Source organism: Myxocyprinus asiaticus, chromosome 20 (assembly GCF_019703515.2).
Source record: "Myxocyprinus asiaticus isolate MX2 ecotype Aquarium Trade chromosome 20, UBuf_Myxa_2, whole genome shotgun sequence".
Classification (NCBI taxonomy): Eukaryota; Metazoa; Chordata; class Actinopteri; order Cypriniformes; family Catostomidae; genus Myxocyprinus; species Myxocyprinus asiaticus.
The window spans coordinates 19,854,163-20,278,245 of NC_059363.1; the positions used below are offsets into that span (position 1 = coordinate 19,854,163).

The window sequence follows — 424,083 nt, forward strand, 5'->3', positions numbered from 1 at the left end:
TGGCATGATTGTTGGCGCCTGATGGGCTGGTTTGAGTATTTATGTAACTGCTGATCTCCTGGGATTTTCACATACAACTGTCTCTAGAATTTACTCCGAATGGTGCCAACAACAAAAAACATCCAGTGAGTTGCAGTTCTGCAGACGGAAAAGCCTTGTTGATGAGAGAGGTTAACAGAGAATGGCCAGACTGGCAAAACTTTATGGTAACTCAGATAACCGCTCAGTACAATTGTGGTGAGAAGAATGTCATCTCAGAATACTATTCCAATACTATTGGAACCTCGACCGAGGTGGTACTAAAAAAAGTACCAGGTACCATATACTATCCACAGTGGAAAACCCCCAAAAAGCGAGCAGAGTCGAGTCGAGCCGTACCGTGCAGCGGAAAAGCCCCATTAGTAGGTCCTCGTGGTGGCGTGGTTACTCACCTCAATCCGGGTGGCGGAGGACAAGTCTCAGTTGCCTCCGCTTCTGAGACCATCAATCCGCGAATCTTATCACGTGGTTCGTCGTGCATGACACCGCGGATACTCCGCATGTGGAGGCTCATGCTAACCTCCGCAATCCACACACAACTTACCACGCGTCCCATTGAGAGCGAGAACCACTAATCGCGACCACAAGGAGGTTACCCCATGTGACTCTACCCTCCCTAGCAACCGGGCCAATTTGGTTGCTTAGGAGACCTGGCTGGAGTCACTCAGCACACACTGGATTTGAACTCGCGACTCCAGGGGTGGTAGTCAGCGTCAATACTCGCTGAGCTACCCAGGCCCTTCAAGCTTGATTATTAAAATTGCTCAATGATTCAGAATAAACAGCGGAGCCACATGTGTTAATTAGATATCATTTATAAACAGCACATATCACACACAGATGCACAATGTAACATCCACAAACAGAAAATTCAATCCAACACACAAGTCCTTTCTGCTCCCTCTCAAAACTCAGAGATCTGCTCAATCAGTCTTTAGTGTTCTGGTTAGCTGGACCAGGTCTTGGTGATTTTCAGGTGGTTCAATTGGTCTGCGATGTATTTGTGTTCAGGAAACTTGGCTTGTCGCGCAGCTTTGATTTGAAGTGACATCCACTCCCGTCTCTGTGCTGCGTGGCCTCTCTCCTGCTCTAATGTCATGAACGGCCGGCTGATCCAGTATTCATTCTCTGCTTCCTGCTCCAGGCGTTCCACCATATTCCGCTTCATCTGCCAGGTGACTGCACGAGGCCGACGGTGCTTCCCGATCCACTGCTTTCCTGGGATCCCCTTCCGAAAAAGTGCCAGAGTCAAGAACATCTTGCAGCCAGTAAAGGGTTATGAATGTGATTCTATGAAAAACCAGACCAAGCCATTACTTTCAGGTACAACATCAGCTCAACCCATAGTTTATTAAACATTACAAATGTACATAATAAATATACAGACATAACAGAAAAATGTATGTAGCTATAACGAATCAAGTATAATACACATGAATACATTTTACATCTATTCCCAAAGGTCACCTTACTTAAAAACAAGCCCACAAAGCTTAAAGGGATAGTTCACTCAAAAAATAAAATTCTGTCATCATTTACTCACCCTCATGTTGTTTCAAACCAGTAAAACTTCCTGTCTTCTATGCAACACAGAAGGATTTTTTTTGTTTGTTTATTTGCTAAATGTTAGTATCAGTAACCATTTAGTTTCATTATATGTAAAAAGGATCCTATGAAAGTGAGTAGTTACTGACATGCTAACATTCTGCTTAACATCTTTTGTGTTTCACTGTAGAGAGAAAGTCATACTAGCGTCAAACAACATGATGACGAGTAAATTATGGCAGAATTTTCCATTTGGGGTAAACTATTCTTTAATGGAGTAGTTAACCCAGAAATGAAAATTATCTCATTTACTCACCCTCATACCATCCCAGATATTTATGGCTTCCTTTCTTCTGCTGAACACAAATTAAGATGTTTAGAAGAATGTCTCAGCTCTGTAGGTCCATACAATGCAAGTGAATGGTGGCCAAAACTTTGAAGCTCCAAAAAGGACATAAAGGCAGCATAAAAGCAATCCAAAAAACTCCAATGGTAAAATCCATGAGTTGAGACATGCTATGACAGGTGTGGGAGAGAAAAAGATCAATATTTAAATCCTTGTTCACTGTACATCTTGACAGCAGTCTCCTTGGCGATTATGATTTGAAGCTCAATTATACTTTCTATAGCGCCATCTAGCGTTCTGCGCATGCATCAAGCACTAGGAAGTGTAATCAAGCTTGAAATCATTATTGTGCCTAGAGACTGCAATGGCAAGATGTGTAGTGAAAAGACTTAAATATTGATCTGTTTCTCACCCACACCTATCATATCACTTCTGAAGACATGGATTTAACCACTGGAGTTTTATGGATTACTTTTATGCTGCATTTATGTGCTTTTTGGAGCTTCAAATTTCTGGTCACCATTCACTTGCATTGTATGGACCTACAGAGCTGAAATATTCTTCTAAAAATCTTCATTTGTGTTCTGTAGAAGAAAGAAAGTCATACACATCTGGGATGGCATGAAGGTGAAAAAATGATGAGAGAATTTTCATTTTTGGGTGAAATATCCTTTTAAACCAGCATGAAATCAAAACTGAACCCATTTATTTTCTAAATACACGTGACTGGTCTTGATGTAAACAAGTCGGATGTGGAGGAAATGGCTGGAGTTTAATAATTTTTTCATGCAGACATTTTAAGAGGTATCTCTATAGTTTTTATGTTTTGTGGATTGTGATTCAAAATATTTAAATATTATGAAATTTTACTCTCTTGTTTCTCATTCATGTGCACTGGACGTGCACAACGGCTCCAGACCGCAATGTGTGATGTGTGTTTGTGGGCTGGTTATGAGCAGGTTATGGTTAAAGTGGTCCTGTATTGAGATGACAATATTTAAGTCTTTTTATTTACAATAAATCTCCACTTTCAAGAGTTCTTCTACTTTTGTTTTTGGTGATTCACAATCTTGGTGCATACTGCCACCTACTGGGCAGGGAGGATAATTTATAGTAAAAAAAAGACTTAAATATTGATCTGTTTCTCACCCACACATATCATATTGCTTCTGAATGTACATGGATTTAACCACTGGAGTCGTATGGTTTACTTTTAAGCTGCCTTTATGTGCTTTTTGGAGCTTCAAAATTCTGGACAACGTTCGCTTGCATCGTATAGACCTACAGAGCTGATATATTCTTCTGAAAATTTTCATTTACGTTCTGCAGAAGAAAAAGTCATTCACAACTGGGATGGCATGAGGGTGAGTAAATAATGAGGGAATTTTCATTTTTGGGTGAACTATCCATTTAAGCTTGAGTTCTACGACGCATAAACTGGTTCTGCTCTGTACTGACTAAACAACCTGTGACATGTCAATGAAGTAGATAGAAAACTCATAGATAGAAGACTAAATCTTTAATCACCTGAAAATCTGACTAAATGAATGTATCTGAAGCAGCTGTACAACAGAACACTGAGCTCTAACTAGTAGTCTTACTGACCTTGACTTCTGTTGCCATTCAAATAAAACCAACAGCTTTCCTTAAGAGGTAAAGGCCTAAGACAAATAATTATGGTTTTACTAGTCATTCATCACTGTCTTAAAAGCCAGATATCCAAACACTCTCTATCATCCTTAAACACATTGATTCTCTCTTTAAAAAAAAAACGACAGCCACTAGAAACAAGCTGTAAGCCAATAATAAACACACTGCCGTTTGCAAACCAACCATTAAAAAAAGCACTTATGCCAGCAGACTTAAATATTGTATGATAAAAATCAATCCAACACGTAAATATATTCCTATATAAATTTCTTAATTAAAATCTATGATTACTTACACAATCCTCTCTCCACATTCACCACCAAAATGCCGCAGACCGGAACGCAGTTGTAAAATTGTCAAGGGTGCGTTTAATGCAGCGCCACCAACAGCACAGGATGCTGCAGTGCAACGCGCTCTCCTGACAGATGAACTACAAACAACCTGGAAGGGCGACTTCGTTCAATGTGGAGTGCTAGAAACGGCGCTCTAAAGTCCAAAAAGACTATTTCTCTAAGGTTTTTAGACGTTTAGTTACTATACAACTACTCTGTTGGTATATTAAATAGAAACATAGTTGTAAATATACACCACAATTTAAGTAAACGAAAAAAATGCAACGCTTGTGGACATGTCGCCTGACAGAGGTTTATCCAATCAGCGTTCAGATTCATGGCTCGGAAGTGTTCAACATGTTGTCGCCCTGTCGTCCTCTCTAGGTATTTGATGCTTCTGTTCTGCGGCTCCGGGTCGTGTTTTGGTCCGGAGGTGGCAGAAAGATGACAGCCAGAAAGTCCGGGTCGCGATTAGAGACTGAAATAGAGCGCTGTCGATCGGAGGGACAGTGGGACAAGATACCCGAACTTGTGCGGCAGCTGTCCGTGAAGCTCATCTCAAACGGTGTGTGTGTGTGTGTGTGTGTGTGTGTGTGTGTGTGTATGTGTATACATGTTTATGTTTATACTACAGACCAAATGTCCCCACAAGGATAGTAAAACCTGAGATCACCTACATTGTGGGGCCCAGCCAGCGGTCTCCACTAGGGAAATTGCTTAACATAATAAACGATGTTTTTTTTTTTTTTTTTTTTTTTGAAAATGTAAAAAATGCAAAAAAGGTTTCTATGAGGGTTAGGGGATAGAAATGATCGTTAGATCTGTATAAAATCCATAAAATGCATGGAAGTCTATGGAGAGTCCCCACAATGAATGACAAGTGTGTGTTTGTGTGTGTGTGTGTGTGTGTGTGTGTGTGTGTGTGTGTGTGTGTGTGTGTGTGTGTTTGTTTGTTTCTGTAAATAGTCTATTGGCTAACGCGTTAGCTTGGACAGACCTGGTGGTCAGAATCCCTGTCTGATTGTTTCCTTCCTATTCAGCCACACTTTAAACGCTACACTGAATGAATAGTGTGATTTCAGGGTGTCTAAAATGTGATGTTAATGTCCTGTTGGAGCTAAACTCATCTGTCCCGAACACTTCATGACTCCCAACACATTTGTGCCCATTCATCTTCATTATGTCTATAATTCATCTATTTATCAAGCACGGGTGTTTATTAAGCATAATTGTTTGTCTTTGTTTCTTGTGATATTGTACTGTGTACTGTATTGAATCTAGCAAACATTCAGTCAGACAGTCGTGGATAAATGGCCTCTGCCCACCTTTCAGTTGTGCTCTTTTCATTAAAAGCTGTATATTAATATAAGAATCACTGATTATTCTCATCCAGAATGGTTCGAGACGCGCTCGTGAGGAATCAGATTAAAGTGCACGTGATTGTACTCAAAGCTGCGCGTGTAGTAAGAGTTGTAAGAATGTGCTTAGCCTCAGGTCCAAATGTGCAACACTGGATTATGTTTTGGCTTTATGTAATGCTGTATTCACAACTCAGCGCTTCTCTGCTGCACTGTGACAGTCTACTTTTTGCGGTTTGAAATTCAGACGTCGACTGGCTATAAATCTGCTATGCGCTGTCATAGACTTGTAAATAAAATTGCATGTGATTCTTCATGATTTGTGAATTCGGATGACATCATCATTTACGACTCTTCATTTTATAATCCAAAAAGCTCCAAAAGTTGTACACCTAGAAGACTGGAACCACTCTCATCTTGACCAGTCTGATTTGTGAATGTTTTCACAGCAGTTTGTTTTCCTGTCAACTCTTTTTTAAGTCCATGAGTTGGGAAGGTGAAAAACAAGCGCTGTGTTCATGCAAATTCATTTGTATTAGATAGAGCCTGATTTGTGAACACTTGCACAATCACATTTGGTCGCATTTGATTGCGTCTTACTGCTCTACCCCCATTGCCTTGTGTAATAATTACAATATAGGCTGTGTCAATGGATAAAGCCATCAGAGAAATCAGCTTATAATTCTAAAAACTGCGCACCTAGACGGGTCATAGTAGGCTCAAAAAGACCTTCATGATTTGTGGATTTTTCCACAGAGCAGTTTTTATCTCTTTACCCTTTTTTGTGTTCTGTAGTCAACAGTTTACCTGAAAAATCAGTGTTATAGGCTTTGAGAGGGCACATTCTGCAAACACATAATTATAATATTATAATGGAAAAACTATAGTTTCACACAAAACTGGATTTGTGAAAACCTTTAGATTGATTTGACTCATTTTCATGGCTTCATGCATATTGGCATTGTGAAAAATCAAGGATGTAAGCCAAAAAAGTAATAAAAGGCCTAAAACTCTAAAAACTGAGCACACAGACGGGTCACACTAGGCTCAAATTGACCTTCATGATTTGTGATTTTTTTTTTTTCTTCACAGAACAGTTTTTGTCATTTAACCAATTTTATTGAGTTATTGAGTTTCCTTAAAAATCAGTGTAGGCTTTGAGAAGTCACATTCTTGAAACACATGATAATTATGATGGAAAAACTATAGTTTTACACAAAACTAGATTTGTGAAAAATGTCAGAGATTGATTTGACTCAGTTTGATGGCTTTGGTTTGTTGTTGACAAATATAATTTTTATATGGATGATATGTCAATAAGCTAGTCATTTTATTTAACCCTTGTGCAGTGTTCGGGTTATTTTTGACCCATTTTGTTTTGGTTTCTTTAATAAAAATGGTTTCATTCTTCTCGGTGGGCCAAGGCTTGGTTACTTTCATTTGCCATCTGAACTCACAAAAAACATTGGACTGGATTTGATGAGTTTAGCCAACATGACAAAAAAGTAACACTCGTGGTGTTCCGGGTCATTTTTAACCCACCATAGGAAATGAATGGAAAATACTAAAACACAGAGCAATTATAACACTAAGCCTAATACACTGATATCTCAAAAAAGGTTTAAATGACAAAAACTGATCTGTGAAAAAAAATCACAAATCAGAGTGGTCTATTTAAGCCTAGTGTGACTCATCTAGGTGCTCATTTTGTGTAATTATAAGACATTTATTGGTTTTATGGCTTAGAAAATTTGTATTACACTATGCCAATATGCAAGAAGCCATCAAACTGAGTAAATTCAATCTGTGAATGTTTTCACAAATCCAGTTTTGTATGAAACTAGTGTTTTTCTTTCATAATTATCATGTGTTTGCAAAATATGCCCTCTCAAAGCCTATAACACTGATTTTTCAGGTAAACTGTTGACTACAGAACACAAAATAAGGTTAAGAGAAAAAAACTGATCTGTGAAAAAAATCCACAAATCATGAAGGTCTTTTTGAGCCTACTATGACCCGGCTAGGTGCTCAGTTTTTAGAATTATAAGCTGATTTCTCTGATGGCTTTATCCACTGACACAGCCTATATTGTAATTATTACACAAGGCAATGGGGGTAGAGCAGTAAGACGCAATTAAACGCGACCAAATGTGATTGTGAAAGTGTTCACAAATCAGGCTCTATCTAATACAAGTGAATTTGCACGAACACAGCGCTTATTTTTCAACTTCCCAGCACTTGGACTTAAAAAAGTGTTGACACTGCTGTGAAAAAATTCACAAATCAGACTGGTCAAGATGAGAGTGGTTCCAGTCTTTTAAGTGTACAACTTTTGGAGCTTTTTGGATTAGAAAATGAAGAGTCGTAAATGATGATGACATCCGAATTCACAAATCATGAAGAATCACATGCAACATTATTTACATGTCTATGACAGCGCATAGCAGATTTATAGCCAGTTGAAGTCTGAATTTCAAACCGCAAACTGTATTTACTGCGGTCTGTAGCATCTTGACAGAGCAGATAGGTGCAGGTGACACTGTTACTGATACATTTAAAAGAGTCCTAGAAAGATAAACTGCAGCAGTACATAGAGTTATTAGCTTATACCACTTTGAAACATTCTAGTGTAAGAGAGAGTGAAAGAGCTTTCTTCTTGAGAGCAGTGTGCCGTTATGCCCTTAGTTAGAAAGTGGCATGGCTACTACCTTCATCTCATCATGAGCACCACCTTCTACCGAGTGCCACTATGATCAAATACTCAGCCAACAACAGCTCATTCTGATCATAATATAAACCTTGTAGAGTACACATTCATATTCCACATTTCAGTAGTGAACATGTGCCATGTGGTGTGACCTGTTGCCTTCTCATCTCTGTTTGTTTGCTTTGTAGTTGTGAGTGTGAAAGGATTTGTCGATTTACTAAATTAATTTGTGCAAGACTGAACTTCTACTTGTTTTATAGATGATACCGGGGAACTCCTGCTGGGGGAGGCCAAACTCCAGCAGTATCTAAAGGAAAACCCCATCAAGCAGGGAGCAAGTCCCCGCGGGCCCCGGCCACACCTCCAGGAGGTCCGGAAACACCTGACGGTTGCACTTGATCGGGGAAACTTAAAGGTAATGCTGGACAGGGCCCATTAGATATGTGTTGCTCAATTGTGCTGCATAAGTGTAACTGACCCATAGTCACACTGGTCAAAATAGACTACTATTATTACTGAAAACCCCATTCATTTATTATTTACTTGACTATGTTATTCATCTGGTATAACATCATACATTTGTCTTATTTGAGTTTTGGTGTGCCATACTGTATGTTGGTGATGTTCTGTGTTGGAACATCTGCCTCATTCATGAAACAAGAGCGAACGAATTTGTGTGTAAATCATTCGTAAAGCTCTTCTTATGTAAATTTTCAGATTCATGAAAGTTTTTATGTTTCCAAAATGTTTGTTGTTACAAACAAAATTTACACCTACTCCCGACTACTTGTAAATCATGTGTAAGATATCAGAACGTTTTGTGTTCTTTTAAAGGGGTCAAGAAATGCTCTTTTTTTTTTAATAGTTTTATTATCTTCCCTGAGGTCCACTGATAATGTTAGTAAAGTTTTTTTTTGCATTAAACCAATCATAATTTAATAATACAGTGGATATAAAAAGTCTACACACCCCTGAAACAAAGATAAATCATATCAGACTTTTTGCACCTTTAATGTAAAAATTACAACCTATGAAACTGAAAACCAAAGTGACATTTCAGAGAGGGAGAGAGAAAAAAACTTGGAATAACTGCATAAGTGTGCACACTCTTTTATAACTGGGTATGTGGCTGTGTTCAGAATCAACCAATCATCAAGCTCATGTGAAATAGTACACATCTGTCTTCACCTGAAGTGACTCTGATTAACTCCAAATAAATCTCAGCTGTTCTTGTAGGATTTTTCTGACATCTTGGTTGCATGCTACTACAAGAGCCATGGGCTACAAAGAGCTTACAAAGCATCAACGGGATCTCATTGTTAAAAGGTATCGCTCAGGTTAGGGCTACAAAACAATTTCCAAGGCATTAGACATACCATGGAACACAGTGAAGACAGTCATCAACAAGTGGAGAAAGTATGGCACAACAGTGACATTATCACGAACAGGACGTCCCTCCAAAATTGATGAGAAGACAAAGATAAAACTGGTCAGGGAGGCTGTCAAGAGGCCTACAGCAACATTAAAGGAGCTGCAGCTCTTTCTGGCAAGTACTGGTTGCTCCTTACATGTGACAACTATCTCCCGTATTCTTCATCTGTCTGGGCTATGGGGCAGGGTGGCAAGATGCAAGCCTTTTCTGACAGAAAAAAAACATTGCAAAAACCTATATCCAGTCTCCCAAAACCATGTGGAAAAATATGTTATGGTCTGATGAGACCAAGATTGAACTTTTTGCCCTAAATTGTAAAAGGTATGTTTGGTGCAAAAACAACACAGCACATCATCAAAAGAACACCATACCCACAGTGAAGCATGGTGGTGGCAGCATCATTCTTTGGGGCTGCTTTTCTTCAGCTGGAACTGGGGCTTTAGTGAAGATGGAGGGAGTACCAGTCAATTTTGGCACAGAACCTTCTGGCGTCTGCTAGAAAGCTGAAAATGAAGAGATCTTTCACCTTTCAGCATGACAATGATCCAAAGCACACATCCAAATCAACAAAAGAATGGCTTCAGCAAAAAAAAGATTAATGTTTTGGAATGGCCAAGGTAGAGCCCAGACCTGAATCCTATAGAAAATCTGTGGGGGGACCTGAAAAGGGCCGTAAACAGGAGATGCCCTCACAATTTGACAGATCTGGAATGTTTTTGCAAAGAAGAGTGGAAAAATATTCCCAAGTCAAGATGTGCCAAGCTAATAGACTCTTATCCAAACAGAGTGTTGTAATAAAATCAAAGGGTGCTTCAACTAAGTATTAGTTCAGGGAAGTGCACACTTATGCAGTTAGGTTATTCTAAGTTTTTTATATTTTTTCTTTCTTCTCTGAAATGTGTCACTTTGGTTTTCAGTGGCATTGCATAGGTTGTAATTTTTACATTAAAGGTGCAAAAATTCTGATATGATTTATCTTTGTTTCATTTTTTACATCACAAAAACCATCTGTTTTAACAGGGGTGTGTAGACTTTTTATATCCACTGTATATGATCATTTTCCACCCTGTCTCTGGCCCTCTGTCTGAAACACTCGGTTTCGGCCTCAGCTCCTCCTTTAAATGTCATCGTAAACACCCACTGTTCTGATTGGATAACATTGTGCAGCCCCTCAAATTTAGCCATATTTGAAACTCAATTGGAAGAGAATGAACAAACTCCACAAGACCACAACATTTATAAAACAAAATGTCAGGGTTTACAGATAACGCGCATCCAACAAATTGCATCCGAATATATAAAACTTTTAATCTCAAGCACAACTGTTAACACTCACACCCTGCCTACACTGGACGCGACAGTTGCGTCAAAAGCAATAGAACCCATTATAATCAATTAAGCTGCCTACCATGGAATCGCCTGTTGACAGCAAACAGGTGTCCCGTTCCATTTTGCACTGGCGCTACTACTGCCAACAACACAAATAAACTGTTTTGAATGTTTGTGTTGATGCGCCCGGTGTAGACAGCCTCAAGCAATTGTGTTGCGTCAATGGACGTGCCTGGTGTAAACAGTGTGTCAGCACCGTAAACTATCAAACAATCATGACATTTGAAATATTCATGAAAGGAACTTACGTTTTTGATACGGTCCAAGTGTTTTAACTTCCCCATCATTCAATAACAATTCCTTGAATTGTATTATGACTGGTTCACAAGCAATCCATGCTGAAATACGCTGAAGACACATCCACATGACGCACACATAGTCCAGAGCACAATGAAGATGCACACATCCAGTTTCCAGTATCATCCTGCACTGAAGTGCACATCGATGGAAACGCATCAAAACTGTCAAAGAAGTCCATCTAGTGCGAGCTTACATACACCAACCATTAAAAATAGGGCAGATGGGTGGTGTTCAGGAATAGTTAGGCACACTAGGCCTGTTTGTCCTGCTCTCTCTCTTAGTACGAGTGTAAAGTAGGTGTTGATGTTGTTGCTGTAGAGGCGGTCATGAATTAATGAGTACCCTTTGTGACGTCACAATATTACGGAAGTAGAGAACGAGGCATTTTGGCAGCTTGGTTTTAATAAATGCTTTTATTGTATTAGGGATTAAGTTTTGTGTTTTGAAATTCATGTTTTTATAGTAGAAACATCTCTTATTTGTCAAAATATCAAGGAAAATTTGATTCCTCATGACACATGACCCCTTTAAGGCTAATTTATACTTACTGGGCAAACAGGTTTTGCTTAGTTCTACAAATGATGATGAAATGCAGTGACATTATGTTCTGCTAATGTGTCCGTTTGGTGATATTTCTCCTGTTCATGCACATCTCTGAAATTCTTGACCTAGGAGAACTTGTAACCTAGGTTACTGTAGTTAAAATGGATAACTTTGAAGCCCATCTCTCAGAGATTGTGCAGAAGTATACTTTTTTACATGATTTCAAACTCTACAAAGACAGCTCGGCCACGACAAATGAGTAGACAGAGATTGGAGTTTTTAAAAGTGGAAGGGGCCGTGACAAGTTTAGTAAAGCAAAGAAGCAACACAGTGCATTATTATAACCGGCATTATTGGCTTTACTTGTGGCTGGAACAGGACGTTAAACACTTTGACATCACCCCAAACAAAAAATTTTAAAACAATGTTGCGCATAGTATAAACGCAGGCTTCGTTAATCTAGGGTGCTTTACTTCGTCCAGGAGAAAAAAGTTAGGCTTCTTATACTATAGATCAGGCTTTAGGCAAACTGCCATGACTTCAATTTGACAGACATTTTTTACACCACAGCTTCATGTCAAACCATTTTGATTGACCTCTTGGACTGTTTGATTCACAAAAGAGCCTCCGATGACAGCAAAAACATGCGATGACAGTAAGTTCCTCACTTTCTCTGAGACGCTAATGTGTTTGCTAAATAAAAATTGTATGATGTGAATGCTCTTCATTTATAAAAACGATTTCATTACTGTTCCGCATACTTGTTTGTGGCAGCGGGGGCGTGGTCAAGCATCTCTCCAGAGAGAGAGAAAGCGGTAAGGGCGCTTACACCTGAGCGAAATTATGTCTAACACCTGTCTCTAATTTCAGTAAGCACGGGGAGAGCGGCATAAATAGACACACCGCAAACAGAAGAGGGAGAGAGACTGGACACGACAGACCCGAACCAGAGCAAAGATTTTTATCACGAGTAATGAGAGTTTATTTTGTGAAGCGGTGTGTGATAGTGGTTAACTTAGTGCTTAATGTGTGACTGTAAATTGTGCTGCAAGAGGAAAGAATAAATCCTTACCTAAATAAGGAAAGCTGCTTCTCGCCTCCTCCTTTACACTGGTGCCGAAACCCGGGATTGAAGTTTGGGTCGAAGATGGATGGAAGTCGTCCCGTAGAGTCCTCCCAGTTGGCGGAGATCCTGCAAGCCCTCGCCAGCCTACATCAGAGCCACCAACAGACACTGCTTGAGCTCCGACAAGATCAAGACCGCCGGTTTGTCGAGCTCCTGCACGCTCAAGCCGAGGACCGGCAGGCGATCCAGAGCCTCCTCAGCCAGGAGGCGTCCTCAGCCGCGACCCCGGGCACTCCCACGCCGTTACCCCCGCCAGCTTTACAGAAAATGGGGGCGGCGGACGACCCTGAGGCCTTCCTGGATTTGTTTGAGCGGACCGCCAAGATCTGGGGCTGGCCGCTTGGCCAATGGGCGGCCCGACTGATCCCACTATTGTCCGGGGAAGCCCAGCTCGCGGCTCAACAACTGCCAGCGACGAGCCTCCTGGCCTACGGAGATTTAAAAAGAGCCATCTTGCAACGGGTTGGTCGCACTCCAGAGGAAAGTCATCAACTCTTCCGGAGCTTGAAGTTGGAGAGCTCCGACCGCCCGTTTGCCTTCGCCCAGCGGCTCCGTGACGCCTGCCGAAGATGTGTGATGTGCGATGCTCTGGCAGGGGAGGCGGAGCCGGGGCCGTCCTCGACAGCTCCACGTCATAATGACGAGAGAGGGGGAGAGGCTGCAGCCCCTCCCCTCCTCAGGGAATTCCCTGACGGGGATTTCCCTTTGGAGCAGTTGCGAGATGAAACCCTCAAACACGCCTTTGACCAAGTGAGAGTTATCGATGGTCAACGACTCCAGCCGGACATCGCCCTTTCATACCCCTATTTTGCAATTATAAATGAGCGGTTGTATAGAGTGACACAGGACACTCGGACCAAAGAGGATACAACCCAACTCTTGATTCCAAGGAGCCGTCGGGAAATGGTATTCCAGGCGGCTCATTATAATCCCATGGCGGGCCACTTAGGAGAAAGGAAGACACTGAACCGTCTAATAGCCCGTTTCTATTGGCCGGGCATTGGCGGCGATGTCCGCAGGTGGTGTGCGGCATGCCGCGAATGCCAGCTGGTTAACCCACCGGCCACCCCAAAAGCGCCATTGCGCCCTCTCCCTCTGATCGAGATACCCTTTGAGAGAATTGGAATGGACCTCGTCGGGCCATTAGAACGGTCAGCACGCGGACATCACTTTGTATTGGTCCTAGTGGACTATGCAACGCGATATCCGGAAGCAGTGCCTCTTCGCAACATCTCAGCACGCAGTGTTGCGGAGGCACTCTTCAAAATAATCTCCCGGGTGGGGATTCCAAAAGAAATCCTCACCAATCAGGGCACAACGTTTATGTCACGGACACTACGCGAACTGTACGAGTTGTTAATATTAAATCGATTCGCACCAGCGTGTACCATCCTCAAACGGATGGCCTGGTGGAACGATTTAATAAAACCCTCAAAAACATGATTCGTAAGTTCGTGCACGATGATGCTAGAAATTGGGATAAATGGCTCGACCCCCTGTTATTTGCAGTACGAGAGGTCCCGCAAGCCTCCACTGGCTTCTCCCAATTCGAGCTGCTGTATGGGCGATGCCCACGCGGTGTGCTCGATGTATCGCGAGAAGCCTGGGAGGAGGGACCTTCAAACAGTAAAAATGAAATTCAGTACATTCTTGATCTTAGAGCAAAACTCCACACTTTGGGGCAGCTAACACAGGAGAATTTGCTCCAAGCTCAAGAACGACAGCGCCGACTGTATGACAGGGGAACTCAGCTAAGGGAATTTGCACCGGGAGATAAAGTGCTTGTATTGCTTTCCACATCAAGCTCTAAATTACTTGCCAAGTGGCAAGGACCCTTTGAGGTCACACGACGAATGGGAGATCTCAATTGTGAGGTTAAACAAACCGATAGAGGGGGTGCACGTCAAATATACCACCTCAATCTCCTGAAATTGTGGAGGGAGGCGGTTCCCGTGACGTTGGCTATGGTAGTTCCCGAGAAGGCGGAGCTCGGACCGGAGGTGAGTTCAAAACATAAACAGTTCACCCCAGTCATTTGCGGAGACCACCTCTCACCGAGCCAACTCGCGGAGGTTGCTAGGTTGCAACAAGAGTTTGCAGATGTGTTCTCCCTCTACCGGGGCGTACAAACCTCATCCATCACCACATCGAGACCGAGCCGGGGGTCGTCGTACGTAGCCGCCCCTATCGACTACCCGAACACAAGAAGAAAATCATTCGGGAAGAATTGGATGCAATGCTTGATATGGGGGTAATAGAAGAATCCCACAGTGATTGGTCCAGTCCAGTTGTTCTAGTGCCTAAGAGCGACGGGTCTGTGCGATTCTGTGTGGATTATAGAAAAGTCAACGCGGTGTCTAAATTTGATGTGTATCCAATGCCTTGCATTGATGAGTTGCTCAATCGGTTGGGCACTGCTCGTTTTTATTCGACATTGGATTTAACGAAGGGTTATTGGCAGATCCCCTTGACACCAATTTCCCGTGAGAAAACCGCCTTCTCCACACCGTTTGGATTACACCAATTTGTGACACTTCCATTCGGTTTGTTTGGGGCCCCGGCTACATTTCAGCATCTCATGGACCGAATCCTCAGACCGCATTCAGCTTACGCCGCTGCCTATTTAGATGACATCATCATTTATAGCAATGATTGGCAGCGGCATATGCAACATCTGAGGGCTGTTCTGAGATCGCTGCGCCGAGCGGGACTCACAGCGAACCCGAAGAAGTGCGCGATTGGATGGGTGGAGGTAGGGTATCTGGGGTTCCACTTGGGCCATGGGCAGGTGCGTCCCCAAATTGACAAGATAGCGGCGATTGCGACCTGCCCGAGACCCAAGACCAAAAAGGGGCTGGCTGGCTATTATAGAAGGTTCGTACCTAATTATTCGGACGAAACCAGCCCGCTGACTGATCTCACTAAAAAGGGAGCTCCAGATCCGGTCCAGTGGTCGGAGCAGTGTCAGCGGGCGTTCACGCAAGTTAAAGCTGCACTTTGCGGGGGGCCGCTTTTACATTCACTTGACTTCTCTCTCCCTTTTGTTTTACAGACAGATGCTTCAGACAGGGGGCTGGGGGCCGTACTCTCGCAGGTGGTGGAGGGGGAGGAGCGTCCGGTGCTGTACATTAGCCGTAAGCTCTCGTTAAGGGAAACTAAGTACAGCACCGTGGAAAAGGAGTGTCTCGCCATCAAGTGGGCGGTCCTCACACTCCGATACTACCTGCTGGGGCAGGTCTTCACCCTCTGCTCGGATCACGCCCCACTCCAGTGGCTCCACTGCATGAAAGATACTAATGCCCGGATCACCCGTTGGTATCTGGCTCTTCAGCCGTTTAAATTCAAGGTGGTCCACAGACCGGGGATGCAGATGGCTGTCACCGACTTCCTTTCCAGGAATGGGGGGGGAGTGGTAGGCAGGCCGGATGCCGCCCCGGCCTGAGTCTAGCGGTGGGGATATGTGGCAGCGGGGGCGTGGTCAAGCATCTCTCCGGAGAGAGAGAAAGCGGTAAGGGCGCTTACACCTGAGCGAAATTATGTTTAACATCTGTCTCTAATTTCAGTAAGCATGGGGAGAGCGGCATAAATAGACACACCGCAAACAGAAGAGGGAGAGAGACTGGACACGACAGACCCGAACCAGAGCAAAGATTTTTATCACGAGTAATGAGAGTTTATTTTGTGAAGCGGTGCGTGATAGTGGTTAACTTAGTGCTTAACGTGTGACTGTAAATTGTGCTGCAAGAGGAAAGAATAAATCCTTACCTAAACAAGGAAAGCTGCTTCTCGCCTCCTCTTTTACACTGTTTTAAAAGCATTTACTAGCGAGTCAGGTGCCTTCCTTTTATTGTGTTTTCATGGGTGTGGATTATGATAATTGTGAATGACCATGCGCACGTCCCCTATTTACGAATGTTTGGAATTCACTAACATACATTTAACAAACAAACCTGGGATGTACGCAGCATTTGTGAATCTGGAGGAACGTCCATTTCCATTTTACATGTAAATCACACCCAGTTTACTCATACATTTACGAAAGTTTCAGGAATGAGGCCCAATTAGTACAATTTTGTACTGTGCAGTCGATGGCAGGTGTTTGTGTGTATATGTTTGCTGAGTATCAGCTGTGTCAGTGGTCACTTCTGGATTTTCTTTTGGAAGTGTACATGTGTGGTTATGTATCTGATAATATAAGATTCATGCAGAAGATTCATGTATTTGTGTATAATGCCATCTTTCCTCTTTTTCTCAGCCTGAATACATGCAGGAGGCCAGTCTGATCATGGCTAAGCTGTGTTATGTGGAGGGTGATTACAGGGAAGCACTGAATCAGTATGGCAGAGTGAATCTGGACGAGCTGCAGCTGGTGGGGGCTCCGGTATACAGACTCTCCATGATTGCAGAGGCTTATGCCACCAAAGGTGAGTCCTGTGTCTGAATATGCCTACCTCCCTACTAGGGTTGCAACGGTATGATATTTTCACAGTAGGATAACCGTCTCAGAAAATATCATCGTATCACAGCATACGGTATTACACAATTATTATTATCAATTACAATGACCCTTATAGGAGTGAAAGTTTTTTTTTTTTTTTTTTTGGTTGAACAAATGCTAATTATAATTGAAACTTGAAACTTTTTTTTTTAATGGAAGTATGTGTAAAAAAAAGTCTCCAAACTGAGGATCGGCAGGCCTTGCGTTGCTGGTTAGCTCCAGGTGGTTCCTCCACCGCGGTCCCGGAAGCAGTGATGAAGCCACAGTTGTTGCTCCCAAAGATGGGCCCCCAGGACGAGCCGGAGGCATACCTGTGTTTCTTCGAGCAGTCGGCCACTGCCTCCGGCTGGCCGCGAACCCAATGTGCCCTCCACCTGCTGCCGCTGCTTTCCGGGGAGGCCAGCTCACGGTGCAGCAACTTTCAGCTGAGGACTGCCTGTACTACATCAAGCTGAAGACCGCTGTCCAGCAACGGGTTGGCCGGAGCCCCAAACAACACCATCAGCGATTCCGCTCCCTCACCTTGAGCGACGCCGGCCGCCCGTTTACGTTTGCCCAACAGCTCCGCAATGCCTGCCGCAGTTGGGTGCTGGCCAAGGAAGGGCGCGGCATGGAGGATCTTATCAACCTGATGGTGCTGGAGCAGTTAACCGTTCGCCTGCCCTGAGGAACAGCGGAATGGGTCCAGTGCCATTGCCCCACGTCAGTGGGTGACACTGTCCAGCTGGCCAAATCCCACATGGCGGCCTACCCGGAAGCTGGCGAGCCGCAGTCCAGTTCTCTCTCTCTCTCTCTCTCTCTCTCTTGCTCACTCCCTCTTGCCCCTCCCTCTCCTCCCTCTCACCCTATACCCACTCCCCGGAAACGGCCTGGGTCTGTCGAGTTGCGGAGAGCCGGGTCGCTTCCAAAACCGGCATCCAGTGATGGAGGTGGAGACGTGGATATGGGTTCCTGACATGCCACAGTCTGCCCCCAGTCGAGCAGGGATGTACAGGATACCGGTAAAAATTAAGGGGTGTACATACCAAGCCCTGGTGGATTTGGGTTGTAATCAAACCTCGATCCACCACGGCCTGGTTCAGGACAGGACTTTGGGTACAAAACACAAGGTGATGGTGAGGTGTGTGCATGGGGATGTTCACAAATACCCGGTAGTGACTACCGTTATTCAATTTCGGGGAGTAAAGCATAGAGTGGAGGCCACGGTTAATTCCCACCTCACCCATCCACTGATTCTGGGAACCAATTGGCTGGGGTTTAAAAAATTATTAAAAGCATTGTGTGTGGATGGGTCCTGCAAACCAAAATATAGTGTGTGATGTGTGATGGCTGGGGAGGCGGAGCCGGGCCGTCCGGGTCTGCTCAGCGTCAGAATGACGCAGGGGGGGAATCTTCTGACATTCCTGCCCTTAGGGAATTCCCGGAGGGGGACTTCCCTCTAGAGCAGTCGCATGACGAAACCTTTAGGCACGCCTTTGACCAAGTGAGAGTAATCGATGGCCAGCAGCTCCAGCCTGACGTCGCCCTCACATATCCGTATTTTTCAATTATTAGGGATCGGTTGTATCGAGTGACGCTGGACACTCTAACCCATGAAAATACAACCCAATTATTAGTCCCGAGGAGCCGATTACTCACCACGATCCTATGGCTGGTCACTTAGGGCAAGAAAGAACACTACACCGTTTAATGGCACGGGCATTGGCATTGGCTTTTAATTGGCTGGGCATTCACGGGGATGTACGCAGGTGGTGTGCAGCATGCCATGAATGTCAGCTGGTGAATCCATCGGGCACACCAAGAGCGCCATTGCGCCCATTACCGTTAATCGAGGTCCCCTTCGAGAGAATTGGCATGGACCTTGTCGGGCCATTAGAACTGTCAGCACACGGGTATCGGTTTGTATTAGTCCTCGTGGATTATGCAACGTGATATCCGGAAGCAGTGCCTTTACGCAATATCTCAGCACGCAGTGTTGCGGAGGCACTCTTCAAAATTGTCTCCCGGGTGGGGATTCCGAAAGAAATCCTCACCGAGCAAGGCACAATGTTTATGTCACGAACACTATGCAAACTTTATGAATTGCTGGGGATTAAATCGATTCGCACCAGCGTTTATCACCCGCAAACTGACGGGCTGGTGGAACAATTTAATCGCACCCTAAAAAACATGATTCGTAAGTTTGTACACGAGGATGCTAGGAATTGGGACAAATGGCTGGATACAAAGTACTTGTATTATTCCCCACATCGATCTCGAAATTACTCGCCAAGTGGCAAGGACCCTTTGAGATTACACAGCGAGTCGGGGATCTCGATTATGAAGTTAAACGAACGGATAGAGGCGGGACACGTCAAATTTACCACCTCAACCTCCTTAAATTATGGTGAGAGGCGGTCCTCGTGTCCATGGCGATGGTAGTTCCGGAGAGGGCGGAGCTCGGGCCAGAGGTGAAGTTCAAAGCCGATCCATTCACCCCAGTCCCTTGTGGAGACCACCTCTCACCATCCCAGCTCACGGAGGTGGCCAGGTTGCAAATAGAATTTACGGACGTGTTCTCTCCTCTCCCCGGTCGGACTAACTTCATACAACACCATATCGAGACCCCACCGGGAATGGTAGTGCGTAGTCGGCCATACCGCGTACCCGAACACAAGAAAAAGTTGATTCGGGATGATTTAGAGGCAGTGCTCTAGATGGGGGTAATAGAGGAATCGCACAGCGATTGGGCAAGCCCGGTTGTTCTTGTACCTAAGAGTGATGTGTCAGTCCGGTTCTGTGTTGATTACCGGAAAGTCAACGCGTGTTTAAATTTGACATGTTCCCAATGCCCCGAATTGATGAACTGCTCAATCAGTTGGGTGCGGATCAATTTTATTCAACACTGGATTTAACTATGGGATATTGGCAGATCCCCTTAACTCCATTATCCCGAGAAAAAACTGCCTTTTCCACACCGTTCGGATTACACCAATTCGTCACTCTTCCATTCGGTTTGTTTGGGGCTCCTGCCACGTTCCAGCGCCTCATGGATAAGATCCTCCAGCCACACGCTGCATATGCCACTGCCTACTTAGACGATATCATTATATACAGTAATGATTGGCAGAGGTATATGCAGCATCTGAGAGCCGTCCTGAGGTCGCTGAGGTGGGCGGGGCTCACGGCAAACCCGAAAAAGTGCGCAATTGGGCGGGTGGAAGTACGGTATCTGGGCTTCCACTTGGGTCATGGCCAGGTACGTCCCCAAATTGATAAGACCGCAGCGATAGCGGCCTGCCCACGTCCTAAATCCAAAAAGGAGGTGAGACAGTTCATGGGGCTGGCTGGCTATTACAGAAGGTTTGTTCCTAATTTTCCTGATGTCACCAGCCCCTTGACTGATCTCACTAAAAAGGGAGCACCAGATCCGGTCCAGTGGACGGAGGTGTGCCAACAGGCTTTCACGAGAGTGAAATTGCACTCTGTGGTGGGCCGCTTTTACATGCTCCTAACTTTTCTCTCCCCTTTATTTTACAGACAGATGCATCAGAGAGGGGGTTGGGTGCCGTGCTCTCGCAGGAGGTGGAGGGTGTGGAGCGCCTCGTGCTGTACATTAGTCATAAGCTCTCTTTGAGAGAGACTAAGTACAGCACCATCGAGAGAGAGTGTCTTGCCATCAAGTGGGAGGTCCTAACCCTCCGCTACTACCTGCTGGGGCAGGCCTTCATCCTCCACTCGGATCATGCCCCGCTTCAGAGGCTCCACCGCATGAGGGATACCAATGCGTGGATCACTCGTTGGTACTTGGCACTTCAGCCCTTCAAATTTAAGCTGGTCCACATGCCAGGGCCACAGATGGTTGTGGCTGATTTCCTCTCCAGGAATGGGGGGGGGAGTTGGCAAGCCGGACGTTGCCTGGGCCTGAGTCGGGCGGTGGGGGTATGTTGAGTGGGACGTGGTCGTGTGTCTGTCACTGGGGAGAGAGGAAGCGGTAAGGGACATTTTTCCAAAGCAGCCTGTATTTCTCCTGAGGTTACCTGTGGGTTTTTCTTTGTATCCCGAACAATTCTTCTGGCAGTTGTGGCTGAAATCTTTCTTGGTCTACCTGACCTTGGCTTGGTATCAAGAGATCCCCGAATTTTCCACTTCTTAATAAGTGATTGAACAGTACTGACTGGCATTTTCAAGGCTTTGGATATCTTTTTATATCCTTTTCCATCTTTATAAAGTTCCTTTACCTTGTTACGCAGGTCTTTTGACAGTTCTTTTCTGCTCCCCATGGCTCAGTATCTAGCCTGCTCAGTGCATCCACGTGAGAGCCAACAAACTCATTGACTATTTATACACAGACACTAATTGCAATTTAAAAAGCCACAGGTGTGGGAAATTAACCTTTAATTGCCATTTAAACCTGTGTGTGTCACCTTGTGTGTCTGTAACAAGGCCAAACATTCAAGGGTATGTAAACTTTTGATCAGGGCCATTTGGGTGATTTCTTTTATCACTATGATTTAAAAAGGAGCCAGACAACTTTGTGATAATAAATGGCTTCATATGATCACTATCCTTAAATAAAAGACAGTTTTTTTTGCATGATCAGTCATATTTTCAAAATCAATGCCAAAATTTCACAATTTCTGCCAGGGTATGCAAACATTTGAGCACAACTGTATACTGTAGGTGCACGACAGCACAGCCAGACTGCTCCTGTCTGTACCTTTAACGCAGTGGTTCTCAACTGGTATTTCTTCAGGACAGATTTTACATTGGAAATCAAGTGGCGACCCACCATAGTAAAAACGTAACCTGTATTTAATGTATCCTGGGTCGCATTTCCTTTTATGTTGCGTAGTTTTGTTCATGGTTTTCAAGAACAAGGACATGCATCAAGTGACATTATTTTTGTTGTTGACATCAACAACAAAAGTGACCGGAAGCTTTTCACCTTTTTAAAAACTGAAGAGCATATTTACTTATATGAGCCCATTATTGTCCCATTTGTTTCCTAATTTCGAACATAATTCAAACAGAACATACATATTACACGAGAGGAAAGGCTCCTCATTACCATGGTTAGGTCAGTGTAGCTAGTCTTAAATAATAGTAATAATAATAACAAATTATATTATTTATGAAAAAATAAATACTAGCTGAAACACATTTTGAAACTTTAACTACAACTGCCACTGTTGATATAAAAATGAGGTCTAATAGATTCTACCTTTAGATTATTTCATATGAAACTATACAATTTTGTCAAAATATAACAGTTACTTTTACTCGTGTAAAATCGTGAAACAATTTTGTAAAGGTGATGATGTATAATAAAAAATAAAAAAATAGTGCATCGCACAGTGTTGCTCTTTTCCTCCTCAGTGCTGTTTGGCATGTCGGGGCTGCCTACTGTTTGAGAGGTTTGACTTGACTTCCTCCGTAATGCTTTAAACTAGAAAAGTCTCACTTGAATTGAAATTGGTCACATCAGTTTTGAGGTCTGTGCTCCACAATATCAAGGGAAGCTGGTTTTTGCATGCGCGCGCCAGAGAGAAGAGCAGATCAGATCATGATCTTGAGCTGGTTCCGTAACACTTGTGCGAAAGTGAAGATGAGAAGCCTTTAGCTGATTGCGAGATTATCATTAAATCTGACTCGGCAGTCCTAAAAAGGCTATCGCTTGGGCGGCTGCCGAAATATCTTCAATGGGAGAACCATGGCATTGTTTTTTCCCTGCTGTCCGCGACCCAGTCCGAATAGACCTGCGACCCGCCAGTTGAGAAACACTGCTTTAACTCACACACACACTCACTTATGTCAGACCCCCCACCTTGCTTCTCTCTGACATTTTCTCCGCTGCATGTGTTTTGTGTGGCGCAAGTTGACGAGTCTGACAGGCATTCGAGGAGGAAAGGAGATGCGCACGCACAGGTGAGATTCTCCGTCCTGTTGCGTTTTTTTTTCTCAATACCGTAGATAAGCAAATGAACATGGTTTGAAAACCGTCAATTTTCATACTGTGGTATACCGCTGCAACCCTACTCCCTACTACATGTATGTCGAAAGACATTCTGAAGTGTACAACCAATGGACACTTTGCAATCCCACAAAGCCACAGGAGCTGGAGAGCCGTCAGATTTAAAACACTGAATTAATAAAATGCAGTACATAGTAGGAGTTGCACGGACTAGCTGACTACATATATTGTATTTGACACCGTCAGCCTAGTAGCTCACTAGGGGGCTATAAAACTTGGGGCATATTACAGAACACTTCTTATCTTAAGCCTTAACTAAAGATCTGATCAGTTAGGATTTTTCACAAATTCATATTACAGAAGCAAATCCTAACTGTAGATAAGATAGGATAATGTACTTTGGAAATGTTATTCTGTAATAGCTTTTGTCCTAATGAGATCCTAACTGAAATTGCCATGGTAACCAAGCAGATAAGATAGGATTCTAAAGTTAAGATATTTCTGTAATGCGCCCCCTGGTCTGTAAGTAATACAGTGGGTGTGAAGCCCGGTGGCTCTGCACTGAAAAGGCGCAATGGCTCAAATAAAGGATGTGATGTTCTGTCAAACTCGCATTAAAAGATGCACACACAGAATGCACTTCAGAGCTGGTGTTTGGTTACCTGTCGATCTGCTTAACAACACAATGCATCAACATATCAATAACAATCTTAGGCATTCTCCATATCTGTACGCACATGCGCAGAACTTTGTATCAACTCTGATAATGTTCAGAACATTCCATAGGTTGCATGGATAAAGATGATACAAATGCTACAGTAACCTGCTTTATATGCAAATTGGACTTTAAATATAACCGAAATAATAGGGTTATGCTGACCTGGATGCTGTGCGCTCCATCAAGAACACAATTCAGCGACAGTTAGAAGAGCGCTTCAAGTTGGAGTCCAATGTCCAACTTTGTGTGTTGGAACATTTGACTTGGATGACTTGAGGAACCACCTGCAGCTACAGGTAGTCCAGGCTATCTTCAAACACTTATGTTAACTTTTAGCAACGTTACAGCTTGACGTATGCCTACCTATTGTGGCACACTTCCAATAAAAAGGTGCTTAAGAGGAGATAACGATATGGTTGATGTTTGTGCGGTGGTTTCAAGGTGGATGAGCAGTCATGACCGGTCGAATTGGACGCGACAAATAGGCTCGACTAGTTGACTGTTGTGCAACCCCTAGTGCATAGTGTGAAAACATGCAAATTCAGATATAGCTGAGCTAAGTTGCAACATTTAATATCAACACTTCTAGTTTTCCCTTCTGGAGTGGAGTTGTTTTTTGTTCATACAGTGACCACTTGTAAGTTGCTTTAGTAAGGGAATGTCTTCTAAGAGCCTAACTATGTACAACATCACGTTTCTATCATCAAATATATTGTTCTTTCCCCATCCCCACTTCAAAGCAGAATGCTGCACAAAGTAACAAAATCAGAATTGCATTCAATGTTAAATATACAGCTATTTTGGAATGTGATTTTGACCATTGAGATTTCACTGTGGGTGGGACTACCCAGCAAGTATGCATCAAAAAGTCTTGATTATTTGTTGACGCAGTTGACGGTCACGGCGGGGTTGGGTTGGGCTGCTGACTAGGCTGCTTATTGTGAGGTTGGGCAGCATTTTAGTAAAAACACCTGGAATTCGGGGCTTGAGCAGGCCGTACAGTGGGAGCCTGGTGGGGCATGGACTTTATAGGAAGGCACAATTTAAAAGCTTCGTCCTCCTTTTTTTCATCGCAATGCTGCTGCATTAGGGCGACAGCCGGACCAAATAGAACTTGTCTAGTTTCCACTGGGGCTCCCGCAATGCGTCTCTTCTCACTATCGGGCAAACTGGAAATATTTATCCACCGTGCGCATTCACCTACGACAGATAGAGCCATAGCATGGCCGGAGGCTTGGACAGCCTGAAGGGCATTACGAAGAACAAGGTCATTGACCGTGACTATTTCCTTTCACAACGTGGGCGAAGGAGAGCCCTTCTCTAAATGTTTACACATATCTTCCATGAGTTCAGCCTGATAGGCTGAAAGAAGGGAGTAAACATTCAGAGCTCGAATGACGAGAGCCAAGGCTCTGTACGAGCCTTGAAAAATGGATGCGGAGAAGCGGTCCATCTTGTTAGGGAGGTTGGGCTTGGGGGGCATGCAGACCTCCTTGCGAGGGGTAAAGGTGTCTGGCTATTGAAGGTTCAATGATGGAGGGGTCACCCATACCAAGCGCGGCAATATCCTTCACCTCCAAACCCAGGGACCATGCTTAAGGTCAAGCGGGTCTCTCCAGTAGTGCTTCATGTGCTTAGCGCACGCAGGAAGGACGGGCAGGAGCTGTTTTCTCAGGCTGGGCGGCGGCCTCAACAGTTTTCCTTCATAAACATCTCTCTCGTGATCGGTGGCATTTTGAAGAGCCGGCCATTCGATGTTGAGCCGAGCGGCCGCTCGCTCACACACTTCAAGGAGGATGGCATGCGGTAACACCACCGAACCGCTGACTGGCTGAGCCTGAGCCGACAGGATGGCCTCCTCGTCCTCCGAGCACTCCAGCACAGCGTCTTCATCATCCCCAGAGCCAGTAGGCTCGTGCCCAAATGAAGAAACGCCAGGGTGGAAAGATTTTTCGAGTAAAGAAGCCTCAGCTTGGTCAACCCAACTGAGAGAAGGCAAAGTCTGGGGAGCCCCCAGAGTTTCAACGTCGTAGCCATTTCCCCCGTCCTAGTCATCATGCTCGAGTTCGCTGCCTTGGGTAGCAACTACATTGAGCCTACGGTGCGGGAATTTTCTGGGCAAGGATGTAAAATGAATACAATTTTCAGGGAAGGAGCGAGCCTCCTCCATGTGTTTGAATCTCATGCACACAACGCAGAAAGGATGGGAATCTCTTGCTGCGATAAGCGCTCCGCAGGCGGCAGGGCATGTTCACGACTGCTGGTTACCGGCGCAAGCAGGTGATGAGGGTTTGGGATGAGCCATGTTACAGACATACTCTTGAGTAATAATCCATTGAAAAACAGGTGGTTAGCCCGAGATGCAGGGAAAATGGCAACGAGGAAAAAGGCGGGCAGCCGTAAAGAAACACGAAGGCCAGCGAGCGTGGGTGGCTTGCAGGCTGAATAAAACAGCAAACTGACCAGAACTCCTTTGGCAGTCACACCTGGCGAAAGCTGATCCGAGGATGTGTCCTTCTACAGACTGTTGAGTGAGAGCCAAATGTGAAAAACCAGTCGAGCTGTGAGTATTCCGCATAGAGGTCACGAGAAGTGAATGTCAAATGAGGAAAGTAGCACATACAGGACCTTTTATGCCCTCAGATAAGGGCGGGGCCTTACAGCGGCATTTGACATGCGCTCCTGTCTGTCAAGCCAAACTTGGTGCAACTGAATGCTTCTGCAGAGGTCAGGTGCATATGCCCTTCCCATAGGTGGATCTCGAACACGAGATGATGAAAGAGAACGACTGTAGAAATGACAATCTAAACAACTTTACAGCTTAAATAATTCATGAGTTTTAACAGAAGAATTAATGTAAGTGCTTTTATAAAATTATAAGCTAAAATTATAAGCCGTTTTAAACCCTCCAAAAATTGGCCACATTCACTTTCATTGTCTCCATTCACTTCCATTGTAAGATCCTCACTGTAACCTCGATTTTTGTTTTTTTTAACGAAAAGGAGGGGAGGAGTCTGAATAAATTTTTGTGGTAATCAACAAATGCTGTCGATTGAGCTTAACTTGTATTGAACTCGACTGAACTTGATCTCACAGTCAAAGCTTGTTATTATAAGACACATGTGGTTGGATTCAGAGGCTTGTGTTAATCTTGTAGGAAGCTATACTGTCATGAACAAAGAAATGCATCGTGCTCCTGCAGTTCACTTGCTGACCTTTGGGTGGCAGCATTGACTAAACATACATGGTGTTGTTACACATATGTCTTTGTTTCTTCCTTGGAATACAAAAGGAGAGGTTAGCCTCAATCACCATTCACTTTCATTGCATCTCTTTTCCATGCAATGAAAACGAATGGTGACTGAGAATAAACATTTGGCCTAACATCTAATTTTGTGTTCCATGAAAGAAACAAAGTTATACAAGTTTGGAACGGTTGACTATCTCTTTAAACTCTCGTTGTGAATGATAAAAATCTCCCTCTTGCTGCTGTGAGCTGCTCGTCACAGACTGTCCTGAGGCATCAGATTTACTGCGGCTGTTATACAGGTAATTAAAGAGCCCGGTGGCAGTAATGGAACTTGTTTTTGGTCTGGCTAGTATAAAGGGCCTTGAACCTATAAAGGTGAATGCGGGATATGTGTGTGTTTAGAACAACACTGCAGTCATTGGGCTGAGAGAGACAGATGTCTGACGAATGTTATGTGTGTCAGAACGGAAGAGAATGTGTCTTTTCTAGACCTTATAGACTAAGTTCAGGTCTCCCGTGTAGCTCGTCTATAAAAGGTAAAGAGATGTACAGTTGAAGTCAGAAGTTTACATACACCTTAACCAAATACATTTAAACTCAGTTTTTTTACAATTCCTGACATTTAATTGTAAAAAACATTCCCTGTCTTGGGTCATTTAGGATCACTACTTTATTTTAAGAATGTGAAATGTCAGAATAATAGTAGAGAGAATGATTTATTTCAGCTTTTATTTCTTTTATCACATTTGCAGTGGGTCAGAAGTTTACATACACTTTGTTAGTATTTGGTAGCATTGCCTTTAAATTGTTTAACTTGGGTCAAACATTTTGGGTAGACTTCCACAAGCTTCTCACAATAAGTTGCTGGAATTTTGGCCCATTCCTTCAGACAGAACTGGTGTAACTGAGTCAGGTTTGTAAGCCTACTTGCTCGCACAGGCTTTTTCAGTTCTGCCCACAAATTTTCTGTCGGATTGAGGTCAGGGCTTTGTGATGGCCACTCCAATACCTTGACTTTGTTGTCCTTAAGCCATTTTGCCACAACTTTGGAGGAATGCTTGGGGTCATTGTCCATTTGGAAGACCCATTTGTGACCATGCTTTAACTTCCTGGCTGATGTCTTGAGATGTTGCTTCAATATGTCCACATAATTTTCCTTCCTCATGATGCCATCTGTTTTGTGAAGTGCACCAGTCCCTCCTGCAGCAAAGCTGATGATGCTGCCACCCCCATGCTTCACGGTTGGGATGGTGTTCTTCGGCTTGCAAACCTCACCCTTTTTCCTCCAAACATAACGATGGTCATTATTGCCAAACAGTTTAATTTTTGTTTCATCAGACCAGAGGACATTTCTCCAAAAAGTAGGATCTTGCAAACTGTAGTCTGGCTTTTTTATGGCGGTTTTGGAGCAGTGGCTTCTTCCTTGCTGAGCAGCCTTTCAGGTTATATATCGACATAGGACACATTTTACTGTGGATATAGATACTTGTCTACGTGTTTCCTCCACCATCTTCACAAGGTCCTTTGCTGTTGTTCTGGGATTGATTTGCGCTTTTTGCACCAAACTACATTCATCTCTAGGAGACAGAATGCGTCTCCTTCCTGAGTGGTATGATGGCTGTGTGGTCCCATGGTGTTTATATTTGCATACTATTGTTTGTACAGATGAACGTGGTACCTTGAGGCATTTGGAAATTGCTCCCAAGGATAAACCAGACTTGTGGAGGTCCACAATTCTTGGCTGATTTCTTTTGATTTTCCCATGATGTCAAGCAAAGAGGCGCTGAGTTTGAAGGTACACCTTAAAATACATCCACAAGTACACCTCCAATTCAGTACACCTCCTATCAGAAGCTAATTGGCTAATTGTCTAAAGACTTGACATAATTTTCTGGAATTTTCCAAGCTGCTTAAAGGCACAGGTAAATTAGTGTATGTAAACTTCTGACCCACTGGAATTGTGATATAGTCAATTAAAAGTGAAACAATCCATCTGTAAACAATTGTTGGAACAATTACTCTTGTCATGCACAAAGTAGATGTCCTAAATGACTTGCCAAAACTATAGTTTGCTAATATTAAATCTGTGGAGTGATTAAAAAATGTAGTTTTAATGACTTCAACCTAAGTGTATATAAACTTCTGACTTCAACTGTGTACAGCTTGTATGCTCATACACACACACATTTTTTTCTTCTTCTTCCTTGTGGGTATTGGTGTGGAATAGAGGTCTAAGGTAACTAAGGAGGTGGGAAAGGCCGATAACCAATTAATCGGCCGATAGCTTTTAAAATATCATATTATTTTACTTACATTCTTACTCTTTAGACAAAGAGTCCTAAATGAATAAAATCTCAGATGCAGTATATTGTTCAACCAAAATCCCCAAAATAACATAATGTGGGACTTTTAAGTATAAACAAGCCAGAAGTACACCTGGGACTCTTATTTAGAAATGAAGAAATTATGAAAAATCTTTCGGCACAGATTTTTGCCGATAACAACAGTTCTAAAAAGCAACTATCGGCACCGATTAATCGGTAAAACTGATATATCTGTCTACCTCTAGTGTGGAACAACAAGAATGTTGAAAATCTCTTTGTCCTCCTAAACTTTGACATTTAGATGCAGTTTGTCATGTCTGTGCCACCAGCAGCACCATACGAAAAATAAACATTGCTTTGTTTGAGCATCCCAACCAGCCTGACATAGCGACACTGCCTCAACAAATGGTGTGAGTTTGGGGCGGGATGATCTGCTTGTCTAACAAATGACATACCGGGGGCATATTTGGGAAACGATCAGTAGGTTGGCTTGACAAATCTAATGTACTGTTACTCTACACCATTCAGTTAGGGTTTTTTCAAAATCCATAAACCAAGACAAAAATATCTGACCCAGAGCTCCAGAGCTTTTGAGCTACATCCACCAAACTCTGCACAGACCTTCAGACTGTTCTGACCAATCATACTAATGGTTTTCCTATAGCCAATGAGCCAAAATCCTATAGAGTCGCTTTGACGGAATGTTGAAACGAGCCTTTGTTTGAATAATAAATGGAGTTTGAATAAGAAATGTCAAAAAATTCAACAGTAAAGTTTATCCCGACAGACTTTTACCCATCTAGTTATTTTCCTGTTTGGTGATGCTAGGTAGGTGGTGCAAAAATTACACACTTAACATGGAAAAAATAGCACCCTTTACCTTTAATAATTATGTCAATCAGTGTCTCTACCCCTCTATCTGCATCATCTTCTTCCTCTCTTCTGCTGTGACTTCACAGTGCACTTTTAATCACTTCTTCAACATTACCTCTTTGCTCATGATTAATTATGCGGCTTTCATTTCGGAATCATTTCGAGATTCGATACCAGAAAATTCCGGACTGTTAATAGCTTTCTTCGCCCTGTGATATCTGTTTATAAGCAGTTATGTATTATTAATGTGGTTTGAAAAGTAGTTAGGAGGGCTACAGTTTCTGTTTCCTGTCACACAGCAGTAGTGTCATGAAAACTTTATCTGTGCTGAGAACCCATTACTAACATCAGCCAAACAAACAACTCTCATCATGTTCACTGGCCACCTGAGCACCGGGTCTGGCCTGTTTTTCTCGTACTGTGAGGGATTTAAGATGTGGCTTTAGAAGCTGAAGCCAGAAGGCAAAGATTGGCCACAGATTGTATGACATCTCTAAGGAGCCGCACTTGTGTCTTTACCGCACTGCTTGGCTCTCAGCTGACCCAGACAAGGCAACGGGATCCGTCAGTGGAACAGACATCAGCTCATGCTAAAACATTAAAAGCTTTTCTGGTTTTTCTGAGGTCTTTGATTTTTTTCACACATGTATATTTCAGTGTCTCGTTTCTACTGTCCACCAGCAATGAAGAAAACAAACTGGAGTTAAAAGAATGAAGCATGTGATATTCAGTTTAAAGCGGAATTGTGTAATTCCTGTGCCACTAGTTTCACCAAACAAAATACTGATTATTTTCAAACAGGTTTCTTGTATACTCCCCTCATGAGCCACTGGTTGGATAAAGAGAAAGTATGCTGGGTTGGTCGGCATGCTCAAATTAACAGAGCAATGTTATGATAGCACCACAGAGCCAGAGTGTGACTTTTATATTTATATAAGACCTAAGTACAAATGAACTATCATAAGATATGAACATCCCTGAGAATCTGGCAGTTAGGACAGCCTTGTGTGCTTTCTTGCTGTTGGCTTGTTTAAGTCATTTTTGTGTTGTTGTTGTTTGTCCGTAGGTCTTTGCCTGGAGAAGGCGCCTTCAGCATCCCCATTGCTTTCCAATCGTATCGCAGACAGAGACCAGGAGATCATCACTTGTTATGAGAAGTCTGGAGACATTGCTTTGCTCTATCTTCAGGAAGTTGAAAAGGTAATTTGACTTTACTGCTTCATGGGAACATGATGCTGATTAAGACCAGTGCCTGGTTGTATAAAGCACCTCAAGTGTAATTTTCCCTTAAGATCACTTTAAAGTTTCTCTTAAACTTAAGGGTGTTGCAGAAAATAACCCTTAAGTGTTACTTAAGAATCCTTTATTAATTTGTCCTCATGCAAAATTCAGGACGTTTTTTTTACTTGCCCAGGAAAGATTTTTCTTGACCCGCGCACACTGTCCTCGGCTGTGCGCATCGCTGGTGCATGCGCCTGCTATCGACTGTACTAAAAGAGTATCACAAAGAAGTTGTAGTGGGCATGCGTCAAACACGTTTGTTTTCGCTCACTGTCAGAAGAGTATACTCAAAAAAGCAACGTGGTCGATCAGGCGCGAGCTGATCCGGAGCGCACAAAAACAAAGTATACCTGGGCCTTAACAGGTGCCATGTGACAATCCTGTTTATGCACTGCTTCAGAAGAGGTCGGACAATAATGAACACATAAATAATGACACAGAGAAACTTTAATAGTCATTAAAATTATTTAAAAATATTATTTTCTATGTGGTAAAATTGCCCAAATTTTCTTCAGGACATTTCCGAACTTCTGAAAGTTGGTAGGGACATGTTGTGTCCATGGTAACTGTAGAGTTTTATTACGGTAAACCTGGCCTAAGATAATTATTTAAGGGATTATAAGCAACACCCACAAGTCATTCCCTTAGGTAAGTGGAAATCATGCTTTAAGTGTTATACTTAAGGGAAAAACTTTTTTATGCAAAAAGGCACAGGCTTCTTCACTGTGTTAATGTCAGATAGATCCAGCATTCCAATCGCTGAGATCTTAGTATGGACCCAAGATGGATTGGACTCAAGATGGCGCCGAGTATGGCTGCTGCGTTGCGAGCTCCGACACATCATTGTAGTGTTTTGTTTGTTTTGTTTACAATTCTTATGTTTTTTGTCTTGGATGTTGTCTGCCTTATTGTCTACGACAGACAAACACTTTTGGACATTGGTTCTACAATTACACACCGTAAACCGGACTTCAAATTCCTCAATGCCGACCCTCTGTTTACAAACACGCCAGCGGAGCCCTTTGTCTGGGCAGCCCGGCCGTGAAAATGCAAAAGGAAAAGGGGAAACAGAGCCAGCATTCTCATCAGAGTAAGACGTCGTGCAAATCGACCCCCGCTACCCAGTATTCTACTGGCAAATGTTCAGTCTCTGGACAACAAGCTCTGCGAGCTGAGAGCGCAGATCTCTTTCCAACGAGAGTCGAGGGACTGCTGCATTATCTGCCTTACGGAAACTTGGATGTCTGCTGAGATTCCAGATTGAACCCGCGGGGTTCTCCGTGCACTGAGCGGACAGAGCGAAAGACCTCTCAGGTAAAAGCAGAGGTGGTGGTGTATGTTTTATGATCAACAAATCCTGGTGTGATCAGAGGAACGTACATTCTATCAAGTCTTTCTGCTCTCCTGATCTGGAATTTCTCATGCTTCTGTGTTGACCATTCTGGCTACTGAGGGAATTCACAGCGGTCATTATCACTGCTGTGTACATCCCGCCACAAGCCGACACAGGCCGGGCACTCAAGGAACTGTATGGGATTATAAGCGAGCAGGAAACCGCGCACCCTGAGGCCGCGTTCATTGTGACCGGGGACTTTAATAAAGCCAGTTTCAAATCAGTCGCACTAAAATACCACCAACACATTAGTTTTAACACACAAGGGGACCGGGTTTTGGACCATTGCTACTCTCCAGGACAGCTACAAATCCCTCCCCCTCCCACCATTTGGCAAATCGAACCACTCTTCCATTCTGCTTCTGCCCGCTTACAGGCAGAAACTGAAACAGGAAGCACCCACCCTCAGAATGATCCAGTGCTGGTCGGACCAATCAGACTCTACGCTACAAGACTGTATTGAAAACGCGGACTGGGAGATGTTCCGGTCTGCCTCTGATGACGACATCGAGCTTTACGCTGATAGCATAACGTGTTTCATCAGAAAGTGCGTAGAGGGCGTCGTTCCAACCAGAACAGTACGGATCTATCCAAACCAGAAACCTTGGATTAATAGCGATGTTCGCGCGGCACTTCATGCGCGGACCTCCGCTTTTAATTCCGGGAACGCGGAGGAGCATAAACAAGCCAGTTATGCCCTCCGAAAAACAGAAATCAGAACAGCAAAACGTCTGTACAGGAACAAGATTGAAGGACAATTCAACACCACCAACTCTAGAAGCATGTGGCAGGGAATTAATATCATCACAGACTTTAAAGGGAATAAAAACTTTGCTGCCTCTCTCCAGGATGAGCTAAATACTTTTTATGCTCGTTTCGAGGGAAATAACACCGCCCTCGCGGAGAGAGCTCTCGCGGCCGAAGCTACAGAGGTTAGTTCACTCTCCGTCTCTGTAGCGGATGTAACCCGATCCTTCCGACGGGTGAATATCCGCAAAGCCACGGCTCCAGACGGCATTCCAGGCCGTGTCATCAGAGCGTGCGCGAACCAAATGGCTGGTGTTTTTACGGACATTTTCAACCTTTCCCTCTCTTTGTCTGTAGTCCCCACATGCTTTAAAACATCCACCATTGTGCCTGTTCCAAAGCAATCCAAAATCACTTGCTTAAATGACTGGCGTCCTGTTGCTCTGACCCCCATCATCAGCAAATGCTTTGAGAGACTAATCAGAGATTACATCTGCTCTGTGTTGCCTCCATCACTAGACCCATTGCAGTTTGCTTACCGCAACAACCGCTCCACTGATGATGCCATTGCATCTACAATACACACTGCTCTCTCCCACCTGGAAAAAAATAACACTTATGTGAGAATGTTGTTTGTAGACTACGGCTCAGCATTCAACACCATAGTGCCCTCCAAGCTTGATGAGAAACTCCGGGCTCTGGGCTTAAACAGCTCGCTGTGTAGCTGGATCCTGGACTTCCTCTCAAGCAGACGCCAGGTGGTTAGAATGGGCAAGAAACATCTCCTCATCACTGACCCTCAACACTGGAGCCCTGCAGGGCTGTGTTCTCAGCCCACTCCTGTATTCCCTGTACACACATGACTGTGTGGCAACACACAGCTCCAATGCCATCATTAAGTTTGCTGATGATACGACGGTGGTAGGTCTGATCACTGACAATGATGAAACAGCCTGCAGACAGGAGGTGCACACACTGGTGTCAGGAGCACAACCTCTCCCTCAACGTCAGTAAGACAAAGGAGCTTGTGGTGGACTTCAGGAGAAGAGATAGAGAACACAGTCCAATCACCATCAATGGAGCACCAGTGGAGAGAGTCAGCAGCTTCAAGTTCCTGGGTGTCCACATCACTGAGGAACTCACATGGTCCATCCACACTGAAGCCGTTGTGAAGAAGGCTCATCAGCGCCTCTTCTTCCTGAGACGGCTGAGGAAATTTGGAATGAACTACCACATCCTCACACAGTTCTACACCTGCACTGTAGAGAGCATCCTGACTGGCTGCATCTCTGCCTGGTACGGCAATAGCACCGCCCACAACCACAAAGCACTGCAAAGGGTGGTGCGAACTGCCAGACACATCATCGGAGGTGAGCTTCCCTCCCTCTAGGACATATATACCAGGTGGTGTGTGAAAAAAGCTCGGAGGATCATCAGAAACTCCAGCAACCCGGGCCATGGGCTGTTCTCACTGCTACCATCAGGCAGGCGGTATCGCAGCATCAGGACCCGCACCAGCCGACTTCATGATAGCTTCTTCCCTCAAGCAATCAGACTTTTGAACTCTTGATCTCCCACGATCAAAATACATCAGCACTGCACTTTATTACTCTTACTCTTATATCTCACACCGGACTGTCATAAATTATATTATTATTATATTATATTCTCTTTTAACAACACACTGGCAACTTACTATCAACCGACAGCCTGAATGTCAATACAGTACAATACAACCTACTGCACATTTTTTTATATACTATATATACTTTTTTATTGTATAATGTGTATTCTATATTGTGTGTATTGTATACTGTACATTGTATGTTATTATTTGTATATTGTGTTATGTGTAATTATGTGTATATTAGATTATAAATTGTGTTGTGTTAATCTGATGTTTATTGTAAATTGGTATATGTCCCATCACTTTCACGACTACTATGTTGCTCGGAACTGCACCCAAGAATTTCACCCACTATTGCACTTGTGTATATGGTTGTGTGACAATAAAAGTGATTTGATTTGATTTGACCCTTTTTACAGACTGTGAAGACCTTATTTAGCAGCGTAAATCTAAGGAACTTCTTTATTTTTGCAAATTTAAAATGATTTAGTGTAAATGTATAACTTTATACTTCATAGTATATTACTCTGGAATTAGTCTGAAAAACAAGTGACCACAGATGCAGTGAGGTTTCTAAAACAGCTGCTGAGCGAGTAACAGTAAATTTACCATCTTCTGTATACTGACAGTCATAATCCAGCGCTATCTTTTTTCTTTTTTTTTTTTCCTCATTTGGTTTGGAAATGTTAGAGTGCCATTTTTGGAGCAAATGTGGAATTATATTTGCCATGGTCTCCCATTCACTCCATTTTACCGCTATCATAGTTTACCCTGCAATCGTTCAGTGGTTACAGGGTTTGTCTTATGTTACTTTACTGAAGATTCTTAATAGGGCTGCACAATTAATCAAATAAATAATCAAGATTACAATAACAGCTGCAACAATTAACTAATCATGAAAAAGTGTCAATTATAGCAGTCCACATCTACTCATGTTGCATCCAAATGTTCTATTTCATTTTCTATTTAACGTGATTATTTTGCAGCAGTTGAGCATTGTAACGAATCACAGACAAGGCAATTAGTCTTGATTTACTGATGTTTGAAATAGCAATAATTATAATTCGCAATAAAACAGCATTAAAGTAATTCAGGAACACAGTTCTTGTTTTGGATGTGTAGCCAACAGAATAGGGCATGCAGCTGAAATACCCAAATTAAGAATTGTCATGTAAATTCAATTAACAGAAATCAGCTCTAATTCTTAATGTAAGATTTGATTGGTTCAGCTACAGTGTTGCAACTGTATAGGTAGGTTGCTTCTGAATTCCTTTCAGCAAGCTGCATGACTCCAGTGCTTTTGTTGGATTGGGATTTATAGTCTCTAACCATATACCTTTCTTTATACAGTCTTTATGTGTTGCCTTAAATCTGTTAAGTCTTGAAATTGCAAACATCAGGATACATCTATTGTACTAGGTCCCCTTCATACTGACTTATAGTTCAATTTAAATTGATAGTATTTTTTGCTGTCTTACAACAATCAGTATGGACCCAGAGGTTATTTTATGTGTTAATGTAGCTGTCTGTTGATTATTTCTCCCTGTCAGTTTCTGATGGACAGTGGAAATGTACATTTGCTTTTTAGCAGGGCACAGATTTGCACTGTAATGCTGCAGGGGTCAGAGTGAGAAGCAGCCAACCGCGAGACTAATCTCTTCCTGTCCTACCTGTGAATTTTAACTCACAATCAAAGCCTTTGACAGGTCAAAGTTCACCTAGAATATTGTCTTTCAGGACAAGAGCCGTCTCTCTGCTATCGAATGATTTCACACTATTGTCTGTCACCCTCATTCAGCCTGTTCGGAATAGTCCCACACAGAGTGAATGTCTTCCCGCAGCATGGTGTTCAGTATTTACTGCAAGTGATTTAACGCTGGTGGAGAGGGGAGGGAGAGTAGAGAGATGGAAAAAGAGAGAGAGTGAGTGATGGAGAGGAGAAAGGCAATGCTTGTGTCCTGCTGCAGTGTTGACGCTGCATCTTTTGGGTGCAGTCGAAGTTTTACGTTTGACCTTTACGCAGCGGATACTCGCACCCTCCAAACCAACATCCTTTTCAAAGTGCTAATTTAATATTTTGGTAAATATAGCAAACAAGTGTGACTTTGCTTCTTTTGATGGTGTGGTTTGTATTTGCTGAATGATTAACAGGAAGTGGAAGCTATGCAAGCTTGAGATATTTATAGTAATCTTTGACTTTATTAATTGATGATGTATCCTGTCTTTAGGCCCTCAGTGCTGGCATTCAGAACCGCAGTCCAAAGCCTGGCCCAGTCACACAGGAACAGGAACTGGGCTACTTCCTGGAAACTGGACTTCAGAGGGCCCATGTTATCCTTTTCAAAAAAGGGTGAGTGCATTTCTGGGTGTGTTTATATTCGGACTGAACGATTAATCGTAACAAAATTGAAATCGCGATATGAGGTAGTATGATTATTAAACCGCAAAGACTGCAATTTAATAAAATAAATAGTCTGCACGCGCTGCACACTGCGCTTTCTGTATGTACGCAGTGCTGATCTCTGTACACATACTCAAAGCACACGCTAGGCTGATAAGCTGAGCATGTTAAATATACTGAGCTCCAGTTTCAATAATTGCACATTTCTCATGTTTACAAGAATGCTTGGCTGCTAAAAGTTACTAACCAAACCTAAAGTAACCCCATAACACTGGGTTTTTGTGGACAGAAGAGTGGATGAGAATATTTCTCTGCATTAAACGGCCATCGTGAACTCAACTATAAACAAATGTCTTCCTTGTATGGAAGCCATGGAGTGCCAATTTTAAAAGAATGAAGAAATAAATGATCAATCTATTAATTTGAAAATTAAATCTTGAATAGATAAACCAATATATTAGTGGACAAATAAATAGACACATTTAAATTTATTTAATTCATGTTTAAAATTTTTTGTAATCTTTAACAATTAAATTGTGCATTAAATGTGCTGTAAGCGATTTTGGTTGTTCTAGAATTTCCACAAGCTGAGCTGATTAGCCACGCCCCCTATTTCAAAAACACCGCCCTCCAAAGAAACCAACGAGTTTATTGAGACAGACACAAGCAGAAACTGTTGTCAAAAACAACAGCAGCAAAATAGTGCCCTCAACTGAGCCCTATCACAAAGCAGATACAATGTGAATGTGATGTGTATCTGCCACCCCCCCATGAGTCAAGAAATGAATGAGCCGGCATTCATTCATAGGCAAGTTGCAGCGGTGCGTTCAAGGACCAGAGGCAGTTGCGGCGAAGTAAACTGCTATCACGACAGACTTTGTGGAAAACAAAGACTGGATGATAATGCTAACAGCTCAAAAGAAAATGTAGACTCAGCGTAGACTTTGTGTTCAGCGTAGATTTGATGCTCAGCGAAGACTCGTATTAGGCGTGGACTCTGTGTTCAGCATTGACTCAATGGTTCATACAGTGTCATTAGGTTTTAACCTTTCATACTGGGCACAACCCAAAAGACTTCTGACCAGTCAGACATTAGCTTGAACATGGGGCTTAAACAGCTCATTCTCTTGTTACATGCTTTTCCTTAGTTTCCTGCTCTGACTAAAGGTATTTCAATCCTAAACTTTGATTGCTTCATTTCGTGTGTGTGTGTGTGAGTTTTAAAACACACCCCCTCTCCCACGTGCCACTCGAAGGAGATGTTAGACAGCCTGTCATTGGACGGTTATTTATAAGAGTTATGAGCAGTTTATGTGCTCTATGAAAAGAAAGGGACGCGAAGCGGATCAGAAGTTAATGGTCACTTGTCACTGCTGCAGTTAAATAGCGAGCGCGGTCCTCCTCATGTGTGCATGATGGAAGGGAGCCATTAACCACGATGCAGTAAACAGAACAAGCCCCCCGACCCGACTGAAGATAAACAAGCGCCGGTGGATAGGGAAGCAAATGGCGGTACATAGTGGGACAATGTGAATGTGATATGAATCACATTCACCCAAATTATGTTAATATTCAAATCGCAGTTCAAATCACAATCGCATTTGTCCAAATCGTTCAGCCTTAGTTTATATTTTTAGTAACAGCGCACAATTATAGTTCACAGATCATACAAGTTTCCTTTTGAGAGATTTTAACCTGGGACACCTGGATCTGAGTTGTTTTCGTTCATCCCTTCTTTACTAATGAGTAGTTGTTTAGGAATCTGCTGGGCTTTCTGTCTGTACACTAACTCTTTGCCTGTCTTTGTGCCTAATGTTTTATTTTACACTGATTCATTAACGTTTCATTAGTTTTCAGCTGGTGTATGTTTGTGTGTCTCATCCTATGTGTGTTCTTATGTCACACTCTCTTCCCTGCACCTTGGCCTTTTCACCATGGAGCTGTGTGTATAATGACTACTCGTACGTATCCCTCCACTCTCTTCACATAGAATAGTGCCTTCGCTTTACAGTAGCAGCTCCACACAGAGTCAAAGAGAAAATGAGTTAGAGAAAGAGAGACGGGGGTTCAGGGCTCAACAGTAAATATGTTTTCTGCTGGCCATATCTTCATGATTTTTACTTGCCCTGTCAACCTTTTCACTAGACCTGTCACGAAAAAAAAAATGTTTCTTTAAAAAAAAATAAAATAAAAAAAAAAACATTTCAAATTTGCAATAATAACTGAAAATAGATTGGAAAAGTTTGTCAAGACCAACTTTGATGTTGGCTAAACTAGTTTTAAAAGTTTTAAGTTTGATAGTTATACAGACATTACAGAACACAGCCAGCTAGATAGAGAGAGTGAGAGAGCAACTTAAGCAGATTAAAAGCCTTGTGAGGGTTTGTTTAAATTGGCTGTTGGGGTTTGAATTAACAACCATTCTGTTGGCCCATTTGAACATTCCATCAATGTAAGTGATTTTTTTAGATTTTGTATCAACTACTGTGTGAAAACTGTATGGCCGATCAGTTTGAAAAGACATATCACACTATTCCAGAACAGTCTGAAGGTCTGTGCCGAGATTGATGGGTGTAGCTTAAAAACTCGAGGTGTTAGAAATTTTGGTCTCAGTTTAGGGATTAAAAAAAAACAAAAAAAAACCTAAACAAAGTTTGTAGAATAAGAGTATGTTGGCTTTGTCAAGCCAACACAATTATGCAGCTGTAATATCTAACTCCATGACATTCATTTACACTACTGTTCAAAAGTTTAGGGTCACTTACTCATTCTTTATTTTTTATTTTTTTCACATTTTAGAATAATAGTAAAGTCATCACAACTATGGAATAATATAAATGGAAATATGGGAATTATGTTGTGACTAAAAAATATCCAAAATAAATCTAAATTATTTTATATTTTAGCATCTTCAGAGTAGTCACCCTTTGCCTAGATTTTGCAGACATGTACTCTTGGCATTTTCTCAACCAACTTCTTGAGGTATCACCCTGGGATGCTTTTTAAACAGTATTGAAGGAGTTCCCATCTATATGCTGGGCACTTAGTGGCTGCTTTTCTTAATTATTCGGTCCAAGTCTGAATAAATAAAATTTTCGTTTTATAATTAAATATATTAATATGTTGGCACAATTATATTTTTGTTTACAAAACTAATTTCAAACATTTATGCGTACGCCTTCAGATCAAAAGGTTTTTAAGATCATGAGAAACTTTTCAGGCAAGTGACCCCAAACTTTTGAATTGTAGTGTATATATTTATAAACACAGTGGAAACAATGGCATACTATGGAAAATGCATTAAGAAGAAGATTACTTTGAGTACCCGAATAATGTACTTCTTTAGCCAAAATAACGGAGTATGAAATGTTGGACACTTCAGAGTCAGTGGTCCCAGCTTGCCCTATGTACACTGGTGGCCAAAAGTTTGGAATAATGTACAGATTTTGCTCTTATGGAAAGAAATTGGTACTTTTGTTCACCAAAGTGGCATTCAGCTGATCACAATGTGTCAGTCATGTACAATATAGTCAGGACATTAATAACGTGAAAAATTACTATTACAATTTGAAATAAAATGTTCAGAACTTCTTAAACTACTTCAAAGATTTCTCATCCAAAAGTCCTCCATGTGCAGCAATGACAGCTTTGCAGATCCTTGGCATTCTAGCTGTCAGTTTGTCCAGATATTCAGGTGACATTTCACCCCACGCTTCCTGTATCACTTGCCATAGATGTGGCTGGTTTGTTGGGCATTTCTCACGCGCCTTACAGTCTAGCTGATCCCACAAAAGCTCAATGGGGTTAAGATCCATAACACTCTTTTCCAGTTATCTGTTGTCCAATGTCTGTGTTTCTTTGCCCACTCTAACCTTTTCTTTTTGTTTTTCTGTTTCAAAAGTGGCTTTTTCTTATAATTAAATGAAGCTGTCAGCTGAGGACATGTGAGTCATCTATTTCTCAAACTAGAGACTCTGATGTACTTATCCTCTTGTTTATTTGTACATCTGGGCCTTCCACATCTCTTTCTGTCCTTGTTAGAGCCAGTTGTCCTTTGTCTTTGAAGACTGTAGTGTACACCTTTGTATGAAATCTTCAGTTTTTTGGCAATTTCAATCATTGTATAGCCTTCATTCCTCAAAACAATGATTGACTGACGAGTTTCTAGAGAAAGCTGTTTCTTTTTTGCCATTTTTGACCTAATATTGACCTTTAGACATGCCAGTCTATTGCATACTGTGGCAACTCAAAAACATACACAAAGACAATGTTAAGCTTCATTTAACAAACCTTATAGCTTTCAACGGTGTTTGATATAATGGCAAGTGATTTTCTAGTACCAAATTAGCAATTTTGTATGATTATTCAAGAATAAGGTGTTGGAGTGATGGCTGCTGGAAATGGGGCCTGTCCAGATTTGATAAAAAATGACTTTTTCAAATAGTGATGGTGCTGTTTTTTTAAATCAGTAATGTCCAGACTATACTTTGTGATCAGTTGAATGCCACTTTGGTGAATTAAAGTACCAATTTCCTTCCGAAACAGCAAAATCTGTGCATTATTCCAAACTTTTGGCCACCAGTGTAGCAGAAGGGGCAGGGTTACCTGGCCGTAATGCTGGCCTGACAAACCAATTGTAATTATTATGTGGATATGGCAACTTCCAAAACTTCAGTGAAGACAGCATCTTGCAAATGTGAATTGAGTGCTTTACCATCACCCCTCACTGTATGAATATGTACATTATTTAAGATTTTAGTGTTGGACTGAGTTTAGCCAAAGTGCTACAGCAAATGGCAACACATTGTGTGCGTTTAAAACGTCACTTCTGACAAATGAATAACAGCAAATGCTTCCATGTAGTAAAAAACTTTATTGTTCCATTTGAGAAGATACTACAGTACACAATGAAAATTCATACACTAGATCGCGGTGTATAGTTTGAGAGCACAGTGTAAAGTGTGTCATTGAGACATTTTTCTGTCAGCTGAAGTTTGATTTAATTTACTTTGTTAGGCCTGCTAAATTTAAAAATATACTGTACAGTAGATTAACAAAAATACAGGCAGTCTAGTCAGTGATCTACCTTTCATTGAAATAAATTCAGAGGAGAGAATGAAAGAGTTGAAGAGAACCTGGACTGTGTACTGCAAAGTTTCCCCTAACTTGAGGTGCAATTATCTGTTTTACAGCCTTTTTTAAACAGTTGGCGCCACTACTGTGAAATGTATGGCCTTACAAACGTGACTGTTAGCTTGTGTTTATGAAAAACCCTCCAATCCATCATTATTTATTTGTCTGGTACAGACCTTCCATATGTAAGCAGGCGGAGCATCTGTCAGTACTTGTAATGCATCAGTGTGAAATATGATCACTGCAGTGGTGCATTGTGGGTCATGAATCTGATGGGCCCGTAAATGATTCAAAGCCACATCTTTAAAGCTTATGCCACACTATAACTTTAGAAGATCATATATAATATACACAGTTGAAGTCAGAAGTTTACATACACTTAGGTTGAAGTCACTAAAACTCATTTTTTTAGCCACTCCACAGATTTTATATTAGCAAACTATAGTTTTGGCAAGTCGTTTAGGACCTAGGATCTACTTTGTGCATGACACGAGTAATTTTTCCAACCATTTTTTACAGACAGATTGTTTCACTTTTAATTGACTAAATCACGATTCTAGTAGGTCAGAAGTTTACATACACTAAGTTTACTGTGCCTTTAAGCAGCTTGGAAAATTCCAGAAAATGATGTCCTTTAGACAGTTAGCCAATTAGCTTCTGATAGGAGGTGTACTGAAATGGAGGTGTACCTGTGTATGTATTTTAAGGCGTACATTCAAACTCTGTGCCTCTTTGCTTGACATCTTGGGAAAATCAAAAGAAATCAGCCAAGACCTCAGAAAAAATTGTGGACATCCACAAGTCTGGTTCATCCTTGGGAGCAATTTCCAAATGCCTGAAGGTACCAGGTTCATCTGTACAAACAATAGTACATAAGTACAGTGCATCTGGAAAGTATTCACAGCGCTTCACTTTTTCCACATTTTGTTATGTTACAGCCTTATTCCAAAATGGATTAAATTCATTATTTTCCTCAAAATTCTACAAACAATACCCCATAATGACAACGTGAAAGAAGTTTGTTTGAAATCTTTACAAATTTATTACAAATAAAAAACGGGGGGAAAAAAAATCACATGTGCATAAGTATTCACAGCCTTTGCCATGACACTCAAAATTGAGCTCAGTTGCATCCTGTTTCCACTGATCATCCTTGAGATGTTTCAGCAACTTGATTGGAGTGCACCTGTGGTAAATTCAGTTGACTGGACATGATTTGGAAAGGCACACACCTGTCTATATAAGGTCCCACAGTTAACAGTACAAACCAAGCCATGAAGTCCAAGGAATTGTCTGTAGACCTCCGAGACAGGATTGTATCGAGGCACAGATCTGGGGAAGGGTAAAGAAAAAATTTCTGCAGCATTGAAGGTCCCAATGAGCACAGTGGCCTCCATCATCCATAAATGGAAGAAGTTTGGAACCACCAGGACTCTTCCTAGAGCTGGCCGCCCGGCCAAACTGAGCGATCGGGGGAGAAGGGCCTTAGTCAGGGAGGTGACCAAGAACCCGATGGTCACTCTGACAGAGCTCCAGCATTTCTCTGTGGAGAGAGGAAAACCTTCCAGAAGAACAACCATCTCTGCAGCACTCCACCAATCAGGCCTGTATGGTACAGTGGCCAGACGGAAGCCACTCCTCAGTTAAAGGCACATGACAGCCCGCCTGGAGTTTGCCAAAAGGCACCTGAAGGACTCTCATACCATGAGAAACAAAATTCTGTGGTCTGATGAAACAAAGATTGAACACTTTGGCCTGAATGGCAAGCATCATGTCTGGAGGAAACCAGGCACCGCTCATCACCTGGCCAATACCATCCCTGCAGTGAAGCATGGTGGTGGCAGCATCATGCTGTGGGGATGTTTTTCAGCGGCAGGAACTGGGAGACTAGTCAGGATCGAGGGAAAGATGAATGCAGCAATGTACAGAGACATCCTTGATGAAAACCTGCTCCAGAGCGCTCTGGACCTCAGACTGGGGCGAAGGTTCATCTTCCAACAGGACAATGACCCTAAGCACACAGCCAGGATAACAAAGGAGTGGATCCGGGACAACTCTGTGAATGTCCTTGAGAGGCCCAGCCAGAGCCCAGACTTGAACCCGATTGAACATCTCTGGAGAGATCTGAAAATGGCTGTGCACTGACGCTCCCCATCCAACCTGATGGAGCTTGAGAGGTCCTTCAAAGAAGAATGGGAGAAACTGCCCAAAAATAAGTGTGCCAAGCTTGTAGCATCATATTTAAAAAGACTTGAGGCTGTAATTGGTGCCAAAGGTGCTTCAACAAAGTATTGAGCAAAGGCTGTGAATACTTACGTACATGTGATTTTTTATTTTTTTTATTTTTTATTTTTTTTTCGTTTTTTATTTGTAATAAATTTGCAAAGATTTCAAACAAACTTCTTTCACATTGTCATTATGGGGTATTGTTTGTAGAATTTTGAGGAAAATAATGAATTTAATCCATTTTGGAATAAGGCTGTAACATAACAAAATGTGGAAAAAGTGAAGCGATGTGAATACTTTCCAGATGCACTGTATAAACACCATGGGACCACGCAGCAATCATACCACTCAGGAAGGAGATGCATTCTGTCTCCTAGAGATGAACGTAGTTTGGTGCGAAAAGTGCTAATCAATCCTAGAACAACAGCAAAGGACCTTGTAAAGATGCTGGAGGAAACGGGTAGACAAGAATCTATATCCACAGTAAAACGAGTCCTATATCGGCATAACCTGAAAGGCTGCTTAGTAAGGAAGAAGCCACTGCCCCAAAACTGCCATAAAAAAGCCAGACTACAGTTGGCAAGTCACTTGGGGACAAATATCTTACTTTTTGGAGAAATGTCCTCTGGTCTAATGAAACAAAAATTTTACTGTTTTGCCATAATGACCATCATTATGTTTGGAGGAAAAAGGGTGAGGTTTGCAAGCCGAAGAACACCATCCCAACCATGAATCATGGGGGTGGCAGCATCATGTTGTGGGGGTGCTTTGCTGCAGGAGGGACTGGTGCAATTCACAAAATAGATGGCATCATGAGGAAGGAAATGTATGTGGATATATTGAAGCAACATCTCAAGACATCAGCCAGGAAGTTAAAGCTCGGTCGCAAATAGGTCTTCCAAATGGACAATGACCCCAAGCATACCTCCAAAGTTGTGGCAAAATGGCTTAAGCACAACAAAGTCAAGGTTTTGGAGTTGCCACCACAAAGCCCTGATTTCAATATGATAGAAAATTTGTGAGCAGAACTGAAAAAGCGTGTGTGAGCAAGGAGGCCTACAAACCTGACTCAGTTACACCAGTTCTGTCTGGAGGAATGGGCCAAAATTCCAGCAACTTATTGTGAGAAGCTTGTGGAAGCTACCCAAAACATTTGACCCAAGTTAAACAATTTAAAGGCAATGCTACCAAATACTAACAAAGTGTATGTTAACTTCTGACCCACTGGGAATGTGATGAAAGAAATAAAAGCTGAAATAAATTATTCTCTCTACTATTATTCTGACATTTCACATTATTTTGTATTTGTTTTTTGTTTTTATCCCCTTTTTCTCCCAATATAGAATGCCCAATTCCCACTAATTAGTAGGTCCTCGTGGTGGCGCGGTTACTAACCTCAATCCGGGTGGCGGAGGACAGGTCTCCGTTGCCTCCGCTTCTGAGACCGTCAGTCCGCGCATCTTATCACGTGGCTCGATGTGCATGACACCGCAGAGACTCCCAGCATTTGGAGGCTCATGCTACAATCCACGATCCACGCACAACTTAACACATGCCCCATTGAGAGCGAGAACCACTAATCGCGACCAGGAGGAGGTTACCCCATGTGACTCTACCCTCCCTAGCAACCGGGCCAATTTGGTTGCTTAGGAGACCAGGCTGGAGTCACTCAGCACACCCTGGATTTGAACTCGCGACTCCAGGGGTGGTAGTCAGCATCAGTACTCGCTGAGCTACCCTGGCCCCTCGACATTTCACAGTCTTGAAATAAAGTAGGGATCCTAACTGACCTAAGACAGGGAATGTTTTCTACAATTAAATGTCAGGAATTGTGAAAAACTGAGTTTAAATGTATTTGGCTAAGGTGTATGTAAACTTCTGACTTCAACTGTTTGTACACTCCTCTGCTCTCTTTGTGCTATGAGAACACTGTAAATTGGTTTTAAATGTGAAGTATGTATTTTTGTTTTATTTTTGTTTAAGTATCCCAGCTTAAAGCTATAGTTCACCCAAAAATAAAAATTCTCCCATCATTTTCTCACCCTCATGCCATCCCAGATGTGTATGACTGACTTTCTTCTGCTGAATACAAACATAGATTTTTAGAAGAATTTCTCAGCTCTTTAGGTCCATTCAATGCAAGTGAATGATTGCCAGACCTTTTGTAGCTCCCAAAAGCAGCATCAAATTAATCATCTGAAAGTCACATGTGGTGCCTGTTTAGTTTCACAAAATGGAGATTTAGAGTAAAAAAGGACTTAAATATTGTTCTGTTTCTCACCCACACCTATTATATCACTTCTGAAGATATGGATTTAACCACTGAAGTCATATGGATTATTTTTGTTTTATTAATGTGATTTTTGCAGCTACAAAGGTCTGATCACCATTCACTTGCATTGTATGGACTGACAGAGCTGAGATATTCTTCTAAAAATCTTTGTTTGTGTTCTGCAGAAGACAGAAAGTCATACACATCTAGGATAGCATGAGAGTGAGTAAATGATGAAAGAATTTTCTTTTCTGGATGAACTATCCCTTTAATATGCAACTATAAATAAGCCGTTTGTAAGTTGATTTCAACTCTAACTTTGTGGGGCTATTAGTCATTGCTCTGTTTGTTTGAGCTGCCCAAACGTTGTGAGTTTGAGGCTTGACCATCCGTTTGTATAACTAAAAAGTGAAGAGTTTTCTGAGATCTATTTGAAAACAGTGATTATTTTTGCAACTCCATTTAATGCCTCTGAAATTACATACTTCACCTAAGGAAACATAGATGTACTGAAACTCTGTTTTTAGGCAGTGCACCATTTGCAATCAGAGAGACTCTATCGGTTTAAAATCGGTTAAATGCACGTGACAGTCTTTGAACTGACCCTGACTCTGAGACTGTGTTTATAAGGACCATTTAATGTGCTAGTTCTATCTCTTGCTGTATTTTTCTGTCTCTCTTTCTCTCTGTCTTGATCTCTTTGTCTCTTTCAACACTATTTCTGTTTCCGAGTCACCCTGCATTCATTAGCATCACCGTAATGCCTCACACTTCCACAGCCTTGAGCTATGTTCTCTTTTCTCTTCAATCTCACACACATACACACGTTTCCATTAATTAAGTGTGTGTTCATGTGCTGTCAGTTTGTGAGTAGGTGTGGGAACTCTGCTGTCTGATAGAGGTATTGACCCCAGTCATTGGGGGCACTATCTCACACAAATGATCAAACACACACACACACACACACACACACACACAGTCTGTGCACCATTCAGATAGGTGTTAATTGTGAATTATAAAAAGGATAGTTCAGACTTTAAATTCTATTTGAATGTGCTAAGTTGCTACTTTGCTTGGCAACTTCAAACAGCCTACAATTAGGCTAATGAACTATATTACTTAATGAAAGATTGTTTATTCTTATTATTAATACATGTAACTATTTATAGAACATTGGTGTATTTTATCATATTAGTCTTGCTGCTATTATAGAACAGCGCTCATGTTTGTGCATTACAGTGATTTTACCATAAGGGTACTGGTACTCCAATTCATGTCATGCTGAAGAACACCCCTTAAAGGCCTTTGCACACCAAACGCGAATGTTCGCCACGGTTTCTCGCCACAAGTAACATTTTGAATGGAAACAATGGATTACTAATGAGCCATTCTCACCTGGAGTGAACATTCTCCAAATTGCGCAGCGACAAAGTGAAGCTTTTTTTTTATGGTGATTTTTTTTCTTTTTTTTTTTCTTCGCCGGGCGATTAAATGCCCTGACTTATAAAATAAGAGCTTTGGATCATGTGTCAGGAGCTGCTGCAGTTACCAAATCCAGCGCAACCGGTGACACTAAAGCACAGAAAGCTTTTTTTTTTACCACTGAATTAAACGCTGAACGAACTCAATGAAGAAATCCTGAACCAGTAGTGTGGACATGTATTTCATTTGCATCAAATGCCTTAAAAACTGAAAATGTTTTCCATTATTCCATATTGCTGCAATTTTTGCCTTTTGCATTTAATCTTACATGAGTTCTCTTATATCTCTAATATAACATATTTCACAGCATATTTGCCTTTGTATCACCTTTTTTAATAAACAACTTTAATGATCTTAAGTGTTTTTCTTCGCCAAATTTTAATCATATTAATAGTATTGCTGTTACTTGCAGTGCACTGTATATATATATATATCTTTGTATCAAAATGCCTTTGTATACCAAACATTTGGTGGTGTCTCCTCAAATTTGTTATTTCTGTGCAATTGTTAATAGTCATTAACAGCTGTGCAGTTGTTTGCAAGTATTAAAGTATCTAATAATAGGTCAGACTGAAGATGGGTATTGCTGAATGAGAAATGTGTTTTATTGCTTGCGTTTTATTGTCTTGGAGTGAATAAATGTGTCACGTTTAATTATTAACATGCAGGGTTTTGAGCGAATGTATAACACAAGTAGAAATACATGCAATAAGATACATTTAGTATTGTTCAAATTGACAACATCTGTTACAACAGTCATTATACAGTATGTGTGTGCATCACGCAGTGTGGTTTTAAACAAATGTACTTAACACAAGTACTTTATATAGAGAATGCCTGGCAGTGGCATGTAATCAGCATTGTTCAAAATGCTAACATGTTTTAACCATAAATATTTTTATTTTATACTCAAATCTTTCTAATCACCCCTATTACATGATAATACCAGTCAACTCATCCAGCAGCTGAACTGAAAGAGACTTGCCTCGCATAATTGCATCGCCTTTGGTGCGCAAAGTCCTTAACAGTGTTGTTACGTGGCCTCTTGTGGCTTATTGCTTTATTGCACTGTATTGAGAACCCCTGTAGTTGAAATGCCCTACAGGCCCCAATAATTTCCTGTCCACTGATAAGTGACTATTTAGTTTGAGTGCTTTATCTAGAGCTCATTAAATCAAGGAGGAATTCTGACCTGGCCTGAGGCTGTGTGTGTGTGTGTGTGTGTGTGTGTGTGTGTTTGTTTTTGTGTATGTAAAGAAGATAAAAAGAGTGGAGTTGATGTGACATTTGTTGATGTCAGCCATCAGATTTCTTCAAATCTCTTTAGGTGATTAATGGATCTCTTTTCTCTTCATTTCCCTATTGCCGCAGTAACCTGACCCGCGGTGTTGGCCGCTTCCGAGAGATTCTCAGAGCTGTTGAGACCAGGACCACTCAGAACCTTCGTATGGTGAGCTGTGTGTGTTTGTATCTTTGTGTTCATAGAACATGTCTAGCCATGTGCACACTGCTGCTCAAAATGGTTGTCAGTGCTTAAATGCATAGTTCACCCAAAAATGAAAATTCAATGGTATTTTTGCATTCTTTTTGAAGCTTGAAAGCAGAATCACTATCCAATGCCTTTGTATTGATAAGAGGGACCAGGATACCCTTCAAAATTTCTAGTTTTGTGTTCCGTAGAATAACGAATGTCACTCATTCATTATAATTTTGGAAACGACTCCTATTGTGTGAACACATCACTCCCACTTGTATATGTAGTTGTCACTCCCAAAACTTTGCAGTATGGAATCTCAAGGTAGAATTACATAAGTTACAGCCATATATGAATACATTTGTTTAGACTATTGCCAGGCAGCTTGCAGAAATCCTGCTGAGAGGCATGTGTGAACAGAGTTACTGGAACCCCCTGGAAGACCCCCCTCACCACTCCCCCCTGGACGACCCGCTTAGACACACCGCACACACCAAGGACTACGCCCTCAGCCGCCGCCCACGTATCTACTCAGGAGAGAAGTAAGACACACCCCTTTGTCCTCTGTCAGTCTCCTTCTGTCTCTCTGTTGTCTCTGTCTCTCTTTGTCTTCACATCTGTGCATTGGTATCTCTAAGGCCCAGTTCACACCTGGTGTTAACATCTGTTGTCAATGGACAGTCCTACAGACAGGTGTAAATGAGTCCAAACATTTTGTGATCGGATCATTCAAACCACATTCGGAAATGCATGTGACCACTACTTTGTTGTGCAAACACTAATATGCCCCGATGCCTCCCTGAAAACAGCAAAGCACTGCCTTTTCACTGGTCATCAGTCATTGTGGCAAAACAAGGGTTTTGAACTGCGAACTATGTACGGTTTTGAAAGGCAATCGTACAACTGGAAAATTTGGAAAGGGGTATATACTGTATATAGTACATGCTGAACTTTTGGGGGGAAGATTTTTTGATTTGGGAGATTATAGTAAATTTTTCAGGACACGTGCATTGCATATGCATTGCATATTCATTGTCTTTTAACGCATATATACTCGTGCCTAATGCATACCTTTGTCTTATGGTAACAACAGGTGCTCCATAGCAAACACATTTGAGACTCATGTTCATACCAGGTTTAAACAGCGATCTCGGTCAGCTGACCACTTTTGATCGGCTCACCCGAAACTTTATTAATACTAGGTGTAAACAGAGTTAAACACTTCAAGGTTCTACTTTCCTCACATGGGAAAAATCATGGAAATTTGTCATTTGTGATGTGATACAGTTAATTGAAAAATTAATGATGTCCTCTCTCTCTCCATCTGTAGTTTGTTTTGTCCACAGGAGAACACAGAGGAGGCCTTACTCCTGTTATTAATCAGTGAATCTATGGTGAGTAACAGTAAAACTGTAACTCTCTGAACTTCTATGTTTATATCACTGGCACAGTATTTGTGTAAATGACACAAGTTTGGTCTGAGGCAGCATAGTTGAAAGCAGGTGAATATGAGATGTCTTTAGCTGTAAGTCAATAGTTCCATTTGGTCTTTTCTTTAGTTTTCTTTAAACTGAGGTCCTTTTCTCACTGTTAAACTATGCCACAGTTCAGAGCAGTGCCAGAAATAAAAAAAATAAAAAAATGATGGGAAGAAATGCGTACTTTTATTCACCAAAGTGGCATTCAACTGATCACAATGTATAGTCAGGACATTAATAACGTGAAAAATTACTATTACAATTTGAAAAAAATGTTCAGAACTTCTTAAACTACTTCAAAGAGTTCTCATCAAAAAATCCTCCATGTGCAGCAATGACAGCTTTGCAGATCCTTGGCATTCCAGCTGTCAGATTGTCCAGATATTCAGGTGACATTTCACCCCACGCGTCCTTTAGCACTTGCCATAGATGTGGCTGTCTTGTCAGGCACTTCTCACGCACCTTACAGTCTAGCTGATCCCACCAAAACTCAATGGGGTTAAGATCCATAACACTCTTTTCCAGTTATCTGTTGTCCAATGTCTGTGTTTCTTCACCCACTCTAACCTTGTCTTTTTGTTTTTCGGTTTCACAAGTGGCTTTTTCGTTGCAATTCTTCCCATAAGGCCTGCACCCCTGAGTCTTCTCTTTACTGTTATACATGAAACTGGTGTTGAGCGGGTAGAATTCAATGAAGCTGTCAGTTGAGGACATGTGAGGCGTCTATTTCTCAAACTAGACACTCTGATGTACTTATCCTCTTGTTTAGTTGTACATCTGGCCTTCCACATCTCTTTCTGTCCTTGTTAGAGCCAGTTGTCCTTTGTCTTTGAAGACAGTAGTGCACACCTTTGTATGAAATCTGCAGTTTTTTGGCAATTTCAAGCATTGTATAGCTTTCATTCCTCAAACAATTTTTTTGCCATTTATGACCTAATATTGACCTTAATACATGCCAGTCTATTGCATACTGTGGCAACTCAAAAACAAACACAAAGACAATGTTAAGCTTCATTTAATGAACCAAATAGCTTTCAGCTGTGTTTGATATAATGGCAAGTGATTTTCTAGTACCAAATTAGCAATTTAGCATGATTACTCAAGGATAAGGTGTTGGAGTGATGGCTGCTGGAAATGGGGCCTGTCTAGATTTGATCAAAAATGACTTTTTTAAAATAGTGATGGTGCTGTTTTTTACATCAGTAATATCCTGACTATACTTTGTGATCAGTAGAATGCCACTTTGGTGAATTAAAGTACCAATTTCCTTCCGAAACAGCAAAACCTGTACATTATTCCAAACTTTTGGCCGCCAGTGTATACAAAACTATATTTGCAAAAACTATACAAAACTGTTCATCTGGTGAATATAAAGGCTATAAAAAGCCTCTTACATATACTTTAGATCATTGTAATACAACCAAATCTCTTTAATTTCAAAATAAGAATCCCAGGCATATTGCGGGATTGTTTATTGTTGAAAGTTCTGCATTATGTACCAAATCTGAATTTTTCTGGTTATTATTGAAATTTTGGTTGCGCAATAATTTGCTTTTGGGATTTTATTCATTTTGGAGCCTCAGTGTCTGTACCCTTCATTGTACGGAAAGACTAAGAATTTTTTTATAGTTCTATAGGCTAAGTCTTTAAAAAACTATTGGTCGATTAAACGGCATCTGCCTTTTCCCCCATCTTAGTTATCGTATCGGCAAAATCCACAATCGGTCGACCTCTAGTATAAATATAGAAATGTGAATTGAATTAAAATATGAAATTATACTTTTAAATATGGAATTAAATTACTAAATATATGCTCTATCGTGACAACAACTAATTTTAATGCTGCTCCATTTCATTTACACAAAACCAAAGCAGCATCAGAACTGCCTTTGATGGTAGGGGCTGAGCAGGCACAGAGCAGGTTAACATGGCTATCAAAAGATGCCTCAAGTCACTGAAAACAAATATCTAATCTGCATGCACTCTGTTATTTGTTTATATTCTATCTGAGAGTGATGTAATTTTTTCTGTCATGATTTGTGTGTAGTAATTTGTGTGCATCTATCAAAGGCCAACAGAGATGCAGTATTAAGCAGAATCCCTGAGCACAATAACGACCGAATCATCAGTCTGCAGAGCGCCTCGCTGGTGTACGACCTGTTGACCATTGCGCTCGGCCGACGTGGACAGTACGAGATGCTCTCAGAGGTGAGATCCCGCCCACGCTCGTCGCCATGGGAACATACAGGAATACTCCCTCAGCAGCACCACTCATACCTCCTGGTGTGGTTGCTGTGGCAGCAAGACTAGAACTGCATTGTAGACTCTAACCGAAGAACTAACCCAGATTCCGTATTACAGCAGAAGATTACATGTCAAAAATTTGACGTGTGGTTTTTAGTGTGATGTTTTAATTAGTGTACCTGGGCAGATTTTTCTCTCTACTGAGCATCTGTTGATCATGCTGTAATGTTGGCCTTTCTGCTGTGTCTTAAATTCAGATTTTGTGGATGTGCAAGCACAGGGCCCCAAGAGCCTGTCATATTTAATGTGCATGCCCTCTGCAGGGTTGTGTTTGTGTGTGTGGGTTTGTGTGGTTGTTTGCTAGATAGATTTAATTGTTCAATGAAATACTTTCTGCTAAGCTGCTGGTGTGAATAACTCTAATGCCTCAGAGATGTGCTGGAAACCCTGTGAAACTATGGCTAATCTTCAACAGGAGACAGAGTGTGGCGCTGTGTTTGACCGTTGTATGTGTGTTTATGGTGGCTCTTCACAGTGATTGTTTCAGTTCTTATCTGAGTTCATTTTAATGTCCCCTCTCAGTGTCTCGAGAGGGCCATGAAGTTCGCCTTTGAAGAGTTCCATCTCTGGTTCCAGCTCGCTCTCTCTCTGATGGCTGCTGGGAAGGTCAGTTTTCAATGTTCGCCCCCCTGTGTGTCCACTAGAGATGTGCAAAATGACACTTTTCAAAATCAATGAGTCATTGGGTTTTCTAAATGATTAGAAAACCCAATGCGCACTATGCCTTCTATGAGATGCTGGACTATTTCTCTCCTGAGTTTAGACCTATAAAGATGTCTTTATAGTCCTTCAGACTCGAGTTATACAAATGAAGGTATCTCCTGACCTCCTCACACATGCGCTCTTGACATGCACATCCACTTCTTTGTGAAATCAATGACTCAATTGTGAGTGTTACCACCTTGTGGACCCACTAAGAAGTGCAAATTATTCCAGGTGCATGTAATGCTCATAGTTCAGAAAAAATCAGACCGCACGTTCAGTGCTTGAGCACTCTGAGCAAATGATGGAATTGTGTCACGCATCTAACCAAAGTATACTTTGGGCTTCAGTCAACTAGTCAGTTTAAAGGAAGACCTAAATAATTAGGATCCACACAATCCCAATCAAACATGATTCATATTTGGGACATTCACCCAGGACACGTTCTGGTGTTTCAAAACAATTGGACGGAGTACAAGAGTATAGAACAGAATGCATTCTTGAAATGTTTTTTTAAAATTTAACCCACAATTTTTAACTTGACATGTTGTTTTAAAAATGCAATACTCATGGTGTGAGATGTTGAATCTGCATGTGTATGTGGACCAACAGTTAGAAAATAGTACTGACAAAATCTGAGAATCCAGACCATTCAAGAGGATAACTGACAGATATTCAACAAATAAATACACTAAATAGCTATAATCTTTATTTGTTTTGCATATTTATTATAGTGGGAATGTTGCTCACAACAGATAATTTAAAATCTGACAATAATTGACTTATAATTCCATTTAAATTCTGTTAAACATAGTTTAAAGCACCTCTGCTTGTCTGTTGTTGGGCTGTTAGTCAACTAATCGAACATCCTGCCCATCAGGATGTATTTCCTGTAAAGATTCACTTGTGTGTGTGTGTGTGTGTGTGCGTGTGTGTGTGTGTATATATATAGTCGGCTCGAGCAGTGAAGGTGCTGAAGGAATGTATGAGACTGAAGCCGGACGATCCCACTATTCCTCTGCTGGCTGTCAAGCTGTGTATTGGAAACCTGCATTGGGTAATGAAGCAGGAATCATGGGAAATATGTGCAGGCTTAATCAGAGAATTGACACTGACCTGTTTACGACTCTGTAAATCCACTACTGTCAGACCATTTATGATCAGTGAGGTGGTGATGAACAGGACATGAAATGTGTATTTTTGTGTTTCAGCTGGAAGAGGGTGAGCACTTTGCTAAAATAGTGATTGATATGGGTGAGAAGGCAGCTGAATTCAGGGCTAAAGGGTATCTGGCTATCGGTCTGGTCTACAGTCTGAAAGCCACAGACGGTGAGTATATCTGCTGCAGGACACTGCTAATAACCTTATAATACTCAATATCCTTTCCTGATCCTCTTTAATACACTCCATAACCTCTCTATAATCCCTTTGTAATCCTCTATACCATTGATCAACACTCTATAACACACTCGAACCCCTTTACCTTCCCTCGATAACACATCCTGAATCATTTATTTACCTTCTGTAACACATTCTAAACCCACTCTATAATCCCTTTGTAATGTTTTATACCCTTTCTCTCCCATCTATAACACAGTCTAAGCCCTTTCTTTACCTTCTATAACACACTTTAAACCCACTCTATAATCCTTCTGTGCTCTTCTTCTGAGAGAGAGAGACACGTTTCATTAACACTCTAACATTGCCAAATATCTTATTTACCTGTGGTTGGTATAAAGTTTTGTTTGTACCTTTCTTTAATGAAGCATTAACAGATAGCACTAAGGCAGGGGTTTTCCAAGTTTTTGAAGCGAAGGACCCCCAAATTTGATGACCCCCTTGCGAGGGACCCCCTCTGTACTGTAAGAAAAGTAGTAAACATTACATTTATATTACATTTACTTCTTGTTTGCAAAATTAAATAATTGCCTTGTATATTGCCACTGTCCTTAAGCCAAAAGAAATGTAAATATTATCTGGAATATATTTAGGCTACTTATTATGTAGTTGTAGTGATGTGGGAGGGGCCGAGCGACGTCTGTGGAGAGCGAGGCCGGGAGAAGGAGAACGGTACAGATTGACACCTGTGGGAATTTATCTCTAACAGCTGTTCTGTGTTTCAGTGAGAGCTGGAGGGGGATAAAAAGGGTGTCCAGACTGCCTGAGGGAAGAGAGAAGCACAACACTGACTGTGTGCTCATTCATTTTATGTTGTGCTGAAAAGCAGTTTGTTTGGTTGACGCTGAAAAGTGTAAAAATAAAAGTCGCATTGGATTGTTCACCCGGCTCCCGCTTCCTCCTTCAGAGAGAACTCAAGAAAGTCAGAGACTTTGTCACAGTGTTGCTGAAACCCAGGATTGTTTGGAGGAAGGATACGTCATCATGGAGTCCTCGCCACTGGCCAAAATCTTCAAGACCCTCGCCGGCATCCACCAGGCTCAACATCAAGCCCTGCTTGAGCTACGCAGGGAACAGGAGCAGTGATTCCAGGCCACGACTACGGCCACGCTCGTTAAGATGGGACCGCAAGATGACCCGGAGGCTTGCATCGAGCTGTTTGAGCGGACGTCCGAGGCGTGGAAGTGGACGAACTCCCAATGGGCGGTCCGCCTACTGCCACTGCTGACTGGGTCAGCAACCTCCTGGTGTACGAGGACCTTCTCCCAACAGCTCCATGACGCCTGCTGAAGGTGGATGCTGGCTGAATATAGTGACGCCAAGGAGCTACTCGATCTGGTGGTACTGGAGCAGTTCATCGCCTGGCTACCGAAAGGGACAACGGAGTGTGTCCAGTATCGGTGTTGCTGGATGGGGCGATCCAGCTGGCTGAGGACCATATGGTGGCATATTTGTGGGCCAGCGAACCCTCTTCTTCTCTCTCATTCTCTTCCTCACTCTCTTCTCCCTCCCCCTCTCCTTCCCCTCATCCTGTTCCTGTTCCCCAGAAACGGGGAATTCTTACCCCAAAACCAGTTCCCCGGTCCCGTGGGCTGTTCATCACGCCAGTTTCCCCTAACCCCCTCTGCTCACCCCATCAGGCTGGTGAATCTGCTACTGTGGGTGTGGCCATGAAGTCTGGGCTGGTCTGCTGGAGCTGCGGGGAACCTAGGCATTTCCAGGACCGATGCCACACGATGGAGGTGGAGACATCGATCGAGCAGGAGCGCACCGGATACCTGTGAGTATTAAGGGGGGTACATATCAAGCCTTGGTGAATTCAGGTTGTAATCAAACCTCCATTCACCAAAGCTTGGTTTAATCCAAGGCTTTGGACACAAGCCAGCGGGTGAAGGTAAGGTGTGTGCATGGGAATATTCACGATTGCCCCTTATTGCCCATCACTATTCAGTTCAAAGGGCAAAAGTATAGAATAGAGGCGGCAGTTACTCCCTGCCTCACCCATCCACTAATTTTGGCTACAAATTGGCTGGAATTTACAACTTTATTGAGGGGAATTTGTGTGGATGGGTCCTGTAACAAAGTGTATCGGTGTGCGGGGTGTGATTCTCTGGCTGGGGAGGCAGTGCCGGGGCCGTCTACGTCAGCTCCACATCAGCTTCCCCTGCCCTTAGAGGATTCCCTGCAGGAGATTTCCTTCTGGAGCAGACACGAGACGAGACCCTTAGGCACGCCTTTGACCAATTAAAGTGATTGATGGTCAATGCTTCCAGCCAGACATTGCACTCTCATTTTTCTGTTATTAAGGATCAGTTGTATCGAGTGACACAGGATGCTCAGACAAAGAGGATAGAACCCAACTGTTAATACTGAAGAGCCATCGGGAAATGCTATTCCAGACGGCTCATCATAATCTAGTGGCATGTCACTTAGGGCAAGAAAAAACAATAAACTGTCTAGTGGCCCGTTTCTATTGGCCTGGCATTCACGGGGATGTTCGCAGGTGGTGTGCGGCATGCCGTGAATGTCAGCTGGTGAATCTTCCGGCAACCCCAAGAGCGCCATTGCGCCCTCTTCCATTGATCGAGGTCCCGTTCGAAAGAATTGGCATGTACCTCATCGGGCCATTAGAGCAGACGGCACGTGGGCATCGCTTTATTTTGGTTCTGGTGGTCTACGCAACGCGATATCCAGAAGCAGTGCCTCTGCGTGATCTCAGCACGTAATGTTGCGGAGGCACCCTTTAGAGTAACCTTCCAAATGGGGATTCCGAAAGAAATCCTCACTGATCAGGGCACGATGTTTATGTCACGTACACTACGCGAACTGTACGAGCTATTGGGGATTAAGTCGATTTGGATCAGCGTTTACCACCCCCAAATGGATGGTTTAGTCAAATGGTTTAATCAGACACTAAAGAATATGTGTGGCAGTGGAGGTGTGGTCGTGGTCAAGCATCAGTCCGGAGAGAGAAAGCGGTAAGGGCACCTGAGCTAGATTATGTTTAACGCCTGTCTCTAATTTCAGTGAGCATGGGGACAGCAGCATATAAGTAGCCACGTGACCAGCAGAGAGAGAGAGAGAGTCTGGCACAAGGAAGGCCACATTGCTCCTGAAGCTGTTGCGTTTAATCTGTTGTGTTTGTGAAGCTGATGTGTCTAAGTAACTACGTGCCTGTGAAGCTGATGAGATTGTGAAGTTGTAAAGCATTGAAGTGGCCAATTAAAAGTCTTACCTGAGCCTGGAAAACCTGCTTCCCTGTGTTCTCCTTCCCTTTTGCTGTGAAGTTGTGTTACACTGGTGCCGCAACCCAGGATCAAGATCAAAGACGGTACACCTCATGGAGTCCTCACCATTGGCCGAGGTCCTCAAGCCCCTCGCCAGCCTTCACCACTCCCACCAACAGGCCCTGCTTGAGCTCCGACAGGACCATGATCATCGGTTCCACGAAATCCTCAGAGCTCAGGCAGAGGACCAGCAGGCAATCCGGAGCCTCCTAAGTCAGGTGAAAGCCCCAGCTGTGACCCCGGACAACAGTAGCCCCATGCCCCCGGCCATGCTCATGAAGATGGGGGCGAAGGATGACCCAGAAGCCTTCCTGGACCTCTTTGACCGGACTGCTGAGATATGGGGCTGGCCGCAAGCTCAATTCATTCCTTTGTTGTCCGGGGAGCCCCAACTTGCAGCCCAACAACTGCCGGTGGCTCCTGGACTACAGTGACCTAAAGAAGGCCATACTGCAATGGGTTGGCAAAAGTCCAGAACAGTACCGGCAGCTCTTCCAGTCCATGGAATTTGAAAAGTCCGGCCGCCTGTTTGCCTTCTCCCAATGACTTAGAGACGCCTGCCGAAAATGGCTGCTGGCAGGGGACCATGGCGTCGAGGGAATTATCGACCAGGTGGCACTTGAGCAGCTGATCCGTCAACTATCGGAGAGGATGGCAGAATGGGTCCAGTGTCACCGCCCGGCGTCGCTGGAGGAAGCAGTCCAATTGGCAGAGGAACAGATGACGCTGTACCCTAGGGCGGAAGAGCCCTCCCACTCTCTCTCCCCTCCCTCTATGTTTTCCCTGTTCTCTTCCCCCTCCCCTCTTCTCTCTCCCCAGAGCCCGTTCCTGCGAGGAGGGACCTTCAGACAGTAAGAATGAAATTCAATACGTTCTTGACCTTAGAGCAAAACTCCACACCTTGGGGCAACTAACACAAGAGAATTTGCTCCAAGCTCAAGAACGACAGAGCCGAATGTATGACAGGGGAACTCGGCTACGAGAATTTGCACTGGGAGATAAGGTACTCGTATTACTCCCCACATCAAGCTCCAAATTATTCGCCAAGTGGCAAGGACCCTTTGAGGTCACAAGACGAGTGGGGGATCTTGATTATGAGGTAAAGTGAACCGATAGAGGGGGCGCACGTCAATATATCACCTTAACCTCCTGAAATTGTGGAGGGAGGTGGTCCCTGTGATGTTGGCTATGGTAGTTCCGGAGAGGGCGGAGCTCGGGCCGGATGTGAATACAAAACACAATCATTTCACCCCGGTCACTTGCGGAGACCACCTCTCACCGTATCAGCTTGCAGAGGTTGCCAGATTGCAACAGGAGTTTGCAGAAGTGTTTTCCCCTCTACTGGGTCATACAAACCTCATCCAGCACCACATCGAGGCCGAGCCAGGGGTGGTGGTAGGTAGCCGTCCCTACTGATTGCCCGAGCACAAAAAGAAAATTGTCTGGGAAGAATTGGATGCAATGCTTGATATGGGGGTAATAGAGGAATCCCACAGCGATTGGTCCAGCCCAGTTGTTCTAGTTCCTAAGAGCAACGGGTCTGTCCGGTTCTGTGTGGATTATAGAAAAGTCAATGTGGTGTCTAAATTTGACGCGTACCCAATGCCTCACGTTGATGAGTTGCTCGATCGGTTAGGCACTGCTCGATTTTATTCGACACTGGATTTGACAAAGGGTTATTGGTAGATCCCCTTGACACCAATTTCCTGTGAAAAAACAGCCTTCTCCACACGGTTTGGATCACACCAATATATGATGCTTCCATTCGGTTTGTTTGGAGCCCCGGCTAAGTTTCAGCATCTCATGGACCGAATCCTCAGACCGCATTCAGCTTACGCTGCTGCCTATTTAGATGACATCATCATTTACAGCAATGATTGGCAGCGGCACATGCAGCATCTGAGGGCGGTTCTGAGATCGCTGCGACAAGAGGGACTCGCAGCAAACCCCAAGAAGTGCACGATTGGGCGGGTGGAGGTACGGAATCTGGGGTTCCACTTGGGCCATGGGCAGGTGCGTCCCCAAATTGACAAGACAGTGGCAATTGTGACCTGCCCGAGGCCCAAGACCAAAAAGGGGATGAGACAGTTCCTGGGGCTGGCTGGCTATTATAGGAGATTCTTGCCTAATTATTCAGATGTCACCAGCCCGCTGACTGATCTCACTAAAAAGGGAGCTCCAGACCCGGTCCATTGGACGGAGCAGTGTCAACAGTTGTTCACGCAGGTTAAAGCTGCACTTTGCGGGGGGCCGCTTTTACATTCACCCGATTTCTCTCTCCCTTTTGTCTTGCAGACGAATGCTTCAGACAGAGGGCTGGGGGCCGAACTCTCACAGGTGGTGGGGGGGAGGAGGTCCCGGTGCTGTACATTAGCCGCAAGCTCTCACTGAGGGAGACTAAGTACAGCACCGTCGAAAAGGAGTGTCTTGCCATCAAGTGGGCGGTCCTCACTCTCCGGTACTACCTGTTGGGGTGGGCCTTCACCCTCTGCTCAGAACACACCCCACTCCAATGGTTCCACTGCATGAAAGATACCAACGCGCGGATCACCCGTTGGTATCTGGCTCTTCAGCCGTTTAAGTTCAAGGTGGTCCACAGACCGGGAGCGCAGATGGCTGTCGCTGACTTCCTTTCCAGAATGGGGGGGAGTGGTAGACAGGCCGGATGTGTCCCCGGCCTGAGTCAGGCGGTGGGGATATGTGGTAGCAGGGGTGTGGTCAAGCGTCCATTTGGAGAGAGAGAAAGCATTAAGGGCGCTTGCACCTGAGCTAGATTATGTTTAACATCTGTCTCTAATTCCAGTGAGCATGAGGAGAGCGGCATATACGCAGCCACGCGACCAGCAGAGAGAGAGAGAGAGAGAGAGAGAGAGAGAGAGTCTGACACAAGGAAGGCCACGGTGCTCCTGAAGCTGTTGGGTTTAATCTGTTGTGTTTGTGAAGCTGATGTGTCTAAGTAACTACGTGCCTGTGAAGCTGATGAGTTTGTGAAGTTGTAAAGCATTGAAGTGGCCGGTTAAAAGTTTTACTGAGCCTGGAAAACCCGCTTCCCTGTGTTCTCCTTCCCTTCTGCTGTGAAGTGTTACACTATGATTCCTAAGTTTTTGCACGAAGATGCTCAAAATTGGGACAAGTGGCTCAGTCCCCTGTTATTTGCAGTACGAGAGGTCCCGCAAGCCTCCACTGGGTTTTCCTCATTTTAATTGTATGGGCGTCGACCGCGTGGTGTGCTCGAAGTCCTATGGAAAAATTGGGAGGAAGGACCTTCAAACATCAAAATTAAATTCAATATGTTCTTGACCTGAGAGCAAAACTCCATACACTGGGGCAATTAACACAGGAGAATTTGCTCCAGGCTCAAGAATGTCAAAGCCGGCTGTATAATAGGGGTACTCGGCTACAGGAATTTGCACCTGGAGATAAAGTCCTTGTATTACTCCCCACATCGAGCTCTAAATTACTCGCCAAGCGGTTAAGGGCCCTTTTAGGTCACACGGCGAGTCAGGGAAATCGATTATGAGGTTCAACGAACGGATAGAGGTGGAGCATGTCAGATTTACTACCTCAATCTCCTAAAACCATGGAGAGAGGCGGTCCCCGTGACTTTGGCAATGGTGGTTCTGGAGAGGGAGGAGCTCGGACTGGAGGTGAACTTAAAAGCCACCAATTGAGTCACCCCGGTCACTTATGGAGACCACCTCTCACCGTCACAAGTCACGGAGGTTGCCAGGTTGCAAAGAGAATTCTCCATTCTCGCCTCTTCCCGGTCGTACGAATCTCATAGAGCACCATATCGAAACGATCCCAGGGGTAGTGGTACGCAGTCGTCCCTACCGATAACCTGAGCACAAAAAGAAGTGGTTTGTGAAGAATTAAAGGCCATGCTATATATGGGGGTAATAGAAGAATCCCACAGTGACTGGGCCATCGCGGTGGTGCTGGTGGTCTGGTTCTGTGTGAATTATAGAAAAGTCAATGCAGTGTCTAAATTTGATGCGTACCCAATGAACTGCTCAATCGGTTAGGCGTGGCTCGCTTTTATTCAACACTGGATATAACAAAGGGATATTGGCAGATCCCCTTAACTCGTCCCATGAAAAGACAGCATTTTCTACACCATTCGGATTACACCAATTCATGATGCTTCCGTTCGGTTTGTTCGGGGCCCCGGCTACATTTCAGTGGCTCATGAACCAAATCCTCAGACCGTACGCTGCATATGTAGCATCTGAGGGCTGTCCTGAGGTCATTGAGAAGTGCACAATTGGGAGGATGGAAGTACGGTATCTGGGCTTTCACTTGGGTCATGGGCAGGTGCTGCCCCAAATTGAGAAAACTGCAGCGATTGCAGCCTGCAGCCAAGAACTAAGATCAAAAAGGAGGTGAGACAGTTCCTGGGGCTGGCTGGTTATTATTGTAGGTTTGTGCCTATTATTTGGCCATCACCAGCCCTCTGACTGATCACACTAAAAAGGGGGCACCAGATCTGGTCCAGTGGACAGAGCCGTGTCAGCAGGCGTTCACGCTGGTGAAAGCTGCACTTTGCGGTGGGCTGTTATTGCATTCCCCTGACTTCCCTCTCCTTTTTTTTATTGCAGACGGATGTGTCGGACAGGGGGTGGGGGGCAGTATTATCCCAGGTAGTGGAAGGGGAAGAGCGCCTCGTGCTGTACATCAGTCGGAAGCTTTTGGTGCTAGAGATGAAGTACAGCACGATTGAGAAGGAGTGCCTAGCCATCAAATGGGTGGTCTTCACCCTCCTATACTACCTGCTTGGAAGGGCCCTCACCCTCCTCTTTGGACCACGCCCTGCTCCAATGGCTCCATCGCATGAAGGATGCCAACGCATGGATCACCTGTTGGTATCTAGCTCTCCAGCCTTTTAAGTTCGAGGTGGTCCACAGGCCGGGGGCACAGATGGCTGTGGCGGATTTCCTCTCAAGAAATTGGGGGGGGGGGGAGTAAGTCACAGGCCGGGTGGCTCCCCGGCCTGAGTCGGGCGATGGGGGTATGTGGTGATGTGGGTGGGGCCGAGCGACGTCTGTGGAGAGCGAGGCCAGGAGAAGGAGAACGGTAAGGATTGACACCTGTGGGAAATTATCTCTGAACAGCTGTTCTGTGTTTCAGTGGGAGTTGGAGGGGTATAAAAAGGTTGGCCAGGCTGCCGGAGGGAAGAGAGAGAGACGCATGACGCTCATTCATTTTATGTTGTGCTGAAAATCAGTTTGTTTGGTTGATGCTGAAAAGTGTAAAAATAAAACTAGCGCTGGATTGTTCACCCGGCTCCCGCTTCCTGCTTCAGAGAGAACTCATGAAAGTCAGAGACTTTGTCACAATAGTTGACTATGTATCTTTCTTATGCTGGTGTAATATTAAATGTATAAACCCAAAGAGAAACATTTCAATTCAATGCAATTTAAATTATATAATAAATAAATATATTTATATTTATTATGAAAAGCACAATATGAATACATTTGTAAAAGTATACAATTAAACAATAAATACACTCAGCAATCAAAAGTTGTGCCGTGCCACACTCTGTTGCGTTGGGTCCTGCAGATCCCACGGGAGTACAGGCCTCTACTCTAAACCTTTTCTATAACACTATATTCCCTCTCTTTAATCCCTTTAATAATACTCTGTACCTTTCTTCTATAGGTTTAAGCTATCTGAAACTTTACAGGTTACACTTTCTCTTTTCCTTACATCTTCTCACTTTGTCTCTTTGTCTGAACAGCATCTCTTCGAGGAATGCAGGAAGAGTATCAGAAAAAAGCCCTGAGTGCTTTCCAGAGGTGAGTTTCAGACTCTGTCTAAAGTCTCTCTCTCTCTCTCCCTATCTCTATCTATTCTTGGTACCTTTATATCATAGCTAAATTAAGGCCTGTTGTCCACTGACCTTCTGAGAATTTACTCAGGTTGTTTTTATGTTCTGTTAAATGAAAGGCAGATTATACGTGGCGATGGGAATGGTTGTGCTGTATGTAAGAGAGTTTAGTGTTCAGTGGACTACAGACTGAAAACACACTAATGAAACGCACTCTATGTCTCAGGTCACAGAGTCTGTCCCCCACTGACCATCTGGCTGTTTTCTACCTGGCATTGCAGCTGGCTGTATCTCGACAGGTAGGAGAATTTACATCTATTCTGATCTTGGTGGCACCTTATAGCAATCAGTGGAAAGATGCTTATGACTAAATTCATTTGATTAAGGCCAAATCTCACTTTGTGGACAGAGTTGGCTTTGTCTTTAGCATTTAACTGTGCCTTATGCTTTACCAAACTTTGGGCTTCTGCTTGGTTTCTCCCTATCTGTCTCTTTTCCTGTTTGTCGATCTATTATTCTCTCCCCTCCTTCTTTTTCTCTCTCTTTGAGTGATTGTTAAACCCCGTTTTTAACACTCATCTGATAAAAACCTCTCTACTATGTTTGTGTAGATTCCAGAGGCTCTGGGTTACGTACGACAAGCGTTACAACTGCAGGGGGATGATGTTCATTCTCTGCACCTGCTGGCCTTGCTGCTGTCTGCTCAGAAACACTTCCACGATGCTCTCAACATCATGGAGATGGCCCTTAGCGAATACCCAGAGAACTTCATGTGAGTCCAGCACACAAACCCCTTGTCTCATGCTCAATCTAACCCCTTGAGCTTTCATTTGGCTGTTGTTTGGTTCTGCACCTGGACTGAGTTAATAGAGGTGCACAAATACGGTCAGAGTCAAGAGGGTTGTCAGCAACCAATCAGATAAATTGGAGGAGACTATTCATGAATCAGAGAACCAATCAGAAATGGTAGATTTTACACACACATAGAAGGTGTGGTATTCTCGTAAACAACATTTTTAAACACTCTCTCACATACACACAATGGCAGGCAGTGTTTAGACATTTAGAGGCATGCCACAGTGCTCAGTCTAATGAGAATGTTTGTGTTTGCTGTAGCAGCTGAGATAGATTGGTAGATTATCGGCTGCTGACATCTTCAATTAGCACAGCGAGAAGAAGTGTGTGTGTGTGTGTGTGTGTGTGTGTGGGTGTGTGTGTGTGTTGGATGTTTGGGCACTCCCCACACAAATTCCCTTCTCATTTGATTTGTGTCCCCTCCATCTCTGTGTTTGTGTGTGTATGTTTTTTCGCTCTCGGGCTGTGTGCATTAGCCACTTACATAATAGAAAAAAAGAAAACAGCTTTTCCTTCTTCCCCCTATACTCTGCCCCTCTTTTTTCACCCTGTTTTGTGCTGGGGGATTTTGGTTTTGTGTACGTCTGTGTTTGTCCAGTTCTGTACATTTCTGTGTGTGTGTGTGTGTGTGTGTGTGTGTGTGTGTGTGTGTGTGTGTGCGTGTGTCTGTGTGTGCATGTGTCTTTGTGCATTTTGCTTCATTGCCTTGAAAGGAAATGCACCAGAACATCCAGCCCTCCTTATTCAACACTCACACACAGAGTACTGGATTAATTCAGTGGTTGTGTGGGCGTCCTAGCAGTGTAGCGTACAAATAGAGCTGAGATGAAAGCGCAACTGATGATAATGTTGCCGTCAGTGTTCTGAATCAACTGAAATCAGATCAGTGTGGCCTTCAGAGCCTGTAGTGTGTGCTAAAAGCTCAGACTGATCTCAGTCCTGGCGTTAGAAGCTGCAGTAGTGAGCTGTGGAAGAGCAACCTCTGTATATGTTGGCTTGACATGCACACACACACACACTGGTTGGATCTCCTCACACGCTGCCCTATCTGATTATAGAAATGCCCATCTGCTTTTTCCACAGTGGCGCTGGTGGTGGTCCATTCACTCTGCACGCACTCAAGCCTGCGAGCAGGTCATCTGCCTGCAGAAATGAGAGTGTGAAACACAGGGTATTTTTGTCATTGTTGTTGTTTTACAAGAACTGCACCAGACACTAGGACATTATGTGTGCAGTCTCTTTTGAGGAGAGTTAAAACACCACACAAAAATACAAAACATGCACCACAATACACAACACAATAAACACAACCCGCAGTGTAATACAAATAAGCAACACATACACAGAAAATCAAAAATATAAAATGTGTGTACAAAATATAACACATACACTGATCAGCCACAACATATAACACTGATTATTATACATTACAATTGCACCTGTCAAAGGGTGGGATATATTTGGCAGCAAGTGAATAGTCACTTCTTGAATTTCATGTGTTGGAAGCAGGAAAAAGCTATGCAGGGCTGCGTAGCTGCAGACCGGTCAGAGTGCCCATGCTGACCCCGGTCCACTGCAGAAAGGGCCTACAATGGGCACGTGAGCATCAGAACTAGACCATGGAGCAATGGAAGAAGGTGGCCTGGTCTGATAAATCACGTTTTCTTTTAGATCATATGGATGGCTGGGTGCGTGTTCATCGTTTACCTGGGGAAGAGATGGCAGCAGGATGCACTATGGGAAGAAGGCAGGCTGGCGGAGGCAGTGTGATGCTCTCGGCAATGTTCTGCTGGGTCCTGGCTTTCATGTGGATGTTACTTTGACACGTACCACCTACCTAAATATTGTTGCAGACCACGAACACCCCTTCATGGCAACGGTATTCCCTGATGGCAGTGGCCTCTTTCAGCAGGATAATGCATCCTGCCACTCTGCAAAAATTGTTCAGGAATGGTTTGAGGAATATGACAAAGAGTTCAAGGTGTTGTCTTGGCCTCCAAATTCCCCAGATCTCAATCTGATTGAGCAACTATGGGATGTGCTGGACCAACAAGTCCGATCAATGGAGGCCCCACCTCACAACTTACAGGACTTAAAGGATCTGCTGCTAACGTCTTGGTGCCAGATACCACAGGACACCTTCAGAGGTCTTGTGGAGTCCATGCCTCGACGGATCAGAGCTGTCTGGTGACAAGAGGGGGACCTACACGATATTAGGCAGGTGGTTTAATGTTGTGGCTGATCGGTGTATACAACACATACACAATATTAAACAACACACCACAATTATACAACGCAATATATTACAAATATGCAACACATACACACAATATACAACACATCAGACAATTTAACACAAAAACACAACATTTACACAATATAGAATACAATACACCTCAAATAAATAATACAACACAAGATACTACAAATTTGCAATACATACAATATACAACACAACAGAAAATAAAACAAATACTTAGCAGATACACAATATATAAAACAATACACCACCAATACACAAATGCAGCACCGCAGACAATATAACACAAAAATACAACACATCATAGAACACAATAGCAATACACAAACACTGTATACAACACATTACATATAGAAACAGTATACAAGACAACACAACACACATTATACTTAAGAAATACAATATACAGCACATAAATATACACTATAATACATAAAAAAGAGCAGTTTAAAAGCTGTAAAACTGTTATTGTTTATAAAAGGAGTAATGCTGTCTGTACATATCCTCAAATCTGAACTCAGTGTTCATATTCTCACTTTGTATCTCTAATTGTTAATTTTATTATATCATATATTAAAGGCATAGTTCATTTACTCACCCTCATGCCATCCCAGATGTGTATGACTTTCTTTCTTCTGCAGAACACAAATTAAGATTTTTAGAAGAATATCTCCGCTCCGTTAGTCCTCACAATGCAAGTGAATGGTGACCAGAACTCAAAAGGTCCAAAAAGGACATAAAGGCAGCATAAAAGTAATCCAGATGACTCCAGTGGTTAAATCCATGTCTTCAGATGCGATATCAATATTTAAGTCCTTTTTAACTATAAATCTCCACCTTTGACTCGCCCTGACTAGTAGATGGCTGAATGTGAATGTAAATGTAGATTAACTGGAAAAGGGATTGTTAAATATTGTTCTGTTTCTCACACACATCTATCATATTGCTTCTGAAGATATGGATTTAACCACTGGAGTCTTATGGATTACTTCAATGTTTCTTTTATGTGATATTTGGCGCTACAAAGGTATGATCACCAATCACTTGCATTGTATGAACCTACAGGGCTGAGATACAGTGCATCCGGAAAGTATTCACAGCGCTTCACATTTTCCACATTTTGTTATGTTACAGCCTTATTCCAAAATGGATTAAATTCATTATTTTCCTCAAAATTCTTCAAACAATACCCCATAATGACACTGTGAAAGAAGTTTGTTTGAAATCTTTGCAAATTTATTAAAAATAAAAAACAAAAAAAAAATCACATGTACATAAGTATTCACAGCCTTTGCCATGACACTCAAAATTGAGCTCAGGTGCATCCTGTTTCCACTGATCATCCTTGAGATGTTTCTAGCAACTTGATTGGAGTCCACCTTTGGTAAATTCAGTTGATTGGACAAGATTTGGAAAGGCACACACCTGTCTATATAAGGTCCCACAGTTAACAGTGCATGTCAGAGCACAAACCAAGCCATGAAGTCCAAGGAATTGACTGTAGACCTCCGAGACAGGATTGTGTTGGCCAGACGGAAGCCACTCCTCAGTAAAAGGCACATGACAGCCCGCCTGGAGTTTGCCAAAAGGCACCTGAAGGACACTCAGACCATGAGAAACAAAATTCTCTGGTCTGATGAAACAAAGATTGAACACTTTGGCCTGAATGGCAAGCGTCATGTCTGGAGGAAACCAGGCACCGCTCATCACCTGGCCAATACCATCCCTACAGTGAAGCATGGTGGTGGCAGCATCATGCTGTGGGGATGTTTTTCAGCGGCAGGAACTGGGAGACTAGTCAGGATCAAGGGAAAGATGAATGCAGCAATGTACAGAGACATCCTTGATGAAAACCTGCTCCAGAGTGCTCTGGACCTCAGACTGGTGCGAAGGTTCATCTTCCAACAGGACAACGACCCTTAGCACACAGCCAAGATAACAAAGGATTGGCTACGGGACGACTCTGTGAATGTCCTTGAGTTGCCCAGCCAGAGCCCAGATTTGAACCCGATTGAACATCTCTGGAGAGATCTGAAAATGGCTGTGCACCGACGCTCCCCATCCAACCTGATGGAGCTTGAGAGGTCCTGCAAAGAAGAATGGGAGAAACTGCCCAAAAATAGGTGTGCCAAGCTTGTAGCATTGACTTGAGGCTGTAATTGGTGCCAAAGGCGCTTCACCAAAGTATTGTACAAAGGCTGTGAATACTTATGTACATGTGATTTTTTATATATATATATATATATATATATATATATATATATATATATATATATATATATATATATATATATATAAATTTGCAAAGATTTCAAACAAACTTCTTTCACATTGTCATTATGGGGTATTGTTTGTAGAATTTTGAGGAAAATAGTGAATTTAATCCATTTTGGAATAAGGCTGTAACATAACAAAATGTGGAAAAAGTGAAGCGCTGTGAATACTTTCTGGATGCACTGTATTCTTCTAGAAAACTGTGTTCTGCAGAAGAAAGTAAGTCATACACATATGGGATGGCATAAGGGTGAGGAAATGATGAGAGAATTTTCATTTTTGGGTGAACTATCCCTTTAAAAGAAAAATCTAGTGATCAGCATTGTTTGTTTATTTGAAACTATTCTATTTATTTGCAGAATAATCTTGACACTGGTTACAGTTTTCCATAAAAATTCCAGAGAGTGATTCACCTTAATCTGTGTTCAGTAAACTCAACTCTTCTCTCTTCACTTCTCTCTGTTCCTTAAACACTTTTTTTAATATTCAGACAGGAAGGAGAGACGATGATGTGAAAGACAGCAATGAAGTTTGTAGTCTGAGTCAAGCTTTTTTCAATTTATTTTTTTATCTTGTCTCTGCAGTCTTTTGTTCACAAAAGTGAAGTTGGAGACGTTGTGTCGAGGCCCCGAAGAGGCGTTACTCACCTGCAAACGCATGCTGCAGATCTGGAAGTCCTGTTACAATCTCACCAATCCCAGGTACACACACTCTCCAGCTGTTGTCACATGAATGCTAGAAGCTCAAGAGTTGGCACTCACTATCAAACATAAGACACCACAGCATGTCTCTCAGCCTATGAGGAGCTCACCATACCTTCTTTAAAAATAAATCAAAGCACAGCTCGTACCAGTGCAGCATACCATGATTCAGTCCTTCTCTCTCTCTCTCTCTCTCTCTCTCTCTCATTCTTTCATTTTCATTTTTAAAGTACTTTATTAGCATGATTGTGTTTACATACAATATTGCCAAAGCATGAATACACAAAACAGATAATGACAAGACAAAAATAATAATAAAACAGTAACAAATAACAATAAAAATAGAATTTAGCCTGTATTTGGTGAGGATCCATCTCTGTTTTGGATCTCTTACAGTGTAGAGATATTCTGCAAGATTGTACTTTCTGTTTAGGGCCCGATAACATTTCAATTTGCTTTGGTTTTTACTTAAATTGTTCCAATGGTACAAATATGAATTTTTGCTTTCTTTTATGATTTGGTTTTGTTCAGCCATGCTGGTCTGAAACTGGTGTTTGTTAGTTGTTGGTGGGTTTGTGAGTTTCAAAGCCAGCTGACAAAGTGGACTGGTTTTAGGCTTCAACTCTTGGGTTTTAAGGGCTTCATGTTGCAGTGTGTTAGGGTGTCCAGAATTTGAGGGATCATTTTTAAATATGTACAATTAGGGGGTATCTGCCTAGTTTGGCCCGACATGCATTAGTAGGTGTTCTTCTCTGAACTCTTAGAATGTTTCTACAGAATTCTGCATGCAGGGATTCTATGGGGTGTTTGTCCCATCTAGAGTAATCAGCCAGACAGAGTGGACCCCAAACCTCACATCCATACAGAGCAATAGGCATAATAATACTGTCAAAGATTTTACACCAAATTGTTTGGGTGAATTTACCCTTAATAGCATAGAATGCTCTTCTAGCTTTCTCTTTTAGTGTATTCGCTGCCAGACTAAAACCCCCTGAAGCCCTGATTTTTAGACCGAGGCAGTCGTAGTGTAGGTAGGGTGTGTTCTATTGCAGTGTTCTATTGAGTGAATGTGTATCTGGTTTCCTGTAATCTGGCTTTTTTCATGAAGATCATAATTCTAGTTGTTTTTTTTATTATTTATTTATTTTATTTATTTTTTATTGACTGTAAGGGTCCAGTTCTGACAGTTGTTCTCCAGCAGGTCCAGGTGCTGCTGTAGCCCTTGTGCAGTAGCTGACAGCAGCACCAGATCATCTGCATAGAGCAGAAATTTAACTTCAGGATTATTTAGAGTAAGACTGTTCCATTAGCACTGCTAACTCATTAATGTAAAGGTTGAACAGAGTTGGACTCAAACTGCTGCCCTGTCTCACTCCACCACACTCTTGAGTGAAGAATTCTGTTCTTTTATCGCCAACTTTAGCTCCGCACCTGTTGTCTGAATTCATAGATTTGATTGTGTCGTACATTTTACCCCCAATGCCAAATTGTAGAATTTTATAATATAGACCATTGTACCAAATGAAATCAAATGCTTTTTTTAAATCAACAAAACAAGCATAAATTTTGCCTTTGCTTTTTTGATGAACGTGCTGGTTGACTATTGTGTGTAGCGTGCATGTGAATGTGATTTGGTGGTGCGGTGGTTTGGTAGGAATCCAGTCTGACTCTTACTCAAGACAGTGACTCTCTCTCTCTCTCTCTCTCTCTCTCATGCTAATGGCTGAAATAGCAGCCCCCTGCTGTCAGAACACTCCAGCTCTTCCTGTCAAACTTTCCTAAACTCAGTACCTGATGACAGCCTACCAGAGACCAATTAGCGCCCGGACACTGTTACCAAACCTCAATACTTCCTCATTTTCAGAGTCCCCCTCCGAAGTCCAAACACTGGGTAGTGCCGATATGCCAGGACCCCTTAAGTTTTTCTTTCCTAAACCCTTCCACTGCCTCATATTCAGAGTCACCCTCAGACCCTGAGCAGTTTTCACTCTGTCTGAGGTTGCTGAGGCCCCTTCTACATCTACTTTTCAGTCGCCATAGAAGTACAGTTATCAGCAGACTGCTTGGTAGCTGTTGTGGGAAGTGGACTGACATTGTGCTTTTAAGAGACTATTAAGTTCAGCCTTTCTGTTATTTGGGTTTTATGGAAACATAGAGTGGCAGAGAAATTCACTTTCATTGCATATTTTTTCCATACAATGAAAATGAATGATGATTGAGAAAGTCATTCTGTCTAACATCAGAATGACATTTCGTAACATGCTAAAAATAACTCGGAACTCCTTAGCAGCTGCATAGCTACACTTCAGCCAACACCCTAACATTTTGGCATTATTGGTATTTTTAGAATAGTAATTTATATTACAGAAGCATTGTCAGTGTGCGTGTGCTGCAGTAGTGTGTCATAAGATTTTGAGATCTGTCTAGCTGTGTGAGATGTGAAATTTCTGAGGATTTCATTAGTGTGTGCATGTGTGTATTGATGTACAATTATCACGTCGCCTGTCTGAGTGCTTGACACATATTAATGTCTTAATTGTCTCTTCTTTTCCTGTGTGTGTGTGTGTGTGTGTGTGTGTGTGTGTGTGTAGTGATTCTGGGAGGGGGAGCAGTCTGTTAGACAGAGCTGTCGCCGACCGTCGCCAGCTGAACGCAATGACACTACCTGACTTCAGTGATCCAGAAACAGGTGAACACAGACACATGCATACTACCATCACATACTCTATATGTCTGCAGTTATTGTGGAAACATATTTTTTGCCCCACTTCAGTATGACATCAGACATCAGCTTTATTGTGATTTTATCAGTATTTCTTCCATATGTATCTCTCTCTCACTCACATATTATCTCTCACACACACTTAACTAGAATTACAATGAATGACCTTTACAGTTAATGTGTTTTGTCATGCAGTCTGTGTTTATGAATTTCTATAGCTGTAATATTTATAGGGGTCATATCATGAAAAATCAAGTTTTCCTTGATCTCCTGAAAAAAAGGAGTTTGATGAGTACTACGAAATCATACTGTAACTTTCAGAACTTAAAACTTCCTCCGCAGTCCAAAAAGACCATCAGTGCTAAGCTGCATCCAGTCACGTTAAGGTAGTTAAGGGGAAATAGAATAAAAACAATTATTCCTAAACACAAACAAATAAAAGAAAAAAGTATGATACGATCCCTTGAAATCCTAAACAAGCAGTGGATCTTCATCATACACAATGCGAAAAGCTGCTTGAGTCATTTCCGTTTACTACTAAATTTATGAGTGGATTTTTCCAAGTATCTGGAGCATTGAGTAAGGTAATTAGATAAGAGGGGCTGAAATGCATCCAGGTGATGATTTGCTGTGTTTGCACAGCAGTGATGGTGGAGAATTTCTGTGCTGTGTATGCAGACAGTAAACATGTCGTTCTGCCTCTGTAATTCATCAGTTTTCTTTACAGCCATCCTGTCCTGTTCCAGCTATTCAGTTCTGGTTATTTACTCCTTTTATTGTTCCATTCATTTCTGTCATTTCTTCTGTGTTCACTGGACCAGATTATTTCTCTGTTTTCTGTTTCCCCCAAAAGTCACTCCGTTTTCGCCTTCTCCTTTTCGTTCCTAGCCTCTCACACCTCTTCCTCCCTCTCGGGGTCAGAACCTGTCTCCCCTCTCTTTCCTGTTCCATCCTTCTATTCACCACCTCCACCCAAGACTGAATCCATCCAGAGGCGCAGCAGCCATGCTTTCTGTGACCACGTTTCCCGTCGGCGCTTCTCCTCTGCCAGTAATGCACTGTGCACCTTGTGTGTTTTTTCAGCCAATAGAATGGCATGACTCACCAGCCAATCCTCTGCCACTAACTGCACTGCTTTACCCGAATCCTGCGCCCACCAGACCAATTTGTGTGGGATTTGATTGTGTGTTTTGTGACTTGTTTGCTGCTGCAGTTTGAATTTGTGTTGAGGCATTGCATGAACTTTGCGGGCCTCTTTTTGAAGACTTTTCAAGCACTGACAACTACTGTATGTAATGTGCAATGTTGGGTAAGTTATTCAAAGATAGTAATTCACTACAAGTTACTAATTAATTTTCTAAAATTGTAAACAAATTACTTTACTGATTACTTCAACGAAAGTAATCAAATTACTAATTACTTTTTAAATGTACTTTCTAAAACACTTTTCATTGTGTGGTTTGTTTTTCAGAGTTTCAGAGTTTTCATCTCTATATTCTATATTTATAGAGTCTATATTTCCTGCTTGTCCATTGTCACGCCCCTCAGCTGTCACAGAAATGCCAATAGATGTACATATGAACATAATTATTTTTAAACATAATTTTAAATGTATTACACTTAACATTATTTTAGAAATGTTTGTAACCCAAGTAATGTTCTTAAAAGTGATTACCATAATTGAAAGTCAGAAACTGTAAACTGGTTACAAGAACTTTAAATATAATGCGTACTGAAATTTCATTTAATCTACTTTGACAAAAATAAATTAGATTACTGTACAACATATCACCCAACACTGGTAATGTGGTCATGTTAGTCACCCCAGTAAACGATTTCTACACTAATTTTCAGATGTTTTCAGGACTGAACAAACTAAGGCACCCTAGGCGAATGAGCCTGCTTTTATACCACGATGTTCAAACTAAAGCAGCCTGAGTGAACGAGCCTGCGGTTATACCACGACGTCTTAAAATTAGTTTGTTGAGGAAAATAAATAAATAATGTCATGTCCAAACCAACCATTATTAACGCTCTTTGACTTGCCAAGTTCTCCAAGGTCAAAAATTTAAGGGATGTGTGTGCAAACAGGAGAAATGTCACCAAAAGAACTCTTTAACAGAACAAAAACCTCAGTGCATTTCAGCAAGCTTCATGTTGATTGGCTGCCAAAATAAGCTGATGCAATACGTGACAAGAAAGCATTAAGAAATCCCAGGGGCAGTCGTTTAATTGTTCACCCCTCTTTCATTTCAAAGAGGAGTGGCACATGTTTAAGCGCAAAGTACACTTCGGTTAGATATGCATCCTACACCTTTGTGTACAGGATGTGTGATGCAAATTTTATCATCAGCAGAGTGCTCGAGCACAGAATGTGTGCGGCCCAATTTTTGTAACCACGTATGTGCTCTGTACACGAAGAATGCGCATGCACCTGGAATTATTTGCACTAATTAGTTGGTCCACAAGGTGACAACACTTGCAATTGAGCCAATGCTTTCACAAAGAAGTGCAAGTAGAAGATGTTTTCGGTGATAAACAACAGGAGACAAAGGTGGAAACAATAATAGAGGATGTGCATATCAAGAATGCGTGTGTGAGGAAGCAATGGCCAATAAACATGTAGAGACAGTGCTCAGTGTCACTCACACAAACACTAAACACCTATATGTGAAATTAAAATAATAAACATTAATTAAACTACATCAAATAAAACATGTACATAACTGATATTAAAAATAAGAAGAAACATAACTATTCCCATAAAATATAATGAAAGGAATTCTGGGAATGCCCGGTTATTGTTTTTTACCATAATTTTAACAATAATTTACCGTAAAAAGTACATGTACTCTCTTGTTAAACATAACATTAATTTTTGCTGTTAATTATACAGAAAATCATAATTTTTACATTAAAAAATATATATTTTTACAAAATTTTACCGTAAAACTACATGTATTGTCTTTTTACTAATAAATATTTACTACCCGTTAACCAATTAATGTTTTTTTTACTGTAGCATTTTTACAGTCTTTTACAGTTAAAATTATGAACATTTTTTACAGTGTAGCTGCAAACTTGCCACAAATTTGCAGCAAATTTGCCACTAATTATTTTAAGCTCTTCACCGCTAGTGGTGAACCTGCAGCAAACCTTTGGCAACAATGCGCAAATCTAATTTGCATATGAAAATTATTAGTGCCGAATCTGCAGCAAATTTGCCATGAACTCTCAATTTTTGTAAGGGCAGAGTATCAAGATCTGAAGAGGGTGCAGATGTAGCCCTGCAGTCTACATGTTAAGATCAGCTGTAAGAGGGCATTCAGTGAGTACAGGGCTGTTAGACTCTAAATGCCTCTGGCTAGATAATGTAATGGTGGTGTTGAGATGGTGTGGGTTCAGGGATCCAGTGGCCCATGAGAGTGACACTAAGCTCTTAATCTCCACTGAGAGGCTCCCGGGGAAACGAAAGACAGAGAAGGAGTGACACTTGCTTTCAGCTAGCCGTTTAAGACCCCAGATCATATGAGCCACGACACTGTTATCAAAAGAGAGAGAGAGAGAGAGAGAGAGAGAGAGAACATCAGGAGATTTCTTGTGGTTTTTCTGAAACTCACTCATACTGCAATTTTTTGTCACCTTTCACCTCATCTCAGGCTCTTTCGCCCTCTGTCTTTCTATTTTTCTCTCTCTACATTTTACACTTAGTCACTTCATGCATCCTGATCGATCGTATTGCAATCCAATTGGGTATACACATTCCATTTACACTTGGCCACATAATATGTAATAAACTATTCCACATTATATGCAAATATAACCAATTTCACTTCTGTGATGATTCAAATTGGTGTAAAAAAAAAAAAATGTTTTTCCTAACTTGATGTGCTACATAAAAGCTAAGAACAGGACGTGGCTAAAATTGTTAAAATGGCTGATTGTAATTTAAAAGGCAACAGCTGTAACAGCATGTGCTACATTTTCTTTGTTGTCCCTCTAAATGCTTCCAAAGGGCATTTACACATGGTTTATTCATGAGCAAATAGCTGTCCAAACAGTAAAAATATGTAAAGTGACAAAGTGTAAAAACTTGCCAACTCTATCTTCCTATACGCTCTTCATCTGATTCAACATTCTCTACTGTAGCTCTACTCACTGTGCTGTGTGTGCATTCAAACTATTGTATTTACACACACACAATGTCACACACCTGTGCACCTAACAGTCTATGTCTGCAGAGCGTGGGAATCACAGATACTGGGTTTACAAGGCCATTTCCTGCTCAATACTCAGGACCGAAATCCTATATCTTTGATTTGTGGTATAAAGAAAGACTAAATCAATGTAATTTTTCAAACTGGAAAATCCATCTTCTACTTGCTCGATTTTGGAACATTAGTTGGTTTTTAACTCCTAAGCTGGTCTAAACTGGCCCAATCTGGTCATTGGCTGGTCCAAACTGGTCACTGGCTGGTTCAAGCTGGTCATTGGCTGATTCTAGCTGGTCATTGGCTGGACCTTAGCTGATCCAAGGTGGTCATTAGCTTGGACCAGTTAATGAACAGTGTGTGCACCAGCTAATGACCATTTTAGACCAGCTGCCATGTTCCAAAGCACAGCTACCAGTTTAAGCTGGATGTTCCATCAGGGTTTCCATTTTATCTCTCTGTTTTAGTAAATTTTCAGTTGTTGTTATTTTTGTTCTAAAGTTTGGTGAGTAATTGCCCCCTTTTTGTTTTAATGTTGTTCTTTTGGTTTCCAAGGCAACATTCCAGATGATTTCTTTCATGGTTTTGACTCCTTTATTGGGGTTTGTAAGTAGCTTTTGCTGTTACTGCTCTAACTCTATACACACATACACACACCTGCTTCATTGCCGTGCTGGCTTTCTCCCCTTGGCAGAGTGCACCCACCACCTGTCTGTTACACACTTTCACATTGTGTGTTTAGTGGACGCGTTGCCTCTCATCTTTGTTTTGCCCTCTTATTGTTTGTCCTCTCCTAGCGTTTTGTGTCCCCAGGCCTCTTTGTGCTGGAGAGGACGTAAATGCACTCATTTGGCCTCAGTAATTAAAGAGACAGTATTGTTCCTCCAGGCCTTTCAAATAGGGTTTAACACACACAGCTGCATAAAGCCATACACTTAAATAGACACACAAATATTTACACAAGCCACTTTCAGCTCTGTTTGAATTCCAACTTTTAATGATTAATGTACTTATTACTATTAATCATTAGTGGTGCTGGCTAATGCATGCATCACTCTTACTATAACTCATAGTTAAGGAAATTATCGAGTATTTATTTATTTATTTTTTGCATGGTTGCACATCAAATCACTTTTCTTTTTATATGAAGCAATGACTCTATGGTTAAAAATTAATACTAATCTAAGTAGATTTGTTGCCTCAAGAGAGCAGTAACCTTTGTCTAAAATGCACTCAAATTTTTTAACCATTAATCCAAAATTAGATATAAGCCCTTTTAATTCCATCAGACAGTCTGCCGTTTAATCTGTTTAATATCATTGTTTAATTTTGTATCCAAAGAGTTTGAGACGTGAGTGAAATCAACCAAAAGGGTTCTGAGGAGGGATTTTTACTGATCCTGTAATTACTTGAAAAGTTATTGTTTAAATATTAATTATTTGTCATTAGGGACACTTGATATAAAGTAGGTGCGAGATATCTGATGGAATAGCACCCAGGTCTCTGGAATGTAGACCACAAGCTCTTTCCCTTAGTGTCTCATGTTTAGCAGCTGTTTCTAAACTCCTCTGAGTCTGGGCTTTGTTAACAGAGTGATGAAACATTTCAAAGCACGGGAACGCTGTAAAAGTGTCATGATGTCACTGAGAGTTGCTCATTAAGAGCTAAGTGGGATGGACAGAAGATCCAAAATGAATCTTAGCCTATGAAAATCTAGGCTCGAAAGCAGCCTCAGCTAAAGCAAACATCACTATTACAATTGTTCATATTTCGTATTAGGGATTGGTAAAAACCTTTAACTAGTGTTGCAACGATTATGGTACAGACTTTTAATGATACCTTAAATTGTGCGACTTGTTGAGGAGAGGTGTGCTATGACTTTTCTAAGCGATCAGACTAAGCGTTACGGACATGTCAGACAATAAAGTGAAAAAGTCTCATAAATCAGAGAATCTTGGAGTCAGTATATCATTGCTTTGATCCATTAAGCAACCGCCAAGCAACAACCCAGAACACCTTAACAACCACCCACAACATCCTAACTTTGTGGCAGTGATTTTGCATGGACACCACTAAAATGTAAATATCAAATACACTCAGTGACCACTTTATTACGTACACCTGTACACCTACTTATTCATGCAATTATCTAATCAGCCAATCGTGTGGCAGCAGTACAGTGCATAAAATCATGCAGATAATGGTCTGGAGCTTTAGTTAATGTTCACATCAACAATCAGAATGGGGAAAATGTGATACCAGTGAATTCGACTGTGGCATGATTTTTGGTGCTAGATGGGCTGGTTTGAGTATTTATGTAACTGCTGATCTCCTGGGATTTTCACATACAACATTCTCTAGAGTTTACTCAGAATGGTGCCAAAAACAAAAAAACATACTGTGAGCAGCAGTTCTGTGGACAGAAATGCCTTGTTGGTGAGAGAGTTCAACAGAGAATGGCCAGACTGGTTTGAGCTGACAGAAAGACTACGGTAACTCAAATAACCACTCTGTGTACAATTGTAGTGAGCAGAATAGAATAGAATAATCTCAGAATGCACAACATTTCAAACCTTGAGGCGAATGGGCTACAACAGCAGAAGACGACGTTGGGTTCCACTTCTGTCAGCCAAGAACAGAAAGCGGAGGCTGCAGAAGGCACAGGCTCACCACAACTGGACAGTTAAACACTTGAAAAACATAGCCTGGTTTTATGAATTTTGATTTCTGCTGAGGTACACAGATAGTAGGCCCACTTTAGCCTTGGCTTTTCTTGCTGTTGTTGACTGACAGAAGTGGAATAAGACATGGTCTTCTGCTGTTTTAGCCCATCCGCCTCAAGGTTCGTTGTGTTGTGCATTCTAAGATGCTATTCTGCTCACTACAGTTGTACAGAGAGGTTATCTGAGTTACCGTAGCCTTTCTGTCAGCTCGAACCAATCTGGCCATTTTCTGTTGACCTCTCTCATCAACAAGGTGTTTCCGTCTGCAGAAGTGCCGCTCATTGGATATTTTTTGTTTTTGGCACCATTCTGAGTAAATTCTAGAGAATGTTGTATGTGAAAATCTCAGGAGATCAGCAATTACAGAAATACTCAAACCAGCCCATCTGGCACCAAAAATTATGCCACGGTCCAAATCACTGAGATCACATTTTTTCCTCATTTTAATGGTTGATGTGACCATTAACTGAAGCTCCTGACCCATATCTGCTTAATTTTATGTATTGCACTGCTGCCACACGATTGTATGATTAGATAATCACATGAATAAATAAGTGCACAGGTGTTTCTAATAAAGTGGCCAAATCTGAGTGTAAATCTGAACTTGTAATTGCTTGTTTGTATAAAAATGTATTTTTTTATTTTTTTAAAGTACAGTTGAAGTCAGAAGTTTATATACACTTAAACTAATTTTTTAACCACTCCACAGATTTAATATTAGCAAACTATAGTTTTGGCAAGTCATTTAGAACATCTACTTTGTGCATGACACAAGTAATTTTTCCAACAATTGTTTACAGACAGATTGTTTCACTTTTAATAGACTATATCACAATTCCAGTGTGTCAGAAGTTTACATACACTAAGTTAACTGTGCCTTTAAGCAGCTTGGAAAATTCAAGAAAATGATGTCCAAGCTTTAGACAATTAGCTAATTAGCTTCTGATAGGAGGTGTACTAAATTGGAGGTGTACCTGTGGATGTATTTTAAGGCCTACCTTCAAACTCAGTGCCTCTTTGCTTGACATCATGGGAGAATCAAAAGAAATCAGCCAAGACCTCAGAAACAAAACTTGTGGACCTCCACAAGTCTGGTTCATCCTTGGGAGCAATTTCCAAATGCCTGAAGGTACCACATTCATCTGTACAAACAATAGTACACAAGTATAAACACCATAGGACCACGCAGCCATCATACCGCTTAGGAAGGAGACATATTCTCTCTCCTAGAGATGAACGTAGTTTGGTGTGAAAAGTGCAAATCAATCCCAGAACAACAGCAAAGGACCTTGTGAAGATGCTGGAGGATATCTGGCAATAATGTGAATTAGAAAAGCAAAGTGATACTAGAGCAGCATTTTCGGTCAGAGAGGCCTGATAAACATGACCCCTAATCTGTGGAGTGTTGTGGATATATGGAGTCTAACCTTAAATAGAGTGAAGCTCCTTTGGATGTGTCATTGCTCACAGTATGTGTTTGAACTGTAGGTTCTGTCCATGCCACCTCCATTGCAGCCTCACGGGTGGAGCAGGCGCTGTCCGAGGTGGCCTCCTCCCTGCAGAGCAGCGCTCCAAAACAGGGACCCCTCCATCCTTGGATGACCCTCGCCCAGATTTGGCTCCATGCAGGTATATGACATACCTTCCACCCTAATTTGATTCACATGCACAAAAGCCACATCCACATTGCTACAACTCACTAAAAAAGTAGGTGTAACAGGGGGTTAAAATGGGCAAGGAGGAGGTGGGAACCGGCTGAACAGTCAAAGTAATATTTAATTTAAACCTAAACAAAAAGACACGCACACACGGCAGCTGCATGTGGCTCTCTCTCCCTTGAACTGCCGCAACTGGCTGCTTTTATCCCTCTCCTCGTCTGATTAGCCCGATTGGGGGCCCGGCCCCACCCTCCTCCTCGTCACAGTAGGGTTTATTTTTCTGGGGATTTCTTTTTTTTATTATTATTATTATGGATGGCACAGTGTTGCTGTATGAGTAAACCATGTTTAAATATACACAGCATATTCCTTACTATATGCTTAGATAACCAGTGTTGTTATTAATAGCTGTAATTGTCTGGGAAAATACTTTAGCAAAACAACATCCAGCAGAGTCAAATTACACTGGATGCTTTTTCCGCTTTGTCTGCAATCAGCATCTCCGTATAGACAACCCAAACTTGACTTTGTTTTGGAAGTGCAATGAAATAAGTATAGGATCTGCATGTACAGTATATGTTTGGAAAAATTAAATTTCCAGTTTGGGCTGTAAATCTGTCAACAGGTAGAGATTCTGCTGTACCATTTATTCCACAGTATATCTGCAACGTGATTTAAAAATGAATTTATTTTTAACCCCTACCCAAAAAAAACAAACATCAAATAAGATTAAGTTGTTTTTATTTTTTTAAACATTTAAGTCACTCTACTAAAAAAAGACATGATATATAAAACATTTAGGGGTTGAATTTCCAGCAAAAACAACTGTATCGTAATATATATCATTGCCGTGATTTAACATTACACAAACTGTGAATTAAGCTTTTGGTCATAACGCCCACTGCTGATTACCATATTTCGCTGTGTGGATACTTTAATTTGTTGTCTCAGGATAATGCAGTCAATTCGGTTAAGACTAATTATTCTTTAATAAGCTTTCCTTTCACCAAGCTCTGTGAAACTCTGGCAGAACTTGGCAGGGTTAAATAGGTGCCAAGAGTGAAGCTCATTTAGTAGTCATTTTCCCTTGTTGTTTTATAGAGTTTTTTGGCTGAAACCTGAAGAGGGAAGATACACCTCCATTATTTGTCTTCTGTCATTCCCCCTCTATTATCACCTGCTCATTGCTGTTTATGAGCTGAATTTGAGAGAAACAGTTAGAGCTTAAAGGTGTGATGTTGTAATGTATTTGAAAGCCTGTTTGAGAATCTCATTTCCTGTTTGACTACAGATCATATAAATGACTCAATGATCAGTCACCCCCAACAATGAGGCTTTCTCTTATTTCCTCTTTATCAGTCCTCCTCGTTTTTATCTCTTATCTTCTCTCGACAGCGGAGGTGTATATTGGAATGGGGAAGGCGGCAGAGGCGACAGCGTGTACGCAGGAAGCAGCCAACCTGTTCCCCATGTCCCATAATGTGTTGTTTATGAAGGGTCAGGTGGCAGAGCTGCGGGGAAACGTGGACGAGGCCAAGCGCTGGTACGAGGAGGCGCTGTCCATCAGTCCCACCCACGTCAAGACCATGCAGAGACTGGTGAGCATGTAAACACACACAGTTTCAAAATTTTGTCTCCAATTTGGCAAAGGTTATTATCCAAACTTACTGACAGTGCCTACAAGGTATACATTTTATCAGTACTCGTTCTCCTGGGTGTTCCCAAGTGATTTCATGGGGCCTTTCAGGTAAATAGTCCAAGAATAGAATAAATAAATTCCTTGTTCCGTACACACACACATCTGCCCACATCAAGACCACCATCATCCCTCTGGTCACAACACATTCACTCCTTGCAACCAGTGTGTGTGTGTGTGTGTGTGTGTGTGTGTGTGTGTGCGTGTGTGTGTGTGTGACATCGAGATGGCGGAAAGATAGGAGACCTCCATCCATTATTAGTAGATTGCAGACAATGAGTCCAGGATGTATAAGCATGTTATAGAGTCTCTGTGTGTGTTTGAGCGTGATCAAGTTCTGCTGTCTCAAGCTTTGTGTGTGTCTCTCTTAATAGTAAGCAAAAATGTCATGACTTATAAAGGAACTCCCATTTAGTTAGACAGCAGCAGGAAGTATTACCCCTGTCTCTGTCAAACCTCTCTTTCTCTAAAAGCAGGAGAGTGGACTTTGTCTGAACCCTTTGAGCAAGACCAAATGCTGCTCACAGATCACGATATCAAAAATAATCACAATCATAATTATATTTACTAACATTTACAAGCTTCTGCAAAAACATTTTTTGTTATTTTTACCAGTAAGCCATGTTTTTGTTTTCGAGAGTCAACAAAGCTTTATTGGCATAATTATGAACAGTGTAAAAGTGTATAAATCACTTCTTGAACTGAAATTGACAAAACAGAAAATGAAGAAATATTTTGTATTTCTTTGATGTAAATAAAGAAATAGGAAATAAAAGGGAAAATAAAAGAAAGTGACAAGGTAAGCAGACAAAATAAAGTAGGATACAAAAGAATAGAATGTGATAGAATACAACTGAGTAGAATGTGGATGAATTTACATCCACATACAAAATATGATATGATATATACTAAACATATACTAACTATAATCAGTGTTTTTGTTATATATTATGTTACATATATACAGTACTGTGCAAAAGTTTTAGGCATTGGTGAAAAATGTTGCATAGTAAGGATGTCTTCAAAAATAATGACATAAATAGGTTTCATTTATCACTTAATGTCATGCAAAGTCCAGTAAACATAAAAAATCTCAATCAATATTTAATGTGACCACCTTTGCCTTCAAAACAGCACCAATTGTCCTAGGTACACCTGGACACAGTTTTTCTTGGTTGTTGGCAGATAGGATGTTCCAAGTTTCTTGGAGAATTCGCCACAGTTCTTCTTTCTATTTAGGCTGTCTCAATTGCTTCTGTCTCTTTGTGTAATCTCAGACTGACACGATGTTAAGTGGGGGGTTTTGTGGGGGCCATGCCATCTGTTGCAGGGCTCTCGGTTCTTCTAATCTTTTCTATTTGCAAAAGTAATGTTTGGGAGTCTAACATTTATATTTCCTATTGACACACTAAAGCTGAAGATATACATAACTGTCTTAAGATAAAAGTTTTGGTGAAACATCATATGAGCCTAAGACTTTTGCACAGTACTGTGTGTATATATGTATGTATAATATATATATATATATATATATATCTAAAGTAACAGTCGCATCTGGTGTGGCCTCCATCTGCATTAAGTACTGCAGTGCATCTCCTCCTCATGGACTGCACCAGATTTGCCAGTTCTTGCTGTGAGATGTTACCCCACTCTTCCACCAAGGCACTTGCAAGTTCCCGGACATTTCTGGGGGGAATGGTCCTAGCCCTCACCCTCCAATCCAACAGGTCCCAGATGTGCTCAATGGGATTGAGATCCAGGCTCTTCGCTGTCCATGGCAGAACACTGACATTCCTGTCTTGCTGGAAATCATGCACAGAACGAGCAGTATGGCTGGTGGCATTGTCATACGGGAGGGTCACGTCAGGATGAGCCTGCAGGAAGGGTACCACATGTGGGAGGAAGATGTCTTCCCTGTAACAAACAGCGTTGAGATTGCCTACAATGACAACAAGCTCAGTCCAGTGATGCTGTGACACACCGCCCCAGACCATGACGGATCCTCCACCTCCAAATCGATCCCGCTTCAGAGTACAGGCCTCGGTGTAACGCTCAATCCGACATTCACCCCTGGTGAGACAAAACCACAGCTCGTCAGTGAAGAGCACTTTTTTGTCTGGTCCAGCGAAGGTGGGTTTGTGCCCACAGGCGACGTTATTGCCGTTGATGTCTGGTAAGGACCTACCTTACAACAGGCCTACAAGCCCTCAGTCCAACCTCTCTCAGCCTATTGCGGACAGTCTGAGCACTGATGGAGGGATTGTGCATTCCTGGTGTAACTCGGGCAGTTGTTGTTGCCATCCTGTACCTGTCCTGCAGGTGTGATATTCGGATGTACCAATCCTGTGCAGGTTTCGTTACACGTGGTCTGCCACTACGAGGACGATCAGCTGTCCTTCCTGTCTCCCTGTAGCGCTGTCTTAGGCGTCTCACAGTACGGACATTGCAATTTATTGCCCTGGCCACATCTGCAGCCCTCATGCCTCCATGCAGCATGCCTAAGGCATGTTCATGCAGATGAGCAGGGACCCTTAGCATCTTTCTTTTGGTGTTTTTCAGAGTCAGTAGAAAGGTCTCTTTAGTGTCCTAAGTTATTAAAACTGTGACCTTAATTGCCTACTGTCTGTAAGCTGTTAATGTCTTAACGATCATTCCACAGGTGCATGTTCATTGATTGTTTATGGTTCATTGAACAAGCATGGAAAACATTGTTTAAACCCTTTACAATAAAGATCTGTAAAGTTATTTGGATTTTAACAAAATTATCTTTAAAATACAATGTCCTGAAAAAGGGATGTTTCTTTTTTTGCTGAGTTTATATTAGGGATGTCAGTCAATTAATAGCTTTAATTAATCGCAATTAATCATATATATATATAATTGCTGAGAAAGCCCCTCAAATGACAACAAATCAATATATAATGATTAAATAATTATAAATAGCTACATTTAAATAATTGTAAATTTATATATATATATATATATATACATTGTAAAAAAAAATCCTGTTGTTCATACACAAAAAAAAAAAAAAAAAAAACACAGCTGTGGTTGCCAGAATTATTATGTAAAAAATACAGTAAAAATGTAAACAAATTTACAGAAAAACCTGTACATTTTACAGTTTAAACCATTGTAATTTACATGACGATGCTGGCACTGTAAAATAAAAAAATGTTACATTTACAGTTTAAAAATAAAATGTCATAAACTTGATATTAATCTTCTGAAACTGTACAGATCTGCTTTTTACTTTATAAGGTATTGTTAATAACCATAAAAATTACAGAAGAGCACATGATGACATGAACTTAACCAATAGTGGCTCTTCCAGGAGCAATGACCAATAAACACGTAGAGACAGTGCTCAATGTCACTCACACAAACACTAAACACCATCAGGGTAACACATGTGATATTTAAATAATGCAGTAAACATTAACTAAACTACATTAAATATAAAACAGAACACCTCAAACTGATATTAAAAATAAGAAGAAACATAACTATTCCCATAAAATATGATGAAATATGATGGATCATGCAGGGAATTGTGGGAATTTTAACAATAATTTACTGTAAAAAGTAAAAAGTTTTACCATTAATTATACAGGAAAGTTCGAATCCAGGGCATGCTGAGTGACTCCAGTCAGGCTTCCTAAGCAACCAGTTGGCCCGGTTGCTAGGGTGGGTAGAGTCACATTGGGTTAACCTCCTCGTGGTCGCTATAATGTGGTTCTCGCTCTCGGTGGGGCGCGTGGTGAGTGGAGAATAGTGTGAAGCCTCCACATGCGCTAGGTCTCTGTGGTAACGTGGTTCAACAAGCCACGGATTGACACTCAAACGCGGAGGCAACTGAGGTTCATCCTCCGCCACCTGGATTGAGGCGAGTCACTACGCCTCCACGAGGACTTAGAGTGCATTGGGTATTGGGCATTCCAAATTGGGGAGAAAAAAAAAAAAAAAGAATAAGAATAATATTAATACAGGAAAATCATACTTAAAATTTGTAAAAACTACTGTATTGTCTTTTAAAATATATAAAAAAATGTTACTGTATATTTTACAGTTAATACTCATCAATTAACTTTTTTTTTTTTCTGTAGCATTTTAACAGTCTTTTAACATTAAAATTACAGACATTTTTTACAGTGTATACTGGCGGCCAAAAGTTTGGAATAATGTTCAGATTTTGCTGTTTCTGAAGGAAATTGGTACTTTTATTCACCAAAGTGGCATTAAACTGATCACAAAGTATAGTCAGGACATTACTGATATAAAAAACAGCACCATCACTATTTTAAAAAAGTCCTTTGGTTGCGTCGCGTCATAAACATACAGTTTTTAGATCGCTGTGTCAAGTTAAACATATTTTGAAACTTAAAATTTTTGAGATTCCTGCATTTGGATTTGTACTCCATCAACCATCAAACACATGTGCTGTGTTTGAACGCAAGAACGAGACTCATCTTGTGCTGTCTGCTCTGGATAAGTTTGGTTTGTACTCTAAGATGAGTGTTGCTTATACAGCTGAAGTTTTGCTTACTGCCCCCTGGAGAAAACAGGTGGTACTTCAAGCTTGAATTGCTCAGATGTAGGAATATTCCTTATTACGGTCCAGTAATAAGGACTGTCGATTATATGGAATAATAATTTCAAATAATTAAATGAAAAAAATAATGCATGAAAAAAATAACGCTGCAATAAATCATGCCCCTGACCCATATATAAATTCCGTAATTAGGAATGTTCCTACCATCAGAGCAATTCAAGCTTGATGTACCACCTTAATGTTTTGCAAATTTGTGCAGTAGGGGGCAGTCAGCGCTCCAGCTTTACAAGCAACACGCCTGGTCAAACCAACCAGCAGGCAGCATACAATACAGCCTTCCACAGATGCGCTTTTGAACTCGAAAACAGAGAACAATAGAATGCAGGCATCTCGAGATGCATTTTTCAAAGTTTCAAACTACTTTTAACTTGACACGGCATCCTAAAACACAGCACTTATGACGAGAGGCTGAAAACTAGCAAGATGCATGAATAAGTAGGTGCAGGGCTACAGTTAGAAATTCTTGGGCCTGGTACAAAACGTATTCAGGGGGACCCCCTCCAGTCAGTTGTTCGACGGGATATATATTTATTTATTTAGAAGTACTGTTATTATTGACATAATTCTTTAGCATGCTGTATTGCTAAAGCATCAGCGCACACACACGAACACACACACACACACACACACACACACAAAGCAGAAACTTGTGAAAATAAGGTACCTGTAATGAAGATCAATATAATATACAATAAAATAGAGCAGAATAAATAGAGAGAACATTCAGTTCTATCTGTCTCTCTCCCTCTCTCTCTTTATTTCTACAGGGTCTGATATTGCATCAGTTGCAGAGGTACAGTCTTGCCGAGAAGATCTTGCGTGATGCGGTGCAGGTGAACAGCACGGCCCATGATGTGTGGAACAGTCTGGGTGAAGTTCTGCAAGCGCAGGGCAACGATGCAGCTGCAACCGAATGCTTCCTCACTGCCCTGGAGCTGGAGGCCAGCTGCCCCATCTTACCCTTCACCATCATCCCCCGCTCCCTCTGAGGCACTCTGAGCCCTCACTATCCATATAACCTCTGTCTCATAGTCATGCATCAGCTACAGCCCATACACACATACACACACCCTGAAAGACCTTGAAATTACTCTGCTGTCCTGGAATGCCTTGCTCACCCCTTGTGACATCCCAAGACAGAGAGAATGAGAGAACTCAGACCAATGGATTTCATAACCGTTATCTTTTCTGTGTTGTTTCTTCTCTTTCTCTTTTTATCCCCTCTTCCTTCCTTTTTTTCTGCTAATATTTTCTCTGTTTCCTTTTGCTTTTTTACACTCTACTGGTGACACCCTCCCTCACCAACTCCGCCCCCTCCGACACTCTCATTGGCCTGTGGGGCCTTGTCGTTTTACCTAACTTTAAGATTGGACCAATGAGACACCTGTAAAAGCTGTTGTCATGGTCAAGCAGGTGATTGACACAGAACTGTCATCAAATCACAGTGCTTCTTTTCCAAGTCAAATCTACATCCTTGAGATTGTTGTGCATGTGTGTTACATTAAAACACTGACACAGAGGTGGTCTTAAAGGGATAGTTCACCCAAAAATGAAAATTCTCTCATCATTTACTCACCCTCATGCCATTCCAGATGTGTATGACTTTCTTTCATCTGCTGAACACAAATTCTTAGAAGAATATCTCAGCTCTGTAGGTCCATACAATGCAAGTGAATGTGTGCCAAAATTTTGAAGCTCCAAAATCCACGTAAGGGTAACAAAAGTACTCCAGCTGACTCTGGTTGTTCAATCCATGTCTTCTGAAGCGATATTTTAGGTGTGGGTGAGAAACAGATCAATATTTAAGTCCTTTTTCCTTCATTTTCTCCTTCTGTTGCATTTTGCACCCTAATGGGCAGGGAGGAGAATTTATGATAAAAAAATGACATAAATATTGATCTGTTTCTTACCTAGACCTATCATCTTGTGTCTGAGCACATGGATTAAAATATTGGAGTCATATGGATTACTTATATGCTCCCTTTATGTGGATTTTGGAGCTTTAAAATGTTGGCACCCATTCACTACAGAGCTGAAATATTCTTCTAAAAATCTTCATTTGTGTTCTGCAGAAGAAAGTTATACACATCTGGAATGCCAGGTGGGTGAGTAAATCATGAGATCATTTTCATTTATGGGTGAAATATCCTTTTAACTTTCTACCAAAGGTCTCTCATACATGTTTGGAACAACATGAGGGTGAGTAAATGATCACAGAATGGTACTTTTTGGGTGAATCTTTAAGTGTGTTTAAGTGTGTTTGTCTGGATTTAACTGGACAGAGTATTTTTTTCTTTATATGTGGTGATGGCCTGGTGTGTGCTAGGTGTGTGTGTGTGTGTGTGTGTGTGTACACTTTGAATGGAATGCTCTACTCAATCTGTTACAGTAGATCCCTGTTAAACAAGTAATAAAGGTTGTTTCTATGCTGTTATATATGGGCAGGTATGTCACCCATGCTATGACTCTCATTACGTCCCCTTCTAAATTAAACGCTTTACTGTTTATATACTGTATGTACAAATGAATCACCTAATCTAAAAACAAATATTTAACCTTGGTTCTCTTGTTAAAAGAGAAGATAAATATAGTTTTGGACTTTTCGTTTGTTTGTTTATTTTTCCACTTGTGTCATGATTCAGAGGTCAGATTTATGAAACGTGTTATATTAGATGTTTATTTATCTGTGTCCCAGTGGCTGTGTGTTAGACAGGTGAAGACATATATACAGTTGAAGTCAGAAGTGTACATACACCTTAGCCAAATACATTTAAACTCAGTTTTTCACAATTCCTGACATTTCATCATAGAAAACATTCCCTGTCTGAGGTCAGTTAGGATCACTACTTTATTTTAAGAATGTGAAATGTCAGAATAATAGTAGAGAGAATGATTTATTTCAGCTTTTATTTCTTTCATCACATTCTCAGTCGGTAAGAAGTTTACATACACTTTGTTAGTATTTGGTAGCATTGCCTTTAAATTGTTTAACTTGGGTCAAATATTTTGGGTAGACTTCCACAAGCTTCTCATAATAAGTTGCTGGAATTTTGGCCCATTCCTTCAGACAGAACTGGTGTAACTGAGTCAGGTTTGTAAGCCTCCTTGCTCACACACACGCGTTCTCAGATCTGCCCACAAATCTCCTATCGGATTGAGGTCAGGGCTTTGTGATGGCCACTCCAATACCTTGACTTTGTTGTGCTTAAGGCATTTGCCACAACGTTGGAGGTATGCTTGGGGTCATTATCCATTTGGAAGACCCATTTGCGATCGAGCTTTAACTTTCTGCTGATGTCTTGAGATGATGACTTCAATATATCCACATCATTTTCCTTCCTCATGATGCCATCTATTTTGTGAAGTGCACCAGTCCCTCCTTCAGCAAAGCACCCCCACAACATAATGCTGCCATCCTCATGCTTCAGGGTTGGGATGGTGTTCTTCGGCTTGCAAGCCTCACCCTTTTTCCGACAAACATAACGATGGTCATAATGGCCAAACAGTTACATTTTTGTTTCATCAGACTAGAGGATATTTCTCCAAAATGTAAGATCTTTGTCCCCATATGCACTTGCAAACTGTAGTCTGGCTTTTTTTATGGTGGTTTTGGAGCATTGGCTTCTTCCATGCTGAGCAGCCTTTCCCAAAAGGACTTGTTTTACTGTGGATATAGATACTTGTCTACCTGTTTCCTCCAGCATCTTCACAAGGACCTTTGCTGTTGTTCTGGGATTGATTTGCACTTTTCGCACCAAACTACGCTCATCTCTAGGAGACAGAATGCGTCTCCTTCCTGAGCAGTATGATGGCTGCATGGTCCCATGGTGTTTATACTTGCATACTATTGTTTGTACAGATGAATGTGGTACCTTCAGACATTTGGAAATTGCTCCCAAGGATGAACCAGATTTGTGGAGGTCTACAATTTTTTTTTTCTGAGGTCTTGGCTGATTTCTTTTGATTTTCCCATGATGTCAAGCAAAGAGGCACTGAGTTTGATGCTAGGCCTTAAAAAACATCCACATGTACACCTCCAATTCAGTAAAGACTTGACATCATTTTCCAAGCTGCTTAAAGGCACAGTTAACTTAGTGTATGTAAACTTCTGACCCACTGGAATTGTGATATAGTCAATTAAAAGTGAAACAATCTGTCTGTAAACAATTGTTGGAAAAATTACTCATATCATGCACAAAGTAGATGTCCTAAACAACTTGCCAAAACTATAGTTTGCTAATATGAAATCTGTGGAGTGGTTAAAAAATGAGTTTTAATGACTTCAACCTAAGTGTATGTAAACTTCTGACTTCAACTGTATGTATTCCATGTATGTATGGTGTGTGTACCTGAGGGAAGAACATGGAGGGTGTTTGACTGTTACAGGCCAAATTCTCATATCAAACTCATACACTATCAGACACTATCTTTATAATTGTCAGAGGGACTTCAGACATGTGAAAGAGAGAAAGAGAAATGTTGTATATGTGTACATGTCTTACCATGTCATTCACAGTGACAAACAACTGGAAAAGCTGTTTTATGACGTAAATAAATAATAAAAAAACAACATATGGTTGTGTTATTGGTAACACTTTACAATAAGGTTCCATTTGTTAACATTATTTAACAACATTAACATGAACTATTAATGAACAATGCTTTTACAGCATTTATATCAACATATAGCTAGTAATATTTTTTTTAAATCAAAAGTTGTATATGTTAAAATGAGTTAATGCACTGAGGTAAGTCAAGTCAAGGTTTATTTATATAGCACATTTAAAAGCAACAGAAGTTGACCCAAAGTGCTGCACATTACAAACACAATACAATCAAAGAGACAAATAAGTAGAAAAACTTAAGGAATTAAAAAGGTCTTAAAGCATGATATAAATAAGAATAATAAAAAAGTTATTTCTTAATTGGGCTTAAAAACAACCAGTACAACCTCAGTTTCAAAAGACAATAAAAATGGGCCTTTATGCTGTATTTGAACATCTGAATAAAGGGAGGTAACATGAACTGACAATGAACAATTTAATTTTTATTAACTAACATTAACAAAGATTAATAAAGGCTGTAAAATGTTTATAGTTTATTGTTAGTTCATGATACCTAATGTATTATCTAATGTTAACGAATGGAAACTTATTGTAAAGTTTTACCATGCTCTTTATTTTTTAAGAGATAATACTTGATCCAAGTAATTCTCTTTTTTGTTTCTGTCATCACCCTTTTCATACCAGTTTTCATTGTTTCCTTCAGGATTGCTATTATTGATTTGACTGAGAGAGAGAAATCTATTATCTAATATCTATTGTGTGCAACGGTATTAGTTTGCCTCTTCACATGCAGTAATTTAAAGTAAAATTGTGGAAAGTAGCCTGTTTACATTATATACACAAGAACACTGACGCATATGCTTGGCCAACACTTGCAAGCACGCAGTTCCATTGTATAGTACATATTTAACATTCTTGCATAACTAGTGGTGGTAACAAACCTTAGTTCTCAGGACACAATAGTTACCTTCAAATATCTGTGCCACTGAACGAGATATCTAGTTGACCTGAAAAAAAAAAAAAGAAAAAAAAACCTGTAGAAGAAGACAGTTTCCAATGTGTATTTTTGATGAGTTAAGAATTTTATTCTGACACATTTCAGAATGCAGCAATGCATGAAATCGAGTTTGAGTGGCAAGAAGCATTTGCGTTCACTTACAGTACTTGCATAGAGTAAGCTTCAGGCCTTAAAAGGAGGGAGGAGTCAAAATTATTTTTGTGGTAATCAACATTATGCCCCAAATACTGTTGATTGATCTTAACTTGTATTCTTTTTTCTCTCTCTCATGCACATACTTCCTTTTTTGCCCTGCTCACCTTGGCTCATGTATGTTAGATGAGCTGACTGTTTCCCTGACTTGTGTAGCAGTTGAATACCTTTAAAAAGCTCTCAAAGATTGATGAAGGTCCAAAAGTTCACAAGCACAAAGAACAACACTGGAAAGAAAGGATCAGGCCGGCTGCCACTGAAGAGTAAATTAATGATGTGGCCTAATAAGAAAAGAAGTTGGGGCGAGAGAAGTATGTGAGGTGGGAAATGTAGAGGGTGTATTATTTAATGCACTTACAGGCTTGCTTTAAACAAATGGCTGCTTGCTTCTTTACGGGATGGGCCACACTACCACACTTCTGGGAGATTCTTGAGAATAATAGAATAAGAGCTGCAGAAAGAGTTTGGTTGGAATTAAAGAGGTGTGTTTTAGTGTGCCAGAGTGTACATGCCCCCAGAGATGTCTTTTGCTCATTCGTGCTGTAGAGAGCTGCACGTTGTAAACAGCAGTCACTCTTTGGGTCTTTGATCAGGGTCAGGAGCACATTGAACCATAATGAGTCCTTAGTGACAGCATTATTCCTCTGGTTTCTGCAGACACTAAAGCAGAGCTTTTGACTAGTCTTCACCAGTATATCTCTGAGGGCTTTTCTTTGATTTCCTGCAGTTGTAAAGCATCACTGTGCTTTGAGGGCTGGCTGAGGGGTTTAAGCTGTAAGATGTGTATTTATCTGACCATTTCATTTACATTATATGGAATAATCTTGCATTTTAAAACTTTCACAATGTACTTCTACAGTTTTGAGATTGATAGCTTTAAAAGCATCCATGATAGAACCTATGTCCTATCTCTTTAAGATGACAGGTTTATCTGTATTGTTGATTTACTGTATAATTTAACAACAGAAACATACAGTAAAATGGCACTTTATATAAACGTCTGCAAATACCGTAAAGCAAAGGCACATTGCAGCCACGCAATTTCCTCAAGTGATCAAAAACGTGCGATCTTCCCATTTCAAATTATAACGGTTATGGAACGTCGGTTGAACCGAAAGCCTGAGAGAATGACTCTGGTAAGTGAACGAAATCAATGAAGCAATTTTATGTTATTTATTATTTTGACCTAACTTCCTGTCATTTATGACTTAGGGAAAGTGACCCAATTAAGCCCACGTACCATATATAAGCCCACTTACAGCTTAATTTTGAAAATATAAAAAAGATAGAAAGCAAGATAAAATTTGTTGTTGCAGAGGAAATGCACATTATTTGTTGGTATCATTTTACTTTTTATTTAGAGCCAATCAAATGTTTTGTTCTTGAGTTATTTGGGACCATATGCTAACACTGTTTGGTGGCCATTTTGGAAGTTGCTCCAAAACGTTACTGTTTTTGAAGAAAAAAAAAATTTTGGAGTCAGATAAACAAACTTGGCAAGGAATGATACAAAATTTAATTAAATTAAATTAAGAGATGAGTCAATGATGGAGCAACTTGATTTTATTTTCTTTATATTTAACAGTAATAATCTATATTTGAAAAGATGGATTTCATGAGTATCTGGAGCTAGTGCAGGACACTGCCTGAGTGATGGTCACAAAGACTGATGCAGTAAAAGAAAAAGAAAAAAAAGAATAATAATTGTTGATAACCACATTAAATGAAAATATTTAAGAAGCTTCTTGAGCTCAAACAAGACTGTAATCATAATCCAGAAATACACCAATCAGCCACAACATTAAAACCACCTGCCAAATATTGTGTAGGTCCACCTCATGCCGCCAAAACAGCACCAACCTGCATCTCAGAATAGCATTCTGAGATGCTGTTCTTCTCACCACAATTGTACAGAGTGGTTATCTCAGTTACCATAGACTTTGTCATTTCAAACCATTCTGGCCATTCTCTGTTGACCTCTCTCATCAACAAGGCATTTCCATCCGCAGAACTACCACCCACTGGATGTTTTTTGTTTTTGGCACCATTTGGAGAAAATTCTGTTGTTGAGACAGTTGTATGTGAAAATCCCAGGAGATCAGCAGTTTCAGAAATACTCAAACAAGCCCATCTGGCACCAACAATCACGACACGGTCCAAATCATTGAGATCACATTTTTTCCAATTCTGATGGTTGATGTGAACATTAACTGAAGCCCCTGACCCATATCTGCATGATTTTATGAACGGCACTGCTGCCACATGATTGGCTGATTAGATAGTCACATAGATGATTGTTGGTGCCAGATGGGCTGGTTTGAGTATTTCTGTAACTGCTGATCTCCTGGGATTTTTATGCACAACAGTCTCTAGAATTTACTCAGAATGGTGCCAAAAACAAAAAACATCCAGTGAGGGGCAGTTCTGTGGACGGAAATGCCTTGTTGGTGAGAGAGGTCAACAGAGAATGGCTAGACTGATTTGAACTGATAAAGTCTACGGTAACTCAGATAACTGCTCTGTATAATTGTGGTGAGAAGAATAACATCTCAGAATGCTGTTCTGAGATGCGGGTTGGCACTGTTTTTGTGGCACAAGGGGTACCTACACAATATTAGGCAGGTGGTTTTAATGTTGTGGCTGATCTGTGTTTAGCAGTACAGTGTTTGGAGAACAGTAGTTCAAATCAGGAAATTGGTCCGGCCGTGACCCTTGCTGTCTCACAGTGCACACATAGACTCAGAGTGTTGATAGTAATGTGCCGTCTCTCATCAGCAGATTAGAGTTAGTGTTAGTGTGAGTGAGAGAGAGCCATAGAAATGTTGCTCATTGTTGTAGTGTGTGACAGTTCTTGGTGTCAGTATCACACACTGGGCATTCTCTGGGGTCGTGACCCTTCGCTAAGTTCAAGGGATCTGCAGTCTCTGCGATCTTGGGTTACTGTTTGGATTAGTATCAGTTCCAGCCAGGCCTTACCAAATATCTCTCCAAAGACATTTTGGATACCCTAAGAGTGAAGTGTTTAATGTCTGCACCACTAATGGCACCAAGTGCAGGGACATGGAAACCATAGACCTTATTCACGCTAGCGCCATCTGGGAAGGACAAGACTGTGAGGGATAGACTTACCGTCTCTTCAATGGCACGAACGGTATAAATATGTATAAAATTCCTAGATCACATCTGATTTTCCACAACTCATGTTGGCTGGAGTTCTTTGTATACTGAATGTTCTTGGACAGATATTTTATCAATGTTTTGTCTGCGGAACTATCCAAAAATACCGCCTTCAAAGCACTTCTGACCAGTCCTGTCTTAGCAGCTGTTGCCCTGCCACCATTACTCTGACACACATTTGCTACTTTCCAATGACAGCCTATGAAAGCAATTTTGTTTGAATATTTTTGAGCGGGATTTTATATAAAAAAAAATGTAAAACACTTGTTGCTGGGTCATTTGTAATAGTGACACGAGTTACCCAAAGAGGATACACGCAGTGTTTTTCTTTCTTTTTTTTAAATAATCTTTAAATAAATCTGGAGAAGAGCATGTTATGGATTAAACTGTGTCAGCCCTCATTCCCAAATGAACATATTCAGTAACATCTGTAACGACACCTACATTTGCTCCAAGGTAAATTAAAGCTAATAACTGAATGTTAATTCATTTATGTATTGATTCAAGTCATAGTAAAAGCGATAGTAAATAAACAGTTCGCAGCATCAAAATGAGTGTGTTATGAGACGTTATAAACAGCTCTGTTCACTTATGCTAATGTTATTAGATGTGTAATCACTATTAAATGAAGTTTTTCTCTTTTCAAGTGACTTTAATAATGGATTGCCTTGATTCTGATTCACAGTCTCCACCATTTTCAATCAAATTAAGCGGGGGAGGTGGGAGGAAAAGAACTCTGGTTCGGCCTAAGCAATCGAAGTGTGAAAGCACCCCATATTTTATAAAACTATATTTTATATCTTTTTTTTATTTATTTTTATTTGATTACGTCATTCACAGTGCTTCATGGGGTTGTAGTTCATTCCCTCGTGAAAGATGTTACATTGTCTTTTTGTTTTCTCCAATTTTCAAATAGTTTTTTGCTTAAAGCTTGTAATCTTGTGATTCACCTTGGAGCTGGTTGGATCAATTCATGGCTTAGAACTCTTTTATGAAGTACTTTTATGAAATCCCCATGGAAAAATTATTGGGAAAAAGACTTCCGGAACCAATAAAAAAAACTGTGTGTCTTTTCTTTCATTTATGTCTTCCAAAAGTACCTCTGATATCTAAAATCTACATAACTTCTCTCATTAATACAGATCAACTTCAAATACATGCACACAAGTTTCAGAGCAGTCTGTATGAATAATTTGAGTTGTTGTGTCAGCCATTTTGGTGAGCTGATCTGATCTGAACTGGTGTGTCACTCTGAAAAGGACACATCTAACTCATAAGCTTTTCAACACACATACACACACACACACACACACGGCTTTTCCACTGTAACTACTTAGGACTGCTGACACAGGGTGGTACAAATTATGTATTTCCCACAGGGTTCTCCAGTCTGTAGCAAACTGTTACAGCAGATGACTGTCCTATCAGCACATCATACATACACACACACACACACACAGAGAGAGAGAGAGAGAGAGCGGCGAGCACTACCATATACACAGTAATAAAAATGCAAACACTGTAGAATACATTCCTTCTTAAATATATTCCTTGAATGCATTGGTGCCAAAAAGTATTAAGACACTTAAGTCCCACTTCAAAGTGAATTGGAATGAATTAGAAACAATATACTGAATAAAAACAGTTCGCACCTGCAAACAAAATAATGATGCTAGAGAAACAACCTCACTTTTTTAAATTACTTTTAACCAGCTGCTCCCAAGGTTATTTTTAGTGGATGTGTGAAGTCAGTTCCTCTCAAGTGTCCAAGCAGAGTAACCACAGGTGTATTTCATCATATATGGACATGCTCCACAAAGTTCAACAAGAAAATATTTCTACTGGGCAGGGAGAAGAATTTCAAGCAAAAAAATATTTAAATATTGATCTGTTTCTCACCCACACCTATCATATCACTTCTGAAGACATGGATTAAAACACTGGAGTCGTATGGATTACTTTTATGCTGCCTTTATGTGCTTTTTGGAGTGTCACAATTTTGGCACCCATTCACTTGCATTGTATGGATTTACAGAGCTGAATTATTCTTCTAAAAAAAAAATCATAATTTGTGTTCAGCAGAAGAAAGAAAGTCATACACATCTGGGATGGCACAAGTGTGAGTAAATGATGAGAATTGTCATTTTTGGGTGAACTATCCCTTTAAGTGTCCAACTGCTTTTAGAGGCCACTGTTTATGATATGATTCATGATTTAAGCTACTACTTTCATTTGTTCATACATCTATCGAAACCTTCTGTACATCCATCCATCCCTTGCCTGAAACTGTGGGAGGAGAAGGAACAGATGGTGAGTGGGGATAAAAACGGACATTGCAGGAACACCCGGAGATAGAGAGAAAGAGACTGAGAGATGGATTATGCGAAGGACTCACTGTACTGAGTTGTAAAAAAAAAAAAAAAAACTGAAAAGTTGAATAAACTTTATTTATTGTGCTTACAACAGTGGAGATTGTCTCTGATATGCTTTTCAAAGTGTCAGGACTAAAACCCCAAGTGAGCAACCAAACAAACAAATGCGCTTCCACTAACACAAGAATATGTCCTGGCAAGAGCCGTTTGAGCTGTTAATGAAGAGAATAGATCAAGACATAATACTGTAGCCCTGAGAGACAGTAAGACTCCTGGGAAAGATGGTAAACAGATTACGAGTAGATCAAAGTTGACATTCATTTATATTACAGCATGTTTAAGAGTTTTCAAAAACTGAACCTTTTGAGCAGCAGATAGGCAGCTGATCATTCAGATGTTCTGTCTAGCAAAATATTTCACAATCATTTGGTTTTATAACTCAGTCTACAAAGGACTTTTCTACAGTGTCCAAATTATTATTATTTTTACGTTTAATCTTGGAACAATTTATAAAAAGGGATAGTTCACCCAAAAATGAAAATACTGTCATCAGTTACTCACGCTCATGTTGTTCCAAATTTTTCTGTATAATACAAAATGAGAAGTTAGGCAAAATGCCTTGGTCATTCTTTTCTATATGATAGTGAATAAAGACATGGGTGTGTCTCAATCAGCTCCCTAGTTCAGTAGTCAGGGCACTGATCAGGGAGTCAGACATTTTTAGGGCTGTCTCAGTCGCAAATTACTCAAAGGTAAATGAGATTTGAAAGTGATGATTTTCAAAAAATAACTATTTTATTTTTGGTCTGTTTATCACACAAAGCTATTATATGACTTCTGAAGACTTGGAATATACTAAATATACTACTGCTGTGATCCTTTAATGGTGTTATTTAGTTAATTTATTCTTTTTTAATTTATTCTTTTAAAAGAGCAGCCAGGACATTCACAAAGGATATGATTACAGAATATATATATATATATAAATAGATATGGTGAACTAATCCATTATTTTTATGTCATAGATATTGCAATCAGTATATCTTACTCTGACCTTGTTATTTTGAGGTCATGCAACAATGCTTCACCGATGCGATTTGTTCTTAATATGGATGAATTTTACATGTCATTTAACAATTATTACTCTCCAAATGTGTATGTAGCATTAACTTTGAACCCCCTTTGAGATGCCTGATAGCGTGTGTTTGTGTGGATGTGTTTGGTTTCTCGTGTTACTGTAATGCAAGCCTGTAATCTTTCAGTGTCCAGTGTGTGTGTGTGAAATATTAATGCAGCATTTCACTTCAGCATCACTTAACCCCTTAGAGTACCTGCCAATCAATAAGCTCCATCCCTTCCTCTACCCTTTCTTAGAATGAATGACCTCACTATCTTAAGTGGTGCACAGGGATTCTCTCTCTCTCTCTCTCTCTCTCTCTCTCACACACACACACACTCACACAAACTTGTTTTTATATCATTGTGGGGACTCTCCATAGACTTCCATGCATTTTTTGGGGGGATTTTATACAGATCTAATAATAATTTCTATCCCCTAACCGTAACCTTACCCCTAATCCTAACCTTCACAGAAATGTTTTTGTATTTTTACATTTTCAAAAAAACATCATTTAGTATGTTTAATAAGCCATTTCCCTCGTGGGGACTGCTGGCTGGTCCCCACAATGTAGTATAAACATAGTACACACACACACACACACATACAGTGAAGCGTGAGTTGGAACAGTTCAAATGCTGATGGCTGCATTATAAAACAGCCCACTCATTACACATTCCTATCTCATTCACTCCTGCTGTGCATTTTTCTTCTGCCATATATGCTTCCCCACCTCCACACACATGCTTCTGCTGGCTTTGAGTCTTCCCCAGACCACTCTGGCATTCTGTCAAATGCTCATACACACTGTGCACTAACTGATCATTCAACCCCTATGTGGAACCAATGAGTGTGTGAGCTTGACAGAGAGAATACATGAACAAACCAAAAATAGCCATTACAAATTATTTACTCTTAAGGAAATACTGATGTGTTGACATTACATTTTTATAAGGATAAATATGAGCAACAAGGATACATTTATACTGAAAATTTAATATCTTTGCTTGGTGTTTTATTTTATTTTATTTAAAGAATTTTCAAGAGATTTATGGTCAGGTTCAGTGTCTTTTGTTTGTTTAATTTCTCTTGATGACAAAAATAGAACATAAATCATGTGGTTTCATTCAGATTTATGTATTTTTTGTCTGAATTCTGCATAATAGATATAAACATGGTAAAATGTATTAAACTGAGCTGAGAGCACTATACTGTTAATTGTAGCTGAAAGCATATTCAAATTAGCCAAAATATTTAATACACATACAAAATGGAATATAAATGAACACAAAAGGAATACATAATACAATGAATAGGGTATTAAGAGAATGAATGATGTTGTTCAATACATTATTTTGCCCTAACAAGGCCTACAGTCTGCCACTATATATATATACATCATAATTGCTTAATTTATGTCAAAATTAATGTTATATACATTATTCCCACATTAATATTCTAAAAGTTTTCCATTAGCCTATGTTTTTTACTTCATTACTAACTGACATCATTTTCCTGTATTAGAAAGTAAATGTGAATAACCTATATACAAAAAATAAACAAAAACAAAACAAAAACAAACAAAAAAACAGAGATAAAAGTGTATAAATAATCCAAATAATCCATGACCAAATATTGTAAATACAACTCATGGATGGGTGTTCAAATTCTGCAGAAATGTGCTGAGCTTTTTGCAGGCACAGATTCCATTGGGCCTGCCATCAATTACTGATAATCATTTAACCATCTGTGCAAGTCAGAGTGTTAACAGATGACAAAAGCTCCTGATACATATCATGCCTTGTTGTAACACTCGCTGTTTCAGAAGTACACAGATGCTGTAGATTGAGCTTAACTTGTACAAAACCTGGAATATTCCTTTAATGCATTTATTGTTTCGGACAATATGTGCATCAGCTTTTAATGTGCCTTGCACTCCATGGAGTTCTGGGGAGCTGCTGAACCCTTGGTCAGACCTAAATTAAAAATCCTCTGCCAGATAATAGGCTGGCTCAGGGGTCAAGAGGGAGTCATCAGGATAAAATGACCTGATTGGCACTCTGTCAATGCAGAGTAAATGAGTGAATGAAGGACTGTGGCCTTGTTTTGACTTTAGAGTGCAGTCTGTGTGTGTAGAAAGAGTTTAAAGTAATAGTTCAACCAAGAATATTTGTTGACATTATTACCCTCATGTTGTTCCAAACATGTAGAACTTTCTTTGTTTCACGAAACACAGAAGGAGATGTTAGGCAGAATGCTAGACACTGACTGAAAGCCTTAGTCCCCTTTCACTTTCATTGTATTGAAAAAGAGCAGTGTCAACATCCTTCAAAACTTCTCCCATGTTCCACAGAAGAAATAGTCATATGGGTTTGCGACAACAAGCTCACTTGTAATTTCAGGAGCAACTGACTGTGCAGTCAGAGGCTAGGGATTGGGATATGTGTGTGTGTGTGTGTGTGTGTGTGTGCAGGGTTGGGAGGGTTACTTTTGAAATGTATTCCACTACAGATTACAGAATACATGCTGTAAAATGTCATTTGTAACGTATTTCATTAGATTACTCAAGGTCAGTAACGTATTCTAAATACTTTGGATTACTTCTTCAGCACTGGTAGATTTTTTCACTTGTTTTGACTATAAAAACTCTGCCAGTACAGTAAGACAAAATACACATGTTAAAAAGACATTCTCTGAAAAACCTAAATATCTTATGCAGTGTTGTTTCTAAAACAAGATAAAGCCTAGATATTTTTTACCTGAAAACAATTTAAAAAAATGATCAAGAATAAGATTTTTGCCCTAATATCAAAGGTCTTACTAGAAAAAAGAAATTATGATCCAACGTGAATTTTCTTGATAAAAAAATATGATTGTGCCTGGTAATGTGCATGTAAAATGGCTTTAAATAGCATTTTAGCTTAGCATAAAGCTGACAATTTACACAAGGTTTATTTCTGTTTCTTCTGCTCCAAACTTACATCAAACTTACTTCTCTGTCTGCTCGTATGAATGTAACACATCATAAGAAAGTGTTTCACTGCTGTTCAAATGCACTTTGGATCGCATCATTTATATGTATAAATGTTTTTCAACTGAAAGTACTAAATATTAAATGAAACAAATAAAAATAAAATGCAAAGTAATCTCTTCAGTAATCAAAATACTTTTTGAATGTACCTGTATTCTAATTACCAATGATTTAAATTGTAACTGTAGTGGAAGATTTTGTATTTTAAATACGTAATCCCGTTACATGTATTTCATTACTCCCCAACCCTGTGTGTGTGTGTGTATGTATGCTGGAGAAAAGCAGGTGGCTGAAGCTCCTTCATCTTTGGTGACAATAACTCAGTTTGACCTTTCACCCATTTACACCACTAACAAGCTCTTTTTTAAGTGTGTGTGTGTGTGTGTGTGTGTGTGTGTGTGTGTGTGTGTGTGTGTGTGTGTGTGTGTGTGTGCTTTGTTCGGGAAAAAATACTTCCATGCTAATAATATTATTTCCGCAGCATACAGCATTTCTATTCATGGAGTAGAGCACAGCACTCTGTGTGGGATACTGTATGCCACATCGCAATGCACTCAACCTTCCATTTCCAGTGGACAAATGGACCAGAAGTCATATCAGCTGCATTTTTTAATGTGTACTCATTCACATACTACTGTTTACTGTTCACTATGCCAGTATACTATGACCCTCCCATCTACATTAAAACAGTCTCCACCTTTGGTTTCCTTTCGCCGTAACCTCCGTTCTCTTTCACCCTCACACCTTTCCACTGATGTCTCTACCTCTTTTCCCACACTAAAGGTATTTACCACGCTTGATGTAAACACTGCCACAGACACACTAAGCTCTACTTTAACAACCTGTCTAGACAACATCTGTCCTATCTCCTCTAGGCCAGCACGTGAACATCGGACTGACCTCAGGGCAGCTGAGAGGAGATGGCGGAAATCTAAAGATCCGGCAGATCTAGGTAAATATCAGTCTCTGCTTGCAACCTAATACCAGAACAAGTTCAACAGCACCACAGACACTCGCAGCTTGTTTAGAACATTCAACACACTTCTCTGCCCTCCCCCTCCACCACCTGACACATCACTGACAGCAGATGTCTTCGCCACATTTTTTACTAATAAGGTTACAACCATCAGCAATACATTCTCAGCACCACACCCTGTCAAACACCTGTCTCCTGTATGCAACTCTTCTATCTCTATGTTCTCTCCTCTGACTGACACTGAGGTCTCTAAACTCCTCCTCTCCAACCACCCCACTACCTGTTCCCTTGACCCCATTACTTCTCACTTTCTCCAGGCCATTTCTCCATCCATCCTACCTGCACTCACACACATAATTAACACATCTCTACTTACAGGCACTTTTCCCACTACATTTAAGCACGCTCGAGTAACCCCGCTGCTGAAGAAACCCGCACTTAACCCCACACAAATAGAACACTACAGACCAGTCTCTCTCATCCCATTCATGGCAAAAAACACTTGAAAGGGCAGTTTTCAATCAAATCTCTGCCTATCTCTCAGAGAACAAGCTGCTGGATGACAATGTCAGGCTTCAAAAGTGGACACTCCACCGAGACTGCCCTGCTGTCTGTCACTGAGTCGCTGAGACAAGCGAAAGCTGAATCCAGATCATCCGTCCTGATTCTGCTGGACCTTTCTGCAGCCTTTGACACAGTCAACCATCAGATTTTACTCTCTACCCTCTCCTCGCTGGGCATCACAGGAACTGTGCTTGACTGGTTTAACTCCTATCTCTCAGGTAGGTCCTTCAAGGTAGCCTGGAGAGGTGAGATATCCAAGCCACATCAGCTACATACTGGGGTACCTCAGGGATCAGTGCTTGGGCCACTTCTCTTCTCTATATACACAGCATCACTGGGACCCATCATTCAGGCACATGGTTTCTCTTACCACTGCTACGCTGATGACATGCAACTCTACTTGTCTTTCCAGCCCAACGACACCACAGTGACTGCTCGAATTTCTGCCTACCTGGCAGACATCTTGGCCTGGATGAAGGAACACCAACTGCAACTCAACCCAGCCAAGACTGAACTCCTTGTCTTTCCAGCCAACCCTGCTGTTGAACACATCATCACCGTGCAGCTGGGTGCAACTACAGTAACGCCTTCCAAATCGGTCAGAAATCTAGGGGTAACCATCGACAACAGACTAAATTTCACAGACCACATCTCAAGACCGCAAGATCATGTAGATTTACACTCAAGAGACCCTTCATGAGACTCTTCCTCTCTGAACATGCAACACAACTGCTTGTCCAGTCACTTGTTATAACTAAACTGGACTACTGTAATGCTCTCATTGCAGGCCTCCCTGCATGTGCAATTAGACCCCTGCAAATGATCCCGAATGCAGCAGCATGTCTGGTCTTTAATGATCCAAAGAGAGCACGTTACACCACTCTTTGTCTCTCTTCACTGGCTGCCGGTTGATGCACATATCAAATTCAAGGCTCTGATGCTGGCATACAGAACAGTCACTGGGTCTACTCCAGCATACCTAAAATCATTTATGCAAAGCTACGTGCCCACTAGAAGCCTGTGGTTGGCTAAGGAACGTCGCCTTGTTGTACCAACACAGAGGCACCAAAACACTTTCCCGGACTTTCAGCTTCATCATACTACGTTGGTGGAATGACCTTCCCAACTCCATCCGTGAAGCTGACTCACTCTCTGTCTTCAAAAAACGACTAAAAACACATCTTTTCCATGAGCACTTAACCAGTCATTTAAAAAAAAATTCCTGTTGCACTTTATTCTGTTTTGAATACTATTCTGATGCTAGTGAAACTTTGTAATATGGCACTGTCTCCTTAAGATGATTCGCTTATGTTTTCCTCTTTTGTAAGTCGCTTTGGATAAAAGCATCTGCCAAATGAATAAATGTAAATGTATACATAGTTGCAGTTTACAGTGTATTTAATGCAGTATGCTAGTATTCCATTTAACATGTGTGTCAAATTATGTGATTTCTCTCACACTCACAAATCACACCCACACAGCATGTCAAATTAGGCTATTGAATAACAGAGACTGATACAATGAAATCATCCCAGAAAATTATAAAACAGAGAGAGAAAAAAAAAAAAAAAAAAAAACAGGGCCAAAAGGGAGAGCAAAAGACATCTCAACATTTTTGTTTGGGCTTGAAAAATGAATCCGACATTTCTCTCTTGACCGCAAATCGGGTCTCATCCCTGTCGAGTGCTGTCTGAAGTCTATGTGCAAAGGATAGGGATATGTACACATACAGTATATATATATATATATATATATATATATATATATATATATATATATATATATATATATATATATATATGCCGTATACATATACTGTGTATATGACGTGTGTTATATCTTTGTGTGGTGCCATTCAGCTCTGTTATGTAAGTGCTCACTGTATGTGGGATGTTTTGGCTGTTCTTGCCTTTCTCATTCCCTCATAAAGCCTGAAAGAGCAGTGAGAGTATGTGACCAACCAGCACCTGCAACTGAGCAGAAAAGATGTTTGGTGAACTGCCATATATAAGAGCCACAGAGGGCCTTGTCCAAATGACCACACAGTATTTTTGGCTCGTTTTCCAGTACAAATATCTAAACACTTGTAAAACAAGATAAATTCACTTGATAAGCAAAAATATTTTTTGTCTTGTTTTCAAAGAAATCTAACCTATTTTAGTGAGGTTTACAGCATGCTTAAAACAAGAAAAAAAATATTTGCCAATGGGGTAAGGAAATATATTTCTTGTTTTAAGCATAAAGTTTACTCAATTTTGTCAGATTTCTCTGAAAACAAGACTTAATATACATGTCATTTTACTTGTCAAGTAAACATGTCTTGTTTTAAAAATATTTAGATATTTCTTACTGGAAAACAAGACAGAATTAAGACAGAAACAAGACACCTTTTACTTTTATTGTAAAAAGAGCAGCATCATAATTCCAAAAAAAGATGTCCTCTTGTTCCGCAGAGAGAAAAAGTGCAAAGACATATTTGATCAGAGGCATATTCTCTATGGTGAAAGCGAAGGGCCAGTTAAGTGTGTCTTGATGCAGGGCTCAACAATAAGAATGGTTTGAAGGCCAGTTTCAGGCCAGATGACTGTCAAAGCTGCATTGTCATGTCTTACATTCGTTAATAGTAGTGAGTGCATTGACAGTACATGCACACCTATACACTGATAACTACCAAAAAATCAGGTTGTTCAAATTGTTCTGACAATGCAAGAAAAACTTGTTTACATAAAAGACTTGAAATCATTGGGTTAGTCTCTGCTTTTGAGATAAAAACGGAATGCACACATTGGATAAGCTGGTAAGCATGCCAGTAAAGGTGTTTAAAAGCAGAGCAAAATCGGGCCAAACAGTTTTTAATTTAACCATTTACAGGTGCATCTCAATAAATTAGAATGTCGTGGAAAAGTTCATTTATTTCAGTAATTCAACTCAAATTGTGAAACTCGTGTATTAAATAAATTCAATGCACACAGACTGAAGTAGTTTAAGTCTTTGGTTCTTTTAATTGTGATGATTTTAGCTCACATTTAACAAAAACCCACCAATTCACTATCTCAAAAAATTAGAATATGGTGACATGCCAATCAGCTAATCAACTCAAAACACCTGCAAAGGTTTCCTGAGCCTTCAAAATGGTCTCTCAGTTTGGTTCACTAGGCTACACAATCATGGGGAAGACTGCTGATCTGACAGTTGTCCAGAAGACAATCATTGACACCCTTCACAAGGAGGGTAAGCCACAAACATTCATTGCCAAAGAAGCTGGCTGTTCACAGAGTGCTGTATCCAAGCATGTTAACAGAAAGTTGAGTGGAAGGAAAAAGTGTGGAAGAAAAAGATGCACAACCAACCGAGAGAACCGCAGCCTTATGATTGTCAAGCAAAATCGATTCAAGAATTTGGGTGAACTTCACAAGGAATGGACTGAGGCTGGGGTCAAGGCATCAAGAGCCACCACACACAGACATGTCAAGGAATTTGGCTACAGTTGTCGTATTCCTCTTGTTAAGCCACTCCTGAACCACAGACAACGTCAGAGGCGTCTTACCTGGGCTAAGGAGAAGAAGAACTGGACTGTTGCCCAGTGGTCCAAAGTCCTCTTTTCAGATGAGAGCAAGTTTTGTATTTCATTTGGAAACCAAGGTCCTAGAGTCTGGAGGAAGGGTGGAGAAGCTCATAGCCCAAGTTGCTTGAAGTCCAGTGTTAAGTTTCCACAGTCTGTGATGATTTGGGGTGCAATGTCATCTGCTGGTGTAGGTCCATTGTGTTTTTTGAAAACCAAAGTCACTGCACCCATTTACCAAGAAATTTTGGAGCACTTCATGCTTCCTTCTGCTGACCAGCTTTTTAAAGATGCTGATTTCATTTTCCAGCAGGATTTGGCACCTGCCCACACTGCCAAAAGCACCAAAAGTTGGTTAAATGACCATGGTGTTGGTGTGCTTGACTGGCCAGCAAACTCACCAGACCTGAACCCCATAGAGAATCTATGGGGTATTGTCAAGAGGAAAATGAGAAACAAGAGACCAAAAAATGCAGATGAGCTGAAGGCCACTGTCAAAGAAACCTGGGCTTCCATACCACCTCAGCAGTGCCACAAACTGATCATCTCCATGCCACGCCGAATTGAGGCAGTAATTAAAGCAAAAGGAGCCCCTACCAAGTATTAAGTACATATACAGTACATGAACATACTTTCCAGAAGGCCAACAATTCACTAAAAATGTTTTTTTTATTGGTCTTATGATGTATTCTAATTTTTTGAGATAGTGAATTGGTGGGTTTTTGTTAAATGTGAGCCAAAATCATCACAATTAAAAGAACCAAAGACTTAAACTACTTCAGTCTGTGTGCACTGAATTTATTTAATACACGAGTTTCACAATTTGAGTTGAATTACTGAAATAAATGAACTTTTCCATGATATTCTAATTTATTGAGATGCACCTGTATGTTTTTAACCCGATAAAAGAAAACCGTTTGAGCCGTTTAAGTGACCTTACACGTTGTCAGCTTATTAAGTATAAATAATGTGTAAAATCATGCATGTACTGTGTTGTTGTGCCTTACAAAATTAAACAGATTTTCTGTGATGGATGGAACATGGTTATTGTAAATTCTGCTGATTTAAAGATCACCAAGATAAGGTTATCTTGCTGACTAACATTGATAAAGTTTTTCAGAAGTTGCAGGAATGACTTGACACAGTCTTGATAGCATTCTGTAACGAGGAGGAGGGCGTGGTTGGGCCGTGAGGATGCACGGCCAGCGCTGAATCAGATGATCAGCGGGAGAGCGAGAGGCCAGAGACGCCATTTCGGGAGAGAGAGACGCACATGGCCACGTTGTGTGTGTCTGTGTTCATGTTTATTTTATGTTGTTCTGAGTTTCTCATTAAACTTTACGTTGACTGTTCAGCCGGTTCCCGCCTCCTTCTTGCCCATCCTTTAACTGTTACAGTGGTGCCGAAACCCGGGAGGTAGGAGGGATGTGCTGTTGCGGAGTCCTCACCACGGCTGCTCCTCTGGCGGACAGCTGTCTGCCTGGGGACGGAGAGGTTGCTGCCATCCGCCAGGGGTCAGAGGTCTCGCTGCCGTCCGCCAGGGGAGGAGCGAGCTGTCATCCGCCACAGGGCGGAGGAGCGGTTGAGGACCGGGCACAGCGTGTCCAGGGACCGGTGAGCAAGTTTTTCTTTCTCTCTCCTCTCTCTCTCTGTGTCTTCCGCTCGCCCTTTCCCTCTCCCCACGCCTCCCCTCGTCTCTCCCCCAGGTTCCCAGGAGGCGGGGGGACCACCGGCTGACAGAGCGGCAGGAAGGGCGGCATCTCCCCTCCAGAGATGGGGGAAGGGTAAGTCAGTCCGGTGGCACCTGAATCAGGCGGGGGAGGAGTGTGATGTGGAGGAGGGCCTAGCTGAATCAGATGATCAGCGGGACAGCGAGATAGAGGTCCGGAGACGCCAGTTTGGGAGAGAAAGAGACACAAGCAGCCGCGTTGTGTGTATCTGTGTTCATGTTTGTTTTAACTTTGAGTTTCTCATTAAACTTTATGTTCAGCCAGTTCCCACCTCCTCCTTGCCCCTCCTTTAACTGTTACACATTCGTTAGGTTGAAGTATTAGGTTGAAGTACTGTAGGTTGAATATGATAAATAAATCAATGTGTGATTTATTTTCCAACAAAAGTGTGCTTATGAATTTATGGCTATTTATAAAATTAATATTTCCAGTCCTGGATGCTGTATGTGTAACCGGTCTTGCTCAACCCGCTCTGAGCGGGATTCGAACCGGTGTCAGCTGGCATGGGAAGCAGGCGCACTAACAAGGAGGCTAAAGGCTACAGCCTCTAGCGTCAGTCGCTAGTGTGCGTCTTGAGGCCAGGGGAGTGAGGTTTACACATACTGCACAGCGATCACATACCAGCAGGCTCCCGTTACGATCATCCCCCTAAACCTCACTCTCATCCGGGTCATGGCACCACTGTAACTGGTCCTGCTTGACCCGCTCCGAGCAGGATTCGAACCGCCATCAGCCGGCATTGGAGGAGGGCACACTAACAAGGAGGCTAAAGGCTATAGCCTCTAGCATCAGTTGCTAGTGTGCCTCTTGAGGCCAGGGGAGTGAGGTTTAAGGCCCAGGTATACTTCATTTTTGCGTGTTCCGGATCAGCTCACGCCTGCTCGACCACATTGCCTTTGTGAGTATACTCTTCTGACCGTGAGTGAATACAAACGCGTTTGACACATGCCCACTACAACTTCTTTGTGATACTCTTTTAGTAGAGTCAATGGCTGGCACATGCGGCGACGATGTGCACATACAATGACCGTGTCTGCGAGTTGATAAAATCTGGTCGGCGCGCGGACTGGATTATGACTAAATTTACGTTGTGCTACTGTGTGTGGAGCGATCCACAACGCGGCACACAGAGTATACTTTGGCTTTTACACAATGCACAGCTATCACATACGAGCTGGCTCCTGTTACATATGTTTGTATCATACGTAGCACCAATAGCCTATCGCTATTTTTGTCGCAAAATAACACTTTGTTACTGTTTAGTGCCGGTGACTATATCTCTAAACAGAAGTATGGCATTTAATGATTTTACCTAAAAGATAACATTTTAATTAACATTTGTGTCCTCTTATTTTTTTTATGCAGTAACTGTTTTATATAAGCAATAAGGCATATTGTGAATATAGTCACAGCTGAAGGGGTTGCAGGCACTTCACTTTACATTATACCTAACAACACCCTTCAGCTGTGACTATATTCACAATATATCACAGCTTCTTTTTACCAGATTTTATTGCAAATTAAAAACCTAATAAATTATTTGTTGTACATTTTTCTTTTGCAGTTAAAATATAAATGTAAAAATATATTTCACATTTCTTCCACATTAAAAAAAAACAACAAAAAAAAAACACATTGCTAAAAATAAAATGTGCTTTTTTTTTGTGGTGCAGACAGAGACAATATTGACAAGATAAGTAAAAATTTGAGCTCCCGGTCCAACCGTGCCAGCTGAAGAAATCCTTTTTGTTGAACCCTGTGAGACCTATAGATATTCCCTGATTCTTCTTCTTGGTTGAAGTAATGTATTTAAGACACACACACACACACAAACACACGCTCGGCCACGTGCAGCTCAACAGGCAGAGAGACGTGGGCTGCTTGCACTCTCTTTCCTCCCACACACTGTCATTGGATCCTGTGCTTCAGTGCTCAGGAGCACATACAGTAGGACACGCACAATAATTTACACACCCCCCATGCATACTTTCACAGGGGCTGCTAGGAGCGCAGTCTTCAAATAGCTCTTTAAATCAAGAGTGAGCCTGAAAATTGAGTACAAAACTCTCGTGAGAGATGTGATATTAATGATACTGTGAAAAATCTTCTGACAGAGGGAACATGTAAAAGTGAAATAATTCTACCCTCATTACATATCCTTTCTTCTGCAGAACAAGAGGACATCTTTTTTTGGAATTATGATGCTGCTCTTTTTACAATAAAAGTAAAAGGTGTCTGAAGATCCTTAAGTGTTTGAAGAGTCCCTTACACTCTGCCTAACATCTTCTTTTGTATTTCATGGAAGACAAAGTAATACATGTTTGGAAAAACTATCCCTTTAAATTACTTTCTTCAATCCCATATGCAGAGCCATTTGTAGGTTTATTCTCCCAAATACTGTGGAGCTATCCAAACAGAGCATCCAATACAGGGGTGAGGTGGGTGTTTGGGTTGTGTGGCGGCGGCCTCCTCTTAGGCGACTGCCTAGTTCGTTTTCAAACTTCTAAAACTAGTTTAAACTTTCAGACAAGGCTTTGTCAAGCCACCAATAAAGTTTGTCTTAACAAACTTTAACCACCTAGTTATTTTTTTCAATTCCATTTCGTGCCGCTAGTGGCACAGAAATTAACCACTTCATATTTAAAGAACCTTAGGGTATACTGTGGCTCTGAGGTGCTGTAGGGATAACAAACTCTGCCTGCCTACAGAAGGTGGATCACGTTACTCTGGTTTAATCAGCTGTAGACTTCACACTCAAACAGCCTCTCCAGAGTCTCTTCTCCAGCTCCCACATGGCTTTTGATATCCCTCTCATCCACCAGAGCCACAGATCCAGGTTGCCAGGCAACCCCTAAAATCCCCAAAGACAGATGCACACAAGCCTCTGCTTGGATAGATCAGCACTCATACAGCATTACACATATATAGTAAGACATAAGAACAGAAAAAGAGAGAGGTTGCCATGGTGATTTCTGTAGGTTGGCTGCAAAACCTTCCCTAAATGTTGGTTCAAGGATGGGGTGATTTCTACTAAGGCAAACTGGTGGCAAAAAGGATAAACAAGGGCAAAAGTGTTGAGTTAATATTCTTTTATTGAAAAAAAAAAAAAAAAATCAAAAGAAGAGCATATACAACTTGGAATGAACATAAACAGAACTGAAGGTGGGCAGACGAAACAAAACCATGGTGGCGAAAGCCCTCTGCACTCTCCAAAGAAAGATCGACATGCTCACGGTTAGAGCCCAGAAAAGAAAACTAAAGATAAAAACATTTACGGTACAGTCACCATCCCTTACCCGAAAAACACTTCCATGTAAGGTGAAAGGTCATGCCCTGAAACTCCCCAGCCACTCCCTCCCACTAAACGCCCCTACTATCGGGCACAATGCACAAAGAAAAAAAAATATGAATATCCTGACATGGCAAACATAGTTTAAAATCTCATTAAATGCTCATTTTCTTAAAAATATCTCTTTATTTAGTTATCGAAGCAAACTGCAAAGGCCCCATTCATTCATCCTCTGTAGATTCCACGCCACCCCCCACCCCCCAAACTATATTCAACCCTCTTTTCAATTCAGATTGTTCCAAACCCCCCCCCCCCAAAACACTCCGACAGACATCGCTGAGGTTTCTGCCCAAAATGGCTTCAGACTCAAGCTGCATGCATGTAGAACAGAAACAGGAAATAGAAGACGATTGGCCAGCCCAAACATCGCAACTAGCAAATGGAACCAGTTAAGCAGTTCACCAGATGCTTTTACTTTAGTTTCTGAAGGTTTGATATCAGGATTCAATTTTTTTTGAAGATGTCTAAGCAGCTCTTTGGGAATAGGACCACTAACCAGTACATGCAGGTCATGTTTGTTTATGTGTCTGTGTATATATATATATATATATATATATGGACATTTTTCCTTTTTATAACATTCAGTATTTTCTATACAGAAACAATATGAATGAATTAATATTTTTGTGTAAGAGGTAAGTAAAACATTTGACTTTTTTTTTTTTTTTTTTTTTTTTTTTTGTCTTCTAAAGAGGTCAGGAGAGAACAGAAGAGCTTCACTTTGCCGTCATCATCTGTACAAACTCTGTGGACAGAAATAGAGGTGGACACATCAAATATGATGCTGATAAGATCACTAAACTTTAAATTTAAAAGCATTCAAATCAAGGAATAATACAGGGTAGTTGACCTGAAATACTTTTGATATGAGGACAAAGTTGATATGCATGTTACTTCAATGGCCATATTAATTAAGAGGCTACTATGGAAGGCAAAAAGGTGAGAAAAAAAACAAAAAAAAAAAAACACTGAAAAACTTGGTGACCTGTTACAACACTTAAAATACATACTTACCATTATACATTCATATAGATTCTAACCTAAAATCTTGATGATGATTTTAAAAAGTTAATGGACATGTTATGCATCAACTACACAAGCTTTTATTTCTATGTTTGAGAGTTCTGCTTTAAATTCATTTCATTTCCGGTATACATGCACAAAACCTTTTGCGATCCAAATCCGGACTACATTACTTTAATTAAAGTGGCAAAGTAATTTCTAATCTACACAGATGTGTGACCTCTTTTACTGCAGGTAATCCCAGCACACAGCTGTATCGTACCTTCATAATTGACCTGACCGTCGCCGTCTATGTCGGCTTCTCTGATCATCTCGTCGACCTCTTCATCTGTCAGCTTTTCACCCAGGTTCGTCATGACGTGGCGAAGCTCTGCTGCACTGATGTAGCCATTCCCATCCTAAGAGTCAAATCAAAAATCAGTCATGTCATGCCATTAAAATATTAAAGCACTGAATCCAACATGGGCGATTCAGAAAACAATAAATGTATAACTGAGGCATTACAAGAGACAGCATATAGGAATTTGATCTCCCGGTAACACTGAGAAATCAAAAAAGATAAAATCATAGCTATTCAACAAATCGAAAAAAAAAATAATAATAATAGGTCAATGACACAAAAAGAGATAAAAGGCAGTATGTTAGCCTCAGTCACCATTTACTTTCATTGCATCTTTCTTTCATACAATGAAAGTAAATGGACAACATTCAAACTAACATTACCTTTTGTGTTCCTGATGGTCATATGGGTTTGAAACAACGTGTGAGTAATAGGGCTGGGACAGTTCATCGACGTAATCGAAAATACATCGATTTGCCTAACATGCGTCAGTGCGTCGCAATGGAGTAATTAAAATGACAGCGTCCGGTTTAAGTATGGATTCCCCCGAAGAACAAGCTGCAGCTAAAAAAAAACTCGCCTACGGTCATCTAAAGCGTGGGAGTATTTTAGCCAGAGACCCAACAATGTGGTGCTGTGTGAGCTATGCAAATTGGAAATGGCTTATCACAGCAGTACAACCGCCATGAACGAACACTTGAAGCGAAAGCATCCCAGAGTACTTTGTCAAGACGGCAGCAAGGCAGCAATGTAAGTCCTGTTTACTTTTTGTCCCCACCCAAGCATGACATATTAGTATTACAGCACGTGTTTCTGTTAGTAGTAGTCACTTAAAATTGATTTTCTAAATGTTTCCTCATCGCCCCCATGTTAAAAGTAATTTCTGTACCGCTGCTAACGTAGGGTGACCATACGTCCTCTTTTTCCCGGACATGTACTCTTTTTCGGACCTTAAAAAAGCATCCGGGATTGTCCGGGATTTGGCTTTAGTTGCATTATGATGTGCATCTGGTCTAATACTTCATTGTGTGTGCACGCATATTTGCATTGCTTTAACCCCTCTTTGTAAGTCCCGCCTTCTCACACACCAATTGGTCGATTATAAGAGGCTTGCAGCAACTATTGGCCAAATTCCTGCCTGTCAATCTCTCTGCGAATGCGCGAAGCGCTGTTGTGTTCGGCATCAAACAGTTGCTTGACAGTAGCAGCAAATGACAGCTGAGTGGAAACAATGCCCAAACAAAAGTGCAAATTTACAGAAGATTTGCACAAAAAATTCCCATGCTTTCGTCCAGGTCGAGATCCGTGGGAAGCAGAATGTATGACATGTAAAGCTGGCACTTATGTGTCAGTTGCTAATAAAGGTGCAAGTGATTTAGAAGCACACATTAGCTCTGCAAAGCATAAAGGGTCAGCATAATGTGAAAGTTCATCAGGTAAATTAACGGACTACTTTTTGCGACCAGGTAAAATTGTTATCACATTGCTTCATTTTCCATGGCCATTCAAAATAATAGTAATAGTAAATGAAGGTACACTCATGGCATCAAATATTTTATTTTAGTACATGGACATTCAAAAGAATGTTGGAAATTGTTATTTATATATATATATATATATATATATGTATGTTATGCTAATAGAGTGTCTTTTTCACTGTATTAAATTTGCATTCATAGTAACACTGTTTTTTGATGCAGAATAATGCCCTGCAATGCACACTTTGTTTCTTGTACATTTGTTTGTGTTTAAGAGAAGATGATTTAATAAAATATTGAAATGAGACAAGTTTTTTATATTTATTTTGGGTTAATTAATTGTTATATTAATCAAGTAATAATTATAAAAAATATCTTTAGAATAATCGTCAAATTAGTCGTTAGATTAATCGACTAATCGGAAAAATAATCATTAGATTAATCAATAAAAAAAAATAATCGTTAGGTGCAGCCCTAGTGAGTAAATGATGACATTTTTATTTTTGGGTGAACTATACCCTTAAACTTTTCACAATGCAATTTGAGTGTAAAACAATTGTAGGTAGAGCTGTATTTATTCCAGACCTTCTTCATCAACAGATGTCTTACTATGAAAATAATTTTGCCATGAATTGCCCTGTTGTTGCGATTCTTTTTTAAAACCAGCTGCAGCTTTATGTGGAACACTGGGTTGTTATTTATTTTTCCAAGGATTACTTTGTTTTTTCTCCTTTACTGTTTTCATGGAAGCAAAAACATCATCTTCCCACAATACCAGCACTGACCTTGTCAAACACTCGGAACGCCTCACGGATCTCCTCCTCACTGTCCGTGTCTTTCATTTTCCGGGCCATCATTGTCAAAAACTCGGGAAAGTCAATGGTTCCGTTACCTGAAAAAAAGAAAGAGAGGGAGAAGATTTAAAGACCTAGTAATATATGTTTGAAAAATAAAAATATATACAGATCTTCTATAAACTGAAGAGATATTAAGAGTGGTAAGGTAGCATTCAATTCCGAACATAGCAAAAGAAGTCCCTTCAAGCAAGTCTGTTTACTGGACGGCCATCTTATTAGCTATTTTCTACAAAAATAATTGCCATGAGTACAACTCCAGGGCTCGACATTAAGCATTGTCATGTGCTTATTCTTCGGACAAGTAAATTGGTCATTCCCTTGTATGAGTAAAACAGTTACTTGTCTGGAGAGAAAAAAGGACCCTTAAGTATAAGTTACATGCTAAAGTTACAATATACATCGTCACAATACCAAAATTTCAGTAGTCGGTTGTAAAATTTGACAATTCTCGATACCAGCTTGAATACCACAACAAATAATAATAATAATAATAATAACAACAACAACAACAACAACAACAACAACAACAACAACAACAACAACAACAACAACATGATGCAGGTCTCAACGCTAAGGATACATTTTAAAAGTGTAGTATCGTCTGGGGCCTGGGTAGCTCAGCGAGTATTGACACTGACTACCAACCCAGGAGTCACGAGTTCGAATCCAGGGCGTGCTGAGTGACTCCAGCCAGGTCTTCTAAGCAACCAAATTGGCCCAGTTGCTAGGGAGGGTACAGTCACATGGGGTAACCTCCTCGTGGTAACGATTAGTGGTTCTCGCTCTCAATGGGGCACATGGTAAGTTGTGTGTGGATTGCGGGGAGTAGCATGAGCCTCCACATGCGGAGTCTCCGCGGTGTCATGCACAACGAGCCACATGATAAGATGCGCGGATTGACTGTCTCAGAAGCGGAGGCAACTGAGACTTGTCCTCCACCACCCAGATTGAGGTGAGTGACTGTGCCACCACGAGGACCTACTAAGTAGTGGGAATTGGGCATTCCAAATTGGGAGAAAAGGGGATACAATTAATTATTTTTATTTTTTTTAAAGTGTAGTATCGTCCCAAATGGAACACTTCAAACTCAAACAATGTACATATTCAAAGCGTGAGATGATGGTAAAGCATTCAACTCACATCTGTAAGGTGCTGTCTTCACTGAAGTTTGCATATCTAGTTGCTACATTCTGCATTATTTACAATTATTTTGTCAGACCTGCAATGCAGCCAGGTAACTCCAGGTAACTTCTGCTATGTATGGCAAGCCGCGAGCTCTGAGTGCACTGTGTCCAACATTCCATACTCTGTTTTGATGCTTGAAGAAGTGCATCATCCAGGTACTATAGTTAACTTCTTTTTGTTGCATTTTCAGTGTAAATATACTACTCACTACTTTCACTACAAAACTGATTAGAATGTGTGCGGTTTGGGATGCACTTTAAGTGACTGTTAGGTCTAACCTAGCTATATCACTAATATTGCCATTTATTTTTTTTGTTATTGACATTTTAATCAAGCTAATTGCCCGGTCGACCAAGTAAAATTCTCTTTCACTTGCCCCTTCAAAAATTCACTTGTCCCAGACAAGCAGACCAGCGGACAAACATTACTGTCAAGCCCTACTCCCATCTTCTTGAATGGGAAAATATTGAAATATCTAAAACTGTTTGTCACAATCACATTTATATAACATATTTCATATTAAAAATATATATATATTTAAAAGTCTTGCTTTTGAAATATTTGCCATGAGCAAACATTTTCCAGGATGTGTAAAAAAAAAAAAATGTTGAATCGGAACTTGAATCTCCATACAAACACATTCCCAATGAAGGCAAAAAGACAGTTCTGGGTTTGTCAGGTTGAAATGTGGTTTTAGTTCCCTTGAGTTTTTAGTAAGCTGAGGTGGAATATTTCCATTAGATGGGACAAATATGACATCCCCCCAGTGTGCATGCATGTGTGAAAATTATCACTAAAGCCATTCCCAGGGGGCGCACACTGTGTGCGTAATCTGACAACGTGGGTGCATACACGTGCTTGTATGCGTGTGTTTTGTGTCACGTTCTTGCTCGAGTTCTTTACAAACAAGCACACAAACACTCTCTCGATTCCACCGCCGGCACTGCCAAAGTGGATTATGTAAAGGATTCCATAAGGTCTTTATTACCTGCTGTTATTCAACTGGCTGTACTGCTGTCTGACCTACAAGAACAAGTCCATACCACAGAATTCCATGTTTTTGATAGTCACTACATCACACCAGAAACCCAGAGCATTCTGCATGATCTAACGACATGTTTCAATGATACTATGGTACATCATGACAATCCCACTGTGTTTAAAGACACTCTCTAAAAGATACTATAGCATACTGGAACATGTTCTAATGACATCACCTCTGTGACAAAAGAGACATCCCAGTCTTCTTGTTTTTACATTTGCTGATACCTGAAAGCCAGCTTGAACACAAGTTAATTACGCAACAAGATAACGGTTTAATTACAGAGTGCAACAGTTTAATCTCGATAGGGTTTGGAAAGCTTCCAGAAACAACTGTGCCAGTGCGACAAAGGGCATCCTTACAAGCCAAGAATGTTAGGCAAAATGTGTGTACAGCAGGAGTTGGGTGTTTCATTCATGCTGGGCTCACAAGTAAATAACACTTGTGAGCAGAATATTTTTATTGGACGTCATTTCCAATCAGGCTGTAATTTTTTCGAATTACACAAAATGTGTGTACATTTAGAAAACATAAAATGTTAGCTAAGAAATTGGCCTTAGCAATACAAAGGAGTCAGCTATTTTATTTAAAAATGTTATCTTGTTTTAGTTTTTAAAAAGGTTATTTCCACCACAGAATTTTATTTAACACAATACAGAATTTGAGGTGTGGTGGAAATGACACTGTGGTGGGAATTTTCATGACTTTCAGAAAATTATAATAATAAAAAAAGAAAACTCCTGTTATGATTGTATATACATTGTTGAACATTGTTAAAGGACAAATTAAATAAACTTGTGTGTGAAAAATGGTTTAACAAGACTTTACTTTCTAGAAGTGTGCCCAAATACCCAAAGAAAAAAAAAACATCCAGTTAGGAATGTGCTCCTAGAATAAACTTGTGTTCAAATCTACAGCATTTTAGACATAACCCACATTTTGTGAGACATAACTTTTTGTTGTTGGACAGCAAAACGCCCACCCTCATAACCTATATTCCTGTAGCTCAACTGGTAGAGCACTGTGCTAACAACACCAAGGTTGTGGGTTTGATTTCCAGGGAATCGACTGATAAAAATGTATCCCTTGACTACACTTTCGCTATGAAGGACAGAAGCATCTGCCAAATTCATAAAATGTTACTGCCAAAATAACCTCTCTAGGTGTGACAGTGACACACCCACCCCATAACTTTCTTAGATGTGAAGTACATGCCCCCTAAACTCACCGTCAGCATCCACTTCATTGATCATGTCCTGTAATTCAGCCTCTGTTGGGTTCTGCCCAAGAGAGCGCATCACTGTGCCCAGCTCTTTAGTCGTAATAGTTCCATCACCATCCTTATCAAACAAGGAGAACGCCTCCTTAAACTCTGTAAGGAACAGATGAGGAAAGCATTAAAATATGCTAAATTTCTTGTTCCTGACAAACACTTTCTGATTAAAAGGAAGTCCAATATAATTATTAGAACTGCATTTGTAAATGGATGACAAGGTAAATGTTCCTGGTGAAAAATGCTGATTCATAACTTCATTCACTAATGTAAATTCAAGGCATGTTTATACCACACACCCACACCCACCCACACACCCACACACAAGGATTGAAACGATTAGTCGACATTATAAAAAATTGTCGACAAACATTTTCATTGTCAAATAGTCATTTGATCTCATTTAACGTAACATGAGAGCACATTAAACTCTAAAGATGGCGCGTAAGAGCAGCACTGCAGTTGGCGCCTGACTGAGGAGAGGAAGAAAACACAGCTCACAGTCCAGACGCACTCTAAACTTTCCAAACAGCTTCAGGTGATGTAGATCGCAAAGTATGAGGGAATTATAATGCAAAAATACAAAATAAGTCAATACAGATGCACTCTCGTTGAAAATACAGCAGAGCCGGAGTTGCCGTTCCACTGAATCAAGACTTGCGTGTCAGAGCATCTTTAAAGGAAACTCCTCACCACTATATCTTTAACGCATCCTTTATTTAAGTTCAAATAATAAGGAAGCAGGTCATGTAAATAACTACAATCTCCGAAACTGGCATTTCTCTGTGCGGTCAGCATCTCTTCTATGAGTTGCAAAGTGTCCCGATCTAAGGGGGAGAGACTGAAACTGCACCCGGCTGAGGTACACTCTGTTGTGGGGACGCTCATTCCTTGAGCGTGCAGGCTTAATTTCAGCTAGATTATAACGTGATGGCTCGCGGCACATTGAATCATAATATATGCAACACTGTGCATTTCTTATCGTGAAGAAAACTGGCAATACCCAGCTTTATTAATAAGAGAGAGTTTATTTTTTTTTGTGAGTTAAAGATGGATTGAAGAGAACAGAAAGGTGAGAGAGGGTAGACTTCGCCCCATTATACAGTGCAAAAAAATATGTTTTTGATTTATTTGTTATTTTGGCTTGTTTCCAAAAATAATATCTAAAACTACTTTAAAACAACATACATCAACTATAGCAGCTATACTGCAGAATAATAATTATTTTTTTAATCTGAGAATGTTGAATTTAATATTAAAAATACAAATATTGTAAAATATCTAAAAATCCTTTAAAATAAGAAGCATTTCACCCGAGAAGTATCATATAAGATATTTAGACTTGCTTTTAGACAAAAAATCTTGCATATAAGTATATTAAAGTGAAAAAATACACTTATATTTAAGATACATTTCTCTTAAAGCAAGTCTAAATATCTTATGTTGCTTCTCAAGTAAATATATCTTGTTTTAAGGATTTTTAGACCATTTTAAATGGAAAACAAGACCAAAACACTTGATAACTGATGATTTGCAGTAAATTTTTTACTGAATTAAACTTAATAAAAGCTATTTTTTCCTTTAATTCAGTGACTGTCATTTAGAGGTATTTTTAAAAGCTGATTTTGTCCTCTTTATTGTTAGCAAGCACGTTTAATACAACCTTTTAAGTCGGGGCACAAGCTGAATAGTCGGTTTAGAGCTAATGATTAATCGTTGCAATAATCGCCGAATAATCATTCTAATAATCATTAGTCGATTATCAAAATAATTATTAGTTGCAGCCCTAACACACATACAAGTTCCGCTTACCAGCAATCTGCTCCTCTGTGAGTTGGTCAGCCTGTAGATGGAGGAGAAAATGGAAGGGGTGGGGAAGGAGAGAGGGAGGGGGAAGGAAAGAGAGAAAATCTGAGTAATGAGTGTCATAAACATGTAACAGTCATCATTTTATTGTGCAAAGTAATCCCTAATGGCATGGATGTTCTATTATGGAGAGGAAAAAAAAACAGGCAGGATCAAACCACAGCACACCAGATTCTAAAATATCAAAAATACTATATGCCAAAGGTGAACAGAAGACCTGTAGAGTTTGTCCATGACAACTATTCCCATAACATACAGAAACCAGATTAACTGATCAACCGTCAGCAATTAAAAGACATATACACTACCCTGACAAGCAACAAGCAAATGGTGTAAACTTGAATAGTGTCATATGCACTTAACAGAACGAGAACTTTCTATCTTGCTAACACAACCTTGATGCCATCTAGCTGAATGTCAGTCAAGTCAGCAACCAGCCTCTTCGCCTTGGGTTCGTTGTCCCAGCCATCAGTTTTCTTTATATCTTGCCTGTTGTCCATTTTCACTGGTGCTTTACTGGGTTTGACCTCTGCGGTGGGGCTTTTCAAAGAGGTCAGGCCATCTACTGCTCCCCGGACTATCACCAGACCATCCGCCAGGCACTCGACCCTTTTGGTGTTTTGCGAACCCTGCTGCCTGACCTCGCCGAGCTCTGTCCGGCACTTCAGCAAGCTGTTCTTCAAGTCCTGTACATCTCGCACCACACCGTCAATGCGGATGTTGGTGGAGTCCACCAGCATCTGCAGGAAGGACTTGTAATTTCTTTCCTGTAGCTCTATCAGTTCTTTATAAAAGAATTGCTGCTGGTCAAGGAGATCATAGACCATGGAGAGCGAGACAGAGTCCTCCTCAGGGTAAATGATGGGTCTCTTTAGAGGCATATTGGTCTCTGTGAGCAGACAGTACCTTTAGCAATTTACAGCGAGTCTGGCTGATCAGGTTGATGAACAACGGGACTCCGAGAGAGCAGACCTCACCTAACGCCTGAAGCCAGTGTTACAGTATCAACCTCCTGGGCTGCAGGACTGGGGCTGTATTAGGTGTCCTACTGCAAGAAATCGGACTCATTTTTTAGCCTGACCTGGTTGATTGAGCTTTGGTTTTCACCACAGCACCACAATCCGGGCTGTCAGCGGCGCACTATGTTTACAAAGACAAGCAGACGGACTGTTTCCATTATTTTAGATTAGTTAGATGGGAGTTCCATCAGGCCACTCAAGCAAAGCATCCTGGGATGTATATTGAGACAACTGACAGCTAAATCAAAAGGAAGATATTCCCATCCATCTGACTAAATCAACTGCCCAGTCACTTTACCTACTCCTGTGGTCATCTCAGCTTACATCTGGCCGTGGGTTTGGGTTTATAGCTCTTTGATTACTTGAGTGGCATTCTGTCTGCTAATTGTGCCAACACCTCTCTCAATCTCTGAGCACAATGGCAGGTTTATTCTGTCACTGTCTGCGCAGTTGCATTTTCTCACCTGCCCAATATAAACCGTCTCATTGTGTTTGTGACCAGGTTTAGGGCTGCAACTAATGATTATTTTGATAATCGACTAATCTAACGATTATTCGAATGATTATTCGTCTATTCTGTGATTATTGCAACGATTAATCATTAGCTCTTAACTGACTATTCAGCTTGTGCCCCGACTTAAAAGGTTGTATTAAACATGCTTGCTAACAATAAAGAGGCCAAAATCATCTTTTAAAAATACCTCTAAATGACATTCACTGAAGTAAAGGGGAAAAAAATACTTTTTATTAAGCTTAATTCAGTAAAGAAATTCATTGCAAAAAATCCTATCGTTATCAAGTGTTTTTGTCTTTTTTCCATTTAAAATTGTCTAAAAATCCTTAAAACAAGATACATTTACTTGAGAAGTAACATATAAGATATTTAGGCTTGCTTTAAGAGAATGTATCTTAAAAATAAGTGTATTTTGTATATAAGTGTATTTTTTTCACTTTGTTACACTTCTGCAAGTACAGTAAAGACAAAATATACTTATATTCAAGATATATTCTCTAAAAACAAGTCTAAATATCTTATATGCTACTTCTCGGGTGAATGCATCTTTTTTAAAGGATTTTTATATATTTTAAAATATTTGTATTTTTAATATTAAATTCAACATTCTCAGATAACAATTTCGATTCTGCAGTATAGCTGCTAAAGTAAATGTACGTTGTTTTAAATGAGTTTTAGATAATATTTTTGGAAAACAAGCCAAAGCAAAAATAAATCAAAAACATATTGTTGCAGTGTATAATGGGGCTACTCTCTCTCACCTTTCTGTTCACCAATTTTCTTCACGATAAGAAATGCACAGTGATGCATATATTACGATTCATTAAGTCACGAGCATCATGATCACGTTATAATCTGGCTGCAGCAAACACGCGCGCTCGAGGGATGAGCGTCTCCGTGACAGGGTGTGCATCAGTCGGGTGCAGTTTCAATCTCTCCTCCTTAGATCGGTACACTTCATGCAACTCAGAGAAGAGGAGCTGACTGCACAGATAAATGCCAGTTTCGGAGTTATTTACATGAACTGCTTCCTTATTAACTGTGAACTATAACGCTATAACGCATTAAATATAACTGCATTACAGATGTAACGCCGGGTGTTTCCTTTAAAGATGCTCGACACGCAAGTTTTGCTTAAGGGTTCCACTTTTTTCACAATGAGAGTACTTCTGTATTTACTTATTTTGTATTTTTGTATTATTTCCTCATACTTTGCGATCTACATCACCTGAAGCTTTTGGGAAAGTTTAGAGTGTGTCTGGACTGTGAGATGTGTTTTCGTCCTCTCCTCAGTCTGTCTCCTGAGCTGCCTTGCTGCTCTCGTGCATCATCATTAGAGTTTAATGTGTTCTCATGTTATGTTAAATGAGATCAAACAACTATTCGACAATTTTTTTATTGTCGACGTTGTCGATAACATCGACTAATCATTTCAGCCCTTACCAGATTTGGCCTACTTTTCTCCCTTTATCTTTCTTCCTCCCTAGGAGAGTTGTTAGCCTGAGGGTTAAGCAAAGGTTGCGAGTTCAAATCAAGGTAGGGACAAACCATGACCTGGAGAGTTACACAGGTCCCCTCCTACCCTATTGTAACTGGTGTTGTGTAAGGCATCCAAGAACAGGTTGCTCCAAGGGGACTGTAATTAATGTACTGTATGTTTTCTCCATAACTGTCCTCCCTTGAAATTTAACCGAAATATGAGCATATATGGCCTTCTTTCTCACTTTATCTCAGCTTCTCACCTTTAATTTATTGCTTGGTTATTAGCATTAACAACAAACCTTCATTCTCATGTTTTTATTTAGGCTAATATCTGCAAAAGTGATACCACTACTCTATAGATCGCAACAGTGCCTGCCAATTTTTAAGTAATCTTGGTTACAAAAGTATTTTTTCCATTCTTTTGTACTTCATAAACGAGTTTTTGCATCTAAGCCATGATGAACCGAACCAAACCAACCAAACTGGGGAGAACCACCCCAGACAAAGTTGACTACCACAAAAAGTAATTTCGTCTCTGCCCTTCTTTAAAGTTACAGTAAGGCACTTACAATGGAAGTGAATTTTTCTTTTTTTTTTCTTTTATTTTGAGGGTTTAAAAGGAAGAAATGCAAAGCTTTTAATTGTATAAAAGCACTTACACTTAACCTTCTGATAAAACTTGTGTATTATTTGAGCTGTAAAGATGTTTATATCGTCGTTTTTTTTTAAACGTTTTTTTTAGGATTTCCCATTACGTCATAATGGTACAGAAAACTACACAGAAAATGTTAATAAGCGATTTAATCACACTAAAATTATATTAACATGCATTGTTTTCATCTTGTGGCTATACTAGTGCTGTGCAATAACGACAAAAAAAAATTAAAAATACAAAAAAAATAATAATAATAATAATCTAATTGCAATTTTTCAATAGATATTGCAATTGCGATTTTAATTGCGCTTCTGGCCAAAGTTTTAACTTTCATACATTTTACATTAAAAAAAAAAAACCGTTTTCAGGAAGGAAAAAAGTTGTCTTTGCATAAGTGATAGTGTCAATTATATCTTAATGCCTTTTTGTTTTTCTTTATTCACCTTCCTGATTTCTGTTCTGTTCTTTTCTTATTGCGTACTGCATTCTGATTAACAAAAACTTGTCAGTATGCAAGATGTGCATCAATCAGAATGCCAAATTAAACATCACAGAATACTAAATAAAAAAATGTTAATAAAACCACAGCTTGCTATAGTTTAGAAACTGCACATGCACATTGCTCATTTTATTAACAGCCCTACAATTTTACCACACTGAAATCCTCAGAATTTTGCAGATTTCCCCCAAAAAAGAAGTATTCGTTGTCCGCAGATTTCGAGTCCTGCTAAAGAGGGTGATTTTTTTTTTTTTCTCTCCAGCTGATGGGGTGAGAGTTGAAGCCTGCACCATTACTGGAAGCCTTCCAGGTTATTTGCCATCCAGCAAAGCTTCAAATACATCACACACCACTTCCAGGAATTTGGCCGGGATCGGAGCATGCTGTGCAGCATTGCCTGGAATCTGGCCTTGATTTAGGTCACGCCAAGCAGCAGCAGCTGAAAGACTGGCCTGGCGCTCTGCAAGCCCAGTGTACGATAATGAGTGTGGTATTGCCACTTTCACACCATGTTAACAGGGAGTCCCCATGGCCCTTGACCATCACACTGCCAGACAGATGAAGGGTGTGCACATGTGATATATATAGTGTGAGTAACCCTGGAGCAAGTATTCTACCGAGTCTTGTTCTGTATAAGATTCTGTACAACATAAAAGATACCCACAACTTAACACCTAAGACAGGAAGAAGACCAAATATAAACTCCCGACCACAACTGTGAAGACGGCTTCATAGTGAACAACACCATCTGTGTGCTGTTAAGACAGCAAGCCTAAGTTAAAATAGCTATAAGTTTCTGGCTAGCTCCCAGGTTTCCCAATTAATTCTTCAGGATAAATGTAAAATCTTTAATCAAGTGCAGTAATGCACAGGCCACTTGACAGCTGATCACTTTTATAGGGTTAAAGACTGTGTGGCCAGTCTTCCTAGTAGTTCAGCATGACTGTCATTTCTGAGTTACACCCCAGAGACACCCATATGAAGAAGCTCATAATGTTTCTGGTCCATTTTGCAAGGTGGAAAAAAAAAAAGAGCACAGATTATTTTCCTCACCAGGGCCTGCTGAATCCCATGGCATGGCTACCCGAGTGGGATGATGAAACCAGAGCTGCAACATGGCCAGAGGAAGAAGATCTGGATTACAAGACGCAACCTCGGGGAGGAATCAGACCAATGGGGCAGACATCTCACACACCAACTAACCTCACCAATAGAGGCCATTCATCGTTTATCATGTGAACTGAGACAATTCTCACCAAACCCAGCACAGGCTTAAATAACACTCATTATTTAATACTGTGCCTTCTGGCAGTGTGTGGTGGAAAAGCTGAAGAGGCTGAAGCAGCAAAAACATTTGTATGGACTCATTCAGTCGGTATCGACTCATGCTTTGTTGAACTCACTCTGTACTGGCATTCTTTCCATGCTTCACGAACAATGTTTGCTTTCTGGAGCTAAAATACATTATTTAAACAAAAGCATGCCTATTTTTTCTCTCTTTTTTCATGTGCTGCATCCAGCTCTACAATGTACCCCATTTCAAGCTCTAATGAAGAAAGACAAGTCTGGACCCCGGATAATACACAAACCTGTTACATGAACAACAAACCAACACACCTAAAACACAGATATTAACCAGTCAAAATAAAGCAAGAACTGAAATGGGTGTGTATAAAGAGATTAATAAAGATTAATCCAGTTTATTACTATATTAGCTCAAATCTCAAACAGTTATGCAAGCCATACGTTTATGAAGCTCAACAGAAGAACAGCAAATACTCATTTAATGACGCATTTTCTTTAAAAAAATAAAGTAAAAAATGAAGCATTGACTGTCTACAGCCAACACAAACCCACATGACAGCTGCTTCGCACATCTCATTCATTTCATTACACTAAAATCACTCCAAGTTTTTTCATGCTCTTAATTCAGGATGGCCTGATATAGGCCAGAGACTGCCAGTGTAGCATTTAATAAAGAGCATTTATTAAAGCAAGAACATTTCTATCACAGGGCACAATGTGTCCATGTCCTCATTTAACAGGAGATGAGCACCGATCATCTGCCTGCTGCTGTCCAGCACATCACACCATAATAAAACGCCTATATGCCACATATTCCGGAGCACTATGACATCAATAACACTGCAACATGTTTAGAATAATGAACAGACACAACGATCACTTGCACTGTGCTATGCAATACAGAATCAATACTAATCAAATCAAATTGGCTGTTTCGAGGAGCACAAACGCAACAGAGACACGCATCTGGCATGTACTTGTTTGTATATTAACCATAACGTCTTGAATTAATTAAAAAGAAGCAGTGCGTCTTTGAAGTATGGGTGTTTGATAAAAGTCTATACGTACCATTTCTGAGGGTGGACAGTGGAGTGGGTATGTTAAGCTACACTAGACTGCAGCGCTGCTCCGCTCTCAGTTCAAACTCAACTGCGCGACTGTCGCTCTCAGGGTGCCGAAGGTGATCCGGCTGTATATACATCTGTGTATTCCTCCACCGTACAGACCCCTATCACTCACTTCCGCATATTCCCGCCGTAGGCTCCGCCCACCTGTTTATCATACCTGCTGGAGTGTGGCAAGTCTAATATTCGTTTGTTTCAGTTGATGGTAAATTGGACATGGGTTTTAACATTATATACTCTAAAATGAATGCAATAGTAAATTACTTTTGGACTATATTTTAGTCTGAAACTTCTTGTCAAACTTTAAGCTTGTATAGTTGAGCTTGTCTGTGTCAAGCCTGTGTGATGATGGGAAGGTCACAAAGAAAAAAAAAAACTCCTACTTACAACATTCTGGAACAGTTAAACAAACTATGTGAGCATTTAAAAGTTAAATCCAAATAATTCTAATATATTGTAAATGTGTACTTAAAAATAATTTGTAATATTTACATATGTCTCATTTTTGCAATAACTGACAAATAATAATTTAGTAAATGCTCTATGTAATTCTGCAATTATTCTGAGACTCAACTAGTAAAAAAAAATGTAAAAAAATTATAAGGAAACAAAATCAATTGGTTTATTTGAAGATAAATTAAACTCAGTAAACCATGTTTACATTTATATTGAAATATAAAAGATTATTGATCAGTAATGCCCATTTTGCCATAAAATAAATAAACAAAAATGACAAAAAAAAACACAACTGAACAGAAAAGTTACATTTACCAAATTTACCAAATTGAATATGTTTTTGGAAACTTTTAAATTATAGGGTAGGTCTGTAAATAAAAAATAAAAAAACAGCATCTGTTTATTAAAAGGGGGAACAACAAATTAAATTAATTTATTAGGACCAAATTTCTAAAAATGACTGAGAACACTACATTTTAGGGGACTAGCTCTCCAAAACGCACTATTTCGTCTTGGCGGAGGATTACTTATTTCATGTCCACAGCCTTTGTTGACGGTAGATAGATTTCTGCTCAGCATGTTACACCATCTCTCATTGGCCAGCTGAGACCTGCAATCCGCTCGTGACTGTAAGAGCGTCTCTGATTGGTTACGTTGGATCTGCAATGCGTCAAGCCATTGCGCTCAGTGTCCCGGATCATGCAGTACAGGAGCCGACGGGCCAACAAGCCCTTCGGATACACAAGACAGGGCTGATTAAATTTCTCTCCCGGGATGAGAACACATATAGACTCACCGTGAGATTTTACATAATAAAGATTAAGATTAAATTTAGTTTTTCTTAAGGAGGGGCGGCGAAGCACAGAGTGCTGTGCTGTTTGTTTACACATCAACTGGTTTGCAACATGAATCCAGCTTCTTATTCAGCTTGCCGTTCTCCTTTAAATAAAGCGACTCTTCCATAGTCTCTTTTAAAGGGGCCGTAGCCCTATTTTTATTTCTCTCGAGAACGATTAAGCTACCTCATGAGTGCAATTCGACTCTGTGATGTATTATTGCACAATGTAATCTCGTGTATAATATGCAATTCACCTGTACCTACTCTCACTATCTGCACACACTGTAGGTTCATTCCTCTGTACATTACATTCCCCAATGAACATCTATATATAGTATACATATATATATATATATATATATATATATATATATATATATATATATATATATATATATGCATATTTCGTATACCTTATTTTATATGTAAAATATACAATAAAATATATCTTATATTTCTAAAATATTTTATATTAAAAATAGTGTATATAAGCACATGATATATTCAGTACATAAATGTTATGACTGTCTGCATTTCTTTTAAATACATTTCTTTTATTATTGTTATTATTATTTTAGTTTAGTTGTTATATTCCCGCTGTACTGAAAAGCTTCTGCTCCCAAAGACTGTGTCTGTGTGTATTTGGCACTTTCTGATTCTGTATTATTGCCTTGTGAATGCAATGTGTGGCAGTAATCACAATGCCCATTTTAACATTTTTAGCTCTGTCTTTTCAAAGGGTGAGATGAAAATGACCCTCTGGGGTTATATACAGTGCACTGGACTATCCATATGCAAAGTTTAAATAAATATGCTGGAGATCCTTTTTTAATAGGTTCTTCAACTTCACATGGGCCAATAGAGAATAATGAGTTTTTGCTCAATCTCAATTGTAGCAGCTCTGGTTGAGTTAAAATTGGTTATATTTAGGGCTGTCAAGCAATTACATTTTTTTTCTAATTAATTACATGTTGTGTCGATTAATCAATTGATATTTGCATATCAATATTTACTGCAAAAATAGCCCATGCTGTCAGTCTGTAATGTGCTGTCAGGTCGCGGGTAGATGACGTCATCGGCGCGCGTTTGTTTTGGTCTGAGTGCAGCAGCATGGCTCTGTTCCCTTCTTGCGCTGGGATATCAGACACTAACAGCTCGGCTGGAGCTACAGGTAAGACCATTGTCTGGTCCTGATCTAATAGCCTTCAAAATATATCGTCTTCTACTGAAAAAAGTAACATTAGAAGAGAATTCAGCTACTAAGAGCTCCGCATAGAGTCAGGTCAGAGGCGCTTGATGTTGCATCAAGAGAAGAGAACGTCTGAACGAAGTCTCAGATTGATAGGGAAATGGGCATTTGTGATGATTATTCTTACAACTGGTGCTTAATTTTTTGTAAAAGTTGTATAACATTTTGTGCTGTTGACTTACTGTAACAATGCGCAACTGTACTGCAGTTGGTCAGCTGGAACAACAGTATGTGTAAAACAGAGTTCTGCATGGAAGTGCAACTAAAAGTAATGTATTAGAGTAGAACATTTAGTAATTCCTGAATCCCTTACATACTGGCTGTGCACCACATCTGTCCTGCTCCCCACTTTATAATAGAAACACAGCATCACAAAGACATTATTAAATCTGATTCATTATTTTGAAGTCTATAAGCCAATATTGTGTATTATGTTGACAATAAAAAAATTCAAGTCTTTTTTTTTTTTTTTTAATAACGTTTGTGTAAACTAGCACAGTTTTATTTTCTGCTGAGATCATATACACCAACTAATGATTTGTTAAATGAAATGTGTTGTTTAAACCTCTTCAGTGGATTTGAGTGTAGTTCAACACACTGGACAACAACACTCTGTCAGCCATTCTGTTTGAGGGATTCCAATCTTTAAACAGTTTATAAGCTAGATGAAGACACGCATCCTGACTAATCCGTATCAAATTATTGGGAAAGTACTGTTTGCACGTTGAGCAGAAAGCAACAAACTCTTGTGTGCAGATCACCTCTGCTGCTCTGGGGAATTTGTGCAGAATATCGGCCAGATCAGCAATGCATCTGGCTCCTTCCCAGACAGAGTAACAGACAGCATAATGCTTCTGTCCTTTTCACTGCTTAAAGGAATCAGCCCTCTTGAACAGACAGTTTTTTGCAAGCGTTTCACATCAGATGCGCTCCTCTGAAGTTTCAGTTCATTTGTACTGGCTTGCTGTCATGACTGACTGATTTATTCAGTTCTTAAAGAGGCCAGCAGAGCTAATTTGGTTTGAGCCTTTCCTCTCTCATCTCCTCTAGATCTGGAATGGCTGAGTAATCAGAGCTTCAAGACAGAAGATGCATTGACGACTCAACAGCATGCCACAGAGAGAGCAAGAGCAGAGGCTGAGGAATCAGCAGACACAAGGTCATCTGATCTCTAAAGCGCAGTGTAGTTACTGACTCACAGAATTCACTTTATCACATGTCTGGATCTTTATGAGTGACAGTGATTTTACTAGATTACTGAACACACCCATTAAAGTAAAACACACATCAGCTCTCCTAGTTCTTCAGTTTAAAATGTTTTAAGTAACATCTTAATTGTAAAATGTTTACTAAGTAATTAAACTTTCTGCAGAGGACTTACTGGTCTTTACTTTGTTCTGTGTCTATACAGTCAAACACGTAAAGAAAGGGAGGATAGCCATGGCAGATCGAAGAAGAGAAAGAAAGAAAAGAAGAAGAAACAAAAGAAGGAGAAGAAGAAGAGCAGAGATAACTCTGAGAGCAGTGGCTTAGAATCAGACACTGTTTACCCCAGCGACCTGCTGAAAGAGGAGAACACTGACAGGTGTGTTTGTATGCAATTCCAGCAGTTAGTATGTGATGTTTATATCATAATGGCCACATACAAACTGCTATTAGATATGACTGTCACTCTTTTGAGTGCTTACAAAGACTTCTGTTATATACAGGAGTGACAACCAACTTCATTCCTGTAAAATTCATGTGGTGACAATACAATTTTTCATTAAATCTGATGTGTGTACCATAATGAACAACTAGTTGTTAATGGAGTCATGTAATAATTATAAGCATGAGACAGAGAGAGCACTGTTTAAAAGCAGCATCTTAACAGTGTCTCTTGGCAGCAGTTTAATGGTTATAAAACTTCAGGGAATTTTAAAATGATGCTTTCCAGACCTGGAAAGTCATGGAAATGAATATACTGTAATCTTAAAGGAATGTTCCAGGTGCAATACAAGTTAAGCTCAATCCATAGCATTTGTGTCATAATGTTGATTGCCACAAAAATTAATTTATGTCTGTCCTTTTCTTTAAAAAAAAAAAAAAAGCAAATATCGAGGTTTCAGTAAGGCACTTACTGTACAATGGAAGTGAATGGGGCCAAATTTTGGAAGGTTTAAAGGCAGAAATGTTCACATTAACACAATAATACTTCTGTTAAAACATGTGTATTATTTGAGCTGTAAAGTTGTTTAAATTGTCATTTTTTCAGTCGTTTTAGGGTTATAGGGTTTGTTGATATGACATCGTCATGGCAATAAAGTTGTAAAATTGGCTATAACTTTACACAGAAAAGGTTAGTAAGTGATTTTATCACACTAAAATCAAGTTCACATGCATATCCTTTATGTTTTGTGGCTATACTTTTGAAACTGAGTATTTTAATGTTTACGGATAGGCCCCATTAACTTCCATTGTAAGTGCCTCATTGGAACACTGATTTTGGCAATTATTATTATTATTATTATTTTTATATATATATATATATATATATATATATATATTATCCCCTTTTCTCCCAATTTGGAATGCCCAATTCTCACTACTTAGGTCCTCGTGGTGGTGGTTACTCACCTCAGTCTGGGTTGCAGAGGACAAGTGCCATTTGCCTCCACTTCAGAGACAGTCAATCCGTGCATCTTATCACGTGGCTCGTTGTGCATGACGCCTCGGAGACTCTCAGCATGTGGAGGCTCATTCTACTCTCCGCGATCCACGCACAACTTACCATGCGCCCCATTGAGAGTGAGAACCACTAATCGTGACCACAAGGAGGTTACCCCATGTGACTCTACCCTGCCTAGCAACCGGGCCAATTTGGTTGCTTAGGAGACCTGGCTGGAGTCACTCAGCACGCCCTGGATTTGAACTCGGGACTCCAGTGGTGGTAGTCAGCGTCAATACTCGCTGAGCTACCCAGGCCCCCTGATTTAGCTTTTTTTTAAAGAAAAGGAGTGGCAAGCCAAAATGTATTTTTGTGGTAATCAGTTATGCCACAAATCCTGTTGATTTTGAGCTTAAATGGTATTGAACCTGGAATATTCCTTCAAGAAGTCATGGTCATATTTATAGTGACTTAAAACTTTGCAAAGGATACTTGGCCAAGATGATGGACTATGATAATATAAATATAAATGGCTGGTGCCATTTATTCCCCCCCCCCCCCCAAGTTTTCAACATTCAGTTTCTCTTTGTGAATGTACAGTATGTATCAATGACATATTAAAAATGAATAAAATCTAGAAAATTACAGAACGTTACTCCAAACGATTCAGGGCTTTGCACCTAATAAATTGTTTTTTTTTTTTTGTTTTTTTTTGCCGGGTTGGTGCCAGTCACTGTCAGTAATTAATTTTAATTAAATTAATTTTGCATGTTCAACAGTAACCGATGATGTACAGCAGCAGCCCAAATATTTTGCAGATGGATGTAACACATAATCCAGCTGTAATTTTACTCCCTGCGATTTTAAAAATGTGTTCTGTTTGTGTCATTATAAAACTTTGAAATGTACAGACCTTCTACCACTTTTTTAGACAGTCCGTACAAGACACTTTTTACCCTGGGCTTTAGGCTAATGGTGTGTGCGTGTTTGCGTTTTAATGTCCTTGTCTTTTGTCACCTTTATTGCAGACAGGAAGCTCAGGTTCAGGTGAGTGGGGCCTTTATGTGGCTGGATGACCTCCAGACCCCCACTGACTCCCCATTCTGTATCGACAGGAGAGCTGACCGTGCCAACTGGGAATACAAATCCCTTTATAGGGGAGACATTGCCAGGTAACTTTGCTTGACTTACTTTCTCTGTGTGTGTATGTGCCTCTTATACACAGATGCTCTCCTCTTTCATTCTTTCTTTGGTTCTCTGAAGGTCAGCCAGTCTCAGCAGCAGCAGGTGCCAGAGGCTTTATAATGCAGGGGAATACTGCGACTGTGTGAGTGAGAGAGAGAGAGAGAGAGAGAGAGAGCACTGCAGTGTGTGCAATGGTCATCTGTCTCTTTGAACTGCTTTTACAACCCCCGGCCTTTGTTTGCAGAGACCATTTAAAATTCACATTAAATCATTGCCATTTTACCTTCAAAACCATTTTTTTACCAGCCTTTGGCCCATACACCAGTTTTATTTGTGCAAGGCATGCAGTGTATTGATTATTCCCTATTTTCTCCAGTTTTCTGCAAATAATTCAACTCAGTCTGCTTAATGAGACTCCATTCAAACTTTATTTTGTAATTTCAGCCTTAAGGCACGGTCACATTTACCTTTGCACGGCAAAATTGCCCAGGTGAAGAAGACGTCGGCGGACGTTGTGCGTGTGTGAAACCAGCAAAAATCTCATCGTAAAGCAGTGTCTTTTGAATGCTGTATTTAAAAAAATATTGTGAATAACAATATTCGGTGTAGCTGTGTACGAAGCACCGCCCACAAAGAGGTTACTGCCAAACCAATCAGCTTCTTATTGGTCGCGGTGGTTTCGCCTGTCCAAGTTCACCAAACTTGAACTCCACGCAAAATCCGCAAGGGGAAATTCTTCACCACACAAAGGCCATTTGGTGAAATTCACGAGCACGGAGATGCCCATTGAGATGACTGTTTTTTGCCCATGGAATTTTGCAGTGCGTAGTTAAATGTGACCGTGCATTTAAAGGGATAGTTCACCCAAAAATTTAAATTCTGTCATCATGTACAACACGCATGTTGTTCCAAATCTATATGACCTTTTTTCTTATGTGGAACACAAAAAGAGATTTTAGGCAGAGTGACTACTTCAATTACCCTTCACTTTCATTGTATTAGTTTTGAAGTTTCAAAATCTCTTTTACTTACATGTTAAGTCAGTGTCACACATGCAGACTGTTTTGCTGAGATCTCCTCAGTCGGAGGAATGACACAGTTGCCGATACAAAATCACTGAGAATAAATTGTGGCTGGTAAAATCGGTGGTTATTTGCACAAGCTACCTGTGCTTTTTTTAGTGCTCGATTCACTAAAGTAATAGTGCAGATCAGGCCAAACGTGCCAAAAAAAAACTGCTGAATGCAATTTGCTTCACAATGCCAATCTTGCAGGCTGATTCTGAGAGCTATGTAGCAGAGGATGCTGCAGACCACCTTTAGCTGGCACACTCTGGCAGGACTGGACAGCATTATGCACTACTGTGATCCAGATGCCTGAATCATCTCTTTAACATGCTGAAAGTGCGCTTCACTACACTGTACATCTGGATATTTGCCAGGTTGTGACGGTCTTCATCATTTTGATGAATTACTGCTGAAATGATCAATGGAATATGTACACAAACCTCTCTTTTAAATAAAATTAATTTTACTGTCTGCTTCTGCTGGTAATAGTGTGATGCAAATTGTGGTGGGCAATCTTTATGAATGAAGTGCAATTTAAAATAAGCCTAATTTACATACAGTTGAAGTCAGAAGTGTACATACACCTTAGCCAAATACATTTAAACTCAGTTTTTCACAATTCCTGACATTTAATCGTAGAAAACATTCCCTGTCTTAGGTCAGTTAGGATCTACATTTTAAGAATGTGAAATGTCAGAATAATAGTAGAGAGAATTATTTATTTCAGCTTTTATTTCTTTCATCACATTCCCAGTGGGTCAGAAGTTTACATACACTTTGTTAGTATTTGGTAGCATTGCCTTTAAATTGTTTAACTTGGGTCAAACATTTTGGGTAGACTTCCACAAGCTTCTCACAATAAGTTGCTGGAATTTTGGCCCATTCCTCCAGATAGAACTGGTGTAACTGAGTCAGGTTTGTAGGACTCCTTGGTCGCACATGCTCTTTCAGTTCTGCCCACAAATTTTCTAACGGATTGAGGTCAGGGCTTTGTGATGGCCACTCCAATACCTTTGTTGTCCTTAAGCCATTTTGCCACAACTTTGGAGGTATGCTTGGGGTCATTGTCCATTTGGAAGTCCCATTTGCGACCAAGCTTCAACTTTCTGACTGATGTCTTGAGATGATGCTTCAATATATCCACATAATTTTCTTTCCTCATGATGCCATCTATTTTGTGAAGTGCACCAGTACCTCCTGCAGCAAAGCACCCCTACAACATGATGCTGCCACCCCCATGCTTCACGTTTGGGATGGTGTTCTTCGGCTTGCAAGCCTCACCCTTTATTCTCCAAACATAACGATGGTCATTATGGCCAAACAGTTCAATTTGTTTCATTAGACCAGAGGGTATTTCTCCAAAAAAGTAAGATCTTAGTCCTAATGTGCACTTGCAAACTGTAGTCTGGCTTTTTTATGGTGGTTTTGGAGCAGTGGTTTCTTCCTTGCTGAGCAGCCTTTCAGGTATTGTTGATATAGGACTCATTTTACTGTGGATATAGATACTTGTGTACCTGTTTCCTCCAGTATCTTCACAAGGTCCTTTACTGTTGTTCTGGGATTGATTTGCTTCTTTTGCACCAAACTACATTAATCTCTAGGAGACAGAATGTGTCTCCTTCCTGAGTGATATAATGGCTGCGTGGTCCCATGGTGTTTATACTTGCATACTATTGTTTGTACAGATGAATGTGGTACCTTCAGGCATTTAGAAATTGCTCCCAAGGATGAACCAGACTTGTGGAGGTCCACAAATTTTTTTCAGGTGTTTTGACAGAGTTAGGAAGATCATTCCACCATTAAAGGAATATTCCGGGTTCATTACAAGTTGAGCTCAATCGACAGCATTTGTGGCATAATGCTGATTGCCACAAACATTTATTTTGACTCATCCTTCCTTTTCTCAAAATCGAGGTTACAGTGAGGCACTTACAATGGAAGAGAATGTGGCCAATTTTTGGAGGGTTTAAAGGCAGAAATGTGAAGCTTATCATTTTATAAAAACACTTACATGAATTCTTCTGTTAAAACCCATGTATTATTTGAGCTATAAAGTTGTTTAAATTGAATTTAAATTTAAATTTTCTCTGAGGTCTTGCCTGATTTCTGTTGATTTTCCCATGATGTCAAGCAAAGAGGCACTGAGTTTGAAGGTAGGCCTTAAAATACATTCACAGGTACACATTCAATTCAGTACACCTCCTATCAGAAGCTAATTGTATAAAGGCTTGACATCATTTTTTTTTTTTTTTGAATTTTCCAAAAAAGCTGCTTAAAGGCACAGTTAACTTGGTGTATGAAAACTTCTGACCCACTGGAATTGTGATATAGCCAATTAAAAGTGAAACAATCTGTCTGTAAACAACTGTTGTAAAAATGACTCGTGTCATGCACAAAGCAGATGTCTTAACTTGCCAAAACTATAGTTAGCTAATATTAAATCTGTGGAGTGGTTAAAAAATGAGTTTAATGACTTCAGCCTAAGTGTATGTAAACTTCTGACTTCAACTGTAAAAAGACGGAGTATTTGCGCGGAAAGGAATGGCAACGACTTCGTTTAAAAACTCGAGATGCAGCACAATTTCAGTGCTGATTGCAAATGCTTAAACTAGATTGCAGGTGGTTCGTGAATAAGACACTTGTTTTTGTGCTGAAATACCATGTGCAATTAGTGAATTTACCCCAAAGTTCTCTAACGAAAATGGATTAGTGTGAATGTGTGCCATAAGTGCCTCTGATGGGAAATTTAATTTATGCTGAACCAAAGCCTAAAAAACCTATACTGTTGCTGCATTACAAGCATTGGTATTTCTGTCTGGAAATGCAAATCTTGTTTACCTTGATGTCAGCATGAAGCTCTGTAGTTAAAGTTCTGCACCCCTGCTCTCTTTGGTGTTATTTTGGGTCTTATTTACTCCAAGTGTTCTGGGACTGCAGGCGGTAGAGAAGGGTTTATTAGCTGCTTGGAGGCAACAAATCTCATGCCTGGCAGTTCTCCAACTTCTATCAGCTTTAATCTGGTGTCAGAGCTGCCATCTGTAACTTAAGAGACCACAATCAATACTCTCTGATTCTCTCACTGTCTCTCTCCCGATGCCCCTCTCTCACACAGATCTCCCCATACACACTCTTCTAAAGCTGATCAGTATCATGCATTGAAATTGTGTGTTCTGCAGAGGTGCACTGCTGCATTCTTTTCTTGAGAAGGTGAAGTGCTGCTTCAATAAAAATACAAATCCCTCACCTTCGATCTCTTTCTCACTACAATTTTCATCCCCTCTCGGTCACCTGCCAGCTCCTGTTTTTTATTTTGTCCATCACCTGCCACCAGGCCCAGATGAAATGAGCAGACTTATTTGGCTTTTTCAGTGCTCATTTGGGGGGAAATCTGCAGAATTCTGTGTAATGGATTTCAAAATAAAACTTGTTAAAGCTGAGAGTATTACTTTTCTCTGGTAGCACGATAGCGTAATCAAATTAGTCAGATTATTTAATAATAAATACACAAAGGGCTATGTGCACTGTCCCAAACCTTTCATTAGTGACTACTGTATCCTGCGGTTGCCTCTGCTTTGATGTCAAAGGCAGCAGACAGGGGAAAATAAGTCAATTTCACACTTTTAAGAGCCCTAAAAAATCAGATCTGGAAAAACGTTTTTTTCGCCAAAACTTTTAAGATTTATATATTGCTTGCAAAATGTCTTTTGTTTTGAATGGCAGCAATGGACCACTTGGTATGGACCTTCTTGTGACCCAAGACCAGTAGCAGTATCAGATAGTTCTCCACCAGCTGAAACCCTTCACTTTTTCAGTGTCAGTTTTTCTTATGTTCCCTACTTCTCTTCTGCAGATACAAGAGGAAGGGCAGCTCGTGCCTCGGGTTGGATTTAAAGTCGCAGGCCCTGAGCTGGGTCGACGGGGGCCCAGATAAGAAGCGAGCAGACAAAAAAACTGTGCGCTATTTCTCCTCTTCCACCCGTCAGCTGCTCCGTTCGGATGGCCTCCCGGCTTTGCCTGCAATCACTGAGGGCACTGCCACCAACTCTGATTCCTACATCAAGCTCCCAGCCTGCAATGAGGAGCAGGACACCTCCACCAAGGCACCTGTATCATGGGTTAATCCGCTGGGCATCTATGACCCTGGAACATCTCTGTACCTGGAGGGTAAGGGTCAGCCAGAGGTAAAGGGAGATCGGGATTATGTCACGGCCCAGGGAAGCAGCAGCACTCTTCTGATTGCACGTGTGGAGGAATTTAACAGGAAGCTGCGGGAGAATCCTACAGATACGCAAATGTGGTTGGAGTTTGTACACTTTCAGGTACATTTATTCATTTAGCAGACACTTTTATTAGGGTTCCCACAGTCATGGAAAACCTGGAAATGTGAGGGACCCAGAATTGCTTAGAAACATACAAAAGTATGATCTTATAGTGAGATCTAGGTGAGACACTGTGAGACACCAAAACATGAATGAAGAACAGTTTTCATTCATGAGAGAGGAAGAAAGAGAGTGCATTAATAAGATGAGATCTTTAGGTATTTTTTAAAAGAGGTATTCAGGTGTTTTGACAGAGTTAGGAAGATCATTCCACCATTAAAGGAATATTCCGGGTTCATTACAAGTTGAGCTCAATCGACAGCATTTGTGGCATAATGCTGATTGCCACAAACATTTATTTTGACTTGTCCTTCCTTTTCTCAAAATCGAGGTTACAGTGAGGCACTTACAATGGAAGAGAATGTGGCCAATTTTTGGAGGGTTTAAAGGCAGAAATGTGAAGCTTATCATTTTATAAAAGCACTTACATGAATTCTTCTGTTAAAACCCATGTATTATTTGAGCTATAAAGTTGTTTAAATTGAAATTTTTACAGTCAATTTGCTGTAACTTCACACAGAAAAGGTTAGTAAGTGATTTTATCACACTAAAATCATGTTCACATGCATATTGTTTATGTCTTGTGGCAATACTTTTGAAACAGTATTTTAACGTTCACTTCCATTGTAAGTGTCTCACTGTAACCCAGATTTTTGCTTTTCTTTTTTTTTCTTCTTTTTTTTTTTAGAAAAGTCGAGTCAAGTTAAAAGTACATTTTGTGGTTCTCAGTGTTATTCCACAAAGGCTGTCAATTGAGCTCAACTTGCATTGAACCCGGAATATTCCTTTAAGGTAAAGTGAAAGTTGTGGAAAGTGATTTTGTACCTCTTTGTGTTGGTGCCATGAGGTGCAACTCAATTGCTTATGGTTGTATATAAATGACAAATGTCTTTGGTAAAAAAAAAGAAAGAAAGAAAGAAAGCACACTGAATGTAGTGTTAATCTCGTCAAAGGGGGGGGCTCTGTAGTCTACCTAGAAGATAGGCATGTTTGGGGGGATCTGTAGCACATCCCTACACATAGAGATCTCATCAAGCCAGACAACTTTCATGCTGTCAGTCATAAGCTCTGCCCAACAGGAAGTCGGCCATTTTGGATTGTTTGAAAAATGCATGCTCTGGAATTCTAAATACTCCTTCTAGGGGGTTCATGTTATATGTACCAAATGTGGGCAACATCATGCAAAGACATTGATGATGCTAAATTGCAAACAAAGTTTTGATGTATCCAATGGTGTTGCCATGGCTATGCGATAAATTTATGTCAAAAAATGGGACACAGGAAGTGTCTCATATCTTCTGCATGCATCGTGTGATTTTTACATCAAACTTGAGCCATATGTTTGGCTTTGCGGGCTGATCACATTGAACCAAGCCAAGGTAGAAAACGCAGCAGGTTCCGAAACAAATGCTCCAAACGAGCCAGGTGTGAAAACGCCCTCACATGCGCGTGTGCTCCGAGAATGCTCGTGCCTAAATGGTCAGATACATTTAAAAAATCCGTCAAAATGCCTGTCTTGGTGAGGTGTTCATATAAACACAGAGAGTGATGTCTAAACATAAACATTAGGAGAAAAGCTGATTTTTATCTAAATGTACGACTTGTAAGTTTAAATGTAACCTAACAGACCTGCCGCTGTCTAGTGTATCCTTAATATTAATCAAACAACAACAACAAGAAAATGACAAAACCACTCATTGCACTCTAGTATAAAAGTATTAAAGTATTATTCATACAGGGAAGATCAGTAGTGATTTTATGTCAAGACCATTCTGAATGTTTAATTGAATAAATAATAATTGATAAACATTTTTTTTAAAGCTGTTAAAAAGCACTGTTTTCTTAATTTGTATTTTTGTTTGGTCTATAGTGTTTTTTTTGTTGTTTTTTTTTTCTATTCATTGCTTTTCTTTTGTTATTTTGTTTACTATTAAATAATAACTTGAACTTAATAATTTTACAATTACGTTAATTATTGTTAGGCTATTATTTGTTGTGGTATTGAAGCTGGTATCAAAAATCATCACATTTCACTAAAGACTACTGAAATTTTGATATTTTGATAAATGTATATATTGTGTATGGTATCTTGCTGCAATAACATGATGGAATAGTAGATCTTATTACTTAGAAGTGTGAGCACTCCTGCTGTAAATGATGGTGATGGAGGCTTTCCTTTATTTGACTACCGTGCGTACATGTAACATAAAATAACCTCCTCTGCCCTGAGCAGTGTACATTTCTGTCACAGATGATCTAGTTGATTGCATAGGTATAATACTATTAGGTTGGCCATGTCGTAATTTTATAAAACATACAACAGAAACTCTGGCATGTTACTTAAGCATAAAACCAATACATGTCCTTTTTTTTTTCTCTGGACAAGTAACTTTTTACACGGACAAGTGAATGACCAGTATACTTGTCCGAAGAACAAGCACATCACAATGCTTAATGTCGAGCCCTGCATGTCATCTGTAGAGAATGCCATAAACAGGTTGCATCCAAAAGTGGAAGCACTTCAGATCTCTTCCACCATTTACAACAGCACCATAAACTGCAGTACGAAGAGTGTGTGAAACTTTGTGCTGCTGCAACCCTAAAAGTCTTCTGCCCCGAAACAAAGTGCGATGCAAGCTTCACTTACCATCACACATGTGGCTTTGACTTACAACTGAACATTTAGCTCACTTTGTAGAAAATACCGAGATAAATATCGTGCATCACCATTCAGCCTAAAAATACAGAGATATGAATTTTGGTCCATATCGCCCAGCCCTATTACAATGTACGTGCAGTTAGCAATTGGAGCCAGGAACTATTTTCATTTTCAACAAACATATTTTTTCTGCCATAAATTATACAAGATAATTCCTCTGGATCGCTCAAAAGAAACTGAGAAAGGCCAGCCCATGTAACTATGGAAACCTCACACTATTGCCTACATGATCTGCCAGTCAAACCATTACTAGAGATCTATTAGCCGGAGTGATATAGATAAATAGCCAGTGCGCATTAGGTAATACCACAGTGTGTCTGATCTGTGTTGAATGAGAGCTCTGGCTGTGAATCACAGATCAAGGTGTGGGTGGGCTCAAAATACTCTGAAGACGCCACAGATTACGGGAGACACCAATTTGGATAGCATAAAAATTAATTAGTATCAATATTTTATTGAAATTAGACATTTTTGATTACATGATAATATGAAAATAGAGGATCAGTCAGGTGTTTTCCCCTATTTTTTTTTTTCCCCATGCAGGAGATCACTGGGATTGAGATTACGTTGGAAGTTAAGAATGTTTTGTATTTTTTAATGATAATCCTTTTGAAAAGAAAATCTGTTATGTCCTCAACCTATTTATTATGTTAAGTAAATACTAAATGTAGATGGTCAAATAAGATACCACATTTTGGAAATTTTATTTTGAGCTCTATCAGTATACGTTGAAGGGTGTAAGGAACACCAAGGCAACAAAGACTCTGGACTGCTGGAGAGCCTTGAACATTTACCCATCTTAGACACCCCTGCATCTACGGCTCTTAAAAATTCTAATACCCCTTTGTACATAGTTATTTATGTTTTCATTTTTCTCTTTCTTTGCTTGTTTCTTTTTTCCCCTTTATTTCTGTTATGTGAACTGTTATAATGAAGCATTAAAAAAAGAGAGAGCAGGCGCAGTCATGGGAGGAGTGAAATAAGAGCTGTCAATTCAGACAGTTCTCACTTCTCATTGTGGATTAGCCACTACGAGATCAAAGGCAGATATCGCGTGATTCATGTTCACGTGCTTTGTTGTTAATAAAGTGGATGCAATTTAAATTCTGTTGCTTTTAAATTAAAATAAATATGATGAACAAAACACTCAGTGCACCTGTTATTTAATTCCCCCATAAGACATGTCTTTCCATAAATTTTTAGTTGAATAAAGACACATATTTTAGATATGAAAAAAATATAATACCAATCACATATCCCATACAGAAATTGCACTGTCCGAATGTTAGGAATATTCACATATATTTTTTACACATAAAAACATGATATTAGAGATAAATCAAACATTTTAAAAGAGAGCAAAACATCACAGTTGTTTAAGCCAATGAGCATTAAGCCATGTCATCAGCAAGTCATTTCCCATCGTGCTTGCAGTTCGCACAGCTCGGAAAAAGCAACTGCGTCACCTGCCTGCTACAACTCCGGCCACCTCGCTCTCGCAGGAGTATTTTTGACATACATGGTCATAATATCACAGCAAGTCAGACAGATTTCTAACCGGCATGCACCTGTCCGTGATCACCGGTGATCGGTTATGCGCAGAACTTGTTCATCTCAAACGAGCCTAATGAAGTGCATGCTGTTTTTTCAATCATTGGATCGAATCATAAGCAGAGAACATGAAACATAAGTACTGTCGCTCACATGCCGCATGTTTTAAAAAATGCACTCTATAAACATTTTAAAATGTTTTTCACTCTAATGTTCTAATTGCAAAATAGACTGCAGAAGATGAAAGTTGAGTTTTTAAGTTTTAATTTGATAGTATTTGAACATTTATGAAGTTTGTGATATAAAACAAAGCATTTGTTTTATAGCCACACTCATACGGCCTACCTGTTGGCCAGTGACAGTTAACAGGTTTAAAATGGGTGTGTAAGGGTGTTTTCACACTTGAGGCCTCTTTAAAAGAACCAAACTCAGACCCCTTTTAGCAGACCTAAAAGTGGACAGAGTGAAAAAGGACACAGTTTTCTTTGCATTCACACGGTCTGAGAGCTTGTAAGTGGGCTCAGATCTCTTTTTGGTCCACTTGACCAATTACAGGGTTTCAGTCCTTTTTGCATTCACACTCCGTGTCATTTGTGGGACCGAGCCCACTTTAAAAAATATTGTATGTATTATAATTATTAGGGCTATATTTAATGTTAAGAGTACAAATAGCTCTACGTAGGCTATTAAATAATAAGATAATATAAACATGTTTAATGCTCGCAAAATGAATAAGCAGCATAAGAACATGTGTCTATAGTCAATAAAACTTAATTTATTGATCTTTGGCATCAATATTATGTAATTCTATATTATTACAAAGAAAAGTATTGTAACAGAATTGAATGTATTTTGTTTTTACAGTGCATCTGGAAAATATTCACAGTGCTTCACTTTTTCCACATTTTGTTATGTTACAGCCTTATTCCAAAATGGATTAAATTCATTATTTTCCTCATAATTCTACAAACAATACCCCATAATGACAACATGAAAGAAGTTTGTTTGAAATCTTTGCAAATTTATTAAAAATAAAAAAACGGAAAAAAAAAATCACATGTACATAAGTATTCACAGCCTTTGCCATGATGCTCAAAATTGAGCTTTCCACTGATCATCCTTGATGTTTCTACAACTTTGATTGGAGTCAACCTTTGGTAAATTCAGTTGATTGGACATGATTTGGAAAGGCACACACCTGTCTATATAAGGTCCCACAGTTAACAGTGCATGTCAGAGCACAAACCAAGCCATGAAGTCCAAGGAATTGTCTGTAGACCTCCGAGACAGGATTGTATCGAGTCACAAATCTGGGGAAGGGTACAGAAAAATTTCTGCAGCATTGAAGGTCCCAATGAGCACAGTGGCCTCCATCATCCGTAAATGGAAGAAGTTTGGAACCACCAGGACTCTTCCTAGAGCTGGCCGCCTGGCCAAACTGAGCAATCGGGGAGAAGGGTCTTAGTCAGGGAGGTGACCAAGAACCCGACGGTCACTCTGACAGCACTCCAGCGTTTCTCTGTGGAGAGAGGAGAACCTTCCAGAAGAACAACCATCTCTGCAGCACTCCACCAATCAGGCCTGTATGGTAGAGTGGCCAGACGGAAGCCACTCCTCAGTAAAAGGCACATGACAGCCCGCCTGGAGGACTCTCAGACCATGAGAAACAAAATTCTCTGGTCTGATGAAACAAAGATTGAACTCTTTGGCCTGAATGGCAAGCGTGATGTCTGGAGGAAACCAGGCACTGCTCATCACCTGGCCAATACCATCCCTACAGTGAAGCATGGTGATGGCAGCATCATGCTGTGGGGATGTTTTTCAGTGGCAGGAACCGGGAGACTAGTCAGGATCGAGGGAAAGATGAATGCAGCAATGTACAGAGACATCTTTGATGAAAACCTGCTCCTGAGCGCTCTGGACCTCAGACTGGGGCGACAGTTCATCTTCCAACAGGACAACGACCCTAAGCACACAGCCAAAATAACAAAGGAGTGGCTCCGGGACAACTCTGTGAATGTCCTTGAGAGGCCCAGCCAGAGCCCAGACTTGAACCCGATTGAACATCTCTGGAGAGATCTGAAAATGGCTGTGCACCGACGCTCCCCATCCAACCTGATGGAGCTTGAGAGGTCCTGCAAAGAAGAATGGGAGAAACCGCCCAAAAATAGGTGTGCCAAGCTTGTAGCATTGACTTGAGACTGTAATTGGTGCCAAAGGTGCTTCAACAAAGTATTGAGCAAAGGCTGTGAATACTTATGTACATGTGATTTTTTTTTTTTTTTTTTTTTTGGTAGAGTCACATGGGGTAAACTCCTCGTGGTCGCTATAATGTGGTTCATTCTCGGTGGGGTGTGTGGTGAGTTGAGCGCAGATGCCGCGGTGGATGGCGTGAAGCCTCCACATGTCTCCATGGCAACGCGCTCAACAAGCCACATGATAAGATGCGCGGGTTGACGATCTCAGACACGGAGGCAACTGGGACTCCTCCTCTGCCGGACTGAGGCAAACTACGCGACCACGAGGACTTAAAAGCACATTGGGAATTGGGCATTCCAAATTGGGGAGAAAAAGGGAAAAAGAAACCAGTTTTATTTTTGCCCTTTTTTTTTTTCTTTTTTTTTTTTTATGTTTGAACTTGCATCTGAATTTTAAAGGATTCAGATCTCTTTTTTTGTTCAATTCAGTTGTAAGACATCAGTCCACTTTTCATTCACACAGTTATTTTTTGGAACCCATTCAACTTAAATATTGTTATAAATTGTAAACAAATACTAATGATGACAATAATAATAATGATAATAATAATGATCTCTGAACTTTTAAATACTCCTCCTAGGGGATTCATGAGACTGTTACCACATTTAGACAACATTATGCCAAGACATTAAAGATGCTAAATTGTGAACAGATTTTTGAACAGTGTTGCCATGGCGAGGCATTAAATTAATGGCGAAAAATGGGAAACAGGAAGTGTCTCATATCTTCTGTGTGCAATGTGTGATTTAGATCAAAATTTATATGTATGTTTAGTCTTGGGGGCTAATCACATGGATGTGACTATTATGGGTCACGGTCATAGCGCCACCACCTGGCAGCAGGAAGTGTGGCTCCTATGTTTAAGAACATGTTTATGGGGGGGTCACATGACGCCATGCGAGGAGCAGACGTGTGAGCGATGAGCTCTGCGCGCTTGGCTAGTTTTTAAAATTATTTTCATTTTATAATCCGGTGAGATACGATACACCCAGTTACATATTTGGTCTTTGAGGTACACATGGCAAAGAAGTCAAAATCCTCGGGCTCTGGAGATATAAAAAGACACTTACGTGCTCAAGCTGAAACCTCTGACAGTCCTGTAAACCAGGGACTCGATTTGGATGGCGCGGCCGGGGAAATTCAGTGTCAGCTGTCCAACATGTCGGTGATGCTGACGAAGGTTGTTGCTGACTTGGAGGATCTCACTGTAATACATTGATCAATTGCGGCGATTAAAACAAAATGTTCTGAGTTGGTTACAAGAGTAGATTTGCTGCTGAATTTACTGATACACTGAGTAATATACAGTGTATTACTCCCTGCTAATTCAGAGTCTGGGGGATGGAACTTCAACTTCTCTTAAGAGATTATGGGAGTGGCATTGGAGGAGGGAGTGTGGGCCAGGATTCTGAGGGTTAAATATTGATTCTGTATGTATATGTTTTGCTGTACTTTATTTAATAGATGAATCAATAAAAATGTTAATCACAAAAGAACATGTTTAGAATGTTTTTAATAAATGTTTTAATATTTGATGAAAGTGTGGTCGGTTACAGATTGAACCACATTTGTCATTTTGCACATTATCATCAACTAAAAAAATATTATTTTCGTTGACAAATTATATGCCATCGTAAAAAATATTGACTAATTTTAGAGGACATTTTCGTCAAAAGACTGAAACTATGACAAAAAAGAAATTGTAAATGAAATTGCACTAAATGAAAAATAAACGCATTGCATTAACAGTGCTTGCATTGTTTGGGGATATGGGATATGGTTGTATATTTAAGCTGTGAATATTACAATTGAAAACATTTGCACAAAATGTCATCATTAAAAATTAAATAACCTTCCAAAGTTCAGATCCAAAATATTACGTTTTTTTTTTTTTTTTTTTTTAATTATTTAATTTGTTAATTTAAATTTTTGTTATTCAATTGCACCACCTATTGGTGAAGCCTAGTATCAGCAAGCGAAGGTTGTGCATTGGCACTCTACTGCTTTTCCTGCAATGCCAGGATGTACAAGTTTGAATTTTAACCACTGAAATTTTAGAGGCGTATTTACAAAGCGAAATATAATGGACCGAATATTACCTGTTGAACACTGAAGAAAACCCCCCCGAATATTTTGGAACTTTGGAAGTCAGTATTTATCACTGAATTTTTAATTATGAAATTTTGTGTGAAATGTTTTCAATTAAAATATTCACAGCTTAAATATATATGCATACAAAATTGCATCCCCCAAAAATGCAAGCACTGTTAATGCAATGTGGTTATTTTTCAATTAGTGCAATTCAGCTCTCTTGGTTGTTGAAAGCCCTCGTTAGTTGAAGGTTGGTCTACAAAGATTGTACATGATTTATTGTTTCCTTTCTGTAACATCCTGCTTCTTACTCTTTCTTTCTGATCAGGATGAGCTGGCTTTTGGTTCCGGGTCTTTCTCTGCAGCCAAAGACAGCGACGGTGACCTGAGAAAGATGTCTCTTCGTGCTGTGCTGGAGAAGAAGTTGTCCATTGTGGACAAGGCAGTGGAGAGCAACCCTGGCAACGTGGACCTGAAACTAGAGAAACTCCGCCTGTGCAAAGAACTTTGGGAGCCTGCAGTCCTGCTGAAAGAGTGGAAGAAACTAGTGTTCGTACACCCAAACAGCGCCCCCTTATGGAAGAAATATCTCCTCTTCACACAGAGTAATTTCAGCACTTTCTCAGTGTCAAAGGTCAACAGTGTGTTCGGAAAGTGTCTGAGCACGCTCAGTGCAGTTCAGGATGGCAGTATGGTGTCTCACCCGCCACTGCCAGGCACAAAGGAAGACATTTTGGGTAAAATTATGTTTTATACTTGTTGAATGTACGCACCAAATATTTACCATGTGTTTAGCATATTTAGACTTTGTGGATGTTCATATTGACTGTGGTAGGTGCTATTAAGATATTTAAAGATCCCATGAAATCACTTGATGAATGCAGTTTTCTTTCTTGTGTTGACGTATTTCCTATTGAAACAGGAAGTTTGTGTGGGACATATCGAAGGACTCATCCCTTTTTCTTTTCTTTTTTTTAACTTTATAGCTAACAGGCTTTAGTTACATTACAGCCATGAACAATGATTTGATTTGCAGAGGCAGATAGTATTAGGGAGGGGGACATTCTCAGTCTAGAGAGCATTTGATTGGACAAAAATCTGTGTAGTGCAAGATGAGTCATTAATATTTTTGGTCCATTTACCTGGAAGAGTTTGACTGTAAATTCTAAATGCATATAGGTGCCTTTTGGCCTCTCGCAATCATTATATAATCTTCTGATGGCGGTTATTTGAAATTACCATGATTATTGTGCATTTCAAATTCTAATCACATTTTAATGCTCAAATAAGGTCATTTTAAATGAATATAAAGGCTAAATGATGGCACGTTTGTGTGTCATTCAGTTGAACTCCAGGTGTCACTGACCCACACCGCTGATGTCAACCAGATCAGCTCCTGACCTGAAGAGAGCATGAACCACTTCTCAAGTGCTCTGATGCACGCACGGTCAGCAGAGGCTTGCGGCAAATTTCCGCGAAAAATATAAACATGCTAATATAAACTGATAGTGAACGTGAAGCACTGCAGCTTGACTTTAAACGATCATGTAATGGCAAATGTTTCTGGTCATTGTGAGTTCATACATGCAGCATTAATGACACGCGGTGACACAGAGGAGGAGACGCGCACTTTCACTTTCTGTGGAATGATAAAATTATGAAATGAAATCTCAAATGTTTTGCTTCATGAGATATAAGGGCTTGTGGGTTTAATCAAAGAGTATTAAAATAATGTGTGAAAGTGAAGAAATTAGGACAGGTATTTTTTACTATTGCATAATATAATAAAAAATTTAATGTTTTTAATATATACAACAGTTAGTTCCAGTCCTCAAATCTGATTGGACGAGAAACGTTCCATGAGCACTGATGTCTCAGAACATCAGCACTCGAACACAGTGCAGATGTATAAAAGCTAGATGTGACTCTTTACATATAAAGTTTGTGATTTCGCAGATTTTAGCCAGCAGGTGGCGACAAAAAGCCATATTTGTGTGTAAATGAGCCGGCTGAGGTAATGTGCATTTAGTCAGCGGCAGTCTGTCAGTCTGTCTGTCAGTATTTTCATTCATCGGCACTCCGTGATTTCTTGGATAACTACTACAATACTAAAGCTGGGAAATAGCTTTAAACAGCTTTAAACTAACAACTTCAGCATTAAGGCTCATCACAGCTGAGAGACACGACAAACTGATTAATTACACAAACAAGGTACTTACCTCTTACCGAAGTTCCCACATTGGTGAGGATATATATGGCAGACTCTGATCCATCGCGTAAGAAAGTAATTCCATGCACAAATGCGTTTTTTTTTATTTATTTTTTTTTTATCGTACTCCGTTTTTCCTAATTTTTTTTTTTTTTATTTACTTGTTCATTGAACTGTTTTATATAAGCAATATCACACTCGCGATTGTGCTATATGGCCCTAAATCAACACTGCTGTGATTACCTACAACACTCTGCCTGCGGCCGAATCACAGCAGTGCTGATGTAGGGCCATATCGCACTCTTGCTCGTGTGATATTGCTTAAATATAAAATACAGGAGTTCCAAAAACAGCAGTGAAAATGTAAAATTGACCAAAAGTAAAGTTGGCCAAAAACAGAGACATATTTTAAGTACTAAGAAATATTTTTATATTTAAAACATAAATTTTCAAAATATTCATACGTTTTTAAAGCCTTAAAAGGAAATCATATATTCCTATTTTATTATATGATGGATATATTTGAAGTTAAATATGACAATTTATTTATGGATGACAATAATCGCCATAGGCCTAAAACAGACAATGAATCGTCATAATCACAATTATTTGTTTGACAATTAATTGTCAGCCAAATTTCATAATCGTGACAGCCCTAGGTGGCTTCAATGTTAATCGATGTTAAGGCCACAAAGCTCCAATTTTTATTTCATGTCGTACTTTGTGCTTAATTGTTTTCCCTCCCCCTCATGTTGCTGTAACAGCAGTTGTGCTAAAACTGTAAAGGCATTTTGATTACATGGATAAATATTTGTAGAGTTAAGCAGCTCATGTAGAATTGGTGTGTGTATTTTGGAGTGGCTCTCTGTCGTGTGTGTGTGTGCGCGTTTGCGTGCGTGCGAGTATGTGTGCGTGCCAGGGATCGACTGGCAGGCAGCAGTAAAAGCTGGTGATGTAGTGTTTTTGTGAATTGGCATGTTGTTTGTCAGCTAGTTTAGAGTGTGTATTGTGTGAGTCTGTATTTAGGGAGAGTCAGTGACTCTGACAAACAGGGTAGAACACAAACATTACTGTTCTGGACTTCCCCGCACAAGGATTCGCTGAAATAGAATCCTTAGCAGGCAATAAAATCTCTGTGACTCCAGAACGTGTGTTAACGGTCAGATTTTGAGCCAGGCCTCATTCTGTTCTGTACTCTTTAGTGACTTCTCAATTAGCCTAATTAAACAATAACCTCTGTAGATTGGTTCTGTGTTCAGCATGTCTGTGTTTAGATCAGCACTCCCTGGGCCCACATTTGCTAAACGGAGCTAAAATTTACACTCAAAACATGCAGTGATTTTTACACCGATTGGACCAGATTGTGAAATTGAGATCTATAGTTCTGAAAGGCTTGTGTTGAAAGGGTATGGAGCCTCTTAGAGGACAGGGAAGGAATTTATTTTCTGAAATAGTTTTGCATTCCCTCGCAATAGTTTGTTCCCTCACAAAAAGATTTGTGTACCCTCCCAATGGCTCTATCTATCCCTTATGAAATGTAATAGTTTTACTATGGTAACCATAGTTATGCTACTGTATTCATCATAGTAACACAAACATTTACCATGGTTTTACTACAGTAACCATATTTTAACCATGATATTCATTGTATAAACATAGTAGTCTATTAATGCAGGAAAACCAGAACTATGGTAATAAAAATTATAATGACTACAAAAAACATACTATACAGTAACACCATGGTTAATTTTTGGTAAAACCATGGTTACTAGTCATGCTTACTGCAGTTTTACTATAGTGAAACCATGGTTAAAACTTTTGTAGGGGCATTAATTTGGAGGAAACCATAAGTTTAAAAAACATTATACTTGTAGCTTAAATTAACCATGGTGTTACAGTAGTAAAACTGTAGTAACCATGATTTTTTGTTTGTTTTTTGCAGAATAATTATGTTTTTATCACCACAGTTTTTGTTTTTCTGTATTATTACTATGGTTTTATATCATCTTAAATATCATCTTAGAAATATGGTTACTATAGTAAAACCAAGGTTAATTTTCATTTACGCTTTTGCTAGAGGACCCAAAATAATTGCAAGGGAATGCAAAACAATTTCAGAAAATAAATTTCCTCCCTGTCCTTCAAGGGGCTCCACAAAAAGAGTTAGTACAACTGAAAATTAGCATTTTGTCATAATTTACTCACTGTCATGTCATTCCGAACCTGTATGACTTTATTTCTCTATTTCTTCTTTATTTCTTAAGTTTAGCAGAATATTGACGCAGCTCTTTGCCATACAATGAAAACATATAGTACCCAAGGGCTGTTTAACTAAAAAAAAAAGCAAAAGTTGATACGACTCATTCACTATGTTCCAGTTTTCTGAAACCAGGTTTGACGTCAGTGATTCTGAACGTATAGTATCATGCCACAGCAAATTTGAATATGCAGAAGTGAATCAAATTCGAGAGCTTTGGTAGAGGGGAAATCTTTTACAGAAAATAGAAAGTCAAACAGGTTTGGAAAGACATTAGGCTAAGTAAATATTGACAGGATTTTCACTTTGAACGAACAATACACCTTATTTACACTAGTGCCGTCTTTGATTTTTAATGATAAAGACAACGAGGCTGTGAAGGATAGACTTAACATCTCTTCGGTGGCATGAATGGTGTACAGCTATATAAAGTTCTTAGATCACATCTGATTTTCCACAACTCAAGTTGTCTGGAGTTCTTTGTATACTGAATGTTCTTGGATAGATATTTTATCAATGTTTTGTCCACAGAACAATCCAAAAACACTTTAAACTGCAGTGCAGCCCATTGAACCCCTCACAGCCTCGTTTTCATTCCCATTAAAAATCAAAGATGTCACTAGCTTGAATAAAGTCTATTCCTTGAAGATAGTGGCTCTCTGACTCTGTGCTGCCCTCTTGTGCTCAGAGGTGGCAGTGCAGTATCAAAGTCATTGTATGTTAGCATCGTGTTTAAGTTGTATACACTGATCAGCCACAACATCAAAACCATCTGCCTAATATTGTGTAGGTCCCTCTCGTGCCGCCAAAACAGCACCAACCCACATCACAGAATAGCATTCTAAGATGCTACTCTTCTCACCACAATTGTACAGAGCGGTTATCTGAGTTACCGTAGACTTAGTCAGTTCGAACCAGTCTGGCCATTCTCTGTTGACCTCTCTCATTAACAAGGCGTTTCCATCTGCAGAACTGCCCCTTACTGGATGTTTTTTGGCACCATTCGGAGTAAATTTTAGAGACTGTTGTGTGTGAAAATCACAGGAGATCAGCAGTTACAGAAATACTCAAACCAGCCAATCTGGCACCAACAATCATCCACGCGATTATCTAATCATCCAGTTGTGTGGCAGCAATGCAGTGCATAAAATCATTCAGATATGGGTCAGGAGCTTCAGTTAATGTTCATATCAACCATCAGAATGGGGGAAAAAATCAGTGATTTGGACCGTGGCATGATTGTTGATGCCAGACGGGCTGGTTTCCTGCTGATCTCCTGGGATTTTCACACACAACAGTCTCTAGAATTTCTCAGAATAGTGCCAAAAAAACAACAACAAAAAATCTAGTAAGGGGCAGTTCTATGGATGGAAACTCCTTGTTGATGAGAGAGGTCAGCAGAGAGTGGCCAGACTGGTTGGAACTAACAAAGTCTACGGTAACTCAGATAACTACTCTGTACAATTGTGGTGAGAAGAATAGCATCTCAGAATGCTATTCTGAGATGCAGGTTGGTGCTGTTTTGGCAGCATGATGGGGACCTACACAATAATTAAGCAGGTGGTTTTAATGTTGTGGCTGATCGATGTATACAAGTTGGCATTTTATACTGATGGAGGAAATGCATGAACTCCATATTGTGTAAGAAATCGATCGGATCTGTCAATCAGAATTACAGTGAAACACTAACAGGAAGTGTGTGCTCTCTCTTCTGGCAGAGATCTTTCTTCAGCAGTGCCATTTTCTGCGGCAGGCTGGTCACACTGAGAAAGCAGTGTGTCTCTTCAAAGCCCTACTGGACTTTACTTTTTTCAAGCCAGACAGTGTGAAAGACCTGCCTACCAGACAACAGGTACCCCCATACACTCTTGAGAGCACGTGCTGACACTTCTTTAATATGTAGATGCTGTAAAGCATAAAAATAATTATATAATGTCATTGTTTCATGTACTGTATACAGAAAAATAGCTTACACTGTACAATGAAATTCTAACTCTGTGTTTCCACATGATGCCATTAAAGCATAAACATGGAATATACTGTAAAAATATAATACCTTTTAAAATGTATATAGAACAATATATACATTGTACTGTTTGTACAATTGGAGTTCGATTCATTTAACTCAAGTTTCATGAGATGTGTGTGAATATTTGTACATGTGAAACTTTGTTTGCTCTACCCTCTGTCTGTTTTCTTTTTGATCAGAGGAGCTGCTGAAGAGGCATAATCACATGCACTATTGCTTTTTAAAACAAACTTTTTTTCAACAGCAAAAATATCTGTCCCGTCGACAGCTACATACATATTCTACTGAGTAAGGCCTAGAGAGTCCGAATGCTCTCTGTCCAAGACAAGTTCAACATGAACTTTGATACATTTGGAAGCTTGTTTTGTTGGCCACTTTAGTCTTTGAATTTCATTGAATTTGTTTTCTAAAGTTGCCTGTGCTATTACTAATACATCTCAGTCCTCGACCCCTACAGAGTGCCTCATCACTGCTGCATTAGTCATCCAGTCAGCATTTGATTGGCTGGTTGTTCCCACTCTCTTGGTGTGATTGGTGCTCAGTGCTGGTTGGGTTCAGTGCTCGAGTGTGAAGTAGTTTTGGCACTCAGTTAATTGTTGAGTGTTCACTTCAAATTAAATGAGACTTGACCATTCAGCTAAGTACTCACTTTACAGAACCAACGGCTGCAACTGCCTCTATAAATGGATTGTGCCTTTGCTTTATCTCTGCCTTGACTGTATAGCATGCTGTTGTGTTACAACCTGTTCAGTGTTCTAGGGGATTCAAGGACATAGAAGTACCTTTATATTTGTTTGTGTGTTTAGGTGGAATTCTTTGAGCCGTTTTGGGACAGTGGAGAACCCAGGATCGGGGAAAGGGGGGCACGGGGTTGGAGGGCTTGGATGCTACAGCAAGAGAGAGGAGGATGGGTGGTTCCTCCTGAGCCAGGTGCTCAAACCATACACACACACACACACACACACACACGCACACGCATCATCTGTAGATGCTGGAATGCACTAGTGTCTACTCTAGCTTGTTTGTGCAATGGGTACAAAAGTATGTTGTTGATTGGCTTTTTTCATACCTTTTCCTACTCCTACAAATTTACATGTGCATGGGTTACAAGGAATGCTTGTCATGTCATGGATTAAAGAAAAAAAATGGTAGCACTTTACAGTCAGACCAGTCTGGCCATTCTCTGTTGACCTCTCTCATCAACAAGGCATTTCCATCTACAGAACTGCCCCTCACTGGATGTTTTTTGTTTTTGGCACCATTCGGAGTAAATTCTAGACACTGTTGTGTGTAAAAATCCCAGGAGATCAGCAGCCAGTTACAGAAATACTCAAACCAGCCATCTGGCACCAATAATCATCCATGCAGTTGTCTAATCAGCCAGTCTTGTGGCTGCAGTGCATAAAATCATGCATATATTGGTCAGAAACTTCAGTTAATGTTCACATCACCCATCAGAATGGGGAAATTTCTATCTCATTGGTTTGGACCATGGCATGATTGTTGGTGCCAGACTGGCTGGTTTGAATATTTCTGTAACTGCTGATCTCCTGGGATTTTCATGCACAACAGTTTCTAGAATTTACTTCGAATAGTGCCAAAAACAAAAAACATCCAGTGAGCGGCAGTTCTGCGGATGGAAACGCCTTGTTGATGAGAGAGTCAATGGAAAATGGCCAGACTGGTTCGAACTGACAAAGTCTACGGTAACTCAGATAACTGCTCTGTGCAATTGTGGTGAGAACAATAGCATCTCAGAATGCTATTCTGAGATGCAGGTTGGTGCTGTTTTGGCAGCACGAAGGGACCTACACAATATTAGGCAAGTGGTTTTAATGTTGTGGCTGATCGGTGTTAACTAATACATTTTTTTAAATAAACAGTTATATTTATTAACATTAGTTAATGCACTATGAACTAACGTGATCTAACAATTAATTGTATTTTTGTTAGCTAACATTAACAAAGATTAATAAATGCTGTAAAAGTATATTGTTCATTATTAGTTCATGATATTTAATGCAAAAACTAATGTTAACTAATTGAACCTTATTGTAAAGCGCTACCAAAAAACCTTCAAAACAGATTCAGACAGTCATCCAATAACAGCAAACACAATTTTTTCAGGACTTACACCTAGTACCATACATCAAAAACTTCCATCACTCTCCCTACATGAAGGTTTTTACTGAATCTGAGAGCTAACATTACTGTGAACTCTGTAAAACCTGCCACAGATGATGACGATGATGAAGAACAGGAGGACTCTGAGATCAAAGACAAGACCTGGCCCAAGTGGAAGATCTGGCTAGATGTGGAGGCGTCACGTGAGGCAAACCACTGGTTGCCATGGAGACCAGATAAAACCAAGGGCCAATCAGAAGAGGACTGCGAGGACCCAGACAGGCAGGTAAGGTGTTTGTTGTTGTTGAGCTGTAGCTACGGTAGACCAAGGTCATGGGTTCGATTCCCAGGGAACACGCATATAAAATGCATATACAGTTGAAGTCAGAAATTTACATACACTTAGGTTGAAGTCATTAAAACTCATTTTTTAACCACTCCACAGATTTAATATTAGCTAACTATAGTTTTGGCAAGTCGTTTAGGACATCTACTTTGTGCATGACACGAGTAATTGTTCCAACAATTGTTTAGACAGATTGTTTTACTTTTAATTGACTATATCACAATTCCAGTGGGTCAGAAACTTACATACACTAAGTTAACTGTGCCTTTAAGCAACTTGGATAATTCCAGAAAATGATTTCAAGCCTTTAGAAAATTAGCCAATTAGCTTCTGATAGGAGGTGTACTGAATTGGAGGTGTACCTGTGGATGTATTTAAAGGCCTACCTTCAAACTCAGTGCCTCTTTGCTTGACATCATGGGAGAATCAAAAGAAATCAGTCAAGACCTCAAAAAATAATTTTTGGACCTTCACACGTCTGGTTCATCCTTGGGAGCAATTTCCAAACACCTGAAGGTACCACGTTTATCTGTACAAACAATAGTACGCAAGTATAAACACCATGGGACCATGCAGCCATCAAACCGCTCAGGAAGGAGACGCATTCTGTCTCCTAGTGATTAACATTGTTTGGTGCGAAAAGTGCAAATCAATCCCAGAACAACAGCATAGGACCTTGTGAAGATGCTGGAGGAAACAGGTAGACAAGTATCTATATCCACAATAAAACGAGTCCTACATCAACATAACCTGAAAGGCTGCTAAGCAAGGAAGAAGCCACTGCTCTAAAACCACCATAAAAGCTAGACTACAGTTTGTAAGTTCACATGGCGACAAAGATCTTACTTTTTGGAGAAATGTCCTCTGGTCTGATGAAACAAAATGGCCATAATGACCATCGTTATGTTTGGAGGAAAAAGGGTGAGGCTTGCAAGCCGAAGAGCACCATTCCAACCGTGAAGCATGAGGATGGCAGCATTATGTTGTGGGGGTGCTTTGCTTCAGGAAGGACTGGTGCACTTCACAAAATAGATGGCATCATGAGGAAGGAAAATTATGTGAATATATTGATGCAACATCTCAAGACATCAGCCAGGGAGTTAAAGCTCAGTCACAAATGGGTCTTCCAAATGGATAATGACCCCAAGCATACCTCCAAAGTTGTGGCAAAATGGCTTAAGGACAACAAAGTGAAGGTATTGGAAAGCCCTGACCTTAATCCAACTGAAAAAGTGTGTGCGAGCAAGGAGGCCTACAAACCTCAGTTACACCAGTTCTGTCTGGAGGAATGGGCCAAAATTCCAGTAACTTATTATGAGAAGCTTGTGGAAGGCTACCCAAAACATTTGACCCAAGTTAAACAATTTAAAGGCAATGCTACCAAATACTAACAAAGTGTATGTAAACTTCTGACCCACTGTGAATGTGATGAAAGAAATAAAAGCTGAAATAAATCATTCTCTCTACTATTATTCTGACATTTCACATTCTTAAAATAAAGTAGTGATCCTAACTGACCTAAGACAGGGAATGTTTTCTACGATTAAATGTCAAGAATTGTGAAAAATTGAGTTTAAATGTATTTGGCTAAGGTGTATGTAAATATCTGACTGTACATACAGTCCATAAAATGTATAACTTGAATGCACTGTAAGCTGCTTTGGATAAATCTGTCTGCTAAATGTAGATAAAATCTGTTGACAACATAAAATTTTCATGAATGACAGGCATTTTAATTGTGCAGAAATCTGTGGGTACAAATTCTGTGTGGGCCAGCTGATGAGTGCAAGATGAGCACTTTTAAACTGAACTAAGGTCTGTCTCTGTCTGTGCAGGTTTTATTTGATGACATCAGCCCATCTATGATCCGTGTTGACGGGCCAGATCTTCAGCTGCAGTTGATCCTGTCATTCCTGCAGTTCCTGGGTCTGCCTGGACCTTCTTGCAGGTTCTCTACACCTTCCACCTCAAACTTGCTACTGGACAATCTCTCCTTCCTTGAAGAAGGCCCTGACCCAGAGCGACCTCTGACCTCTTATGACCTCCCGACGGCTGGGATCTGTGCAGTGGGTCATATGACGTTTCTGAGTGACCGCAGGAAGCAGGCAGGGTTGTGTAAGGCAGGTGAGGAGTTTCTGCGGAATGTTCTGGAGCAAATTCTCCCACTCGTCTCAGTGCAGGATCGAGCTGTCATTGCACTCTGCTGGCTGCAGTATGAGAAACTCAAGGTCTGTTTGACAAAGGGAACTTTTTTCTGTGTTCATTTATATTTCTTGATTTCCTGTACAATTAGGGTTAATTTCACAAAAAAATGTCCAGGACAAATTTCACCACTAAATATATATATTGAATGAAGTGAAGAAAAGATTTTTTACATTGTGTCATTTTTTAGCACAGTTATGAAGCTAGTGGTCGACAGATATGGATTTTTTTTAATGGCCAATGCTGTTGCCGATATCCAGAGAGCACGGTGGCCGATAGGCTGATACAATGCTGATATGTCACACAATTTAATATAGTAAATAACATTAAACATAAAATGGCTAAAAAATAAAATATTAGTTAGAAATTATGTTGTATTTTAAATGGTAGATAGCAGTTTCTTTTGATTTCTGTTTAGTCATCAAATTTTTGTAATTTGCACATGAAGAAATTGTTCATATACAGGTACATCTCAATAAATTAGAATGTCGTGGAAAAGTTCATTTATTTCAGTAATTCAACTCAAATTGTGAAACTCGTGTATTAAATAAATTCAATGCACACAGACTGAAGTAGTTTAAGTCTTTGGTTCTTTTAATTGTGATGATTTTGGCTCACATTTAACAAAAACCCACCAATTCACTATCTCAAAAAATTAGAATATGTTGACATGCCAATCAGCTAATCAACCCAAAACACCTGCAAAGGTTTCCTGAGCCTTCAAAATGGTCTCTCAGTTTGGTTCACTAGGCTACACAATCATGGGGAAGACTGCTGATCTGACAGTTGTCCAGAAGACAATCATTGACACCCTTCACAAGGAGGGTAAGCCACAAACATTCATTGCCAAAGAAGCTGGCTGTTCACAGAGTGCTGTATCCAAGCATGTTAACAGAAAGTTGAGTGGAAGGAAAAAGTGTGGAAGAAAAAGATGCACAACCAACCAAGAGAACCGCAGCCTTTCGATTGTCAAGCAAAATCGATTCAAGAATTTGGGTGAACTTCACAAGGAATGGACTGAGGCTGGGGTCAAGGCATCAAGAGCCACCACACACAGACATGTCAAGGAATTTGGCTACAGTTGTCGTATTCCTCTTGTTAAGCCACTCCTGAACCACAGACAACATCAGAGGCGTCTTACCTGGGCTAAGGAGAAGAAGAACTGGACTGTTGCCCAGTGGTCCTAAGTCCTCTTTTCAGATGAGAGCAAGTTTTGTATTTCATTTGGAAACCAAGGTCCTAGAGTCTGGAGGAAGGGTGGAGAAGCTCATAGCCCAAGTTGCTTGAAGTCCAGTGTTAAGTTTCCACAGTCTGTGATGATTTGGGGTGCAATGTCATCTGCTGGTGTTGGTCCATTGTGTTTTTTGAAAACCAAAGTCACTGCACCCGTTTACCAAGAAATTTTGGAGCACTTCATGCTTCCTTCTGCTGACCAGCTTTTTAAAGATGCTGATTTCATTTTCCAGCAGGATTTGGCACCTGCCCACACTGCCAAAAACACCAAAAGTTGGTTAAATGACCATGGTGTTGGTGTGCTTGACTGGCCAGCAAACTCACCAGACCTGAACCCCATAGAGAATCTATGGGGTATTGTCAAGAGGAAAATGAGAACCAATGACCAAAAAATGCAGATGAGCTGAAGGCCACTGTCAAAGAAACCTGGGCTTCCATACCACCTCAGCAGTGCCACAAACTGATCACCTGCATGCCACGCCGAATTGAGGCAGTAATTAAAGCAAAAGGAGCCCCTACCAAGTATTGAGTACATATACAGTAAATGAACATACTTTCCAGAAGGCCAACAATTCACTAAAAATGTTTTTTTTTATTTGTCTTATGATGTATTCTAATTTTTTGAGATAGTGAATTGGTGGGTTTTAGTTAAATGTGAGCCAAAATCATCACAATTAAAAGAACCAAAGACTTAAACTACTTCAGTCTGTGTGCATTTAATTTATTTAATACACGAGTTTTACAATTTGAGTTGAATTACTGAAATAAATGAACTTTTCCACGACATTATAATTTATTGAGATGCACCTGTATTAGGAAAAAGGAAACAACAGTACACACAGTAGTCCAGCAACCATGGATGGCATGGCTACATTAGCAATTGCATTTATTAAAAAAATACAGAATTAAACTATACATACAGTGCATAGTGAATAAGACATTTACTTATAGCACACGTGAAGTGCTTTTACCTTGAAGTTGCATTCAAGCGCTCGTGCGGATCCAGCACAAGCAGCAATCTACTGACAGTTTAAACGGCCTGGATTGCCTGCTTGGATTGTCACAAAGTGACCGTCATGATTTGTGAATCAGAGGCACTTTCAATCCTGATTCAGAAGTTTTGTTTCTGGCTGATACAATACACGCTTCAGAGGAAGATATTAGATGAGCGCTCAACGGGAAGAAAACGCTGGATTTTCGTGAGGTTGGTGAATTACATCCGTTTAAACAAGATACGCGCATATTTGCAGACGGAATATGATATTAGTTTTATTGATATTTGCCTTTTTATCATTAGAAAAGAAAGTTAAAAGTTAAGGGAACTGTTGAGGAGAGAGAAGGAGAATGAAACAGTGGAGCACTTAAACATTATGAGCTCAAACAAGTCTGCCGCGGCTCTGATACACTATATTGCCAAAAGTATTCGCTCATCTGCCTTTAGACACATATGAACTTAAGTGACATCCCATTCTTAATCCATAGGGTTTAATATGACGTCGGCCCACCCTTTGCAGCTATAACAGCTTCAACTCTTCTGGGAAGATTTTCCACAAGGTTTAGGAGTGTGTTTATGGGAATTTTTGACCATTCTTCCAGAAGCGCATTTGTTAGGTCAGACACTGATGTTGGACGAGAAGGCCTGGCTCGCAGTCTTCGCTCTAATTCATCCCAAAGGTGCTCTATCGGGTTGAGGTCAGGACTCTGTGCAGGCCAGTCAAGTTCTTCCACACCAAACTCGCTCATCCATGTCTTTATGGACCTTGCTTTGTGCACTGGTGTGCAGTCATGTTGGAACAGGAAGGGGCCATCCCCAAACTGTTCCCACAAAGTTGGGAGCATGGAATTGTCCAAAATCTCTTGGTATGCTGAAGCATTCAGATTTCCTTTCACTGGAACTAAAGGGCCAAGCCTAGCTCCTGAAAAACAACCCCACACCATAATCCCCCCTCCACCAAACTTCACAGTTGGCACAATGCAGTCAGACAAGTACCGTTCTCCTGGCAACCGCCAAACCCAGACTCGTCCATCAGATTGCCAGATGGAGAAGGGTGATTCGTCACTCCAGAGAACGTGTCTCCACTGCTCTAGAGTCCAGTGGCGGCGTGCTTTACACCACTGCATCCGACGCTTTGCATTGCACTTGGTGATGTATGGCTTGGATGCAGCTGCTCGGCCATGGAAACTCATTCCATGAAGCTCTCTACGCACTGTTCTTGAGCTAATCTGAAGGCCACATGAACTTTGGAGGTCTGTAGCGATTGACTCTGCAGAAAGTTGGCGACCTCTGTGCACTATGCGCCTCGGCATCTGCTGACCCCTCTCTGTCATTTTACGTGGCCTACCACTTCGTGGTTGAGTTGCTGTCATTCCCAATCTCTTCCACTTTGTTATAATACCATTGACAGTTGACTGTGGAATATTTAGTAGCGTGGAAATTTCACGACTGGACTTGTTACACAGGTGGCATCCTATCACAGTACCACGCTGGAATTCACTGAGCTCCTGAGAGCGGCCCATTCTTTCACAAATGTTTGTAGAAGCAGTCTGCATGCCTAGGTGCTTCATTTTATACACCTGTGGCCATGGAAGTGATTGGAACACCTGAATTCAATTATTTGGATGGGTGAGCGAATACTTTTGGCAATATAGTGTATGTGGACCATTTAAATGACACTGTGTTGCACACCGGTTTATTATTGTAGTAACACGATGGCACGTAACAACAAAACAAACCTTGACTGATCGTTTACATGTCTCAGTCGCTTCTCATTAGGGCTGAGCGATATGTAAAAATAATTTTATCGATAATCGGCTTAAAAAATATTGCGATATGCAATTACATATTCAACACCGAGGCTCATGATTTTTTTTTTTTTTTGCTTTATTGATTTGGCTTTAAAAATGTAATCAATTTATTGAAAAACATAAACAAAAGACATTTCTAAATTCAAAATGCACTTTTAAATGAAAAAAGCAATAAAATAACGAAGTGATCAAAAAATCTTATTTAACCACCTTATTTAAACATTTACCGTCTCCAACAGCACCATTTGCCATCACGCAAGTATCCGTCTAGGACACCAGGTGGAAAATTACTAATAGCCTACAAATTAAGAACTAAAGACAGTTATAAATGTAAAGACAATAATAATCAGAATAAATAAGCCTATAAATTCCCTTGTGTTCCCAAATAATGCTGTCAAATCAAATATGTGTTCTTATCAAATTTGTGTTTGTATTGCGTTTTGGTAATACAGTTAATGCTGCCTAAAGAAAATAAAATAGAACTCAATTTTAGGTTCAAGGTGAACGTGTCTTGTATTATTTTATTTAATTACTTTCGTCTTTGTTTCTTTAATACAAAGATATATATTACTGAACCTACAGAGTTGCGTTAACAATGCATGCTAACCGTGTGGAAATAAACTCACAGCACCTCCTGAGGTGATCAGAGATAATTTGCAGCATTCTCATAGATGACATTATACTTGCAAACAGTTTTCAGACAAATGAAACGTGTGAAAACTCTTTACATGCACTTGTTCCACAAGACAGGCTTGCGCTGCATGCCTCTGAACAAACAGCGAATCAGACACGGGCATTTCTTTTGTCTGTTCTTAAAAATATAATAACGTGTGTTTCTTCAAGCACGTGTTTCACAGCATGTCTTGTAATGTGTCACTCCGAGACGTCTTACAGGTCGCCCGCCTGTTGCGGTTAGATGAGCAAAATTACCTGTGCATGAAATACTTTTGGACGAGGACCTTGCGAATTGGATGCAGCCTCGTCGCATTTTGCGGGTGCTAGTATCACAACCTGGGCTACTGTTTAATATATTTGGCAACTTCCCAGATCCATGGTTTTGCCATTTCCCGATATTGTCCATCATCGTCTGTCAGTGAGTGTCGCAATCGTTATCGGGATCTTTGCAAGACATCATCGGTATCCAATAACATAGTCCTATCGCCCAGCCCTACTTCATATGCAAGCAGGCAATTTTCGTCGCCCTCAAGAAACAAATCGGCCAAACGGGAAAATTTATCGGTTGATGCAGATAATTAAAAAAGTCAAAATATCGGCCAGTTTATATCGTTGATATATCAGTCGACCACTATATGAAGCCCATGTTCAATACAAGTTAAGCTCAATCGACAGCATTTGTGGCAAAATGTTGATTACCACAAAAATTCATTTTGACTCGTTCCGCCTTTTAAAAAAAATCGAGGTTACAATGAGGCACTAACAATGGAAGTGAATGTGGCCAATTTTATTATTATTTGTAGCTGTAAAGTTGTTTAAATCGTCATTTTTACGGTCGTATTAAGGTTTTAGGGATTGCTGACATTACATCGTCGTGGCAATGGAGTTGTAAAATTGGTTATAACTTTACACAGAAATGGTTAGTAAGTGATTTTATCACTAAAATCATGTTTGCATGCATACTGTTTGTTTTGTGGCTATACATATGAAATAGTGAGTATTTTAGCGTCCAGAAATTGGCCCATATTCACTTCCATTGTAAGTGCCTCATTGGAACCTCAATTGTTTTTTTTTTAAAGAAAAGGAGGGGCAAGTAATCAGTATTATGCCACAAATGCTGTCGATTGAGCTTAACTTGTAGTGAACCTGGAATATTCCTTTAACAATATATTTTTTACAGGATTTATTCATCTTTGTTAATGTTAGTTAATAAAAATACAATTGTTCATTGTTAATGTTCGTTCATAGTGCATTAACTAATGTTAACAAATACAGCTAACAATGTTTTTATTTTAAAAATGTGTTAATATATGTTGAAATTAACATAAACTAAGAAGATTAATAAATGTTGTAAAAAGTATTGTTTATTGTTAGTTCATGTTAACTAATGTTGTTAACTAATGTTAACAAATGGAACCTTTTTGTAAAGTGTTACCATTTAAATAATATGGAATTGCTGTACAGTAATGAAAATGATTTTATTTTTTATTTTTTGGTTAATTATATTTTTGGCATTACAGCTGGCCACTGACAATTAGGGAAAGGGTGGTTTGTCATGAAAATAATGTCCATGCAAAAATGTGTAATTGTTATAAAAATATGCTTTATTTTCTTTATGCAAAAAATAACTTCTTATATGACCTGGACATTTCTTGACAGTCATTATAAGATTCACCTTTAAATACTACTACTTCCATACTAATGTCAGTCTGCAGTCTTTTTTACTGCTTCTGTGTTTGTATTCTTTTTTGTGTTGTAGGTGCTGAGATGTTTATGCTGTGATAATAAAAAGCGTCTGAAGTCTCAAGGGAAGCGTAGTAAACGGCTGGCCAAACGGCTGCTAAAGGAGCCAGAGAACAGGGGCAGCCTGGCACTATGGAGAGAGTACGCCCATCTGGAGTGGCTTCTGGGTAATTTGGAAGAGGCACGCAAAGTATTTGATACCGCCCTGGGGATGGGCGTGTCCAGAGGTCTCAATGACCCTGCCCTCTGCAACCTCTGCCTTCTCTATGCCCAGTTAGAGGTAGAGCAGACCTTGAGGGTTGGGACTGTCCCCACTTCCTCCCCAGCTGTTTATATTCTTACTAAATTAGCAGAGGGTGCAGCCTACACCCCTTTCTCGGGCCAGATCAACCCAGTGGCCATACTGAAGGCCAGAAAGGCATATGAGCAGGCCCTGTTGAGCTCTTTACCTGAGCAGAGTGCAGGTTCGAAGAAACTCCATAGAACGTCCAGCCTGGTTGGATGTTTTGGGCTTTTTCAATATCTGACAATGGGGATAGATGCCGCTGATGCTGTGTACAGTCAAACCAGGCAAAGATTGACAGATGTGACTGAAGGCTCACTAAGGAGATCCAATGCCTTTGCAGATTGGGAGTCTGTTGCCATCCAGCACATAGCACTGCTACGCCACCACACCAGCACCAATGTGTTCCCTCTCTTCCGGCTGAGACTGGCGCTTAATGCTGCCCTCACATTACTGCCCTCCAGCGCCCCCTTGTGGCATCTCTACGTGCAAACTGAGAACCGATATCACAGCGCAGGCCGTGCCCGCAGGTTTTTCCACAGTGTGGCTAAGAAAACTGACAGTGTTGTGCCATATCTGTTTGCTGTCACTGCAGAGCAAAGACTCAAACAGCTACTGGACTCTGTGCAGAGGTGAGAGAGAAATGACCTCATTCGCTTTCCTGTACCCTGCCCTTTGTTTGTTTGCCTTCTTTTTTTTTTCCTTTTTTTGCTTTGCTTTTCTGTTCTTTCCTTTTCATTTTCTGTTTCCTTAAGTTATATTTGTCCTTAGTCTCTTAGTTTTGCTTTTACTTAAAGGGATAGTTCACCCAAAAATGAAAATTCTCTTATCATTTACTCACCTTAATGCCATCCCAGATGTGTATGACTTTCTTTCTTCTGCAGAACACAAATGAAGATTTTTAGAAGAATATTTCAGCTCTGTAGGTCCATATAATGCAAGTGAATGGGTGCCAAAATCATGACACTCCAAATGCACATAAAGGCATCATAGAAGTAATCCAGATTGACTCCAGTGTTTTAATCCATATTTTCAGAAGTGATATGATAGGTGTGGGTGAGAAACAGATCAATATTTAAGTAATTCTTTGCTTGAAAATCTTCTCCCTGCCCAGTAGGGGGTGATATGCATGAAGAATGTGAATCACCAAAAACACCAGAAAAAGAATGTAAAAAGGTGCATTCCAGTCGACCGTTAGGGTCCTCCGAAATGGACTTCCCACGATATTCAGCCATCTTAAGGGAGATTCCAATCCAAAGGGAGCATTTATGTTCAGTTGGAAGGGCACTCCAAATGGCATAGGGAATAATTGAACATTGATACATCACTTCACAGGAAGTGTAGAGGGAAATTGACCCATCAGTCATTGCAAACCAGTAGAATACTGATGTAGTGTGGCTAAAATCATATAAACAAAAGGAGTTTGAGTCGCTGTCATTTTTATTAAGCTTAATTTACCTTGTGTGCTTTCTATGCGGTTGTGTGCGAGTGCAAAGCGCACGAGATGCGATCGTGACATCCATTATCATGACAATGGGTCATATAGCAGTTAAGAAGAAACACATATTATAAAATAACCACATAATATTTAATTTTTATATTAAACAGAAACAGCCATTTAACTTAAGGGTTACAAGTCTGGAGAAATATATTAATTTAAATAAATAACTACATTTTATAAGTATACATGTGGATGTATTATATTAATTGATATACACTACCGGTCAAAAGTTTTGAAACACTTACTCATTCTTTATTATATATATATATATTTTTTTTTCATATTTTAGTATAATAGTAAAATCATTAAAACTATGGAATAACATAAATGGAACTATGGGAATTATGTTGTGACTAAACAAAATCCAAAATAAATCTAAATTATTTTATATTTTAGCATCTTCAAAGTAGTCACCCTTTGCCTAGATTTTGCAGACATGTACTCTTGGCATTTTCTCAACCAACTTCTTGAAGTATCACCCTGGGATGCTTTTTAAACAGTATTGAAGGAGTTCCCATCTATGCTGGGCACTTATTGGCTGCTTTTCTTTATTATTTGGTCCAAGTCATCAATTTCATCAAATTTTTTTTATTTTTTTTTATTAAATTTTAGTTTTATAATGAAATAAATGTATATGGTGGCACAATTATATTTTTGTCTACAAAACTAATTTCAAACATTTAAGCATACGCCTTCAGATCAAAAGATTTTTAAGATCATGGGAAACATTTCGGTCAAGTGTTTCAAAACATTTGACCGGTAGTGTATACAGATGTAAGGTTATTTATTGTACATTTATATGTACTTATATGAGTATATTGTGTCATCTTGACACCCATGATCAGCACGACTCAAGCGTCGTCTGTGTTTGATGTTGGAGGGTATTCCAAATGAACAAATTTTGTCAAATGAAGTGAACTTCAACAGATATCCCGTGCTCAGTGAGTAGGGAGCAGTGATCACTACGTAGTGACCCTGCAGATTGGAATGCACCTCTCGTGATCTGTTTCTCACCCACATCTATCATATCGCTTCTGAAGATATTGATTTAACCACTGGAGTCTTATGGATTACTTTTATGCAGATGATGAGAGAATTTTCATTTTTGGGTGAACTATTCCTTTAATTCTTTAAATCCACATTGTTTACTGTAGTATTACTTTACATCTTTTTTTTTTTTTTTTTTTTACTTCATTACTTAACATCACATCTGATTTCTTTGTCTAAAGGTCTGGTCTTCCTGGAGAAGCCCTCCCAACCCTGCCGGAAAATGGCCTTAGCAACCGTATCCGCTGTCTTTTTGAAGCTGCTACGTCAACAGATCATGGGGCCCACTGTCCTTTACTGTGGAGAATGTATCTGAACTTCATGGTAAAGTTGAAACCTCAATGCATAATTTAGAAATGGTCAGAAATTCCCAGCAATAAACATACACTGGATTGTGTACTGATGCCCTGTGTATTTCTCACAGGTACATGAAGGGAATGCTGAGAGGGGCAGTGGAATCTTCTACAAGGCTCTCCAGGAAGTGCCCTGGGTGAAGGTAAGGTCTACCTTGTCTTCTACAAACGTTGCAGGTGCAGTCTTGTAATTATTGTTCTATAAATTCCTTTTAAATGAAAAAATACCTGTTATACGAGAAGTAACTAGTAACTAACACTACACTGAGCAAAACTGTTTTAATGTGTAAAACTCGCTATATAACTATAATTGTCAGACTGTTGTTAACAATAACAAGCAACACTGAGCAGAATAATATGAAGTGTCTGTGTGTGTTTGTGTGTATCCGCAGGGTTTGTACATGGATGCAGTGCGGCTGTTTCCAGAGCGTGTGCAGGAGTTTTTAGACCTAATGACTGAGAAGGAGTTGCGTCTGAGAGTGCCCATGGAAGAGGTGGACATACTGCTGGAAGACTAGCCATCAAATCCCTTCCCACAATGCACTAGAAACTAGAGCATTCCAATCACTGCTCCCCACCAGAAAGCCAACAGAATTCTCTGAAACAGAATTGAAGAAAATAAAAACTACAGATTTTATTTATTTTTAATGTTTTGTGGAATGTATTTTTCCAAAATGTTTGGGAATAAATAAGAGCACATTGAAATACTAAGTTGTCTGTCATCTTTTGAATGCAATTCGAATGAGATAAGAGAATGTGCTTTACCTTGGCTTGTTTACAGTGTCCAATAGTTACCCGAGTAACCTGGGGGATTATGAAATTATTAATGACTTTAAAGCCTGGCTGGTGAAATTGGCTCTAGTAACACCTTATCATTTTTGTTCAAAGTCATTAATAAACATTATATAATGCTTAACACATCAATAGTTCATGTACGTATGAACATAGATGAATAAAAGTCTCATGATATTTCTAATTTGTTAATGTACAGTACATTAATGCAGTATTAAGCATTATATATTGTTAATAATATAATAATGTTTATTAATTTTGGTTATTGTAAGGTGTTGCCTGGCCTTTAATCAATATGCAGTGCAATCAGACTCTGTTAAGTTGTTTGACTGTAAAATGCTAATAAAGTTTAATCATTTTCTGATTATCTTGCTTAACTCTGACAGAGGAACGCAAATTTCTTCTAGGTCATACATTATCATTAATTTGGGGTGCATGTATTGCATAAACAGCAAAAATTGAAGGGGGCAGGAGAGATTAAAAGAAGGACTTTGAAAGAGCAAAGATTGAAGGGTTTTGACATATAAAATGGATGCAGAGCTTGCATTAAGATAACACAACGCCTTCCAAACCACCAGCTTTAAGACTATTCATCACCATAGCAGAAGCTAAATTAACATTTACATTTAATGCTTTGCTTTTTGGGTTGTTTCCCCACCACCCCATGCTTAAACCATGAAGTTCCTCAGTTTTACAATGACTATGTTTCTTCTCTGCTACAGTGTTAAAGGTAAGTGCTGATGAATAGTGTTTTATGCATAAACTTCTCTTGACATTTCCTTTTTCCATCATATATAATTTATGAGTCTGGCTGTCTGTTGATGCATCCATTTATTGATCTGATGGGGGTTTTTTCTGTCTATGTTTGCGTTTGTATTAAATCAGTTATTTGTGTTCTTAAGGAAACTGGTGGGATGAATATAATGAAGCCTTGAAGAATTATAGCCAAGAAGAGCTTCATAAGGTTTGACACTTCACTTTTTATACAATTTTGTGATGCTGTTACTGTCTTAATAAACTGAATTAAAGTAACAGCAAACAATCTGTTAATAATAATACATTTGGTTTGTGTAGCAGCTCCCATACAAAATAAGAACAATTAAAAACAATATGAAAGTGTACATTTATAAAAAAGAGTTGTGGGGATTGGGGATAAAAGTAAAAAAAATGCAATAAAAATAAACAAAATTTCTTTGCAATGCCATTTGCAAATTGAACTATTTAAGAAATTATAAGGATCTTTAATGTGAAACTACAAAATTATATAATTCAGTACAGCATAAATACAGGATGATGGATGTATTAAAAAATGAATCTGGAATCACTTTTTCAGTTTCATTGTCTTATGCACTGCCAAAAATGTTTCACTGCTATTGTATATCATCATATGAATAAAATATTCTGGTGTAATTATTCTCTTTTAGGAACATCCAGAAAAGATACGACCGCAGGGTTTCCAGCATGCTCCTTTCCGTTGCCCCGACATGACTCCATCCCCCACAGTCCCCACCTCAGGTAAGACCTCGACTCTGTTACTTATATTGAACTACATTAGGTGCTTTGATGCAAGCTGTTATCTGATCAGAAAGCAGAAAGTTACGAAATTCAAAGTTTAGACCTCAAACTGCATGCAGCCTGCATTAACAGATACTGGTATAGGGGTAACAGGAAAAACTGAATTGCATCAATTATTAACAGATGGTTGTTTGGCCCAATATATATATTTTTTCTTTGGGGTTTTAAAGGTGTAATGTGTCATGTACTTCGCAGTTGAGAGGGTGAAACCAGCAGACATTAAAGTTGTCGCCGCTTTTGGAGACTCACTGACTGTAAGTATACATAATATACTGTATGATATCGCTCATGTCTTACCATTTTCCATATTTTTTTGGTGTTACTTCGATAAATAAATGCACATTATTTCTGAAAATGTTCATTTTAAGTTTTTGTTTTGTTATGACTCACTGTGTTATCAAGGACACTTTTTTTATTCTGTTCTATTTGTTTCTCAAATACTGTCAGAGTGCCATAGGTGCCAATGGTTCTACTGTTTTGGAAATTCCAATTGAGTACCGTCATGTTTCATGGAGGTACCACACCCACTCTGCCACCATCCCCAACCCCCAACACACATACAAAATACAAAGATAATGACCTTATCAATAATAGTTGAATATCTGTGAAAGCTTATCAGTTGAATAGTTACTCATCAACTTTAATGTTTATTTGACTGATTATGGTTTCACTAACCAGACAGAGGAACAAAAACAAAACATTTTCATTGTAGTAATTTTGTTTTATAGTTTGTCTGACTTCTCTCTGACTTTACAAAGTTTTTCATCTAATTAAATAGCACTGTAATTGAAATGGTACTTTGTTCTTATTCTTTGAGGTTCCGTCTTAGGACTAAACTTAGTTTCCTTATCTATTTTCTAAAGTGGTTGTAACAAACACAATGTTGGCACTTTCGTGTAAATCTGCCATAAACATGAAAGTAATAAAATAGTATAATGGTGTGTGTGTGTGTGTGTGTGATCTGCAGTATTGGAGGATATGGAGGCTATCAGGATGTTATCACTCTTGCAAGTAAGATTTGAACTTGAAATTGTAAATATGTTTAATTAACATCACTCTGGAAATGTTGCAATATTTTTGACCACTCTTTCCTTCACTCTCATAATCTTTCATCACTTTTGTCTGTTTCTCTCATTCTTTCTTATTGTCACTTTCTCTTATTCAATGTCTAACTTTCCCTCTCTCGCTCAGACATTGTGAAACTTTTTAACCCCAATGTTCTTGGGCCATCACTTGTGCCGACCCTGCATGGATACCCTACAACAATTAATGACACCAACTTCAATTTTGCAGTTACGGGACACAATACATTGTGAGCATCATTCCTCAGTACATACTGTGATTTTGACAAGTATGACATGCTCCTGGATAACACTAAACAACACTTTGTACTTCATAGTCCATTTAACATGACAATGTCCTTCCAGGATATGTTCAAACCAACAGAACCGTGTTTGTTTGTTTGTGTGTGTGTGTGTGTGTGTGTGTGTGTGTTATTTTATATTCTACACTGAAAACCCTAAGTTGACTGTACTCAATTGATTGAGTAAACTTGTTCCCTCAGTTAAATTTGAGAAATGGCATCTCCAAAACTTTTGTTAAATTCACTTAACTTGGTGTTCATATAGAATTAACTTAACTATTTAAGGTAACTAGTTGCATGTAGACTTAACTCAGATTTTCTATTTAAAAATTGTTGTTTCTGCTTAATAATTTTGGTTGAATTCACTCAAACATAGCTCAATTAAAGAAGATTATAACTTATTCTAATTCAGTCATTAAATAAACATGCACAAGGTGAACTGAGATAGTGTTACCAGGCTCCAATTTGACCAAAGGGGACACAGATTACCCTAATGGTGACAACAACTATTTGCAATAAATAAACATAAATAATACAACAGAAGATCTAAAACCTCTATGAATTCTTAATAACTACTTTTTAAATGCCCCCATAAATTCCCTTTGACCAAGGTAACATAATTAATGTGCAGGGGATTATGGGTACTGTATCCTTAGTTTTGTACTCAATCATTTGAGTTTTTAACATTTAAAATCTTAAGTCTATATATATATATATATATATATATATATATATATATATATATATATATATATATATATATATATATATATATTAAATAAATAAGTTCAATCAACATAGATATTTGAATTATGGCATTTGAATTAATGTTTAATTAAGACAACTTGATTTTTCCTGTGATGACAACATAAGGGTTTACAGTGTATAATAACTATTTCCTTTCCAGAAACTTCTCTGAGCAGACCAGGCACATGATCGACACCTTTAAGACGTACCCGGTAAGAGTTAAAACCTTGTTCACCTATATATTGTCTTTATGTGAAATAATTTATAACTTGGGTCATCTCTATGCAGCTGATCCTTTTTTGGGCTGCTTAATGTGGATTAACTGTGTTTCTGCACATTTACCGTGGCTTGACTTTGTCTCTACAGGGCTTAAATTTCAAAGAAGACTGGAAACTCCTTACTATCTTGATTGGGATGAATGACATTTGTGATTATTGTAAAAACAAAGTCAGTTTGTCCTGTGTTCTTATCATGATTTTTACATTTTTAGCTATGGCTGGTGCAAAACTAAAGCAATGTGTTTTAAATAGTGTGCACCTGAGAATCAGACTCAATCAAATTATTTTTGTAATTTTTTTAAATTTATTTTTTATTTATTTTTTATAGTCACTGTATTCTGTAGACAACTTCATCCACTATATGACGAAAAATCTGGAAATATTGATGCTAGAGGTAGAGACTCAACATCTGCTTGTTGTAACATTCATATTCAGATCAGCTTACAATGTTCTCTTGGCATACAGAAATTAAAGCATGCTGGACTGCTCTGCCCTTCTGTCATACTCATTGCTATCCATCTCTCTCCCAGGTCCCTAGATTAATAGTGAATGTTGTTCAGATTCTTCCCATGAAGCCACTCCGAGAGGTTGCAATGCCCACCATTGGCTGTATACTGCAGAAGTATGAGTATTGATGTGCACACATACACTCAATACACTCAGAAAATAACCTTTGATATCTGTCTCTTGCTTTTTTCTTTTGCCTGCCATTTCTTCCTCATTTTTAAAATTACTGAGGTAACACTTTCTGTGAAGCCAAATTTATAATGCATAGTAAATTCATTATGTATGTATATATGGCAGTATAATGTCATAGTACACCTTATAACGTTGTTATAACTTCTTATAAATAATTGTAACTACAGTTATAACACATTATAATACTTAACCTATTTATGGTTACCTTAAAGAGTATAATGCATAATAACACAATCAGCATCCAATTGTATCAGCAAAAGTTAATAAAGGTAATCGTATAAATGCTGTCATGCAAAAGTAGCATAGTGTAAACAGTCATAAGGCTTTATGACGTGATAATATACCATCATAAATGGTATTTGCCTGATTTAAGTAAAGTTACAAAAGCAATGTCTTCTTATAACAACCATAACATAAACTTGTTACATACAATACATTACAATTCTCCAAATAAGATTTAAGTTGATTGAATAGTCCAGTGTAGAATCTGTTTTGTATAAGTGACAAAGATTTACATGTTTGATCAACATGCATATTTTATAACCTTGTAGCTTTACAAATGTTTTTCTTAAGGTCTCAAAATTTACATTGAATCTGTGTTCCTTTGTATTTTGTGCATTTGTATATGACTTCAATTTTACAAGTGTGACTTGTAATGTCTTATAACCTCTTAAAAAATTCTTATGGATGTTTATAAGACATTACATTTGTCACTTTAGTAGTTAAAGCATACCTACAGTAAAATACAGTATATATATATATATATAATGTACACAAGGTTGGGAGATTTACTTTTGAAATGTATTCCACTACAGATTACAGAATACGTGCTGTAAAATGTAATTTGTAACGTATTCCGTTAGATTACTCAAGGTCAGTAACGTATTCTAAATACTTTGGATTACTTCTTCAGCACTGGTAGATTTTTTTCACTTGTTTTGACTATAAAAACTCTGCCAGTACAGTAAGACAAAATACATGTTAAAAATACATTCTCTGAAAAACCTAAATATCTTATGCAGTGTTGTTTCTAAAGCAAGATAAATCAAACTGATCTTGTTTTAAGGATTTTTAGATATTTTTACAGGAAAACAACACACAAATTTTTATCAAGAATATGATTTTTGCTCTAATATCAAAGGTCTTACTAGAAAAAAAGACATTTTGATCCAACGTGAATTGTCTTGATAAAAAAGTATGATCGTGCCTGGTAACGTGCATGTAAAATGGCTAGAAATAGCATTTTAGCTTAGCGTAAAGCTAACAATTTACACAAGGTTTATTTCTATTTCTTCTGCTCCAAACTTACTTCAAACTTACTTCTCTGTCTGCTCGTATGAATGTAACACATCATAAGAAAGTGTTTCACCGCTGTTCAAATGCACTTTGGATCGCATCATTTATATGTATAAATGTTTTTCATCTGAAAGGACTAAATATTAAATTAAACAAATGACAATAAAATGCAAAGTAATCTCTTCAGTAATCAAAATACTTTCTGAATGTAACTGTATTCTAATTACCAATGATTTAAATTGTAACTGTAGTGGAATACAGTTACTTATATTTTGTATTTTAAATACGTAATCCCGTTACATGTATTCCCTTACTCCCCAACCCTGGAGATATATATACACATACAGTTGTGCTCAAAAGTTTGCATACCCTGGCTGAAATTGTGAAATTTTGGCATTGATTTAGTGCTGTATGATCACTATCCTTAAATAAAAGACCAGTCATGATCAGTCATATTTTCAAAATCAATGCCAAAATTTCACAATTTCTGCCAGGGTATGCAAACTTTTGAGCACAACTGTATGTGTGTGTGTGTGTGTGTATATATATATATATATATATATATATATATATATATATATATATATATATATATATATATATGATATGTTATAACTGGATGTTGATTGTGTTCTAATGCATTATACTCTTAGGTATAACAATGAATAAGTATTCTAATGTATAAGTTATAACATTATAATATGAACTATGAGACATTACAGATGCATTATAAATATGGCCTTCATAGAAAGTGTTACCATTTCTTTCTCTCTGACATATACATGTACTGCTTTGAAAATCTTGAATATAAAAGTTAAAGCTGATGTGCGTAATTTTTTCAATGTTAAGTCATTTGTCCAGGCCGACACAGCAAATTGTCTCAACCAATGGCAGACGAAGGATGTATTCAAAAAGCTGTTTGAAAACAATGTTATTTTTTAGTAATTTTGTTTGGTGATGCTAGTATTGCAGAAATGACACACTTCAGATTTAAATTTAAAATCAGAAATGTTCATAAATTATTTTTGTCCAGCAGAGGGCATCTTTATCACTGCTCTTGCTCCTGATATTGTTCCAGGCTTCAGCTACAGATTTACAAACTTTAGAGTATGACTATTTTCAAATACCAGGTGGTTGTTGCTATGTTTTGTGCGGTGCTTTAGATTGTGGCTCAGTCTTTTAATTTCCCCTTATGCAGAACTTTCTGCTCCTGTCTGACACAGCCGGAGGAGAACTCGCCAGAGCTGCAGGAGGTGTTGGAGTTGAACCTGGAATATCAGGTGTGCAGTATATCAAATATAGTTTAGCGGGACAAAAAGTGTTCAAATACTCATTATGGGCATGATGAGTCGAGTAAACATATATAAAAGGGATAGTTCAAATGAAAATTCTGTTATGATTTACTCACCCTGATGTTGTTACAAAGCTGTATGACTTTCTGTCTTCTTTAGAACACAAAATGAGATGTTATGCAGAATGTTAGCCTCAGTCACCATTTGCTTTCATTGCATGCATCATTTTTCCATTGATGAATTTGGAATTTTTATTTTTGGAAGAACTATCCATTTAATGTTTGGATTTGTGTGTGATGTGCCTCACAGAGGCGGCTAGAGGAGCTGTTGTACTCGGATCGTTTCTTTAAAGAAGACTTTGCTGTGGTTCTTCAGCCCTACCTCACACATGCCAAGCCACCCAGACTGCCTGTGAGTTGATCCTCCAGCATAGAGTTTAAAATTCATTCAAATTGCTTTCAAATTCACTCAGAATTCTTCAAGAGGATTTCAGTTCATGCTAAACTAGTATTTGGATGTCATTGTGCAGTGCACAAATTGTAAGACATCTACACAAAATCTTTTTAATTTACAGTATGTCATATTGTCTTAATTTTTAGGATGGAAAAATCAACCCAAGTTTCTTTACAGCTGATTGTTTTCACTTCAGTGTGAAAGGTCATGAGGAGTTGGCCAAAGGGCTCTGGAACAACATGGTAAGAATCAACAGCTGTTACTGCTTAGATCCTGACCACTCTCATATAGAACACAAATTACTTAAAGGAATAGTTCACCCCAAAATTGTTTACTCACCCCTGTGTTGTTATAACCCTATGTTGCATTCTTTTTCTTAACACAAAGGGAGAAATTGTGAAAACATTTTGTGCTCAGTGTTGTCATACACTGGCAGTTTATGGTGACCACCTCTTCAAGCTTCAAAGGGTGCAAAAGTATAATTCAGAAGTCTAATAAATTATTCCATGAGACTCACGATTTTTGTGATAGCATACGATGAGCTTTGGTGAGAAACAAACCGAAATCTAATGTATTATTTAGTGAAATTGTTGGCCGACCGTTACTCTCTGCATGTTCATGAGACTGCATAAGACCAAGTTCAAGCAGCCTCCTCTCGTGAAATAGGGCATTCAAGCGACAACTAGTTTGTTTAAAAAAAACAGGTCCACCACAGCGATAGAAACAACAGAACACAACACAGCTGCACACAAACCAGAGAACAGAACTTACTAAATGTCTGATGAGATGAGTTTGTAGTCAGAGAATAGATGCATTTCTATGCCCAGCCTTATTTATTTGATATCTCAGTCAAACTGAGAGAGATAGACAGAGGAGACTGAAGGCAGCTACAATCACACCGTGTCCTATCCTGATAGCAAACAACATGTGATATAAGGTATATATTTTTTTGTTAATCAGAGTTTTTGTCCTAACCAGCTGCGACGAACGATGGGACATTCTGTCATTCACTTGGTTTCTATTTTTGGCATCAAGCTGGGAAACCTCACCCGCTATGAACTGGCAGCGGTCCAAAAACTTTATTATAACAGTATATTGAAGCCAGCATCTCACTAGCCGGTTAAAAACGACTTGATTTTGGCCAAGAATGTTTTTGCTGAGGTATCGCTCTCTTCAGTCGGAGGTCTGTCACAAGTGCTCACCTCTTCAGAATGGAGGAGATTTGATGGACATTCCCACCTCCTCTGTCTCTCTGTTTGGTTGAGTACTCTGTTTCAAACAAATAAGGCTGGACATAGAAATGCATCTATTCTCCAACTACCAACTCATCAGACGTATTTAGTAAGTTCTGTTTCTGGTTTGTGTGCAGCTGTGTTGTGTTCTGTTGTTTCTATCACCATGGTGGACCTGTTTTTAGAAAGTTGTCGCTTGAACGCCCCATTTCACGAGCAGGGGCTGCTTGAACTTGCTCTCGTGCAGTGTCATGAACGTGCAGAGGAGAGCAACGGTCAGTAAACAGTTTCACTAAATAATACATTCGATTTCAATTTGTTTCTCACCAAACCTCAACGTATGCTTTCACAAAAATCGTGAGTCTCATGGAATAATTTATTAGACTTCTGAATTATACTTTTGCGGGGGGTTTTTAAGCTTAAAGAGGTGGTCACCATAAACTGCCAGTGTATGACATCACTGAGCACAAAATGTTTTCACAATTTCTCCCTTTGTGTTACGAAAAAAAAAATCATATGGGGTTATAACAACACAGTGGTGAATAAACAATGAGGTCTATACAACGCAAGTGCATGGTGGCCAGAACTTTGAAGCTCCAAAAAGCATGTAAAAGCAGCATAAAAGTAATCCATATGACTCCAGTTGTTAAATCCATGTCTTCAGAAGCGATGTAATATGTGTGGGTGAGAAAATGATCAATATTTGAATCCTTTTTTACTATAAATTTCCACCTTTGACCAGCCCCAACCACTAGGTGGCGATATGCACAAAGAATGCAAATTGCCAAAAAAACAAATGAAGAAAAATGTGGAAGTCAAAGTGGAGATTTGAAAAAGGACTCAAATATTGATCTCTTTCTCACCCACACATATTACTTCGCTTCTGAAGACATGGATTTAACCACTGGAGTCATAAGGATTAATTTTATGCTGCCTTTATGTGCTTTTTGGAGCTTCACATTTCTGGCCACCATGCACTTGCATGACCTAGAGAGCTGAGATATTCTTCTAAAAATCTTAATTTGGGTTCTGCAGAAGAAAGTAAGTCATGCACATCTGGCACCGAATGAGGGTGATTAAATGAAGAGAGAATTTTCATTTTTGGATGAACTGTTCCCGAAAATATCATATTTTGAAATGTATGCCTTTTAAAAGTTGACACACTTTCCTCTCATTTTCCCTCTTTCCCAACAGTTTGAACCTGAGGGAGAGAAGACAATGATTGACAGTTTCTCAGAACCAGTTAAACTCATCTGCCCGCCTCCTGTAAGATAAATTAACTAACACCTTAATTTGGTCAAATTAATTTTGATGCTTAGTGCAGTTATTTTTATTTTTTTTATTTAAACATCTTGTTTTCTTCTAGGATCACCCATACATACACACAAGACCTAAAGAAAAGTAATCTGCAAGCTCTCTTCAACACTCTGGACCTTTTTGTCAATAACCAGCTTCCTTATAATGTTTTACAATGTACAGTAAACCTTGAATAATTACTTTATCTGAATAATTAACTCATGAACTTTACTGACTAACACACTTTGAACATCTTTGGAAGATTGTATTATACAATAGCCTTTATAAAAAATAAGTTGTGCTCATTAACATACTGCTTATTTGAACACATTATATACTCTAATGTAATGCTGCATTTAGTTCTGTAATAAACATTTAGATAATTTGTCCGTTTTATTTGCCTTTTGCCTGAAAAAAATAGTGCATTAAAAATGTTAAATGAAACACTTCAGACTCTGTACTTGCAGAGTATTGCCACAGGGTGGCACACTGTGTCTTGAATAAAATAAAAATAATTCATGTTTCTACATGTTATGCCACACCAGTTACATGCTGTGAAGTACAACCATAATGAAGGAACATATAAGAAAAAAATAGTACATTTTTTAAAATTATTTTGATTATTAGGTTTTTCTCAGAGACAATAAAGAAATGCCATCTTTAAGCTGGCATTTTAGTTTTGGCTCCAATAAATACCTAACACTCACATTTCTTTTTTATTGTTATTTTATAATAATGCCAGAAATAAAAAACATTATAATAATATAAATAATATTTTATTATTTTTTATAAACTAAAAAGATTGTATTTTTTTAATATTTTATTGAGTATATTAGGTGATGTATTTTAACATTTTGGAGCAAATAAATAATAATAAAAATCTTTCTCTTGCCCTTCGTAGGGGCACATTTTCCTCAAGTGAAAGAACTCCATCTGGTGGTGAAACATTGTTTACCAAACATGAATGAATAATAATTTCCTTCTTAACCACCTTGGATTAAATTCTCTGTAATTGTTACTTTCATCTATCTTACTCCAGTCCCTAAAAATAATTCTAAAATAAATAATATTATAATAATATAAATAATATTGTATTATTTTTATAAACTAAAAAAGTTCTATTTTTATTTTTGATTGAGGACTGTATTAAGTTGTGTATTTTAACACTGGAGCAAAAAATTACATTAAATCTTTCTCTTGCCCTTGGAAGGGGCAAATTTTCCACAAGTGAAGAACTCCATCTGGTGTGAAACATATTTTACAAAACATTAATTAATTACCATTTCCCCCTAAAACACCTTGGATGAATTTCTCTGCAATTGTTAATTTCAACTGTCTTATTTCATTAACAGCACAATTCCTGAGAAAGTCACTTTAGTAACTTTATTATCAAGCAAGCTGTTCATGTTCTTATGATGCTCAACCAGGGGTACCAGGGCTGCCACCCTAAATAGAAGCTTTGCTACACCAATTTCAACCATTAAATTATCACCATTTGTATACTGATGTAATACTTCATTTCACATTGTTTAGAGTTCATTAATATCTCCTTTTTTTGCTATTACTAAAATGAAACACTGCCAGAGTCTGAATCAATCACACATACCTAACCATGGCACAACTTCAGTTTTAGTATCGGAGGACTACAAAGTTACATGATGGCACAAACAAGAAAATGTAAATATGGCAAATTCTGATAGTACAATCAACTATAAACACTCAATATTGCAGAATGGCTGAGTTATTCAGTCCAAACTTAGTCAGCCGCCGCAATGCATGCTGGGTACCCGACGGCACTATATTGTATTGATGTGTAAGCTTACTTCGATGTGCTCACTTTAAAAGCACATTTCTTATATGGATTATATTTCGCAATAGTTGTAGTACATGCTATTTTAATCTAACCATGTTAGTTGTAGTATTTATTATTTCACTCAGGTAAAGGCGCATTTCTGCCTCCTGCAGTAAGTGTAAATGCAGATCGGTAGATGAGCAGCGTGTATGGAGGAACAGCCCAGAACGCGCTTGTCCAGAGAGGAGATGAGAATGAGAAATCTCCCCCCACCCCCCAAAAAATCTTTCTTTTTTGTCTAATCGTATCTTGAAGTTAAATTGTTGACAATTACGTTTCAACAACTCCGAGATTAGCTGAACAACAGACTTGATCTCCGGATTAATTACTAATTAATTTTAAAAGGTAATGTTAAAATATTTAAGCAAACATTAAGATGGCATATCAATAAAATGTGAGTGTGAGCTAAATAATAATAATATTTTTTTTTGTTTTTTTTTTTGGGCTATATAATATTCATTGGGCAGCAGTGTTCGTTGTGTATGCTAATCTTCACCCCCTCTCCTACTCTAAAACTTGTTTCGGTGTCACTTAGTTCAACATGCAAAAATGGCAGACTAGCCATCACAGTAACGGCTTGATATTATTCCTCATCTTGCTGCACAGAATCTGGTAACAGTCAATAAGGTGTATAGCTAACTAAGGTTAATCTAAATTAATTACCTGTGTGGTAGGCCCTTGACCCTATCTGCTCCAGGGGCACCATATCATGGCTGATCCTGCACTCTGACCCCAGCTTATCTGGGATATGCAAAAAATAAATAAATAAATAAATAAATAAATAAATGTCACTGTATATGTGCAAATGTATAATGTGTGATGAAAAAAAATAAAGGCTTCTATTTTACAGGAAATTCTCATTTACACTGTAAATGCCATTTCAATACACTTCAATATTTATGCTAACTTGTACTTGAGGCAATTAAAACACTGTGCATCAGTTAGGATAGATTAATTATTACATATCTTATTTTTTTAAGAGGGTACCTTTAATTGTCATTAATGTGCTTTTTTATGTTGCTCTTATCTATGCTGTGTGACAGAATAAGGCCCAAAAGAAGAAGGGAGACATAGAAAGCTATTTTGTTGAAAAATCAAAGCAGGATGGAGAAGATGCAGGAGAGCAGAAGCAACTTTACAAAAGGTTGAATTCAACAAAGAGAGGAAGGCAGTGGAGGGATAGAAAGAGGATGGAGAGGGGATATTGGAAGGAGAGAGTGAGACAGAAGAAGAGGAAGAGCAAAGCAGAGATGCAGAAGGATCATCAGGGATACACCTTTTGCATGTCCAGTAGGACCTCATGGTATGCCCATTGTTAACAATAGTGTTGTCATAATTCTTCATTTAGGTTAGATCAGTGAGTACATTTAAAGGGATACTTCACCTTAACATGAAAATTCTGTCATCATTTACTCACTCTCATGTTGTTTAAACCCATTTGTCCTCTGGCATTACAATTATTGTAAATATTATCTGTTTATATAGTATGTGTAATATAAGTCATGTGCTCATTGAATAATATTAATGTATTCAAAATATTACCTAAATTGACAGTGGTAGCAGGTAGTAGTCAGTGAAGTGTCCTCATATAGGCTGTAGTTTGCAGTTCTGTGTTGGTAGTCTATTGACTGAAATGTTGAAGGCAGTAGTCACTGTCTGGTTGGCATAGGCTGCATGAAGTCGTCACTTAACAACACAGACTTTATGCCTATAAGTTAGTGACTGAATAGTGTTTGAAGCTTTCCCATTGTTAATTCTGTTTGACTCAAGCAAATTTTAAATCACATCTGAAAGCTATAACCCTTCAATGTGATTTCTTATAGGCTCAATGAATCTCTAGTATGGAGGTAGTATGACGATCATACTGTAATATCATAATGATATTGCCTTTAGACCACTTCACAAATCAGATATTCTACATATGGAAAATTGTAATTTGACTATTTATTTAGTGCCTTTGAATTGAACTGAGAGAAGTTTATGCTCATTGGCTCAAATTTACAACTACAGCAGAGTCCCATCCGCAACAGGTTCCTGCTCAAGGGCTCTTCAACACACAGGAGGAGTTGAATTTTAACAGCTCTGTCTCCTGAGATCCTACTGCCCCAACTCATTAATGCTGTTAATCCTGACAATGCAACTGCAATAAAGCAATACATATATATATATATATATATATATATATACACACATACACATATATACAGTACTGTGCAAGGATGTGAGGATGTCTTCAAAAATAATGACATAAATAGTTTTCATTTATCACTTTACAGTAAAGTTAACATAAAAAATCTCAATCAATATTCTGTGTGACCATCTTTGCCTTTAAAACAGCACCAATTTTCCTAGGTACACCTGGACACAGTTTTTCTTGGTTGTTGGCAGATAGGATGTTCCAAGCTTCTTGGAGAATTCATCACAGTTCTTCTTTCTATTTACTGTCTCAATTGCTTCTGTCTCTTTATGTAATCTCAGACTGATACAATGTTCAGTGGGAGGCTTTGTGGGGGCCATGACATCTGTTGCAGGGCTTCCTGTTCTTCTATTCTAATCTTTTCTATTTGCAAAAGTAATGTATGGGAGTCTAACATTTACATTTCCTATTGACACACTAAAGCTGAAGATATAAATAACCACCTTAAGACAAATGCTTTTGTGAAACATCTTATGTGCCTAAGACTTTTGCACAGTACTGTATATAATATACATTATGTGTGTATATATATATATATATATACACACACACACACACACACACACACACAAGTGGTGTGGTTGCCACCAGGGCCGTAGCTAGTGGGGTGAAAGGTGGAAATGATTCCAGCAGACCACAGGTTCAGAAGGGCCCCACAAAAAATTCTAAGCTGTATTTTTAATAAGGGGCCCAAAGCAATATACAGTCAGGGGGCCCAGAATACCTGGGCCCTGGTTGCCACCCCTTATTCTGCTCTTGCCACCCCCCTGTATAAAATCCTGGACACACCCCTGTGCTCAACCAAATCCATGCTGCTTCGGAGTTCTCTCATTTTAACTTTAAACTTGTTACAATTTAAAATTCGACCGACGGTTTAAATCCGTTGATGTGCGTTGTATGTTTTTCGGTTTTTGTAACAGTCTTTTACAGCTTGCGTGTGTGTTGACTGGGGGAGAGGCCACGTCAGTCTGCCTCTAATCGTTCTACTGCCCCTCCTGCAGTACCGCAGTCTGACCGACAGGGGCATCAGAGAGGCGCTTCACACTCTTCCAATGACTCGTGGCCGTTCGTAGTATTTCCTTTTATTTAGGTGAGCTGCGCATCAGCCGTATCGCGAAGTGGCTTGAAAACATTGTCAACATTTCTATTACTGTTGTTTACGTTATTATTGTCAACACCATCGGTTAGTGTGATCGCACGACATGGCTTCTTTAAGGGACCGCGTATTTTGATATTTAAGAAGAAGGTAAAAGTCCGATGCAGCTCTGCGCAGTGTTTCAAGCTGCTGCCTGTCAACTTGTGCTCGAACGGCAACAGCGTTGACCGAGTCTTTCTCTTTATTTGCGCTGGGGAAAAAAAAAAAAAACTTTTACGGGATAAGCGAAGAAAAAAACATAGCAACGTGTGGGCGTTTGCTCTTTTGAACCATGTCCACCGAGGTTGCGAGCGAGTTGGACCTGACATTCAGTTGTTTGGACGAAGGGAATCAAAACAAGTCGGACGCGGACGGATCCAAGAAACCTGATCGAGCAAGCCACGAGGAGGGGCAGCAGGATCCTCCTCAAGTCGACTCGAAACATCAAAAACACGGGGTCATGGAAAGCAAAGCGGGTGGCCTGGGCACGGACTGCACAATTGACAAGGAGAACGATCAGAATGCATCAAGCCACAAAGCCACAGAAATTGCCAAGAAGAAAGTGATCGAGGCTCCTCCGCCGAAAGTGAACCCGTGGACGAAGAAGAATGCATGCCCTCCCAATAATGCCACCAACAGTTCCAAACAAACAGGTGAAACCCCACGCATATATGCACGTAACTGTGTCAATGCTTGTAAGACACATTTATGTCGCGCATTGTTAGCATTAATCAGCATTTATTCCCGTGCGCGCATGTGCTCTGTTAGCTCGCACGTGCTAGTGCAACCAGAAGCAGTCCATAAACTCACTCAACACCGCCCAGCTCACGTTCACGAGCTATTTCGCTTGTTCATGCATCTATGCTTTGAGACGGACGATGACGGCGGGAATTTGCTCATTTAATAATAATTGAGAAACTTTGTGCCCATATCCGTAAAGTGTGTTTTTCATACATGGTCAGAGAAACGGGCCAATCAGAGGCGGGTGTCTATAAGCATTAGCACAGCGCTAACCCTGCAGCCCGATAACCCGTTTAATCCTTTAAAATAGTTTTTAGCAGCATTGGACATCTAATTGCTCGGATTTATCCTCATGTATGAATATAAGTAGTGGTGTATCAGTTGTTTTGACTGGCATTGTTTAATTTAGATTTTTAGGTTGATTTAGCAAGCATATGGTTGTGTTGTGTTAAGTCGCGTGATTAAAAAACACTGCTGTTTGGCAGTTAGTTAGGTCATACATAAAACACACAAAGACACTGGTTATATTCGCTGGACATTCGTGTGTGATTATAAAGGTCATTTCAACAGTTTTAGGCTAATTATGTAGTTTTAGTTGGTTGAAAACACGACCTGTTGCTGTCAGGAAGCTCTAAGCTCCTATTTGCCATTTATGATGACCAAATATGGTGGTAGTGTGTAAAACAAAAACGCCCGTTCCAATATCATTCTGCCTGGCCTGCAGACCCATTTGTGCCCCGATCATTTGTGTGCATTTGGACAGACTTGCTGATGTGGGCAGATTCAACCCTCCTCCCCACCCCATCTGATCGAGTTGCACGGGAGCACGTGGAGTGCTGAGCACTGCAACTCCAACAGGAGCCGATGAGAGGCCTTAACGCCCTGTACAGTGGAGCTGTGAACCGGAGTTTCAACCCCACTCAAACTGCTGCTAAACACTTCAGCAGTGGTTATAGTTATTTTTATTTTTTTCTTCTCAAGCCCCTGTAGTGGCTACTGTAGAAAGGCAGGGCCTGCTCACATGTACACAGTTGTTTACTTGAGTAATATATAAACATTATATAAACTATGAAGCACTTAAACCACTTCTACAACTGTATATTGCTGTGTTTACTCGTAAAAGACCTGTCTGATGAATTTTGATCACACAATGACAGCTTTTGGAACATGCCTGAGAAAGGACAGTATGATCATTATAATTGTTTTTATGTAAAACTTAGCCTTGTTTTGAGCAGGGTTCGAAGTTAAGGGGGGCTTGGATGCCACAGAGAATGCCCCCAAAAATCAAAACGTTGGGGCAAAAATTCCCTCATAATAATTTCTTCTGTTTTTTGTTTTGTTTGTAACATCTATTATAGTTTTTAATATGGTAGTATAGTCCTACTTGTATTATTGAATAAATATGAGTTGATTATGATTTAGTTTAAAAGGGCAGGAGGTATTACATTATATATATATATATATATTATATTAATACATTAATTTATATACTCTGTCATATTAATAATAGAATTATGAGAATTTGTATTCAGAAGGCAGATTTTGTTCATAAACTGGGCGTTGAAGATATAATTTCAGTGCCTGATCAGAATTCTGTTGGCCTTGAGTAGGTAGTTGTGTTGATTTTCTTTGCAAATTTGTTCTAACCTAAAGTATCCTAAAAAGGGGAATACACATATTTAACTTAAATAGGTAGCCATTAGCCAAGGATGTACTATTTTAGTTCGATGGGTCGGTTTTTGCAGAAACATTCTCAATTATATATTTGTTTTGTTTTTTGTATCCATTATAGGGTTAAATGGAGCATATATTTTTAAGCCACTTTGGGGCAATCAATGTTGTGTATGGTGATTAAACTTCCATGTGTCAGTCTTTGGAAACTGATGTTTTTAGATGGATCGGGTATCGGTCTGACAAGCCCAATCCAAATCCGTTACCATGTATGTGGCAGGGAGGAGGGCGGGGCCGGGTCGTGATGCTGCACACCCAACCCCTAATCAGGCTAATCAAGCCCTAGAGGGATTACGGTGGCAGTTCCAGAGAGAGAGAGTTACGGGTAGCTGCCCGGCATGTGTTTGTGTTTGTCTTTTTGTTTAAGTTAATCATTAAATTATTATTTGTGTTGTTTAGCCAGTTCTCACCTCCTCCTTTTACTTCTTTACACTGATGCCGAAAACCCGGGAAGGAGGCGGCGAGAACCGGCTTAACAACATAAATAATCATGTGTCATCGGGAAGATGGGGTGATTTTTATTTGTTTGTCCGGAAATGGGGCAAGTTTTTGGAGGGCTCTCGGGTGGGGCGTGGAGAGAGTAGTGTAGTATAGTTTTTGAGTAAGATTATATATATATATATAAAATAATATGTATTTTGTGTGTGTGTGTGTGTGTTTTTTTTTTTTTCTATATATTTATTTTTGTGTGACCACGGGGTTGTTTTTTTTAATGGGAGGAGGTATATATTGTGTATATATATACAATCAACATATTAAATATATATATATGTATATGTTTTGCTTTATTATCGTAAGGTTTAATAATAAAAAGTTTAATTACAAAAATAATGTATTATTATTATTATTATTATTTGTTTACAAATTATAACAATATTTAAGTTTAATGGGTTCCAAAAAATAACTGCGAATTAAAAGTGAACTGATATCTTACAACTATATTGAACAAAAAAGGAGATCTGAACCCTTTAAAGTCCAGATACAAGTTGAATGTTTTTTTGCAAAAAAATAAATAAAACTGCCTTCTTTTCTACTGAACACTTATACTGGAATTACTGTTAATTTTGCTGCAGCATTATCCAGTATACTAGTTAACAATAAGGTTTTTCTTAATAGTTTGTACATTTATATTGAAATAATGTGTAGTTAAAGGTTTGTGTTTCTTTACATATAATTAGCAGCACTCAGTGAGGTATAGATATTCTAAACTGATTATGAAAAAAAAAACAACACTGGTATTGTATCGGTATCAGCCAATACTGAGTGGTATCGGTGCATCCCTACTTTGGATTAGGACACATTTAAGTTAAATACATGGCATCTGAAATTATTTGGATCTTGATCCATTTCCTGATTCTCCCTCCTTATGAAAGTTAGGTGTTAGGTTTGAATGGAGACTTTTTATATTTGACAGTTTCCCCATTGTGGTTTGACCAAGCCAACACAGGCTGTTAATAAATGAGTAATAATGTATGTCAAACCATATGCATTGCACGTGTTGTTGTTCTAGCTGTACTCATTGCTAAAGGCAATCAGTGTTAAAAAAGTTTGTGAGTAGCTTCTTTGGAGATGAATGAACAGAGCTGTAGACCTCACTGAACTTGCAGTCTTTGTGCTTTCTGCATATATCCATTTGTCCTGTTTCTAAGTATTTGCAAATGGGACAGTGAAATGACAAGCTCTCAGGTTGATCCTCGGGGATATGCGTTAAAGAATAGAAATATGTGCTCCATTTTTAATGATCAGAATAAGGCCAGACTGATGACTGATAGCTGTTTTTAATAAACCCCTACACCATGACACTGGTTCCAGAATCAGTACACATGACTTGTAAGCTGACATTTGAGAATAGACAGCCACCCTGTCAAACAACCATGGGGGTTGTGTTGTGACAGCATCTTTGTTGTAGGCACCATTGTGTTTTGACTTCAGTGATACCTGTCTGTGGTACTTTTAAAGGTTTAAAGAGCTGTCTGGGTTAGTCAAACTGTCACATTTTCTAACTTTTTCCAATTCTAGATGCATTTTAACTATGTAGGCTATTATAGGCAATCAATGGTTTTATTTAATAAAATGTTGGATAAGCTAAGCTGCCTCTAGCAAGAAGACAAAGGGACAATGTACATCAAAGTTGGACAGTGATGCCAATACTAGTGTTTACTTTTTAAAGGAATGTTCAAGGTTCAATACTAGTTAAGCTCAATCGACAGCATTTGTGGCATAATGTCAGTAACAACAAAATAACTTTGACTTATCCCTTATTTATTTACAAAAAAGCAAAAATCAAGGTTACAGTAAAGGCAAAGGTATAGTTCGGTTTTCCGTGTGCTGATATGTCTTGCGCACAGTGCGCATGAAGCAAATATCGTCATCAGCACAGTCCGCGTCATCGGTTCATGGCCTGACATTGACCATACTAAGAAAGTATTACAAAGCAGTCGTAGTGCGCATGTGTCGACACATCCATATGGGCTCGCAATCAAACACTCAGTCATGCTTGAGAGTGAATGGTATGAGTAAAAACAAAGTATACCCTAGCCTTAAGGCACTTACAATGGAAGTGAATGGGACTTGTCCATAAATGTGAAAATATACATGGTTTCAAAGTATAGCCACAAGATGTAAACTTTCTATGTGTTAACATGGTTTTAGTGTCATAAAATAAGGGATTTAATGGCGTTACGTAGTCATAACAACAAAGTTGTAATATTGGATATAGCTTTAACAGAAAAGGTTAGCAGGTTTTTCCTGTATTGAAATTTGTTCAAAGCAGTTAATGATATTCATCTTATGTTGGGCACTCTATGTGCGCTAAATGTGCTCATCTGAAATGTGCATTAGTGCAGTGCGACTGAAGCCTGGGATCCTTTGTCCATAAGTTGTCAATGCATCTTGGAGGTCCAGTCTTAAAACATCTTTATGTACTTGCCCTTATATTTACAGTTAAATGCCATAAGCATACATAAGACCATAGATGGCTCCTCATTTCTGTGGTTAGGTTAATATAGCTAGACTTTCAACAAAATACATTTTAGTAGTGGTGCTAATTTTCAGGAAAGTGGAGGCTGATAGCGATCTCATATTTTTTTAACACTAAGATTGGCCGATACCGATTTTTATAAAATGTTTTTTGCCACACTTTTGCAAGTTATATTGTGCAGTTATATGTTTATGCCCCACATAGTAAAATTACGGTAACACTTTACAAAAAGGTTCCATTTGTTAACATTATTTAACAACATTGCTGTAGTTAACTTGAACTAATGAACTTAATGTTAGTTACAACATATACTATTACATTTTTTAAATGAAAAGTTGTATTAGTTAACATTTAGTTAAGTTTTGTTTATGATACCTAGTGCATTAACTGATGTTAACGAAAAAAGTTACCAAAATTACTTTAAAATTACATTCATTGTGAATTGCTAAAATTTATTTGTTTTGAAACAGTTCTGTTGTCAATATCAAAAGGTCATTGTGACATACTGGCAAACAGTAAAAACTAAGAGAGCATCACACACTGCAGAAAATATATCCATTACAAGCTGTAAAAGTGCTCCAGTGAGAAATCATTAATATATATGATTTGTTTACTGTCTTTGCCGTCTTGTTGTAACACAAATCACTAATTATTAAGTAAATGCGTGAAGACGCGGTGCCATTATTGAAGGTTAAATAGTTATATCTGTTATTAGTGGTACTGTGACCAACATTAATCTGATTTAAATTGGGATCCTCATAGAAGAGCGCTGAGATGAGTGACTGATGAGATATTGAGAGCACCTGCAGAACCGCATGTTTGATTGACACCGAGAGTAAGCATATTGAAGAGAGTGAAGCCGAAAGTGTTCATTGAACCTAGAAAAATTCCTTTAACTGAAAACATTTAGCTCTTTTGTAGTTTATTTTAACTTTCTCAATGTAGCTTTAATTCAGTGTCAGACTTTGATTTGAATTGAGATCCAACTGGCTTTGCTTTGTTTATTTGTCTTAACATTTTAGTGATTTAAATGATTATTTGCATCATATGAAGTTATTCTTCCTCAGACGGCCCTTAAGTGACAAAAAGATGTTGGCAGGACCGTATCAGTGAGTCTATGTTTGGTCACACCCCACACTGTCAGCAAGCGCCCAGTGCCTTATCAAACAGGCCATCCTTTCAGTAATGATAAAGGACTCTGGACACTCCCAGAAAAATGGGCGTCCCTCCCTATTGCCAGTTTAATCCTGACAGTTTTCTGTGGTTAGGCAAAAAAACAAAAACAAGAAAAATTGTAAACCTGTTTTGTTTTGCAATTATAACAATGTAGGGTCTGTGTTTCCCCCTCAGGGAAAAGCTTTGAAAGTTGGTGTGTCTTTAAAACTACAAATTTTTACATCCAAAATAAGAAAATTATTTTTCAGGTTGTTCCTTAACCACAGAGTTTTGAACTCCTGTGCAATTACTCTGTAAAGCCCCTTTGTTGCAATGAAGGGATGGAAGATCATCAGTTTTTCAAAATGCAAACAAACAGTTGGTTTTAACGTCCTTAGTGGGAAGGCTTGAGTCTTTAAAAAATCCTGACTCCAGAGCTTAGGTAAGACCATGGCAAGATTAGTTCTGTTGGTACTCGTATTGTTTTGCGGTTTTAAAAAATGCTGCCTAAATCTGCTCGTGTGACTCTGTAGATCTGCTATTATCGACAGGGAGTGGGGGGTTTGTCGGGACTCGGGACAAGGCCTAATGCTTTGTTGGTTGTGTGAACAGAAGCACAAATACCCATGTCATTGTGTTGGGGGTGATCTGAATACCACTGATGACTCCACTTTCACTGGCCCTCATAAAATGTTGTTTGATGCTTCATCTTGCAGAGGAAGTTAATGTTTTACGTGTGTGGATGCATGACCTTGCTGTGCAGGTGCTGGCGTGTGGCTTTACAATCTGTCTAAGTGTATCTGTTGACCTGATAATTGACCACACCACTTAGTCAGCATTGAGCTGTCTCAGTGAAGACTGAGAGGGACGTTTCGTAGAGTTACACTGTTAAATTTTCCCAACTTTGGCAAACCGCTGATATCTAAATGTGGTTTCCAGTCTTCATTCATAAGTCACATGTGTAAAGATATAAATTATTCATACTTGGAGCTATTCATTAACTAAAGAAATGTTGTTTTTTGTAGCTGGCAGTGATTTAAAGGTCCCATGAAATCAAAATTAAAGTTTTACTGGTTTTAGTGCATATCTACAGGCTTTAAGGCCATCTAGTGTACTTCAAAACATTGACAAAATTCATTTTCAGAAGTTATAAGCATTTAAAATCTCTCTCTTCTTGCTAAACAGATTCAGCAACACCCATGATGTCACATAGAGGTTCAGAAACCTTGTCCAATCAAATGCTTTCTAGAACTAAAACGGACCCTCTCCCTACATCTGTTCAGCACACACTGCTGTGTTCTAACTGGCACTGATAATGCCTTTGCAAGGCACTTTGAAGGGAACACAATCCATGCTGTTGGGTTGCTCCAAACAGATTTTCCAATAAGAATAACTTAAAAAGTGAGTTCTGACTAACTGTTATCACCTTTCAGCCATCTGAAGCTCTCACAGTGGAGGGTAATTTTTCTTCGAAGGGAATAGGGCATAGGGATGATCACTTGTGAATGGGATGCAGCAACGCGAGAGCTGGGGGTTTAAAAAAATAGGTTGGTGAAGTAGCTTTGCACTCCTTGTTCATTCACTAAAATGTATTAGTAAAAACATTTGAAGGATATTTTAAATAATATTTTAAATTATGCTTTTTATTAAGCTACTATGTATCATTTTAAATTAAATATATAGTGCATATCAGTGATTGAATTTCATTCTCCCTTGTGTTTAATGAAAAAACGAATTATTTTTAAATAGATTTTTAATTAATGTCTTTACAATATTGAATCTACTTGGCTATAATGTCTGTTTGGATGAAATGATGGTTCCTCTAATTAAAAAGTAACAACTTTTGTGCCATTTTAGAGCACATACATAATTATCGAGATATAATTTTTTATTCATTTTTTTTCTCTTCTTTTCTCCCCAATTTGGAATGCCCAATTCCCAATGTGCTTTTAAGTCCTCATGGTGGCGTAGTGACTTGCCTCAATCCGGGTGGTGGAGGATGAATCTCAGTTGCCTCCTTGTCTGAGACCGTCAAGTCGCGCATCTTATCACGTGGCTTGTTGAGCGCATTACCACGGAGACGTAGCGCGTGTGGAGGCCCACGCTATTCTCTGCGGCATCCACGCACAACTCACCACGCACCCCACCGAGAGTGAACCACATTATAGCGACCACAAGGAGGTTACCCCATGTGACTCTACCCTCCCTAGCAACCGGGCCAATTAATAGCTTAATAAACATCAGTACTGTCACTTTATTACCCTTACTCCCACTTTATTACCCTTACTCTAATATCTCACACCCGGACTGTCATAAATTATATTATCATTATTATTATATTATGTCTCTCTTAACAACTGACTATGAACCGACAGCCTGAATGTCAATACAGTACAATACTGTACATTCTATATATATATATATATACTTTTTTTTATATATATATTTTAATTTTTAATTTTTATTGAATAATGTGTATCTATATAGTAAAAAACAAAAAAAAAAAAAAAACAAAAACAGCGTATTGTATACTGTACAGTGTATGTTATTATTTGTATATTGTTGAGTGTAATTATGTGTATAACAGATGTTTAAATTGTGTTGTGTTAATTTGATGTTATTGTAAATTGGTATATGTCTCATCACTGTCACGACTGCTATGTTGATTGGAACTGCACCCAAGAATTTCACACACCATTGCACTTGTGTATATGGCTGTGTGACAATAAAGTGATTTCATTTGATACTGCATGTTCAGTATCAGTCAGTTGCTGACCATTTAAATAAAGAATAAATAAAAATACAATAAATAGCTAAATAAAAATCAGTACTGTATGTTTAGTATCAGTCAAGTGCTGACCATTAAAAATAAAGAATAAATAAAAATTAAATATATAGCTAAATAAACATCAGTACTGTTTAGTATCAGTCAAATGCTGACCATTAAAATAAAGAATAAATAAAAATAAAATAAATAGCTAAATAAACATCAGTATTACTGTTTAGTATCAGTCAAATGCTGACCATTAAAATAAAGAATAAATAAAATAAATAGTTAAATAAACATTAGTAGTACTGTTTAGTGTCAGTCAAATGCTGACTATTTTTATATTGCCAGTCAGTTAGGGGCAGGTTGCAAAACAAGAAGCATTTACATCTGCCTAGTCAAGAGATTAAACAGTGGCAGCGGTGTTACAGCTTATTATGCTATAAAGGTTCAGGGGGAACTTTCAACAGTGGAAAACCAGACTTTTAAATATTATTTTTTGTAAATGCAATGACTGGAATTGTTTGGTTGAAGGGGGTACCAAATTGTGAATCCTGAACAAAACAGTATGGTGAATACATGTTTACACATTAGCTTCCACTCAGCTGACAATGAAAGTATGAAAGTAGCTACGTGGTTAGCTAGTTAGCTATAAGCTCATTGTCACAGAGAGTAAAAGATGGACGTTTATTTAATTTCCAGCATTGCGTCTCACCAACTAGGTAACAACATAGCATGAAATCAACACTCAACAGACACAATCCACCACCGCACCGTTGTCTGCTGAGCTGCAAAAAGATGCTCTGATGTTTACCTTTCAATCTGCTACGTTACTGACTGCACTGACAATCTGTAGCTGGCTAGCTGCAAACAGATGTGATAAACATGAGTGACATGGTTGTCAGGGACAGGTTTAACGTTATATTAGTTATATTGAAAAGGGAAAATGATGGGATCATTGTTTATTAACTTTCCACCGCTTAACACCACACCGCTTAACTCCGCCCCGTCTGCAGAACCACCTTCAGTTCAGAGTCAGATCTGTAACCAATGGAGTCTGAGCGCGATCTATTGGACAAACTACATTATAACACCAATTCAAGCATTGTTTTCTGCATTATATGTTCTGAAAAAAGTTTTCATATCGGTAAACAAATACGCCGATACTGATATATCGGTGAAAGGCTAATATCGGCTGACTGATTAATCGGTCAGGCACTAGTTCAGAATGACTGTTTTATTGCACCTTTCAGATTGTCCTCTGGCTGGTAAATTTGTAGATTTCATTCATTAGTGATTGAGTAGGATAGTGCCAAAGAAGTTCAGCACCAAGAACTATTCACTGTGTGTTGAGAGAGAAAGTTTGGTGTGACTTGCTTCGTGTAATGTTTGTCCAAAGATGAGACCCACGCGATCCATTTTTCATTGCATAATGTCTCTTTTAATACCCTTTCTGCTCTTTAAAGTCAGCTGTTGATCAAAAGCAAAAATAACCTGTATTTCTAATAACATATAGCATGGATGTAGTAAAGAAGCCATGCGTCTCCACTCTCGTTAATGTGTGCTCATATTACAGGTAAATTTTAGGTGTTCTGGAACTTCTACCAGACTAGCCATTGAATTAGCCACTTACCTTCTTGCTGTAGTGGATTGAGTGGGAGTGTCCATCTTAAACATTTCACCGTCCGACCCTGAGCATTTTGCGGGAGCAGGACTCTGTTCCAGCACTTATCGAGCATACTGTTAATGGGCTGCCATGTGAACTCACCCAAAAATTATTGACAGGCAGAAAGTTTTTTGATTGGCTAAACAAATGGACATCTTTTCTTTTCCTGTGGACATCTTTTCAGCTGCTATTTTCCCAGCGTAGGGCTGTTACATAGACAGGTGTGATATTTCATGGCGGAGTGCCATCCAAAACGAGTCCCCGGTCTGTAGGCCTGTCGGGGATTTCATCGTGAACACATAAGTGTCTTTTAATGTCTCCAGAGCTTGAGGATTTTGACTTCTTTGCCATGTTTTGCCTCATAGAGCAAATGTGTAACTGGGTGTATCAAATTTCACCAGATTATAACATGAAAATAATTAAATATTTAGCAAAGTGCGCAGAGCTCGTCGCTCACATGTCTGCTTCTTGCATGGCGTCATGTGACCGCCCTAATTTACCTAATTTAATACTGAGCAAACTTAAACATATTTAAGTAAATTAAACCATTTGTTTGAATTAAACTGATCAGGAATAATTTAAATTAAATTATTGTGCGTTGGCCTATGTTCATTTTCTCCTTCCACCACCACTATGGAGCTTTCCATGATCATTGTGCAACATGTCTTTCAACACCTTCATCCCGTGAATTCTTTGTTTGGGAGTTTTTCTTTACTGTACCAGTAAAGGGTAAATAATAACGTGCAATAAATTATTAATAAAAGCAACATAGTCTAACTGAATGCAGACTTAATGAAATCAAATATATTTAAAGGTATGCCCATTTTTTATGTGTTGCCATCACCTCCATGTTGTTTGATAGACTAATTACAATGCAGAGTCCAATGACTTAACAATCAGTTGCTGTGCCCAGCATAAGTAATACTAAAATGTGTGTAACATGAAGTAAAACTAGTAAATACACTTTTTGAATACACCCCTGATCATCATGGTTCAGAAACAATGGTAACACTTAAAAAAAAAAAAAATTCAGTTGTAAACATTAGTTAAACATTAGTTAACCTGAACTAACAATGAACAATACTTTTACAGCATTTTTTAATCTTAATGTTAATTAAAACATATTCTAATACATTTGTAAACATTAATGTACTATGAACTAACAATGAACAATTGTATTTTTATTAACGAACATTAACAAAGATTAATGAATGCTGTAAAAAATGTATTGTTAATTGTTAGTTCATGTTAACTAATGTTGTTTACTAATGTTAACTAATGGAACCTTATTGTAAAGAGTTACCGAAACAATAAAACAAGGCTTGTTTTAGCAGCTAAAATTCACATTTAACATATATCCAAGTAAACATCTATTCATTCTCAGTCCATTCTTTCACCACTGTCTCTCACCTTCCTCCCTACTTGTACTTCCCTGAGCAATTTGAAACTTTGTATTGCAGCTCATGTTATTGCCTCAGGACGAACTGCTGTTGCTGTATTCCTCATTTGTAAGTTGCTTTGGATAAAAACATCTGCTATAAATTAATAAATGTAAAAATGTAAGTAAGCTAACTTTACACTAACTGCTGTCTCATATACTACACAAAAATGTGTATGTATAGTGCATTAACTTGGGGGGGGGTTGTAAGGGGGGGCGCCTTTACATGAAAAAAATGCTGTTAATCTTGTAAATTTTGATCACTTGTGATTAGGTTTTTTTTTTTTTTTTTTTTTTTGGTGGTGAGTTTTTGTTGTTTCAAAGGGGGGCGTGACCAAATAAATTTGAGAACCACTGATCTTAGCCAAGGAGCTGCAAAAACCTCATGATCTGCTACACAGCCTCTTCTGTTGAGATTCCCCTGGGCCCTGTTATTCCATATTATACTTCCTGGAACTAAAACATGGTATTAACTAGCCGGCCAATATTCTGACTCTTTTTAATTAAATACATTTTCCCTTTTTTTTTTTTTTTTTTCTCTCTTGAGGGTGCCGAAAATCGTCTGCTTGCATGTGAAGCGACTGAGACATGTAAATGACCAGTCACGGTTTGTTTTGTTGTTATGTGCCATCGTGTTATTACAGTAATAAACCGGTGTGCAACACAGTGTCATTTAAACAGTCCGCATATCAGAGCCGTGGCAGACGCGTTTGAGCTCATAATGTTGAAGTGTTCGCCTGTTTCATTCTCCCTCTCCTCAACAGGTCCCTGTAACTTTCAACTGTCTTGTCTAATGAGAAAAAGGCAAATATCAATAAAAGTAAAATATACATTTGAAGTCAGAAGTTTATATACACTTAAGTTGAAGTCATTAAAACTCATTTTTTAACCACTCCACAGATTTTATTTGAGCAAACTATAGTTTTGGCAAGTTGTTTAGGACATTTACTTTGTGCATGACACGAGTAATTTTTACAACAATTGTTTACAGACAGATTTTTAATTGACTATATCACAAGCTGCTGATAGAGAAGCCCCCTGCGTTTCTCCTTTCTGGGAACATTTTCTTTTTGCAGTCAATTACAACAGCGATGGTCAAAAGACGTTTACAAGACAGGCACTGTTTGCAGAGCAAATAACGAACCGTACCGAAACATGACCCTAAAAATGTGATACAAACCGAACCTTGAGAAATTCGAACCGTTACACCCCTAGTAAATATAGTGCTAAATAAGAGTTTATTTATTTATTTATTTTTGAAATTTTATGTTTGTTATTTACTATATTATATTGTGTGATATATCGGCATTGTATCAGCCTATTGGCCACACTGCTCTTTGGATATTGGCATCGAACAAAAAAATATTTTCTGGGATTTTGCCGATAACAATAAACAGATGATATTTTGCATCCAAAATTTTTTTTGTAGAAGTCTTATATTGTACTAGTTCCCTCTTACAACATATGAATAGAATAACATGATAATATTGATTGTTGATATTATTAATCGAAACAATATTTTGAAAGAAAAGAGGTCTTTATTATTTAAAACTGAAGCATTCAAGTAAGAACAAAACAAAATACTGCTCTGCTGTAAGGTGAAATGTGCAGCATACAGGCAAGAAGCAAAAATATGACATTGTAATAAAAGTCACCAAATGCAAACTTCTTTCAAACACAGCACAAGAAAAAAAACAATTATTGTATTTGTAAACAAATTACACTCTTCTGTAAAATTTTGCATAAATTCAAAGATGCAAAAAAAAAAAAACGAACAAAAAAACTAGCCTATAGTATTTTTAATTAAATGACTAACTTCAAGTTCTGTCCAATATTGCACAAAGATACCAGAAAAAAGTTAAACAGTTGTAGAATTTGCAAAAAAAAAAAAAATAAAACTTCCAAACCATTTCAGGTTCATCAAATATTACACTTAGGAAACTCCAGGACAAAAACAGCATATGTAAACAAATGACACTACTGTAAACAAAGTCCACAATTTAAAGACAAAAAGTTAAAATAGTCTTTATAATTTAAAGTAGTCACTAGGACAGAGGAAACTGGTTTTCAGCAGCTTTTGTTTTTTTTTTTGCCATTAACTGGGTTTCTTTGGATTCACATACAGTTGTGCTCAAAAGTTTGCATACCCTTGGAGAATTGGTAATATATGTACCATTTTTAAAGAAAACATGAGTGAGCAGGCAGAACACATTTCTTTTATTTCTTATGGGATTCATATTCAACTGTAGGTTATAACAGAATGGCACAATCATAAAACAAAACATGCCAACAGTGAAAAAAATGAAATGACCCCTGTTCAGATATCTGCATACCCTTAGTTCTTAATACTGTGTATTGTCCCCTTTAGCATCTATGACAGCATGCAGTCTTTTGTAATGGTTGTCTATGAGGCCCCAAATTTTTGCAGGTGGTATAGCTGCCCATTCGTCTTGAAAAAATGCCTCCAGGTCATGCAAATTCGTTGGTCGTCTTGCATGATCTGCACGTTTGAGATCTCCCCAGAGTGGCTCGATGATATTAAGGTCAGGAGACTGTGATGGCCACTCCAGAACCTTCACCTTTTTCTGCTGTAACCACTTGAGGGTCAACTTGGCCTTGTGCTTAGGGTCATTGTCCTGCCGGAATGTCGAAGAGCGTCCCATGCGCAGCTTTTGTGCAGAAGAATGCAAATTGTCTGCCAGTATTTTCTGATAACATGCTGCATTCATCTTGCCATCAATTTTCTCAAGATTCCCCAAGCCTTTAGAGCTCACACACCCCCAAAACATCAGTGAGCCACCACCATGCTTCACAGTGGGGATGGTATTCTTTTCACTATTTTCCTTGTTGACCCCTCTCCAAACATAGCGCTTATGGTTGTGACCATAAAGCTCTATTTTGGTCTCATCACTCCAAATTACAGTGTGCCAGAAGCTGTGAGGTGTGTCAAGGTGTTTTTTTGTGGCATTGGCGCAGTAAAGTCTTCTTTCTGGCAACTCGACCATGCAGCTCATTTTTGTTCAAGTATCGTCATATTGTGCTCCTTGAAACAACCACACCATCTTTTTCCAGAGCAGCCTGTATTTCTCCTGAGGTTACCTGTGGGTTTTTCTTTGTATCCTGAACAATTCTTCTGGCAGCTGTGGCTGAAATCTTTCTTGGTCTACCTGACCTTGGCTTGGTATCAAGAGATCCCCGAATTTTCCACTTCTTAATAATTGATTGAACAGTAGTGACTGGCATTTTCAAGGCTTTGGATATCCTTTTATATCCTTTTCCATCTATATAAAGTTCCATTACCTTGTTACTCAGGTCTTTTGACAGTTTTTTTTTTTTTGTTTGTTTTTTTTTTATTGCTCCACATGGTTCAGTATCTAGCCTGCTCAGTGTGTTCACGTGAGAGCTAACAAACTCATTGACTATTTATACACAGACACTAATTGCAATTTAAAAAGCCACAGGTGTGGGAAATTAACCTTTAATTGCCATTTTAAACCTGTGTGTGTCACCTTGTGTGTCTGTAACAAGTCCAAACATTCAAGGGTATGTAAACTTTTGATTAGGGCTATTTGGGTGATTTCTGTTATCATTATGATTTAAAAAGGAGCCAAACAACTATGATAATAAATAGCTTCATATGATCACTATCCTTAAATAAAAGACATATGCATGATCAGTCATATTTTAAAAATCAATGCTAAAATGTCACAATTTCTGCCAAAACTTTTTGAACACAACTGTATGTTTCAAGTTGTGCGACAAAAACACCAGCCTGTCAACAGCATCTGGCTTGAGAGCAGCACGGTGGCGTTACAATATTTCCTCCTGTGCTGAAAGCCCTCTCAGAAGGGCTGCTTGAAGTAGGGATGTACAAGTACTTTTTTGCTAGTTTCCCCAGTCTAGGGAAATGTATTTCTTGTGTTTTCCACCAGTCAAGTGGATTTACATCACTGTCCACCTCAGGTATCATTAAGTAGCTCTTGATCTCCTTTTCAATAACAATGTGCAGAGACTCGCCTCTGAATTCCTTTTGTTTCTTGAAATAACTGCCAAAAGACTTTTTTATCTTTTTTGCTGGCTCCCTGGTGTCATCATCACCTTTTTCAACTTCTGCTGTCATAGCCTGAGCAGAAGCAGTTAAGGGGCCTGGGGTAGGGCTGTCTTCCTCTGCCATCATAGCCATGAGTTCTGTCATCACTGCTGTCCCAATGGCTTTGATCCTGTCATCATCATTGTAGCGGTTTTTGAACCGGGGGTCAAGTTGATGCCAAACTTAGCAGCTCATCCACACAGTCTTCTGTGTACTTTGTGTTCAGGTACTCCAGAATGGTTTTTTTTTTTTTGTTTTTTTTTTTTTGGTTAGGTCTGTGTCATCAAACTTCACCACTAGGACTTCAGTGTTGAACAAGGCCAACACAGGTTTTAAGTAAGAAACTGTTACAAGTTGCTCACCTGAAAGAGCGTCTGTAAATTCTAGCAGAGGACCAAGTGCTTTGCTTACCGCCTCCAGCACCTCAACATCTTGCCATGTTGGCACAAGGTGCCTGTGCTTTTTGTCTGCAGTCAACACATGACGAATGGCCTTGTCTTGCTCAATAAATCTCTCAATCATGTGCTGTCTTGAGTCACATCTTGTTGGTCTCCAATGGCTCTTTTTATTCTAGGATCCCGCATGCTCCTCTCTGGAAAACATTTAAAATAGACATAAAATAATTTTTTGAGTCAATTGAACATTCAAAGTGTGCAGGTATGACATTACAATATTATCTAATATACATTATTTATTTAATATTATAATTTAATATGAATATATTATATTTAATTTATATTCATGTTACATGTATTATATTACTGTCATATAGCAGCTATGCTTATTATCATAGTTCCTTTTTGTATTTTTAAACATCCCAACAAATACAAGATCTATTTTCCTTAATTTGCATCTTCTGCACTTCATGCGCAAGAGTTTGGCGACATGACTCGTACAATTTAGGCAGCGCTGTTTGACTGAAATATTTTCACTCAGGCAGTGTGTATCTTGGGTTTAAAGTCTTCAAAAGTTGTTTAAAACCATCTTTCTCAACCGCTTGAATTGGCACCATGTCTTTTGCGATGTAATTGGTGACAGCGTTTGTTATAACTTGCCATCTGTCGCTTTTTTTGTCGTAAGAACATTTTTTGCTAAATGATTCGGCCAAAGTTTGTTGAATGTGTTTTTTTTTTTTTTTTGCTTTTACCCTGTACTGTAGGCGTGTTGTGTTCAGTTGACTCGCGAAGCTTTTCATATTCAGTGCGGTGGGTAGTTCGAAGATGGTGAAACAGGTTGGCCATCGAGCTGCTTTTGACTGTAACCGATTTTCGGCACAATTTGCAGATTGGCGTCTTTTGACTAGCATCTGACCTTTCAAAACCAAACCACCTCCATGCTATTGATGATGACCCACGTCTAGCAATTAAATCTAGCGTGGGTTGCGAGGTTGTTGGTGTTTGATGATCTTCTCCTCTCACCGTTTCTTTGCTCATTTTTAACTTCTGTCATACACACCGCAATATAATGTGCAACATCACAATCTTAATGCGCATGTGCAGTAGTATATACTGCTTTGCTACAGCACACAGTGAATTTGTGGACTCTTAATATGGGTTTTTGATTGGTTTTTGAAAATGAGTGACATACTCGATAATGTGATTTTGCATATCGTTAAAACAACAATTGCGATATTATCGTAGACTATATATCACACACCCCAATTTTCAGAATGTCCTTCATTTTTTGACTGTCCAAAATGCATATTTAGGGTGCATCAAAATAATCCACACGACTCCAGTTAACAAATAAAGGTCTTCTGAACCCAAACGATTGATTAATTTTAGAAACAAAACAATACTTATATAATTTTTAACTACAAATGTTCACTTCCGTACATCTCTGTGAAGTGCGCTCATGAGAGGAATGACAAAAAATGGAGGACATTCACTTGCATTGTTTAGAGGAGGAGGCCTGAAATGAAATCCTATAAGTCTTAAATTCTGTTTTGATGAAGAAAGAAACTCAAATACATCTTGGATGGCCTGAGGGTGAGTAAATTATCAGCAAATGTTCATTTTTGTGTGAACTATTCATTTAAGAGAAATAGTAGGAGTATTTATGTCTCTACATGTAGAGTGAAAAGCAATAGAATAAAGTGACAAAATGTGATACTGATAGTGTTGTAGGTGAATCAGTTACACTTCTTGTAAGCAGATTAGAGCTATTGCAGAGCATCACTCCTATTCTGATACATACTAAATTGATGGACATTATTTTTGATAAGAATATACTGGAACTACTGAAAAAAGCTTTTTAATTAGTTAAATTTGAGGTTATATAAAAAAAGACTCTTCTAATACTTACCAGTACAAAAATAAATCCTCTTGAATCTTACTGGCCTTTTAGTGCCTAGAAGGAAAAAAAAAAAAAACATGGTATAAAACATGGTATTTACATGATTAAGACTTGATGACATTTACTCACTTTAACTTGCATTTACATACACATTTACAACTTGTTCATTTGACCAGATGCTTCTTTTTTCGAGTCAGAGAATTTTAGGTTATTTTAAAAACAACATACAAAAGCCTTGATGAAATAAGAAGAATGACTGTGGTACAGACGGCAGAAACAAAAATATGTAAATATAAACAAACCTGCTGGGGGGAGGGGGTTCTGATACGCTGCACCATCATCTTCATCCTCATTTTCATCCTCCTCATCAGATTGTTCGTCCTCAAAGTTAGTTTCAGTGCAGCATAGAGTGCCCAAAACACATCACTTTCAACAATTCCTAGATTAAACATGAAAAATACATAGTTTATTGGTTGTAGGTACAGTAGTACAGAAATGAGTCGCTAAACTAAGCTAAGCTAATCAGTCGTGGCAGTCTCGTGTGTGATGTTAAAGCGCTTTTTGTCACTTTTAGAGTGTCTACTAAATAAATACACCAAAATTAAATGCGCATCGATGCTTACACAAGTTGTTTTCTTCTAAATTAGCCCAGTTTTATATAACTTTGTAAATAATCCATTGTTTTGCCTGCATCCAAACAGCTCAAACATGGCACTCATCCCCCCACTATCACCTGTACAATGAGACTCCTCCCACTGCTGTGAATGAAACTCTTATGTACCTGAATTCACAAAATGAAGCACATTTTACAAAGTGTGCTTTTACAAAGCAAATTGCAGAAAAGAATGCATTACCCTCATGCAGTCACGTCACCATGCCCGTCTTGCTATTTATAAATATTTGTGAATTTCCCATACTGTAGTATTTATTTATATTTTGGATATAATAGGCAAATTTAATGTTCTTATGAATTCACAACATTAAACGTGTGATGGTTTACAAATTTTCTGACATTACTGGTATTCATTTTATGATAGACATACAGTATAATGCAGCCTAATAAAGAGATCAATCCAAGTCAAATCATTTCCATAAGTGGCCCAGACCAAGTGTCCTAATCTGGCCAAGCTGTGTTGAGCCAGAATCGGCCCAGTGCTTTAACGGCGTAACTAAAACTCACGTGAGGCAACCGGCTGCGGGTATCACTCGGCCCAGATCATATCTGCCAATGCAGAGTCTGAGCTGCAGGTGCCGCTAGGCTTCTGAGCTCGGGCCGATTACTACATGCTACCTGGGTCACCAGTCTTCGTCATGCCTTTTTGGCCACTTATTTGATTCATGGCTTATATCGGTTAACCGGTTAATACTCACGGTTACTTGGTTAAAAGAATTTGCCAAAATTTGCATCCCTAACACACACACATATGCAATGTAATATATGCAAGTTCAATACATAATATCTATTATTGATGGAATTTTTAACCAGCTAAAATGTGACAAAAATACTGAAATAAAATAAAATAATTTTTGTAAAATAATATTGTCGTAATGTACCAAGTTAAAAGGTCCCCTGTATAGTTAGCAGTATTCTATCAAATGAGAATTTCTTTCATATGTAAGCAAAATGGACATCATAACAAAAAAATATACCCAAATTAATCTGAATTGAATTGAGAGCTTGTGAATCAGAATTGAAGGAAATCTGTATCAGTACCCTAGTGTGAATGCTGTTTTCCGAACTCTGAACTGGTTTTGCACAACAGCTCCTGCCTCATCATTAGTGAAATCCACGATGCACTGTTTTTATTTGTAACAGGGTCAGTTTGATCACTACTCAGATCTCAAGTCAGTGGAAAAGCGACAGAACTAGGTTGAGTATGTATGACTGCACATACATAACATTTCTTCCAAATTCCAAATAAAATTTTGTCATTTAGAGCATTTGTTTGCAAAAAAATGACAACTTGTCAAAATAATAAAAAACAAGAAATAAAAACAGTTTTTTCAGACCTCGAATAATGCAAAGAAAACAAGTTCATATAAATTTTTAAACAACACAGTACTAACGTTTTAACAGAGTTCAGAAATCAACATTTGGTGGAATAACCCTGATTTTCAATCACCGCTTTCATGAGTCTTGGCATGCTCTCTGCCAGTCTTTCACATTGCTGTTAGGTGACTTTATGCCTCTCCTGCCACAAAAATTCTAGCAGCTCGGCTTTGTTTGATGGCTTGTGGCCATCCATCTTCCTCTTGATCACATTTTCAATGGGGTTCAGGTCTGAAGATTGGGCTGGCCATGACAGGGTCTTGATTTGGTGGTCCTCCATTCACACCTTGATTGAGCGGGCTGTGTGGTATTGAGCATTGTCCTGCTGGAAAAACCATGTTGGGGAACATTGTCAGAGCAGAAGGAAACAAGTTTTCTTCCAGGATATCCTTGTACGTGGCTTGATTCATGCATCCTTCACAAAGATGAGTCTGCCCGATTCCAGCCTTGCTGAAGCACCCCCAGATCATCACTGATCCTCCACCAAATTTCACAGTGGGTGCGAGACACTGTGGCTTGAATGCCTCTCCAAGTCTTCGTCTAACCATTAGACGATCAGGTGGAGGATCGGTGATAATCTGGGGATGCACCAGCAAGGCTGGAATTGGGCAGATTCATCTTTGTGAAGGTCTTTTTTTGAACCATCTGCTACACCAATAATGATTCCAATGTAAGAGTGGAATCATTATTGTGGAAAAGTGCGGCCAGTTTACAATGTGAACCAGCGGAGCACAGGCTCGGCACGAGAATCATCGCAATTTCGTTGGAAAAATGCTAACGGTACTTTCGTTTTGCAATGTTTAGATATTGTGTGAGTCATGTCTTACCGCTAAATGCCGGGTTTAGGCAAAAAGCCAAAATGAACATATATTTTAGGTTTTAGATTTGACGGCGGTAGCGAGAGTATCATCCAGTTTAAATATGGTGATCTACTACTGCTCAGGTGATTGAAAGCCAACTTGCGCCGTGTGGTAGACGTTATAGACTACACTCTTAAACTTTCAAAGTGCTGTATATCGATACAGATGCAGCTACATCGATACACGCAATGCAAGGAGAACATGACGCATTATCGCCGTATCAATATTTTGAACACCGCTCTAATAAAAATGAGAAATCCTTTAAAAATCTAATTTAAAACACTTTGTAGAAATCTAATCTTCGAGTAATTTTGTTTCATATGTTTTATTTTTTTTACATTTAAAGCATTATTACTACTCTGGATGGTTACCCCAACATGACATTTTTTACTTTAAGCCCCAGAAAAAAAAATATATAAAAATGACTGTATTCAAGTATTTGTTTTTGTGTGAAATGCATTTTTTTTAATATATAAATTTTGGAATTAATTTAATAGATCTGAATAGAAAAAAAAATTTTCACGTCAGTTGCCAAAAGCTGCATTTACTAGGTTTAAAGGGATAGCTCACTCTAAAATTACAATTCTGTCATCATTTAGGGTGCTTGACACTTCGTTTGTTTGCCAACCAGAGTTTGATTACTACCCCCTGTCTATGCCCCCGCACATTTCTGATCTTATTGTATTTTTTGGGTCAGAATGACTGCATGATTGAAGTATCATGCAAGTAGAGCACAGACTCAAATTATATGCCATCAAAAGCGTATCACTTCCGCAATTTAGGACAGATTGCATTCATAGCAGCAGCGAACTGTACCATAGTCCCGATAAACCATAAAGGTCTTGATATACTTCCTACGAAATCGAAAAACGAACAGGTGAGAAGTCAATTAGAACAAAATCTGGCCAAAAAGGTGTATGCGTTCATTTCTTGTGAGTTATTGAAAAGTTCTTTAGAGCACCAGTGTGTCTCGTGCCACTTTTTACCCTTTCTGTTGATGATATAAGCTCACTGGCTGCACGCAACAACAAACAGCGTGAGCCATGATGTTTGATTCATGAACAAATTACTCTTTTGAATATTTATCTTTTTCGCACTAACTTTAGAAGATATTCATTTAACAGCTGGTGTCGTATGGATGACGATATTATTGGCCGATATTAGCCTTTCACCGATATATCGGTATCGGCGTATATGTTTACCGATATACGCAGATATGAACACTTTTTCTGAACATATAATGCAGAAAACAATGCTTTAGTACAGGGGTGTCAAACTCAGTTCCTGGAGGGCCGCATCCCTGCAGAGTTTAGTTTCAGCCCTGCTCCAAAATGCCTCCTTGTAATCTTCAAGCACTCCTGAAGACCTTGATTAGCTGCTTCAGGTGTGTTTAATTAGGGTTGGAGCTAAACTCTGTTGGACTGTGGCCCTCCAGGAACCGAGTTTGTCACCCCTGCTTTAGAATCTCCAGCCAGGTCTTCTAAGCAACCAAATTGTCCCGGTTGTTAGGGAGGGTAGAGTCACGTGGGGTAACCTCCTCGTGGTCGCTGTAATGTGGTTCGTTCTCGGTGGGGCGCGTGATGAGCGTGGATGCCGCGGTGGGAGGCGTGAAGCCTCCACACGTGCTATGTCTCCGTGGCAATGCGCTCAACAAGCTACGTGATAAGATGCGTGGGTTGATAGTCTCAGACGTGGAGGCAGCTGGGATTCGTCCTCCGCCACCCAGATTGAGGCGAATCACTACGCAACCACGAGGACTTAAAAGCGCATTGGGAATTGGACATTCCAAATTGGGTGAAAAAAAAAAACTTTAGAATTGCTGTCATTACATAGTTTGTCCAGCAGAGCGCATTCCGACTCCATTGTTTACAGAGTTGACTCTGAGCTGACACTCTGCAGACAGGGCGGAGTTGAGCGGTGTCTCGGTAAGTTGCTAACTAGTTTGTGAAATACATACTGGAAAGTTAATAAACAATGACCCCATCATTTTATATAACTAATATAACGTTAACCCTGTCCTTGACAACCATGTCACTCAGGTCTGTTTGCTGTTAGCCAGCTATAGTTTGTCAGTGCAGTCAGTAATGTAGCAGGTTGAAAGGTAAACATCAGAACATCTTTTAGCAGCTCAGCAGACAACAGTGCGGTGGTGGATTGTGTCTGTTGAGTGTTGATTTCACACTACGTTGTTACCTAGTTGGTGAGACGCAATGCTGGTCCATCTTTTATTCTCCGTGACAACGAGCTTATAGCTAACTAGCTAACCACGTAGCTATTTTCATTGCTTGTCAGCTGAGTGGAAGCTAATGTGTAAACATGTATTTACCAAACTGTTTTGTTCAGGATTCACAGTTTGGTACCCCCTTCAGCCGAACAATTCCAGTCATAGCATTTGCAATATGTAATATTTAAAAGTCTGGTTTTCCACTGTTGAAAGTGTCCCCCGAACTTGTATAGCAGAATACGGTGTAACACCGCTGCCGTTGTTTTTCTCTTGTCTCGACAGGTGTAAATGCTTCTTGTTTTACAACCTGCCAATAACTGACTGGCAGTTTTAATATAGTCAGCATTTGACTGATACTAAACTGTACTACTGATGTTTATTTAGCTATTTATTTTATTTTTATTTATTCTTTATTTTAATGGTCAGCAACTGACTGACACTAAACATACAGTACTGATGTTTATTTAGGTATTTTATTTTATTTTTATTCTTTATTTTAATGGTCAGCATTTGTCTGATACTAAACAGTACTGATGTTTATTTAGCTATTCATTGTATTTTTATTTATTCTTTATTTTCTCAGTGTTCATTTCTAGAATTAGTTGACAATGTATAATAAAAATATCAAATATTCTTTGATAAAAATATTTAAGAAAGCAACCTTCTGAGTACCTTTGCATAGTCATATCGGTGCAAAATCGGTGCACAATCCACATAGAAAAGGTCTGTTTTCATTCCAGCTGAAAAATGTAATATATCGGCCACCATATCGGTAATCTTTGAATTTTCCCCCTATAAAATCAGTATCGGTCTCAAAAATCCCATATCGGTCGGGCTCTACTACTGAGCTAAGATATATTTCTTCAAATGTGTTCTTGTGAAGAAAGAAAGTCATGCACACCTTGGATATCATGAAGGTGAGTAACTAATGAGAGAATTTTCAATTTTTGGGTGAACAATCCCTTTAAGAAAACGAAACAGCAGGCTAATGAGTCTGTTCACTTGATCTTAGCATAGCATTTTCTGCACTGCCTATAATCTTTGACACTTCCAGTGTAATTATGAATGGTATAAAATATGGGCTATTTGAGTTGTATTAAATTGACTAATTACAGTTTCATGTAATGATTATTAAACAACTCTTTATTTGAATAGAAGAACAGTGTGTTGAAGTGAGTTGTTTGACTTCTGTTGAGAATCAAGTTGTTTTCAACTATAGTAAAGGTAGCACGATACAGAAAGGGCCAATAAAAGTAATTAGCTTTTTTGGTAGCAGAAATATTTATTTTGCTTTTATCTTTATGGACCTTCTTGTGTTTTAAATGTTATGTTATATATATTACAATAAACAACTCTTATATTAAATTATTCTCTGGAGAAATTAAGTTAAAAATTAACATGTACATGTAAATTAACATAGCCTCTGTATTGTAATGCATATCGTATTGTGAAATTGTTGGTGCTACCCAGCTCTATTTTTTTTATTACCCCAGACAACTTTATTTGTCAATGACCCTTTTACCGAAAATTCCATGGCATCATATCACTCATCCCTTTATCACTCTGTCTTTCTATTTCTGGTGAACTAAATCAAACATAGTCACGTTCTCTTGTTTTTGTTCTGTGTCCACAGATCCCCAGAGTCCTGCCAAAATTGTCCGTGCCAGCAAACCTAGGTCCAGAAAGACCAGCAAGGTAAGACACTCTTACATAGTAAATCAGCAAGGTGAGGCAATATAAACTGCCTTACATGTACTAAATGGTTAACAATGAACAATGAATCACTGTCATGTAGAAAGTACATGAATTCAGATGGGCAGATACAGATTGCTGTTCGTCTGTCTGTTTGTGTAAATCTGCATTTTTTTCCACCAGTCTGTTTGTGTAACAGTCTAGAGTCTGGGTGTCCTGAATCAGGGGTCAGCAGCAACCAGTCATAGATCAGCTTGGCTTGTGTTTGTGTTTAAGTGGATTAGGCTGCACAATTAATCGTATTAAAATCGCTATCACGATTTCTGCCTCTCACTGTTAATTGAGCATAATCGTCTGTGATATTAGTGAGCTAACAAACAGAAATTATCAGCCAGGTAAAGTTGCAAATTGTTGCTCATTTTTATAATAGGATGTGTCTACAGATGATAGGTCAAATCACAAGTGCTTTTGAGTCTATTTTCACCACCAATCAAGCTCTCTTCAGAAGTTCGCCATTGGCCAATCACTTTTTCAGTTTTGAGCACACGCTGACATACGGAGCCGCAGATTTTTACGAGTATGTTTCTTATGTGTTTCGCTTTGATACGAGGCACGCATCAGAAAGCTGGAACATGCTGCTTTCGGAGACTATGTGGAGGTAGGATGAAAATCAGGTGCCTTTCAAACTGTTTTGAGACCAGTCATTCAACAACTCTCTGTTCAACCATTAACTGATTACGCAGCAACTCGGTTGAATAAACTTTGGTTGCAGTGCGGTGTTACAGTGGTTTTAGAGTGGTTCTGTGCTCAGTATCGATGAATTTCATCTTTTGCGCTCATTATATATTATACACAGAACAGCTGTGCTCTGAGTTTGGTTTGGTTCGTGTGCATCACTAATGTGTGTTGACCGCACTAAAAAGCACTCCAGATTTACCTCTGTACATTTGCATAATTTCAGGTATGTTTGGCCATTACAAGTGTCTAAAAAAATCTAAAGTAAACCTATGGCGCCAGGGTTTTGTGGGTCAAGGAGGAGATAAGAGCATTTCACCATGTTTGGATGGAGCACCAGAGCCTGCCAAAATTGTTGTCAACAGAAACAACACACACTTCCTTCAGTTTCTTTTTCTTTTTTTTCTTTTTTTTTTTTTACATCAAAGTAAAGGCTTGAGACCGTTTAGCATTACCACCTGCTAAATTATTACAGAAATATATTACTACTGTTTATTGCAATAATAATAAAAAAAGTAAATAATTTTTTTAAGAGAACTTGAGAGTTAAAAACCCTTAAATTGGAAGTAAAGCATGGGCAAAACATGACTTAATTTTGGTCAAAAAGAATAATTTACTTGTTTGTAGTTTTAACACCTTGTTCAACATGAGAGCTGCTGTTTAATGTAATTTTGTTTATTTCAGAAAAAATATCAAAGCTGTGGCAACGGTATTTTTATTTCCAAATCGTGCAGCCCTGCATTAAAAAATAAAATTAAATAAAACTTCAAAGGGCAGAATAATTGTGGTTAAAATGTTAAGCAAAATAATCATGATTATCAGTTTACTCATTATCGTGCAGCCCTAAAGTGGATATTTGTTCCCTCTGTTCAGTCTTTTGTGTGGGTGAGATCGGTACATGAGTTTTTGAATTTTACCTCAGCGGGACATTCCAGAGAGAGCACACTGAAGGCTCAAATTCAGTCCTAACAGGGGCAGTAGAGTCGTCCTCATGACTGACTCCAAGGCATGTTAATTTGTCTCCGCTTACACACAGACACAGCACTTGACAGGTTCCCTTGTACATTTATGACCCTTAGCACATTCATTGGTGTTTGAATCTTATATATTATTAGGCTACCATTTTTAAGTTACATGAAACGTTACTGTATAGTTGGCTTACTTATGGCCTACACTTTTAAACTTAAAAAAACTCCTTCACAAAATGCAGATTATACTGTCTAGCTTTACCATCTGGGACACCCAGGACCCATGTCAGGATGGTAGTGGAATCCAATACGGCACTTGCAATTCTGGGTTGCTTTGCGGCGTGAGGAATGATTGACGTTCCTCCAGTAATAGAAGAAGAACTGATCGAGGAGAAAGGGACTGCCACACTTCCCCCATACTGTCTTAATAGTGTTTTATGTTGTAAATAGTTTCAGAGTTGAAGTGAGGGGTGGAAACTCCTCTTGATGAGTATTTACACACACACTTCAGTAGAGAGGAGCAGCTGGTATTCATAAATCAGTCAAACAGGACAGAATGCATTCTAGAAGAAAGCATTTGCACATAGCCTTACAGTAAGACTCATGAGGGAATAATAATTATGTTTTTAGTTTTGCTGGTTTTCAAATCAATAAGGGAGAAGTTGTAGTGGTTGACTGAAATATTATTATTATTATTTTTTATTAGATCCGATACCGATATCTACAAAGGTGGTAGATGTCCGATATAATGGTGATTATATGTTGTAAATAATCTATTTGTAATAATTTAATGACAGGTATTTAATAAGATGTACATAAAATTGCTGAATTTAAAGGGATATTTCACCCAAAAATGTAAATTCTGTCATCGTTTACTCACCCTCATATTGTTCCAAAACCGTATGACTTTAAAAGGAGATATCAGGCAGAATGTTAGCCTCATTCACCATTCACTTTCATTGTATAGAAAAAGATGCAATAAAAGTGAATGTTGACTGAAAGAGTGTGAATTCTGACACTTTTTTGGGGGTGAACTGGCCCTTGTAAGTGAACATTTATTTACTCAAATGACTAAAAATATTTTAAAACAGAAATAGTGTATAGTTAAAATGATTACTATGTTAATAAGGCTGTCGTTACACTTTTATACTGACACTTCTGTCATTCTGGACATTGTTATTGGCCATTGCGAATATTCTTTGAAATTCCCAGTTATTTTCAAATTAGTGGCTAATATTTGTCCAACTAGTTCGATTCAGGGTTCATAGTTTTGTGTGTTTTGCATGAGTGATGTCCGAGCACAGGATTTCATTGGCTGTAGTTGTGAAGGAATGTGACATGGTTGCAAAATGTAGCTGTTATAATGCACCTTTTTTCAGATTCTTCATTTATCTTTCATGTTCTCTCTTTCTCTCTAAACCCTTCTCCCTGTTTGCAGTCAGGTGACTTCAGTGACATCACAAACTGGCCCACCCCAGGAGAACTCGCCAGTAAGGAGGTGAGGGAGAAATGTTTTTTATCCCCTTTTCTCCCAATTTGGAATGCCCAATTCCCACTACTAGGTCCTCGTGGTGGTGCGGTTACTCACCTCAATCCAGGTGGCGGAGGACAAGTCCCAGTTGCCTCCGCTTCTGAGACAGTCAATCTGCGCATCTTATCACGTGGCTCACTGTGCATGACACTGCTGAGACTCACAGCATGTGGATGCTCATGCTATTCTCCGCTATCCACGCTCAACTTACCACGTGCCCCATTGAGAGCGAGAACCCCTAATCACGACCACGAGGAGGTTTCCCCATATGACTAGCAACCGGGCCAATTTGGTTGCTTAGGAGACCTGGCTGGAGTCACTCAGCACGCCCTGGATTCGAACTGGCGACTCCAGGGGTGGTAGTCAACGTCAATATTCGCTGAGCTACCCAGGCCCCGGGAGAAATGTTTTTAATTCAAGGCCACATCAACGTTAAACCATTTTCATTAGAAAACTTTAAAAAATTTCAGAGTCTCATTGTTATTGATTCCAAAGTATGTGATAATGGGGAGCGCTTTCATAACAGTGGAGGAAAACACCATTCTAGTGTGGATGAGAGGCGTAAACAGATAAATGTATTTTCTGGCGAAAATGTATTTGTGTGGACATGGCCTAGGTCAAGTTATTTTAGTGTATGTTTTAGGTTTATAGATGTTGTATTTTTGTTATAGTCATACATTAATTCATTTCGATGCAAAAAATTCACATTCTTTAATTTTCATATGATTTAAATATTCTTCTGAAGTAACGATTTACAGTTATCATAGCTCCCACCTAAAAGAGGACACAAACATTTCTCAATATGAAGTCCTGCAGTAAGCTAAAGTTCCTAATAATGGTCCCACATTAATTAAATTATATTATTGGTCTATATAATGAAAGTGGAAATGTATACTTTTAAGCTCCCCCAAAAAACATAAAAGTAGTCTATAAAAGTATCCCTTTAAAAACTCTCTCCTGCCTCTAAAATCTCCCTGTGTGTTGGTGTGTTTGTCTGTGTTCAGGACAGAGTTTGAATGCTGTGGATTTAAAGAAAATTCTGGCATCATTTACTCACCTTCATTTGGTTCCAGACCCATATGACTTTCTATCTTCTGTGGAACACAAAGTAGTTGCTAGGATGAATGTAAGCCTCAGCCATTCATTGCATTGTTTTCAATATAATAAATGAATGGTGACTGAGGCTAACATTGTGCCTAACATCTAAGTTACACTAAAGAAAGAATGTGATACAGGTTTGGAACAACAGGAGAGTGAATACGTCTTCCTTTTGGGGTCAACTATTTATTAAGAAACTCTTCTGTACCCTCATGAAAAGTGTTTAAACCTCCATATTACATGCCTCAAGACCTGTTACAAAAATGCCACTTTCCTTAGTTTTACTGACTGCAATGCTGATTTTATTCTGCTGAGTTGAGATGTAATTCAGTGAGTGATTGATTTGATTGCACCTCTCAGCAGCATCATAATGTGATAAATGCACAGGGGAGGAAGGTTACGTCTGGACGGAGGGAGAGAAAGAAGGATCACGGAGGAGAGAAGAGAGAGAAAGAGAGTGGAAGTGATGGGAGTGACAGTAAGGAGAACAGGGAGGCGAATTCAGATCCAATCACAGGACTTTCAAACGAGCAGGAGGCAGAGGATGGAGAGGAGACGCAAAGCAGTGCCCCACGCAGGAGAGGAGGTGAGATAGGCACACACCATAGGGCCACAAATAAACATTCTCACATTCACAATACATGCACATACATGTACATCACACTGTTCCACAGAGCATAAGAGAAGATACTTTCATGCACTTTTATTTGAATGTTACTTTACATTTACATTTATGCATTTGGCAGATGCCTTTATCCAAAGCGACTTACAATGCCCTTATTACAGGGACAATCTCTGTCTGAATGAATGTCCATAAGTTACACAATATCTTAACCAGGCAAGATGCATTAATGCGACCAGTGATAACAGCTATTACTTCCATGTAAATTTGAGTATTTGTCCCAACCAGCAGTCACAGGACATTTTTTAGATTGCTTTGTTTCTATTTTTGCGATATCACACTGGGTAACTCCGCCCACAGTGAAATCTCATTGGTCTAAAATCTTGTGCCACATAACAGTACATTAAACAACAAACATTCCCTGATTTGCTGTGATGGTCAAGGTCCCCACAGTCATGCTTGTAAACCATACTGATGTTCGATTTTTGAGGAAAACATTTTTTTTTTTAGTTGGTTGGTTCTTTTCAATGAACTGGTCAAAACATCCATAGTCATGGTAATTCATTTGTCAGAAGTGTTAGGAACCCTGGATTGTGTGATGTTGAGCATCAGTTTCATGGCCTACCAACAAATTGCTTCTCAACATGGCAGCCACCATGAGTATGGGCCACCCTTATGTAGAATAAAGCGGCTATTTCTAGGCCACTAATATGACTTGAGTCCAGAGCAAGTGAGCGAAACGGAGCATGTGACACTCCGCTCCATAATCCGCTCCATGTGCGTGCGCTCCGCTCAACTGCTCACGGCCCAAGCAAACGCTCCGCTCCCGCTCATGCTCACCAGTAAAAAAAAGTTTGCTCAAATCCTGCTCCAACATGAAATTTCTCAGTAGTAGGCTATACTTGTTACCAGTCACACACACACACACACACACCCGAGCAACTTCCCCTTTGCCTACACGGGCCCCTCTGGGTGAAATATAGGCTATATGCCAACATTTATTAAATTACGAAATGCTTGGTAACGTTCACAACATGGGCTGAGGTGCCCCTCTGGGTGAAATATAGGCTATATGCCAACATTTATTAAATTACGAAATGCTTGGTAATGTACACATCTGGAATTAAATTATGTGATTGTATTGTTGTGTTTTAGTATATAAAACCTCGCTGTTTATTTTGTACTGGTTTACGACGCCTGTTACATATTCGGGTCCACCAGACCTTCCTTATCATTTGTAATCAGTCAAATATTTCTCTTGTTAGCACATATGCCATTGAACATCTTCAAATAATGCCATAAAAAAAAATTCAGTTCTAATGACCTTTATTTACTTTAAACAAGTCATCAAACATGCCTCTACAAGTGATAAAACATATAGTAAGTGCGATGGCACGTAAACTTGCATACACGCAAATTTGCGCTTTTCAGTTTAAACTGGACCTGAGTGAAACAGCCAACCCAGGAATCCACAGTCTTTTCAACTAAAGTTTTTTTGAGTCATTTATCGCAATAATGAAAACATGGACTGGTACATGTTTTCAGAATTACAGGTAAATATTACAGGTAAAAGTGAAACTCATAATTGTTTTTCAGTTGTCTCCACAGAATGATTATACTGTAGATTTGATACATACTGATTTAATGCTATCAGACTTTGGGTCTGTAAATTAAAATGAGCGATTTCTCATCCTAATTTTGTGTTCAGTTTTAAAGGGCGTATTAAGTTATCCAGAAAAGAGCAGTGATTTTTTTTTTTTTCTTCTCTCTTTTTCAGTATTGTTGCTTGATTAATAGCCTATTCCCTTCAATTTTATATGTAGGAATCAGAATCAGAATGAGCTTTATTGCCAAGTATGCTTACACATACAAGGAATTTGTCTTGGTGACAGGAGCTTCCAGTACACATCAATACAAAACAGCAACAAGACAGAGATAATAATAAAAAAAATTTAAATGTAATAGAAAATAAATTATATATAGAAAACACAATAAGACTATATATATATATATATATATATATATATATGTACACACACACACACACACTCTGCTGGTCAAAAGTTTTGAAACACTTAGCTGAAATGTTTCGCATGATCTTAAAAATATTTTGATCTGAAGGCGTATGCTTAAATGTTTGAAATTAGTTTTATAGACAAAAATATAATTGTGCCACCATATTAATTTATTTAATTATAAAAACAAAAATGTAATTAAAAAAAAAAAAAAAGTTTTTGAAATGGATGACTTGTACCAAATAATAAAGAAAAGCAGCCAATAAGTGCCCAACATAGATGGGAACTCCTTCAATACTGTTTAAAAAGCATTCCAGGGTGATACCTCAAGAAGTTGGTTGAGAAAATGCCAAGAGTACATGTCTGCAAATTCTAGGCAAAGGGTGACTACTTTGAAGATGCTAAAATATAACACAGTTTTGATTTATTTTGGATTTTGTTTAGTCACAACCGGAGGGTAGAGTAGCCCAAAACTGTACTCAAGTAAAAGTACAATTACTTAAAAAAAAATTTTTTTACTCAAGTTGAAGTAGAAGTACTAACATAAATAATTACTTGAGTAAGAGTAATAAAGTATCCAATCAAAAGAGTACTCAAGTAGTAACACGTTACATTCACAAATGACATAATAGATGTTTAGTCCCCTATAATCCATTACATAATACACATTTAATATGTATTACAGAATTATTATTATTAATGGAAATTCTGTCATCATTCACCATCATGTTGTTCCAAACCCGTATGACTTTCTTTCTTCCATGCAACACGAAGTAGATATTAGACAGAATGTTTGCCTGAGTCACTATTTACTTTCAGTGGATTTTTTTTTTCCTCCATATTTTGAAAGTGAATGGTGACTGAGACTGTCAGTCCCTAACATTCTGTCTAACATATTTTGTGTTCCACATAATGCAAAGCGTCACATTGGTTTGGAACAACATGAGGGTAGGGAAATGATGACAGAATATTAAATGATGGCTGAGCTATCACTTTAAAGGGGTAGTTTACCCAAAAATGAAAAATCTCTCATTTACTCACCCTCATGCCATTCCAGATGTGCATGACTTCCTTTCTTCTCCAGAACACAAATTAAGATTTTTAGAAGAATATTTCAGCTCTGTTGGCCAAAGTTTTGATGCTCCAAAAAGCACATAAAGGCAGCATAAAAGTAATCCATAATCCATAAAATTAAATCCATATCTTCTGAAGTGATATGATAGGTGTGGGTGAGAAACAGATCAATATTTGTCATTTTTTGCTAGACAGCAGGGGCGATATGCAGAGAATGTGAATCACCAAAAACACAAGAAGAAGAATGTGAAAGTGATCTGTTTCTCTGTTTCTCATCCACACCTATCACATCGCTTCTGAAGATATTGATTTAACCACTGAAGTCTTATGGATTACTTTTATTCTGATATACGTGATTTTGTTTAGCTTTAAAATGTTGCCACCTATTCACTTGCATTGTATGGACAAACAGAGCTGAGAAATTCTTCTAAAAATCTTCATTTGAGTTCAGCTGATGAAAGAAAGTCATACACATCTGGAGTGGCATGAGGGTGAGTAAATAATGAGAATTTACATTTTTGGATGAACTATCCCTTTAAGGGCTCTTGTCAGATCTGGATGAATTTGTCAATAAGAGAGGTTTGGAAACATTTCTAGTAATTATTACAGTAAAAATGTTAAAATGTCCCACAAGGACATTATATATAATGCTGAAATATAAACCAAAGCAAGATCATTTTTTATTAATGCCTTTTTTCGCTATTTCATAGCTTTTATGTCCTGTGTGGATTCTTATTTCAGTGTAGTTACAGTTTTCAGTGTCATTAGTATTTAGATCATTAGTTCTGTACAGCAGTACCACTGCTCTCTAAATGCAGAGTACACAGCCTAGTGTGTAGGGCACCAACCCCGGTCATGGAACACTTGCTGTGTCTGAAACCACCCCCTATCCACTATATAGTACACTATTTCGAGTGTCTGCTATTTTGTTGGAGTGTCTGAATTCTGAGTGAGCCACTCGTTCCTTACTTTTGTTCACTCGTTATTACCCACAATGCATTCTAATTTCGAGTGTACATTTGATGTACACTCAACAATGGTTAATTGCCCACAATCCACCATGGGGAAGACGTACGAGCTGGCAGTTTACTGCTTCCTTCACTCCTGCAATGTTTTCTTTCATGCTGAATGTATTAAATTACTTTTTGACAAATCATTACTTGATTAAAATAACATAATAACATATAGAGAGGCAAAACATACAGATACATTTTAAAATGTACTCTTTATTTGATCAAATGTGTTTACTCTTTGTATTAACACACAGTATATATTAAAAATGACAAACAGAATGAAGATTTATTGTATTAATATATTATTTAATAAGAATAACAAGTAAGGCCCAAGTATTTTAAAAGTTCATAGGTGACGTTGTTTCTGTGACCGCCCCAGAGCTCCGACACTCGGTGTATACGTCAGCATCCGAATTCACTCACTCATTTCGTTCACTCACTGCTGAGATATAGTGCACTAACTGTTACAAAAGACTGCACGCTGTCATTGATGCTAAAGGGGGCAATACACAGGATTAAGGACTAAGGGTATGCAGATTTTGAACAGGGGTCATTTCATTTTTTTCTTTGTTGCCATGTTTTGTTTTATGATTGTGCCATTCTATTATAACCTACAGTTGAATATGAATCCCTTAAGAAATAAAAGAAATGTGTTTTGCCTGCTCACTCATGTTTTCTTTAAAAATGGTACCTATATTACCAATTCTCCAAGGGTATGCAAACCTTGAGCACAACTGTACATACACACCTACACATACATAGTGCAAATCTAAATACAAATCTGTTATATACAGTGTAAGGGAATGTAATGGCAGAAGAGGCTGCATTTGTTGGATAAATATAAAAAGACTAGTCTGTGAATTGCACATAATTATTGCTCAATGGGGCAGTTTTAAATGTTCATGAGATGGATAGCCTGAGGGGAAAAAACTGTTCCTGTGCCTGACGGTTCTGGTGCTCAGAGCTCTGAAACGTCGGCCAGAAGGCAACAGTTTAAAAAGGTAATGGGCAGGGTGAGTGGGGTCCAGAGTGATTTTACCAGAATTGTATGCAATTTAAAGGACTGTGGTTATTAAGATGATAATTATTATATTAGCAAATACCATGTGCCCCCTTTATTTTTCCTTGATATTTTTTAAAGCATTATAAAGTGAATCTGGACTTTATATGCATCAAAAGATCATATGTTGTGCATCTCTTTATATGTACAGCAGGGTTTAACCGTGGATTTAACAAATAAAAAATATTTGTCCTGTATAAAGTGAGATTTTTGTCCTATATATATATATATATATATATATATATATATATATATATATATATATATATATATATATATATATATATATATATTAGATGTAACATGTGTAATGATCCCAAAAACAAATAAAATATTTTAATTCACGAATGACACTGCCTTCTTTTAATAACTTTTTTCTAATGTACAGTCATTTATAGCTTTTTTTCTCTGCGCATGAGTACAGCAAGCGATGTCGGAAGATGTTCTCCGCAACCACTAATCTAGTGTCAATTTTTTATTTTTATTTATTTATTTATTAATCGTTAAGGTGTGGATTTGGCTTTGGGAAACTGACCAGCAGTTATGTGCCACTTTATCCCAGAGCAGAAATCGAAAGCTACAGTTGGTCGATTAAGTGAGATAATTCCGCTATGAAATTCTCTATGCGAGAGCGGAAATCTTTACCAATCAAATGCTCAATTGTACAATGAAGGCATGAAAGCAGAATGCTGCGCCTGCAAATTAGGACACACTGATCTGCAAGAGCATACGTTTATTAGTTTTGATGCAGGGATTTTGTGTGTGTGTTCACCGGGATTCAAGGAAATATGCTTTGCCAATGTATTGAATTATTAAGCTAACATATTCGGTTGAGGGTGCTCTAATTTTCACACCCCCGCAGGACCGGGCTTGCTTCTAGCTGGTAGCTGCACAGTCATGTTTGCAAAACAACAAGATACCTTACTAATTTATTCATTTATTATTGAATGGTAGTGAGCCTACTAGCTCATCTTTTGCTGCTCTACCATTTTCGCGTAAAACATCCTCGTGCTTTCTGGCAATGTGACGCTTAATGTTCCAAAGAGAATCTGTGCTAACTCTCACAGTCTCTCCACTCCCTTTCGATTTCTTCTCCTTCCTCGTTCTTAGCTTTGCCTTTGATTTTCACTTTGCATTTATGTATAAGGTTTGCAACTTCACTAAAATAATGTTTGAACTCCATAACCTCAGGCCTATTGCTTATTTTGCAGATTCCCAAACCAGCATATCACAAAGCGCATTCTGGTTTGAGCGAGCGGCCCCGAGCGATTTTTAAGGAATTGTTCACCCAAAAATGAAAATTCTCTCATCATTTACTCATCCTCATGCCATCCTAGATGTGTATGACTTACTTTCTTCCGCAGAACAAAAATAAAGATTTTTAGAAGAACATCTCAGCTCTGTTGGTCCATGCAATGCAAGTGAATGGCGACCAGAATGTTGAAGTTCCAAAAATCACAATGCAGCATAAAAGTAATCCATAAGACTCCAGTGGTTAAATCAGTGTCTGCAGAAGCGTAATGATAGGTGTGGGTGAGAAACAGATCAATATTTAAGTCCTTTTTTACTATAAATCTCCATCTTTGACCAGCCCTGATCAGCAGGTGGCGAAATGCATGAAGAATGTGAATTGCCAAAAAACAATATGAGAACAACGTGGAAGTGAAAGTGGAGATTTATAGCAAAAAGGACTTAAATATTTATCTGTTTCTCACCCACACCAATCGTATGGCTTCTGAAGACATGGATTTAACCACTGGAGTCTTATGGATTACTTTTATGCTGCCCTTATGTGCTTTTTGGAGCTTTAAAATTCTGGTCACCATTCACTTGCATTGTATGGATTTACAGAGCTAAGATATTCTTCTAAAAATCTTTGTGTTCTGCAGAAGACAGAAAGTCATACACATCTGAGATGGCATGAGGGTGAGTAAATGAGAGAATTTTCATTTTTAGGTGAACTATCCCTTTAAAACTCATGCAAACCATAGGAAATAAATGTGGCAACATGAACATGATCGCACATGTACTAAAAGCAACCTCTAGCCAAAAAGAGACAGATAGTGACAATCAAAGGATCGAGAGCTTGAATGTTCTCCTGAGACCTGGGCGGGTTTCAGACATGTAAATACCTTAAATCTCACACGCATGTCTTGACACACACACGTGCACACAGCCACACACACACATTATAATTTTTATTACACAATTCTGATTACTTCATTAAGTGGTTCCTTAATTACTTATGGTTATGTCATTTTAGGTTTTTGTGTGAGGTAATTGGCTATCAATTATTATCTGAGTGTTATAGCAGGGCAGGTTAAAGAGAACATAAAGCAACACTAGAAGCCCCCAGACTGGTTTTGGAAAGTGTCTTTTCTTTGTTTCTTGCATTATCTGTGACCTAAGTAATTGAGATCCCGAAGTTATCATGAAATTACATTTGCAACCCCTTTTATTTCTATAACGTAATTCTTTTCCAAGTGAAACAAGATATTGAATGCAACAAAAGAAATACAAATTGGGACTTTATTTTATCTATTGGGAATTGATTAGATTGTGAAAAGTAGGTTTTCCATAGCTTGAAGTCAGTTGTGGAGGCCTAATTCTGGCACTTGTTAATTGAAACTTAGAGCTGATTTCTTTGCCATTAATGCCACCAAACAAATTTGCAAAAAATAAACATTGTTTTCAAACAGCTTTCTGAATATTACCCCCCGTCTTATGTTGATCAAACAAACAGATAGTTCTGCCCTAAACTCACACCATTGGTTGAGTCAGCGTTGTTGTGTCAGGCTGGACAGGTTGCCTAAATGAAGAACAAGTTACATAAAATTTTGATGAATGATTACGAAGACTTTTTTCTTTCGAATATACTGTAACGCGCACTGATAAATGATCTGACAATCAGATTTGATCCAATCTGAAGACCAGTTAGGACCAAATGAGCAAGGGTGAGGTGGTCTCCGATCACTCTCAGTGCAGACCGGAGACTGGGCAGATTTTCCCTCAGAGCGAGAGGGTGAACTTTACCTTGAATTGCACTGGTAATTTCTGCTTTTGTTTTGTAATTTTCTTTTATTTGTCTTCAGGCTGGCGACGAGAAAGAGATTTCTTTGATGACACAGCAATTGTTCGCAGCGAGGGCAGCAATGTTCGCGGAGGCCCAAGGGGGAGGGGCAGAGGTCGTGGGCGTGGCAGAGGTCGTGGGCGAGGTAACCAATAAACATCCGTAAACAACCTATACATTGCATCTCGCCACTTAGACAATTTCAGAGATGTTGAATCTGATATTAAATCTGATTTTCATTGTGTGTATTTATTCCCATAGAAGTACAGGTAAAGAAAATCCATAAAATATATATTTTTTTTAAATTTCGGTTATATGTGGGACTCAGCTAGACATTATCACGAAATAAAACCCTTTAGGGTGAAACACACCCCTTCAACTTTGCATCGGGTTCTTGATCAATCTGTCAGGGTTTATTTTGCGATAAAGACTAGCTGACTGTACATGATCCCATGGTTACTTAACAGCATGCAGTTTAGCAGTCATTATACACTAATATTTGCCTGCAGAATGCCACACTTTACCAGTTAGAATCAAGTATTCATGAGAGCATTGAAATAAACTTTATTACCTTCTCTTTTTTTCTCTCTTTTCTCAGGTCGCTATGACTATTCCCACAGTTACCGGGACTCTTACCATGACAGGTCCACGGCTCCAGCCGAGTTCGGCACCAACATGGTCTATTACTATGATGACGGTAATCGCGTGCAGATGTATACGATCGAGGAGAGTTTGCTTAAAGAATACATCAAACGTCAAATGTAAGTTTAGCTTTTCTTTATATTTAAGCAAAATTTCTGCATGGCATTGCACTAATTTACTTGGTCGACATAAGCTTTCACATCTCGGCTTTCATCCCTCCCCAAGATTTTGCATTTTTTTGGCAATGCCATGACAAATAGTATACACACTATTCCAGGTTTATGCTTAGATCAGTGTAGTAATCTAAACAGTGCACGCATGATTAAATTATATCCTCATTGCTTTAAAAACAATTGTGTAACACTTTGCCATCAGCAGAGGGAGCAGCTGTTGCATCAGGAGAGGCCTGGCACTGCCTGTCTGTGTCCTTAATTTAGCTTGTGTGCTTTATGGATGATGGGGAAGAGGTCAGTTGATCTGGGTCAGAGAGATTAGGGCAGAGGACATTGGGTGTGTTGTGTGTGTGTGTGTATGTGCATGTGTCTCCTAGTTTGTACAGAATAATTACTTTTTTTGTATTTTGTGAGTAAATTAAAATGTGAATCTGTGGGTGGGTTTTTTTTTTCTTCTTCTTCAAGCTTTCCCTCTACTCTACACCATATAGTTATTTTTTTGTTTGTGTGTGTGTGTTGCCCATTTAATCTTTTTCTCCGAGTTCACCCAAGCTCACTGAAGTGACCATGACAAGCTGAGAGTCCACAGGAAGTATGCATATACATGCTTTTCTGTGGTTGATGACTGGTGGAACTTGCTGTTTTGTCTGTGTCCAAATGCGCTTCTCCCCGACAATGGACACAATGTTTCCCCACCTTGTTTGGGAATTCAGCATCTGATAGATGCTCTCACTTACCCGTGTCTGCACTGCAGCCTTGTCAGAGAGACAGCTCTGTCTCGCTGAATTGGATCCTAATTCGACGGTTAAACTCATGCAGCCTGAGTTAGTCCCCCCGTGGTCTGCTTCGGCTGTGCTTCGGCGGCGGCGGCGGCAGCCCCCCCCACCAACTAAGAAAAAGGCTAATGCTAAAAGCAGCCGTATGGAGGACCCTTTGCTCTCTAAGATGGTGACTGTTCTCTCTTCAGAGATGGCAGAGCTAAAGTGTCTTCGCCAAATGCTTCAACCTGTGATACCTGCTCCGCCTGCAACAGTGACACAGGAAGAAGAGGATGTTTCAAATTCGGGAATTGAGGAGGAATCTCTTGACTCCCCTTATATTTCACATCATTCAGACATGGATGTTCTTTCTACAATTGCTTCCAACTCCCATTGCCATGAGCATGTGGAATTGAAAGATGATGTTGTTGTGCTACCTCCCCCCCAGGATGGTTTTGCTTGGGTTTTTAGTGGTAGGTGGCTCTAGTGGGGATTCTGTTCAATCATCAGGTAATGCCCCAACACCTTCTGATGATATATTGAATGTACTCCAGATGGCTGTTTCTCGTCTGGGACTTGATAGACCATCTGCCTAGTCCATCAAGTCCAGTGTCCTTTTTAGACAGTCGTATGCTACAAATTCCTTTGTCATGCCACCATGTCAATACTTTGAGGAATTTTCGAGCACCCTCGCAGGTCCAGGTGCACCTAAGCAGCGATTGAAGATGGCCCAGAGGCCGTTGATAGGGGTTGGTCCTGTCATTCCACTAGGGCTATTTCTTCTTCATGGGCTGCTTTTAGAGGAGTCTCTTTGGCAGATATCTGTGCTGCTATTACCTGGGCTTCTCCATGCACCTTCACCTGGTTTTACAAGCTCAACGTTGCTGCCCCTCATGCTGTTAGCTTTGCAGTTTTTCTAGAGCAACCTTAACAGGTTTCAGGTATGAGGTATTCCTCATGACTATGTTGGTATCATCCACTAGTGTTTAACACTGCCTCTGGCAGCCAGGAGGAATGAAACAGAACGCTAGTTGCGTATGTAACTGTGGTTCTGTGAATTCTGGATGACCACACCAAAGTTCTTAGTCACTCGGAATGCATGAGAAAGACATCCGAAGTGGAGTGCTGAGCTGTCACGGTGTATAACCCTCCGAGCTCATCCCACATCATCACGTGACTTGGTATATGTTGGTATATTCTCTCGACCTATCTGGCTGGCATGGCGATAATCCACTAGTGTTTAACGCTGCCTCTGGTGATCATCCGGAATTCACAGAACTACAGTTACATAGGTAATGGTTAGTGGGAAGAGAATCAGTTAGTGGGAAGAGAAAAAAAAATTATAAAATGGATAGTGAGTAAAAGCTACTGGAACTAACTCAAAGGGGTATTTTTTGCTGTGAGATTTAGAGTGTCTTTAGAAGTATTTATGCAATTTTATACCCTATTGTTTTTTTGTTTTGTTTTTTCATATTTTTATTATTTTTATATGAAAAGGGAATATTAAAGGAATGTTCCGGGTTCAATACAAGTTAGGCTCAATTAACAGCATTTGTGGCATAATGTTGATTACCACAAAACATAAATTTCGACTCGTTCCTCCTTTTCTATAAAAAAAAAAAAGAAGCAAAATCTGTGTTTCATTGAGGCACTTACAATGGAAGTGAATGCGGACAATGAACGTGAATGTGACCAATTTTTGGAGGGTTTAAACAGAAATGTGAAGCTTATAATTTTATAAATTCACTTTCATTAATTCTTCTGTTAAAATGCATGTATTATTTGAGCTGTAAAGTTGTTTAAATTGTCATTTTTGAAGTAGTTTTAGGGTTTGTTCATTGACTACATCATCATGGTAATTAAGTTGTAAAATTGACTATAACTTTTCACAGAAAAGGTTAGTAAGTGATTTTATCACACTAAAATCCTGTTTACACGCATATCCTTTGTCTTGTGGCTATACTTTTGAAACATTGAGTATTTTAACGTTCAAAAATTGGCCCCCATTCACTTCCATTGTAAGTGCCTCACTGTAACCTCAATTATTGCTTTTTTTTTTTTTTTAAAGAAAAGGAGGAACGAGTCTAAATACATTTTTGTGTTAATCAAAATTATGCCACACATGCTGTCAATTGAGCTTTACTTGTATTGAACCCAGAACATTTTTTTAATATAACACCAGAGTGTGTGTTCACCATCAAAAAATCTGTCTTCTTGGCACTTTTCTAAATTCCTCGTTCTAGATGTTTTTTTTTCCCAATCCAGTTTTCCAGTAAAACATACCAGTTGGTGAAGGTTGCACAACATCTCCAAGGAAACTCCCCAGAATCATTTGCAGTGCGGCACATGGGCCGTCTCGACCTCGGCTGACTAAAGCTGGAGGAATGTGAGGTGTGTTATGGGTGGAGGCCCCACCGTTCCTCCCAGAAAATATCTGCAGCTTACAGGAGAAATTTTAACAAATGTTCATATGTGCTAAAAGTGTTCTATAGACTTCCCCCAAGTCAGTTGTGCATATAGGCTCTAAAAGACTAGCAAAACATATTGAAATTTGAAATTAAGCAGTGATGGTGAAAGTTTGGTTTTCAGGCTCGTGTGAACTTGCAGTGTGGTAATCGCTGCACCTGGTCTCACTGGAATCATTCTAGAGGCTCTCTGTCATCTCCAGTGTGAATGTTCTTACCTCCTGTAGTGCCCGAAGGGAAAAAGAGAGAGATCCAATGAGAGAGAGGGTGGTGATGCATGAATGCATACGTTGCTGGAAAAGAGAGTGAGACTGAAGTGGGGTGGAGGAAGGTGTTGCCATGCTGTCCAGTCACAGCTCCGTCTCTGCACAGATGACGGTCACTAAAAATGTATCAACCCACAGTGGTTACAGAACATTACAGTAATACCATAGGGAAAATGGGTGAGAAAACTGTAGAAATCAGGTTCTTTTGAACATCTTGTTTTGGACTATATTGGATGCTTTGCATTCCTTTGCCTTTTATAGATGAATATTAGTTTGCTTTTCTGTTACTTTTATACTGTCTAATATACTGTAAGTAAGAGCAGTAATACAGTTTCTGTAGCTCATCCGGTAGACCGTGGTGCTAGCAATGGGGATGTCATGGGTTTGTTTCCCAGGGAACTCCCATGCTGCTAGAAAGTATACTTTGTATACACTGTAAATCGCTTTGGATAGCATCTGCCGAATGTATAAATGCAACATGCATTTTTAGATGTATGTTACATTTATTCATTCGGCAGACTGTATATGAGTATGTATGTATCAGATAAAACTATTAAATAAGCCTCTCACCAGTATGTATGTACCGTAATATTGTCTGTTCTTTGCACTTACAGTTGAAGTCAGAAGTCAAAAACTCATTTTTTTAACCACTCCACAGATTTAATATTAGCAAACTTTAGTTTTGGCTAGTCGTCTACTTTGTGCATGATAGGAGTAATCTTTCCAACAATTGTTTACAGACAGATTGTTTCACTTTTAATTGACTATATCACAATTCCAGTGGGTCAGAAGTTTATATACACTAAGTTAACTGTGCCTTTAAGCAGCTTGGAAAATTCCAGAAAATTATGTCAAGCCTTTAGACAATTAGCCAATTAGCTTCTGATAGGAGGTGTACTGAATTGGAGGTGTTCCTGTGGATGTATTTTAAGGCCTACCTTTAAACTCAGTGCCTCTTTGCTTGTTATCATGGGAAAATCAAAAGAAATCAGCCAAGACCTCAGAAAAACAATTGTTGACCTCCACAAGTCTGGTTCATACTTTGGAGCAATTTCCAAATGGCTGAAGGTACCACATTCATCTGTACAAACAATAGTATGCAAGTATAAACACCATGGGACCACACAGCCATCAAACCGCTCAGGAAGGAGACGCATTCTATCTCCTAGAGAAGAACATAGTTTGGAGCGAAAAGTGCAAATCAATCCCAGAACAACAGCATAGGACCTTGTGAAGATGCTGGAGGAAACATGTAGACAAGTATCTATATCCACAGTAAAATGAGTGCTATATCAACATAACCTGAAAGGCTGCTCAGCAAGGAAGAAGCCACTGCTCCAAAACCACCATAAAAAAGCCAGACTACAGTTTGTAAGTGCACATGGGGACAAAGATCTTACTTTTTGGAGAAAAGTCCTCTGGTCTGATGAAACAAAATGGCCATAATGACCATCGTTATGTTTGGAGGAATAAGGGTGAGGCTTGCAAGCTGAAGAACATCATCCCAGCCGTGAAGTATGGGGGTGTCCTAAACGACTTGCCAAAACTATCGTTTGCTAATATTAAATCTGTGGAGTGGTTAAAAAATTAGTTTTAATGGCCTCAACCTAAGTGTATGTAAACTTCTGCCTTCAACTGTAGGGGGTCAAGATACAAGTTTATTTCTTTTGAAGTGATTAATGTGACATTGTGCGGTAAGAAAGAAAGCTCTGTGTTTTTTTTTTACTCTTTCTACTGTATACAGACCCCCAGGGCCCTACACAGTCTTCCTTGGAGAATTTGCAGATTTCCTGTCAGATCTAGTAGTAACTGTGGATAGAGCTTTTATTGTTGGTGACTTCAACATTCACATAGATAGTGAAAATGCTGCAGTTGGTATTAGCATTTATCGATATTCTGAACTCTGTTGGGGTCAGACAAAATCTGACAGGACCAACTCATTGCCATAATCATGCATTAGCTTACAGTTCTGTTTTGTTTGGTTTTAGTGAATACTACTTCAGTCTCCCAAACCTGGAGCGAGATTTCTTCCTGCGGAGGAAAATGGATTCCAAAGGCTTCCTGCCCATCTCTCTCATCGCCGGTTTCCACAGAGTCCAGGCTCTCACCACTGATATCAACCTCATTAAGGAGGTGATCTTTAACCCCTACCCTTAACCTCTGACCTAACCAACTTTTGAGGACACACACCTGTGTTATATCTAGTTATATGTGTATGTATACAGGCAGTGAAGAACAGTGAAGTTGTGGAGCTGGTTGATGAACAGATCCGTAGGAAAGTGGAGCCGGAGCATTGGCCCATTCCGGGCCCTCCTCTGGACTCCCCGCGCACAGATTTCTCCCAACTTATTAACTGCCCAGAGTTTGTTCCAGGACAGACGTTCACCTCCCTCAGCAGAGGTTCAACTCAACTGTTTTAGCTCTGTTTTATTGTATTTGATATACTAATGAATCGTTGTTTCTCACATGATACTGTTTTTGGAGAAATTGTATTGTTTTATTAAAATTCCATTTAGTACAACAAAACTGTTGCGGATATGTAGCTTTAACTACACCTTGTCATATGACCAACCTGTCAGAAATTACATTGATTTAAGTTTTATTAACCTTACAATTCTGTTTTTTTTTTTTTTTTTTTTTTACTGTATATTTGCTTTAATAAAAGAGTTTCAGGGTCAGACATAATCACATGCAGTTAAGTTAGTGAGTGAGTCATCCAAGTGGTTTCAGTGAGAAACTCTTCTTCTGTCATCTCACAGTGTCATCCTCCCCAGTCGGTCAGCTCACAGATGAACCTGCTGTGGTGAATGGCAAATCAAGTGATGCCACTGACACAGACACAGCCAAACCTCAGTCCAAAGAATCCTCTCCCTCAGAGTCAAAGTGTAACTCTAGTGATGATGTGAATTCCCCAAAAGAGTGCTCCAGCAGTTTGTCTGATCCAGACGGCCAGCCATGGGTACAGGTGGAGAAACGACACAGAAACTCTTCTGGAAAAAACAAGGTACTTCCAGAGTTTGATTCGATCCATCTGCAGATTTATGTCATTGCTTTTGGCTCTGTTGGTTCATTGCAAAGATGATTTAGGCCGGTGCCACACTAGCCGATTTTTCCAGAGATTTTCAGGTGAGAGCTTCAGTAAAATAATCGACGGCCAGGCAGAGGGAGACAAAGCACGCAAAACAAAGGCAATCTGAGTAAACACCAAATACAGTTTTTAAATGATAATGTTATTTATTGAAGCAAAAAAGTTATCCAATACCAACTGGGCCTGTGTGAAAAAGTATTTGCCCTTAGTTACTAAATCCCCAAATCTATGAAACTGTATTCATAATGGGGTTCAGCTGGACTAGACACACCCAGGCCTGATTAATGCCAGCCCTGTTCAATCAAATCAACACCTAAAATGGAACTTTTTCAGCAGCATGAAGTTGGCTAAAAGGTCTCACCCAGTAGCACATTATGCCAAGGTCGAAAGAAATTCCAGAAATTATGAGGAAAAAGCTGATTGAAATATATCAGTTTGGGAAGGTCTTGATGATCCTCAAACCTTTTGGGAGAATGTTCTGTGGACTGATGAGTCGAAAGTGGAACTGTTTGGAAGACAGGGGTCCCGATACATCTGGCGTAATTCAAACACCGAGTTTCACAAAAAGTACATCATACCTACAGTCAAGCATGGTGTTGGTGTTAGTGTGATGGTATTGGGATGCTTTGCTGCTTCAGGGCCAGGGTGACTTGCAATAATTGAGGGAAACATGAATTCTGCTCTCTACCAGAAAATCCTAAAGGAGAATGTCCGGTCATCAGTCTGTGAGTTGAAGCTCAAGCACAAGTGGATTAAGCAGCAACATAATGGTCCAAAGCATAGGAGTAAGTTCACATATGAATGGCTCAAAAGAAGCTAAATTAAAGTTTTGGAGTGGCCTAGTCAAAGTCCTGACTTGAACCCGATTGAGATGCTGTGGCAGGACCTAAAAGGTCAGTTTGTGACCTTTTCAGTTCGCAGTTCATGCTCGAAAACTCCAATGTGGTTGAACTAAAGCAGTTCTGCAAAGAAGAGTGGGCCAAAATTCCACCACAGCGTTGTGAAAGACTGATCTCCAGATCTCCATTTGGTTGCAGTTGTTGCTGCTAAAGTTGGCACAACCCGCTATTAAGTTTAAGGGGGCAGTGGATAACTTTTTTGCTTCAACAAAAAATATACACTGGCAGCCAAAATTTTGGAATAATGTACAGATTTTGCAGTTTCGGAAGGAAATTGGTACTTTATTTCACCAAAGTGGCATTTAACTGATCACAAAGTATAGTCAGGACATTACTGATGTAAAAAACAGCACCATCACTATTTGAAAAAAGTCATTTTTTATCAAATCTAGACAGGCCCCATTTCCAGCAGCCATCACTCCAACACCTTATTCTTGAGTAATCATGCTAAATTGCTAATTTGGTACTAGAAAATCACTTGCCATTATATCAAACACAGCTGAAAGCTATTTGGTTCGTAAAATGAAGCTTAACATTGTCTTTGTGTTTGTTTGTTTTTTTGTTGCCAAAGTATGCAATAGACTGGCATGTCTTAAGGTCAATATTAGGTCAAAAATGGCAAAAAAGAAACGGCTTTCTCTGGAAACTCATCGGTCAATTATTGTTTTGAGGAATGAAGGCTATACAATCCTTGAAACTGCCAAAAAACTGAAGATTTCATACAAAGGTGTACACTACAGTCTTCAAAGACAAAGGACAACTGGCTCTAACAAGGACAGAAAGAGATGTGGAAGGCCAGATGTACAACTAAACAAGAGGATAAGTACATCAGAGTCTCTAGTTAGAGAAATAGATGCCTCACATGTCCTCAGCTGACAGCTTCATTGAATTCTACCCGCTCAACACCAGTTTCATGTACAACAGTAAAGAGAAGACTCAGGGGCGCAGGCCTTATGGGAAGAATTTCAAAGAAAAAGCCACTTGTGAAACCGAAAAACAAAAAGAAAAGGTTAGAGTGGGCAAAGAAACACAGACATTGGACAGCAGATAATTGGAAAAGAGTGTTATGGATCTTAACCCCATTGAGCTTTTGTGGGATCAGCTAGACTGTAAGGTGCGTGAGAAGTGCCCGACAAGACAGCCACATCTATGGCAAGTGCTACAGGAAGTGTGGGGTGAAATGTCACCTGTGTATCTGGACAAACTGACAGTTAGAATGCCAAGGATCTGCAAAGCTGTCATTGCTGCACGGGGAGGATTTTTTGATGAGAACTCTTTGAAGTAGTTTAAGAAGTTCTGAAATTTTTTTCAAATTGTAATAGTAATATTTCACATTATTAATATCCTGACTATACATTGTGATCAGTTGAATGCCACTCTGGTGAATAAAAGTACCAATTTCTTTCCATAAAAGCAAAATTACATTACATTATTCCAAACTTTTGACCACCAGTGTATATATTTGAAAACTGTATTTTGTGTTTACTCAGGTTGGCTTTGTTTTATGTTATATCTCGTTTGAAGATCTAAAACAATGTAGTATGAAAAATACACAAAAACAGAAGAAATCAGGATGGGGCAAATATTTTTCCACAACACTGTAACCCCAGTTTTGGAAATCAAGCAAGCTACAGGTCTGAAAATGACCTAAATCACTCTATTGCAATTGTTTATGCTCACGTGGTACTAATATTGTAATTTCTGCAAGCTCCATATGACAGGGAATTAGAAAATAGAGAGAGTTGCATTGAGTCGGTATGTTTGTCACCACTCCACCATTTTGTATCGGCAAGTGTGTCATGCCTCCAACTGAACAGAGCGAGCTCTAATCAAAACATACTGCATGTGTGACACCCTCGGCCAAATTGAGTTGTTTGGAGTCTGCTAGTGTGGCACCAGATTTAGTGGCATTTCACAGTGGTATATTTGTTACTTTCTTGTATTTAGAGACAAATGTGCTTTCCCACTTTCTTCTTTAAAATGCCATGTTCTTTATTAACTCATGTGTCTGTTTGTACAATTCTAACTCTGTCTGCTATGTAACACACCTTTTCCCTTTTGCCCCATCTACATGTTTCTTCATCCATCAATTCCTCTCTCCATCCACTACTTGACCTCTCCTGTGGGTGTGCAGACCTCAGTAACTCCTCTTCCTTCTACTCCTCCTCCCCCTCCTCCTCCTACCCCTCCTCCTCTCCTTCCTCCTCCTACTGCTCCTCATCTTGAGTTATTCCCATCTGCAGTTGAGTATTCCCCCCCTTGCTTTCTGTCTTTTTCTGCTAGCATAGTGTATAAATATGATTATAAGTTGGGATGTCTTATGTGTCCATGTGTTTGTACTTCTAAGGCCACGTCCACACTAATGCATTTTCTGACTTTAGAAAACACTGCCAACTTTGGAAATCGATGACGTTAGGATACTGAAAACATATTAGTGTGGACATGGCATAAGTCTCTGCTTAGTTGCATGACCTGAGAAGAAAATCAAACATTTTGTGATTGCTTCAGGAACGCTCAGAATTGGTTGAGTCCAGCCCAGAGCAGCAGCCCGAGGCAGACCAGGAGGAACTGGACTTCCTGTTCGATGAGGAAATGGAACGCCTTGCAGCACCTCGCAAGAACACCTTCACCGATTGGTCAGATGACGATTCTGATGATGAACTTGATGACCGAGATGTAAACAAGATCCTTATCGTTACTCAGACCCCCCCTCACCTGCGGAAACACCCTGGAGGCGATAGGACAGGGAATCATGTGTCTCGTGCCAAAATTACAGCTGACCTCGCCAAAGCTATTAACGATGGGTTGTTCTACTATGAACAGGATCTTTGGACAAACGAAGAAGGGCAGCAAGACAGTACCAATGCCAAGGTGAAAGCAGGCAAATATGTATTTTGGAGTTAAGTTTAGATATAAATTTTCACACATTTACAAACGCAATATGCAAAACACTTGGGGGCGAATTAACTAAACAGTTGCGCAAAATTTGCTTGTGATATTTAAGCACAAAAACCGCCATCTTATTCCCTAACCACCCACAATCTAGTTGAAGCAGGTGCAGTCAGCGCTAATAAAGTGCTGCTTCTTGAGTATTTAAATTAGGTCATTGTCATTCCTTCCTTTCTATGTAAATTAGACATTAGATTGACTGAATAGAACATTAGATTAATTGGCATAGATTGCACTTTATTCACAAAATGTTGTGCCATTTGCCGATTCAAACTCATGGGGAATTTTCCACTGCAAGTATTTATACAGCACGTTACATCTTAGCATTACAGTCAAATATCTCAAACTATATTATCATTTGTACTCTATGGTACAATCACAAATAAAATACTAAATATTGAAAAAAGAATCAACACACATAATTGAATGATCCTGGACAAAATTGTATCACAGCTGTTCTTCAATGTGTTTCACAGTTGTAGTTTGTTTCCAATATCAATCTACATGTACCCCTCATTGTCAGCCAATAAGAAGACAGCTCTCAGAATGCATCTATGGCCAAAGATTCAAGTTAAATGTACTAACACAAACCAAGAGCTTGTTTTATAGCCAAGAGGCTACAAAATATGCTAAACAACATGTTTTACAGTGGTCATTTATTAAGCCATGTAAATTTGCAGCTTTGTAAAATACTGTACAAGTACTTTAACCATCAACTGCAAAACTGGTTTAGAATGTGCACAAGGAAGAGTCTGATCTCGATAACTCCTCCTAGCCTCTTGAAAATGAAAGATTAAAAACTGCCCAAGCAGCATTCTTATTCTGGCGCATTTTAACACATAAAACCATTTTTGAAGGAAAATCCACTTTCTAACATTCAAGTCTTAGTTAACCCCATATTTATATTTATGTGTGTGGCAAATTATGTGTTTGTTTGAACTTTACAATGGTACTATCAGATCTAAGGTACATCTTGTTCCGCCTCTACCCGCTCATGGGAGTCGTAACACCTGTGTTAACTGTGCCAGGGTCTGCCATGACACTTTGTGGGCTGAAGTTCAAAGTACAGACAACTGATAAACTGCTGTATACACCAACAGAAAATGTGCACATATGCTTTTATATGTGCGCGTATACTGTTTTTATGCACATTTTGAAATTGCACATAAGAAATCCTGAATGGAAACACTTGATATGCGAATAAACTTTGTAAATTCGCTTAAACTTTAATGCGCTAGGACAGTGGTTCCCAACCTGGGGATTTCACGGGGGCGAGCGGAACCTTGAGCAATTCGAGGCATTCAAAGAACAGACAGCTGATAAACAGCTGCATACAACAACGGAAATGTGCACATATGCTTTGTTTTCGAATCTTTTGGAGTTTGTGAGGTAATTTCTGACGTTGATAGAATGATTAAATTAAAATGAAATGATTTCACATTTTTGATTCACTCTTTTAAATAAGCAAGAGCAATGATGCCGGTATGTCCTTTTTGTGTGTCATTAAATTATGCAATAGCTAAAAAGGTTTGGTTGTTGTGACCTAATACATTTATCTAAAGTGATTTGAAAATCATTGTTTTAGGATCATATTATTCGTTTCCACTGAGAAAAGTCCAGACAGTCTCTTCTCAATGTAAATTGTGTTCTTGGAAAACTCCAGTTGCTCATTACATTTACTAAAGTATGATAAACCACATGATGTCTGACTTAATTTGGTGCTAGAGTTCACGGGGGTGGGGGGGGAGCGGATCCTCCAGCACTTCTAGGTGGTCAAAAAAATCTATAAAATGCATAGGGCTGTTCGATTCTATACATTTGGGAATCGACTCTGATTCAGATTTCTTGTTTTGGAATTGATTCCAAGAGTCGATTCTAGACTCGTTTATTCTATTATTTTTCGATTCTGAAAAAAACGGAAGGTAAAGTTAAATCTCATGATAAACGGCTCACTACAAAGCGGTCTTTGCACTATTTATAATAGCATGAATGGCATTTACTATTAATAGGTCCATTCTAAAATTAAAATTAAATCAGGGCCTATATGCATATACCAAAACACGATGCTTCAATCCCATGAGATAAATTTGCAAGACCGTGCAAAGAATTGACACCCTGGCAACTGTAGCAAAATGTAATTAAATGTTACTCAACCGACCAGAGCATCTTTACACAACTACATGAGGATGAAGCGCATCAAATATATTCTGCGGAGGTGCACTGACTGTCGGCTGGTCAAGCGCTTGTGAGTTTAGTTTTCTTGGATCTTAAAAAATCATGGAATAACTGCAACATCATAACCACGCACTGCATGACTGCAAAAACGTATTAAAACGGTATACCTTGTTGATTTGTTAACGCATTATAATAAGACCATCAAATGGATGCGTCGAGGAGGACAAAATACCAGTAGAAATGTGTTAGCAAGAAATGAGCAAGAAAAGTATTGTCTATCGTGGTTATGCAAAATCCCACCGCATGGCAAAGTATGTGCATTCCAAAAAATAATTATATTGTAATCATATTATTTTTGTCAGTTGCTATACTTTTGCGTTAATTTTGCATTTCTCACGGCCTTGGATGATAGCACTCACTCTCTCTCGCACGCACACACAACCAAATACAGTTAGAGATGAGATATGATACATAAGCCCCGCTTCCCTTAGTTAGTGACGCCTTCAAGTTTTCCTGTTGGCCCGGGTTTGAGGGGGGCCCAGAGAAAGGCTGTTCCATATTGTAGAGCGCATCTAAACGCGTTCACCGGGAGACATAGATATAAACACGGAGACAGTGAGCAACAGCAAAAGCTGCCAGGGTAGCACATGTTGATGGAATAAATGTCTATATACCCCCACACCCGACTGTAGGAGGGCCTGCTGAATACGTTTTGTACCAGGCCCAAGAATTTCTAACAGCAGCCCTGCATGTGGGTATCGCAGCTAATTCAGCCCCATTATATCCAGGGTTGGGGAGTAATGGAATACATGTAACGGGATTACGTATTTAAAATACAAAATATAAGTAACTGTATTCCACTACAGTTACAATTTAAATCTTTGGTAATTAGAATACAGTTACATTCAAAAAGTGTTTTGATTACTGAAGAGATTACTTTTATTACATTTTATTGTCAATTGTTTCATTTAATATTTAGTCCTTTCAGTTGGAAAACATTTATACATATAAATGATGCGATCCAAAGTGCATTTGAACAGCAGTGAAACACTTTCTTATGATGTGTAACATTCATACGAGCAGACAGAGAAGTAAGTTTGAAGTAAGTTTGGAGCAGAAGAAATAGAACTAAACTTTGTGTAAATTGTCAGCTTTACGCTAAGCTAAAGTGCTATTTCTAGCCATTTTACATGCACATGTTACCAGGCACGATCATATACAGTGCTGAAGAAGTAATCCAAAGTATTTAGAATACGTTACTGACCTTGAGTAATCTAACGAAATACGTTACAAATTACATTTTACAGCATGTATTCTGTAATCTGTAGTGGAATACATTTCAAAAGTAATCCTCCCAACCCTGATTATATCAGATATTACACTTATTCTGAAACGTCTCCTGGCAGCATTTAATAAAATGAGGTACAATTGCTCCAATCCTGCAAATAAAACTCGTCCCGAAACAAGTAGGTCGTTCAGGTGCTCCATCATGATAAGGCAACTCTCTCAATTAATGTGCATTACATAGTGGATGGAAACGCACAAAGATTAATATTTTCTTAAGTCTAATTTTTAAAAATGCACTTAAAAAATGCTAAACATTTAGTTGGAAACCCAGCTATTGTTCATAGAGTTAGAAACAGGATTGGCTGGGTTTGTGTGCACCTAAATATTTTTGCAGCCTGGAATTGGATTTACTTCCTGGCTGGAAGATTGTGCTTTCGGGGCAAACTCTCTTCCTCCCTATCCATTAAGCAGAGGATGAGATTATCCAACTTTCTAGAAGAGTCAAATCCATATATGTATAAAGACATTTACTGTATACTTGTATTAAAAGGAATAATTAACTCAATTGTATTTACCCACTCTCACATAGTTCTAAATGTGTATGAAGTTATTCTGTTTTTGACATGTCTTTTTGTTTTGTTTCCATTGTTAGGATGTTGAGAACTTTAAAAAAATCAACATGATCAGCCAAGATGAGTTTGAAACTCTGGCAACAAAACTTCCTACTGACCCCTACCAAGAAGTCCCACCGCCACCCCCATGCCAGACAGGTGAATGCATCATATCTCTATATTCATGGAGTATTTTAACGTTCAAAGTGAAATGAAAATACAGTAGAAAGAGAAGTTGAGGAAAATCATGATGATGGTTTTAATGAACAGAAATGACTGTATGCCCCGTTTTATTTCACAATCATGTAGATTTTTTTTATTTGTTTTTATGTTGTTTTCTTTGTGCTGTAGATGAGTCTAGCATGGCTCATTCTCTACCCACGGACGTCCCAGAATCCCCTAGTGTGCCTCGGACCCCTCGTACCCCACGCACCCCTGGCAGACAGGACCCCACCAAAACCCCACGTTTCTACCCTGTTATCAAAGACAACGGCAACCTTGATGGACAGGTATATTTGCACCAGCCAAAGAAATTCCTGGATCATCAGGATGCATTTATTGTGGACAGTAAAGTTGTTAATGTGTGCTAAAAAGTGAAAGTATACATATTTGTCTGTGTAAGTGTGTTTGCTCAGAGCAATGACTCAATTACTTTTCTCTCTTACCCTTTCAGACCCCCAGAAAGAGGAAAACTCGTCACAGTTCGAACCCTCCTCTGGAGTGCCATGTAGGTTGGGTGATGGACTCACGGGAGCACAGACCTCGCACTTCCTCCATCAGGTTTGTGCTGCTCATTTCCTGTGTGTGGAACGAGCTAATTTAGTTTTTAGGCCTGTAAATTTAACATGTTAGATTAAAAACTTTAACTAACCCTCACATGAATTCCATAAGAAATGTTCCTACCGTCGAGTAATTCGAGCTTCAACCTTCATGATTTTGCGAATCCTCAGTCAGCGAACTTCACTTTTCTTAGCTACAAGATATTGAACTTTTCAACAAAAAAATAATTTGCAAAAAATAAAAACTTGTTTTTGCGTTGTACTGCGTCAAGCTGATTTTGAACACCCCCTTACCTGCATAGATGGACAAACACACAAACAATTTGTTTACTTCTAAAGCCACTTGTATAATGCCTATTCATTGTTTTCATCTCCAAAATAATAGCTGCTTTTTCACCATCAGGCTGAATGGTTCTGAGCATGGTACAGAATGGTTACAGTAGCATTTCCAATTAAGCACGGTTTGGCACAGCACAATTATAAACCGTTCTCTGCCCGGAATTCTTGGCACGGTTAGCTAATCGTACTCAACCGTACTGATGGAATGGCTTAGTACATTGCAGCACATGATTTTCTAATTGTTTCTAGCTTGCCAAATTTGCTAATATTTGGCTGAAGTTAAGAAAAGTTAATTAAAAATAATGTATGTTTAGTGTATCTTCATGATTTTACTGTATGTTGATGGTTTAACTAGTATTGTAGCCTACATTTATTTTTCTACACGCCTTTTTCATCAGGGAAGTAGTTTACTAGCTCATTAAAACTGAATATGTACCAATATATCCTCATATACAATTTTCATATAATACTTATGTAATATTTTGTCAATAAATAGCCTTTCTTAGCTAGTTTGGGAACTTTTACCCTTCTGTTTGTTTGTGTACAGTGGCATACACAAACCCTCAGCAAATGATGATAAACCACTTGATTTTTCTCTTTGCTTCCCATTTTGCGACATGGGCCTTGTCTTTACTGTGTATTAGCAGAGTAAAACTAAGGAAAAAAAGCAGCCCTAATGTCTGGAATATGTGATCATCCTCCATAGTGCACAAACTCCATTGTTTACCAATGTTTCATGCCCTTGTCAAAAGACAGATCTGTTAAAGGAATAGTTCACCCATAAATGAAAATTATCATCATTTACTCACCCTTATGCCATCCCAGATGTGTATGACTTTCTTTCATTTGCAAGACTCAAATGAAGATTTTTAGAAGAATATCTCACATCTTTTGGTCCATACAATGCAAGTAAATGGGTGCCATGTTTTGAAGCTCCAAAAATCACACGTCAGCATAAAAGTAATCCATAAGACTCCAGTGGTTAAATCAATGTCTTCAGAAGCGATATGATAGGTGTGGGTGAGAAACAGATCTATTCTTTTGTCCTTTTTTTACTATAAATTCTCCACCCTGCTCAGTCAATCTCCACTTAAACATTCACATTCTTCTTTTGTTTTTGGTGATTCACATTCTTCATGCATACCGCCCCCTACTGGGCAGTGAGAAGATTTTCTAGCATAAAAGGACTTAAATATTGATCTGTTTCTCACCCACACCTATCATATTGCTTCTGAAGATATGGATTAAAACACTGGAGTCGTATGGATTATTTTTATGATGCATTTATGTGCTTTTTAGAGCATCAACATTTTGGCACTCATTCACTTGCATTAAATGGACCTACAGAGCTGAAATATTCTTCTAAAAATCATAATTTGTGTTCTGCAGAAGAAAGAAAGTAATACACATCTGGAATGGCATGAGGGTGAGAAAATGTTGAGAGAATTTTCATTTTTGGGTGAACTATCCCTTTAAGTATATTCTGCTGATTTCACTGCTCCACAAAGGGAAAAGTGTAACTGCGGCAACTGACCTGGAACAGCACAGAACAGTATGGTTTTGCGACAAGAACTGTTCGGCCCGATGGTGGAAAAGCGGCTAAAATCTTGTCTTTGAATTATCTTAATTTTGGGGCTTTTCTCAGAAAATATTGATATGCAATTCATTAGTTGGCATATCATGGAATGATACATTTTTGTATTTGATTTACAGCCCTAGTAGTTTTATTGCACTGATGGAACAGACATGCTATTGTCCGTGGCTTTATTTCATGCACTGATATTATAACACTGATGATTTACAAGTCTTTATCCCACTAGAGAATTGATTCCTCTCAACAGTCTCTCTTTCTCCCATTTCCCGCTCTTGCTGTCTCTCTTCTTCTGTACAGCAGCTCTAATGCATCTCCATCAGAAGGAGCCCCTGCGTTGTCGGGCAGTTACGGCTGTACCCCTCAGTCCCTGCCCAAGTTCTGGCACCCATCCCATGAGCTTTTGAGAGAAAACGGCTTCACTCAGCAAGTTTACCACAAATACCGCCGTCGCTGCCTCAATGGTTGTATGATTACTTTACAACCGGCTTCTGTATAACTCTACTGTCTATGGTATAAGTTGTTTGTCCTTATATACCAACCTTATGATTGTGTACTTATTTTCACAGAGAGGAAGCGATTAGGTGTCGGTCAGTCTCAGGAGATGAACACCCTCTACAGATTCTGGTCCTTCTTCCTCAGAGACAACTTCAACAGGAAAATGTATGAGGAGTTCAAGCAGTTTTCCCTGGAGGATGCCAAAGAGAACTACAGGTGAGTGTGCTTGTCTCAGAATTCACTCAGAAATGTATAATGTACCACTTATGTACACTTTTTAAAGTGCCATGACTTTCATGGCTAATCTATTTGAAATATTAATAATACATCAGTCATACTAGTATTTCTCTTCTGCACTTTTTTATAATCGGTTGGCAAAAAGCTGACGTTATGTCATGGCAGATGGTTCAGTTTCTCACTAGTTTGGGTTCTAGTTGGGAAGGGAGAATCCAAAACAAAAAGTGTCATTAGAAAAGTTTAAAGGGGAAGCTAGTATGAATGTTTGACCTACACAACATGCACACACACCCACAACAGAATGACTGCCAAGTCTGAATAATTGCACTGAGGGTGAGAGGTCTGTCTGGTTCTCTTGCCCTCAGTGCAATGCATGTATCAGGGATACTGTTTACTAACACACTTATCTGTATTATTAGTTAATGATTCGAGTGTATTTCAGTAGTTGCTAGGACACAAATGCGAGTAAAGTGATTAGCAGTTGTGAATATACTTTGAAAATTGTATGATAATTAGTTTTAACTTTGTTCATAGTCATCAAATTAGCTTGTAAAAGAAAAATGCACCTGTTAGTACAACTTATTTTCTCAATCAACAAAATGCAACACTCTTGACATAATAATAAAACATACATTATTGGAAGGAACTATAACTTTAAATGCCAGCAACATCACAAATTCAGCACAATAACAAACACAGTTTCAGGCGAATAAGAGACAATACAATAAGTCATACTTTCCAATAACTTGTATTGGTTAACATTAGTAAATGTATTAGGCATCATTTTTAACAGCATTTCTTAATCTTGGTTGATGTCAATTTATACAAATACAACAATAGTTTATTGTTCATGTTAGTTCATAATGCATTAATGTTAACGTACAAAGTTTCATTTTAGTAAGTATTTAAGTATATTAAATTAAGTATATGTTGCAATTAACATGTTAACAAATGTAACATTTAATGTAAAATGTTAAGCGCATAGTGCAGATTTTTATCATAGTCTGAAAAAAGTTTGAATTCCCTTAATTTTGAATATAATAAATTTTTCGGCATGTGAATGATTTAAAAAAAAATAATAATAATTTATCGTTGCTGTACGATATTTCGGACCAGATGTGAAGAAGTTCATAGTGACACATTGTGAGTTTCATTATAAAATCTTGGTTGTGTCCTTTAGGTATGCGCATATACAAACTTTACAACTCCCACTTCCTTGTATGTCTTGCATTTGTGAAACTATTATACATGCAAATGATTGGTAAACCGTGCATACAGTTCTTTTTTGGCTGTGCTACCTGAAAAAGCCAAGTGGTTTCCTAATGTGTTCTGTTCAAATGATTATTGCAGGTATGGACTGGAGTGTCTGTTCCGGTTCTACAGCTATGGACTGGAGCGGAGGTTCAGACCTGACATCTTTAAGGACTTCCAGGAGGAGACCATACGTGACTATGAGAAAGGTCAGGCATCTGCGCTCAGAACGACCAACAAGGACTGATATCACCTACCATTGTTGTCTGGGGGGTGAAATTCTCTCCTAGGAGAGTTAATTGAAGCTTATGAGTGAACCACCATCTCAGAATGGCTTTTTACAGTCTGCATTTATGCTATCTATAATCTTTACAGTTTAATAAACCATTGAATGTCAGGCAGTAGCTCTATAAAGTATCTGAGAATATTGAATGCCATCCATAGAAAGTTGTACAGTAAAAACAAGCATCTGAATGTATGCTTTTATTCTGCTTGCTAAAACATGTATCAATGTGTGCTTTGTCTGTATTGTAATGGTTTGTATAGGTCAGCTATATGGACTGGAGAAATTCTGGGCTTTCTTGAAATACTCTCAGATGAAGAATCAACCCATTGACCCCAAACTTCAGGAATACCTCAACAAATTCAAGAGCATTGATGACTTCAGAGTAGATGTGAGTGTACACATTGGTGGTGTGTTTGTAAAGAAAACTGAGAATTTGGAGTCTAGAATAACACTTACATAAATCGATCCTAATAATGTTTAATCACATTCCAAACATTCATTTAAAAAAAACAATGTTACGATTAATATGATTAGTGTGCTTCAGTCTAAATCAAATGTCCCTGCTTTTAGCCACCGATGGGAGAGGAAGGAATACGAAGAAAAGCACAGGACGAGCCGAAACGTAGACGTCACAACTCTTCCTCCTCCTCATCATCAAAGCAAACCCAATTCACCAAGACATCTTCAGACAATCAGCCTGCTGCTCGAGGGGTGGCAAAAACAACCTCAACTGATCAGACCGCTGCCCCAACCGCAACGAAAACCGCCTCAGCCAGTCAGCTATCAAATGCTGGGCCAGCCAAGGCAGCCTCAGCCAATCAGAAGCCAACCTCTTCGACCGCCAAGAGCAGCACGGCTAATGATCCTGCTACAAAAGCTCCATCCAAAGAGAATGTGAAGAAGAATACCTCATCAGATGCTCGCAAAGGAGAGTCAGTAACGAGCAAAAACAAAGATAGCCAACAGCCAAAGAAATAAAGCCCTTAACTACATTATACAGTATTTGAGTGATTGTAACTCTAGAGCTGTGAAAGGATTTCCAGTGCTGATTCAGGCTTGCGTTTTATACCGTAACCTTGGAAGTGAGCCAGTCAAACCGTTAGAGCAAAGAGCAACTGTCAGACCGTTGTGTTCACAAACTGAAGAGTAAACCAGATTTTTCTTGGGTGTTGTACAAGACTCTTTTCTGGATGTGTTTGTTTTTGTTTTTTGTTCTTTCATTTGTTTTTGTTTTTCCTGCAGTTAGTAGTTTGCAAAATCATCAGTATGCATGGTGAACCTGTGCAGTTTACAGAAGATGCATTCTCTTTTTAAAATTAGTTCTACCTTTTCAAATGCCTTACATTTCAAAATCAACCCAAAAAAAAAAAAAACTCATACACACATATACATATATATATATATATATATATAACAACTCTGTCAGCATTCATAATAATAAGTCTCTTGGTTTTTATCTCTATTGTGTAAGTATTTTAATTTAACTATGTGCCTGACCCGGACAGCACATCACACCTATTTGTGTGTCTGACAACAGCACATGTTTTACTTCGTTTATTTTAAAAACAAAAACAAAAACTCATCAAAAAAAAAAAAAAAAAAATCTACAACTAAAAAAATCTAACTTGAATTAAGGTTGACACGATATAACACACTATATAGACTATTGCATTTTTGCTCTTTTAGCTTGTGTAGGAAAAATGGCAGTGATGGAATACTAAGTTCTTTATGCTTTTATGATTAGCTGAGTGTCTGAGCTGAAGATCAGAGAAGTACGTAGATACCAAGCCAAAGTGGTGAGGGATTGTGACAGAAAAGCGTTAACATCATCAGGAGCTAGAGGATATTCCTGATATTAAACAAACATTTTGCCGTTCATACCACAGAGGTGATGGCGAAGGAGAGAAGAGAAGACGTCTTTGACTTTTTCTTTTTTTGTTGTTGTTGTTGAAAATTTTGACTTAAATTGGAAAACATCTGTGTACTTGAAACGTTATATTTTTGAAAGGAATTCTTCCTTTTAAAAACTTTGAATTCTATTGGAGTTGAGATAATTTATTGTTTTGGTTTTTTTTTTGTTGTTTTTTTTTTTTTTTTTTTTTTTTTTTAAACCTTAATTGATTATAATCTCTTTTTTTTTTTTTTTTTTTTTTTTACTGATATTACTGAGATTTTAGATGACTGCAAATGCAGTGGCTTTGAGAATACTTTTATTTGCATTCATTTCCAGGATGAATTTTGGCTGATAACATTAAATCAGTGCTCTTTCTATCACTTGCAATCATTAATCAGACACTGATGTCTCGATTGTATCATATTTGCTTAAGAAAACTGTACATAAAGAATGTTTCGAAGCAGCTGTAATTTCAATCAATCCATTTGTATTGATTCATTTTATTGTGATGTTCTTGTTTGTGTGCGCTTGTGTGTTGGTATGCATGTCAGTTTAATTTTTTTCCTCAAATTGTAAAATGTAAAAAAAATATAAAATATATTAAAATCTGTTTATAAAACCCCCAAATATTTGTGCTGTACTAAATGTCAAGGTGGAGACAGAAATGTTTGATAAGGGATTTTATTATTTTGGTTGAATTAAATTAGTAATTATGAATATAGCCAGCTATATACTATTTAAAACAGTTTCATATTTTGGCAATATTTTGTGTTCAGTATTCAAGACTAGAATCTCACATGTTTTATGTAATTTTGATGCTTAAAGTTGTAGCTTTAGAAGTCATATTTTGTGTCTAATAGTGGTTAGCTAATGATAGAAATAATCCTATCAGTTAGCGCCTTTTCTTATCTCAAGCTTTGTCTGGTCGCATGTGCTTGGTGGTCTTGTAGGCGTGACTCAAAGAAACGACACAGCTACTTAGAAAACTACAACTGCCGGCAGATAGCGCGGCGTTCCGGCGGCTGGGAGCCAATCAAACGCGCTGCTGCGTGCCAGGTGGGCGGGCACGCGCGCTGTGGGAAGGCGTTATCGTTGCAGTATGGCGGACGATGGGGACGGTAGGAGTGCAGCGGCGGACACTAGTGGCGGCCAGGGGACTACAGAGGAGTTAGATCCGGGGGCCGGTCTCGCTATAACCGTCATGCTGCTCAATCTCAGCGTTCTAGCGATCGTGCTGGTCGTGTGTTACGTGATTTACGCGCGGGTTTGGAGGAGGGCGGGAGCGGACTCGGGCCGGGGCAGCGAGGCCTCGCCGTTGCCCAAGATGAGAAGACGCGACTTCACTCTGGAGCAGCTGCGCGAGTACGACGGCGTACAGAACCCGCGCATCCTCATGGCAGTCAACACCAAGGTCTTCGACGTGACCAGCGGCAAGAAGTTTTATGGACGCGGTAAGGACGCATTGAAACAGCAGGGTTTGAACTCACCCATATTCAGGGATGTTTAACTGCAGCAGAAGAGTAGAGCTTGTGTCCTAACCAGCTTGTACTGGTAAATACATTAGTCAGTGGAAAGCTTATGAGCAGCTGATACTGGTAAAGACTCCAGAGACTCTTGCTGTGATATACACACAGGCTGTGCTCATGTCTTATCTGAGTTTGGTATTAGTTTGCCAACCACCACTCCGGGAAACACGTTTTCTTTAGCTTTACTGAAAAGGGTGGTGAAGTTGTTGTTGTTGTTGTTGTTGTAATTGCTTATTTGATCACTGGTGATTAACTCTTCGGATTATTATTCTTATTCATAACTATGACCACATTCACTAACAGCCTGCATGTACTCTCTCTCTCTCTCTCTCTCTCTCTCTCTCTCTCTCTCTCTCTCTCTCTCTCTCTCTCTCAAAGCATTATCTGTTTGCCTTGCTGAACTCTTTGCCAGGCTTCATTCTGTCATTTTTGTGAATATTTTGAACGAGAGCCATTGTGTGATGCTCTCACAACCATCTCCTCTTTCCCTAAAAACTCTTCATGACACATCAGACATGTACTATACAGGTGGAACTGCATTGTGTGCATTCAGTGATGCAGTAACAAATATGCATGTTTATAAGTTAACAGCTTGATTTGTAGCTGGGGCGGATCTAGACATTTTTTTTTTTTATGGAGTGGCATGTAGACTATTCGGGGTGGCAACACCAAAGCAAGCGCCCATGCGTAGTTATTATGGATTAAGGCACCAATCTTCATTGCAACAAGTACTAGTTCATTAGTAAGAGTCACTATCAAATTACAGATGTCCATGAATTTGCAAAACAACTGCATTTCCACAGGAACCACATAGTAACCATTTTTTTTTTTTTTTTTGCATAATAAACATTAACAACATTTATATCTCCAGAGCACCAAGACTTTGTCTATTAAACAAGTCAACACATTCTAAATGTTCCAAAGCTTGACATTTAGAACTGGCCATCTGGACTAAACTTCACTACCTTTTTAAGTGTACCCATGGATGGAAAATGCATGCATATCCTGTGTTATTCTACTAATAAAGTCCTGAAGGCCTATCACCTTTGTAACAGCTGGAATAATCCATTTGAAAGTAAAGATTAACACAAAGTTAGGTCTAAATACAAATAAATGGAACATAAAATTGTACTATGGGGGGCAGTGCTGCAAAACTCATGAATATTAATTATGCGCAGTAAAAGATTATTTTGCATTACCTGTTTTGATCAACAGTCAATCTTAATGACTGATTCAAGCACCCAAATAAATATTTCACATAATATGGTAATTTCATCTCTACATCTGCAACTATCAGTCTTGGGATTTTGTTAGTCAGTACATGAACACATGATCTAGTGGTAACTTTTTGCCTTTAATTTATAGAGGTTTTGGATTCTAATTTGCCCAAATATAATTTTTTTCTTTTAATAAAACAAGATTGCATCTATACATCAGTGGATGGGTTCTTAAAAATAAAATGCTATAACAGATGCAGGGAGACGAGAGTAGCGGAAACACAGACACATTTATTGACAGTTCTGTATATGAAAAAACAGCGAACTCCGAATTTCAGACGGTGACAACCACAAACTCTCCGCTCCAGCAGCGGGAACCCAGAAGAAAAAAAATATGCACACTTGATCGATATGATACAGCTCACAAACCACCCTCTCCCATAGCACAACCCAGAAATGAAACACTCAATTTATATAGGGAGGAAACACACTGCGCACCGGTGCGCCCCATCAACAGTCAGTTCACCTGGTTACCCCACACCTGAGAGTAATTAAGAGAGAGGGAGAGAAAGAGAAAAAGACAACATACAACAATATGGCCGAGAAGCCCATCACAATGGGGGACACGGAAAAGAGCGCGAGCTGCAGCAAAACTGCTGACGTTAAACGACACTGATAACAGCCTCAAAGAAAACTTATCATAACATTCAAAATAACACATTCCAGCACCGGATCGTCAGTCAAAACACAAACAGATGAAATAGAAAAACCAACTCAAGAACTGGAGATGTTTCATGTGGATTATACACATACCTGACGAAAGCTATTTCAAAAAGTGGTGAGGACACATCTCAACCCATAACTGACAGCGACGTATCTAATAATCATTCAGTGAATACTTGGAAACAACTGAGAAATTAATCTTTTACCTCTTTTTTTTTTTTCACATATTTGTCAATGTGGTCATTGTTGTTGAGGAAATAAGCTCATCAACCCTCGAGAGCCCAAACACTGTACACACGCTGCAATAGTAGGTAGGCGACTGGTCGATGTTGTGATTGGCTGCTGCTGTAAACAGTCACGGGATTGTTCGCTGCTGTAATCAATCACGCTATGGGTCTGTAGTAGGGCTGCACGATTATAGCAAAAATCATAATTGTCGATTATTGCCCTTGATATTGTAATCGCGATTATTAATGTCGATTAAAATATTAATTTACCATGACGTCACAAAGCTAGCAACCGTGCGGTTCTTCAGAGTAGCAGATTTCAATAGTGGATATGAGCTGCACTCCAGTTTTTTTTTAAGCATTAAATAGTATAATAATGTTTGTTAATGTTAGGCCAAATAAAAATTATTTTAAATGGATATCTATGGTATAGAAAAAATAAAGTAATTGCTAAATTGCTGCTTAAATTATTAGTCCACGTACAGTAAATAATGACACATTCGGTATTCAAACTTATTAACAGCTGATTTAAATTGACCAAGTTACTGTGTTCAGTAAGCCCTTTGGTGGCGAGACAGGGGACCATTCATCCCATTAGATCTTCAGTGTTAATCTTGTTCATGTAAGATCATCATTAGATCATTTTTGGCTTCAGTGGTTGCACTTTGGAAATTAAAAACAGTCATTTGCGATCGGAGGTTGTGCGATTCGTGAAACTGTTAAATCTACTAATACCAGCTGCATGGCAAATGGGTCTTATTACAGCAGACGCGATAACAATGACGGTGATTCCTGAAATATGCTATTTATGCCATATTCTTTATATTGGCTACACCTCCAAAAACACACTTAGAACAGTTAAGCTGAATTACTTTATTCCTATTTTGTACAAATCAAATTCACATTGGCCTACTTATTAACATGACAAAACAAAACTGTTATTACATTTTTATTTTTTTTACCCCAATTTGGAATGCCCAATTCCCAATGTGCTTTAAGTCCTCGTGGTCACGTAGTGATTCGCCTCAGTCTGGGTGGCGGAGGACGAATCCCAGTTGCCTCCGCGTCTGAGATCGTCAACCCACGCATCTTATCACGTGGCTTGTTGAGCGCATTGCCACGGAGACATAGCGTGTGTGGAGGCGTCGCCATCCACTGCGGCAACCACGCTCAACTCACCACGCACCCCACCGAGAACGAACCACATTATAGTGACACATGTGACTCTACCCTCCCTAGCAACTGGGCCAATTTGGTTGCTTAGGAGACCTGGCCGGAGTCACTCAGCACGCCCAGGGATTCGAACTAGCAAACTCCAGGGGTGGTAGCCAGCTTCTTTACCACTGAGCTACCCAGGCCTCCCTGTTATAACATTTTTAATAAATTGTACACAGAAATAGAGCAACGCAACAAACTCTCCCATTACAATGACTGTTGTCACTCACCGCAGGTTTACACTGTTTGAGACCTGCATTTTGACTCTATTTCAGTGACGCTCTGCACAAAGTTTTGCACTCTCACGAATGCTCTCATTAAAAACAAAACTGTTTAATCAGCATAATAAATCAATTATTTACACTGCGTCTATGCCTTGATTAGAACGGGAGCATTTTAGTTTTGTCGTGTTGCTCATTTGCAGTGTATTTAACATCTACGTTCAAAGTGAGCAGTGCAATATGCAATGAATCCAAAATAATTCCAAAGTGCTTTTCGCTCTTGTTCTACAGCTTCTTTTCAAGTGTCAGGTGAAGTTTCTTCAGTATTAATTTTTGTGTGCCACCACGAACAGAGGTGGAACATAAAGCAAGCATCTGGGCATTCAGATGGTTTAAAACTTGCGCATTAGGATCAGTTGTCATTACTGATATTACGGCGGACTAATTTAAGCACCTCTGATTGGCCATTGCCGTTTCATTACTCAACAGACATGTTAGTTATTGGTTAGAATACTCAACCGCTGCAAAAACACGTTGTAAATAGAAACCATTGACGCAATACGAGCAGACTTGAGTTGAACGCTGTAATCTTCAGTTTTCACAATTATATAATTGCGGCAGCCGTAATCGCGATTCGTTTTTCGATTAATTGTGCAGCCCTAGTCTGTAGTCATTTGTGCATTGTGTAGGCAGTTTGACATGAATAAATCCTTACACAACGTCAAAATCAGTGATAATATACTTGCATTTATATTTGATAAATCTGGATACTTATGCTGGAGTAGCTGATGGGGTGGCAATGCTTTTTCTTTCCGGTAGATCCGCCCCTGATTTGTAGTGATGGATACTTGGTCAGCTAAGTAAAGTAGTGGCCTTGGTTAAGATATCAAACACTCATTTCATTCCTTTCTCTGTCCCCTGCAGGCCAATGCTGTTCCTTTTTCCTCTACTTTAATAGCAGGCTTCAGCCTGCTGTGTGCAAACAGCTGTTTGTTGCACAAATATGTAAAATAGTTTGCCCTCAAAGCAGAAACAGAAGTCTTTTGTTTGTCTTGGGTCTATATTTGGAAACGTGGCACAGAAATTAAACCAAGAATGTGCATAAAACTAGCTTTTGAAGCTCAAAGATGTACTGTATCATCATGGCTTTGTTTGTTATAATTTATTGTACAGGTTTTGATTTGTAGTGAACTTGTGCCTGCGATAGGGCATCAGATATCTCATGGCTATATTTGTATGTGAGATATGTTATCTGACCATCTGTGGAGTTTATGGGGCAGCGCTGGGTGTTAAGGTGTGGTGTCAGCAGGAAGTGTCCTTCATTTAGACACCTGCATTCTCTAGTGGCATCTTAAAGGGATAGTTCACCCAAAAATGAAAATTCTCTCATTTACTCATCCTCATGCCATCCCAGATGTGTATGACTTTCTTTCATCTGCTGAACACAAGCAGATTTTTAGAAGAATATTTAAGCTCTGTAGGTCCTCACAGTGCAAGAGAATGGGTACCAAAATTTTGAAGCTCCAAAAGCATTTAAAGGCAGCATTAAAGTAATGCATACAACTCCACTAGTTAAATCCATGTCTTCAGAAGAGATATAAGTGTGGGTGAGAAACAGATCAATATTTAAGTCCTGTTTTACTGTCAATCTACACTTTCACTTTCTTTTGTAACTTGCTTTGAGATTATGGTTCTGGTTTGTAGCAGGCCATCATGTCTTATCACTGGACCAGAGGGCAGCTTGTTGTTTTTGGTCAACGTTTGGCTGGACCTACATGTTCCCTTTAAAATAATAACACAACTGCTGAAGTGTGTGTGTGTGTGTGTCTGTCTCAATTTGTTCAGCTGCTGTTGCGCATGCTGGTCAGATGATGAGCCAGAAAAAAGTATTGAAAGAGGCTCTTTTTCCACTTATATTGCCTTCTGTTCAGAATAAAAAATGGCTCTGTTTTCCCCTCTGACAATCAAGAGATGATAAGAACCTTCACAAGTGTGAGCAACCCAGTCATCATCAGGCGTGATTTAGAAGGCTTTGAACTGGCAGTTAATCTTCCTTGAACCAGGGACTTTGTTTCCATGGATTGCACTTTTGAAGGAATATTCCAGGTTCAATACTGATTAAAGTGTCATTTCACCCAAAAATAAAAATGATCTTATCTACACACCCACATGCCATCCCAGATGTGTACGACTTTCTTACATCTGCTGAACACAAATGAAGAATTTTAGAAGAATATCTTTGTAGGTCCATACAATGCAAGTGAACGGGTGCCAAAAGTTTGAAGCTCCAAAATCCACATAAGGGCAGCTTAAAAGTACTCCAGACGACTCTGGTGGTTAAATCCATATCTTCTGAAACATTATGATAGGTGTGGGTGAGTAACAGATCAATATTTAAGTCCTCTTTTTTACTATAAATTCTCCTCCCTGCTCAGTCATTTTCTTTACTTTCTCATACTACTACTGTGTTTTTGGTGATTCACATTCTTTGTCCAGATCGCCTCTTACTGGGCAGGAAGGAGAATTATGGGGAAAAAAATAATAATAATAACATGGATTACTTTTATGCTCCCTGTATGTGGATTTTAGAGCTTCAAAATTTTGACATCCTTTCACTTACATTGTGAGAACATACAGACCTGAAATATTCTTCTAAAAATCATAATTTGTGTTCTGCAGAAGAAAGTAAGTCATACACATCTGGGATGCCAGGAGGTTGAGTAAATCATGAGAGAATTTTCATTTTTGGGTGAACTATTCCTTTTAGCTCAATCGACAGCATGTAGCTTAATGTTGATTACCACAAAATTTTATTTAGACCCCTTCTCCTTTTCTTTAAAAAAGCAAAAATGTAGGTTACAGTGAGACACTTACACAATTTTGGAGGGTTTAAAGGCAGAAATGTGAATCTTATAATTTTCTAAAAGCACTTGCATTAATTCTTCTGTTAAAACTCTGGTATTATTTGACATTTAAAGTTGTTTAAATCTTGGTTTTTGCATTGTCATGGCAACAAAGTTGTAAAATGTTATATAACTTAACACTAAAAAGGTTTGTAAAGGATTTTTTTCACACTAAAATCATGTTAACACTCATGTTGTTTACATGTTATGGATGTACATTTTAAAAAGTGAGTATTTTAACATTTAAAGATCAGCCCCATTCAGTTCCACTTTAAGTGCCTCACTGTTACTGACATTTTTGCTTTTTATTTAAAGAAAAGGAGGGACAAGTCAAAATACATTTTTGTGGTAATCTATATTATGCCACAAATGGTGTAGATTGAGGAATATTCCTGAATATTCCTTTAAAATCAGTGGGTCGTAATGGGTTAGTTGCCATAAATTAAAGGGATCGTTCAGCCAAAAATGAAATTTGCCATTTATGGCATTTTTCCACAACACGTTGCGGTTCGACTCTGCTCGCTTTACATTTCTGAGCTTGCTTTTCCACTGCAGTTAGTGCAGCCTCAACATGGGTGGGGTTATAGGCTGATCGTCATAGTTGCGCCGCCTCTACTGCCGTGACATCATCTTAAACGCGACACAAACACACAACAAAGGAGCAATGGAGGATATCGAAGGAATGGTGTTCTTGATTCTCGGCATGTGGCTGTTTTTCACAGCAAGACAACAAACTGTGTTTCAAAAGAGGCTGACGGCAGCAAGACAAAATACCGCTAGAAAAAAGAGGAGAGTTTGGGAAATCATACACCAAAGCGCAGACGAGGACATCACTGTGTTAGCTCAAAGACGACGCACGAGGGTAAGCTAACCTGCCATCTAGCTTATAGATTCTCTCTGACCAGTCAGTGATCTGCAGGGTTTTGACGTCACATTTAGGCTCGGCTCGCTTGGAACCTCGACCGTGGTGGTACTAAAAAATGTACCAGGTACTATCCACAGTGGAAAACCCCCAAAAAGCGAGCAGAGTCGAGTCGAGCCATACCGTGCAGTGGAAAAGCCCCATTACTCACCCTCATGTTTTTCCAAACCTGTCTAACTCCATCAGTAGATCACAAAAGGAGATTTTTAGACCAAACGTTAGCCTCAGTCACCTTTCACTTTCATTGCATAATTTTTTTTTATTTTTTATATACAATAAAAGTAAAAGATGACTGATGCTAACATTCTGCCTAAAACATTTTCTTTTGTGTAAGAACAACATGAGGGTGAGTAAATAACAGATTTTTAATCTTTGGCTGAACTGTCCCTTTAAATTGCCTCTTAGTTGAGATCCATGCCTAAATGTGAGATTTTTGCTCTGATTGTTAACAGTGCAGTCAGACGTGCCTGTCTTCCTCTCCTCATCACATCTTTGTCATTTTTTGATGGGTTGACTGAAGTTTATCAGTCTGTTGTGCTTGCTGTCACGTCTCGAGTTGGGTCAAAGGTGTGCCCTGAACAGATTTATCTCTGCACAGCTGGGGTTGATTCTTGTCTTTGGTGTTATCTAATTTTAATGGCATTCATTTTCTTACTCAACACAGTGTTTTAAAGAATCTCTCAGAGGTGTTTTGGGTTACCTGTGTTTACAAGCCTGTGCTGCTCCATTCAACCCAGATATTTAGTAGTGTTTGAGAAAACTCTCAGCTTGTCTGGAAGCCTCTGACCCACTGACTCAGTAATCATGTTTTCTTTCAGTTAGGTCCATGACAGAGCTGAAATTAAGACATGTGGAATTTTAATTGCCACTCCACTCTTAGCTGGGAGCATTGCACCAGCAGCAACGTTTGACTTTATGATATTGTTATTGTTTTGATTGCATGCCTATATTATTTAGAGTATTTCTCACCTGATTTGAATACAGCGAGCCATTTTGGGGGCTGCTGTAATGACAGTGGCCTTACAATACAGGGCATGTTCAGAACTGCTTGCTGTCTCTGTAATGACACAATGTTCTTGAATTTGTTTGTGTGACCACTTTACTTACAGTATCTCTCCCCTTCCAGAGGGCCCCTACGGGATCTTTGCGGGAAGAGATGCTTCTCGGGGTCTGGCCACATTCTGTCTTGAGAAAGACGCTTTACGGGACGAATATGATGATCTTTCAGACCTGAACGCTGTGCAGATGGAGAGTGTTCGAGAATGGGAGATGCAATTCATGGGTAAGCCAGATAAATTCAAGAATTCAAAGGATATTTAAACAAACATATAAGCTCTGTTCCAAAACCTATTGAGTTGCTACATGGGTAGCTGGCTTCTAAGTCAGCATCTTAACTGAAATGTTAACTGATTGGAACACTCCTCATATGCAGCAATTCTGCACACCACACAAATAGCACTTCTCATGTGAAGCGCATGGAACACTCAATTTATTTTAATAAAGTTTGATAAGCATAACAATACATGGCACACAATGATTTTTAAACTATATGTAAATAGATATTTATAGAGCTGTAGCCATCTAGGCGATATAAATGTATGGATATATCAAGACCTTTTTTATCATTGCCGTGCAATCTTTTGTGTTTGGCCTACAAGCCTCAGTGTTTAATTTAATGAGACTGCTTTAGGGAATGTTTGTTTTAATTTAATGTTTGCTAGATTGATTCAGAGTATCACAGCCTCATGTCTGTTTGTGTTGCTGTGTGATACAGAAGAATGTGCCATGCATCGCTCAAGCCTCTCTGCTGTTAGTGCCTGTAGGGGAAATCAGGCATAAAATATGACAGTAGGGGTGGGCGTTATGACAAATCTTATATCACTGTATTATACGAGTCATTATAGCATAGTAACTGTATATATCAGGATAAAATTGTTGTTACTGGAAATTCAAAGAAAAAATATTTGTATTTTATTAATTATGTATTAAATAAGCAGTGAATTAAATTCTTTACAAGTAAAAGTAACTTTCTCATTTATTACAAGTGAAAAGTCTTATCAGTACAAAAACTTCTTGACATTTAGAATGTTATGTGTTTTTGCATTCCACATGTTTGCCATTTAGGTGTGTGGGGATCATGTAGTGTCTGAAAGTGGTTTGATCTCACAGATTTTCTTTTCCATTTTCTAGACATTTCTCTTTGGAAAATGAGTCCTACTGGAGGGACCACATTTGGAGTTTCTGTTTTTTCCATTCTGTCCAATTGATCCAGGCTCTTTTTGTGGGTCTTCTGTACCTTTCTTGCCTAGAGTTCTATAATCCAAGTTGGGTCTCTGGGCTTCTGGATCTTTTTAATGTTCAGAGTTCTCTAATCTGAGGTGGTCCTCTGGTTCTACTGGGTCATTCTTGTCTGGAGTTCTCCAATTTGAAGTGGTCCTCTGGGCTTCTGGATGTTTCAGACCTGGAAGTCTCCTGGATTTCTGGTTTGTGTTCCCTCTGTTCTTTGAGAATCCCCTGGCTCCTCTGGCCTTCTGGTTTCCCCAAGATTGGACCATCTTCCTCCAGGAGATCGCACATTTCAGACAAACATCTTGGTGCTTGTATCTGAAACGAGAACTAAAAGAAGAGGTTGCTCCCACCCTTTCCCCTACAAGAATCTTTACTCATTCAAAACATTAATCACAGTTTAATCATCAGACAAATCGTTTTATCATATTACATCAATATCATAAATTGGAATCTAAAGTCATAAACCATTTCTGATAAATTAAAATCCTTATAAAAAATGTGGCTAATATCAGGAAACTATTTCTCCTCTTCCAGTTAACATCTGCTTGTGACTGAGCTACAGTCATGATGTTCATGCAGTGATGTGTCTGGAAAGGTGTGAATGGCTTCTTCCTTCTTTCCTTTCAACAATGACAAATGTTGTTAAAACTGCTCACCTTCTTAATCAAATCATGATAGCTCATCTTTCATTTGTGTGCAGAAAGGCACTGTCTTGCCTTATTTCCCCTCTTTCCTCATGTAAAACAAAATTATTTCTGCCAAAAGCAGCGACTGGATTTCTGGATTCTGTGGCTTTTCTTTCAGTGGTTATATTGAAGTACTGAGTAATTTTGGAGATCATTGCTCATATGGTGTATTTACATCTACAGGCTGAGTAAGGGCTTCGCTCATGTGTGGAGTACACTGTGCTATTAATGCAGACTTAAACATGAGGTTTTGCTGAGTCACGTTTGGTACTCCACTGTAAGAGCTAAACATTTCCCACAACCTGGATGCAAAAGCTACAGGATGTTCCCAGGTTCCATTGTCACTTCACTTATCTTTTTCAAGTTAACCAAATCAGCTCTCAATAACTCCCAAGTAGAGCTTCTCTCCTTGCCACTCTGTCTGCTCTTTTGCTATGAACACTATGAGAGATTGCTCTCGTGAATGAGTGAGGAAGGCAATTCATAAGAATTATACATGCATCTGCATCTAACCATCTGTAAAGCACCACTACATTCTCCAGATTTGACGAACTCAACAGGATCCGTTTCACCTGGTTGAAATTCACTGAATTGAAATGCTTTAACAAGACTTTGAATGTCAGTAAATGACAGGTGGCTTACAGCTGGTGCAATTCCAGTTCTGGAATCAACAATTCTCTCATTTCCAGTTCTGGGGTCACTATCTCGCTCATTGTCAGTTCCTGTCCTTCTTGTTCTAACTGGTGCTATTGGAAACCTTACAGAATCATCTGAAGACTCATGCCTCTGAACAAACAACGTCTTTTGAAGTAAAGACCTAAAATAATTTATTTATTGTCTTAGTTTCACAATTTGTTCCTTCAAAATAATCTCATCAGCTTGGTAGTTTCTCACAGACTTTCACTGATTTGAGAATGAAGCATCTTGTTTTCTGCCTTTGTTTCCACCAATCTTTTCTTAGTTACTTTGTATGATGCAAAAAGAGCTTGAAGTGCATTAGCCAACTTTCCTTCTTTGCTTTTAGGCATCTTTGGATACATTTCGAACCGGGATGTTGCCCACACAAAGGGCTCATCCACTACACTCTCTATCCCATCAAACAGTTCCTGTAAGCCATGCTTAGCGATGTATTTCACAATCAGCTCTTACATATTTTAAATCTTATTGAATTGCTGTACTAATTCAATAGGCTATTCGCAATTGTTTCTTCACTGACTACTCTATTTTAAGATACCCGTTAGTTTAGTTATTCACAGCTCCTATGCTTTGGATGCAAATGAATAAAAATGCCACAATACCTTAAATAAAATAAAAGTTTAATACCAATAGAAGTTGGGCCTTTTGAACTTTAAATGTCTCACTGTTTCGGACTCAACCAAACTCCGTTGGGCCTCCAAGTTCAACTTCACTAACACTCACTCTTTATGGTCTAACAGTTTAAAATATATCACTGCCACACTACGTTGGTTAGTACCACGATACGTGGGGTTGTTATACTTTTAAACAGCCTACCCAGCCACGGTACGTTGGGCTTAACAACACTCAATAAGTTTAAAACACTACGCAGTACATTGGACAAAAACCGCACTGCTTCGGGTTTGTGGTTTTAAACTTAATAGAGCCGCAGTTCGTCGGGCTCTCTACACTATAAGTTTCAGTTACTTTAGAAACATCAATTCCGATACAACTCTGCCACCACGCTACTTCAGAAGAATTATGCTTAAGACTCCTCCCGCTACACTGAATAAAGCTGAAATTATGCCTGTCCTTAATTTCTTTTCTAGATTTTTTTTAAATGAGGGGATAACCTAAAACCAAAACACCATAAAAGAAGAAAACCACATTTCTTAACTTTCTCCGCTGTTGTTCTGAAATCCCTCGCTGGGTGGCTCGACAATGTAAGAAAAATAAAAACACACAGGACCAGGCGTCAATCTTGAGATGAAGATGTTGAAGTCTTCATTGCAGTTTCTCAGTAACAAAGTACATGAAGCACTTTGGATTCGTCAGAGTCAGAACTGAACCACGAGCATTCTAAAACCTAACCTTTTAACTAGTTTGTAAAATAACATGCCGACCATCATGTAAATGAGGCTGTGCTCTTCATGTAATTAAAGAATAATAATCTCACGGTCTGGTTGTCCAATGTTGTTCCAATTGTGAGCACTCAAATGGTGTGGTAATACCAATTGTTTAGACAAATACCTGAATGATAACTAAGGTCACATATCCCTTTATCTGAGATGGTTCTCTGTGTCCCGCTGTTGTTGCCATGCTATAATCATTTAGTCACTCAGGGTGTTATCACCCAGATGTTACTGTGACAAAGTTGAATCTGTTACTATGATAATTAAGTCCTTTTGGGGGTATGCGCTTTCTCTAACAAAATCAGGTCAAGTGGGACTCACATTCTAGGGCAGAATAGTCATTTCTTACAACGTTCACATAAGCAGTTATAATCAAACTATCGTGGGTTTTTGCATGGTCGAGCTACAGTCTTCATCTCTCGGTCCAAGTATACATGCCCAATGTTGGGTAACGTTACTTTTAAAAGTAACTCATTAGAATATTGCGTTACTCCTTAAAAAAAGTAACTTAAAACATTTTTATGGAAAGTAAATTGTTACTTTTGCGTTACTTTTTTCCTCACAGCCACTTTCTCTTCTGCTATGCTATGCATTCCATACAAATAAGCCATGCATTGCATACAAGAGACATTACAGGTCATGCTAGCTACTGTACAACACTCATGTCAAAACAACACAATAAACAAACAGATATTTAGAAAGTAGGTCTTCACGTCATATTTATAATAAAGAATCAATAACATGAATATGCATGATTTGTTTTTCAATAAACATGGCAGCCAATATGAATAATGAAGAATAACCACTGTCTTACCTAAAGTAGCAAAGTCCAACACTTGAACCTGCATCAGATCTGTCATCGTGTGCTGTGCCCATCCACAATGCCAGAGTCAACTTGAGATGTTTTTCAGAAGTCAGGATAAAATTCAGTGGGGAATGCCAGCATAACATGTTCAAGGAATAAGTCTGATGAATGAATGAATATTTTTCACTGAAGTCATCTCAGTGCACGCTTGTTTTGAGTTGATCCACAGTGCGTACAGACACCACAACTGTTGATACGACTTGAATAGAATCGTTGCTACCAAAATGTCATAAAAACGGATTGTATCATGAATCAAACTTCTTGTTTATTATAAAACAAAAATGTTGAATATTTTTAGAAACTAAGACATTTTCTCTTCATACACAATCAATGTAGAACGTTGCTCGGAGCCACTGATCCAGAGTCTTTTCTTATCCCATTCTCCCAGTTAAGGGGAGCTGTAACAGGGATCAGTTCGGCTGCATAAGCGAGTGTTTCACCCTATGTAGCATGTAGTGGCTAGTGGAAGACTAGTCTTATAATCCCTCTGCCTAAACGCATTTACTGATTTTTTTTATTTTTTATTTTTATTTATTTTTTTATACAGTGTGTTGAATAACACATGAATAAATCACGTTTCACTCAATCGAATGTTGACCTCATATTACGCTAAAACATGAAATCTGCATGCGCGTTAGCGAGTTGATTGACAGGCGATGTCTGTATCAAAAATTTGATTGGCTCTTTTATCTGCAAGGCTGGACTTCCTTTCTACATCTATTGACTGTTGGGTGCTAGAGCTTCTTGGTTGGGCGTTCCAATTTTTCCCATTCATTTAAATAGAAGTGACTCATCTCTGCTAAATAGTCTCTGGCCTCACACTCTATAGAACTACAATGCCAGTCATGCACTATGACTCCTCCCCGAAGTCTGCACATTTTTACTCCTGATTTCTCACAATACAGGGGCAGTAGAGGTGTACAAAAGCAACACATTATTTTAAAAGTAACTCCGATATTATAGTTTAAAATAAAAAATATTGCATTATAAACTCCGTGTAAATCGTAATAATAATGTTTAGTGCAGTAGATAATGTCTAATTTGTAATGTTTACATCCTGTATTCATAGTAGGGCTGGGCGATATCTACCCCCTACAGAGGGTCAGTGAATATTTTTGCTTTATTGATTTTGCTTGAAAAATGTAATTATTGAAACACGAAAAATGTAACCAAAAGAAATTCCTAAATTCAAATTGCACTTTAAACGAAATGAGAGGAGAAAAAAAAACAATAAAAATAACAAAGTGATAAAAAATTCTTATATGACCACCTCCCCAAATCCAAACATTAACCATCTCCAACGGCCACATTTGTCATCACGCAAGTATCATGTCAACGACAGCGGGGAAAATGGCTAATAGCCTACTAAAGACAATTAGAAATGTAAAGATAATAATCATAATAAATAAGCTTAATAAATTCCTTATATAAATAATGCTTTAAATTCCATAAATAATGCTGCCAAATTAAATGTGTTCTTATAGAATTTGTGTTTGTATTGCGTTTTGGTAAAGAAAGTAAAACTCAATTTTAGGTTCAAGGTGAACATGTCTTGCATTATTTTATGGATTAATCACTTTTGTCTTTGTTTCTTTAATAGAAAGTTATATATTACTGAACCTGCAGAGTTGCATTAACAATGCATGTTACCCGAGAACTGCTCAGTGGAAATAAAGTGAACTAAACTCAAAGCACTTCCTGAGTTGATCAGAGATCATTTGCAGCATTCTCATAGATGACATTATTCTTGCAAACTGTTTTCAGATGAATGAAACTGTTCCACGAGACTGCATGCCTCTGAACAAACAGGGAATTGACACGGGCATTGACGGCTTTTCTTTTTCTGTTCTTAAAAATAGAATAAAGCGTGTTTCTTAAAGCGCGTATCTTTGTATCTAACAGCATGTCTTGTCATGTGTCACTCAGACTTCTTACTGGACGCCCGCCTGTTGTGGGTAGATGAGCAAAATTACTTAGCATGAAATACCTGCATTTGGACGAGGAGCTCGCGAACTGGATTCAGCCTCGTCACATTTGGCGGGTGGTTGGTGCTAATTTCACACTCTGGGCTACTGTTTAATATATTTGGTGACTTCCCAGATCCATGGTTTTGTCATTTCCTAATATGTTACCGTATTTTATGATGGAATGAGTGAAAATAGTCCACGTAAGATCATGAAAAAGTTTTTTATACTTGTTTTCTTAGACATTTATTGCTACTGCAAAGATTGATGTTGGGTGATATGAGTGTTTACTATTGCAGACAGAAGGATTAGTCAGTGGACAAAAGAATACCCTAACCCTAATTAGAGGCACATCAATGTGTCACAGGTTTGAATGGTTTACAGACTGCTTATCAGTCCAAAAATCAGGGATGCAAATATTCACCTTTCAGCTAAACCTTTTCTGAAGCTAATAGGCAAAATTGTTTGGGAAATGTTTCTACATTTTCCTTATTAAAATCATTTGAAATTGTTACTTTAAGCTTAAATACTACAAAAAGCTTTAAATACAAAAAATAATCTTAAAATACCACAAACAAATGAACTGAAAATAAATTTCCAATTAAAATGACTTTAAAGGTGAGTTCCGAACAAATTTTATTTTTGAGCCCCACACCATTCAGCCCTCCAAAGGGAATAGGGCATAGGGATGATCACTTCTGAATGAAACGCACTGTGTTGTTGCTCTTCACTGCTTTGTGTTGCATTCGACTTTTTGGAGCACGCGCAGAATGGCGAGACCTATTACGGTCCAACTGACATGTATACATGCTAGATACATGATATACAATTTTATTATCTAGGTCTGTTAAGTTAGATTTAGCAAAAACTGTACACGTATGATTTCAGTGGGACTAACATGACATTCTAAAAAGATGAATTATTGCTTTAGTCCCACTGAAATCAGACTTAAAGTGCATGTAAACGCACTCAGTATGTAACACTAGAGTTACTATATGGTTATCTCAAGATTCGGTTCGATGTATGATATGAGGTTCACGATTGGATATTCTCGAATCGAAATAACACTTAAATGACAAAGTATGACAAAATATTTTATAAAAAACTGTTTGCAAATGCACATAATTTCTCATTGGAAATTAAGTTCTCCAATACACAGTGTAAATGCTCAAATTTCAAATAAGAGTTTTTCATATACCTCTTAAGAAAAGATCACAAACAAATAAACCTTTAAAAATAGTTGCCTAAATACAGGCTGGTGCAGAACTGACAATATTACTAAACAGAACATGTCCTGGTAAATATGACTGGTTGCAATCAAAACTCCACTCTAACTTTTCTTTTTCTCATTTCTTCCTCTCTCTTTCCTCCTCCCTATCTGTTTTACTCAGAAAAATATGACTACGTTGGTCGTTTGTTGAAGCCTGGAGACGAGCCGTCAGAGTACACAGATGAAGAGGACATGAAGGATCATCAAAAACATGAATGATGTGCTGAATCATCACATCAACTGAAGCCTAGGACTGAGAAGGCCACCATCCAGAGTTGTTGTACCCCAGCAGAACACCCTGAGAATCTGCCCTATAACTCCATCGTACAGTGTCCCCAGTACAACCAACACCAAATACATTGACTTAATGCGCCATCACAAAGGAGCTACACGTCTCTTTCTAGAAGCCCCCTGATGTTCTGAATGTTCTTCACCTTCTACAAAAACAGATTAATAGCCTGTCAGAGTTTCCCGTAGTCACCTGCTCTTGATATATTTCCAGCTACCGTGTCGTTGCCCCTCCAGATTCCATCTTCCTGGCCCACCTAAACACTCAATTGAAACACTCATCTATATACTTCATAACCCATCCGACCTACACTCTAAATACTCCACCATACAGTCTAAACCCTAATCGCTCAATCCTACACCATAAACTCTGTTTACCGTACACATTAAACCCTCTATCATATTCTGTAGCCTAAACTCTGCTATATAACCCTACATCCCAATTGGAAAGTGAAACGGACCTGAGGCTTTTTAAAAACCCTGCAGATTTATGTGTTCCGGCTTGGACTGAAAATGTGAAATGATTAATAAAATGGAGGAAAAAGGAAACCCTGAATACACATACATTTATATTCTTATATTTTTCTTTGGGGACATCACCGTTCATGACCTCAGACGTGAGAGGCCATATGCTCATGGCATAAACGAAAAGGGGCTGATAACAGGAATGCACAACAGGTTAAAAATTGCCACTGGGGTCTTAATTCTTTTTCTTTCTCTTTAAGTTGCTAGTTTTTGGTGTGTAATTATTTTTGTACCACAGCACACATCTCAAACACTTTGAGCATTTAAATCTCATGCCTGTTCATCATCTGTGGGAACATTGTAATTTTAAATCAATGTAAATGTCAAATGGAAATAGTAACCAATCCAAAAGCCAGATGTGTCTGCCATCATCCAATCCAAATGTGGGAGGGCCTGGGGTGGGTCAGGTTCTTTCTCAGCAATTTTTGTATTGTGTGCTCCACTAGTGTGTAACGATTTTTGTAAAAACAATTTGGGATGCTGTAGGGATTTGAAAGGGGGTTTTGGGTGGGTGTCTGTTTGCATTCTTGCCATGAAACTGTTGTTTAATGTGAGCTGTATAAATCTGAATGGCTGGTCGGGATGCAAAGGGAAGATCAGTTCTGCAGGTTAAATAGATTGGCTTGTCTGCTCATTGGTCGACAGACCTCTCCCTTCCACTATTGATGATACAGTGTAGATATTGTGCCTTATTTCAGTTTCATTCTACAACAAAGCAGTCCTAAATAGTTGAGATCTAAAGAAAGATATGACGGAGAAAACACAAACAAAGATTTATGAAAAACATGATCTGCTCTGCCCTTTCCACATTTTCTACCCTTAATTGGTGTTTGAAAAAGCCAAGGCGCGTTTCCTTAATTTTCACACAGTTTAGACAACTGAGTCAGACACAGAGGCTTGATGGCCTGTATCGTGACCTTGTACATAGACTTTATGAGCTATTTCAGTGTTACTGCCATATCTGCGCTGTTATTAAACTACACGCACTGCTGTGTTGTACTGGCCAAAAGATCCATTGCTCTTTCTCTTGTCTCCATCTGTTTTCCCCCTCTTTTTTGGATTGAATTTATTTTTAATTGTAATTTTCAAAACCATCTTTAAGTGTTGTAATGTTTTTTTCTGGAGGGGAACAATGAGGTTGGAAGAATATTTCTTCTTTGCTGGGGGATGAGGGAAAATTCAAACAAATTGTGGATTCTGTAAATATGTGTATCATTTTATTAAAGCATGTGCAGCAAACAGTGAGGTAATGCTGGCTCTCATGTCATGTATTTAAATGTGGAGTTTGCAAGGGAGTGTGTGCACGCGTTTAGGGGAGGAGGACAAGAACGTGTTGTTGCAGGAATAAATACATTTGAATAATAACTTGTTATTCTCTGCTCCTCTGTTGTGTTGGTCTTGGGTGTGAAAAAATAGAAACAAAGGGCATTATTTTAAATTGCAGAACTAACTGTGGTTCAGCAAAGACTGTAAACAGTAAAATGTCAAATGCATTAGGAAAAAATTGGATTGGATTGTTGCTTCACAGGACTTGCAATGACCAGTGAAAACTGAGAAATATGCTTTACTCTTCAACTCATTCTAGAGTTTGATTTAGTTAAGGTTGAAAGTAAATAGAATTTTTAACATCAGTGAAAACCATTAATTTAATCATAATATTGCATCCTAACCTAGTATCATTAGAAATTTTGCATTATGGAAGAGTTTGCACCTCCTTAGTGAACCATTTAAAGTGCAAACGATGTGCTGGAGCAAAAGGGAGGAAATTTGTTGTTGGTTTGGGTATTTGACACTCCAGTGATTATTAATAAAATTGCATGTGCAAAAATGTAGCACTTACAGTTGAAGTCAGAAGTTTACATACACTTAGGTTGAAGTCATTAAAACTAATTTTTTTAACAACTCCACAGATTTTATTTGAGCAAACTATAGTTCTGGCAAGTCGTTTAGGACATCTACTTTGTGCATGACACGAGTAATTCTTCCAACAATTGTTTACAGACAGATTGTTTCACTTTTAATTGACTATATCACAATTCCAGTGAGTCAGATGTTTACATACACCAAGTTAACTGGGCCTTTAAGCAGCTTGGAAAATTCCAGAAAATGATTTCAAGCCTAATTTAGCTTCTGATAGGCTAATTGCAGTCAATTGGAAGTGTACCTGTGGATGTATTTTAGGGCCTGCCTTCAAACTCAGTGCCTCTTTGCTTGACATCATGGGAAAATCAAAAGAAATCAGCCAAGATCTCAGAAAAAAAATTGTGGACCTCCACAAGTCTGGTTCATCTTGGGTGCAATTTCCAAACACCTGAAGGTACCACGTTCATCTGTACAAACAATAGTATGCAAGTATAAACACCATGGGACCACGCAGCCATCATACCGCTCAGGAAGGAGACGCATTCTGTCTCCTAGAGATGAATGTAGTTTGGTGCGAAAAATGCAAATTAATCCCAGAACAACAGCAAAGGACCTTGTAAAGATGCTGGAGGAAACAGGTAGACAAGTATCTATATCCACAGTAAAATTAGTCCTATATTGACATAACCTGAAAGGCTGCGCTGCAAGATAGAAGCCACTGCTCCAAAACCACCATAAAATATCCACACTACAGTTTGCAAGTGCACATGGGGACAAAGATCTTACTTTTTGGAGAAATGTCCTCTGGTCTGATGAAACAAAAATGTAACTTTGGCCATAATGACCATCGTTATGTTTGGAGGAAAAAGGGTGAGGCTTGCAAGCCGAAGAACATCATCCCAACTGTGAAGCATGGGGGTGGCAGCATCATGTTGTGGGGGTGCTTTGCTGCAGGAGGGACTGGTGCACTTCTGTCTGTCATGGACTTTTGTGTCATGGAGTTGTTAGTAAAAAATGGTTTGCTTTCTAATGTTCCTAATTTGATCTTAATCCAATGTCTTCTAGGGGCTGTTCAGACCAAATGTGTTTTTGTGCTAAAAATTTTTTTTAAAAAGCGAGATGCAACGCAGCAAAAAGAGCAGAACGAAGGTGTCTTGAGGCACATTTTTAACTGAATATTTGGGGTTTAATACAAGTTAAGCTCAATCAACAGCATTTGTGGTATTATGTTGATTACCACACAAATTGTATTTTCACTTGTCCCTCCTTTAAATAAAAGAAGCAAAAATTTGGGTTGAGGCTCTTGCAATTGAAGAAAATGGGGCCAATCAGTTAACGTTAAAATTCTCACCATTTCAAAAGTATAGCCACAAGCAAACGAAATGCGTGTTATGATTTTAGTGTGATAAAATTGCTTACTAGCATTTTTTGTGTAAAGGTAGCCTATATCCAGTTTTACAACTTCCGTGCCATGACATAGCACTGTAAACCTTAAAACGACCCCCAAAACATTTTTTTTACATTTAAGATTTTAAACTTTACAGCTCAAATAATACACAAGTTTTAACAGAAGAATTGATGCAAGTGCTTTTATAAAATTATAACCTTCACATTTCTATCTTTAAACCCTCCAAAAATTGGCACCATTCACTTCCATTGTGACTCACTGTAACCTTGATTTTTGCTCTTTTGTTTTTTAAGAGAAGACTAAATGAGTCAAATATATTGTGGTTATCAACATTATGCCACAAATGCTGTCTAAAAAAACGAGACGTAATGGTCAAAGACCTCTGTCATGCAAATGTAAAAAAAAAAAAAAAACATTTGAAAATATTGTTAGAGCTGAAAATAACATCTGTCGTCATTACCACACATCTCGCTCTCATGAACACGACACCGACCGCCGGTGCGACAGAACCTAAGCACCCCTTGCTACAGACTGCAGCGCGATGATGTAGTGGATTTAATCATCTGCGTAGTGGATGTTTTAATGTGCATGCTTATTCACATTTAAATGTTTTGTGTCGTTACTGTATCATACTTAATGGTCATTAATATATATATAATCTATATACAGTGGATATAAAAAGTACACCCCTGTTAAAACAGCAGGATTTTGTGATGTAAAAAATTAAACAGATAAATCATATCAGAATTTTTGCACCTTTAAATGTAAAAATTACAACCTATGCAATGCCACTGAAAACCAAAGTGACACATTTCAGAGAGAAAAAAAAAAATTAGTATAACGTAACTTCATAAGTGTGCACATCCCTGAACTAATACTTAGTTGAAGCATCCTTTGATTTTATTACAACACTCAATCTGTTTGGACAAGAGTCTATTAGCTTGGCACATCTTGACTTGGGAATATTTTCCCACTCTTCTTTGCAAAAAAGTTCCAGATCTGTCAAATTGCGAGAGCATCTCCTGTGTACGGCCCTCTTCAGGTCCCCCTACAGATTTTCTATAGGATTCAGGTCTGGGCTCTAGCTGGGCCATTCCAAAACATTAATTTTTTTTTGCTGAAGCCATTCTTTTGTTAATTTGGATTTGTGCTTTGGATCATTGTCATGCTGAAAGGTGAAAGATCTCTTCATTTTCAGCTTTCTATCAGATGCCAGAAGATTCTGTGCCAAAATTGACTGGCACTCCCTCCACCTTCCAGTTCCAGCTGAAGAATGATGCTGCCACCACCATGCTTCACTGTGGGTATGGTGTTCTTTTGATGATGTGCTGTGTTGTTTTTGCGCCAAACATACCTTTTACAATTTTGGCCAAAAAGTACAATCTTGTTCTCATCAGACCATAACACATTTTTCCACATGGTTTTGGGAGACTGGATATATGTTTTTGTGGGCTTGGATATTTTTGTTTTTTTCGTCAGAAAAGGCTTGCGTCTTGCCACCCTGCCCCATAGCCCAGACAGATGAAGAATACGGGAGATAGTTGTCACATGTAAGGAGCAACCAGTACTTGCCAGAAAGAGCTGCAGCTCCTTTAATGTTGCTGTAGGCCTCTTGACAGCCTCCCTGACCAGTTTTCTCTTTGTCTTCTCATCAATTTTGATGTCATGTTCTTGATAATGTCACTGTTGTGCCATACTTTCTCCACTTGATGATGTCTTCACTGTGTCCATGGTATATCTAATGCCTTGGAAATTTTTTTGTAGCCCTCATCTGAGCGATACCTTTCAACAATGAGATCCTGTTGATGCTTTGTAAGCTCTTTGTGGAAGTATGCAACCAAGAAGATGTCAGAAAAATCCTACAAGAACAGCTGAGATTTATTTGGAGTTAATCAGAGTCACTTCAGGTGAAGACAGATGTGTACTATTTCACATGAGCTTGATGATTGGTTGATTCTGAACACAGCCACATACCCAGTTATAAAAGAGTGTGCACACTTATGCAGTTAAGTTATTCTAAGTTTTTTTTTTCTCTCTCTCTCTCTCTGAAATGTCACTTTGGTTTTCAGTGGCATTGCATAGGTTGTAATTTTTACATTAAAGGTGCAAAAAGTCTGATATGATTTATCTTTGTTTCATGTTTTACATCACAAAAACCTGCTGTTTTAACAGGGGTGTGTATAATTTTTTATATCCACTGTGTGTGTGTGTGTGTGTGTGTGTGTATATACAGGTGCATCTCAATAAATTAGAATGTCGTGGAAAAGTTCATTTATTTCAGTAATTCAACTCAAATTGTGAAACTCGTGTATTAAATAAATTCAATGCACACAGACTGAAGTAGTTTAAGTCTTTGGTTCTTTTAATTGTGATGATTTTGGCTCACATTTAACAAAAACCCACCAATTCTGACATTATTCCTGCGGCTTCTATTCTCAAGATGTTCAAGCTTTTCAAGGAGATGTTCCAAATCAACTTTGGTCGTGGGTGGGTTAGCAGTTAATTCCCTCTCCGAAGATTCCAGAAAATTGATTCATTTTTCAACATCAGTCACTCTTGTACCTAACTCAGAGAATTTTATTTCCATCGCCGTAATTGATCAACGTATTACAGCGAGATCCTCCAAGTCAGCAAGAATCTTCGTCAACATCACCGACATGTTGGACAACTGATGCTGGATCTCCTCTCCTGCCGCGCCATCCAAATCGAGTCCCCGGTCTGTAGGCCTGTCGGGGCTTTCATCCTGAACACGTAAGTGTCTTTTAATGTCTCCAGAGCCCGAGGATTTTGACTTCTTTGCCATTTTTTTGCAACAAAGGACAAATGTGTAACTGGGTGTATCAAAATTAACCAGATTATAACATGAAAATAATCGAAAATTCAGCAAAGTGCGCAGAGCTCATCGCTCACACGTCTGCTTCTTGCATGGCTTGTGACTTTCTGGTAAATTACAATGGCCTGATGCAGGCGGTTGTGTAAAATGATGGGGAGCCCGTACTTAAGGGGAGGGGCATAAGTATATGTTTGGCAAACGAAATAGCAAGCGCTCTAAACAGAGAGGACTTGTGAAGAGAGAGACGTTACGTCTAGGTTGTAAAACCTTGCGAATGTGTTTTGAAATGACCATCATGCTGCAAAACATATGTCTTGTAAAGGTCACACTGTTCGTCCATGCCCATGAGGAGGCCATGCCTCTAGTTTAGTGTGCTTTAACACCAATTGGGCAGATCTTACCCTGCGACTCGTAAGCCAGAGCAATCACATCAACGATCCAATGAGAAAGTCTTTGCTTGGAGATGGACATTCCTTTCGTGCATCCTCCATAGCACACAAAGAGCTGATTAGACAGTCTGAACTGGTGGGTGTGCTCAACGTATGTGTGTAGTGCCCGCACAGGGCATAACAAATGCAAGGTTTGTTCCTCATCCGAATTAAATGGAGGAGGGAAGAAAGCTTGAAGGTGGACCACCTGCGCTCTGAAGGGTGTGGCTAGAACCTGAGGCACATAGCCTTTTTATGGGTTTGACAGTGGCTTTTGAAAGACCGGGCCAAAATCCAGACATGAATTGTCAATTGATAGTGCATGTAAGTCACCGACCTGTTTTACTGAGGCCAGAGCTAGCTGTAGTGCGGTCTTAATGGAGAGCATGCGCAAATCAGCAGAGTCCAAAGGCTTGAAGGGGGGCCCTACGAGCACTTTTAGGACAAAAGTTAGGTCCCAAGTTGGGACTGTAGCCGGCCGAGGTGGATTTAATCGTCTTGCTCCTCTAAGGAACTTTATGATTAAATCATGTTTTCCTGAGCATTGACGGAGTGAGTTCCGTGCCTAATCGCTCTTGAAGAAATATGAGAATTTCATGTATGGGGCAGTTTACTGGGTCTTTGCCAGTTTACTGGGTCTTTGCCAGTTATCCGCAAAGCCGCTGGCCCAGACGGCATTCCGGGCCGCATCATCAGAGCGTGCGCGAACCAGCTGGCTGGTGTTTTTACGGACATTTTCAACCTTTCCCTCTCTTTGTCTGTAGTCCCCACATGCTTTAAAACATCCACCATTGTGCCTGTACCAAAACAATCAAAAATAACTTGTTTAAATGACTGGCGTCCTGTTGCTCTGACCCCCATCATCAGCAAATGTTTTGAGAGACTAATCAGAGATTACATCTGCTCTGTATTGCCACTCAGTCTTGACCCGCTGCAGTTTGCTTACCGCAACAACCGCTCCACTGATGATGCCATTGCATCTACAATACACACTGCTCTCTCCCACCTGGAAAAAAGAACACTTATGTGAGAATGCTGTTTGTAGACTACAGCTCAGCATTCAACACCATAGTGCCCTCCAAGCTAGATGAGAAACTCCGGGCTCTGGGCTTAAACAGCTCGCTGTGCAGCTGGATCCTGGACTTCCTGTCAAGCAGACGCCAGGTCGTTAGAATGGGCAGCAACATCTCCTCATCACTGACCCTCAACACTGGAGCCCCGCAGGGCTGTGTTCTTAGCCCACTACTGTATTCCTTGTACACACATGACTGTGTGGCAACACATAGCTCCAATGCCATCATTAAGTTTGCTGATGACACGACGGTGGTAGGTCTGATCACTGACAATGATGAAACAGCCTACAGAGAGGAGGTGCACACTCTGACACACTGGTGTCAGGAGCACAACCTCTCCCTCAACGTCAGTAAGACAAAGGAGCTTGTGGTGGACTTCAAAATAAAAGACAGAGAACACAGTCCCATCACCATCAATGGAGCACCAGTGGAGAGAGTCAGCAGCTTCAAGTTCCTGGGTGTCCACATCACTGAGGAACTCACATGGTCCGTCCACACTGAAGTCGTTGTGAAGAAGGCTCATCAGCGCCTCTTCTTCCTGAGACGGCTGAGGAAGTTTGGAATGAACCGCCACATCCTCACACGGTTCTACACCTGCACTGTGGAGAGCATCCTGACTGGCTGTATCTCCGCCTGGTATGGCAATAGCACCGCCCACAACCGCAAAGCACTGCAAAGGGTGGTGCGAACTGCCAGACACATCATCGGAGGTGAGCTTCCCTCCCTCCAGGAAATATATACAAGGCGGTGTGTGAAAAAAGCTCGGAGGATCATCAGAGACCCTTATTACCCTTAGAATCTGTTATCCTAGTTAATAAATGATACCTTTATGAAAACTTACCATGGATTTACTGTAGTAATACTGTATTAACCATAACTGTAGTAACAATGACTGTAGCAACCACGACTGTAGTAACTGTGTTTTATTTTTTTATTTTTTTGGCAGAAAGCAAGGTTCTGATAATTAACCATGATTTTACTACAGCATTACTGTAGTATTCATATGGTAACTTGGTTTTAGTAATAGTAACCATACAATAATATCTATGGTTAATTTTGAGGTTTTATATGTGGCTTATACTTACAAATTGTTAAAGGGTAAACAAAGCAGCCTAATAATTTTCTGATTAGGCCTATAAATATATAAAAATGTAAGTAATAATTTAAGTAAATTACGTCAATTTGTAAAAATTCAATTTAATAGAGATATCGGTATTGGTATCGATATCGGCGATATTGGCCTAAAAGTACTTGGTATCAGATCGAAAAGAAAATAAGTGGTATGCCCATCCCTATTGTTTGTGCACTTGCTTTTACAGTGGACAGCTTCGCGCCTAAAAGGGCGGGGCTCAAACACCATAGCCAATATTAGAATATTGGCGTTATTGTAGAGAGGTTTCAACTAGGTCCTGTGGAAGGACAACTCCCATATGCGTTAGCACGCAATGTCAAGTGTACTGAGTCGTAAGGGAACTAGAACGCTCGCATAATAATCCCGTCGCGCGCTCGCGGTGCAGGCGGAATCGGGTTCATAACCGCCAGATGTCACTGAAACATTAATGATTACAGGGACACGGGCAAAGAGTGATGTTTTCGTTTGTCATGAGAGGACTGTCGGAAAAGAGCCTTTGCAGTAGAAATATCTAGAGAAACACTGCATATCAAAACCTGCAGGCATTGTTTGGTAAGTCTCTGCACATACACTGCATGTTTTGCTGTCTAGTAGCTTTATAAATAACACCTACGACTGACTCGTTATTCTCACGTAAAACACTCATAAATACATCGTGTAATGTGTTACTTAAGCATACATTGATGTATATGTATTCACATTCTTGAGATCTTCGATTGTGTTTTGCTTAAATACTAGTGTTCAGACATGTCTCTTGTAAGTTTGTTTGCATGAATGGTTTTGTGGTTATGCAATACAATGTTTCACGGTCGCCAGCTTGCGAAAGTAATGTGAGGCACAGATTTCCTAATATGGACCCCCCATTTAAGACAGGAAAAGCAAAGTCTGTAAACTGAAGTTGCATACTTTTTTTTATTTTTTTTTTAGGTATTTCAGCTGAATGTAAGTCATTGTACAAATATGAACCAGTTCCCATAGAAAAGCATTCAGTGATGACTTAAGCAATCAGCTGCAATGTTTATGATCATCTGAAAAACATCTTATATTAATCTATTTCCACGCTTCTGTGTTTCTTTGCCTAAATATATATCTACACGTTTTACGTTTTAATATTTGCTTTTAGATGTTTTTAAAGCATAAACTGAGTTAAGCCATGAAGAATCCACAGACAGTGTCTGATGAATAATGACTAGAATTAATTGTTTATTTGGTGAAGGATGGAAAACAATGACAGAATCTCAAAAAGAGCACAATATACTGTAAATCAGGAACAACGAAGCAAGGGAGGGATTGTAAAGAACATCAGATGTTTTATGAAATTTAGATGCATGTGGCATGGTGTACATCATCCAATAACAAAGAAATTATGGACAACCAGTGATTAAATGCATGATCAGTACATGGTATCATATTGTAGTTCACAATACACTAACGGCCAAAAGATTGGAATAATGTACAGATTTGCCACATCTATGGCAAGTGCTACAGGAAGCGTGGGGTGAAATGTCACCTGAGTACCTGGACAAACTGACAGCTAGAATGCCAAGGATCTGCAAAGCTGTCATTGCTGAACATGGAGGATTTTTTGATGAGAAATCTTTGAAGTAGTTTAAGAAGTTCTGAATTTTTTTTTCAAATTGTAATAGTAATTTTTCACGTAATTAATGTCCTGACTATATATTGTGATCAGTTGAATGCCACTTTGGTGAATAAAAATACCAATTTCTTTCCATAAGAGCAAAATCTGTACATTATTCCAAACTTTTGGCCGCCAGTGTAATTAATTTGCAATTGTCTTAAAATTAGTAATTTGAAGTTGTCCTGATATAAACTAACAAAAACAGAAAGAAATTCTTCTGTGAAAGATACAGTGCAGGATATGATTAAAGTGTATGATCAAGAATATTTGGATCAGTTAAATAATAACTTCTATTGAAACTGATGTTTCCAACTAATGCTTAGCACGAGTATACAAGCGTTTTTCATAGAAGAAACATGTACCTCTCTCTATATACATATATTTAATATTTTTTTGAATTTGCCAAGAGTGGAATGACATATGGCCATGGCATGAACTGTGAAGGTTTAAAAGTTAAGTTACATGTATAATTTGGAGTCTGATCTTGGGCAAGGTACTGATGGTCTACTTTGACTTGACTTTAACAGGAAGAGTTTTCTCATCATGGCTGAACATTTATCCCAGAGTGAACTGGACTACCCTTTCAAGCTCTTAGAGTATTTCAATGGATTCAGGATCTCCAAGGTTTGGGGGTTATTCTAGTACTCTGTTTGGTCTTAGTTGAATCAATAAATCAGTGTAATCGGTACTTTTGTGCTGGTTTCCTAGATCTCCAAACAGCTTCCCATGTAATGTTGAACCACCTCACATCATGAGCGTACTATCTGAATAATGGGTCAGCAGTCAGTGTTCACCACTCATGACTTCTTGGATTATATAACTGTTTTATGAGACCGCAGCTATTATTTATGGCATGCACCCTACAGCTCAGTCTCATCTCTCACCAACTGTTCTGTCTCATTTATCACTGTGACAGACACAGACTCTAGCCTCAAGGGGGACCAACGTCTGATTTGTTAGAAGTCACTGAAACAAACACTGAGATGACTCAGCACTTTGTTTTCCCATCAGTCTCTGTAGCTCTTCAAACAAAGAAATCGATCTATGAACTGGAGAATTGTTAAATTCCCACATCACTATTGTGGCCTGGAGTGACATTCTTAACCTGGGTTCCTTCATATTCTTAATCAATGTCATTTTTAAAAGTTACATTTTTCTGCTAAGCAAAATTGCATAAGATATTAAGACTGACTTTCAGAGAATGTATCTTTAAAATAACTGTATTTTGTTTTATTCCATTAGCAGATTTTTATTTTAAGTTTTCAGCTTTTGCTGAAAGCATATCCTAAATAACAACTAAAGTCTAGATTGTTTGGCATTTGGTGGGACATGAAAGTTAGGAATTGAATGGCTTCAGGGAGAAACATGTATTTATTTAAAAACTGTAAGGAAAATTGCATTATTTATTTATTTAATTTGCAACTTTCAATGTATTTCACGCTGTAAAAATACATGGCAAAAACACGTTTTTCAGACCAATAGGAGGAAGGAATCTAAAAAGTGTGTTTTTGTCGATCTTCTTCAAATCTTCCCTTTCCTCCAGGTGATATTTTCAGCTTGTGAGTTAGGGGTGTTCGACATTCTCCTCCAGGCCCAAAAGCCCATGAGTTCAGGTGAGGTGGCACAGAAGCTTACGGCCAATGAAGGTGGCATAGAGCGATTATTGGATGTGCTGGTTGCAATAGAGATTGTAGAGGTGGAACAGTTACATGGGACAGGTGAGATACTGCGGTATTTTATATTCCAGTACAAATTGCTGGAAATGGGCAACAGCAGGAAAACAAGCTCTCTTATATATACAGTATAACTTATGTCTGTGTGGAAATGTAAGACACGATGTGGACATTTGATAAGGTTTCAGGGTCCTAATGATTAAAGGCTGTCTCAGTGTAAATATTTTGTCACATTTTCCCCCTGAAATGTAGAGGAGATACATTTCTAATAAACTTTTCTAAAAGTATTTCTTTGTTGTGTCTAGATCACCATTAAAATCATGGTTATTTTCCCTGTCTTCTTTCTCTGATAGCTTATTACAGCAGTACAGATGTTGCTAATCTATACCTGGCCAAGTCCAGCCCCAAATCTCTACACAATTTGATCATGTATTATTCTCAGACCATCTACCCTCTCTGGAACAATCTGGTAGATGCTGTAAGGTAGGTGCTGGTTTGTAACCAGCCAGTGGTATCTCTGTTTCTGTCTAGGTTTGATGGTAGAGACTGGCCTTTTTTTCTACATTCTGTGGTCATTACATTTGTTTTTTGACAGAAACTTGATCCTTGAGCCCTTTAAAATTGTTATTTCATGCCTTTAATTTGGATGATGTTTAGATGCATCAGGATTTGACTCCAGATACCAATGATCAATGAGATTGAGGTCCAAAAGTAAAGCCTGACCTTCTTGAAACTAAACTGTATTTGAATGTTATCTATATTTCACAAGTAAAAAAGCCTCCTAATGTCTTCACATATCTGAAAACTCCACAGGGAAGGAAAGAACCAAAATGAGAAAACCTTTGGCCTCCCATCTGAAGAGATTTTCTCCACCATATACAGGTTGATGTACACATTTCTTCTGTTTGGTTTTATATAAAATAAGCAGTACTGCTGGGTGAATTATTTAGTTTATTTGGACATCAGTGGAGTGAAAGTCCTTTCTTAGACTCCAGCGATGCAGTCTTAAGCGATTAGCCGTTGGTGCTTTGAAATTCTAGGTCATGGACTTTTAAGCCTTAAATAGAGCTCAAATTTAAGGCTTTATGACAGTTCTCATTTGTAGAGGGATGATGTGTTTTTGCTAGAGTGTGATCCGAGCAATATGTGTGTATGTGATTGTGAAAGAATGACAAACTTGTGTAATTTACTGTATATGTGTATGTGCCTTAAGATTGTTTGGGTTTAAGTGACGTATGCACGAGTGCAAATCAGAATTAGTCATTTTGGCTGATGGGATGATGCACTCAGTCTTATAATATGAGTCCTTAACTCACATTTCTACATGTAACGATTATTGCATTGTGTGTGTACGTGCTTGTGTTTCAGAGGTGTTTTTATTGAGAGTATAAGGATACTTTCTAATCACTTTGTATTAATCTTACCCTCAAATTTTTATTCCCTGACATCTTTTGAGAGTCAGTGCACATGTTGTTTAACAGATGGCAGAAGTTAAGATTGGATTGTTCTGTATTTTTTGTGAATTTAGCTGGAAAGAATCCGTATGTTGACACAGGTGTGTGTGTGTGTGTGTGTGTGTTTTGCTGTTGTTTTTTTAGGTCAGAAGAAGAGATGCTGAAGTTCATGGGTCTGATGAACTCTACATGGGTCATTGATGGCCATGACATAGTGACTGCATTTGATCTTTCCTGCTTTAAGTCTGTTGTAGATCTGGGGGGTGAGTATGAATGCAGTTTATACCTTGGTACTCGTATTTTGAGAGGCGTCCTAGTGGGATTATGTGCGCTCACTATCACAACGATTTCCTTGCTAAAAAAATTATAAAAATGCTTATAAAAAAGAGACAGCAGTCCCATTCGAAGGCATGTTATTTTGAGACTGTTTGCAGGCTGCTCTGGTGCATTAGCGCGTGAGCTGGCAAAAGAGTATCCTTCCTCCACTGTCACAGTTCTAGATCTCCCAAGTGTGGTCCAAACTGCTCAGCGACATTTCGTCCAGCAAGATGACACCATTCAGTTTCAAGAGGGTGCGTGTAGCTGTGTTTTGACCTAAACATTGATTAGTATTTGGCAGTCAGGGTCATTTTGTACAGTCTAGTAGCGTCCCTCACCATAGCATCTTTAAATAGCTAGTTTTGTGTTGGGACCTGGGTAACTCAGTGGTAAAATATGCTGGCTAGCACCCCTGGAGTTCGCTAGTTTGAATCCCCAGGGCGTGCTGAGTGACTCCAGCCAGGTCCCTAAGCAACCAAATTGGCCTGGTTGCTAGGGAGGGTAGAGTCACATGGGGTAACCTCCTCGTGGTTGCTTTAATGTGGTTCGTTCTCGGTGGGGCGCATTGTGATTTGAGCGTGGATGGCGTGAAGCCTCCATACGCACTGTGTCTCCATGGTGCTCAACAAGCCACGTGATAAGATGCACGGGTTGACAGTCTCAGACACGGAGGCAACTGGGATTCGTCCTCCACCACCCGTACTGAGGCGAATCACTACGTGACCACGAGGACTTAAAAAAAAAAAAAAAAAGCACATTGGGAATTGGGCATTCCAAACTGGGGAGAAAAAGGAAAAAAAAAATTGGCTAGTTTTGTTATGGCATTTGTAATGTTTAAAGCATTTACTGTATACATTTTTTATGTGTTCATAGGGGACTTCTTTGAAGGAGAAATCCCTCCTGCAGATCTGTTTATTCTGGCTCGGATTATTCATGATTGGAAAGAGGAAAAAAATCTCAAGCTACTGAAGAAGATTCATATGGCATGTTATCCAGGTGAGAACATTTATCAATTGCCTTAAAATAAAGTAATGAGCCGTGCATAGCTTTGATGTTACCATGAGTAAGGAGTGTTCTCTAAAATGCTCTTATCACTGGTAAAATCACTGTAACGCACAGACTCGTATGACTTATTGCTTTTTTTAAATGGTGGCAACAGCACTAGGATTAAAGACAATTAACAGAATAAACAATGCTTCCATCAAGTTTAAGAGTTCATTAACAAAATTGTAGGCTGTTTGCGGTTACCAATCAGTGTAGCAACTTGTCACATTAATATAGAATGTGCCGTCACTGGTGTAAGTTTACAGTCATTTTACAATGGCTTTGAATGTGGCTTATCAAATCAGAATTTAGAGTTGAAACTATCAGTTTTATAATGAGCATTTAACCAGGGGCATGTGGTTTTAGTAGATTGCAAAGCATTTGATGAGTCTTGATCATACTCTTTCTTCTTTACCATCTCTTCTGTTCTCAATCTAGGTGGAGGCATTCTGATCGTGGAGGCAATGTTGTTTGAGAACCGGCGGGGTCCAACTATGGCCCAGATTTTCTCTCTGAACATGTTGGTCCAGACAGAAGGGAAGGAGCACCCTCCATCTCATTACACACGTCTGCTCACTGAGGCGGGATTCAGGGACGTGCAGGTCTGTCGGACTGGAAAATCGTACGATACTATCCTGGCACTCAAATGAACTCGCATTGAGCCCCTTTCAGTAATCAGACCCCTTCTGCCTCATCTCCAGACCTGTTGTGATCAGACACTCGTCAGTAATCATGCATATGTCTGACATCTGTTGTTCCACCGTGGCCTAGTTTTAGGTCTCCTGTCCAATCATAAAGCAGTATTTTTTCCAACACAGACTGAGCCTAGTCCTGAAAATTTCTACCAAAATGCTCTTACTCTAGTATTGGATTAGGTCTATCTATTTGTGAACCTGGCCCTTGAGGCCTACAGAAGTGGTCTGAGAGGGGGTGGGTTGAGGAGCGCTTTTGGATTGGCTAGCAATGTGTGAAAAATAGGCTCCTCCCTCCATCCTGTCCATTGTACAGTACGCCCATGCACTGCTGTCTTGTTGACACATGGTTAAGTGTGACCTCTATTGGTGATTTTCTGCACTAACACACACAGCACACACACACACACACACACACACACACACACACATACACACACAAAATAGTTCTTCTAATGTACCAAAAACCCTGTTGATTTTTAACTCATACACAGACCTTCCATTGAAGGTCTACATATATCAGTTCCTGTCTTCACCCATTTCTGCCTCACTTCATTTCAATGGTATGAAACAGGGCCAGACAGAAGTACTAAGTTGTTGTTTTTTTGTCTAATATTATTAACCATCTCCAGGATAAATGGGAGGTCTCTTGACAGTTGTCAATTGCTTGTAAAGATGCAGATGCATTTTATTTTTTTTAATCTTTAGTTTGTGTACAAGTACTTTTTTTCTAGTGAAAACATGCCACACCCTTGACCTTTGGCCACACGTTTATTTTTGTCCAGGAATAACATACTAATAAAAGGAAACAATGAACAATGCTTTTTGTTGCTAAGTAATTCCTTGTAAAGCTTGTATAGCCTACTCTTTCAGCAATGTTCAAAATGTTCATGGCACACCTCACCTACTAAAAAGGTCAAATAAACAACTCAAATGCATTGACATGCATTGTAGCTGAAATTTGTTGAAATTGTGAATATTTAAAATGTAATACATATTTAAATTGTATACTTCTAAATTGCATTAATGAAATAGTAATTAGCCTTCATTTATACAGGTTTCTTATGGATACTAAATCATGAATATGGAGGGGTGTTCAACCAGGCTGAGCCCTTCAAAGGCTCCCTGAAATCTCCACACAAGACATAGGTTGGTTATTATGAAAAAGATTAAATGTAAGCCATGATGAGATGTTAGGGATGGGCGATACCACTTATTTTCTTTTCGATCCGATACCAATAATTTAAAGTCCAATATCATCGATACCAATACTGATACTTCTATTAAATGTATTTATTTTTTTAGATTTCTTGGGATTTAATGGGTTATTTAAAATATTATTTTTAGTCAGAATTCAAGTCACTATTATTATTATTTTTTTTACATTTGTGAGCCTAAACAGAAAATTATTAGACTTCTGTTTTGTTTACCATTACAAAAATTAACCATGGTTTCACTACAGTAACTATAGTTTAACAACGGTATTTAGTTAAACCATAGTTACCACACAGTTATTATTAAGCATATGACATCTAAAGATGACATTATAAGAAATGTCACATATAGATATGTAGTTATTTTAGTGTGAATTTACTCCAGAAGCTGTTTCTCTGATTTTCTATTATTACTTCTACAAGGTACTGATCCCTCTTGTTTGACTGAACCTTGTGACAGCACAAGCACTTGTCTGCTTCTGTCTTTCAGCTGCATGTTAAGATGAGCAGAAGAAGAAATAGTTCCCATCCTGCACAAGTATTTGCTAATAAAGCCTAATCCTTTTTATTTCACTTTCAAACTTATGATTATTGTTCATGTTCATGGTAACCAAATGATAATATCTTTAGTTAAAAAAATAATAATAAAAAAGTTAGAATCGATATTTTTGTGTGAGGATCGATATTTTTGATACAACACCAGTATCGGAAGCATCGATACTTTAATATTCATCCCTATGAGATATGCGTGCGTGCTCCCACTGGTAGCTGGGGCTGTTCGATTCCAGAAATTACTGGTTTTGGAATCGATTCCAAGAGTCGATTCCAGACTCATTTTTTTCGATTCCGAAAATAACGGGAGGTTGAAGTTAAATCACATAATAAACAGCTCATTACTAAGCATTCTTCGCACTTTTTATAATAGGATGAAAGACATTTACTATTAATAGGTCCATTCTCAAATTAAATCAGGGCCTATATGCACATACTAAAACGCGATGCTTCAATCCCGTGAGATACATTTGAGGAAAGTTCGAAGAACTACCGCATATAGTCTTAAAAGCACCATTTAACCTACATTGAAACTGTCTGTTACCACTCACGAGTTCTTGTTTAGAAAGAGGTTTATATTATAATGTACAGTAATTGTCCACTACCGTTTGTACACTAAATAAAATGTCCAAACAATACACTGTTTTTTTATTTGATTTCATAAAATAATTGTAAATAAAAATTGTGTACAATTTAGGCTACTTATATATATATATATATATATATATATATATATATATATATATATATATATATATATATATGCAAAAGGTTTTAAAACACTAAAAATGTCGAATGAGTATTAGCGTTAGATTCTAGATAATTTAAACGTTTCGATTTATTGATGTGAACTGGGCAGCTGACTCAACTCTGCCATCTCCTTGTTGCAGACTTGTGTTGTAACATCGGGGAAGTTGTTATTGTATGTCAATTTACTGTCACAACTTTGGTATGTTACTTGATATTAACCCAAAGTAAAACACCAGCAAACAATACAGGTCTGGAAAGCAGATATGTTGAATTGTGTGATCGCTTCATACAGATGAAAAAACGGCGCGGATTTACAGATGCTGTCGGACTACACATGACAGAGTCAGGTTAATGAAATGTATAGTAGTTCAGGGGTCGAAGAAATACACGCAAAAATATCAACCGGTTTCCTCGAAAGGAATCGACTCCAGCTTTGGAGTCTATTCCAACGTTTGAGTCGATTCTCAATTCCCAACGCGTCGGACTCGATTCTTTTTGGAATCGATTCCCAGCCCTACTGGTAGCGGACGAGGGACGCAGCTGTAGCAGCACGCATACGTAACCTGCATGTGTTTTTGTTGGGTGGAGGAAAGGCGAGTCGACTACTCAAACTCTGAGCAAGCACCACCGTTTAGCTACCTAGAAACGCCGACGCTGGAACAGCAAGGCCGTTTATATGTAGGTACACTCCCGTTTCATTTTCGCTGCAATATGGATGTTTTTACAGGCAGATACGGTTTTATTTTCCCACATGCGTGCAGTGTTTTCCAGGATTTCCGCGAGCTCTTAGTGCAGATGGTCCGTTGCGAATGTAGCACGTCATTAAAATGGCGCCAAAAGATTAATTTCAGAAGCAGCTGGCGGTGCCCTAAATAAATGTTTTCATGCATCTGACCCCTTTATTGATTGCTATAAGCCCCGGGTATGTTTGCGTTGATGTTTGATAGTTAGTTTGAATCAAGCTGCTAACCCTGTATGTGTGTGCGCGCGTGCGCTTGTGTGTGTGTGTGTGTGTGTGTTGAAGCGTCAGATCGCAAGTTAGGCGCGCGCCTCCTGGCCTGGCTGTGTACCGTATGTTATTCAACCTAAAAGTTGGCTTTTAAGAAGCAAACGACACCAAACAGATTTCCATATATCGCAGTTATAGACGATGAATGAATCGTGATTATTTTAGGGGACAATATAGGGGTGGTGTTGGTAATTACATTCCGCATGTCACGGTCTGGGCTAGTCCGGACTCAGTTCTGCCATGATGGTGTGAAATTAACGGTAGTAAAATATTGTAATCGTGTGTATGTAGTTAGAAGTTAATTCCAGCTAAGTTCGTTTACTCGTGCATTAGAAATTCATTTTCTGGACGAACGAATATATCTAAACACGGTTTTCTTGATACATTAGGTTGTGCTTTAAATTGACCAACATATGTATAATTCAAGAGAGCGTAGCAGTGATGTTTTTTAGTTCAAAGCGTAAAACTGGAGAAAATAAATATAAATAGTTTTGGTTTTAATTTTAAACCGGCATTGAAATGGACAGCTATACGACGTCAAGGGGCGTGGCCTGTCAGCAGCGTCGCATGTAGATTTGTGCTGCGAGCTGTTGTTTATGTGCTGCTGGATCTGAAATACGTGTTCAGTGGTGAAATATTTAATGTGTGTCAAATCAGGAACATCTCCTGCTTCAAAACATGCCTAAACCAAACAGTCGGTTAAAAACATGAGTATGTTTATTGCTTAGTGAAACTGGCTGTCATTTTTTGTGTGTTCCATTGACAGTTGAGAGACGTTTGTGTTATGCCGTCACATATATGAGTGCATTCAACAGAACTTTGACAGTTTGATTTTAAAAACACGCCGAATCTGATAGTTATTTGATCAAACATAACATTTATAGTATTTTGAGTGAACATAATGATAAATCGGCTAAGTTTTTCGACTACGATGTTTGTACATCTGCTCTATTATTAGGGATTTAGTTTTGTTTTTTTCGCTTTCTTCTGTTGGTTAGATGCCATGTAGTTGCTTGATAATAACAAAATGGTAAACTATAAGTTTGTTTAACCCCAAATGCTAAGCTAACCTTTCCCTTCAAGAATGCATTTGTGTGTCATGGATGGCATATATCTAATTGAAAATACACTTTTTAGTGATTTAAGAACAGAATAATTTAACCTAAGTGTTCTATGCTGCACAGTCTCAGTTGGCTTTAGTCTGTCAAGTTCTGGCTGACTGAATGGAAAGCAGCAGTGAGCTGTGCAGGATCAGTTTTCAGGAATGTTCTGCTTATGTTTGATCAACCTCTCTACAGATTTCTGGATCACTTGAAGGCCACGGCAGCTGATAATGAAGCGAAGCCGTGTCCCGAGCACCAGTGAAGACTCGGACAATGGAAGTAAGTAGACCCAGTCTTCTCTAGTACTAACTTGCCCAGAGAAACTTATTTCCCTTCTGGTAAAATTTAAAGGTGAAGTGTTTAATTTCTGAGCCACTAACAACAGCAAAGAGGATTTTTACACCAAACAAGTTAGAAATGATACCCACTGTCTGCAAGTGCTCGGAAAACACGCTATTAGTTGAGCCACTGTTATAATAAAAACATTGCAATTCCATTTGGTGCCGATAGTGGCACAGAAATTAAAAACGTAACCTTTAGGTGCCTGTTATTAATGGAAACATTCAGCCCTTGTTTAAAAATAAAAAAACATACCCCCAACAACTTCTAATGGAAAGCTGTTAATCCTTAAGGTGCATCTAGTAGACCTTTTTTCACAGTGGCACCATATTTGATTTTGACATGAAAATGAGACTGAGGAATAGACTTGCAGTCTCTAAAGCTGCATTTTGTAAGATTTCTTGGTTCCAATTAACAAAAGTTAATTATTGAGTGAGAACATAAATAATAATCATGTTCAAAACCCTGTCATTGTTTTATTCACTAGAATAATGATTTTTATGTAGAGCTGTAGGGTCAGATTTGGCACGAAATCGCAGTCATCCATCATTCATCCTTGCATGTTTATGTCATGTCTGTAAGCTCATAAATAAGGTCCGGCAGTGTTGGGGAAGCGAGTTCAGTTAGAAATCATTCTCCTAATGGATTTTTAACTGTTTGGCGAAGTTGTTTACCTGCTGTAATGCTTGGATATTTTTTCTGGTAGGGTTGTTGAAGCTTATATTGGTTGTCATGGTTTAATGAATTGAACATTACTCATATGTTTTGTTTACCGATCACAACATTAAAAAAAAAAAAAAAAATTCTGTTGAAGTTACTGTTACATGCTTACTAATATTTATGACTTCAGGGTATTTTATAGCATTGCTTGTTTCTAGATTCCCTAAGTGTGTGTGTGCCGCTGTTGTTTTATTTATTTTTCCCCAGTCACAGAAATTCACAAGTTGTCACTTTCCATTGCCCTTTCTGTTTAAAGGAATAGTTCACCCAAAAATGAAAATTTGCTGATAATTTACTCACCCTCAGACCATCCAAGATGTGTATGACCTTCTTTCATCATCAGAACAGGATTTAAGATTTTTAGGAAAGTATCCCAGGTTTTTCACACAAATGTATCGATTCACTATTACTGGTATCACCAAGAAGATATTACTTGATTGGTGGGAGTCGTGTGGATTACTTTGATGCTGACTAAGTGTGCTTTTTGGACAGTCAAAAATTGGTGTCCATTCACTTGCATTGGATGAAGCTAAAAACCTGGGATACTTGTGCTGAGTGACTCCAGCCAGGTCTCCTAAGCAACCAAATAGGTCTGGTTGCTAGGGAAGGTAGAGTCACATGGGGTAACCTCCTTGTGGTCGCTATAATGTGTGGTTCTCGCTCTCGGTGGGGCGCGGGGTGAGTTGTGCGTGGATGCCGCGGAGAAAAGCGTGGGCATCCACACATGCTACGTCTCTGCGGTAACGCACTCAACAAGCCATGTGATAAAATGTGCAGATTGACTGTCTCAGACGAGGAGGCAACTGAGAGTCATCCTCTGGCACCCGGATTGAGGCAAGTCACTATGCCACCACGAGACTTAGAGCGCGTTGGGAATTGGGCATTCCAAATCGGGGAGAAAAAAAACCTGCTATACTTTACTAAAAATCTTAAATCCTGCTCTGATGAAGAAAGAAGGTTATATATACATTTTGGAGGGCCTGAGGCTAAGTAAATTATCAGCAAATTTTTGGGTGAACTATTCCTTTAAGCAGAGTGGACAATTTAATGTTGCATCTAAAGCCACTATAGGTGCAAGGTAGATCCCCATAAATGTATGCTCATCTTAACTTGTTTATGATGTACTGATTTCATAGCACAGCAATGTACAATGATTTGTTTAGTGTGTAACATCTCTCTATTATAACTTTTACTTCCAAAGGAACAATTAACACTTGTTATTGTAATTTTTAATTTCATGTTCAAAAATGTTTTTCAAACCCATCATTATTGAATCCTCATTTTGTGTTTTTATATTACAGTCTTATTGTTTGCAGTGCATAGGCCTACTATTATAGTATTACAGTTCACTTGCATTGTCCACTGAGGTTGTAGATTGTAATATAAAAATATAGTGTCTTCAATTGAAGTCATATCAGCCATTTCACAAGTTTCACCTCTTACTTTGTGTAGTACAATAAAAACTTTAATGTGTATTGTGTAGTGGATAAAACACGAATAATTTTATTAAAATATGTATGTTTATCTTAAAGTAAAATCTCAGTTATAAATATCTAAAGGAATAACATAATACCAACATGAAAATAGCACGTCATGACTCCTGCTCTGCATGTCAATATCTCAGAGTGATCACAGGCAAAGCAAGTAACCTCGAACCATGAGTTTCATCCATCAGAAGAGCAGTGCCAAATCGCAACTCGTGTGAATTTCTCCTCAATACTTGCAATTTTAGGTTTCAACCACAGATGTGGCTAGAGAGCCCAAAGTTTCATAGTGCAGCTTTAAAGGTGAACTAAGTTTTTGCTAATTAAAAAAGTTTTAAAAGTGCACTCAGTAACTTTTCTGTTTGTGTGGTCATGGACTTACACTGACACCTAGTGGCTTGGATGCCGCATCATTTAAAATCAGTAGTTTTCTGTTTCAGATGACATTGTAGAAATTTTGTATTCACAGTCAGCCATGATTACTTTAATCAATCAGTGAAAGTGTCAAATAACAGCATGGTTACTGAAAATAAAATAGTGTTCGGCTGGTCAAGTGATTCTAGCATGGCAGCCCCCATGTGCGGACCCTCACCATGTAGAATAAAACAGCTTTTATACGGTTATTGAATAAAAAAATAACTGAGCGCACCTTTAAACATGAATACATGAATTGTTTTTGAAATATGTTGAAAGTGATGTACACTCGCATAAGATGAAGCCAATAAGAGCTGTTAAATTTTACATTGACAGCACATGACAACCTATGTCATGCAATTGACTGTTACTACCACTAGTAATGACAATAATAATAACATGTTTACTTTATAGAGTGCTTTCAGCCCATGCTCAAACAGTACATATTGTACATATAAACAAATTAAGCCAACTAAACAATAAAATAACAAGCACAATACTTACCACAAACGACAGAGCCCGAGTCAACCGTACAGTCCAGAGTGATGATGGTGGTATATCATTGATAAACAGGAGTGTGATCCACCAGACAGTCCAAACAGAATGAGTGCAAGTAAAAAGATAAAATGTCCAAACAGGAGGAGGTCCCTGCCAGAGTCATGAAACAAAACAGCTACTACCTGCAGCTTGTGGCTCCATGGTCACTGTCCATCGTGCAACAACACGCAAAAATGAGTGTAAATTAAATACAGTAATGTCCATTATAGGGATGTGCGTAGTTTGAGATGGATAAAAACACAGACTAAAAGGAACAAAACAAGATAAACAAACATATTCAGTTTAAAGCGGCAGTACTTAGTAAACAAGCTTCCAGGATCCAGGACGAGAGATGTCAGTTTAGAGTACAAAGCCACAAGAACTTCTGGGACCATTGGGACGAGGAAAAGCCAGCTAAAATCTTACTGAGTACACCTTTAATAGCATCAAATCTAATTTCCTACAAATCATTTTTTCAAAAAAAATTAATCTTGCTGAATTTTATTAGAAATATGATTGTTTGTTTTTTTTTCTCAATGTTTCATCAGCAGAATGATCCAAAACTCTTTTAAACAACTGTAAAACTCACTGAAGAGACTGTAAGTCTATCCCTCACAGCCTCATTTTCATTTTCGTCAAAAATTAAAGATGGCGCCACTATAAATAAGGTCCATACCGGCACTTCTTAAAACTAAAATTACCATTCTTTTTGCTTCTCATTATGCTTTTAATAACATTAATATTACCTCTCTCTCAGCATCTTCAACACAAGACATGCTGTTTGAAATGCTTTCAGGCTGGATGTATGCCATCAGTTTTTTCAGTGATGGTCTGTTTAGGGTTGAAAACTTACAGACAGACAGTCAGGGACCTAAAGGATGTTTGTTCTGAGGAAGATGAGTGTGGACTTTTTTTGATGTTCTACAAGGTCCAACAGAGAGGCTACAGACTAGGCTAAATTTGTTTGTTCCAGTTTTAAGGGCTTGCTTTGAGCAAATTTGGAAGGTTGTGTAATTTGATGTGCAAGCCAGTGTATTAGAAATATCATTATTTTTGATGACTGTGTTTAATTGCCCTTTTATTCAGTGGTAGTGAACACAGAGTAGCATGCATGAGTATGTTTTTCTGTCTCTCTCAGGTAACTCCACATCCTGGTCTCAGCACTCCAATTCTAAACACAGGAAACAGAATGGGAAGAGACCATCAGAGGTACAATCCATTTCCCCACCATATACAGTACTCACAGAACTGTCACACTTTTAATACTGCCACACAGATGATCCTAACAGACTAAGATGATATGCTTTAAATCTTTTTGTTTTGTAATGCTTTTGGACTCACACATGCAGTTTTACAGTGAACACCTATTCTAACAGTCACAACTCCTTCATTTCCTTCTTCCTCCAGGTATTCAGAACAGACCTGATCACAGCCATGAAGCTGCATGACTCATACCAGCTGAATCCTGAAGATTATTATGAGTTGGCTGATCCCTGGCGGCAGGAGTGGGAGAAAGGGGTTCAAGTCCCTGTTAGTCCCGAATCCATACCACAATCTGCAGTGCGGTATGGAGTGAAAGTGGAGTGTGTGTGCCATTTATGCCAAAACGAAATTGCAAAAGTAATGTTTCCCCAAATTATCCCTTCAGCTTCCATTTTTCAGACAAACAGAGTCCCGTGCCAAATTCATGCCTGTGGTTGAGCCAATCTTGCTGTCAGGATACTCAACAGAGCAATGTTTTGATAGAGCTAAAGTTTTTACACTTTTCAGGGAAATGAACTGGGACAGGAGAAAGTATTTAACAGAATATCTTACGCACCTTAAAAAACTGTCAACATATTCTTATTCAGTTGTTGCCTTTTGTTTATTTTTATGTTTCTTTCTTTTAAACAGCACTGTAGCTGAGAAATGCCCCGCTGCTTTGTTCATCAGACCGAAGAAGTTCATTCGCTCATCTGAGTCATCAGTGCTGGGATACGTGGGTATTCAGACGTTAGCTGATGGCATGTGTCGATATGACCTGAACGAGGAGGACGTAGCTTGGCTTCAGATTGCTAATGAAGAGTTCAGTAAGATGGGTGAGCATATGAAATACAATGTGGAATGCACTCAAAAAGACACATTTCTTGTACATTGTGCAAGCTAGTGGAAAACATTTCATACTAAAGTAAACTGGTTTGTAGGCATGCAACCCTTGGATGAGCTGACAATGGAACGGGTCATGGAGGAATTTGAACGGCATTGCTATGACAACATGAGCCACGCCATGGAGACAGAGGAGGGGCTTGGCATAGAGTATGATGAGGATGTGGTGTGTGACGTCTGTCAGTCACCTGATGGCGAGGACGGCAACGAGATGGTGTTCTGTGACAAGTGCAACATATGTGTGCACCAGGTGTGTGCATGTGTGTATGTGATATTTGCCAGTGTTTCAGTGCATATGTATTCCATGACTATAGTATCCATGTATCTACCCACAGGCTTGTTATGGTATACTGAAGGTACCGGAAGGCAGCTGGCTTTGCCGTACATGTGCGTTGGGCATCTTTCCCAAATGCCATCTGTGCCCTAAGAAGGGCGGAGCCATGAAACCCACCCGCAGCGGCACCAAGTGGGTCCATGTCAGCTGTGCCCTCTGGATACCAGAAGTAAGCACTAATCTCAGCTAAGAGTGTATCATGTACAAAAAGCATTAAAGGAGACACAATTACACATGCACAAATTAAAGCTGAAGTATGTCATTTCTGAGTCACCAAATGGATTTGCAAAAATAAACTTTGTTTTCAAAACAGCTTTTTGAAATGCCACCTGTCTGCCAGTTGTCAAACAAAGAGATAGTCCTGCCCCAACTCACACCAATGGTTGAGTCAATGTAATTGTGATTGTATAGACTGTTTGCTTAAAACAAACAGAGCAATTTTCATAGTGCCACAGAAAGACAGTGCTTACATTTTTTGAGAACATTAACATATGAATGGCTTACATATAGTTGTCTCTGCATATTAAGCTGGGATGGAAAGTATTTTATCACTTCAACTTTATGATACAGGATTATAAAATGATTATTTTTCTCAATGTGTTAAAGGGGTTGTTCACCAAAAAATTTAAAAAAATCTATTTCCATTTATTTATCCTCTTTTCTTCCATGGCACACAAAAGGAGATGTGTGGCAGAACGACAGCCTCAGTAACCTTTCAGTTTAATTGAACGGAAAAATTGCAATGAAATTAAATGGAGACTGCGGTTAACGTTCTGCCTAACATCTCCTTTTGTGTTCCTTGGAAGAAAGGTTAGGAACAACATGAGGGTGAGTTGCACTTCATTTTGAAGTGTAATAATATGAGCTCAGACTGGTCTTTGTTGTGCTCTCTCTCTCTCTCTAGGTAAGCATTGGTAACCCTGAGAAGATGGAGCCCATCACTAATGTGTCTCATATACCCAGCAACAGATGGGCTCTCATTTGTTGTGTGTGTAAAGAGAAAACAGGAGCTTGTATACAGGTACACATCTCTTATATGTATCTCTTATTCTGTTATAAATACAGATATTTCAGCTTTCAAAATATTCCAGAAGTGTCAAAGTGCATTTTAGACCAGAAGTATGGCCTTTAGAACAGAATATTTTCTCAGTGTTTAACAAATTTAACCCTGGAGGATAAAATTACATAATCATTTAAGTTAAATGCAGGAACTGAAAAATGTCACCCTGGACTTGATGTATTTAGTATCAAGGCATCGAGTGAGTCACAATCCCAAATGTAGCTTTACATCTGGTTTGAATGTCTCAGTAATCAGCTATCAGTAATAGTGCCAAGAATTTTATTTCTCTCTTCCAGTTTTTAATCCCAGAATCTTTCCTTTCCTAAACCCCCCTCTTTTCTCTCAACTAGTGTTCTGCCAAAAGTTGCAGAGTGGCGTTCCACGTGACGTGTGGTCTGCATTGTGGCTTGAAGATGAACACAATCCTAACAGAGGCGGATGAAGTAAAGTTCAAGTCCTTTTGTCCCAAGCACTCTGGTATGGACTGGAATGAGGAAGAGGGGGATGAGGAGAAAGTGAAAGAGGAGAGAGGTAGAAATGGGGGAGTAGATTTCTCTTCCTCTGAGCCGCGACCCACATGTAACCCCGAAGAGACGAGACTCAGTGAGCGCAAGCTTAGAGTCCAACAGCTTGAGGATGAATTCTATCGCTTTGTCGCCGCTGACGAAGTCGCCGAGCACCTGCAGTTGCCCCTGGAGATGGTGGACTTCCTGTTCCAATATTGGAAGTTGAAGAGGAAAGTAAACTTTAACCAGCCACTCATCATGCCCAAGAAAGAGGAGGAAGACAGCCTTGCCCGGCGGGAACAAGAAGTGCTGTTGCGTCGGCTCCGCCTCTTTACTCATTTACGACAAGATCTTGAGAGGGTAGGTAGCACTGAAACTGAGTCCTGCTGTTGCCACGTTACCTTGGCTCAATATGAAGTGGACAGTCAGGCCTCACCTCCAAAATGGCCTTGGATCAATATGAGAGGAGACCGCAGTAGCCAAGAACAGCTCAAGTCCATTAGACAGGAGGTTAAACCAGCCAATCCCTGGCCTTTCTCAGTGATTGCAAATAAACAGAGTTTCAGACAGTTCAGGTAGAGGTTTTTGTGTTTTCATGACAGACTAGTGCCTCTTTGTATAATTTCAAAATTAATTCACCTCCATCCAATCAACAATGGGTTGGAACTGAAACTTACTGTCTCTATATCATACTTTTCCCCTGTAAAATAGGAACTACTTATCCAACCAGTAACCCAAAATAAATCAGAATTAATATAGTCAATTTAATTTAACATAAGGTGGAACTCAGTGTTTTCAGTGGTGTCATCACTTAAAATTTTCTAATACACTTCCTTCCATTACACCATTGCAGAAGCTTAAAATGTGCATACTGTTATTCTCTGAAATACTAGATAATGAGAACAGACATCAGTAGTGAAGAAATGTGAACAGGAAGGAAGCCTGTTACTCTTTTACAGGCAGTTTAATCCAAACAAACATGGAGATGAGTGCTTTTTGTATGTGTCATTAAAAAGGATTAGAACATAAATTAAGTGCACTTCATGACTGATACATCATGTCTTCAGTTTAAGGAAACTCTTCTATACTTAATCTTCTATACTCGATATTTAAAAAAACGAACTAATTTAGTATTTTTATAGAAAAGTATGGTCTGTGTCATTACTGTGTTTTACCTGCCTATGATTGTGTTTAGGTACGTAACTTGACATACATGGTCAGCCGTCGGGAAAGGATCAAACGAACCTTGTGCCGAGTGCAGGAGCAGGTCTTTCATCATCATGTCAAGCTGCTTGAGCAGGGACGTGTCGCTGGTGAGTATTTATATGCCTTGTATAGAGCTGTCACTGTAAACACGTAATTTAGTGTGATCGTCTAAAAAATTATGTGTTCAAAAAAATTTATGCAATAAATCTTGACTGACCGTACGTAAATTCTGTAATAAGGAATTTTCCTACCAGCAGAGCAATTCAAGCTTAAAGTACCAACTTAAAGTACCAATTTTTTGTGAGTAGCAGTCAGCAGGGGGTGTCCAGTGGTAGAAGCATACTTACTGAGAGCAGGCTGCAGAAAATGAGCCTTAGTATTGCAGGACATATTTTTGTGTTCAAATACAGCTGGACAGAGCAGCTGGATGGATTGTGTAGCTTGACACAACATCCTAAAACCACAGCCATTATGACACAAGACACTGAAAATCCATAAGACGTGAGGCAACCAAAGTCAGACACTCAAAGTGTCAATCTGATGCATATGTACATAGTAAAAAAATAAATAAAAAAATGTGCAGATTAAATGCAAAAATGCATCCTATAAGAACACCTCTAAGTCTTCGTCTGACAGAGGGTTTCCCAAACTTTTTTTATCAGCTGAAACCCCTTGACATTAATTATTTACTTGAATTTCCCCCTGATATTAAGTAATGGTAACCTTTCAAAATATAGTTCATTTTACATCTTTGCACTTGCATTTTTCTGATTATTGTTTTATTTTAATAACCCTTTATTACATGTATTGTTCTTTTCTTAGAATATTTACACTGGCGGCCAAAAGTGGAATAATGTACAGATTTTGCTCTTGTGGAAAGAAATTGGTACTTTTATTCACCAAAGTGGCATTCAGCTGATCACAATGTATAGTCAGGACATTAATAACGTAAAAATTGACTATTACAATTTGAATTTTTTTTTTCAGAACTTCTTAAACTACTTCAAAGAGTTCTTATCAAAAAAATCCTCCACGTGCAGCAATGACAGCTTTGCAGATCCTTGGCATTCTAGCTGTCAGTTTGTCTAGATACTCAGGTGACATTTCACCCCACACTTCCTGTAGCACTTGCCATAGATGTGGCTGTCTTGTCGGGCATTTCTCACACAACTTACAGTCTAGTTGATCCCACAAAAGCTCAATGGGGTTAAGATCCATAACACTCTTTTCCAATTATCTGTTGTCCAATGTCTGTGTTTCTTTGCTCACTCTAACCTTTTCTTTTTGTTTTTCTGTTTCACAAGTGGCTTTTTCTTTGCAATTCTTCCCATAAGGGCTGCACCCTGAGTCTTCTCTTTACTGTTGTACATGAAACTGGTGTTGAGCGGGTAGAATTCAATGAAGCTGTCAGCTAAGGACATGTGAGTCATCTATTTCTCAAACTAGAGACTCTGATGTACTTATCCTCTTGTTTAGTTGTACATCTGGCCTTCCACATCTATTTCTGTCCTTGTTAGAGCCAGTTGTTCTTTGTCTTTGAAGACTGTAGTGTACACCTTTGTATGAAATCTTCGTTTTTTTGGCAATTTCAAGCATTATATAGCCTTCATTTCCTCAAAACAATGATTGACTGACGAGTTTCTAGAGAAAGCTGTTTCTTTTTTTGCCATTTTTGACCTAATATTGACCTTAATACATGCCAGTCTATTGCATACTGTGGCAACTCAAAAACATACACAAAGACAATGTTAAGCTTCATTTAACGAACCAAATAGCTTTCAGCTGTGTTTGATATAATGGCAAGTGATTTTCTAGTACCAAATTAGCAATTTAGTATGATTACTCAAAGATAAGGTGTTGGAGTGATGGCTGCTGGAAATGGGGCCTGTCAAGACTTGATCAAAAATGACTTTTTTCAAATAGTAATGGTGCTGTTTTGTTATATCAGAAATGTTTCTTTGGTGAATTAAAGTACCAATTTCCTTCCGAAACAGCCAAATCTGTACATTATTCCAAACTTTTGTCTGCCAGTGCATTTTATTTTATTTTATTTACCATTGGCATTTCTATTCCAATCTGAGACTGCACTACATATGATTATCCGTCACAGTTGTAAAATGTATAACAAAAAAAATTGTCTTTCATCTGTCATTTCTGCTTTCAATTGCCTGATAGTTTTATAAACATACTGTCTGTCATTCCATTTGTGTACCCTGTGTACATTTGATTTATTGATATGATATAGCCAATATTTACATTTTCAATAATAAAAAAAGACTTAGAAGTAACAAAGCCAGATCTGTAGCAATCATTATAAACTGTGTGGTCTCCCTGTTCTTCTAGAAATATATTTAGGAAAGAAATATTATATTCATATTTTGGAAGTATATTTTAAAAGTTTAAACATGCAACATTTAGGCGGCCGTCTAATCGACACATTTAAGACCCAGCAGAAGTCTCTGTTAACCGGTCGCTTCGGCAGTGAACTGAACCAAAGCACAAGCGGTTACAGTACATTCATCACTTATTGCTTTTCAGGACTACAGGGTAAACAATGTCAGGTTAATGACTTTTAAAGCATGATTGTGTTGTGGATAATTAAAGTCATTGTTATGTCATACCTTTTTATGAATAGTAGCACACAATTTACTTTTGCAGTAAAAAGTGGCATTTTCTCACCGTCAGTTGCATGAGCACGTGCACTCTCTCATGCTCTCTTTGCACATACACAGTGCGTGCAGGGAGAGAGAGTCATGAGAGAGTTAACAAACCTGATGATGGTTAAAAGGAAAATTGATGCGATTGGTTTAAGTGGTGTTCTTTTTTTTTTTTATTTGTCAAATGACGGAGATGTTGAATTATCTGTCAGTGTTTTTAAAATTGGCAAATTACAGAATTAATTCGGTACACAACCACTTCACTCTCTCACAAACCCCCTGGAGTTCCCCTAGAACCCCCAGGGGTTTGAGAAACCCTGCTCTGACAGATTGACAAACTCGATTGTAAAATGGATTGATGTGGACTGTAGGCCAATGATTGGCTTATGTTCAGTGAAATGGAAATAAAACTAAATCTATTGACTTCTAAAGCCACTTTTTGTATTGTCTAATCAATGCTTTACCTGTCTGCCACATTAATGTAATAAATTTGAATGATCTGAATTTCTGTTTATTAAATATATTTATAATTTTAATATGAACAATTTTTAATTGAATAATTTAAGTTTGTTAATTGAATTTGAATTTATATATTGAATTATCTTTATTATGGGGGCTTCTCTGCAAATAATGATAAGTGAATAATTTTGATAAATTTATAGGCACATCATGTAGTTAAAATATTTCTAATATACACTGGTGGCCAAAAGTTTGGAATAATGTACAGATTTAGCTGTTTCAGAAGGAAATTGGTACTTTAATTCACCAAAGTGGCATTCAACTGATCACAAAGTATAGTCAGGACATTACTGATTTAAAAAACAGCACCATCACTATTTGAAAAAATTAATTTTTGATCAAATCTTGACAGGCCCCATTTCCAGCAGCCATCACTCCAACACCTTATCCTTGAGTAATCATACAAAATTGCTAATTTGGTACTAGAAAATCACTTGCCATTATATCAAACACCGTTGAAAGCTATTTGGTTCGTTAAATGAAGCTTAACATTGTCTTTGTGTTTGTTTTTTAGTTGCCACAGTATGCAATAGACTGGCATGTCTTAAGGTCAATATTAGGTCAAAAATGGCAAAAAAGAAACAGCTTTCTCTAGAAACTCGTCGGTCAATTATTGTTTTGAGGAACGAAGGCTATACAATGCTTGAAATTGCCAAAAAACTGCAGATTTCATACAAAGGTGTACACTACAGTCTTCAAAGACAAAGGACAACTGGCTCTAACAAGGACAGAAAGAGATGTGGAAGGCCCAGATGTACAACTAAACAAGAGGATAAGTACATCAGAGTCTCTAGTTTGAGAAATAGATGCCTCACATGTCCTCAGCTGACAGCTTCATTGAATTCTACCCGCTCAACACCAGTTTCATGTACAACAGTAAAGAGAAGGTGCAGGCCTTATGGGAAGAATTGCAAAGAAAAAGCCACTTGTGAAACAGAAAAACAAAAATAAATGGTTAGAGTGGGCAAAGAAACAGACATTGGACAACAGATAATTGGAAAGGAGTGTTCTGGATCTTAACCCCATTGAGATTTTGTGGGATCAGCTAGACTGTAAAGTGCTTGAGAAGTGCCCGACAAGACAGACACATCTATGGCAAGTGCTACAGAAAGCATGGGTTGAAATGTCACCTGAGTATCTGGACAAATTGACAGCTAGAATGCCAAGGATCTGCAAAGCTGTCATTGCTGCACATAGAGGATTTTTTGATAAGAACTCTTTGAAGTAGCTATTAATGTCCTGAATATACACTGTGATCAGTTGAATGCCAGTTTGGTGAATTAAAATACCAATTTCCTTCCGAAACAGCAAAATCTGTGCATTATTCCAAACTTTTGGCCACCAGTGTGTGTATATATACACACTATATATATATATATATATATATATATATATATATATATATATATACACACACACAGTATATATATATATATATCAAGCAGATTTTGTGACAAATTGTCAGTTTTGACTAGACCCATTTATAAGATCTACCAGAATTTCTCATCTAACCGTTTCACCTTCCTTTTTACCTCTCGATCACAACATCAGGTGTATCCTCAACTAGACGTTTGGAGGAGGCTATGTTTTACTTTAGCACAGCACATCCTGTGCCTGCATCCCCCCAACCTCTGAAAGGTCACTGCGGGCAGAACAGTGCTCTGGGCTCCACTGTGCAAAATCACGAGAAGGGGGGTAACCATTACAGAGTCTCAAAGCATATAGAAGCAGACAAGCCTGCAAAGATGTCCAGACTGGAGAACTTCGTTATGGAGAACAGTCCCAGATCTGAGGGGATTGTTGATTCAGGCTCTGGAGGTTGCAAGATTCAGAGAAATGAGGCCACAGCAGATTCAGCTACAGTGAAACGTTCTGAGAGCAGGCTGAGAGGAAGTGTGACCTTTGAGTCTCATCGAAGAGACGATGAGATAGGGCGTCCCCTAGAGGACCGGAGGAGAGGGAGCAGCAGCAGGCTCTGGGAACAGGTATCAATGAAAGACAAACTAAGGCAGTCAAAGTCAATGGAGGATACAGTGAAGAATGAGACAGAGGAAGACAACATGGATGACAGATTGTTGCTGTCTCACAGCAGAACTACTGGCACTGCTAGTTCTGTAAACAATACACCAACCACTTATAATGGATCGCCAAGAAAGACAAGCCAACATCAGGGAAAACTGGTGCCAAATGGAACGACTGGGAGGCATCTGAAAAACTGGGGCAGTTTCAGAATTCCAAAAAGAAGTGAGAAAGCAGCAGGGGGAAAAGATGGACCGGAAGGAAGTGACGTGGCAGACCAAAATGCTTCCCTAATAAAAATGTATAATACAAGTCCAACTTCCTCCTCCCATCCAATCAGGACCCGGCTGCGGACAGGAAGTGAGAACAGAAGCCATGAGGGAGAGTCTGATCATGGCCAGTCAGAGCAGGGCAAAAGGTGTCACACCCAAAGACTTCGAAGTCATGATCCAATGACTAGATATTACGGTTCTGATGTAATCCAACATGGAGTTCTTGCATCATGAAATTTGTATCTGACATTTATTCTATGTGTCCAAAAATATCTATTATTTTTCTTCTGTTAATATGCTCTTCAATGAAAGCAGCAATTGGTGGAATAATATTTATTTTTCTATTCTGTAATTTTCTGCTGTTGCTTAAACTATTCATTTTTGTGTGTATATAAAACCTTTGCTTTCCCTTGTTATGATCCTTCTGCTTTAGTGTGCAATGCATACATGGAGAGGTTTCAAAGACCAAACAATTGACTGATAAAGTGAAGTGTCTTTTGCTTTATACTTTCTTAATTTTGAGTTCAACCCTTTCAATCAGGTGAAATTAAGTGGCACAAGTATTGATTGACAATGTGCACTTTTGAGGTCATTCAAATGTTACCAGCATGAAACTGAGCCAGTTTGGCTCGGCTGTCTTAAATCCCATAGAATTCGAGAATTTCTCAGAAGAACTGAGGACTTAAAATGATCTGACCACAACAGTCTAATTAGTGTCCAAAATGTAGGAAAGCTTGTTTTAATTTATTTCTCGCTATTCTGCTAACTTAAAAGGCCATTGTGTGTTGCACATCTGATATGGCAACTTTTCCTTCTCAGGTAAAATCTGCTTCTATTTGTACAAGGTTTAATTTATAGTGTCATGTCATATATATATATTAGTTTTATTTTTTGTTATATTTTCTCTTCCAAACAGTGTGTGTAACAGGACAGGTCAATGCCTTATATGAACTCTCTTTAGTCTCTTAAGTCATTTCTTTTCAGAAAATAAAACTACTTTCCAGTAACAATATTCTTCAGCAATAGATGGACACTATATTCAGGCAGACAGACCCACACTCAGTATGAATTCTGAAATGATGACACAAGATGTACATTTGCAGCTTTGATCAGGTAGATTTTTCACAATCATTTAGTTGCAGTATCCATTACCTTGTATTTACAGTACTTTTGCACTTGATATTAAACAATAACATAAGACACTATCATTGTTCTAACGAAGAAACTTGCATTGAAAGGACTAATCTTCTTGACATGGTTGCCTTGGAGTAGTACTGAAATAACATTTGTTCTTGGATTTTTTTCTAAATGGCTGTAAATGTCTTTTCTGGCATATTGTGAGTTGAACTAAAGAAAAGAAAAAAGTTTATCGTGTGCCTGATTGTTTCTGTTGAGATGTTGCACTAAAACATTAGCCAGAGAGCTTCATTTAACTGTTCTCGAAATAAGTATTTCTACATGTTTATATAATCAAGTGCTGCTGTATTTTTCTTGTTTTTTCATTTATTCTCATGCAGTACCGTAGTTTTGTTGCAGATTGTGAATAAACTTCCTTTAAGTTATCTTTGGAGATGTCTGGATCTCTTTAGAGGAATGATGAACTTGAATAAAAACAACTTTTTGCATGGTAACCCAAAGTATAATATTTGAATGTGTTCACAGAAAACAGTAAAACTTGTGAGAGACTTCAGTCTACAGAGAGTGCAAATGTCATGGTTATCCTTTATCTGTAGATGAAATCTCATGTCATAGAGGACCAGAAGCAGTGCCCAATTCTGTTGTTTTACCAAAAAAACGTTTTCTGTTCATAGCAGTAATATATATTGTTTAGCTAAAATATTTTATCTCCAAATCCAGTGCTAAGTGTAAAAATATAGTCTTAAGTGGTGGGACACGTTGCTAGAACCTTTGTACCTGTTCCTCAGGTCCTGCATTAAAATGTATAGGGTCTTGGGCTTTCAGTGATGCAGTGCCTGTCTAGAATGTCCCCCCAAATTCCACAACACCCAACTTTGGATGTTGGAACACAGTAAATGTTTGGACAGTTTAGTTAATGGTAACAACCCAGATATGAAGACCATTTTCCATTGGGCTCTACTATGCTCTGTTTGTTGTTCATGTTCATGTGCTTTAGCACGTGTGAATGTCGAGAATGTCTGCTATGTGTTATCAACTGATGGCATGTCATGTATCGTCACAATAGTTGAGCCGCTGTTGGTGCTAAAATGCTCCCCATTACTCCGCTCCATGTTTCCCAGATCCACCCGAGGAATGCGGAATCCATTCTCTAAGAACGTGGTAGACTGCACGCTTCCAGATATTGAGTTCGCGCCCATGTTGCTCATGGCCATGTTTGTGTTTGTAGTAGCTGATGAAACCTTCTTTCGTGGTTTGCTTGAGCCCCCTGCCAGCATCCTTTTCGCGTGGGTCCTCCTGTCATGGAGTTTGAGGATGAGGGGAAAAAAGAATAAGTAAATAGGCAAACTCTGCAAATCAATTTAGTTCTCATAATAGCCTACTTGGAAAAAGTTCTTATGGCAGCAGGAAGAAATTTCTTAAAGGAATAGTTCACCCCAAAATAACTGATTTTATTCAGTTTTGTTAGCAAGACTGAAAGGTATAAATATTACATATTTTGAATGTTTGGTAGGTTTTTAGGGTTATGCGTAGCTGTTTCTCAATGTCCATTCTTTATGCATTCTCGCAAGGTACCTTGGACTCCTCTGATGTCATCATCCACCTCAAAAATAGAGGTTGTTAAATCTACAAATTGCAGCACATCACAAAATTCACATAGATGCGTTCTAAGTTCCTGTCTTCCTAGTTCACTCTTTCAAGGTAGCTACTGTAGGTAAGACCGATTTTCAAGAGAACGCAAGTCCGTTCTTTGCGTTCTAGCATTGAGAAACACAATGGAACTTATTAACGGTATGGCCACCGTTTGACGGGAATGACAATGAGGCTGTAAGGTATATCCTTTTACGGATAGTCTCTTCAGTGGGATGTACTGTTGTTTAAAGAGTTTGGGATCGTTCCGCTGACGAAACATTAGTATAATCAAGCAGCATAAATCAGGCAAACTTTTTTATATTTTCCAATTTTTAATTATTTAGTGTAAATTTATAAAATTATAATGTTAATTACAAAATAATTGTTACCACAGCTGCAATGAGGTTTCTAATTCAGCGCCTGAGGTAGTGACAGTAGGCCTAAATTTGCCATCTTTCTCTCTTCTGACTGACCTATTTCATCTCTATCTAGATTTCCTCTTTTGGAAAGTTGTGAAAACGCAGTAGTGCATTCTTTCTTTAGCTGTTGGAGCAAATGGAAACACAAAAATAATATTTGCTGAGGTCTCCCATTCACCGCTTTATAATTTTTCCCTGCAATTAGGGCTGGGCGATAAAGTGATCTCAATATTTATATATATATATATATATATAAAACAAATAAAATACTCAATGTCGATGATAAACCTTTGAGTAATTTTCCATATGTATTCTATGTTCTATGTCAGTAAGGTAGATGCTAGCTACAGTCATGGGAAAAAGAAAGTACACCCTCCTTGAATTCTATGGTTTTTCTTATCAGGACATAATAAAAAATCATCTGGTCCTTAGCAGGTCTTAAAATTAGGTAAATACAACCTCAGATGAACAACATATGACATATTACACCGTGTCATGATTTATTTGACAAAAATAAAGCCAAAACGGAGAATCCATGTGTGAAAAACTAAGTATACCCTTACTGCTTCCATAGGAATTAAGAGGCTATGTAGTAACCAGGTGCTGCTAATCAAATGCCCTTGATTAATAGATCATCAGCGAGTGTGACCACCTCTGTAAAAGCTGAAGTTTTAGCAGTTTGCTGGTCTGGAGCATTCAGGTGTGTGTTAAAACAATGCTAAGGAGGAAAGACATCAGCAATGATCTTAGAGAAGCAATTGTTGCTGCCCATCAATCTGGGAAGGTTTATAAGGCCATTTCCAAACAATTTAAAGTCTATCATTCTACAGTGAGAATGTTTTCCACTTGTGAATAGTCTTTCAAGACAGTTGCCAATCTTCCCAGGAGTGGACGTCCCAGCAAATTCACCCCAAGGTCAGACCGTGCAATGCTCAGAGAAATTGCAAAAAAACCCAAGAGTTACATCTCAGACTCTACAGGCCTCAGTTAGCATGTTAAATGTTAAAGTTCATGACAGTACAATTATAAAAAGACTTAACAAGTATGGTTTGTTTGGAAGGTTTGCCAGGAGAAAGCCTCTTCTCTCTAAAAAGAACATGTCAGCACGGCTTAGGTTTGCAGAGCTGCATCTGAACAAACCACAAGACTTCTGGAACAATGTCCTTTGCACAGACGAGACCAAAGGTGAGATGTCTGGCCATAATGCACAGTGCCACATTTGGTGAAAACCAAACACAGCATATCAGCACAAACACCTCATACCAACTGTCAAGCACAGTGGTGGAGGGGTGATGATTTGGTCTTGTTTTCAGCCACAGGACCTGGGCACCTTGCAGTCATTGAGTTGACCATGAACTCCTCTGTATACTAAAGTATTCTAGAGTCAAATGTGAGGCCATCTGTCTGACAGCTAAAGCTTGGCTGAAATTGGGTCATGCAACAGGACAATGATCCCAAGCACACCAGCAAATCTAAAACAGAATGGCTGAAAAAGAATCAATGTGTTGCAATGGCCCAGTCAAAGTCCAGACCTCAATCCGATTGAATTCCTGTGGTGGAACCTTAGGAGAGCTGTGCATAAATGCCTGCAAACCTCAATGAACTGAAGCAATGTTGTGTAAGAAGAGTGGGCCAAAATTACTCCAAAATGATGTGAGAGACTGAAAGTCATACAGAAAATGATTACTTGAAGTTATTGCTGCAAAAGGTGGTTCTACAAGCTATTGAATCATAAGGTGTACTTAGTTCTTCACACATGGCTTTATTTTTGTTAAATCATGACACGGTGTATTATGTCATGTGTTGTTCATCTGAGGTTGTATTTACCTAATTTTAAGACCTGCTAAAGACCAGATGATTTTTTTATTATGTCCTGATATGTAAAACCATAGAATTCAAGGAGGGTGTACTTTCTTTTTCCCATGACTGTAGATATCTGGCTAATATGATACCGTTGTGTACCAAACAAGACAGCACAGAAAATGCAATATAGTTATTGACTGAACACAACAGCAACTCCGACACCAACACCATTGATGTTTATTGATGCTCTATTTAGTAAAAAAAAAAAAAAAAAATCATGATTCAAAGCACTACCACATCTGCTTATTTCCTTAAACAGGCAAGAAAGTCTTTCAGTGGATGTAATGACTTGGGCTACAGCAATTACGTCATGTGTAGTTTACGTAGCTGACATATCGTTGGAAAATTAAAAATGAATGACAATTAGGAGAGTCAAAGTCCACTGAAGATGATGAAATTAAATGAATGTTTTGTTTGCACTTATTTTTGAGGTCTAACGAATATGCGGAATGCATTTCCTTCCACATTATTGGTATTTATGAAATATAGACTGTGATAAATCTCAATATCGAACAATATGAAAAACAAATACTGTGATAGCAATTTTGTCCATACTGCCCAGCCCTACCTGCAATAGTTTACTTCTGCATTGCAAGCCTGGAAATGTGAAAAAGGTCCACAGAATATAAAGTAAAGTGACGCGTGTGCTGCCTCTGAAACTCCTGTAAGTAATTCATTCTGGAACTGACACTGCTTGTATGATACTTTTATATTGCTTTTGTCACCTTTTTGAAGCTTGAACGCTCCAGTCCTCATTCATTGTAATTGCATTTAAAAGAGCAACCAGTGCATTCTTCAAATTGTCTCCTTTTGTGTTCCACAGAAGAACGAAAGTCATGCAGGTTGGAGCGACATGAAGGTGAGTACATGAAGACAAAACTATTCTTTTAATAGACAATCTTTTCCTTTCAGCCCTAAGAACACTTAAGGTAAACTCATGTGCAAATGATTTGGAGACTCTAAAGTGAGGCTGGTTGAAATGAATAGGTTTTTCTTTAACTATTTTTAGACACTGTTAAAAAAGTAAAAATAACCTGATATGTGCTAACCTCATGGTATGTGATTTATAATGGGTTGCATCAAAATGTTGTCATACCTGTTGTACGTCTTGAGGACTATTAGTAAAAATGTAAGAATGATGATTATACCAATGACGATTACAGCGATCATGGCTCCTGAGCCTGTGAACACAATAAACAGAATCTCTCAGTGTGTATTATAAATGAACTTCCCAAACCCTGATGTTTATAAGCACATGCTTCACACCGATCATTCAATTAACACAAAAATTTACAAGAAAAGAGATTAAGACATATTTAAAGCACTGAGAATATTGTGTACGGTAACTTAAAACAGTAAGGACAACTTTAGGGATGTTCATTCCTTACAAAATGAGGGGAATGATAGGACAATACTGAATACAAAATGTAATGTGAATTATTTGAAGCATGTTGTTGAAAAGGTTTCAGGAAGTAACACTGGGGCATTCACATTGCTGATGCTTTCAGATTTCTCACTCTTGAGTTCAGACTTTCTCTACATGTATGTACAGTGTGCATCTGTATGTTAGAAATATCATAATCTTATATGCACAAACTTACTCTGGGTAAGGATTTGTTCTCTAGACTTGGTGATGGCTGTGGTGTTCTGTAATGTTGTGAATTGGGTCACAGACACTGTGGCAGCTCTTTGCATCTTTAGAATTATCCTGAAAAAGTAAACAGAAATTTATCCACTATAGTTTATGGATTTTAAAAAATTCTAAATCAATACAGCCACATGAGACAAACAAGGAATAATTTAATAATGTTTTCTGCATGCTCTACAGATTTAACAGTGCAGACAAAAGCATGTTGAAAGGCTGTTTGTCTCATACAAAACAAACAAGTTAATTAGTCCAAATTGCTGCTTTGGGAAGCATTTCAGTTTAATCACACTGTGTGATGTTGTGTGAATGACTTGGGCTACTAATTCAAAACTAGAATCATAATGCTTTACGGCTTCTGTTCTGTTCATTTTACATAAGCATATTATTTCAGTAAATCTAGGACCAATTTAGAATGTCAGGCCAAATGTCTATAACATTTCTTAAAATGCATTAAGAAAACAATTGGTTGAAGCCTGGGAGGACTTTTTTTTTCCATTAACATGTCAGCAATAAAACAACCACTTTACACCCATAAACTTCAACTTTTAGTTGCTTATCTCTCATATCTTCAGCCTCATCTGAACACTAACATCACTCACAGTTAAACACTCAACAAGTCTGGCTCTGTCAGTGTTTTGTATGTTTCTGATGATGAATTGGAGGTCTAAAAGAGGCGTTGTGGGGAAAGCTCAGGACTTTTAATGGGAAGGTTGCTAGTTTGAGTGCCACAAATTCCAAATAACCCCAGCATGTTCAGTGGGTATTGTCCCTGTAATACGTTTAATGTAGGGCAGTGATTCTCAGTCAGGGGTACTTGAGCAGGTTCTAGGGGTTATTTGAAAATATTTTAATTTTGCTTTGTAGAAGCTATGAAATGGAAACTGATGATAAAAATATTAGAGAATTAACATTTTTGTGAATGCCTTAACACATTCAGCTTCTTTTAAGGAAATTCATCATAATATGAGTCAAAAGGAACACAATTCATGTTTGGACATGATTCTGAGCCTTACTGATGGGGCTATGGGGGAAGGTTGAAACTGCTGTAAGTCATTTTGGATAAAACTGTCTACTAAATGACTGCTTACTTAAAATAGAACTGATTTGATTAAGTTTTGGGGTTTGCACTCTGAACTCTGTCATTTGTGCATCACTGCAGTCGTTCACCATAACCTCAAAATTATAGAGCTGAAACTGACTACAGAGTTTCCTTTACAGCAGAATCAGCTGAGCTGCTTCAAAAGAGAACAAAATTTGCATCAGCTATAAAAAGCTGAAAACACTGGAACCCAGAAGACATGGTTTTATGCACATATAAAACTATCCATTTCCCCCAAATTACACCACCAAAGGCATATATTATTCATTCTCTTGAGGGGACATTCCTGAAAATTACATGTTATCTGTTGACAAATAAATGTTATTTGCCCCTTTCATATTTAGGCAGTGGTAAGTAAACAAAATAATTTAGATCTGGATCAACAGAGATTGAAAATGTCACCCTTTGTAAAGCAATTAAGGCAACCAGTACAGCTCAGGCCCTAATAACCTGCTTTTATATACACAACTGCCAAGCTCATCCTTGTTATTTTCAGCACAACTTTGTAAAATATCCTCTTTTGCTCCAGACAGGCTGTGTGTAATGTTCGAGGTTGTTTCTTATGAGTTTTGCTGACAGCACGAATCAGCGTTAATGGAAGAAAAACACAACTCTACCTACAAAGAACAGCAAATAGTTGTAAATTCTGTTTGCTGAACTACAAGGTGAGTCATCAAAGGACATCAGTATGGAGTTCAGTTCTGTTTCACAACACCATAAAACTTGCCATAATACACTCTTTGGTTTCAAGTGTCAGCCTGTGGCAATTGATTTAATTTTATAGCCACCTTAAACTCTCAAACAGGAACAGCACAGCTGGGACAGAACGGCACTAACCATCAATCTTTCTGGAGTCACATCTTGTCAAAAAGTTCAAACGTACCTTTTTTTTAACTGGATAAAAGCTGATTATGACATTTAACAGTTATGCAAGATTACTTTCAATTCGTAAAATGGTAAGAAATAAAACAATATCTTGATAAGGATAATCATGGCTAAAGATATAGCCAATTCAAGGATTAATTTTATGTTGCCTAAAAATGGACATTTTAGCACAAGTTAGGCTGTTAAAATTAAAATGTTCATCAAAACATCTAAATTAATCTGATATACCAATTAATCTATTTGCCTACATAATTTCTAAAAGATATTCTGTCTGTAGCCATCAGGACTTTGCTCAGACAATATTCAGAATCTTTTAATTTATTAATAATTATCAATATACATTAGATAATAATAGTAACTTATTTTAATATAGTAATTATTCTTTTAAGATAATTATATAGTTCATATTATTTAATAATTAAATAATAAATCATTATTTAATAATTAATCATATTTAAGAATTATTTCTTAATTTCTACTTTAATAAAATAATCAGTGGTGTATGAATCAGAATATATTAATGACAAATTATGTAAACAGCTTTTCATGAAAGATGCCATCTTTAGATGTAAAAGGAGAAAACTGTCAACTGTAAATCAAGCTACCTTGTACAGGGGGTTAAGACGGGTGAATTATAATTTTTACTACATTCTCTGGCTTCCCATTACATGTCAAAACAACTGGTTTAGGATATAATTCTAATGAATTGTGTGTGTGTGGGTGTATCGTAAATGAATACAGTATGTACTTCCACATATCTGACTTCTCTGCTTATTTAACAGATCAGTTGTTATTGTACTTTGTGCAGAAGGGAATAAAGGTGAAAGGCTAATTTTCAAATACACTTTTCCACACATTAGGTTTTTCATTAAAAAGCAAGCATTTTTGTATAACCTGTACAATGACATGACTATTAAGCGCAAGATCAAAAGGGGAGTTTCCTTTCTGTAAAGGGTTTAATTACATTCTAAAACACACCTGTTCTGAATACACTGTAGAAGGGCTCACCTGATCTGTGACAGCTTGATTCAGTTACCATAGTGGCAGTAACCACTAAATGTTCTCACTCTCTCTCTTCTCTTACTTTTAATGAGAAGGTGTGGTCGTAATGTGTTTCGAAACATCTATTATGTTTCATACAAGTTTTGCTGTAGCAATGGAGTGTGACTGAAATCAATAATTAGATGCAATAAAACAGATCAAATTACATTAAGATGGAAAATATTTCATCTGTAAATCTCCACCTGAAAAATCACTAGTAGGTGTGCTCCAGTGCACGTCACAGCCCTGACTACAGCCTTTTTATATACAAGCTCTGATCCCTGGCCTAAATCCTCAGTTCCCCCGGCTCAAACAATGGCCCAATTCATCATTTTCTGTCACAGGTATGACTCTGTCTGTGACTAAATTCTTAAACCTGTCCTTCACCCACTCACTCAAAAACAATCTCAAGTCTCAAAATAGGTCTTAGATAAATTAAACTGAGTCTAAATAAGTCCAGCCTGAATGTTGTTTACAGGAATACACTGTATTGTTCCAAAACCCCAGGACACAAAAAGACATTCACTGCCCTTTGTGTACAAAGTCAGGCTAAGGTTGCAATCACATCAAAAGTGGGTGGAAAAGAAAGTTAAAAAGCAAAACTAGAGACTCTACATTATTGTCTCTAACAGAAAAGAACATCCTCTTGGGTCTTCTCGATGACATGGAGAACAATCCTGTTTTAGTTACTACCTTTAGTTACTGCCTGACAAATATCTAGAACATTCCTGTATTAATATAATAGCAATCATATGACTGGACGTTAGGAATCATAAAAAGAAAAAAAGAGGAAGACAAAACTAGCATCCAAAAAAATTGCTTTTAGTACTAGATCTTCTGTTATCTGACAAATTACCTTTTAAAATCAAGATTTTAAAGAAACAAATATTGCTATTAGTTTCTCATAGTATTAGAACTTCAAAATCATTTTAATACCAAGAGTTTAATGAATCACTGTCCCAAACTAATGAACTGAGTTGAATCACTTTAGGTTTACAGCTATTTTTAGCTTTACAACAGAGACAAGACAGACAGAATAGATGAACTGATAGAGGCACTGATGTCAAAAGCACAGTAATGGCAATTATTCAACTCACTTTGAATACACACAATATGTACATCTCACTCACTCTGTCTCTTTTAGACACACACACACTCATGTTGGTGCAGCTATCCTTATGAGGACTCTCCATAGACATAGATAAACTATAGATTCTATCCCCTAAACCTAACCCTCACAAAAAACTTTCTGCATTTTTACATTTTCAATAACACATTTAGTATGTTTTGTTTTTTAAGCGATTTGAATTATGGGGACACTAGAAATGTCCTCATAAAACACATTTATAGCACAATACCCTTGTAATTACCAGTTTGTAACCTACATTTGTTTTTACAAACACACACACACCCCTGAAGGCAAGTAGCTAGAGGAAACCCTCAGGACCCCCATCCAGAATTGACAGATGCTGAAACCACAAACACCCACTCACAATTGATGGAAGAAAGTTCAAAGAGATAATGGATCATATATTTATAATAAAAACAGGTTAAATTCAGTTGTTTTTTTCTTTAATGCTTTTTGCTCACCTGTACGATCAGTCCACGTTGTGGAGATTCTCTCTCCACAGAATCAATTCCTCCACTCCTCCTTTAATCGACCGAGATGAGCATAGTCCACACACCTTCCCTCACACACACACACACACCGCTGCCAACACAGCTGAGACTGAGAAAAACTAATAAAAACTCCACCTGAATTGCATCTGAACAGGTAAAATGAGTGACAATTCACTCTAGGTGTGATTAAAAAAAAAAAGACAAGCGAATGAGAAAAAGGCTTCAAAAGCGAGGGATGGTTTCAGTCCTTGGCAGAGAGGTAGATACGACGTGCCTTATCAGAGTTCTCTGGACTGAAAGCGGCAGCTGGTTTTTCAGGTCTGGCCTGGCCCCCAAGGTGTGCCACATTCGCAACACTGTTCACACGCTCCTGTCTCAGTCACTGCTCACCTTTAATTAAACACACAGGATTTCACATTGACTTTCTCTGATATTATTATGTTATGTTTCAGTAGTAAATTATTACAGAATTGAATTGGTACTTATGCTGTAGCCATGCAAACAAGGGCCAGAAGGTGAGCTGATGTTGTTTAGATGATGTCTTATCAGCCTCTAAATATCAGATTCACAACCAGAGCATCCCTAATCGTCACTCAGTTTCAATCAGATGATTCGAGCAGACACCAGAACAGATTTTCAGTTTAACTTGTTGAATACTCTCTTTTTATGCATTGTTTAAATTAATACTTAAACCAAAAATGAAAATTCTATCATCATTGTCTCACCCTCATGTCTTTCCAAACCTGTGACTTTCTTCTGTGGCACACAAAAGCAGTTATTAATAGCAGAATGTCCAAGCTGTTCTTTTCCATTAATTGAAAGTAAATGGTGAGATTTTAAGGCACGATTTTCAGTAAATAACTCATATTTTAGATTAATCACACTGAATTTGGCAACAGTAGGTCGAAAGTTTTGCTGCTGAAATCAGTCTGTGCTTACTGAAATTCAGATCATTGCCCCCAGTGGCCGAAGCTGGAAGTGTTGTTGAACGTATTGGCGTGTGTATGTTCCAGTTTCCCAGTGAAATGTCCAAAGGGTTGTGCCAAAAGTAAGGTGCATTTTTTTGTGGTAAATAATGTAATACCATCAATAGGAATGCATATTTTATTAACACTACCCCCTAACCCAAACCCCGAACCTAGATCTGACCATCATTGGAGTAAAAATGTAATTTAAAATTTAAAATTAATTTTAAAGCAACAATTCAACCTCCAAATCACTCCCACCATTGTTTATGTGGACACAATTACTTCCTAGTTCTGTTTATAATCGTGCGTTCAGGTCATGTCTGAATTACCATAATTAAGAGATTCCGACTTTCAGGCCTATGTAAAACTTGTAATTACGAGTTGTAAACTCAAAATTCGATGAAAGCTCCGACTTAACAGTCCTGACCTCATGTAAAAAGAACCAATAAGGTAGTGGCCTCAACAGTTAATGGTAGTTATTTTACTGTGCCATCGTTACCTGGAGTGCTTTCTTTGTTCTTAAACATTCTGGAACAACATTAATTCATTGAGGTGAATTCATGAATTAATGCAGTGTTAAATATTTTGCTATTATCAACAACAAAGCCGTTTTGGTGTTATGAGTGTTGCCATAGAAATGAATAACTTCTGAGGTCGCAGGACGTGAACATCTCTTAGTAGCATCTCCGAGTTATCATCTTGTATTTACAATAATTCCGACACGATGTGAACGCAACATAACACAAATGTATCATATGGGTTCCGAAGTCTTGGAAAATTCTGCACGAGTCATATTGACTACTCTTATGATGCTTTTATTGTGCTTTTTATCCTTTTTGGAGCTTTCTCTGTTCCACGAAAGAGAGAAAATCATAGGGGTTTGGAACCACTGACAGAACTTTAAATTTTGGGTAAACACTCGTAAGTCAAATAATGGACTTTGGACAATGGACTTTTGGACACCAGTTTGTTTTTTACAAGAAAAGATAAATATTGTGTTTATAAATCTTTATGATAATTTAGCAGTTACATTTTAGCATGAATTACATGTAGAATAACAACATAATTACATTTCTGTGTTGAGTCATTCTTTGGTGTATTCTGTAACTTCTGTAACTGTGTTTCTGAAAGCAACCTTCAGAAAAGGATATATTTCATTCCTCCACCCCAGCACACACACACACCTGTTTTGTAACACTGCCCAGAAGTGCATCAACAACAGAAAGGGGGCATTTGTTCTTTTTGAGGGATTCCTTCCTTTAAGCGATCTCATGACAGAGTTTCACTAATGGGTTTTCCAGGTCTAGCCAGGACAAGATGCCACAGCCCGAATCAAGTTACCTGTATGGAGCAAAAGTGTTTTCTTTGTTTTTTTTATTTGATTATACTAGACACATTCTGTCATTCCTATTATAAAACTAAGTCAGTGTTGTAATTCCAATACAAATAGATACACTCACATGTTCTATACACTTCTGTCTTTTGTCTTGTCTCCTTTTTTTGTGGTGTAACTAAGCTTCGTGGTGCCTGATACACCCAGTGGTATAATGTGGTTACTGTGTTTGGCCGTTTGCACTCTCTTTCTTTTCAATGTGGAAACCTTTTTGTCAAATGGCATTATTATGTAAGGAGAACGAGAGAGCACTTCTTAAGGTCCTGTTCAGCTTTCACAAACAACTGGAGGAGAGTGGAGGCTCACAGAAGTGACTATGTTGTTCTCTGCCTTAACCTAGTTTAAACAAAGCTGATTCTTAAAGGCCATTGCTGGCTGTGTCTTACGTCATCAGATTTGATTGATTAATTGGTATTTTACAATAACTGAGTCATGGAATGGTGCGTGCATTGATGTTCCTCAAGATACTTGCATGATTATACAAAAACTAGACATGTCAATTTAGCATGTTTATACAATTGAATGTGTACTCAGTGAAATTCATGTTTATGTTGCGCTGGCACCAAGCGATGTAGATGCAGCATCATACAATAAACAGAAGTCTTAAGTTACCATTTGAAAAATTCGCTAATCATAGTCAGCCATGTTTAATTTATTTTGCGAGTGAAAGCGTCCAGTTATTATGGAGATAATTGGGTTAATGTGGATAAACAGAGAAATAATCTGCTGGTCACAATCAAAAACATTCTAATCAGCAGTAAAATCTGACAACAATGGTTTGTTTCATGCTAAAAAACTTGATTTTTTTTCAGGCTGCGCCAGCTAATGCGTATGCACAATTTTGAGTTGACTGAAAAGTGATCTCTGAATCTAAAAGGTGATTATCTCTTTTACCTGTATGGCGGGACTTCCTTTTCTACATCTGCCATATTGGGCGTTCCAATTTCTCCCATTACTTTAAATACAAGTCTGTCTTGGGATAAATAATATCTGGCAAGCCTGCGTGCGGTGTGTTCACTAGCTGATTTCGGAATTGCATACTACTCGTACTACTTCTGCCATATCTGTTAATGGCAAAAATAGTAAGAGTAATATGGTAGTATGCAATTCCGAACTCTGCCTCTGTCTGTACAGCTGGGCGTTACCTAAACACTTGGAGTTTCGCTTACTGCCCCCTGCTGAAAACAGGTAGTGCTTCCAGCTTAAATTATTCTGATGGTATGAATATTCCATATTACGTTCCGGGGACATGAGTTGTTGATGTTTTTTAAAACATATTTTTTTCTATATAATTAAACGCACTGAATTAACATGTTAAATCGACAGCCCTAAAAATAACACACAAACAAAATTGCTTTTAATTATGCCTCCTGACTCTTAGACTTTGAGGAAAATCCCTTAGAGCATTTACAATCGACTTTGTAAATGCTCTAAGGGATTTTCCTCAATCGACCCATTTGTACATAGACCAAAAATTTAAAAATTGCGCAGATGGAATGCATCAAAGCATCCTGTGTAAAAACTTGATTGCATAATGGATTGCTGTGTGCTGTGAAAGACTTAAATTCAATTATATAGAAATATAAACAAACAAAATACTTATACAGACTTCTAAAAATCACATTTAGCCTACTCATCTGCTGCAATATTTTCTTTGAATTATCTACATTTGGAGAGCTTTAGCACATATCGGCAGCAAATATTGATATATGCAATTAATTATGATTAAATTGAGTAAATTAAAAATCAATCAACAGCAACAATAAAAATCATAGAAAGACATTAATTTGCTCTGTTCTTGAAGTCTTCAGCAGTTTAGTGAGCTGATAACACAGTCTCTCGCACACACCATCTGCTTTACAGGTTTAATAGATAAGAGCTGCAGTCAGGCTGTTTCCATTGGTCATCAGCAAACACATGACGACTGCAGGTACACACAGCACTGCGAACAGTAACCAATCTTAAGTCATCACACATCCGGCTCTGAGATTAGACTGTTTGCTTAGTTTATGCTGTTATAATTGGTCCCTTTGTCACATTGAGGCTCCCTTTTCTCCATCTCATAGAAAGAAAGACATTAACACATATACAGTACATTAAACTAACTTAAAACTTAACCCATTTAATTGCATTAGGATAACAAAATATCAAACAAAGTGGCTTATTCACAAATCATGCTAAACCTTTCCTCACAACTTTGCACTTTTTAGACATTTTTGCAAATTTATTTTTTACCAACTGGTCCCAAGGTAATTTTAGCGGATGCCAGTTCCCCTCAAGTTCACGCAGTTGTCCTAGCAAAATAACCACAGCTGTAGTTTATCACGCAGCTGTCATAATTCTAAACAGTCTTGAAAAATGAAAAGATGAAAAGACACATTTGTTTGGCTTAAGAGTCCAAAAACTTGTTGGGGCCACTGTATGTGATAAGATTTTCAATATACATGAAGAAATATTCAATAGATGTGACCAGATTACACAGTATAAAACAAACCCTCAGTATACATGATCCCCTGTATTCCTGATCAGATTTTTGGCTTCGAACATGAATCATCCCATCAGAAATGTAGCTGTTTTATAAAATAAGATTTGAATTGTTTATGAGCAGAGTTTCAGTATACACAATGCAATCTACCTTCAAGCCAAAAAATGTGAAAAGAAAAAAATTGGCAGATGTTTATCGTTTGTTCTAGTACATCATGGTAAAAGTTACTGGTATTGATTCAGGAGCACCTAATTATGTCCCTCGAAGACTGATCCTCAGCAGGACATGTAAGAGCGTGTATGATTAGTATAGTTAGTATCAGTATTAGTTTCCCACGAGTCTGGGTTGGGATCTCCTGGTTGACAGATATCATCTTTGCAGGTAAAAGAAAAACTCAGGTGTGTTTCGCTCTCCCTTTGCCAGGCAGAAAGAAACATAATTTCCTTTTATTGTTAGATGGAAAAAAAAAGTAGATAGGCGAGTGGAAGGGAGCTTAAATCTGTAACAACCTACTTTTGATAAATTAGTATTTTAAGTAAGATCATTAAAAGCCTAGAACAATCTGAATCTAGCATAATGCTTAAGAACAAAGAGTGACAAAAAAGAGGCTGTAAAAGAATGGCACACTGAGACGGTATGTATAGAGCATAAGAGTGACTGCCCACATTTTAACAGCCTTTGCTCTGGAAGTATTTTTTCCATACATTTTCTCCATAGGGATTAAAAAAAAAACCTTCAATAAAGATTTCTGAGCCATGGACCAAACCAACCAGCTCAAAGATTATTCACAAAATGACAACCTTTGATTTGAATAAAGAAGAAGAAGGAAAAAATATAAAGAGACAAAAATACTAGACTGTGTACACATCCCATGAAACATTGTAATAAACGTAATCAAATCATAAACAACTGTAATATAAAACTATTGACTAAAATGGTCAGCTTGAATGCATAAAAATATCAATTATTCAGATATATACAAATATATTGAGGTAAGTGTAGGGTGCATTGGTGCTAAAGGCCCCGTGGGGTAAAAGGCTCTAATGATTTTATTTCCTCTCAAAACACTAAATATCATCAAAAACTACCACAGCACTTTCTTAAACACCTGTTTGTCACTGTGTACTGCAAAAGTTTCCTGTTCCATGAGATAATTGCGTGTGTTGTCTAAAGTTTGATTCTGAGGTCATTTGAACTAATATTTAATCATTTTTAAAAAGTTTACAATTTATGTAGCGAATGAATATCCTGCATATTATTAAATACATTTTGAGACAAAATACTTAGGATAGTATTTGAGGTAAAAAGCCCCCCTGTTGCAGGGGCTAAAGACCCCTAACATTGTTTTGTTTTTCTTAAGTGGGGGTGGGGGGGGGTATAGATTTGATATGAAGAATCTTCAAAGTGGGCTCACACTGACTCATCCATTCACAATGGAGATTAATTTGTTAATAGAATACTTGATTCTATTGTTATGAAATGTCAAATGTGATTGAAATAAGACATTATACATCCTTTTCTGAAGTGCTTATTTTGGATAAACTTTATCTTAATTTGTTACTCAAAAAAGCATCTTGCTGTCTTAAAAGTATTAGCATAAGTTGACAAATTGTGCCCAGTAACTATTGCCCAGGTATCTACACGATATCACTATAAACCCCCTGGGGGCCTTTTTCCCCAAGTGAGGGGGCCATTTACTCCAGGTGTGGGGTAAAAGTCTCCCTCGCCAACTTCATTTATTTATTTTTTAATAATATTATTCAAAACAACCTTCTGTGGTCATTTTTTTTTCACACAAATTATGTTCCTCCATCATTTAAAAAAAAAAAAAAAAAAAGAGAAAGAAATGGATTTTCCTGAATCTTGATACATTTTGTGGCCAGAAAAAAGCACATTTTCCTTAGATTGTGCCCTTAGCCACCGTTGTACCCTACTGTATGAAGACTGACCTAACCTATCGCTAACCTTCCTTAACCTACAATAACCCTTAACCCTAACTTCTCATAACCCTCACCTAACCCAGTTTAGCCCTAGCTCTAGCTCATGCTAGATCAGTCTTCATAACTTTATATGTTATCATGAAAAATCTATTTCTGTATGTAGAAAATGAATGGGATTGCTTTTTTCAGAACCGATGTCAAAGCTTTTGCCCACACATGCTCCTTTAAACAGGAACACACTCTAATGGGGACTTTGCATTAACTTCTGCTGTTTTAATGATAATTATATTTATCACACATTATACATTTTGCACATATACAGTGAAATTCTTCTTTTCACATATCCCAGCCAAGCTGGGGTCAGAATGCAGGGTCAGCCATGATATGGCACCCCTGGAGCAGATAGGGCCCAACAGTGGCATCTTTGCAATGCTGGGGCTTGAACCCCTGACCTTCTGATCAGTAACCCAGAGCCTTAACCACTGAGCCACCACTGCCCTATGTAATGTTTTCGTGCATTGGCCAGGAATCGGACCCGGGCCTCCCGCGTGGCAGGCGAGAATTCTACCACTGATATGATATATTCTATCTCTAAACATAACCCTTACAGAAAACTTTTTGCTCGTTTAGATTTTAACGGAGACATTATTTTGTGTTTAATATTAAGTCATTTTCTCATGGGAACCGTTGGCTTGTGATTTCAGGTTTTACTATCCTTGTGAGGACATTTTGTCCCCACAACGCAGGCAAAACCTGACCCACACACACAATCTTTCACTTCAATATTAAATGCTCATACAGGCTTATGATTACAATAATATAAATGTCTAACCCCATCACACAAAATGCAACTTTTGGTATTCTTAGATGTGAAATAACACATAACATCCTCACTTCGCACCTCCATCCCTTCACACACAGATATTGTGTTTTGCATTTTTCACATTACACTAAAACTTTCAGATCCTCCTTTACCTTTGTCTGTTTCTAAAGAGTACTATTGTAACAGGATGTCATGAACATATTTGATTGATACGGTATTTTGAGTTATCTAAATGACACACACTATTCACAGGGGAAATTAACACATTACAACAGTTTTTTTTTTTTTAGGAATAATTTCTTTAAACTGTATATATACAGTATACAGTATATGCCAGTTTGAAACGAATAACAATCATATTTACACAAACATAAGCAAGCAAACAGAGAAACACCTCTGCAAATAAATACATACCACACGGGACAAAGACATATAATCATAAATTACTGTTTCACGTTCACTGGGTTATGAACTACAGTTCAAGACAATATCTATTTCCAAATGGAACAACAGCAGTGATAGAAATGACCATCTGAAGACATTCTAGAAAAAAAAACAGACTGAGATTGTTTTCAATGTGATACGAAGCAACTAACAACACATTTTAAAGACGGTAAAACAATTCAGTACATTATGCTGCCACTGATTGGCTGATCTCTAACAAATCAGTACAAATTTTCTTCATGTGTTCATATACTTTTTTTCTTAAATATATGCTAAAAGTCACACACACACAAACCTTCATACAATCCAAAACATTTGTTCATGCTGGTAATCAATAACTGAAAGTGCTTTGTTCACCCAACACAAAAGTAAAAAGACTGAATCTATGAAAATACAACAGCAGTAACATCAAAGCATGCAGGAATCCACATCAATGCAGAATTACAAAAATGTTAATGTGATGAATTTATTTTTAAGCTATTTGCTAAAGGAGTACTTCGTCATTTATGTAAGCAGTGGGAGCCCATTACTTGGGCGAAGCATTTGCCACATGATTATCATAGTTATTGGTTTGCATGATTACTTTCTCTTTTTTATGTATGTGAAATCAAGGCATGATATTATTTTAAAATATCACAGAATATTACTCAATGTTTAACAGGATTCTATTATTCTTTTCCCCCAAAATGTGACTTTTATTAAGGCTAATTTAACCACCATTACACTCCTTAACTGTTACAGCATATTGCTTAAAACCACCTTATTCATCAAGAGGCGTTTAATATTTGTATTTTGGTATGAATTAACACAGTGAATATTTAGATTAAAAAATAAACTGAAAAAGAGGATTTGCTACACACAAAGTTCTGTCAATGTAAAAAACGTGACTTACTGTAACAGTGAACATTGATATGTCATCAAGCTTTCACACAGTGGTACTAAGACCTTTGGGCCAAGTAACTTCGCTATTAATTTAGTCTCTTTACACCTTCGCTTCGTACATGTCTTCAGAATTTGTTGCATGGTCTTTTATTTTGTTAACCAAACTAGACAATATCTGATTTACTTAAGCTTATGACACCCAATATAACAGCAAACAAAATAAGATTCAAGAGACCCCAGAACAATCAATGATATCAGAAATTTAGAAAATACCTATCATAAATAAAGCTGGGGTGTACAATTCTCTGCTTCCGTCTACAATGAGCATACAGTCCTGTAACTTAGGGAGATAAAAGTCTAGATTCAGGAAATCTATGCAGGGATGAGAAACACCAAACATTTTTAACGGTAACAATGCAAGTAGCACAGAGAGCCCCCAAAACATATTTTATATAGTGCAAGGCTCCCATATTGTTGAATTTCCATGACTTTCACAGTCATTTATGATTACTGGATAAGGATTCTCAAAAATAATTTTAAAGATATTGTACTAACAAAAAAGCAATTTCTAGCCAAATAAATATTTCAGAGCTGAGCACAACAACAACAACAACAACAACAAAAAAATCTATAATAATCACTATAGAAATTTCCATTTCATTTCCATGACTTTTGAGATTTTTTTCTTTCATTTTTATGACTTTTACAGAACTGTAATGTCCATTGCTAGGGAGTTTTAGATCAGAAAAAGCTAAAGCTGAGTGTTTCCAAATGGAGATGAGGTGAAACTAAAACCTAACTCAGTGTGCTTTTTCTGTACTATCAATACATTTGCAACTACTTTCTATCAGTCTGTGAGTGAACATAACATAAGTACAAAATACCTTAGTCAAACATCACACCTGACAACTGTTGTCTTCACTTTGCAATGACAGTTCATTCTTCTGAAAGACAGCAGTCAGATATGCTCAAAAGAAGTCACTTTTATCTTAAACACAGAGTATAAAATACACCAATTAGCATGCAAAAATGTATGTGGTAAGAATAATACACATCTAACTTAGCAAACAAACATGTTTAACACCCTCTCACATAAAATCTCTCATCATCACCAACATGAAACTGAAAAACTTCAAACTTCGACCTCTTCTCTTAAACAATCATTTTCATTGAAAATCTTGTTATCCCCAACCGAAGTGGTACGAACAGACACAAGTATACATGGGTCACAATCCCATCGAGCTGCGCCACCTCTGCAGTGTGCCAACCTGACCGATATGGAGATAAACTCAGCCATCAGAGTGAAACAGAAAGCAGAAAATAAATGGTTCCATTTTCTTTTTTTAAAACATTTTTCTTTGATGACAAACAGTAACAAAGTTTACATGTAACACACTTTTACAACTGTTAAATACAATTACTGATCTGTAATGCTACAGTACAAAGACTTTAAATGAGGGAATGAAAATTGCTTTGATTGTGAGAGGGTGGGGTTGCAAACTCATCGCCCCCTGGCTGTCCCGTGAGGCAGCGGTGAGACAGTGTGTTCATTCCACAAGTTCAGTTCAGAACACCATCAGTCTCCGGTGCACTGAGTACCCCACCAATTGCAGCCCACTTCTTAGATTTGCTTTTTTTTGTTGTTGAAATAAAGCATGTCTTTCCCTGGATGAGAGAAAGAGACAGAGAGAGAGAGACAGAACGTGTGCAATGTAGCAAAGGATTTAGTTGTAGACCTTTGGGGAACCATCAGGGCGTCTGGTCTGAATGATCTTCGCTTTGGGCCGTGCTTCCTCCTCTTCCTCAGTTTCACTCTCACACACGTGGACCACCACACTAGGAGTAGACTCTGTACCTGCATGCAGCTCATACTTCTCACCTGAAGAGAGAGAGAGAAAGAGAGGGAGGGGTTTTTAGTTTAAAGGGGTCAAATCGTGAAATGTTTTATTTTCCTTTAACTTTTGAAATAAACTATGAAAACCTATTGTAAGTTTCAGAACTTTTATAAAGCTGAATACATCAAAATGACTGGCCATATTTACAGTACACATCAACAACAGTTATTTGGTCTTGAGCTGATTGGCCAAGTAGGATAGACAGATTTTGTCAAATGTTGTGCCATTCCAAGCAATGAAGTAGCACCAGAAGGACAAGTGGCTGAGGTATATATACTCACCGGCCACTTTATTAAGTACACCTTTACATCTACTTATTCATGCGATTACCTAATCTGCCAATTGTGTGGCAGCAGTGTTATGTATAAAATCATGCAGATATGGGTCAGGAGCTTCAGTTAATATTCACATCAACCATCAGAATGGGGGAAAAAATGTGATCTCAGTGATTTCGACCGTGGCATGATTTTGGGGCCAGACGGGCTGGTTTGAGTATTTCTGTAACTGTTGATCTCCTGGGATTTTCATGCACAACAGTCTCTAGAGTTTACTCAGAATGGTTCCAAAAACAAAAAACACCCTGTGAGCGGCAGTTCTGCAGACGGAAATGCCTTGTTGATGAGAGAGGTCAACGGAGAATGGCCAGACTGGTTTGAGCTAACAGAAAGGCTACGGTAACTCAGATAACAGCTCTGTACAATTTGTAGTGAGCAGAATAGCATCTCAGAATGCACAACATGTCAAACCTTGAGGCTAATGGACTTCAACAGCAGAAGACCATGTTGGGTTGTACTTCTGTCAGCCAAGAACAGAAAGCTGAGGCTGCAGGAATGCACTGCTCAGGAAGCCTCGGAAGCTGAAACTCGTTATGGTAAGGGGCATTACATTTCCGACACACTCTAAGCAGTTGACCAATCACAACAAACTGGGCCAGCTGACCAAACAGAGCAGAGTGGGCTTTTCGGAAAGGGGAGATTTAAAGAGACAGGAGCTACAACAGAGCGTTTCAGACAGAGGGTGAAAAGAGGTGCTGCGGCAATGTACAGTATGAGAAAAATAATGTGTTTTTTGAACATTAAAGCATGTAAACCTAGTCTAGCAGACCCCCAAAATAAAATTATGAACCTGTAAATGAGCCTAATATGGGCTCTTTGAAGTTACAGCAGCAAAAATGAGCAGTTTAATTCTCAGGGTTAGAGAAAGGGTGGAAAATGGTTAAGAAAACCTAAATTATGACAGTTTTTGATGCAAGAAAACTTAAAAAATAAAGAAAATAAATAAATAATAATAATTAAAAAATAAAAATGAAATGGCTTCTTCAGATTCCCTGTACGCTGGTACCATTCAACCACTGAACCCCAGCTAAAATGGTTCACTCAGGACCCTGTTTCCACCTGGCATTACCAGGCGTCTCCTGTGACCACTTGTGTTCAGATTTTGAGGGGAGGGTCTCTGATTTCATGATGACATATATCAATCACTATGTCAAAGAAGTCATAAAAGACAAAGAAAGCGGGAAAAAAAGTGGCGCATCGTTTCTCCCAGATGCAGCTAAAATTGAATCCAAGCACAAACGCAACATTTCGTGCAGAATTCTCCATTATTTTAGTGGATTTCCTGTATTAACCTGAGCTTCAGATGTTTGTGCTTCACATCTGTGTCCCTGAATGTTGATATCGGACACACTGAAGAAGAACTGTGACGTTCTCGTGCCTATTTATGTATTCGCTTTTTCAAATTTACTTTTAAAGGCGCTCATAACCGGCAATGTTTAAAGTCTTGCTTTAGCTCAGCAGTTGAGGGGTGGTGCTTTGCTGCTGTCTGGGATGCATTCAGGATGGATTGCGTTTCAAACGTCAAATGCGATGTGGTCACATGTGTTTTTGACTACCTTCCTATGTGTTTTTTGTGATCTGATCACAAAACATTGTGGACCTGTATTTAGCGCTGACCACTTTTGATCTGATCACCAAAAACACATCTTAATAATAGGTAGAAACAGGGTCCAGATGTCCTCCACAAGCAAATATGTGCATTCAGCTAGAAAATTCCACAGTCCTATGTTCCATAAGGAGATGAGTGAATAAGAGATCTAAGGGATTGTTATTAGTTTCATATCTTTCTTACAGACATTCACCACTCCTTCAACTCTCACTCTCAGGAAAGTGACTCAAGCTGCTCAACTAGATAAGAAGTTAAGCTGCAAGGCCAATTAAGAACAGTGGCTGTAACTAAAGCCTGACAGAAATAACAGGGTTAAGCTGCAAGGTTAAAAATTCCTGCTGCACTGAACTACTTTAAGACTTTTCTGTAGCATTATTATTGATCTTGGTGTTCCTTCTCTCCTAATCACCTTAGTTTTATACAGTAAAAGAATTTGCACTTTCTAAAACAAATATTGAACATCCCTTGGCTAAACTGCATCTGTGCATCTCCTCAATAGATTAAAATAGTCAGTATATACTTCTATTCTTGACTGTTTTCTATTAGTGCATTAGATTATTTGCAGCAAGCCATTTTGAGGAACAATGAATAATCCAGATAAATGTCTTCTCACAAAGGATGTGAGATTTGAAGGCCATTAAAAGATTATAGCTTTTGGTAAACAAAGATAGCCTATATTATACATATCTAAGATTAAGTAATAAAAGTGCCACCCCTGAGGACTCATTACACACACAAACACTGGGAAACAGAATGTGGTTGCTATAGTAATGAGCCAGACCAATAAGAGGAGATACAAGGTTTCCCATGGCAATGTCTGGCATGGAGTCAGTGTGTGTACTGATATGAACCAGGAGAGGGTGCAGAGACTGCACACAAACATACTCAGAGTCAGGAGGGAAAAATCTCACACTCAGTGTAGCAGTGCGTTTGTATTCACAGATGCTGCTGTTACATCAGACCAATTAAAATTCAAGTTTGTATCTTTAAACACAATAGCTGTTCACCAACGGCACATTAACACATCAGTGTTAGCCAAAATATTAGTTTAAAGTGGAGCATTTTTACATAAATTTTTGCCATCTTTATTCATAACACAGTAAACACAATATGATCTATCTGTCTGTCTGTCTGTTTATCTATCTATCTGTCTGTCTGTCTGTCTGTCATGGACCCCAAAACTACATTTCTAAATGTATGATTGTCATTGCATTAGATAAAATAAAAAGCACACTTTTCACAAAAAGTTTGTTTTGAACATGAACATCAGGGGAACAGACCTCATACCACCACTAAAAATCAAGTTAGTTCTTAGAAAAGAAGAACTGGCATCATTTGTTTTCTACTTGGTTAGACATTTTGTTTCTTGAAAGTAAATCTTTTTAACTGTGGCTCAAGTGTGCAAAACTTGTAGGAGCCACTGTATCTGTCTACAGAAGTTCCTAAGTGAGCTCATTTTCAACTATTGGTGTGAAAACTCTTGCTCGAGTCACTGAGGACACTGATGTCTGGTCCAGATGTTTACATGCTCTAGGCACAGTTTGTTTGTATGTGTAGGAGTATGGTATATGCTTGTATGCTGATTGAGTGTGTGTGGTTCCACATGTGTTGTTTCTGTTGAGAAGTAACTAACTAAAAGTAGCAACACTAGTAACTTTTTCGAGTAGCATGCCAGTAGTTCTGCTATTTTTTCAAGCTACTTTTATCAACAAGTACCGGTGTCACAAAACCCTCCATTTGTCATAATACAGTCGAGGGAGTAATAGAAGGTGCTCATCTAAAACACCCTTCCTTGTAGAGTTGAGAAACCCTCATCGCTTAAGTGAATCAGTTTGCTCGGACAGTTCATATAAATTAATAAAAAAAATAAATAAAAAAAATCATTAATTTTCTTATATGTAGTAAATTCATTTCAGTGAAGTGGTTTGTTCAAACAGTTCATGTAAATTAATTAGTTCAAATAAATGATTCCCCCCAATTATTATTATTATTATTATTGACTTTTGGAATTTTAAATACAATTTAAAAATGCTACTCACTGATAAAAGAACCTCTGCCTGCCTGGCAGACATCTCGGCCTGAATGAAGGAACACCACCTGAAACTCAACCCAGCCAAGACCGAACTCCTTGTCTTTTCAGCCAACTCTGCTGTTGAACACAACATCACCGTGCAGCTGGGTGCAACTACGGTAACGCTTCCAAAACGGTCAGAAATCTAGGGGTAACCATCGATAACAAACTAAATTTCACAGACCACATCTCAAAGATCATGTAGATTTACACTCTACAATATCAGGAAGATAAGACCCTTCCTCTCTGAACATGTCATTGTCATAACTAGACTGGACTACTGTAATGCTCTCATTGCAGGCCTAATAATTAATAATGTTATTTATCACACATATACAGTGAAATTCTTTTTTTCACATATCCCAGCTAGGCTGGGGTCAGCCATGATACCCCTGGAGCAGAAAGGGTCAAGGGCCTTGCTCAAGGGCCCAACAGTGGTATCTTGGTGGTGCTGGGGCTTGAACCTCCAACCTTCTGATCAGTAACCCAGAGCCTTAACCACTGAGCCACCACTGCCCCAAACAAATGAGCCAGAATGCAGCAGCACGTCTGGTCTTTAATGAACCAAAGAGAGCACATGTTACACCACTCTTTGTCTCTCTTCACTGGCTGCAGGTTGATGCACGTATTAAATTCAAGGCTCTGATGCTGGCATACAGAACAGTCACTGGGTCTACTCCAGCATACCTAAAATCATTTCTGCAGAGCTACACACCCACTAGAAGCCTGCAGTCGGCTAAGGAACGGTGCTTTGTTGTAACAACACAAAGAGGCACCAAAACACTTTCCTGGACTTTCAGCTTCATCATACCATGTTGGTGGAACGACCTTCCAAACTCCATCCGTGAAGCTGACTCACTCTCTGTCTTCAAAAAACGACTAAAAACACATCTTTTCCATGAGCACTTAACCAGTCACAAAAAAAAAAATAATAATAATAATAATATGATTTGGATAAAAGCATCTGCCAAATGAATAAATGTAAATGTAAATACAACAGTAATATTTCTCAATCGTGCACCTTTAACTTTAAGACCCTTGGGCTTTTATTTTGACATTCTGAACTCTCCAGGAAGTCCTGTATGTGGCAAGTTTACAGTAGTTTAATCCGGTTCTTATTAAAATTTTGGTAAAATGCACCTCCGGTGCCATTCTAAATGCATATTATAAGTGAACCGAACTATTGAGCATCTACATCAGTGTTGCCAACTTATTGACTTTGTTGCTAGATTTAGCAACTTTTTGAACCCTTAGCGAGTAAAAGAGCCATCTAGCGACTAGCGGCAATTTTTGCAACTTTTGTAGTCTGCTTTAGCAACATTCTTCCACATCTGGCGACATAAAAAACATCAGCTCTATCGTGAATGATGTCTTATTTTTCTCTGTGTTCTAGCACCCCCCTGTGTTTCAAGTAATATGACTGACCTGCATGCCATCAGAAGTTGGATTTATGTGCATACGAATGCTCTATAAATCGAATGACTGATGAGCTGACGTGTTCTTGGTATTTGTTGTGACAATCTCAACCTCAATTCACATGCATGCTCTCCATTTAGAAAAGAAAAGTCAGCCTTCAGTGATAGAAGAGCATTGAGAAATGATCTAGCAGGGCGAGAGAGAGAAAGAGAGAAAGAATGGAATAGATATGAACCCTTGATCTATAAAGTGTATAGATAAGATATGAACAGGTGAGGTGTCACTGTCAAAAGGTTATTGTGACACAGTAACACTTGGCACAAGTAATACACTGATGGTTCAGCATCATACAACAGATATGTAAAAAAAAAAAAAAAATATATATATATATATATATATATATATATATATATATATATATAAATATATATATATTACATATTATCTCCAAAACAGCTTCACGTGAGGCATTATAAGGCATATAGATCCATGGTTAAAAAAAAAAAAAAAATAATAATAATAATCCCCAACACTACACCGCTGCCTACCCATGGTTGCTATTGCTAGGATAATTTTGGACTTTGACATTGTTCAATAATGCAGTTTAATTACAAAACAAAATAAATACACAGAAATCCCCCACTGTCTGAATGTTTGACAAGTTCAATTAGTGATAGCTAAATGATTAGTAATAAAATACTAATTGTTAAATCATAAGTTCAATTAAAAAAACAAAAAACATGGTTCTACACCTTTAAAGAATTTCCATAGCTCTTCACGCCAATTCATTTACATATGTAAATTTGACATCTTGCATAATAAATTACATCATCACGTGATTTAGCTACTTTTAGCGACATTTCAGCAAGCCTTTGGCGACTTCCCATGAGAAATAGTTGTCAACACTGATGTTGTTCATGAGTAGCGCTCAAATATTGCACACAGTGTGAAGGCTAAAAATAGCCGCGAGTGTGTCAACAGAGCAGCGGCATTCACTAAATGCGCATGCATTTTATGTATTTACTTATTAAACACAGCCTTTTGTGATTCACAGAGCTATTGCACGTCTTCAAGTGGCTTTGAATAAAATGCAGGAGTCATATGAACTACTTTAATGGTGTTTTATGGTTCTTTTATGTAATTTTTGGAGCTTGACAGTAATGAACATGACTAACACACAGTATCGGATTTGGATCAGGCTCGTATCAGAGCCGATACCGATCTAGGTATCGGATCGGTGCCATCCCTAGTATTTAGTAAAAAAGTATTTATTTTTTTCAATTGAATGTTTCCACCCTAATTGAGATATACTTTTTATGTGACACAAAAGCAAACTTTACAGTTTGTATTTTTGACGGTAGCTTCATACCTCCAGATAAGCAATTATTAAAGCACAAAATGCTGCAATTTAATTATATAAATGCTTTACAGTGAATACGTTCTCTGTTCTGTCATTTATTACAACCTGCACAGCGTGCGTGATACCGCTAATGCTGTGATTTTAGAATGGAGCAGCTTCACACATTCACTGTAAAGTGCACAGCACATGCAGACAGATTTTTTAAATTAAATCTCATCCTGTTGCAGTTTAATAGTCATTCTAGGACCTATTATGGGCAGTTTTGAAACACGCTTCAAGATGCTTGAAAACTCTATGAATTATTTACTTCGAACCAATGCTTCAGAGCGCATATCAAACTAGCCAAGTCACGTGATTTCAGCAAACGAAGCTTCGTTATGTCATACTGTTTTGAAACTATCTAAAGGTTTCAGCTCAGCAATAACTTAGGTCTATAAAATCAGACTGATTCAAACAAGAGATGCTGATTTGAATTTAGTCATTTTAATTTCCCAGTCGTTCACGTTGAGTTGTGCTCCCAAAGGAAAGAAAATCAAAATGTTATGTTTGTGAGAAAGAAATTTGAGAGACATAGATATTCTGTGATATTTAAAGAGATGTATTTGTTTTATAAAAAGTTAATCTGGAATTTAAATTATTGTACATGATAACGTGCCTTCGCCTTCTTTTCTTATTTTATTTAGTACACCGAAATTCTAGAAATGCTGCATAGTGTAGTGGTGAACACTCTATCCTTATAATTTGAAATACTTGATATTGCAGTTCGGCTCCCAAACTGACTTAGGGTACGTTTACACGACAACGATGTACTAAAAACGGAAAAGATTTTCCTTTGCATTTTTGAAAAGTTTCGCGCACAGACGACAATGTTGTCAAAACGATCCCCGTTCACATGGATCCACGAAAACGACAAAAAAACACTGTATTATGCATGCCTGGCCAGTAGTTGGCGATGTCACGCTGTAAAGAAACACTACGTGCCTGCGCAGATAAGCATTCTTCCACAGAGCGGTGAATACAAATAATGAAGATGGCGATCGCTGGTCATAATAGTGATGCAGTAAATCGTCCTGGTTACTTTCATAACCTCCGTTCCCTGATGGAGGGAACGAGACGTTGTGTCGATGTAGTGACACTGGGGGTCACTCTTGGGAGCCCCAAACACCTCTGCTTTTTTTAAAAAAGGCCAATGAGAACTGGCGAGTGGAATTTGCATGCCACTCCCCTGGACATACGGGTATAAAATTAGCTGGTATGCAACCACTCATTCAGGTTTTGTGCAGAGGAGCCGAGACCAGGTCCCGGCCATTTCAGCGGTTAGTTCAGCATTGTGGCAAGAGGGGCACAACGTCTCATTCCCTCCATCAGGGAACGGAGGTTACGAAAGTAACCAGGACATTCCCTATCTGTCACTCACTCGACGTTGTGTCGATGTAGTGACACTAGGGGTCCCCTATACAAAACACCACAACTATCTGAACTGCGTTACGTGAACTGGTGGTGTGTGACGGGCAGACCGCTGTGTGCCTCGTAGCCAGCACACCAGGCCATCACGTAACCTCCCCCAACGCTCTTATGAGCATCGAATGGTCCATCAGGAACAAGTCGACTGCCCAACTATAGGGACAGGCTAGCCCAGCCGAGGCCTCTTTCCCTCTCTTTTCTCCCCAAAAAGAGTGGAATTTGTTAACTGACTGGGAGCCATAAGTGTCTGCGTCGGGGGGTGTCCCTCCCAAGGGGAAGACACCGCGGAGACCACGAGTCTCAAGACCCAAGAGTGACCCCCAGTGTCACTACATCGACACAACATCGAGTGAGTGACAGATAGGGAACTACATTTTGCTGGAGAAGTGTCAATAAACTCAAAACCTTGAGCAGCAGAAACACAGTCCTGTAGTCCGCCATTGCAGTTTTGAATGTCTCACGTGTTGTTTTGACTCGCACGCATGCCTATAGACTGAACACGTAATATGCATGTGCATGACGTCATCGTTTTCACAAATTCGCGTTTTTGTATGTTTACACGGAGACGATAACGGCATCGTTTTCAAAAACTTGCACTTTGAAACCCATTTTCAAAAGACTGCGTTTTCAGGCCCCAAAACGCCGTTGTCGTGTAAACAAACAGCCAAAACGCATAAAAAGTTTTCAGTTTTTAGTTGATAACATTGTCGTGTAAACGGCCCCTTAGAGGAACTTATTACCATGAGGTTTCGTTTTCATCTGCCAAAGCATAAATATTTTTAAAATTTGTTTATAAAAAACAAAGTGTTGTTTTTGAAAAAAAAAATGAAACAAAAAAATATCGTTTTGTATTTAAAATAATTTTAAAACAGTAATCATAAAAAAAAAAAAATAAATAAAAAAAATAAAAAAAACTTATATATGAAGGTCTACAGGTTCTGCAAAGATTTAAATCTGTTTATTGCAGGATATAGTAGACGACCATGAAAAATATCTGAAAAATACAAGCCAGTAAATAATTTCCAATGCACTGTCATTGTAGCTGCTTTTGACTCGTCTTCACACTGCATTTACCCGCCTGTGACCAGCAGATGTCCTCAGCATGCAGTGTTTCGAGTGCTTTGAAACAGTGAATAATTTTCCGAAGCAATTGTTTCAATTGACTCAAAGTTTCAGAAAGCTTCGTTTCTGCCATCTCTAGGACCTATCAAGATTTTAGTTAGATTGAGTCAGATAGGTATCGAATTTCATCAGTGCTCAGTGCTACTGCATAAACACTGGTATCGTAACATCTTTTTTTTTTTTAGTATCGACATGGTACTGAAGTACTGGAGCTTTTGACATCCCTAAATTGTAAAAATGCAAACTGTTAAAAATGTTTGCTGTGAGGGCTAGGGGTAGAAGTAGGTTGTGTGTGCTTTTTTTCCCTACCTGGTCCTAGTTTGGCAACAGCACACAGCAGGTCATAGTTGATCATAGGTGTGGCATCCTCACTCTGGCTCCACCCCACCGGCGGTGATGAAGGTGGAGAGATAAGGAACTGCTTGACGGGTTGAGGCGGGGCCAGGTATGTTTTGTCCACATCCTCCCCTGAATTCTGCACCTGTGGATAGAGAGAGAGAGAGAGAGAGAGAGGAGAGAAGGGAGAAGGGAGAAGGGAGAAGGGGGATGGTAAAGTGAAAAGGCTAAATAATAAGAACTAAGAACTTCTTTTGAACTACATACTGTATATCTTCAATGGTATAAATAGCACACGCCACATATCAAGCACAGATCTAATTGATTTCCTCTTTGAAGTCTGTCACATGCAGGAATATTCTCACCATGGTTACATCTCTCTTAAGGAAACAGTCTATTCTTTAACTGTTCAAAGACACACAATGTCTTAGATCATATCCGTACACACCTGCAGCACCACTGTGAGGATTCATTCTGTGTTTTACATGAAACAAATAGACCACATTTACTCTATAATGATTCAATAAATACTGTATAACTGTGTATATATTTAAAAGGTAATAATGAATAGTCATACATGAAAGTCTCCAAAGTGTGTATGTGTATGTGTGAGCGTTTGTGTATTACCATGCTGAGAACTAAGTGTTTTTTGACTCTTCCCAGCTGACAGACCATTGAGAGAGGAGAAATCAAGAACTAAACTCTCCTGTTCTCTCCTTTAGACTGCTGTTAATAGTACACGAATATTCTCTGGATCTCAGCTCATGTTGCTCTCAACATGCTGATCTGGGACAAGCAATGATGTGTTAATCAAGCAAGAGTGTTGTTGTACTAATTTATCAACACAGCTGTGATTCGTTTGCAGAAAATCACAGCCACGCGGATATTCAGTGCAACAGCACAATTGCGAATGTGTTAGTTTTTATACAGTTCAATAAATAAGAACTTAATGTCAAGTTATTTACATTTTAGACACCATATGGCCAGTTATTTTGTCTATTTTTGCTCCAATAACGAAAATCATTCCAAACAAAGCCAAAGCCAAAGTAGAAACAATCGTGTATGTTGCTGAGCAAAGCACAGACAGGCAGCCTGTCTGGAACACAGCAAAAACACAGACAAGCAGAGTGATACAAATAATGATATGTTCCAGTGCTGTTATGTAAATATCAGCACTCTTGGAACACCACTTGTTCAGTCAGATTCGAGGAACTAACTGTTGTGTAATGAAGAAAAAAAAAAAAAACACATTAAGGCTGACCTGTGCAAAGTAGAGTTTTAGTTTAGTGCCATTGAAATCGGATTCGTGGAGCTCGATGCGTGCACGTGCAGCGGCCTCTGGAGTGCTGAAGCTGATCCGAACTCTCCTGAAACTCTTAAACATCTGGAACGATGTCTGATCATCGTAGATCCTGAACAGAGCTTCAAACCGCTCCTGAGGAGAATGACAACAAAACACAATTCACAGTTTTTCTGTTTTGCATGGAATAACTTCACCCAGTGCCATAATGATCAAAGACATTATGACATCCCCCAATATTCAGAATAGTGTACGATTAATGTGGGTTTTCAAAACTAATTCTTAAAAGCTGAAGAGTGGAATATTTTTGATGTAAACTTCATATCCTTTCTCGTATCCCAGCCTAATATGCAGAGAAAACTTTCAATTCATGTCTATTGTAAACTTTCCGCAATGCGTGGCTGCATTTTTTCAATATCTGCTGATTTGTTTGACTATTGCTTTATTATAAAACTAGCAGCATGCTCTCCTGTGCCCTAGAAACACTAAACTAGCCCCTCAGTGCTGATTTGGACAGTTTTGAATAGGGCAAGTGAAATATGAAGTGTGACCTTCATTCTGCTGATCAAGCAGGTAAACAGAGAAAGGTGAGGAAGCAAAAAAACAAATGGTTCTTCAGAACACTGAAAATGTTCTAGATTTATCCCACACAACGTCCATGTGCATTTCACAGACGACCATCCTTTAGGCTAATTAACTGATGTTTGGCCATTTAGGAATTGATTGTTTGATTTGCATATTATCCTGGGGTTACACTTAGAAAACAAGCAATTATTAAAGGCATAGTTCACCCTAACATGAAAATTCTCTCATCATTTACTCACCCTCATGCCATCCCTGATGTGTATGACTTTGTTTCTTCTGCAGAACATAAACAAAGATTTTCAGAAGAATATCTCAGCTTTGTAGGTCCATTCATTGCAAGTGAATGGTGACCAGACCTTTGAAGGTTCAAAAAGCACATAGAGGCAGCATAAAAGTAAACCATAAAACTCCAGTGGTTAAATCCATGTCTTCTGAAGTGATATGACAGTTGATGGTGAGAAACATCAATATTTAAGTCTTTTACTATAAATCTCCACTTTCACATTCTTCTTCTTTTGTTTTTGGTGATTCACATTCTTCATGCATATCGCCATCTACTGGGCAGGGAGGAGAATTTATAGTATAAAAGGACATACATTTTTTTCTGTTTCTCACCCACACCTATCATTTAGCTTCTGAATATATAGATTTAACCACTGGAGTTGTATGGATTACTTTTATGCTGCCTTTATGTGCTTCTTGGACCTTAAAAGTTCTGGCCACCAATCACTTGCATTGAATGGATCAACAGAGCTGAGAAATTCTTCTAAAAATCTTTGTTTGTGTTCAGCAGAAGAAACAAAGTCTGGGATGGCATGAGTTTGGCATGAGAAAACATTTGGGTGAACTATCCTTTTAACATACTTGGGATGTAAAATGAGGATGAGTAAATGATGACATGATTTTCATTTTTGGCTAAACTATGCCTTAAGTCAGTATAACCACATCTGAAAATCATGGCTCAGGTGAAACACTGAGCAAAGCGATCATTGTTTGCTTCCCACATGCAACAGCATGTTTGTGTTTTTATGTCACATATCTGTGTGTCTTTTGAAGGGATTGTGTAACAATAGGGGATGTGTCAATCACTAATTCATGTGCTGCTTTGAGCACTTCCTGCAGGCGGTGTATACTTACACACACTAACCGGGTGGAATCCGCCTTTATGACATGTCAGCTCTTTGAGTGTTTGCGTGTGTGAGGGACACAGCATGTGCCATATAAAATAAACTGCATGTGTAGGTTTCAATCTAGTTACAATGCATGTTTGTTACACAACAGCACACCCCCGAGTACACACGTGTGTGCAGATGACAGCTACCGTTCAACTATTGTATTGTGAAAATGAAATTAAAGGTGCATTCAGTAATTTGAGGCTAATTAAAAAAGTTTTACACATTAACGAATGAATTGTGTTTTTGTTAAGAGTGATCTGAATGGTGTACACTCAGATGAGATGAAGACTGTACTCATAATAGCTGTCTATAAAAAGTGTTTTATTATACATGGTGCGGGTCACCCCCTTCAATATGTTTCGCCATGTTGAAATTACATGACCCGCGGTGTTTCACTAAACGTCAAAGAAGAGAAAACCTCATGCTCATTGGCTGCCGCCCATGTAGATACGCTTGGCTATGCTCAGTTAGCACACAGTTTTGTTGTTTGGTGATGCGAAGATCGAAAAGAACACAATGGAACATACTTACTTATCGTGCTTTTGCAGCAGAGACAAAAGGATATTCAGTAGCTGTACTGCCAAAGATGCAAAAAAGGTCTGAAGCCAGAAGGACCGGCAAAGGCGTAAAACTAGAGTAAACATTGGTAAGGCATACACAAGATGGAAAGATTTGATGACGGAGAAAAACCTGAGTAATGATGCCGATGTTGCTTCTTTTTTGTTGGACAGGAAAGGATATATTAATTGTTTAGACCACTGTCTTTTTTTATGCGCTGCTTCCATAGCTGTCCGGACCTCTAAACATTAATTTACACCTGATTATACTGAAAAACTTTAATATCCATTTAAATAAAAACAGACCTAAGACAATTAAAAAAAATGCCGTAATGTGGTGCCCCCCTGGATAGAATCAGTGGAATTTACAGAAAACTCGAACTTTTTAAAATGATGTGTAGTCAACATATGTTAGTAATGGACAGTTTTCAGTGGTGTTTACAAATGCAACTGGAAAGCAACATGCAATTTTCTTTTCTTTGTTATCACAGCTATAGTAAGGGGGACCCATCTACCTCCATCTCTATGAAACGGCACACGTCTTCATTCGTTTAGTGCAAAGTAGCTTGGCACAGCGATTGTTGTGGATTTTGTGTAAACCATGACTTTGATTGCTTGGAAACATAAAGTTTGCCAAATACAGTATTCATGGACATGCTTATTTTGATCATCATAAACAATTCTAATCTTTCCTTTACCCAAACATTCTGTATAGCTAGATAACTGAGGTTTATTTTACACTAAGCAGTTTTCCAATAAATGTAATAACTGTCTTTAGAAATAAAGTGAAACGTAGACAGTTTTCAAAGATTATTGATATGAGGGACAATAATAATAATCTGTTCTTAACTGTAGAAGTCTGTTTACTTGATTTCTGACATTTGATTTTAGGCAAAGCAATTATATTATAGTAGTAATAATTAACTTTAAAAATGACCTCAAACTACCATTTTCCTGATGCAAATGACCTTCCAGAGCTGGAGGGGGCAGCAGAGACTATCATGATTATTCATGTCGAAAGATGGCAGTACAGCATCTAACACCACCGTCATACGGAGTGGTGGTGGTGTAGTGGACTAAACCACTGAACGGGTAAGCAGAAGGTTGTTGGTTCAATCCCCACAGCCACCACCATTGTGTCCTTGAGCAAGGCACTTAATGCCAGGGGGATTGTCCCTGCAATAAGGGCATTGTAAGTCGCTTTGGATAAAAGCGTCTGTGGCCCTCAGGCCATCCAAGATGTATCTGAGTTTGTTTCTTCATCTAAACAGAATTTAAGACTTTTAGGATTTCATTTCAGGCCTCCTCCTCTAAACAATGCAAGTGAATGTCCTCCATTTTTTGACGGTCCAAAATGCATATTTAGGGTGCATAAAAATAACCCACATGAATCCAGTCGACAAATAAAGTTCTTCTGTGTTTGAAATTGTTTTGGACTGTTTTGGTTTGTGAACGGAGCTTGGTCTGTGGTCCAATAGAAACTTGCACAATTGTGCAAGTTTCCATAGAAACTTGCATAATGAAGCGCTTCCTGCCTCCTCCTCCACGTGACGCGTGACCTTACCAACGAGCTTACGTCATCCCTCACATGAGCGCACTTCACAGAGATGTACGGAAGCGAACATTTGTATACAAGTATTGTTTTGTTTCTAAAAAATAATCAATCGTTTGGGTTCAGAAGAACTTTGTCGACTGGAGTCGTGTGGATTATTTTAATGCACCCTAAACATGCATTTTGGACCATCAAAAAATGGAGGATATACATTTGCATTGTTTAGAGGAGGAGGCCTGAAATGAAATCCTAAAAGTCTTAATTTATTTTTTGATGAAGAAAGAAACTCAGATACATCTTGGATGGCCTGAGGGTGAGTAAATTATCAGCAAATTTTCATTTTTGGGTGAACTATTCCTTTAAAGTACATGAAGAAGAGCAATGCTATTGCTAGCTAGAGAACTACTGAATGCCCCTTTAATCTGAGGAGAGGTTGTTGTTTGTTGATGGACATATAAAAGTGCTTACCCTCAAAGATCTCACTGTTAAACAAAACCTAATTTTTTACCCATGTACCAACATTTCATGGGTACTAGGAAACAGGCCCCCTTCCCAAAAGTGCATCTGAGAAAAATGTTCAGGACACCAGTGTCACATAAGGCCTTTGTAACTCTGTTATGCAACAGCACAGGTGTGTGTGTGTGTGTGTGCACTGGCTCAATTCACACCTCTCAATCACATGAATTGCCTGGAAGACATGAAAAGGTGGCTGGAGTTTCCTGAGGCCAGCTTTGATGAAGGGTAGAGAAAACATTTATCTATCACTACAAATGGAAAATAGTGCATATACAGTCTCACCTACATCATTGCAAAAAAAAAAAAAAAACAAAAAAAAAAAAAACAATTTTGCCTAATGCCCACTCCTCCTTAGTATTCCTCAACCTTTCTCTTCAGAATAGTGGAACAAAACAAAAAAGGCAAAATTGCATATAATATATTTCAAAAGTGTATAGGGTCATTAAAGATATGAGATATGTAATAGTGTCACTTTTTTGCCACTATTTTTTATTACAAGACAGTTGACTACTATTTTCATAAAAATTACTACTATATCCTGTTGATTTTCTGTGTGACAATGGTGAATTATCTGTATTCCATTTGCGTGTACACACATATTATACATGCCATTTTTTACTCAAGGCGGCACTAATGTTTCAGTGATTGATTGACTTGATTAACATTTGACATTGCTATTTGACGAAGCAACGTGGAGGTAAACTATAGGAAGTGAAACACATGAACAGTCGGATTTGGTTATTGTCATTTTGTCAAGTTGTGCATCTATTTAGGCTCAAAAAGTGCATGAGAAAATACATACACTGGCGGCCAAAAGTTTGGAATAATGTACAGATTTTGCTCTTGTGGAAAGAAATGGGTAACTTTTATTGACCAAAGTGGCATTCAACTGATCACAATGTATAATCAGGAAATTAATAATGTGAAAATTACTATTACAATTTGAAAAAATGTTCAGAACTTCTTAAACTACTTCAAAGAGTTCTCATCAAAAAATCCTCCATGTACAGCAATGACAGCTTTGCAGATCTTTGATATTCTAGCTGTCAGTTTGTCCAGAGACTCAGGTGACATTTCACCCCACGCATCCTTTAGCGCTTGCCATAGATGTGGCTGTCTTGTCAGGCACTTCACACACACCTTACAGTCTAGCTGATCCCACAAAAGGTCAGTGGGGTTAAGATCCGTAACACTCTTTTCCAGTTATCTGCTGTCCAATGTCTGTGTTTCTTTGCCCACTCTAACCTTTTCTTTTTGTTTTTCTGTTTCAAAAGTGGCTTTTTCTTTGCAATTCTTCCCATAAGGCCTGCACCCCTGAGTCTTCTCTTTACTGTTGTACATGAAACTGGTGTTGAGCGGGTAGAATTCAATTAAACTGTCAGCTGAGGACATGTGAGGCGTCTATTTCTCAAACTAGAGACTCTGATGTACTTATCCTCTTGTTTAGTTGTACATCTGGCCTTCCACATCTCTTTCTTTCCTTGTTAGAGCCAGTTGTTCTTTGTCTTTGAAGACTGTAGTGTACACCTTTGTATGAAACCTTCAGTTTTTTGGCAATTTCAAGCATTGTATAGCCTTCATTTCCTCAAAACAATGATTGACTGACGAGTTTCTAGAGAAAGTTGTTTCTTTTTTGCCATTTATGACCTAATATTGACCTTAAGACATGCCAGTCTATTGCATACTGTGGCAACTCAAAAACAAACACAAAGACAATGTTAAGCTTCATTTAATGAACCAAATAGCTTTCAGCTGTGTTTGATATAATGGCAAGTGATTTTCTAGTACCAAATTAGCAATTTAGCATGATTACTCAAGGATAAGGTGTTGGAGTGATGGCTGCTGGAAATGGGGCCTGTCAAGAGTTGATAAAAAATTAATTTTTTAAAATAGTAATGGTGCTGTTTTTTACATCAGTAATGTCCTGACTATACTTTGTGATCAGTTGAATGCCACTTTGGTGAATTAAAGTACCAATTTCCTTGCAAAACAGCAAAATCTGTGCATTATTCCAAACTTTTGGCCACCAGTGTATGTGTAGCTTATGTGCCGAGTAGCTCAGTTTGTGTTTGACAACCAGTTGCGTCTCATGAAATTTCAGTGTGAAAGTAAAGAATACCGTTCTATATTTGTTGTATAATTTCTAACAATATATCAGAATTTATTCTATTCTAATATTTTCTGATCGTCTTAAAAATGTTTTGAAAATGTGACACTATCTGGGCATTCCGTAGATCCATTTGTGATAGATATACAGTACTATGCAAAAGTTTTAGGCATTTGTGAAAAACTTTCAAAGTGAGAATTTCTTAAAAAAATGATGACATAAATAGTTTTCATTAATCAATTAACGTCATACAAAAGTCCAGTAAACAGAAAAAGAGCTAAATTAATATTTGGTGTGAACACTTTTGCCTTCAAAACAGCACCAATTATCCTAGGTACACCTGGACACAGTTTTTCCTGGTTGTTGACAGATAGGATGTACCAAGTTTCTTGGAGAATTCACCACAGTTCTTTTATTTATTTAGGCTGTCTCAACCGCTTCTGTCTCTTCATGTAATCCCAGACTGACACGATGTTCAGTGGGGGGCTCTGTGAGGGCCATGCCATCTGTTGCAGGGCTCCCTGTTCTTCTATTCTTTTCTATTTGCAAAAGTAATGTTTCGAAGTATAAAATGTATATTTCCTATTGACACACTAAAGTAGCAGATATAAATAACCATCTTAAGATAAATGATTTTGTGAAACATCTTATGTGCCTAAGTCTTTTGCACAGTACTGTACCTGCCGGGACGCTAAAGACCAGAGTATGTAAGAATGTTTGGCGAAACACCCATGCATTAAATGGTTAAATAGGGTCAAATTCAACATGTTTAGACATGATTTGTCCAGACCATGACCAAACCACTGAAATTCAAGAGATGTCTAGAAACTTTGTACAAAATGTACACATTGACAAAACCGTCAATGTTCTCAATCAGCCTGTCATGTTAATAATTTAGCATATCTTATTTATGTGTGCAAATATCTAGACAAGGAAGAGGAATATTTGCAAATTCTAGTACATTCTACAGTGTAATGTTCTTATGCTTGTCCTCATACAGCATTCGTCAGAAAGTGATGTAAGATAAAAAGTGAAAATGTCCAAAGAATCCGGGACATATGGCATACTAGGATGCTGGCATCAATTTGGGCTGAGAATAGAACCATGAATAATTAAGAAGATTAATCTGTTAAACGAGGGGGATGTGTTTTTAATTACCATGCTGATGCTACACAACCCAACCAGCTGGCAATCAAAAGGCCCATGGGTGATACAGACCGGGGAAAATTCGTGGTAACACTGAATTACAACTATATTTTTACAAAGACAGACAAAAAACTGCTTCGACTGAAAAGAACATTCACCCTGTACAGTACAAAACATTTAATCACAACAGCTCACGCAAAGACACAATTGAGCATTCACTGAACTCGACAGGTACACATATTTTATTGCGTGCACCATAAAATAATAATAATAAAAAAAAATTAAAAAAAACATTGTCTGGCCTGTCAGTGAGTAATGAACTTTTGCTGCTTTAAGTCAAGTCTTTGTCCAAAATAGAGACTGGAAACAGGAGGACCAACCCAGACAACTAAATCTAAATGTTATCATCATGTCAAGCATGAGTAGTGTAGCTAAGCAGCTGTTTTGTGTGTATGGTGCCAACTTGCCAGGCAGCTTTGCACAAAAGAATCTGATCCCTGACCATCTGCCAAAGGAAATCTCTGTAAGTGGCAGAAGCGATTCATCACTTGTGCTGTAAATGCGGAGGGCACTGTGTTTTCCCTCACCCTTATCAGCACAGAGCTCAACAACAACCAATGCTGTCACCCTGACTGGCTCTAGTGGAATTGGTTCTATCACTCAGTTCCTTTGTGGATTTTTATACTAGAATCAATGGTAGGGAACAAATTCAATTGACTGGCCTGGTGATAAAACCCCAGGGCATTTTCCAGAACTCAGAAAAGGGTGGCAATGCAGACCACTGTGATATTCATCCCCAAATTCCATGCTGTTATAGGAATTTCTGAGATTCTGGAAGAACACAGGTACTCGACTTAGGCCACACCACACTTGCCTAATACATTTTCAGTTGAAACATATTAATTTCCCTATATTTACACCTCTCATCCATACTAGAGTGTTTGCTTTTGTTGAAAATGGAGACTCTCGAAAATACTCTAATACTACATACCTTGAAAAAAGTGGTGCAAACATATTTTCATGCTTTCCTTTTATTTATTTTTTAACTTTTTCAACATGTAGTAGCACATAGCAAATGACATAATGAACACGCTTACATACACTTAAGAAAATGGTTTATTACAGGGTTTTTGCAAAAAATGGCATTTTGAAACATCATGTAAACAAGACCTCTGATTTCCTTGCGCCGTTTAAGGGCCGTTTATTTTCTTTAAGGTCCTTAACTAAAAAAAAATAACGAATTACTAACTCAACATTTTAACTTAATACCTGCATTATAACACTACATGCATCAACAAAGTGCATTTCAAACTCAACTCAATATATATTCAGTGTTCAGAATCTATACATCACTATAGAAGAAATAAACTTGCTATTAAAATGAATACGATAAAGAATGTCGTAACACGATGAGTATTTTAATCATACGCAGAAATCCCACATCTTCATCAACGGAGTAAGGGCAACTTAACTTTGGCTATGAACACCCCAAGCACTTTAGTTCTTGTTTCATGTCTGTCTGAACTAGCACCGAGAGCCTCCTTAAAGATGGAAGGGAGTGTGTCTGTGTACAGTTTCAGGCTCACCTGCAGCTCTGTGCGCACCGTGTGCTATATATCCTTGGGTGATGTCAGCATTAATAGCTAATCAAATATGGATGTATTACCAGTATATGGCACTTGTGTTGAGTAATGTCTGCAAACAGTGCCTGTTTTGTAAATGTTTTTTGACCATCGCTTTTGTAATTGACTGCATAAAGAAAAACGTCCCAGACAGGAGACTTAAATGACGCAGGGGCTTCTCTCTTGCGGCTTGTTTTCTCCGCTTGCCATTTAGCCAACTAACGCATGCAGAACTGTGATGTCATCAAATGATTTAACATACTAACAGTTAATAGGACAGCTTCTCTCTGTAGAAAGTTGACCCATGTGAAACACAGGCAGAGTGTGTCCATCTACAGAGCCATACAGGTGCATTAGCAGAGTTTACAACTGCGCATGTCTATTTGGCGCTTTATTTTCTTCACCAAACTGTATGATCCAGATGCGTTATTAAACTAGAGATGAACCGCGGAGCAAATGCTTACTGTACACATTAACTGTAAGTGACATCTGAGCTATACCTTTGCTCTTGGGAAACAGATGTCTATAACCTCCCTCTTCCATCCATCATTCTGTTTCATCTGTCTATCAATCAATTTAAGATGAGAGAGAGCGGCTGAGAGAAAGAGAGAGAGAGAGAGAGAGAGAGAGAAAGAAAGAGAGACATACACTTCTAACAAGAGCAAAACTAAGCATGGCCGTTTCAGGGCTATCGCAGGCGGCAGGATTCAGCCTCCCCGCCTGCCAGAGCTCAGATCTGGTTACTCACCTGAGTAAAACCTGATCCAGGTATACTCCTCAGTTTTACCTGTCACTCCTTTTACCTGTCATTCAAGGTTACCTGTCAGCCTCTCCTCTAGTGATAGACCAATATATTGGCTAAGCCGATAAATTGACCAATTTTTGGCCAAAGTGCGATAGTCATCGGCCAATAATTGTACCGTATTGGCAAATTAACAGCCAATTTCAAAATCCACAGACAGCCTTGTCAATGGATAATAAACATTTTCTGTTTTACATGTTGTCAAGTGAATTATAAGCAGGATTCCTACCGTTTTTAAATCGATACATTTCCATGACTTTTTCAGTAATTCATGGTTTTATAAAGATTGCACTCAAAAATATATAAACTCAGCAAAAAAAAAAAGAAACGTCATCTCATTTTCAACTGCTTTTATTTTCAGCAAACTTAACATGTATAAATATTTGTATGAACATAAAAAGATTCAACAACTAAGACATAAACTGAAGAAGTTTCACAGACATGTGACTAACAGAAATGGAATAATGTGTCCCTGAACAAAGGGGGGGTCACAAAAGTAACAGTCAGTATCTGGTGTGGCCACCAGCTGCATTAAGTCCTGCAGTGCATCTCCTCCTCATTGACTGCACCAGATTTGCCAGTTCTTGCTGTGAGATGTTACTCCACCAAGGCACTTGCAAGTTCCCGGATATTTCTGGGGGGAATGGCGCTAGCCCTCACACTCTGATCCAACAGGTCCCAGACGTGCTCAATGGGATTGAGATCCGGGCTCTTCACTGGCCATGGCAGAACACTGACATTCCTGTCTTGCAGGAAATCACACACAGAACGAGCAATATGGCTGGTGGCAGTGTCATGCTGGAGGGTCATGTCAGGATGAGCCTGCAGGAAGGGTACCACATGAGGGAGGAGGATGTCTTCCCTGAAATGTATAGCACTGAGATTGCCTGCTATGACAACAAGCTCAGTCTGATGATGCTGTGACACATGGCCCCAGACCATGACGGACCCTCCACCTCCAAATCGATCCTGTTCCAGAGTACAGGCCTCAGTGTAACGCTCATTCCTTCGGCGATAAACGCGAGTCTGACCATCACCACTAAACCGCGACTCGTCAGTGATGAGTTGTTGTTGCCATCCTGTACCTGTCCCACTGGTGTGATATTCGGATGTACCGATCCTGTGCAGGTGTTGTTACACGTGGTCTGCCATTGTGAGGACAATCAGCTGTCCTTCCTGTCTCCCTGTAGCGCTGTCTTAGGCGTCTCACAGTATGTACATTGCAATTTATTGCCCTGGCCACATCTGCAGTCCTCATGCCTCCATGCAGCATGCCTAAGGCATGTTCACGCAGATGTGCAGGGACCCTGGGAATCTTTCTTTTGGTGTTTTTCAGAGTCAGTAGAAAGGTCTCTTTAGTGTCCTAAGTTTTTATAACTGTGACCCTAATTGCCGAGCATCTGTAAGCTGTTAGTGTATTAACGACTTTTCCACAGGTGCATGTTCATTAATCGTTTATGGTTCATTGAACAAGCGTGGAAAACATTGTTTAAACCCTTTACAATAAAGATCTGTAAAGTTATCTGGATTTTTACAAAATGATCTTTAAAATACAGTGTCCTGAAAAAGGGACGTTTCTTTTTTGCCGATATATTTTTATTTTTTTATTTTATTTTTTTTGCCAAATGGATCATTTTAGAGCTGAGCATGCTAGAAAAATTTTGATTCACTATAGAAATGTCCATTACTTTTTAATATTGTATTAATTTCCAGGACATTTTTGTTTTAATTTCCAGTTGTAAAATTTGACACAATTTCCAGGTTTTTCATGACCGCCATAACCCTGTATAAGCAAAATACTGTGAAAAATAAGTGTTCGTTAGATTTAAGCATTTTGTGTAGGTCTCTTTTGTTATCATTAGGTTGTATTACAGTATGTATATACTGGCATTATTTCAGCTATTGTTCATCCTGCTCTCTAGATATCATGCATCAGCCATAAAAAACAAAAACATATTAGTCAACTACTAATCTACTCATTTGCTGCTTGTTAGGAAGGATCCACTGACAAACTCACATTTAAAGTCACTTGGGCAATTATTCCAGGTAAACTACTTTTTACTACAAAGATGAAATGTCTCATCAGTTAAGGCTGATCTTTGTTATTTGGCATTTTAGCCAAAGTGATTTACTGTATGCTAATTGTAGGACAAGTCACCCCATGGAAGCCACTGGGGTTAAATGCTTTACTCAAGGGCACAATGGTGATGGTGCAGAATTATGATCATTAGCATTAGGCTTGCGGCCTGGATCCTTGACTATTATGCTAACATTGGTCAGCTAAAAAAATAATTAAAAAAAGACAATGAAACAAAATAGATGTTTAGTTACATTTAGTCAAGAATGTAAGAATTGCTGGAGAATTCCTATGGTGCTCTGAGTGGTTTTAAGCATGTTGCTGTGTAGTTGCTAGGGCATTCCTAGGTGGTTGCTAGGCTGTTGTGAGTTGTAGCTGGGTGGTTGCTTAGTGGCCCAAGTCAAAAGAGCCCACCCCGAAGTCTTTATGATATTCTGGTCCCTAGATATGGGTTGGGTCCCTCCTTCAATGTAAGTCTATGGATGAGTCTACATTTTATTTTCATAAATTCAATCACTAAATAAAATAATAGCACACCTGTCCTCAATAAGGCTGTATGATTCTGCATGGTATGGGACGACGGGTTACTCGCTGACGTTTAATACTGCAGGCTAAGGGTTTTGAAAAATCCCTTAGTCTAAGCAACAATAATGATGCTTGGAGGAGAGGTCTGACAGCTGCTTTTCCCAATGACCTTAATGATCACACTGATGGAAACTCAATGCTGTCTATGAAAAACAATGTGGGTATACCTGTTTGCTGACAATACAAAAACACAAAACACAAAAAATAATAATGCATTTCTGATCCCATCCATCTGCAGTAGCTGAGCCTTTATCATCTGAAAAACAGAACATGCACATCAATGTATTAACTGGTTAGGGTGTGTGTGTTTATGCATGAAAGTCATGAGAGTCCTGCCCATAACCTTCAGATTGAATGTGCTGATGTCTGCATAATTTCCATAGCACATCATTTTCCACTCAACACACATGCACACTGTAGGCCACACCTGTTCTAGTGACCGTGCTCAGATCCAAGCTGCTCCAGTAACAATAGAGTCCGACAGAGTGCTAATGTAGGGACAACTAACAGGCTCACATATCTCACGCCACTCACTTATATGTGGTTGAGCAAAACCTATTCCTCAATAAATTTAAACTGAGCCACTACATGTAGCCAAAAGCCTTTCAGTCACAAAGATTCATATATATTTTGCTAAATAATAATTTCTTAAAGGACTAGTGCCCTCAAAAATGAAGATGAAGTCATCATTTAGGGCCAAAAAAAAGTGAAAGCAGATGCTTCCAGCTACGCATCTCGATATTGCGTTCCATTGCGTTTGACAATGTATCAGAACGCAAATCATAACTCAACGCAAGTATGCATTCTTTATGTTGCCGCAAGGGTTGCTTTAGCGGGCATTAGTGTAACAGTCTTCTATGGTCATGCAGAGAAACAGTTTGACAAGAATATTGCTGACAAAATAAGTTAAAGTCAACATTTCTACAGCAGTTTTCCTGAATACTAACAAGGCACAAATGTTTGAAGCTAACTCTATCGCCCCCTAGAGTACTGAGGTTTGTTAATGCCACAGTAAATGCAAGAGCATTTTGTGTGTGTTCAACCGGATCACATGTTGGCAATACTTTGGCCAAGCTCCTCAGGTCTGCAATCGCGTACTTGCAAAAAGTTTGTTTCTGGCATTACATCCTGTCTACACCAGGCGTGTCCATTGACATGGTGCGAAGCAACGGCTTGAGGCTGTGTACACTGGATGCTTTCATTTGTGTAGTAGCGCCAGTGCGTGCAGCGCAAAATGGAACGGGACACTACCGCAACGTACGCTTCCAGTATAGATAGCATCATTGATTATAATGAGTTCTATGGCTTTTGACGCGGCATGCTACTAGCACCCGGTGTAGACATGTTGTTAGATAAGCTCACTTCATTCCAAACCTGAAAAATGTCACTGATGTCATACTTTCCATATTTGATTTGAGAGCTACATTGGAGGGCAAGATTTTCAGTGAATACTGACTTTAATTACAGTCTATTTGTCACACAAAGCTATCATATGACTTCAAGAGACTTGAAACATGCTGTACGAGTCGTACTGACTACTTTCATCATGCGTTTCTTATTATTTACAAATTGTCCACATTTACTTCTCCAAAAATTCTTCAAAATTGTACATTTTGTGTTCCATGGAAGAAAAAAAAAAATGCATACATGTTTGGAACAACATGAAGATGAGTAAAAGATGACAGATTTTTCATTGTTGGGTGAATTATTCCTTTAATTCTTCAGCAAATGACTGAGCTGCCGACAGATGACTGAGCTGCCGTGTCTTTATATTACAAAGAAACACATTCCTTTTGAGCAAATTTTCAATCTGCTGTCTCAGTTCACCCAGATTCATGGTGATACTGTAAACTCAGCTGTCAAGAGAGAAAATCAGAGCACAGAGTAAATGAATAAACCTTAAGTAGAGAATAAAAAAGAAATAGAAAAAAGACAAGCTGGTGTGCAGTGATCTTTGTAATCAGTGACCATAACCCATGTGCAGCTCCTTATAATCTCCTCTGTCCTCAAATCGAGTCCAAAACCCAGATTAGAACCAACACACACAGTCACACACCAACATTTTTACTCATTCTCATTCTGCTGTTGTTACCTGCTCAAGGCAGGCCACTGCAGGGGAAATGAAGGCACAGCATAGCCTCCTGCAGTCTGTACAGAAACGTCTGTCTGTCTGACTGCCTGCCCGTCTATTTGCAGTTTACGGCACAAAAATGCCTGTCTGTCTGACTGCCTGCCCGTCTATTTGCAGTTTACGGCACAAAAATGCCTGTCTGTCTGACTGCCTGCCCGTCTATTTGCAGTTTACGACACAGAAACAAAAACACAAACTAGATGGACACTCAACGATGGCAGGTGACACCTCTAACACTACATTCTTAATGGTACTTCGAGCTTTAAAGTCCCTGACATGTTTTCTTAGCCACCCACTGAAGTGATCGTCACAAACACAATATAGCCTATGCACTCCCATATGAGTCATATTAGAAAAAAGACTTTCAGTACAGAACATAAATGCAAATATTCATGTTTGTTTGTGCAATGCTAATGATTAAATGTTTTGGAGAAAGAATAGTTTTATTTCCAGCAGGGTACTACAAACTAAGTTTTATTTCTGCTTATTAATGTGAAATCAAGAATTCCCAGGATAAAAAAAAAAAAAAAAAATGCATTAGTGCATTTATGTTGCATAATGAAGAAAACGGTACTGCAGTGATCCAAAAATATGCAATGTATTAAACATGCTAAATGTTTGGGTGTGCTGCTTCATAAAACAAGAAAACACAATGTTTTGTGCTCTCCAGTCTGTCACAAATTAATAAGCTTTAAAAGCAAATTCCAACTGAGGATTTCTAGCAGACTGATAGACATTTCTGATCTGTCATTACCTTGTACAGCACATGCCATTTAAAATAAAGTGGCATTGTCAAATCATTGGCAAACTAAGTTTTAATATTGACTACCTATCACAGAGTGACTGGTGGACGGTTGCAGTCCTACCTGACATACCTGCAGTATTCAGTGTGCGTGTGTGTGTGAGTGTGTGTGTGTGAGTGTGTGTGTGTGTGTGTGAGTGAGAGAGAGAGAGAGAGAGAGATGGGGGTATCAGGACAATTGGCACTGCATCTAACTACATTAAAATATGTCTGTACATATACCGTTTGTATAAGCATGAAACTCAAATTGCTCAAACGGACTAGTTCATCCAATACAAACGAGTGGTGCAGCCTGTCTGAAGGTGTATCGCTTCAGTCGTTCAGAGCATTGACGCCATGTGTGCGCATGCAGCAGAATGTTAATGTGAACTGCGGATTCATTGATAAAATTCCAGCAGTGAGAAACAATGAATCGGCTGCGTGAAACGTCACACAGATGAACGCGCGCATGCAGTGAAAGCGCTCCTCGCGCACCTGCATAGAGATAACAGTGCTCATAAACACAGCGTGCACGTTTTTGAACCTTTTTACCCCTAAATGCTCTTTCTAGATAAACTTGCAGTACCTGCATTTTGTCGGACGTAAACACCTCCGTGTCTACGTCGCAGGCGATGAGCGTCAACATCTCCAGTTTCATGTTTATTGATGGCATTCCGGCTTTCGCTGCTTGCAATCAGATAAATACAGAAACTTGGTATTTTTATTCCTTTTCTTTCTCTTGTTCGCCCTACTTCTATGCCACAAAGCTACTCTGTTCTCAGAGGTTGAAAGTCTGCTGTGTGTTGGTAAGGTAACTGACTCAAACTCTCCGGCTCTGCCCGGTTCTGTCTCTGTGTGAGATGCTGCTCTGTGAACGCATGAAAGCTGCTCTGGTTCTTCCGAACGCACCAATCAGGGCGCCCGGCCGCTACATTGACGTCATTGTCTCCACGTTTGATTCTTTATTATGATGTGCACGCGCTGAGAGGAGAAGCGAACGCAGAGCAGCAGGCAACCGCATCATAACGGTTCGATCTGGCCAACAAACGAGGCCGTCATAGTTGTCCTGCTCCTTTGAGTTACTGTCAGTGAAACTGTTCAAGAAAACTGCAAGACACTAGGCTCATAAATTTCAGCCAAAACGACCACTACGACCTTTCAAAGAATCTGCAGTACAAAAATAGGTTTGACTGGACACAATAACAGGATGGATATTTAGTGGGTAAAATTAGCCACTACATTGTGAATGAAATCTAGCTAACATATTTGTTAACTTGCACTGATGATTTTATGTTTGTTAACATAAATATATATGAACCCTTCTCACAGACTGTGATGACGCATTTCTGCCTTTTTTTTTTTTTATTAGCAGCATAAATCTAGCAAACGTTTTTATATTTGCAAATTTTAAGAGTCAATTTATAACATTATGCTTTTTTGTTTTCTCCCCAATTTGGAATGCCCAATTCCCAATGCGCTCTAAGTCCTCGTGGTGGTGTAGTGACTAGCCTCAATCTCAGTTGCCTCCACGTCTGAGACCGTCAATCCGTGCATCTTATCACGTGGTTTGTTGAGCGCGTTACCACGGAGACATAGTGTGTGTGGAGGCTTCACGCTATTCTCCGCGGCATCCATGCACAACTCACCACGCGCCTCACCGAGAGCGAACCACATTATTGCGACCACAAGGAGGTTACCCCACGTAACTCTACCCTCCCTAGCAACCGGGCCAATTTGGTTGCTTAGGAGACCTGGCTGGAGTCACTCAGCACACCCTGGATTCAAACTTGTGACTCCAAGGAAGGTAGTCAGTGTCTTTACATGCTGAGCTACCCAGGCCCCTTATAACATTATACTTTGTATTATATCACCCTGGAACTAGTTTGAAAAAAACTCTATATGGGATGAGGTTTCTAATACAGCTGCTGAGAGAGTGACAGTAAATTTACCATCTTCTCTCATCTGACTGTCGTAATGCATCTCTCTCTCTTTTTTCTTCATTTGGAAAGTTTTGGAAAAGTAATAATGGCGTTTTTCTTTTTGATGTTGGAGCAAATGTATAAGCAAAAATTATATTTGCCGTGGTCTCCCATTTACTTCCGTTCAGTGTTATCGAAGTTTACCATGCAAGTTTACTTCTGCATTCCAACACCCGGAAGTGCGAAAAGGGTCCATTGAAATTTTACAATGACATTGATTTCCCCTATATCTTTCCATAACAGAGTGGCCATTTTATGCTTGACCACATATGACTAACATTATAAATTAAAGGAAAAACACAAATACAACAAAAGTTACACACTTTAAATAATGGCTGATGCGGTGACCTCATGTCATAACTCAGACCTTCAATTAAAAGGTGCACTCAGTAATTGTTTCCTCGTTAAAAAAAGGTTTGTTCCTAAAGAAATAATTTGTAATTTTGAAACATATAAAATGATGACCTCTCACATAAGATGAAGACTTCAGTCATATCAGTAACATTGAGGCCGATTTATACTTCTGCGTCAAACCTATGGTGTAGGCTATGCATAGCTATGGCGGTTACAGTGTAACCTACGCCATAGCCCGACGTGCACCTCTTCAAAAATGTTGCGTCGACGCAGACCACAACAGCTGTGATTGGTCCACTTTTGACCATATGTTTGACAGTGTGTGTTCAGTAAATAATCATATTTCATAAGTTATGGAAACAGAACACTTCTAATTTAACAGCAAATAAAAAAGCAGCTGGTAAGAGTTGGTTATATTGCTTATATGCATTGTAAAGTCTTTAAAACAACACCCATTTTGTGTTATTCAGACAAGTGGTTATTAATTAGCTAATTTGATCATTTCTTTTTCAGCATGGAATGTCAAAAGTATGCCAAAATATTTATTTATTATTATTTAAGTGACACAAGAGCAAACTTACAGTAATTTCCTAATTTATTTTCTCTCTGCTATGCAGGCAACATTGTAGGCCATTTAATAAATACTGTATGTGCCTACATTTTGACATACTTTGAACTCGTTTTTGATGCAAACATAATTTCATAAATACTTTTGAATCCAGGAATTACATTGCTTTTGTTTATTTCTGGAACGTTTCAGTTAGCATTTTGGTTGTGTACACACAGAACGACACAGACACACAACGCAGAACTATAAATGCAAACCAACGTGCTGGCCACTATGCGGAGCCTATACCGTAGTTTCAACACAGAAGTATAAATCAGCCTCTACAACGACAGTTTTATTACTACATTGGGAGGGTCTCCTCACTGGGGAGGCTATGTTCATCACATGACCAGCCAAATACTACTAGCTAAATCTCAGTAACCTCCCTATTATTGGATTCTTTCACTCATGGAATAAATTAATCATGGCTGACTATAAATAGTAAATTCCAACAATGGCATCAGTAACTTAAAATACTGCATTTGAATTATGCTGCATCCATGCCCCTATAGGTATTGGTCCAAGACGGCAAAAACACAACAACTATACTTAGCACCTTTAATGTGCAATTTTAAAGGACACAGTAGACTCTTAACATAATAAGTTAAGGAGGGTCCTGGGTAGCTCAGCGAGTATTGACGCTGACTACCACCCCTGGAGTCACGAGTTCGAATCCAGGGTGTGCCGAGTGACTCCAGCCAGGTCTCCTAAGCAACCAAATTGGCCCGGTTGCTAGGGAGGGTAGAGTCACATGGGGTAACCTCCTCATGGTTGCAATTAGTGGTTCTCGCTCTCAATGGGGCGCACGGTAAGTTGTGCGTGGATCGTGGAGAGTAGCATGAGCCTCCACATGCTGGGAGTCTCCACGGTGTCATGCACAATGAGCCACGTGATAAGATGCACGGACTGACTGTCTCAGAAGCAGAGGCAACTGAGAATTGTCCTCCGCCACCCGGATTGAGGTGAGTAACCCCACCACCACAAGGACCTACTAAGTAGTGGGAATTGGGCATTCCAAATTGGGAGAAAAAGGAATAAAATAAATAAATAAATAAACATAAGTTAACAAAAAACCTCCACTATCAGTGTTAAAATTACACATTTACCACAAATTACAAATTTACCACAAATGAATACATGCAAGTGAGAGAATGTAATACTAGACACTAAATGAAAATAAATAAATAATAGAAATCTGATGATTTAGCACTAATTTCTGTCAAAGATTTCTGACATGCAACTCTGGGGACATGACGAAATGATACTAGTGCAAAAAATTCAAATGATTATTGAATTATGTAAAATTAGATTTTTTTCTTTATTCTTTTTAAGAAGCCTATTCAAATTGTAATGGGGTGAAATTAAGTATTATAAATACCATAATTTGTCTTCGGGAATTAAAAGGCAATGAATTGTTCACTGTAAAATCTGATAAATTGACTTTGGTTTGTGTGCTTTTCTAAGTAAACATATTTATTTGGCTCAAATTAAGTAAACTTAAATATTTAAGCACAGTTAACAAGTTACAAGCAGACCTAACTCTGTAACTTAATATCTGTGATTAAAGTATAATTGTTTTTAATTATGAATTCTAATACAAGTTAATTCTTAACTATATTAATACTTAATAACAATTATTATACTTCCCCATAAGTTCCCTTGTGTGTTTCTCAATGCTAAGAACACATTCTTGTTCTTGAGTTCTTTTGAAAATCAGTCTTGCCTTACTACCTTGAAAGAGCGAACTCAGAGGACATAAGGACGTAAAATGCATCTATGCGAGTTTTGAGATGTGCTGTGATATTTAGATTCAACAACCTCTTAGCTATTTTCTTTTTTCGGACATAGGTGATTGTCAACCAGGTCCACAAGAATGTAAGAATGCAAAAAGAACAGACATTGAGAAACAGCCCTTGTCTTGACCAAATATAAATCATTTATTCAAGCACAAGGGTTTATGGGTGTCCTCCACAGCTGCAAATTTAGTATACTTGATTTTAGACTAGTTTTGTGTTGGTTGTACTTGAAGCCAAAGTTTAAGGAACATTATAAGAGTTATTGTACAAATTTAGCATTTCAAATCATGCTTAATTGGGACCACTTGATTTTTTATTTGTATTAAATGACAACTTTAGGGTGTAACAGTAACTTTTTAAAAATGAGTTAGTAAAAAAAAATAATAAAAAAAAAATAAATCTTTTTTATTTTATTTTAATTTGAGATAACTTAGTATTTGCACTGACTCATTTAATGAGTTGTGGCTGGGCATGCCTTGGAAAAGCCTTTTATTTAACAAAATTACCAATTTGTGGTTGTACAGGAGGGTGTGGTTTTATTTTGCAGGGAGTAAGAAGAGTTATGAAGTGGGCAGCAATTTTTAGTAGGCCTACACCTACTTAATTTCTATAATTATATTAATATATATCATTGTATTGGCCATCAGCCTCCCTGCTCTTATAGTATATTTTTCTATATTATAGTGTATTTTTATATATCAAACATAGAAAAAGTACATATATAGAATAGCCTGGGCATTATGTGATCTAGGAAAGAGAATATGAGGCCTAAGTGCTTATGCTGTGAGAAACACACGGTGCACTCAGCTGTAGCAAACACAATGGTACAATGCGTTGCTAAGGTACTGAAAAACACAGCCAATAGTTAAAGATTACCACAGCCAATGGTCAAAGTTACTGTATTATGCTTAAACTGTTATATTATATTTACTCAAAATGTATACTTTCATAATAAATTAAAAGTTTTTTTTTTTTTTTTCAAATAGACTGAAAGTCAGATTTCCGCCATTAAAAAGGAGTCAGAGGCTCTGTGAAATAATGGTGAAAAAAAAGCACCCACTGACTACAAAAAATAATAAGAGGGGCGTGTGTATGAGGTAATTCAAGATAACAAACTGTATAAAAATAGGAGTCCGGATTGAGAGAGTCAGATCGTCAGCTGGCTTTGTCAGGTTTGTTGTTTTGCTCAATATACTCTAACTTTTGACACCTGGAACTCCTGACTTCGAGAGTTTTCTTACTGAGAGGGAAAAGAGAATTCAATATTCCATGACACTCTCTAGATATCTGTATCGGCCATCGAGCTGTTCAGGTTGTAGTCCAAAAACCCAGAAGAGAATTAGTATTTTTGAGCCATGAGTTCCCTCGAAATTTTCCTATGGGTTTTTAAAATGCCAGTTTTGGAGTTATGAGTAAAATAAGGTCTGTACTGTAGTAAACATTACTTGAAGATATTTGAATGTTTTGGTTCTACAATATAAATTGTACACAATCATGCCCCAAACGTGAATATTGAAGCCGCCATGTTTTGTAAAAAAGTATTTTAAAACAAGTTGCCAGATAAAGACTTAGCAAGGTGCAGCCTCTACAAATACACACACACACATACCATTGCAGAGACACTGCACCATCATGACTTACAAATGTAAATGTGTAAAGACTGCCAGTCTACCTCACTCATGTGGTGCTCTACCAGCCCGTGGCACCACTGCAGTTATCACAAACTAGGGCAAGCTATTTATATCACAGAGAGGAGAATGAGAGAGAGAGAGAGAGAGAGAGAGAGAGAGATATTCAGAAAGATTTAGAGAGAGAGAGAATTCAGGTGCAGAAGAGTGCAGGCACTAGGTAGAGCAGAAGGTGATGCAGCAGATATGGGTTGCAGGAGTTAAAGAGATAAAAAGAAGCAGTAATTCACATAGATAAAGGGATAGTTCACACAAACATTGGATTTTCTCATTTTTATTAGGGGTGTAACGGTTAAAATTTCTCAGGGTTTGGTTTATATCACGGTTTTCGGTTCATGGATTTGGAACGGTTCAATATTTCTTATATTCAGGGGGGGGGATGGGTATGACTGCCAAATCCAAAGTAAAAATATTCTATTTGGTAACAGACACTTCAAGAGATTTGTCCTCACTACAAATCAACACGGTTTTACTACAGTAAACATAGTTTAAACATTGTATTTGTAGTAAAATAATAGTAACCACAAAATTAACATGGTTACTGTCATGGTTACAATACTATAGTAAAATCAAGGTTACTATATGGAAACTACAGCATTAATGTAGTAAAACAATAGCTAATTGTATCAAAACTATGATTTCTGCCAAGAAAACAATGGTGACAGCAGTCATTGTTACTTCAGTCATGGCTACTACAATATTACTATAGTAAAACCATGGTTACTATATGGTTACTACAATATTACTATAGTAAAACCATGGTTACTATATGGCTACAACAATATTACTACATAAAACCATGGTTAATTCTATCAAAACCATGATTTCTGCTAAGAAAACCATGGTGACAACAGTCCTTGTTATTACAGTCATGTTACTACAATATTACTACATACAACCATGGTTAATTTTCGTTAGGGTCTTTAACTAAATAAAAATAACCTCTCTAATTACTGACTCAACATTTTAACTTAATACCTGCATTATTACGTGACATGCATCAACACAAAGTGCATTTCTAACTCAACTCAACGTATATTCAACGTTCAGAATCTATACATCACTATAGAAGAAATAAACCTGCTATTAAAATGAATACGAGAAAGAATGTCGTAACGCGATGAGTATTTTAATCATACGCAGAAATCCCACATCTTCATCAACGGAGTAAGGGCAACTTAACTTTGGCTATGAACACCCCAAGCGCTTTAGTTCTTGTTTCATGTCTGTCCGAACTAGCACCGAGAGCCTCCTTAAAGATGGAAGGCAGTGTGTCTCTGTACAGTTTCAGGTTCACCTGCAGCTCTGTGTGCACCGCGAGCTATATATCCTCGGGTGATGTCAGCGTAAATAGCTAATCAAATATTGATGTATTACCAGTATACAGCACTCGCGTTGAGTAATGTCTGCAAACAGTGCCTGATTTGTAAAAAAAAATGTGACCGTCGCTGTTGTAATTGACTGCATAAAGAAAAACGTCCCAGACAGGAGACTTAAATGACGCAGGGGCTTCTCTCTTGCGGCTTGTTTTCTCCGCTTGCCATTTAGCCAACTAACGCATGCAGAACTGTGATGTCATCAAATGATTTAACATACTAACAGTTAATAGGACAGCTTCTCTCTGTAGAAAGTTGACCCATGTGAAACACAGGCAGAGTGTGTCCATCTACAGAGCCATACAGGTGCATTAGCGGAGTTCACAACTGCGCATGTCTATTTGGCACTTTATTTTCTTCGCCAGACTGTATAATCTAGATGAGTTATTAAACTAGAAATGAACCACGGCGCAAATGCTTACCGAACCGTGGTTGGCGAACCGTATGGTTGTTTTGTTTTTTTGTTTTTTTTGAGAACCGTTACACCCCTAATTTTTACACGCTCGTGTTGTTCCAAACCCGTACTTTATTTTTTGGTGACTACCGTAACATATTGCCTCACATCTCTTTTTGTGTTCCACTGATAAAAGAAAGTCATATGGGTTTGGAACAACAAGGAGATGAGTAAATTATGACAGCATTTTCATTTCTGGGTAAACTATCCCATATGACAGACAGGGTGAGATAAAAAAAAGAAAAGTAAAGAACTAAAGCAGTTTAAAGAGTATTTCAGCGAACAAAAGCAGTTTTTGCGGAGCACAGTGGAATACAGAGGAATTGTATGTTTCTACCGATCAATAAGTCAGATCTATTGCAGTTTCAAAATTTTTCTCTCTGGAACCTGCTTACACACAACACCAATGTGTAAATGAGCCGCATTCTGACCTAAATAACAATAGCATAATATTCTTGTGGTCCTTTTTTCAAGTGTTTCATCAACGGGTCAGCAGCAGGCCCACAGACTGCTCAACACAGCACTAAAATGAGCAATCCAGTATAACTATTTACAGTTGAAGTCAGAAGTTTACATACACTTAGGTTGAAGTCATTAAAACTAATTTTTTTAACAACTCCACAGATTTTATTTGAGCAAACTATAGTTCTGGCAAGTCGTTTAGGACATCTACTTTGTGCATGACACGAGTAATTCTTCCAACAATTGTTTACAGACAGATTGTTTCACTTTTAATTGACTATATCACAATTCCAGTGAGTCAGATGTTTACATACACCAAGTTAACTGGGCCTTTAAGCAGCTTGGAAAATTCCAGAAAATGATTTCAAGCCTAATTTAGCTTCTGATAGGCTAATTGCAGTCAATTGGAAGTGTACCTGTGGATGTATTTTAGGGCCTGCCTTCAAACTCAGTGCCTCTTTGCTTGACATCATGGGAAAATCAAAAGAAATCAGCCAAGATCTCAGAAAAAAAATTGTGGACCTCCACAAGTCTGGTTCATCTTGGGTGCAATTTCCAAACACCTGAAGGTACCACGTTCATCTGTACAAACAATAGTATGCAAGTATAAACACCATGGGACCACGCAGCCATCATACCGCTCAGGAAGGAGACGCATTCTGTCTCCTAGAGATGAATGTAGTTTGGTGCGAAAAATGCAAATTAATCCCAGAACAACAGCAAAGGACCTTGTAAAGATGCTGGAGGAAACAGGTAGACAAGTATCTATATCCACAGTAAAACGAGTCCTATATCGACATAACTTGAAAAGCTGCTCAGCAAGGAAGAAGCCACTGCTCCAAAACCACCATAAAAACTACATTCAAACCACCAGACTACAGTTTGCAAGTGCACATGGGGACAAAGATCTTACTTGTCTGATGAAACAAATTTAACTGTTTGGCCATAACGACCATCGTTATGTTTGAAGGAAAAAGGGTGAGGCTTGCAAGCTGAAGAACACCATCCCAACCGTGAATCATGGTGGCAGCATCCTGTTGTGGGGGTGCTTTACTGCAGGAGGGACTGGTGCACTTCACAAAATAGATGGCATCATGAGGAAGGAAAATTATGTGGATATATAGAAGCAACATCTCAAGACATCAGCCAGGAAGTTAAGGCTCGGTCGCAAATGGACAACAACCCCAAGCATACCTTCAAAGTTGTGGCAAAATGGCTTAAGGACAACAAAGTCAAGGTATTGGAGTGGCCATCACAAAGCCCCGACCTCAATACACTAGAAAATTTGTGGCCAGAACTGAAAAAGAGTGTGTGAGCAAGGAGGCTTACAAACCTGACTCAGTTACACCAGTTCTGTCTGGAGGAATGGACCAAAATTCCAGCAACTTAATGTGAGAAGCTTGTGGAAGGCTACTCAAAACATTTGACCCAAGTTAAACAATTTAAAGGCAATGCTACCAAACACTAATAAAGTGTATGTAAACTTCTGACTTCATATATATAAATTTGCTAATTATTATAATTTTTTTTTACCTTTTAGATACAGTCATCGCCTGTCAGTCAACTCGAGAAAGTGCATTTGCTGAACCAGCCTGAAAAACAGCATTTGTTTTTAGCATAATCAGAGCTTAATAAAAACAATTTATGATACCATTAATGTCAAATTTAACTGCTGATTTGACATATGTTCTTTGATCGTAATCTTGACCAACCGTTTTGGAGATTTTGGTCTTTCTACATTCAAGTAGACAGGATCTGTACTTTGTTGCGGCTTATATCCATAGAAAATAGCTGCCCGGAGCGTTCCAAAGATGGCTGCCAAGTGGACTGACTGTGTCCCTCTTCATGCATGAAATGTGTGCACTTTGGTGCACTTACTCACAAGCTGCGGGTTTGCTGTCCATTCCAATCTACTTTTACTGCCTTATTTAACAGCCTATTTTCAAAGCCTCAATAACATTATGGAGTTTCTAAACAAACTTCGGGAGGAGCATGTTTATTAAATCCACCAATCACAACCCTAGAGTAAGCATTTGTAGACCGCTGCTTGTTTCACTCCTGCGACAATTCTTCCGGCATCTCAACTCCACAATATGTCTATTTATTACTAAACTCAAAGTTAAATCCAGTGGAGTATATAGAGATATACAGAAATAATGCCGTGTCCATCTAGTATCCATGGTTTTACAATAGTACAATATTGTAGTTACTGTAGTAACAGTTACTATGGTTTTCCTACAAATACCATAGTTAAACTATGGTTACTGTAGTAAAACCATGGTTAATTTTCATAAGGGAATGTCACCTTAATTAAATATACTGTATACCTATCAGGAGATTTTATTGAATTCAATAATATCATCCGATTGTTATATTTAAAAATATTTTCTTCATTAAATAGCTTAAATGTAGTTTGCTACTTTTTGTTAGAAGCTTGTAGTGTAGCTAACTACTTTTTAAAAGACTGTAGTTTAACGGTACCTTAGTAAGTAGCTTGTAGCTTGGGAAGCTACAGTTAAAAAAAAACAAAAAAAAAAAACAAATCCCCAACACTAGTTTTGAGTTTGTTTTGAGAAAATTACAGTATGTTTTCACAGTAAATAGAACTCTTATTTCAAAAGATCAAAAACCATTTCTAAAAACAAGTATTAGTCAGTACATGGCTCTCTGGAATACCTGTTTCTGATTGGTCAAAGCATTTTGCATTCAAATATTTTTGTATAATGACTGCTAAACTGTATAACTGACCGTTGTCCCAGACAACCGATTTCAAACATAGCTGTGCTACTGCAGTTTCATGTCTCTCTATTTAAACAACTATTTCATGTTGATTTATTTATTGATTTGGTAAGTAGTTAAATGGGTCATACATAACAGTAAAAATATATATCACACACACAAAAATTCTGACACGTGATCCCCCCATAGAGGTTTATTTTGTAGTAATAACCAGCTGACTTTATTGTACACTATCCCTTACAAATCGCACATTTAGTGGTCAAATCCATCATTCCCAACAACAAGATCTATTGGGTGGGTTCAGAAAACATCTATTTATAGATACAAATCTAAGAATACATGGCTCAGATCCATTGTTCTGACCCCCATCTGAAGAGTCTCAGCACTGGGGCAGGCAGGGAGGACCTTGCCCCTGACAGAGCTCAGTAAACAGGGAGGGGAGGAGGTAAAGAGTCGAGTCAAGGCACGTGCCACCAAAGCAGGTCAACAGTAATGAAACAACAGGCCAGGCTGCCAGACACAACCAAATGAAAGAATTATGAAGCGTGTATTTCTCTGTGTGTGTGTGGTGTGTCTGTGTGAGGGAAAGGCAAGGAGGGAAAGAGGGCTTCTCTATTGCCACACAGATATAAAACACACATCAGTCTGAACAGAACAGATAAACTAAATGAGATTTTGAGGGTGGAGGGCTCTCGGAGTTCTAGTTTCTGAAGCAAAAATAACAAAGGCCAGATGTTTACCCAGAGAGATGCTCCCAGCTCCACCCAAAGATGCAAATTTGACTCGGCTCTGAGGAGCAGAAGATAAAGAGCAAAACTGTGTTTTTTCAGAGAAAAAAAAAACAGAGAGGGCCCTTTTAAAAGACCCCAGGGAAGGCGTACAATACATTCACCACAACTGCAGAATATTTTGAGAGGGGTGTGATTTTGAATCATGACTCAAGATAAATTTTGCAGTGATTATCAAAATAAAGTTTCATTGCACAGTTTGCCTTTATGTTACTTGCAGAATTCATGGCTGCAGTGGATAACTGCACTTATTAGTAATCTAGTAAATTGCACGCAATCTATCAAACAGTGCAATGCAGGTTACAGGGTAAAAAACACTGAGTAACTGTTTTTTCCCCCCAGGATAATGACCCAAATATACTGTAACATTTAAACATGCAAATGCACACCCTGCACCGATGCTCGTACACTCACAGTCTAAAGGTTTGAGCCATGCTCTTGCCGGTATTGATAGTAAATGCCTGGCAATGTTGTCAAAGCTTCAGCTGTATCAGAGACAACCAGAGTCTTTCTAGCATGTCAGTCTATTGTCGGCCAGCTTTGGGATGCTCTCGGGAGATTATTTCCAGTCATGCCAGTGCAGCTCCTATCCTATGTATGTCGGTTTTTCCATAGAAAAATAGCTGCCCAGCCTGCCCGAGAGCGTTACAAAGATGGCCGCCGAGTGGACTGAGTTGCTAAAAAGACTTTGGCTGTACTCCTTAACAGGCCATGAATGCATATTATAATGTAGCAATATTAATGCCCTGCTGAATTTAAAGGGGTCATGTGATAATGAATCAAATTTCCTTTTTTTTTTTTTTATTATTTTTATAAATATTTAATTGTACAATGAAAACATACTGTAGCTTTGAGGTTTCAAATCATCCTCCCCAGTCCAAAAAAGACCATTCATATAAACTAAGGCTGTTTTTACTCTTGGTTCCATTGCTTGATCAAAATCAGAAATCCACTCCCCTACCCCGAACCCCGCTGGTTTCTTTTCACATTGTACTTTTGGGTCCGTACCATCACCAACAAGGGTAGCACTGTGAGTACTAGCACCGACTGTTTACCACTGTAACTAGGTAATGACTTGGTAACGAAAAGCTGCAGTTTCACTGTGTTGTTGAAGTATTTGTCCTCCTTATTTATATTTTTTCGAAGAATGCAAGCTGCTCTCAGAAGGTGACATATACCGAGACAAGTGGATATATGAGAAATGCATCATAGCATAATAAGTGTTACTACTGTGATCTTGGACAGATTGGGTTCATACCAGCTGTGAACTACCAGAGTTCACATGATTTGTACCCAGGCCCAGACCACTTTTTCAATGTAAGCGCAGCAAAGCGCTGTTGCTCATTTTCACATGCGAAGACGCTGCTTCCAGGAAAGTCTTATAGGTAAAACATGAAAAAAATGGCCAGTTTAATTTTAAGTGTCAGAGAGAGGGAGGAAAAAGTATGAAAAACTAAATAGTTAACTAAACGGTTTGACAGCAAAAAACGTTGGTGTCTGTTAATGGAACGGTCACTTGCTCTATTGGGACAGTGCAGCATTGACACCAGTGTTGGGAAAGTTACTCTAAAAACTAATTCATTATTAACTACTAACTATATCTTCTACAGTGTAATTAGATTACTGTACTAATTACTCTGTCTGAAAAGTAACTGCATTACTTATTACTAATTACTTTCTAAAACACTTAACCTCAACCAGATGAAAAATACAAGGATAGACATGAAATTGTTCTTTTAATTTTTTCAAATAAATCATATATAATCAAATAAATTATTCATAAACTAGCCAAAGAATTTAAAGGGGCTGCATTAAATTAGAAAACATACATTTCAACATTAGAAAGTTAAATTTTGATTTTAAATTCACTATTGTTTTATATAGAATTGTTCAATAGTCTATACAGTATTTAACACAATTACATCAGAATTTAAGAGAAATTAAGAGTAATCCCTTACTTTACTTTTTCAATGAAAAAGTAATTTACAGTAATTAATTACTTAGTAATGCATTACACCCAACACTGATTGTCACTACATCTAATATCTGTTGATCTTGTAAATGTGTTTTTATGCTTTGCAAATGAAAACATTTAGTTTTCTGTGGTATAGTTAGTAATAATGCTGTTACCAATTCCATTGAATTCTCACTAAGTTGACATTATCTAGCTAGCTAACATAGATTTTTTTTTTTTTTTAAATTGCGAGAAAGACGTGATAGTCTTGGAATAATCAAACAAATCAGTCATGTTCTGCACCATATACCATCATTTTCCAACAAAAGGGTGTGTTTGAATTCACAGTTGTAATTGAGTTAAATTATATTTGTGTAATATAAAAAATAAAAAAGATGTTAATGTTAAATGAAAAATATATATATGTAATTTTCTGACACACCTAAAAAAATGTGTCAGAGAATTAATTAATTTTTGTGGTGGGGACAGTGAAAATGTTGGCAGGGCAATACAGTTCTGAACTACTGTCCTGACTGGGCCAGCAGAAAAAAAATCTATACTGTTGAGACCTGAAACATTATAAGTGGACAGAAAAATAAAATGCATGATTTGATAAGAACAAGAAGAGAACAAGATAACAGTAAGTTAGGCTAAAAGGTTTCTTTCTTGAACAGATTAAGTTCACAAAACAGGATGTCTATTTGTGTTCGGAGTACAAGAATTATGCTTTTACATTTAAGCTTGTCAGTGAAGTAAAAGTGGTTTTCAAAAGGCAGCAGGTACACTATTTTCAACATATACAGTGATGACCTGAGTGACTGTTTGTTTCTTTCTCTCGCTCTCTCTCTGTTTATCTCTTTCTATCAAAAGGAAAGTAAAAGCACCTCTCTGTCACTTTACAGGTAACAGGTTACAGCTTCAACCAGCAGCAAAAATACCCCACGAATGCTGAGGCAATGCAATGCGTATGTCAGATGTAGTCCTCTGGGCCTTAAAGTGCTGGCTTATGAATCTAGGTTAAAATGGACTGCTCACAAGGCCTCCATTAGCTTTGAACATGCCAGATTTGGAAAACTGGAGTTTGTTGAGAAAGATAAAGAGGCCCAGCAAGCACTCAAGGCCTGAGGAGCTGTGAGTGAGTGTGTGAGTGTGTGTGTGTGTGTGTGTGTGTGTGTGTATGAACCAGAAAGCCTTTCTATCTCTCAATGCCCCAAGCTCACATAGACCCTTAAGGATGAGGCCACATTTAGAGGGCAGTGAAAACACTATATATTCTATGAGCAGACTAGCTGCCTATGAGCTGAAGTATCTACTATGCTAGTTGGAAAAGAAAGAACAACGTTTTGTGTGCTTGTGCTTGTCTGTGTGTTGGGGGTGGGGGGGAGGTGGAATTAAACAAAATTTCATCAAATTAAACTGTGTAATGTTTAACTAAATAAGACTTAAAATATCCAGGTTTTCAAAAATGTATTTAATTAAAGATGAATCAATTCAATTTAATGGCACTTTGTTATGAAATTAAAATGCATAAATCTTAAAATTATTTTTTGAGAGTAGTAATATAATTAGAATGAATAGAAATGCATTTGTTTTGGACTGCTCTCAGTATATTTTCTGATGCACACACTCACCCGCTGTCTGTCCTCCTCGAACACTGCCTCATGCACGCTGCAGGCAAACAGAGCTGTAGGCAGATCACTCAAGTCCATCATCTCCTCCGAGTCTTCATCATTCTCTCCAAACATCATCTCCTCTTCATCATCCTCTTCAGGATCACTGCTGTGACCCTCCGAGCTGTTGCTCCACAATTTCCCACCCTCACGCATCATTCCACTGCCCCACCAGAAGAGGGTGTCACCACAAATGAAACACCAGACAAATATTGAGTCAGTTAACAATGGAACAGTTCACCCAAAAATTCTCATCATTTACTCACTCTCATGCCATCCCAGATGTGTAGGACTTTCTTTCTTCAGCAGATCACAAATTAAGATTTTTAGAAGAATATTTCAGCTCTGTTGGTCCATACAATGCAAGTGAATGGTGACCAGAATTTTGAAGCACCAAAAGCACATAAAAGCAGCATAAAAACTCCAGTGGTATAATCCATGTCTTCTGAAGCGATCCAATCATTTTTGGGCGAGAACAGACCAAAAAATAATTCCTTTTTTCACTATAAAACCACAAATAAACAGCTGGAGTGGTATGTGTTACTTTTATACTGCCTTTAGGTGCTTTTTGAGCTTCTGCAGAAGAAAGAAAGTCATACTCATCTGGGATAGACTGAAGGTGAGTAAATGACTATGCGTTTAACGAGAAAGCAGAATGGTTGATTTTTGATATGGGTAAAATTTTTGCAAAAGAAGAGAACATTTTTCATTATTATGCCATCCCCTTGGTTAGTATAATACATGCTTCTAACCTTTTAAATCTATGAGTTTACAGTGCTAGTTTAATTTTTCTTTTTTTGGCACTTTCATCACACTGCCCTCGTCTATTATTCATTCATTGTTATTCTGCAACACTGGGTCTCTGAGGGTTAAATGGATCAAAGGCAAAACAGCCCAACTATCTGAACCACCTTAAGTTTTCAGCTAAGGTTAAATAGATAACAACGGTCGCAGGGTTCAAAACGCAGGAAATGCAGGTTCTAATAGTGTTACTACTGTTAATTGGCTTTGTTCAGGTAAAGAACTGTGCTTGAGCACATTCTGCATTAACCTGAATCCTGCTCTCGAGAGCCTCATATATCTCGCTGTGTGCTACAGCGCCATCTACTGGCCACTTCACATATTTCCGCTCTATTGTGGCGTAATCTTATTATAAGCGTGTATCTCTAAAACAGAGAATGTTTGTTCACTGATATGGACTGAAGGACGGAAAAATCCATGATGCTGATTTTATGACATTGATTATAAAAAGGACTATTATACAAAACAATGGTCGATATTTTTCTGTAAAATTATAGCTCCTCCAGATTTCATAACAACTGATCAGCACGCTTATACTACTGAAATGTCAAGATCACAACATAAATGTCGTAAAGAGCTAAACATCCGTGATTATAATATTAATTTCGCCACTTTCATTTAATGTGGCGTTTTAAAACAAAACCCAAGAGCGTTTGAGAGACATTAAACGCTGTGTGTATATAAGTTGTAGAGACCACTCACCTGTTATCTTTGCTACTGATTCAAAATCGATGCCGGAGTAAGCATCCACCCACTTCAGAAATATTGCTAAATCTCCATTAGAAATGTGTCTTTAAATATAAACAGTACATTCATCGGATGCTATCAAAACGACAAGTGACAATGAGAAATGACCACTCACACACGGGTTTATCTCATAATCAGCCAATAGGATTCGAGCGCACGGAAGATTGACAGTCGGGATTGGTGACGTATTTTGACAGAAATCAACCTCTTTGCACGCGCCTTCTTTGGTGTACCACATCAATCAGGGTTTTAGATGATCTTTGACACATAACGTGCATTCCTAACACATCTCCTTCAGGTAACCGGTAGTAATGCACTACTAAAGGCCAACTTTTATATATTTGTTTTTGCGCTGACCTTTAATTAAACAAGCCAACAAATTCAACTGAATTTTAGTATTTACATTTGCTTCTTTGATACAGAAATTGTCATGTACTGTACATGCACAATAATTATCAGTGAAAAGACAATACTTATAAGAACTCCAATGTAAATCAGTTCTTGAGATATTTGGCATTACATTAATTTTGCAATGAAAAACGTCCCTGATTAAACATTTTTCCAATTACTCAGCAGATAGCAAGAATATAACTAAGGTTTGAGGCTTTAACACACTGGTCATTTAAAACAGCAGTGAAACTGATCCTTAAAAAAAGCAATAGACCAGTAATAAGTCACAATCAGTTGTAATAAAGTGCAGTATTATTTGTACAATTTCCAGAACAGAAGATAGTCAGCTGGTTACAGAAGCCTGGTCTACATTTCACTTTTTTATATTGGTTAAATATATGATGTCACTACGGAATGGCTGATGTAGGATAAACAATATCATCCTTTCTTTAATTTAAGAACAATATATATATTTTTTTTAATCCATTGTAATTGTGCTGAAGCATTCAGTGTGTATCAATGTGGCTTAGACATTGAAGTTTCCCTTTATCTTTTAACCAAAGCCAAGTCTATGTCAACTGTGTAATAAAATACAGCATTATGTTATATTCAAAGATGAAGAAGAAAAAACGCCAGAGGCATAGCAAAACATCAACAAAATATTGTACAGCATTAGACTAAGGCAATGAAAATTATCAGTAAATGTTGTACATCTGTACATTTCAACAACCATCACCAGTGTTTTGCTATCTGAGGTATTCTCCACGATTATACAGATTTCTACAGAAAGTCCCATTTCATGCACTTTAAACAGGCACAGAATAGTAGGCACAGCAAGGCAGATATTCAGGTCAACATACTTTGGAAAATGAAAGTACAATATGTGCGAGTTAGTGTATTTAATTCCTCTGTACCAAACACATATTTCCATATAAATGACAGGGAATTGTGACATCTATATTAAGCTTTGGCCTTTGGGTGATATAGTTTGACTGGTTGCAGTATGTTTGGTACAAAGCAGTAGCAGAATTTAAAACATCTTTTGAGGTATATATGGGTTCTTAGATTAACTATAGAAGCGTTCTTACTTTGATGCAGGTGAGGAATTATCATAATGTCTGAGAACATATTAAAGGCATAATTATAGTTAAAAACTTTATACAAAGATATTATGCCACAATCACCTTGCAGAGAAAGGTCAAATCAAACCCACCAATGAAAGTCCTAATTTCTAACACGAAACTGTTAGATTGCTTTCCTGGCTCAGGATCAGTCTAGAGCAATACAGACGCTCCAGAATGGTCCAATGTTTTAGATTCAGATTTTGCTGTCGACAAGCAAACCCCTGATGCTTAAACACAGCAAAGCATTTCTTATATTAAATCAGTCTTATTTGCACTTAAAACTCATGTCCACTCAGTCTTTCTTCAGCTCTGATGATTGGTTATGGTTGACAGGACCTGGAGACACGGACAGCTCTTGGTCCACTGGAAGAGTTACAGGAGCCACACTGTCATTGTTCACAAGTGCCCCATAGGAAAAGGAGCCGTTATAATCAGGCTGCACAGCCCAGCCTTTGTTGTGAATGGTTGGAATACCTGTGTTGACAGTAAAAACATGCAGTGTTTAATCTATGAGTTTGGATCTGAATTTGTCTGGCTAGAAAATATGAAGTTTATTGTGGCTGTCACATGGCACAACTGTAATTGCAGACAGTGTTTCTTTTTCAAATCATGAAAGAATAGTTCATCCATAATTCATGTAATTTCAAACCCGTATGATTTTCTTTCTTCCGTGGAACCAAGCTGGTTTTCCATACAACAAAGATAGGCAGTGATCAGCTGCTGTCAAAACTGAAAATCTACAGCTGAAGGAAAGCTTATAATTGTATTACAACTTTTATTTCGGTCCATTCCTCACACAAAGCAATCATATGGCTTCGGAGGCCTTGGAATATAGAACATAGCACAAGTCACATTTGTGGACGCTTTTATGATACTTTTTTGTCCTTTTTGAAGCTTTACAAATATTGGTCACTGTCTGATTTCACTGTAAGGAAAAAAGCAGCTTGGACATTCTGCAAAACATCTCCTTTTGTGTTCCATGGCAGAAATAAATAAATGATGAATGCTGAAAAAATTGTGATTGTTGGGTGATCTATTCCTAAAAGAAAACGAAAAAACTCAAGTTTATACACACCATTTGCCATGTCCATGCTGACATATGGCTCAAAGGCTTTGACCTTCCTCTTGTCTTTGGTGATCAGGAACACCCCAAGAAAGCACAGAGCACATCTGTGGTAAATCACAAAAAAAGACATGGCTATGAGTGACAAATCCCAAAATCATAATGGCTCACCACTAGCCCATATTAGTCACTGCTAAAGCGGAGAAAACATCTGTGGAATGTCATGGCCAAACATTTTTATTTCTGGCACTAAAGTGTTACATAGTGAGCATTTTGACTTTGATGTATGAGGAAATAAATAATGTAAACTTGCATTACAGTTATTCAAGTGGTACTTAGAATGTATAAGACCTACCCCAAGAGAAACAAGCAAATGTGTAGAATGTCTTCATGATTAAACTCCTGGTAAAATATGGCTCCTGTTTTAATAGAAATAGGATGAGATACTATTTGAGATACTGCTGAGATACTATTTGACAAACGTTCCAGTGAAATGATCATTGGGTAGAGAGACAGAGGTACAGAGAGAAATGTACGAGTCTTACCTGCCACAATAGCGAACGTAGTTGAGAAAATGTAATTCACACAGGCGATGTGAGAGGAATCATACAAGTGAGATGCCTGTGCTAAAAATCTACAAAAAAAGAGAGTAAACTCAGACAACATATACCTCTCCAAGTACACAAATGTCATCTGAACATAAGACAAAAAACAGCAGCCACTGTGGAAGAACTTACGATGCTTGGAAGATGACAGTAGCCACCATGCAGACGAACATGACATAGAATATGGGGTATGAGAGCTGTAGAGGACCCAAGACACTGAGCACAATCATCCCTGAAACGGCCTTCACTGTGATTACCGTCACTGAACCTAGAGAGCAAAGGTCAAGGGTAACTACTGTAAAGATTTTAACTACAATACTTCATACACTTCTGATCTCATCTTCAGATTACCTCATCTACTTTGCAAAACAAGCAATACTTTTGAAGAACACACAAAGGGCTCTATAAACAAGTGGCGGTTCGTGAGGAAATTTTCTGTGGAGGAAAATATTTAAAATGATATTGATTGATCAAACCAATACAAGATTGCATTGCTTTATTATTTTTTTTTGCTGATAATTATTCTCCCATGAAACAAATGATCTCTCCGATACCTTAAAATAGTCTATGCGTTAACGATGCGTTATAATCTTTCCGATCACTAATTCAACACGTCAATCTACAGATTATCAATACGAACATTTCTAAATGAATGGAGGGCCTCATTCAATCTAGCATCTGCTCACCTATTGTATGTGTACAGCAACTCTATCCTCCGCTCCTTCATTGAGTCATTTATGATACATGTATGATCCTGCTGTTCAGTCCTGTTGTAAGATACTTAAATTATTTGGATTTCATCTATATTTTGGCTCAATTTAAATTCTTCCTTCATCTGCCATGCTGCACTAACCACAAACAGGCTTGATGACGGGCTAACGTGATACTGAAAGCTGATCGGCTTGGAAAGTTACCTCTGATAATGATTGGTTATAAACGTGGAAGGATGCAAATTTTATTTGAATATCCATTCTGATTGGTAGGGGTGGACGATATGATCAAAATCTTATATCACAATATAAATCATCTTACATCACGATAATGATATACAATATATCACAATATAGTTAATTTTTTATTTACAAAAAGAAATCAATAAAAATTGGTTTATATATTAAATAACCATATTGTAATGCCTACTTTTGAATAATCTAGTCATTAAATTAAGTACTTTATAAATGAAAACGACTTCCTCTTATATAATTATCTCTTTAATTGGAACTTGACAAACATAGTCAGAGTAAAAATAAATAAATAAAAAAATCTGGATTTGAAATCAATGCTAAATTTCACATTATGCCACATGTCAGTCTGATGTTGACAAGTAATATTATTTTTATTATAAACTTTCCTCAAGAAACTTCACATCTTCTGAAAGCAATGCAACAAAGGAAATAAGCCATAAGTAAAATACATATGTGTGTGTACACATATATATATAAATATATTATATATATGTACACACACTACCAGTCAAAAGTTTTGAAACACTTGACCGAAATGTTTCTCATGATCTTAAAAATCTTTTGATCTGAATGTGTATGCTTAAATGTTTGGAATTAGTTTTGTAGACAAAAATATAATTGTGCCAACATATTAATTTATTTCATTATAAAACAAACATTTAATAAAAATTAAAAAAAAGTTTTTGAAATTGATGACTTAGAACAAATAATAACGAAAAGCAGCCAATAAGTGCCCAACATAGATGGGAACTCCTTCAATACTGTTTAAAAAGCATCCCAAGGTGATACCTCAAGAAGTTGGTTGAGAAAATGTCAAGAGTACATGTCTGCACATTCTAGGCAAAGGGTGAATACTTTGAAGATGCTAAAATATAACACAGTTTTGATTTATTTTGGATTTTGTTTAGTCACAACATAATTCCCATAGTTCCATTTATGTTATTCCATAGTTTTGATGACTTTACTATTATTCTAAAATGTGATAAAAAATTATAATAAAGAATAAGTGTTTCAAAACTTTTGACCGGTAGTGTGTATGTGTATATGTATATATATATATATATATATATATATATATATATATATATATATACACATACATACATACACATACATACACACTTAATTTGGCTCTAAATTATTTAAGATATCACTGTAGAGAATATTTGTATAACTGAAAGCGGAACCTTTGGCCACCTGATTTTAGCGATTTTTGCAGATGATAATCCAAAATGTATACCGGTTGCCAAATTTCTACCGGTTTATCAACTAGTCTGGTATATCACCCACCCCTACTGATTGGTCAGTTTACTAATGAGATGAGGCTGTATGTCGTCGGCCTCGGCTGCCACTCATACTGTTTCATACAGTAATTAAACTCCCACGTAATTAAACTACCATGTATGAAAGAAATAATTTTAAAATATATATTTTCTACATTATGCATTTGAGTTATACAGATTGATAGGTAAATTGATTAAACAACTGTTTATTGAAACTGTTAATTTAACAGTTGTTGTTGTTGTTACGCTCATTTTGAATACATTTTTAAGGAGGCTCAGCCTCCCTTGCCTCCTCAGATGGGCTGCCACTGCTACAAATAACTGCTGTTGTTGTCGCTATAAGCCTACCAAGTAGTGCCACCAGCAGCAGAATCAGGACGAGGTAGTTTGCATTCTGCTGTTTGTAGAAATACAGCACCAGACAGAAGGTGATGATCCCCAGAAGCTGAAAAAATTAAAAAACAAAGAAACTATTTACTGCTGGACATCTAGCTGTAAAGAAGTCTGGCAGTATGTTTTTCTTTGTCAAGAAAAAAAAAATATTCTTAAACTTGTTTACAGTTAATAATTTGTACTGTAAAATAAAATCAAAAAATTATCTAAAATGTTGGTTTAATACTTGACATTTTATTTACATACAGTAATACTTACAGTATAATGATAGAGCATATTTGATCTACTACATGAGGGAGGGAGTATTACCAAGTATAAGAGGAAGTGCCAGCCGATAACATGCTTTACTATGTTTTCCGCATTCAGTTTCTCGTGAGAGTTTGGCCCAAATGTCACAAACAGGTAAGTACCACCCGCCGTCAAGGCGCAGCCCAGGAAAGTCAAAATGTAGCATTCTACAAACACACGAGACACGCTGCTGTAAAAGCTAGCCCTGTTTGAAAGTTTACATTGATTAACAACTTTAATATCATTCTGCATTTAAATTATTCATTAACACAATAAATTACATACATAGTTACTTGTTGCTTAGCAACACGGCCTCAATCTTTTGAATAAATAGCTTTAGGAAATGCAGCGTTAATGTCGCGAGCTGTGCAACAGTAACCAATTTGCAATTGGCATCATTTCTCAGCATGGTGATTCATTTGATAGATATTCACAATGAGAAAGACAAGCAGAACTCACTCAAAAATTCCTGCACCTTACACTTTTCCCGTAAAAACAGGAAACCTAAGATGGAGCTTGCTGCGAAGACCAAAAAACAAACAACTTTCTGGGTCATACAGCATAAGAAATAACACATCCATGCAAATAAAACATGCCAGACAGGAAGCAAAACATGAACAATTCAAGCATGTATGCATATATGAACATCATATCAAATAGGGAAAACAGTAGAAATCAGTACACATAATGGTATGTTGTACTAACGCATTACATGACCATGGATTTTTTTAACATCATCAAGATTTTAGTTTTAAATGTATATGAATTTATAAGTATAAGTGTCTATATTATGCTCTGAAATCACCCTTTTGACTTTATTAGTTCATTTTGTATGGACCTACGCTGATAATGTTTTGTTGTTGTTATTTTACAGTTATATTTAGGTATAAATATTTCATATTGGCTCTCAATTAATATGCATGCATAATAATAATTACAAAACAATCCGCAAAAATAGTTTAAAATAATTGAATAGTAAAAAATTGTTTAAAACTGCTTTAGATAGACTGCATGTCACATTGCAGGACAGGTCAAGTATCCAAAAGTATTTTATGCCATAAACCCAACATATGAATCTAAAATGAAGACCCAGCATTACAGGTCACGGATACTTACAAATTACAGACACGGCATTAAGAGGAGCGATGAGAGAGAGCGGAGCAAACGCATAGGACACAAACAGAGCGCCCTCTCCCAGAACCATCAGCATCAGGCCAGACCACCAGGTCTTGGTGTGGTAGTACTGCCTCGGGTCTTTATTCCCTGCTAACGCCACATGACTTTGTTTCTGCAAAAGAAAACATCAGTGTCATGATGCATGTTCCTCTTTTACACATTCTTAAAATTAAACCAGCTCCCTTAGATATCACAATAAAAGACATCTATGTCATAAAACAAGGTTAATCCCATGTGTTGACTGGAGGGATATAAAAACAGTTCACTTCCATCTGACAGGGTGTAACCAGAACACACCCTAACCAGAATATAATTATGTATGCAGGTAGCACACACTTACCTGAATGCTCACAGAGATACTGACCAGCAGGTTTCCAAAGATAGCCAACAATGTGCCAATGAGGTTTTCCTGTGAGTAATTCATAACGACAAAGATAAGCAATGCTTTATTCATAAACCACAGAATTCAACAGATTGACTAACATCTTCAAGGGAATAACAGTCCATATTTTAAATAATCCTACTCTGGTTCATTAATACATATGAGAATTTACTTTGAACAATTATTTTAACACAAAGTAAGACTTCTGTTGTCCGGACATTATTATTTAGAACGAAAAGCTCAAAACAAACTATTCCATATAAACGGAATAAATATAACTTTCACCCTGGCCTTGCTCTGAAACAGTCGGTTTAATATCAGACAATCAAGATCATCTTTTTGTAAACAAGTTCGGTATTTTTATTTTCAAAATCACGTCATGGACTCACGGTGTAGGAGTCGTCCGCCACTACGGCCTCACGTGCCATTCTCACACCGTACATCTTTACAGCAGATCACAGTCTCCGCACATGCGCATCACCGGGCCCGCCTCACAGATCGGTCCAGTCGGTACATGGACAAAATTCAACTCTACTTTTCTCTGTTTTGGCTGCGGCTTGCGTCAATCGCCTTTTTCGAAACCCCGTTCTTTCCGGTTTCACCTGTCAAGTGCGTTGACGTTGTACGCAACAGGATCAGCGTGACGTTGAATGGTCGTGTCTAAAAGAGAACCCTCGGTCTGGGAAAGTCTCGCGAGAGTCACATTTACCGTTACTAAGATATTAGGCTCGTTTGAGATGCCAAACGCCTCGTCTTGAAAATAGACGAGAGTAGACGGCTGCAGTCAGGGGAGGAGTGAAATAAGTGATAGAGATCAAAGGCAGATATCGCGTGATTCGTGTTCACGTGCTTTGTTGTTAATAAAGTGGATGCAATTTAAATTCTGTTCGTTTTAAATGAAAATAAATATGATGAATAAGACACTCAATGTACCTGTTATTTAATTCCACCCATAAGACGTGTCTTTCCATCCATTTTTTGTTTAATAAAGACATGTACTTTAGATATTTCATTAATATGATACTAATCACATATCCCATACAGAGATCGCACTGTCAGAATGTTGGGAATATTCACATATAATTTATACACATAAAAACACGATATTAGAGATAAAAAATCAAACATTTTAAAAGAGAACAAAACATCATGGTTGTTTAAGCTAAGTCATTTCCCATCGTGCTTGCAGTTCGCGCACCTCGGAAAAAGCAACTGCGCCGCCTCGCTCTCGCGGGACATTTTTTTGACATACGTCCTCATGACATCACAGCAAGTCGGACAAATTTCTAACCTGCATGCACCTGTCGGTGATCACCGGTGATCGGTACTGTGCAGAACTTGCTCATCACCCAGCCTAACATTAGGGTTAGATTTTTGGGTAGGGTTAAGGCTAGGGTTATGTTAAGGAGTAGGGGTAAGCGTAGGGTTTCTGTGGGACTTCAAATAAACACAGTAAACAGTTTATCGAACATATATGCTATCGCGAGACTGTGATTAGCCTAGGTTTCCTTTCTGGACACGACTGTAGTGATGAGACTCGAATGGGCTTGTGATGACGTTGGTCATTTAACAGCTGTAGAGTGAACCACTGCGTCTTTAACCTATTCTTATAATATTGTTTATACCTCCCCCTAGCATTTGAAATGTTGTATTGTATTTGTATTGTTTGTTTTGATATTATTTTATTTTTTTAATAAAAAAAAAAAAAAAAAAAAACTGCGTCCCCAGTGACGATTTTATTGCTTATTTCTGACAACTATCAAGATTTGCCTTGTCGCTTTGATGACTTTTTGGTTTGACATTAGATCGTTTGACATGCCAAATGCCTTGCCTTGAAAGTAGACAAGAGTAGACGGCTGCAGTCAGGGGAGGAGTGAAATAAGAGCTTTCAAGACCAAGTATAGGTCTTTGCAGAACAGTAGTGGGTGTTTTCAAATCTGTGGGCATTTTCAAACCGGGATGGGCGTTTCTAAACTATCCAGTGAAAGCAAGGAATCTCAGTGTAGAAATCATTAGGCGTTTCCAAACCAGGATGGGCGTTTCACTAACCAATGAAAGTAGGGAATCTCAGTGTAGAAATCATTAGGCGTTTCCAAACCAGAATGGGCGTTTCACTAACCAATGAAAGTAGGGAATCTCAGTGTGGAAATCATTAGGCGTTTCCAAACCAGGATGGGCGTTTCACTAACCAATGAAAGTAGGGAATCTCAGTGTAGAAATCATTAGGCGTTTCCAAACCAGGATGGGCGTTTCACTAACCAATGAAAGTAGGGAATCTCAGTGTAGAAATCATTAGGCGTTTCCAAACCAGAATGGGCGTTTCACTAACCAATGAAAGTAGGGAATCTCAGTGTGGAAATCATTAGGCGTTTCCAAACCAGGATGGGCGTTTCACTAACCAATGAAAGTAGGGAATCTCAGTGTGGAAATCATTAGGCGTTTCCAAACCAGGATGGGCGTTTCACTAACCAATGAAAGTAGGGAATCTCAGTGTAGAAATCATTAGGCATTTCCAAACCAGGATGGGCGTTTCACTAACCAATGAAAGTAGGGAATCTCAGTGTAGAAATCATTAGGCGTTTCCAAACCAGGATGGGCGTTTCACTAACCAATGAAAGTAGGGAATCTCAGTGTAGAAATCATTGGGCATTTCCAAACCAGGATGGGCCTTTCACTAACCAATGAAAGTAGGGAATCTCAGTGTAGAAATCATTGGGCGTTTCCAAACCAGGATGGGCGTTTCTAAACTAACCAATGAAATTAGGGTATCTCAGTGTAGAAATCAGTGGGCGTTTCCAAACCAGGATGGGCATTTCTAAACTAACCAGTGAAAGTAGGGTATCTCTGGGTAGAAATCAGTGGGCATTTCCAAACCAGGATGGACATTTCTAAACTAACCAATGAAAGTAGGGAATCTCAGTGTAGAAATCAGTGGGCATTTCCAAACCAGGATGGGCGTTTCTCTAACCAATGAAATTAGGGTATCTCAGTGTAGAAATCAGTGGGTGTTTCCAAACCAGGATGAGCGTTTCTAAACTAACCAATGAAAGTAGGGTATCTCAGTGTAGAAATCATTAGGCGTTTCCAAACCAGGATGGGCGTTTCACTAACCAATGAAAGTAGGGAATCTCAGTGTGGAAATCATTAGGCGTTTCCAAACCAGAATGGGCGTTTCACTAACCAATGAAAGTAGGGAATCTCAGTGTAGAAATTAGTGGGCGTTTCCAAACCAGGATGGGCGTTTCTAAACTAATCAGTGAAAGTAGGGTATCTCTGGGTAGAAATCAGTGGGCATTTCCAAACCAGGATGGACGTTTCTAAACTAACCAATGAAAGTAGGGAATCTCAGTGTAGAAATCAGTGGGCGTTTCCAAACCAGGATGGGCGTTTCTCTAACCAATGAAATTAGGGTATCTCAGTGTAGAAATCAGTGGGCGTTTCCAAACCAGGATGAGCGTTTCTAAACTAACCAATGAAAGTAGGGAATCTCAGTGTAGAAATCAGTGGGCGTTTCCAAACCAGGATGGGCGTTTCTCTAACCAATGAAATTAGGGTATCTCAGTGTAGAAATCATTGGGCGTTTCCAAACCAGGATGGGCCTTTCACTAACCAATGAAAGTAGGGTATCTCAGTGTAGAAATCAGTGGGCATTTCCAAACCAGGATGGGCATTTCTAAACTAACCAATGAAATTAGGGTATCTCAGTGTAGAAATCAGTGGGCATTTCCAAACCAGGATGGGCGTTTCACTAACCAATGAAAGTAGGGAATCTCAGTGTAGAAATTAGTGGGCGTTTCCAAACCAGGATGGGCGTTTCTAAACTAACCAGTGAAAGTAGGGTATCTCTGGGTAGAAATCAGTGGGCATTTCCAAACCAGGATGGACGTTTCTAAACTAACCAATGAAATTAGGGAATCTCAGTGTAGAAATCAGTGGGCGTTTCCAAACCAGGATGGGCGTTTCTAAACTGTCTTCTTAAAAGAAATGGAAAATTATTTAAATATGATCTCAGTATCTGCTAATAAGAAAGCTATAAGGACTGTTAGAATTTGCTCTGCTTTTGGGCTCTTCATGTGATCATTTTTATGTGATATAATTTGTATTTTTATTTATTTTTATCTTTTTTTTTTTTTTTTTTACTTTGTTTTATTTTTTGTTGTTGTTTCTTTTATTAGTGTTATTGTTGTTGTTGATATTATGTGCTGTACGCTTATTTTTCTGTATGTTTCCGTTTTCAGCAATAAAAAAAAAAAAAAAGAAAAAAGAAAAAAAAGAAAAACATTTTTTTTTGGCATACGTCACCATGACATCACAGCAAGTCTAACCGGCATGCATCTGATCAGTTCTGCGCAGAACTTGCTCATCTCAAACGAGCCTATTGACCTGCAATATGAGGGAAGGTTAATGGGATTTGTTTACATTCTTAGAATAGCCCGTTATTGTTATTTATGGTAAATATGATGAATGACGATGATGGCAATACGTGGATAAAGCGTGCAAACCTACAAAATAAAACAATAAAAGAATAGTCTAAAAGTCTTAAAAACACAACATTTTGGGGCTTTGAATTCGTAATGGACAGTAGATGGCACCAGTGCTTCGTCAGTCACCGATTCAGAATCAGAAATTCATTCCTAATTACACATGAACTTAAAGTCATGCTTTTGACTGTTGTACCACAAAACATGGCAGGATAAACATATATATTTTGGGAACACTGTCATTTGTGAGTAGATACCTCCAGAAACTGGAGTTGGCAAGATCACGTCCTACAAGACCTGTCAGTACAAAAGAAACAGTTTGTCAATTTTAATGAATTGAAATGGAGCAAAGCTGAATTAGTTGCTGTCAAACACTGAGCCACTTTGTACAGTAGCCAAGTAGCTGTTCAGAGCCATTGAATTCTTGCAAATTCTCTGAAATAATGCAGATACAATGCAGACCTGTGGTTGAGGTATTTATCATTATTAGTACGTTGAAATAGACTGTGGCCTTGTCTGATACCATTAGCCAAAACCCTGATTCTTTTAAAGACCCTAATCATGACATTATGTATCACTAATGAGACCCAAACCCAGACCAAAACATCAAGTAAAGAGACCCAATCCCAGACCAAGGCCACATTGTCTTAAAAAGTCTCATAAATACCAAGATCAAGACCAAGACCCCAGTTTTGCCAGAAAGCAATTGTGACTTTACCGTGGGTCATTAGATTTTTTTTCTGTCACATCTGATATTGTGCAATATTCCATTATCAAATCCCAGAATTATTTGGCTCTAACAGGTTGGGTACAATAAATATGATGGTTAGATCATTAATTATATCTTTATTGCGCAGCTGAAATGATGCATATTCTATTCTGTTGTTTCAGATCTCTTTAAGGGTTCACTCATCCTTTAAGGAGAAAGAGGTGCAACTACTCTACTAACACTGATATGACAAAACTATTTTTCACCTACTAATGACAGATAAAACACTGCAACAATGAGAAAATGTACATGGGTCACGATGTGATTCTGAGACGTGCACAGAATGGGGGCAGCAGGGGCGCAAGCCCCTGACCCTTTCATTCACAAATCTAAAGGAGCCCTTTTTGTCGTCCGGAAAAAGGGGAGAAATTATAATAATGAAATTAAAATAGTTAAATAAAACAATATTGAAATCTCATAATAATCTCACAATAACAGTAATAATGTGTTATTATGAGATTTCTTTGTAAATCACGGATGTATTAAAGAAAATTAAACGGAGGTGCCTTTAAAAGCGCGCGCTACAGCAGATCAGGGGCAGATTCCAATCGCAAGTGATCCTCCCTATGCCCTATACTCACTCCGTAGTAACTCACTCCAAAGTGCAGAGCACTTGAAGTGGGTACTCTGAAGGAAACATGTCATTACTGTATGAATGTACCCTTCGCTAACAGTCTTGTGTGTTCACTTGCGTTTTGAACGAGCTTTCGAGTGGCATCCCCTCCCACAGGAGTGCCCTTCAAGGAAGCAAAAAATGCAGTTTTGAATTTGCCCTGGAGCATCGAAGTGCCATTACCTCAGATGAGTAACAAGTCAGATAAAAAGACCACTCCATGTATTGTGTTGTAAGTTCAACAAAAGAATACTCGATTACTACCGCATTTCATACATCGCACACTTTCAGACAGATTTATTAATTATAATGGGAGCAGTGGCGTCACTTTCACTGATATAACTTCAATTAGTCTTTTATGGACTATTGACATAAACTGAAGGAGTTGTCTGGTTCAGCCAAAGCTAGTTTGGTTTTGTTGAAACTAATAAGCCATTCGACTAATCACTTTCAGAAAAATACCATGGGATTACCATTTTTTGGACATGTAGGCTACCATTACAACCATTCAGAACCATGGTACCATCTTGACACCATCATTGTACCATGGTTCTGCCATATTATTGCTGTAAGTTCCTTCAAATTTATAAATATTAATGACAGAATACAGAAAATAACATTATATGAATATTAAAAGAAAGCAGAGAAAGTAATATAAGAAGTCTCAGTTATGTAAAGGTGATGATGAGGTCAGAGTAGAAGCAGCAGAGATGAAAGGATGAAGTGAGGGAGTAGAGATGAAAGTGAAAAGAGTGATGAGACAAGAAAAACATAAAAGCCCTATAAAAAAAAATGACACTGTGCTGTTACCAGGGCAATACCATGGTACTGAATGATTGATCATGTTCATAATTCATGATACTGTAATGGTACTCCAAGGTACTTTAAAAAATACCATGGTTTTACTATGATACATGTCATAGACATGGGATTATCACAGACCATGTCTGAAATAAATAAATAAATAATAAACATGTGTATTACCATGGTGCTTTTTGTGAGAAATATAACAGAATAGGCTATTATTTGTGATAAAGGAAAAATTGAAAAAATTATGTACAGTATACATATATACAAGAAAATGGTTAAACACACCAAAAGCAAATACATTTGTTAAGTATTTATAATTACTACTCATTCCAAAAAAAAAAAAAAAAAAATCAGTGCCTTTTTTTCCCTCCGCCTCTGTCCCTGCTAAGGTCTGTGCACGTCACTGGTGTGATTGACATGAAACAGATCTGTGAACTTTCGCCATTTAATGCAGGATAAAATAATCTGTTTTCATTTCTTCTTTCATAGAGAAGAGGTATGCCCATGTCGTAATATTTAATGATGTGATGAGAAATGTGTCATCCCTGTGTGCGTGTTGATATGTCAGTCGCTGTGGTGTGTACCTGTTCGGAAAAGAATCCCAAAGATTATTTAATGCATTTACTGTACCGTGAATATTAATAACTTGTGATCAATAGTAGACCAATAGTCAAAACATTAAGTGTTTGGCCAATTGATGTCTAAAAACATAAGCTGAAGTGGATAGTTTATATCAACTGAAAGGATTTTGAAACAAACAGCGAGACAATTATTTTTTATATTTAATTTTGAATCAACAAAATGTAATTATTTAACCGTTTGGTACATGATGTCCAGTTCAGTTGACAGATCTTTACAGTTAAAGCTAGTTTTAACCATTCAGGTGTGATATTATATCCAAACCCGATTACCTTTTTTATTTATGACTTTAATTTAAAAGGGCTGACGAAATCAGTGATGCAACATATGCCTCTGGAATATAACTTACTTCACTGATTATTGAGATAAAGGAAAAAAACATGTTTTAAATCTTAGTTTTGATTTTTAATATTAAATTAATTTGAAATGGATATATTTGTAGACAAAGATCTCAACTAACTAACCATGTAAGGGAACAGGTTTTTATAAAAATGCTTTTTTTCTGAAAATTGACATTTATTCTTATATAACCTAACTTATTTGTACTGACATTTGTGTCAATTCCGTCAGCAAGCATGCTATATTAATTTGATCCATCCAACAAGAGTGTAAAGTCTTCAATTATCTAATAATAATGTTCAGTAAAAAAGTTAGGTGATAAAATACAATCTATACATGTTTTTTTTTTTTCTGTTTTCACACTATTCTGAAAATTCTGACGGAGTTGACCTTAACCATGCACACTGGAGCCTTTTTGTTTTATTCCTCAGTTGAAGCTGCCTCTATAACAAACAAAAATGGCAAAATGTATCCCACAATTTTAAGAGAAATTATCATAATGGGAATGACGGAACTGACAGGTTGAAGCTGTGACCGCAGAGACTTAAACATTGTTTATTTAAAATATGTGTAGCCAAGTGGAGAAATTTCATGTAATTTAACTCTAGTCATAAGAACTTGAACATTGGGGGGGTTGCAGCATGAAGCATTTACATGTTTCCATTGATCATGGTATAAATATTGGGGGAGGGGTTGTACTTGCTTGTTCTGATACCTCTCCCCCATCAAGAATCTACACCCCTGGTTATGAGTTATATTTGAAGGATGCATATGGATTGCATGTGTGGAGTTTGACCACGTTCTGGTGCACACGTGCAAGAACTGGGTATGTAAATTTAGTATTAATCATATCTTATTTTATTATTTATAGCCCAGAGTGTTTTCCAGTTTAGTGAATAAGTGTTCTATGTGATATATGTGAAAACATGTGTAATGAGAACATGTATAATGGGAATTCTATTGTTTTAAACTGTTATGCATGTCCTTAAAGACTGGTTAAAGATGCGTGGAATGCTTTGAGTGATTTGGTCATGTGTTAAATGCATAAAATGCTTTGAGTGATTTAAGCATGTGTTAAATGCATAAAATGTGTTGAGTGATTTAATAATGTGTTAAATGCGGGGCCTAGTTAGCTCAGCGAGTAAAGATGCTGACTACCACCCCTGGAGTCACGAGTTCAAATCCAGGGCGTGCCGAGTGACTCCAGCCAGGTCTCTTTAGCAACCAAATTGGCCTGGTTGCTAGGGAGGGTAGAGTCACATGGGGTAACCTCCTCGTGGTCACTATAATGTGGTTCTCGCTCTCATTGGGGCACGTGGTGAGTTGTGCGTGGATGCTGCGGAGAATAGCGTGAAGCCTCCACATGTCTCCACGGTAACGCGCTCAACAAGCCACGTGATAAGATGCATGGATTGATGGTCTCAAACACGGAGGCAACTGAGGATCAGAAAGGGACTGAAATCTCCACCACTCGGATCGAGGCAAGTCACTACGCCAACATGAGGACTTTGGGAATTTGGCATTCCAAATTGGGGAGAAAAGTGGAGAGAAAAAAAATTGTTAAGGTGATATATGCTGAAGCAAATGGGTAGGCAAATGCCTTTTTTGTATTTTCCTTTGACATTAGCCTCTAATGTAATTCATTGTACCATATTTCTTTCTACTGATTTTAAATTGTGCTGAAATTCAGCGAATCATTTTTGTTCACATTTGGAACTTTGTTCACAGTTTATATATATATATATATATATATATATATATATATATATATATATATATATATATATATATATATATATATAATATTTTTTATTCCCTTTTTCAATAAGGCCTCATCGACTGCTATCCTTTTTATAAAACAGCCATCAGAATAAAACCCCCCAAAAATATTTTTTTATCCTTTGTTGTTTCTTTACAACCACCAGCTACATATGAGGCAGCATCTTGGAAACATGGGAACATTAAGAAAAAAAACTTGTAATTTAATAATTCATGCAAAGCAATCCTAAATGTCTTTTAAAAGTGAGTTTTGTTTTTTTCCGATTAACATTTTTTATTGATTCAACCAATAAATATATACATAGCAGAACACACATATACAGAATCAATATACAACCCCCACTATCCCCCCCAATCCCCCACCTGACCCCCAACAACACCCCAGTGGTCACACAATCATAGACACACAACAAAAATAAATTAATTAATTAATAAAAAAAATAAAAATAAAATAAAATAAATAAAACAATCACACACATAAAACCCCAACACCTCTCTCTCCACTGTCCCTCCCTGAGAGCCCTCCAAAAAAGACAGATATCTGCCCCACTTCTTCGCAAACATGTCCAGACTCCCCAGTCTTCTGGATACCCCCTCCACAAGAGCTGCCACTCTGGCCATCTCTGAACACCACTCCTGAAAAGGGGGCGCTCCAGCTGACTTCCAACTCCTCAGAGTGATCTATCTGACGAGCATAACACTAGATAGGACCCAGTTTTTCATGTGCTTATTCTCCAAATTAATGACTGCCCCATCTCCCAAGATACAGAGTCTGGGGCAAAGTAAAATTTGAGAGGCCAAAACCTCGCACATAAAACTCTGAATCCTCATCCAAAATTCCTGCATCTTAACACATCCCCAAAAGACATGGTTTGTGTCTCCATCTTCTAACTGACATCGTCAGCAGGTGGGTGTGTCTTTAAGACCAAGCCTATGCAATCTAGAGGGGGTCCAATAGACTCTATGTAAAATCTTAAATTGCATGGCGAACCATTGCGTCTCTGGATGCAGTTTTGACATTTTTTTGAATCCCAGCCCACTCTCCCTCCTCCAATACCAAATTTAGATCTTTCTCCCATAATCTCTTAAGAGAAGTTGAAGTTCCATCTCCCAGACTCTGAATTAGTTGGGAGTAATACACCGATGCCTCATGACCTTTTCCAAAAGCAGTAATCACCTCTCCCAGTCTACCACTTTAGGAGGGTGTAAACCACTCCCAAAAACAGTACAGAGCAGGTGGCGCAGCTGTAAATACTTACAGAACTGAGATCTAGGAATCCCAAAAAGCTGAACCAAATTTTGAAAGGATCTCAACACTCCATTCTCATACAAGTCACCAAGTGTAGTAACCCCCCTCCCAATCCACTATGACCAGCAAAAAGGGGACTTGTTGATGCATAGTTTGGGGTTCAGCCATATCCTCGAGGCAACATTTAAAAAAAATGTCAGAATTAAACAGTCTGGACACTTTAGTCCATACCTAGTTCAAGTGCGAGATAACGGGATATAACTTAGCTTCTCCGATTAATTTGATAGAAAGGCTCTGCAGTGGCGAAATAGGGGCAATAACTTCCTGTTCTATACAGAACCAGGGAGGGGCAAACACACAAATTTGCTGGAAATAAAATACCCAAATACTTAATGCCCTGTTTGGGCCACTGGAAAGCACCCGGCTGGAAAGCCGTTTCTGGGCAGTATGCTGTCAGAGCCAAAGCTTCGGATTTAGACCAATTGACTCTATATCCTGAAAAGGAATTAATAATTCTGTGGAGGCAAGGCATAGATCTACTGGGGTCAGAGACAAATAATAAAATATCATCTGCGTAAAGCAAGAGTTTATGCGCCATACCTCCCGCCACCACCCCTAGAAAATCTTCCTCCTTTCTTATCGTGGTTGCTAATGGTTCCAGGGCAAGACAGAACAATAATGGGGAAAGAGGGCAACCCTGTCGGGTGCCCCTATCCAAAGTAAAATAATCTGAAATTAATCCATTTGTATGTACCGCCACTACTGGGTGTCTATAAAGTAACTTAATCCATCCAATAAATGTACTCCCAAACCCATATATTTCCAAAACCTTAAAAAGATAATCCCATTCTACCATATCAAATGCCTTTTCAGCGTCAAGTGAGATGGCAGCGACCGGAGATTGTTCTTTTGCTACTGACCACATGATATTGATGAGATGCCTAATATTATCAGAAGAGCTATGGTCCCGAATAAATCCCACCTGATCTATATGTATAAGTGATGTCATAACTGTACTTAATTGATTAGCCAGAATTTTTGACAAGTTTTACATCTAACTGGATCAGGGAAATTGGATGGTAACTTTTACACTCGCTTGGATCTTTGTCCTTTTTAAGAATCAGACTGATCCGGGCTTGTGTCATGGTTGGCGGAAGCTTTCCATTCTTTAATGATTCAGTATAAACTTCTAACAAAAGTGGAGCCAATTCTGTAGCATAAGATTTGAAAAACTCAGCAGCAAAGCCGTCAGGCCCCGGAGACTTGCCTCTAGGTAAGGCCTTAATAACCTCGCCAAGCTCCTCCAAGGTTATCTCAGAATCAAGAGAATTTTTTTGCTCAGTCGTAGGAAGATCTAATGGTTCCACAAAGTTTCTAATATCTTCATCAGTAGACGAAGATGTAGAACTATAGAGATCAAAGTAGAATTCTTTAAAAGCATTATTAATATCAATGGCCGAGGTAAAAATTTCTCCACCAGCAGATTTCACTGACGGAATGGTAGAAAAAGACTCTCTCTGCTTTATATATCTTGCCAAAAGTTTTCCTGCTTTGTCCCCCGACAAAAAATGTATGACTGTCTTGCCCTGAATAACCAAAACTCCATTTTCCACGACAAAATAGTATTGTATCTGTATTTCAATCGAGTCAGTTCTCTGAGGTCATCGGATGACAAACGGCGGTTCAGCTCTGCCTCGGCACTTTTAATATTTCCTTCCATCTCCACGAGTTCTCGTGCTTTGGATTTTTTGATGAATGAGGCATACTGTATGATCCGACCCCTAAGAACCGCCTTAAGTGCCTCCCAAGCCACACCCACAGAGGATACCAAGGACCAGTTGGTCTCCATATAAACATTGATTTCAGTCTTTAACATTTGTTGGAAATCAGGATTTTGCAAAAGGGACACATTAAGGCACCAACTATATGATTTCTTTATCTCCGTATGTGGTACCACCTCTAAACTCACCAGGGCGTGATCTGAGACTAAGATGTTTCCAACTGAGCAATCAACAACAGATGAAATGAGGGACTTGGATATAAAAAAAAATCTATTCTAGAATAAATTTTATGGACTGATGAAAAAAATGTATAGTCCCTACCAGATGGGTTCAAAAGTCTCCAAATATCTGTAAGACCAAGATTTTTACACATCCTGTGAAGCATCAATGTTGCTCTAGGGGGTTTACACACTTTTGCTTCACTATGATCAAGGACTGAGTCCATCAAAAGATTAAAGTCTCCTCCCAATATTATATCATGAGGGGTGCCAGCGGTTTGCAACATCCCTTCAAGATCTATAAAAAAGCCCTGATCATCAGTGTTAGGCACATAAATATTAGCCAAAATCAACCTTTGCCCTTGAATTTCAGCTAAAACAATAATGAGTCTTCCTAATTTATCTTTAATCTGTTTGAGAAATTTTTATTGTAAATGTTTATTTACCAATATAATGACTCCCTTGCTCTTACTTGAGCCAACACTAAAGAAAACATGTCCACCCCATATCTTTCCAAACTTTTCAGCTTCCTGCGGGGAAAGTGCGTTTCTTGAAGAAACACTATATCATATTTCTTACATTTAAGAAAAGTAATAACCTTTCTTCTTTTTATGGGGTGCCCCAACCCATTCACATTCAACGTGGAGAGAGATAGTACACTCATATTAACAACTGACACATTGATATAATAAAAAAATAAATGTGTGTCAAAAACAAAATTATACAGACAACATTCCCCATTAGTGCAACAATCAAACCCCGAACTTCCCCCCGAACAAAACAAACAGAAAAAAGAAAAACGTGCGCATGAACCCCGCGCACGAAAGCACCAACCGGCGACAATCCCTCTAAACTCAAAAGGTCCATGAACGCCCACGAGCCCCCACGACAACTTTGCCATCGGATTGCTAAATTTTGCCTCACAAATTTGCGATCGCGTTTCTCTCTTGTCGAACTCGCAAAGTCCGGGAACAAGAAAATATTATGATTCCTCCAAGAAAGCTTCCCTTTGCTCCTCGCCTGGTGCACCATGAGATCTTTATCGGATGACCTCAGAAATTTGGCCAGAATCGATCGGGGCCTGTCTCCCTCAGCAGATCTGCGAGCAGGGACTCTGTGAACTCGCTCAATTTCCAGCTTGTGGCCTGTTATGTTGAGCAGATTCGGGAAGAGCTCGTCTAGGAATTTCACCATATCTCTGCCCTCCTCATGCTCAGGAATTCCAACAATTCTGACATTATTCCTGTGGTTTCTATTCTCAAGATTTTCAAGCTTTTCAAGAATACGTTCCAGATCAACTTTGGTCGTGGGTGGATAGCGGTTAATTCCCTCTCCGAAGACTCCAAATAATCAATTAGTTTCTCAGCATCCGACACTCTTGTAACTAACTAGAGAATTTTATTTCCATCGCAGTAATCGATTGACGTATTACAGTGAGATCCTCCAAGTCAGCAATAACCTTCGTCAACATCACCGACATGTTGGACAACTAACGCTGGATCTCCTCTCCCACCGCGCCATCCAAATCGAGTCCCCAGTCTGTAGGTCTGTCGGGGCTGTTATCCTGAACACGTAAGTGTCTTTTAATGTCTCCAGAGCCCAATGATTTTGCCTTCTTTGCCATGTTTTACCTCAAAGAGCAAATGTGTAACTGAGTGTATCGAATTTCACCAAATTATAACATGAGAATAATAAAAAATTTAGCAAAGTGCGCAGAGCTCATCGTTCACACGTCTGCTTCTTGCATGGCATCACGTGACCTTTTCAGTGAGTTTTGTAACACTATCCTTCAATATCTCTGTCAGCAGCGAGGCACATATCAGATTTCTCTCATTACTTCCAGTGAATCTCTGCAATGGAGATTTGACTTGAGGCAAGATCTTAATATCAAAAGTCATATTTTCAATCCTCATGTTTTATAATTAGCTCAAGAATGTTTTTTAAATCACTGGAAGGATGCCACAATGTAAATGCATAAGACACCAGAATGCCCTGTTATGATATTTCCAATCCTAATTAAGAATGATTAATAATGTTATTCTTTCTGTGGTGAAACACGCCCTCGCACTGACACCCCCGGAAATCAGCGAACATTCTTCCCTTAAGGCCTGTCCTCAGGAGGGAAACTGCACTCCAGATGGAATGGTGTCACCGGACGAGGAGATTCCGAATAAGGAAACTTGTTTATCTTGGACAGTTAAGCTTCTTAACTGTAGATTTCTTTGAAAATCCTTGTGTCAATCACAAGACTGAGTACATGAGTTTTATCTGATTGTAATGTTGCTTTTCTACTTTTCACCCACAAATGTCACAGGAAGTTCTTGCTCTGACCACCTAATTTAGACATACACATGGACCACTTGTTGTCTGTCAAACTCGTCCTGCAAATCACATAATCCTTTGATAAGGGCCTCATTCTTCTGAATGATGATTGAAAATTGCTGATTGATGTCACTGTCAAAAAATCCCCCTGTGCCACAAGACATTACCCCTCAAAAAGACTGTAAATATGCCAAACTCTGAAGTTCAGAAGTTCACCAAAGGCACATTTATTTGCAGAATGAAATCAGGCTAAATCGGAAAACTAATCAAACACATTATTGTATTGAATTCGATTTAAATTAAAGCGGTGGTTCACAGGCAGTTTTTTTTCCTATAGAAATGTTACTACTGTAATTTAGGGCTTAAGGCTTAATGACTATTGGTGACTCAATCGCTATTTTGAAAAACATAGGCTACTGGAAGAAACCTTTACACTGTTGCAATTTTAGTTGCTTAATTGGTATAATAACACTACCATTAGTTTCAGCTTATTTCTGTAATAATACAGAAACATTTATGTTATTAAGCTAACTAATCAAATAAATCCTGTAGCAATGACTCACACCTATTGTCGTTTTATCTTGAAAGTGTAGATTATCTGCAAAAGATTCTCTGAAACATTCCTTAAGACCACAGTGTTCTGTCAGTGTCTTATATGTTCTATTAGTTTCCATAAATCACATTCAGACCAAACCTCAAAAATGAAAGCATGCTGTATGTTTGAGAAATTCTAAAGCTCTCTGAGTATACAGAATGATCTCACGGTGCAGTGACATTTGTAGTTGGTTCACTAGAGTGCATATCATAGGAAAGAAAAATTACAAAAGAGATTCCGTTAATACCATTGTTATTTTATAGCTCTATCTCAATAATTTTATTTGTGTCTATTTTTATTTCTTCTAAAAAGAATTAAGAAATAAAAAACATCTGTGAAAACTGAAAACTCTATGTCTCCTGAGGTATGGAAGTTTAACCTTTGCTGTCCTCTGGTATACTCTGTACTGTACCATCATCATTTATCAGTCATGTCTTTCTTTGTCATGTTTAGCCTAGAACAGGTACTGTAAGTTTGTGAGTACATGCAATTGCCAATGTTACAATACTAATCTGAACTTTTCCCTAACCCACTTTAACCCTCTTATTGTCTTAGGGTTATTTTTGACCAGGGACAGGTAAAGAACACATTATGAAAACCGCATAGATTTTAGATTCAAATTTTGTGACTTTGTGGCCATCAAAAAAAAAAAAAACAACATAAAAAAGGCAATTTATTTGTGCATATATTTGTCTAAGAGAAATATCAATTTATAACAAATTGTTCCCTCTATTGTCTTAACAGGTCAATTTTGACCTGTATGGGAAGAGCCTTTGTGACCTTTCACCTCAAGACTTTCTGGATGTAATACAGCTTTAAATTTAATTTTTTTATTAATCAGATTTGACCTAAAAATATTTCACATTTTCTCAAATTTCACCCTAAATGCATACTGTTCTCTAGCTTCCCCATCTGCTCCACTGGGTACTGCATTTTCCCCATGTATTGCATATTTTGCTGTCAAACACAGTTTGTGCACACATGCACATGTCCACACACTCAAACACACAAACACACAAACACACACACACACACACACACACACACACACAGAGTATTTTTACAGTTTTGAACAAGTAATATGTTATTAAATAAATTAACTGACATGCTTTTACATGATAGGGTACAATGGGGCTATGGGCAAAGAGTACTAGAACTGGTAAAAGAACTATTGAATTAAATTTTCTCATAAAACATTAAATGGCAGAAAGAACTATTAAAGCACCTTCCTAAACCCCTGTAACAATGCAACAAATGGTTTAACATTAGTGGGAAGGAATAGAATTGTTGCAATGGATGTGCAAAGTGGGCCCATTTTGATTGCTGGAAACGGCAATAGAGATTCATTTGTGAAACAGGCATGCACTAAATCTGTAACTTTAAAATGTACACTATTGATTTTCTACAAGCAGAATATATCAGAAATAGTTTTAATATTGTTAAGATATTATAAAATGCCAGAAGTGATTGAAATCAACATACATTGAGACATCCTTGTTTGCCAAGTTTTTTTAACTTTGTTTTTTAATTCTTTAAAAATGATGTTACTCCATTAGTATTCAGTATACTGTAAAAAAAAAAAAATTTTGTACGTTGTGCATGCATTTTGAATGGTTTTCAATGCGGGTCCAAAATAACCCAAAAGACAAAATAGGGTACAGTTTCTTAAGACAACAGGGGGTAAAAGAATTGTCTGTATTGTTGCCAATGCATTTAACAGACACTCTGGATCAGAATAGTTTTTCCACATCACAGACACATCAGATGAACATCCTAGAAAGGAAAACAGATACACAAACCTGGCTTGTATTTCACTAAACTTCTGTCTAACTTACAAAAAAAAAAAAACATTTCTTATACAGAGGGCTCAGATGTGTCTTATGATCCCTCATATGCCTTTATTTGGGTGTGCATTAGTGCCACTAAAGGGGTCATTCAGACTAGCTGACAGACCTGTTGTCTGCATTTCCTCCCTCTAATATGTCAGCCATTTCAATTGCTTTTCCACAACTCTGCCTTTATTAATGCTTCCTGCAGACTCATCTCTTAAAGGCACTGTAGTTGACTAAATGTCTTTCTTTACAGAAATTCAGTCTGCCTTCATGTCCAGGCAGGCTTTATTGTAATCCAAATAAAAAATTAAAAAGTAAAAATGGCTTTGAAAAACAGGGTCTGTGAGAGCTGAAATGTGATGGGTGGACTTTCAGGTTTAAAAAAATTATTTTTAAAAACTTAATTATAAAGTTATTATATCTTTTTTTTGTTATTAAAAACATTTATTATTTGTTTGTTTGTTTGTATGTTTGCTTGCTTTCTTGCATGATTGTTTATTTTATGTATAATTCTGGATGCTTCTCTGTGAAAATCTTTCATCTCACTCTTGGCATTAATTTGAACTGTTTATATACTTGTGGTGATGGGGGTGTGGCCAAGCGACAAGAGAGTGAGGCCAGGAGAGACAGAACGGTAAGGATTGACACCTGTGGGAAATCACCTCTAACAGCAGTTTTGTATTTGCAGTGAGAGTGGAGAGGGATAAAAAGGGTAATCCAGACCGCCAGAGAGAGAGATGCACGAAGCTGTGTACGTTACTGTGTTTGATGTGCTGCTGAAAATTGTGTAAAATAAAAAAAAGTTGTGTGTCAAATAAAAAATAAAAGAGTTACGTTGAATATTTACCTGGCCATCGCTTCCTCCATTATAAGAAAGAAAGAACCTTGTCACAACACTGTACAAGTGTGTGATCATATGTTTAATGTACATAAACCAACACTCAAAAAGCATATGCACATAAGTGCGAGTGCACACACACACACACACACACACACATGCACACACAAACACACACATACACACACATACGCACACACACACACACAATGACAACACACGCGAGCTGACACGAACTCTGCAAGTATGTGCGAAACCTTATGGTCCATGTTATTACAGCATAATCTGACAATGTTACAAAGAGCGTCTTATGTACTATAATGAAACTGAAAGGAAAAATAATTAATGGAAAATACGGACCTTTTGTACAAAGGAGTTAACAAGTTAAATGTCAGGACTTTGCTTTGATTTGATTAATGACCGAGAAATAGTGCTTTAAGTATTTCTGAATGCACTTAAACTAGTAAGATCATACTGAATGTGTGTTCTCAGATTGGCCACTGTGGAATACCATAATATTGCTGATTTACTCTGCAAGAATCAGAGGATATCTGTTTGTGTGTGTGGCTCAGTGAATCTGTGTTTTTCTTTCAAGACATGCTTCATGTTACCGGTCATAGACTTTATGGGGCTATGCAAATGAGTTTGTCTCAGTTTTACACTCATACACACAACAGCCTCTAACCTCCAGACATGAAATCTTCTCCTTTCATGTCACTTATTCTGTCTTGTTGTGTGTGGGTGGACTTTAAATTCCCTCCAACACAAAAACGTTAGTTACAGGCCAAAGGTAATAAAAACCTTTCTAAAACAGGTTTTGAAATAGCACAAATAAACTCGGTACCGTTTCATTAGGCAGGAACATGAACATTAGCATTTGCAGCGGTGATGAAGAAGACAACAGTAGATGCCTTGTGTCACACTTTTTCGGCTTTACTATTTTACTCTGGAAGTTGGTTTCTGGTGATACCTGATTTTTTTTTCTCGATGGAATGAGGGTTCGTTAAAGGGTTGTTGTAGGGCAGGCTTTTCATAAAACCTCTGCAGGTTCAGACTTGTCTTGGTACGCAGTCAAAGGTATTTGAACATTGATCCAAGAGACAACAATGACAATGACACCTCAGTCCAGATTTGAGTGAAGCCATGAGGGAGAAATGAAGCAAAGCATGGCTGTGACTCGTTTAATCAGAATGACAGTCATTAGAGGATAACAGGGCGTAACCATACTTTTGTCATGAGTCACAGTTATAATTTAATTGTACTCGTGACAAGAATGCAAAGGTTTTGTAATACCTTGTGTTCACAAATGATTAGATGACAAAAAGGGCAATCTTGTAACTGAGAGTAGTAGACTGCTCATATAAGACCTGTGAATCCTGAGCTTCCTTCCTTCACATGTGCAGAATAATAATTATTTTTACTGGTAGATGGATGCTGCATGCCAAAGCAGATATCAAATATCATATCTCATAATCTACAGAAATATAATATCTTGCATTGATGTGAATGTTGTAATTGCCCTATTGTTTCTTTTGGTCTATATTGCTCCTAGCTAGTTTTATCTGCTAAAATCTTTGAGCCATACTGGGCCTTTTTTAAGCAGAAGTTGTTCGTTTGTGCTGGTTTAGAATGCTTTTCATTGCAGTAATTCTCATGAATGATCTGCCAGAGTACAGTATTTGTGACCTGCATGATTTGAGCCACAGACTTTCCAATGAGTTTGTTACAGTAATATGAAGTACGGGGTAAATATGGAGTGGCAAAGATGGTGAAATCTAATTGCATAAGCCAAATATGCATATTCTGTAGATGGTTAGCTCAAGATTAACATTTAAATGTAAGATCTATATCTAGACTTAACATTTAGATTTACAGTATAGTTAAGTTTATGATCATTTACTTTTAATATTTTATTTGTAATAAATTGACAAATGCTTTTTCGAAGTGCAATTTTAAAAATTTGCATTTAACATTTATTTCATGAATTTTTTATGTATTGTTATGTTTAATTAATTAATAAATATGTAAATATAAATATGTCTATTTAGTTGTCAATTTAAAAATTATTTATTACTGTGATGTATTATTTTGTTATATTTAACTAAAATTTAAAACATGAATTAAACAAACTTTTTTAACAAATTGTTAATTAGCCTATTTAAAAAGTGATTTATTTACATTTTATTGTTTGAATTAATAAATTGATAAATAATTTCTACATTTCATTTTTAAGTGTCAATCCTGATCCTCATATAAATGTTTAAAAATGAGACATTTGAAAACTGCTCTGCACTAGTGTCTTTACCTAAATGTGTATTTAAATAAATCTGACAAAACTGTTTTAGAACATAGTTTATTTTATATTTACCACCAGATAAAATACTCATGCCTGTATTTAACCCTTAAGACCACATGAAGTGATTTGTGTTTTATAGTATGTATGTGTGTGTGTGTGTGTGTGTGTGTGTGTGTGTGTCTGCGTACTTGTGTGCGTATGCTTTCTTGTATGTTGGTGTGTGTGCATTTAATATATGATCACACACTTGTATACAACCACTCAATGGTTTGGACACACATTACTGAATGCATATGCTTAATCATGATCTTAAAAACGTTTTAATATAAAGACTTATGTTTAAATGACTGAAATTAGTATTGAAGGCAAATATAAACTGTACCAACTTACGAATTTCTTACAAAATGTAATTTTTAAAAATACACCAGATAGTGAAGAAAAAAAATAAGTGGCCAGGATACATGGATAACACTTTAATATTGTTTAAGAGCAACCCAGGTAAATACTTTATGAACTTGGATGGCAGAATGTCAAGAGTGAGCTGAGCTGTAATCTACCTGTGGGCAAAGGGTGGTTATTTTGAAGAAGCAAAAATATAATATAGTTTTGATATGTTTAATAATAACTGTTATTCTAAAACATGGTAAATAGTAATAATAAAGACTGAGTAGGTATGTGTTCAAACCTTTAACTGATAATGTGTGTGTGTGTGTGTGTGTGAGACCAATTTTTATGTGACTTCTCACCTGTCTAAGGCAGTGTTAATGCAATAAGGGTTTGTTTGTGAAGTCTCTGTCCTAAAACTCCCTCTGTGTCATAGTGAAGAGAGGTTAATCCAGATGGACAGATGGACATATAGACAGACAGGCACAGGGAAAGGAGCTCTCTCCGTTGAGACCTGACTTTTTACAAAAGCCAGCAAGGTTGAACAAAAGACTCTGTTTCGTTTTCTTTCTGTTTGTTTGTCTCTTCCTTCATTTTTTCAGCACCTCGTAATCACAGTCTTTGTTAGTATTCAGTTCAGGTCGAACCTGTTGTGTTACTGTGGCACAAACCAGCACCTTTTCCTTACACCTCCTCCGCTTTACACATTTACCCCTTTCCCTCCTTCGCCCCATTCCTTCTTTCATATGCAGGCGTGTTTTACAGTGTACTAAAGCCATTATGACATGTGGCATTTGTCTTAGTCGAATCCCTCCTTTCCCCACCTCTGTTCTTCAACAGGTGTCTGCTGGTAAAGCTGAGCAGGTGCATTCTGCATTCTTTCACTCAATGACTCAATTCCATTGTTTAATCCACAGAATTTCTCTAGATTATAATCTACTTCCATCATTCCTCTGGATTACTACAGTAATATACAGAGAAAGTAATTAATCATGATGCATTAAGGGTGTTAAAAGTTTTGGGGGAAAAAACAACCTTAAAGCTACACATACTGTATACAGTGGAAGCCACATTGAAAACCTGGAAATAAACTTTATACAATTTTACAGAGAAACAGAAAGTTTTCGAATTTTAGAAAAATGTAAACATCAGTTTTGTGATATTGACCATGTTAACTTCTTTGTACGAAAGGTAAGATTTCCTTGGAACATTCTCAAATAACACGAATCATCAGGTTTTGCACAAACTCATAAGGTCCATGCCAATTTGAGTGCATGCTGTCATTAAAGCAAAAAGGGGACAAAACAAAGACGTTCCGGAATTTATTTTCACTAAAATTGTTAAGCTGTTATAGTGTGTAATGAACATGTTGTATTAAATTAGAAAAACTGTCAGTGTAAAAAGTGTAACCAACAATTGTTTCCTTAATGAGCTGTCTGCACCTGATCTAACCCTTAACATTAGTTCTGTGGGTGTAACCTCATGTAATCAAATAAAAATTGATTCAGTGATGTTAAGTAATATATTTTACTTGATTTAATCAACTAATTTAGATGTTACCACATGAAGCACATTTTATCAGTGTATCAGTGCAGGGCTCCACTTGGAAATTTGTCCATGCTGGGGACTTTAAATTCATTTTACATAAGGGATTATGTACATTTAGCCAGTCATTAGTGCAATATAAAGGTCTTGTATAAAGAGACTTGTATCATCCTGAAGGGGTTTATTTTTGCAATAATGACCTACTAACTTATTATCTCACTTATTACACAATTACTTAACAAATACATTTAATAAACAGACTGTATTGATCTGAATTTATAATTTTTTTACCAAAAAATTGGTAACTTGAACTTGTCACCTCAAGGATTGATTTTCCTTTATCTTACCCATATAAATTACTTTTGTTGGTGTAATCAAATTTATCAGGTAAATTTAGCAGATTAAGTAACATTTTTAAATTAATTAAATCAGTTAATTTGGATTAGTTACCACATGAAGCACATTTTACTTATAGTGTACACTGAAAAAAAAATGTTAACCTAAAAAATGTGCTAAATGTGGTAATATCTAAATTAATAATAATAATAAAAAAATGTAAGGGTTAGATCAGGTAGAAATAGCTCTATAAGGTAATAGTTGCAGGTAACCACTTTTTACAGTGTATTACTTGAGAAGAAAGAGACTGTAGAGTGAAATGAGAAAAATGTAGCTAACACATCAGTTTGTTTAGGAAATCGGTTGCCTGGGACAGTGGTCATTCATACAATTTAGCGCCATTATACCAAAATATTGGACTGCATTATGCCGAGATTGATTTATCAGAATCTGATTTTTTTTTTTCAACTTTAAAATATAAGCACCACAATATTGACCTATATCATTGTACTATGCATGCTTCTCTGAAACCTTTCCATATACTGTATGTCTCCTGTCATGAGTGTTAAAATCATGAAAGGCAGACAGGTCTAGAAAGTTCTCTGTTCTCTGGGTAAAAAAAAAAAATAATTAAAAAGACTATGCTTTCTGTGCTCTCAATTTTATTATGCTTTATTTGCATAACAAATATTGTACATATGTATGGCCAAAGCATTTAAGAATAGCTGTGTACAATGAGAAATTGTGCAATGTAAAATAAATTAACAATAGTGCAAATAAACAGTATTTTAACAAATACAATTAAATAGCAGTGCAAAATAAAATAAAGTGAAATAAATTGAAATAAAGTAGCAGTGCAGAGTAAACTAAGAAAATAGCAATTAACACATTTAAATAAAAAGGAAAGCATGTAAGTAATGCTAACTGAGCAAGCAATTAGGAAAGTTAAACTAAAGATTAAGAATAAGACTAAATGTTTTATAATGAGCATAAGTGATGGAGATGACTCATATCAGACCACTCATGTTCTCTCTCTCCTTTCTCTCTCTCTTTCTGTCTCTCTTCCTGTCTCTCATTCTCTCTCTCTCCCAGTACGTGTGTGTCTTGAATTCTCTTTCCTCTTTAACAAGACAGAACTTGTAGATTGAAACTGGGTGAGAGATTTTACGTTGCACATGTGAGAGGTGTGCGAGCTCTCTAAAGTTGTCTAACAGTAGTTTAAAAATGTTATGAGAGTGCTAGGAGTAGGGGGATTATGTTCTCTGTGTGGGTGGATTTTTAAGGATGCAGTACGTGTGCGTGTGTTACAGAGGTATCAAAGGGCAGCAGGGTGATGGTTTGGACATGTTTCCAAGGTTATTTACAATAGGTATGTGCGCTAGCATTGGCATGCGGGGTCTCGACTTGTTTAGTTTCTGTGCTTGTTCCCAATGTGGTAACAAATCCTGGAAAACACGGCAAGCTCACAATCCCACGGGAACATCTTAACCCATCCAGGGAAAAAAGTAAAAGAGAAATAGAGGTAGATGCCTATCACTCAGGAAAAAGTAAACCTTTCACTCCCTCACTCTTTCATTTGCATTATGAGGGATGGTTTCTCATACTCCTGACCAAGTTAATGCCACTTCCCAGTGAAAATACCACAGACCATCATAGGAGCTTAGCGACACACAGCACACACATGTTGAGTTTTTACATAGTTGGGACTTTAAACTCCATTGAGCTTTATTTTTCTTTTTTTATTAACAAATATGATAATATTCTATATCCCCTAACACCAGGGGCGTAACTAGAGGGATGGCAGGGTGGGCAGCCACCCTAGAGCCCGAGGGGTGATGAAAAATAACCAAGGCCCCCCAATGGAGGGCCCGACAGTTTCTTTGCACTGGGGCCCGCAAGATCCAAGTTACGCCACTGCCTAAAACTATCCCCTAACCTCACACAATTCTTTTTGCATTTTGACATTTTCATTAAGACATTAATTTGTTTTTTAAGCTGCTTTCTTCATAGGTACCGTTTGCTAAACCCCACAATGTAAGTGATTTTAGTTTTTACTCTCCTTGTGGGGACATTTTTCACATTTCTAGGTTTGGAAAGCGGAAGTAAACTAGGGTGGACATTCTACAGTATAGCAGTGAATGGGAGACAACAGCAGATATTATTTTTGCATTCCCATTTCTCCCATTTGCTCCATTATTACATTACCATGACTTTCCAAAAGAGGAAAAGATAATGAGCAGTGGATTATTGCCTTCAGAAGAGAGAAAGATAACAAATTTACTGTCACTTCCTCAGCAGCTGTATTAGAAACACCACTGCAGCAGTGTTGACTTGTTGATATATATATATATATATATATATATATATATATATATATATATATATATATATATATATATATATACTACAGGTCAAAAGTTTTGAAACACTTACTCATTCTTTATTATAATTTTTCTTTTTTTTTCACATTTTAGAATAATAGTAAAGTCATCAAAACTATGGAATAACATTAATGGAACTATGGGAATTATGTTGTGACTAAACAAAATCCAAAATAAATCAAAACTGTGTTATATTTTAGCATCTTCAAAGTAGTCACCCTTCGCCTAGAATTTGCAGACATGTACTCTTGACATTTTCTCAAACAACTTCTTGTGGTATCACCCTGGGATGCTTTTTAAGCAGTACCGAAGGAGTTCCCATCTATGTTGGGCACTTATTGGCTGCTTTTCGTTATTATTTGGTCAAAATCATAAATTTCAAAAACTTTTTTTTATTATTACATTTTAGGTTTATATTGAAATAAATTAATATGTTGGCACAATTATATTTTTGTCTACAAAACTAATTTCAAACATTTAAGCATACGCCTTCAGATCAAAAGATTTTTAAGATCATGAGAAACATTTCAGTCAAGTGTTTCAAAACTTTTGACCGGTAGTATATATGTATATATATATATATATATATATATATATATACACATACACTGGCGGCCAAAAGTTTGGAATAATGTACACATTTTGCTGTTTCGGAAGGAAATTGGTACTTTAATTCATCAAAGTGGCATTTAACTGATCATAAAGTATAGTCAGGACATTACTGATGTAAAAAACAGCACCATCACTATTTGAAAAAAGTCATTTTTGATCAAATCTAGACAGGCCCCATTTTTATCCTTGAGTAATCATGCTAAATTGCTAATTTGGTACTAGAAAATCACTTGCCATTATATCAAACACAGCTGAAAGCTATTTGGTTCGTTAAATGATGCTTAACATTGTCTTTGTGTTTGTTTTTGAGTTGCCGCAGTATGCATTATACTGGCATGTCTTAAGGTCAATATTAGGTCAAAAATGGCAAAAAGGAAACAACTTTCTCTAGAAAATCATCAGTCAGTCATTGTTTTGAGGAATGAAGGCTATACATTGCTTCAAACTGTCAAAAAACTGAAGATTTCATATAAAGGTGTACACTACAGTCTTCAAATACAAAGGACAACTGGCTCTAACAAGGACAGAAAGAAATGTGGAAGGCCAGATGTACAAATAAACAAGAGGATAAGTACATCAGAGTCTCTAGTTAGAGAAATAGACACCTCACATGTCCTCAGCTGACAGCTTCATTGAATTCTACCCGCTCAACACCAGTTTCATGTACAACAGTAAAGAGAAGACTCAGGGGTGCAGGTCTTATGGGAAGAATTGCAAAGAATAAGCCACTTTTGAAACAGAAAAAACAAAAAGAAAATGTTAGTGGGCAAAGAAACACAGACATTGGACAGCAGATAATTGGAAAAGAGTGTTCTGGATCTTAACCCCATTGAGCTTTTGTGGGATCAGCTAGACTGTAAGGTGTGTGAGAAGTGCCCGACAAGACAGCCACATCTAAGGCAAGTGCTACAGGAAGTGTGGGGTGTAATGTCACGAGTATCTGGACAATCTGACAGCTGGAATGCCAAGGATCTGCAAAGCTGTCATTGCTGCACATGGAGGACTTTTTGATGAGAACTCTTTGAAGTAGTTTAAGAAGTTCTGAACATTTTTCATGTTATTAATGTCCTGACTATACACTGAGATCAGTTGAATGCCACTTTGATTTTCTTTCCATAAGAGCAAAATCTATACATTATTCCAAAATTTTGGCCACCAGTGTAAGTTTTGCTGGATTCACACTATAAAAAAGGCCAAAACATTTAATCACAGTGTAAATAAAATCCATGTACAGGCAAAACCTGACATACTCACACTTATACACAAACATACTAGTAGTACACAAAATATATAGGCAAGGCAGATTAATCGGCTGATATTTGGCCATTTTGAGATTGTGGATGATAACCGTGCCTGCTTGGCTGTTTTACTGATTCAATATTTATGTCAGTTTTTGTTAATACTCCTCAATAGATACTGCAATAAAATAACTTTTAGTGAGTTTTGAGTAACTAATGTGTACTATATGTTAGTCATTTTGAGAATGTCTCATTTGCCATCTTTATTTGTAGGTATCGGCAAAAACTAATAGTGAGTGACAGATTTTATTTCATTGTTATATTTAAAAGTACAACTCAAGCTCTTCTGATTTAAAAATTCATCCTTCGGTTCAGGAAACTGCTATTGACACTATGCGTCACCTTACTGTCCTTCTGTGACAGCATTTATGTTCAGAAAAATCCCTGGAAGGAAATATGAAACAATTGTATCTTGCAGGTAAGTGAGTGTGTTTTCTTACTCTATGTCCTTCAGTTATGGCAGTCACGGTGTAGCCTGAGGAAAAATGTAAAGAAGATTGCAGAGTGGCTCTCAGATGGAAATTTCAGATTCTGTGTGTGAGTGTGTGAATGAAACTAGGATTAGATCTGACCAGTAGATATTATGGGTCACACCTCTACTCCCTATGGCTTCACCATTACAAGTACATGTGTGTGTCCTGATCCTTCATGAATGATGCATGGAAGATCTGAGGTTTTGACCCTAAAGTCATAACTTTAGCACATCTTAAGTAACTTGGGAGTTTCATTGTGTGTTTGCTTCTGGACAAGAGGAGTTTAAAAGTGGAAAAATATTCACAATTTTGTCGTTGAATCGTTTCTGAATTTTTGAATGCACACTAAAAAGACTTCAAGTGGTAACATCTTTATTAACTGGTTTTATTCGTCAAAAAATATATATATTTTTTTAAAATCAACATGAATGCATTAAGTTTCACCAAAAAATGTTTAAGGGATAGGCATACTACATCTGCCAGAATTAGCTCCTTAAGGTAACAGTTGCAGGTTACCACTTTTTACCATCCAAGTTGTAAATTCTACTTTCTAGAGCACACATTTTCCACCAGAAAAACATCTTGATCAAAGCTATTGCAAAAACAACCAAATGTCAGCAGAGCACTAGATTAGTAGAACAGTAGAGCAGAAGAGTATGTGCAGAACAACAGAGATTTTTCTAAGTGCATTAATAAATAAGGTCATGAGTTGCTCCGGAAGAGGTGTGTGTTTAGCCGCTTTTAGAAGATTATGATAGATTCAGGTAAATGTACTGTAAGTTCGCTGCAGAGGAACAGTACAAAACATTAAGATTATTGTCATACTTTTCATACAAAGACTAAAAAAACCATTAGGTAAAAAACAGAGATACTGTATATGTTTAGTGCTAATGCAGATCACTGTGTGAGAGAGATGCAATAAGTCAGAAATATAAAAATTCCTGCATTAGCCAGTTCTGCTTAGAGGGAAAATGACATTAGATTGTGCACCAGTAGTTAAAACAGGAACTTATATTAAGACAATAGACAGAAGTGATTTAATTTTACTTAGACTAAAAGATTTTTTACAGTACAAGACTGTGATTATACAGGAAGATGGTGGAGGATATACTGAATCTCCATTTAGACTAGTTTTTTTCAGCAGGTGCACACACACACACTCCTGTTTTCTCACAGCTATGAATTGATTTGATCTCAGCTCTGCACACCCTGGAAATATGATAAAGACTGTTTGCAAACCAGCCAGCACCGTTGCTCTGATTTTGATGATTAGATTCAGTTCTGTTGATGAACTGTTCACCAGTTCATGAACAGTAGAACAGCAAATAAGCTTGTTTAATGCTTAGTTTGACTTTTGATCTCAGGCCAGCAGTGAATACTGTTTAAAAACAATAATTTTATATGCTAATATATTACCTTGTTATTTGACACATTGTAAATCCACATATATATCATTTATTTATTTTGTCATTTAGCAGGTGTACATGTACTGAATGTCATATAATTCACAGGAATGAGATTTAAAAAAACTGTGCTGAGAACATGGTAATAGACATTACAAATCCATTCACATACTCATTTTAAAATATTTGATTGCTGTATTTTTGCCATGTGCTGAAGGATTTTGGAATGGGAGATAAACAAAGAGAAGCCATGAGAAGACTTGTGTGAGAGGAGCTTCTCTATCTCTGCAAACACATTCTGTACATATTCCTCAGCTCTGACTGTTGCCCTTAGTTGGTTTCTGACTTTTCATCAGTTTCTAGGTGTGAAATGATCCCTTTAGAAAAGCTCCTGCTCTAACGGCTCTTTCTCTTTACGTTCTCACTTCCGTCTGAACAGAACGACTCTCAGCGGGGCTGTTCACACCTGCTGCTTTAAATCTGATATTAGAGCTGCTCATTCTAGATTATAAGATCAGTGTAATTCTGCTCAGTGGAATCATATGATAATAAGAGAGAGAAAACAGAAATTGAGGCTCAGAAATATTCTTTCAGACAGAGTGCAAAGTCTGAACTTAATAAAATTAAGAAGAAAATTAAAAAGAAAAAGAGAATTCAGATCTCAGTACAGTGGAATTCAAATGTCCACTTGTGAAAATGACTATATTTTACAAATATTCTACAGTGTATTACAAATTCCATTATCAGCATGATGATTTGCATTTTAAGCTTATCAGAATATTCTGGGTTGAAAACAAGTTGAGCTCAATTGACAGCATTTGTGGCATAATATTGATTACCACAAAAATTTATTATGACTCGTCCCTCCTTTTCTTTCAAAAAAGCAAAAATCTGGTTAACTGTGACACACTTATAATGGAAGTGAATGTGGCCAATTTTTTGGAGGGTTTAAAGGCAGAAATGTGAAGTTTCTAATTTTATAAAAAGCACTTACATAATTATTATTATTATTTTATTTTTATCTCTCCAGGGTTGGGGAGTAATGAAATACATGTAACGGGATTACGTATTTAAAATACAAAATCTAAGTAACTGTATTCCACTACAGTTACAATTTAAATCATTGGTAATTAGAATACAGTTACATTCAGAAAGAATTTTGATTACTGAAGAGATTACTTTGTTTGTCATTTGTTTCATTTCATATTTAGTACTTTCAGATGGAAAACATTTATACATATAAATGATGTGATCCAAAGTGCATTTGAACAGCAGTGAAACACTTTCTTATGATGTGTTACATTCATACGAGCAGACAGAGAAGTAAGTTTGAAGTAAGTTTTGAGCAGAAGAAATAGAAATAAACCTTGTGTAAATTGTCAGCTTTACGCTAAGCTAAAATGCTATTTCTAGCCATTTCACATGCACGTTACCAGGCACGATCATACTTTTTATCAAGAAAATTCACGTTGGATCAAAATTTCTATTTTTCTAGTAAGACCTTTGATATTAGAGCAAAAATTGTATTCTTGATCATAATTTGTGTGTTGTTTTCCAGTAAAAATATCTAAAAATCCTTAAAACAAGATCAATTTGATTTATATTATTTTAGAAACAACACTGCATAAGATATTTAGGTTTTTCAGAGAATGTATTTTTAACGTGTATTTTGTCTTACTGTACTGGCAGAGTTTTTATAGTCAAAACAAGTGAAAAAATCTACCAGTGTTGAAGAAGTAATCCAAAGTATTTAGAATATGTTACTGACCTTGAGTAATCTAACGGAATACGTTACAAATTACATTTTACAGCATGTATTCTGTAATCTGTAGTGGAATACATCTCAAAAGTAAATCTCCCAACCCTGAACATATATATATATATATATATATATATATATATATATATATATATATATATACTGTATACACACACACACACACACACACACACACACACACAATATATATATATGGATATACATATCCGGGTTTAAATAAAATTTTGAATCCCATATTTTCTATGGAAACTCAGTGTGTGAATGTTCATCCTTTGAAAAAACTATTTTCTGATCAGAAATAAAAATGTGCTTTTAAAAGTGTAATGTAAGTTCTGCAGCCAGCTCGCTGGCTTAAATGCAAACAAGCACATAATTACACCATTTAGCCACAACTTCTTAGAGAATATGAACATTATTGTGTTCATGAACTCACCTACACTCATTTACTGTAAACTGCTAAAGCATTATCAGAATTCCTGACTTCCTTCCTTAGTTCTTACAATCTATTTCTTCTGCATTGTTTCTGGTTCAACTTCAGAAAGCCTGGAGGGGTCTGATGTGTGTGTGTTCGTGTGTGAAACTGTGTGGGTGTGTGTACAGGCAGGCCGCAGAGCACGCACCCTTTGTGACACAATACCAGATACCTTGAGGTCTAAAACTCACATTTATAGACACAAACCAACATAAGCGCTTTTGGTGTAAACTCATGCATAAAAATACAAATACACAACAACTCACCTAAATGTTGTGCATAGTCTTAACAATCCTTAAAAACATTTAATAAATCAAAAAACTTATTTCAATATAGGAAATATATAAGCCATCAAATCCCCATTCCTCTTAATAAAAAGTCAACACAAATTAAAAAGTCCAAAACTATGCTCATTAATCAAAACTCAAAGTGAATAAAAAATATTTTAGTGGTTAAGATACAAAGGCAAGCATGAATCCCATTCTACAATGTTCTGCATGCGCTTGCATAATTTCCTCCATATGATCCATAACTATCTGTAGTGATATCATTCTGACTTTGCAAAATGTTCTACTGCAAATCTGATATTTGAAATTCGCTTTTATTAATGTTATTAATGACATTTATTAATGTCATAAGCAATTAATGTCATTATTAATGTCATAAGCAAATCACAGCATTAAGAAGAAATTATTAAGCATAATACACAAACACATGCACATAAATACAAACACACACAATTGCTTTTTACCTGCTTTGAGGGAAGTAATGGGTAATTAAACATTTAATGAAATTAAACTACAAGGTTTTATTTAACACCATTTCTTTCTTTGTTGGTTTTTAACGACATATGAGCTTCTAGTGCTATTTTCATGGTGAAATAAAAAACAGGTTAAAATATAATATTATATATATATATATATATATATATATATAGTATATATATTATAATATAATATATAATTATATAATGATAGAAATTACACAATGATCAATAAATGGAGTGAATGGGAACAAAAGATTAAAACATAAATACATGCACTTGAAATTGATGATTGATAAATGATTATGTAATAGTATATTTATTAAAATCATTATCAAACCAATGGCACCATCAAATAAAAGGGTGGGGATTATTAAATCCAGCCCTTTAATAAGGTAAATCAACTAAAACCTAAATAAGATGTTTAAGATCAATTTTTAATAAAAACTCTAAAACTGTTCTGGTATGGACATTGTTAAAAACCTTTTTCAAGGGTGTCTGCAGAATAAAACAAAGGGACTAGAAATACCACGGTGACAGTCCAATATGTTTCACAGAGAGACAGCTCTGGCATGAGACAAATATGAGGTGGATCTTCGTCTGATATCAAATTTATGTTCACTTTTTAAGTGGCCTTTTTTACTTTTTTACTTTTTTCTAGTATCAATCATTTCTCTCTAACTAGCAAAATGCTACTTAAATTACTTCAGAATAGTCCTAAAAAATGTAAATAATTCTGAAATTAAGAGAAAAATCCATAAAAACTGTAGACCCAAACCCTTTTTCATTTGGTTAGTGATGGAGAGAGAATGACACAACCTTTCATTAGCATGTTAAAACATTATTCTTTCAGCTGTGCCGTTGGTTTCTGGTCCTGAAAAAAGATGCAATTCACACCTATGGCCTGTGACTCTCAATCTTTTATATGTTAATGAGATGTCATGACATGTACACACCCTCCCCAAAACACACTCACACACATGCTGAAGTTTCTCTCCAGCACTGAAAGAGTTAAGGGAGGATACACCTGTCCTATCACACACCTGTCTCAGGCTGAGAGCCAATCAGAGTACAGTAGACAACCTGTAGGGTGGATAAATAGAAGAGGCGATGTGGATACAAATCAAACCACTTCATTCATCATGATATAAACATACTCACACACAAACACACGGAAACTACTACTGAGAAAAAAAGATTACAAACTAAGGATTTTATCTCAATTGCCTGTCAGAGGAGTCATGACCAAGGAGACTGAGTAAGTGTCATGGGTTTTGAATTTATTAACATTAGATTTAATACGTTTATTATGCTCTATTTCTTTTTTTTTTTCTTTTTTTCTTTTTTTTGTATTTTAGCTTAGCTGTGTGAAGCACAAATAACGGTGCTCTTTCCAAATATTGTCACTAAATTATTTTGCTATAACTGCTATTCATAAAAATCAGTAAAGCATTTTTTATTTTATTTTATTGGTTTAAGATTTGTTTATCAAATATTTTCTTAGACATTTGCTAGAAGTTCTGCAATGAGTTATTATTCTTTTTTTAAATTCCATATTAATTTGAACTAGATCAGAAACTACATTTGGGTTTGAAGTTTCACCGCTTTAAACTGTCTCTTCTATTAGAGAAGATGAGTAATGCGAGCCCAATCTTCAGCCCACTCTGCTGATGTGCAAACAGGGCCCCCACATGAATAAGTATGTGGGGACAATTTGACTGAAAACTGACACCAGGACCAAAACACACTGTCTCTCACCATTTGAATCTGTCTATCACAGACAGCGTGGTTTAACTGTCCTAGGGGCCTGGGTGCACAAACACAGAGTGAAACACATATTTTTTGCTAATGGGGGGTCTCTGTCAACATTCAGGGTACTAGTATGACATAATAAGGATATTAATCATGGTTTAAAAAGCAATTATGTGATTTTTTTCTTCATTTGGAAAAGACTAAGCAGATCTAAAAATTAATGAAATAAAATATTAAGTAGCTGGAACACTCTGACACGATTTTAGATTCCAGAATGTGGAATATTTTTTGGAGATAAAGTATGCTATGTAATATGTGTAAACTCCTTTTTCACTTGGTGTGAGCACAGGTGCCTAAACAGCTCTGTTTGCATTTTAGCTTACCACGGCAGACCACCACATTGCTAATCCTTGTTAGGGAAAGTCACAAAACTAATCCATCCTCTGCCTCTTTGAGGAGTTAGTGATCTTCTTCAAATCCTTGTCTTTTGTTTGCGGTACTTGTGTTAAGTTGAAATTAAGTTCTCTTCATTTAAGCATTGGTTCTATCCATTGTTCCGCTACAAGTGCTTCTACTCTAAGCAGGATTGGCATGAAAAACAAAACTGAACAGAAAATATCAAACTTTCTGCAATGCATCTAGTTCTTTTGATCCTTTTCGGTCTCCGGTAGCATTATTTTGGAAGAGCTCTTGAATTTTAGATAGGTTTGAAGGGCCAGTTTGAAGGCTAGACACAGATCAACAAATGATGTGCCTTGACATTATTAACGTTTGTGGTTTTGCGACTGAAAGTCTTGCGTATACCAGAGGCAAAATTCTGTGGCTTCTTAAATCACATTGCCATACATCATATTTTGAATACACTCTAAAATCACTTGTGGCAGTTCTTGGGAAGGCATGATGCATAATCTATGTTAATATCACCCCTTTCTTTCCCCCAGGGATCTCATGGTACAACAGAACAAGAGCTTCAGCTACTCACGCTATTCAGACAATTACATTATGGATTCTTGGTGCTACGTGGACAGCGGTGAGCTCAACAAGAATAAACCAAGACTGTCATCAGATGATGACCTTGCCCTCAATCTCATCTATGACACCTGCAAGGTAACACAAAAAGGACACTTTAGTATTTTTCAAAATTCCCTCTTTCTTCCCAGAACTTTAAGATATTTTTCCTCATTGTTTAATGTTGCATATAAATTCATTTAATTTTTAGACCCCAAAAGAGCAGAAGATGACATCATGTGCCCGTGAAAGCAGCATGTACAAAACCATGGAGAGGTAATCTTGACTGTATTCTTTTATTATGATATATGTGCCAGGTAGAAGATGAGATGAATATATGTTATGACAGTAGGTCATCAAGGTGTGAAAGGCCATTGTTGCCACATTTCCTCTTTCTCCAGTGTATTGGAAGGTTGGGTAATTTAGCCTAGGATTATTTGAGGTCAGAGCTTGTTCAGCTGTTAATCCTTTTCTTCAACCCATCCCAAAAAAGACTGAGTCACCACACAGCACCCTTTTGTGCATGTAAAAAATGTCTGTCTATTGAGCTTTTTGGTCTCTCCAATTGCAAACCCTGTCGAGAAACTCAAACAGTGAAAAAACATCAGCATTAGGCAGCAAAGAGCTCCCGCCCAGAGTGTTTGGCTTTACTTTTCATGTAAAGAAAGCTCCATAAACAATGCAGAGATTGGGCAATGCTTTTATTGACTTTAACACTTTTTTGTCATCATTGTTTGAGTAGCTACTAGCTGACACTTTGTGAATAGCTTTCCTGGACAATATGAATAGTTAACATCTGTGATTGACTACCATTTGCACAACTGCTAAAAACTGTATAATCTGCAACCGGAAGGTTCATTGGTATCCAAGCTCAATTTGTATTTTTTATGATTGTTCTCTTAGGATACCAAACAGTTCTCCTCCTGAACTAGCAACACTAGAGAATGCTCACATAATGAAGCTGCTTTCTGAGAATATTTCCCTCAGTCAATCAAAGCAACTGTTGCCAAGCACTGACAGCTACACGGTAGACAGCTATGATAAGCAAGTCATCAACAACATTTTCGACTCTCTCCTACTCACAGCATCACAGAAATCATGGCAGCCTGACCAAACCTTTTCTGATGCTAATCCAGAGGTTTGCATTGCATTTTTTCTAAGAAAATGTTTTCTATACATTACAATGCACAAGAGAATATTAATATAACATTAACATTCATATTTTGTGCTACATATAGTTTTCATAAATGAGATTTGCTCTCTGATATTGATTCTTTGTACAATAATACATAATAGCAAAGCATAAAATATGCCATGAACTATGTCATATATGTCTAAAACAGGTGCTTTGTCCTATTTAATTAACATAAACTACGTCTTTTTGTCTTTTGTTCATAGCCTCTTGCCTACAGCAGTGCTTCTGTGGGACAGACAAGCCCTGTGTACTCAGACTCCTATTCCAACTCTCCTCCTGAAAGATACAGGTGAGACTTATCAGTAATACTCCCTTCGTTTGATGGCTTATAAAGGCCATAAAAAACAGCAGACATTACCAAATAGTAGACTAGTATTTTATGTAAAGTTTCGATTTGACCCCCTTTCATAGGAATGACTTCCAGTTCGTTCTTGGTGCCCCACAAGCTTCCCAGAACAAGACTACAGAAATACCCATAGTGTACCTCAACAAGGGGCAGTTCTATCCTATCACCCTGCAGGGAGTGGACAGCACTGCTGGAGTGTCATGCAGCAAAGTAAAAGTGAGTTATAATTTCATGAACACACCAATCGGGACATCCCAAAATAGCATATTTTTCAGAAATGAGGGACAGAACACATGCTTCCCTTTTAAATAACAAGAGGACTGAGCGTTACTTGTTAGTTTCGCATTCTTTGAACTCGGCTGACATTTTGATTGGTACACCATGACGTGCAAATGCAATGAAGCTTCCGACACCTACACCAAACCCATACATACAAATGACCTGTTCTGCAGTACCTGCAGATTAAAAGACTCTTAACCTTAGGAGATGGAGAAGAAGGTGTGACAGCTTGGCGCTTTTGTTTGAAAGCATACACTGCAATAGTCCATGACAAAGCAGAGAGAAAGGGGTGTTAGTGTGGTGACATACCACATCGCCCGGTAAACGACAAAAAGGCAAGCATTTGTCCTACAGGGAGTCACCACTCTCTAATACAACACAAGGTGATTTACAGGTTCAAATAATGCTCCTTTTTCTTTCTATATCCTCCCTTCTCTCTCTCTCTCTCTCTCTCTCTCTCTCTCTCTCATTTACTCAGATGGTGATCATGGCTGTGTTTGAGAATGACAAAAGTCCTGAGATGCAACTGAAGTACTGGAACCACTGGCACGCTCGACAGCCTACCGTTAAACAGAGAGTCATTGATATTGGTGTGTATCTCACTATTGTACTTCCACTAACAGCATGAAAAAATAATGCTTTTGAAATTCTTTATTGCGCAATCCTTAACAATCAAGGAAACAAAAAAATCAACAAAAAATAATCAGTATTTTTGTCCTGTTTTCCAGTATCTAAACTTCCTAAAAACAAGATAAATTTAGTGTTCAATTACGTGATTTTTTTTTTACCCATTGGCAATGTTTTTTTCTTATTATTTTAAGCATAACCTTCACTAGATTTAGTTAGATTTATGCTTAAAACAAGATATATATATATATATATATATATATAATACAAAGATACTGTATGCTGTATTCTATAATGGCTTTTACAGTTTTGCTTCAAGTAAATGTGCCTGGTTTTAAGGATTTTTAGATATCTTGTATTGAAAACAAGAAAAAAAAATACTGATTAAGAATTTTATTTTATTTATTTATTTATTTATTTATTTGCAGTATGATAACTTGTACATGTACCCACCGGTATCCAAAAAGCCACCTAGACAAATATAATTTAAGATGGAGAGATTTGCTTATTTCATGCAATTTGACTTAATACACTCCTTTATATCAACCCTCAGCTGACTACAAGGAAGTCTTCAGTGGATTGAGTAATGTAGAGGAGGTTGCTTTCAACGCACTGTCCTTTATCTGGAACACCAATGAAGAGGCGAAGGTACAACCTCATATACACACACACACACACACACACACACACACACACACACACAGATTCACCTGTTACTTGTTTGCGCTAATTGATAGGTTGAAAGGAAGATCATTTAGAGTAGTGTCAAAGTGCAGTGGTATCCAAGGTATGTGGCCTCCTCAGGCACCTGTCATCATAGGGAATGAAGAGAGAATAAGAAAGAAAGAGAAAGAGGGAGGGAAGCAGGGAAGGAGAGAGAGAGAGAAAGAGAGAGAAATAGGGCTTCAGCTTCAGCATGCCCCCAGGGTAGTAATGGGTGTGACAGTGAAACTCGCTGCAGGTGGAGCAGAAATAGAGAGAACATTAAAGAGAAAGAGAAAGAAATTAGTTAGGAGAGAATAACTCCTGCTCCTGCAGTAAAAATCAGATTAATTCGATTTTTTTTTTAAAGGGATAGATCTCCCCAAAATGAAACTTCTGTATTGTTCATTCACCTTCATGTTGCTCCAAACCTGTATATATTTCTTACAACACAAAAAGGAGAACACAAAAGGAGATAGAAGAGAGCCTCAGTCGCCATTCACTTTCATTGCATCTTTTTTTTTTCCGTACAAAGAAAGTGAGTGATGACAAAATCTCCTTTTGTGTTTCATGGAAAAAAGAAGTAATTTTGATTTGCAACGATGTGAGGGTGAGTAAATTGATTTTATTTTTGAGTGAACTATCCCATTCATTTCCAATGTACTGCCAATTTCCGTGTCAGTGTGCAAAAATTGAGTTTGGAAGTAACAAATTGCCACCTGTTCACCCAATTATTCATTTAGTGTTCCTATTACCCAAAACAATTTTTTTTTGTAGAATTATTTTGTAGGTGATCCAAACATGCCTGTTCTCGCCATCTTGTGCTCAATATAGGCACTCCTTTTCTTTTGAAATTAATCTGAATAATTGAACAATCATTCGTGCCATCTTTGTGTATGACACATCTAATGTGTCTCACCTCTGATCCCTTATTTTGTTATGACGTGAAGAGACTTTTCAAAGCATAGATTTTTTTCCTGGTGTAATAACGTAAGGCCTTTGCATGAGCCAAGCATCATGTTCTGTCATTCTGATTATTTCACTTGCATGTCTATTTGTTTTCTATGGAAATGTACAGTACAACTGTGTCACCTTGTTGTGTAACAAAGCCTGGGTGTAAATACTTAGATACTTCCTTGATTTTCAATTGATGTGCAGAGATTTCATGTACTGGTTTCTTATAAATGTGTCTCTTAACTCAATTACAGGTGCACATTGGCATTAATTCTCTGAGCACTGACTTCTCCTCACAGAAGGGGGTCAAAGGTCTTCCTCTGAACCTTCAGATAGACACATATGATTTCAGCACAGGGAGCAACCATCTCATTCACAGAGCCGTGTGTCAGGTCAAGATCTTTTGTGATAAGGTGAGCCTGGTAATGTGCAACATGAAACTCAAAAGTTTTGATTTTCCACATTTAATAATAATAGTAAAGTAATCCAAACTGTGAAATAAACACAAATGGAAGTATGGGGATTAAGTACTAGTGACCAAAACTTGTTAAACATGTCAACACTTCTCTTATTTTAGCTTCTATAAGTAGCCACCCTTGGCTCTGATAATAACTTTGCACACTATTGGTATTCTCTCAACCAACTTCATGAAGTATCCACATCCAAATCATGTATTTATAATATTTATATATAAAATGTTAGTTTTTTAAAGAAATTCATATGTAGGCACAATTTATTTTTGTCTATAAAGCCTTTAGTTTTTAAAATCGTGAGAAGTATAAATTTAGTAAAGCGTGCCCAAACCTTTGACTGGTAGTGTAAGTTCATTGTAAGAAGCATTTTGACCCAAACAGGAATTAAAAAATGGAGTTTAAAAACATGCTTGCATTATTTTTATTTTTTATGAAAAATAAATTCACATGCATTTATTTTCAATAGCAGTATGTTTTCAGTTTTTAGTGAGGTTAAAGGGGCAGCATTGGATCTCCATTACTTGTCTGGCTCATCTTGGACTGTGTCATAAAGTCTTAAAACATAGCCGTGACTCACTGCCGTTATGAGTTACCAGGTCATTTCCTCAAAAAGCGTTACACCACTGACCTCTGATCTAATACTACCACATTTTCAATGAGGTGATCATTTGCATTGGAGCAGAAAACAAACAGACACTAAAGTATTTTTCTTTCAGTCTGTCTTTCCATCTCTCACCCTTACTCTGTCTGGTCCCTCTATCTTCTGATTATTAAGAAAAACCATTGATCCCTTTGTTTGGTTGATCAGAAAAATGTTGCTAGACTGCTCTATCTCCCTCACCTCCCTACAGCCCATTTGTGTGTATCATGGTGGACCATGACACTATTAGTTGTTTTGACTGTGCATGATGGGAAGGTCTGATTTAACACACGTCTGACTGGTTTAGCAGCAGCAAGTGAACTTGGTGCACTGCAGCATTGCTGTGGTTTCTCTAGATGGATCAAATGCATATCTACCACACAGTTGGCACCTAAACTAACATGAACTCATAATGAGTTGTTTGCAAGATCTATAGTTCCTGTGTTTTAAGATTCTGATTAAAAAACCTTTTAAGTATTGTGAATTGTTTTTTTATTTTTTTAAAATAAAGAGGCTTGCAAGCTTGTTCCAATGTTTTAGAACATTCAAGATGTTCTACAGTTGCTCAGATTCTAAATGTTTGAATGTCCTTGAATGTTTGCAGGGAGCAGAGAGAAAGATGAGAGACGAGGAGAGGAAGAGATCCAAGAGGAGGACCAAGAATGTGGCAGACTCCAGCAACAATGGTTAGTGCCGTCAGTCACATAATTACACCCTGAGACACTCAGGGAACACCCATTACCACCCTACAAGAAGCGTAAAATCAATATGCACTCATAATGCATATCTTCCCCCGCTCTCTGTCCTTGTTGTGGCCTGTTATCAGTGCAAATTAGAGTTCCATTACTTAAGAACCCTGAGACCAAAGCCCAACCAGGAGCCCAAATCTGAACCACTCAACTCTGAAACTATCAGCTCAAGTGAATCAGAGAGTCTGTTCATCATTTGACTCAAGTCTTAAGCCAAAAGTAGTTTTTTTTAGACACATATTTTTAATGATGTGCAAAAAATGCTTTGCAAGATGCAGTCCCAAACTTAAATTACAGGGGGGTTCCTTTCCAGCTGCTCTGCACAGGGGCCAGTTGAACAGTTGCAACAAATACAAATGCCTTTACAACCACAAAAACAATGTTTTTTTGACAGATGTCAGCACTGGCTTGTTTGCTGTTGTCAACTATGCTACAACTGTGCATTCACAACTGTACAGTATATATTTTAAGGTAGTTGATATAGCGCATTAATATAGTACGATTACTCATATGTAAAAACGCAAAAAAATTATTAAATTAATTATGCACCTTCACCAAATGTAAATTTCATAATAAGGAGTTTTTCTACCAACAGAGAAATTCAACCTTGTAGTACCACTTTTATGTTTTTGTGAATCACAGTCAGCAGGGGGCAGTCAGCACAACTCTAGCTGTACAGTCAAAAGTTGATATGCAATTAATTGTGATTAAATCAATTAATTAATGGGCATGTCATGTAATTAATTCGATTAAACTGATTGCTCTAATATATTTCAATATATTAGGCTAGTATGACATAACATTAAAGGTTGGACCAAAATGTAGAAAATGATAATTTTATTGTCACATTTAAAAATAAAACTATTATATATCACTTGAGGAGCCATATGAAGCTATTTCAGTCTGTTGGGTGGTGGTTTGAGGTCCCTCATTGCATTTAATGCATTTTCAGTAGCTATGCCTGCATCTACATGATACATTCTCCTTTCTTGTCAAAATGCTTTGAGTGTTGTATTAAAGCTGCTTTTTTGTTCTCCCCAGGTAGTAAGCAGGCCCTGGTCTCCAGCTCTGTTGGAAAGGACTGCACCTACTTTAAAACTCTAGAGGATCACGTCACACAACCTGTCTTATTCATCCCTGAGATGCACTTCAGTACTATGCAACGCTGTGGCCTGGTACGTCTTTTATACACGCACACACACACACACACATACACACACACACACTCTTCCCTATATCCTAGGATATGTGGCTTACTGCAGCATAGTTGAGTCATGTTCGCCAACACCCCAAGGGGTGAGCGTATGGGAGCGAGAGAGGAAAAGTGTGGGAAAAAATGCAGTGGGAAAGAAGTGGGCTTGGAAGAGAACAGAAGAGAGTGATCTCGGGATCAGACATGCTAACTGGTGCGCTCTTGAGTTTACATGACAGCAAATAAAACTCACCTGAGGAGGGGACGGCCCTCTGACAGCCCGCTGACTGACACAGGGATTAACCCGTGGGAGCTCAAACACACATGCACACTCACAGTTACTGTATGCAGATGTTGAAGAGGTGCTATTAAGCCATGTTTACACAGCCTAAGAAACAATGAATAGATGCTGTTCCGACAAGCCTTTTTCCCACAGACAAGCAAAGTGTGCGTGTTTCACATCTGTTAGATTTCAACATAACTTCAACAAAATTTCATAACACAAGTTGATATCATTGTCTTAGCATTGTAACATTTCCCCAAATAGGAAGTCGCCTCTTCATGTTCAAAGAAGAATGTCAATATAATGGATATCATCAGCATGCGAACACACAAGTGACAGGAAAATAAGCACAGTTTTATGACTACTTAAAACTTTGATCTTATCTCTTTGATTGTCCAGGTGGCCCCTGTCAGCTTGGAGGAAAGAGACCGGACATCACTGAAACGTATTAACTGCTACACAGAAAGTGGCGACCAGAGCAGCTCCCAACCAAGCAAACAAGCTCGCCGAGATGAGCAACAAAGAGGTACGGAAAATTCTTGGTCAATTTAGTTTTACAGTTTTTGTAATTTGTTGATCTCAATTCTGCTTGTTCGAACACTCAGATACAAATCACAGGCTCTTAGTTACAGACAATTTTGATGATAAGAGCGTTGTTTTTGCAGTTCTCCTTTATGTCAGGCGAGAGACTGAGGAAGCGTTCGATGCACTCATGTTAAACACGCCAAACCTCAAGGGCCTGAGAGAAGCGGTGAGTTTTTTCGACCTTTCTTTCCGTTACATGTTTGTGAAGATCTCATTTTAAAACCTGAGAAAAATCGTGCTTAAGACTTGACTCATGTCCCATCTGCCTTCTCAGATTTCAGAAAAGTACGGAATGCAAGAAGACACCATTGGGAAAATCTTCAAGAAATGCAAACGAGGGTAAGTGAAATATCGATAACCTTTCCAGTCTTACTCAAAGCTACTGCCATTCTGGTACTGGGTGAAAGAAAGATTTCGGTGGAATGCAGCAGCGGCTGTTGGCGATTCAGTAATTGCAAGCTTAGATGAAGTCATGAGCAGAAATAGGACGATGTTGAAATGTCCTCCTTCATGGAGATGAATGACTGTTAAACCTTTTTCTTATAATCTGAACACCATCTCAACTAGCTGCCTGGAAGAAAGTCGACAGACTGGGTTGACAGGAGATCTGTAGTGTTTGGAATGTAATGATTGCTGCTCCCCTTTAAAAAAAGAGGGTGAATAAAAAGCAAAACAAAAGACAGAAAGATTTCAACATACTGTAGGTAGAGTCATCTGACAGTGTTGTGCTGTATGTTTTTGTTGGTTATAAAACTCAAAAAAGGAGATGAGGACTGTGATAGGAAAGTACAATCATCTATTGTGTAAGAGACACTACGTGCAACTTAATGAGTCCCTGCTCTGAGAACTCATTTATCTCTCTGGTTGGTGATCACCCATGACACCATGTAGACATTTATGTTTTCCAGTTCACTCTTCCGTATCAGAACATTTGTGGGAATAGCCATAAGCCAGAATAACTCACTTCAATGCATCATACTGTAGTAGCTTTTAAAATAAAGCATGTACACTACCATTCAAAAGTTTAGGGTCAATTGCCTGAAATGTTTCTCATGATCTTAAAAACCTTTTGATCTGAAGGCATATGCTTAAATGTTTGAAATGAGTTTTGTAGGCAAAAATATAATTGTGCCAACATATTAATTTATTTCATTACAAAACTAAAAATGTATTAAAAAAAAGTTTTGGACCGAATAATTAAGAAAAGCAGCTACTAAGTGCCCAGCATATAGATGGGAACTCCTTCAATACTGTTTAAAAAGCATCCCAGGGTGATACCTCAAGAAGTTGGTTGAGAAAATGCCACGAGTAAGTTTCTGCAAAATCTAGGCAAAGGGTGGCCACTTTGAAGATGCTAAAATATAAAATAATTGTGATTTATTTTGGATTTTTTTTCCATTTTCCATATTTTCCATATTTCCATTTCTATTATTCCATAGTGATGACTTTACTATTATTCTAAAATGTGAAAAAAAAATAAATAAATAAATAAATACAAATAAAATAAATAAAGAATGAGTAAGTGACCCTAAACTTTTGAACGGTAGTATAATTGTACCGCCATTAATGACAGTAGGGATTGTCGAGAACCGTTGTCACACAAAAACAGATGATCCATTTAAAGAGACAGTTCACTTCAAAATGAAAATTCTGTCATTATTTACCTTGTTTTAAACCTCGATGACTTCCTTCTGAGGAACGTAAGTAGGAGATGTGAGTTTCATTGTACTGTATGTGAAAAGTGTTACATACTGCCTAATATCTCCTACTTGTTTTGCCCTGATGAAAGAAAGTCAAACAGGTTTATTTTAGGGTGAACTATCCCTTTAAGGAGCCAAGAAACACGTCCAGTACTCTATTATATGGCATTTTTAACTTAATCATCCTAGCCTCCAGCTGTGTAACTTGGAGCTCAACTTTCCTCAGGCCGTTAGCTGATGATATGACTGAGGGATAGGGGACAGGTTGAGCTGCATTCTCGCTCTTCACTCTAGCCCCAATCTTCAATCAAACTCCTTCCAGCCTCAGGGCTGGGAGAGCTGGCACAACCTTGCTGTTAGTCTGTCATACACACACATACCATCTCTGCATGAGATGAACTCTGGTCCATCTACCTGTTGTTCCAAATAATTGTTTGAGCAAGTCATAAGATTGAAACGTGTTAGATAAGGACTGTTTTTAAGGATCTAAATTAGGGTCTGGCCTTAGGGAAGGAATGATGAATGCTTTAGAAGATTGTAAAGGAATGTTTGAGGTTTCTTTCTGTAGTTGGTTGGACACAGTTCATCCATGTGCATCAGTCAGTGTCACTTTGCTCAACACAGTCAGCTTGAATGAATATTCTGGGTTCAATACAAGTTAAGGTCAATCCAGAGGATTTGTGACATAATGTTGATTACCACACAAATTAATTTGGACTTGTCCCTCCTTTTCTTTACAAAAAGCAAAATCAGGGTAATAGTGAGGCACATAAAAAGGAAGTGAATGGGGTCAATCCCTAATGTTAAAAAAAGTCACTGTTTCAAAAGCATAGCTACAAGATGTAAACAAGATGTATGTTAATAGGATTTTACTGTGATAAAAATACTTACTAACCAGTATTAATTCGTAAAGTTTTATAACATTTTACAACTTCATTGCCATGGCAATGCAATGTCATAAACCATAAAACGACTGTAAAAATGCAGATTTAAACAAATTTACAGCTGAAAAAAATCATGACTTTTAATAGATGACTGAATGTAAGTGCTTTTACAAAATAATAAGCTTAGCATTTCTGCCTTTAAACATAATGTCTATGAACTCTTGTAACATCATCTGCATGATTGTGTACTTTTGGTTGAAGTTCATGATCTGTAACCCCATTTATCTCTGTCTTTTTTACCACCATCAGGATCTTTGTGAACATGGATGACAACATCATTGAGCATTACAGCAACAACTCTGCCTTCCTCATCGAAATCTCTGAAGTCATGGTCAACCACTTCCAGATCACACTAATGGAGTTATAAATGACATCATTAACCAGTGACACGACACGCGGTCCTGCTGCAGCTTCTCTCTGCCCCTCCAATCAAAATGCACCACAATCTCGGAGCCAGATTTGGCAGTGCCAGACCTGTTGCCATGGAAACAAAAGAAATCACCTCACCTGCCAGTTATAACATTTTCAGTTTGAACAGATACCAGTTTGCCTGTGTAAATACCATTTACCTCTTTTATTCTTTTATACCATTTTACCTCTATCTCCAGTTATTTTATAACATGAGCAATTATGATCAAAAGGTAAATTCCTTGTAAATATTAATTGTAAATAGACATAAATATCATAATGTTGTGTGTTGACCTGATTTTAAAATGAGTTATTATTTCAATTACAAACTTGCCTTTTTTGACGCTGACTCTTTGCTGCTTATGATAGGCCCATCATTTCTAAAACAGGATGTGAGGCGGTTGTATCGCTTAATGCTCCAATGGTGGTTTGCATGTTTGTTTGTTTTTCTTGCTGCATGATACTTTAGTACACTTCCAGTCAGGCTATCAGCCTGTTAGTTTCACATCTGAAATACCACTCGAGAATGTTTCAGACTTGTAAGTCGCACATTTCCACCCTTATAGAGCTGCATATTTTTCAGTGTTTCGCTCACCAAGACTTTGATGGCCAGATGTTGAAAATTGGCTCAACCCATTTCGAATCTGTGTGGCTGTAACGGTTGCTAGGACAACCGGCCCTTTTGTCCTCCAACATTTAGAAAAGAAAGTTCGGACGAACCACTGCAATGTCGAACTTGCCCAAACATCAGATGAACTAACGGTGACTTTTCAGTTTGTGGATTTTGCTTCACAAAACTTGTACATTTCAAATGCTTTGTATTGCTGTCATACAATATGAATATCCTAAAGCTGTGTTTTCCTTTTTTTACTGCCTCTGCTTTTATAATTAAAAATAAAATTAAAAACATATTGAAGTGTTATTGTCTCTGTCTTTAGTTACAACATACTTACAAAATGGGAACTTGATAAATTAGTTGAAATGCAATCCAATCTTGATTAACATTCAGCGGGACATTTGTGTGCTGCTTTAATCAAGGAGGTCTAATACCTGTCAGTTGCTCATGCAGCCCTGAAGTATGCGACCTGGATGTTGCCATCTTTGCTTTACCCTTAAATGCATGTTAATTTTCCCAAACACTACACATATTCAGGTCTTTAGAGACTCGGCATGTATATCTATAAAAAATGGATGTAGAAAATGTCCAGATAGTGTAAAATGTACAAAATATTTTCAAGACAATTAGAAAATAATGAAATAAAATATATTTTGATATATTTATTTTCATAAATCAAATCAGCAATGAATCAGGACAAATCTAGAACAGGATACATTATTTTCACACAGAAATTTCATGAGATGCAACTGGCTGTCAAACACATGTTTATAAGTACATATCATTATACATACATAAGCTACACATAAGATACACATAAGCTACACATTGTATTTTCTCAGGCATTTATCTAATCTAATAATCTAAATAGATGCACAACATTAATTTCAGCAGTACACCCAAATGACAATAGTTGTATCATTCTGTTCATGTGTTGTACTTGCTATAGTTTACTTGCATGTTGTTTCTTCATCAAATAGAAATGTCAAATTTAAATCAAGTCAATCACTGAAACATCAGCACCACAATGAGTAAGAAATTGCATGTATATTATGCATGTGTACACACATGTGGAATACTGATAATTCATCATTGTTGATAATTAATAGCTGCACAGCAAGTCAACGTGATATAGTATTTATTTGTATAAATATAGTACAAATTGCTCTTGTAATAAACAAATAAATAGATATCATGTGATAGTAAACTTAAATAGATAGAAATAATCATAGGGTCTCTAATGACCCTATCCACTTTTGATACCCATTATAATTTGTTGTGTGTGTGTGTGTATGTGTGTGTGGGCAGGTTTAAGTGGTTTACAAGGACATTTTCTTAGGTTACAAACAGGTAATTACAAGGGTATTATGCTATAAATGTGGTTTGAGGACATTTCTAGTGTCCCCATAATTCAAATTGCTTAAAAA

The 424,083-nt window shown here is 38.5% G+C and overlaps 13 protein-coding genes across 26 annotated transcripts; 8 read left to right on the forward strand and 5 right to left on the reverse strand.

The window, feature by feature from the left end:
* Positions 1-836: 836 nt before the first annotated feature.
* Positions 837-4,019, reverse strand: LOC127411560 (ribosomal protein 63, mitochondrial). Of its 2 annotated transcripts, XM_051647245.1 has the most exons (3): positions 3,876-3,940; positions 3,536-3,591; positions 837-1,329 (listed from the first exon to the last, which is right to left on the reverse strand). In XM_051647245.1, the coding sequence occupies exon 3, from the start codon at positions 1,295-1,297 to the stop codon at positions 986-988; it is 312 nt and encodes a 103-aa protein (XP_051503205.1). In that variant the 5' UTR covers positions 1,298-1,329; positions 3,536-3,591; positions 3,876-3,940; the 3' UTR covers positions 837-985. The 2 variants fall into 2 exon arrangements, with proteins under 2 accessions (XP_051503205.1, XP_051503204.1); XM_051647244.1 differs by lacking the exon at positions 3,536-3,591 and having other exon boundaries at positions 3,876-4,019.
* Positions 3,991-93,700, forward strand: LOC127411550 (tetratricopeptide repeat protein 7B-like). Of its 7 annotated transcripts, XM_051647226.1 has the most exons (22): positions 4,157-4,477; positions 8,238-8,392; positions 17,023-17,191; positions 31,450-31,583; positions 37,660-37,781; positions 50,317-50,395; positions 50,789-50,961; positions 51,750-51,813; positions 53,968-54,105; positions 54,724-54,807; positions 55,856-55,960; positions 56,115-56,232; positions 65,329-65,386; positions 65,645-65,717; positions 66,030-66,190; positions 71,392-71,508; positions 74,100-74,197; positions 75,119-75,280; positions 78,997-79,047; positions 82,653-82,793; positions 84,218-84,420; positions 89,898-93,700. In XM_051647226.1, the coding sequence occupies exons 1-22, from the start codon at positions 4,357-4,359 to the stop codon at positions 90,117-90,119; spliced, it is 2,748 nt and encodes a 915-aa protein (XP_051503186.1). In that variant the 5' UTR covers positions 4,157-4,356; the 3' UTR covers positions 90,120-93,700. The 7 variants fall into 7 exon arrangements, 6 of the variants coding, with proteins under 6 accessions (XP_051503181.1, XP_051503186.1, XP_051503180.1 ...); XM_051647221.1 differs by lacking the exons at positions 75,119-75,280; positions 78,997-79,047 and adding an exon at positions 3,991-4,095 and having other exon boundaries at positions 4,297-4,477; XM_051647220.1 differs by lacking the exons at positions 75,119-75,280; positions 78,997-79,047.
* Positions 93,701-114,508: 20,808 nt separating this feature from the next.
* On the reverse strand, positions 114,509-130,527 carry LOC127411559 (calmodulin-1). The gene is made up of 6 exons (XM_051647243.1): positions 130,390-130,527; positions 123,794-123,824; positions 121,937-122,080; positions 118,410-118,516; positions 116,069-116,204; positions 114,509-115,528 (listed from the first exon to the last, which is right to left on the reverse strand). The coding sequence occupies exons 1-6, from the start codon at positions 130,390-130,392 to the stop codon at positions 115,500-115,502; spliced, it is 450 nt and encodes a 149-aa protein (XP_051503203.1). The 5' UTR covers positions 130,393-130,527; the 3' UTR covers positions 114,509-115,499.
* A 2,272-nt stretch (positions 130,528-132,799) lies between these two features.
* On the forward strand, positions 132,800-172,398 carry nrde2 (NRDE-2, necessary for RNA interference, domain containing). Its single transcript, XM_051647208.1, has 14 exons — positions 132,800-132,910; positions 134,039-134,147; positions 134,400-134,573; positions 136,664-136,807; positions 141,738-142,206; positions 151,215-151,623; positions 157,071-157,204; positions 158,188-158,311; positions 159,619-159,791; positions 161,687-162,079; positions 168,526-169,424; positions 171,523-171,664; positions 171,765-171,836; positions 172,086-172,398. The coding sequence occupies exons 1-14, from the start codon at positions 132,850-132,852 to the stop codon at positions 172,209-172,211; spliced, it is 3,429 nt and encodes a 1,142-aa protein (XP_051503168.1). The 5' UTR covers positions 132,800-132,849; the 3' UTR covers positions 172,212-172,398.
* Positions 172,399-173,056: 658 nt separating this feature from the next.
* Positions 173,057-183,192, forward strand: LOC127411554 (phospholipase B1, membrane-associated-like). Its single transcript, XM_051647231.1, has 16 exons — positions 173,057-173,215; positions 173,388-173,449; positions 173,910-174,000; positions 174,256-174,314; positions 174,508-174,575; positions 175,028-175,071; positions 175,252-175,372; positions 176,331-176,382; positions 176,537-176,617; positions 176,777-176,842; positions 176,979-177,070; positions 179,642-179,723; positions 180,045-180,146; positions 180,335-180,430; positions 182,615-182,686; positions 182,787-183,192. The coding sequence occupies exons 1-16, from the start codon at positions 173,161-173,163 to the stop codon at positions 182,823-182,825; spliced, it is 1,182 nt and encodes a 393-aa protein (XP_051503191.1). The 5' UTR covers positions 173,057-173,160; the 3' UTR covers positions 182,826-183,192.
* A 4,637-nt stretch (positions 183,193-187,829) lies between these two features.
* Positions 187,830-249,584, forward strand: LOC127411547 (la-related protein 1B-like). Of its 4 annotated transcripts, none has more exons than XM_051647209.1 (18): positions 187,830-188,553; positions 213,531-213,592; positions 216,731-216,790; positions 218,282-218,507; positions 226,798-226,920; positions 227,374-227,536; positions 233,068-233,212; positions 233,305-233,479; positions 233,839-234,083; positions 237,575-237,937; positions 242,130-242,247; positions 242,440-242,597; positions 242,762-242,868; positions 245,098-245,261; positions 245,367-245,511; positions 246,883-246,992; positions 247,330-247,457; positions 247,640-249,584. In XM_051647209.1, exons 1-18 carry the CDS (start codon positions 188,193-188,195, stop codon positions 248,045-248,047), a joined length of 3,261 nt encoding a protein of 1,086 aa, XP_051503169.1. In that variant the 5' UTR covers positions 187,830-188,192; the 3' UTR covers positions 248,048-249,584. The 4 variants fall into 4 exon arrangements, with proteins under 4 accessions (XP_051503169.1, XP_051503170.1, XP_051503172.1 ...); XM_051647210.1 differs by having other exon boundaries at positions 245,101-245,261; XM_051647212.1 differs by having other exon boundaries at positions 218,285-218,507.
* A 462-nt stretch (positions 249,585-250,046) lies between these two features.
* LOC127411557 (membrane-associated progesterone receptor component 2-like) lies at positions 250,047-269,256 on the forward strand. The gene is made up of 3 exons (XM_051647240.1): positions 250,047-250,414; positions 259,044-259,199; positions 267,200-269,256. The coding sequence occupies exons 1-3, from the start codon at positions 250,063-250,065 to the stop codon at positions 267,295-267,297; spliced, it is 606 nt and encodes a 201-aa protein (XP_051503200.1). The 5' UTR covers positions 250,047-250,062; the 3' UTR covers positions 267,298-269,256.
* Positions 269,257-276,888: 7,632 nt separating this feature from the next.
* asmt2 (acetylserotonin O-methyltransferase 2) lies at positions 276,889-284,386 on the forward strand. Of its 2 annotated transcripts, XM_051647232.1 has the most exons (9): positions 276,889-277,180; positions 278,795-278,891; positions 279,811-279,985; positions 280,294-280,423; positions 280,754-280,822; positions 281,539-281,657; positions 281,829-281,966; positions 282,586-282,708; positions 283,195-284,386. In XM_051647232.1, exons 2-9 carry the CDS (start codon positions 278,811-278,813, stop codon positions 283,404-283,406), a joined length of 1,047 nt encoding a protein of 348 aa, XP_051503192.1. In that variant the 5' UTR covers positions 276,889-277,180; positions 278,795-278,810; the 3' UTR covers positions 283,407-284,386. The 2 variants fall into 2 exon arrangements, with proteins under 2 accessions (XP_051503192.1, XP_051503193.1); XM_051647233.1 differs by lacking the exon at positions 278,795-278,891.
* A 2,134-nt stretch (positions 284,387-286,520) lies between these two features.
* Positions 286,521-303,850, forward strand: LOC127411549 (protein Jade-1-like). Of its 2 annotated transcripts, none has more exons than XM_051647218.1 (11): positions 286,521-286,642; positions 288,272-288,355; positions 292,709-292,779; positions 292,978-293,135; positions 293,464-293,648; positions 293,754-293,965; positions 294,051-294,218; positions 294,954-295,070; positions 295,460-295,975; positions 296,811-296,928; positions 301,549-303,850. In XM_051647218.1, exons 2-11 carry the CDS (start codon positions 288,307-288,309, stop codon positions 302,520-302,522), a joined length of 2,568 nt encoding a protein of 855 aa, XP_051503178.1. In that variant the 5' UTR covers positions 286,521-286,642; positions 288,272-288,306; the 3' UTR covers positions 302,523-303,850. The 2 variants fall into 2 exon arrangements, with proteins under 2 accessions (XP_051503178.1, XP_051503179.1); XM_051647219.1 differs by lacking the exon at positions 286,521-286,642 and adding an exon at positions 287,091-287,684.
* Positions 303,851-304,003: 153 nt separating this feature from the next.
* Positions 304,004-313,941, reverse strand: ncmap (non-compact myelin associated protein). The gene is made up of 4 exons (XM_051647241.1): positions 313,603-313,941; positions 308,941-309,047; positions 308,436-308,520; positions 304,004-304,721 (listed from the first exon to the last, which is right to left on the reverse strand). The coding sequence occupies exons 2-4, from the start codon at positions 309,032-309,034 to the stop codon at positions 304,448-304,450; spliced, it is 453 nt and encodes a 150-aa protein (XP_051503201.1). The 5' UTR covers positions 309,035-309,047; positions 313,603-313,941; the 3' UTR covers positions 304,004-304,447.
* Positions 313,942-321,532: 7,591 nt separating this feature from the next.
* On the reverse strand, positions 321,533-368,633 carry LOC127411083 (calcipressin-3-like). Of its 2 annotated transcripts, XM_051646451.1 has the most exons (5): positions 368,482-368,633; positions 366,940-367,141; positions 335,437-335,610; positions 334,149-334,320; positions 321,533-324,446 (listed from the first exon to the last, which is right to left on the reverse strand). In XM_051646451.1, the coding sequence occupies exons 2-5, from the start codon at positions 367,135-367,137 to the stop codon at positions 324,292-324,294; spliced, it is 699 nt and encodes a 232-aa protein (XP_051502411.1). In that variant the 5' UTR covers positions 367,138-367,141; positions 368,482-368,633; the 3' UTR covers positions 321,533-324,291. The 2 variants fall into 2 exon arrangements, with proteins under 2 accessions (XP_051502411.1, XP_051502412.1); XM_051646452.1 differs by lacking the exons at positions 366,940-367,141; positions 368,482-368,633 and adding an exon at positions 351,698-351,982.
* Positions 368,634-368,880: 247 nt separating this feature from the next.
* LOC127411453 (NIPA-like protein 3) lies at positions 368,881-376,857 on the reverse strand. Its single transcript, XM_051647029.1, has 11 exons — positions 376,585-376,857; positions 376,154-376,222; positions 375,754-375,925; positions 375,097-375,156; positions 374,659-374,804; positions 374,305-374,401; positions 371,841-371,976; positions 371,649-371,737; positions 371,459-371,522; positions 371,116-371,210; positions 368,881-370,514 (listed from the first exon to the last, which is right to left on the reverse strand). The coding sequence occupies exons 1-11, from the start codon at positions 376,636-376,638 to the stop codon at positions 370,333-370,335; spliced, it is 1,164 nt and encodes a 387-aa protein (XP_051502989.1). The 5' UTR covers positions 376,639-376,857; the 3' UTR covers positions 368,881-370,332.
* Positions 376,858-409,339: 32,482 nt separating this feature from the next.
* LOC127411544 (grainyhead-like protein 3 homolog) lies at positions 409,340-422,956 on the forward strand. The gene is made up of 15 exons (XM_051647207.1): positions 409,340-409,461; positions 410,897-411,062; positions 411,175-411,239; positions 411,867-412,101; positions 412,362-412,447; positions 412,570-412,720; positions 413,262-413,373; positions 413,964-414,058; positions 415,321-415,479; positions 416,784-416,865; positions 417,970-418,103; positions 418,803-418,929; positions 419,069-419,154; positions 419,263-419,327; positions 421,882-422,956. Exons 1-15 carry the CDS (start codon positions 409,445-409,447, stop codon positions 421,997-421,999), a joined length of 1,698 nt encoding a protein of 565 aa, XP_051503167.1. The 5' UTR covers positions 409,340-409,444; the 3' UTR covers positions 422,000-422,956.
* Positions 422,957-424,083: the final 1,127 nt, after the last annotated feature.

Coding starts and splice junctions, on each gene's coding strand:
- LOC127411560 (XM_051647244.1), bottom strand. CDS start 1,297: ATGTTCTTGACTCTGGCACTTTTTCGGAAGGGGATCCCAGGAAAGCAG.
- LOC127411550 (XM_051647226.1), top strand. CDS start 4,357: ATGACAGCCAGAAAGTCCGGGTCGCGATTAGAGACTGAAATAGAGCGC. Junction 54,808..55,855: donor CTCTGATGGCTGCTGGGAAG/GTCAGTTTTCAA, acceptor GTATATATATAG/TCGGCTCGAGCAGTGAAGGT. Junction 65,387..65,644: donor GCCCTGAGTGCTTTCCAGAG/GTGAGTTTCAGA, acceptor TCTATGTCTCAG/GTCACAGAGTCTGTCCCCCA.
- LOC127411559 (XM_051647243.1), bottom strand. Junction 122,081..123,793: donor CACAGAGGAGCAGATTGCTG/GTAAGCGGAACT, acceptor TGTTCCTTACAG/AGTTTAAGGAGGCGTTCTCC. Junction 116,205..118,409: donor CGTTCCGAGTGTTTGACAAG/GTCAGTGCTGGT, acceptor TTTGACTCTTAG/GATGGGAATGGCTACATCAG.
- nrde2 (XM_051647208.1), top strand. CDS start 132,850: ATGGCTCTGTTCCCTTCTTGCGCTGGGATATCAGACACTAACAGCTCG. Junction 132,911..134,038: donor CAGCTCGGCTGGAGCTACAG/GTAAGACCATTG, acceptor CATCTCCTCTAG/ATCTGGAATGGCTGAGTAAT. Junction 134,574..136,663: donor AAAGAGGAGAACACTGACAG/GTGTGTTTGTAT, acceptor CCTTTATTGCAG/ACAGGAAGCTCAGGTTCAGG.
- LOC127411554 (XM_051647231.1), top strand. CDS start 173,161: ATGAAGTTCCTCAGTTTTACAATGACTATGTTTCTTCTCTGCTACAGT. Junction 174,001..174,255: donor CCCCACAGTCCCCACCTCAG/GTAAGACCTCGA, acceptor TGTACTTCGCAG/TTGAGAGGGTGAAACCAGCA. Junction 176,843..176,978: donor TGGAAATATTGATGCTAGAG/GTAGAGACTCAA, acceptor TCTCTCTCCCAG/GTCCCTAGATTAATAGTGAA.
- LOC127411547 (XM_051647209.1), top strand. CDS start 188,193: ATGTCCACCGAGGTTGCGAGCGAGTTGGACCTGACATTCAGTTGTTTG. Junction 213,593..216,730: donor GGTCCAGAAAGACCAGCAAG/GTAAGACACTCT, acceptor CCCTGTTTGCAG/TCAGGTGACTTCAGTGACAT. Junction 216,791..218,281: donor GAGAACTCGCCAGTAAGGAG/GTGAGGGAGAAA, acceptor TGCACCTCTCAG/CAGCATCATAATGTGATAAA.
- LOC127411557 (XM_051647240.1), top strand. CDS start 250,063: ATGGCGGACGATGGGGACGGTAGGAGTGCAGCGGCGGACACTAGTGGC. Junction 250,415..259,043: donor CAAGAAGTTTTATGGACGCG/GTAAGGACGCAT, acceptor CTCCCCTTCCAG/AGGGCCCCTACGGGATCTTT. Junction 259,200..267,199: donor ATGGGAGATGCAATTCATGG/GTAAGCCAGATA, acceptor TGTTTTACTCAG/AAAAATATGACTACGTTGGT.
- asmt2 (XM_051647232.1), top strand. CDS start 278,811: ATGGCTGAACATTTATCCCAGAGTGAACTGGACTACCCTTTCAAGCTC. Junction 279,986..280,293: donor GGAACAGTTACATGGGACAG/GTGAGATACTGC, acceptor TTTCTCTGATAG/CTTATTACAGCAGTACAGAT. Junction 282,709..283,194: donor TCATATGGCATGTTATCCAG/GTGAGAACATTT, acceptor TTCTCAATCTAG/GTGGAGGCATTCTGATCGTG.
- LOC127411549 (XM_051647218.1), top strand. CDS start 288,307: ATGAAGCGAAGCCGTGTCCCGAGCACCAGTGAAGACTCGGACAATGGA. Junction 295,071..295,459: donor AAACAGGAGCTTGTATACAG/GTACACATCTCT, acceptor TCTCTCAACTAG/TGTTCTGCCAAAAGTTGCAG. Junction 295,976..296,810: donor TACGACAAGATCTTGAGAGG/GTAGGTAGCACT, acceptor GATTGTGTTTAG/GTACGTAACTTGACATACAT.
- ncmap (XM_051647241.1), bottom strand. CDS start 309,034: ATGCAAAGAGCTGCCACAGTGTCTGTGACCCAATTCACAACATTACAG. Junction 308,521..308,940: donor AGAACAAATCCTTACCCAGA/GTAAGTTTGTGC, acceptor TTGTGTTCACAG/GCTCAGGAGCCATGATCGCT. Junction 304,722..308,435: donor GTCCTCAAGACGTACAACAG/GTATGACAACAT, acceptor ACTCCATGACAG/GAGGACCCACGCGAAAAGGA.
- LOC127411083 (XM_051646451.1), bottom strand. CDS start 367,137: ATGATGCGTGAGGGTGGGAAATTGTGGAGCAACAGCTCGGAGGGTCAC. Junction 334,321..335,436: donor TAAAACTCTACTTTGCACAG/GTCAGCCTTAAT, acceptor CTCTATCCACAG/GTGCAGAATTCAGGGGAGGA. Junction 324,447..334,148: donor TGTTGCCAAACTAGGACCAG/GTAGGGAAAAAA, acceptor CTCTCTCTTCAG/GTGAGAAGTATGAGCTGCAT.
- LOC127411453 (XM_051647029.1), bottom strand. CDS start 376,638: ATGTACGGTGTGAGAATGGCACGTGAGGCCGTAGTGGCGGACGACTCC. Junction 375,157..375,753: donor TAATGCCGTGTCTGTAATTT/GTAAGTATCCGT, acceptor TGGTCTTCGCAG/CAAGCTCCATCTTAGGTTTC. Junction 371,211..371,458: donor ATTTGCTTGTTTCTCTTGGG/GTAGGTCTTATA, acceptor GATTTACCACAG/ATGTGCTCTGTGCTTTCTTG.
- LOC127411544 (XM_051647207.1), top strand. Junction 411,240..411,866: donor ATGTACAAAACCATGGAGAG/GTAATCTTGACT, acceptor TTGTTCTCTTAG/GATACCAAACAGTTCTCCTC. Junction 419,328..421,881: donor TTCAAGAAATGCAAACGAGG/GTAAGTGAAATA, acceptor TACCACCATCAG/GATCTTTGTGAACATGGATG.